This window comes from Harmonia axyridis, chromosome X (assembly GCF_914767665.1).
Source record: "Harmonia axyridis chromosome X, icHarAxyr1.1, whole genome shotgun sequence".
NCBI lineage: Eukaryota > Metazoa > Arthropoda > Insecta > Coleoptera > Coccinellidae > Harmonia > Harmonia axyridis.
In genome coordinates this window covers 13,496,125-14,072,840 of record NC_059508.1, presented here as the reverse complement: position 1 = coordinate 14,072,840, position 576,716 = coordinate 13,496,125, and the positions used below count along the sequence as shown (strand labels likewise).

The 576,716-nt window shown below is 33.9% G+C and overlaps 39 protein-coding genes, 2 long non-coding RNA genes, 1 other non-coding gene and 1 pseudogene across 66 annotated transcripts; 28 read left to right on the top strand and 15 right to left on the bottom strand.

The window, feature by feature from the left end:
- Positions 1 to 7,559: 7,559 nt before the first annotated feature.
- Positions 7,560 to 7,658, top strand: LOC123687241 (annotated as a pseudogene).
- A 26,561-nt stretch (positions 7,659 to 34,219) lies between these two features.
- On the top strand, positions 34,220 to 34,681 carry LOC123686165. The gene has a single exon (XM_045626167.1). The coding sequence runs from the start codon at positions 34,220 to 34,222 to the stop codon at positions 34,679 to 34,681; it is 462 nt and encodes a 153-aa protein (XP_045482123.1).
- A 26,354-nt stretch (positions 34,682 to 61,035) lies between these two features.
- Positions 61,036 to 61,835, top strand: LOC123686163 (60S ribosomal protein L24-like; the record flags this gene model as incomplete). The annotated part of the gene is made up of 1 exon (XM_045626164.1): positions 61,036 to 61,835. A coding segment is annotated over one exon (489 nt), but the record flags the coding sequence as incomplete, so codon positions are not given.
- Positions 61,836 to 92,256: 30,421 nt separating this feature from the next.
- Positions 92,257 to 92,328, top strand: Trnae-uuc. The gene has a single exon. It is a non-coding gene; the product is annotated as a tRNA-Glu (tRNA).
- A 1,797-nt stretch (positions 92,329 to 94,125) lies between these two features.
- On the top strand, positions 94,126 to 95,862 carry LOC123686119. Its single transcript, XR_006748405.1, has 2 exons — positions 94,126 to 94,600; positions 95,483 to 95,862. It is a non-coding gene; the product is annotated as an uncharacterized LOC123686119 (long non-coding RNA).
- LOC123686118 (peflin-like) lies at positions 95,855 to 97,153 on the bottom strand. The gene is made up of 3 exons (XM_045626101.1): positions 96,993 to 97,153; positions 96,490 to 96,907; positions 95,855 to 96,428 (listed from the first exon to the last, which is right to left on the bottom strand). The coding sequence occupies exons 1-3, from the start codon at positions 96,996 to 96,998 to the stop codon at positions 96,202 to 96,204; spliced, it is 651 nt and encodes a 216-aa protein (XP_045482057.1). The 5' UTR covers positions 96,999 to 97,153; the 3' UTR covers positions 95,855 to 96,201.
- Positions 97,154 to 97,239: 86 nt separating this feature from the next.
- Positions 97,240 to 100,208, top strand: LOC123686305 (tyrosine-protein kinase transmembrane receptor Ror2). The gene is made up of 6 exons (XM_045626356.1): positions 97,240 to 97,749; positions 97,840 to 98,107; positions 98,169 to 98,640; positions 98,698 to 99,033; positions 99,092 to 99,344; positions 99,736 to 100,208. The coding sequence occupies exons 1-6, from the start codon at positions 97,522 to 97,524 to the stop codon at positions 100,087 to 100,089; spliced, it is 1,911 nt and encodes a 636-aa protein (XP_045482312.1). The 5' UTR covers positions 97,240 to 97,521; the 3' UTR covers positions 100,090 to 100,208.
- A 1,262-nt stretch (positions 100,209 to 101,470) lies between these two features.
- On the top strand, positions 101,471 to 112,069 carry LOC123686304 (semaphorin-5A). 2 transcript variants are annotated; one of them, XM_045626354.1, is made up of 9 exons: positions 101,471 to 101,897; positions 104,839 to 104,943; positions 106,316 to 106,415; positions 107,177 to 107,384; positions 108,116 to 109,292; positions 109,442 to 110,033; positions 110,093 to 110,496; positions 110,554 to 110,709; positions 110,809 to 112,069. In XM_045626354.1, the coding sequence occupies exons 2-9, from the start codon at positions 104,850 to 104,852 to the stop codon at positions 111,192 to 111,194; spliced, it is 3,117 nt and encodes a 1,038-aa protein (XP_045482310.1). In that variant the 5' UTR covers positions 101,471 to 101,897; positions 104,839 to 104,849; the 3' UTR covers positions 111,195 to 112,069. The 2 variants fall into 2 exon arrangements, with proteins under 2 accessions (XP_045482310.1, XP_045482311.1); XM_045626355.1 differs by lacking the exon at positions 101,471 to 101,897 and adding an exon at positions 102,057 to 102,207.
- Positions 111,797 to 113,138, bottom strand: LOC123686307 (short coiled-coil protein homolog). The gene is made up of 2 exons (XM_045626358.1): positions 112,985 to 113,138; positions 111,797 to 112,926 (listed from the first exon to the last, which is right to left on the bottom strand). The coding sequence occupies exons 1-2, from the start codon at positions 113,037 to 113,039 to the stop codon at positions 112,565 to 112,567; spliced, it is 417 nt and encodes a 138-aa protein (XP_045482314.1). The 5' UTR covers positions 113,040 to 113,138; the 3' UTR covers positions 111,797 to 112,564.
- A 261-nt stretch (positions 113,139 to 113,399) lies between these two features.
- On the top strand, positions 113,400 to 117,537 carry LOC123686306 (RING finger protein 11). Its single transcript, XM_045626357.1, has 3 exons — positions 113,400 to 113,727; positions 114,974 to 115,112; positions 115,557 to 117,537. Exons 1-3 carry the CDS (start codon positions 113,605 to 113,607, stop codon positions 115,757 to 115,759), a joined length of 465 nt encoding a protein of 154 aa, XP_045482313.1. The 5' UTR covers positions 113,400 to 113,604; the 3' UTR covers positions 115,760 to 117,537.
- On the bottom strand, positions 116,717 to 121,144 carry LOC123686308. The gene is made up of 3 exons (XM_045626360.1): positions 120,856 to 121,144; positions 118,645 to 118,793; positions 116,717 to 118,057 (listed from the first exon to the last, which is right to left on the bottom strand). The coding sequence occupies exons 1-3, from the start codon at positions 121,070 to 121,072 to the stop codon at positions 117,866 to 117,868; spliced, it is 558 nt and encodes a 185-aa protein (XP_045482316.1). The 5' UTR covers positions 121,073 to 121,144; the 3' UTR covers positions 116,717 to 117,865.
- Positions 121,145 to 126,781: 5,637 nt separating this feature from the next.
- LOC123685644 (protein trapped in endoderm-1-like) lies at positions 126,782 to 131,966 on the top strand. The gene is made up of 5 exons (XM_045625404.1): positions 126,782 to 127,446; positions 129,789 to 130,035; positions 130,094 to 130,196; positions 130,256 to 130,458; positions 131,375 to 131,966. Exons 1-5 carry the CDS (start codon positions 127,341 to 127,343, stop codon positions 131,748 to 131,750), a joined length of 1,035 nt encoding a protein of 344 aa, XP_045481360.1. The 5' UTR covers positions 126,782 to 127,340; the 3' UTR covers positions 131,751 to 131,966.
- A 210-nt stretch (positions 131,967 to 132,176) lies between these two features.
- On the top strand, positions 132,177 to 134,839 carry LOC123685643 (3-ketodihydrosphingosine reductase). The gene is made up of 2 exons (XM_045625403.1): positions 132,177 to 133,132; positions 133,658 to 134,839. The coding sequence occupies exons 1-2, from the start codon at positions 132,365 to 132,367 to the stop codon at positions 133,886 to 133,888; spliced, it is 999 nt and encodes a 332-aa protein (XP_045481359.1). The 5' UTR covers positions 132,177 to 132,364; the 3' UTR covers positions 133,889 to 134,839.
- A 533-nt stretch (positions 134,840 to 135,372) lies between these two features.
- Positions 135,373 to 137,774, bottom strand: LOC123685641 (MAP kinase-activated protein kinase 2). Its single transcript, XM_045625402.1, has 7 exons — positions 137,479 to 137,774; positions 137,244 to 137,383; positions 137,128 to 137,192; positions 136,850 to 137,056; positions 136,657 to 136,732; positions 136,303 to 136,513; positions 135,373 to 136,225 (listed from the first exon to the last, which is right to left on the bottom strand). The coding sequence occupies exons 1-7, from the start codon at positions 137,632 to 137,634 to the stop codon at positions 136,007 to 136,009; spliced, it is 1,074 nt and encodes a 357-aa protein (XP_045481358.1). The 5' UTR covers positions 137,635 to 137,774; the 3' UTR covers positions 135,373 to 136,006.
- A 227-nt stretch (positions 137,775 to 138,001) lies between these two features.
- On the top strand, positions 138,002 to 139,203 carry LOC123685940 (60S ribosomal protein L17-like). 2 transcript variants are annotated; one of them, XM_045625831.1, is made up of 4 exons: positions 138,002 to 138,091; positions 138,274 to 138,363; positions 138,571 to 138,843; positions 139,018 to 139,203. In XM_045625831.1, exons 2-4 carry the CDS (start codon positions 138,283 to 138,285, stop codon positions 139,180 to 139,182), a joined length of 519 nt encoding a protein of 172 aa, XP_045481787.1. In that variant the 5' UTR covers positions 138,002 to 138,091; positions 138,274 to 138,282; the 3' UTR covers positions 139,183 to 139,203. The 2 variants fall into 2 exon arrangements, with proteins under 2 accessions (XP_045481787.1, XP_045481788.1); XM_045625832.1 differs by lacking the exon at positions 138,002 to 138,091 and adding an exon at positions 138,099 to 138,182.
- Positions 139,204 to 278,252: 139,049 nt separating this feature from the next.
- LOC123685973 (M-phase inducer phosphatase-like) lies at positions 278,253 to 281,493 on the top strand. The gene is made up of 3 exons (XM_045625871.1): positions 278,253 to 278,432; positions 279,349 to 280,383; positions 280,475 to 281,493. The coding sequence occupies exons 1-3, from the start codon at positions 278,389 to 278,391 to the stop codon at positions 280,737 to 280,739; spliced, it is 1,344 nt and encodes a 447-aa protein (XP_045481827.1). The 5' UTR covers positions 278,253 to 278,388; the 3' UTR covers positions 280,740 to 281,493.
- Positions 281,494 to 294,114: 12,621 nt separating this feature from the next.
- Positions 294,115 to 304,195, top strand: LOC123686393 (facilitated trehalose transporter Tret1-2 homolog). Of its 2 annotated transcripts, none has more exons than XM_045626479.1 (4): positions 294,115 to 295,199; positions 298,209 to 298,475; positions 301,558 to 301,671; positions 302,732 to 304,195. In XM_045626479.1, exons 1-4 carry the CDS (start codon positions 295,077 to 295,079, stop codon positions 303,992 to 303,994), a joined length of 1,767 nt encoding a protein of 588 aa, XP_045482435.1. In that variant the 5' UTR covers positions 294,115 to 295,076; the 3' UTR covers positions 303,995 to 304,195. The 2 variants fall into 2 exon arrangements, with proteins under 2 accessions (XP_045482435.1, XP_045482437.1); XM_045626481.1 differs by lacking the exon at positions 294,115 to 295,199 and adding an exon at positions 298,093 to 298,149.
- Positions 295,066 to 297,721, bottom strand: LOC123686395. Its single transcript, XR_006748463.1, has 3 exons — positions 297,454 to 297,721; positions 296,962 to 297,385; positions 295,066 to 295,663 (listed from the first exon to the last, which is right to left on the bottom strand). It is a non-coding gene; the product is annotated as an uncharacterized LOC123686395 (long non-coding RNA).
- A 770-nt stretch (positions 304,196 to 304,965) lies between the features above and the next one.
- LOC123686394 (palmitoyltransferase ZDHHC2) lies at positions 304,966 to 307,820 on the bottom strand. The gene is made up of 6 exons (XM_045626482.1): positions 307,509 to 307,820; positions 307,332 to 307,453; positions 306,150 to 306,494; positions 305,635 to 305,764; positions 305,226 to 305,352; positions 304,966 to 305,172 (listed from the first exon to the last, which is right to left on the bottom strand). The coding sequence occupies exons 1-6, from the start codon at positions 307,639 to 307,641 to the stop codon at positions 305,076 to 305,078; spliced, it is 954 nt and encodes a 317-aa protein (XP_045482438.1). The 5' UTR covers positions 307,642 to 307,820; the 3' UTR covers positions 304,966 to 305,075.
- Positions 307,821 to 308,384: 564 nt separating this feature from the next.
- Positions 308,385 to 333,261, top strand: LOC123686392 (cubilin). The gene is made up of 65 exons (XM_045626478.1): positions 308,385 to 308,540; positions 308,672 to 308,801; positions 308,862 to 309,035; positions 309,093 to 309,266; positions 310,052 to 310,155; positions 310,212 to 310,356; positions 310,409 to 310,547; positions 310,598 to 310,698; positions 310,758 to 310,884; positions 310,938 to 311,123; positions 311,333 to 311,473; positions 311,541 to 311,725; positions 311,833 to 312,004; positions 312,334 to 312,412; positions 312,470 to 312,575; positions 312,633 to 312,798; positions 312,858 to 313,048; positions 313,110 to 313,266; positions 313,324 to 313,514; positions 313,607 to 313,772; positions 315,588 to 315,950; positions 316,005 to 316,191; positions 316,251 to 316,411; positions 316,464 to 316,645; positions 316,709 to 316,865; positions 316,918 to 317,114; positions 317,195 to 317,375; positions 317,759 to 317,937; positions 318,596 to 318,761; positions 318,830 to 319,014; positions 319,068 to 319,226; positions 319,289 to 319,403; positions 320,289 to 320,519; positions 320,591 to 320,716; positions 320,781 to 321,014; positions 321,090 to 321,277; positions 321,770 to 321,959; positions 323,403 to 323,783; positions 323,860 to 323,930; positions 323,990 to 324,094; positions 324,147 to 324,275; positions 324,359 to 324,567; positions 324,713 to 324,888; positions 324,942 to 325,169; positions 325,226 to 325,369; positions 325,485 to 325,844; positions 325,955 to 326,149; positions 326,206 to 326,297; positions 326,350 to 326,761; positions 326,820 to 327,004; positions 327,453 to 327,593; positions 327,676 to 327,853; positions 327,911 to 328,102; positions 329,681 to 329,810; positions 330,014 to 330,240; positions 330,301 to 330,491; positions 330,558 to 330,720; positions 330,797 to 331,029; positions 331,238 to 331,312; positions 331,376 to 331,526; positions 331,581 to 331,747; positions 331,945 to 332,251; positions 332,696 to 332,787; positions 332,845 to 332,980; positions 333,174 to 333,261. The coding sequence occupies exons 1-65, from the start codon at positions 308,467 to 308,469 to the stop codon at positions 333,188 to 333,190; spliced, it is 11,196 nt and encodes a 3,731-aa protein (XP_045482434.1). The 5' UTR covers positions 308,385 to 308,466; the 3' UTR covers positions 333,191 to 333,261.
- A 1,249-nt stretch (positions 333,262 to 334,510) lies between these two features.
- On the bottom strand, positions 334,511 to 336,160 carry LOC123686463. Its single transcript, XM_045626620.1, has 2 exons — positions 336,005 to 336,160; positions 334,511 to 335,901 (listed from the first exon to the last, which is right to left on the bottom strand). The coding sequence occupies exons 1-2, from the start codon at positions 336,084 to 336,086 to the stop codon at positions 335,330 to 335,332; spliced, it is 654 nt and encodes a 217-aa protein (XP_045482576.1). The 5' UTR covers positions 336,087 to 336,160; the 3' UTR covers positions 334,511 to 335,329.
- A 110-nt stretch (positions 336,161 to 336,270) lies between these two features.
- On the top strand, positions 336,271 to 347,089 carry LOC123686466. Of its 6 annotated transcripts, none has more exons than XM_045626627.1 (3): positions 336,271 to 336,477; positions 344,536 to 344,882; positions 346,720 to 347,089. In XM_045626627.1, exons 2-3 carry the CDS (start codon positions 344,571 to 344,573, stop codon positions 346,906 to 346,908), a joined length of 501 nt encoding a protein of 166 aa, XP_045482583.1. In that variant the 5' UTR covers positions 336,271 to 336,477; positions 344,536 to 344,570; the 3' UTR covers positions 346,909 to 347,089. The 6 variants fall into 6 exon arrangements, with proteins under 6 accessions (XP_045482583.1, XP_045482580.1, XP_045482582.1 ...); XM_045626624.1 differs by lacking the exon at positions 336,271 to 336,477 and adding an exon at positions 339,949 to 340,042; XM_045626626.1 differs by lacking the exon at positions 336,271 to 336,477 and adding an exon at positions 340,829 to 340,957.
- A 35-nt stretch (positions 347,090 to 347,124) lies between these two features.
- LOC123686461 (rho GTPase-activating protein 190) lies at positions 347,125 to 381,389 on the bottom strand. 6 transcript variants are annotated; one of them, XM_045626617.1, is made up of 17 exons: positions 381,350 to 381,389; positions 352,446 to 352,735; positions 351,958 to 352,163; positions 351,756 to 351,903; positions 351,026 to 351,643; positions 350,807 to 350,945; positions 350,501 to 350,713; positions 349,824 to 349,835; positions 349,580 to 349,766; positions 349,143 to 349,523; positions 348,714 to 349,039; positions 348,500 to 348,655; positions 348,195 to 348,446; positions 347,962 to 348,140; positions 347,612 to 347,783; positions 347,394 to 347,527; positions 347,125 to 347,339 (listed from the first exon to the last, which is right to left on the bottom strand). In XM_045626617.1, the coding sequence occupies exons 3-17, from the start codon at positions 352,126 to 352,128 to the stop codon at positions 347,323 to 347,325; spliced, it is 3,105 nt and encodes a 1,034-aa protein (XP_045482573.1). In that variant the 5' UTR covers positions 352,129 to 352,163; positions 352,446 to 352,735; positions 381,350 to 381,389; the 3' UTR covers positions 347,125 to 347,322. The 6 variants fall into 6 exon arrangements, with proteins under 6 accessions (XP_045482573.1, XP_045482570.1, XP_045482571.1 ...); XM_045626614.1 differs by lacking the exon at positions 381,350 to 381,389 and adding an exon at positions 352,807 to 352,967; XM_045626615.1 differs by lacking the exon at positions 381,350 to 381,389 and adding an exon at positions 352,807 to 352,902 and having other exon boundaries at positions 352,446 to 352,751.
- On the top strand, positions 359,229 to 448,832 carry LOC123686460 (rho GTPase-activating protein 7). Of its 2 annotated transcripts, XM_045626612.1 has the most exons (16): positions 359,229 to 359,438; positions 380,641 to 380,691; positions 413,150 to 413,212; positions 434,071 to 434,130; positions 436,841 to 437,842; positions 438,836 to 439,108; positions 441,381 to 441,423; positions 441,954 to 442,025; positions 442,085 to 442,318; positions 443,215 to 443,530; positions 443,795 to 444,003; positions 444,096 to 444,155; positions 444,360 to 444,671; positions 444,731 to 445,026; positions 445,471 to 446,081; positions 447,188 to 448,832. In XM_045626612.1, the coding sequence occupies exons 4-16, from the start codon at positions 434,077 to 434,079 to the stop codon at positions 447,300 to 447,302; spliced, it is 3,597 nt and encodes a 1,198-aa protein (XP_045482568.1). In that variant the 5' UTR covers positions 359,229 to 359,438; positions 380,641 to 380,691; positions 413,150 to 413,212; positions 434,071 to 434,076; the 3' UTR covers positions 447,303 to 448,832. The 2 variants fall into 2 exon arrangements, with proteins under 2 accessions (XP_045482568.1, XP_045482569.1); XM_045626613.1 differs by lacking the exon at positions 444,096 to 444,155.
- LOC123686464 lies at positions 392,467 to 394,403 on the top strand. The gene is made up of 3 exons (XM_045626621.1): positions 392,467 to 392,845; positions 393,134 to 393,278; positions 394,255 to 394,403. Exons 1-3 carry the CDS (start codon positions 392,509 to 392,511, stop codon positions 394,385 to 394,387), a joined length of 615 nt encoding a protein of 204 aa, XP_045482577.1. The 5' UTR covers positions 392,467 to 392,508; the 3' UTR covers positions 394,388 to 394,403.
- On the top strand, positions 400,147 to 401,157 carry LOC123686465. The gene is made up of 2 exons (XM_045626622.1): positions 400,147 to 400,523; positions 400,812 to 401,157. The coding sequence occupies exons 1-2, from the start codon at positions 400,187 to 400,189 to the stop codon at positions 401,081 to 401,083; spliced, it is 609 nt and encodes a 202-aa protein (XP_045482578.1). The 5' UTR covers positions 400,147 to 400,186; the 3' UTR covers positions 401,084 to 401,157.
- Positions 434,581 to 439,761, bottom strand: LOC123686467. 2 transcript variants are annotated; one of them, XM_045626631.1, is made up of 4 exons: positions 439,350 to 439,761; positions 436,242 to 436,320; positions 435,297 to 435,558; positions 434,581 to 435,243 (listed from the first exon to the last, which is right to left on the bottom strand). In XM_045626631.1, the coding sequence occupies exons 2-4, from the start codon at positions 436,293 to 436,295 to the stop codon at positions 435,119 to 435,121; spliced, it is 441 nt and encodes a 146-aa protein (XP_045482587.1). In that variant the 5' UTR covers positions 436,296 to 436,320; positions 439,350 to 439,761; the 3' UTR covers positions 434,581 to 435,118. The 2 variants fall into 2 exon arrangements, with proteins under 2 accessions (XP_045482587.1, XP_045482586.1); XM_045626630.1 differs by having other exon boundaries at positions 434,582 to 435,243; positions 436,242 to 436,356.
- A 1,918-nt stretch (positions 448,833 to 450,750) lies between the features above and the next one.
- Positions 450,751 to 454,819, bottom strand: LOC123686190 (protein tipE). The gene has a single exon (XM_045626199.1). The coding sequence runs from the start codon at positions 454,724 to 454,726 to the stop codon at positions 453,920 to 453,922; it is 807 nt and encodes a 268-aa protein (XP_045482155.1). The 5' UTR covers positions 454,727 to 454,819; the 3' UTR covers positions 450,751 to 453,919.
- Positions 454,820 to 455,776: 957 nt separating this feature from the next.
- Positions 455,777 to 459,190, bottom strand: LOC123686526 (RUN domain-containing protein 1-like). Of its 3 annotated transcripts, XM_045626732.1 has the most exons (8): positions 458,752 to 459,190; positions 458,419 to 458,506; positions 458,019 to 458,360; positions 457,627 to 457,958; positions 457,061 to 457,567; positions 456,915 to 457,009; positions 456,712 to 456,802; positions 455,777 to 456,037 (listed from the first exon to the last, which is right to left on the bottom strand). In XM_045626732.1, the coding sequence occupies exons 1-7, from the start codon at positions 458,895 to 458,897 to the stop codon at positions 456,714 to 456,716; spliced, it is 1,599 nt and encodes a 532-aa protein (XP_045482688.1). In that variant the 5' UTR covers positions 458,898 to 459,190; the 3' UTR covers positions 455,777 to 456,037; positions 456,712 to 456,713. The 3 variants fall into 3 exon arrangements, with proteins under 3 accessions (XP_045482688.1, XP_045482687.1, XP_045482689.1); XM_045626731.1 differs by lacking the exon at positions 456,712 to 456,802 and having other exon boundaries at positions 458,752 to 459,188; XM_045626733.1 differs by lacking the exon at positions 455,777 to 456,037 and having other exon boundaries at positions 456,712 to 456,857; positions 458,752 to 459,189.
- A 261-nt stretch (positions 459,191 to 459,451) lies between these two features.
- Positions 459,452 to 461,883, top strand: LOC123686527. Its single transcript, XM_045626734.1, has 6 exons — positions 459,452 to 459,757; positions 459,813 to 460,285; positions 460,347 to 460,513; positions 460,600 to 460,819; positions 460,874 to 461,015; positions 461,070 to 461,883. The coding sequence occupies exons 1-6, from the start codon at positions 459,650 to 459,652 to the stop codon at positions 461,442 to 461,444; spliced, it is 1,485 nt and encodes a 494-aa protein (XP_045482690.1). The 5' UTR covers positions 459,452 to 459,649; the 3' UTR covers positions 461,445 to 461,883.
- LOC123686528 (UDP-xylose and UDP-N-acetylglucosamine transporter) lies at positions 461,871 to 463,824 on the bottom strand. The gene is made up of 5 exons (XM_045626735.1): positions 463,334 to 463,824; positions 463,065 to 463,281; positions 462,872 to 463,012; positions 462,629 to 462,820; positions 461,871 to 462,507 (listed from the first exon to the last, which is right to left on the bottom strand). Exons 1-5 carry the CDS (start codon positions 463,414 to 463,416, stop codon positions 462,121 to 462,123), a joined length of 1,020 nt encoding a protein of 339 aa, XP_045482691.1. The 5' UTR covers positions 463,417 to 463,824; the 3' UTR covers positions 461,871 to 462,120.
- Positions 463,825 to 464,078: 254 nt separating this feature from the next.
- LOC123686529 lies at positions 464,079 to 466,029 on the top strand. The gene is made up of 5 exons (XM_045626736.1): positions 464,079 to 464,422; positions 464,473 to 464,689; positions 464,750 to 464,876; positions 464,996 to 465,075; positions 465,309 to 466,029. Exons 1-5 carry the CDS (start codon positions 464,253 to 464,255, stop codon positions 465,609 to 465,611), a joined length of 897 nt encoding a protein of 298 aa, XP_045482692.1. The 5' UTR covers positions 464,079 to 464,252; the 3' UTR covers positions 465,612 to 466,029.
- A 75-nt stretch (positions 466,030 to 466,104) lies between these two features.
- Positions 466,105 to 471,921, bottom strand: LOC123686525. Of its 3 annotated transcripts, none has more exons than XM_045626730.1 (5): positions 471,655 to 471,921; positions 470,083 to 470,153; positions 467,925 to 469,074; positions 466,448 to 467,280; positions 466,105 to 466,388 (listed from the first exon to the last, which is right to left on the bottom strand). In XM_045626730.1, the coding sequence occupies exons 2-5, from the start codon at positions 470,096 to 470,098 to the stop codon at positions 466,249 to 466,251; spliced, it is 2,139 nt and encodes a 712-aa protein (XP_045482686.1). In that variant the 5' UTR covers positions 470,099 to 470,153; positions 471,655 to 471,921; the 3' UTR covers positions 466,105 to 466,248. The 3 variants fall into 3 exon arrangements, with proteins under 3 accessions (XP_045482686.1, XP_045482684.1, XP_045482685.1); XM_045626728.1 differs by having other exon boundaries at positions 471,621 to 471,920; XM_045626729.1 differs by lacking the exon at positions 471,655 to 471,921 and adding an exon at positions 471,487 to 471,573.
- Positions 471,922 to 473,409: 1,488 nt separating this feature from the next.
- LOC123686090 (adapter molecule Crk) lies at positions 473,410 to 475,205 on the top strand. 3 transcript variants are annotated; one of them, XM_045626071.1, is made up of 6 exons: positions 473,410 to 473,656; positions 473,703 to 473,791; positions 473,871 to 473,993; positions 474,049 to 474,253; positions 474,448 to 474,735; positions 474,816 to 475,205. In XM_045626071.1, the coding sequence occupies exons 2-6, from the start codon at positions 473,757 to 473,759 to the stop codon at positions 475,017 to 475,019; spliced, it is 855 nt and encodes a 284-aa protein (XP_045482027.1). In that variant the 5' UTR covers positions 473,410 to 473,656; positions 473,703 to 473,756; the 3' UTR covers positions 475,020 to 475,205. The 3 variants fall into 3 exon arrangements, with proteins under 3 accessions (XP_045482027.1, XP_045482026.1, XP_045482028.1); XM_045626072.1 differs by having other exon boundaries at positions 473,412 to 473,791; positions 474,448 to 474,576; positions 474,634 to 474,735; XM_045626070.1 differs by having other exon boundaries at positions 473,410 to 473,791.
- A 439-nt stretch (positions 475,206 to 475,644) lies between these two features.
- Positions 475,645 to 488,421, top strand: LOC123686723 (histone-lysine N-methyltransferase trithorax). Its single transcript, XM_045626978.1, has 8 exons — positions 475,645 to 475,866; positions 475,937 to 477,403; positions 477,878 to 478,294; positions 478,753 to 478,914; positions 480,341 to 485,553; positions 485,799 to 485,961; positions 486,018 to 486,164; positions 486,687 to 488,421. The coding sequence occupies exons 1-8, from the start codon at positions 475,741 to 475,743 to the stop codon at positions 486,858 to 486,860; spliced, it is 7,869 nt and encodes a 2,622-aa protein (XP_045482934.1). The 5' UTR covers positions 475,645 to 475,740; the 3' UTR covers positions 486,861 to 488,421.
- A 1,937-nt stretch (positions 488,422 to 490,358) lies between these two features.
- Positions 490,359 to 515,508, bottom strand: LOC123686006 (chromodomain-helicase-DNA-binding protein 1). Of its 2 annotated transcripts, none has more exons than XM_045625914.1 (15): positions 515,389 to 515,508; positions 498,960 to 499,038; positions 497,328 to 497,508; positions 497,126 to 497,211; positions 496,675 to 497,033; positions 496,227 to 496,556; positions 495,899 to 496,140; positions 495,561 to 495,839; positions 494,722 to 495,501; positions 493,799 to 494,269; positions 492,358 to 493,743; positions 492,120 to 492,301; positions 491,945 to 492,062; positions 491,442 to 491,866; positions 490,359 to 491,264 (listed from the first exon to the last, which is right to left on the bottom strand). In XM_045625914.1, exons 2-15 carry the CDS (start codon positions 499,028 to 499,030, stop codon positions 491,039 to 491,041), a joined length of 5,136 nt encoding a protein of 1,711 aa, XP_045481870.1. In that variant the 5' UTR covers positions 499,031 to 499,038; positions 515,389 to 515,508; the 3' UTR covers positions 490,359 to 491,038. The 2 variants fall into 2 exon arrangements, with proteins under 2 accessions (XP_045481870.1, XP_045481869.1); XM_045625913.1 differs by lacking the exon at positions 515,389 to 515,508 and adding an exon at positions 499,974 to 500,427.
- Positions 501,571 to 504,152, top strand: LOC123686007. The gene is made up of 2 exons (XM_045625916.1): positions 501,571 to 501,741; positions 502,084 to 504,152. Exons 1-2 carry the CDS (start codon positions 501,650 to 501,652, stop codon positions 504,035 to 504,037), a joined length of 2,046 nt encoding a protein of 681 aa, XP_045481872.1. The 5' UTR covers positions 501,571 to 501,649; the 3' UTR covers positions 504,038 to 504,152.
- LOC123686008 lies at positions 507,363 to 511,717 on the top strand. 3 transcript variants are annotated; one of them, XM_045625918.1, is made up of 9 exons: positions 507,363 to 508,013; positions 509,452 to 509,670; positions 509,743 to 509,961; positions 510,132 to 510,275; positions 510,482 to 510,544; positions 510,700 to 510,804; positions 510,858 to 511,078; positions 511,172 to 511,331; positions 511,590 to 511,717. In XM_045625918.1, the coding sequence occupies exons 2-9, from the start codon at positions 509,475 to 509,477 to the stop codon at positions 511,691 to 511,693; spliced, it is 1,212 nt and encodes a 403-aa protein (XP_045481874.1). In that variant the 5' UTR covers positions 507,363 to 508,013; positions 509,452 to 509,474; the 3' UTR covers positions 511,694 to 511,717. The 3 variants fall into 3 exon arrangements, with proteins under 3 accessions (XP_045481874.1, XP_045481875.1, XP_045481873.1); XM_045625919.1 differs by lacking the exon at positions 507,363 to 508,013 and having other exon boundaries at positions 509,293 to 509,670; positions 510,162 to 510,275; XM_045625917.1 differs by lacking the exon at positions 507,363 to 508,013 and having other exon boundaries at positions 509,293 to 509,670.
- LOC123686162 lies at positions 508,039 to 509,300 on the top strand. The gene is made up of 2 exons (XM_045626163.1): positions 508,039 to 508,251; positions 508,309 to 509,300. The coding sequence occupies exon 2, from the start codon at positions 508,350 to 508,352 to the stop codon at positions 509,298 to 509,300; it is 951 nt and encodes a 316-aa protein (XP_045482119.1). The 5' UTR covers positions 508,039 to 508,251; positions 508,309 to 508,349.
- On the bottom strand, positions 515,016 to 518,714 carry LOC123686009 (SHC-transforming protein 3). Its single transcript, XM_045625920.1, has 7 exons — positions 518,158 to 518,714; positions 517,210 to 517,280; positions 516,699 to 516,933; positions 516,316 to 516,476; positions 515,913 to 516,181; positions 515,601 to 515,854; positions 515,016 to 515,522 (listed from the first exon to the last, which is right to left on the bottom strand). Exons 1-7 carry the CDS (start codon positions 518,245 to 518,247, stop codon positions 515,394 to 515,396), a joined length of 1,209 nt encoding a protein of 402 aa, XP_045481876.1. The 5' UTR covers positions 518,248 to 518,714; the 3' UTR covers positions 515,016 to 515,393.
- Positions 518,715 to 521,981: 3,267 nt separating this feature from the next.
- On the top strand, positions 521,982 to 536,233 carry LOC123686255 (MATH and LRR domain-containing protein PFE0570w-like). The gene is made up of 4 exons (XM_045626272.1): positions 521,982 to 522,175; positions 529,525 to 529,610; positions 530,215 to 530,484; positions 534,770 to 536,233. Exons 2-4 carry the CDS (start codon positions 529,538 to 529,540, stop codon positions 536,071 to 536,073), a joined length of 1,647 nt encoding a protein of 548 aa, XP_045482228.1. The 5' UTR covers positions 521,982 to 522,175; positions 529,525 to 529,537; the 3' UTR covers positions 536,074 to 536,233.
- Positions 536,234 to 538,838: 2,605 nt separating this feature from the next.
- On the top strand, positions 538,839 to 543,075 carry LOC123686262. The gene is made up of 3 exons (XM_045626280.1): positions 538,839 to 538,993; positions 540,570 to 540,875; positions 542,637 to 543,075. Exons 1-3 carry the CDS (start codon positions 538,930 to 538,932, stop codon positions 543,059 to 543,061), a joined length of 795 nt encoding a protein of 264 aa, XP_045482236.1. The 5' UTR covers positions 538,839 to 538,929; the 3' UTR covers positions 543,062 to 543,075.
- Positions 543,076 to 547,934: 4,859 nt separating this feature from the next.
- LOC123685896 lies at positions 547,935 to 561,367 on the top strand. The gene is made up of 4 exons (XM_045625752.1): positions 547,935 to 548,261; positions 555,451 to 555,765; positions 556,853 to 556,945; positions 560,549 to 561,367. Exons 1-4 carry the CDS (start codon positions 548,204 to 548,206, stop codon positions 560,872 to 560,874), a joined length of 792 nt encoding a protein of 263 aa, XP_045481708.1. The 5' UTR covers positions 547,935 to 548,203; the 3' UTR covers positions 560,875 to 561,367.
- The last annotated feature ends 15,349 nt before the right edge of the window (positions 561,368 to 576,716 follow it).

The window sequence follows — 576,716 nt, the reverse complement described above, 5'->3', positions numbered from 1 at the left end:
TTCGTTGAACATGAAGAAATAGTTTCCAGTAAAGAGCAAATAATTTCGAAATACGACCCAATTGACTATCAATTTTCAGTTGGGGGAGGGGGGGGGGGTGGTTGGTGCAAGACGAAGAACGAAATTGATGATCTACCTGACGAACTTCTGTTTCGGTTACCCCCCCAAAGAAAAATACTATCTACGCCCTTAGTAAGATATAATATAATATACAACCTACCTATTCGAGAATATTTCGAATCTACTATTATTTTGTCTGGTATTTCTTGGGAACAATGTAATATACAGGAATTAAATTAAATTGACCCTAAGTATTTATAAATTCATAAAATCTCGAATAACTCTTGAATTATTGAATTTGGGAGCATAATCATGTTTTGACACTACCCTTATTTTCCTCCATAGAATCCAACGCAATCATAAAAATATAGGGTTCTAATTTGAAATTCGAAAGTTATGATCAAATTTTGTTCACAATTTTTGGCACAATTTTTGAAACACCCTGTGATAATATTTCTCAAGTTCAAGATATGCACGATATTCCTACATCATTCTAGTTCGAGAAAATGAATCGAGTATATGCATAGTATATTCACAGTAAAAATAATTTACGTAATTGTGACTAAGGAAATTCTCGTTTTTTCTTAATATTTTGAAAACTATAAGGACTAACGCAATAATTTTAGGAAGAAGTAATTGGGAATGAAAAGCTTGATAATATCTGAGACTTAAATTTAAAAAAAAATTTTTTTGAAAAAATTTTGTTCATTTCTTATACAGGGTGTTTCAAGTTCGACGGCCTATTAGACGTTTCTGGAGAACGGGGCCGATTTGAAATCTGAAAATTCGGAATATGACATTTTTCCTGATGCTCTATTCAGCTAAAATATTTTCGAAGCTCCGGCACTTCCGGTTATACAAAAATTGAAAAAAATGTTTTCAAAAAAAACTTTTTTTTTCATTTTATGTCTTAGATATTATCAAGATATCCATTTTCAATTACTCTTTTCTAAAATTATTGCCTTAGTCCTCATAGCTTTCAAAATATCAAGGAAAAACCGAAAAAAAGAGAGAATTTCCATAGTCACTATTACGTGAATTATTTTTACTGTGAATATCCTATGGGTATACTAAATTCACTTTCTTAAACTAGAATGATGTAGGAATATCCTGCATATCTTGAATTTGAAAAATATCACCACAGGGTGTTTCAAATATTGTGCCAAAAATTATGAACAAAATTTGATCATAACTTTCGATTTTCAAATTAGAACCCTATTTTTTTCTGATTTCGTTGGATTATACGGTGAAAAATAAAAAATATTTTAGTTGAATAGACTGAATAGAGCATCATGAACAATGTCATATTACGAATTTTCAGATTTCAAATCGGCCCCGTTCTCCAAAAGCGTCTAATAGGCAGTCGAACTTGAAACACCCTGTATAACTACAACTGAACTAAACTCTAACTTCACGATAAGCATTAACCGACTTTCTTAGATATTGTCGAGTTTTAGGTTATTTCTATTGGTTAGGTTGGCGCATGCACGCATTGGACAAATCGGCTATCGCCGCGCATAGAAAATGGCGGATTAAAAATGGCGACTTATTCGGAGGAAATCAATTATAATCTGGACCATATAAACTATATTTCTATCGGAATACATTTTAAATTATGTTTACATAATGCCTATATATATATATATATATATATATATATATATATATATATATATATATATATATATATATATATATATATATATATATATATATATATATATATATATATATATATATATATATTAGGTACTCACCCGTATCCCATACCTAGTGCACAAATTTGCCTAGCCTACATACTTCTATACCTCGTCAAAAATCTATCTCGCTTACAAACATAGGTACATTGTCTATAAATCTATCTTCCATATAATACATACATCTCTACCTTTCCTATAAATAAATCTATTTTGCCTATATATATATATATATATATATATATATATATATATATATATATATATATATATATATATATATATACCCTGTCTACGTACCTATCTTGTCAACTAACTTATCTACCTTGCCCACATCTCTAGCTACATCTCTAACTTGCCTACATCTTTTCCTTGCCTATAAATCTAATTTGCCTATAAATCCACATTGCCTTTAAATCTTTTTTGCCTATATAAATCAACCTTGCCAACATCTCTAACCAACTCTGCCAAGATTCCTGCATTGAGTATGACTGCGCATTTCTACGTTGACTAATTTTCTATTGTCTATACCTATATAGATCTATGTTGCCTATAGGTATAGATCTATGTTGCCTATAGGTATCTATCTTGCCTAGATATGTAAATCTACCTTACCGGTGTAGGTAGGTACCTATACCTTATACTTACATCTCCACCGTCAACCGTGCCCATCACATATCTACTTACTAATTGTCTATTGTCTATATTTGTCCTTGTCTATACCTGAAGCCTACGCGCGTAGCTCTCAGCGCGTAGCAACTAGCAAGTCGTTTCAGAGTCACGCTGAACGTCGTGAGGTACAGTCATGCCCAACCACAACTTCAATCACACGACCAGTATCAATATCGCGATTCTTTGTTGCGTTGACTGTCCCCGTCAGCGCGTGCGTTTTACGTAACGCAGTAACGATAACTGAGCTCGGTAGCGCGTCGGCGCGGCGTGGTCAGCGGCGCCGACGCGTTGCGCGTACGAGCTCGATGCCTCAGCGCAGAGCCGTCGGCGTTATTCTAAAACGCTTTATAAGTCAACCGTGCCCATCATAATATCTACTTACTTACTACTACCTACTTATAAATCTGTCTTGCCTATAAAATATAAATCAACCTTAGATACGTACGTATGTACATCGCTTTAAGGTAAATGTCCCAATTATCGACACAATAGCGGGCTAGTGAGAATGACAAAGAGTTTTCTAATATACAAAGTCAATTTTTATGTAGTTGCAATATACATTTTCCCATTCTTTGAACCTTCAGTTTCAATATACAGAAAAAAAAAGAATCATGATATAGTAGAAATAATTTAAATTAAATAAATAAAACACAACGCATCAGATGTCCAAATGATCGTCAACTGAATAATATGAATAACCAATCATCGACATGTATACGTGATATGCTTATATTTATATAAATTCAATCTATAATAAAAACAGGAAGGTAAATATAAATTCTTAAATAAACTTGAAGAACAAAAAAAAGGCTTTGGCACACAATCAATTTTCAAGAATTATTTTCTCCATTTCAGGTACTTATTCCTCGTTTATGCAATTTTTTTCGGTTCCGCAATGATACATACGATTAGTTTATATCCTAAAATATCATCGACATTTGGCCTTATCCTGTTCTAACTACGCCTCGCCATAGATTTTATAGGATATGATTTTTAGGAGATGTCTGTATAACTAAACAGAAACGATCACCATAGTCATCTTTATCATATTGGTCAGTTTCCGAAACAAAAAATTATTTTCTTTCTCAATTTCTCCCTTATTTCTAGTTTTCTGTGTATTTTCAGTTTTTTTTTTTGGTAATTTTCTCTCGTCTTCTTGATTCATTGTGATTACGAAAACGAAAAAAATCATGATATCAACATACAGGGTGATTCAATATTCAAGAAAATAGAAAAGGTCTTAAATTTTCCTAGTCCGGATCTGATTTACTCGATTTCAAAAATATTGAAGGAAGGCGATAGTGAAGGGCGACAAAAATTCAAAAATTGAAATTATTCGGTGAATTTCTTGAAGAGTTATTGAACTTGAAAAATTTCACTCATAAGGGAATGCTTATTGATCACCCTGTATGACCGTGCCAAGCCGAGATTTAGAATTTTCATAATGAATTCATTCTTTGTGGTTCCGAAAACGTAAAAAAATCATAATGTTCACGTACAGGGTGATCCAATATTCACGAAAATAGGAAAAGTCTGAAATTTTCCTAGTCCGGATCTAATTTACTCGAATTCAAAAATATTGAAGGAAGGCGACAGGAAAGGGTGAAAAAATTTCAAAATTTGAAATTATTCGGTCGATTAGTTGAAGAGTTATTCAACAGTGAAATTTCACTCATAAGATGAACATCACCCAATATATCCCAAACGAAGGCACTCAGGCGATTGAAACCTCTTGATACGGGTCCTCCTTGATGACTTTAATTCATGGTATTCGTTTGTCGCATTCTTCCCGGGACACCCTGTATGTACATTCTTTTTAACCAATGCTTTTCTACTGTATTTCAACCCATTTGTACATTTACGGATATAAATAGTTTTATATTTTATATAAATTTATCATTTGTCGCTTTTTATTGTCACTAGCGAAATTATGAATCTATCATTTTTCATTTGTATTAAGGAACACATTGTATTTTGACAACCCCATAGATTACAGTTTCAATGAATATTTTCATTAATTCTGTAGAAATAATTATCAAAACGAAATGATTGTATACACCTGTTAATTCATTGATGAAAACCAAAACTCTTTCCAGTCTTTGCTTTTTTTTCAGCAAGTTGCCTAAAAGCTGCTTTGGCAGTTATGAAAACCCGCAATAAATTAGGTGACAAATCCATAAGATGCCTCATGTGTTTTATAGATCCTGGATGGAAAATTATTGAATCAAATAGTGCTTGGAGACTTCTGAATACTAAGAAACCGTATTTTAATACTTTTCATTTTGTGATAACTTATAGTGATTTAATTTGTGTTTCCATTTTCAAATAGTTAATATTTTAAGTTCTTTTATACAATAAGTTTGATAAATAAAAGTGCTTTTAGCAAGGTTCCTTCTCATATCAACATTTTTTTTATTATGTGACGCTATACAATAAAACTGCTAAAAGTCAAGTAGCTTGATAGAATTCAAATATTTGATGAATAAATAGTTAACCTGACTTGATTTCAAATCAAGTGTAGTAGCTTGAAAATCAAGTCAAGCCGTGAATATCTACTTTCATTATATATACTTATTATGAATTACAATTGACTTTTTCATAGAACTTTCGTACACTTTTGATTCAGTGTGTGAAACATTAATTTCTCCTCCAACTGTAGCATATGAAGTTCTGCAATTTCTCTCAAAATTATAAGATATCCCAATACTTAACTAAAAAGAGGAAAGGCTCATCAGAAAATCATGCAGTGTGTTCGTAAACAATATCATCTGTCAAGAATTCACTACAGGTGTATTCATTTTGGGCATAATATGTATAGACAAAAAATGGAAACTATTCACTAGGCTATGCGATAAGCAAAAAATCAGGGCATGCCATTTGAAAAAATGGACTTATTGACATTTTTTATAGGTCAGTTTAAAAAAAATGGAAGTGTCTCTCCCTTTCGGACCACATGTAGAGTAATTCATAAATTTGGAGAAGACTTTTCGAGAATTCATTGAAAGATAAATCGTACGAGTAGATACAATTAGGTATCTCGACAGGTTTTCAAGATAATGATCTTTAGTTTAAACATTATAACCATCGAAGTTGGGAAAACCTTTACTTTCATACCTATAGTTATTTTTTTCATTTTGAATTATGAGAACTATTATGGAAATTATATAACCATTAGCCACTAATGAACATTCTCTCTCTCTCTTCTCTCTCAATAAGGAGAAACGCCTTCCAACAGTATTCAATTGTGCTCAACTCACTGAATTGGGAAGGGAGTTCCCCATAGGAATACTCTTGGACCGGTTTTATCGATCCAGCATGGCGGTTACCTATAGCAGAGCCACCAATGGAATGGAGTTATGGTTAACATCGGAAATACATAAAAGAAGGGGAAAATGAGAAGGACGTCTATCCTCTTGTTTATTTTGAAGGGAAGATAAAGAATTTCTTATTTTGATTATTTTTATTACCTGAGTTGATTTGCAAAAACCTACAATTTTAGTAGCTTAAGTTATGAAATAGAATTAGGGAAAAAAATTACAACAGCTATGAAAACGCAAAAAAAATCGATGGATCGGTTTTCATACAATTTCTCGCAGAATTGACGTTTTACAATGGAAACAAATCAAAGAAATATAAAAAGGTATACCTATACCTAGTGTAAGCTTGGGCAAGTTGATAGGATTGATAAAAAAAAGTATGTGGTCTCCAAGGCTGCCTTTTAGGCATAATAACCTGCTAAGCCGATCTTGTGGCTTACTCTTTCTAACGTATAATTTTATTAATTTTAGTATTTCCCAAAACTTATTGGGATTCAACGGATGAAATAAATTTTTACTACATGTACTGAATATAACAAAATTCAATTAAAAGCTAGGCCAGCATTCATTTCATAATTTTTTTTGGTTTCACAGGAATACTCAAAAATTAGAAAAATCTCATCCCAGCACATCTGTATTTCGATTTTTCTTATGAAAATATGTGTAAAAATTGTGCTGCACTTATGGGAAGTTGTGCCCCTGACATTTCCGTAAAAAAAATTGAAGAAAGTTAGTCCTGCATTTTCGTTTTTCTTCGGCGAAAATTGCTTCAGATACTTTTGCTACATTTGTGCAGTTGTCTTGTTCTGGTCAGATTTTTATAAATAACTCTACTTTTTCTTCAAAGGATGGAAATCAGTTATGAGTAAATTGTTTGAAAATCTTACAGACATCAGTCAGCAGAAATATGTAGGTATATAGCCCAACTATACAGGGTGAGTCTTTGCTGGTACATATATTTGAACCGAAGTTTCCCGAGGTCGAAAGAAACACTTTTTTTCCTTACTATTTCTTCCGATTCGTTTTTTTCTAACTAAGTATACCGGACTTTGATGGAATTTCATGTTCGGAAAAGATTCATCATGTCAGTAAAAACCATATTCATTTCCACCAATTCCATTCCATTTTCGAGATATAACTGAAAATAACATTTTTTTTTATGGATTTTCAACAGCTCATATTTTTTCAACCGAGCCGATTCGGAAAAATGGTAAAGGAAAAAAGTATTTCCAAAAGGTGCTGGACCAACTTTCCACACAGTGTTGCCAGTGATTCTGATTTTTTGATTTTCTGCATATGAGGGAAAAACTTCGATTCGTTTTTTTTCTCACTTAGTATACCGGACTTTAAGGCGATAGTAGAGTGACTACTCTTCAAAATTTGAAATTATTCGGTCGATTAGTTAAAGAGTTATTGAACTGTGAAATTTCAATTATGAGATTAACATCACCCTGTATATAGCAAATGGCGCTCTTGAAATGAGTCCTCCATGATGACCTCCATTTATGTATCCATTTGTCGCATTCTTCCCGGGATACCCTGCATGTAGCCTAACTATATTAAAATATTCTCAGACAAAAACTTTTGTGAAAATATTAACGGCAAGAGAAAACGAAAAAGCTAGATTCCTTGAATGAAAAAAGTCCTATGAAAATAGAGCTACAAACGTTTTGCGTTTGTAACATTCAGTTTTTTCATGAAGCGAATTCAAAAATATTTTCTTCCTCAAAATATTATTGCTCAAGTAGAAAAACACCTTCAATAACTATCCGGTATGGTCTAGTGGCTAGGATACCTGGCTTTCACCCAGGAGGAGATCATACTTCACAGGATCATTTCTGTAGTATATCACTGAGTGAGTATTAGAGTTTTATTATTGTTATTACGATTAGCGTCTTAGTTACTTAGTAGTGAGTGTGTGCTTTTATAGTATCATTACTTAAGTGAATTATAATAGTGAGTGTAAAAAGAGTATATCGACCAGTATTCCTGGTTCCTGAAATGGAACCAGACATCCAAATGGAGTCCCCCTCTGGACCTCATCCAGAAAAACGGAAGAGGAGAATCACAGATATAGAAAATGCCAGCTTTTCGCACCCCTCGACAAGCGCTGCGAATACGATGAACACGAGTCAGTCCCTCAAATTGAGGACTGTGAACAGGTATGCTACCCTTAAAAATGAAGAATTCGTGATGCACGATGAGGACGAGATGATGGAACCATCAGAGAAAAAGACGGATCAAAAACCACCACCAATTGTGATCCACGGAATAATTAGTGATCACAGACATATCGTCGAACTGTTAAAGACATTATGCAGAGGCAAGTTTCACATAAAATACGGGAGAAACTCGACAATCCTGTTCATAGAGAAACTTGAAGAATACCATCTAGTGAAGAAACACTTCAAACAAACGGACCTCTTTCACACTGAAAGACGAAAAGACACATGCATTTGTGTTGAGACGCCTGGAGCACAATCCCAACCTAGAAGAGATAAATTCAGAACTCAGGGAGTTGTACCAAGTTCCTGTAAAAACGTCTTATAAAATGAAAGGAACCAAAGTTCCTTTATTCCTTGTTATAACTGATAATCAAGTAACCCTCAAGCAACTACAAAGAAACGTTAAAGTTTTAAGTTACACCAGAATTGAATGGGAACGATACAGCACATCAAAACAAATAATTCAGTGTCATCGCTGCCAGCAATGGGGACATGCAACCTCAAACTGCTTTAGCAAAGCAGTTTGCCTGAAATGTGCGGAAAACCATCTCACCAAGGACTGCCCGAAAGACAGAAGTACGCCAGCCAAGTGTGCGAACTGCAAAGGTTAACATCCAGCTAACAGTACACAGTGCAAAGTGTACCTCAAAATCCTAGAGAAACGTCAGGCTAAGACCAGGCCGACAATTGCAGCACCTAAGAAATTCGTTCCTGCTCCACCCCCGGCTACGAATCCATGGGAGGACCGGAAGAGGGCCTATGAAGAGAGGAAACGCCAAGAAACTCAAAAAATCGAGGAAACCCCCCAACAAAATAAAAAGGTAGGATCGGGTAACAACCCATTCTTCGAAATTAAAAATGAATTCGAGAAACTCGATAAACATATCAATATAGAGAAATTTTTGAAATCAATCAAACAACTAAATACACAAATGGATCATGCTGAGAATCCAATTGAAAAATTTGAAATATTCTTTAATTTCATTTCTAATCTCGAAGATGGGGGGTTCTAACACACTCGAACTAGCTACCTGAAATGTCAACGGCATAAAATCCAAAATTCATGAACTTTCGCATTTTCTAAATTCAAATAAACTAGATATTATAACACTTAACGAAACAAAATTAAGAACCTTCGACCAAATTGACCTCAGGGGATTCCAGGTAGTTAGAAAAGATCGCCCAGATAATTCAGGCTATGGTGGAATTATGATTGCTGTCAAAAACGGAATTCCATTTACCCTAATACCCTCAGTAACGAACTGCACATTAGAGAATATAGGTATTCAACTAAGTAATAACTTGAACATAATAGCTGTCTACAATAGTCCTAGCAATAAAATCACTCAAAACTGCTTAAATAACCTCTTTTCTAAAAACAGAACTATTGTTCTTGGCGACCTGAATTCGAAACATGAATACTGGAACTGCCATTCTCGTAATACCAACGGAATAACATTAATGAATTTCCTGGAAAGAAACGATGACTGTATCCTGCATTTCACAGAAGACCCTACCCATTATCCTTTCAGTGATAGAACTCCTAGTAATCTTGACCTGATAATAACAAAGAACGTCCCCAACCTAAGTACTCCTGAATCTATACCTGCCTTACCATCCGACCATAATGTAGTTAAAACTACCGTCGGAGGATTTATGAAGGATAATCCATCAAAAACTGTCTACGACTACTCAAATACCAACTGGCAAAAATATCGTCAAATTTTAGATGAACAAATTAAAATAAATAACTCGATAAACTCTATTGAAAACTTAGAATCCGAACTAATAAAATTTACCAATGCAATTAACTTCGCTCGCGACAAAAGTACCAAAAAGAAAAAAATTACTCCCCACGCCGACAAATTACCAACAGACATTATTAACTTAATTAACACTAGAAATAAATTCAGAAAACGCTGGCAGACAAACAGAAATGTACTAGACAAAATTACAATGAAATCTCTAACAAAAGAAATAAGACAAAAAATTAACATTCACAGAGGTAAATGTTGGGACGAAAAAATTAGTAAACTAAAACCATCCGATAATACCCTTTGGAAGATGACAAAACTTCTCGGTAAAAAACCAAAAGACATCCCGACACTTACTCACAACACAAGAGATTACATGACAGACATAGAGAAAGCAGAAATTCTTTCAGAAACTTTTGAAGCGAACCATAAAACTGTAATAAACGACCAAGAATTTCATAAAAACGTTAGAAAAACAGTTGATGAATTCCTTAGTAGATCCCACGGCGGTAATGAGTATAAAAAATACTACACTAACCCTTCTGAAATCAAAGCATTTATCCAAAAAATTACCCACTAACAAATCCCCAGGCGAAGATCAAATTGATAATAAAAATATTAAAAATTTCTCGAAAAAAGCAGTAGTCCAACTCAACTACTTGATTAATGCAATCATTTGTTTGCAATATTGGCCAAGTAGTTGGAAAAAGGCTATAATAATCCCTATTCACAAACAGGGGAAAGACAAAACGTCCCCTAAAAATTATCGACCTATAAGTTTATTATCAATGATCAGTAAACTAACAGAAAAAATTACTCTCAATAGACTGACAAAATTATTAACCAAAACTGAAATGCGGGATCCTCATCAATATGGATTTAAAGAAAAACACAGATCCGTACAACAAATATGTAGAATAGCAGTTGAAGCTATTCATAGTTTCAATAAGAAACAAAATATGGTAATGCTGTTTTGATATAGAAAAAGCTTTCGATAAAGTCTGGGTTGAAGGACTGATATACAAAATGGTACAATTAAAACTGCCACCTTTTATCATAAAATTAATAAATTCGTACTTGAAAGAAAGAACCTTTTCAGTTAAAATGAATAATGCAATATCTCAACCCAAACATATTGAAGCAGACGTTCCACAAGGATCAGTCCTTGGACCCAGACTCTTCAATCTATTCATACATGATATTCCAGAGTTTCCAAACACAAACCTTGCCCTTTTTGCAGACGATACCGCGATATTTGCTAAATCTTTCCATGCGATTACCGCGAATAAATTACTACAGTATCATACAAACGTTCTAAAAAAATATTATGAAACCTGGAAAATCAGTTTGAATGAGGGTAAAACAGAACAAATTGTTTTCAACAGGAAAACCAAGAACAATAAAATATGTCCATATCTGAAAATGGACAACAGAACCATAATCCCAAAAAATTCAGTTGAATACTTAGGTGTAGAGCTCGATTCTAGATTGAACTTTCATAAACACATAGATCAAACCCTGGGTCGGACCTACGCAATGAATACCTTATTCTACCCTTTAATGTGCAGAAAAAGTAAATTAAATAGGGAATACAAAAAACTAATTTACACCTCTATAATCAGACGCATCATAACGTACGCTGGCCCTGCATGGTGTCACCTGAAACCGACACCATTAAAGCCCCTCCAAATATTCCAAAACAAAATACTCCGATTAATACTAAACAAAAACAGATACACACGTATCACAGAACTCCATGAATTGGCACAAATTCCAACCATAAGAGAGTATGTTGATAAAATATCATCAACATTTTATGAAAAACTGAATTATGTGAGCGATTCTACGAGGCAAATCACCCGTATCCGAAAGAACAACAAAAATCCAAACGATAAGCATATTCTGCCTTATGAAAATCTACCGATTTTCAGCCAGTCTATATGAACTGAGTATAATTGTACATAGTTTCCTTCAATTTCTTTGAGCAGGTTTTTTATTTTTATTTTCCTGCATAAATCATACACATCCTAAAAACTGTATCACATCATCATTGTACAAAAATAAAAATTGTTTATAGACTTTATGTCATCTGTGTTACGAAAACTCTAGTTGAGCAAAAATTATTTGCAGGAACTAGCAATTATATATATCAACAAAAAACTATTGTAAAAAATATCTTGTAAAAACGTGTAAATAAACTTTTCTTTCTTTCTTTTCTTGTTAAATATCGATATATTTCTCGTGTCTCTTCCCTTGGACTTTATGAGTATCTTTGGATGAAAGTGGTGTAAGTTTTACACCACTTTCATAGGAGTGGGGAACATCTTTATTATGTCATAAACATTTCTAAATTAAAAATAACCTGGTCTGTCCCAGTAGGTATATGGATTAAAAATTATTTTTGGTTTCTCATCATCTTCATCATTCTTTCCAAATTAAAAATAACTAGTCGGCCCCCGTATATTATTTTTAGATGAAAACTTTTCGGCCATCCCACATTTTTCATATTTCGTAATTTTTGTCCATCCGAGAAAAAGCGATCGCAGCGCCAAAATTTCAGTTCATTTTGTCCTTTTGCGGAAAAAGGCTGAACTAACGCAAGAATCGCCTACTAAATTCAAACCTTGAAAATTTCATGGGTCTAGACCTAGGAAATTTCTCGAATTTTTTTAAACTGGTTTTTTTGTGGTGTATTTCGGTATTATTTTAATTCAATATTGGATTATCGATTTTCTTCAAAAATTGGAATATCTTAACTAGAGGGTTTCTCGTACAGACGAATCCTCTATTCCAATCCTATTATTAAAGTAGAAAAATTTATCCGAAAATTTGAAATTCTCTAGAATCAGACTCCAATTTTTGAGAGAGAACTATAATCACAATGAATGAAAATCATACTATTATTAATGGAATTCCATAAAATCGTTAAATGTAAGGGAGATCCTATAAAAACGAACTCCACCAGAAAAAAGCAGTTCAAAAAATTCAAAAAATTTCCGAGGGTAGACCCATGAAATATTCAAGGTTTGAATTTAGTAGGGGATTCTTGCGTTAGTTCAGCCTTTTTCCGCAAAAGTTGGACAAAATGAACTGAAATTTTGGCGCTGCGATCACTTGTTCTCTGATGGACAAAAATTTCGAAATGAGAAAAATGTGGGATGGCCGAAAAGTTTTCATCCAAAAATAATTTTTAATCCATATACGGGGACCGACAAGTTATTTTTAATTTAGAAAGGTTTATGACATAATAAAGGATGTTCCCCACTCCTATGAAAGTGGTGTAGTATTTTACACCACTTTCATACAAAGATACTCACAAGTCCAAGGCAAGAGTCAAGAAAATTATTCCATATCAGAGAGCGTGAAGTATATCCTTAATTAGCAACATTACAGTGCAACTGCAGCGGAATACTAAATGTCAAAGTTGGAAATTTTTGCTATTTGAAGCTAAAAGTTCTAATGTAATGAGTAATATATAGCGCAGCGCTCGCTTTTTTGCGGATATTCTGGTAACTAAATAAAATCATAGAAATATTCAACCATATATTCTCACATATGTCCTGTGATGTGAAATTTCCAGTAATTTCTGATCGAAATCGAAAAAGAAAGAAAGAAAAGGCTGAAATGCTTGACAATTCAACATACCTGTATCACAAATAGGTAAGTTTTGGGAAGGAACTGATTGCATAATATGGGAATTCAGCTTGGAGATTTTTTAATGATATCAAATTTTGGAGCTTATTTGCAATATTTTCTGTCGTAAAATTTATTCAAGGTATTATCACAGTATAGGAACTATATAGTTCCTATACTGTGGTATTATTACGAATTTTGATCCGATCAGTGTCAACCTTAATTCAAAGATTCCCATTCTATGAGAATAATTCCTAAATGGGAATATGAAATAATACATACCTACCTTACTGGATTTATAAATTATTCAAAGAGCATATACTGAATTTTTGTACTTAAATTATTAGTGTTATATACTTATATAAAGTTTTTGAGATATCCTTTGAATGAAAATGTTGAATTCAGCAAAAGAAAGGAATGTAATAAATTTCTACAAATTCCGAATACATTTGAGTGCCATATATACAATATCTAAAGCATTTCACAAAGGAGTGATATATAAGCGTCATTTATGCCAAATAACATATAACTACAAGTTGAGGTACTCAAATGGCCAAGTGAATGAAGTAGTTATATCATTAATCAATCTATTATATTACTTATTGATTTTATGACCAGCCATCTATATGCATCTTACTGAACTAATTATACCCGCGGCCCTACACATATAGAGTCCTGTGATCCGAACCTCCTCACCAGAACCGGTTAGAGCTACTCTTCCTAGATGGCACCACCGATATATCTGGTTCATACCATAGACCGAAAAGGTGAAATTTCTAAGGAAATAGCGCGTTTTTAATTTTTTTTGGAGAAATATTGAGTTCTTCGCATTAGTTGATTATTGAAATAGCTAAATGACTATGGGAATAAAGCGTTTTTAATTTTTTTTTAATGAGAAAAATTGAGTTATTCGGATGGAAATAGAATTGAAATAGCTATGGGAATAACGCGCTTTAAATTTTTTTAAAGGAAAAATATTGAGATATTCGGATGAGAATAGTATTGAAATAGCTAAATGAATCACATTTCGAAATTGTATGGTACAGATTTTCATGTTATCTAAAATTTCTTTCAGAAAAAGATGAATTTTATTGAGTTGCTACCTGAAAGAAAATATTTTTTAATTTCTATTCCAGAGTTTTTAGATAGTTCAGTATATCAATAATATTATAGATAATTAAATTTATATTCGATATAATTTAAGGTAGGTGGTAGCTTGGACATTGTTGACCAACTGTACAAGAGTGAAAATTGGCCTGAAAATATATCAATAAAAAGGTATCATTTTTTTCGAAACAGAGATGAAACCCAGAAAAAATAAATATATGGTAAACATGTTACAAAAAAAAAAGTACCATTTTCAATTGCGAACATTAACTTGCGATCCATAAAAAATAAAATTGATCATTTCTCGAGTTATCTCAATGATAATAAGTATGATTTGTGCTGTGTTACTGAGCATTGGGCATCAGAGGATATTTTGGGTCGCATCAATATTGCAAATTACACAATTGCAGACTCTTATTCACGATCGGGTGGCAACTACGGTGGGGTAGCAACTTTAATAAAAAAGACTGTACATTATAATAAATTACAGAGAAAGTAACACATCTGACCAAATAACATGGTTCCAGCAGGATGGAGCAACTTCTGCTACGAAATTTTTCCAAGCAAATTAGGGTAAATGCACTGGTTAGCCGACCGGAACTGGTTCTCGACCATTCCGTGATTTGAGATAAAATAATAATATTCAACTATGTAGTGGCAAAGAGGACAGGGAAAATGAAAATCCTTAATGAGATGAATATTTAAAAAGTCAGGACACGAATACCAATGATGAATGATAAAATAATAATAAAAATATATCATGTAGAGCAAAATATTTTCGCGGTACGTGTTCTCGACCATTCTACCCTTCCAAGATAGTTTGCATAGTAGTGGTATAGGTCAAAGTTTTTGCGCTAAAAATTAGTTTATAATCGTCTATCATAGAAAAGGGTTTTTCTCGTCCTCTCTTAGAAAAGTGCTTTGTGATATATGACCAGAAAATAGTAATTATTTCTTATTTTAAATGAGTTATATTTTGTTCCATATCAACCTATAAGATATATTTTTGAGTGTATTTCAATCAAGAAGCGAATAAATGTATATTTTTTTGTTCACTATTCGTCGGTCGCGAATTTGTATCCTTTATTTCTCGACCAAAGTGGTCGAGAACCAATATGTTACTTTAATAATTGTTTATTTCAACCGATATATTTCTGTTGAATCATTTTCGTTTTTTTTTTCGGTGCCCTGATTCATTTATATATCTACTTTCTGAATATTAGTTTGCGACCATCGAATTAACGTTGAAACACTTATTTCTACCCTTTATTTATTCGCGATCGAGAACCAATTTTATTGTACTTAATTCTCGACCACTGGTGGTCGGTGTTTTATATTTTATTTACTCATTAGTTTCTAAATAGATATTAAGAGCAAAATAACCAAATCATGTTGTACGAGTTGCTATTTTGAAATATTTATAGAAAGTGGAAACTTTTGCAAAATATTTTTTTTTACTTTCCGAGTGTTTATTACTTGATTACCCCATATGTCACCCATGTGAGTCATAGGTAGTGATGTCGATGGTACGGTACGAAAGTAAGTACTAATCACTCATCTCGCTCTGAAATTTTTTATAAAATTTTCAAGTGGAGCGGCCACTATTATCAGTAGAGATGAGCGATACCGTGATTTCTAGATCACGTTGTGAAACGTTCCTCTTCCTCTATGATATCAGTGAAATTAAAGCGTGACGGTGATCACCGTTTAGGTATCGTATTCGGTTAGAGTCCGTTCCCCGTTCCGCAGCACTGGGAGTGGGGTCACCCCACTACCAGTGCTGTACGGAACGTTCGGTAACCGAATCCGATACCTAAACGGTGATCACGCTTTAATTTCACTGATATCATAAAGGAACAGGAACGTTCACGTTTCTCAACGCTGAGCACGGACCGTGCTTGTTATTATTATTTGTATGAATCACCCAAACCTCAGCTCTTTTGTCTTTCTGTTAATTCTTTAGAGGTAACAGATTTGTGGAATATGGATATGAATAATTTTGGACATCGAAAAATAAATAATACCTACAAATACAATAATTCACATGTGAATATATATTGATAATATTGAATGGCTGATACTGCATCAAATAAAATGAGAGAAAAACAGAAAAAGTAACAATCAGAAATGTACAAAATATAGTAAAACCAGTTATTGAATAATTAAATTTCCTAAATATATCTGATATTTTCTATTAATTTCTGAGCTAATCAAAGAATTGTGAAATCTCTAAATGAAAAGGTATGATTTTTAGGACATCGAATAATAAATAATTAGCCATATGCGTATATTTAGACGTTTATTTATTTGATAATAATGATGAGTAATCAACCTCCAAACAAAATACACTCATTTTATAATTGTATATATCGAAATAGTTAAGGGGCTAATACTGTAACAAAAAATGAGAGAAAAATTAAAAATTTCACAACAAAAAACTCAGAAATGGGTAGTTAAAACAGTCCCTAAATAATCGAATTTCCCAACTATATTTGATGAATTTTTCGAGAGAAAAATACAATTATTCCTATTCATTCTCCACCAACGACAATTACAATTGAGGAAGAGAATCATTTGAGTTTTTTTATTAGTTAGCCTGCTTGGACGTTCTGTTAATTGTCCGGCTTTCGAAAACAATCGTCCGCACGGAACTTATGTGGCTAGAGTGCATCAGTAGTAACTGCCGACAAAGGTTCCGAAGCAATAAAAACATCAGGCTGGCTTCATAATTTACGATTGCACGGACGTTGATAAACCCTGAAAATATCTGCGAAATGTTCAAAGAGTGATCCCGTCACGCTCTGTATTCGTTTTTCGGAACCGTGACTACCTGTGACAGTCTGATATCAGTGATTAAATCACAGTTCGTGAAATATCGCTCATCTCTCTAATTATCAGTGGTCGAAAACTAACACAAAAATGGTCGAGAACTCTGCGGCGTGGTCGAGAACCGAAGGTTATTGAGATTTTCTATATGTTTTCACATTTCAAATGTTAAATGCGGAAAGAACGCTTAAAATTATATGACAAATCATTTAAAACTCGCCAAAGAATCGATGAACACCAACCGCATTAAAATTTGATAAGTTTATGTGCGAAAAAATCGTGCTCGAAATCGATGTTTCTGCATTTGTGCATTTACCCTACACTACGGGAGAGGTGACATTCATTTTAGCTTAGTGCTTCCTTGCAAATTTCAACATTTCCTAAAATAAAATATGTTAGTTCATTGAACATTTATGCATTAAAAACAGTTCTTACCTCAAACAGTTTGCTATAGTCCGAATGTAATATTTATAATAAAGTACTCAAAGTAGGTACTAACGAGATATTGAACGTTTCTTGTTGTTTGGACAATGTCTAGAAACATGTTTCGTATATTAATAAAACACGAGAAAAATACTGTGCAAGCAAAGTCATTACTTGGTATGTGTTATTCAGACTCCGCTCCATCGACAACAAATGTTTAAATGATATGCTGATTATAAAAATTTGGAAATCACAGATTTGCAGATATAAAGGTACTTTTGGACGCTCTTTCATTAATGCCCCAATTGGATAAATTTGGATAAATGTGTACACGTTCGTTTATTAGATTTAGTTTAGTTTTTCACCACATATTGGGAGGAATATTTTAACGTAATGAATACTTCTTTTTGACTTCAATCTTTCTCACCAATGGTTGAATAAATTCATGGATGTATTTTGCAAAACCGACAGGATTTTGCAGAATTAAATAAAAATAAAATATATGAAACATAAAATTTACTACTGGTTTACCTCAAAAATAATGTAATTGATTTTCACAATCTTCTAAGTTTCAAATCAAATATGGTACTTACGACTTATGTCTCAATACATATAATATATATTATAGTAGGATAGCATCGTTCAAATTCGAATTGACGTTCAACAGCACCATCTAGGAAGGAGTAGCCATACTATCCATAATTCATCCATGAAGAACGAAAATCTTCCTATAAAATGAACCAATAATAATCATTTTACTTTCTTTTGAAATCGACACGTCGGTAAAAAATCGGGACCGCTTTAAGGTTTATAAGTTTATTATCGCTTTCAAGATGAGTACTATTTTGCACTACGAACTCGTGCTTATCCGAGGTTTATTATTTTCCTTTATCTATCCGCTTTCTCGGCATCGCCCCTTATTTGCCATCTGTGATTTTTGCATTCGTCACATTCGTCGGTATACACTTACCTGTTGTTTTCGGTTTTTTGTATCATTCTCGTCACAAAATTTCAATATGTAGTTATCAAAGACCTGAACTCAGTAATTCGCATCAAAAAATTGTCTAGGCTGTGTTGTACAATTTATTGTGTTTCATTCAAATTGCAATTTATTTGTGAAGACATCAGTTTTGAATTGACTTAATCTACTGGTTATTCCTAAATTGAAGGTACAAATGAAAATTACAGATTTCACGGATCATTTCATGAAAAAAAGTCCTACATAACATGAGTTTGCAAACGCTTTGTTTTTGAGATACATGTGCTAAAGTTTAAGTTTTCTTCTCGTAGCACCTTCCCTTCTCAAGATATTTAACTTGAATTGGCATAGATATTCCAATTTAAAGTTTTCATCATGTGATATCCTAATTATGAATGCAAATCTACAGGGTGAATTTTTTCTGGAAGGGTGCCCGCTTCTTTCCTCCAGAATTATTTTTTGTGAACCACTGGTAGTTTAGAAAAAGATACTTTGATTCAGTACTGCACTTTTTGGTTTGTTGTAGTTTTGTCGTATCTGCAATCGATTTCGAGAAAAAAATTCAAACAGCTTTCTATAGTCATTCTCAGGAAAATCCAAATTATTATAAAGATCCAGTTAGTAAGCTGTGATAAATAAATTAATTATAAGTTTTGGTACGTATTTACCAACTCTGTAGAGAAGATTAATAAAGATTCGATAAACTGGTTGAGCATCACAAAAAACTAGGACTACTAGAAACACCCTGTATCTCGAAAACAAAGCGTTTGCGGGCTCATTTTTATGAGATCCTTTTTTTTTAATCTTTCTCGATACTTAGACATGTCAAGTATAGAAATTTCTAATTATCAAAATGATTATATTCGCCCAAAAAGGTCTGAATATGAAAAAATAAGATTCACCTCACACAAACAGTTTAGAAAACGGAGCAGTCAGTTTTTGTTGAAATCCCAAAGAAATCTCGATGAATATTGCGAACTCGTAATTATTAACTGCCCTAATATGGCTTGAATTATTAATAAGTATTATTCCAATCACAAAATAACACAAAAAAGTGAGACAATAGTCAATTTTGGTCCATAATAAATAAAAACATAAAAATTAAACATACAATCTCGCCAGTTTCAATTTGAAATCAAAGCTATTCCCGCTACGGCAGCGAGTAAGAGTGAGAAAGCTTTCCCACAAATGCTCTATTTCAGTCGGCCTCACTTTTCTGTACCTATGGGTCCCTTCCAGATTTTTCTTCAGTTCACTATGGGCAGTTATTATCATTAATTTATCCACCATTTATGTAATTCAGACCTGAAATACATTCAATCAATATTCAAATACAAGAAAGCCTTCTGTGACATATTTGGCTAGGCATTTATAGAAAAACTTTGTTGTGCAAATCACAAACAATTGAAGTCACTTTATTCTTCTTGTATGTACTGCATTATAAGTATATAATTACATATTCATTGATGGTAACATATTCCTACGAATTTCGAGACAACCAGTACCAGATATACAGTAATAAACATTTCACAAAAAAAATGTGATTTACATAAGTGTCATCTATGTATATTATTCAACTATAGGATGAAGGTCTCAGGTTGTTGGTTGATGACCAGTTGCAGGCTCGATGATGGGCAGTTATCATCATTAATTCATCCACTATTTATGTAATTCAGACCTGAAATGCATTCAATCAATATTCAAATACAAGAAAGCCGCCTGTGATAAGTTTGGCTAGGCATTTATAAGAAAACTTTGTTGTGCAAACCACAAGCAATTGAAGTCACTTTATTCTTCTTGTATGTACTGAATTATATGTACCTATATAATTGCCCATGGTACCCAATGGTAACATATTACCACGAATTTCTAGACAACCAGTACCAGATATACAGTATTAAACTTTTTACAAAAAAAAATGTGATTTTCATGTCATCAATGTATATTAATTTAACTACAGGATGAAGGTCTCAGGTTGATGACCAGTTGGAAGCTCAATGGAGGGTAGTTATTTCTATTAATTCATCCAACAGTTATGTAATTTAGTCCTGGAATGCATTCAATCTTCTAGATCAATGACTTTTCAGTTTGAGAAGGCTTCCATTATTTCTTGTAACCAACTTTAATATCTGAAAATAATTGAATAATTTCATTCTGTACTCTAAGGTACTTACAATGAATATATCGAGTTTTTGAATAATAATATAATGTTTATTTATTATGTTTATAGTAAATAAACATTATATTATTATTATTATTCAAAAACTCGATATATTCATTGTAAGTCCTTAGAGTACAGTGACTTAATACAACACAGTGGCGACAATTCGTTCAGATTGAGCCTAAAAATGGCGAATGGGGACATAGAACCATAAAACTTGAATAAAATTGACTGAACTGACACACGTCAAAATCAAAATTATTGGGGCTGACAGTATTTGATTGTATATCGAACAAATTTATTCAACTGAAGAATACAACAGTGACTTAATAAAATGGGCCTTACATTTTGAATAAATCCCAAAAATCAGGTAAACGGACAATATAAACGAGAAGCCGCCATTTAGGCTCCGCCAATCAAAAACGAGACCAAGCTTGTGGCCACTGTGGTTTATTAAGTCACCAGTGGTATACGCAAGGGGGGATGAGGCGGATATATCAATCACAAGAAGTGTCTGTAAATTCAAAGGACATCGGAAACGAATACTCAATTTTTTTTCTTTATTTTTTTTTGTTTTCTTCGAGAAAGCACAGAAAACTACTTAAACTCAATATACCTACTTGACCGTAACAACCTATCGAAAAGAGGACAGTCTAACAGGCCAGGTGAAAAGTTCCCGGTCTACCATAGTGTAACACATTTTTTTGGCAAAATTCGATTTTACTATTCAACATAGTTGCCTTCGAGGGCGATACAGCGATCTTCCCACTTTTCGATACCATTTTTGTAGTACGATTTGTCTTTCGCTTCAAAATAGGCCTCAGTTTCCGCGATTACTTCTTCATTGGCGCTAAATTTCTTTCCAGCGAGCATTCTTTTGAGATCTGAGAACCGGAAAAGTAACTGGGGACCAGATCTGGCGAATACGGTGGATGCAGCTAGCACGGCACTTATTCTGCACACAGCTTTCTCATGTACAAATATGCGTGAATTATATGATATGTACACGTTCAGATGATATATTCACAAAGTCTGCTATCTCGATCAACTTCACTTACGGTCATTCAAAATTATTTTGTGAAATTTTTATTTTTTCGTCGGTGGCAGCCTCTTTTGGGCGCCCACTGCGTCCGCCGTATTCGTGGCTCATTTCACCTAATATTATCGCCACTTGAATAGTCACTATATATTATGTTTGTGTACTATGTTCATACCACTTTTTTCTCTCGTTACTATTAAGATTCAAAAGATGCGTGTCAAAATTCGAAGCATAGAGAAAAATGTGTTTTTACTGGTTAGGCCCGGTAAGTGTTAAATGTATAATAACAAATTATTAACTTACCTACCTTTTCCAAAACAACTCACATTGTTGTTTTTTAATTTTGGAAAATGAATAGTGAATGGAAGCAGATGTTTCGCATAGAAATAAGTATGAAATTATTTTTGGATTTTGGTTATGACAGATAAAAACATTTTTGTATATAAAATGGGACAATAAAAGCCAGGAGTATATTTGAACAATTTATCTAAAACTATTTACACCTATTTACAATGGATTGAATTGATTAACAATTCAAAAAATAAATACACAATTCTTTCTTACAAAAATGAATATTTTTCTCAACAAGGATACGATTTAATGAAAATAAATGAATAATTTTTCTTAACAAAAATAAACAAATAACTCTTTTGAACTTAAATAATCATTTTTTCATTTTTTTTTAAATAAATAAATAAAAAAAAATTTACAAAAAGGAAACAACTATTTACAATTAAAAATAACATTTCTACAGAAATAAGTCAAAATTTTTCTTTTCAAAATTTTTATTTAATTTTTTTGATTTATTGTTTTTTAGTTTTTTTTTTTCATTTTTAAATTTTTTTTTTCATTTTTCATTTTTAATATTTTTTTTTTCATTTTTAATTTTTTAATTTTTTTTCAACATAAAACGACTATTTACAATAAAAATAAACTTTTTCTACATAAATAAATCAAAATTTCTAAAAAAAAATAGGAGACAACTATTTACAAATCTCCGAAACTTACTTCATACTCCTCCTCTAGTAACACATTATTTGACAAAGACTAGTTTAGTGTTGATAAAAAAGATAAAATAGACTAGTTTAGTGATGTTGATAATACTATACTTGACACGATAGAATCAAAATATAGAGCAAAACTGATAAATCAGTGGAAAATTTTCGAAAATCCATCAATAAATGACTGAGAAATAGATTTTTTAAATTTACGTATTTTGGTCTCCGACTCGTCTGTGACGTCACGCCACTTGCCTATGCTACACCATAAATTACGTTTAAATACTTAGCCGTTTGTAGTTGTACAGTGTAGTTTTAACTCGAGTTTTTATGTCACCATAATGGAAGAAGGCTTCGTGAAAGGACAAAGTGACAATTTGCCTAAAATAGATATATTCGCAGTGATAGAGTTTTTTTCTTCAAATCTATCTTATGTGCTGAAATAAAAGAAGTTAAACTTCACACATATATGACGTAGTTTTAGGTCCAATTAAGTCACGCCTCATTAATTTGCACCACTTCTTCCTTTGATTCATGTCATTTGGTACATGAAAAAACAATTTATTGGAGTTTTTAATATTCGTGCTTGCACACATAGGCACAATACAACACGAACGGCACAAGTGATTATACACCAATGAATTCGTAAGCACTTTGCGAATACCAGTCGCCTCGTGTAAGTGGCGTGACGTCACACACTAGACGCTGCGTACCATGAAATTATTCTTCCAAGCGCAACTTCAAAGTCCCATAACTTTTTCATTTCTAGAGATATTTCAATGATTCTTCCACATTTTTATTAAATTTTACTGAATTTTTTAGAATTAATCCTCAACAACAAAATAAAAACTAGTCCATTGTACAATTGTTTTTGCTTTAAGTATGTTTTCGTTACTGGTTCTGATACCTACTTGGCCTTTATTGATACGGTGATTTGTATTTTTTTGGAACACTCAATAACAAAATTGCCTGTTTCATTTCAATCCATTAAAACTTCGTTGAGCATATTGGAAAAAAATTATAATTTGGCGAAAAGAGGACTATGAATCGACTGAAAAGCTGTAAGGTTACAAGGGTTAATCTAGAACTGTCTAGAATATAATATTTATAAATAAGTTAGCAGAGTACATCGACTTGAAAATTGTTTTCGCGAAACCTACTTTGTCCTACTGTATTATCTATATACAATGTTGGAACTGTCAAAAATGAGATTTCATTGATACTTGCCGATACCTAATGCTAGCACTATGCCATATTTCAGACCATTCACTTTCTGTGGCATTGATTATTTTGATGTGATATATTTCATACGCTTAACAGTTCGTGCAAATGCTGGATTTACTGATCATGCAAACAGCAGCCAAGATACGAAGGTTTTGCGCCAGTCGCTGAAGACTCCTATCTGTCAACCCAGGAGCTCAAGCCAAATAAGGGCATGCAACTGCGTTTGAGAGTCAAATTCAGAACCGATTCTTCTGTGTTTTGGAGCAAACCTGTCGTTCTTTCATGTGTGCAATGGCACTTAATATCGTACTTTCTGGCTTTTCATTCGGCAATTACTGATGAGTTTTCATCCTACGTGTTTTCCCTACAACTGCACTCGACATTTTAGGAGTAATCAGAACCTCAGATTTCGATCTCGAAGACGAATCGCGGTTGACTTCGAACTGTCAATCCAGGGGCGTGCGCAGGGTTCTTGTCTCACCGCTGGGAACGCAGTGACGTGCTGAACAACCCTGGTCTCACCCAACCATCTAAGTGAGTTCGATATGTGCGTCTTGATGACGATAAGTAAGCACCCTCCCCATGATTGTGAAGATCTATGGGTTCCAGTATTCATTATCTAACAGAAATTCCTCAAACAGAGAAAAATCCCTGCTCTCAAAAAATCATACCACGCTCATCCCCCAGAATAAGCTGCACATTTATTGATTGATCTAAATGGTTATTAGAAAACGATAAAACACTTTTCCTAAGTTCACATACACTTTTCCTAATATGTAAAGAAAGGGATTTGAAATTCGATGAGAATATTGAAAGAAACGAGGCGAAAATCAAGCACAAAATAAAGAAAAAGGAAGGGATCTGACATTCAATGAGAATACTGACAGAAAAGGAGCTAGAGCAAACATACAGAATAAGAATTTATGAAAGACAATTGTGTCATTGATTGTGGTACGCCAAAATGAAGAAATTTAAAAAAAAGAATATAGAAATAGACAATATGAAAGAAATGAAATACCACAAAAAATCGGAATCCAAGAAGCAATCAACTATTACCTTATATGTATGAAGGCAGAGGTGAAAAGACGCAAAACTAGATTTAAATGAACTTATTGGATGAAAAAAGAAGAGTGAGTAAAATGTGATGATTCGTATAAATTAAAAAGTAAAAAATGGCAGATGAATAGAAAGCTGAATATTGGAACTGGATATGATTTTTTTTTATTGAAAAATAAAGTGATTGCGAAATTAGAGAAAAGTGAGTATGTACCTATATTGCTTTGTATAATATTCCTTCTCTTCAATTTTCGTGTGAAAATAATAAGTTACAATGAAATCGCTGTATTACTACTATGAAAATAAATAATTATTAGTACTAACAAAACGGAAACGTTCAACTACTAAAATTATAAATTGATTGAAATTCCGACAGAATAAAATAATATAATATTAACACAAATCCAATGCTAAAGTTTTTGTTTTGATGAAAATTTGATATCCGGCTTAATGATGAAATTTTTCCCAAATCGCACCCACCTCAACATCTCACCAAGCCTCTGAAATTTCTTCTGTTAGAAGTTAGAAAGCTTTCCATGCCTGCATATTACCGGTAGCGACATATGGCCTGGAAACGGTAGCGACATATGAGGTTACATGTAAGAGTAGCTTCAAGCTAAATGTCGCCTTGTCGTATCTAATTGAAGAATAAAGAAAAAAAAAAAAACGATAGCAATAACTAAGAAGACCGCAAACCAGCTGAGGGTGATGCAGAAAGCGATGGAAAGAACTATCCTCAATGTCAGTCTTAGAGACAGAAAAAGAAATGAAGAAATCCGACAAAGAACTAGAGTCGTAGATATTATAGCGCGTGTTGCAGAATTGAAGTGGCAGTGGGTAGGACACGTGGCTCGACAAGACAAATCGAGATGGACATACAAAGTGACACACTGGCGACCAAGAACGACGAAACGCAGTGTGGGTAGACCACAGAGAAGATGGCTTGATGATATTAAGCAGTATGCAGGAAATAGATGGTTTCAGATAGCTCAGGACAGGACAGCATGGAGAAACATGAAAGAGGCCTACGTCCAGGAGTGGATAAGGGAAGGCTGACGGAGAAGAGAAGAGAGAGAAGAGAAGAATCATTCTCACAATATTTGCTGTTATATGAGAAATGTGATGAAAATAGTGTCGCTTTCCCCTCGTCAGAACTAGCCCATTCTCCATTTGTCTTTTTGATCGGAGATTAACGCATTGCTGGCCTTTTGTATTTTTTGGTAGCCTTCCACTGTTGTTGTCAATATTTTCGATATGGTGTTGAAATTTTGAATTGAAGTACTCTTCCAGGATTCTGAGGAGTTTTCTTTTGTGGTAATTATATTCTCGTTTAGCAGTCAGGATCTCCGATAAAAATTTTTCTGATTTCAACAAACACTAGCATATCTTCATTCTTCTGTCGATAGAATCAATCAATCAATCAAATCACTAATGAAATTTTTTTAACTCGGTTTGCTTTTCGAAAAAAAGTTGATCGACCCTTACCATACACGATGCGATGAAGAGGACGACAATAAAGACATAAGATTCTCATGAAGAAAAATGAAATTAAGAAACTAGAAACATCTTAAACAGGGTAAAAATGAGGGAATGAAATAATTCTTAGCTGGATATAACAGGATGTTATTGCAACGAAGACATCATCGCAGCAAACAGCATTATTGCAAAATCAATGTAACATATCTACTTAAACAAATGACCATTCATAAAAAAGTATACAAAAATTATTGATGAGGAGTTGATTTATGTAGGAATATAATGATATAAGTGATGTGTGGTATCAAAGATCGACGTAGAACTTTACAACTTATTCTTATTAGATAATGTTCAGTAAGGATAATCTGTTTGCATCTTTGTGTTCCTTCAAAAGAATATTTCGAAAAGTGTTCCTACTTTCAAAAGATTTTACAAAGGTTAATCTAGAACTGTCGATGTAGAGAATTTCGAAATTATTCATGAAATTGATTTGTTGTTAATTAAATGAAAAATATGATCTGATTACTGTCTTATCCTGATTTGGTTTGAAGGAAGACTATGTAAGGAACTCTGAAAGACCTGCATGTTCAGGATTGACATTGCTTGTTATCCAACCAACACGAAATCCAGAAAATTAACATCGAATTGGTGATATACATGGAAATGTTGATAGCCACAATTGCAGGCATATCTTTATTTCTATGAACAACAACAATTTGATTCCTGAATGTCATTATTCTATATTCATTAGGGTGAATAGCAATATTTTTAAATCAAATTAGTGGTGAAAATGGAAACATTGATAATTCACAACTGTTGACATATCGTTATTCCCAATATATTAGATTAAATTGAATCCGAATTGGCGGTGTTCATGGAAATGCTGATAAACCACAACTGTTGGCATATCTTTATTTCCATGAACAACAATTTGGTTAGGAAACATTATTTTAGTAGAAACTGGCAATTTTTAAATATAAATTGGTGGTGTACAAGATAATGTCGACAAGCCACAACTGTTGGCATGCGTTCATTTTCATGAACATCATCAATTTGATTCCGAATTGGTGATGTTCATGGAAATTCTGATAAGCCACAACTGTTGGCATATCTTTTTTCCATGAACAACAACAATTTGATTCCGAATTGGTGATGTTCATGGAAAACCTGATAAGCCACAACTGGTGGCATATCTTTTTTCCATGAACAACATCAATTTGTTTACGAAAGGTCATTATTTTATATTTATTAGGTTGAATAGCAACATTTTCAAAATCAAATTCGTGGTGATCAATTTGATTCCGAATTGGTGATGTTCATGGAAATTCTGATAAGCCACAACTGTTGGCATATCTTTTTTCCATGAACAACAACAATTTGATTCCGAATTGGTGATGTTCATGGAAAACCTGATAAGCCACAACTGGTGGCATATCTTTTTTCCATGAACAACATCAATTTGTTTACGAAAGGTCATTATTTTATATTTATTAGGTTGAATAGCAACATTTTCAAAATCAAATTCGTGGTGATCAATTTGATTCCGAATTGGTGATGTTCATGGAAATTCTGATAAGCCACAACTGTTGGCATATCTTTTTTCCATGAACAACAACAATTTGATTCCGAATTGGTGATGTTCATGGAAAACCTGATAAGCCACAACTGATGGCATATCTTTTTTTCATGAACAACATCAATTTGTTTACGAAAGGTCATTATTTTATATTTATTAGGTTGAATAGCAACATTTTCAAAATCAAATTCGTGGTGATCATAGAAAGATCGATAAGCCATTTTTCCATGAACAACATCAATTTGATTCCGAATTGGTAATGCTCATGGAAATGCTGATAAACCACAACTGTTGGCATATCTTCATTTCTATGAACAAAATCAATAGGATTATGAAATGTTATTATTCTATATAACGAGTGAAAAAGTGACATTTTCAAATATAAATTGGTGGTGTACATAATAATGTTCACGGGAGAGCCTGTAACCCCTAGATATCTCGTCCCCAGGTAGCGGAACGAAGAAGAAATGTAGTGGCTCGGAAAATTTGGGATATCAGGTATGACCTGTCTTATAGAGGAGTGAAAAAAGATCTAAGTGGGTATATTGATTCGAAAAATCTTTAGAAGATGTATTACCTCTTGGGAGCCCATTGACCAACGATTCATAAATATGAACCTAACAATCAAAGAACAACGATTTTGGATAACAATTTTAGGAGTATATGGAATCAACGACGATCTATTGATTAACAACAAAAATGAATTCTTCGAAACATTGAATGACGAATTTGTTTACATAGGGACAACACAAGAAATTTTGTTGTTAGAAGACTTCAACAGTAGAGTGGGACGAGAATACGATAGCAAGGTAGTTATAACGGATGCAGATTGATAACAACATGCCAACAAAACGACCTGAAAATATTAATCAGAGTCTTTCCACACCGCGACATACATAAGTACACTTGAACGCAGCAGACTCGTATAGCATTATGAGACAAAATACAAGAATAGATAGATAGATATGAGTTTATTCAACATAATAAATTGTATAAACTCTGAAAAAACTGTGAGTTGTTATATACCTGCTAACAGTTGTAAAAAATCAAATTTGATTCTAACGACAGATGAAACAAAATCCAAAATTTTAAAAAAATATATAATAATAACACAAGATGTGCGAGTATCAAGGGGACCATCATGCGGCAGTGACCATTATGTTTCAAAATTGAAAGCCCTGCTCCCACTCATGTATGAAAAAAAAAACAGGAATGCTTGGAATCAAGTCATGAAATTACAGTTCTGTACAATTTGTATAGCTTACACCACGAGAGAATAAGAATAACCCAAAGAAATTTGGATAAGGGTCAAAATCATCTGAAAATCACTTTGAATGACGTTGGATACGAAATCTGATTACGTGAAATTGAGGATAATTTACTGTCGAATAAAGAATTCCTGTAACATTTTTTGATAATATTTGAAATAAAGTGGGAAAAAAAGAAAAATCAAAATGACATAATTTACTTTTCTTATGATATCTCAATAACCGGCCCTGATAATCTCGATTTGTTTGAACTGCTTGATAATGCTTCTATGCATGCAACTTTTTCTCTATTTGACCGACCTTCTAACTCTTATGGTTTAAAAGTTACCAATACAATCCCACTGAAAAAGTGGCCACCCTGTATACTCTATGCTTTGCAGACGACAAACTTTCAGTACCTCAAGATCAGACTTGAATTATATGACGAGGAAACTAATGGAGTAATACAAAAATTAGATCTCGAAGTAAACATAAAGAAAAACTGAATCTATGTGCATTAGAGGGATATCACAGAAGATCATATTGAAAGATGAAAACAAATTAGCCATTGCCTAGATTATAAATACCTTGGTAAGAAACTGGCGCATGACGAAACACTTGATGCAGTTATAAAGGAAAGAAATGCGATATCCATGATGAACGGCATCCTATGCAATCAATATCTGAATATAACAAACACCGTTTATATAACACCATACTGAAGAGCCTAATTACATAATTATGGGAGCTCGACCAGGCAAATGAAGCAAAGTTTAAAAAATATGTTGCTAGCAACAGAGATAGATTTCTGGAGGTTTTCTATTTGATTACTAAATTTTATTATTTAGGATGACGTGTGGAATAGTGACATTTCGAAATATAAATTTTCGGTGTTCATGAAAACATTGATAAGCCACAACTGTTGGCATATCTTTTTTCTATGAACAACATCAATTGGATTACGAAATGTTATTATTCTAGATTATAAGTGAAATTTAGAAATTTTCAAAGATGAATTGCTGGTATACATGATAATATAGCCAAGACACAACTATTAGCATCTCTTCATATCCATGAACATCATTGAATCGATTCTGATATTTTATTTTTCTGGATCTCGAGTTTGATTGGATGAAACGCAATGTCTTTGTCATGGTACATTTGGGTTAATAAAAGGATAACAAAATTAGAGTTTAAATAGGAAATGAACATTTCCATGCAAAATAAAGACAAAATGACACAACTCCAAAAACAACTTTGAAATTCTCGACAAGTTCTGGATTAATACCTTTAACTATATGATACATATGTAATATAATTTTCAACAAAAGAAAAAATCTAGAAAAATATACATGCATATACAACAGAATATTTGTCGAAAATGTGATGGCACATCATTTGAGATTTTATTTGAATGAGAAAATTTGCAAATGAACACTTAGAGCTTTGATAAAAATTATTTTGATCATGAGTTGACTTATGGCGTAAAAGAGAAAACATTTAGGGCATTATCGCATTTCTATAGAATTCAGTGAATATTTCATCCGTATTATGGCAAAGGTAGAATAAGTTTTTTCCACATATCAGTATCCAGATAAAAAGCAATAATTATATTAGGTGTACAACTTTGCTTTCGCCGTTTTACAATAGATGGCTGTAACGGTAAGTGGTAGTCGAAATAAATATATCGTAGATGTCCTTAGCTATTTGTAAACATAACGCCATCGAAATATTAGTCGATTTGTACCTGCATCATAAAGTTATTCTCTCTTAAACTTGTCAACTTACGAGCCAAATTCTCGTCATTTGCGGGACGTTTCAATTTTCTGCTTTAATATGGAGAAATCTGCGGCTGAGGCTCATCGAATACTCTCAGATACCTATGGTGAGGCCGCTATTAGTGAAAAAAGGTGTCGAGCGAGGTTTCAACACTTCAACAATGGTGATTTCGTCGAAGACCAGCGATGGAAGAGGAAAGGTTTTCGAAGATGCAGAATTGGAGGCTTTACTTGATCAAGACTCGTATCAAACGCAACAAGAATTGGCAGGATCATTGGGAGTGACGCAACAAGCCATTTCAAAATGCCTGAAAGTCATAAGAATTATGAAACACAAAACCCCTGGGAGAGGGCGCACATTGTAACTTGGCTAGAAAGAGACTAGCCAAAAAGAAAATTGGGTGCCGTACGAGTTGAAGCCGAGCCGAGAGAGGTTGATTGGCGTTTGTTTGCTTGTGAACAGCTGCTCACAAGGCAAAGACGGATGGGATTTCTGCATTGCATTGTGACTGGAGTCAAAAAATGGGTTCATTACGATAATCTCAAGCGCATAAAATAATGGGGATATCCCTGACATGCATTCACGTCGACGGCCAAACCGAACATTCACGGTTCTGCTCAGTATTTGATGGGGCCAGCACGGCGTAGTGTATTATGAGTTGTTAAAACCGACTGAAACAATGGCAGACGATCGTTATCGAACGAAATCAATGCGTTTGAGCCGAGCATTGAAAGACAAACGGCCGCCATACAACGAGAGACATGATAAAGTGATTTAACAGGATGACAATGCTCGACCGCATGATGCGAAAATGGCCAAGACATAATTGAAAACGTTGAAATGGGAAGTCCTACCCCACCCGCCGTTACTCCCTCGGACTATCACTTGATTCGATCAATGGCACACGGCCTGGGTGACTAGCACTTCCGAATTTATGAAGAAGTAAAAAATTGAGTCGATTCGTGGATCGCTTCAAAAGAAGACCAGGTTTTTCAACGCGGGATTCGTACGCTGTCCGAAATATGGGAGAAAGTAGTGGCCAGAGATGAACAATACTTTGAATCATAAATGTATAACCAGTTTTTTATAATGAAGCCTCGAATTTCGAAAAAAAAACGGCTGAAGTAAAGTTGTACGCCTATGTAGATTTTTGGTAAGCAGAATTTTTGAATTGCGATCGATCTATTGATCCTACCATTGAATTTACATTGATAGATATACCCTTCTTCGAAAATAATAATTTCACGCCAAACATGAATTGTAAGTATATAATAAAGTATTTATATATTTCCTCCTTCTAAAGATTAATTGATTGATCCTTTCGTACAAAATGAACTCCTGATGAATAAGATCCAATGTCAGCTAAGCTTCTCCTCCAACGTGTTTGTTATCAGATTATTGTCTATGGAACCTGTCGAGTTAAAGGACACTCTGGTACTTCCTTCTCTGAAGATGGATAATATCCTCATTATTCCTACTTGTTTCCCCCATGTTTTTCCGAAATAATGTAAAACTGATTTTTCTTTAATCGAAATTTCGTTGGAACTACTGCCTTGTATTCTTTGCGAGTTTTAGTAGTAATGAGTCATTTCAGAGAAAGTATATACTTTATTTTTTGATGACATAAAGGAAGTGTATGTCTTTCCTCCCAATAATCTTGGGACAATCTTCATTAATCTTAACATACAACTTCTTTTCAATCGTAGTCAACTCCTGTGGCTATGTTAGAGGGTCGATATTTCTTTGTTGCTTACTTTTCTTGTCTCGTTTCTACCACTTCCTTCGTATGAATATACTACTGCATGAGTTTTGTATAGAGCTGACAATTTGTCACTTATAAACGAGACTCCTTGAGCCCTCTCCTCTTTAACATCATTATGGACGAGGTGATAGGGAATATACGGACACTAAAGGGATACGGAATGGGCGACCGTGAAATAACAATTCTCTGCTATGCCGATGACGCCGTACTGGTGGCTGAGAGTGAAGACGACCTCCAACGGCTGTTACATCGATTCAATTGCACTGCCAAATAATTCAATATGACAATATCAACCCAGAAAACTAAATGCATGACAACATCAAAAACACCATTAAGATGCAAACTGGAAGTTGACGGCAATATCATCCAACAAGAAATGAAATTCAAATACTTGGGCATAGAATAATCAGGCTGTGGTGATGTTGAGGAGAAAGTGAGGGCACAAACTGTGAGGGCAACAAGAGTGGCGGGATGTTTGAGTGACACGGTATGGCGAAATAAAAATATCAAAGTGGAAACAAAGGCCAGAATTTATAAAGCAGTAGTAAGACCAACTATGACATACACCGCTGAAACTAGACCAGACACAGCGAGGACAAGACAACTACTGGAGACCACAGAAATGAGCTCATGTCGATCTCGACGAGAGAGCCCTTGATTACCTGAAAAAGATTCCAGTTGATGGATTGTCTTGGTCGATTTTTGGAGTTTAACCTGGAAGACAGCTACTGGACGTCAGAACTCTGAATTCGGTCAATGTAGGCAGCAATCACAGTTTGTTACTTGCAAAGATCAGAATGAAATTCATACCCAAAAAGAGTCCATTACAAGTATATGAGGAAGCAAAAATAAACATCGAATCACTGTGAGACTCGTCAATTAGGCAATTATACGAAGATATATTGAAAGAAAAAATTCTCGATACCGAATAGGAGAAGAGGATAATATTAACGCTTCCTGGAAGAAACTAAAGAACAACATTAGATCAGCCGCCCATGTAGCCCTAGGCACCCGAATTCTAAAAAGGAATAAGAACACTAGAACAGACAGGACCCCATGGTTTCGCCCAGAGATTCAAGAAAAATGTAAAGAAAAGAAAAAAGCATATCTGACTCATAGAACATTGAAGACATCAGAATCCTACGAAAGATATAAACAAATCCGAAATGAGACCACAGCACTGGTAAGACGAATAAAAACCCATCACAATGAAAATCAAATACTTGGGCATAGAATTATCAGGCTGTGGTGATGTTGAGGAGAAAGTGAGGGCACAAACTGTGAGGGCGACAAGAGTGGCGGGATGTTTGAGTGACACGGTATGGCGAAATAAAAATATCAAAGTGGAAACAAAGGCCAGAATTTATAAAGCAGTAGTAAGACCAACTATGACATACACCGCTGAAACTCGACCAGACACAGCGAGGACAAGACAACTACTGGAGACCACCGAAATGAGGGTACTTCGCAGAATAGCTGGAAAGACACTATTCGACCGGGAGAGAAGTGAAAATATAAGGAGAACATGCGGGGTGGAAAATATCAATGAGTGGGCATTGGGTCGAAAGAGAGAATGGAACGACCACTTAAGTAGAATGGACGAAGAAAGGATGGTCAGAATTGCACGCGATAAATCACCACTAGGTCGCAGAAGTTTAGGACGCCCTTGAAAGCGATGGAGCGACAATTTGTCAGTGTAGGCAGAGATTCGACGGAAAGAAACAGGCGAATCACCTAAAATGAAGAATGAAGAAGAAGAAGAAGAACCTGGAAGATGTCCCGAACAAGTTGCCTTATTTGTGCGGAATCATGAGATATTACATACAGGAAAATCGAGTTGGTTCAGGTCAAGGTGTTGCTGCTCCAATTCCAACACCAATCACGAAGGGGCCCGATGAAGAAAAGTTTAAGCAAGTTTTAGATAGGACAGGTTACACTTTAGATGTTACAACAGGTAAGGATGACAGTATGAAACTCCATTTCAACAGAAAAGCGGGAAAATCATTTTTCACATACAAGGCCAATCGCTTAGTGTTTGCGGGATAAATTTAGAAAATCATTGTCAAGGTCTCGGGCTCCGTGAGGTTTATAGCAAAGAAAATTAAGGAAAAATTTCAACAGAAAAGCGGGAAAATCATTTTTCACATACAAGGCCAATCGCTTAGTGTTTGCGGGATAAATTTTGAAAATCATTGTTTTTCACATGGGCAGTTATACGTTGGAAAGGTTTCGGGCTCCGTGAGGTTTATAGCGAAGAAAATTCAGGAAAAATTTCAACAGAAAAGCGGGAAAATCATTTTTCACAAACAGCGCCAATCGCTTAGTGTTTGCGGGATAAATTTAGAAAATCATTGTTTTTCACATGGGCAGTTATACGTTGCGTGTTCACCGTACAAAGTTTGGTTATCGCTGGACAGCCAGAGAGGGAATGAATGGGTACCGAAGTTTGACTGATACGCGAAAAACCACGTGGTGGTAATCCCTCTTTAGTGCGGAACATGATTGGAAAATTACAACATCTTGCGATTTCATTGTGATTGAGTAAAATTTGTTTGGAAAAAACCGAATTGAACTAACTATAATATATACCTATGTTATGATATACAACGGTTGTAAAAACGAATCGGTTCCATCCGTATTTAATTTAAATTTCCATTTTATTTTTGATTCTGTGAATCAAAGAATTTTCTTCTTCATAGAAATAGTTGCGCGAATGAAGTAGGCTAAATTTTTAGCATTTTCTTATTTACCTATAATTTCGCGCGTTTGTTCTGTTATTCTCCAATTGTAGACAAACCAAAAAGAAAGGAAGTAGAAACATGAAATTTTTGAAAAAACCAGTTGAATTCAAATCAGCTGAAAAGTCAGCTTATAACATTTCAGCTACAAAATGTTTTCGGGAGGAAAGCAATTCACTCGATATTTCGAAATATTTTTATTCTATCTGAAATTATAGGTAGATACTTAGTCGTAAAATGATGTTTATGTTGAATTTACACCTAAAGATAAAAGGCATAGTTGAAATTCATAATTACAGAATCATGTATGCTGATACATCACAAATTTGATCTGTTCGACAAATTATCACATAAAACCGTGATAACGTGACATGTATACAATACACATAATTAAGTATCCGATATTTTTTAATTGTCTATAGAAAACAACTATTAATTAAACCGCTGAAGGAGCCGCCTAAGGAGATTCAATTTATAATAATCGAAGTAAACTTGATTGCATTTTAAATATCACAAAATACACTTATTCATTGCAATTTCATTGATCTTGGAGACTTTTCATTCGTGATTAAATGAATTTATGACATTGAACATTTGCCTACAATAAAAGTCTAATATTTTTTATAATCGGCAAAATATCTCATGGCATAAGTTAACTTCTCTGTGTTTCTTTTTTTTTTCTTGATACATTTCCAATTTTTGAGCCACCATGACCAATTCATTTAAATGATGGAATCCCATTAGTGACTCTTTCAGGGTACCCTTGTCTCATTAATATTTCAAAAAACTATTTTGAATTAATCGATAATTTGTCTACAGTTAAATTTGTAAGTTTAGCAAAATACCTAAAGAAGTAAGAAGATTCACTTTACTAATGAAAATCTGTGGGGAGACGAGGGCTCAAAAAAAAAGTTTTTCAATGATTCTGAGAAATAACATTATTGAAAAAAATTTGAATTATTAAATTTCAAATTTTATATTTGCCTATTGAATAGATGTGATAATCGAAATATAAAGTTACAGAGAGGAACAAAAATAGAACAAGCGCGCGAAAGATACCGATATTTTTCTATATTATTCATTTAAAAAAATGAATTGAAAAACTTTCCAAACACGTGCAAAAGATACAAACATGTTTGTTTTATGAAATCAATTGAACTCAAATAACTAACTTTAAACGCTTTTGTCTTCCATTCACTTCTTTAATCTACATATACGACAAAAAAAAAACACATTTCTACGGTCGAAATGTAAAATTAAACTTGACAAAACAATTATTGTTGATTTGTTAATATTGAAATATTTGTGGAAATTTATTTTGTTTTATTTTATTTGAAAATGATATGCAGGGTGTTCCTAAATTGGACGCATAAAGGAATAATTTGAATGATTGAATAATTTGAAGGAAAAAAAGTCCTATATTAATGGGCCACATACGATTTGTTTTCGAGATACAGGGTGTTTCATTTAGTCCTATTTTTTGAGATTATTATAACAATTTACCCAAAATTGATAATGAATTTATTCAGCTTACTATCTGGATCTCTATAATCATTTGGATTTTCCTGAGTATTAAGTATAGAGAATTGTTTAAAATTATTAAAGAGCTGTGATGAAAAAACTTGAGAAAAAAATCAAAAACAGTCTGTATCCCGAAAAGAAATGGTTTGCAGGTCCATGTTCTTAGGACTTTTTTTCCTAGAATTATCCGAGGAATTTTAGTTTGTAACTTCAATTTAGGTACACCTTGTATCTATAAATAAAATGAGAAATGCAAAGTGATATCCAGATTCGTTTTTTCAAGCCGTTGTTTCACGTTAATCTAATATCCAAAATCGCAAAAAATGTTTTCGAATCCCCAATCAAATCAACCAGCAGTCGTACAACCTACTCAAAAGGATAACCACGATCTGATGTTCAATGAAGGCAAAAATCACCTCTATTTGAGGAATTTCTGTCAGAGAACAAACATTGGAACACACTGAACCTCGCAAACATGAAGACAACAGGAAGAAGATAACCCTTCCGTTGACTTTGGATAAGTACCTCTCACCGCCAAGACGCTCGAACCCACATGGCGATGGTAAAGTAAGAACCAGTGGTGACCAACACGTCTTGGCGTTCCCATCAACGGTGAGACTTACACCCTGCGTACGCCCCTGGATTGCAGTTTGAAGTCGACCGCAACTCGTCTTCGAGATCAAAATCTAAGGCTCTGATCACCCCCAAAAATATCGAGTGCAATTGTAGAGAAAAAACGTAGGAAGGAACCTCATCCGTAATTGCCGAATGAAAAGCCAGAAAATACGATGTTGAGTGCTACTGCACACATCAAATAACAACAGGTTTGCTTGAACACACTGGAAAATCTGTTCTGAACTCGATTTTTTATATTTATATAAATCGGTGGCGCCCTCTAGTGGCCGTACTCATAGTCGATACTGCGTGCCTAAGAAGTGCTCAACTTAAAATTATTGTTTTCTGTCATTTTATCTCGTAACATTACTCGAAATAGTAATTTTTTTGTGTTCGTTGATAGTAATTGTGAAAATAAAATGTGGCTGATGTTGTATTATTAGTTATTGAAGTTACTGTGGATTTGTGGAATACAGTTGAGAGATAATAAAGTCTCACATATTCTTTCCATACTTTGGAAATAATCAGCGCTGAAATTAGTTATCATCGTCGAAAATCAAGTGGACTTATTTATTAATATAACAGGCGATTGGGACAAAGAGCGTTTAGGATTTCTAGAATTCATTGACTTGGTAGAGAAGAAATCGATCCCGAAGATACATTTTGAATGTCACAAGAGAATTTTTAATCGAATGCCCTTTTTTCTTCCTAGAATATTTATAAACAAATATTTTCGACCAATTACAGAGAATCTAACTTGAAATGAATAATTATCTCTAATGGATTAATATCTACTGTTCCAAAAAAGTTTCAGATTGTGACACAAAGACAAATTCGAGTTTATTCAATTTGACGACTATGGGAACAAATGAATAATTCTTAACTATTGTGAGTTTTGATTTTTAATCACAATTTTTGAAATAAAAAGCAGGTCATTCATGCATGACTGCTATGAAAAAGAGAAATGTCAACCAACTATATTTGAACTATTCATTGAATAATACAAGGAGATTAACTCCGTTTTCTACTCAAGCCATAATTTTACTATGAAATAGAAAAGGGCTTTTTATTGTTCAAAATATGTACGTTAACAGCATTCCGTTAAATATCAGAGCACGAGTTTGAGTTTCGACTATGAGTACGGCCATAGGAGTCTGTTTGGAGATCGATTATTTCCCATATATGGGGTCAATTCTATGCTATTTGTCCCTACTTTTCGTCTTTATGGAAGGCGCTCAATTCATCTACGTTCCATATCTCGGCAGAAATCGGAAAATTCTAAACAATCCGTATCAGGTATCGGCAAGTATTAATGAAAGCTCATTTTTGACAGTTTCAACATTGCATATAGATAATATAGTAGGACAAAGTTAGTTTCGCGAAAAGAATTTTTGAGTCGATAGATATTCGGCAAACTTATTAATGAATTTTGATTATATTTCACTAACTTTAAACAGAATTATAATTTATTTGTGCTCAACGAAATTTTAATGAATTGTATTCTTGGATGACTTCGATTTTCGGCGAATCAATGAAAGCCAAGTAGGCTTTCTGGAGAGGCACTGATAACAGATTAGATGTAATTTACATACCTTAATTCCAGTATATATGTTTATATATCAATTAAAATATATTACTAGAGAAAGAGCATGAAAGTAAGTCCGGGTGATACAGAAACTTTTTTTTACATTACAGTTTATGCCTCAAGTGCAAATTTCCTTGGGGGGAATATAGACATTTTCCTGATATTTTTAGGGGTTTTGAGACTGACTTGATGTTTGGTCGATGCACGCCTGCTAGCACGGGTCTTCTTGGGTCTAAGGTCTAAAGCTTGTACGTTTTGTTTTTGTACAACTTCCTCAATGTATAACGTAGCAATTGTCTCACGCCATAAACTTCAGAGAGGTTGGAAGTTATTCGCCTACCTCTCTATGTACGCCGGGTATTCTTCTTTGTCTTTGGCTTTTCTGTAATGAAATATTATAATCAGTTTCAAGAACAATAGTTTTAAATTTTTGTGATACAAATAAATATGAATTTTGCAAGATCCATTTTTCATTGATTTGAACGAATCAAGCGCGGTCCGGGGGGGGGGGGGGGGTCAAGGGGGTCATGACCCCCCCAAAATAGAACCACCTTACACTTAATATGCGGTTCATGCAGACAATCTACGAAATGGTCCCATCAAAAAAATTGAAGCCCATAACGGCGACCCCCCCCCAAAATTTGAGGCTAGAACCGCCCTTGGAACGAATCAAATTTCACCAAACCAATTTTATGAACGGAAATATCGAAAACATTTTATCGCTTGAATTGAATGTATGCATCATTTTGATGATAATAACATAACACATCTAATAGTAAAAGCCATGCATACTTTCTCGGAAAACCAAATAAATGATTTTTCTCCCTAAAATATTTTCAGTCTCTAGAACTTCCGGTTATACCGGAAACAGACTACTACTACATTCTTTTTTCAAGTGGCACACCCAGTATATTATTGCATCATTAGATAGCCTTTTTTGATGAAAATTGCAGCTTTATGCCATACTTTGGGCAAAAACTCAACGGTAAAGTTATGAAATAAATGACGGAGAAACTTGAATGCTGGCCATAAGGCCAAACTCAGAACAATTCAACGATTAATGGTCAAAGTTAACAACAATTTTTGTTTACATCACTAAGTAATTAATTACATTTTATTTGATGATTGTTTTTGGTATTCCAAACTTCAACACCCTGTACTGTAATTCCAAAACTAATCATTTTTGGCCTATCGCTTATTAATTATTGTTATTTTCTGATTCTGAATTCATGGTGAACGAGTGGCGGTATACTTTCGGGACACCCTGTATGCGTATTTTTAATTTGACCAATTCGCGGTACTTTTTTTTAACAAATCACTTACTCTTTTCATTTTGGTGTTACGTTTACGTCCAAAAAGTTAAAATGAAAATCGGACTCTGGCCATGGTAAAACCTTGGTTAAAGTAGATGGAAGGAATTACACATTCTTGAACTCAAAATGTGAGAGGGCCCATTTATTGAGGAATCCAAGGAAAGTAACATGGGCCATCCTCTACAGAAGGAAACATAAGAAGAGTCAAGAGGAGGAAACTACCAAAAAACGTACCAGGAGGACTCAAAAATTCCAAAGGGCTATTGTAGGAGCTCCTCTAAATGGCATTATGGCTAAGAGAAATCAAGGGCCTGAAGTGAGGAAAGCTCAGGGAGAACAAGCCATCGGGGCTGTCAAAGAGCAGAAGAAGAGCCAAAAGGCTACCAAGAGGGCTGCCGCTCCACCTAAACCCAAAGCTGCACCTAAACAGAAAGCAGCCAAAAATGTAGAAAAGGCTGCACCACGTGTAGGAGGAAAAAATTATTTTAAGATCCTTAATAAATCATCAACTTACTGGTACTCATTTCCAGCTGCTCGGAATCGGACTGGTTGCCTTCTGGCCCGAGTAGACCTTCTCCAACCTGAAGAATAAAGAAAAATATTTCAGAATTGAAAACTAATTTGAATGTGAAAAATTGTTATTGTTTGTCTTCTTTATGAATCGATTATGTTACACACAAAGGAAAAGCGATAACATAAAATCCGGATCTTTAAGAAGCTTGTGGAAAATCATCGGCCGGCCGTACAGAATTGATATTGATCACGTATTCTTCATCAGTGAATCGAACCAAGTCGATTTAAAATCCCGCCTGGTATATTTTATGATTTTTTTCATCTTAAAAATGGGCCATGTTGTTCTGAATTTTTGTAATGGGTGTTTTTTTTCGAGGTATATAACTTTAAGTTGGCATTACTGTTCAAGATGGCGACCGATTTAACAGCTGTCAAGTGACTTATTCTCAGTTTGATTTGGCAATTCATCGTGAATAGACTCACGCCTGAACAACGCTTGCAAATAGTGCAATTTCATTTCGAAAATAATGGTTCTGTGCGGAATACGTATCGCGCACTACGTCCATTTTATTTTGTTTAGCGATGAAGCGCACTTCTGATTGAATGGCTACGTCAACAAACAAAACTGCCGCATTTGGAGTGAAGCTAATCCTCAAGTGTATGTCGAAACACCGTTACATCCAGAAAAACTGACTGTTTGGTGCGCTTTATGGGCTGGTGGAATCATTGGTCCGTACTTCAAAAACGATGATGGCCAGAACGTTACAGTCAATGGTGATCGGTATAGAGCCATGATTACTAACTTTTTCATTCCTGATTTGAACAACCATGATGTCCAGGAGTTGTGGTTCCAACAAGACGGCACAACATGTCACACAGCTCGTGCCACAATCGGTTTATTGAAAGACGTTTCACGTTTTGGACCTGTGAATTGGCCTACAAGATCTTGTGATTTAACACCGCTAGACTACTTTCTGTGGGGCTATGTAAAGTCATTGGTCTATGCGGATAAGCCACAAATATTGTGTATATATTTGGAAGACAACATTCGCCGTGTTATTGCCGATATACGACCACAAATGTCGGAAAAAGTAATCGAAAATTGGACGTCCAGATTGGACTACATCCGAGCCAGCCGTGGCGGTCATATGCCAGAAATCATATTTAAAATGTAATGCCACAAGATTATCTTGCGGATAAATAAAATTCATGTCAATCGAATAATCCATCGTTGTTTAATTGCAATTTAAAGTTCTATAGCTCAAAAAAAAAACACCCTTTATATAGTTAAATTTTTTCTGTCATTGGCTAAAAGCTTTGTGTTATCTACTATCTATATACAATTATTCGCCGAGCAGGGCCGGCGTTAGGGGTGAAACAGTGAAACTCCTTCCTCAAGTTCTTGCATCAGTCCGAATAGTTTCCAAAATAATTAAAAAAAAACTGCAAAGAAGAGAAAATTTCCATAGTTCCAATTTTGTGAATTATTTCTACTGTAAATATCGTATGCGTTAACTCGATTCACATTTTCGAAGTAGAATAATGTATCAATATCTTACATCTTTAATTTGAAAACTATTATCACAGTGTTTCAAATGTTCAAGAGTTATTCGAGATTTAATGAATTTATACTATACCTAGAGTAAATTTCTTCGCTGATTTCAATGAAATTTGTTATCCTATTCGGATTGTAGGTAGTCCCAGACGAATTTCATATTTTCGAAATATCGAAAATCTTAAAATTCATGAAATAATCCACCTATAAATTGCAATAATTCAAAGTTGAAAACCCTCGACCTCTCTCGGAATTTATTGATTTATTGTACATCTCTATTTCTTGAATGAAATCATCCCCAAAATATTCAGATATAATTTCCATTTTGGCATTTGAATCAGATTCATTGCAGAAATCGAGGTATTCCAACATTTTAAACTAATTGAATCAAAACAACTTCCCTTTTTTTTATCTAGGTGCACATAAAATTCCCACCCAGATGTGAGACCTACTTCAGGTCATAAACAGAAATGAGTGTTTTACAACAACCCTAGGGCTTCAATACAAAGAATACCGAAACCGATCCCACCGATGTCTCAATATGCGACTGTGAATCTGAGGTATTTAATACCCAAATGCAGTATCTAGCAATGTCTGGCATAGGCTCACAATATGCGCCCGGGCGCATATTGAATGCCAAATATTTTGAGCGGAACACATGTTTGTAATCCTTATCAGTTCTCGAAGCAATACTGAAACTTTGCATGTCCAACCGCTGTTTGTAGGTATCTTGTGATGTGATAGGTGATCAGCTGTTTTATTAATATCTTTTAGACACATAATATAGAAAGAAGTTGAATTTTTTATGTCTACGATATACTATGTGTAGTTTGATATTTTTGACATATGTATATGTATCTGTTCTGTTTTGCTGTTTAATTGTACATATTCAAGAACCTTGGAAACACTTGATATAATATTATACATATATTAGAGTATTTCAATCCTCTCCATTCACTAGAATTTTACTTTTTTACGCACGATTGCAAGCTTCGTCATCGGAAGCAGGTACTGTTTTTTTTTAAGAAGGGTGGGGGTGGTTATGAGGAAATTCATGTTGCTATTGATGGTTTTTAACCAAGGACGCCTAAAAATTCTTAGCTTCAGGCGCTAAATTACAAATGTCACCACTAGACATAGTAAACGTAAGTACCTAACTTACCTTCTGTGGCAGTGGGCGATTGCGTTGGTCTAGGTATCGATACATCAACTTTTTTTTAAAGCCGGGCGCCTCCATTGGCCGATGTATCATCACATCAGCCATTTTGGTAACTCCGCACTCGAGAATGATAGTATTGGGTAAATTTTGACTTGTCTCAGGATCTAGAAAAAAAAAATTTGTTTAAAATCTGGACCATCAATTAAATTTGTAACCATCATAAAGAATATTTTAATAATAATAATAATAATAATATAATATATAATAATATATAATAATATAGTTTATTCTCAGAAAAAAAAACAAAATTTCTCAAAATGACATCAATTCCCAAAATCTACATACTATGAAAATAAACATCACACAATCACAGAAGTAGCGTTGCTACTTGTAAGTGATGTTCTTTCACTTCTACATATCAACGAGGTCACAACAATGCTGATCAAAAATAACAATAAAAAAAGAACGAAAAACAATTTTAAAAAATTCAGACTCATAACAGAATCACAATATCCTATCATCAATATATCTCTTCTAATTTTTGAGTACAAGTTATTTGTTGTTTATCAAGTCGTAGATAATATTTGTGTCTGAACATTGAAGCCATTTCCTCACTTTTCTCTTGAAATTAGGGTGGCGTACGGAAGATTTATATTCTCCAGGAAGCAAGTTGAACAACTTAGGAGCTATATACTATATATAATATATACTATATATAGTGTATATAAAGTGTTTATTTATGAAATAAACTTTATTATTATTATAAGAGGATATTCAAGAACAGCGATAAATATACGCAGAAACGATTATACTCCTGATTATAGTCCTGGAGTTGTCAGTCTACTCGTGTTGCACCTTTAATCTGCCGTCTGTTGAGAATTCGTGGAAATTACGTCAAGACTTTCAAACTTGTACTTTTTTTTTTTTTCAGTTCTCACACAAGGTTTAATCCTCCGGGAGCTCACCTTCGAGAAAATTTGATTTCTGTTTGTTTCATGTCACGATTTTCTTTTTTTTCTTTCAATATTTTCTTACATTGTAAAATGACTGTATTTTGTTTTGAATGTAGACTAATCATGAAATAAACATTATTACTATTATTACTATTACTATTACTTAGGGTGGGGGCAAAACCATACTGAATAGATCTCCATCTGGGGAATACATATCTAGCCAAAAAAAATGTGGTTTGTAACTCACGTTATTCATATAATTTTTTGAATATCCACTTGAATTTTGCATGAGTTAATTCAAAAGACGTTCGAAGTCCTCTATGATAAAGAACAGACGTCTGTCAGGTGCGTAGTGTTTACGAAAACAAATAGGTATATAATTTTTATCTTGTTCATCTTATATACTGGTGAAATATTTTGAATGGTTAGGTGCCTCTCAATCAGAGCTTTCGCTAACCAAACTGCCGCCCAACACTGAGAGAAGTATTTATTTGATATTATCGAGAATGTATAATAAACAATCAATCATTTAGTGGTCATATGGATAAATTGATATTTATTTAATGGCAATAAAGAATTTATTTAAATTTTCACCAATAATCATCATTAAAGATCACACTATATTCATTTACGAATACTTTTATTCAATAATGCTGCATATATATTTATTTGATTGAAAAACTAGCTAATATTTTAGAGTTCATATTGAGGGTATCCGGGTTTGAACCGTAGTCATCTTGATTGCATCTATTCACTCTAACCACTCTTCTGCCAACAACACTCATAACTAATCAGGTACAAACGATCTAAACCCAAAATTCAGTACAGATGTGCTAAGCGGCGTTCGATAAGCCCATAGTAACACAGATTTTATGTTCAAAAAGGAAATTCAAATCAGAGGAAAAGTTCAAGGACAGATCCTTCAAGGAGATGCGTTTCTCTTTGAGGGATGCGTCCTTAAACTTTTCCACAGATTGGATCGCTAGAATTTTGTTAGTTTGTTAATTATTCATAAGTCCTATATTCTGAGTGAATAAAATATTGAATTCTTGTAAGAGTTCATTCATAAATAACAAATGTTCATTAACTACCAGTTGAAAATTTGTTGATACTGAATTTATGTTATTTGTGGAGATAACGTAAGTTCATATGAATTATTTATCAACGAAATATATTAAATATTATCAAATACCTTGTAAACAAATATTTTATTCTCTATTAATAAAATTTTTTGAATGCTTAATTTAACTATTGATGAATATATCAAATATAAATCTGCTGTAATATTTGTGAATAAATAATCTCCAAATAAGTTCTTTATTAATAAAAATATATGGATTTCTCTCAGTGCAGATGGTAGTTGCTGAATCATATTATCACATTAGTGCTTTAAAATGTTTATGTTACTTACCAACTTCGGCTATTGTGGAGAGGTCGGGCACCCTCGACTTCCACAATAGCTTCCATCGAGACAAGTCAATCGCCTTCTCGTCCTTTTCTATAAAAAAAAAATAGCGTATTAAGGAAACATTCTGAAATGAATAATTCATTTACATTAGCACATTACCAAGAATAGGTCATTCCATAAACACTCAAAGGAATCGAAATTCTTCATTTCGCTAAATGAGAACAACTGTTCAATAAAATCACGCGAAGTTGCATTGCTCCATTTTGACGATTGTATTTGAAAAGATTCAACAGAGAACTTGTTCTATATTTTGTAATGCAAAGAAATTTCATTAATCTTCATTTAAAAATTAACGAAAAAATACACCAAACCTTTACGGAACCCCTTGTTGGATTTTTCATATTAACGAATTCAACAGTGGCATTCAAAACCTGAGCACTTTAAAAAAAGAATATTCAAAAAAAATATTGGTCATTCGTTTCCAATGTCCTTTGATTTCTCAGCAATTCTTGATTTTGATTTTCCCATGTCGAATTGTAAACTGTTTTATTCAAAAGTAAGAAATTTGTATAGATTCGCCTGCAACAATTTTCCTTCTTCTAAAGAAGTTTTCCAAAACATAGCTAACTCATAAATTTGATTAGTTTCGAGATCATGCTACTCACACTGAAAGTTATACATGGAACATGATAAAGAATAAACACTGAGAGAAATCCATATTTTTTCATTAATAAAGCACTTATTTGGAGGTTATTTATTCACAACTATTACAGGAGATTTATATTTAATATATTTATTAATAGTTGAATTATGCATTCAAAAAAGTTCATTAATAGAAAATAAAATATTTATTTACAAGGTATTTGATAATATTTAATAATTTTTGGTTATAAATAATTTATATGAACTTAGTTAACGAACATTTGCTTTCTATAAACTCAGGAATTCAATAATTTATTCACTCAGAATATAGGATTCATTGATAATTAACAAACTAACAAAATTCTAGCGATCCAATCTGTGGAAAAGTTTAAGGACACATCCCTCAAAGAGAAGCGCATCTCCTTGAAGGATCTGTCCTTGAACTTTTCCTTTGATTTGAATTTCCTTTTTAAACATAAAATATGTGTTACTATGGACTTATTGAAAGCCGCTTAACTTCATCTGTACTGAATTTTGGGTTAGGTTCGTTTGTACGTGCTTAGTTATTAGTGATGTTGGAAGAACAGTGGTTAGAGGGAACAGATGCGACCAAGATGACTAGGGTTCAAACCCGGATACCCTCAATATGACCTCTAAAAAATTACCTAATTTGAAAAACGGTTCTTCTCAGACCCTAACATTCTGTTAATAGAAATAACCAAAATAATTATCTAAGGAATACGTTAACCATTACTGAATTGAAATATTTTTTTTTATTCAACATGGATACATATAACATAAAATAAGGTTTATTAATTATTACTGAATGATATATTAACCTCAACGATATTTATTTCCTTCAAATGGATATTTCTTCAGCATTATTTTTATCAGTTATGCGTGAATAAATGAAATGTAATAATAAATGATGATTATTGGTAGGACTTCAAATAAATTATTTATTTCCATGAAACTAATATTTGTTTGTCCATATATCCAATACATGATTTATTAACTATAATGCATTTTCGATTATATCAAATAAACACTTCTCTCAGTGTAATAGAAAAATTTCACGTCATCCAACTCAAATTAATCCACAGAAAATACTCAACCTACTGACCTACCTTTGTGAGTGAAAATTTTAACGCAGTGACTAATGGAATCCGCAAAATGCCGACAAGCAGATTCTTTGCAATAAAGGGATAATAAGATATAATATGGTATTATTTGTATACTTAAGGGACCCAAAATTTTAGAGAACCATCAGGACATTGTGACGAACTGAGCGTAGGAAAAAAAATATGATGATTTGAATATTCGCGTAAGTTCATTGTTTTGAAATTGGAGTAAATTCAATTTTTTTATCGACCAATTCTTGAAAAAATAATTCGACATGGGTAGTACTGATACTTACTCTTTGTTATTGGTGACTCCATATTGTAAAGGACTGGCGGTCCCATAGATCGTGTTCTCCGAACTGGAAAATAAAAATGATAATGCTCTAATGAAATGAGTCCAGTCGGCGGCTTGTGCGTGCTTGTTCAAATAAGTTTTCAAACCATTTTTTAGCGAAATATCGCATTAATTAAATTCCCTAAAATTGTGGATACCATCTATAATTTTAGGTAAAGTAAAATATAAATATTTGCTCCGATTTTATCCTAGTTTTCAAAATAAGTATATGTGCCTTCAAGTTTATAATTCAACAAACATAACAGAAAACTTAGTTGATATTCTCAATTAACTTTAAATTTGATATAGCAAAAAATTTTTCATCCCTTTTTTCATATGGAGCGGTGTTTTTATGTGAAAAATAAAACATCTCAAATCATATTTTTCATTTATTTAATGAATTATTGATTATAATATAGATGTGGATAATATACTGAAGTTTAAATGTTTTTGTTCTCATATCAACGGCACCCTAAATAAAAAGGGCAATGTAGTTTCTACCCAAAATCAACCACTTAAAAAATTCCAGTGAAATTTGGTAAATAGATTCTGAGGAGTTTGTTCTCAAATACTGAGCAAACAAAACTTAATGGGGGTAAACCGAGATGTTCCGAGTGTTCAGACCCTGAAACTACCCTCATAATTTCAAGTCTCCAAACTCTCTGACTCCTTCCGTTCGACCTCTTTATGATTGCCTATACAATCATTCGTTTGAGACTCGCTGCTGAAAATTTCTACGTGAATAACATCAAACATTCAGGCAAAATGATATCCCGATATCTACTTTGAACAAGCGCGCACATTACTACGTAGCCCATAAAATCATCAAGAATTAGCTTCCATACAGAAAAAAACGCTAATGATAATAATTGTTGATTTTACGGACTTCGAAGATATCAAAAAACAGTAGGAATATACCTTTGGCGGGTGGTATCGCTGTTGAACTATCTGCAGGCTCAGACCGCCTTCTCTTTCCTGGGATCAGAAATAGAGTATTAACAGAGAGAAATTTCAAAGGAAAAAAACAGTAGGAATATACCTTTGGCGGGTGGTGTCGCTGTTGAACTATCTGCAGGCTCAGACCGCCTTCTCTTTCCTGGGATCAGAAATAGAGTATTAACAGAGAGAAATTTCAAAGGAAAAAAATAACCTTATAATAATATAGGGGCAAGGTGTACGAGTTGATGCCTTCAGGTAAGATGATTCCTTTCATTTACGAGCTCTTGAGCGGAGCTATCTAGTTGAATTCTATGTCGTTAAGTACACTGAGAGAAATCCATATTTTTTTATTGATAAAGCACTTATTTGAAGGGGGATCATCTTGGGCACCTTACCCACAATCCTAATAATAATAATAACCTAACCGTCATATTTAAAATACTTTATTTCTTCAGTTTCACTCAGGCATGTTGAAATTTTAGGGCCAGTTACATAATCCATCCGAAAAGGCTGCCCTTGGTGCCCTTTCATAAGAAAGTCGCCTTCAAATGGAGCTTGAAAGTGGCTACTGTTTCATGAATAAATTACAACCGTTCTTTCGAGAAAGCTTTCGTTTATTCGTGAATGTTAAATTTCTTGGGGTTGGCTACTCTGAGAACTAGTCATTAATTGCCTGCATTCGGTAATATTTCAGAGAAATTGAAATTTTGTTAAATTTAAATTGAAATTGAATTTAGATTTTGTGTATAAAGCGAAAATAAATAAAGGTCCTCAATTTCAAATATGATAATTTTAATGAAATAAGATTAAGTGGTAGAGAAAAAAGTGTGATGGAAATGACACAACAGAATGAGGTTATGTTTTGCATAAAGAAGATTTTTCACGGAAGACGAGACTTTACTTTCGTTTATGAAACTGGCCCTGAGTTCGGCAATTTACTTTTAGTACGAGGTATATTTTTTCGGAAATAGCGATCAACATCTTCAGAAATTTGAAATTTTTTTTATGAATAATGATTTTCGATTACAATCTTAGGGTACAAACACAGTGGAAGCCGGTACTGACCGACGCTAGCAAGCTTTATAAATTATTCTATATAATAATGAATTATCGATAACACAGTGCAAGCCGGTTGAAACTTGTCTGCGCTGACAATCCGCACCGGCTGACTTGTCGGTATTGCAATTCAGTTCTTTCAAGCCGATTGACCAGCGCCGACTGTGTTGTGTTCAAATTCTCCGGGCCAGAATACTCTTCCAGAAATCAATTCTTCGGTATTAAATTTATCAATAACAGATTATATAGATTTATAAGCTATGTGATGATTCATTAATAAAATATTTTAAATCAGAACCTACAACCTCTGAAAGTTTATTGGTTATTCATTAACCCATATAATTACCTTTCCTTAATCTTACCTATCATCCTACGATAAATTTTGTGATAATTTGTAATATAACTTAGCTTAGTGTATTGAAAAAACCTATCGTCATCATTTTTCAATTTCAAAACATGTGATGATATTCACTATATCTAAATCTCAAACGATTTATTGGATGAATATCGACTTTTGTTTTTGCCAGTTTAAAAACTTCTGAATCTAGGGCAATCATATCATCAGATGATGACGATGACATCTTTCACGCTCAATGTTTCGAACAGAATTATCAGTTTCAGCCAGCAATTACTCTTTCCTCCATAGTAGCGAGAAAACAGAACCTTTCGGTGTCGGTCGCCGGTAAAAGGTATACCAGCTTTCACTCTGTAGCTGCACTTATTGCCTTTGAAATCATTTCCTTGACAATCGATTCGTTAATCGTAGTGGCATGGTAAGTTGGTTTTAAGCGTGAATTGACATATTATCCTAAGTGAACCTTTATAAAAAACGAAAAGAAATGAATTAAAACAGCCTAAAACGGAAAAATAAATATTTCGGACCGAAAACAGTTCGGGAATGTGACGGATCAGACCAGAATTTGCCCTGTGAAAGTAGAGGAATTCTTGAAAAATTTCAGAAAAAATGTATTTTGTGTTTCTTCGATCTATTGCCGCTGCTTTGTTTGGCATAGTGGTTACAGTATATAATTTTTCCAGTAGTGATTATATTTTCTGAGTAATTTTTCTATATCAATATCATTCATTAAAGAGGAATTCTCATTATTGATAGAAGCATTGTATCATTTACATTTAACATTTAAACATAAAACTTACTTCTTGCAGTGGTGGGGACGACCTCGGGGACGACCTCGGGGACGACCTCGGGGACTGAAGGAGTTGGTACTGAAATAAAAATATATAAGTATATAATTTTTCTAGCAGTGAAGATATTTTATGAGTAATTTTTCTATATCAATATCATTCAATGAAGAGGAATTCTCATTATTGGTAGAAACATTGTATTATTGATTATATTTTTCGTTCATTTTGCTTGAATTTGTGGGAAAAGTGACAAAATTAAATTTTCACGGAGATGTTCCATTTTCAATAAACATTTGAATATCGTTTTTTCTGAATTAGGTTATCACCTGTATTCAACCTTTTCGAGATCCTCATAGAATAGGCATCTTTTCAACTTAATATGCAGTAAATGTCCAGTGCTTTTTTGTACACCACCTCAGATCGAATTCGGTACAAAAAAACACTTTCTCCAAAACGAGAGTTAAAAAATTTCATATCTATACAAAAAGAAGATGTATGCAAGGAAATATAGTAATTATACAGAAAAAAACACTAATCGGAGCAATCAATGCAGTTCGAAATGAAAACATTTCAATACAGACAGCTTCCGAAGTGTACAACATTCCCAGAAGAACTCTTTGGAATAAAATTAACAAAAGATATATGGGTGAACCCGAATGGAAACCTCGAACGATAATTAAAAATGCAAACTGAGTTTCATACTGTCATCCTTACCTGTTGTAACATTTTCGTCTGATTCCAGTGGCTCTTCCGGCACTTCACCATTACCTTCAGGCATAGCTGAAAATAATTCTACAATTACAAAGATTATTGAGAAAATAATAAAAAAAAGATTGATTGGATTTTTCAGATTGTCTCAAGAACAGTATGGTTTTCGAGTGAAATAATTCAACGCTGGGACCAGTGGCTGACCTGGTAGAAAATATAATAAAAAACAGACGATGGTTATTATGTTGCTACAATATTCACAGATCTTAAGAAAGTATTCGATACAATAGATCATCACATTCAGATTCACACAGTAATAGAAACGACAAGAAGCTCAGAGGAAAGGGTATTGAAGGGAGTACCGCAGGGATCAGTGATTGGTCCATTGTTGTATCTCTGTACTATATGTTTGCTGACGAAACAGCGTTGCTCTACGAGGGTAGGGATTTAGACACTTAGACAGCAATGACAGCATTACCTTGTTTTGAACCAGCTCGATTTTCCAGTATGTACATTTTCATGACTCCCCACAAATAAGGCAACTTGTTCGAGACATGTTCCAGGTTGAATTCCAAAAATTGACCAAGACAATTGAGAGCTCCATCAACTGGAATCTTTTTCATATAATCGAGGGCTCTTTCCTCGAGATCGACATGAGCTAATTTTCCAGTTTTGTAAATCTCATCAAGCTTAGCCGCCACTTTTTCATCAAGACCATAGTCAATTAGTTTCTGGTAATCTTCGGTCTTTGGGGCAGCAAGACCTTGTTTTGAACCAGCTCGATTTTCCAGTATGTACATTTTCATGACTCCCCACAAATAAGGCAACTTGTTCGAGACATGTTCCAGGTTGAATTCCAAAAATTGACCAAGACAATTGAGAGCTCCATCAACTGGAATCTTTTTCATATAATCGAGGGCTCTCTCCTCGAGATCGACATGAGCTAATTTTCCAGTTTTGTAAATCTCATCAAGCTTAGCCGCCACTTTTTCATCAAGACCATAGTCAATTAGTTTCTGGTAATCTTCGGACTTTTCGTCTGATTCGATTATCATTGGCTCTTCCGGCACTTCACCATTACCTTCAGCCATAACTGAAAATAATTCTACAATTACAAAGATTATTGAGAAAATAATAAAAAAAAGATTGATTGGATTTTTCAGATTGTCTCAAGAACAGTATGGTTTTCGAGTGAAATAATTCAACGCTGGGACCAGTGGCTGACCTGGTAGAAAATATAATAAAAAAAAACAGACGATGGTTATTATGTTGCTACAATATTCATAGATCTTAAGCAGTGACGGCTCGTGCCCTCGAGATGTGGGTCGGCCACACACACACACACATATATATATATATATATATATATATATATATATATATATATATATATATATATATATATATAAATTTTCCCACACCCCTCATCATACTTATAACTATATAAATAAATATAGATTTCCACGTCACCCAAGAGGACGGGTTGGTTTTTTGTTTTTAATGGGAAACCTCACCTAGAATAGCCCTATTATAACCCAATATAAAAATGTAGGTCTCAAATCAATGAAAACTGAAATAAAATGAAACTCTTGAAAAAACAGAAATAATAAAATATTCAATTATCAACATAAAATATATATTTGAATAAACATAGAGAAAACCTCTCACGAAAACATATAAATAAATGTATAAAATATAAAAAAATCTTTTAAAGACCACAAAAAATATTGTGGAAATGACCGCATGTATTCTGGTCGAAAATGTATGAGCTTGCTTACCCTTTATTCATTTTTATAGATCAAATCAATTCGACGATCTTTCTCTGTCGCGAAGTCATCAATTATTTTCTCGAAAAAAATGTTTCCTCTGGCTAGTTCTTTAACTAAACCTCTTTCGATTGATATCAGTGCCAGGTTATTTAAACGGTCTTGAGACATCATGTTCCTACTGAAAGATTTTATTCTTTTGAGCGCTGAAAAACTTCTTTCTACTGACGCGGATGTTGGTGGCAGGGACAAAATCATACAAAATAACTTATATAATTCAGGAACATCGGAAACAATATTATTTGAGAAAATGAATTCCGTAATACCATTCAGCATATTTGAATTGCCGAAGATAGCATTGTCCCAGTACATGATCAGAAAATCAATACCTAACTACTATCGAACGGCATAAATAAGTTTTTTTCAGATTAAGACGTTATATCCCATAATCAACCATTCATTTGAATATATTTATTATATTTTCATGATCTGAAAATCAATAGCTACTATCGAACGGCATAAATAAGTTCTTTTCTGATTAGGACATAATGTCTCATAATTAACCATTCATTTAATTAGCAAATATTTGAAATAAACTGTAAAAAGTTGCTGCTTGACGCTCTGCAATAGGATAACCGGCCAGCCGATCCTGTGTATTGGGAAGCGACCTTACATCGAGTTGTTGTGCCGTTCTACTGAGTGGTCGTATTCTGGGCGTATGTCGTAGTATCTTTTCCTTTACGTAGCGCTCTCGGTAGCGCTGGTTCCGCCATCGGCTCTCGGCCGACCTAACGTGATGAGATGCTTTCAGTGATATTCTAGGAGTTGCAATTGTATAATTGTAACATTTGTGTTACATTTCAGACCTAATGTTACGGTGTTACGTACAATTCTGGAATAACTTGTTTGGGGTGATGTTACGAAAAGTAACCATTTACGATTGTGGTTTGTTACAATTTATGAAAGGGAATAACAACGCTGGATGCTTTGGAAATCGAATATTAGGTGGGTCCGAAAGAAAATATTGGCCGGTATAAGTTATATTTTCCTGTTCTGAGTGGAAATATTCATTACCGAGGGAATTTGGATATCGAAATCGATAACTCCGATTGAGTTTGAATGAATTGAATATCTAGAACTATTTTCTATTTCCTGATAATTTTTGGGTCGGCCCGGCCGACCCTGCCGACCCTGACGAGCCGTCACTGATCTTAAGAAAGTATTCGATACAATAGATCATCACATTCAGATTCACACATTAATAGAAACGACAAGAAGCTCAGAGGAAAGGGTATTGAAGGGAGTACCGCAGGGATCAGTGATTGGTCCATTGTTGTATCTCTGTACTATATGTTTTCTGACGAAACAGCGTTGCTCTACGAGGGTAGGGATTTAGACACTTTTCAGCAGAGAGTTGAAATTGACCTTAGAAAGTTTCAGAAATGGCTAACTGAAAACAGACTTATCTTGAATGTGGAAAAAACGGTTGTTCTCCTTTTCAAACAGAAAAATTAACCCTCAAAGCCGCTGAATATCAAAATAAATGGAATCAAAATCAATCAAAAAAATTTGCACACCCACCTCGGATTGAATATTGACACAAAACTGGAATGGACCGAACATATAGAATATTTGTCACGTAAACTTACACCTCTTATTGGAACAATGAGAGCAGTTAGTCCCTATCTTAGTAAGCAAGCAAAAAAGACTTTATATTACTCGAATATTCATTCTGTGCTGGCATACTTGATTGGTGTGTGGTCAAATAAATCAGTCAGCAATTTACAGAGGGTACAAATATTGCAAAATCGAGCTTTGAAGGCTATATACAATCTACCATATGATACTCCAACAACTGGAAAATCATGTTGCTATTGATGCTTTTTAACCAAGGACGCCCAAAAATTCTTTGCTTCAGGCACTAAATTACAAATGTCACAACTAGACATAGTAGATACCTAAACGTTAGTACCTAACTTACCTTTTGTGGGAGTTGGTCTAGGTATCGACAAATTGGCCACTTCGTCCAAGCCGGCCCAGTCCATTGGCCTATGTATTATTACATCGGCCAATGTGTTCACACCGCAATTGAGCACGACTATATTTGGTTTACATTGACTTGTCTCAATATCGTTTTTTCTGAATTAGGTTATCACCTGTATTCTTCCTTTTCGAAATCCTCATAGAATAGGCAACTTTTCAACTTAATATGCAGTAAATGTCCAGTGCTTTTTTGTACACCATTTCAGATCGAATTCGGTACAAAAAAACACTTTCTCCAAAACGAGAGTTAAAAATTTTTTTTTCGGGGTCCCAGTATAATATTTTGTGCTAATCTTCAGTTAATAAATTGAAGCAATCATTCAAAAATATTCACGGAAACTGATTCGTTTGACGTGGTCTTTTTGGGACACCCTGTATACTAAAGAAGAATTGAAAATGTTGTGAACTCTCTCAGTACGGTAGAGCGGTGTGACTTTGTCAACGGAGGTACTTTGAATGGTGTGCTAAGGTACGTTATGTGAGCTGGTAATTTTTTAACGTGGGTATATATGCGAAATACTAGGAGTTGTGCAGAAAATATGGCGAACGGTCTATCAAAATATTTTTAGCAGCTTACTCTACATTCATTTAGAATGTAGTTAAAAAAAACTGAAAACATTTGGTTGAGAGGGTTTCGATATTTTGAGAAATTTTTCTATTGTGGCACTTTGACGGGAGACTTTGCCACTTACCAAATTTGTTTCACCTGCGTTATTTTCAGGCACAATTATGGGTCGTCTATACAAAAAGAAGATGTATGCAAGGAAATATAGTAATTATACAGAAAAAAACACTAATCGGAGCAATCAATGCAGTTCGAAATGAAAACATTTCAATACAGACAGCTGCCGAAGTGTACAACATTCCCAGAAGAACTCTTTGGAATAAAATTAACAAAAGATATATGGGCGAACCCGAATGGAAACCTCGAACGATAATTAAAAATGCAAACTGAGTTTCATACTGTCATCCTTACCTGTTGTAACATTTTCGTCTGATTCCAGTGGCTCTTCCGGCACTTCACCATTACCTTCAGGCATAGCTGAAAATAATTCTACAATTACAAAGATTATTGAGGAAATAATAAAAACAAGATTGGTTGGATTTTTCAGATTGTCTCAAAAACAGTATGGTTTTCGAGTGAAATAATTCAACGCTGGGACCAGTGGCTGACCTGGTAGAAAATATAATAAAAAAAACAGACGATGGTTATTATGTTGCTACAATATTCATAGATCTTAAGAAAGTATTCGATACAATAGATCATCTCAAGCTTATCGGAAAACTGGAGCTACTTGGAATATCAAGACCAGCCTTGAAACTTATAAGATCATTTCTATTAGACAGATCTCAATATGATACAATAAATGTAAAATAAACTGGAAAAAGAAAAGTCAAAACCGTTATACCCCAAGGTACCTGCTGAATGTTGAGTGTTTATCAAAGGTGAATCTACCAGGAAAATGCTATATGTTTGCAGGCGACACAGTTTTATTGTTTTATCACAATGATCTGAAGGAACTTGAAAGAGTTGCGAATAGTGCTCTGCTTACTTTCTATAAATGGTTGTGTTGCAACAAACTCGTAATTAATGAAGATAAGGAAGTCTACATGTTTGTCTGAAAAATCACCAATAATCTCATGAAGAACGGCCTAACAATGGAAAACAACATCATCCGTCAATATAATACAAGAAATAGAGATTCAGGTTGGATATAAACACAAAAACAAATTATGGTAGAAAAAGACCTAGCTATGGCGCTGTAGAACTTTATAACAAATTACCCCGTACCATCAGATTATCCATATCACTGAGAACATTTCGAGCTAATGTGCGAAAAAATTTAGTGGTGTAATTTTATTTTGAAATCTGAATACTAACAAATTCAAATTTGTAATAAGAAATTTATATCGCACATTCATTTATATTTTGTTAATATTTCTGTGAGAAGAACTGTATGTTGATCAACAGAATAAACTGTATTTATTTATTTAAACTTGACGCTTCAATGAGAATTCTACAGGGCGATTCACCAGGATGGCCTATTGGACGTTTATGGAAAATAAATGATAATTTTAAGCTGAAAATTTGCATATTGGGGTTGAGACAATGATCTTTTTCCCTGAAATATTTTCAGAGCTCTACAACTTCTGGTTATACCGGAAACAGAGTACAACTTACTCATTTCAAATGGCACACCCAGTTTATTATTGCATCATTAGATAGCTTTTTTGACGACAATTTCGGCAAAATGCCATACCTTGGGTGAAAACACAAGGGTTCATGAGTTGATGCGATTCTTATGAAAAAAAATTTCTTATGAAAAAAAATGGTGGCATTGATGAGGACTCCCATTTTTCAAATTTTTCGATTCTGCAACACTGTTTTTATTTTGGACCAAAAACGTAATTTGACAATCTTGAGTTTTGATGAATATGAGTTGTTCAAGTTCATGCTCTTCTTATAAACACCCTGTACATTTTTGGGTCCAAACCACAAAAAGTATTATAATGCTACGTATTTGCAGAATCGAAAACGAAAAAAATGGTTTGGAAAAAAGCTTTTTCTGCCGAAATATTCAAAAAATGTGAGTTCTCATTGCCACCATTTTTTTCATAAGAATCACATTAACTCATGACGAAATGAGCGTAGGAAAAAAAATTAGATGATTTGAATATTCGCGTAAGTTCATTGTTTTGAAATTGGAGTAAATTCAATTTTTTTATCGACCAATTCTTGAAAAAATAATTCGACATGGGTAGTACTGATACTTACTCTTTGGTATTGGTGACGAGACTGGTCCCATTCTGCGAACTGGAAAATAAAAATGATAATGCTCTAATGAAATGAGTCCAGTCGGCGGCTTGTGCATGCTTGTTCAAATAAGTTTTCAAACCATTTTTTAGCGAAATTTCGCATTAATTAAATTCCCCAATATTATGGATACCATCTATAATTTCAGGTAAAATAAAATATAAATATTGGCTCCAAGTTTATCCTAGTTTTCAAAATAAGCATATGTGCCTTCAAGTTTATAATTCAACAAACATAACAGAAAACTTAGTTGAATTTCTCAATTAACTTCAAATTTGATATAGCGAAAAAATTTTCATCCCTTTTTTCATATGGAGCGGTGTTTTTATGTGAAAAATAAAACATCTCAAATCATATTTTTCATTCATTTAATGAATTATTGATTATAAATAATATAGATGTGGATAATATATTGAAGTTTAAATGTTTTTGTTCTCATATCAACGGCACCCTAAATAAAAAGGGCAATGTAGTTTCTACCCAAAATCAACCACTTACAAAATTCCAGTGAAATTTGGTAAATAGATTCTGAGGAGTTTGTTCTCAAATATTGAGCAAACAAAACTTAATGGGGGTAAACCGAGATGTTCCGAGTGTTCAGACCCTGAAACTACCCTCATAATTTCAAATCTCCAAACTCTCTGACTCCTTCCGTTCGACCTCTGTATGATTGACTACAATCATTCGTTTGAGACTCGCTGCTGAAAATTTCTACGTGAATAACATCAAACATTCAGCCAAAATGATATCCCGATATCTACTTTGAACAAGCGCGCACATTACTACGTAGCCCATAAAATCATCAAGAATTAGCTTCCATACAGAAAAAAACGCTAATGATAATAATTGTTGATTTTACGGACTTCGAAGATATCAAAAAACAGTAGGAATATACCTTTGGCGGGTGGTGTCGCTGTTGAACTATCTGCAGGCTCAGACCGCCTTCTCTTTCCTGGGATCAGAAATAGAGTATTAACAGAGATATTGAAATGTCAAAGGAGAATAATAACCTTATAATAATATAGGGACAAGGTGTACGAGTTGATGCCTTCAGGTAAGATGATCCCTTTCATTTACGAGCTCTTGAGCGGAGCTACCCAGTTGAATTCTATGCCGTTAAGGCGGCCACTCACGAGGCACCAATGTTCGAGCTTTCGGATAATTTTACAGTCGGGCAGCTCAGGACACGACCGCACGACTGTAAATCAGAGAAAGAACTTGACCGCCCGACTGGAATCTCTTGGACGCCTGACGTTCAAAGTCTCGAAAAAACGCTTCGTGAGTGGCGGGCTTTACGTACACTGAGAGAAATCCATATATTTTTATTGATAAAGCACTTATTTGAAGGTTATTTATTCACAACCCTCACAGCAGATTTATATTTGATATTTTCTTTAGTAGTTAAATTATGCATTTAAAAAAGTTTATCAATAGAGAATAAAATATTTGTTTACAAGGTATTTAATAACATTCAATATTAAGTGTTTTATCAATAAAAAAATATGGATTTCTCTCAGTGTGATGGGGGGCACAATAAACCATTAAGTCGCAGTGAAATGAAACCTCCTCAATTAAATCTTATTCGAGGAAACTAAGGAATTATGTCAATTCTTGCTTAGGGGGATCATCTTGGGCACCTTTCCCCCAATCCTAATAATAATAATAACCTAACCGTCATATTTAAAATACTTTATTTCTTCAGTTTCACTCAGGCATGTTGAAATTTTAGGGCCAGTTACATGATCCATCCGAAAAGGGAGCCCTTGGTGAAGACCTTTTCATAGTTTATTGGTTATTCATTAACCCATATAATTACCTTTCCTTAATCTTACCTATCATCCTACGATAAATTTTGTTATAATTTGTAATATAACTTAGCTTAAAGTAATCACAAATCTTTTTTCAGGATATACAGACTGTTTATGAAAATTACACCAATTTTTAGTTCAATCTTATTCAAAAATATTTGAATGTTTCCGGGCTCATTCGGGTGTATTGAAAAAACATATCGTTATCATTTTTCAATTTCAAAACATGTGATGATATTCACTATATCTAAATCTCAAACGATTTATTGGATGAATATCGACTTTTGTTTTTGCCAATTTAAAAACTACTGAATCTAGGGCAATCATATCATCAGATGATGACGATGACATCTTTCACGCTCAATGTTTCGAACAGAACTACCAGTTTCAGCCAGCAATTACTCTTTCCTCCATAGTAGCGAGAAAACAGAACCATTTATTGAGGAATCCAAGGAAAGTAACATGGGCCATCCTCTACAGAAGGAAACATAAGAAGAGTCAAGAGGAGGAAACTACCAAAAAACGTACCAGGAGGACTCAAAAATTCCAAAGGGCTATTGTAGGAGCTCCTCTAAATGGCATTATGGCTAAGAGAAATCAAGGGCCTGAAGTGAGGAAAGCTCAGGGAGAACAAGCCATCGGGGCTGTCAAAGAGCAGAAGAAGAGCCAAAAGGCTACCAAGAGGGCTGCCGCTCCACCTAAACCCAAAGCTGCACCTAAACAGAAAGCAGCCAAAAATGTAGAAAAGGCTGCACCACGTGTAGGAGGCAAACGTTAATTTAAGATCCTCAATAATTCAACTTACTTGTACTCATTTCCAGCTGCTCACGTTGGAATCGGACTGGTGACCTACTGGCCCGAGTAGACCTTCTCAAACCTGAAGAATAAAGAAATATATTTCAGAATTAAAAATTAATTTGAATGTGAAAAATTGTTATTGTTTGTCTTCTTTATGAATCGATTATGTTACACACAAAAGAAAAGCGATAACATAAAATCCGGATCTTTAAGAAGCTTGTGAAAAATCATCGGCCGGCCGTACAGAATTGATATTCTTCCAGAAAACAATTCTTCGGTATTAAATTTATCAATAACAGATTATATAGATTTATAAATTATGTGATGATTCATTAATAAAATATTTTAAATCAGAACCTACAACCTCTGAAAGTTTATTGGTTATTCATTAACCCATATAAATTACCTTTCCTTAATCTTACCTATCATCCCACGATAGATTTTGTGATAATTTGTGATATAACTTACCTCAAAGTAAACACAAATCTTTTTTCAGGATATATGGGCTGTTTATGTAAATAACACCAATTTTTAGTTCAATCTTATTCAAAAATTTTGAATGTTTCCCGGCTCATTCATTTTTCAATTTCAAAAAATGTGATGATATTCACTATATCTAAATCTCAAACGATTTATTGGATGAATTTCGACTTTTGTTTTTGCCAATTTAAAAACTACTGAATCTAGGGCAATCATATCATCAGATGATGACGATGACATCTTTCACGCTCAATGTTTCGAACAGAACTACCAGTTTCAGCCAGCAATTACTCTTTCCTCCATAGTAGCGAGAAAACAGAACCTTTCGGTGCCGGTCGCCGGTAAAAGGTATACCAGCTTTCACTCTGTAGCTGCACTTATTGCCTTTGAAATCATTTCCTTGACAATCGATTCGTTAATCGTAGTGGCATGGTAAGTTGGTTTTAAGCGTGAATTGACATATTATCCTAAGTGAACCTTTATAAAAAACGAAAAGAAATGAATTAAAACAGCCTAAAACGGAAAAATAAATATTTCGGACCGAAAACAGTTCGGGAATGTGACGGATCAGACCAGAATTTGGCCTGTGAAAGTAGAGGAATTCTTGAAAAATTTCAGAAAAAATGTATTTTGTGTTTCTTCAATCTATTGCCGCTGCTTTGTTTGGCATAGTGGTTACAGTATATAATTTTTCCAGTAGTGATTATATTTTCTGAGTAATTTTTCTATATCAATATCATTCAATAAAGAGGAATTCTCATTATTGGTAGAAGCATTGTATCATTTACATTTAACATTTAAACATAAAACTTACTTCTTGCAGTGGTGGGGACGACCTCGGGGACGACCTCGGGGACGACCTCGGGGACTGAAGGAGTTGGTACTGAAATAAAAATATATAAGTATATAATTTTTCTAGCAGTGAAGATATTTTTTGAGTAATTTTTCTATATCAATATCATTCAATGAAGAGGAATTCTCATTATTGGTAGAAACATTGTATTATTGATTATATTTTTCGTTCATTTAGCTTGAATTTGTGGAAAAGGTGACAAAATTAGATTTTCACGGAGATGTTCCATTTTCAATAAACATTTGAATATCGTTTTTTCTGAATTAGGTTATCACCTGAATTCTTCCTTTTCGAAATCCTCATAGAATAGGCAACTTTTCAACTTAATATGCAGTAAATGTCCAGTGCTTTTTTGTACACCATTTCAGATCGAATTCGGTACAAAAAAACACTTTCTCCAAAACGAGAGTTAAAAATTTTTTTTTCGGAGTCCCAGTATAATATTTTGTGCTAATCTTCAGTTAATAAATTGAAGCAATCATTCAAAAATATTCACGGAAACTGATTCGTTTGACGTGGTCTTTTTGGGACACCCTGTATACTAAAGAAGAATTGAAAATGTTGTGAACTCTCTCAGTACGGTAGAGCGGTGTGACTTTGTCAACGGAGGTACTTTGAATGGTGTGCTAAGGTACGTTATGTGAGCTGGTAATTTTTTAACGTGGGTATATATGCGAAATACTAGGAGTTGTGCAGAAAATATGGCGAACGGTCTATCAAAATATTTTTAGCAGCTTACTCTACATTCATTTAGAATGTAGTTAAAAAAAACTGAAAACATTTGGTTGAGAGGGTTTCGATATTTTGAGAAATTTTTCTATTGTGGCACTTTGACGGGAGACTTTGCCACTTACCAAATTTGTTTCACCTGCGTTATTTTCAGGCACAATTATTGGTCGTCTATACAAAAAGAAGATGTATGCAAGGAAATATAGTAATTATACAGAAAAAAACACTAATCGGAGCAATCAATGCAGTTCGAAATGAAAACATTTCAATACAGACAGCTGCCGAAGTGTACAACATTCCCAGAAGAACTCTTTGGAATAAAATTAACAAAAGATATATGGGCGAACCCGAATGGAAACCTCGAACGATAATTAAAAATGCAAACTGAGTTTCATACTGTCATCCTTACCTGTTGTAACATTTTCGTCTGATTCCAGTGGCTCTTCCGGCACTTCACCATTACCTTCAGGCATAGCTGAAAATAATTCTACAATTACAAAGATTATTGAGGAAATAATAAAAACAAGATTGGTTGGATTTTTCAGATTGTCTCAAAAACAGTATGGTTTTCGAGTGAAATAATTCAACGCTGGGACCAGTGGCTGACCTGGTAGAAAATATAATAAAAAAAACAGACGATGGTTATTATGTTGCTACAATATTCATAGATCTTAAGAAAGTATTCGATACAATAGATCATCTCAAGCTTATCGGAAAACTGGAGCTACTTGGAATATCAAGACCAGCCTTGAAACTTATAAGATCATTTCTATTAGACAGATCTCAATATGATACAATAAATGTAAAATAAACTGGAAAAAGAAAAGTCAAAACCGTTATACCCCAAGGTACCTGCTGAATGTTGAGTGTTTATCAAAGGTGAATCTACCAGGAAAATGCTATATGTTTGCAGGCGACACAGTTTTATTGTTTTATCACAATGATCTGAAGGAACTTGAAAGAGTTGCGAATAGTGCTCTGCTTACTTTCTATAAATGGTTGTGTTGCAACAAACTCGTAATTAATGAAGATAAGGAAGTCTACATGTTTGTCTGAAAAATCACCAATAATCTCATGAAGAACGCCCTAACAATGGAAAACAACATCATCCGTCAATATAATACAAGAAATAGAGATTCAGGTTGGATATAAACACAAAAACAAATTATGGTAGAAAAAGACCTAGCTATGGCGCTGTAGAACTTTATAACAAATTACCCCGTACCATCAGATTATCCATATCACTGAGAACATTTCGAGCTAATGTGCGAAAAAATTTAGTGGTGTAATTTTATTTTGAAATCTGAATACTAACAAATTCAAATTTGTAATAAGAAATTTATATCGCACATTCATTTATATTTTGTTAATATTTCTGTGAGAAGAACTGTATGTTGATCAACAGAATAAACTGTATTTATTTATTTAAACTTGACGCTTCAATGAGAATTCTACAGGGCGATTCACCAGGATGGCCTATTGGACGTTTATGGAAAATAAATGATAATTTTAAGCTGAAAATTTGCATATTGGGGTTGAGACAATGATCTTTTTCCCTGAAATATTTTCAGAGCTCTGCAACTTCTGGTTATACCGGAAACAGAGTACAACTTACTCATTTCAAATGGCACACCCAGTTTATTATTGCATCATTAGATAGCATTTTTGACGACAATTTCGGCAAAATGCCATACCTTGGGTGAAAACACAACGGTTCATGAGTTGATGCGATTCTTATGAAAAAAAATTTCTTATGAAAAAAAATGGTGGCATTGATGAGGACTCCCATTTTTCAAATTTTTCGATTCTGCAACACTGTTTTTATTTTGGACCAAAAACGTAATTTGACAATCTTGAGTTTTGATGAATATGAGTTGTTCAAGTTCATGCTCTTCTTATAAACACCCTGTACATTTTTGGGTCCAAACCACAAAAAGTATTATAATGCTACGTATTTGCAGAATCGAAAACGAAAAAAATGGTTTGGAAAAAAGCTTTTTCTGCCGAAATATTCAAAAAAATGTGAGTTCTCATTGCCACCATTTTTTTCATAAGAATCACATTAACTCATAAACCGTTGGGTTTTTACCCAAGGCATGGCACATTGCCGAAATTGTCGACAAAAAAGGTATCTTATATTTAGGAAGAAAGATCATTATCTCAAACCCCTAAATGCAAATTTTCAGCTCAAAATTATGATCAGTTTTCAATAAACGTCTAAAAGGCGATCCCGGTGAATCACTCTGTATATCCTAGATATTTTAAAAAAGAAGAATAGCACCGTCTTTGCTTTCATTTCGATCTCTCGTTCATACACGCGCTTCTTGCCATCATTTAATAAAAGTTTGAATTCGCAAGTTGAAATCAATAATTTCATCTACAGTTTACTGAAAAAAATTTGAAAATTGAGCTAAAAATAAGTAAACTGAGCCTAGTAATAAAAGGATAGGGATAAGAAGAAACAGAACTAAAACGAAAACTTACGTGTTTCGGGCGACATACATCGAAAATTATACCTCCAATGAGGAGGAGCCCTTGCTCTTGGGGGCTTCGGTACGTGTTGGGGTCTTTCGTAGGGCGCTGTAAATTTTTTTTTTTTAGAATTTAGCTTATCAATACAATTTGTACCTCATAAAGAGTGTTGAATCCTCGGCAATTCCTAAATGAGAGCTTTTGAAATTTTCACTGATTTTTATCCAAGGTTGAGTAAATAATAATTATTTCACGTTTTAGGGATGAATTTTTGACAAAGCTAATCGAAATGTGTATTGAAGGATCAAAACGAATATTTACAAAAACGATTAAAGGTATTCACAAACTTTACTGTGGAAATTTCAAGAGTACCTTTTCCCTCGACAGTCTCTCACAGGAATGGGATGATTTTTACTTTTTTATAATTATGATCGAGTGATTTCATGAATCTATAGTTCCATTCGAAGAGGTTCGATGGAATAAGAATGAGAATTTCAAACTCGGGAAATTTCAGAAGGATTGCTAATTATTTTTCGAAAAGTTCCGAAGACCTTTGGAATGAAATGGATATTTATTATTTGTAATAATTATGGACGAGAGATTCTAACAACTGGATATATTGATAACCTAAACTATTTTTCATTTAGGGATTCATCAGGCCAAGTATCTAGCTTGATATTTTAACCAACTACTTGACTTGAAAATCAAGCTCGTGAAAAATTACATACTTGATCTTACCTTGACTTGATTTTAGATATTTATTGCTTGACTTGATGTCAAGCTACTTGATATTACTTGAGCTTGATATGCACGCGTCGCACGGCAAATATTTCTGCAATCTCGTGCGCACTTTATTAGTAATTTTCTCACATTTCTACGAAATCTATTGGTAGATTTTGGAAGTTTCAGAAATATCTTTCCAAACTTGGCCAAAATGGCCAAGGATTTTATATGAACGCCAGCATCTTCTGAACGATAATTTTCCTGTTGAAAGACAATTTTCCAGAGCTTCTCTTACAGTTACAAAAGCCCGCAATAGGTTAGGCGACAAATCTATAAAGTGCCTCATGTTTCTCAGATCCTGGATGGAAAATTATGAAATCAAACAAAGCCTGGAGGTTTCTCAATTTTAGGAAACTTTATTTCTTTATTATTTTCCATTTTATTGTTCTTTTATACAAGAAGTTCAATGAATAAAAGTGTTTTTTTGTGAGGTTCCTTCTCATTTCAACATTTTCTTATTGATGTGACATTACACAACGAAACTGCTAAAAATCAAGTAGCTTCATATGTTTATTAAATACTTGACTTGACTTGAGATTTACTTGAAATCAAGTCAAGCTCAAGCCAAGTAGCTTGAAAATCAAGCCAAGCCGTGAATCTCTAATTTCATTCCAAAGAGTCAATACAAATTGAAAAAGTTAGAGTTAATTGCAGAAAAAAATGTATCAATAACATTTTGATGAGTGAAATAATCAGTGGAATAATATATTATTTCGGAATGCACTTTCTTTGAAGGACCAAAAAGGGATATATTTTTATTTCATTGACGAATTGCCGGGATTGAAAATAATTTGAAAACTATAACTTACTTTTTTGTTTGGGGGGACCTCTTACTGGGCGATCTGGAATAGACAAAATTGTTTTCAATATATCATTCAAACTGTTGTGGAACAAAAAAAATTCTCAAGTGTTTTTATCCGAATTGAAATTTGAAAAAAAAATCAATTCAGAAATTCAGATGAATCTGCAACTGCCTCCCTCGACTTCCTATCTATCACACAAATTGGACTCTGGAGCAAAATTCAGGAACTTACCTACTGGTCGCCTGCCCCCTGGAAAAAAAAATTGATATCAAATTTCAATTAATTAAATTTTAATCTGGGATTGATTTATGGGAATGACAATACTTTTCTCAACGAACAATGGAATATCTTGTACCTCTACTTAGAAGTAGGTGTAAAAAGATGAAAAATTATGTTATTACCAAGGGCGTAGAAATGGGGGATACCGGGGGTAAATACCCCCCAAGATTTCCAAAATATAAAATTTCAGAATCCTCTCAAAGACGAAGAACCAAAATCTTTTTTCTTTCCTTTAAAATCGACACGGCAGCAAAAAATCGGACCCTTTTACGGTTTAAAAGTTTATTCTCGCTTTTATTGGACTACGAGTACGTCCATGTACGAGGTTTACTATTTCTACCCACTTTGTCGACGTCCCCCTTGTTTTGCCGTCTGTGATTTTAGCACTCGTCATCGGTAAATACAAAATTTTAATACTGCAGTTATCAAAGAAGGAACTGAACCGAGTTATTGGCATCGAAAAATTTTCTGTGCTGTTTCACAATTTGATGTGTTTCATTCGAATTGCAATTTATTTGTGATGACATCAGTTTTGAATTGACTATAAAGGGTGATCCTAAATTGGAGGTACCAACGAAAATGACAGATTCCTCGGATCATTTTAAGAAATTAAGTGAGTACTACAACAGGGGTTCGTAAACGATTTGTTTTCGAGATACAGATAGCACCTTTCCTTCACAAAAAATTCAATTTAAATTTGATATAGATATTCAAATTCAAAGTTTTCATCATATGTGAAAATTGTGGGTACTTGTCAAACAATTATTCAGTAATCCTCAGGAAAATTCAAATTATCATAAGATCCAGTAAACTTTGATGAATAAAATTAATGGACTAGTTTTCATTTTTTCGTTAAGGATTAATTCTAAAAATTTAAGTAAAATGAAACAAAAATGTGGAAGAATCATTGAAATACCTCTAGAAATGAAAAAGTTATGGGACTTTGAAGTTGCGCTTGGAAGAGTGCTTACGAATTCATTGGTATACAATCACTTGTGCCGTTCGTGTCGTGTTTTGTTCGTTACACCTACACATACCGGATTTTATACGGGCAGTAAACATTACTTTTTTCTCTTTCTACTTTTTACTCCTCACATAAATATGTTTTGCCATTGATAATTAATGGATAGACTTCAACAACCAGTACTCAACTACAAACTGTTGATGAAACGTTTTTTAAATAAATCATCGTTATGAGTTGAGCCATGATGAAGCAAACTCAAGAGTAGATACTTATTGGAAAAGTTTAACTCCTTTTATTTCAGCACTGACATAAGATGGATTTGAAGAAAAAAACTTCATCACTGCGAATATATCTATTTTAGGCGAATTGTCACTTAGTCCTTTCACGAAGCCTTCTTCCATTATGGTGACATTAAAACAAAACTCGAGTTAAAACTACAAACGGCGCGAGAGCCTTGGCGCGGCTAAGTATTTAAACGCAATTTATGGTGTAGCGATCACAGGCAAGTGGCGTGACGTCACAGACGAGTCGGAGACCAAAGACGTTCCGCGCTAAAATACGTAAATTCAAATAATCTATTTATTGATGGATTTTCAAAATGTTTTCACTGATTTATCAGTTTTGCTCTATATTTTAATTCTATCGTGTCAAATATAGTATTATCAACATCACTAAACTAGTCCATTATAAGTTTTGGTACTTATTTACTAAATCTTGAGAAGAAGATTAACAAAGATTCGATAAACTGTTATAGGAATCACAAAAAAAAAGTATAGGACTCCTAGAAACACCTTGTATATCGAAGGCAAAGCGTATAGACATTTTATTCTTGAAATTATATCATAATTTATTCAATTAAGAAAATAATAGTATATAAAAAAAAAGTATATTCATGGAATCTCCCATTTTTCTTCGTACCTTCAATTTAGGAACACCCTGTATAAGGCAAGAACAATCGAATCGGTAATCAAAAAAATGCTACTATTTCGAATACTTTTTGGTTCAAACTTACATTACAGATATGGGTGAACGTTGTAGTCAATAATTTTTTTTTATTACCCCCAGCCCCAAAAAAAGGATCTACGCCCTAGGTGTTTACTAATAAGTATAAAGATTTTTCTTACTTTTCTTGTTCTGCCGCTTTATGTAGTTTTCTGGATATCCCCAGCGATCCGGAGCAGTACGGATTCTTTGTGATCTCCTGAGACCTGTAAAACATAATTAAACAAATTTTAACCAAGAATGTATGCGGTGTCTCAAATTCGTTATCTAGTGGGGGTATATCAGAATCCCTTTGAGCTACAAGAAAATGAATGGCACATTTACGGGCTCGGTTTTTGACAGAATTAGTTTGGTGAAAACCGCAACCTTTCAAGTCAAAATTAGAAAATGGCTTGAAATAAAAAGTTCTCATAACTTCTCATTACTGGTTCTATTAGTTTTGAAGTTATTATACAGGGTATCCCGTAAAGACCACGTCAAACCGAGGGAGAATGTAGATCAGAGAATAAACCACCTGCTATGACAAAATTCCCATTATAAAAGTATTACCGTTTTCGGGATATTTTTTTTTTTTTGAAAAATAATGAATTTTTCCCCTTTCAATAGTTCCTTACGGTTGGTACAATTTTACACCTTTTTGGTTAATTTTTTCAGTAAAATATTGCTGAAGAATGAATACAACGTTTACATTAAAAACTTCCTGCGAACATTTTAAAGGAGGGCTATGAGAAATATTTTTATTGGAAATGTAGGTAGTGGATTATTTTGTTCATGAAGTTTAGCCCATCGTAGTGGAACCAAAATGTACCGAGCAACTGCTGTACATTACACCAATAAATTGTCTATTTTATAGTGATTTCAAAAAGGTATCACACAAGTCATTTGGTATTCAAAGAAAAAAGATATGACTGTTTTTATCCGAATGGGTACGTTTCTGACAAAATCAAGTTTGTCAATTCTGTTGAGAAATCTTCGACGTTGCATTACTTAGTGAACAATGGCAATTGTTTACGTGCGAAAATATTACTCGCATAATTATTCACCTAAACGAAATTCAACTTTGCCGGCAAATTTCGCGAAAACATCATGCAGATCCAGATTTTTTTAGTAAGATCATTTGGAGCGACGAGTCTTCCTGTTCCAAGGATGGGTACATGAAGACCTAAATCCTCTGGACTTTTAATATTGGGGCTGCCTAAAAGACAAAGTATACGCAACACCAATACGTGATGAATCCGAATTGCGAATGCGTTCTCTCAATTCGGCTTCATCACGTATGGGTGTTGCGTATACTTTGTCTTTTAGGCAGCCCCAATGATAAAAGTCCTTAGGATTTAGGTCAGGTGAACGAGGAGGTCACAAAATTTCACCTCCTCTTCCAATGCACCGGTGGGAATCAGTTCTATTCAAATGTGCGGTAACTTCGAGTCCGTAATGTGCTGGGCATCCATCATGTTGAAACCACTGAATACGTCGCAGCGCCAGTGGCACATCTTCCAATAAAATGGGCAGCTGGTTGGTTAAAAATTCCAAATAATTGTTTGCGTTCAGTGATGGCGGCAGTTCGATCGGGCCCAAAATTGCACCATTAAATATTCCAGTCCATAAATTGATCTTGAATCGATATTGTGATCTATCTTCTCTCACCTCGTGTGGATTTATGATATTCCAGCTATGCAAATTGTGGAGATTCATGTACTCATCTTTGGTACAGGAAGACTCGTCGCTCCAAATGATCTTATTGAAAAAATCTGGATCTGCATGATGTTTTCGCAAAATTTGCCGGCAAAATTGAATTTCGTTGAGGTGAATAATTATGCGAGTAATATTTTCGCACATAAACAATTGCCATCGTCCTCTAAGTAATGCAACATCGAAGATTTCTTAACAGAATTGACAAACTTGATTTTGTCAGAAACGTACCCATTTGGATAAAAACAGTCATATCTTTTTTCTTTGAATATCAAATGACTTGTGTGATACCTTTTTGAAATCACTATAAAATAGACAATTTATTGGTGTAATGTGCAGCAGTAGCTCGGTACATTTTGGTTCCACTACGATGGGCTAAACTTCATGAACAAAATAATCCACTACCAAAATTTCCAAGAAAAATTTTTCTCATAGCCTTCCTTTAAAATGTTCGGAGGAAGTTCTTAATGTAAACGTTGAAATCATTCTTCAGCAATATTTTACTGAAAAAATTAACCAAAGAAGTGAAAAATTGTACCAACCGTAAAGACAAAACTATTGAAAGGGGCAAAAATTCATTATTTCCCCAAAAAAAAAAATCTCGAAAACGGTAAGACTTTTATAATGGGAATATTGTCATAGCAGGTGGGTTATCCTTTGATCTACATTCTCATTCGGTTTGACGTGGTCTTTACGGGACACCCTGTATAATACAAATTCGAAAATGTTTGAAAAAATCTAAGTCTTAATTCCGGAAACCTTATTGATCCACCGAATTTCTTAAATATCTTGAATATATCATGTTATAATATAACATAATGATATATATTTTATTTATTATAGACAGTTTTACGGCTTACATTAAAAAAAAACTAAAGTTTGTATCATAACTTCAAAATTAATTGCAATGAAAAAAAAATAATTACACCAATGGATTTTACTGAAAAAATGTTCTGTAGAATAGTTTTGTCTCCTGTTTATAATACCATCGGTATTAAAAAAAATATCAGAACTTTTAATTTGACGCCGTTTTCTAATTTTCCCTTACAGCTTGAAAACAGTTGAACTTAGTATAAGATTGCGGTTTTAACTTGTCAATTATCTCACAAATCGATCCCGAAAATGTGCCTTTCATTTTTTTCTTGCTTGAAGGGATTCTGACATCACCTCACTAGACAAAGAATTTGGAACACCCGATACAGGATGTTTGGTAAAGATACCTTTGTCAAAAGTGAAGAAGCGATTCCTTGATTGACATTATATCTATATTACCGTTACAATTTCATCTGAATTTTTTTTTGTATTGAAGTAAAAGAAGAAAACTCAATTTGAAAAAAACAGTTATTTTTACCAAAGCTGAGAGATTTCTAGTGAAACAATTTTTGAAAGGAATATCTTCAGTTTCATATAGAAATAAAAATTCGGTAAATAAATGCAGAAAAATTTCAGAAACTGCAGATATTCCTATAAAATGCGGATATTCCTTAGTTTTGGTTAAACCCAAAAGAGAAGAGAAAAGACCTTATTTCTAGTTTTAATTGAAGAATCACCTCCTGAATTTTTTTCATCTTTTCCAAACACACTGTATACGAATTATGTATGACCGGATATTCTATGTTTTTCTCAACAATAAATAACTAATTCAAAAATGAGAATAAACTAATGAAGTTTGCTAATTTTCATGCTACTTTAACCTATCGATAGATTCAGAAATTGAATTATAAAAAATCAGCAATAAAAGGTATTCGAATAAATTCTTTTCTGATAAAAACTCAATGAGACCCAAATCATATTTTCCAAACGATCATAAAAATTTATTACATAAATCGGTTTAAAAGTATTTTTGAGCCGATAGAGACAGAAGCTCTTCGTATCGTGCGGATATTAAAAACATCAAGAAATTATTACAAACAAAAATCATAAAAGGTTAAAAAAATAAATGGATGTCTTCAATCTCACCTACGGTACCATCACTCTCCAGACCCTGAAAATAAATCAATATTTTAGTAAAACCAATATACAGCAGGAATAATATTTGTTAAATAATATAATAGAAAAAATATGATCCAACAGAATTGAGCGGTTTCGAAGAAATGACTGACATAAAGGGAATTTTTGTGGTCTAAAAGGGCGCAATTAGTGCATGAATTTCGAGTGCTCAAAAGCTCCTAACTTCACGTCATTGATTTTTTTCTATATGACTCTGACAAACTGATATGACAGTTCACGCAGATAACACAAAGCTTGAAATGATTATTCTATGTTGTGTTGAAAGCAAATAAACTTCATTATTATTATTGTTATAATATGTATACAGGTCTCATTCAAAAGTGTCCTGCACCCTCAATAATACAATAACGAATCAGAATTAGTGAAAATTGATTCTTGTTGACGGGGGAGATGATCTGGGATACAAAACTTGTTTCTACTAGAAACCCCCTGGAGAGGGTTGCAACCTCATCAGGAATTTGAGTAGAGAAAGTGGTAGTTTTGTAGCACAAATGTATGCATTCAATTTTCATTCAAATTTGTATGAACCTGCAGTTTGTGTTCTATAAATTGAATATTCACAAAGTTAGAGGGTGTTTTTTATGGAATTATGGTATAGTATATCCAAAGTCACTTGAACTAGTCTATAAAAACGCTTCGCAAGAGATAATTGCAAAACAGTCATAAACCATAGGCGCACACTTTTCAAACCCTTGAGTTGAAAATAATATTTTTGCGTATGTATGGGACTCAGATTTCGATTATTTCAGAAGTGACGTAAGTAGCTTTCGCTGTTACATCAAAAATTATACTATGTCATTCTACGGTGTTATAATTTGATTATTCTTTATTCTCGACCTGTAATATACTATCAAGGAACGTTATCAACGATGATGAACTGATCGTTGCATTGAATTATAAGAGCACGATGTTTGAGATTCGGAAATGTTCTGTCTGAAGATAAGACAAACTAGGGTAGAATAGGTGCATGACCTTGAGGTCCTGAGTGACATCAAGTCACTCGAAAAGTTTTTTGAAAAAAACCTTTATTTTTTATTCATTCAGTAAATTTTACGTAGGTATAAAGAGTGAGGGGTCTCAAGCAAATCCTATACTCAAAGAGTTATCGAGAAAAAACTTGAACTAAGGAAAACTGCAATTTCTCATTGAATAGAGTAGTCTATGATTTCAGAAAACATAAAAAGAAATTAAAAAGTCGAAATTTCATGAATTGTAATAAATTATTCTTTAAGATGGTTGAAAATCCATAAACCAATAAAATTTTCAATTACGAATAATTAATGACATTTCATGAAATGTCAAATTTAGTTATCCAAATTTCGATTTTAGTTTCTATGTTTTCCGGAAGTCATAGACCGAGTCATAGACTACTCCACTCAGTTAGAAATTGTAGTATTTCTAGTATTAAATTTTTCGTATTCAGAATCAGAATAAATATTCAAAGATATATGTAACCTATTATCAAAACTGTCCTGACTGAAGGCAGGAAATGGTGAAATATTTCTATTTTATATAAAATACTTGATTGATTTTCCGATCTGGCTACGTAGTTGCTAATTTGATGTACTAAGAGCCTCAACATCATATGCCTATTCTACATGATTTCTCAAACCAGTAATAACATTGCTAAAATCAGAAAATGTAATGAAAATTTTGTTGGTTAATCTCATTTTAATCAATTCTTCCTTCAGTGGAATGAAGATATTTAGGATGCGAAATCATTTTCTTCAGAACCCGTCATATATCAATTCTGACTTTGAAAGTAAACGGAGGAATATATTTGATTGTGAAATATTCATCTTTTTTTACATGAGCCATAGAATTGTGCTGAACATCATAGTCGAAATCATTAAAAGCATCAGTCACACAACGAACTAAAACTACGTAAAAATGCATTTCAATGATACCCCTATGGACCACACTGGTCTATGCGAATTATTAGAAAGTAATTAAGAAGTGACAGATGCAGCCAATGAGTGTAACCAAAAACGCTCTCTAAGTGGAAAGGGGAATACGAGGGAAAATATTCAGCCAATAAGATCAATCTAATCGGGACATTCTTGTTTCCAAGACGATTTGCTAAATACCGGGATTTATTTGAGAGTATTGATAGTAATATTTTCATAAATTCCAAAGGAATTTCTAAAAACTTGGACAACCCTTGTATGATTGAAATATTCAGGCTGCCTCCAAGTGACTTTGGATATACTATACCGATAAAACTAAATGAAACAGAGATGTTCAAATTGATGGGATAATTTCTATTGAAAAAAATATATTTTTAACAAACACTATTATTCACCACAAATTCTCAAAGTTCTCACCATTATTGTTGACACCCTGTATATTGATATTTTGCGTATAGGTATATTGTAATATACCTATAGGTACGCAAAATATCAATCCGGAATCTGTAATTTCGGAAACATTGGGTACTTCTTCTCCAATATTCTTGAGTTTTTCATGGTTTTGGTTGGGAGAACAAGAAATTTCATTCTATATTTTCTTCATTGAAAATGCCAATTTGTGGGTATGAGAGAGATATAAAGCAAGAAATAAATTATGTGGGCGTGATTATGGTGGGACAGTACCCACCTATAGATAATATATCAGAGAAGAGAGATACAAAAGGATACATATGTACAAAATTAATTCGATAATGTGATTCGATTCAATAAGGTGTTAAATTGATGAAGGAAAATGGCCGAAACTGGAGAAATAAAATCTAAAATCTATATCGCACTCAAGGGCGTAGAAATGGGGGAGGCTACTGGGGGTAATTACCCCCCAAGATTTTCAAAATATAACATTTTAGAAATATCGCAAAACACGAAGAACGAAAATTTCTCTATAAAATGAACCAATAATAATCATTTTACTTTCCTATGAATCGACACTTCCGATTTTTTACTGCAGTAAAAATCGGACCCCTCTACAATTTATGAGTTTATTATCGCTTTCAAGATGAGTACTTTTATTGCACTACGAGCTCGTCTTTTCCGTTTTCTCGACATCGCCCTTAATTTGCCATCTGTGATTTTTGCATTCGTCATCGGTACCTTACCCCTTGCTTTCGGTTTTTTGTATTTTCTCGTCACAAAATATCAATATGTAGTTATCAAAGAACTGAACTGAGTAATTCGCATCGAAAAATTGTCTGGGCTGTGTTGTAGAATTTATTGTGTTTCATTCAAATTGCAATTTATTTGTGAAGACATTGGAGGTACAAATGAAAATTACAGATTTCTCGGATCATTTCAAGAAAAAAAGTCCTATAACACAACAGCTATTAAAGTTCAAGTTTTTCTCCCATAGCACCTTCCCTCCAAAAGATAGGCATAGATATTTCAATTTGAAGTTTTCATCATGTGATATACTAATTTTAAATGCAAATCTACAGGCTGGATTTTTTCTGGAAGGGTGCCCGCTTCTTTCTTCCAGAATTATTTGTGAACCACTGGTAGTTTAGAAAAATTTAAAAAGAAACTCTGGTTCAGTAGGTACTAAACTCTTTGGATTGTTGTTGTTTTATGGTATAGTATATTCAAACTCACTTGTACTAGTCCATGAAAACGCTTGGCCAGATGTCCTTTCAAGTACCTACCTATACATACCGCGATCCGCTAAATACTGGGGTTTATTTGAAAGTATAAGCATTAAATTCACAGGCCCAAAAGGAATTTCTGGAAACTTGGACAACCCTTGTATAATCGAATGGCTTTCTCCAAGTGACTTTGGATATACAGGGTGATTCACCAGGACGGCCTATTGGACGTTTATGGAAAACTAATCATAATTTTGAGCTGAAAATTTGCATATCGGGGTTTGAGACAATGATCTTTCTCCCTAAAATATTTTCAGATCTCTACAACTTCCGGTTATACCGGAAACAGACTACTACTTCCTTATTTCAAATGGCACACCCAGTATATTATTGCATCATTAGATAGCTTTTTTGATGGAAACTTCGGCAATATGCCATACCTTAGGAAAAACTTAACGGTTCATGGGATTCTCATGAAAAAAATGGTGGCGATGAGGACTCACATTTTTTTCAATATTAGGTACCGCAGAAAGACCTTTTTTAAAAAATTTTTTTTCTTTTTCGATTCCGCAAATACGTAGTATTATAAGATTGTTTTCGGCTTGGACCAAGAATGTAAAGGGTGTTTAAAAGAGGATCATGAACTCGGACAATTCAAATTCATCAAAACTCAAGATTTTCAAATTAAAATCTATATTTTTTAGTATTTCAGTCGATTCTACGTACGAAATTAGTGGGGGTTACTTAAGCAAACCCTATACCTAAAATGAATACTCAAGACTTATCGTGAAAGAACTTCAAATGAGGAAAAACCGCTATTTACAACTGTGTTAATAACTGTCTGTTACTTCTGGAAAACACAGAAAGAAACTGATATTCGATGTTTGGATAACTAAATTTTACATTTCATGAATGTTAATTAATTTTTCGTTGGGATTGTTGAGAAATCCATAAACCAATACAATTTTCAATTACGAATAATTCATTACAATTCTTGATATGTCAAATTTAGTTATGAAAACATCGAATTTTAGTTTCTTTTTGTGTTTTTCGGAAATCGCAGACTACTCCACACAGTTATAAATAGCGGTTTTTCCTCATTTGAAGTTCTTCTTCGATAACTCTTAAAGTATTCATTTTAGGTATAGCGTTTGCTCAAGTAACCTCCACTATTTTTGGACGTAGTATCGACTGAAATAATTAAAAATATAGGTTTTAATTTGAAAATCTTGAGTTTTGATGAATTTGAGTTGTCCAAGTTCATGTTCCTCTTATAAACACCCTGTACATAATACTGCGTATTTGCGGAATCGAAAAAGAAAAAAAATTTTTTGGAAAAAGCTCTTTCTGCGGTAATATTGAAAAAACTGTGAGTCCTCATCGCCACCATTTTTTTCATAAGAATCCCAATAACTCATGAACCGTTAAGTTTTTCCTAAGGTATGGCATATTGCCTAAATTTCCATCAAAAAAGCTATCTAATGATGCAATAATATACTGGATATACCATTTGAAATAAGGAAGTAGTAGTCTGTTTCCAATATAACCGGAAGTTGTAGAGATCTGAAAATATTTTAGGGAGAAAGATCATTGTCTCAAACCCCGATATGCAAATTTTCAGCTCAAAATTATTATTAGTTTTCCATAAACGTCTAATAGGCCATCCCGGTGAATCACCCTGTATAATATCTGCAATCGATTTCGAGAAAAAAATTCAAACAGCTCTCTATAGTACTTAATTCTCAGGAAAATCCAAATTATTATAAAGATCCAGTAAGCTTTGATGAATAAAATTAATTATAATTTTTGGTACTTATTTACTAAATCTGTAGGGAAGATTAATAAAGATTCTATAAACTGGTTAAGCATCACAAAAAAGTAGGACTACAAGAAACACCCTGTATCTCGCAAACAAAGGCTCATGTTTATGGGCCATTTTATTTCAAAAATTATCCAAGGAATCTCTCATTTTCGGTAATTTGGTTCAAACTTCGTTATCCAACCACTTTTTCTCACATTATAAATATGAGTTAACAATGTCATCAATTTTTTTTTTCTATTACCTCCCCCAAGTAAAAAAAAATCTATGCCCTTGATCGCATTTATCTTTCTAGCTCTAGAACACCATTGCTGAATTTCGAAGACATGAAAAAAATAGTTTACACGTTTACCCTCGCATTTACTTATACAATTAATACTTTTCACCGTTGGAAATTCATAGTTTAATATTTTTGTCACTTATCGAGATATACCTATTCAGAGTTGAGGTAAAACTCAGCCATAATGGCGTATATGAATCTAGTAAGCCGTTATTTGAAAACAGGTGCTTCAATATTACCGAAACCTATTCGAAGATAAATAAGAGACATTTTACAACTTTGAATTTTCTGAAAAATCCACAGTTCCCCATTAATTCATTAACACTATCATTGGATATTCGAATTCAGAAATGGGTTAATATGCAACTATGAAACTTACCATGAGGCGGCCACTTCTCCCTGTAGCACTCATTCTAATTCGAACAACAAACAAACCAACAAATTCCATCCACTGCTCATAACGAACTGAATCTAATTGGGCGCGAACATGATAGCCCACAAATCGCGCGTAACGAAGATGACCATAGAATGATAATGAATCAAAAATATGTTCTCAAATGTCTAGACGAATACATAAAGGACTTTTGTGAAAATTTGACTACTTGCATGTCGGAAGAATGTTTTTTTTTTCTAAATATAGGAAAAAAACAATTAATTTCAAAAAAGTTCTAATCGATTCGTTATCGATTGTAATCGAAGTTAAAGGGTAAATCAGGTAGAGATGACGCAATCTGATAATTCGCGATGTTGGTGCACGAGGCGCTAGTTGTCCAAGACGAATGCATGCAGTGCAAACGGTTTTTTCTTGACGTTCGAGCATAGTATATTCAAAACAAGTTGCAGAATGGGCTCCTATTCCAACCTAAATGCGAAATTCGAAAACGAGCGAGGAGGTTGGAATTGCCTTCTGCAACGAATATTAGACGATATTTTCTCTATTTCAGTCAAGATGTGTGAAATATCGTCGAAATTCAATGAAAAATTCTGATTATTCATCCTAGTGACTTTCGTATTGTATCTTGACAGTTGGTGTGACTTCTAGGAAAATTGACAGATTACGGAATTTGAATTTGAATTGTAAGTACGTTTCGAATTTTGAAATAATTTATAATTACGCATTGAATTCGTGAATTATGTCTGACGAAATCGATTCAACACCAACAGAATTAAGAGAAATTAAGAATAATGTCGCCAATTATTTCACTAAATCCAAATTATATTATCTTGACAATTGACGTGTGTTGAATTCTGATAGGATTGGAAGTCGGTGTAGACAACCACAAAACGAAAAATATAACTGAAAACAATGCTGTAATGAGTTCATTAAAGCACTGTTCTTAGAACTGTAATGAACTCATTACGATACTGAAATAGAGGAAAATCATTTTGAAAGTGAGATATAGGTACTTACAAGATATTTGGTGATATATGGTTGATAAGTAGTGTCCGAGAAGTTAGCACCCACTTTTTCGAAAATTAAAAGTTTTTTTTTGCATTCGTTAGTAACTATTTATAACACAAAAATTTTCGTTTGTACCTCAAGGATACTGGTAGAAAAACATCGCATTTTGCTGGGGTGCTAACTTTTTTTTTCAATTTTTTGCAAAAAAAATTCCGTTTGGAAGTCCATCGTTAGTAAATATTTGTAACACAAAAATTTTCCTTTGTACCTGAAAGATACTGGTAGAAAAACATCGCATTTCGCTGGGGTGCTAACTTTCTTTTTCAATTTTTTGCAAAAAAAAATTCAGTTTGAAAGTCCATCGTTAGTAAATATTTGTAACACAAAAATTTTCCTTTGTACCTGAAAGATACTGGTAGAAAAACATCACATTTCGCTGGGATGCTTACTTCACTATTTTTTTCGATTTTCTTGAAATTTCTCAAAAAAAAAATCAGTTTGAAAGTCCATACCAGTAACTGCTCATGCCGTTTATATTTTCACAAAAATTTTTGACTGAGATTTATTTTATATAGTTAGGCTATAGACAGAGTAACCCGGGAAGAATGCGACAAACAGATAATATAAATGATGGTCATCATGGAGGACTCGGTATCAAGATCGCCTGAGTGTTTTCTTTCGCTCAAAAAATTGTGCTACACTTATGTAAAGAAAGGTAGGTATTCCGTAGAAATTTCCACAAGAAATTATTCAAACACAAAAAAAATTGAAAAAAGTTAACCCAGCTTTGGTCTTTTTGAACGAGCATTGTTTTATACAGCGTGAGTCTTTGACTTGTACACATATTTCAACCGAGGATTCCTGACGTCAAAGGAAATACTTTTTTCCTATACCATTCTTTTTGATTCGCCTCGGTTGAAAAGATATGGGCTGTTGAAAATCCATAAAAAATGTAATCTTCAGGAGTTATCTCTCTATATATACCTATATGAAATGTGTATTTAAGGTATAATATATATATATATATATATATATATATATATATATATATATATATATATATATATATATATATATATATATATATATATATATATATATATATATATATATATATATATAATATATAATATTAAAAAAAAACAAACTTATATTTCAGAGACAATAGATCCGAGGAAATTGAAATTTTATAGATGTATATATTTAGATGTAAATACATTTGGTTACAAAATTATCACATCAATATACTTTTGAACTGCAGGAACTGTTAAGTTTGGAGAAATTATTTCATTGAAAATTCTTATATATACCTACATATACTTATAGGTTTCCCAACCTAGAATATTGATTATTCAGGTGTATATACCTAATAACAAAATTTTGTTTAAGGTACAAATAATATATGGATATCACTTGTAAATCTAACACAAAAGTTAGTGGATTTGTGAAGTAGGAATGAAAACAATAACAAACTAGGCCCGTTGCTACCCAAGGACATCGTAGTATTTTCCTATTGGTCGTTCACGTCGACGTGAATCTGGAAATTCGTCGGGAAATTTCCCAAACTTTATCCGTTCATTCCCAGGTAATCCCGAAAAATCGGGAAACGGGAATATCCGCGGGAGTTAATTCGACATTTTCTCTTTCTTCCCGTACTTTTAGTTTTTCTCGTATCTCTCCCAGAGCCGAGAACACTCGACCGCAAAATCGGTCCAAAATCGTTCGATTTTCGGTGGGAGGAGCGCTTACGAGTTTAATATAGTATACATGGCCAAACTACTGAAGCGCCACCTGTAGCTCATCAATAGTGTGGCAATAACGCAACCTAGAGCCACAGACTAAGTAAGACTAGTAATCTGTGCTAGAGCGCTTCAATAGTTTGCCCATGATTGTATGTTCTGTGATCTAACATCTAACCTAAATTCACCCAATAGGTACTTATTCGAATTTCAATCAGCGATGTAAACAAAGTTATTGTATTGTGAAACTGTTGCTCACCTATTATTTATTGAAAAATAACAAGAACCAACCAAAGTATCGACTTTTATGTATCTAATAGAGTAAGTATCCCATCAAATCAATTGATATGCATTTGTCAAGGAAGATCATCTGTTTGGGAGAAAAGAAAAACGATTTCTCTCAATAAATAGTAGAAGCCTTGATGGAAACCAATGATATGAAACTTTTTTGAACGCTCGTTTCCTGAACAGAGTGTTATGGATATATATAATTTCGTCACAATGTCTTTATTTTTCGGGTTTCGAGCCATGTATATTGTGTCAATTCGAACAGAATGTCGAAAAAAAATTATCTAATATTTGCCTATAACAACAGAGCGGTTTAGGTTGAACTTTAGTTTCTGAATGTAAAATAATCACCCGAATTTATGGAGGTTTTATCATCAGGATACTCCATCCAGAAAAATTATTGTCAGTTTATTTTTTATCAGGGTTCACCTATTCTTCTGGTTATTTTTTTGTACAGGACGTTCCCCCTGAATCCACGCTTGGTACTAAAACATTTGTTAATGGAAACGTAGATGTTAATTTTTCAAACCTCTTACATTTTATAAAGATCATTAATGATGAACAGTGGCTTTATTGTTTCAGTTTCATGTTTTTGTAATCCCATTCTTCCATATTGTTTTGAATTCCAGGCTTCTCCGATATTTCAAGATATTTATTATTGTAAAAGAACAAGTTTTCGAATCCAAAGTTTGGAGGGTCTTTAGCGTTATATATATTTCAATATTCTGACTATTTTATAATGTCTAGATCTCTACGAGAAATCAATTTTTAGCCTAATTTTCACGAACTTGATTTGAATGATGAATTGAGAATTAAACAAATAATTTCAGTTTGAATATTTATATGGATATTTGCAATTGCATTTGAATGTAATAGGTATGTAGTTTTGCAAAAATTTTGTTTCGTTGAACATGAAAAAATAGTTTCCAGTAAAGAGCAAATAATTTCGAAATACGACCCAATTGACTATCAATTTTCAATTGGGGGAGGGGGGGGTGCAAGACGAAGAACGAAATTGATGATCTACCTGACGAACTTCTGTTTCGGTTACCCCCCAAAGAAAAATACTATCTACGCCCTTAGTAAGATATAATATAATATACAACCTACCTATTCGAGAATATTTCGAATCTACTATTATTTTGTCTGGTATTTCTTGGGAACAATGTAATATACAGGAATTAAATTAAATTGACCCTAAGTATTTATAAATTCATAAAATCTCGAATAACTCTTGAATTATTGAATTTGGGAGCATAATCATGTTTGGACACTACCCTTATTTTCCTCCATAGAATCCAACGCAATCATAAAAATATAGGGTTCTAATTTGAAATTCGAAAGTTATGATCAAATTTTGTTCACAATTTTTGGCACAATATTTGAAACACCCTGTGATGATATTTCTCAAGTTCAAGATATGCACGATATTCCTACATCATTCTAGTTCGAGAAAATGAATCGAGTATATGCATAGTATATTCACAGTAAAAATAATTTACGTAATTGTGACTAAGGAAATTCTCGTTTTTTCTTAATATTTTGAAAACTATAAGGACTAACGCAATAATTTTAGGAAGAAGTAATTGGGAATGAAAAGCTTGATAATATCTGAGACTTAAATTAAAAAAAAAATTTTGTTCATTTCTTATACAGGGTGTTTCAAGTTCGACGGCCTATTAGACGTTTCTGGAGAACGGGGCCGATTTGAAATCTGAAAATTCGGAATATGACATTGTTCCTGATGCTCTATTCAGCTAAAATATTTTCGAAGCTCCGGCACTTCCGGTTATACAAAAATTGAAAAAAATGTTTTAAAAAAAAAACTTTTTTTTCATTTTATGTCTTAGATATTATCAAGATATCCATTTTCAATCACTCTTTTCTAAAATTATTGCCTTAGAACTCATAGCTTTCAAAATATCAAGGAAAAACCGAAAAAAAGAGAGAATTTCCATAGTCACTATTACGTGAATTATTTTTACTGTGAATATCCTATGGGTATACTAAATTCACTTTCTTAAACTAGAATGATGTAGGAATATCCTGCATATCTTGAATTTGAAAAATATCACCACAGGGTGTTTCAAATATTGTGCCAAAAATTATGAACAAAATTTGATCATAACTTTCGATTTTCAAATTAGAACCCTATTTTTTTCTGATTTCGTTGGATTATACGGTGAAAAATAAAAATATTTTAGTTGAATAGAGCATCATGAACAATGTCATATTTCGAATTTTCAGATTTCAAATAGGCCCCGTTCTCCAAAAGCGTCTAATAGGCAGTCGAACTTGAAACACCCTGTATAACTACAACTGAACTAAACTCCAACTTCACGATAAGCATTAACCGACTTTCTTAGATATTGTCGAGTTTTAGGTTATTTCTATTGGTTAGGTTGGCGCATGCATGCATTGGACAAATCGGCTATCGCCGCGCATAGAAAATGGCGGATTAAAAATGGCGACCTATTCGGAGAAAATCAATTATAATCTGGACCATATAAACTATATTTCTATCGGAATACATTTTAAATTATGTTTACATAATCCCTATATATATATATATATATATATATATATATTAGGTACTCACCCGTATCCCATACCTAGTGCACAAATTTGCCTAGCCTACATACTTCTATACCTCGTCAAAAATCTATCTCGCTTACAAACATAGGTACATTGTCTATAAATCTATCTTCCATATAATACATACATCTCTACCTTTCCTATAAATAAATCTATTTTGCCTATATATATATATATATATATATATATATATATATATATATATATATATATACACCCTGTCTACGTACCTATCTTGTCAACTTATCTACCTTGCCCACATCTCTAGCTACATCTCTAACTTGCCTACATCTTTTCCTTGCTCATAAATCTAATTTGCCTATAAATCTACATTGCCTTTAAATCTTTTTTGCCTATATAAATCAACCTTGCCAACATCTCTAACCAACTCTGCCAAGATTCCTGCATTGAGTATGACTGCGCATTTCTACGTTGACTAATTTTCTATTGTCTATACCTATAGATCTATGTTGCCTATAGGTATAGATCTATGTTGCCTATAGGTATCTATCTTGCCTAGATATGTAAATCTACCTTACCGGTGTAGGTAGGTACCTATACCTTATACTTACCTCTCCACCGTCAACCGTGCCCATCACATATCTACTTACTAATTGTCTATTGTCTATATTTGTCCTTGTCTATACCTGAAGCCTACGCGCGTAGCAACTAGCAAGTCGTTTCAGAGTCACGCTGAACGTCGTGAGGTACAGTCATGCCCAACCACAACTTCAATCACACGACCAGTATCAATATCGCGATTCTTTGTTGCGTTGACTGTCCCCGTCAGCGCGTGCGTTTTACGTAACACAGTAACGATAACTGAGCTCGGTAGCGCGTCGGCGCGGCGTGGTCAGCCGCGCAGACGCGTTGCGCGTACGAGCTCGATGCCTCAGCGCTGAGCCGTCGGCGTTATTCTAAAACGCTTTATAAGTCAACCGTGCCCATCATAATATCTACTTAGTTACTACTACCTACTTATAAATCTGTCTTGCCTATAAAATATAAATCAACCTTAGATACGTACGTACATCGCTTTAAGGTAAATGTCCCAATTATCGACACAATAGCGGGCTAGTGAGAATGACAAAGAGTTTTCTAATATACAAAGTCAATTTTTATGTAGTTGCAATATACATTTTCCCATTCTTTGAACCTTCAGTTTCAATATACAGAAAAAAAAAGAATCATGATATAGTAGAAATAATTTAAATTAAATAAATAAAACACAACGCATCAGATGTCCAAATGATCGACAACTGAATAATATGAATAACCAATCATCGACATGTATACGTGATATGTTTATATTTATTTAAATTCAATCTATAATAAAAACAGGAAGGTAAATATAAATTCTTAAATAAACTTGAAGAACAAAAAAAGGCTTTGGCACACAATCAATTTTCAGGAATTATTTTCTCCATTTCAGGTACTTATTCCTCGTTTATGCAATTTTTTTCGGTTCCGCAATGATACATACGATTAGTTTATATCCTAAAATATCATCGACATTTGGCCTTATCCTGTTCTAACTACGCCTCGCCATAGATTTTATAGTATATGATTTTTAGGAGATGTCTATACAGGGTGTTTCCTGAACATGCGGCAAAAATTCAGGGGGTTGTTCCTTGGACTATTCTAAGAATATTTTGTCCTTTGATGATTTCTGAAAAACCTATTTGTTTCGAAGATATAGGGGAAACAAAATTTCAGATAATAACATTTTATTATGAAAAATTACATGAAAATTCAACTCAACCTACAAAAACTGTTGAAAATGACCACCTCTAGCCAGCATACAAGCATCCAATCTTCTCCTCATTGACTGCCGAACCCTTTCAAAAACACCAGGATCATTTCTTATTAAGTTACACCCAGCAATGATCCGATTTCGCAAGTCTTCCACATTTTCTACTGGAGTGGTATAAACTAATGATTTTAGATGGCCCCATAGGAAATAATCTAAGGGGTTTAGTAATTGGAATGTTGTTAAACAAATTTAAAAATAAATTGTACCTACTTAGTAAACACAGTGCGAAACGCATTTTTATTCAAACTATTATTGATTTTAAAAATATGAAAAATGTTGTTCGCCCTGTATCTTCGAAACAAAGAGGTTTTTCAAAAATCATCCAAGGACAAAACATGCTTAAAATAGTCCAAGGAACAACCCCCTGAATTTTTGCCGCATGTTTAGGAAACACCCTGTATAACTAAACAGAAACGATCACCATAGTCATCTTTATCATATTGGTCAGTTTCCGAAACAAAAAATTATTTTCTTTCTCAATTTCTCCCTTATTTCTAGTTTTCTGTGTATTTTTAGTTTTTTTTTTTGGTAATTTTCTCTCGTCTTCTTGATTCATTGTGATTACGAAAACGGAAAAAAATCATGATATCAACATACAGGGTGATTCAATATTCAAGAAAATAGAAAAGGTCTTAAATTTCCCTAGTCCGGATCTGATTTACTCGATTTAAAAAATATTGAAGGAAGGCGATAGTGAAGGGCGACAAAACTTCAAAAATTGAAATTATTCGGTGAATTTCTTGAAGAGTTATTGAACTTGAAAAATTTCACTCATAAGGGAATGCTTAGATATTGATCACCCTGTATGACCGTGCCAAGCCGAGATTTAGAATTTTCATAATGAATTCATTCTTTGTGGTTCCGAAAACGTAAAAAAATCATAATGTTCACGTACAGGGTGATCCAATATTCACGAAAATAGGAAAAGTCTGAAATTTTCCTAGTCCGGATCTAATTTACTCGAATTCAAAAATATTGAAGGAAGGCGACAGAAAAGGGTGAAAAAATTTCAAAATTTGAAATTATTCGGTCGATTAGTTGAAGAGTTATTCAACAGTGAAATTTCACTCATAAGATGAACATCACCCAATATATCCCAAACGAAGGCACTCAGGCGATTGAAACCTCTTGATACGGGTCCTCCTTGATGACTTTAATTCATGGTATGGTATTCGTTTGTCGCATTCTTCCCGGGACACCCTGTATGTACATTCTTTTTAACCAATGCTTTTCTACTGTATTTCAACCCATTTGTACATTTACGGATATAAATAGTTTTATATTTTCTATAAATTTATCATTTGTCGCTTTTTATTGTCACTAGCGAAATGATGAATCTATCATTTTCATTTGTATTAAGGAACACATTGTATTTTGACAACCCCATAGATTACAGTTTCAATGAATATTTTCATTAATTCTGTAGAAATAATTATCAAAACGAAATGATTGTATACACCTGTTAATTCATTGATGAAAACCAAAACTCTTTCCAGTCTTTGCTTTTTCTTTCCAGCAAGTTGTCTAAAAGCTGCTTTGGCAGTTATGAAAACCCGCAATAGATTAGGTGACAAATCCATAAGATGCCTCATGTGTTTTATAGATCCTGGATGGAAAATTATTGAATCAAATAGTGCTTGGAGACTTCTGAATACTAAGAAACCGTATTTTAATACTTTTCATTTTGTGATAACTTATAGTGATTTAATTTGTGTTTCCATTTTCAAATAGTTAATATTTTAAGTTCTTTTATACAATAAGTTTGATAAATGAAAGTGCTTTTAGCAAGGTTCCTTCTCATATCAACATTTTTTTTATTATGTGACGTTATACAATAAAACTGCTAAAAATCAAGTAGCTTGATAGAATTCAAATATTTGATGAATAAATAGTTAACCTGACTTGATTTCAAATCAAGTGTAGTAGCTTGAAAATCAAGTCAAGCCGTGAATATCTACTTTCATTATATATACTTATTATGAATAACAATTGACTTTTTCATGGAACTTTCGTACACTTTTGATTCAGTGTGTGAAACATTAATTTCTCCTCCAACTGTAGCATATGAAGTGCTGCAATTTCTCTCAAAATTATAAGATATCCCAATACTTAACTAAAAAGAGGAAAGGCTCATCAGAAAATCATGCAGTGTGTTCGTAAACAATATCATCTGTCAATAATTCACTACAGGTGTATTCATTTTGGGCATAATATGTATAGACAAAAAATGGAAACTATTCACTAGGCTATGCGATAAGCAAAAAATCAGGGCATGCCATTTGAAAAAATGGACTTATTGACATTTTTTATAGGTCATTTTAAAAAAAAATGGAAGTGTCTCTCCCTTTCGGACCACATGTAGAGTAATTCATAAATTTGGAGAAGACTTTTCGAGAATTCATTGAAAGATAAATCGTACGAGTAGATACAATTAGGTATCTCGACAGGTTTTCAATTTAGTTTAAACATTATAACCATCGAAGTTGGGAAAACCTTTACTTTCATACCTATAGTTATTTTTTTCATTTTGAACTATGAGAACTATTATGGAAATTATATAACCATTAGCCACTAATGAACATTCTCTCTCTCTCTTCTCTCTCAATAAGGAGAAACGCCTTCCAACAGTATTCAATTGTGCAGTGTGCTCAACTCACTGAATTGGGAAGGGAATTCCCCATAGGATTACTCTTGGACCGGTTTTATCGATCCAGCATGGCGGTCACCTATAGCAGAGCCACCAATGGAATGGAGTTATGGTTAACATCGGAAATACATAAAAGAAGGGGAAAATGAGAAGGACGTCTATCCTCTTGTTTATTTTGAAGGGAAGATAACGAATTTCTCATTTTGATGATTTTTATTACCTGAGTTGATTTGCAAAAACCTACAATTTTAGTAGCTTAAGTTATGAAATAGAATTAGGGAAAAAAATTACAACAGCTATGAAAACGCAAAAAAAATCGATGGATCGGTTTTCATACAATTTCTCGCAGAATTGACGTTTCACAATGGAAACAAATCAAAGAAATATAAAAAGGTATACCTATACCTAGTGTAAGCTTGGGCAAGTTGATAGGATTAATAAAAAAAAGTATGTGGTCTCCAAGGCTGCCTTTTAGGCATAATAACCTGCTAAGCAGATCTTGTGGCATACTATTTCTAACGTATAATTTTATTAATTTTAGTATTTCCCAAAACTTATTGGGATTCAACGGATGAAATAAATTTTTACTACATGTACTGAATATTACAAAATTCAATTAAAAGCTAGGCCAGCATTCATTTCATAATTTTTTTTGGTTTCACAGGAATACTCAAAAATTAGGAAAATCTCATCCCAGCACATCTGTATTTCGATTTTTCTTATGAAAATATGTGTAAAAATTGTGCTGCACTTATGGGAAGTTGTGCCCCTGACATTTCCGTAAAAAAAAAATTGAAGAAAGTTAGTCCTGCATTTTCGTTTTTCTTCGGCGAAAATTGCTTCAGATACTTTTGCTACATTTGTGCAGTTGTCTTGTTCTGGTCAGATTTTTATAAATAACTCTACTTTTTCTTCAAAGGATGGAAATCAGTTATGAGTAAATTGTTTGAAAATCTTACAGACATCAGTCAGCAGAAATATGTAGGTATATAGCCCAACTATACAGGGTGAGTCTTTGCTGGTACATATATTTGAACCGAAGTTTCCCGAGGTCGAAAGAAACACTTTTTTTCCTTACTATTTCTTCCGATTCGTTTTTTTTCTAACTAAGTATACCGGACTTTGATGGAATTTCATGTTCGGAAAAGATTCATCATGTCAGTAAAAACCATATTCATTTCCACCAATTCCATTCCATTTTCGAGATATAACTGAAAATAACAATTTTTTTATGGATTTTCAACAGCTCATATTTTTTCAACCGAGCCGATTCGGAAAAATGGTAAAGGAAAACAGTATTTCCTTTTGACGTCAGAAATTTTCGATTGAAATATGTGTACAAATTCAAGACATCAAAGTGTATAAAACAATTCTCGGTCAAAAAGACCAAAACTGGTTCAAATTCTTCTAATTTTTTTGTTTTTGATTAATTTCTTGTGGAAATTTCTACGGAATAGGTACCCACCTATGTAAAGGTGTAGCACAATTTTTTTATGTGAGTTTAGTTGACCCAGCACATTTGGATTTACGATTTTTTTTTTCGAAAATCACAAGGTGCTGGACCAACTTTCCACACAGTGTTGCTAGTGATTCTGATTTTTTTTATTTTCTGCATATGGGGGAGAAACTTCGATTCGTTTTTTTTCTCACTTAGTACACCGGACTTTGAGGCGATAGTAGAGTGACTTCGGTCGATTAGTTAAAGAGTTATTGAACTGTGAAATTTCACTTATGAGATTAACTGATTAACATCACCCTGTATATAGCAAATGGCGCTTTTGAAATGAGTCCTCCATGATGACCTCCATTTATGTATCCATTTGTCGCATTCTTCGCGGGATACCCTGCATATAGCCTAACCAAAAAAATATTCTGAGACAAAAACTTTTGTGAAAATATTAACGGCAAGAGAAAACGAAAAAGCTAGATTCCTTGGATGAAAAAAGTCCTATGAAAATTCAGCCACAAACGTTTTGCGATTGATCAACATGTTTAAAATTCGGAATGAGATTTAATTCGGTCATAAACAACAGGCAGGAATACCGACAAAGTTAATTCCCATCAAAAAGGAGCCGCATCTTAGTCATAAATATCTAGATTGACGCAGAAAGACATGTGCAGTCATCAGGGCTGGTCGGCATCCCTTTGTGCCGACGAAGAAAAAACATAAATTCTGAAATGTTATATTTTGGAACTTTTGGGGGTAATTATCCCCAGTACCAGTCAGTGGCGTACCCAAGGGGGGGGATAAGGGGGATATATCCCCCTCAGAAGGAATATCCATTATATGTAACAACCTTATTATGAGTAAGCAAAATTCTTTGGAAAACTTCTTCAAAAGAAGGAAAAATTGAAAAAATTTCTCTTTATCCCCCCCCAAGGATTATGTCTGGGTACGCCACTGGTACCAGTAATACCCTATTTCTATATAACATTCAGTTTTTTCATGAAGCGAGTTCAAAAATATTTTCTTCATTAAAATATTATTGATCAAGTAGAAAAACACCTTCAATAACTATCCGGTATGGTCTAGTGGCTAGGATACCTGGCTTTCACCCAGGAGGCTCGGGTTCGATTCCCGGTACCGGAATATTATTTTACATTTTACTCGCTCTTTACATGGGAGCAGATCATTAGCCTGATGTGTAAAAGATTGGATTCGACTCACTGATGACTAAGCGATAATTTTGACTGATTTCGATGTATATAAAACTCTTGAATGCAATATGTCAAATTTTTTTAATGTTATGTGAATAAATTTAAACTATTTTTCCACTTTGGAGAGATTCATTAATGGTCTAGAATAATTTAGTGTTATATTTAAATGAGATTATTTCAACTAAAACTTATTAAAGACGCTTTTTCGAAGAAGGATTTCAACATTATAAGTAAAAATTGATGCAACATTCATAATGCAGTTGCATAATGTTGCATAATAATAATGCATAAATTCCAAAGGAATTTCTGAAAACTTGGATAACCCCGGTATAATTGAAATATTCGGGCTTCCTCCAAGTGACTTTGGATATACTATACTAGAGTTGGACTTTGAATGCTCACGTTGCTCACAACTTTCAAATTGGAAAGGGGTGTGGGGTACATTTTACTTGGTGTCATAATTCTTACTAAATTAATAATAACTTGATCGATCACCCCATAGTTAAATTAATTTTAATCCATAGATTAGATTAATTAATTTTAAGGTGAAAACTTTTCGGCCAGCCCGCATTTTTCACATTTCGAAATTATCGTCGCATCCGAGAAAAGCGATCGCAGCGCCAAATTTTCAGTTCATTTTGTCCAACTTTTGCGGAAAAAGGCTGAACTAACGCAAGAATCACCTACTAAATTCAAACCTTGAAAATTTCATGGATCTAGACCTAGGAAATTTCTCGAATTTTTTTAAACTGGTTTTTTGTGGTGTATTTCGGTATTATTTAGGAATATGGGGACATGATGTTATTTTAATTGAATTGGATTATTTTCTTCAAAAATTGGAATATCTTAACTAGAGGGTTTCTCGAACAGACGAATCCTCCATTCCAATCCTATTATTAAAGTAGAAAAATTTATCCAAAAATTTGAAATTCTCTAGAATCAGACTCCAATTTTTGAGAGAGAACCATAATCACAATGAATGAAAATCATACTATTATTAATGGAATTCCATGAAGTCGTTAAATATGTATAAGGGAAATCCTATATAAACGAACTCCACCAGAAAAAAGCAGTTCAAAAAATTCAAGAAATTTCTGAGGTCTAGACCTATGAAATTTTCAAGGTTTGAATTTAGTAGGGGATTCTTGCGTTAGTTCAGCTTTTTTCCGCAAAAGTTGGAAAAAATGAACTGAAATTTTGGCGCTGCGATCGCTTGTTTTCGGATGCGACGAAAATTTCGAAATGTGAAAAATGTGGGATGGCCGAAAAGTTTTCATCTAAAAATAATATACGGGGGCCGACTAGTTATTTTTAATTTGGAAAGAATGATGATGATGAAGATGATGAGCATCCAAATATAACTTTTAATCCATATACAGGGACAGATCAAGTTATTTTTAATTTAGAAATGTGTATGACATATTAAAGGATGTTCCCCACTCCTATGAAAGTGGTGAATGAGCATCCAAAGATACTCACAAGTCCAGCGCAAGAGTCAAGAGAAATATTCCATATCAGAAAGCGTGAAGTATATCGATAATTATTATCATTGCATTGCAGCGGAATTCACCTCTTCAAAGTTGGAAATTTTCGCTATTTGAAGCTAAAAGTTCTAATGTAATGAGTAATATATAGCGCAGCGCTTGCTTTTATGCGGATATTTTGGTAACTAAATAAAATCATAGAAATATTCAACCATAGATTCTCACATATGTCCTGTCATGTGGAATTTCCAGTAATTTCTGATCGAAATCGAAAAAGAAAGAAAGAAAAGGCTGAAATGCTTCACAATTCAACATACCAGTATCACAAATAAGTTTTGGGAAGAAACTGATTGCATAATATGGGAATTCAGCTTGGAGATTTTTTAATGATATCAAATTTTGGAGCTTATTTGCAGTATAGGAACTATATAGTTCCTATACTGTGGTATTATTAGGAATTTTGATCCGATGAGTGTCAACCTTAATTCAAAGATTCCCATTCTATGAGAATAATTCCTAAATGGGAATATGAAATAATACATACCTACCTTGCTGGATTTATAAATTATTCAAAGAGCATATACTGAATTTTTGTACTTAAATTATTAGTGTTATATGAAAATGTTGAATTCAGCAAAAGAAAGGAATGTTATAAATTTCTACAAATTCCGAATACATTTGAGTGCCAGATATACAATTTCTAAAGCATTTCACTAAGGAGTGAGTAGTGAGATATAAGAGTCATTTATGCCAAATAACATATAACTACAAGTTGAGGTACTCAAATGGCCAAGTGAATGAAGTAGTTGTTATATCATTAATCAATCTATTATATTACTTACTGATTTTTGCGCATAGCATATTTGAAAAAAATAAATATGATTATATCTGTTATAAATTCAAATAAGTCAGATGTTGACTCTGAAAACTAACCATATAAGTTTGAAGCATTCATTCTTTGGGCTTTGAGTACATACGTGTAATCATATTTCTTCGTATGAGGGAAATCCACCACAAAACACCAGTTCAAACAAAATCGAGAAATGTCCTAGGTCTCCACCTAAAATTTTTGAGGCTTAGTTGGCGATTCTTGCGTTAGTTCGGCCTTTTTCCGCAAATTTTTTACAGAATGACCTGAAAAGAAATACATTCATGTACCAGACAATGAACATTTTACAAAAGAAATATCCATAAGTGTCATCTATGTATAGTACTTATCTACAGGCTGAAGAACTCGGGTCAAGAACCATTTGCAAACTCAAAGAAGACCAGTTATTATTATTAATTCATCCAGCAGAAATATAATATACCACTACAATGCATTCAATCAAGCTTATAGCACAAGGAAATTTTTTGTGGCAAGTTTTTTATTCGTCTATTGAAAAACTTTGTTGGGCAGACCACAAACGGCTGGAGATACTCAATTCTTTTTGCTTAATATATTCTTCATTACTCAATTATTAGAATCTATTCATCATTATCATTAAGAGTGAAAACTACAGATTTAGAAAGACATCCATGTACCAGATATACATTAATAAACATTTTTCAAATGAAATGTAATCTTCATAAGTGTCATCTATGTAAATTTTTGCATTCTAGTCATCAAACGGAGGCAGTTAGGGAATGGGACAAAAAAGGAAGCTTGTGTTCTGGCCGACAATCAATGGTCAAAGACAGGCCAAGTCACTTCTCTCTTACTCGACGAACTGGACTAAAAAAGTTCTCACTCAGGATTTCATCATGTCGTTTACAGTTGGAAGGTGTTGATCTATTCAATATTTTCCCCCTATAACAACCCAATGTTGCCAACCAGATTCATCATTATTTTGAAATTATTTCTCGCCAATAATTCTTTAGTAGCTACAATAATTGTTTGAACGATGCTGCCATATAATAATTCAGATCAACATTGCATGATCATTCATATGATAGTTCTCAAGTGGAAAGGAAATTATAAATAAAGCAACACTATTAGATAATACTCATTTTTATTGGCTACCAAAAACATTTCAATAAAATATAAAAGCTTCATAAAAATTCAACATACTTTCCAAAAGATTCCATCAAGAGTGTGAATAAATTACAAAAAGTAGTATGAGTTAATCTAATACATGTACATATTTTAAAGAATATTAATATGGTTGTCAGCTGTGAAAGTTGAAGGTATAAAAATTATAAACACCTATTACATCTAAATTTTGACAAATATGATGATCTCATATTAAATCGGTAATAATGAATTCATATCAGTATATATTATAAGATGAACACCGAACTTGCAGTATCACAACATTCACTGTTAAAAGATCGATTGCATCTCAGACTGAGCAACTTAAAGCAACATTCAGAAAATCCTCGAACTGAATTGTAATTTGACCCTGTTGATTTATATCTCTAGATCTGAACGCTTCAGTAAAGCGTTGAATCTGCACGCAAATTATGATAAATTGGTCAACAGTCATTCTGCTGTGTGTTTTAGGATCACTGCGAACAACTACAGACCTGATGAATTGAGGTGTGAAACGGAAACCCATCTGTTGAAAGGCTGAAATGAATTATTTAGCATAAGTTGCAATTAAAAATTCACTTTATAAGAGATTATTTACCTTGAGCTAATTCGGCTTCTTCGATATTTCCAGATTGATCTCTGTCATAGTTTCTAAAGACACTAAGCCATTGGTTAATGTATATGTAAAGTTGTGCAAATTCAGAGATATCTATAGTGCCACTTTTGTCTCTATCAAACATTCCAATCATTAGTCGACAAGCTGATTCAGCAAAGTTCTGCCCTTGAGCATTAACCAAAGCTGATTGCAGTTCCTGCCAGTTTATTTTTCCAGAGTGATCCCTATCTACAGCTTGAAACCACTGTTGAACCTGTGGACTTATGCCAGGTGGAGGGCTTGTTGTAGACCCATAAACTTGTGGGACTGCCGCATAAGTGAAAGGCTGCTCATTGGGAAGAGATGGGAATGTAGAGGCATCTGTAGCAGCTTGAACAGGAAAACCTCCTGACCCAGGATTCTGGAAAACATGTTATTAGTGTTTATACTGAAGATAAGATTTATTTGATTTATCTATTATACTGATTAAACAATGATATACTCACAAACATAGTTTCAATTGTACCGAAAATTGTTTATTATTGTTAGATTATATACAAAAAAATTAGTTTACAAAGAATAATGTAAAATTAATTACAGGACACTGAGTGTAGGTGGAATGTACTATTACAAAATGTTGTGTTCCTTTTATGACAGGAGTGAAGCAGTTGTCAGGAACATACCCCTCTATTGACCTTCAATGCTTCAATACCAATTTGGCCACAATAACAAAACAAAAACCTTCCACAGAGGACAGAGGTCTCTTTCTCAGTTGTCAAACACCCTAAATACCGTTTTTGCTTCATTAAGGTGGCGTTTACTTGATCTATTCGACAACCCTCAATTTGTTATTGTTTTTTGGTGTAATGTTTCCTTCTATTACACTATAATGAAAATTTTTGGGTTTATCCTCAATATGAAATCTGTTTCAATTAATCCTGCAAAGGTTGTTTCTGCAGAATGATTAAATAAGCAACTGTTTCCATTGATAAGGCAACTTTTAAAGACTTATCTTGAAAATTGGAATGTTCTCTAATGGATATTATGTATATTGCTTTCATTTTGATAGTAATAATAATTCAGTCTTCCTGTGAAAAATATGATGGTCATTGTGGCTTTTATTATGGAAAAATTTGTAAGAAATACATTGATGACCTTAAAATGGTCTATTACAACACCTCTATGTACAACGAAGAGATTACAGTTGGACTTTGGGATGAAATGATCATAACATTCAAGGAACCATGCCGTAGTGCGGCAGAGGTGAGGATTAAGGCTCATTTGAAAAATTTAATAAATATTGTTCTATACACCACACATAAAAAAACACTGCTCAATCTACTGTTATTTCAGGTCTTCATTTGTGCATATGCATTCCCGGAATGTGGTATTTCAGGACCACTTCCATTATGTTACGAAGACTGCATTGCTGTAAAGCAATTATTTTGTTACAAAGAGTGGGCTATTATCGAGGACAAAAAGGAGAAAGGGGTATTTTTCCAGTCCAGAGGACATTTCAGATTACCAGACTGCCAAAAATTGCCAAAGTATAAAGTGATCAACGATACCAAAACATGTGCTTATACAGGTCTTACTGAAATGAAGAAAAATGAAGTCACACGTGAGTGAATCGATTGAATTGAAACAGTGCTCAATTTTTTGCTTCTCCTTCATTTTTTCAGATGATTGTATTAAAGGAAGAGGTCGTTTTTATCAAGGAAAAGTTAATATAACGGAGAAAGGAGCTTTTTGCCAAAGATGGGATTCACAATTTCCCCATAATCATGATTCTCCACCAAATGTTTTTCCAGAAATGGAAAATGCTGAAAATTATTGCAGAAACGCAGGTGGTGAAGAAGTAAGGCCATGGTGTTACACTTCTAACCATTCACGGAGATGGGAATATTGTGATATTCCAAGATGTCCAAATTCTGGTCTTATTGAAAAAGAGGAGATAAGCATTACAATGGATGACCTAACACCAACAAAACTAATCTTAATATCTGTCGGTGGCTTGTTAGTTATACTTATTATAATGCTTATGGTTCTACTGTGCCATTGTATGCATAAACGGTTTCTTGGTTATAATCCAGCGGTGGCAACTGAAGTTGATATCGATCTTAATAAGTTGCCCAGCAACATGGCTTATCACAGGTCAGTGAATGAAAAACTCATTTCCCTTGACTTCTCTTTTATATTTTTGCTTTTCAGGCATGGGACTACCTTGAATCCTAAACTAGAAAGACTTGAATTTCCACGCAACGATATTATATACATAAGAGATCTGGGCCAAGGTGCTTTCGGAAGAGTATTCCAAGCTAAAGCACCTGGATTGGTTAATGGTGAAGACTTCACAATAGTAGCAGTGAAAATGTTGAAGGATGATGCATCTGAAGATATGCAAGATGATTTTGAAAAAGAAGCTTGCCTATTGGCTGAATTTGACCATCCAAATATAGTAAAGCTTCTTGGAGTTTGTGCTATGGGTAGACCTATGTGTTTATTATTCGAATATATGGGAAAAGGAGATCTGAATGAATTTTTGAGGTAAATTCAACTGGTATTTTGGTGTTATCCTTGATGCTGAATATTTTCTATATTTTAGGCAATGTTCCCCTTCCAAATACATGGTAAGAAATGCTGTGGATAGCGAATTTGAAAACAAAGAGGTATTCAAAGATAACCAACTATCACACCTAGACTTACTCAATGTTGCTCTACAAATAGCTTCTGGTATGGTGTACCTTTCTGATAGAAAATTTGTGCATCGTGATTTGGCAACTAGAAATTGTTTGATTAACGATAATATGGTTGTTAAAATTGCTGATTTTGGATTGTCTCAAAAAATTTACTTACAGGTGAATAGCTCTATTAGAATTTGAATTTCATTTTTTATTGTCAAATCATTTATGGACTCTTATCTCTCTTGAATTTTGCCTTTTTGCGCACTTGCTCGAAGAAAACTGCAGTTATTTTTTTATTTATCATATTTAAATCAATTCTGTGTGGCTAGGTGCCTCATACATGTATACATCTCAAGAGGGATGTGCTGAAGACTTTGATTATTTAAGAGTTGTTTTACCTTGGTTGAGTTTCGAAAATTTTGTAAAATTTGAGATCTCAGAATGCATTCTTTTATTTATGTTTTCATGACATATCACTTAGATCAATTGAGTAATTTAATCGATTCATGCGAAATTTGAACAAAAGATTCTCATAAAACTTCATCAATTTTATTTTTGGTTCCAGGATTACTATAAGGGCAGCGAAAGAGATGCAATCCCAGTGAGGTGGATGCCGTTAGAAAGTATTTTGTATAACAAGTACACACCTGAGTCTGATGTATGGGCATTCGGAGTATGTTTGTGGGAAATTTTCTCTTTTGCATTACAGCCTTATTTCGGAATGACACACGAAGAGGTAGTGAAATTCTTGAAGGCTGGAGAGGTTCTGTTGAGTCCTGAAAACACTCCTGCTCCAATTTACGATGTTATGAAGCAATGCTGGGCCCAAAAACCTTCCGAGAGACCCAGTTTCAGAGCTATACATCAGTCTTTGACTACCATTCACACAAACATGTTGTCCCAACCAATAATGACATAAAATATTTTTTTGTGATATATATTATATACATACCGTTTTTTATGTGAGTGAATGAAAGTATGGGTGAATTGTATTGATTTTTTTCTATATGTGACTGAATAAACTTCTAAAAATTCAAACAGTTTATTTTGTTTATGCTTTATAAATTTAATAATTCTCATTCTTTTGTGGATTAGTTGCTAGTTAGAATGGAAAATATTCTTTTTTCAGTAGGTAGTGCAAATTCAATTTTTTTACATTATGCTTAATTATACATATAATATTCTGAAACAAATTCTTTATTCTTCCACCAAACCAAACATTTTCCCGAATTCAATCTATTCACAACTAAATTCCATACATATATGCTGAGGCAGTGAAGTTTCATATAATTATCAGGAAAAAGCTCATTATTATCAAATAAGCTGATAATTCCATGGTTCAAAGAAAATTCGATAACAATTTTTTCAGTTACATGAAAAACTTAATTCTTTGTTTGGTATTTACTATCAACATTAATTATTTTCTCATTTATTGCAAAAGGTTTTCTATAAATCAAATGATGCACTTTGATCAATTAAACAAAGTACTTCCTCATAAATGAAATAATCAGAATAACAGTCTTATCTCAACAGAACGAAATAAAATGCATAGTTGCATTCTCGGAAAAAAATATGATGATGCGACTGCACCTAGGACATGAACAATATCTCCTATTGTTTTTGAATTTGGAGCTTTCAATGCACGCTGTTTCAAATAATCTTGTAAATAAATAAATAGAAATGATCAAGGATTTCGTTGTACTCGAAATGTTGTTTATATATTCTTTTTCTACCACCTCCTTTTCAAATTATCAAAATGAATAGGAGCCGAGTTTTCAAAAAAGACATAGAGTTAGAGAATTGACCTCGAAGTCAATTGAGATAATATTTAATGTGCAGAAAATCATTAGATCAAGTAACACCTACGTCTATATAACCACATTCCATATGTTAATAACATAAACTATTAACTCCTTCCTACTGTGAGGTTCCATATGTGTTAGATTTTTTTCAAGTTCTCCTTTCAGGCGACTTCATGTCGCCACTGAATTGTTCAAAATGAAAGCTTTGTCTACGAAACAGTTGGAGACATCAACTACAAGCACTTAAAAGGAATCCATGGCTCCAATAAAAATGAACCTTTTACAGCCTCACAAGTTCGATTCAAGTACGCTGATGGTGTCTTGTCAAAACAGTGGTTTCAGTCAATTGCTTTCGAGATAGATTAGGGTAAGAGCATAGGTACTTGAGAGAAAAAGGACCAATCTACCTGACAGCGAGATAGATGCCGTAATTTCAAATGCAAATACTATGGGTACGCTAAGATTGACCTGCGCGATGCACCCAACGTGTTTTGTGGGCACCTATCAACCAGAAACTAGTCTTATAATATTTGTTCCATTACACTTGTCTCATACGTTTCTAGATTAAACAGTAACGCGTATACCCAGTTGAGTGGTTCTTCATCTTATAGCGTGCGCCTATGCCGTGACCCTTGAGGCGTTTTACTTGAGAACTTAAGATGAAGACTGTTTACATCACAACAACCTTATAGATCCGTAGTCAAGGTCGTTTAAGAACACGCAGCATCTGACTGGTTTTCAAAACATTGACGCTCAATTTTCGACAAATTCAATACGATAGTGTATGTGTTAGTGTACGAAAATGGGAAATCAACGTGATGTTTGCAATAATATAGACAGATTTTAGAACAAGTGGAAAGCTGAAGCAAGTTGACTGCCGCTCCTCATCGTTAAACCAGAATGAAGTTCTTAGAAATTTGCAACTGTGAGTTTTTCGAATTAGTACCGTTTTCTCTATTTTCCCTGGGATTTTTTCTTTATATATTCAGTTCGGTCGTGCGAAAATTTACAATATCTGCGAAAATTTGGATTGATTTTCGACTGTGGTACAGCTAAATAAACATTGTTTTGGTACCGTCATAATAAACACATCTGATCGAAGAAGATATGTGCTGATTGTCAAACTGAATAAGACCTTTTCTCAAAGTCAAAGATGCTTTAATTGATTCTTTAAGTGGAGTGTAAGTGTAAATCAAAAGAAAGAAAAGACACATGGTTTTTTAATACTTACTTAGGTACCTAGGTGATTTTTTTTACAATCATTTAATTTAAAAGTTATGCTCATATTAGTTTACATTTTTTTTATTATAATTTATTTTTTTTATTTCAAACTAAAACTTTTGATATTCCTTATTTCCAAATCGATATAGACGGCTCAAACTTGAAACTAGATATTTTCTTGTTGTGCGATAAGTATAGCTAGATATCAAATATATAGGTATGTATATCAAATGCAATTTGTTTTCCTTATCGAATATTGGCAAATTTATATTTAATATAAGTCTTGCATAAGCGCAAATAAAATATACAAGACCGGTTGATTGAAAATCAAAGTGCCCACACGATCTTTTGAAATCCAGACATAGCAGTACTATTAATCCATTTATAAAAGATTTATTATGATTTGTGTTGAGATATTCCTCCTAAATGATTTGCATAAACTTGAATTATAATAACTCCAATTATGACGCCTTGCACAAGCTTTCTAATTGTTTATTATTTCCTTTTTTAGCGATTTGTAAAAATATCTCAATGGATAAATCGAACTGGGATCATAATAAGATTTAAAATTATTCTGCTTATTCGAATCCTACATAATGTTCGTCTTGAAGATGAACTTAAATTCCTACAAATTTTTAATAAAATTCATGGAAATACTTTTTTCGACAGCTCTGTTTCAATAGTTAAATAGGTAACTGACGAAGCAATTGTTTTGTTGTGCTAAAAATTCTTGCAAATTTAAGTTCATCATTATTCAAAATTAATTTACATCAAGTACATCATCCAAGACTGGAGTGATTCAAATAAATCTTCGTCTTATTGGTAAAATTTGTTATTGTGCATTTAATAATCTTAATTTGAGTTTTTTAATACATGAGTTATGTATTTCAGACTAACATTGGAATGAACAGCGTTTTAAAATGATTGATATTACTAAAACATCATCTCAAGTGGTTTATTTATCAGTGAATCCATTACTGTCTGTACCAGAACTCTATCTCTGCTGTTTAGAATAATTCCAAATGGATTTCAATTGATTTTTTATTGAATATTTGATTCGATTTAACCACAGCCGAGTGTCTGGATATCATCCATATACAAAACATTTCTATTTAAATTTATGAGGTTTTCAACCATTCAGAATACATGTAGTTTTGATGGGTAGATAAATTTTTTTTTTGTTGACAAAAGCTAAAATATATATACAACTTAAGACCATTAACGGTTGAAGGAACACCCATTATATTAGGGGTCTAAAAGTCATTATACCCAAAGATAAATCCCTCACTTGTGGGCTTCGAGCAGGTAGCTCTTCGTCCTTAATCCCTATAGATCCTAGATCTAATAGGTAGAAAAGAAGTTTGAAGGAATCAGTCCCCAAATTTGTATTATGTAGACATGCCCTAGACTCTAGAGCCAGATTTGTATTCAATAACTTGTGAGACCTGCATTGGGTTGGTGTTAATTTCAAGACGAAGTTATTTGTTATGGCAATTTTGAATAGAATTGTCTATTGTTTGATCTATCGCCTTTTATTCGAAAATTTCAGTGTTTGGCTCCTGCTGTTTTTGAATTTGGGGGCGTTTTTGGGTGTAGCATTTTAAACACTTTCATTTTTAGAATAACTCGTTCAGGACAATATCAGAACAGTTCTTTCGAATTATCTACCAATTTCTGCCAAAAAAAATGTATACTACACAAATAAGTAACTTCTGAATCTATGATAAGTTATATTATTTGAGACCTCTAAATACAAGCTTTAGGTTTTGCTATACTGATCTTAGAAAATTTACGCATAAAGTACAAATGTGAAGTACTGCAATATGATGGTTCGATTTTCACCAAAGTGCAAAAGATCACATATCTATTGAAGAGACATATGAGATATCGAAGATGTTATTAAACTTGATAAACTTCAATCATGCATAGTAGGTCAGTCATTGAATTCCAATCAATTGTATTTTTTAAGTCATAATCGTAAACTGAGAAGCAGATTTTCTATTTGTTATTGCTAAGCTATTTGAAAGAATGAAAAGTTTTTTTTTATTTATTGACATCCGCATTGATTACACTTTTAAAAAGGATACATATCAATTTGACAAAATATCTGCTGCGAATTTCGACGTTTCCTATAACTTATTTTGAAATTTCAAACAGATGCATTTCCTTTATAAGAAAAAATTGTTATTAATTTTTTTTCACATTGAGATTTTATATTATTTCTCCTGATGAGAATTTTTTTTTGAGAAAATAAGAAACCCCCAGGGTAAAATTTGCAATGTTTTTCATACCATCCAACTTTCGTGTTGCTCCTCATTTTTGAACACCAACCTAACTTACTGGCGCGCGTTTTGAAAAGTTTCAGAGTGCAGGTCTTTAGAATAGCAGCATCATTGGTACCTATATACACCTACGGATACACTCGACTTCTATTAGATAAAGAAAACATCATTTGAAATATGTATGTCCAGACATGAAGGACAGTGCATAACGCATCATGGATAATCAAATCAACCAGATTATTGATTTTACGTGAATTGTGACTCTTAATTTTTTATCGTTGACATAGCCTGAGAAACGAAAGATGTGTACCAAAAATTGAGATATCTCAACCAAATTATTCTATAAATATTTGTGTTTCACAGGAAATGGAAGAATGGCTCGAATATATTTCTGCATATTTATGCTTTTCCACCTCGCTAGAATTGTCTACCTATCTTCCCATGATTTTCGCTACATTTCTCAACAAGGTAAGTCAAATAAAGTAATGTACACATTTAATACGCTGGAACGTAAAGATTATCGAATCAAATAAGTGTTGAGTTGATTTCCCTGTCTGGATGAAAGATTTTAAGTCTACAAACGAGAATACAGTTCCTTTCATATTATGGGACTAAAAGACAGTTTGAGAGTGGGTAGCTAAAAGCAATCTATAAGGAAACGTGTTTACAGAAATGGTGCTCAACAGAAGTTGAGACAACTAAAAGAAAAATATAGTGACGCAACTTGGATAATACATATTGATAAAGTGGTTGAACGACCTTAAGTGATTTTATTTGTACATAATTATTGTTCTCTACGATGATTTTCTATATACAAGTTGTTCATAATTGCCCGCCAAAATTTCTACATCAAAATTTTAGACTTGAAGTCAGAAGCTTTCGCGCGCTCGTTCAAATTCGTAATAATTTAAACGAACGGATTTTGGCCATTAACGAAGATAACCGAAGTATTCGGACCCTGAAAACTAGCAATATACAAATCAATCAATTTGTTTTTCGATTTGGGTCAAAGATTGACTCATTTATTTTATCGGATTATCCATCAGCTTATAATCCCCATTTTGATATGCAAAAATGCAGCACAATTTAAACTTGTAGTTATTTCACGTCTCATCACCTTCAATATATGTTATTTTTATGGATTTTACAAGTGTAAGGTAAATAACACCTTACTTATCTTTAAGCAAATACTTTTATCTTTTCGTTACATAATGTCGTTTCAAGTTGAAGAATTGATATAAATAGAAACAAAATTAGTTTTGGATCACGTACACCAAGATCACTTAAGCATAAAATAGGTTTATATTTTTTTCTTGGAACGTTAATATGCCATAGCAACTTGAATTTGTATATTATTCAAATTTTACATAATCATTCAGGTTATTTCTATCTTAAATACTTGAACTGTTACCTTATAGCCATAAAATCTATATGTTATGAAAGTCCCACTTAATTTATAAAGAAACTGAAAAACTACTTATCAAACATCAAAAAAGTAACTCAAGTTGAACTCAACTTAGTATTTTCAAAGAGTAACAACATGTCCAAAGTAACTTCAAATATCTTTGCAGAAAGTAATTTATCTTATATCTGGATAAGTTTTATATTTGACAATTCTGATTAGCAGTAAAAAAATATATCTCTGCCTGAAATGCAAATCACAAATATATGTATTCAGAGAGTTCATATAGAACAAAATTAGAAGGAATTAGTTATATGAACATGTCAGAACAGAAGCTAATTGATTTTCGATACCTGATTCTTTCCTTTTGTAAAAATTCTTATAATAAACTATCCTTTTATTTTTATCAAAAACGGGCAAAAATTGTTTTTTTCCCAGATTTGGAACCGACAATTAAAACTTTCTCAAGTCCTGGTGTCAGCAATTATTTCCAAATGCTCTTCGATATCTCCAGCAATGAAGTCATCGTCAGTGCCAAGTAAGTTTGCTCAATTTTTGTTGATTTCTCTTTTTGTCTCATAATAAGAGTAAGGCTATAAAATTCGGTATGTTCAATTTACTTTGACTTCGAGCTATTGATTTCTAACTTTCCCTTCAATCTTAGTGTTTTCAACCCACAATTATAAGAATATTAATTACTTTTTGAGCGCAATATTCATAATTTTCGAATTTTAAGCCAGTATTGGTTTCAAACGATGAAGTGGACTCACTGATCTCCTGATTTTATGTCAGTGCTTTTCATTATTAAATCACTTCAATGAAAAGATAAATCATAAAAGAAGATGCAATTAATCAATTTTAATTCTATACTGTTCATATTATTTTCTGCATTCACTTATTACAACATTCCTGGCTCAGATGGTCTCATTATTCATTCTTCATATAATAATACGTTAGATGTAATAAACCTATCGATGAGTAAAAGCAATATTTCAAGGTTTTCAAAATTGTCGATTCAAATTGGTATGTTTGGTATAATTTACATACGAATAGTTCGTTTCTCTTGAATATGAAGGAAAGCAAAGACCTTCGTCTTTGTTATCTTCATATCCGGTGTGTAAAGCAATAAAATGCCTGAAATAATAGCTGTATAGCTTACAAATAAACAAAGATGGGATGAAATAAATAAACTTCAGAATTTATTACGGATCCAAAGTAAATCGACACATGAAATAAACAATGGCTGGCTTGAAATGATCTGAATATCAATTTTATTCAGTCGAGTACTCTTTTTTTTAGGGATTCAATATTCCGTCTAACCCTTGAAGATTTGAATTTGATCGAGAATGTGACCTGGAAAGCATCGAATGAAAATATATCTCAGTGTATTGCGAAAGGTCAATCAGAACATGTTTGCCAAAACTATATTCGAATTTTACAGAAGAAAGGGAACAAGCTATTGGCCTGTGGAACCCATGCTTTTCTTCCTCAGTGCAGTTGGAGGAAGGTTAGTAGAACTGATTTTTTTTTTAAATCCAAAAAACAAATATGTATTTTGCTCTAATTTTTCAAAAATTCTGGTATCAGCGTAATGATAATAAATCATTGAACTCTTATACGAATAAGATTTTCTGACTGTTTTTGTACTAGTTTTCGGGAAAAATCCTAGACAACTTTGGTTTCGTGTCTGTCGTTCTGTGTGTCCACACATTCTTATTCAGCCTTAACTAACTACAATACAAAACCGATTTTGATGAAATTTGGTAAGGGTATTCAATATAGCACGTAGATGGTTCCATACAAAATTCATCTTCTACAGATTAATTACTTATACTGGTTAATTATTGACAATAATTAACCAAAAATTTTTATTCTTTTGGCGGAAAATGTTTGGCCGTGGTTCAACTTGAAAATTTGATATTATGATGGGGAATTTTCCAAATCTGGAACCAGTGTTTTGAGCCCAAAATTGAGATATATCGTGTTTTGTAGTATAATTTAACTACAAAATACGATATTTGTCTGCAGATGTACACAAATCTGCCCAGTGATAATTAGTTCCAAAAATTTTCTGTAGATGTCGCCACATAGACTTAATTCGAAAATAAATTAAACTTATGATTAGTTATACATTTAGATGAATCGGTACTCATTAATTATGAATTAATTATTATGATTAATATCTGGTTGATCGGATAACCCTTAAAAAATTTATATTGACCTAACTCTCATTTTCAGATCGACAATATTTCCCAAGTTACAGAATGGATGAGTGGAATTGCAAAATGCCCTTACAGTCCATTCTCAAACCACACGAGTATTATTTTGGAAAATGGCGATTATTACTATGGTGGACCTACAGATTTTTCAGGCTCTGAATCCTTACTGTCCAAGACAACCGAAGTTCTACGCCATAACGTCAAGACAAGACAATACAACCCTTTGTGGCTAAACCAACCCCAATTTGTAGGCTCTTTTGAAACAAACGACTTCGTCTATTTCGTGCTCAGAGAGGCCGCAGTAGAATACATGAACTGCGGTAAAATAATTTATTCTAGGATAGCTAGAGTTTGCAAAAATGACATGGGCACTCATAATCTGTACGGGGACATTTGGTCGACTTTCATCAAAGCAAGACTCAATTGCTCAATAAGCGGTGACTACCCTTTCTATTTCAACGAGATTCAAAGCATATCTTATGAGGCTGAGGAGAATTTGATGTACGCTGTGTTCACAACACCCAACAACGGAATTGGTGGATCTGCCATTTGTGCGTTCAATTTAACTGCTATAAATGACGCTTTTAATGGACCTTTCAAGTACCAGGAAGGAATGGAAGCTGCTTGGCATGCATCATCGACCCCTCACAGAGAACACTTAGAGTGCAAGACTACAACGAGCAGACATCTCATAGAGACCACCAAGTACCAACTGATGGACTCGGCAGTACAGCCACTCACCTTAGATCCTCTACATATCTCAGAGAAGGAAAGATACACTCATATCACTTCAGATATAGTGGCCACGAAGCTACACAAAAGTGTTCATATTTTATATGTAGCAACTTTAGAGGGCTTGGTCAAAAAAGTGGTTATTCTTCCAAGGACTTTGGAAGCTTGTATCGTCGAAGTTTGGGAACTTTCAATCGATGTACGGATCCCAGTGAGAAATATGAAATTTGTCAAACAAACCAATTCGGTGTATTTTACAACTGACCAGAAGATGTTTCGAATACCTGTGGACCAGTGCAAAAGACACACTTCAAGAAGCAGCTGTATAAATGCCATGGATCCTTATTGTGGATGGAACGAAAGGGATGAAACCTGCTCTCTACCAGCCGATGGCAACCCCCTCGACAAATATTGGGAGCAATCGGTTGTCTCTTGTCCGGTTCTGGATTCACCAGTAGATGGAGGTAAGTTACCCTTCTCACAACATCGGTCGAGCAAGGAGCTCCTTTTTGTTACCTGCACTGTTTGTTAAATATTTAATACTACCACCGCCATCTGTGCAACAGACCCGAGACTTTTCAATTGGCCTAATATGGTGATGATTTTTTTTCAGGATGGAGCAGTTGGGGTCCCTGGGCCCCTTGTCTTCAAAAAGGAACAGAAGACCCCTCCGACACTTGTTTATGTCAGCAAAGATATTGCAATAATCCTGCCCCAGTCAACGGTGGCAAGCCCTGCACTGGCATATCGTTAGCAGTAACCAACTGCACAGTCCATGGTGATTGGTCGGATTGGTCATCTTGGTCAGCCTGTTCAGCCACATGCGGCCAAGCTACTAAAATAAAGACCAGGAGTTGCACAAATCCAGCGCCAGCATTCGGAGGTAGAGTATGTGTTGGACAATCCATCATGGAAGCCTACTGTTCGGAGCTCCTTCCCTGCCCCATTCAACCCAAAAATGGAGGTTGGAGCGAATGGGAACCTTGGAGTGTTTGCTCTGTATCTTGTGGTATCGGATTCAAGAGGAGAAGAAGGAAATGCAATAATCCTAGACCAAGAGATGGAGGGCAGTATTGCATAGGAAACGATACCGAATATGAGGAGTGCATCAAAAATGAATGCGAGGAACACAGGAAGCATCATGTAACAGAATGGATAAGAGAGAAGAACCTAGGAAGAGGGGGCTACACTCAAAAACGATATAGGTAAAATATTTTAGTCATATTTGGTTTTCATATCAGCTAATCTTACCAATCGTCTCCAGGCTTTTGTGCAAGGCTAACGTTAGGCAAGCAAGTGACATTCGTCTAAGTTCCAAAGAAGAAGTTCAGACCTGCAATAACAAAGATCAATGCTACCAGTCGGAAATAATCCAAAAACCCAAATGGAGTCCATGGTCTCCTTGGGATGAATGTTCTGCACAATGTGGAAGCGGTGTTCAAAACCGCACTAGGTATTGTGAAGGCAGAGGTTGTCAAGGTTCCAATATAGAGATAAGGCAATGCTCCAGACCTCCGTGTACAGGAGAATGGAGCTGTTGGTCCGAATGGTCCCCCTGTAATGTATCTTGCGGATGGGGAGTTCAAACAAGAACGAGATCCTGTTTGTATGAAAACTGTAAAGGTGCTGATAGAGAGACACAACCGTGTGAACAAGAACCTTGCGCATGTAAGTTTACCTTTATTTGATAATAACTCAAATATTGACAATACGAATTTATTACAGCACTCTTAGGCTGGGAGAATTGGTCTGCTTGGTCGCTCTGCGATGAAAATAATGAACAACATCGAAAAAGAAAATGTAGAACGATTAACCCTGCCACAGGTGTTTGTCAAGGCAGCTCTTTTGAAACTAGAATATGTGTCACTCGTGGACCAAATGGTGAGTCAGAGACTTCTCATTAGATATCTACACTTTTGAGACGTATCTTTGCCAATACTGTTTATTGATTATGGAATTAATTCTTGATATAAATTTTAGGTTTCAGCCAGGGGGAGTCGCAGCTTCAAACAGCTTCCATGCCCATTGGTCTGGCATTTGCCTATCTAATAATAGGGGCTATCCTAGGTGTAACTTGTGGTGTCATCGTTGTCCATATTTATTTCCGGAAGAAGAAAACTAAAATCCCTAGTTCCCCCCACTATATAAACGCTAAACAGAACCCTTATGTTACAGTGCCATTACATGACAGGTCAAAAAAAAATAGCGCATCTACCTCAAATAGTTTACTCAATAATTTCCACAGTGGAACATTGAAATCAACGAAATGTTATGATTACGACACAGTTAAACGTGGAAACCATGTTTTAGCTAACTTACATCATAAACAGGACTTTTTAAATGACGACAAGTCATATTATGACTGAATGATAAATAAATTATATGTAAGCGACAATAGTAATTGTATAAAATGAAGCTCATGGCAAGACAAATACTTAAAATCATGTGATATGAACAAGTAGTCTCAAAAAAGAAATATGTATTTAACTATTGCTCTCTTAATTTGAGTTAACTATAATTTAGTTGATATATTATCAACAGAGAGAATAATTCTAGTAACTTCTATCCTAACAACACCTATTTACTCACATTGTATATCTGTGCTGGTTTACTTAACAGGAAATTTGAAAATAAATAACCAATACTCAAATTGATAGTATATCTGTTGTTGATTTTGTAACTGTTATTTTTATGTATTGTATTTTATGTACTTTTATACATGTGCAATTATTTGTAACACAAATGTTATGTTATAATTTGAATTTTAATATTGATTTCATACAATTGTTCATATTGAACAGACTTAGGAATACATCCTGTACAAATACATAAATTTTTGTTATTTCTTCTATTCAAATTTCCTTTTGCGATGGAACAGTGAATTATTTACTATAGCCCAAGTTAAAGTATAGTGAAAAAACTAGGCTAAAGTTTGAATAATTAAAACTTGGGAACATTAAAAGACAAATTGATTTTGCCTAAATTTATTGATAACTAATAATTTTCATTGTTACAAAAGGATAAACTATATGAAAATATGTAGGAAGCTTCCAAGTTTGTTATTTAGTGTGCACTGTGAATTATTCAATATTTATATTATAAGCAATGCCAAACACTTAGGCAGGCTGTATTTATAGTGAAAGGCTCTTTGCTATTCAATTGTCAACAGCAAAATTTCAGATTAAAAGAGGTAACATTATTGATCCTTACTCAGTATGACCTCTTCAGATAACAGTGCGCATACATTACTGAAGAATTCTCACCATCATCAATTTCTCTTCCAGTTTTTTTTATAAATTTTAGTTATTTTCTAAATTATATAAAAAAAATTTGGTACAACATTCTATTCCATAGAATCAGATAATTTAAATGCATCATATCTTATCACTTGACTATTGAAGAACCTAAAATTTGATTTCAACAATAATCCAAGTTGTAATATCAAAATATCTATTAATGGCTAAGACCCCAAAAAACAAAATAACTTCAATGTCATATCTATTTCAACATAGCTTGAAATGACCATCAAATCAATAAAATATTCAGTTCAAATTCATTAAGCCAAATAACAGTGCTGATATAACATAATTTTCTATTATGACTCATAATCTTAGCCCTGTCACTAACAATGCATCAGTTTGAGAACTTTTCATCTAATAAAATTTGCAACATATAAAATAAATAATCAGATGTTATATTATTTGATTTACATGAACACATTCGGAATCCAAATGATTTACTTCTTTTTGATTTTGGGGGAAGTGGACTGGAATACACTGGATGCAGACATCAAGTTTTCTATATACTGACCAAGAACTTGATTCTCTGACCTTAATTTGAGATTTTCTTCTTTCACGCTATCAACTCTTTGAGATAGATCATCTAAAGTATTTTGTAGTTCTAAGACTTGGGATATAAGACGAGCTTTTTCTTCTTGCTCATCAGGACTAGAATCTGGTTCTAAACTATTTGGTTGTGGACTGGAGCTACCATTTGTGAATGTTGACTGTATAGAATCCATGCTTCTTCCGTGTACCATACTAGATGAATAATTGCCTTCCGAAATAGAATTTTGTTCAGGTTCGTCATTTATTATAACTGCAAAAGCATTAAATGTTCAACTGTGAAAAACAATCAAGTTGTGTCATTATTATACCTTGTGGATCATCATCGGCCAAAGGTATATCGTCTTGTACCCTTACTCCTGCCATATTTCAAAGAAAATTTATTTGATGGAAAATATATCCAGTTAATAAAGCTATTTGAATACAATAACAAATTACTCCTTTCTGAATTGTCAAAGTGTGAAGTGATCACAGATAAAAGTGTTATGGTCTCTATGCGACTGTCATTTCTCAGATTGAATACCAACATTTAAATAATGGAAGGATATGAAAGCAAATTAAAAATAAAATCAAACTTTGTAATTATTGCAAAATTTTAATAACAAGGAATTTTAGCAATTTGCTGCTCAGTTATACATCCTTGAAAATAAGTGTCGGTTTGTACTCTTCAAATTTAGTCTTCAATCTATGACATCCCTACTTTTTATTTTGACGTTGACATGTTATTCTGAGAGTGACATTTTTGATGAAGAAACTAGGTGCTCAATGTCCTTCGAAAATTACAGTTCTTTGTAGCGAAATTATTTATATTTTCTTCCAGCCGTAGTATTGTGTCTTTATAATTGTTTATGTTATCTAGAAATTTTGAAATAATTAATTTCTATTGTTATGAAAGGTATATTCGTAAAAATATCTGCTGTGATTTGATTGTATGACGAGTGTAAATATGGGAAATTGCTTGAAAAGATCCACTACTGACGATATTTCTCTGTTGAGAGGTAACGATAGTGTTAGAGAATCATCATCGGACCAACTTACGCCACCAAATTATCAAGTAAGTGTAAATAATATTTAGTGTTAATATTTTGACGTTCAGTTTCGTGATAGCGATTTCAATGCTTTTCCACTTTATCGAAGAATTGTTTCCTTTATCTTTTGTTATCACCATTCTAATAATATATTATCTTGAATTTTCAATTCTTTTCGCTAATTAATAGGGTGAATAAAATAAAGAAGAATGTTGGTTGTTTCTTTGGCTGTTGTCAAATTTTTATATCCACGTTCTTTCTTATTTTGATAATTTCAAAAATACGTAAATGATATATTCACTTTAGTAATGTTTTATCAACTTATGAATAAGTTCCCTTGAATTTATGATTGCAGTAATGAAAATATCACTCAAACAAAGATTGTTTGCTTTTGAATATGTATCATAACTGTACATCAAAAGTTGATAATGTCGAATCAATTGCTATTTTTTGTATGCTTGATGTGATTTTAGTGGCAATTAAAACCTACTGAATCCAAGATAATTCTACCTTAAGATTCAGTTCAATTAAATTCGAATATTAGATTTATTAAATAATTTCTATTTGAATCTCAGCAGGGGTCTGTTCAATTTATATGGATCCATATCTGCTTAAATTATTAAAAATATTCAGTCTAGGTCAAACTAACATTTCTGATTGTAGTGTTATTGCATTACTGATCTAGAAATTGATTACTTGAAGTATTAATAAGCTTTTGACCTATCATGAATATCTTAACAATATAAGGGGACAGAGAAGCATTTTCTATTAGAAATTGATATTGTCCTTGTATCTTGCCAGAATTCTGAATAAAATATCAGATTCTTGGTAATGCATTTTTCATGACAGATTTTGAAACATAAAAGGAGAGGCTTATTCTAGTTATCCACATTTCTCAACATATTGTACTTTGTACTCTTCCAATTTATTTTGAAGTCATCTATTTTGGGTGTTTCGGAAACTTTGAATTGATCAATTTCATTAAATGTCTTCAATAAAATAAATTTTTTCACTCAATATTCATGAAATCAAGAACTACATTCTGATTTATGCAAAAAAATATTTAATCTTTTGTTTGTCTAAAAATTTTTCGACAGGATTGGATCTAGTCCCAAAAATTGTTTATATTTTGAATGAGCCAAAGTCTTAAATTATAAATTTGTGAAATGGCAGGAAATGAAGAAAAACAATGGGTAAAATTAGCGAATTATCAGAAATAGTTTATAAATCGACAACAAGAACTTCTTTAATATGAAACCTTTTTTTTTACAGGAAGTGTTACCATCTCAACCAGCAATTCTTCCAGTTTATCATCCTTCACCTAGTGTTACACGGTCTGTAGCTCAACTTACCGAAGAGGAACAAATAAAAATTGCAAAACGTATTGGATTGATTCAGCATCTTCCCACTGGTAAGTTGTCGGTCAGCACACTGAAAAAAGACCATTTCAGACAGATTTATGAAAGAAAAAATCAATTTCTAATTGAGAATAAATAAATAGATACTCCTTATTACACTTTTTTTTTTGAAGACCTATTTCTGAGCCTGTCTAAAATTTAATCAGGCATCAAATTGAATAATTTTTTTTCTAATTTGTCTGTTTTGGGTTAATATTTGCAAATTCTTCAAAAATAAATTATATGAGCTTAAAACCCTACGAAAATAACCAGTCCGGCGCTCTAACCGCTAAGCCATTGAGGATAGATATTTTTAATAATTTTCCAGATTGAAAATTTGTCCGCACGCCAACAAACTATTTACCTTATATTTATTACACAGACGCTATAATCTATCATTTTTGAGTGTATAGAAAATTATCTGGAGAAGTACTCATGCTTCTATTTGTATTTTTCAGGTACATACGATGGCTGCAAGAAGACCAGGGAATGTGTCATATGTATGGGAGAGTTCATGGTAGGTGACGCTTTGCGTTATCTACCGTGCATGCATACATACCACATGAGATGTATCGATGACTGGCTCATGAGGAGTCTCACTTGTCCGAGCTGCATGGAACCTGTAGATGCTGCTTTACTTACTAGCTACGAGACTAACTAATAGCCAGTGCCTTGCAATCGATTGTGAATTACTGTGATCTGAACTCTTTTTATTGGGCGTGAATGAAGAGTGGCTGTGATTCCATATTTATGTATAAAGTATATCTCATTTAGGGAAGAATATGGATGGCTCATATTTTTTTTTTTATATGTTCTCATCGATTCGCTTCAGTTATACTAATATACTAGCGGGATAGATGCTGGTGACAATGATTCTCTATTGGCATCACAAGTAAAGAATTATATAAAATGGATTATTGGTGGGCTTAATTTAACCGCCATTTAATTTTACCATATGAATTTATTTTTTATTCTTGTTATTTCAGACTCTGGCAGTTTGGGAACTGTTTCAAAAAAATCATTATTGCTTCAGTCTTTTATACATACGAAAATATATTTTTTATTACTGTTCCGGTTTGATGAAAATTTCGGTACATTTTTGACTGAGCACTTGATTCTCAAACTTTTTTTTATTTGGATGATGAATAATGCTGAAAGATCCATATTCTTCGAAAAACAATTTGATGTTAATTATCCACATTACATTACACAATGATTGAATTAAAATTGATCAGTGATTATAAGAAGGCTCTTATGCCATCGGAAGATGATTTTGTTATTTCATTATCAGCCAAAGACTGAAAGTTCTTGCTTATTTTCTGTATATCTTGCTATATCACTTAGTCACGTCTTTTCATTATAATATGCAAATTATAAGGTTTATGTGGATTTTAACAAAACCCAACATCATTTCAGGTACTGTTACTTGTAAAATTGCTTTACGATTTTTGTGATGTTGATATGTTTTTTTTTTTTTTGAATTTTTGAATATGTGACAGTTCTATACTATTTTGAGGTGAGGTACATCGAATTGCTGGTCGAAAATATTAATTACACTTTTATTGTATCCTCTCTATTATATTATTTCAAATCTGAAATATATTTTTTTGATAAAAGGCTCAAATCTTCAAATCGAATGCTGAATTATATTTGTAGTCTAAATTGCATGCTTTTCCAGAATGATTCATATTTCTGTTGTGCATGTTCAAGAACAAAAATGACATCTGCATAGGAACACTTCGACTCCAGTTAAATTAGGTACTTGTTAATGGAATTGTATTCTCGATAGCATTTACTCCACTAATTCAAATGATTCATGTCGATGAATATCTGATGATGTTTTCATTTCAAAAGAAAACTTGTAATGCTGAATGCTTCCGGATTTTAATTTTAACATTTAACCGTGATAATTCATCTCAGGTTTCAACTGCAACTGCAGTAAGCATCTTCAGAGGTTTCTCGTTAGTAGACTGTAATTTGACACTGCATTTCTTTGAACTGCTCGATATTTTTATACTCTCATTAGACTTTCACCCCAACCAGCTCTTGATGTTTGAGAGAATTTCTCTCTTCGAGAACAAGATGTGTCTATTGGTCAAAATATCGTCAGGATAAAGAAGCCACTGATTTTTCTTAACGGCTGCAGTTTTATATTTTTAGAAAGAAGTTAAGTATCAGGACGAGAACTGTGGAGTAATCTACCTCTAGAGATGTTTATCGCACTTGTAGGTGAAATGTTAGGTTATATGACTTAATTGTCCGTCCATTTGTTATTTTTTAATTACTGTTGCATTGTAATATCGATCTGCTGTATAGGATTTCATTTTAGTCAATCAGTTCATTACATCATCAGATTATTACCTACCTTTATTGAATTGTAGTTGTACTTAAGTGATTATTCTTTTATTCAGAAATAAAACAGAAATTTACATTCAAAAACTTTAATAGAATAAATTTCAAATTGACCACAATCTTGAAAGTCTCTTGTATGGCAAAATTCAGTTTTCTTATAGAAAATATAAGCTCAATTTCTTCAAGCCAAAGCTCAATATGTACAAATATAACTTCTTTGCATTAACTGATTTTTTGAAAATTCAATTTAATTATTGTAGATCTGAACAGAAAGCGATATGTAATTGAAATTTGTACAACAGAGCTTTTATAATCAAGCAAATTACTCTGCTAGAACACAAAGTTTTTTTAGAATTATCGATCACATTTGGGATATTCAAAATATTGGTGTACATATTTTTCTGATATGGTCGAGTTATTTATATAAAGAGAGTAAAATCGGTATAATCGTGAAAGAGAATATCAAGGCAGATAATTTACATTTTTGCTGAGCATTCATCTGCAAGTTTTGCCTGTATCTTTCCAATTGCTTGGCAGCTTCATCGCCTGGGGGCTCCAGACAAATAAATTCACAGCAAGTTTTACCAACTCGAAATTTTTTACAAAACTGAAAAAGACAATGTTGAAACATCTTTTGTTATATCGTTGAATAATTTGAGAGTATTTGAAAAAACTGTCAAATCGCCTATAGGTGAATTAAAAAGCTTATGATTCTTTTCTCTATTTTAGTATCGTAATGAGTTCATTACATACTAAATACAGTGCAGTATTCGTCAGACATAAATCACGAATTCAATGCGTAATTAATAATTATTTCAAAATTCGAAACGTAAGATTCAAATTTTGCAATCTATTAATTTTCGTAACAGTCACACCAACTGCCAAAATACAATACAAAAGTCACTAGTACGTATAATCTAAATTTTCCATTGAATTTCGACAAAACTTGACTGAAATAGAGAAAATATCGTCTAATACTCGTTGCAAAAAGCAATTCCAACACTCATGCGTTCGAAAACTCGCTCGTTTTCACATTCGTGTTGGAATAGGAGGCATCCTTCAATTTGTTTCATTCCAGCATAATTCAATGATTCATTTTTAGGCGTTTTTATAATTTAAATGAAATAATGATTTGTGAAAATTCGAATTCATCATAACTTTATTCAAAATGAATTGAATACTGATTCAACTCACATAGGGAGGATCGCAGTAGATAGCTTTACACCACATTGGTTCTGAATGATAACATACACACATAGTGCATACTGCTGGTCCAGGTACATAGTATAATCCATGAGGAATTGTGTTCCCTTGAAAGTCTGTACAATCCTCTTCGATAGCACCTAGAAGTCGCAACTTTCAACAGGAAAAATTCGATAGTATACATATAACTTGTAATATGAACTATTTTTGTAACAACTTTCACTTCCAGAGGCTTATTTAAACAAAAATAATATTATTTTCATGCGTTTCGCTTTTGAACATTGGCGGCGCTCTGAAATATCGCATGTGCAAAAAATAGAACTAGATGGACCTGAAAATCTGGCCCCCTATTCTTTAAAGTTGGCGCCGCCAATGCTTTTGAAGCAATACTTTTGCGGCTAAAGTACTCTTTTTTCCATTGTTAGATGTAACTGAATTATGTGCAACTTTTATGTGAATAAACTCATAGTTTATTGCAGGCTATTTGTCAAACAAAAAATAATGTGCTATTCATTAAAATCATCCTCATAAATAAATGAAAGTTTTAAAAACGTTACATATATATTGATTTGAAAAAATATTTCACTAAATATCCAAAAAAATGTCTGAAATCTTGAATAATTCAAACCTTTCATCACGTAATAAAAAAGAAACTTGTTTTGGGCGAACCTGTGATGACGTCAATTTGAAGTAAATACGTGTGTCATTCACATTTTTGGGTTTAGTGTTTTCCAGCGAATTTCAACATTTACTACAATAACTGCTAGTTATTCTCAGAGTCTGAACAGATAAATTTTTCTTTAGAAAAGGTGTTGAAAAGAAAATTGAATTCTGACCTCAAACAGACTGCTATAAGTAGTAGGAATTTATGACGAATCAAAGTAATCTTTACAATAAAATGAATAAGTTTATAGTTATATCAAAATAATGATCTCTACGAAAGAAAATGGTAGAATAAATCATGCAGTCAAACATTTTGTATAATGTTTATTTCACTAGATGGCGCCACTTGCGTTTTATTTCGGCGGTCTCTTTGAATTCAAATTTTTTATAACCATTTTTTTAAGGATTGTTTTTGCGAATTGAGAATAAAAATTTTTTGAATGTGCTACATCAGAGGAATACTATTCATTACGAAAATTTATTATTATACAGCATTCAACCTCGTATGTTGCGAATGTATAATATCAATGAAGGTCATCAAACATAAAAAGAAAATTTTTAACAGTTTTCAATATTTGATCGAAATGAGAATTCAACAATCAATATTTCCACATTCAACGAAAATTTGAAGTGAGTAGGTATCTATATATTTTTTTTATTTATATTTCTATAAAAAATTTCATTTGACCTATGAATTAAAGAGGTTTCATTACGAGTGTATTTCTACTGCGTTAAAACTAACTTCGCAAAATATGCAACCAAGTGCTTTCAACAAAAATCAATTTTACTTGGTGCTAACACGCAATGTTAGTCACATACCTACCAACTCATTACTTATTTACCTTCATTCGATGTTAAAATTCTATTTTCAGGTTTCGAATTTAACGTGAAAATATATTGAATGAATACTTAATGATCTTGTCCCTATCATTTTAACTTAGTACGTAAGTACACGAGTAGAAATAATAATTTTTTCGAATATCAAAACTTGAAATTGAAATAAACGATATTTGATTTTTTTCTGATGAAATTTTCAAATGAAATTGCGGAAATTTTTTGAAATCGTTGCAAAATTTCTATGATTCAAATTTCGAAGAAGGTGGGCTGTTTGAAGCAATCGCAACAATTGTTTGTATAGAATTTCAAGGCCTCTTTGATTGTCCAAGACTTGACACTCAATTTTTTCATTAATTATTTTACCGTTTTTCTCTATCGCCTACTTAATAGTGTAATCACTTTTGGAAGCAGTTTGTTTCAATTGGGTAATGGTTGGTTATTAAATTCAATGAACGTAAATATGAAAACGTAGGATTCAATATGAATGAAAAAAATATTCGAAATATTTCTATGGTTTTGTTTTCCAAAACTCAATATATAGATATTGAGAAATCCTAATTTATGGATGAGCAGGGGTGCCAATAACTTTTTGTGTCGAATTGCTGGACATGCAAACAGTGGGTGCTTATATTTCTGTGATATGAGTGGTGAATGAATTCGAATTTTTTTTTGGTGTTGGAGAAGTCGAAATGTTGAACTCACCTGCGAATTTCGTGAGTGCGAATAAACTACAGGAGGTGAATAGGAGCAGTTTCATCTTAAAAAAAAAATGTATACGTTCGATACGGAGAGAAAAAAAACTTGAAAAAAAAGAGAGGGATGTGGTAGCTTCGAAAGCTCTATTTGAACTATACAGCTCGCGTCTGCTCCTGGGTCCCACCGCATGGGAAGTGGCATTTTCACTGCAGTGAATGGACATTTTATGCGAAGCGCAGCAAGGTGTAGACTAATTCGCGGTATATTTAATCACGAAAGCTGGAATAATTGAAAAATAAACTGCCTAACGCTCTTTCGGTTTTCTCTCGTCTTTTTTGTCCTGCCACTGCGCATTTGAGTGAACCATTACGAGATTGAGCAATTAGTTATTATTTTCTTTTTCATTTCATGAACGTTGGAAATGGAGAAAATGAAATAATCCCATCCCCTAAGAGCTGCACTTTTTATGTCTCGGGGGGAACAGGGAGAAAAACAAACAAAAATACATCAATTATTTGATCAAAAACAAATATTTATACAGGGTGATTCACCGGGATGGCCTATTAGACGTTTATGGAAAACTAATCATAATTTTGTGCTGAAAATTTGCATGTTGAGGTTTGAGACAATAATCTTTCTCCCTAAAATTTTTTCAGATCTCTACAACTTCCGGTTATACCATAAACAGACTACTACATCCTTATTTCAAATAGCACACCAAGTAAAGGGTGTTTTTTTTAGAGCTATAGAACTTTAAATTGCAATAAAACAACGATGGATTATTCGATTGACATGAATTTTATTTATCCGCAAGATGATCTTGTGGCATAACATTTTAAATATGATTTCTGGCATATGACGGCTGGCTCGGATGTAGTCCAATCTGGACGTCCAATTTTCGATGACTTTTTCCAACATTTGTGGCCTTATATCGGCAATTACACGGCGAATGTTGTCTACCAAATGGTCAAGGGTTTGTGGCTTATCCGCATAGACCAATGACTTTACATAGCCCTACAGAAAGTAGCAGTGTTAAATCACAAGATCTTGGAGGCCAATTCACAGGTCCAAAACGTGAAATTAGGCGGTCAGTGGTCACCAAACGTGTCTTTCAATAAATCGATTGTGGCACGAGATGTGTGACATGTTGCGCCGTCTTGTTGGATCCACAGCTCCTGGACATCATGGTTGTTCAATTCAGGAATGAAAAAGTTAGTAATCATGGCTCTATACCGATCACCATTGACTGTAACGTTCTGGCCATCATCGTTTTTGAAGAAGTACGGACCAACGATTCCACCAGCCCATAAAGCGCACCAAACAGTCTGTTTTTCTGGATGTAACGGTGTTTCGACATACACTTGAGGATTAACTTCAGTCCAAATGCGGCAGTTTTGTTTGTTGGCGTAGCCATTCAACCAGAAGTGCGCTTCATCGCTAAACAAAATAAAATGGACGTAGTGCGCGATACGTATTCCGCACAGAACCATTATTTTCGAAATAAAATTGCACTATTTGCAAGCGTTGTACAGGCGTGAGTCTATTCATGATGAATTGCCAAACCAAACTGAAAATAAATCACTTGACAGCTGTTAAATCGGTCGCAATCTTGAACAGTAATGCCAACTTAAAGTTATATACCTCGAAAAAAAACACCCGTTATATATGGGAGTCTCTGTCGCCACCATTTTTTTCATAAGAATTCCATTACCTCATGAACCGTTGAGTTTTTACCCAAGGTATGACATATTGCCGAAATTGTCATCAAAAAAGCTATCTAATGATGCAATAACATACTGGGTGTGCCTTTCGATATAAGAAGTTTTCGGTATAACCGGAAGTTGTAGAGATCTGAAAATATTTTTGTGAGGAAGATCACTGTCTCAAACATCAATATGCAAATTTTCATCTCAAAATTATGATTCGTTTTCCATAAACGTCTAATAGGCCATCCCGGTAAATCACCCTGTATCAGTTTCGATTTTAAAATTTGTCCATTCAAATGTTCACTGATGAGATTTCTCAGAAAATCATTACAACATCCCACAAGAGAAATGTCTTTTATCACTTCACAGCAGAGCCGAAAATCTCTTTTAATTTTTTACACCCTGTGACATTCAGGCAACTTAGCTATTAACAGCTGAGGAAACATCTGCACAATTTGCACCTGGATGCACCGCAATAAATTCTATGATTTCAGCAATTCCATAAATTGTCGGATTGTCACTTTTAAAATAGAAACGAATCTGTATAACTGAAAATTACGAGTTTAGATTTCACATAATAATAATATTTGTTTTTATAATTGGAAAAACAAGCAATATGTATATTCCTATATATTGAATTGAATTCGCACCTAATTTGATTCGACAAAATTTGCTCCTTGAATTGATCACAGGTAATCATAAAATTATTATTTATAATTTAATTAAGACTTCACTAATGATTAAGCCAATATTTGATTCCAATCACCTCATACACGTTGTGCCATTATGATCAATAATAATAAAATAGAATTGATTATTGTCATGAGAAATGATTCGCTACTAAATTATGTATTGTTGAGTTTTTATGTCCATCCAACAGTTGAATATTAATATATTTGTACATGTATATAGGATAATCCAGAAGAGACCCTACACTCCAATCAATTAGTTCTGGGCCTAACCATCAGCAAATTCAAAATTCGACTTTATATGTCAACTTGTAGTCCAACGCTCAAGGGCGTAGATCTTTTTTTTTTGGGAAGTTTTTCGCAAAACTTTTTTTAAGACAACGTTTACTAATATCTGTAATATGAGAAAAAAAGGTTTGACAACGAAGTTTGGACCAAAAATTACCCGAATTAAAAGCATCTTTTTGATTCGAATGTTCTTAAATTGTAGGTGTGAAGAAAAATGATAAATTCCTTGAATAGTTTTAAGAATAGAATGTCCTATACATACGCCCACTTTGTTTTCGAGATACAGGGTGTTCCTTGTAGTCCTACTTTTTTGTGATGCTAATAATAGTTTATCGAACCTTTATTGATCTTCTCTACAGATTGGGTAAATAAGTACCAAAACTAATAATTAATTATTTATTCCTCACAGCTCACTGGATCTTATAATAATTTGAATTTTCCTGAGGACTATTGAAGAATTTTGACAGGAACCGACAAGAAACCAAAAAGTGTAGTACTGGATCAGAGTTTCTTTTTACATTTTTCTAAACTACCAGTGGTTCACAAAAAAGTGATCTGGTGGAAAGAAGCGGGCTTTCTTCCAGAAAAAATATCACCCTGTAGATTTGCATTCAAAATTAGCATATTACTTGATGAAAACTTTAAATTAGAATACCTATGCCAAATTTAAGTTAAATATCTTGTGAAGGGAAGGTGCTATGAGAAAAAAACTTGAGCTTTAACATTTGCATCTCGAAAAATGAATGTTATAGGACTTTATTTCTTAAAATGATCTGGAATCTGGAAAGGAATCTGTCATTTTCGTTTGTACCTCGAATTTAGGAACTCCCGGTATACTCAATTCAAAACTGATGTCTTCACAAATTAATTGCAATTTGAATGGAACACATTACATTTAAAAACACAGCACAGACAATTTTTCGATGCGAATAACTCAGTTCAGTTGTTTAATATCTGCAGTATTAAAATTTTGTGAGGAAAATGATACAAAAAACCGAAAACAACAGGTAATTTTATACTGATGACGAATGCAAAAATCACAGATGGCAAAACAAGGGGGACGCCGACAAAACGGATAGATGAAGAAAAATAATAAACCTCGGACATAGAAGTGCTCGTAGTGCAATAAAAGAAATCATGTTGAAAGCTCATAAAATGTAAAAGGGTCCGTTTTTTTGCTGCCGTGTGGATTTAAAATAGAAGTAAAAAGATTATTGGTTCATTTTAAGGAAAAATTTTCGCTCTTCGTCTTTTAGAGAATTCTGAATTTCATATTCGGAAATCTTGGGGAGGGATAATTACCCTCAGTACCTCCCTATTTCTACGCCCTTGGGGTTCCACAAGGGGCGGTTTCACCTCTCTACTTTTTACCTACGGGAGTACATCAAAAAGTATATATCAAAGTATTTCCAATCTTAGAAAAATAATAAGAGTTTGTGTAAAATGTGCGGTATTCAGTTTAAATTCAATGTAATTGATCGAATAAAATGTTAATGGATCAAGTATATATCGCATATTCTCTCTGAAATTCTCGGAAGGCTGAACATGACGTCAACTTAAGATGTTCTTAAAAAAAATCTAGAATCTTTATCGCAGATTGTAACCTCGTAACAAATACATTCTTAATGCCGGTCCTGATTAAAATGCTCAATTCAATATGTCAATTGTTCCATGCTCATCAAGCTTCCGTTCATTTCATCTTGATATGACGAAATACATTCCACTTCAAAACCCTAGAGGAACAAGAAAAAAGTTGTAGACGAAGAGATCCAGTCTGTATTTTAACATCTTGCTCTTTTCGGTAACATCTTGAACAAATGTGAGCATTGTTGTCAAACGATTAGAAAAGTCCTCACTGGATTGAATGTTTTAATTATGAAGAAAATTAATATTCAGATTTATTATGATGAGATGATGAAGCGAAGCCAAGAAAATTTAGCAAGTTTCAAAATCCGAATCGAATATCCAAAATTTCACAACTCCAAAAAATATTTAGCGTAGAATTATCTACAATATTTCATGAAAATAGGCATATAATTTCTGCGCACTTGTTCGAGGGAAATAACAGGCTATCATTTTGAGCAGATGCGTACAGGGTGTTCCTGAATTGGAGGTACAATTATTGCTACAATGCTAATTTTGAATCCAAATCTACAGGGTGATTTTTTTTCTGAAATAGTACTCGCTTCTTTCCTCTAGAACTTTTTTTTGGTGGATCACTGATAGTTCACAACAAGGGCGTAGATCTTTTTTTTTCTTGGGGGGGTAATCGAAAAAAAATTTTTTGACGACAGAGTTTACTCATATCTATAATGTGAGAAAAAGAGGTTTGATAACGAAGTTAATAACTTGGATTTTTCTGAGAATTACTATAGAGATAGCTGTTTGATTTTTTTTCTCGAAATCGATTGCAGATACGACAAAACTAAAACTAACCAAAAAGTGTAGTACTGAACCAGAGTTTCTTTTTAAACTTTTTTAAACTAGCTATTGTTCACAAAAAAATTATTCTGGAGGAAAGAAACGGGCATCTTTCCAGAAAAAATTCACCCTGTAGATTTGCATTCAAAATTATAGGATATCACATGATGAAAACTTTGAATGAGAATATCTCTGCCAATTCAAGTTAAATATCTTGTGAAGGGAAGGTGCTATTAGAGAAAAACTTGACCTTTAACACCTGTAGGTATCTCAATGTTAATGTTAATTACCCTCAGTACTCCTCATTTCTACGCCCTTGGTTCATAAAAATGAAAAAGGAAATTTGGTTCAGTACTACTCTTTCTTGTAGATTTATCGCATCTGTTACCGATTTCTAGAAAAAAAATTCAAACAATTCTCTAGTAATCCTCAGGAAAATCTATTATTATTATAAAAATCCAGTGTGTAAACTGTGACGAATAAATTAATTATAAGTTATGGTACTCTTTAACTCAATCTGTAGCGAAGATTAATGAAAATTCGATAAATTTGTATAATCATCACAAAAAAATAGGACTACAAGAAACACCCTGTATCTCGAAAACAAAGTGTTTGCGGACGAATATTTATAGAACTTTTTTTCTTAAAATTATCGAAGGAATATCTCATTTCCCTTTGTAGTAATTGAAGAAAATCGAAATCACGTAATTCAACACAAAATACCGAAAAATTCCAATAACAAACAAATAATGCAAATTGAATGTCTTAATCTCCGCCCATATAAAGAAGAGGCTCTTCACATAATCAACAAAAAAGAAAGTTTATTACCAGACCGACAACACTGACAGTTGTTTACGCCGATCCAAAATAAACAAACAGTACTAAGAACAACAACCACCACCAATGAAAATAGGGCTAAAATGGTCCATATCAGGCAGGCAAACTCCCTACCGTACCAATTCTACTTCATTTTGGTATAATATATCGAACATGAGATGAATAGAGTGATTGTCGAAGAGAACGTTCGAATGTTGGAAGGAATATTGCCTCAATACAGCACACACTGCACGGATGCAGTGAACAGTTGCAACTACCAGCTGCAAGGAATATCTTCAGATCACAAGTTGCGAGCGATTTCTTCAAATGTGTGTCTTTTTTTACTTCGGTCTCGCATCTAACTAAGTATTTATTAACGTGGTCTTACTGACTCATCGTCAAGATAGGTGCATTTAGTCACTTTATTTACTAAATGAATTTGTTTTGATCAAGACTTATCATCATGGCAATCGTCTTTATCATCTATGTCGCGAAAGACAGTACCCGGCTATAGTTCGAATTGTTTTTTAGTTTTATTCGCGAATTATGAAGTGACCGACAAAAATTCAACATGTTTAATGTTACTGACGATGATTTTACTGTCATCAAATACCCCAAAGTTGCTACAGTGGCTGCTTCGATCTGTGCTATTCTCTTTTGTGTTGTTGGTGTTATAGGTGAGTTTTTAATTACGTTTTTTTATGTTTTCTACATTTGCACGCCTGATATTTTGTCACATTCAAAATACTCCACTAACGAAAGCATGATACACTTATTTGACATTGCCAACTTCGTAGAAATAATGAAAACAAACACTATATTTTCATGTGACGAATTAAGATGAACATCTATACGAAAAATCAATGTCAAATTGGATGTAATTGAATCAATAGTGAAGTTATGCTAAAAATAATCCTAGATGGTTTTTGAATATGTCATTCTACCGATCAACGAGAAATGAGAAAACATAAATAATAGCTTATGAAAACGAGAAGATATTATTTACTATACCTACTTTCCTGTTCGAAATCTATTCTATAAATTAATGTATCCTTCGGACTGTTCCAATAACAAAAATGATGAAATTCTTAATGAATAGAGTCTGTTTTTGAGATGATGCCTAATTTCGATTTGTGATCATTGATGAATTGACCACATATTTCTTAATGAACCAATGATAAGGAGTGCATTGACTTTATGTCTCTTAAAATAGAAGCTCGAGAGGATGATTTCAAATTGAATTAATCGATTTTGGACCTAATAAATTATTTCTACATTATTTAAAAGAAGGGAATTATCTGCTTTGAATATTTCGATTAATATTTTTCACTTTGAAGACAACAAAAATTTTATATCATGTGGAAATTTCAATACAAATGATTCCAAAGATTGATTCAACCAAAAAATTATTTTGTTAGATGTATTGATATCTTATATTCTTCCTTTATCCGAAAAAACTGCGAGTATGTAAAAGAATAAGACGCTTTATCACCTGTTTCTACAGAGATTACCAAGTCAATATTCTGAAAGATTCGAATGTCAGCTGATATTGAAATATGTTCTGGAAAAATTGATACCGATAAATAAAGTTGTATTTACTCTCAGTTTTGTTCAGATGATGAACGATTTTAGGAGCGGAATTATCAGGTATCTACACAATCGCAGGAAGATATAGAAAAGCAAACAGATTGCTCACAGAGGTAACTTGAAAAGAAACGCGATCTTTCGTAATACATACATACAGGGTCATTAAAATTGTTTGGTTTATTTTTTATGAAGAAGGAAAATAAAACAAATTCTCCAAATTATTTTTTCAGAAACATATAATTACTCTTTTGTTTAAATCTTGCAAAGTCAAATCTTCGTAGTACCTATTCGAAATATGTGCTCCCAATGTTCCTTTCTTAACAATCGTAATAATTTACAATTACCCAATTAACCTGCAAAGTGGTATGTCGGGTAAAAATAGAATGACGTGATACTTTGAACATTTATCACGTATAGAAAAATAATAAATGCCTGCTTTGAAGTTTGATTTTTGTCCTTTCATTATATCCCGTTATAAATTACCATCAAATAATTATAGAGAACAACATTGTACTCTCAAATTTATCTATTTTGGATTAAATCGATATTTTCAATTAAATGTTTCCAAAAAAAGATGGGTCTCTTTACAATGAACTAGAAAGGAAGTTTCAGTCCTTTGATCATTCCAGCAAATCACAACAAAATTCAGTCCACTGTCCGAAAGATATTCAGCAGTGTTATCAGATCAGAAAAATTTGATAATCTTTTCTGTGAAAACCTATGCTGTTGATGGAATTTTGTGGGAAACTCACATTATCCATTAACTTTATACAGGGTGATTTACCGGGATAGCCTATTAGACGTACATGAAAAACTAATCATAATTTTTAGCTGAAAATTTGCATATTGGAGTTTAAGACAATGATCTTTCTCCCTAAAATATTTTCAGATCTCTACAACTACTTTTTATACCGGAAACAGACCACTACTTCCTCATTTCAAATGTCACACCCAGTATATTATTGCATCATTAGATAGCTTTTTTAAGACAATTTCGGTTTGGACCTAAAATGTACAGGGTGTTCATAAGAAGATCATGAACTTTGACAACTCAAATTCATCAAAACTCGAGATTTTCAAATTGGAACCTATATTTTCTATCATTCAGGTCGATTCAATATACAAAAATACAAACATTTAATTAGCCTAGCACTTCTTTTCGAAAATAATAAATCTATTGATGCGTACTCAACTTCATATCGAGGGTACATTGATCCTCCTAGCTTAGAAATCCTTTTTTTATATTTTTTAATGATAATATAATGTTTGTTTTTTATCAAGAATCTTTAAAAACTCATAAGGTATTTATTTGCAATTGAATTTGAATGAGTAAAACTAAAACTTGTGGGAAAAAATTAAAAAAAAAATATTTTGATGAAATTGAACATATGTAGCAAAATAGTAGATTTTTTTTTAATAAATTGAATTTCAGGTAATTCTGTTACCATATTGGCCTTATGCAGATGTCCGAAATTGAGATGCCAAGCTACAACTGCATTTGTTATGTCACTGTGCATATCGGACTTGTTATTTTGTTCTGTAAATCTTCCTCTCACTGCAGTGAGGTACATAAATGAAGAATGGACCCTTGGAGACGCTCTTTGCAAACTCTTTCCTGTTTTATTTTATGGAAATGTTGCTGTATCCCTTCTCAATATGGTTGCAATCACTTTGAGCAGGTGAGAAAGACTGAATTAAAATAATGTACCTATCTATTCACATCTAATTTTTTTGCAGATATATCCTTATAGCTTACAGCAAATACTATGAGCAACTATATTCCAAGGCAGGTATCTGGCTTCAAATTGTAGCTGCATGGGGTATAGCTCTTCTGATAATGGTAAACATTTTAATTTGAAATTTTTTTATTTTGTGTATTTCATTCATCAATTCTTTCAGTTACCACCACTTTTGGAAATTTGGGGAAGATTAGGTCTGAATCCCTCCACTTTTTCTTGTACAATCCTAGAAAAGGATGGCAGTTCACCGAAGAAAGTTTTGTTCCTTATTGGTTTTGTTCTACCTTGTGTAGTTATTATAATTTCATATTCATGTATATATTGGAAAGTTAGAAGATCGCGATTGAATATGTTGAAACACCAGTAAGTATCTCCTAACAGGCCAATTGAAAAATTCCCGGTCTACTATAATAAAACACATTTTGTTGGCAAAATTCGATTTTATTATTCAACATAGTTGCCTTCGAGGGCGATACAGCGATTATAGCGATCTTAAAACTCTTCGATACCATTTTTGTAGTACGATTTGTCTTTGCTTCAAAATAGGCCTCAGTTTCGGCGATTACTTCTTCATCGGCGCCAAATTTCTTTCCAGCGAGCATTCTTTTGAGGTCTGAGAGCAGGAAAAAGTCGCTGGGGGCCAGATCTGGCGAATGCGGTGGATGCAGAAGCAATTCGAAGCCCAATTCATGCAATTTCGCCATTGTTTTAATTGATTTGTCTTGATGAAACAGCACCTTTGTTTTCTTCAAATGGGGCCGTTTTTTAACGATTTATTCCTTTAAACGATCTAAAAACGCTATATAATAGTCGCTGTTGATGGTCTGGTCCTTTTGGAGGTAATCAATGAATATTATATCTTGCGCATTCCAGAATACTGATGCCATAACCTTGCCAGCTGACTGTTGTGTTTTTCATCGCTTTGGATTCGGTTCATCGTGTGCAGTCTACTCAGCTGACTGTCAATTGGACTTCGAAGTGAAATGATGAAGCCATGTTTCATCCATTGTCACATATCGACGCAGAATCAAGGTTTATTGCCCTCAAACAGCTTCAAACACTGCTAAGAATCATTAACACGTTGTTGCTTTTGATCGATTCTGAGCTCGCGCTATCAAATTTTGACACGTATCGTTTGAAGGTTGGTACTAACTAAAAATCATATTGGATATAATACTAACACCGCCATTTGTGTATCAGACCGGGGACTTTTCAATTGGCCTGATATCTATTATTTTTTTGAATTGAAATATTCAGAGGAAATTTTCATTTTTTCCAGACCAACGAATAAGAAAGACAGACAAAGCCAGAAGAGAGAAAAAGATGATAATCGACTGACAAAGCTGATGCTGATTATATTTGTTTGTTTCTTGTGCTGTTTTTTACCATTGATGATGATGAACGTCTTTGATGATGACGTTGCTTATCCTTCTCTTCACGTTGTTGCTTCGATTTTGGCATGGGCATCCAGTGTAATCAATCCATTCATTTATGCAGCAAGCAATCGACAATATCGGACAGCTTATTCCAAACTATTTAGAATCTTTCAGTCCACAGTGGCTGTTTCCAAACCAGGTTCTGGATCCACCGATTTTAGAGCTATAGAAAAAAATGGACAGCCATTCACGTCAAAAGTTAATTTAGACTTCACTTGATGCCTTCAGGCTTATACATGGCTCTTGAAAGAATATATTTTTTTTTCCAAGTGTAAAAAGTACCTACGTTGTACTTTCTGCGAGAATTTGAAATTATTGATTAAATTCTCATATATTGTATGGTTACCACGGAACATCCGTATTTTCAATAAAAATTATTTATTTATATACTTTTGATACGCTTTTGTTACTCTAAAATAAAATTATTGAACACTATGTCGTAATCAATATTCTTCAACAATTTTAAATTGTCCCTCATTTACTATTAGCCATCTATGAGATGGTTAATGAAGGTTACAAAACGTTGACTGAAATATTAAAGAAAACTGTTTCTACGTTACGGATATCGCAAAGTATCATTCTCAGTTACAGCTGTTATTTTTCTGGTTCACGAGTTGTCCCGTAGATGTCAGTCTGCAAAAATAAACAAATTCATTCCTATCATGTAAATTTTGATAGGTTTATTAATTGAATCCTTTAAAATATGAGCTAGCTAATCCTCATATTTCATTAAACACAACAAGTGTTCTGTTCAAGTAGTAGTGATTGAACCAGTGATTTTAAAATAAGAAATATATTTTGCTATACATTTACAAGTAAGCGAACAGTTTGCAATGGTTATTTTCCTGTTAATTCCATGTATTATTTATTTGCTTGTGCGAAAATATTTTTCTAAAAAGGATATAAAAAATGTAGCAAATAAGCACATAGTTGTGATTGGAGGCTCCAGTGGAATTGGCAAATCTATAGCCCAACTAGCTGCGAAAAATAATGCCCATGTTACTATTATTGCTAGAAATATTGACAAACTGACTCAGGCAATAGATGATATAAGAAAATGTTCTGTGAATCTATCAGAACAGAGGATCAGTTATGTATCAGTGGATGTAACAAACTTTGAAGATATTGAGAATAATTTATGTGAAATCGAAGAAACAATTGGCCCCATATATATGCTTGTTAACTGTGCAGGTTTTGCGGTTTGTGGCGAAATGGAAAATTTTTCAGTAAATCAAATAAAATCTTTAATCAATATAAATATTCTGGGTACTATTTACCCAATAAAGGCAATAATTCCTAAATTCAAACAAAGAAAGGAGGGTATAATTGTTCTCACTGGTTCATTAGTATCACTCTTTGGAATGTATGGATATTCGATATATTCTAGTTGCAAATTCGCTCTTAGAGGTTTAGCGGAATCAATACACATGGAGTTGAAACCTTTCGGTGTAACTGTCACACTAGCTCTACCTCCTGATACAGACACTCCAGGATTTCATGAAGAAAATAAAACTAAACCTATTGAGACTTCAAAAATTTCAGCAATGGGCACTCTTTATGATCCTGACGAGGTTGCTAAAAAAATTCTTCAAGATGCTTTGGTAAATATTCCTTTGAATTAAATTGTTTCAATACATGAATATAGGTTTTCGATTGGTTCGTTACCAACCTAAGTGTAAAATTTTATTACTTTAAGTACTTATCGATTTAGCAGTGACAAGTAAAAAATCTTAATGTTATTCTTCTAATTTTGAGATTTGAAAGTATAGAAGAACCTTGAAACTTACTCTAGTTTCTTGTAATGCATTATCTTTTTTTAGTAAATGATTGCAGATCTCTTTTAGATTTGAATACGTATATTAAAAAAAAAACAAAGCAATGTAGAAATGACAATACTTTCTGTTGAATTTTGCAATTTTATCTTTCCTTTTATCATTAGATAATTCACAACCATAATATTCAGAATGTTATAACTCTTAAACAATGGATGATTAAGATTATGAATATTTATTCAGGAATTTGCTCATTGAATTGATAACGTTGCAAATATTTGAATCTATTAATGACTTACCATTATCATTTCTGCATAACGAGCTTGAAATATTAATGATAATAATTTCTTTTAGGACGGAAACTTCTTCAGTTACATTGGATTCAATGGATTCGTTCTGACAACTTTGTGCAAAGGATTTAGCCCAGTCAGAAATTTCATCCAAATTTTTGTTGAATCAGCTGTGATTGGTTTGATACGTTTCATTTCAGCATTCTATGTTGTGCAGATGCAGAAAATTGTACAGCACTGTTTCGATGAAAAGGAGCAGAAAAAGAAAGAACAATCCAAGAATAAATATTCGTAATTGCAATAATTGCTCATACTTAGCCTACGTATTGTTTTTAAACGAATGAGTTTATTGATATATCATCAACAATCTTGATTGCTAGAATCATTGTTACCATATAGGTTAGTCAAAAGGACTATTCTTAGTGATTATTTGTTAAAGATAGAGAAGTTTTCAGAGATAGTTTCAGTTCCAATAAGAATTGAGAACATACTACATTTCACTTGGAGAAGTTTTGATTCGGTGAAATTAGGTTTGAATTGAAGAATTTATTGACTTGATTATTAAAATAATAATGGGAATTGCAGGTCTTCAGAAAAGCTTTAATGAAATGAAAATCTTTTCCTAATTTTCCGTATTAAATATTATTTAGGACACAATGCAGTATTAAATTTCTTCGGATGTTGAGATAGATCATTTCCTTTAAGGATTATTCAGTCTTTGTTAGGATAATTGTTTCTGCAAGTTTATTTGATCAGTATTTTTAGCACACTAATATCTGAATGTATTAATAGGTCATAAAGCTTAATTTCAGAATTCGTTTTCGAAATAAAACTCACTGAATCTGAATATTAACTTCGATTAATTTGAATAGTCTGAAATATTATTTAGGTAAAAGTAGAATAGGATTATGCACCTGAAATGTATCGAGAAGTGGATGGCCTAAATATTTAGATTCACAGTTTTTTTCATCCGAGCCAACAAAGGAATTTAGCAATAATTCTAAAGTTGTTTTGACAAATTGATGGTGATTTCTGATATTACTTCGGCTGCCATATTTTTCTAAATCGAATAGTGTTGTGGGTTAGTGACAAATTTTGTCCCTTTTGAAATGATAAAATTTTATAAATAAACTTAAGATTTATACTTAGTATTGCAAAAATGACTGTTCCTACTTCTATATTTATTATAATGTGAATGAGTTCACTAATGTTCCGAATTTCAAATAAATAAATTTTCACAAAGATTTTTCGTTGTTTTGTTGAGAATGTTGGTAGATATCAATAACAAAATGAGCTTTCATGTTGGAAATTTTATTAATTTTTTGTTCATCAAATTAGAATTTGAAAATGTTAATCATTTAAGACTAAATATTGCAATCTGTAAAATTGTTTTTTTTTTTATTTTCTATTTAAATGCAGAAAAATGAGGCACTAATAGCATTAAGAAATAAGATAACAATGGCATGAATACAATGGTGTTCATGATTAAAAACATAAAAATGATGTTGGGAATAATTTCTATCAAGTCAAGTTGATAGGTGGGGTTGAACATGACAAATCAATTAATCTACATTCCAACTTAAGTTGTCTATTGAGCATATTCAATCAAAACTTTATATAATATAGGCCGGTATATTTTTGATTTGTCCAAAATATCTTAAATAATTATTTATATAATTCCTTGCATCCTAAGTTAGGATGGTGAATTGTCAAGAAATTATTTTGATGCCAACTCTGGAAAAAGATTTCTTAAGATTCTAGTGAAATTTTTTCGTACACATTACTTTAATTTAATGTTTATTCATTTAGTCAGAAGGCCAACACCTACCTCACCACAAAAACTAGGAATTCAGTTAACAATTGTCTGTCTGATAATTATCGTAAGAAGAATTTGAACATTTGATTGAACAAGCCCATTTTTATTTTCTAAATTATTATAATAACTAAAATAATTTATATATCTACTATCATTCTGATACTACCTTGTCCTTTTACAGAACATTATTTCAATTCTAATGTGAAATCATGGAAAATTTCACTTGGTGTTTCTTGCTAACAGTGTAATTTTGACAGAGAACTACTCAGAATAAGCTGATTAAGTAAATAATAAAAACTGCATAAGAAAATGTTTATCAGAAAAAGTCCTTAAATTAGTTGTTTTTTCAGTACTTAATCGTGAATATTAATGTGAATAAAATCAGACAGTCATGATAGAAGTCTTACTGTTGCAAATTAAACTTTCTGAAATACAATTCCCCAAAGGCAAAAAATGTATATAATATATAAAACTTTTGACTGTACAACAATATAACATTGCACATTCAAAATATATTTCTCAACAGAACATTTTCAAGGAGTTGTGTTAAAATTTGTATTGGTTTATGTTTCAAATCTAGTAATATTCAAACAATAACTATTGATCAGAGGGATTGTTAACTGTTGACCTTTTACGACGTTTATTCAAAAGAGGGTTGCTTGAATCTTCTATAGATTTAATATGGACCTGGTCATAGTCAACTCTCATCGTTGCCAAAGATCGAGTCATTTCTTCTTGTACTTCAGGCCACATCTCTTCTCCTTCTTTAAGCATTTTGTTAGTGTGGAGAGGCGTTTGAGGCACAGTTGTATATTGCTGAAAAATATAGAGCAAAATGATCATAATGTTGCTTAGAAGGGAACCACAAACACAAGAGGAAGAAAAATACATACTGCTATCCACCAATTACTCATCACTTGTGATATTGTCAATCGATTAGTTGGTTCAATGTTCAGCATGCCTTTTATAAGGTCTTTAGCATCTTGGCTCACATTTTGCCATTCAGGATCTGGAAAAGTGAATTGTCCCATTCTTATTCTCTTTTTCATTCCAGGCGATATTGCCATTCCATGGTTGCTGTAAAAAGGTGGAAAACCACACAACCTAAAAAACATTCACATTATTCAGTTGTCAAAAAAATCAAGGTAGCAATCATAGGTACTACACAGCTATTTGAACCACTTGTATATCAGACTAAAAGAAATACTATGATTTAGTTAAATTAAAAAAACTTAGTAGATACTCACAATATATACATTATGACACCAAGAGACCAGATATCACAGCTTTTGTCATATTTATCAGAGCCTAACACTTCAGGAGCTAAAATAACAATAAAAAAAATTTAAACTTATTTATCTTTTGAATTCGATAAAATTATGGATGAATTATTTCAACTTGAATTTTTATTAAGCAATAAATAATTCAACATTTCCTTACCAACATAATAAGGGGTATAGCATGGAGTTTGAAGAGTGTCTTGACTAAGAGTTTCTTTAGCAAATCCGAAATCTGTCAGCTTAAGTATACCGTAAGTACCTTTTTTTGAATATAAGAGGTTTTCAGGTTTCAAGTCTCTGTGTGCAATATTATTATCATGGAGATACTTCACAGCAATACATATTTCATGCATAATCTGAGCAGCCTCTGAAAGTAATCAGAATTTTATCTCTCCTAGAGAAGGAAATAACTTCAACTTTTTCAAAGCAGAAATGTACCTCTTTCTGTAAAGGCACCATCAGTTTTATCCTGAATTCTTTGGAATAACTCCCCTCCTTCCATGCTGCAACAATGTGATGGATATTTCCGATTTATATCATCAATTGAAACTTACCATTCCATAACCATCAAAAGGCAGGTAGTATTCTTATGTTTATTTTCATACACATCAATAACATTTACAATATGCTTACAACCACTTGCTTTCCAGTGTAATTCGACTTCTCTTCGAGCTTTCACATTGTCGTTTAAAATCTGAAAATGTTTGTTGCTATACATTATATTTTATTGACTATTTTGAAGTATTTCAAACTTAAGGACCTGAATAAAAGAAGAGCTGAGGATCCCACCTTTAGAGCATATTTTTCTCTAGTTGTTCTAGAAAAACATTCAACAACTTTTCCATTAATTCCAAGACCTAAGACACTCTTAGTAATTTCATAATCATCTGTAATATGTGTCTTTTTAGGAATGCGAGCAATTGGTGGTATCACAACTTTACTCATGTTATTATAATTAATTGTTATAACCAAGGAATAAACAAGAAAATGAGCATAAGTTTCTGAAGAATTAATATTTCAAATACCCTCAACTAATGTATAAATTTTTTGATATAAAATTACAATAAATAACAAAACTGAAATTCATAGAAAATAAATTCACTGGACATCATTAATGCCTAAGGGCTGTGTTCCACTCATCTGGATTTGGTATCATTGGAAATAAAATTTTAATTTTCAGAAAATAATATATATTTCAGAGTTGATCCGAAATTCATACTCAAGTATGCATTCGATCAAAATGGTCTGGATAATTTTATTCCTTTCAATTTTTCAATATAGTCTTCAGGTTATTTTTTCAGTTCTATGCTATAACACATTCTTCCTATGATGTCAAACGTTTTTGCATTCTTTTCTATGAACCTCTTTTGAGTTTCCTTCGTAACCAAGCGGCTGGATTTTCGTAAGTCTCATATTTTTTCTCTTCAACATCCCCAACTTGGAAGAAAAGTATAATTCTTTTTTCGGGTTAAGTTTTTACGATTAGGGAGTTAGTACGTTTGTTCTTTTTTAATAGTCTGATGTTATGTTGTTGTGTTACCTAACCTATACGTGAATTTTACATTTTGATTCTTAATATTATAGGTATAAATCATGGGAAGGTACGCAAGGGAACCTGATAATGCCACTAGATCATGCAAAGCGCGTGGATCAAACCTCAGGGTTCACTTTAAGGTAAGCTATTGTACACTAGCAAATTTCGAATCTCATCATTCCTCATAACCACATGTTACTATGTCCTATGCATTAATATTATCTTGGCAGCATAGGCCATATGGCGACTGATTTCTTAGTTGAATTCCTGCTATTTTGAATCATAATCTATTTTCTATATACTAACAGCTTTCATATATCTGTGTAATTGATTATTTTTGGGTTTAGAACACCTGCGAAACTGCAAACGCCATCAGAAAAATGCCTCTGAAGCGGGCAGTAGCATATCTGAAGAATGTTATTGAACATAAAGAATGTGTTCCATTCAGGCGGTTCAATGGTGGAGTTGGACGCTGCGCTCAAGCCAAACAGTTCGGCACAACACAAGGACGTTGGCCTAAAAAATCAGCCGAATTTTTACTGCAACTGTTGAGGAATGCTGAAAGCAATGCTGACTACAGCGGTCTAGATGTAGATGGCCTAATTGTAGATCATATACAGGTAAAATTTCACTTTTGATAGTTATTCCTTTCCTCACTAATAGACTTCTACCTATCTTTCTCAGCTCCTTACCACTTTGTTATATTACTGTAATATAATAAACAATTTCTTTTGTTCATCATTACATCTGAAATGATTAGAAAAAGAAATTAATTGCAAAATTTTTAATTTCAGGTAAACCGTGCTCCAGCATTAAGGAGGAGGACCTACAGGGCTCATGGTAGAATTAACCCATACATGTCGAGTCCTTGCCATATTGAGCTTTGGCTAACCGAAGATGGCAATGCAGAAATTGAATCGCCAAAAAAAAGTGATAAGAAAGTAGCTGCTACTCATTGATGAATAAAAAATTTCAAAATATATAGCTTATAAATTTATTAATTCCAAGTCTCCTCCTGTTTGAGTGTCCATTCTGTATGTGCGTGTGTGTATTCTGTACACTGGATTTACCTAATTCGTTATGTAGTGTAAAACAGTGCCATAGTGTTCCATTCAAAAATAATTGAAAATATAGTGAAAAAACACTGATGTAACAATATGTTATCAAATCTTTATTGGAAAAAAGTTCATAGGTGAGTTTTGAACAAGCGGATATTAGATTTTGTTTCCCTGATTTGAGGTAATATCACTTCTTTTTAATTACATGCAAATGTTTATTTGGGGTAGAATAGACGGTAATGTTAATGAAATAAACAAAACCTCAACTCAAATTTTAATAAATATTCATATATTTCTTCGTTACAGGAAAGTGTGTACTGCTATTTTAATTTTCATAAGAGACTTTCTTTAAATGTGTTTCATCAACGAAAACAACAATTGTGTTAGAACAGATATGAAAGTTCTAAGTAATAACTATGGTTATTTACTGTTTTAAGACAAAAGGGATAACCCTTGTACAATTTATAAAGATTGAATGGTAAGCCAACCGTCGTTTGGTGAAAGGATTTTTGGATTAGATGGTCACCACTGTAGTCTGATTTGAGGATAATACAGGTTGCGTATATTGAACACTAGTGAATTCCCAAAGTGAGAAGTGCCTCCACAGCAAATTGCGCTCAACCATCACCTTTTTACAGTGACGACACTGCCCGTTAGTGTTTTGATTGATTGGAGCCCTGTCCGCCATTAAAGGTCGAACTTTCACCAGAGATCTCTGATATTTACATTTGAGTTCCGGGCTGTTTCGCATGCTTTGAAACATTTCTTGTTTGACTTGTTAGTCATTAGGATCTTCACTCATTTGGGCGGGAATTCAAAAGTATATTAGAATTTTCGTAGATATCTTAAGATCTTTAATAAGGAGAGTGGCTTTGGATGTCATTTTTTCAGTATTTTTAAAATGCATGTACCAATGGTTAGTATATTTATTATAGTGACACTAGAAATAAGGACGTAGTTCATGACTATCTCATACAAATTGCATATTTTTTCCTGTAAAATACTTTTCAATAAATCAATGGGACAATGAAACTTTTATTATTACCATTTGGCTTGCAACTAATATTTAAAGAATTCTTTTCAAGTAATTTCATTCCTATATGAATTCCATATTATAAATAAGTACCAATTCCCCATAAAAGCTTTTCAACAAAAAAGCAGCACTGATTTCGAAATAGTGTCATGAAGAATGTACTGGAAATTCACATGTGATTACGTACAATAAGGCTTTGGGGTCGGTGCCATACGATAATACCTAAGGTAGAACTGAATATCATAGGTAATTATTGTAATTTGGTTAACCTTAGCTGATAAAAAAAAGTTCTGAAGATTCAAACAAAAAAAAAAAACAGTTGAATTGAGAATTTTTTCCTTTTTATGAGGTCTGTTAAAAATATTGACTCAGCCAAATAAATTAGTTCTTTTTTGTCACTCATGTTTTCTTCTAGTTTTCTTACTAAAATTTAAGAGAAGGTTCTGAGTAGAGTAATTTTAACTTGTGACAGAGAATTTTTAAAACAATATTATGAGAAGAGAGAATATTTTCTTCGTTTATACATATACATCACAAATACATCAATAGAAATCTTGTTTTATCACTTATCATAAAAACAAATTATATTGTAAAAATAGAGTAAACATAATACATTTACACAACATATTATCATGAATAAATATCTATTTTGCACTTTGCACAAATCATCAAAATTTATGCAAAACAGTATTTTTAAATGATTTAGAACACGTATGTTGAAAAGAGGAGCACTCTTTTCAATTTTACTCTAACATTATTTTCAATTGGTATTACTGGAAATAACTCGATGAATATGATTCATAAAAATTATTGGGAGGCAGTTTTAAATTTCTTAGTTCACCCTCTTTAAAATTTTTCGAATGGCACAATATAGTTTCATGAGGGAGTTCTTTTTGACTTTTCCATACTCTTCGCAGATATTACACCTATGTTTATCTAAACATTTTTGTTATCATCTAACCACAAACATGGGATAAGACATTTTTTTCGGGTAGTTGTAATCCTTAGGATAAGATGTCATAATTTCGGAAAATAGTAATGTTTAATAATGAAAAAGAAATGATTTGTACTTCAAGTATTTGGTTCTAAAATTTGGTAAAACGTTCATCATATACTCTAGTACACAGCCAGAATAGTCTCTTTGTTTCTAAATCACTGAGCACTTCTGAAAGGCCTATTAAGTACCACTGTCAACGTGCTTGAAAAATTGATGACAAAAAATTTTTTTGTAAAGCCTTTCAAATTGAATTGGTGTAGGCTTTCTTACATAACGTCCCCGACTCCCAATATTTTCATAAAAAATTTCTGAGGCCTCTAGGTTCATGAATCTGGTACGCATAAACTTAACTCTAGGACGTAAATCGTCCCAAAGCATCAGCACACCTGTGATGGTTTGTCTCCAACCTTTCAAGAATTTGACATTATTTGTGATTTCTTTATTGCCCTCGAACACTTTAAGGTTTTCAAAAATGCTCAATGATTTCAACAGATGGTTTTCCTGCTCTTCACTACCTTGATAGGGCGTATTCAAAATCTTAGTTGATTTGAAATTGGAGGAATTCAATATGTTAAATAATTTATCCATATCCCCAATAAATTCTGCTGTTTGCCTAGCATCAGACGAAAATAAATTAAAGGTAACTAATGCTTCCATAGCACAAGCTACAGAATGGCTCAATATCTGAGCAGCTAGAGACACTTTCATTTTTTGAAGGGGGCTTGGATTTATATGGATATCTGATACTCGAGGAACGAGACGAATCGTTTTACCCACATCAAAATTAAACAAGTCTTCAATATATTGTTTTTTGATTACATTTTTCCCCAATTTGAAATCATATTTGAATAAATTATTTCTGGTGCTCTTCAATAAGTGTGGGGTATCAAATATATAATAAATTTTGCTTTCATCAATAAAAAAATATGGCTTATCCATATTAACTCCAAGCTCATTACAAAATTTGTAGAAGTTGGGGCCTTGGTCACTAACCAATGCTAAAACATTCAATCCTACATGTCTCAATTTCCTTATGGATGTGGTTATAACGTAGTGTAAATCTTGTACATCACAGGAATTATGTACAAAGAAATATGCCACTGGCTGCTTCCAGTTATGTCGAATTCCCCTAGCTATTATCACCAATACACAATTTGCAGGTGCATATAACCCAGTTCCCTTGCGCTGGTGGAACCCAATCATCTTATTCGACGGGAGAAGGTGCGTTCTTATTGACATTACATCCACACAGATAATACAATCTTTATCAGTAGTGGCCATATTCTTTGTTTTCAAATGAATCAATTCAAAAATATGTTTGTTAAAACCCGCAGAAAAATCCAGATTTGTAGTGATTCTAGAAAGAGTCGTCTTATTTGGCAAATGAAATGTCTTTTGAAGAAATTTATAGACTCCAGGCCCCAAAAAGTAACCAGTGAGGGCGAATTGTTTGTAGGCTGAAGAGTACCTCTGTCCATGGGGTTTCGTTCTATGTCATTTTAATTCCGCAATTAAAAAGTCTGCCATTAATGGCTTCAAATTTTCTCTGCAAAATTTAATAAAATCTTTGTCCCTTATGTTTCTTGAAGTGTCGTCTGTGCTTGAGGCTAACTTTCTCTTCAAGTCTCTCTCAGTTCTTTGCAACTTTCTCTTCCTGGGAGTTGTTGATGACAATCTTGGGGATGTTTGAGTTCCTTCTGATTTTTTTTCTATGAATAAATTGAAAGTTCCATGAAATGTAACTTTGGATAAAATAATAATGATCAACACTTTACCTGGTGTAGCACATGTGCTAGGATTGACATGATCCTCACAATGTTCTTCAATGACTTCAGTTTTGTTTACAAAAACCAATGGAGATGATGAAACAGGGGTTACATTCATTGAAGATGTTGAGGCACCTACGTTTACTCCTAATTGTAATAAATTTTATATATTAAAGAGTTTAATCTAAGTTTGATTTCATAAATACCTTTTTCGCCAATGCCTTCTTCAAAAATATCTGGAAAAGCAGTTTTCTTCAACTTTGTTCCACTGATCATTTCTTTGGAAAAATGCTTACTGCATACTCTTTTCCTAGCAACAACTTCAGGTGGTTGTAGAATCCATTCTGATCTTCCTATTTTGGGAAGCCAAATTATTTGCCTGAAAATAAGAAAAATAAAACGTTATCTACGATACCTCAACAAAAAAATTCATGTTGTCGAGGTTGTGAGGAGGGTAAACATAGCAATTGCTTCGTTTCAAATGTTCAAGCAAAATAACATTTTGATTATCTATGGATTGTACATTTATAAGATATTGATGTTGATGCATAAACACCAGCATTATTTCTGTAGTCATTTAAATGTTAATAACACTAGAAGAATACATCCATTTAATTTTCCGGTTCATTCTTTGTCTTTAACTGAAAAGGGACCGGCATATATGGGTATTAAACTGTTTAACAGTTTACCAGTGAACATTCAAAGGTTATATGGTCATGGGTCTTTCGGGAAGTCTCTTTATTGTTTTCTTTTACATATTGAGCCATACAACATTGAAGAATTTTATTGTTCAAGTAGGGATAATGTAGTCAATATTTGAAATATTTTTTTGTTTTTCTTTTTTGAATGACCTGTTTTCCTTTCTACTTTGTATATATGGGAAATCAATAAAATATTGTTATTGTTATTGATACTACCTTCTATACCATTATGAAGTGCCTATAGAGTATCATTTCAATGGTTCACTGTAGTATTACTAAAACATTACAAGAAAAGTAGACAATGAAAAAATAATCAAATCGAGAATTAAATAATAAATAAAAGACTCGGTACAATAATGTTACTCACCTGTCAACATCAGTCGGTATTTGGAAAAAACTAAGTTTTGAATTAATATTATTATTTCGACAATTGAACACGCTGCAATTATTAACCATTTTGAATATGAAATTTTAGAAATTCAAAAATAACAAATGAATGTTTACTACTACTAGGCGCCAGTGTTATCAATGCTACTCCACTGAAAAGTCCGCAAGTGCATAGAACCATATGTTAATAAAAAAAAAAACAAAACATTGAATATTTTCCATGCGCTCAAGTTACAGAAAACATTTGACTGGCTTTATCTGGTTTACAAGGAATGCCCAATATTAATTTAACAATATTTGCAATATGGTTTCGCTGGGACTGCTATCTAGCGTTAATATTTAACGAAATGGTTTGTCTATAGGTTCACGCTGAACAGAGAGCTGAAAGTTAAGCGGATTCTATTCTCACTCAATAAGAAAAAATTTGAATTTAATGTTGAACGCTAATTCAAATATGTAAGTTCTTCAAAATAGCACAGATTTTTACAGAGGGCTATACTTCAGGGTCCAATTTCATTGAAGTACGACTTGAGTAAAACTAGATGGCGTTCAATATCACAAAAACGAATAAAGCATTACACTGGCCTAGTAGTATCTCTATTCTTCCTTTGATTGTGAATCAAGTTAGTTGTTGAAAAAGAAGATAATATTGAATTTAGATATTTTTAAATAAATAACTGATGCTTATTAATGGATAGAATAAATCCGTATATTTGTCTTGCTGTCTTCAACAACAACCAAGTAAGAAGTAGATACTATAATATCTCCACATTGTCGACTTACCGGCTTTTCGAGTTTAAATCTCATTTTTCATTTTTAAATTGTTCACGTGAGGCCGTCTTAGAGAAAATTACTATTTTCTTCCGATCAAAGTTGGAAGATCGCTATAATCTCTGTATCGCCCTCGAAGGCAACTATGTTGAATAATAAAATCGAATTTTGCCAAAAAAAAAAGTGTTTTACTAAGGTAGCCCGGGGACTTTTCAATTGGCCTGTAAAAGTTCTTGTAATGCTCTCAGTGAGCATCGAATTTGGGACACCCTGTACAATTTGCTTTTTTTGTCCAGTCATATCTTCCCCACACTTCACCAAACTTCCTCCTACACATCTTGAAAATCTCCGGAAACTCTTTTAGAATGAATAACTGACCAAAAACTAAATAAATCTCATTCAACAGCCACCGTATTCCCTTGATATAGGTCCGCTTGACTTTTCTCTCCGTTTTTGCCAGGATGAAACCCAAAGATCCCAAATGAAGGATCCTGCCAGCTTCCTGTGTTCCCACCGCTAGAAAAACATGCTAATCAGCATTTCATTAATCAAGATGAATGCCTATACCCTTTACGGGACCAAACTCTGTCCCGGGTTCACACTCAGATGATAGGAAGCAAAAAATATGGCAGACATCTCTAACTGACTTGCCACAATCTGATGAAGAAGGTCAACCTATTGTTTGGCTCAACGAGAACCTGAACTTATCCCAACAGTTTTATTTTTTACGCATCTGCATCAGCCTTTGTTTTTGTTTTCTGTGTAAAACTATGGTAATAGTTAATACTGAACAACCGTTGGGTATACGTATGTTAATTTCTATTGCAATTTTCTTCAACATATCTCAGGCTAATTATTTGCTGAGGAGATGATCGAATGTCACATCTGTGTGAATTTTTTTTTCAATATGCTTGTGTTAATCTATTTTATGTTTGTCCAAGATGATTACTCCTCAAGATGATCATAGTATTTGACAAAAAATCAATTGATATATCGCATTGATGTTTATAGCATAAAACTATGAGATTTGAGATTTAATTTTTAAGATCAATTTTGCGAAACTATAAAACACAATTATAAAAGTAACATTTTCAACTTTTCAGCACAAGAAATTGCATTTGCAATGTTGAATTCAAGACGAATCCTTCTTTTTCTCAATATTCACTAATGAGCTCTGATTTTAATGAAGCAATTACACCATTTCTAAAGCGCGTTGAAGCTTGTATCTTTCCTATTTTTATGATTAAAAGGAATAACCTACAGGGCACAAATGATATGAGAAACGCCAAAAAATTCCTATTGAAAACCCTATACATATAATCGATACTATAATATAATTGGAAAAAATTTTTCCGCCGTTTTTTATACAACTAAAACTATGGATCTAGGATATCTTTTCAATGATTTCGGAGTTATAAAATTTTGAAATTTCCATCAGTATTTCGGAACAGATGATTCCAGTTTTAAATTTATGTTTTGTGTTGAAAGAAGAAATCATAAAATATATAATGTAAAATTCGCACTGTTTTTGTCATGAAATTGTTTTTGTACCTATCTTTATATCGTTGTACTTGCTACATCCGTTAAAAGATTGGAAGGCAAATCATAACGGAAATAAACTTGGCGGCAACTTAAGATCAAACTTCCTATTCTTGCTAGACGAAGGTGTCTCTCCCCTAGTTCCGATAAAGTCAATAAATATCGAATATACGGCACCATGTCGTAAGGCATTCCTATTTTGGAGTTCCCTTCTCGGTGTCTCGGCATATACAGGCTGTGACTTATGGAAGGATACATTTTCACGTTTGTTCATTCGAAATAGAAATTGATATTCAAACGTTTTTGAGGCATGTATCTTTCCATTAATTAAGTTTCTGTGATCCTGTTCTCAAACTACTGGAGGATTGATATAACAGGCCAATTGAAAAGTCCCCGGTCTACCACAGTAAAACACATTTTTTTTTTGGCAAAATTCGTTTTCATTATTCAACAAAGTTGCCTTCGAGGGCAATACAGCGATTATAGCGATCTTCCAACTTTTCGATACCATTTTTGTAGTATGATTTGTCTTTCGCTTCAAAATAGGACTCAGTTCATTGATTGTTTTCATTGATTTGTGACACGGCGCATTGTCTTGATGAAACAGCACCTTTTTTCATCAAATGGTGCCGTTTTTTAACAATTTCATCCTTTAAACGATCCAATAACGCTATATAATAATCGCTGTTGATGGTTTTGCCGTTTTGGAGGTAATCAATATATATTATACCTTGCGCATCCCAGAATACTGACACCATAACCTTGCCAGTTGACTGTTGTGTTTTTCCTCGCTTTGGATTCGGTTCATCGTGTGCAGTCCACTCAGCTTACTGTCGATTGGACTCTGGAGTGAAATGATGGAGCCATGTTCCATCCATTGTCACATATCGACGCAAAATTCAGGTTTAAGGCACTTAAACAGCTTCAAACACTGCTCAGAATCATTAACACGTTGTTGCTTTTGATCGATTGTGAGCTCTCGCGGCACCCATTTTGCACACAGCTTTCTCATGTACAAATATTCGTGAATTATATGATGTACACGTTGAGATGGTATCTTCACAATGTCTGCTTCCTCGATGAAGTTCACTTTACGGTCATTCAAAATTATTTTGTGAACTTTTTCGATTTTTTTGTCGGTGACAGCCTCTTTTGGGCGTCCTCTGCGTTCGCCGTCTTCGGTGCTCATTTCACAACGTTCAAACTTAGCATACCAATCAATGATGGTTGATTTTCCTGGTGCAGACCCCGGAAACTCTTCATCAAGCCAAGATTTTGCTTCAACTCTATTTTTTCCCTTCACAAAGCAATATTTTATCAGCACACGAAATTCTTTTTTGCCATCTTTTTCAAATACCAAAAGTAGCTACACTCACAACGCAATATCTCACAAACTAATGGTCGGATTGCTGTCGAATTTTGATACTTATCGTTTGAACGTTGGTACTAGCTAAAAATCATATGGATTTAATACTAGCACCGCCATCTGTGCATCAGACCGGGGACTTTTCAATTGGCCTAATACTAGGTACCACAACACAACGAATAGTGAGTTGGTTAACTGAATAATGTTTCCCAAGGATTCTTGAAAAACGAAAAGAAATCCTTGCAGACAAAAAAACATTTTGAAATAGGTATTTTGGGTTTTGTTGTTCTAATCTAATTTCCTTATGGATTTATGGAATCTACAGACACACGATTTCTATTTCTCAAACATGTTTATATGTCGTATGTGTTCGAATCATCAGTTACAATGTTGTTGGTTCTTAGAATTCCCAATGCTCGGTTGTATGAATGTCACAGCCTGTATATCAGCAAATTCGAAGGAACTATACGTTATTGATTCCCTAATTTTTGTCCGGGAAGGAGCTCTGTGCATGCTACATAACTGTAATCTTGCAGCTGCAAATCAGACACGTGGCAATTTCTTGCATTGAAGGGGGTATCCCCCGATATCTTAAGATAGGTCGGTTCAATGCTTTCTTGAGGCGAGATTTATAACGCAGGACCGGCTGGGAATAGGGTCTGGATAGGGATAGGGATAACCCTCCTTGTCGTTGATTCAGGGCCATGAAGATCCTTATCTGTTAAGTAGCCGTTTGAATGTGATTCCTAATGAAGAGGACTCGGAGATACCTGTTTGACCTAGTTTGTTGGAATTGGAAATACTGACTAATAAGTCGAACGTTGAATGTTCTGAGCCAAATAATTAACAAAGAAAAAATGACTAATACACCGTCTTTAGGGATTCACGGCTTGGCTTGATTTTCGAGCTACTTAGATGGAGCTTGACTTTATTTTAAATCGAGCTCAAGTAAAGTAGTAGTTTTTCAATCTCAAGTCAATCAAGTATTTATTCATCAAGTACTTGAATCATATCAAGCTACTTGATTTTTATCAGTTTTATTGTATATAGTGTCACATCAATAAAAAAATGATGAAATGAGACAGAAACCTTGTGAAAAACAAACAAAATAGTGGCCAAAAAGATATGCTCAATAAAGATACACTACAGTTAAAATTAGGGATTCACGGCTTGGTTTCATTTTCAAGCTACTTGGCTTGAGCTTGACTTGATTTTTAGCAGTTTTATTGTGTAGTGTCACATCAATAAAAAAATGATGAATTGAGAAGGAACCTCGCAAAAAACACTTCTATTCATTAAACTTATTGGATAAAAGAACCGAAAATATCAACTTTTTTGAAATAGAAATATAAATTGAATCACTATAAATCATAACAAAATCAAAAATAATAAAAAAATAAAGTTTCTTAATATCGAGAAACTTCCAGGCTTTGTTTGATTTCATAATTTTCCATCCAGAATCTAAGACACATTAGGCATCTTATAGATTTGTCGCCTAACCTATTGCGGGTTTTTGTAACTGTAAGAGCAGCTCTGGAAAATTGTCTTTCAACAGGAGCTGAAAATGCTGGCGTTGATAAAAAATTCTTGGCCATTTTGGCCAAGTTTGGAAAGACATTCCTGAAATTACTAAAATCTACCAATAGATTTCATAGAAATGTGAAAAAACTACTAATAAAGACACACTGGCAAATGCTTCAGTCTCTCGGCGCTCGAGGAATCCCCTTATTTAGTCTAAGCGCACACGAGATTGCAGAAATATATGCCGTGCGACGCGTGCATATCAAGCTCAAGTAAAATCAAGTTGTAGATTCATATCAAGTCAAGCAATAAATATCTATAATCAAGTCAAGTCAAGCTCAAGTATGTAATTTTTCGCGAGCTTGATTTTCAAGTCAAGTATTTGGTTAAAATGTAAAGCTACTTGGCTTGATGAATCCCTAACCGAATTATTTCAATCAGAAAACCCTATACACTTAGACTAATGTTGCATTAGAGAACAATATCAACGAGAATCAAATGCTAAGTGTCCATTTCACGAAATATCTGATACACTCAAGGGAAATGTATATTGCAAATTAAAATGCATCATTCGATTTTTTTGTTTACTTCTATTCATATATTCTATTATCATTTATACCTCTTGAAGTAATACTTAACTCTTGAAGTCCAAAAAACATTCTTTATAGAGTTTGAAGTTTTTATTTATATCGACATAAATAGATAAGTTTTATTTAATTTGAAAAATTACAAAAAAGTTGATAAACATGGAAATTACAAAGATTTCACAATTTCATATCAAGAATCGAACCTTTTCGAATGATTTTCAAGGTTACACGAATCAAATAACGATAAAATTCTTCGGTCACCCTTGAATGACAAATATTCCGCTCTTTATCTCAATATACTTTTTTGATTATAGGAATTCCAATAAGATCTGAAAACCAGTAAAAGTTTCCGGCAATCTTAATTTTATTCAACCCTAATTATACAGTCCCTTAAATAATATATTGGGAAATAATTAGATGCGAGCGAAAGAAAGGACCTCTATCTCAGGACATTAAGGAGGCAACCAAAACGGTTGATTCCAAACCAGGCCAATTCCAACCCTGGGAACTTGCTCAGCGCACTTCCCTATCAACTTGCCCTAACAATGAAACAATGCTATCAATAAATTTTAACTGTGAGATCTCGTTCAGTCGTGTTGATAAGAAATCCTAAGAATCGTTCAGGTATTCACAATTATTATCTCGAAGTAGCTAGAAACAATAAGCCACTAGAGATCAATGGTGTTCAATACATGCCAGATTTTATTATGATAGGTCAGTACCTACTCAGTGTTTTTTTCGCCCAGTTCTTTTTTAAAACTATGATATTTTCGAGAGTTTGTTCATCGAAGTTTCATCACAATGCCCGAAAACAGATAGAAACTTTAAGGGTAACTCAATAATTTCAGTTTGGTCCAAGTTAGACTAAATTGAGATAAGAAGCAAACCTGTTCAGATCAAAAGGACAATCCCAACTTCCTTTAGATACTTATGTACTGTCTCAGACAGTAAGAATAAAGTTCTATGAGCAAATGAATACAGAATTTGTCTATACAGGGTGGTTCACCGGGATGGCCTATTAGACGTTTATGGAATACTTATCATAATCTTGAGCTGAAAATTGGCATATTGGAGTTTGAGACAATGATCTTTCTCCCTAAAACATTTTCAGATCTCTACAACTTCCGGTTACACCGGAAACAGACTACTACTGCCTTATTTCAAATGGCACACCCTGTATATTATTGCATCATTAGATAGCTTTTTTGATGACATACTTTGGGTAAAAACTCAACAGTTCATGAGTTAATATACTATAAAAAAAAGGTTGCGATGAGGACTCACTTTTTTTTAATATTCCGGCAGAAAAAGTTTTTTTCGGAAATTTTTTTCTTCTTTTTCGATTTTGCAAATATCTACTCATTATAAGACTGTTTGCGGTTTCAACCAAAAAAGTACAGGGTATTTATAAGAAGGTCATGAACTTGGCCAACTCAAATTCATTAAAAGATTTTCAAGTTAGAACCTATATTTTTTATTATTTCAGTCGATTCTACGTACAAAAGTAGTAGTTTGTTTCCGGAAGAATGATCATTGTCTCAAACCCCAATATGCAAAGTTTCAGCTCAAAATTATGGTTATAGTTTTCCATAAACGTCTAATAGGCCATCCTGGTGAATCACCATTTAAAGGACTCTTTTTCTTGAAATAATCTGTTGTTTTCGTTTGTACCTCCAATTTATTGAACCCTTTTTCTTGAAATTTTGTTGGTGTAAAGAAGGCTCATTCATGATGTTTAAAATTCGATGAAATGGAATATTCAAAATCAAGTAAGTGGTGTGTCATAATCTTGTATTACGAAATGATAAAGCAAAAAAGTTCCTAAAAAGGAGTATTGATAGTGTTTGTTTCGCACAGCAACTCAATCAACTGTCGTCGAGAAACCAATGATGGGAACAATGCTTTTGTGGATTGCGCCCTTATAAGATAGCAGATTCTTGAGGATAGTGACCTCTCCCTTCACCTTGACGCGACCCCTAGTACAACTTCCTAGGCAAATAGAAGCAAATAGGCATTCTTGATAGCCCGGCATATGTTTCTATAGCGGTCTAGGATTTTACTGGTCATGCCGATTCAGTGGTGTTTGACATTAGAAATGCGCGCGTGCCAAAATTCTATAACAAAAGCCTTTCATTAACGCTACTGCACCCCAGTTTCTTAGAGAAAGCTGCACTAGGGTGTCTTATAGGGAAAGAAACGGCAAATCGTGAAATCACAGCTGCCTCAATCTTATAATGGCAACACATCTGCTTCTCTGCCGATCTCGAAATCAACTTTATTAAGTCTCACTTATTAACCGATCCATTGACATCGGATGAAAATTCATTTGAAAACATGTCACAAACAAAATAGTGGCCAAAAAGATATTCTCAATAAAGATACACTACAGTTAAAACTAGGGATTCACGGCTTGGTTTCATTTTCAAGCTACTTGGCTTGAGCTTGACTTGATTTTTAGCAGTTTTATTGTGTAGTGTCACATCAATAAAAAAATGATGAATTGAGAAGGAACCTCGCAAAAAACACTTTCATTTATTAAACTTATTGCATTGAAGAACCGAAAATATCACCTTTTTTGAAATAGAAACATAAATTAAATCACCATAAATCATAACAAAATAAAAAATAACAAAAAAATAAAGTTTCTTAATATTGAAACCTCCAGGCTTTGTTTGATTTCATAATTTTCCATCCAGGATCTAAGACACATGAGGCATCTTATAGATATGCCGCCTTACCTATTGCGGGTTTTTGTAACTGTAAGAGCAGCTCTGGAAAATTGTCTTTCAACAGGCGCTGAAGATGCTGGCGTTGATAATAAATCCTTGGCCATTTTGGCCAAGTTTGCAAAGATATTTCTGAAACTACCATCATCTACCAATAGATTTCATAGAAATGTAAGAAAACTACTAATAAAGTCACACTGGCGAATGCTTCAGTCTCTCGGCGCTCGAGGAATCCCCTTATTTAGTCTAAGCGCGCACGAGATTGCAGAAATATATGCCGTGCGACGCATGCATATCAAGCTCAAGTAATATCAAGTAGCTTGATATAGTCAAGCAATAAATATCTAAAATTAAGTCAAGTCAAGCTCAAGTATGTAATTTTTCACGGATTTGATTATTGCGCCCTGGGATTTTTCGATATTAGTACTTATTGTTACATCAACAAAAAATTTTGCACGAAGCTGTGTAAATTTACAATAGATGAAATGATAAATGCTTTATGAAATTTTTTTTGCTAGTTATGTCAACTATTTCTAGATTCATCGATGGCTTCCGATAGAGTGAACTATGAGACCTTATTGAGAAAGATGGACAGATTTGAATATATTTGAAAGATCGAAAACAGTGCCTTGCTGAAACAGTGAAGAAAGGAGTACCACAGGGATCTATCCTGAGAGCTTTCTTGTTCATTGTATAAACAAATGAATTACCTAATGTTATCGAGAGTTTCCTAACAATGTATGCAGATGACACATCTTCAGTTTTCTCAGAAAATGTAATACAAATACTGATTGGACTGAAAGAATGGTTCAAGGATAATTTCATTATTGAATTTTGAATTACCCAAGCAGTTATTTTATTTGTCATTTTATTGATTTTCAATTTTTTTTTGACAAGTTTGAATCCTAATATTGGGATAATATACAGTGATGTATTTTTTGATTGATATTTATCTATAGCAAATATTGACAGCATTTGTTTTGGTATTTCCCATTTTCCTTCCGTCGATTAAAAAGACTAATTATAGACTTTTTATCTCTGCTTCACAATTTAGATTTGCAATATCCGCAGCATTGTTGATAAAAATTTCCAAGACATCATATCTATCTCAGTATACCGAAACTTGTATTGAATGAAAATGTCTTGTTTCATGAAAATCATTTATTATTTTTTTTAATTGAAGTACTCCACTTCCCTACATAAACTGAAATGCTTATAGTGGTGATACAAAGAAATTATAAAACATCTGCATTTTTTTTGACTGAGACTCCATAAGAGATATGACTAACATTTAAAAAAATTGTCTTGACGGTATGAAACCTCACTGAATTAAACAATTTTTTCGTGTTCACAAACAATCGCCAAATTTCGTTTCTTATAAAATTCCCTGAATTTGATGTCACAACCAACATCAATCTATCGATCGATAAAAAGGGCTCTTGAAAATGATCTTCTACTTCAAAAGGTTATGTGGGTAGATTCTAATTCCCATAAATTTATTCTGGGATAACTTTTTCTAGGAACCAATTGAGTTGATGTTTTGGAATTTTCTAAATATTAGGACGACCCGTATTTTTAACTCACTAGGGAAAATTCTAATCTCACTTATTTCTCCTTAGAATATTTACGCATTTAATCGGAAATTTTTGGAGGATAATGAGTATTTGAAATGGTTGCAAATAATTGTAAGGAATATATAGATTTATTTCATCTACAAGGTGATTTAGGAAAGTGAATAATAACGTATAAGTAAGATTGAAATGTTAAACCTTAATTTTCGATTTCTAAGTTCATATCCGTTGTGTCGTCTGGGTTTCCTGAAGTCTGATGTCTGGTTCTAGCGCTAAAACAATTTCAACCTCAGTTTAGGGCAATTATTAGAGGCGTCTGGCATTTCTCCCCCGCGAAAACTAAAATAGCAATATATTAAGGGTACCTTCCCCACACCACATGTTTCCTTCTACTTCACATGGAGTGTTCAGAAATAGAACGTTTACGATAAAAGCCGGAAGTTGTGTTTTAGACCAATCACCCACACATTGAGATGCTCTGTCGGTTTTCACTAATCAGCTTGTATTTTCCGCAACGTTTTTCAATATCTAGCCTATACAATCAGCGGATTTCTCATTATATGAAGAAAATTTTGATGTACAGGGTGTTTCACGTAAGCGGGTCACTGGATTTTATGGCTTATCGTTTGAGCAATATTGAAAGTATATTTTGTAAGAACAAATCTTCTGTTTTCTTGAAAACCGGAAGTTCAAATGGAGAAACAATTGGTGGGAAATAGTCTCTAGACCTTCTTGTTTTGAAAACCATTCAAATTTGCAAAAAATTTTGTTGGAAAAACGGTTTTTCCTCAACAAATTTCCATGCCTTGGTTCTATAGTATCTCCAATATCATATTTGGATAGCCCGTGAAAAATACTATCATATTGATGGGTCACTTTTCAATTTTGTGGAAGGAAAAGCCACAAAACACCCTGTACATTATTTCCTTGAAATTTATCATTTTCGAAGTACGTCAGTGGATTTTTTAAAATTTTCTTTGCTTGCAATGATAGTTCTAAATCTCTTTTCTATTGGATCTGTAATTACGTAAATATTGGGTATTTTTCATGCTATGAGGAATAATGCCAGTGTAAAAACAAACAAAAAATATTACATGAATGAATAGTTAAACGAAAGGTTCTCATGAAGTGGAATAAATATTTCATCCCGTTTTTATGAAACCATAAAAATTTTATTGTTCCCAACTTTTCATTTGTATTTGTTTAACTGTTTCAAACGACATAGGTGTAAACATTGAAGATGAGCAGGTATCTGAAGGAGTATTTAACACATAGAAATTTACATCTCACTCTCTTATAAGAAATAAATTAGTTATAAAATTTGTCACCTTTTTTCATTTGATCATCGACATTTTTGCTGATGGTTCCTCTGAATATAAGAAAATAATATTCACTCATTATTATTTCTGGGCCAGACCATCAACAGCGATTATTATTATAGAGCGTTATTGGATCGTTCAAAGGATGAAATTGTTGAAAAACGGCCCCATTTGAAGAAAAAAAGGTGCTGATTCATCAAGACAATGCGTCGTGTCACAAATCGATGAAAACAATGGCAAAATTGCATGAATTGGACTTCCAACTGCTTCTGCATCCACCGTATTCGCCAGATCTGGCCCCCAGCGACTTTTTCTTGTTTTCAGATGTCAAAAGAATGCTCGCTGGATAGAAATTTAGCGCCAATGAAGAAGTAATCGCCGAAACTGTGGCCTATTTTGAAGCGAAAGACAAATCGTACTACAAAAATGCTATTGAAAAGTTGGAAGAACGCTATAATCGCTGTATTGCTCTCGAAGGCAACTATGTTGAATAATAAAATCGAATTTTGTTACTAGGGTAGACCGGGGACTTTTCAATTGGCCTTTTATTCGTTAATATCCAACTTTATTGATAGTAAAATCATAGAAAGTATGAAACTACCAAATAGTTACCGCTGAAACAATTCATTATTCAAAAAGCATCGAATTGCAGTGGTCAGCAAAAATGTAAGCCCATTGACGGCAAATGTGTAGATCCGCCACTGTACCCATAAGCAATATGCCTTTTGTGGGTTTCTTCATGAAGTATTCAGAAAGAACAAGTGTTCTGTAAATTGTTTTTTCAGAGGGTGTTTGTCGCGTGTTTGGGTGGATTTATCCTTTATTCAAAGACAGGCCAAAATGGCTTCACCATAGGGATTCTGGGGCAGGTTATCCACCACAGGTGAATTACGCCTACCTGTAACGTGAGGAGTTCTCACCCACTAAAATGATTCAAAGGCATTGAGGTATAATCCCTATAATTTACCTTTCACTATTGTTAGATCAGATACCAAAAAAAAAAAAATAAACAAAGTCAATAGAGAAAGATACGAAATATGAGCATATAAATATTTATGGTGAACATTTATATTTCGTTTAGTTTCTAATTCGTCACAATTTATTTACGTATGTTTTATAACAATTTTTTTTTGAATCGGGTCGTAGTGAAGAAATTGTTGAATGAGTTCAGTGATAAAATTATTCGCATTTGGGATGAAAAATCGTAAATGTTACTTCCGGTTTAGATTGAGAACCATACGAATTCTCCTCAATAATAGGTCAAATTATCAATTCCTTCTGATAAATTCGCGACAATCAATTAAATTCAACCATGTTTTTGATTGATAAATGACCCAAAATTCGATGTGTACAATAATATTTTTATAACCTAGGCGCCTTGCACTGCAATCCTGATAAACTATCCCAATTGAGACCAATTCACTCAATTTTTTTTACGAAATCTTCTCAATCTTCAACAGGTAAAGATAATGTTAGAAAGGGAGAAACGATATTTATAGCATAGCTCTAGCAAAAAGGTAACGATTTCTAACACCTATTATACATACATTGTTTTCTTTTAAGAGAAATTGTTCCTTATTGTTTCATAGAGAAGGTAAGTAATTTAGGGCGTTATGAATTTCTAAAATATATTTCGAAGTTAATCTTCTAATATATTTTGATTCTTAGGTATTTAAAGTGATGGATTAGTTTTATATATGTTGAATCATTCTGATGGTTGGTGAGTTGTCTGATTTTTATGGCCAAATATTATTGATTTAGATTTGTTGGGGTTTGGTTGTATTCTCCATTCCTTCATTCATGTCATGTTTTTATTATTAATATAGGTTTAGTAGTTTTTTACTTGTGTCGTTCAGATTATTTTGTGTTTTTATCTTATACATAATTATTATACAGGGTGATTCACTGGGATGGCCTATTAGACGTTTATGGAAAACTAATAATAATTTTGTGCTGAAAATTTGCATATTGGGGTTTGCGAAAATGATCCCTCTTCCTTAAATATTTTCAGATCTCTAAAACTTCCGGTTATACCGGAAACAGACTATTACTTCCTTATTTTAAATGGCACACCCAGTATATTATTGCGTCATTAGATAGTTTTTTTGACGAAAATTTCGGTAATATGCCATACTTTGGGTAAAGACTCAGCGGTTCATGGGATTCTTATGAAAAAAATGATGGCGATGAGGACTCACGTTTTTTTGAATTTTTCGGCAGAAAAAGCTTTTTTCGAAATTTTTTTTCTTTTCTATTCTGCAAATACGTAGTATTATCAGACTGTTCGCGGTTTGGACCAAAAATGTACAGGGTGTTCATAAGAAGATCATGAACTTGGACAACTCAAATTCATCAAAATTCAAGATTTTCAAATTTGAACCTATATTTTTTATTATTTCAGTCGATTATACGCACAGAAATAGTGGAGGTTATTTAAGCAAACCCTATATCTAAAATGAACATTTTAAGATTTATCGAGGAAGAACCTTAAATGAGGAAAAACCGCAATTCCTCACTGTGTGGAGTAGTCTGTGACTTCCGGAAAACACAGAAAAAAACTAAAATTCGATGTTTGGATAACTAAATTTTACATTTCATGAATTATAATGAATTTTTCGTTGGGATTGTTGAGAAATCCATAAACCAATACAATTTTCAATTACGAAGAATTCCTTACAATTCTGGAAATGTTAAATTGATGGAGTTTGTGTGCGAAATACCTTCATGCCACAAACCGGTAACAAAAATTTGAATTTTAATAAAAAACAAAAAGTCATACCTAAATAGTAGATGAAAAATCGTTGAGGTCATTGACCTATGTTCTGCAGGATAAAATTTTTACCATTTAACATTTTTATATTAGGGTAGTATACTGTTCAATATAGATTTTCCATCATGTAACTTTTTTCTATTTTCTCGATATGAAAATTTTCTAACCTAACCTAAAAGGGGACTGATACCTGCACTATACCTGTCAGATTGATGAATTAATTTACATACGTATTTTAATCTGAGAGGACTTTATTGATCTGTGAAAGTGTAGAAAGCACGTGGATCATCACGATAACTGCCTTGTTCTATATAGTGAAATTAGACAGTTCATTAAAAATAGTATTTTATCAGCAGAATGTGAATGGCTACACGTGTCAACTTCCTAGTTCGTTAAAGTTTGCCCAAGTTTCGTCTACCATGTCGAGGTGCACCTGGTTTGGCTCGCGCCAATACGGGGTAGATATCAACGGCCCTATGATAAGGGAGTTCACCCCACATATTGTAACGACCCTCTTTAAAGCGCAAACGTGAAGCCTTTACATAGACTGGACTTATACGCGTCCATAGGAGAAGTGCCTCGCAGAATTCAAAAAATTATTCATAAAAAATTTGATAGACCCTATATAAACGTAAGATGCAATCTGCACAGCATAAAAAATGCAAGGTGGTATTAACCCATTATGTTCTAACGTATATTCGCGAAGAATTCAGAAAGGGTTGTTCCAGAATAAGATTAAAAAAAGAAGAAGTCCTCATTCAAACACATTGAAGTTTATACACTGTGTCCGTAGAGTATGGAAAAAATTCATTTTCAGCTAAACAGACCATTTTAGGAAATAATCCTGAAACACACGAAATACACGAAAACTATTGTATTTTTGTCCACCCTGTACCAATTGGAATCAACATGTGATACATTTTTGGAATCAGCTCAGTTAGAGTAATCGGAAAATTGAGACAAAATGGGATGGTTCCATTTAAAAAAAATGACGTTGATGTCATTACTCAGAAGTAATTCACCCTGTATATTAGATTATTATTTTAAAATACGGTAAATTAAAATTAAAAATCGACGTGTTTCAGGATTATTCCTTAAAATGGTCTGTTTAGCTAAAAATGAATTTGTTCCATACTTTACGTACACAGTGTATAATAACTTTTTCTTACCGATGATTGCGTAATGATCAAAATTTTCCGCAAATTTTGGGCCAGATCTTTTTTTCAATAGTTTCTGGAAGAGTTTTATTTTCAATAATCAAATTAATTTGTTCATTTGCATATAATCTCATTTATCGAAGAATGAATATTGGAATATTTTATTTCAACGCGTATCTTTTTCATCTGGAAAAGTTAAACCATTTACGATCCAAACTTTGTGTGGTCACACAATTAGATAGACATGTCACCAAACAATAAAATATTTCGTAATCATTAAAATCGGAAGCGATATAAACCAGTTTTGAAAAAATTGCCTATTATGGGATTGAGATATACTCGAAATGGTCTTAAATGAATCCAATCGAAAACTTTTTTTATAATGTGGTGCTGAATATTTGGAAAGAAAACTACGAGTATTAGGCTGGCAAAATATCGCCACACATGTAAAGGTGTTATTCAAAAATATGTGCAAACGAAGTGGCAGGTGCGTACGAAATTCAAAGGAAGTATAAAACGTAGATTTCGATTAACAAAAATTTGTGCAAACGAGTATAATAAGGGAGATTTTTAGGGTCAATCACGAATAATCAAGATAACGAACGAAATTTACGGACAGCTCAATTCGCTTCAGATAGTGCCAAAAGAAAGATATAAACACCCTCGTAAAATCGAAATAAAGTTAATTTTCCTAGAGATGTATATTTCTGTCAATGCTTCATTAGATTGATATAAAATATGCTTTTAATGGAATTGGGATTTAATCATTGTGATGTGATGTAAAAATATGGTAATCTTACATGTGCCCTTTTCATTCATGAAAGCCGAGATTATGGATTATTTATTCCATGAGTGTCCCATGAATGATTCAATAATGTTCAACACTACTAGGAATGTTTTTGATTCAGGAAACGGTCAATTATCATTTGGCGCCAAATTTTGGTATTATGGTGGTTATTTATTGTTATTGCACCTCATTGTTCACAAGAACAGCCAGAAATATTTACATTATTTCTTGGAAAATGCGGAAACAGTCACACATTAAGTAGATTGACTTTTCAGATTTGGAAATTGATATGATTTTTGAACGGTTGTTCTCAGGACGTCAAGACGTTAAATTATTTCGTTACGATGTATGTTTTTTCGGAATTTCAAGCTAGAGATGGCTTAAAACGATAAGAATGACAATTCCCTGGTCAAATCCAATTCTGTCCTTCCGCTTGGTTCGTAAACACGATAACTCTCGAATATATACCTGATCCGGTTGAGATTTTGCTGGTATATACAGGGTGAGTCTTTGACTTGTACATATATTTCAACCGAAGATTCCTGAGGTCGAAGGAAATACATTTTACCTTTACCATTTTTTCCGAATCGGAAAAAATAGTAAAGGAAGGATATTAGACATTGTAAAGATATCATCTCAACGTGTACATCATATCATTCACGAATATTTGTACATGAGGAAGCTGTGTGCAAAATGAGTGCCGCGCGAGCTCACAATCGATCAAAAGCAACAACGTGTTAATGCTTCTGAGGAGTGTTTGAAGCTGTTTAAGTGCAATAAACCTGAACTTTTGCGTCGATATGTGACAATGGATGAAACAAGGCTCCATCATTTCACTTCGGAGTCCAATTGACAGTCAGCTGAGTGGACTGCACACGATGAACCGAATCCAAAGCGAGGAAAAACACAACAGTCAGCTAGCAAGGTTATGGCATCAGTATTCTGGGATGCGCAAGGTATAATATTCATTGATAACCTCCAAAAGGGCCAGACCATCAAGATCGATTCTTATATAGCGTTATTGGATCGTTTAAAGGATCAAATCGCTAAAAAACGGCCCCATTTGAAGAAAAAAAGGTGCTGTTTCATCCAGACAATGCGCCGTGTCACAAATCAATAAAAACAATGGCAAAATTGCATGAATTTGGCTTCGAATTGCTTCTGCATCCACCGTATTTGCCAGATCTGTCCCCCAGCGACTTTTTCCTGTTCTCAGACCTCAAAAGAATGCTTGCTGGAAAGAAATTTAGCGCCAATGAAGAAGGAATCGCCGAAACTGAGGCCTATTTTGAAGCGAAAGACGAATCGTACTACAAGGATGGTATCAAAAAATTGGAAGATTGCTATAATCGCTGTATCTCCCTCGAAGGCAACTATGTTGAATGTTAAAATCGAATTTTGCCAAAAAAATGAGTTTTACTATGGTAGACCGGGGACTTTTCAATTGGCCTGTTATAGTTTTGAATGAAAAAACAGTTGATATTCACTCTTTTTCGATATATTCGATGATTTATCGGCACCAAATCGAAAGAGAATTTCGTAAAATTCTTCTCCTAGGCCTTGAAGCACAATATTTGGGTGTTGGTGGTAACTTTTTATGTTAGAATCACCTAATTCCGAAATTCCTTGTATAGTTTCAAATAAAAAAGCAGTAGATATTCACTCTTCTTAGATATATTTGACTATTTGATTATTATTTATCGACGCCAAATGATAAGAGGATTTCATGAAATTCTTCTCCTAGGCCTTGAAGCTCAATATTAAAGAGTTGATGGTGACTTTTTTTATGTTAGAATCACCTAATTCCGAAACATCCTGTATAGTTTGAAAAAGCTATACAAACTATATTCGATTATTATTTATCGGCACCAAATTAAAAGAGAAATTCATATTGCAAATCAATATTTAAGGGTTGATCGCAACTTTTAAATAAAAAAGCGGAAGATATCCGTTAAAAGGCGCAGAACCGGCAACGTCGCTCGACGCACCCATCTTCCTATTAACGGCAGCGTCGCGCCGTTTGAACTGCCGTCGTACGCATATGTTTAATGACTACATGTTATGGCCCTTATGGGGTGGAATAGTGCGTTACACATGCAGGGTAGGATGGTGGCGGGTGCATTCACCGGCGAACGGCAAATCCACATATGGTCATGACCAAACAATAGGGGAGACTCCAGACCGCTATATGGGGAATGCTCTAGAGTGAATATTGATTACTATAAACGGTGAGGGGGTGTCGGTGCACCTACCCCAATCTATTGCTTTCTGCAATTTACTTGTATTCATTCGATGCTGTTCAATAGCACCATAGGAAAAATGTGGCACGTGTCCCCAGTCGATGTTATGGCTTTGATTTTGTGGTGTACTTTGGCAAGTTGGAAAAGTATAGGGAATATGAGAAAAACCGTTTGACAGGTTGGCTGTGTGAATCATCGTCGATATAACGTTTGATACTGTTATCTGCCACCCTGTAGACACATGGACCAATGCTGATTCGCGATCAGAAATAAAACCGTTATTCTATAGTGGTTTCAGTTCGATATTCCCTGAAGAGACAATTGTGGTTTTTCTGAAGACGGTATTAATGAATAAACCCAAATTTCCTGTTAGATTGAGGAATACGATTGAGAAATACGAAAAATTAACAAATAAATATCAATCTTAGGGTTAGGTTTAGGTGGAAACACATTTCCATCCACTCCAAGCCTAATAAAACAACAATTATGCTAAATTTAATGGATATGAGTAAATAAAACAAGTATAAAATGAAAAACTCGTATATTGATGCATTCTAAGCAATACAATCATCACTATACTAAAAGAGAAAATAAGATAACAGCAAAAAATAATGAAAATATTATACTAATAGAGAAAAAATAATAAGAGCAAAAAAATCATAACAAAAAACACAGACACCAACACTGACTATTCAATATTCCTCAACAAAAACTGAACAATATTCTTTTCAAAGCAACTTTAAAAGAGACTACAGACAGCGATCTTAATGATATGTGAAATACGTGAAAAATCTTTGTAAAAGCGATAATCTTGACTCAGTAAAACTTTTAGGCATGCTCAACCTGTTAAAGAAGTAAAAATGAAAATCGTTTTCTTCTGAATCGAATCTCTATCCAAGAATCGTTATATCTCCTAAAATATTTGTCAAAGACCCCTCAAATGAAAACGTTTTTCAAAGATCGAGTTTTGATCTGTAACATAGTGAGGTTTCAAGTGCGTAGCTTATGTCCAGAAGAAGTGTCAGCCTCTAGAAAATTTACAATTTTTTCTTTAATTTCAGAACAATACCTATAATTCATGAAATAATGGACTAATCGCCTCACTGCAAACATTTTTCGTGATCTACGTAATCGAATCAATCTATAAAGGGGTACAATATCACCATGGGGGAACTTTTAATTCTTTTTCGGCTAATAAGGGATCGTAAATTCTGACACCGCTCACCGATTTTCCATAGACCTCACAGTTTTGAGGAAATTTGAACTCGAAATTTGGTAAAAAACAATAAAAATTGAATATCTATTCGAAACTCGTTATATCTCCAAAAATATTCGTCATAGACCCCTCAAATGAAAACGTTTTTCAAAGATCAAGTTCTCATCTGTAACATAGTGAGGTTTCAAGAGCGTAGCTTATGTCCAGAAGAAGTGTCAGCCTTTAGAAAATTAACAATTTTTTCTTTAAAAATTTCAGATTATTACTTATAATTCATGAAATAATTAACTAAAGGAAATATTTATTACAGATTATCATTAAATATTCTATACAGCAGGCTCTATTGATTCTGGCACTGGGATCTCTAAGAATTATTCATTCATATCCTTGATGATTTCTAAAAAAAAAACAATGGTTTGGTTTCGTTGGATTATACGCTTGAAGATGATAAGAATAATAACTATAACAATTCAATCAATACAGAAGGCACATGTTTCACCTATAATAAGGATTTGAATTCGTGATGATTATGGCAAGTTCAAAATGTACCAAATACGAGAAAAACCGTTTGACAGGTTGGCAGTGTGAATCATCGTCGATATAACGTTTGATTCTCTTATCTGCCACCCTCTAGATACATTCACGATCGATAATGAAGCCGTTATTCGATAGTGGTTTCAGTTCTATATTCTCTGAAGCTATAGTTGTAATTTTTTTTTTCCGAAAGATTATATCCACAAGATTAACCAAATTAATTTTTGGATAAACTTTGGAGCACTCAGAACCTGTTGAATTAATAATGATGAGAAATTTTGCAACCTGATGATGATACATAGTCCAGAGGTTGTCTGTAGTGAGAATACCTAGGATTCTGTATCTTCGAAACTAAAAGTCAACAGAAAGCATGATTGCCTGTTTTGAATCAGTTTAAAAGCCTCCTAACTTCAATCAACGTTTGAACCATGAGAAAACTGTCACTCTGTAAGAAAAAATTATCGTTAAACGTTGAAAGTTTGATTGTATCCGGTTTCCTTGTACATAGTGTCAATTTATCTATCTAGAAAGATTGGCATACATATTGGAATAGTCTTTCGGAAAAATCTAGGAGTGGTGCTTCAGATAAATTCGAACTGAAGCCTCTCTGGTAAGCCACTACCTATAATAACGGCTTCATTATTGATCGAATCAGAGGGCGTCTATTTGTCTAGAGGGTTGTCAATAAGTTTGCGACACAATCTAACGTTATACTGCAATGAATCACATCCAAACGGTTTTTTTCGTACCCTGTACATCTTCCAAAGTTCTCAAACGTACCAACTGAACGTAAACATCCTACGTTTTTTTTTCAGGAATCATGGTGGAGGATTTAAACGAATAATTTTTCGTGATCCCAGTGCCGGAGCATCAATAGTGCCTGGTGTATGGGACGAACGTCTATTTTAAATATTTTCTTTTGACAAAAAGGTAAAGATAAGTAGGTGCACGCGTCTTGAAAGGAACGGAAGGAAGAACCAAACCAGGATGCTCTACAATTATGCACGTGTTTGAATACTACAAAGCATGACGATCACTTTTTAGCGACTTCCTCCAAGAGCACTCCTTTACTTTGGACCTGTGGTGGACGTATTCATGAGGAGTTGTATTACATACCTTCCAACAGAAACGCCTTAATCGCGTGCTTGACAAAGACTGCATGTTGAAGACCCTAGATAGATAACTGTTGAGCATTTCATTCGTAGATTGAATCAAATATATGCATACCTGAAATTTGCATCATCGTCAGCTGTTAAATCGCTATTAATTTGAAGGAAATATCTTTCAACATAACGATATATGTGAGGAGACTGTTGTTCAAATCACATTAGTTGTCAAATTGACAGAAATGAGAGAAAATTAATTATTAATTGAATGAATAATTGACGTTGAATGTTGTTTCTTTAATTTTCAGAGGAAGATTTCTGTAGGTTCAGTTTTTTTGGGATATTAACATTATATGCATAAAATAACGAAGAGGATATGTAGCAACTCACTTGTTGATAGAAACTGAAAGTTTCCTAGAGCTTTATCATAAATGTGTTCTTCCATAAGCTGAAGTTTTTAATTTATTTACATGAGGTGAACTGTAAAGAATGATAAAACACATTTTACGTAATATCCATTATATAAACTTCCTTTGTTTATTAGTTTTGAAGTTGTGCGGGTGAAATTCTACCTAACCTAACTTTCATCAACATTTTCAACAGCTTCATGGTACCCAATCTTGTGCCTGATTAGATCCAGTTTTTGAATTAATTTTATGTGTGTACTAGCTTCAACGAAATTTTCTTCGCAGCTGTGGAATCCTCAATTGAAGAAACTAAAATGAGACATGTCTTAATGAACTTGTTAATCATCTTGACGTTCCTCAATCAATATTACTCAATAGTCCACTATAATGCGACCAGAAAAAATTATAGAACACTGGACTTGACATATAATTCGTTCAGACACTGAAGAGTCATCGCTTTAAATTTACTGTAATCATGAGTTGTAATCCTTCTGTTCCCTTTGAATCAATTAGAACCTCCTGACAGCTATTTGAAAGTTATACCGAAAGAGTTAGACGAGCTAGATGGATCTGCTTGCTTAATAAGTACAAAGAAATTGAAACTAATTGATCACATTCATTCTACTCTGGTTATTATATTTTTTCACAATATTTTTACTCATTTGTATGTATGGTTCTGGCTGAAAGTTGTCGGAGATACTCTTGAAAAGTATATAGTTACAAGATAAGGTACATCTGAAGTTATTTTGGGGGTCTAGGAACCTACCCTAATCCTACTCTTTCAAAAAAACAACTCAAATCATCACCTCATCACTTAGGTACCTGTTTAAATGCTCGATAAGTCACTTTTTTAGTTCTTTCATAAATTAAGTAGAAATTGTGTAACAAATTAGCTGAATATATGAATAGTAATAAAATATCGTCAAAATGAGATAAAGCGAAAAAAATAACAAAACATAAAAAGTCCCGAAGCTGAAGCACAGATGGCACCGCCAGTGCCATACCACTTTTTTCTCTCGATCACAGGCGTAACGAGGGGGGGGATTTGAAAAATAACATGTGTTCCTTTGAAAACATTTGGCATTTAACAGTAACTAGTTTCGAATGCAAAATCGTAGAAAATTCATATATGGTAGATATCTGATGGCTTCCAAATAATTCTGAAGAGAAGGAAATGTTGTTTTTCATCTTTGTGAGATACACAATCACTTTATCCCTCTTTCAATGAGCGTAATAGGAAATTCTGTTTATATTGCTGGGCTGCCATATGTTATTTATCATCAGGAGGCTCAGTAAAGACAGTTTGGAGATTTTTATCGCAGGAAATGTTGACAAACGTAACGAAGCGGAAAAATCTTATGTTGTTTTTAAAAATCAAGGATGGAAAATGAAAAAGCGGCCAGCAAACTGAGCCAAATTGCCGCCCCTCAAGTAGGGGCGCCTGAAACAGTCGCTTCGCTGTTTCACCCCTAATGCCAACCCTGCGTGTTTCGGTAAAACAAGCTTAGCAATGGCTTGATAGGTTATTCAGAGTCTGCTGTGGTTGAAAGGGGCTCCAGAAAAATAAATTTGACTCTAATGAAGAAGTGATTGCCAAAGTTGAAGCCTATTTCGAAAGGAACTCATAGTTTATTCAGATTCGTTCACAGTAAAAATGGTAAATAAACAAATATTTGTACATCCTCACTATTAAAATGATTCATTCAAACTTTACCAAAACTCGAAATAGATACAAAATATAGATTACAATAGGTAATTCAAACTAGTATTACTCTCATTGTGTGCCTTAGTAGATTGATGGATTTTTTTCACATCCAACATCCTTACCTAACTATTCTTGAGATCTTTAGTCTCAGCATTAGATTTATTTTCTTCCACGTTTTTCTCACTCAGTTTGAAATGTCGTATCTTAGTTGAGCATTTTAAGAGAAAGCGAAGAAGAAAATGAGAAATATAAGAAGAATCCAAGAAAATTCTTTGAGATTAGAAAATAGGAAAAAGGTTGACGAATAATGTCGATTATTAAAAAAAAATGTTTTTTTAATACTGGTTAGGCCCGGTACTTATTGTGTGGAATGTTATATTCTAGAGAAATATAACTTGGTTCTTTTTTATACTTCATTCCGCCAGGTTGCACCATCTTACCACACAGATTATTTTCAACACTTTCTGCGATTGCCGTTCCAAAAATAGATTTTAAACTCGACGACACATGGTTTTGTTGAAAATTATTGTTTCCTTCAATGCGTTATATCTTCCTATCACTTTGATAAAATCGTTACCTCCGTCAAATTCGTTACGAAACAATAGAACACTGACCCAAGAAAATCAACGGAAAGAAAGACAATAATTAATGCTGGAATAACAGCAAAGCCACTTGTTTGCTTCCGCCGGAACTTTGGTGTTATGCACCCTATAAGGGTCCACAGAAGGCTTCTAGATTGCTTTGAATGGGGACGGTCAACTTTATTTCATTTAAATATTAAGTTTGACCCTGAAGTAATTCCAAGAAGTCGTGCTTTGGCACTTTTTAGGTTCCACTGGTTTCCTCACAAAGCACGCCTCTGATGGTCAAGTATCCTTCGCTCTGCATTCTTCAAACAAATCGAATTAAATAAAATAATTTCTACTTTTTTTTATATTCACAACAATTGTGTCGCCAACACTCTTCAAGTCAATTTCAATCTTAATTGTTTTTGATCTTGAGTTCCAAATTATTGATTGTTGCAATATTTTCTGATATATTATTTACGTAAGTCAATGAAACAAATTTTTTATCAATATTATCGTTTAGTTAGGGTTTGCTAAACGTAATGCTTCTGTTTTTTATTCATCAAAATTTTATCGATAACTATAGTGGGTTGTAACAATTATCACATAAATTTGTTTGATTTAATTCAGTACTTTACGAAAATTATCATGTGTATTGATTAATCTATGAATCACATACATAGTTGTATGACAAGAAGAGAAATTAATTCCAGTATGAGTGGGTTTCCTACATATACTGAAAAGAAATGTAAAATTAACCTGAAGGAGCAACAGTGTTGGCGAAATAATCTTCAACAATTTAAATAGATTAACAAGTATTTTTATTATGTTTATATTACATCTCTCACAGAGGACAAAAATAATTCTACACTTTGAAGAATAATTTCCTTCTCAACCCCCCTAAAATAAAATTTACTTCTCGTTTTTTGAATCACCCACCTGCCACAGTTAACGAAGAGCAAAATAATGTTTCATTGAGTTTTTCCTCTTCAAATCCTGAAAAATGTTGGGTTTAACAACTGTAGAAAAAAATAATGAACAAAAACGAAATACTCATCAGGTGTGTGTTTACTCAAAGCATATTTTTCAAATGATCTACTGGTAACATCGCTCACTTCCTTTTCTTAATCCAGTACTGAAATAAACCGAACGAAATATGAAAAAAGATCATTCCATTTCATTAAACCGAAAGAAATTTTTATCACCTTGAACTCCTTTCGCTGCAGCATTTGTTATTTTTCAGTTTCTCACCAAACAAAACCAAAAATTTCAAATAAAGGAATAGCAGATCCTACTGACAGGGCTTTGTCAAAGTTAATTGTGTTCGCAAGCTTGGAACTTTCTTATGTTAAAGTAATACCTTGAATTTGCATGGATTTTTAAACCGTGAGTAGTCGACAATTTAGAAAATCTGGTTAAAGTATTCCAAGAAGGAGTATATAATGCTTGAAAAATGCTCTAATGTAAAATTTTGCATGGGTCAAGCCATGCAATATGTTTATGAACATTTTTTTCTGATTCACATATAAGTATTCCACTAAATGATATGCATATTTCGTTTGAAATCACATCTATAGGTCAAGTTGAGTGATTCGAGTATTACAGGGTGTTACATGAGTGACTGGCCATATCCTAGTAGTGAATGCAGGCCTTTCAGAAAAGTAACTTATTTTGTATCATAACACTATTAGTTTCGAAATATTTATGGAAATTGGACTAAATTTCTGATCTCCATAATCTGCTTCTTTCGGAAATAATCTTTTCTTTTCAGATTCTGCAAATACGTAGTATTATAAGATTGTCTGCGGTTTGAATAAAAAATGTACAGGGTGTTCATAAGAAAATCATGAACTTGGATAAATCGAATTCATCAAAACTCAAGGTTTTTGAAATAGAACCTATATTTTTTTATTATTTCTGTCGATTCTTCGTACAAAAATAGTGAAGGTTACTGAAGTGAATCCTATACCTAAAATGAATACTTTGAGAGTTATCGAGGAAAGACTTTAAATGAGGAAAAACCAAAATATTAGTTTCTTTCTGTGTTTTTCGGAAGTCACAGACTACTCCACACAGTATCATCAAAAAAGCTATCTAATGATGCAATAATATACTAGGTGTGCCATTTGAAATGAGGAAGTACTAGTCTGTTTCCGGTATAACCGGAGTTGTAGAGATCTGAAAATAGTTTAGGGTGAAAGATCATTGTCTCAAACCCCAATATGCAAATTTTCAACTTGAAATTATGATTAGTTTGCAAACGAAAGAATTAATGTGTTATGTAACTTTATTGAAATACGGTCCTGTTTTTATTCCTTTTGTGATAAGATTTCATGTTATCTGATAATTTTTAGTATTTTATAGCTTTCTGTTCAACTTTCTTTCATTGTAAACCCTTAGCACCTACTGATTGTTGTAAAAGGCTGCTTAAAATATCAATTAGAAGTATGTTTGATGAAACTGTGAATTCTTTCGAAACTAGATATTAAATTGACGCAACCCTTCTTGGAAAAGGTAAGTCGTGAGTGTATTTGCTTTATAGCAGAAATAATGTCACACCCTGTATAACAGACAAATTTAATATCTAGTCTCAAAAGAATTCACAATTTCATCAAACATACTTCTAATTAATATTTTAAGCTGCCTGTTACAACAATCAGTAGGTGCTAAGGGTTTACAATGAAAGAGAGTTGAACAGAAAGCTATAAAATCCAAAAAATCATCAGATTACATCAAATATTATCACAAAAGGAATAAAAACAGGACCGTATTTCAAAAAAGTTACATTACACATGAATTCTTTCGTTTGCTACTCCTTTGAAAAAAGTGTGCTATTCAAAATAAAAATTGAATTCAATTGAATTCTGTATTTTTTCACGCCAATAACGATATTTCTCTAAAACGTGAAAAAAATATAAATTTCGAAGTTTAATAGCAAAAACTCAATAATCCGAGTACTGCCCTGAAAATATTAAAATTACATTTATCGTTTTGAAGGGGTACATGAAGTTAATAAACCCATAAAATTTTAACAATATCGGACTGCTGATTCCTAAGTTATGGAGAAATTTAGGACAATTTCCATGAATCACCCTGTATCTCTGAAACTAACAGTCTTAGGATAAAAAACAAGCTACTTTTCTGAAAGACCTGAATGACCTGCATTCACCACTAGGCTTTTGGTCAGTCACTCATACACCCTGTATAGTACGGCTACGATTCAAAATTTATATCATGAAAATTGTTGATGTTCTGAAACATTGAATGTTGCTCAATTAATTTCCACATGTATTGGCGCAGATGGTTCGTAACCAACTGGAATTGTGGTTCTAGCGGATATAGCATTAGATAAACATAACACCATAACACCCAAACCGCAGATTCCATGCACATATGTGATTTGAAACCGAATATCAAGGAAGCATTCGTCATTGCCTAGACAGTTTCAATTTGGTTTACTGCTTTGGACCAAATTCGTTGCTAATGAAGTTTGAGAACTGCGGATGCAAAACGCCTATTTCCCCCTCATGGGAAAGTTTAGACACCGACAACAGAACCATAGAATAACCCAAAGGACCTTTCGATATTTCAATTTCAAACGCCCCAGTTTGTTCTGACTGATTGCAATTTCTTAATAGACTTTTTAATGTGTATGTTGTTCTTTCTCGGATTTTATTCTTTTAATAACGTGTTATTGTTAATTTTCAATATTCTCTGTACAAAAAAATCATCTTCAATCGATTAAATGAACTTGGTCAGCAAATATTTTCAACATCGACTTTGTTACCTTTTATTTATATTGAACCTCTATACAAGAACCGTTATATCTCCTGAAATATTTGTCAGAGACCCCTCAAGGAAAACGTTTTTCGAAGATCGAGTTCTCATCTGTTACATAGTGAGGTTTCAAGAGCGTAGCTTATTTCCAGAAGAAGTGGCAACCTCGGGAAAAATTTTTTTGAAAATTTCAGATTATTACCTATAATTCATGAAGTAATGGACTAATCACTCCACTGTTAGTATTTTCGTGATCTACGTAATCGAACCAATCAATAAAGAGGTACAATATTACCAATTCTGATACCGCCCACCGATTTTTCGTATACCTCACAGTTTTGAGGAAATTTGAACTTGAAATTTGGGAAAAACAGTAAAAATTGAAATTTATACATATTTATTACATCTACTCATACCTATTTTGTTGTTCTCCTGCGTAGCCTTGATAAAATCTAAATATATAGACGAAAAGTTGGTGTAGTCCAAATTGGTTGCCTGATTTCAATGATCCTAACCCTGCAATTTTTTCAAACACTGTCAGGTGTAACCGAAATCAGTTTCAAGAACCCGTAACCCATTTTATAAAACACATTGAGCTTTCTACAAAACATTGATGTTCCTATTATTACTATGTGTAAAACGTAACCATACCTACCAATTGTAGAAGGTCTAATTTTATTGGTCCTGTCCACATTACTTTTGGCAGTGCGTATTCTCGAGTCTTGTATTTATGAATGGACTACTCCAGTGCTTTGTAACAAGTGTGTTTCTACAGTCAGCTACATTATTTCCGATTTTTTTCAGAAACCTTTGTTAAGTCCAGTTGTCATTCAGATACAATATGTAGGTTTCAAATACCCCACTTAAATCATTGTAGGACCTTATTCTAGCGAGAGGACAATCATTTTTCATGACAGTCCTTGACTATTCAGCACTTCCGACTTTCGCTGAAGAATTGAGCTATTTGTTGCCATCTTAGACATTGACAGGAAGGGTTCAAATGGAGATATTAAAACTTGGCGGGAGTTTCTAAGAATCAGGAATCTACCAAGGGAATAAAGTATCGTATTCAACAATAACTTCACTTTTCGAAACAGTGACAAAAATGCTGAATCTTCTTCAACAAAGCCCAGGTACATATGGAATGATTTTCAACGAAAAACATATTTCCGAGAAGCGAATTCAAATGTTGAGTATCTCCAAGGAATTGCTGCAGAAAAATGAATGCAAGTTCCAAGAAATTATCACTGGAAATGAACTAAAACATCAGATTCAACATGCTGTTGTCACTTGAATCGAAAGGATCGATCGGAAAGAGGAAATTTTCATCAGATAAACAAAACAAGAATGACATCCTGAAAATTTCTGTGACATACATATGTATGATTTTCGAGAAAAATACCGTTTCCTATTATATCCATTTTACACAGGTATCAATTCTCTTGTTCTTCTATACACGAGAAAATGCTCTATGGTAGAACACCCTCACACCCCTTCAAATAATTTAAATACGTGGCTTGAATGTATACCTGGGCATGTTTAAAATTATACTATTTACAGCTGAAACAAAGGGCTTATGTCATCTGTGGAGACATTACGTGGAACATTATACAGCCGATATTTAGGCGTTGCATTTAGATGATCTTAAATACATTAAAATATTTCAAATGAATAAAATATGCATTCCATTCCATGCGTAGGGAACTACCCTGACAAGTTGAATGGAAGAGAAGACCTATTTACATTTGAAATCTCAGATAATAATCGACACATTCATAAAGAATACAACGTGGAACAAAAAAAAAGTGAGGTTGTATTTTTCGAAAATACTTGCTTTGTAGATATTGATGTGTTTATTTAGTCGGTTGGTACATCTGACATTTTCATCGATAGGTTCTAGAATGAAGCTTTATGCGTTGAGTGCTGTCAATTCCGTCAAAATTTGAATCATTTTCCTAGTCCAAAATTTACTATTGACTCTGAAGTTTAATATGAAAAACTAGTTGGTCTCTTCTCAAAAAAGTCTTTTAAAGAAAAACCTGACCTACAAATTTCTGAAAAGTCAGTTAATTTCTACACATGAGTTCTCAACGTCATTCATTATGAACAAATAATAGAGCGATCTGTTTGTAGAACGAGCGCTTCAAAAATGAATATATATATATTCTTATTACTGCTTGTCTAGTTATTGAAGAGCCCTCGAAATAAAATACCAGACAATTTCTTGTAGTCGAGCTTTCTAATATCGTTATCGTATATCTTCAAATTTGAACATCAAGCGTTAGATTCTTGGCCCACGCAATAGCTTTTAAGTTACACTCCCTTCAAAGCACCTGACCTAATAATTACTGCAAAGATTATCAAAATTCCACAGAAATCATATCAAAAATTAGTTTGATACGTTCTTAGACTACTGCGAAATGAGCAGTGAAATCGATTCAGCGGTTTTCGAGATAAACACTTGCAAACCTACAGATGTGCACCTACGTCAGATCTACCACCATAATACATAGATGGAACATAACGCACCTCAGGGAATAACCTTCAAATATGAAGATAGACCTTCACAGATGAAGACTTGTGTACCTTCTGGCAATTAAGAATGAAATTTTCGTGAAGATGATTTTATTCGCTTTGAAATTTTGGAAGACAAGTAAAACGAGAAAAGAAATAAGGGTAAAATCTACAAGCATGATTTTTGCATATTTTCCTTTTTTGATAGGAACTTAACAGACCGATTGAAAAGTCCCCGGTCTACCTTAGTAAAACACATTTTTCTGGCAAAATTCGATTTTATTATTCAACATAGTTACCTTCGAGATACAGCAATTAAATCGATCTTCCATCTTTTCGATACCATTTTTGTAGTAAGATTTGTCTTTCGCTTCAAAATAGGCCTCAGTTTCGGCGATTACTTCTTCATTAGCGCTAAATTTCTTTCCAGCGAGCATTCTTTTGAGGTCTGAGAACAGGAAAAAGTCGCTAGGTGCCAGATCTGGCTAATATAGTGGATGCAGAAGCAATTCGAAGCCCGATTCATGCAATTTTGCCATTGTTTTCATTGATTTGTGATTCTCTTGATGAAACAGCACCTTTTTTAAATTCAAATGGAGACGTTTTTCAATTATTCCATCCTTAAAACAATCCAGTAACGCTAATAATAATCGATGTTGATGGTCTGGCCCTTTTGGAGGTAATCAATGAATTTTATACCTTGCACATCCCAGAATACTGGTGCCATAACCTTGCCCGCTGACTGTTGTGTTTTTTCTCGCTTTGGATTCGGTTCATCGTGCGCAGTCCACTCAGCTGACTGGCGATTAGACTCTGGAGTGAAATGATGGAGCCATGGTTCACCCATTGTCACATATTGACGCAAAAATTCAGGTTTATTGCACTTAAACGGCTTCAAACACTGATCAGAATTATTAACACGTTGTTGCTTTTGATCGATTGTGAGCTCGCGTGGCACCCATTTTGCACAGGGCTTTCTCAAGTACAAACATCCGTGAATGATATGATGTACACGTTCAGACGATATCTTCATTATTCAATTTATGGTCATTCAAAATTATTTTGTGAATTTTTTTGATATTTTCGTTGCTGAAAGCCTCTTTTGGGCATCCACTGCGTTCGCCGTCTTCAGTGCTCATTTCACCACGTTTAAACTTAGCATACCAATCTATAATGGTTGATTGTCAATCACCACATATTTAAGAGGTCCTAAGGATATTAACAAATATCCTTGAATTTTCAACGCAAGCATTACAACACTTTCTCTTCATTTGTGGAACCCTTTTCCAGTGGGTGTTCTCTTTATCAGATCCCCCAACACTTGACTGTTTGTTCTAGATAAAACAAAAAAAATATTCCATTCGCAATCCTCAAAATCCGCTAATCAATTTTCTTCATCGTGGTTATGTAGATATTCCAATTGTTTCAATAATTCCAGATCCCATTGTGGTCAACAGATGGTTGATTGCATCCAAAAATTTCATAGACGAAATAATCAGATAAAATCACGGTTCGATCCTTTATTCCTGAAAGAAAGAGCTGATGATGCATTTAGAGCAAATATAACATCCTTTAGACGACAATCAATACACCAATCAGACAATCAAGTTGAATGGACCTGACCATTCTAAGGTCTTTTATTGTTTCCCTCGGTCTGCTAAATATCAACGAGACCATATGATCAAATGTCGATCTTTTCGGCTCTTCAAAATAACAAATTCCAATATTATCTCAATCTCCTAAGTGATCCAGTGGCGTATCCTCCAGAGGGTATATCAACTCTCAACAGTATCTTTGTCTGAAAAGTCTTTTCATCTCCATGAATTTTATGTTCTTGGGTATTTCTTATTCTCATGTTATTTCAAGAAAATTAAGATTAATGTACAGGGTGTTTCACGTAAGCGGGTCACTCTGTACCTATATACAAAAATAAATAGGAAAATGAGGTGTGGCAAGTTGAAATATTTTAATATGTAAAGGGAGTTTTTTTTAGAGATATAGAACTTTAAATTGCATTAAAACAACGATGGATTATTCGATTGACATGAATTTTATTTATCCGCAGGATAATCTTGTGGCATTACATTTTAAATAATGATTTCTGGCATACAACCGCCACGGCTGGCTCGGATGTAGTCCAATCTGGACGTCCAATTTTCGATGACTTTTTCCAACATTTGTGGCCGTATATCGGCAATAACACGGCGAATGTTGTCTTCCAAATGGTCAAGGGTTTGTGGCTTATCCGCATAGACCAATGACTTTACATAGGCCCACAGAAAGTAGTCTAGCGGTGTTAAATCACAAGATCTTGGAGGCCAATTCACAGGTCCAAAACGTGAAATTAGGCGGTCACCAAACGTGTCTTTCAATAAATCGATTGTGGCACGAGCTGTGTGACATGTTGCGCCGTCTTGTTGGAACCACAGCTCCTGGACATCATGGAATGAAAAAGTTAGTAATCATGGCTCTTTACCGATCACCATTGACTGAAACGTTCTGGCCATCACCGTTTTTGAAGAAGTACGGACCAATGATTCCACCAGCCCATAAAGCGCACCAAACAGTCAGTTTTTGTGGATGTAACGGTGTTTCGACATACACTTGAGGATTAGATTTACTCCAAATGCGGCAGTTTTGTTTGTTGACATAGCCATTCAACCAGAAGTGAGCTTCATCGCTAAACAAAATAAAATGGACGCAGTGCGCGATACGTATTCCCCACAGAACCATTATTTTCGAAATGAAATTGCACTATTTGCAAGCGTTGTTCAGGCGTGAGTCTATTCATGGTGAATTGCCAAACCAAATTGAGAATAAATCACTTGACAGTTGTTAAATCGGTCGCCATGTTGAACAGTAATGCCAACTCAAAGTTATATACCTCGAAAAAAAAACACCCGTTATATGAAATAACCATAAACTAAATAAATAAACATAAACAAAGAAAGCTGAAAATGAAAGTTGCTGCATGTTTGCCATCTTGCCCAAGTCGTAGGATAATCTTCCCATGGAAAATTCATATATTGTTCTCAGGAGTTTGGACCGAATAAAGCATTTTCTTCTTAGATTTTTTGTATTTAATTTTTTTTTTTTTAATTTTCCTAGCATTTTCTCTTCATTTTTAACATTTTCGTTTTGTCTTTCTCTTGAAGATTTTTTTATTAGGATTTGTTTTTAATAGTTTGGTGCCTAAAATTAATTAATTAAAACTTGGTTCCCACCAATTACTGTTAATTTGTTTCATTCTTAGAACAAAATGAATTATCCACTATATTGAAAAAAAATTACAACTTACCGGTAGACACGTTTATAAAGTAGGCCCCCTAATATTTTTGTATGATTCAATTCTTTTAGGTAAATATGTTCAACTATTTTCCATGAAAAAATTTATTCTCATTAAAGAACGTATGAAATTTCGTGTGAAGCTCATCTAAAATCTTTGCGTGTTATTTTCACCCTTTTCTAAAAAAAGACGGGTCTACCACTGGAGTCCGTCCTTTCCACTTGTGCGGTGAAGGCCTCCAAGAAGGGATTTTCTGAGAAGTGTAGCGTTTGTTGATGGTTCTTTCATTGAAAGTTGCCTATAATATTGTTGGCCATATAAAAGTTTGTGTTACTGTTTCCGGCGCCAAGCGGGATCAGAATCTAGGTGTTCTCACCCATATTCATTTGGCGGGAGCGTTGGGTTTGCGGGATTATCCTTTGCGGTATTTCACACATGAATAAAGAAAGAAACCATGAATGGCTGCAACGTCTATTAATAAGGACTTGAGGGTTCTTCCACAAGGGAAATCATCGAAGTTTCCTTGTAGGAAAGAATTCCGAACAAAGTAGTCCGAAGGTTGACAGTTGCTATTTTCTCCGTCTGCCAATTTTTATTTCCGAGGTGGTGGTAGCATTGTAATCACTTCTTAGTTTCAGATTTCGTAATTTCCACTAGCGGAATGCGTTTTTAAACCATCAGAAACAACTTTGTTTTCGTTCTGTCAGTCTGTCTGTATGTGTGTCCGTTCATCTTTCAACAGCCTTTACTTTTACAATTCTTATCCTATTTAAGTTCATTAGTAAAGAACTTTTTGATTTGTTAGTTTTCTGTAATTTCTGTAATACAACTAAATTTTACATTTCATAAATTATAATTGATTTTTTCGTTGGGATTCTTGAGAAATCCATAAACCAATTCAATTTTCATTCATGAATGAATATATATTCATAATATGAATAATTTATTACAATTCTTGAAATGTCAAATTTAGTTATTTTAGTTTCCTTCTGTGTTTTCCGGAAGTCACAGACTACTCCACACAGTTATAAATCACGGTTTTTTCTCATTTAAAGTTGTTCCTTGATAGCTCTTGAAGTATTCATTTTAGGTGTAGGGTTTGCTTAAGTAACGCCCACTATTTTTGTACGTAAAATCGGCTGAAATAATAAAAAATATGGGTTCTAATTCGAAAATCTTGGCTTTTGTTGAATTTGAGTTGTCCAAGTTCGATCTTCTCTTGAACACCCTGTACATTTTTGGTCCAAACCGCAAACAGTCTTATAATATTACTTATTTGCAGAATCGAAAAAGAAAAAAATTTTCGGAAAAAGCTTTTTCTGACGAAAAATTCAAGAAAATGTGAGTCCTCATCGCCACCATATTTTTCATGAGAATCCCATTAACCTATGAACCATTGAGTTTTTACCCAAGGTATGGCATATTGCCGATAAATAAATAATGATGCCAGAATATACTGGGTGTGCCATTTGAAATAAGAAAGTAGTAGTCTGCTTCCGGTATAACCGCAAGTTGTAGAGATCTGAAAATATTTCAGGGAGAAGGATCATTGTCTCAAACCCCAATATGCAAATTTTCAGCTCAAAATTATGATTAGTTTTTCATAAACGTCTAATAGGCATCCTTGTGAATCACCCTGTATAGGACTCTTTTTCTTAAAATGATCTGTTATTTTCGTTTGTACCTCCAATTTATTGGATTCATTTTTCTTGAAATTTTATTGGTGTAAAGGAGGCTCATTCATGATGTTTAAAATTCGATAAAATGTATAGGAACGAACTAAATTTCAACATACGGAACCCCTAGTCATTAAAAAACATTAATCCGAGGCTAAGGAGTTCTGAGAGCATCAATGATTCGAACCTTATATTTTGAAACCATTTCTGGTTCAAATATGAAAATTTGCTTTATCCGATATTCCAAGAATTTTATAAAGGAGAGTAAATCAAGAACCAAGAACAGTAATATCCCCGGCGAAATTATTAGTGTCCTGAATTTGAATTATTTTGCATTCAAGTCCACTGAAAGTAGAGGATAACCTTTTTGATCAACTATTGTTTCGTGACTTTCTGTCTATCTCTACAACAAAATTTTTTTTGTTTCCTCGACCATTTCCTTATTTTGAAAGAATCTGAGATTATTTATAATATAAGTGCAAAAGGCAATCAGATTATTCCACGAGATTAAAATTTGAAAACATGCCACGTAGGGCAAGCTTTTTGCCAAAGAATTAGAGGAATTCTTTTCGAAAATCTATCAGGAAGTTTAACGAATGCATATACATAATAATAATAATAAAAATAACCTTTATTCAATATTGAATATTAAACATATTGAGAAATATTTAATAAAATCAAATTGTTCAGTCTGAATGATCAATCCACGAATCTTTGAGGTAGGTACAAGAAACGGTTTATATTATCAGCATTATTATCTGTGGCACTTTTGATCCCATTGCATCACCATTTATTCAATGAATCATCAGTTAATAAGATGGTGTATTTCGTCCCTACGTTATGAGATCGTAATAAAGCGCCGACTTAAATAGGTTGATCAACAGAAGCGTATTATTCTGCAACTGCAAAATGAGGTCAACTGTCATAATGTTATCAATACGAAGACCATCGCGATTCACTATCAAAATGAACACACTATGTCCATAAGGAAAAACAATCACCTATTGGCATTTGATCTTGAAGACCAAAAAATGAACGTTCTGATGTAACATCAGTACACGATAAACTATAATTGGCTCAGAGTAAGTTAACAACAAGAAAATATTTTTTTTTTTGGAGGGACCCTGAGGCAGAGAGATTTCAAAACAATTGTTTATAAAACGTAATTCGTCTCAGTTAAATTCTAACTGCGTGGCCTATTTGTTACCCTCAAAGCGCAACAGAATTCCGAAAATTTGCATCCCCGAAGTCCCTTACAGCTTTGACACCTCATGAAATCACAAAAAGAATTCTGGTTATCGAATTAAGAAGTTTCTATTTACTTGAATGGTAGGCTCAATCAGTAGTTGTTTGGCTGTCCTCGAGGTGATTGAAGTGTGCAGTGAAGCTCTATTCACTGCCGAGACAAACGAAAGAAACAAATATTTTCTGCGAAATACGCTCAATGGCAACAGTTGAGAATTTCAATTCTTAAGATTTTTTGGCTTGCAGGGATTTGAACGGAAATTTTTCGAAGAGCAAGCTGAACACTCCATTTTACTCTTATGAGATTTATAATTTTTTTATTTGATAATATGCCTGATAATTTTTTTTCTGTTCCTTCCTACTCAGTATCCCAAACCTCAATCTCATAAATGTATGCAACAAAAATCCGAAACAATTCATTTTTGTAATATGCGTCAAACACCTGAGAATGAGAATTCCATCTCCAAATGATTTTATCATTGGATATAATTGCGCAGAAAGTTATAATTTTCATATGGCAGAACATTTTCTCGACTTCTTGATATGGTCTATTTAAATCATCAAGAACATTCACAGGAAGAAATAGCTGAGATCTTTCCTTTATGATCACACGTAAGATCCTGCATCACGTATTTTCTTCCAATCATCCTTGGTATCTCAGTGCTTAAGTAGGTTCTGCACGATTAAAAAATTGCTTCAGAATTGCCAGTAATTCTATGAACAGCTGTTTGTGCTCTAATGCAAATGGTTCTATATTATAGATAGATAATTCAACTTACTTTATAGGTTTTTTTTTTATTTCTCGGGAATATGCAATATGCCTCACTATTTTTCCCTCTTGGTGTCTTTGAGTTAAATCTACGATTATAACTACAAGCCTTGCATGTTTTTCTTGACAACCATACCATCTAGTCGTTTTCCAGATGTCAATCAGGTTAGTTTAATTGGAAAGAGTCCCAAGATGGTTTTCATACGCGCATATCGACTTGCTTTAGGTTTCACGACTTGCTTAGTTTATACGGACTATTTCATAATCCGGTTTCAACATGAGAAATGTTCATTTGATATTAAGAGTGCAACACTTATGTTTATTCAGATAGCAGGAGAAATTATTGATACCAATATGTAACAGAAATCTCAAAAGATAAGTTGAGGTTTTAAGAAAACTCAAATCAACTATCTGTTGATGCAATATACAGGGTCAGTCAATAGTGATCGGTCGGTCGATAACTCTCGTAAATTTTGGGCTAGAGGAATGATTGAGATTTTGACGGAATCGACATAAATTATTTTTTACTTTATATTTTTAAATAGAAATACCCAAAGAAATGCGAAACATTTTGAAAATGATTCATTTTAGGCACAACATGTCTAGACCCAAAATTAATACTAGGATAACCGACAAGCAAAAAAATTCAGGGCATAACATTTAAAAAAATTTTCTTAATGACATTTGTTAGAGGTCATTTTAAAAAAATTGCAGTCTCTTTCCGACCATCTGTAGAGTGATCCGTAAAGTTGCTGAAGACTTGAAAACTTTTCGAGAATTCAAATAAATCGTACGATTATCTCGAACAGTTTTAAAGATATAATCTTTAGTTTAAACCATTATAAGCATAAAATTTTTCCAAAATAGTGGCCTACCTCAAGAAGTACTACAGATAAATAATGACAAGTGGGGTATTTCGAAATCAGAATTTTATGGAAAATATGAGTATCATATGAAAATTGGGCATACCCATTTTAAAAAAAACAGAATGCTATCGTATTTCGCCACTTTCGGACCAGACTGTAAAGTCAAAAATAATTTAAGCTCATGCGTTGAGTGCTGTCGATTCTGTCAAATTTTAATCATTTTCCTAGCTCAAATTTTACAAGAGTTAAAGACAGATCGAGCACTATTGACTCACCCTGTATCTTTAGTTAAAATAATGCAGTTTCATCCATTTCAAATTAATTATTAATGAAATTTCCAAGTCATGGTCTATGATCTCCCACAGAAATCAATAAATTAATGTGTCAAAATGAATACTCGCAAAAGTGTTCATGCTTATTGAATCGTTTTTCGAATTTATTTGTAAAAACAAGATTAAAAATGTGAAAGAGTGTGATGAAGGGCAACCTGAAGATATTCTGGAAGCAGCTGATATAGCAACTATGGATCTTTTGCCTGAAAAATTTATAGAAAGGAACAAGAAGCAATATGGTGATTTTTCGAAGTGAAGCAATGATAAGAATGTGAGCAGTTTCTAAGAGTAAGTAGTTTTGGCATATTTTGTTGATCTTAATCAAATACTCAATCCAAATACACTTTTGTCATGTTATTCAATGATTAAATGTTTATTGAGAATAAAATACATTGAAACCATGTGGGAAAACACACGCTAAAGAACAATATTTTTTGTAATCTAATAACTGTTTGTGTGTGCTAAAAAAGAAATTGACGCATGAAGAATTTGAGAAAAATTTCTTTAAATGGCCATGAATCTCAATATTTCTATTGGACAAAGTTGCATCAAACATGATAAGAATCATTTACTTGCCCAACTAGTCCATAATTCGTATACAGGGTGATTCACCGCTTCAGTCTGTTATAGAATATCTTTTGAGTTCAGTGAATTATTATTATTATTATTATTGGTTCAATCCCAATTGTTATAGGTATATTTTGCTGTTATTATTGTTTGTTATTTTATTTGAATAGAGGTTCTGACTAAACGATCCTCCTCAAATTCGACATGACCTATTTTACAAATTGGTAATAAATTTCAACCTGTCATTTTTACGGCACCCCAAGTCCGATGTTGTCAATTATAGCACATAACCACGGCATTAGAATTAGAGGTCTTAACCTATTGTGATAAATTTCAAATTTTACAGAGAAACGGACAGGCAGAATTGAGTTTGACCACGAATAATTCATCATTGAGTTTAACTGATTTAAGGTCAGAAAAAAAAAATAAATAAATAAAGATTATAAATTGTTTTGTTTGAAACTATTCTCGCTTTGAAAACGATAATTTACTTCCAGATATTCCAAGCATCTTATTAAGGAAAGAGCAAAACGAATCTTACACATCCCTTAAGTAAAAGAAAAAAAAATTGAGAAAGATCGCAAACGAATTCATAAAAAAACCAATCTTGGTGTGATTCAATCAACTTCCTCACTGCAAGAAATAGGTTAATGTTAATGTGTAACGTTCTTTTGACCTAAAAAGAATCCTCCGAGATCACATATGATCCAATTGCGAATGTCTCTATTCGATCTTGTGTCAGGTTAAGCAAAAAAAAAAGAGGCGAACATCATCTTTCTTTCGTCTCATTTGTTCGTGCTTTGAATTACTGACCAACATTTTGACTCTATGGTAATGTCTGTTCATAAGCAACTCGTCGCTTCGTCCTATCCCTACGCGAAGTGACCAATCTACGATCCCTACAGATGGAATTCCGCAGGATTCTAACTGGATCACTTATTTTTAATTTTAATGTACTTATTCGGCGCGCTATCGAGATGTTTTATGAATGAATTCTTGGAAGAGAGCGCCTCTTTCGATTGCAAATTATGACGAGTTCACTATGGTGATGACATTGACCATGTGTTTCCCGCCAAAACATTAGACATTCTCGCAGGTTTTTTTAATCCAATGGCGTGCGGCCATATACCATTGATCTGGAGATACCGAGATCGATACTTTGAAGAACTCCTGCCCAATTATTATTATCAGTTCAATTTCTTATTGATGTGAATGTATAATATATTTGTTATGAACGATATCAAGTGGAAATTTTCACGAATTTGTTGCCGAAAGCTCCCAAAATTTACGAGAATTGAAATAAGGAAGACAGGCGATTTTTTATTCAATTTCAAAGATGATTTTTTAGACTAGAATTTTCAAATATTTGAATCGATGATAAAATACGAAATTATATGAATCGATAAGACTGTCAGTTTAACAACATCGAACTATTTCTTAGTAATGATACAAAAATCTCATAGGTAACGTACAATTTTCATTGTTATTACTACGTCCTGGAAATAAATACCATTTTTTCATTGAACTTGAAGGTTCACCGAAGTCGAATAATACAAATTGGCAGTTAATATACTTTGGATCTGATAAATACAGTGCAACCAACTTAGCTGATAACAGTTAGTGCCGTTACTTGGAATTCAATCCGTCCTATATTGATTTCAGAAGATTCATGAATAAAGGAAAATTTGGAAAGAATTCAATACTTCTATCAATTTAAAAGATTACAAAAATATGTAAGGGTGTAGAAAATTATTTCGATAATGTTGGACTCGACTTACAGTTTTTGTCTTGAATTATTTCCTTTACTCATACTGAATACACCAAAATTTCGCAGTTTTTATAAAAATTTGATAGTCCGACATATTGAACAATATGAAAACTAGGAAAGAAAAGGTTTCAAAATTTAGATGACCCAAAAGAATGTAATCAATAATGGATTATTTCAACCTCTATTACTTGAACATAATTGAAACATTTATTGCTCACTATGTTTTTATTACCAATATTTGTTTGTGTCGTTTGTAAATACACTTTCGTTTTTCTATGGAGAATAGTGACAACCATAGGTACAAGAAATTTACCTATTATACAAGGTGACAAGTATCGGTCATAAAATCATTGAGATTTCCTAGACAGCAGCAGGTACATAAATAATTCTTATTTAGGGCAAGGGGGGTTAAATATTTGTGAATTACACCAATCATTATGACATTCATTATATCCAAGTATTGTTATTATTCTTACTATGTTTTTAAGTTTTTTTTTTCCTTGGGGCTTAGTGTTAAACTTTCAGATTATCAATTGGGGCCAAAATTATTTAAGCGATGTGTTATTGATATCTAGGTTTAAAGACGAGAAGTAGTTTTATAGACAGAACACACAAGGCCATAGCTGAGGGGGGAGGGGACTTTCCCCAAATGAATAACTGATGTTGTATTTTATCATTATTATTTTTAATTCATTTTTATTGTATTAGTTGCAAACTCCGCAGAATTTTTTTAGTGCTAAAGTCAGCGGGCCCTCCTTGGAAATTTTTTTCTAGTTAGAGCCTTGAGCATACGAGCCATTTAATCGATATTTTTGCTTTTAATACATTTGTAGCCCTTTTCTGAAATTGAGTTTTTCTTCCGAAGATGGCATCTGGCAATACAGATCATCTCGTATTCTAAGATGATGCACTTGTCTGAAGATACGCCTCTGATTTTTGATATTGGTGGACCGGTGAGGCAGGTTTTCTTCATAGGCTAACGACCTGCTAGTTCCCGCGCTTGTATCGGTTATAGGAACTACCCACGAACTATCCATACCGGGGGCACTCGAGAAAATGTTGAAGAATTTAGGTTTTTCTGAAGTTGACATTTTTTTGGTTATCGAGTTGAACCGCAATCCAAGGCATACGAAGCTTGAATCGGTTATGTTTAAAGACTTATTGAGATGTTTGTCGTCGAATTATTTGGGTATCACAGATAAATGATGACAAAATTAAAATTTCATGGAGATGACTATGATATAAAATTTGGGCATGCTGTATTTAAGAACTGAAGAATTTGATGATTTTTTATACATCACTTTCTCGAAAACACAGAATTTGCGCAGGGGTTCCTCAGGGAGGCTTATTATGACCCCATTTCATTCAACCACTACATCAACGACAAGCAGAAAACCAGTTGAACAAAACTGAAAATATTTGATTTGAATCCACGAATTCAAAACAGCAAAAATAGCAAATTAGGTGAAAAATCTAAAATTCGTATTCACACACAAGGCATTAGACCATCCTTCTTGTTTGCAAATCCCTTTTGGAGCAACACATCGATAACGAACTTAAAAAAAACTGCAAAAAATACAAAATAAATTTCTCAGAGTCGTTCTGAACAAAACAAGATACACGAAATTAAAAATATTACATTCAACAACTACGCAAAACACTAATATCAAGATAAAAAATAAACTAACTGGTCATATCACATTAATATGATTTCATTTGTTTTGCATTACCCTAATCCAAATGTATCAGAGGAGTATATGTCCTTTTTTGAAAATGATCCAAAAAAACTTATATTTTTCAAGTTTTTCTCTCGTAGTATCTACACTTCACAAGATATTCTACTGAAATTCGGCATAAATATTATCATTGACAGTTCACACCCTGTGACATGTCAATTTCGATAGCAAATCCACAGGGTGATATTTTCTCTGGAACACTGTTCACTATTTTCCTCCAAAAATTTTTTGGTGAGCCACTGTTAATTTGAAAGGATGTGGAAAGAATCTTTGTTGATATAATAAACTTTATGGTCCCTTGTAGTTTTTTTTCGTATCTGCTACCATTTCGAGAAAAAAATTTTGAACGATTCTCTCGAATTTCTCAGAAAAATCCAAATTGTCATAAAAAATCCAGTTAGTAAGCTGTAGTTTTTATGGTTATTTTCCCGATCTGTGGCAATAATTCATAAACATTCGATGAACTCGTATAATCAGTACAAAAAATGTATTCAAACTTCAACAACCTGTATCTCGAATACAAATGAGAATCGTATAAGAACATATGAGTTTTTTCAAATTATTTTCACGTGTACAATACGTTCCTAGAGTTTGGCCCGTTATTCCCGACTCACTCTGTATAGGTCCACTTCGCCAATAAATTAAATAGAAGTTTAAGTAATAAAAACGCAGCATATGTTTAGAAAAAAATTATGTGTTTTTTTTGGCGATATTTTCCAATGTGAAATTTCATGGTGAGCGTTTTAGAGATTCTCCGAATTTTCGGGCGACCCCCGTACGAAATCTAGTTGTTCTTCTCCTTGGGTCTGGAATAATTACACGTTCATTGATAGTTACCGCGAAATTGTTATAAACAATGAAGTATGCAAGACCATCATCGGATTGTCCACGCGTCAAGTTCCGCTCATAATATTCTAACATCTTTTCCGCAGTTAATTATTCTAGGGAAAAATTATGTATATTGTGTCATTCATAAACGAACGGCCGAAGCAATTCACTGGGCTTTTGTTCATCTTCCTCAATCCTTACCGAGAGCCATTCCTCTGGGATTCTTCTAGAAGCAATCAGTATTGAAATTGAAGGAGGAAATTGAAGAATTATAATGGGCTGCAATAACTACTCGAGCGGGTCCTTTGTTGGTTATTGGAATTGCTGGAAAAGCTGTTAGATCTACGCTCTTCAGACTCTCAACAGCAGGTGCAAATTTTTACACTTGTAACCAATAGCTCATTCAACATCGACGAAGAAACAAAACTTCATTAATTCATTATTACATTTTCATTTGCACATAAAAATTTCAAGCCCTCTTGTTAGGTATCAGATTCTCTTTCGAATTTTGTACTGGTTCATCAATTGTTGTCTAACAGAGGTGGTAAGATGGGGAAAATTGATGGGATTTTTTTTTCGAGGTATATAACTTTGAGTTGGCATTACTGTTCAAGATGGCGACCAATTTAACAGCTGTCAAGTGATTTTTTCTCAGTTTGATTTGGCAATTCAAGAATTGAAGCCAAACGATCATCAAGTAAGGCGTAGATTCGTCGAATGGGCCCAAAATGAGATTGCCGTTGTTCCCGATTTTCATAAGCGAATTTTGTTTAGCGATGAAGCGCACTTCTGGTTGAATGGCTACGTCAACAAACAAAACTGCCGCATTTGGAGTGAAGCTAATCCTCAAGAGTATTTCGAAACATTGTTACATTCAGAAAAACTGACTGTTTGGTGCGCTTTATAGGCTGGTGGAATCATTGGTCCGTACTTCTTCAAAAACGATGATGGCCAGAACGTTACAGTCAATGGTGATCGGTATAGAGCCATGATTACTAACTTTTTCATTCCTGAATTGAACAACCATGATGTCCAGGAGCTGTGGTTCCAACAAGACGGCGCAACATGTCACACAGCTCGTGCCACAATCGATTTATTGAAAGACACGTTTGTTAACCGCCTGATTTCACGTTTTGGACCTGTGAATTGGCCTCCAAGATCTTGTGATTCAACACCGCTAGACTACTTTCTGTGGGGCTATGTAAAGTCATTGGTCTATGCGCATAAGCCACAAACCCTTGACCATTTGGAAGACAACACTCGTCGTGTTATTGCCGATATACGGCCACAAATGTTGGAAAAAAGTCATCGAAAATTGGTCGTCCAGATTGGACTACATCCGAGCCAACCGTGGCGGTCATATGCCAGAAATCGGGAACAACGGCAATCTCATTTTCGAAATAAAATTGCACTATTTGCAAGCGTTGTTCAGGCGTGAGTGAATTCATAATGAATTGCCAAACCAAACTGAGAATAAATCACATGACAGCTGTTAAATCGGTCGCCATCTTGAACAGTAATGCCAACTTGAAGTTATATACCTCGAAAAAAAACACCCGTTACATTTGAATGATCAAATACGTATGTGAGCATAAAACGTATCAAAAATATGGTCACCAAACTTTTGATTAGGCTTCAACTTAACATTACATAAGTTGTTATATTTGAGGTTTCAGTTTCAGCTTTGAATTCCAATGTTGTTCCCTAAAGATAAATTTTTCCAGTTCCAAATTATTTTTCAGAATAGCCAATAAGATAAAACCTTAATTTTTTTAGCGATGAAGACAAGAGTAAGAAAGAATATAGTTTCTATTTTTAAACCTACGTTTATTATATAATTCATAGTGTTTAGAATATTGATTAAATTAGGCACGATTATCTTCGATCATCGGCAGTATTGATTAAAATCCAACAGAAATACTGAAAGAACAAGTGGAATCTGTATAGCTCTGTCAGAAAACAACGATCCTTTCGGGATCTTCAGTGAGAAATATCTAAAAATACACTGCTGGATAGCCGAAGGATTTTTACGAGCAAGATAGGTATGTTACATAAAAGATAAAATGATTCTCTTTCAACACAGCCTTGAGAGTGAGTGCTACATGTATTACCTTCTTCCTGTGATATTCGGCACTTCAGAAAATACAATGAACAAAGCCTATATATCGGAATTATTTACGTATGTACTTCAAAGATCAACAGATCCGATTTTATCAATTCGATCGAGGAAATTGATGAAAAATGAATATGTTTCGTTTCCTTTCAAAATACGCCATTCCCAAATTGTTACGTCATACAGATTTAAACATACAGGTTGAGCTTGTTTTATATACGATATTCGATGGATTTCTGTTTTGCGTCTTATCAATATTCCAACAGAAAGCTACATTAAGTTGGATTAATTATGAAATAACGAACTTCTTGCTCTATCTCGAACTATTTTTTCAAATTACGAAACTCAGATAATTGAATCAAGAGCTTCCAGAGAAATCATGCATTTGAAGGCATATGTATATATTCCCGAAGATGAAATATTGTGAGCGCTGAACTGAACCATACGGTACACCTTATTATTTTGAACATTGTACAAAATATTTTCAATATACGTTGATTTGAATAAATTAAAGAAGGGTTGTAACGTTCGGTAATTTATTATGTCCATAAATGGAAATGGAAATTTATTAATTTCCATAAAAGGTCACGTGATTTCAATTCTCTGAAACCACCTATCATTGAAGATCGAGAGTCAATTGTTGTTGAGTAGGCGTTTGAGTTGTTTGATACGTACTCTATAATATTCAATGAAATAATTTGAAGAGGCTGGTGTGTATCTTTACTATAGCGAATTTGTCCTTGAAATATAAGGTATTTCTTTTACATAACGCGGTGGGATTGTTCCGGAAATAGCAATGTTATAAGCCATACATAGTTTTACGTTTGGACTATTATTCTTTGCCAGTAGCTTATTATTCAGATGATAATCACAACGTGAAAAAGAAGATGAAATGAAAGATACTGAATGTATGAAATGAATTTGCCTACAAGAATGTTAACCGTTGAAATTCTCTGGTATGAATATTAAAAATATGGTTTTCATAGAAGAAATATTAAAAGGTATGAAGATATGCGTAGTACATATCAATGTAGTATAGGATGTCTCAAATTCGATGCTCACTGAAAGGATCTCGTGAATAAGATTTAGAGAAAAATCTTAAAGGACCCACGATATTTTTGTCGAAATAATAAGATATCAGAAAGCAGACCATAGATTTCAAAAAAATTACTGTTTCAAATATTTCGCTATATCTTGGTTTCTGTTTGAGATATTCGAAAAATTCTTCGTTTTAGGGAAAAAGAGGAGAGTTGGTGTTTTTTAAATGGAGCATTCTATATTTTTCAATGTAGTTTTTTAGCCGCAGATTTGTCGAAAAGCATCCCATTATCGGTTTTCCGAAAATGTCGATAATTTCAACGATATTGAGATTTTGGATTTTTTTTTGATGGGACACCTTATAATTAAACATTTTTCATCTATTTCGAGATCTAATTTATGTTGTGTCCACTGTATGATTCCCATTGTTTAATTCCGAAGTTCTTATTGGAAAACGAATATCTATGATGTAGAAATTACTTTTTTGTGAAATTTCGGATATTTAGAAATTTATATCTAATTCCAATTTCAAATTCATTATAATTCCAAATGCAAGGAGGGATTTTCCAAAGTTTACTTTTGGAAATTACTAGGAAATCCTTTTCATATTTCACTTCAGACCAAAACGTAAATTATGTCACCCCAAGAGTGGATCAGGTAGATATACTTGAAAATCTCTAGTGCTTTCACTGTCTATGAATTTCTGAATGAATAGCTAATACACAACTGTTCTAAATAGATTATAACATCCTTTTCAAACAAGGAAAACTATTTAGCGCTTCTATTTTGATTGCGAGAATGCCATATATAGAACAAAAGGAAGCGAAGCGTCTGAATATAATTAGATGGAGATAAAATACCACTACAATATACCATTAAAATATAAACAAATGGAGCATGTGAGTCTGTTTTCAACAGTTCACGTGTAAATTCCATGGAAATTGAGAACGTTTCTCGATGGGGGTCTCACAGAAAAAGCCTCTTCTGCACTAGAATCGCATAGTTAGTGGAATTAAGCCACTCGCAACACAACTTGGCATCTCCACGTGGACCATCTCTTCTCTTATTTCCTCGTTAGCATCCGACCACTTACTGACACAAGGTCTCTGTTTTGCTTTAGCTGTGATCGGGATGTTATATTCTATAATAAACCTCAGGACTAGATTCAGTTGAATTATTTAACGGTTAAAGCAACAACAGAATCTTTATTTATGTTTGACATCGGTGACAAAACGATGTGGTCACCTGACATATCTCATATTTGATCGTCGTTCATTCTGACACAGCTCACCGATTTTCCGTAGATCTCACAGTTTTGAGGAAATTTGAATTCGAAATTTGGGAAAAACTAGTAAAACTTCAATCTCTATCCAAGAATCGTTATATCTCCTGAAATATTTATCACAGACCTCTCGAATGAAAACGTTTTACAGAGATCGAGTTCTGATCTGAAACATAGTGAGGTTTCAAGAGCGTAGCTTATGTCCAGAAGAAGTGTCAGACTCTAGAAAATTAATAATTTTCGTGATCTACGTAATCGAATCAATCAATAAAGAGGTGCAATATTTTCATTCAGACCGGGTTCGAATCCCGCCACTCGATATTCATTCCATTTTTTTCATGTTTTGTGTTAACGAGTGGAGATCTTTTGCTTTGAAAGAGGAAATAATAAACCATAGTGTAAAATTTGCAATGCATTTACGAACTAACAATATGCAACCTCTCTGAACCCATGATTGCTAACGTTTAGCTGTGTTCACTAACAATATATCTCTTTATACATTAAATTACCAACAAACTGCAAGTGCAAGCAACCTATGAGCTTTTTAGCACCTACGCTACCATTATAAGGTGCTAATGACTTCCCAGCTTCTTTCATAACTGAACTCGAATCGACTGTGAGAGAAACAGTGCTGCAATTTGTGGAACCATCTAAAGGGTTGCCGATGGAATTATTGGTTTTCGATTATTATTTTTTTCGAAATTCTCTGAAAATTATTTTTAGAGTTTTTAAGTTTAAACGTGGTGAAATGAGCACCGAAGACAGCGAACGCAGTGGACGCCCAAAAGAGGCTGTCACCGACGGAAAAATCAAAAAAGTTCACAAAATAATTTTGAATGACCATTGAGTGAAGTTGATCGAGATAGCGGACATTGTGAAGATATCATCTGAACGTGTACACCATATCATTCACGAATATTTGTATATGAGAAAGCTGTGTGTAAAATGGGTTCCGCGCGATCTCACAGTCGAACAAAAGCAACAATGTTAATGATTCTGAGCAGTGTTTGAAGCTGTTTAAGTGCAATAAACCCGAATTTCTGCGTCGATATGTGACAATGGATGAAACATGGCTCCATAATTTCACTCCGGAGTCCAATCGACAGTCAGCTGAGTGGACTGCACATGAACAACCGAATCCAAAGCGGGGAAAAACACAACAGTGAGCTGGCAAGGTTATGGCATCAGTATTCTGGGATGCGCAAGGTATAATATTTATTGATTACCTCCAAAAGGGCCAGACCATCAACAGCGATTATTATATAGTTTTATTGGATCGTTTAAAGCATGAAATCGTTAAAAAACGGCCCCATATGAAGAAAAAAAGGTGCTGTTTCATCAAGACACTGCACCGTGTCACAAATCAATGGAAACAATGGCAAAATTGCATGAATTGAGCTTCGAATGGCTTCTGCATCCACCTTATTCGCCAGATCTGGCCCCCAGCTACTTTTTCCTGTTCTCAGACCTCAAAAATAATGCTCGCTGTAAAGAAATTTAGCGCCAATGAAGAAGTAATCGCTGAGGCCTATTTTGAAGCGAAAGACAAATCGTACTATAAAAATGGTATCGAAAAGTTGGAAGATCGCTATTAGCGCTGTATCGCTCTCGAAGGCAACTATGTTGAATAATAAAATCGAATTTTGTCGAAAGAATGTGTTTTACTATGGTAGACCGGGGACTTCTCATCTGGCCTGTTAGTTGTTCATTTTCAACGGAAGTAATCATAATTTTGTCTTAAATTTCCAAGCTTCAATTAATATTTTGTGTTGATTTCTTATCCAGTTCTTTTCCCGAATATTTTCAATGGGAAATAACAAATTGATAGGATCGAGGTGTACATTAGTCTCACAGGAAATCCAGCACATATTGTCATCGTATCAGCCACTGTTGTACCACCCTATATGACAGACAGATTCACGGACAAATTTGCCCTACATGGACTGTCAGTCCATTCCTACGAGAAAGATTAAGAACAAGTCTGATATCGATAGTCTCCCGTTACGATTTTTCCCACAATGTCATATCGTTTTACCGTACAGAGAAGGGTCGAAAACGAACTGTTTCTTTTGAAAGCGAATCCCCATTCTGGAGCATCCATTCCCACAAATTCTGACGCGTAGCATTTCGATATAGGAAGCTGTGACAGCGCCACTAAATCTTCAATTTGTGGTCTCTTCATTGGGCGATTGAATTTGACAATTAATTGAGGGGTAAGGGTAGGAAGTATTATCGGAATTTTCATTGAAGGTTATATCGTTATTTGGTTCGATTAGAAAAATGCTTTGAGTTTTGTACAGAGAAAAATGTCAATCAGATCTAAATCAGGAGAGGTCAGTGGTTGTTCGATAAATAAAATAAAAACAAAGTAATTGGCACAAATATTTTATTGTCTGCGACAAATGTTTCGCCATACTGTGGCTTCATCAGGCTACATTTTTTGTGTGAAGAGAAAACAGGGCTTGTAGGAAACTTATAAAGGAGAAGAAAAAATTTAACATTTACAGAAAAATATGAATGGGACATCATAAACTTTACAGGTATATTGGACAATTTACCGCCTGGATTCTGGGTCTAAACTATCTTCAATAATGTGGATGACTTTACATCTGTTTGTTTATTCAACGGAATCTTTTGAATGAACAAAAACCTACCTAGAACCATCTCGGTGCCCTCTATTCACTCATTTAGTATTTCCGTTTCCCAATGAAACACTCTGTATATTTTTAATACTTGGCTATATTTTCATTATTTATTCTCCATAATAGATTAATTATACATATAAGGAAACCATTTTCCAAGCAAAATAACAACCAGTTTTGCTTAATTTGTAATTCATTTTTGGAATTGTCCGAGGAAATTAATCTAACCTACTTAAAATTACGTAATAATTTCATGAATTCCAAAAAAAAACCAAAAGGAAACGATTCAACGAAATAATTTCTCGAAATACAATATATTTCTACCGAACAGATCTATCATAGTTTTGCAAATACGCATTTTTCTTAATTATTATTAGGATATCCTTTAAAATTGTGTCAAATTGTTATTTTAATTTTTCTTATGTTTTTATTGTAGTGTTTATTGAAACACTGCCCACTTTACTAATCTTCATCACAACTGGACTTATTTGAATAATAGTAGATTTTCTAAAAATCTGAAAACTTACACGGCTCCCCTGGCATCACAAAAGCAGGACAAAGATAATCCTTGATAATCTTGAATAGAATCAAGGATACTTCCGAGTCAGGGCATCATAACATTCATAACGACTTCCTATTTCTTGCCCAATTTTCAGTCACCCTAAGTTTATTCTTTGTAAGTCACGGAACCGTGAAGGCTTTGTTCCTTTCCTCTATAACACCTCAATTTCACAGGTCTCTTCCGTTTCCGAAAACTATGTAAATTGGGAGGCTGCAGACAGGACTTTCTCTCATCGTTCGGACATGAGGGAGATACTGACCCCTCGCAAACTTAGCTGTGGGAAAAACTTTGCATTTTCGCACAGATTTACCATGTCTTCATCTGCAAATATTTGTTCCCAGTGATGTCCTGTAAATCCTGTTTGAGCTCCTAATCCACATACCTAATTTGCACGTTTTCGATAATACAGAAAATCAAGCAGCTGTTCTGCATTCATCCACAATTTATGCTGAAAACTAACAATCAACTTGTAAAACAACAACAAACAAATTGTAAAAAAAATAAGGAAATTTATTATCAATAGATAATCATGTAATTGAGAACATATTTTTTATATATAAAAAAACTTATAGTTTTGGAGTAAATTTTTTAATTCTTTTTTTTTCAATTAAATCATCACAATTCACCTCCTAAGAACCGTAACTCAGACTTGAGTCTTGAGTTTTTTCATTCTGTTGAACGTTTCTTTCATTGATTTGAGATATTTTAGGAGGAAAACCAAATCGTAGTTGGCTGTGTTTCTTCTTCGATGAAGTTTCGTGAATTTTTTCGCAATCAATAAATCAAATATGAAAATATAGGAGGACTAATTCATTTTCTATTGACGGTTGAAGAATTTTTTCTGAATAATTTTATTGCTATTTTTTCCAAAACGTGCTTGGAGGTCTTTCTGTGATATTTTGTTTTTTCAACTGTGAGACATTTATTATACCAGTAAATCGAAAAATGGTTTGGCAGGTTTAGATTTTAGGCTTAACCGTGAACCGAGATGAAAGTAAGGGTACAAAAACACCATTATCTTTTACAACTGCTGTAAAGCTGGAGTATATAGATTTTATTGCAACTTATTTTTTATGTATTGTTTGTGGTATTAAACAGCCTGAACTTTTTACCGTATTGCCTGAAATTGAAACTAAAATGTTTACCATGGACGACGATACACATTGACAATATATTACAATGTCTGGTTAACATTTTAGTGAAAGCGTTAAAAAACTGGTTTCAATGAAATTTGAAATTTTTGGGTTTGCACATTTCTATAAAGTCATACGATATTCTCACTTTGGTCATTTCATTCTATTCGAAATAGTTTGCAAACGCAAAATTTTGTCTATGAATCACCAGTAATAATTTGTGTGGATATGGATTATATTCTTGAACACTAATTGAAATTGCCACTATTCAATTGAAATTTTGAATATTGTCTCGACTGATATGAAATTTTTGAAGTTTTTCTTCGAAGTAGAAAGAGTCAAAAGGCTAATTAATGTGCAAAAGAATACACAAAAAAAATAAGAGTTTATTACTTGCATAATTGTTTGCAATTATTTCTGCCGTTTTGAGAGTTGATCTTCAATTTCATTAGATGATTGTTATTTCCGGTTCAGAATGGTAGAGAATAAGAAGTTGGATTTAACAAAGTGCAATGCTTTATAAAGCGAAAATGCATCTCTCTCTGTGAACTTTGGCCTGCTTATTAAGCTCCAGCCTTTTTTCTTTGCCGCTCATTTATGTGTACACAAATGTTGAGGCAGTTACAATATGAAGTGTTAATGAGACAAGTCACCGTCTTCTGATCTAAACACGCAGAGGAGGACGAGGATCTCATGTAACATTCCCTCATCTCTGTTTAGGAATTGTGTTAGCGACTTGCTGAGAAAATGGTAATTCAATTTTCCCGAAATAAGAATGTGGCGAAGTGTTGTAACAAATTTTTTCAGTTGATTGTTGTCTGTTTGAAATTCTTGTTTGTATTGTTTTGTATTTTCGAGCAAAGCTCAATTCCAAACAACTCATTGCATGAATAAGTACCCTGAAATAACAGTCCCAACATTCTTCGCCAACGCATTTTCTAAAACAAGCTCAAACATAAAAATATCCTGTTTAATAGCATTAGCTTAGAAAACGGAAAAATTGTCAAGTGTAGTGTTTTGTCATTACCATTATGTTAATTTAATTCTCTATAATCATAATATAAAAATTGAAAAAGTAGTGAGATGAAATTTGCCCCTGAGGTAACGCTACTGATTAAACATCATCATTACTCCTATTGGTGTTATAACAAGTACATATGAGTTTCATACGCTAGTATTATACGAGTCAATAAGGTTAAATGCATAGTGAGACTACAGGAATTTCTTTCTCGAATATCCAGAACAGAAGGAAACTTGTGTTTGTAAATAATGGGACAGCTGGATATTTAACAGCTTCGAGTACTAACGCTATAACATGTAATGACAAGACCAACATCGACAATTTTATTGGTGTCTACATCTGCCGATTAAGATTTTTCAGACTCAGCTTGAAGCTTATGGATGTACATCAATATGTGTACACATCCTTTATATTCAATTACGACTTTTATACCTCACACAAAGTACAAGGGAAGCAGGTATTTGCCAGATGCTAGTCTAAAGAGTTAAATTTGAACAGCACTGTCACTAAAACACCGTGACAAATTCAACGAAAAACAAAATGTAGATAATTCATCCAAATCTATGCATATAATCTTTTCAGAAACGGAGAATCTGAAGACTGTGATATCAAAAATAGGAAGAAAGCACTGTCGTAAAGTCGAGAGTTTTTGAGCGCTCTTTCATTCAAGCGCCACTATCAGAAAAGCTTCGAAAATGCAGGTTATTTATCCAAACTTATGTATAATTTTTTCGTAAATGAAGAATCCAATCGGCAAACAATTTTTCGAACATATTCAAAGGCTTCAATATCAAAAAATAGGAAAAAAGCACTGATTTAGAGTCAAGAGCTTTTGAACGCATGTCATTCAAGCACCGAAAATGTGGATAATTCATACAAATTCATGAATAATTATTTCAGAAATGAAGAATCCAATGAGCAAATTATTTTTCGAATACATTCAAAGGACGAAATATCAAAAAAAGCATTGGTGTAAAGTCAGGAGCTTTTGAGCTCTAGTCATTGCCATTGTCAGAGAAACACCGAAAATGTAGATTATTCATACGACTCTATGCATTACTTTTCAGAAATGAAAAATCCAATCAGCAAACCATTTTTCACACACACTAAAAGGAGGTCACATAAGAAAAAGACAAAAGCACTGAAGTAAAGTCAGGAGATTTTGAGTGCTAGTCATCCAATCGACATCATCAGAAAAGCACCGAGAATGTAGATTTTTTATCCAAATTTATGTATAATCTTTTCGGAAATGAAGAATCCAACCAGCAAACCATTTTTCAAACACATTTAAAGGACGTAATATCAAAAAATGGAAAAAGCATTGATGTAAAGTCAGGAGCTTTTGAGCGCTAGTCGTTCAAGCTCCACTGTCAAAAAAGCACCGAAAATGTAGATTATTTATACAAATTTATGAATAATTTTTTTCAGAATTGGGGAGCTAAATCAGCAAACTATTTTTGGAATACATTCAAAGGACGAAATATCAAAATAAGCACTGATGTAAAGTCAGGAGCTTTTGAGTGCTAGTCATACAATCGACATTATCAGGAAAGCACCGAAAATGTGGATTATTCATACGAATTTATGCATAATCCTTTCAGAAATGACGAATACAATCAGCAAACCATTCTTCCAACACAATCAAAGGACGTAATATCTAAAAAAGTAAAAATGCACTGATGTAAAGTCAGGAGCTTTTGAAAGCTAATCATTCAAGCGCCAATTGAGTCAGAAAAGCACAGAAAATGTAGATTATTCATGAGAATTTATGCATAATTTATCAGGAAACCATTTTTCGAACATATTCGAAGGACGCGATATAAAAAAAAGCAGAAAAGCAGTCAGGAGCTTTTGAGCGCTACTCATTCAAGCGCCAATTGAGTCCTTGGAGGTTACAGAACTATTTATACGTATCATATACGAAATATGATTTATTACTATGTCATTCTTGTCGATTTGTTTATCTAGGTTCGGCATTCTGATGATAAGATATTTCAGAAATTCAGCACGAACATTCGAGTGATTATTTTACATGAACGAAATGAATTTCAACCAATCTATAAGTTTTCAGTACCTTCTATTTCTGGGTTACGAACACAATCGAATTCAACCACGAATTTGACTCTCGTTTTAGGTTTAGATCATTCTCAGCTCAAAATTTGAATATAACAATGTTATCGAGCTCGCTCGAAAACTGAGTTGTGTTCAAACTCGAGATCTTGTGATATCTAACGTATCTACATCGTGTTGTGGGTGGAAGTGATAGCCCGAAGATAAATTATCTACCTAGATTAGTACACGTCGTTAAAACAATACATAATCCGACTTTAGGTTCCAAGTATAATAATAATAAACATTCTCGCCAATACAAAACCAGTGCCTTTATGCCTGCCGCGTTCTTATAAAACGTGTTGTGGTTTGGAGAGCATCTCCGAAGGTTTTTGGGATGGGCGCCAAGAATGATCCGAAGGTGGTTCTCACGGACCACATACCAGGCCACGTGGAAAATTACTGAGCCAAGAAGGCACTAAAGTAATCTTTGGATATTCGATACGCTACCCCAAGGAAATTTTAAACGAACGCCCAAGAAATCATTTACGAATTCTAAACAAACCCCTAGGAATTGAGCGCGCTCTTTTTTGACGATTCACGTCTCGGGTTCTGTAAAGATCAGCCTAATTTAAACGCCTATTTCGTTTAATGTATGTCACGTGACGGACTGGCGGGATTTCGTTTGTTTATCTACGATCGTAAATTTTTCACCGCGTTTTGTTGTATCCTCTCATATGGAAGAATACCTCAACTAGTTTCCAAGAAAAACATATTATTATAACAAAAAAACAGTGCCTTGTTGGGACCATAAGGAGGTTTTCACATAATTTCTTTAAATAATATCCTACATCGTAGTATTACATTTGAAAACATTCGCAAAAAAAATCCTACAAAAAATCATTACAAAAGAGGCAAAACACTTATTATGTGAAAATTTTCAAAAAGGACCTTTCGACGAAATTTGTAACTATTGTAATATTCCTAACTACTACTGATCGTTCAATCGTTCTCACAACACCGCACATTATCTTTGTCCCTCCTCCTCTTGGAAAATATAGACAGATCACTAGAATGCCATGTGGTGGTATTCCCTCTCAAGCCCAGTATAAATTTCAGACTAATTATTTCCTCCTAGAATATCTGAAGGATTAAAAGTCATCCTATTTCCAGCTTTTAATTCTTCAAATGGCAATTGTTTCGCTACACAGTTGCGTCTCCATATTGTACATTTTTGATTATTGATAAATTAATTATTGAAAATCTGAGCTGAAGAATTAATAATTAGAAGCGATTGAATTGTAATGTGAAAAACCAAAAAAATGGTTTTCGATTTAAAAAGAATTTTCATCAAGTAAAGCCAGTGCCAATATTGAAAATAATATATTCAAAAATTCCTAATACAAAAAATATAAGTGCTACGAGTTTTCGGTAACAAATATTGTATTCAATTTCATAAATACCTGTTTTTAAGTTTTGGAGAAATGAATATTCTTGTATTCTTCATTTAAACATCTTGGATTATATTCTCGATCTAGGAGGATCAATGGGATGTAGTGATTGACTTTTGAACCAAATTCCATGCGAAAAGCTCTTAAATTTCTCGTGAAAATTTTGTTTATTCGATACAATCCAAAACATAAGTAGTAAAGATTTCAGGGAGGTCAAAACATTTTTTCTTGTACATTTTCAAAGCTTTATCATTGAAAAAAATAAGGATGTACATTTTCAAACTCTAGCTGTCCATGCACAAGGATTTTCTTTGAATGGGACAACCAATTGGTCAAATTTCAATTTTGTTTGTTGTTATTTTCTTATTTGCTATCATTGTCAAATTTGTATACAATTTTATTTTCTTTTTTGTGAGAATTGTTTTTGGTTAGTTAACATTTCATTGGCCTAGTTGATTTTCTTTATGGGTTTTATTTATTGGGTCAATATACTTTTAGTAGAGCAAAAACCAATAGCTGAAGAATTAATAAATGAAAGTGAATCAGTTGTAATTTATAGAATTAAAAAAATGGTTTTGATTCAAATAGAATTTTCTTCAAGTAAAGCCCGTGTCAATGTTGAAAATAATATATGCAAAAATTACTACCACAAAAACTATATGTACGATTTTTCGGTAAAATATATTGTATTCAGTATCATCGTAGCAATATATGTTTTCAATGTCATGATTATGTGATGTTAGGTTTTTTTTAAATTAATTCTTTTAGTTTTAAGTCCTTGATTTTTTGGTTTTAAAACACATGGATGCTCAATTCGATATAGCAATTGAAATTCGTACCAAAATTCATGCAGAAAGCATGAATTTTTTCCCTCGAAAAGTTGTGAAAGTTTTTTAATTAAAAAAAATAAATAAAAACAATAAAAAGAAACAATTATTTCTGATAAAACATACAAAACGTTTGGCAAAATCTAAATTACAAAACTACTACTTGTCAAGTCTATTCCAACGTATTAAATCAAATCGTAAAACCACAAATGCTTTTTTAAATTTCGATGGATCCGGTAATCATTGTCAGGGGGTCCCTGATAATTATCAAATGGCCAAAACTGTTGGGTACGGCGTTGATGGATAGAAGTTGAAAACATCCCCAAAAATCGGCGGGTTCCTTTTGGCCTGCCAGTGAGATATGATATTTCATTGTTGTTCGAGAAAACAAGAACAAGGCCTTTCGGAACACAAATTATAAATATCAGGCCCATTCGCAGAACTACCTACCCGTCTTGCCCCCCCTAACCGAAGATTGCCTGGCTCTCGAGGTTGCCGCGAAATGAAGGGATGATCCAGGATTTGGCGGGATATTCTGCCGCTAACTTTTTCGAGACAGATCTCTCTCTCTCTTTCTCTCTCTCTCTCGAAGGTCTGGAGGTACAGGTTGATCGGCAAGAATTCCTTTTAGTGGCTATGAATCCCTTAGGTATTTCTTCCCAGAATTGAGACAAATTGCTTGGTTGAATTCTTGAATGACCCTTGTAGGGCGGACAGGTATGTGAAAAAAATCCCATACAAGTGAATTATTCGCCGTATAAATTTTAATGGTATTTTGATACCGAAGGACTGAGACGTGCCTTTCTCACACCAAGTGTGATCTTTGAATTTTCTTCGATAGTAGGAATAAATCAATTGCGGGGACAATACCTGACAGAGAACCTGCGAATAGGCGATAAAAACCAACAGGAAGAATTATAAAACATATATAACCTCGCAACTATTCGTTTTTGCTCTACTAAAAGTATATTGGCCCAATAAATAAAACCCATAAAGAAAATCAACTAGGCCAATGATATGTTAACTAACCAAAAACAAATATCACAAAAAAGGAATTAAAATTGTATACAAATTTGACAATGATAGCAAATAGGAAAATAACAACAAACAAAATTGAAATTTGACCAATTGGTTGTCCCATTAATCAAAAATCCTTATGCATGGACAGCTAGAGCTTGAAAATGTACATCCTTATTTTTTTCAATGATAAACCTTTGAAAATGTACAAGAAAAAATGTTTTGACCTCCCTGAAATCTTTACTACTTATGTTTTGAATTGTATCGAATAAACAAAACTTTTACGAGAAATTTAAGAGCTTTTCGCATGGAATTTGGTTCAAAAGTCAATCACTACATCCCATTGATCCTCCTAGATCGAGAATATAATCCAAGAGGTTTAAATGAAGAATACAAGAATATTAATTCCTCCGAAACTTAAAAACAGGTATTTATGAAATTGAATACAATATTTTTTACCGAAAAATCGTAGCACTTATATTTTTTGTATTAGGAATTTTTGAATATATTATTTTCAATATTGGCACTGGCTTTACTTGATAAAAATTCTTTTTAAATCGAAAACCATTTTTTTGGTTCTTCACATTACAATTCAATCGCTTTTAATTATTAATTCTTCAACTATTAGATCTTCAATAATTAATTTATTAATAATCAAAAATGTACAATATGAAGACGCAACTGTGTACCGAAACAATTGATATTTGAATTGAAGAATTGAAAGCTGGAAATAGAATGACTTTTAATCCTTCAGATATTCTAGGAGGAAATAATTAGTCTGAAATTAACACTGGGCTTGAGAGGGAATACCACCACATTGCATTCTAGTGATCTGTCTATATTTTCCCAGAGGAGGAGGGGCAAAAATAATGTGCAGTGTTGTGAGAACGATTGAACGATCAGTAGAAGTGAGGAATATTACAATAGTTTCAACTTTCGTAGAAAGGAAGAGCTTTACTAGTCCTTTAAAATATTTTCACAAAATTAAAGTTTTCCCTTTTTTGTTATGATTTTTTGTTAGATTTTTTTACGAATGTTTTTAAAAGACATCAGTGGATCAGTAGGGAAACTATCATTTTTTTGCGAATAGCGAATATTCAGTGATTCGGTATATATATGATAATAATAAACCAAAATGTGAAATTTTTAGCGTTTTCAATGCAATTTTTCGACAAAATTTCCGTTTGAACTACTGAGCACAAAAAATCTCAAATTATCATTTTTAGGCTCCAATTCATTCTATTATACATTAAGCACTTTTCCAAATCATGAAAAACTTCCAATTCTAACCTATTTTTTGTGGAACAGTGTAATGTTTTCAATGCTTTCATGAGAACAAATAAAAAGTAGTGATTACTCCGATTTTCCGGTAAAAATTACATTGAATCTAAATTTATATTGTCAGGAAGTACTTCCGATAGTAAGTGATAAATATTATTAGATAACCTATGAATATTTCCAGTTTACGTTTCGTGTCGAATTTAAAATTGAAAGGGAGCTCTTGAGCGCTTGTTCATTTGGAGTCAATTCCACCCTCAGAGTCCACAGAACTCTATTCGTGACCTCCAAAGTGAATATTTTAGGGATAAATTTATTCACTCTTTGATCGTTTCCGAAGGTTGATTATTGGAAATTATAAACCAAATGCGGTGTTGCTAATCGATAAACCACTTCCGGTTGGACGATAATCGAGCCTACGCAATCTGATCAGTCCACAAAATTCTAATTCTTTCGATTGTGCGGATCATTCAACGGTGTGGTTTCTCACGCAAAAAAAATCATTCACAAACTGGGCACCATAAAATTCGTTAACACCGACGATGTTCTTCTTCGGGAATTTTATTGGCCTCAGTTCCCGATTCAATCTCCAAGGAACTGGTTTCAGATATTGCCTAATGGAAGACGGTGCTCATCTCGAGACGTCCACGTCTACAAAGAGAAAGAACGTTAGAAGGCAAACCTAATTTTATCATATAAATTCATGCCCAAGTCTTCTATCCTTGTGCGGGTTTAGAAGTTAACAGTGAAACCTCCTAGACAAGTGCCACACCACTTTCATTCTCGGATGAAATTCTCTTGCTTGAGCCGTTATTTTAAATGTACTCGACTCCCATACCATGGTACAGATTTAAAGTTTAAATGGATAGTTTCGATTCAGGTCTTCCTTCCATTCTTCGACGTCTTCAGCTCATCATTCCAACCGAACGAAGAAACCACAAGTCTCAAGTGCCGAAAACACGCTTTTCTTTTCATATCTTATTTTTTTTTTATTGGATGTTGATTTTAATTGGTCGTTTCTGAAGAGATTCGACTTATATCTGAATCAAACCTAAATATAAATGAGATGTGATTTACCATAGCGTCACTGTTGTCGGTTAGTTTATCTAGATGATGCGATTATTCTAAAATTCAGCATGATCCTTCCACTCTCCATTTCACATATACAAACTGAATTCCAACATAGTGGGATCTGTTGTTACTATTATAACACTTCACTCAATAAGTTACGGGCCCAACCAGTAAAAACACATTTTTTCTTGAAAAGTCGACTCTATTCGTCGAAATATTCAGTAGTGATACATGTACTTCTACGTTTCCATAGTAAAACACATTTTTTCGACAAAATTCGATTTTCTTATTCAACATAGTTGCCTTCGAGGGCGATACAGCGCTAATAGCGATCTTCCAATTTTTCGATACCGTTTTTGTAATACGATTTGTCTTTCGCTTCAAAATAGGCCTCAGTTTCGGCGATTACTTCTTCATTGGCGCTAAATTTCTTTCCAGCGAGCATTCTTTTGAAGTCTGAGATCAGGAAAATGTCGCAGGTGGCCACATCTGGCGAATACGGTGGATGCAGAAGCAATTCGAAGCCCAATTCATCTAATTTCTCCATTTTTTTCATTGATTTGTGACACGGCGCATTGTCTTGATGAAACAGCATCTTTTTTTCTTCAAATGGGGCCGTTTTTTTACGATTCCATCCTTTAAACGATCCAATAACGCTATGTAATAATCACTGTTGATGATCGGGCTCTTTTGGAGGCAATCAATGAATATTATACCTTGCGCATCCCAGAAAACTGATAGCATAACCTTGCCAGCTGACTGTTGTGTTTTTCCTCGCTTTGGATTCGGAATAATTGAGTGACGTGTTAGTGATTTTTTTTTTGATATTGCGCTTGTATTTTCCATGATGATAATGATATGATCAGGCATGAAACTTTGAACAAAGTTTGAAATAGTTATTTTCTATCTACATCCAAAATCTGAACTCCATCGGAAGTATTGGGTATTTTTTTTTGATATTCTTCTTGAATATGACAGGTGCCTATGATTGGTACAGTACATTCAAAAGAGGTCATAATATTGTTCAAGATTTTTCTAGTTTTAGTTGAGGGATCAACTGAACTCAATATCGATAAAAAAAAGTTAATGGTGGCTCAAAATCCTCGTTCACTTCGAGTGAAATAGTCGTTGAAGAAAAATAAATATACGTTTAAAGTAACCATAATTTCTTTCGATTCAAATATGCGGTTTCGATAAACATGTGGCCTTCATAAAATGCTCATTATATTAAATAGAATCCCACTCTGAATGAAAACATGGGAAAAAATCCAGAAAATGATAGTTTCCTTAGAAATTCACTAAACAATTCACCTTTGGAAGAATGATGAATGTTGGTGAGTAGTAAATGAGCTACAGAGTTTCGCTACACTACAGTATATCGCAGCTCTCAAGTCATAAAATGCATATTTATCTTTTCTTCAACGGAAATACATCTGGTGTTACCACACACAGTTTCAGAATCGGTTAACCATAATATTTTGCGATATGGTCAGTGTTTTTGCGAAATATTATAGATACTTTTTTACACTTTAATATGATCAAGTGAAATTTTGTAGTAATGACGATAAATATTAATTTTAACTGTTCAAAATTGTTCGGAGATAAATGAATAAACTGACTAGAAAACCATTTATTCTTCAAAGATTGAAATAGCGCAACTAGTTGAGATCAATTTTTTTTTTAATTTCCTGTATCTGATGACAAAGTTTCGTTTCACATACAAACATATCAATACCCAAGGTAGTGTTGTAACTTAATCAGATCTTCCGGGTTTGTCGTGATGTAAACCAGACTAAAATCAAAGATTATCACCGGAAATACTTCATTCGATATGACAGTTGCTGGTAAGATGACAACCACAGTTTCAAGAGCTTCCATAACACCACAATCGTTGTAGCATATGATCCCACAGAAGCACATCCTCTGATCCATAGGGCTAAACAACATATTTTTTTTGTTTGTTTATCCAATAACTTTATACTAGCCAAATCATGAAAAAGCACTGAATTTGATTGAAGAAATTATGCACGAAACTTGACATTGTTATACATCTACACTCGCTCTGAACTTGAGTATTTTTTCGAAATCTAAATACTAAATTTCATCTCGAAGGAATCCGTAGTTTGAAAGTTATTACGAAAAAAAAAAACAAAATTGTGAATTTAGATCACCTTGTCGGCATTCGAGATCCAAACTTTCCCCGAGAGTTATAGTGTTTACGGCCGACTGGATGGACAGAATTGAATTTGACCACGGATTCGTCATTAGGCAGTCGAACATTATAGTATTGCTTGTACTGGGACCCCTATTGTTTCTGTGTTTTTAAATCATTTGGAAGATACTGTAGAGGGTAATAATGAAATGTTGGCCAACTGACACAAACTTACTCATATGGGCCGAGGAAGAAAATAGTTCAATTGATGCATGTTCTGATTTTTTCAATAATGCTGAAAACTTGATTTAAATCCCATAGAGAATATATAGGTTATTCTTGGGGGAATATTAAAAGACGGAATGTGACTTGAATACTTTGGGAGACCTCAATTCCTGCAACTTTGCCATTGTTTTCATTGATTTGTGACACGGCGCATTGTCTAGCACCTTATTTTCCTTCGAATGGTGCCGTTTTTTTTAACGATTTCATTCTTTAAACGATCCAATAACGCTATATAATAATCACTGTTGATGGTCTGGCCCCTTTGGAGGTAATCAATGAATATTATACCTTGCGCATCCCATAATACTGATGCCATGACCTTGCCAGCTTACTGTTGTGTTTTTCCTCGCTTTGGATTCGGTTCATCGTGTGCAGTCCACTCAGCTGACCGTCAATTGGACTCCGGAGTGAACTGATGGAGCTATATCATATATCGACGCCAAAATTCAGGTTTATTGCACTTAAACAACTTCAAACACTGCTCAGAATCTTCAACACGATGTTGCTTTTGATCGATTGTGAGCTCGCGCGGCACCCATTTCGCACACAGCTTTCTCATGTACAAATATTCGTGAATGATATGATGTAAACGTTCAGATGATATCTTCACAATGTCTGCTATCTCGATCAACTTCACTTTACGGTCATTCAAAATTATTTTGTGAAGTTTTTTGAATTTTTCGTCGGTGACAGCCTCTTTTGGGCGTCCACTGCGTTCGCCGTCTTCGGTGCTCATTTCACCACGTTTAAACTCAGCATACCACTCGATGATGTTTGATTTTTTGGTGCAGACCCCGGAAACTCTTCATCAAGCCAAGATTTTGCTTCAACTGTTTTTTTTCCCTTCAAAAATCAATATTTTATTAGCACATGAAATTATTTTTTTCTATCTTTTTTTCAAATAACAAAAGTAGCTACACTCACAACGCAATATCTCACAAACTGACGGTCGGACTGCTGTCAAATTTTGACACGTATCGTTTGAAGGTTGGCACTAACTAAAAATCATATGGATTTAATTCTAGCACCGCCATCTGTGCATCAGACCGGGGACTTTTCAATTGGCCTTATACGTAGAGAGTGACTGCAATTTGGGAAAAACTGGACGAAAATGGCATAAAGTCTCTTATTTTAAGTATGAGCCACCGTTGCCAAGAAGTTATTCGAAGAGTAATGAAAATACTCACTACTGACAATTCGTTTAACTATTTTTTTTATTGTGTTTCGTTTTTCGTTGTTGAATTTGGATCTTCATTTTATGCTATGCTATACAATGGTGTTTCTCGAGTAATACGAAAGATAATGACGTGAATCAAAAAAGGAAATGTTGAAAAACGATAAGGCTGAGGTGTAAGTTCAATTCCAACATGATAATGTAACTGTTACACTCTACAGAGTGTTAAAAAAACCTGTCATTCGAAAAAAAAACGTCGAAATCGGACTAGTAGTTTTGTCGGAAATGTATCTCAAACTTTTGTCTGATTTTTATTGGCGAAGTGTTTATTTTCCTTTGTTTTCCTCAAAACCGGAAAACTGGTTTTGATGGTAAGAATGCGACACTTAATTCCTGATATACCCGAGTAGCGAACAGGTAGGTGGCCTGGGCCAACGTCTTCGAGATGCTGTGTGCTGGAGCCTTTTGAGAGTAGGTCAAAAACTGCGACGTCTTTGAACAAGCAGTCAGCTGACCACGGTTCCCAGGCATTAAAGAATATATCGCTATGCGGGCGTGCAAGGTATATGCCACTAAACTTCTCTGTTCGTCCATTCAATTGACAAATGAATAACTGTCATCCCGAGATTACGTTTCCTTCTATCCGAAACATGATAATGCCTGGTCCTTCGAATCAAAGGATTCTGTCATTATTATTTGTTAAATCGAAGAAAGACCCCGAAAAGAAAGAACTGTTGCTCCTTTGTAGCGGCAGGGTTTAAATGATTCTAATCAGCTGATCTCTCTCACCCCTTGCCGAGAATTATTCAAAACAGAACGTTGTGAAACAAAATCGAAGGATGGAAAAATTGGAGAAAGCCGCCCACTTGGCATTATGTTATGAGCTTTCACTCATGTGGCAGGTATACAGGGTGTTTCCTAATTGATTGTCAATATTTATGGAGGTGATTTTTGGGCCCATTTGGAGAATAAAACTTCATATGAACATATGTCCTAAACGTCTTACCTTTCGAAATACAGGGTGGTAAAGTTTTCAAAAATAAATCATTTATTATTAATATCTACAATACCACTTCAGATTCTCCAGAATTCAATGAAATTTGTCATACATGTACTATGAATCGAGAGGAATTTTTTAATTTATCGCTTTTTTTTTTAATTTCCATCAGTGGCGATCGTACGTAATTTGACCGCCTATTCTGACAGACATTGATGGTACGTCACAAATTTTTCCTGAAATTAAAATTATTTTTGAAATCCCCAATTATTTCTTATCAAAGTTGATCACTTGACTTTTTTCAATCCGATGCACGGTTTTCGCTTAAAAAAATAAAAACCGTTTCTCTACATGATCGTAACAATCGTTAATACATACATATGACAGTATCACCATGCAGAAACATACGTAGATTTTATTTTTTTAGATGAAACCCATGCGTCGGACTAAAAAACATTCAAGAGATCAATTTTGGTAAGAAATTATTTTTTGTTTATTTTTGAAAACTCTAACACCCTGTATCTCAAAAGGTGAGACGTTTCGGACATATGTTCATATGGCCCTGTATATGAAACCTGATACATTATGACGTCGTTCAACATAAACAATGTGCTTTCGCGTCACCAGAATCATGGAAAATTTCTCCAGTCGAAATGTGACCTGAAGAAGCCATAGTGTTGGCGAAACTATTGTGGAGTATTAGTGGAAATTTCTTTGTTTCATTCGTTTGATAATGATTTTTCATCAAGTAGGAACCGAATCTATTGAATATTGGAAAAGAATACACAATAGTACCGACCAGGTAACTGAAATTTAATTTTTAAAGGAATTTCCAATTATAAATGGTTATAATAGCAACACTGTGTATTATTTTTTGACATTTATTATGCCATTTGTGTTTAAGGGTTATGTCATTCAATCATTAATTTCCTGCAAAGGAAAATGTATATTTCTTATACAAAAAACCTACTTGACCTTGAAATGACCTTGAGATCAGAAGCCAAGGTCACATTGAATATTTGTATTCGATGTCTCTCTGAAGACCAAGAAACTTCGAAACATTTTTTGATCCACGCTCTTCTCAAGGAGTGGTTTCAGTTGATCTTTTAAAATGTATCACCCCGTATATAGTTGTGGTGTCCAAGGGCATAAAAGGCGAATGAATCAACGAGTGCCCACTAACTCCCAACGCCAAGTCATTATTTTTCTCGAATTTCCTAATTAAATGATCCTTTGTTGTCTGTTCTTTCACGTAGCATTTTTTTTATTTTTTCTTTAACAGGATTTTAAAGTTGTAGTTCACAGTTTTCAAAAAACCGAATAAACTTTTGGATTGTGAATTGTTCAAGGTTGATATATTTCCAATAAGAAAACGAATAGTAGAATACCTAATACAATTATCTTCATGGTGTGAAAAAAAAATTTCAAGAAAAAAAAAGTTATACCGACTGATAAAATAGAAGATGGGACATGAGACAAGTGGCACCTCGAACAAAGAGGTGGTCCATTATGTGTAGAGAGAGGGTCATCGAAAGACGACGCCTCGATGTCAACAATGAATGACGATACTTCAACGTTTTCTTGAATGAACTTGAGGTGCTCTGCGTAGGAAGCTGAGGAATTTTACTTTGTCTACGTCGTGAGCCACTGTCTCATCGACATCTATACATTATAACAAAAAGTTTAGTCAATTTTGGTTTCTACTTTCAATAATAAAAATTTGAAATCATCAAATTCGTCTTTCGAAAACCTGACATCACATCGTGATGAATTTGGAATTTTGAATAGTGGTTGAGACGCGATCCTTTGGCGCAGACGAGCTGGGTTCAAGCCTGTTTCGATGACATTTTCTATTTTTTTAATCCTTTTTATTTTTTGAAATATTCTACGAGGAGTTGCAAATCATAGTATGAAATTAGAAATATTATTTTGATCGCTATTAGGCCAATTCAAAAGTCCCCGGTCTGCTAGTATTAAATCCACATGATTTTTAGTTAGTATCAACCTTCAAACGATACGTGTCAAAATTTGACAGCAGTCCGACCATTAGTTTGTGAGATATTGCGTTGTGAGTGTAGCTACTTTTGTTATTTGAAAGAAGATGGAAAAAAAGAATTTCGTGTTGCTTTTTGAAAGGAAAAAAATACAGTTGAAGCAAAATCTTGGCTTGATGAAGGGTTTCCCGGGTCTGCACCAGGAAAATCAACCATCATTGATTGGTATGCTAAGTTTAAACGTGGTGAAATGAGCACCGAAGACGGCGAACGCAGAGGACGCCCAAAAGAAGCTGTCACTGACTGATTAAAAAAGTTCACAAAATAATTTTGAATGACCGTAAAGTGAATTTGATCGAGATAGCAGACATTGTGAAGATATCATCTGAGGGTGTACATCATATCATTCACCGAATATTTGTACATAAGAAAGTTGTGTGCAAAATGGATGCTGCGCGAGCTCACAATCGAAAAGCAACAACGTGTTAATGATTCTGAGCGGTGTTTGTAGCTGTTTAAGTGCAATAAACCTGTATGTTTTCGTCGATATGTGATAATGGATGAAACATGGCTCCATCATTTCACTCCGAAGTCCAATCGACAGTCAGCTGATTGGACTGCACACGATGAACCGAATCCAAAGCGAGGAAAGACACAACAGTCAGCTGGCAAGATTATGGCATCAGTATTCTGGGATGCGCAAGGTATAATATTCATTGATTACCTCCAAAAGGACCAAACCATCAACAGCGATTATTATATAGCGTTATTGGATCGTTTGAAGGATGAAATCGTTAAAAAACGGCCCCATTCGAAGCAAAAAAGGTGCTGTTTCATCAAGAAAATGCGCCGTGTCACAAATCAATGAAAACAATGGCAAAATTGCATGAATTGGGCTTCGAATTGCTTCTGCATCGTCTATATTCGACAGATCTGGCCCCCAGCGACTTTTTCCTGTTCTCAGACCTTAAAAGAATGCTCGCTGCCTCGCTGGAAAGAAACTTAGCGCCAATGAAGAAGTAATCGCCGAAACTGAGGCCTATTTTGAAGCGAAAGACAAATCGTACTACAGAAATGGTATCGAAAAGTTGGAAGATCGCTATAATCGCTGTATCGCCCTCGAAGGCAACTATGTTGAATAATAAAATCGAATTTTGCCAGAAAAAAGTATTTTACTATGGTAGATTTTTCAATTGGCCTGTTACGTTACGTGAGCATAACGTGAAGGCGATTCGAATGTAAAGAAAATCAGTTGATTTTCTGCTCGATTATTGTACACTATGGCGTGACTCTAGTCGTTTTTCGTAATTGAAATAATGACACGATAGGAAATAACTACGACTAGTGGTGATGCCGAACGAAGGAAAAAAAAAAGATCAAGAGAAACGAGTTCTGCCCTTGTGCACATCCCGTGATTTTCATAAGGATCACATTAGGTTGCTATGCATCTCACTCCCAAGTCTTGACGCTGAAGGTAAGGGAAATGTCGTGATCGAGAGACTGTTACTAGATCATAAAAAAAATTCTGAAACGCATACCCGTGGAGAATCTGAACGTGTCGGGTAAATATTAACACTTTCGAGCAGCAAAAGGTTCGTCTTTTTCTACACCCCCTTGTCAAGGTCGTCGAGTTCGTCAGCCCTATATATCATCTTTTATGTGAGATAACGAATCGATTTGGACCTTTGTTTTCTTGATGACTGCCGATTCATCACTCTCTGAAATCGTTAGTTGTTTCTACGGTTGAGGATTTCACAAATTTAATAACATACCATTGAAACTTTGATCCCACCTTAAATTTCTACTGTTAACCTTTTTTGGCTAATGTAAAATGTACATTCTGTCAGGGAATTAATCGAAATTTATAGCCGTTTCCTAAATATGACCGTTTACTAACCTAAAATAATAATTTCAAGCTTTAATCAACAACACATTTCGATTACGTTACCAGAACTAAAGAAAATTCAAACAGAATATAAAAAAAATTAGCCAATGTTTCAATAGATGACTTGATTGTTCATGTAATTTCTGGAGAATCCTATCATCAGAGCTGATCACATAGACACAGATTAAAATAATCTCTCTGAACAGGGTGGCCAAATTTCGATGTTTCAAAACATCGAAATTTGCCCACCCTGTACACTTTATGAATTCAGCCTATTCAACATACCAATCATCGATTTTTGAAAGCTGATATAATTGAAAGGAACATCTTTCCAATTGAAAATACTGTTTTACTTGCTCCAAGATCTATGGCTCTTATTCATTATTATTTATATTTCAATTTTTTTCAATATTTAACACCTTGCGATCATCATATGAATATTCTTTCAATATTTCGTTCGTTAAAGTGATCTAACGATTAAACAAAATGTAGACATTTAAGAACCAGATTTAATCACTGTATCGAATTTTCTCAGAAATATCGACTGGCACCGAAGTGGCTCTTCATTTTCTCAGAAAATCAGCTATTTATATGGATCTAATCATACGACAACAATGTTGAAAGTATGTTCCTTTCTATCGTTGTAACTGGAAATCGTTATGAATGAAAATTATCATCAATATGCTCAATATCACTCGAATACTATTCCTTGAGGTTTATGTATTATGATTAAGCATTATTGAAAATTCCGAATAAACCTCTTCATTGATTTACTCATCTTAACAACTTAACAAAAACTGTGAAGTATTGCAGGATTTTTGTATATTATACAATTTTTCCTCATCAGATTCTTATATTTCTTAAAAATGACCAAATTTAATATAATTTATAATGATATAATTGAAAGGTTTTTATTATTATGAAAAATTTATAATTATATTCTTTCAGCGTCCCAAGAATGGCTAAAGAAACATTTTTTTTTGATGGACATTATTGACAATTTTCCAATTTTTGTGTATCAGAATAAAAAAATTATGTATTATCAAATTTCACTAAAATTTGATTGAAGAATCATTTCAAATATTCAGCTTCCAAAATCATGTATATAAAAAATGAACTGGTTCAATTTTGCACAAAATCAGGCCCGGTAAAACAAGCTGATTCAAAATTATCATTTTCCACCTGTCTTGATGATTCAACACAAAAAACGACTGGGATTCAATTGTGAAACATGCATTAAATATGCCACTTGCAAATGAGATACTGAAGACCACAAGTGAACATTTTAGAATTCCTAGAGACTTGTCTCGAGACAGGTTTTTCGAAAAGTAGTTTTACTACTAGAAATTTTCATCAAGTGCAATGTTGAATTGCAGAAAAACTCGTTTGGAAATTTTAATAATTCAAATCAATGTATATATCGCGTGTCGAAAATCACCATCTCTAAGGGAACAATAAGTTTGAAAGTCTAGCTAGGGGACATTAGAAATACAAAGAAATCATGTTTTTGAACTAAGTATAAAAAATGACTTGAATTACATCGACCGGTAGGTTTTGAGGAGTGTGGTAGTATTTTCTGAAAAAAATCAATTAACTAATCAAAATTTTATAATTGGACTGGAAAATGTTTTTAATTTTAAGAATCCCATCAATTTTAATATCCAAGTTCCATAGGTCTCGACGACAATTAAAAAGGTTTTTTTGTATGAATAATGCAGCTAAACTCATGTAGGTAGGTATATTTAGAACGTGATAGTTTATTTTTATAGTAAAAGAAAATTTTTCTGGTCGAATTGTAGCTCGTCTTCACAAAAATCACCAAATCCATTGTTAGAATACAATCCGGAGTTCCTTACCACATTCAAATTTGCCGCTAAAATTGTGTACTGACACAAAATTTGTTCCGAGATACAAATTTGATTAATAACCCTTTGAAATTTCCAATAAGTGCGAAATTGTCATTGTCAGAACTTTGTGACATCTGGCTTGTCGCTTTCTTTCATCTTTTGAGGTTAACTTGTCCACTATGTAGTGAAGACAATTATGTTTTAGCTTCGTCATCCATGGGTGGACTGAAGTCCAATATTGAAAAGATTTTAGGTAATATTTGAACTGACCAACTCATATTTTCTACTAGAAATTCTTACCTTCAAAACCAAATGTTGATTTTTTTCAACATCGAAGAGTTTTTGTTCTTTCCTGGCTATATGAAACTGAGTTATCTCCGCTTTATTGGGGTGGTACCTTGGAGATTTCAAGGTTGCAAGTCTATATATTTCTAAAGGTAACAGAACGAATCATTTTTTACCCTAGTAATTACAGGTTGATAGTTAGTGTAACGTCTTATTCAGAATTGACCTGTTTTTTCTAGAGAAATTTCTCCAACATGAACATGACAGTTAATTAATGTCATTATCAAATCAAAAGAAGAAAACTTTTACTTCATATAATTAACACTTTTAATAATTTTTATAGGAAGGGGTCTTCTTTGAACTATAAATTGAACTATAAATATTGTATTTTATTGGCCAAATGTTGTTACATTTTTCGCCTAATAGTAAATTAGCAGTATAAACTTGAAGGAGTTAGTCTTCAAAACTATTCTTTTACGAACGACACAATATGAATACGTTTCTTTCATAGGATCATTCAGACTGATTCAGGTACTTTTTTTATTCATTTCAGGTCTGATAAAATAATGGGAACATAACCTGTTCAAAAGGGATAAGAAAGATGCTCAGGATAACTCATTATCTTCTCAAGTGGACTTGAACTGCACCAGGCAAGAAAATGTTTATTTATTCCAAAAACCACAATATCCAGCGCAAATTCATACCACAAGTAGCTTTAAATAAGCCTTAAACACAGGTGAAGAGGGTACTGAACAACTACCTGAAACCCTTTCTAATAGGGTGTTATAATTTCAAAGAAAAAAAAACAACCCTCGAATTCAATGATTCGTACAAAAATCAGTCAACCTTCAAATTGAAGGAACATGATCGAAGCAAAGAGTTCATGATTGACCCGTTCTAATTTAAGTTTTTTCGAATCAATTTCGAATTCAGATACCTTATAGTGATATTGGATCTAAAAATAGCAACGAGAGAAATCTCTGTTGGTAACCATTTGTTATTTCGACTTGCGTATTTCAAAACTAAAACAGGAAACTTATCAAGTAAATGCAAATAATCTCGTGATATAATGAGTTTAGGATACTTCCAAGAAATCAAGAACTATAATTTCAATATAGGCCGACCAATAATATGGAATATTCACATTGTGTGTGAATAATTCTTAATTCCAGTGCGGCAACTTTATTATCGGGATTATCTCAGTTATTTCAACGTTTGGTAGGGCTTTAGTTGCATTTTAAACTGGGCTGAATGAAATTGTGTATGATGTAGTCAAAATTACATGAGATTTTATAAAATACACTGACTTCCTTTGCTTAGAATTCTTTGTTGAATACAATTCGAAAATCGGGATACTTCATCGGTAATATTAGGTATAAACAAGCGAAAAACATCCCTACATATATGTATTTCGGTGATACAGGGTGATTCATGCAAATTGGTATAAATTTTTGATCTCAATAACTTGGGAATCAACCCAAATTTTGTGGGTTCATTTACTACATGCAGCCCTTCATATTTTCAGGGTAGAACTCAGATTATCGACTTTTTTTATCAAAAGAATTCACAGTTTCATCAAACATACTTCTAATTGATATTTTAAGCAGCCTGTTACAACAATCGGTAAGTGCAGAGGGTTAACAATGAAAGAGAGTTGAACAGAAAGCTATAAAATCCGAAAAATCAATCAGATTATATCAAATATTATCACATAAGGAATAAAAACAGGACCGTATTTCAGAAAAGTTACATAACACATGAATTCTCTCGTTTGCTACTCCTTTGAAGAAAGTGCGCCATTCAAACTAAAAATTGTATGCATTGAACTGAGTTATGTATTTTTCATGCCAATAACGATATTTCTCTAAAACGTGTAAAAGATATAGATTTCGAAGTCTAAAGGAAAAATTTCGATAGTCTGAGTACTGCCCTGAAAATATTGAAATAACATTAATCGTTTCGAAGGGTTGCACGAAGTTAATAAATCCACAAACTTTGAACAAAATTGGACTGCTGATTCCCAAGATATGGAGATCAGAAATTTAGGCCAATTTGCATGAAGCACCCTGTATCTCCGAAACTTACAGTTCAAGGAAACAAAACAAGCTACTTTTCTGAAAGGCCTGGATAACCTGCATTCATCACTAGACTATGGCCAGTCACTCATGTTACACCCTGTATAACATAAATTCAGGAAGTTTTCGTTTCAATAAACATTTTTCGAATTATATAGGGATTTAACTGAAAAAGGGTGGCTAATTCGAAATGGTTTTATAGCACTTACCAACTTTTTTAGTCAAAAAATCATGCCACAATTTTATGAAAATTTTCCCCAGTTATTTGCCTAATTATTATTTCTTTTCAAAGTGGACATATGGGAAAAAATGGACATTTTTCGCAGAATGTTTTGCTATTTTATTGAATAAATTTTTTCCCTTTGAACGTACGATGAGAACGTCAAATTTTGGACACCCTGTCCAATTGCCTGACCATCAGATTAAACATGATAAAAAAAAATAATTTGAGGGTCATAACTTCGAAAAGGAAAACGATTTGGAAAAAAAAATCATGGAAAAAAATGACCTTAGTTTCAATCAAGGAATCATCTTCTGAATTTCTACATATTTTTTTTAAAACAATCTGTATAATATGAAATATGAAACTATTCGAAAAAAAACGTTTTCGAATTCGAATTGTTCTCAAATGATTTTCATTCATATTTATACTTATTTTATTATTATTTTCGGAATTGGAGGGTCCATTATTAAAAATAATGAACTCAAAATCAGTGTAAGCGTCAAGTGTGAGAATAACAGATTAAAAATCTCTCAGCTATCTGTCGAAGAATAGCTGATAAACTTCGAGATAGGGTGACCACAACGACAATAGATGAGAACCTCGTAATAATGTGAACAATGAGTGCAAACCCCTCTTGTAGATTCGTACTTTTTACGATAAAAACGATGTTCCCAGCCTCAACAGGAAATGAACAACAGAATACCTCTTTCATTGTACACCATCAGAGCGAAATATTTGGACAAATTGGGCATCAAAGACAATCTACCCCAAATGCTTTCGAGAATATCCAACGAGATTCTTAAGTTACAAAGGCGGTTTCGGGACCTCATACGAGAATGAATGTGTTCCTATAAATGTGGGAGCGCCCAATTTCCTTCTATATTTGAAAAGAATTTCCAAGAACAGGTTGATGTGTATATGTTTCGTCCAATCCCTCTGAAGCCCTTTAAAAAGCCGAAACCTTTTCAGTTAACGGACTGCAAGAGATCACCGACTTCCTTCGGGTTTCTGCATACTCATTTTATTTTGTCTGGAATGTTTCTACTAGAGTGAACTTATCTTCTGAATGTGTTGTTGATATTGAACACAGACTTTGTGATGCTGAAGGTGCATGTGAATCGATTATTCAAAACATCGTTTGATTAGACCGGAGATTTTTATCTCGAAAGCATGCAGAGGCGTAGCCAGATCTGGAACAATTTCGTTTCCCACTGACACGGTGGAAAAAAATCGATAATAATGATAATTTCACACTTCTAAACTTTATGAAATTTCGTCTCTACACCATCAATAAATCATCTCACCTGAATTTTTGAAAATTTTTAACCAATCGAAAATTGACAACCTCATTCTAATAACATCTCAGTGCGCATGTACTTAACATTGGAAATTGGCTCTTCGATGAGGATTGAGCATGCGTGCTCGAGCAGAACGGTTGATACGAACAAAAATTATAGCAGATTTCACAATTTTCCCTGAAATGTGAAAAAATAATCGTATCTGTCAATTCAATTTTTTGTATTTCCGAAAAAAACCCTGCAATCGAACGTAAATTAGAGTCATGACGTCAAAGTTCGTTACAGACAAATGACCTATGATCAAATTTCTGTAATTTTGCTGTGACCTTTTGTACGAACATTTTCACTTCTATCAATACTTTTCGCAATTCCATTCGGAAGAATAATTTCTTCAATTATCTAGTCAATTGTAGATTCTAACTTAGTTGAGGCACTGAAGTCGGGGACTGTTAATCAGAAGCAATCAATTTTACAGCAGGAATGATTAAAATTAGCATTATAGTTGTTACTTTGTTGACGTTAATTCAGCTAGTAGAAGGTTATGACAATTTCAAGATTTAGTTCCTAGGTCATTGATCCCAGAGCAAATTATTATCTAGTTCTCCATACGTATCTTTCTCAGATGCGACATATATTGTTCCCATTTTTAAAATTATTTTCGTAACTAAAGAATTTAATTTTCACATCTTTTCATACTCAGTTCTTTTGAAATAAAAATTTACTTAAAAATGAATTATTTCAAAATGGAAAAAAGTTGGAATGATAACTTTCAGTTCTCTAACTAACTGAATATCTACCAAAGTAGGTACCTATCTATATCTATTCAAGGTTATTTCAAATAACAGTCCTTATTACTCTACCATTTCTGGTCTGCAACACAAAGAAAAATTTCATTCATAATTTTTTCGAAGTATGGAACAAAGAAACTTGGAACTAGTGATGCATCGAAAATTCTTCCAATGAGTAATCCCCTCTTTGACATATTCAATGAAGTATATTGTCCTTAGGGTGGTCTTCAATCTAGAGCTCGTCAAAATTAATCCTTTCTTTCGAAGAAAATAATGGAAATATGTCTGTTCTTATTAATACCACTGAGTTCCTGGACTGTTTTGGCGACAGCAACAATTTTGAATGGTCAGCATTGTAATTACTTTGGAAGAGGGTTGTTTTCTAGCCTTCTATTATATTAAGCTTTTATTTATTCCTTCTTGAATATCATATGATACATACAGAAAAATCTAAAGATGAAAAGAAACTATTGCTGATAGAGATATTTGTACCATTCAATTATGGGAAGATACAAGCTTCAACAACATTTGGAAAAAAATGTTTTATCAAAATCGGTACTCATTTGGGAATACTTTAAAAAATTAAATGCTTTGTATAGAATTTGCAGAGTTTTAGGAAATATTCTTCTACCTTGCGAGGGAAACCCAATTATACGGGCAGGTTGAAGTGTTTGATGCGTTCAACTTGTTCCAAAACAAATAGTAGAAATCTGGAAAACAAATATTTACCTCAAATAAGGGAGCAGAAAAGGTTTTTTCTATTCTCAAGACAAAGACAACGAAGTTCTTGTAAAATGTGTGCCATCATCTGAAACAGAAACACTTGAAATTCACACACAGTATTATCTGAAGTTTTTTATCAAATTTTTACGCCTACGAGTTTTTTGGAATTCAATAAATCTCAGGGAGGAAAATGAAGATATGTAGCAACAATATTAGCATAAGGAAAAATGATCCCATCACATGATTATTGAACGATATTGACCACCTTGTTATACGATACGTGTTTCATTAATTTTGGAGTTAATTCTTAGCGACAAAGTTCTTCGTTTGCCATAAGTTCTCTTAGGCACAGTATACTCCTAAAAATATCACATATAAACAATCTGTTAATGGTGCAATGCCCATATGCTGCACCAGATTCTACGGTATTGAGTTACAAATACCAACGCGAAGTTCGATCAAGCTTTAAAAACACCAAGGACTAAAGTTCAGTTCGTTGATTCTGCCATATTTTTTAATATAACTTATGGAAGATCTACGGTTGGAAATTGAAGACCATAAGGAAGATTAACAGGTATATCTATTTCACATTTCGGTACCATAAATCTATGAAGTTGCTGAAGATATGTCAAAAAACATTTTTTTTCTTCAACATTTCTTCAGCTCAAAAGTTGAGAGGTTTGGGGCATATATTCATGGAAATTTTTCTTATAAAAAGCACCCAAGTATTCACAATCCATTATGAAACTTATTTTGAAATATCCTTCAAATAAAAATAATTTTTAACTGATTTAACTGATTGTTTGAAAGTATTGTTGAAAAAAATTTATCGTAATACAAAATAAATAACACGAATTCTGAAAAAATGAGAGATCTCCTAGCAATTTGTCGGTGGGCTCGTAAACATTCAAAAAATTTCCATAAACGTAAATAATTTAATTTTTTTCGACGTATTTATGTCTCTTGTAGTGAATAATTCACGAACATCATTTTAGCTGTTCCGAACATGCGTGATTTAAAAAGGGGATTTTTTTACGATTTTTTTATTAATTGACTAACTGCCCCAAACTATTGACCAAAGAAAAGAACCCCCCTTTCAGGGGATTTCACGGCAATCTAATAAATAAGAATATTCATGTTGTTTACACTTTCCCAAACATTTATTATCATTTTCTTCATTTGGCGCCCTTTCGATTCAGGTAGTAAGGCCTGGGTCACACTATAAACGGACGGTTTGCCGTTGCGTACGAATTGGATAGATGTTTATATCAAATTTTTATTGCCTTTTCGGGATAGGTACACTTTGCAGATATAGTTATGTATATATGTATATATAATTATGTATTCATCTAAGTGAGTGTTTGTAATATATATTTTCAAAGGAAGACTTTTTGAATTATTCTTGTTTCTGTTTTCGAAGTCCACCAATATAATTACTCGAATTGATGATAATTGGAGAAAACGATTATTTTCCTATTCCAAATCAGAGCAAACTGAGGAAATATGTACTATGAAACAATCCATTGTCTCTTCGTTTCAGTGGGAACTAGCCTTAACAAATCGGTGTCCAGGTAAAAATTTCTCCTGTAATTAATATAACTATTCTTTAATGTCTTCGACCACAGTCCTTTCAACTCATAAAAAAAATTGGTAGGAAACGCAAATTGGTTCTTCGTGAAGATCATATAGCTGAAATTCATCATTTTGAGAAGTTTTCTGGGAAAATGTGGAATTTGAGTTTGATGAAATGGCCCAACTAAAAGAATGATAGGTTAGCACTGACAGTAGTTTTTTAACGCTCAATCATTCAAGCGGCCTTGAATTGTAAAAAGATATGAGCTGTGGTTTATTATTATGTCGTTGTTGTCGGTTAGTTTATCTAGATGAGGGGATGAGGAGAAATTGGAAATGTTTTCGATGATCTGCCCGAATTTTCCGTGAAGTTTGCTTGACTTGTTCTTGTTGATATTGCATGATTTAGATCGAAACTGAAGAGGGATAACAATTAGGGGTATCTTTTTTAAGTCATCGTCTTGGTGGTTTCTGAAATTTCACCTCGCAGCGGGAGTTCTTTCAGAAATTTTAAGGTCTATGGGTCAAACGTGACAAGTGACGTAATCAAATATATACATCCTAGTCTTTCTTGTGTATAATGGGTGAGAACCTTTACGTGCCCTGCTCCTAAGTCCACATATTTCTAGAGGCCTTTTGTGGGGGTGCCCTCAGATATATTATGTTCCGTATAATCGTAGAAATGGGTTCCGATGCGGTATTCGAGAATGGTTCTCAAAATGTGAAATGCACTTGTTGGAAAGGCGGCATTTCATTCATTTTATAAGGCACCCCTCTTTTTTTGTCCAAAACATGAAAGATTAATGTTCACCACTAACCTTTTTAAAGATCGATTTCCGCTAATTGATGTTGGAGATCGATTATCAGTTCACATCCAGGTTTTGCGAGTACGAAAAAATAACCAAAACACTACATAGTTTACATGATTCATTTTTCCTCAAAATGACAAAAAATTTATCCTTCGAACTAGGGATTTACGGCTTGGCTTGATTTTCAAGCCACTTGACTTGAGCTTGACTTGAAATAAACTCAAGTTCAAGTCAAGTAGTAGTTTTTCAATCTCAAGTGAAGTTAAGTATTTTATCAAGTATTGGGATTCACGACTTGGCTTGATATACAAGCTACTTAGCTCAAGCTTGAGCTTGACTTGAAATCAACTCAAGTTCAAGTCAAGTAGCTTGAGCTTGACTTGGAATCAACTGAAGTTCAAGTCAAGTAGTAGTTTTTCAATCTCAAGTGAAGTCAAGTATTTTATCAAGTATAAAAATATACTTGGGCTGATAAACAAGCTACTTGGCTCAAGCTCAAGCTCAAGTAGCTTGAGCTTGACTTGAAATCAATGTCAAAATCAATAAATGAATACTTTAATTGACATTGAAAAAGTACTAATTGACTTAAACTTGAGTTGATTTCAAGTCAAGCTCAAGCTACTTGAGCTTGAGCTTGAGCCAAGTAGCTTGTATATCAAGCCAAGCCGTTAATTCCTATACTTATTGCCATCCGAGAAATTGTTTGATGACGGACCAAAGGTGCTTCAGTTTTGTGAACTGTAATTGCAAAATGATTACCATTTCGTCGTGAATTTTAACAATTCAAATGCGTTTTTGAAATGTGTATCGTTCCATTTTTAGTATTGGCGTAATTTTTACTTGTCAAATGTCAAAAGTGACAGTGCCATAGCTCAGTGGTAAGCGCTCGAATCTTGCCGCCTGCGATTTGGGTTCGACACTTCATGTTTTGATTTTTTCAACATTTTTCCGGCCGATTTTTTTCAATTATTTATGAAATTTTACGAGGTAAAATGTGTAGTGAAAAGTTAAAGTCTTCAATGGGCAATCCAAAAACTGTCAAACCAATTAATTCCAAGGAATTCCTTCATAACACCCACTTCTGATTCAAGGACGATATATCTCTTGACCCCACTAACCCAAGAACTGGTTCAAAGGCTATTCTCTCATTTGTAATGTGGATCTCGAACATATAGACCTTGTAATTTGTCTTGCACGGATAGGAACGAATATTTAGTTCAATGCCGCCCCCGATATTATAATTATATAAAAGATCGATTACAAATCATATCTGGTTTGGTGGGGGATAAGACCTGAAGGAAATTGAGGAGGATATCTATACAGGATCCATAGCTGGAGCCAATCTTGTAGAGAAACAAAGAATCTTATCTCCTGATGTTTTCCTTATAACCTGGGATTCTGGGAATAACCTTTCTTCGATACTTAGATCCTGTATCTACAGGGTGGGCAAATTTCGATGTTTTAGCACTACAACTTTCAAACCAGAGGAGATAAACAAAATCTGATACCCCATTCTCGTTCTCTTTTCCTGAGAAACTAACAAGGCTAGTATTCATTTTTGGCCACCTTCTTTTGTTTTCGAGTTATAAGCGAAAATTGGAAAAATGGCGATATCGAAAAAAATGTTTACTGATTAATACTGATGATAGAGCTCTGAAATTAAAACATTATACAGGCAATTTTTACGTAGAATCCAGTGACGTGCTGGTCTTTTTAACAGAGTGTTTATTGATTACGAAGCTATGAACCAAAGTAATGTTTTTCAAATGGGAACACAAGATTTCTGTGCCATTTTTTGAAAGCTTAATTTCTCCTGATTTCAAAAATGTAGCATCGTACGTATGGTTTGTATCAATATAAATAATAGAAAATAGTCAAAAACGCTTTTTTCATAGAAGACTCTCAATTGGTTTCAACTGTTGATGAGCACAGAAAAATATAGAAAAATTCTGGTTATCTAGAAGAACAATTTTCTGATGCATCCATCTCGTTACAACTCCCTTGATTGAAGCAGTCGATCATGTGGATCTTTTCGTTATTTCCATTTCGAAATAAAAAAAATTTAAAATATATCTAGCTTCGAATTTAGTAGAAATTAGTAAAAAGCATAGAAATAATCAGATTCACGGAAAGACACTGCTCTTGTTATAGAAAACTCTATTTTGTTGTGCTCATCAACAGTTGAAACCATAGAAATATTGAGACTCTTAGATGAAAAAAGGTTTTGGACCATTTTCTATTATTTATATTTACAAACCATACGATGTTATATATTTTTTAATTCAGGAAAAATTGAGCTTTCAGAAAATGTCACAGAAATCTAGTGTTCATAGCTGCGTGATTGAAATTGAATTGAAAAGATGAGCACGTCACTGGATTCTACGTTGAAAAGTGTCTCTACAATGTTTTAATTTCAGAGCTCTAATATCATTATTAACGGAGATAAACATTTTTTTCCATATCGCCATTTTTCCAATTTTCGCTTATAACTCGAAAACAGGAGGTGGCCAAGAATGAATACTTCCCTTGTTAGTTTCTCAGGAAAGGAAAACTAGAATGGTGCATCAGATTTTGTCTATCTCCACTAGTTTGAAAGTTGTAGTGCTTAAACATCGAAATTTGCCTACCATCTACATCTCAGAACGTAAACTGAATTCTTTTTTTTTTCTAACGGTTTCAATATGATAACAAAATTGGCAACACGTGAAGTTGAATTGGCCTTCAAATTTCTAAGTGATATCCAAAGATTGGCGATGAAAAATATTGAACATTACGATGTTGAATATATTAGTCCGGTAGATGTGGGAATAAAAACCTTTGTAAAGGATGAAAATCTTATCTACAAAAGTCAATAATTCTAATCTTACCCAGATCAAAAGATCGGATTCTCTTCGTGGGCATGAACTAAAAGTAATTCCCGCCTATTTTATATATACCTGTTGCTGGGTCCCATTGTGTAGAGAAGGCCAAAGCCCGTTTTCTAAATCTATTGAAGATCTATTTTTATTTACTAATGATGCCCACCCGTGAACCATGGAATGTGAAAAGTTATATCAGATTTCTGGAGGGAAATTCAGTAAAATAGATGATACCGACAAGGATTCCAACACCTAAAGCATGTAAACTCGTTATAGATAAGGAAAAGAAGAAGATATAAAAAACCATCAGGGATAAATTTCACAGATCCTTGACAGAATGCGAAACAATTTTTTTATCTGGTTTGAACATCATTCTCGAATTCAAGTTCACAACGCAAATTTCGAATTGCCCTACCAAATCCAGATGGGGCTCCTTGCTCCAATAAACCTGTAACTGATTCCGAGAATATACTCAAAAACTGTCAAAATACAATATGTGGTTTTGCATGAATGAAGCATTACTTCCAAAGAACACATACACAAGCAGTCCCAGAAGTTACCTGTCTTAATGACTCAAAATTTGCTCAAGAATACTTCGAAGATTTATGAAACCAATTATGGTACAAAGGAAATGTTCACGGCCTTGTAACTGATTCTTATTTTGTATATTCTCAGTAGTTGGGATAAACTAGCACGTGCTGAATATTTTTGAATTCAGGTTTACTGCACCCCTCCATAAATATTTTATTGGATGTTTTGCTTACCGAAGAAATTGCACTAATAGAATAATTCTTTGAAGAAACAGAAAAATCAGAATGGGGGATTTATGGAAACGAAAACCTTCAATAATATAGTTGCCAAAACGAATATTTTGATTTTATCAAAAGAGCTATAAAACTATTGAATCTTTGGACATACAGGGTGTAGCCTAGTGGTGAATGCAGGTCATTCAAGCCTTTCAGAAAAGTAACTTGTATTGTATCCTAAGACTGTAAGTTTCGGAGATACAGGGCGATTCATGCAAATTGGCCTAATTTCTGATCTCCATAATTTGAGAATCAGTAGTCCGATTTTGTTCAAATTTGGGGGTTTATTTACTTCATGCAGCCCTTCAATACGATTAATGTAATTTCAATATTATCAGGAACGTACTCAGATTATTGAGTTTTTTCCTTTAGACTTCGAATCTATATTTTTTATACGTTTTAGAGAAATATCGTTATTGGCATGAAAAACACATAAGTCAGTCTAATGAATTCAATTTTCACTTTGAATGGGACACTTTTCTCAAAGGAAAAGCAAACGAACGAATTCATGTGTTATGTAACTTTTTTGAAATACGGTCTTGTTTTTATTCCTTTTGTGATAATATTTGATGTAATCTGATAATTTTTGGGATTTTATAGCTTTCTCTTCAATTCTCTTTCATTGTAAACCCTCAGCACCTACTGATTGTTCCAACAGGCTGCTTAAAATATCAATTAGAAGTATGCTTGATGAAACTGTGAATTCTTTCGAAACTAGATATTAAATTTAAAAATGTCATAACACATATTGGAAAATGTAAAACCGTGAATATATTGAAAAAAAAGGTGTATTTTTACCCTAAAAATTCATATAAATTTTTGATATATGACCTCTTCACATGTGATCAGATATTCTGTTATTGAAGATAATTTACTCGTAATTAGGCTTAGTGTGAAATTTGTTTTATTTGAGGGTATATTAATGTTATTTTTTTCGAAAATTATATGTTAGACACTTTTGTGTTGAATCTGCTGTAGGCCAGGATTTGTGTTGGACATTATAATGAGGAGCGATGGAACGGCCCGTTCAGGAATATATTCTTGAACTAGAAATTCGTTAACAATCAAGAAAGGCTGGTTCCCAAACGGGCCGTTATGTCTAGATACCGCTATTGAGGGACAAGTGTATTCAAAATTCCCGACTAACTTGTCTTCTAATGTAGGGTCCCTTTCTTGAACTATTAGGGTCGTCCGCATTTTTTTTGGCCGAATCGTTTTTTGGTATCTCTCATGACTGTTCGCACCTTGATGGGCGCCAACGTCTTCAACACTTTCAGGACTAGGACTTAACCAACCGCCAAAACTGCTTTGAAAAGTTCACACAGTATTTACAGAAATTATACCCAAATGAAAATTTGTTTTCTGAATAATTATAAAAATATACATATGAAGATGAAATTTTGATATCAGTTGCATAATACTACAGCGAATGTTTGTGCGAAATTTGGGGAAAATCGTATGACTAGAAAATTTTTTTTCTCATAAAATTTCGATGTGTATCAAATTTCACTGAAATGTTGTGTATACAGGGATTAACATGACTGACTGGCCATAGCCTAGTGGTTAATGCAGGTCATCCTGGTCTTTCAGAAAAGTACTTTGTTTTCTTCCTAAGACTGTTAGTTTCGGGTATACAGGGTGATTCATGCAAATTGGCCTAAATTTCTGATCTCCATAATTTGGGAATCAGCAGTCCTATTTTGTCAAATTTTGTGGGTTTATTTAGTTCTTGCAGCCCTTCAAAACGATTGATGTAATTTCAATATTTTCAGGGCAGTACTCAGTAAATGAGTTTTTTTCCTTTAGATAATATTTTTTACACGTTTTAGAGCTGGATCATTATTGGCATGAAAAATACATAATTCAGTCTAATGAATTCAATTTTTACTTTGAATGGCACATTTTTCTCAAAGGAAAAGCAAACGGAAGAATTCACGTGTTATGTAACTTTTTTGAAATACGGTCCTGTTTTTATTCCTTTTGTGATAATATTTTATGTAATCGGATAAGTTTTTTGAATTTTATGGCTTTCTGTTCAACTTTCTTTCATTGTAAACCCCTGATTGTTGTTACAGGCTGCTCAAAATATCAATTAGAAATATGTTTGATGAAACTGTGAATTCTTTTGAAACAAGATATTAAATTTGAAAATGACGAAACCCATCTTGGAAAATGTAAAAACCGTGAATATATTTGCTTCATAACTGAAGTGAGTTTAGTTTTTTGAGAAAATTTATACATATTAGTTTCAATTCATAACATAATATCGAGGAAGAAGTATCAAAAAAAATTCTAGAAAAAATTAATATGTCTCTGACTCGACCTCGGCATGTGTTCTACTCTACCTCTGATGATAGTATGTACAGTTACCCCCGGGACACCCTGTATATAGCTGATAGCGGATTTCTGAAATCAAGGGACGAATCACTTTCGAATATAGTGAAGAATATATTTTCAGAATCTATTCCAGCTTGGTTTGTTTGGTGGTTGGAAAAAACAATAAACCAAAAAAATATTTTTTTTATGATTATTTCAATGATAGAGATATTTTACGAGGTAATGGACCATATTGTGAAATTTTGCAGTGTGTTGCAATGAGCATTTGCTCTAATTTCTCGAACATTTTTTTGTATCATCTTTGTTGGGCTTTTCTTTCGAAACATGGCGTTTATTGGGCCCTATAATTTATGGTGTAAACGCTAACATAGATGTAATTCAGACTTTCGGCTTGTAGGTGCTAATGACCGCACAAGAATCGAATTTCTATTTGTATTCTTGGAAATCCTTCGGATCGTGTGATTAGGGGCATCCTGTTTTTCGATTTCGAACAGAAAAAAATCAGAATAAATCAGGAAGATCGTTGTAAAATCACTCAATTTTATGAGCAGGTCCTGGGTGCAAGGTCCTTCGGATATTGTGGGAAGGAACCTGAGACTTCTATAAATTTCGACATCTCAAAGTGGACCGAAAAAGAAGGATGGCAAAGTCTCGGAATCAGCTGATTTATATAGTTTTCTTCTTTCAACTTTTAGCAGGTAGACTGTTCGAAATGTCTAGCATTCAGATAAAATATGGTTGTGTTTTGGGCATTATAGGATTAGGCAGGTTTATATTGTTGTTGCATCGTTATAAGAAATGACTTCTGGTGTGTATTTAGACAGGATTTCTTACCATATTTCATTAGACCTTTGATCGTTTGCAATTACAGATTATTGCATTTCACGCACTGTAATGTAAACCAAACGGGTAGTTTTGCTAATATATATTTACAACCCTGTCAGTCTTGTCAACACTTCTTCATTCTTCCTGTTGTTAAGCCAACTTGTTGAAAATAGGTCAAAAATCTGAAATGTTCCGGAGGATAAATGACTTTATAGAAGAAAACTATATTTTTCTGGCAAATCATATTCTTGGTGAAAATTGGCCGAATATGATTTTGCATTGTGAAAATCCATAATATCCTGTTTTTAGTTATGAAAACAGGAAACTTGATACTTTGTAGTCTTCATCAATAAATTGCATACAGGGTCTAACGTGAGTGACTAGCCATATCCTAATGGTGAATCAAATTTTCCGAACTTTGTCTAATTTAAAATACATAAAAAAAGAATTTTAGATGTGACAACTTTGAGTGATACCGTGAATTGAAACTGAATTTATCTACTTTTCGAAAATATGAACAATGATTTCAAATTCTAAATACAAATTGATCTCTTCAAATGAGAAATTATGAGTTCGGTCCTGGGATATTGAAAAAAATTACTATATCTCTGACTCGACCTCGGCATGTGTCAATTACATCTCAAGTTTCAATAAATTCCGCCGATAAGGTTGGTTCTGATGATGGTTTCATTTTTTCCATGAATATGCAGACTCACCCTGTAGCTTTCTTAACAAAGGAGGAAATGAATTTTTTGCAGTCAATCCGTACTCGACTTGTCCTACTCTACATACTCTGGTAAGAGTATGTACAGTTACCTCTGTATATCAGCTATAAAACATACTTAAAAAATCTAGAGAATATGAATCAGTCGAACAAACTGGCCATGTCTCGAAATACATCAGCGAATCTTTTTAGGGCTAATGAGGGATCGTCAATTCTGACACCGCTCACCGATTTTTGTAGACCTCAAATTTTTGAGGGAATTTGAACTCGAAATTTGGGAAAAATCAATAAAATTTCAATCTCTATACAATAATCGTTTTATCTCACAAAATATTAGTCACAGACCTCTCAAATGGAAACGTTTTTCAGAGATCGAGTTCTGATCTAAAACATAGTGAGGTTTCAAGTGCGTAGCTTATGTTCTGAAGAAGCGACAGTCTCGAGAAAATTATCCAATTTTTTTTGATAAGTTCAGATTATTGCCTATAATTCATGAAATAATGGAGTAATCTCCCAACTGCAAGAATTTTTGTGATCTACGTAATCGAATCAATCAATCAAAAGGTACTACAATATTTCCATGAAGTAACTTTTAATTTTTCTAAATTTTCCAAGGTAAGATGAGGTATGGAAAAAAAAAACTAGAGAATATGAATCAGTCGAACGAGCTGGCCATGTCTCGAATATACATCAGTTACAAAGCGAACCTTTTTGTTATTTTGTGGGAGGAACCTGTGAAATCGAGAGATAATTATAAATTACAGAGACGGACGAAATGTTACATGCGATTTGATTTTTACCTAAAAACAGGTCAGTGTGGGATGTGATAAAGGTTCCAATAACCTGTCGCAGAAGTTTAGAAAAATTGGTAAGTGTTCTATTGTATTTGAACAAAACGAACCTCATACCTTTCTTTTCTATAATCATGGGCGTCTCTTTCTTCCCGTGATAAATATTTAACAGTCCACAGACTACAGAGAGTCAAATCTTGGACATGGGAACCTGTATTCTTCAACTTAACGATCACCTTTTGAATTGAAGAGAGTTCACTTTGAAAATTAGCGGCAAATGTGGTCACTCAAGAGTCCTTTGTGTGAAGTATTCTGATAAGGTAAATATGGATCGTCTATTTTGAAGTCATCTCAAACAATTTCCAAGATACTAAGCAAACAGATATAGTCCGGTGTTATGTTTGTAATAGTTCGTTCTGTATCTCTTATTCCTATGTGTAATTCATATGAATTGTAGATTCGATTCACCATTTCATGATATCGAATTTTAACACGAGATTAGGACCAGCTGTATTTGTCCAACTGTCATCAACAATTTACTATTTCATTAAGCTCAAGGAAATCAAATGTCATTCTGAGCAATACGCAATTCTTGAATAAAAAATGATAACACAATTTCGATAATGATAAATATGGCAAAAATGATTTATGGTCGACAAATACACTGTGCCCGTAAAGTATGGAACAAATTCATTTTTAGCTAAACAGACCATTTTAAGAAATAATCCTGAAACAAGTCGATGTTTGATTTTAATTTACCGTATTATAAAATAATTTCTTTCGAGTAATAACGTCACCATCATTTTTTTTAAATGGAACACCCCCATTTTGTCTCGATTTTCCGATTACTCTAGCTGAGCTGATTCCAAAAATGTATCACATGTTGATTCCAATTGGTACAGGGTGGACAAAAATACAATAGTTTTGTGTGTGCTCATAAAGTAACGCGTAACATTTTTTATTAGTTAAATTAACAATATTATAAAAAATACTTATTGTCTAGCGGCTTTGGTTTGAATGTAACCCCCGGTAGTTTGTTACATTTTTAGATTAATAAAAATGAGCTGTTTCCAAACATGTTTGGTACTTGAGGTCTAGCAGACAGAATATGAAAGGAATTATTTCTTATTTTTATACATTTTTATTAATCTGAAAATGTAACAAACTACAGGGTGTTACATTCAAACCAATTGCCGCTAGGCAATAAGTGTTTTTGATAATATTGTTAATTTAACTAACAAAGAATGTTACGCGTTACTTTATGAGCACACACAAAACTATTGTATTTTTGTCCACCCTGTACCAATTGGAATCCACATGTGATACATTTTTGGAATCAGTCCAGCTAGAGTAATCGGGAAATTGAGACAAAATGGGGGTGTTCTATTTAAAAAAAATTACAGTGACGTCATTACTCGAAAGTAATTCACCCTGTATATTAGATTATTATTTCAAAATACGGTGAATTAAAATGAAAAAAATCGATGTGTTTCAAGATCATTTCTTAAAATGGTCTGTTTAGCTAAAAATGAATTTGTTCCATACTTTACGGACACAATGTATACCAGAGTGTCAATTTCTGTTAATAGGATTAAAAACCTCAAGCTTTATTACATAATGGGGTTATTTACTTTTCATTGAAGATTATTTATGATCTCTCTAAAATGTCATATCTTCACTTACTCCGAAATAAGAGCTAGTCGAATTGGTATTTCGAAAAATGTGCAACTAAAAATGAACATTCCTACTGTTGTGTTGGAGGTCTTGAAGAGGTACTATCGTAAATTTGAAAGTTGCATTCATCTCCGCAGATTTCATCCTATACAAACATCCTAAAAGTTGAATGAGGCTTTTAGCCAAAGACGAATTGCTCCTTGACAGCGTGTTGAAGGGCATATCAAAAACCGAAGAGCATCGATGTATTCACATTTTTTCTTATTCCCACCGACAATTAAAAAAAAAAAAGATTGGTATTGCTTTGATGATATCAAGCCATTCAAGGTCTGTGGTCATTGAAAATCTTAGCTTCCGGTTAAGGTGTCCCAAGTTTTAGTATTAATGAACAGGAAGCAACAACATGCGAGATTAAAAGGACCAAAAAACTGCTTCGTTTTGTTCATTCACAAAGTAAAGACGGCCCCATGTTGGAACAAGTGAATGAGCAGGGTGAATGCACTTTTTGGTTTTTTTTATCATTCCTTACTAAGTATAACACCAATAGAGATTACCCGGTCATATGGAATTATCTGCCCGCCTCCTTGTTTACTTCCTACAAGGCCTGTCCGAAAAGTATTAACTATATTGAACATCCTAAAAATACACTGTGTCCGTAAAGTATGAAACAAATTCATTTTTAGCTAAACAGATCATTTTAAGAAATAATCCAGAAACGTCGATTTTTGATTTCAATTTGCCGTATTTTAAAATAATAATCTAATATACAGGGTGAATTACTTTCGAGTAATGACGTCACCGTTGTTTTTTTTTTAAATGAAACACCCCCATTTTGTCTCAATTTTCCGATTACTTTAGCTGAGCTGATTCCAAAAATGTATCACATGTTGATTCCAATTGGTACAGAGTGGACAAAATTAAAATAGTTTCGTGTGTGCTCATAAAGTAACGCGTAACATTCTTTATTAGTTAAATTCACAATATTATCAAAAATACTTATTGTCTAGCGGCAATTGGTTTGAGTGTAACTCCCTGTAGTTTGTTACATTTTTAGATCAATAAAAATGAGCTTTTTCCAAACTTGTTTGGTACTAGTGGTCTAGCAGACAGAATATGAAATAAAATATTTCTTATCAATTCAAAAAAACATAGTCATCTAGTTTTTTGTGAAATGTCATTATTTGTTTATTGCCGCTCGACAATAAGTGTTTTTAATAATATTGTTAATTTAACTAATAAAGAATGTTACGAGTAACTTTATGAGCACACACAAAACTCTTGTATTTTTGTCCACCCTGTACCAATTGGAATCAACATGTGATACATAATGTGTTGTTAAGATATGCAATCTTCGTTTGCTTAGTCTTTAAGACTATGCAAAAAAAAAAGAAAACGCAGGAATAATTTCCTGTCTTTTTCAAGAATCAATAATTACCCATTTTATGATACCAATCATGAAGTTCAATTCTAAAAAACGATCGAAAAGCTCAGTGAGGGGTACATTCTCGAGAACAACAATGCGTTAAAATTAGCTGTTTTATAACGACGTGCATAAATGCATACCCCAGACTATTTTCAGCAGATGCATGCAAGTGAAAAAATATCGGTTATACTATTTATGGAATGGCCCATGTATGTTGTACGTTAGATGTTGAATTGTTAAATTATCTTAAGCTGCGGAGGTCCGCCCAACTGTACTGTTTGAAGAATATAAAACAACAGGAAAGATTTATGAATTGGAGACTCTATGAATAGAAGACTGTCAACGCGGTAGATGTTCTTTGAGTACCAAGATACGCTCCTCTTGAAGGATAGCATTTTCGTGGTTTAAAAAATGGGCCTGGAGCTGGAGTGGAGCCTATCTTCCAGACTATAATTGTGATCAAGATTCAAGTGACTACGACAAACCAGAAATTCTTATGTAACACAAATTCCATTCTTAATTTTGATATAGTTTCATTCTGAAAAGAAGAAATCCTCCTAGATTCCAACCTCACGAATATTGAAATCTGTCGTCACTCAAAATGTTAATTTTTCAACTCTTTTAGAATTGTCACTAGTTCTGTCAGGAAGCTTGAAATTTTTCATATCTAAACGCCAAATTTCATCTCCATCGTATTCACAGTTACGAAATTATCTAGAAAACAACATTTTAAATTGCTAAGTTTTTTCGTTAACAATTATCGTGTTGGCTGGACGGACAGAATTCAATTTGATGATGAATTCGTCGAAATTTATCATTTGAGACCGCCCCAATTTGAAATTCGAAAAAATTCAGACATATCTTCGAAATAATTCTGTTCGGAGAATGAGCGCTGGAATGAATGAATTTTTTTTCATATGATAAAATGCGTTGTTTTATCCATTCATTCAGTTTCCTTTGATTAAGTCCGAAAAGTAAGGGAAACATCCGATTTAATGCGAATATTCCGAAGGTTGTTTATTGAATGACTACATTCATTCACAAAGCCAAACATAAATACCGATAACATTTTCTATAATATCTGTATGTGCGGCAAATGGTCCTGTGTATGTGTAGAAAGGCCGAATTCGATAAGACATTTCAGGAGACGGAAATCAGTGATAGGAAATGCTGATCTTGAAAGTTCATTTGTTTACAGTTCAACTGAATTTTCCTACAAGTAATACGAGATGAATCAATAAATTTATCGTGGGTCTTTTCTGCTGCTTCGCAAGTTTTTGAAATAGTCAAATATTGAGCTCTACATCGTTTCAGATGTTTTACAATCTACCGAAAGTAGAAAAAATAATTTTTGTTTTACTCTTTTGGCTTCTACTTCCACATCATTCTGAACAATTTTAATTTCGTATCTGTCTGTCTATTTCTCGATCTATCTGAAGCATTTGTGCGGATCACACTGCTAATCACTTTGCTAAGTAAAATGCAACAATACATTAAAAGGAATAATCAATTCGAACTGATTAGGAGCTATTTGAGTGATAGAAGGCAGAAAATAGCTTTGAATATTGATGAGAGAACTACTGATTGGAGTGCCTCAAGACAACATTCTCGGGTCCCTTTTATTCTTTGTTTAAATTAGTGATTTCGCTGGAATATTTGATTTTACAAAACATCATCTGGTTATGTATGCGGACAATACAAATATTTCAATTAAGAATGGGAATATTAAGCCAATTGAAAATCCCTGGTCTGAAGCACAGATAGCAATGCTGGATTAAATCCATATGATTTTCAGTTAGTACCAACATTCAAACGATACTTGTCAAAATTTGGCAGCAGTCCGACCATTAGTTTGTGAGATATGGCGTTGTAAGTGTAGCTACTTTTGTTATTTGAAAAAAGATGGAAAAAAAATTTCGTTTACTAATGAAATATTGCTTTTTGAAGGAAAAAAATATAGTTGAAGTAAAATCTTGGCTTGATGAAGAGTTTCCGGGGTCTACACCAGGAAAATCAACCATCATTGATTGGTATGCTAATTTTAAACGTGGTGAAATGAGCACCGAAGACGGCGAACGTAGTGGACGCCCAGAAGAGGCTGTCACCGACGAAAAAATCAAAAAAGTTCACAAAATAATTTTGAATGACCATTGAGTGAAGTTGATCGAGATAGCGGACATTGTGAATATATCATCTGAACGTGTACATCATATCATCCACGAATATTTGTATATGAGAATGCTGTGTGCAAAATTAATTAACAATGTTAATGATTCTGAGCAGTGTTTGAAGCTGTTTAAGTGCAATTTATTCGTAAATATGTGACACTGGATGAAACATGACTCCATCATTTCACTTCGGAGTCCAATCGACCGTCAGCTGAGTGAAAACCACAACAGTCAGCTGGCAAGGTTATGGCTTCGGTATTCTGGGATGCGCAAGGTATAATATTCATTGATTACCTCCAAAAGGGCCAGGCCATCAACAGCGATTATCATATAGAGTTATTGAATCGTTTAAAGGATGAAATCGTTAAAAAACGGCCCCATTTGAAGAAAAAAAAGGTACTGTTTCATCAAGACAATGCGCTGTGTCACAAATCAATGAAAACAATGGAAAAATTGCATTAATTGGGATTCGAATTGCTTCTGCATCCACCGTATTCGCCAGATCTGGCCCCCGCGACTTTTTCCTATTCTCAGAGCTCAAAAGAAAGCTCGCTGGAAGAAATTTGGCGCCAATGAAGAAGTAATCGCCCAAACTTTTGAAGCGAAAGACAAATCGTTCTACAAAAATGGTATCGAAAAGTTGGAACATCGCTATAGTAATGTATCGCCCTCGAAGGCAACTATGTTGAATAATAAAATCAAATTTTGTCAAAAAATTTTCAATATTATTTTCATAACTATATTCATTATAGATTGTGGGTGCTCGTACTTTTTTTTCAATCCAAACGTTCACCAAAGGAAATCTGTTGATTACTGCAATAAAGAAGTGTGAGTTAATATATGAAAAATGTAAAAAATTATGGTTTATTTCGAGTAAATGAATGTTCACCTTGATGTAGCACACATCCGCAGTTTCATCTCGAATGTTGAATCTCTATAATAGCTATTGACATATCTAATAAAGAAAAACCAACAAGAATATCATGCAGAAAACTGGTTTTTGTTCCAGAAATAATTCCACAGATTACAGACAATTATGATGAGTTTCCTGTAATCCCTACCACCACCAGCCCTTCCTATCGTGGGAAGTGATGAAATCAAAGTTCCTATTATAACTAATGACCAGCAAAGTACCATTGTAAAGGGGTAAAAAACTCGATATGGGCGGTGACTTTGGATTTACTCTCTTCTTTACACAATCGGTGTGGACCTGGATCTGATGAGGGATAACCTCATTTTTTAAACTCACATAACCATTCCATACCATTCTCAAACGTAATAATACTATAAACATACTATGATTTTAAATTTTTTTCAAAACGAATTATCAAGAAATGGACGATGTAATATCATTGAATATGAAATTCCAAAAACCAAGTCGACTTATTTGAAATAAATAATCTTTCTTTTGAGCTCTCGTTTCCCGAACAGGGTGTTATAGCATTTCGTTAATTCTGTATTTTTCACTCAATACTCAACAAATAGTTTGAAATATAATTTAAAATTTCTCAAAACACTATATTAAGAAAGTCAATGAAACTTCATCAGAAAAACAAATTTTAGACATTCATTGTTATCGAAATTTCACCAAATCATTTCTCTAACACCAAAGTAGTGTATCGTGGAGGCGTAGAAAGATATACAAAGACAAAAAGAATAAAGATTAAGCTGCATGGTGCCATTGAATCTCTATCCAAGAATCGTTATAACTCCAGTAATATTTGTCACAGACCCCTCAAATAAAAACGTTTTTTGAACATCGGGTTCTGATCTGAAACATAGTAAGGTTTCAAGGGCGTAACTCACGTCCAGGAGAAGTTGCAGCCTCGGTAATTTCTTCCATTTTTTCTTCGAAAATTTTAGATTTTTACCTATTTTTTCTGAAATAATGTACTATGGTATGGTATGGAAAATTTCACGAAAATTTTTGGAACAAAAATTTTTCAGATGAGATTGAAATCAGAGATCGTCAATTTCGGCATCGCTCACCGATTTTGCGTAGACCTCACAGTTTTGAGGAAATTCGAACTCCAAATTTGGGATAAAATTGGATTTCCATCGAAAAATCCTTATATCTCCTAAATTATTCGCCACAGACCCATCAAATAAAAACGTTTTTTGAACTTCAAGTTACGCTCTGAAACATAGTGAGGTTTCAAGTGCGTAGCCCACGTCCAGAAGAAATGGCAGCTTCGGGAATATTATCAATTTTTCCTTAGAAAATTTCAGATTTTTGCCTATAATTTATGAAATAATGTACTGATCGCCCAACTGCAAGCATTTTCGTAATCTACATAGTCGAATCAATCAATTAAATGATACAATATTCCCATGAAGGAATTTTAATTTTTTTTCAATTTTGTAAGGATTTGGTATAGAAAATTTTACAAAAATTTCTGGACAAAAATATTTTCTGGTGATACGATCAATATCGAATTCATACACTGAATAATTATTCTCAAATAATTCTCAGTATTGACAAAACAATTTAACTAATTTTCAAAGCTGTTGAAGCATGTATCTTTCCAATATGAAATGACATAACCAGCTGAGCATAGATGACAATGATGACATAAGAAATGTCAAAAGTAAATAGGCAGTGTTGCCTTTTCAACCATTTCTGTTGAAAAACCCTTATATTAACATGGTACTCTTCAGAATGGAAGTCGTTACCCTCTGGGATCTAGGTTCGTGATCAGTACCATTATCATCAGGCATGGAAAACTATTACAAATAGAAGATCACTTCACAAATAAAACAACCGGAGGTGCTTTCTGCCAATACGTACCCTATTCAAACATATTATAGATAACGTGCAACGTGCATTATTATGTCGTAATTGGTGCTGAAAAAGAAACATTGCATGCTGAGGTTTTCTCCCACAATAAACGTATTCCAACTAGTCCAAACAGAGTTATCAGGGCCAGGTTTTAACACGGATTTAACACCTTCTTCTTTGTTACTGTCTTATGTGGTTTTTGGAGATAACGTGAAGTTACTGCATTAAAACATTGATACAAACATTAAAAGCACATTAACGATTTGTTTTAGAGCTTAGGAAAGAATTCAACTTGAGATGAAAGGTTATCTTCCATTCAACAATGTTTCATTTAGACGAAATCATGGGATTATAACGGGTGTTTTTTTTTCGAGGTATATAACTTTAAATTGGCATTACTGTTCAAGATGGCTACCGATTTAAATGCTGTCAAGTGATTTATTCTCAGTTTGGTTTGGCAATTCATCATGAATAGACTCACGCCTGAAAAACGCTTGCAAATAGTGCAATTTCATTTCGAAAATAATGGTTCTGTGCGGAATACGTATCTCGCACTACGACCATTTTATTTTGTTTAGCGATGAAGCGCACTTCTGATTGAATGGCTACGTCAACAAACAAAACTGCCGCATTTGGAGTGAAGCTAATCCTCAAGTGTATGTTACATCCAGAAAAACTGACTGTTTGGTGCGCTTTATGGGCTGGTGGAATCATTGGTCCGTACTTCTTCAAAAACGATGATGGCCAGAACGTTACAGTCAATGGTGATCGGTATAGAGCCATGATTACTAACTTTTTCATTCCTGAATCGAACAACCATGATGTCCAAGAGCTGTGGTTCCAACAAGTCGGCGCAACATGTCACACAGCTCGTGCCACAATCGATTTATTGAAAGACACGTTTGTTAACCGCCTAATTTCACGTTTTGGACCTGTGAATTGGCCTCCAAGATCTTGTGATTTAACACCGCTAGACTACTTTCTGTGGGGCTATGTAAAGTCATTGGTCTATGCGGATAAGCCACAAACCCTTGACCATTTGGAAGACAACATTCGCCGTGTTATTGCTGATATACGGCCACAAATGTTGGAAAAAGTCATCGAAAATTGGACGTCCAGATTGGACTACATCCGAGCCAGCCGTGGCGTTCATATGCCAGAAATCATATTTAAAATGTGATGCCACAAGATTATCTTGCGGATAAATATAATTCATGTCAATCGAATAACCCATCGTTGTTTTATTGCAATTTAAAGTTCTATAGCTCTAAAAAAACACCCTTTAGGTACCCTTATCGGTCCCAGGGGGGTATTTCTGTGATTGATTTGAGAATAAAAAAATTGTGCGTTGTTTCTCAAATACGAAGAGTCAATCTGATCCCCAGACAAAAGAAACCTGTCGCAAAAATACCTACCAAGAGCACAAAGCCCGTTACACCTTCTGTAGAGAAGAAACCGTATCTCGCTGAATGAAGCGAACTTCTTCCACAAAGTGAGCGTTGAATTTCATGGGAAGTAAAAAGATATCCGCTGGTGGTTCCAGAAATCCTCGTACATGTCATACAATGCTTGAAATCGATACTGGCGTTCGGTAAAACCACGTGGGTTAGAGACCTAACCACTGAAAAGCTATTTTTGCGATCGTCGACTGTTATAACGACTACGACGTTATGCTGAAATGGTACTGCAAATTGGCTATTCTAATCGTTGTAACTCATTGAGAGGTAAACAAAACCGCAGTACACATAAAGCGATATGCCACCCATGGTAAAAGCGAATATAACAATATTGTAACCATATGTAACAGGTTTGCCAATAAGAATAACACAATTTAAAATGGTCATAATGGCAACACTGTATCGTTTTTTGACATTTCTTATGTCATTTGTGTTCTGTAGGTTATGTAATTCAATCATAGAATGATTAAATGTCTCTCAGTATGCACAAATGAGCACTGATTTGAATAAAAACAATCATCAATATCTAAACGTTGTTAAAGCGTGTAATTTTCCACGATCAAATGATATAATTTACTGAACAAAAAAATAACACACAATGTTGCCATTATAAAAATTTTAAAATTGTATCATTTCTATTGGAAAAACCGTTTTTAAGCACTATATTGTATGTATAAACTATATTGTATGTATAAATACGTATTCCTCTTAAATTTTTTTATGGTTCTTATGAGGTGATCATCTTGAAATTTTGTACACAGCTTAAAATTGTCTTTATACACTTCGCTAATAAATCAATGGACCCTATACGAAGAGAAAGCCTCAATTTCACTCGATAAGTTGTTGCGTGGAACTTATTCAAAACTAGTCTACGATGTCAATATTTTCTATTCCGAATCTCCAAGGCCTGTAGATTTATGAGAAGTGAGAATACTTAGTTAGAAGTTTATAAGAACTGGTTGTGTTTTGTTTAGACTTTGTTACTGTTTCCCATCGACACTGTCAACTTTTCACTCAAAAGCGAATGGTTGGACGTTATGGTAACACTGTATATTATTTTTTTGACATTTCTTATGTCATTTGTGTTCAGTAGGTTGTGTCTTACATTCATGGAATAATTTTTTTGAATGTTTCACAGTATTCACAGATGACCGCTGATTTAAATAAAAACAATCATTAATATCTAAACGTTATTGAAACGTGCAATTTTCCACGATCAAATGATATTATTTACTGAACAAAAAAAAAGAATAACACACAGTGTTGCCATTATAACAATTTAAAAATTGTATCAGTCCTATTGGAAAACCCTTTTTAAGCATATTTTATGTATAAACAACAAAAATGGATAATATCTATTCCTGTTTAATTTTTTTATGGTTTTTATGAGGTGATCAACTTAAAATTGTTTTTATACATTTCGCCAATAAATCAATGCACCCTATACGAAGAGAAAGCCTCAATTTCACTCGATAAGTATTGCGCATGACTCAGTTGTTGTGTGGAACTTAATCAAAACTAGTCTACGCATGTCAATGTTTTCTATTCCGAATCTCCAAGGCCTGTAGATTTATGAGAAGTGAGAATACTTAGTTAGAAGTTTATGAGAACTGGATGTGTTTTGTTTAGACTTTGTTACTGTTTCCCATCGCCACTGTCAACTTTTTACTCAAAAGCGAATGGTTGGACGTTATGGTAACACTGTATATTATTTTTTTGACATTTCTTATGTCATTTGTGTTCAGTAGGTTGTGTCTTACATTCATGGAATAATTCTTTTTGAATGTTTCACAGAATTCACAGATGACCGCTGATTTAAATAAAAACAATCATCAATATCTAAACGTTATTGAAACGTGCAATTTTCCACGATCAAATGATATTATTTACCGAACAAAAAAAAAGAATAACACACAGTGTTGCCATTATAACAATTTGAAAATTGTATCAGTCCTATTGGAAAACCCTTTTTAAGCATATTTTATGTATAAACAACAAAAATGGATAATATGTATTCCTGTTTAATTTTTTTATGGTTTTTATGAGGTGATCATCTTAAAATTTTGTACACAGCTTGAAATTGTTATTTAACACTTCGCCAATAAATCAATGCACCGTATACGAAGAGAAATACTCAATTTAACTTGATAAGTATTGCGCATGACACAGTTGTTGCGTGGCGCTTAAACTAAACTAGTCTACGCATGTCAATGATTTCTATTCCGATTCTCCTAGGCTTGTAGATCTATGAGAAGTTAGAACACTCAGTGAAAAGCTTATGAGAACCGGTTGTGTTCTGTGTAGGCCTTGTTACTGTTTCCCATAGCCACTGTTAACTTTTTTGTCAACAGCGAACGGTTGAACTTCTCTCGTAAAATGTCTGTAGCACTTTTGTCTTTCCCCGATTCGGAAAATTGTAAAGGCGGCCCAGTCTCTGTTTGAGAAACAACAGGACCACGTTCGATGGGTGCGATATTACCGGCTCTCTTGACGACGCGTGTGGCACACCAAGAACCTCGGAGAGTTCTCATGTAACGGACGAAATTTCAGTCTACCCGCTCGATATCGAGTTGTCTGCATCCGTTTATCTCTCAGGACGCCCACCACTGGGTCCAATAAAGCCCTACATCAATCTAGATGCTGAAGAGAATCGTCTTGTTGTAGCCTTGCAGGAGTTAGTAACATTATCATAATCGTACTGCTTCGTCCCATATTCGTCTAGCTTTATTGAAGTTATGTCATTGTCGATGTCAGGTATTGGGATGGGCGCCGATGATGATATACAGGGTGATTCACCGCGATTGTCTATTGGGAGTTTATGGAAAACTGATCATAATTTTGTGCTGAAAATTTGCATGTTGTGGTTTGAGACAATGATTTTTCGGACTAAAATATTTTTAGATCTCTACAACTTCCGGTTATACCGAAAACAGACTACTACTCCCTTATTTCAAAAGGCACACCCAGTATATTATTGCATCATTAGATAGCTTTTTTATTGAATTTTCAGATATATGCCATATCTTGGGATTTTTATGGAGAAAATTTGGCGAAGAGGATTCACATTTTCTCGCATATTTTTGCAGAGAAATTTTTTTATCTGAAAATACGTGGTATTATAAACCTGTTCGCGGTTTGGACGAAAAATGTACAGGGTGTTTATCAGAAGATCATGAACTTGGACGACTCAAATTCGTCAAAACTAAAGATTTTAAAATTAGAACCTATATAAAAATTATTTCAGTCGATTCTGCGTATAAAAAGAGTGGGGGTTACTCAAGCAAACCCTTTACCTTAAATGAATACTTCAAGAGTTATCGAGGAAGAACTTTAAATGAGGAAAAACCGCAGTGTGGAGTATTCTGTGACTTCCGGAAAACACATAAAGAAACTAGAATTCGATGTTTCGTAATTGAAAATTGTATTGGTTCATGGATTTCTCAACAATCCCAATGAAAAATTAGTTATAATTCATGAAATGTAAAATTTAGTTATCCAAACATCGAATTTTAGTTTCTTCCTGTGTTTTTCGGAAGTCATAGACTACTTCACACAGTTATAAATTGTGGTTTTTCCTCATTTAAAGTTCTTCCTCGATAACTCTTCAAGTATTCATTTTAGGTATAGGGTTTGCTTAAGTAACTCCCACTCTTTTTATAAGTAGAATCGACTGAAATAATAAAAAATATAGGTTTTAATTCAAAAATTTTGAGTTTTGATGAATTTGAGTTGTCCAAGTTCATAATCTTCTTATGAACACCCAGTACATTTTTGGTCCGAACCGAAAATAGTCTCATAATACTACGTATTTGCATAATCGAAAAAGAAAAAAAAATTCGGAAAATGCTTTTTCTGCCGAAAAATTCGAAAAAAGGGGAATCCTCAGCGCCTCCTTTTTTTTTGATAAGAATCCCATTAACTCATGAACCGTTGAGTTTTTACCCAAGGTATGGCATATTGCCGAAAATTTCGTTAAAAAAGCTATCTAATGAAGGAAAAATATACTGGGTGTGCCATTTGAAATAAGGAAGTAGTAGTATGTTTCCGCAAAAACCGGAAGTTGTAGAGATCTGAAAATATTTCAGAGAGAAAGATCATTGTCTCAAACCCCAACATGCAAATTTTCAGTACAAAATTATGATTAGTTTTCAATAAACGTCTAATAGACGGTGAATCACCCTGTATACCGATATCGGCGGCGATGATAGTGAGATTTCTCGATATATCCAACTGTTCGGTATACTCCCACGCACAACAATGACGCACAGTTAATTTTACCCCATAAAAACCAATCGGAATATCTAATGAATTCTTGAATGAGAACTGGAGAGGGGATCTCGGAATCTTTGTGTTATGTTGTTATGTAACAATTCCAGTTTGTCCATTTCTATGACATATTCGCTGCCAAATCTTCAAATCCCGATCTATCGGACCAATATCTCAACTCCGACAGTGGCGTGTTTACGAATTACACCTTCCCTGAAAAATTCAGACGAAAATTGATTTCAACCCTACCCAAAATATCGAAAATCACTATGGGAGATTCGGGATACGAAGTTATTCATATGGAAATCGCCCTTATATTTAGGCCCACTTCATTTGGATATAATTTATATGACATAGTGCGTATTATATTACGATTTGTTGTACGTTTTGAGACGGTTAATTTGTATCATGAATCATCTTAAGGGTTGAAGGCCCAAACGACATACCCTCATGGGAGACCTTCCAGTAGTGAAGTTACCATAGTTTTAGAGCGCTCGTTCACAGAACAGAACAATTTATCATTTCGTCACGATGAGAATTTTTCGAATTTTGAACCCGGGACCGATTAAAATAAACTCTGGAAATTATTAGATGAAGTCAGTACTTCTTGGAAATTAAATTTGTCTAATATTGAATGAATGTGCTCAAAGTAACGGCTTCCATCAAGTTTTCACAAATGTCTAGTGAAGAAGAACAAAACATCAATGAATAACAGAAATTAAAAATTCCGGACTTTTTTTTAGTCGTGGGTTAGACGAAAGTTCACCTGACGTTTCATTTACTACTGCGGTAAGCATCTTCAGATGGTTCTAGGTCGTAGTTTCTCCGATATATCGGAGAAACTACTCGATGCTGTATTTCTCCGATATATCGGAAAAACCACTTGACTAGTTTACACTCAACTTTGTATTTCTCCGATATATCGGAGAAACTACTCGACGCTGTATTTCTCCGATATATCGGAAAAACCACTTGACTCGTTTACACTCAACTTTGTATTTCTCCGATATATCGGAGAAACTACTCGACGCTGTATTTCTCCGATATATCGGAAAAACCACTTGACTCGTTTACACTCAACTTTGTATTTCTCCGATATATCGGAGAAACTACGACCTATAAATCTCTGAAGATGCTTACCGCAGTAGTAAGTAAGTATATCGGAGAAATACAGCGTCGATTGCAAGTGAGTCTAGTGATTTCTCCGATATATCGGAGAAACTACAATCTAGGAACATCTGAAGATGCTCACTTCAGTTGTAAGCGAATCGTCAGGTAAAAAAAGTACTGATCACGGTTAAAAAGCTCAAAATTTTCCAATTCCGTCTGACAATCCGGCCGTGAAGGATGTGCACTAACCTTTCCCACTAGGTCCTTCACTGCATTTTCTTTTTGATTCTGTGCGGAAATCGCTCGATTGATTCAATTTCGTATGGTTATTTTTTAGAAACGCTCTGATTCTTTCACAAAAAAATATATAGTTTTTGTTTTATATCACTGTGAAAATTGCGAGTTTTTTCAGTCGGTTCCCAATTATTTCAAGGATAATTTTCAAAATTTCTGTAGTTTTTACATTCTGATTGAAGAATATATAGAATTTATTAGAACTTTCACAAAGAAAGTTATACATTCTCGTGAAAATTCAGAATATCAATAAATGGAAATATTACCGAATAAGAACAGATGACAATTGGCTTGAAGTAGTATTTCAGATGAATTGGCAATTTCATGATAATGAAACAATTTTGAAATTCAGCAGTGAAATAATTGAGATAGTATTGAAACCTTTCAATTTTCAAAGTGAACCAAGAAGTGAAATAAATCAGTAAATTTATCTTAAACTGCTATATGAAGGTTTTTTTCAAAAATTGGAAGAATAGATGCGATTTCCGCACAGAATCTGAATTAATGTGCACTAAAAAACCTAGTGAGGAAGGTATTGTACAGTGCATCCCATTTTGGGTGAGACAGCCAGGTTTCTCGCTTGTTATTTAAGATAGAGCCTTGCGGTTTTCACGTTCCTGTCCTACTTTTTCGTGAAACTCAAGTTGGTCTAATCAGATTCTGCATAACTGTTTCCGTTCAAAAGATACAGGGTGATTTTGGAAATTGATACTTTTCGGACCCCTCATTTATCTCCGAAATTATTAGAAATAATGCTGAGGTAAAAACTACGTCTGAATCAGAATTCTGCGTAGAATCCAGTGGCGTACTCAATATTTTTTTTGGGGGTATGGTTTTGAAGATTCAACACAAACTTATGTTTTTTTTAATAGAACACCATGTGTATCATTACTTCGTTGAATTCGTTATTTTTTTCCCTTCAAAATGATATATGACACTATGTAGGTAGGATGTTCACAAATGTTAAAAAAACACTAAAACATCAAATAATGATGATTTTTTGTTAATGGGCAATGGATTTCCCATAGAAAAGAAGAATCAATAATGATAACAATAATTTATAGCGATGACAGCTAGATCAGATTGGTTTTTTCCCTCCGATGCCTACTTGATAAAACAATGCTCCCAAATGCATAGTAGCCATAATAACAACAAGGATGTTTGTGTCATCAATGACCTACTACTTTTGAAAATCGAAAGTAATAATCCTCTTATTGAAACATAGAAAATTCATGGCCCATTTACAAAAAATCATCATTATTTGACGTTTTAGTGTTTTTTTAACATTTCTGAACATCCTACCAACATAGTATCATATATTATTTTGAAGGGAAAAAAATAACGAATTGAACGAAGTAATGATATATAGGGTGTTCCATTAAAAAAAATATAGGTTTGTGTTGAATCTTCAAAACCATACCCCCAAAAAAAATATTGAGTACGCCACTGGATTCTACGCAGAATTCTGATTCAGACGTAGTTTTCAGCTCAGCATTATTTCTAATAATTTCGGAGATAAATGAGGGGTCCGAAAAGTATAAATTTCCAAAATCACCCTGTATCTTTTGAACGGAAACAGTTATGCAGAATCTGATTAGACCAACTTGAGTTTCACGAAAAAGTAGGACAGGAACGTGAAAACCGCAAGGCTCTATCTTAAATAACAAGTGAGAAACCTGGCTGTCTCACCCAAAATGGGATGCACTGTACACCCTTAAGCACTATAATATTTTTCAGTTTCAGTTATAATAGATTTATAGATTTGTTTCAATATTTCTAAATGATGAATCCTTGAAATAATTGAAGGGAAAAAAGTTATCTCTGATCTTTTCCAGATTTCGAGGTAAGGGTTTTATGTTTCATTGTGTTTTTATATTTTTAAGCGATCAATTCCCCATAATAATTCTGAAAGAAACGTAAACCATAAACCATAAAAATTAGTTATTCATAAGTTTCATAGGTACAAATTTTCCAGCTCATATAAATCAGATTGATCGTTTTTTAAATACCGTAACTAAACAAGAGGAGCAATCTTGCTATTTTCCAATCAAACAACTCTCACGCCCATTTTTATTTTCCCATTCTCAAAAACGTACTGCTGATCCTTTGTGGATTGACAGAATTATTGTTTATGGTTCATTGTTAATTTAAATCGCATTGGGTTAACGGTACGGGGTGAAAGTGAAAATGTCAGCCTCCCTAAGATGTAACCGCTCCACTTTCAATTGTTATTTCTGTTCCGGAACTACCTGAAAGAAATCGGAAGTTTTGGCGGGTGATAAAATAAACGTACATATACCTGATGGGAGAATATCATATGTGATAACGTTTATAGGATCTGAATCCGAAGGAGCAGGGTCGATTGCAGTACAGCTGTTCCTTCGAAATTGCAAAGGGCACCCTGATTTCACAATGGAGCACGAGCTAAGATGCCCTCTAAGGAAATCTGTGTCTAGAGAGGAACAGCTTATGGTAATCAGTCAGGTCGGATAGATAGGGAGACTCCTCACTTTTTATCCCTTCAAAAAAATTCGTTCTTAAAATATCGCATCTTTCTGATGCATTCATTAGACGTACACAACGGATTTTAGACTGTACCTCGTGAACCCAAGGGGTGAACAAGCTCATTTCGTACAACCGATTGCTGAAAATTATTCTTGAAAATTTTCATCGTTGGTTTCGTACGAGAAGATTCACCATTTTTTCATTAAAAGAAGCTTTCTTTATAAGCAATAAATCGCAAAAAAGGTAAGGAAAATGAATTTCAGACCCCCAAATTAACTACCAAGTTTGAAACTGCGAGGTTACACAATGAAATCCTCAAATTGTAATATCCAATTTTATTGGTAGTGATCAACTACCAATATTATAAGTCCATGAACTAACCATAACTTACACAACAGAACTTCAAGAGAAAATGAATATAATGTTGTTGCATTTTCGTCACCCCAATAATGGGGTAAAATAACGACCATTTTGGGACAAGATGACGATTACAAATTAGTTTTTTGACCAAAACAAACCAGAAAGGAAAATGGTTCCTACCAAATACCTACATTGAAAATCTTTCGGTTCTGAGAACAATTTAAATTAAAACAATCAAACAGACATCATTTTGTTTATCCTTATTTCATAAAACAACAATAGTATAACATTGAAAAGGGTAAACAAATACAGGGTGATTCACCGGGATGGCCTATTGGACGTTTATGGAAAACTAATCATAATTTTGAGCAAAAAATTTGCATATTGAGGTTTGAGACAACTTGAAAAAGTCAAATTCATCAAAACTCAAGATTTTCAAATTAGAACCTATCTTTTTCATTATTTCAGTCGATTCTACGTACAAAAATAGTGGGGTTACTTAAGCAAGCCTTATAGTTAAAATGAATACTTTAGGAGTTATCGACGAAGAAGTTTGAATGAGAAAAAACCACAATTTAAAAATATGTGGAGTAGTCTGTGACTTCCGGAAAACACAGAAAGAAACTTCGAAGTCGCCATGACCAAATTTGATATTTCAAAAATTGTAATGGATTATTCGTGATTGGAAATTATATTGTTTCATGGATTTCCCAACGAAAAATTGATTATAACTCATGGAATTTGAAGTTAAGTTATCCAAACATCGAATTACAGTTTCTTTCTGTGCTTTCCGGAAGTTACAGACTACTCCACACAGTTATAAATTGCGGTTTTTCCTCTTTTAAGGTTCTTCCTCGATAACTCTTTGAATATTCATTTTAGGTATAGGGTTTGCTTAACTAACCACCACTATTTGTACGTAGAATCGTCTGAAATAATAAAAAATATAGGTTATAAAACCTTGTGTTTTGATGAATTTGAGTTGTCCAAGTTCATGATTTTCTGATAAACACCTTGTACATTTTTGGTCCAAACCGCAAACAGTCTTATAATACTATGTATTTGCAGAATCAAAAAGAAAAAAAAAATTCGAAAAAAGTTCTGCCTATAAATTCAGAAAAGTGTGAGACCTAATCGCCTTAATTTTTTTCATAAAAATCCCATTAACCCATGAACCGTTGATTTTTACCCAAGGTGTGGCTTATGGCCGAAATTGTGATCAAAAAAACTATCTAATGATGCAAGAATATACTGGGTGAGCCATTTGAAATAAGGAAGTAGTAGTATGTTTCCGGTATAACCTCAAGTTGTAGAGATCTAAAAATATTTTAGGGGGAAAGATCATTGTCTCAAACCCCTATATGCAAATTTTCAGCTCAAAATTATGATTAGTTTTCCATAAACGTATAATAGGCCATACCGATGAATCACCCTGTATGTGACCATAAATTCGAACATTTAATTCATCAATTTTTTTTTAACTATTACTAGGTGCCAAATCGACATTACTGGAAGTGGTAGATAGATATCTGATTTCTGCTTTTGCTTTTCATACATGTTAGTATGTTGATTTAGATTGTTCCTTTATTTTTCCTATAAAATATTTTCTATAATTATCATGCATGTTGGACAGAGATCTGTCAAGTAGACTTTTCGAATAAAATCAGACCGAAAACGTCACTTATTATATTTATCGAATTTTCCCATTTTAAATATCGAACCAGCTTAAAAAAGATTCCTGGAAGACATTCAGAAGTAAAGTTGCAGACGTCAACAATAAATTCGTTCAGTAATTTTTATTAGCTGTTGATTTATTCATTGATGTGAAAACAATAAAACCATTTTTTTTTTATAAGTGAATCGTCCGAATTCTAAAAAAATTGAGAAGATACAGAAACTCTAACATAAACGTAGACAGAAGAGCATTCAATCGATAGATTGAAACGACGTAGTGTAATTCCATATTTCTGGCACTTCAAGAGCAAATTCAGAGAAGAATTATTGTCTCTTGAATAGCGAGTTTCTGATGGCTTGGCAAAAAAACAGACAGTCACCGTACAAACGGGTCGGAAACTGAATCTCAACAGAATTGGCGCGAACTTCAGACCGAATTCTTGTGTTCACCGTTGGGTAAAGCTTGTCTGTAATACCGTCAACCATGCTTATTCCGTGGAGGTGTTACACACAGCTCTACACTTGTACCCACGGTCTCCAGTCGAGATCAGGAAGCATCGGATTTCATTATTTGTCAGTATAAGTAAATAACTGTCATTTTTAGAATTTTCACTAAAATCCACTATTAAAAGTAAAAACATTCAGAGAATTTCAAATTTTTGGTTCATTATTCATCTATCTAATTATTATTATTGTAGCTATTGAACTGGTTCTCTTCATATTTGGGTGTTAGAAATCAAAAAGGCAAATTTAATAACCCTATGTCATCTATTATGGAAAATTTGTATGGGGTCCCTCAGGGAACAGTCCTGGGACCTCTTTTGTTTATATTTTATATTAATGATATTTTAAATATATTAGAAAATATTTGCGAACGATACCATGTTGTTTGTATCAGGCTGTCTGATAACAATTTAAAAATCAATATTAAGAAAACAAAATACATATAACTTGGTAGCGAATATAATATTCGCAACGCTAACATATCTGATTTGCATGTAAAAATAGATTAAGATACAATTGATAGGGTGCATAAGATAAATACTAAGGTGGTTTGATTGACGAAAATTTGAATTTCGAATTACAGCCAGAATATATTGCAAAAAAAATGTCTAAAAAAACACATCTCCTATCTAGAATAGAGAATATTATAGATATGATGTTGTTTAAATCACTGGTAATGCCACATGCTGAGTACTGTGCATCTATTTTGTTGAATTTACAAAAATGTTCTATAGCTGTCTTACAAAAAATTCAAAATCGAGATATGAGAATCGTTCTAAAATGTAACAAAAAAACTCCTATTAAGAATATGTTAGATATATTGAAAATGATGGGTGTAAATCAGAGAATAACATACAATCAGAAAATGTAATCACTAGTAAAAAATATTACGTTTGGAGTAATCAAATCTCATTTAAATTAATTTGAAGATTAGTTTATAAGAGTAGTTTTTTCCTCCACGATTTTGTGCCAACAACTATAGTTTATAATATAAATTATAATATGTAATATGTATATCAAAACAAATAGTTTCAATGAAGTCCTAAGGCTGAGGCTCAACATCGAGGTCTTTCAATCTGAAATTCGAAGGGAATTCGAAAAATTCAATTCGTTTTTTTAATTTTTAGACTTCCTATAAAAATACAGAGATAGAAGATAGAATAGAATAAATAAATCGATTTAGGATCATTAAGAAGGCATCGAAAAAAATTTTTATACGGAAGACAGAAGTTTTTTTCATTTAAATTTTCAATATCATCCAACTAAAAATGTTTCACTTTTTATTTATGATTGTTTATTTTGAAACTAGCCCGCATATACCTTGGGTGAGTGAACAATTATTTATTTCAAGGTCGAAAGTTATAAAATTTCAAATTATTGAATAGTATAGGTACCTAGAAATTTTCGAAATGTTTCAAAAATACGTGAGATTTGCCATGTTTCAGAAATTAAAGAAAAAAAGAGGCTGAGGGTGAGCTTAGCACCTAAACAAATAAAATAAATAAAAGCTAAGTGGAGGCTAGGTTTATTTTTCTGCTAAAGCGAAGCAATAGAATATCGTATGACGGTCAAATACATAATTTCTTTCATTACAACCCTAACAAAAAATGCGCTTTCTGAGAATTCAAAAGTTTCAATTTAAAAATAGGAAAAAATACTTAAATTTTGGAATGCCCCCTATTCATTAAGAAAAAAGTTGTTTAGAATTTTCAAAGCTTTAAATCAAATAATATCTAGAATCCACAGCTTGGGTTCCCGGAGGGTGTTGAAATTACGTTTATCGGATATTCATTTCTTAAAAAATACTTTTTTTTTACTGAAAATTATATAGAACAAATTCTTTCACCGAAAAAAAAACTAGCTATTGATGAAAGAGTTTAATTTATTCCTCGAACGTTTGAACTTAAAATTGCAATTTTCGTCTAAGGAAGTGCAAATATTTGAACATTTGTAATTTTTTCTTCTTTTGTGAATGCCTCATGCTAGAAGTGTTCAACAGATGTATTTTTTGTTGTGGAGGAATCCTCACAAAAGAGATTGTAATCTCCGAGACCAATGCCAAACACGAAACTCCACCTTCATTGTAATTTTTCAGTAAGACGTTAAGATGGAAAGAAAAAACTGTCGAAATCCACGAATTCACATCGACTTCCTGTCGTTGGAAACCAAAGGAGTTTGGCGGCAACTGAATCTCCGTAACTCGTGCCTGAGAACTGGAATGTGGTTTTACCAGAGAGCCAACTAACTTCATTCACCCTCATCTCGATTCTTTTCAGTTTTCTTATTCGTGCTGGACCATCTTATTACAAGTCTTCGGTTTCCGTTTGATCCCTTCCAAAATCTTCTATATATATTACTCCATCGCGATGAAAAAAATCTGTGGTCTCCGATTCCGAAATTTCACACCATTCTGAACAACTTTACTTTGGTGTCTGTCTGTGTGTCCTCACATCTTTTCAACATCCAAAACTTCTACAATTCTCGTCTGATCTCAATGAAACTTGGTATCGCAGTTGAATTTAGATCCTAGTTAGATGGTCCTCTACAAAATTCAACTTTTCCGGAAACGGGGTATGCGTTGCGCATGCGCAAACGTGTAAAAACCGGTATATCCATATTTCACGTTTTTTAGTCCAAATTCGATGAAAATTGGTAAGGATGTTCAGAACAAGTAGTAAGAAGTTTCGTGAAAATTTCAGCTCTTCCGGATGTACGCCTTGCTCATGCGCAAACGTTAAATACCCGGGATCCCATCAAATTTCAACAAAGTACAACGCGAAATATTGGGATCCCAGGAATTTCTCGTTGTACTTTGTTGAAATTCAGAGAAATATTCAGGTTACTAGATTTTTTGATTGTAGGGCATGCGTTGCGCAAACGTATAAAATTGGGAGATAATATTAGAAGACCGAAAAAAACTAAGTGTGGAGCGGAAGACAGGACAGCATAGAGCCACACCCATTGGTCCGAGAGTTTTTTGATTGATGGTGCCGATATCACCAGATTCATTCTACCTCTTATTCTCCCAATAACTACATTTCTACAGTTCCTCTAATTAGGGGTTGTTCGTTCTATAATTGGCACTTTTCCAGCATCCACAAATAATCAATAATAATGGTTGTTAGCGATGAGGGTAAGATTTTCGACACAAAATGTGAAAATTTCGAGATTGCGGTTGGACAGTGAAATTCGCACCATGTGATCAGTATGCTCCGAAAGGATATCGAAACTCGTTAAAAACAGGAAAATGATAATTGTTTGCGTGCAATTTTCAAAGACAAAACTGAATCGAAAACTTAGCTTTGGCTTGATTTTCAAGCTACTTGGCTTGAGCTTAACTTGATTTCAAGTCAAGTAGTTGTTTTTCAATATCAAGTCAAGTCAAGTATTTATTTATCAAGTACTTGAATCATATCAAGCTACTTGATTTTAAGCAGTTTATTGGGTATTGTTACATCAATAAAAAATGATGAAATAAGAAGGAACCTGGCAAAAAACACTTTTATTTATTGAGAAGGGTCTATACACTCTATACCGTTTCAACGATTATTTCAAAATAGAAAACGCTGAAGACCATTCATTTATATGTGGTTTTCACTATATTCATTTCAAAGAGTTCGTCATTGCAGAAAGTCTTTTTTTATATTTTTTTTTGAATAAAAAAAAAGAATTAGATTTGATTTTTTCGAATAAATATATGCTTGAAACAACTTTCCCAACAAATATTTATTTTTTTATGAATTTTCACATAAAAATATTATACAAAAAATCTTGTCGAACGCTGAAAAGGCGTTTTTTCTAAAATTAATAATAAAGACGTGAAAACGTATTTTGAATTCTTGCATGTGCTAGAAAAGACGGTATAGAGGAACGTTTGAGATTGCTTTACTCAACCTAAAAAGTGGTGGGAACTCAAAAACGCTGGGGAGAAAGGACCTTTTTTGAAATAGAAACATAATTTAAATCACTACAAATCATAACAAAATAAAAAAATAAAATTTCCTAATATTGAGAAACCTCCAGGCTTTGTTTGATTTCATAATTTTCTATTCAGGATCTAAGACACATGAGGCATTTTGTAGATTTGTCGCCTAACCTATTGCAGGTTTTAATAACTGTAAGAGCAGCTCTGGAAAATTGTCTTTCAACAGGAGCTGAAGATGCTGGCTTTGATACAAAATCTTTGGACATTTCGGCCAAGTTTGGAAAGAAATTTCTGAACCTACCAAAATCTACAAATAGATTTCATAGAAATGTGAGAAAACTACTGATAAAGACACTGGCGAATGCTTCAGTCTCTCGGCACTCGAGGAATCCCCTTATTTCGTCTAAGCGCGCACGAGATTGCAGAAATATATGCCGTGCGACGAGTGCATATCAAGTTCGAATATCAAGTAGCTTGATATCAAGTCAAGCAATAAATATCTAAAATCAAGTCAAACTCAAGTATGTAATTTTTCACGAGCTTGATTTTCAAGTCAAAAAGTTGGTTAAAATGTCAAGCTACATGGCTTGATGAATCCCTACCAGGAATCTTTGAAACTGTGTGTTAGGTTTAGTGAGGTAGGTCGTGTTCCCACACTGTTGGACCAAAGGTCCACCTCATGAACAATTTCACTTTAAATAAAGGGCAAGGGATCTCAATATTACAAATCTGATTTCGCTGAAATTAGGTATGAGTATTCATCTGGAGTTATTAAAGGTTCAGTATGAATTCCAGATTTTTTAAATGTAGGTTGTGCAAGGCGCATGCGTATATTAGAATTTCTCGGGACTGTCCGAAGCGTAGAACGAGGAAACATTTTGTATGAATGTTATTATATTTTCTTCTACAGTCCAAAAAAAATTTTTGGAGCATAAACTGCTGAAGGGCCGTATTCCATTGTTTTCATGAATCAGTTCCGACTATATTAAGGATATCATGGGATCCTTCGTTCAATTCCAAATCGCTTTGTTGTTGAACCCCGACGAAGAGATTACCCCGAAGTAGTTTAGGTGTTCTCGTTTACGATCGTAGTTTTTCCCAGGCAATTAAGATGATTCAGGGAGTGGGACAAGCTTAATGAAATCGCCGAAAGGGCTCGGAATTTACCATTCCATCTTGTCGGAGTATCTAAATTGAAGATCACCGCGTAAAGGAGAAACGTGCGTACCACCACCCAGCCTCATTTCTTCCCCAATATTATTCAATGGTGCTGCTTCTTGACCACCGAAGGAAAGAGACGATGGGTATCAAAACTTCCTTTCAGCCAGGCCCGGTCTGGCCAGGTCGGCAGGTCGGCGATGGCCGAGGGCCCCCGGCCAAGAGGGCCCCCAGCTGAATAAAACTAAACTAAAAAAATTTTTGAAAAGATGTTTTTTGGTAAGTTTATTTCATTTAAACGTTAAGGTAGACTTTACCAAAGATATAGGAAGCAGTTATGGACCAATTGGCCATTTTTGTACGTTATATCATTCGATAAAAAGGTTATGAAAGGCTTCTAGAAAATATTGTAGTTGAAGACTCGGGTGGACTTTTTTTCGAGGTATATAACTTTGAGTTGGCATTACTGTTCAAGATGGCGACCGATTTAACAGCTGTCAAGTGATTTATTCTCAGTTTAGTTTGGCAATTCATCAAATTCAGCCAAACGATCATCAAGTAAGGCGTGGATTCGTCGAATGGGCCCAAAAGGAGATTGCCCTTGTTCCCGATTTTCATAAGCGAATTTTGTTTAGCGATGAAGCGCACTTCTGGTTGAATGGCTACGTCAACAAACAAAACTGCCGCATTTGGAGTGAAGCTAATCCTCAAGTGTATGTCGAAACACCGTTACATCCAGAAAAACTGACTGTTTGGTGCGCTTTATCGGCTGGTGGAATCATTGGTCCGTACTTCTTCAAAAACGATGCTGGCCAGAACGATACAGTCAATGGTGATCGGTATAGAGCCATGATTACTAACTTTTTCATTCCTGAATTGAACAACCATGATGTCCAGGAGCTGTGGTTCCAACAAGATGGCGCAACATGTCACACTGCTCGTGCCACAATCTATTTATTGGTGACCGCCTAATTTCACGTTTTGGACCTGTGAATTGGCCTCCAAGATCTTGTGATTTAACACCGCTAGACTACTTTCTGTGGGTCTATGTAAAGTCATTGGTCTATGTGGATAAGCCACAAACCCTTGACCATTTGGAAGACAACATTCGCCGTGTTATTGCCGATATACGGCCACAAATGTTGGAAAAAGTCATCGAAAATTGGACGTCCAGATTGGACTACATCCGAGCCAGCCGTGGCGGTCATATGCCAGAAATATTATTCAAAATGTAATGCCACAAGATTATCTTGCGGATAAATAAAATTCATGTCAATCGAATAGTCCATCGATCGTTGTTTTATTGCAATTTAAAGTTCTATAGCTCTAAAAAAAAACACCCTTTACAAGCGTGTAACTTCAGAATTAAAAATTATTCAAGAGCACGTTTTCGCTGCCGGGGGAGGTTCTCGTCTTATTTCCTGAAGGGGGGCCTCAAATCAGCATCTAGCCGAGGGCCTCCAATGGAGCCAGACCGGGCCTGCTTTCAGCGGTTTTATTTATTTTTCAGACGGGTAAGAAAGAGTATTCGGAATGTTTTCGCTCTGTTCTTTTCTTACCAAAGGCGACTGGCAATCGGCTCCTTCTTCTCTAGAATGCAAGTCCGTTGAACATATAATAAGATGCGATGCCGCATAAGAATTACAATTCAACCCGTTTGAACCTCGCATTCTTAGGCGGTGTACCTATATAGCTCGAGGAAGTCCGTTTCCACTAACCTGAACGGGGGGGTTTTCTTTTATTTATCGACTGCCCGATGTGAAAACAATGAGGAAAACTACCGGTCCTTTCATTTTCAATCTTATCTAAGGGGTAGAATCGGAAATATTACTTTAAAAATGTTTTGTCGTCGGCTTTGGAGAAAATGTTAGTAGTGTACCGCAAGGAACTGTTTTTGGAACTTTATTATTATGTTTGGTAAACTAATTTTATTGATAAGTATGTTCTCAAATGTGAAATGACGTTTTTAGTTTCAGAAATAGTCTGTTAATATGGCACTGTGATAATAATTGCAAACTAATTATAAAAAAGCAAAATATAGGTACGGTTAAGAGACTGAATTATAGATTTTGTTTTTCGACTTATAATAATTAGGCTCCATTAGAGCTACATTCTTAAATCGTCCAAAAAAAGTGTGAATTACCAAACATACACGTTTTTTCTTATGGAACATCCTATTTGGGATCGTTGGAAAAACCTAATCACTTCGATATGAATGAATTTATTTAAGTAAAATTACTGACTTTTTGATGATCATTAAGAATTCTTCGGGGTGTTCAAAATGGGACAATTCACTGAAGATTTATTCAAACTTTAATTTCAGGCTTATTCCAAATGACATAGTCTGTATTTAATTTTTTTATTCGGCAGGATATTTCATTATCTTCGAAAATGTCTCTACCAAATGAGAAACTATTATATAGTTTATGCCATTCGGAATTAGTTCAATATCAACGTTTGAACGAGTCATCTAGGAATCGTCTCATTTTGAACACCCAGTAGAGTTTTGAATGATTATCAAAAAGTCAACACTAAGCTATGTTATCCTAGTATTCACTTTGAAACTCTCATTCGGACAAATTCATTCATTTCGAAGTTATTTGGTTTTTCTAAAGATGCTTCAATTATCTCAAAAACGGTAAGTTTCAAACATATGAATCATCAAACAAACTTTGGTCCATTTATTCCATGCTTAACTCTAATGAAGCATCGCATCAACACCCTGTATATCTATAAGAAGTATAAGCAGAAAAACTACCGATCGTTTCAAATATTGTTTCAGTGGAAAAAATCAGAATGATAAGTAAAAAAATGTTGTGTTGCAGGCTAGAGAAAATGTTAGTGGTGTACCACAAGGCAAGGTTCTGGGAACTTTGTTGTTATTATTGAGGTGAATTCTCAACACGAATACTTCTGTTGGAACTGAGTTATTTCATCAGCGAGATATTTCATTAGATTTTTGGCATTTTTATGGTGCTGCTAACGGAAGCTTGACATTAGTGTTTTTTGAATACACGCAAAATGTCAACCCTATTGGATCGGACAGTCAGTTGAGTGGACTGCACACGATGAACCGAATCCAAAGCGAGGAAAAACACAACAGTGAGCTGGCAAGGTTATGGCATCACTATTCTGGGATGCGCTGGGATAACCTCCAAAAGGGCCAGACCATCAACAGCGATTATTATATTCGAGAAAAAAAGGTGCTGTTTCATCAAGAAACTGCGCCGTGTCACAAATCAATGAAAAAAAAAAGGCAAAATTGCATGAATTTGGCTTCGAATTGCTTCTGCATCCACCGCATTCGACAGATCTGGCCCCCAGCGACTTTTTCCTGTTATCAGACCTCGAAAGAATGCTCGCTGGAAAGAAATTTAGCGCCAATGAAGTAGTAATCGCCGAAACTGAGGCCTATTTTGAAGCGAAAGACAAATCGTAGCACAAAAATGGTATCGAAAAGTTGGAAGATCGTTATAATCGCTGTATCGCCCTGGAAGGCAACTATGTTGAATAATAAAATCGAATTCTCCCAAAAAAAATTGGTTTATTATGGTAGACTAGGGACTTTTCAATTGGACTGTTATGTCACTCTATTTTCACAGTGAAAATTTCAACATCGTCGGTTTTGCACCAATTGATTCAATTAAAAGATCAAAGTTCCGTTGACTCTAAATATATTCGCGAATATTCATGCGAAAATTAAGGAATAAGCTGTACCAAGTTCGACCCAAATTTCTAAAGTTCCAAATACGCGAGCAAGACGTAAGATTAATTATCATTTAACCTAATTTGCAACAGTCTTCAGTAAGTGCTCTTTACATCCTTCAGTACGTTTTTGTATAAACAAGGTACTATTTACATATATCTCTGAGCAGTGATGTAATTCTCACTACGATCTTCGTGAGACCGTTGGCGTTTGCTATTTTTATCAGCAGGAATAACGGTTTTGATATAAATTTGATTAGGTCTCGATATTTGTGGTTGAATGTTCATGACAACGTATACTAGAAGTGCCCATATTGTCTATAATGCGACCTACTTAGTTGATAGTTCTAGGTCAGATGTTTTTAATTTAGGAATTGTATCAGTATCTACGATGCACAACGGAAATTTCGTACCACAAGGTCATTCCTTATTCTATACATAAATAAACATATCTGAAGAGAAGTTTCTCATCTTCATAATAGAGTGGATATCAATAAATTGCGTTATAATCATTTTTTTCTGGATTTGAACATTTTTTAAATGTCAAGTACATGTCAAGGGCGTTTAGAAGAGACCTTTTTGGAATATCACGTAATTGCTGACAAATTTTTGTTAGAAAATATTTTTCGAAGACCAATTCATTGTGAAAAACCATTGCAAATAAATACAGGGATTCACAGGGATGGCCTATTAGACGTTTATGGAAAACCAATCATAATTTTCAGCTGAAAATTTGCATATTAGGGTTTGAGACAATGATCTTTCTCCCTAAAATATTTTCAGATCTCCTAAACTTCCGGTTATACCGGAAACAAACTACTACTTCCTTATTTCAAATGGCACACCCAGTATATTCTTGCATCATTAGATAGCTTTTTTGACGACAATTTCGGCAATATGCCATATCTTGGGTGTGAACTCAACGGTTCATGAGTTAATGGGATTCTTACGAAAAAAATGGTGTCGATAAAGATTCACATTTTTTTGAATTCTTCGGCAGAAACAGCTTTTTTCGAGAATTTTTTTTTCTTTTTCGATTCTACAAATACGTAGTATAATGAAACTGTTTGCGGTTTGGACCAGAAATGAACGAGGTGTTTATAAGAAGATCATGAACTTTGACAACTCAAATTCATCAAAACTCAAGATTTTCAAATTAGAACCTATATTTTTTTTATTTTAGTCGATTCTACGTACAAAAATAATGGGGTCACTTAAACAAAACTTATACCTAAAATGAATACTTTAAGAGTTATCGAGGAAGAACCTTAAATGAGGAAATATCCCAATTCCTCATTGTATTGACTTTCGGAAAAATAAAATTCGATATTCGGATAACTAAATTTTACATTTCATGAATTATAATTGATTTTTCGTTGGGATTGCTGTGAAATCCATAAACCAATACAATTTACAATTACGAATAATTCATTACAATTCTTGAAATGTGAAATTTAGTTATGAAAACATCGAATTTTAGTTTAGATCCTATAAGATGTCAACAAGTGAATGTAAGCCAATTAGGAACTACATATTTAAAATGAAAAGTACTCATCTTTCGAACATGAAACTTATTTATATATCCACGGCGGTCCTAGAGGTTTTACATTTCATGTAGCTCAATCTGAAAAAAAAAATTTATTAAGATGAATGAACATCCAGAAGATTTTCTGTGTTCATACGATGCCGTATTGGAGTCTTTGATAGCGGCATCGGCAATTCAAATACACCTACTGCATCCTCAACCCATCGACCTGTACCAAATCCCATGTTCAACGATGACTCCTAAATAATTTATCTCCCATAATTATGTTAACTTTTTTCAAGGATCCGAAATCATCATAATGGCCCTTTTCAAACCGCTAGCACTTCTTTATAATTCCTACCTAGTGGAGCAACCAATACTTTGTTGAGTCTCTAGATAGAAGACATTAATAACACCGGAATATTCAGTCCTAATATTGAGAAGTCGTTGGATATTCATAATTGAATGAGGGAATTCCCAGAAGTCCATTTTACCCTTTCATTCACCCACAGGGTAGCTGGAGATGTTTTAACTCAAAGCTCCCACAGCGCATCGAGTAATAATAATAATAATGTGCCTACAAAATCATCACATCATGTTTAGCATCTCGTATGTACAAATATTGCGAGAAAAATTATATAATAACTACACAGTAGAAGGGATGTTGCAAGAATACACTAGGATCTTAGAAACAGCTGGTAATAGCTATGAAACTAAGTCTTCAAGAAACATAGAACCCTTTTTATGACATATTTTGATAATAAAAAGGCTTTCGACTCAGGTTTGCAATGGGCAATTGGAAAACGAACATCGAGCTTTCCACGGAAAACATAACAACCAAGCTGATCCCGATCAAGAGGGGAATTACCCAAGGAGAGTTCTTGAGTCTTTTATGGTTCTGCTTGGTACTGAACCCACTTTCTAAACAACTGAACGCTACTGAAAAGGGTTTTTACATAGAGACAATTGTAATACTACCTCAATCATTCGCTGTAGATCTAAATGATCTAAAACTGATAACTGGTAATAAGAACCACCTAGACATTAAGGTCAAACTAGTGGAGAGTGATATCAACAAGAACTATTCCAATTATCACCTCAACAACTGCAATAGTACCCAAAAATCTCGAGGGAAATATCAAAACAACTAGGACTTAGTGAGTATTTTCATATGTAAAGGGTTTTTTTAGAGCTATAGAACTTAAAATTGCAATAAAACAAGTATGGATTATTCGATTGACATGAATTTTATTTATCCGCAAGAAAATTTTGTGGCATTACATTTTAAATATGATTTCTGGCATATTACCGCCACGGCTGGCTCGGATGTAGTCCAATCTGGACGTCCAATTTTCGATGACTTTTTCCAAAATTTATGGCCGTATATCGGCAATAACACGGCGAATGTTGTCTTCCAAATGGTCAAGGGTTTGTGGCTTATCCGCATAGACCAATGACTTCACATAGCCCCACAGAAAGTAGTCTAGCGGTGTTAAATCACAAGATCTTGGAGGCCAATTCACAGGTCCAAAACGTGAAATTAGGCGGTCACCAAACGTGTCTTTCAATAAATCGATTGTGGCACGAGCTGTGTGACATGTTGCGCTGTCTTGTTGGAACCACAGCTCCTGGACATCATGGTTATTCAATTCAGGAATGAAAAAGTTAGTAATCATGGCTCTATACCGATCACCATTGACTGTAACGTTCTGGCCATCATCGTTTTTGAAGAAGTAAGGACCAATGATTCCACCAGCCCATAAAGCGCACCGAACAGTCAGTTTTTCTGGATGTAACGGGGTTTCGACATACACTTGAGGATTAGCTTCACTCCAAATGCGGCAGTTTTGTTTGTTGACGTAGCCATTCAACCAGAAGTGCGCTTCATCGCTAAACAAAATAAAATGGACGCAGTGCGCGATGAGTATTCCGCACAGAACCATTATTTTCGAAATAAAATTGCACTATTTGCAAGCGTTGTTCAGATGTGAGTCTATTCATGATGAATTTCCAAACCAAACTGAGAATAAATCACTTGACAGCTGTTAAATCGGTAACCATCTTGAACAGTAATGTCAACTTGAAGTTATATACCTCGAAAAAAACACCCGTTACTATAATGCAGAAAGCTGTACTCCAAGAATGGTGAGAAAATTTCTAGGACACAACAGACAGGTCCAAAGATCAGAGGGATCGCGAGGAGGAGGAGGACCAGAAGATCGACGAGGACCAGAGGGATCACATTTCCCTGATGCAAATATCATCAAATCACTAAATTTTACTACACTAACTATGCCATAAAAAAATTGTCAATTGAATTAAGTTTATCAATAAGTAATGATGAATTATAGTGGATAATTAGATGTAGAAACTTTAAGATTAATAAGATGTCTCACGTGTGTACAAAAACGTACGTCAAACTGTATCACGAATTGTAAATAAATTACTTTTGACTTCACTTCTCAATTTGCTTTTCTTTAATGATGTTTGGATTTGGAATATTTTCCGAGAAGGAAGAGAAGGAAAGACATGAGTATTGTAAAAAATTTGCAGTGTTTTCTTTATCAGAACCAATATTAGATTTACAACCGTAAGAATAAGAGAATCGACAGATTTACGTGAGAAACAAATGAAGGTGTGACACCAGTTTGATACAAACTTGTATCTATTAGTTCTACTAAAAATACATAGTGAGACTTATTTTCGAGACTAAAAAAATGAAGCCAAAAACGGTGTTATCCATTTCATTGATAAACTGTTGTGGGAACGTATAACTTTCGAATTCGAATATTTTCCTGAAATAATAATCTGAACCAAATTTATGAATGAAAATCGAAGTGAATGGACTATCGTAATGTATGAATAGATTGTGGAACGTCTTTTTCCTGTTCGATATAGTAAATACTATATGGAATAAAATTAGTTTTTTCCATCAACACATTGTTGTACTTTATGCCAAACATACCATAACAATTTCAAATCAACAAACAACAATGAAACTTCTCTTTTCTCGCAACCTGAAACATAAAAAGCTAGAATGAAATGCGGAATTTGATTCATACTCGCATTTATTACCATACGGCAGTAATATTCATTTAACAAACCGAAGAAACCTATTGTTTCATAAATATTTGTAACGTTCATTGTAGCTTGACTGCTACCAAGTCCTTTCGGTGATATTTGTTTAACAAACATTCCAAGAATTATACGAGACCCATTGCTTGATTCTTGAATGGGGAACATACCAACGTTTCTTGTCTTTTTCGGGTATAAGCAAATACTGAACACACTGTACAGGATGTCGATGCTCATTGAAAGCATCTCGAGAACTATAAGACTTAGAGAAAAAATCTTCAAGGACTCCTTATGTCTTTTTTCGAAATAATAAGATTACAGAAATCAGATTATAGATATCTTGATTCGTTATCGAGTTACAGGGCGTTTCTGAAAAATAAATGTTGCAAATATTTCGCTATATCTTGATATCTGTTCGAGATATTCAAATATTTCAAAACGTTTTTTTCAGTAATTTGATAGGTCTATATGATACTCATAGGAGGTACCTACCTAATAGAAATTAATTGCTTTTTTAGAGATATAGAGGAGAGTTGAAGATTCTCAAATTGTACTCCTCATATTTTTCAACTCAGTTTCTTAACCCCAAATTTGTTGAAAGGCATCCCTTTATCGGTTTTTTTTTAAAAGTCATCTGTTTCTGTTGGACTTCATTCTTGTAATGAGACACCCCATATAACAATATTTTCATTTATTTCGAGATTTAATTCATTTTGTGTGATATAGAGGAGAGTTGGCATACAATTTGCTCCTTCAGCAGGATGCTTAAAACAATAGTATTTTTTTCTTAGAGGGCCTCACGTGAACAATTTGAAATTGAAAAATGAGGATAAAACTCGAAAAGCCGGTAATGCCGACAATTTAGAGATATTAGTATCTACTTATAACTTGGTTGTTGTTAAAGACAGCAAAGCAGATATAAGGATTCATTCCATCTATATATAAGCATCAGTTATTTGTTTAAAAATATCTCAATATAAGATTATTTCGTTCTTCTACGACTTACTTGATTCACAATTATAGAAAGAATAGAGATACTACTAGGCCAGTGTAATGCTCTATTCGTTTTTTCTTCAGTATTTTTATAGTTCACAGGTTAATCATAACAGATCATAGAAATTAATAATTACCTTTTTTTGAGATATAAAGGAGAGAAGAAGACGAAAAAATTATAAAGTTCACAAAATTATTTCGAATGACCGTAAAGTGAAATTGATCGAGATAGCAGACATTGTGAAGGTATCATCTGAACGTCTACATCATATCATTAACGAATATTTGTACATGAAAAAGCTGTGTGCGAAATGGGTGACGCGCGAGATCACAATTGATCAAAAACAACAACGTGTTAATGCTTCTGAGCAGTGTTTGAAGCTGTTTAAGTGCAATAAACCTGAATTTTTGCGTCGATATGTGACAATGGATGAAATATGGCTCCATCATTTCACTCCGGAGTTCAATCGACAGTCAACTGGGTGGACTGCACACGATGAACCGAATCCAAAGCGAGGAAAACACAACAGTCAGCTAGCAAGGTTATGGCATCACTATTCTGGGATGTGCAAGGTGATTACCTCCAAAAGGGCCAGACCATCAACAGCGATTATTATATAGCGTTACTTTATCGTTTAAAGGATTAAATCGTAAAAAAATGGCCCCATTTGAAGACAAAAAAGGTGCTGTTTCATCAAGACGATGCACCGTGTCATAAATCAATGAAAACAATGGCAAAATTGTATGAATTGAGCTTCCAATTGCGTCTGCATCCACCGTATTCGCCAGATCTGGCCCCCAGCGACTTTTTCCTGTTCTCAGACATCAAAAGAATGCTCGCTGAAAAGAAATTCAGCGCCAATGAAGAAGTAATCGCCGAAACTGAGGCCTATTTAGAAGCGAAAGACAAATCGTACTACAAAAATGGTATCGAAAAGTTGGGAGATCGCCATAATCGCTGTATCGCCCTCGAAGGCAACTATGTTGAATAATAAAATCGAATTTTGCCAATAAAATTTACTTATGGTAGAACGGGGACTTTTCAATTGGCCTGTTAGGAGATCCCATTTAAAAACCACCACTCTCCTCTATATGTGTCAAACGACAATGAAAAATATTTATATATTAAGTGTCTCATCAAAAAAAGGGAAAAACTCAATTTCGTTGACGCGAAGTGTAATATTTCTGTGTATTATTTATTTCGTAAAGAATTAATCTCTTTGACATTAAATTGTGAACCATATACATTTAATTAATCCAACAATTTTTGTCTATAATATAAAATTCATCTTATAACTATTCATTGAACATTTGAGTAATGAATTTTGTTTTCAATGTGTCGTCTTGTATAATGATAATTCTGAAAATAAATGTGTACTTCATTCAATTACGCTTCAACTGTCGAAAATAATAATTCCTAGGGCTGAATTTTGGCGCGATCTGATGTCCACTAGGGGGTGTCCCCAGTCTGTCGAATTTATAATAGTAAAATTTGTAGTGACACATTTTCATCGGCATGTTTCCAGCAGGGCGTTGATCACTTACCGTGAAGGAATAATTATGCAAGGTCTTTGAGCACGGAAATTGAACGCGCGTACTTGGTAGTCGTTAGTTTGAGCGCGAATAGGAAACCACATACCGAATCAATCTAAACGGTCTGTAAGAAAGCCAACGTCCATCGAATAAAAACAGTCTTCAAGACAAAAAAATTGTCAAAGGTTCAGACGATCCAAAATACGTTGCAGCATTTGCCCTCAACGATCACTGAAAAACATAAAGATGCCTTTTTTTCTCGTGGCAAAAAATGATATTTCTCCACGCCCTCTTTCGTTTTCATGCAAAAAAATAGAACATCGCAATATTCTCAAGACGTATTTTTCATTTCTTTAATGAGTTATTTATTATTGGATAGTGATGTGTTAGAGTTAAGATGTTCATATTTTTTGCATGTAAACGGCTGTCCAAATGAAAAGAGGTATAAAAATTTTTTTGCCACAAGTGGAAGGAGCAATTCGTAAGTTTTCGTATATCTCAGTGGCGTTCCATACTTTTCTTGCAAAATTAATAAATAGTGTTAATTATAAAGGTTTAATGAGTCTACTTGATGGAGGATGTTCAATATAAATATCAAAAATATGAAGAACTTTGTGTCTATTCCTCCACAATAATATATCTTTATGATATATTTGATTTATTTTTGTCTTGGAATATGATTCCAATTCTAAAAATGACAAAATTAATAAGCAACCAAAAGAAAATTCAAAACCAAACTGTACAAATTGAGTAAACGTTTAACAGATTGAATAACTAAATTAACATAAATACAGACGTACGTTTCAGAATCAGTGCCTTATATTTCAACGAAATTACTGAATTTACCAACTCGCCACTTGTATATCTACCTCACAAAACTTCAAACAGTTACGTTTAGTTAGTTCCTGAGGAAAAACACAACAGTCAGCTGGCAAGGTTATGTCATCAGTATTCTGGGATGCGCAAGGTATAATATTCATTGATTACCTCCAAAAGGGCCAGACCATCAACAGCGATTATTATATAGCGTTATTGGGTCGTTTAAAGAATGAAATCGTTAAAAAACGGTCCCATTTGAAAAAAAAAGGTGCTGTTTCATCAAGACAATGCGCCGTGTCACAAATCAATGAAAACAATGGCAAAATTGCATGAATTCGGCTTCGAATTGCTTTTATCTGCATTCACCGTATTCGCCAGATCTGACCCCCAGCGACTTTTTCCTGTTCTCAGACCTCAAAAGAATGCTCGTTGGAAAGAAATTTAGCGCCAATGAAGAAGTAATTGCCGAAACTGAGGCCTATTGTGAAGCGAAAGACAAATCGTACTAGAAAATTGGTATCGAAAAGTTGTAAGATCGCTATAATCGCTGTATCGCCCCCGAAGGCAACTATATTGAATAATGAAATCGAATTTTGACAAAAAAAATGTGTTTTACCATGGTAGACCGGGGACTTTTCAATTGGCTTGTTATATTCCAAGACAAAAATAAACCAAATATATCATAAAGATATATTATTGTGGAGAAATAGACACAAAGTTGTGAATTTTTTGATATTTATAATAAATATTCGTTCTTCAAGAAAATCTCAGAAAACGAAACATTTGTGAACAAAAATTATATTTATACCAAACTTTGATTATTTTTTCACGCAGAAACACCCCCTGAAGTCTATCGTACTTATTCAGTAACGCTCTGTAGAGTAAGAACTAGCAACCCCAAAAGGCGCGAGACTCCTGAAGACGTTAATTTTAGCGCCAGTGGAAATCAAGAAGCGAATCAACCAGGGGTTGCAACCCTAGCACGTGTCTACCGTTTACTTTTACTTTTTCCCGGTCTCATATAACGATACCAACACATTGTGCTCGTACATGGTGGGTTAACAAGGAGTTCTAGATATGATCTAGATCTTGAGACATTACGATTAAGGAATTTTAGTTTTGCATAAATTTCAAGTTTTCGATTGTTGTTAGTTTAATTTTTTTCTTTCGGATGACAACTTTATTGGACCTTTAATTATGTTGAATATCTTGTTTTTGGGAAGCAGAGTAAGATGAGGTTGAGAAGATTAAAAAAGAAAACTCTCCTCTATCTCTAAAACGGTATTTGACTGTCAAATGAACCATAAAAATTACTGAAAAAAAGTTTCAGATTTTTTTTTTCAATATCTCGAACAGAAACCAAGATATAGCGGAATTTTTAAACTCATATTTAGGTATTCACGGCTTGGCTTGATTTTCAAGCTTCTTGGCTTGAGCTTGACTCAATTTCAAGTCAAGGTCAAGTCAAGTAGGAGTTTTTCAATCTCAAGTCAAGTCAAGTATTTATTTATCAAGAACTTGAATCATATCAAGCTACTTGGTTTTTAGAGGTTTCATTGTGTAGGTAGTGTCTCATCAATAAAAAAAATATGAAATGAGAAGGAACCTTGCAAAAAATACTTTCATTTATTGAACTTATTGTATAAAAAAAATCGAAAATATCAACTTTTTTGAAATAGATACTAAATCAAATCACTATAAATCATAACAAAATAATAAAAAAAATTAAGTGTCTCAATATTGGGAAACCTCCCGGCTTTCTTTGATTTCATAATTTTCCATCCAGGATCTAAGACACATGAGGCATCTTAAAGATTTGTCGCCTTACCTATTGCGGTTTTTTGTAACTGTAAGAGCAGCTATGGAAAATTGCCTTTCAACAGGAGCTGAACATGCTGGCGTTGATAAAAAATCCTTGTCCATTTTGGCCAAGTTTGGAAAGATATTGCTGAAACTACCAAAATCTACCCAAAAACTTCATAGAAATGTGAGAAAACTACTAATAAAGTCACACTGGCGAATGCTTCAGTCTCTCGGCGCTCGAGGAATCCCTTTATTTAGTCTAAGCGGGCACGAGATTGCAGAAATATATGCCGTGCAACGCGTGCATATCAAGGTCAAGTAATATCAAGTACATAGCTTGATATCAAGTCAAGCAATAAATATCTAAAATCAAGTCAAGTCAAGTCAAGCTCAAGTAGGTAATCTCTCAAGAACAAGTAGTTTGTTGAAATGTCAAGCTTGATGAATCCCTATACTCATATTATTTCGTAAAAACAGTTTGGGGATCCTTAAAAGATTTTTTTCCAGAATCTTATAGTTCTCCACATGCTGGGAAACCTTGTACAATTTCAGTTATGTTATGAATGATTCGTGTTTTTCGTTCAATAACAAGAAAGTTTTTTTCGAAGACGAATCGAAAAATAGCGCCAAAATAAAAAAAAACTTTAAGGGTGGTTGTTCCCAAATCAAGTTGTCTTTTTCCCATTGTCTACCCGTGGACTCGAAATCAGTTCACCAAGGGTACCGTATGGGAATATCATGGGAAAAAAAATAAGTTGTTCTACATTCCGCTATCCGAACCGCGTGATGACCTTACAACTTCGGTCAACATTATGAAAATTCACAATGGACTACTTAGGGGAGTGCATTTCAGCTGCTAAAAGCAATCGGTCTGGCCAAAGTTGCAATATGAATTTTATTGTGTCCGAACTGACAAGAAGTCGAAATAAATTGAATGCTATCTGAATAATTGAAAACGGACATCGATTATTATAAGCGACACTTTTTTTTTTCAATACGTAGCCTTAATCCCGGAACCTGCTTTGCTGAGGGGTTGATGCAACCACCAGGAAGTTGAATGCGGAAGTGACAATGAGACACAAAAACTCGCACCGATAAGATATTCAACATGAATTTGGTTCATAATTTTCAATAATATACCTCCGACATTGGACAAGGAATAAAAAAATTTAATTTCGTATGAATTTAGAAAATTTTCAACCCCTCTTGAAATTCTCATATCTTAGTATGTATAAAAAACAGAAATCTAATGTTCGTTCACCGTCCAGAGTTTTTTTCGGACTCAGTGACTACGCTAGAGGGGGAAGAGGGGGCCCGGACCCCCTAAATTATTGCTACCCCCTCCCCCAGAAACATCACATAGCAAAAAATACAAAAATTCAACGTAAACTAGATTAAATTAATAGAATTCAATACTGTCAAAAATAAGTGAAACAAATATCAATTCTAATAATTAATTTCAAAGGGGCCACATATATAAATATGTATTTCGTATGTCATACCAAGTTTTCGTTCTGTTTTTATATGTTTAACGATTTTTTTCCTTACTAGCACTATCTTTTTCGATTAAACATTCATGAATACATACAATACTTTCTATTTGCCCTTTATTCTTTAATTTTTTCGATTCTCTCCCAAAAATCTTGGCCCCCTTAAGAAATTCTGGCAACTCCTTGGCCCCCTTTTCTTGGAAGCTTGAAATTTATGCACGCAGAATTCATTTCTTGAGAATTTAACATGACCTAATAATGAAACTCCCAGCAAACGTATTTTTGAACTCAAGAATTTTTGAAATTCCCGCAGCAAAATATTTATCAAAATTTTGTTATAACATTGATAATTCTATATTTTTTCTGATATTTTCGTTTATAGAGGGAATGATGGACCAATTTATTCGTTAATTTGTGAATTACATATATTATTTCTGTGCGTGTAGAAAAATTTGATTATTCAGTTGGTGACTTGTTCTCGTGGGGAAGCTTCAATTAAACTTATACGACTTAAGGCAGTATAATCTTAAGTAGATAATTGTACTGATGTATGTTAGACGAAGCTGTTGAAAATAGGGGGAAATAGCTAATAAAATTTCGAGGAAGATGTTAATTGTTCAAATATCAACATGTTCTTCTTCCCCCATGACCTTATTGTTTTATTATGTTCACGAAATGTCGACGATATTCTGAATTCACTCTGAAAAACATTTTTACTTGTACTTAGAGAGGAAAATGGGTGAAAAACACCTGTTTCAGGAACGGAACCTGGTAATATTGTTATGCAAGAAATAACACCTACTATAAATGGTTCTTTTTTCACAGTCACTAGTCAGGAAACTCAGTAGAATACAGGTGTTGGTTAATAATGTACTGGTCTACTTAATTGTTAACGACTACTTAAACACATTGTTTGCTCAATTTTGATTCATTGATAATATAATTCAAGCTTCTTTAATGCAAAACTAAGATGTTGATCAGTTTGATAAATATATCTCAAAATTACTGTATACAATGAGATTAAAATTGAATTAGAGATATACATCGTATGTGTCGCTTCTGGAATGTAAAATATCGTAGGATATTGTGGACTTTTACCGATATATCAGTATTTGTACTCGGATAAACCGGTTTCCAATAATTTTCGACAAAATTCGATGTATCTTCTCTTCGTTTCAAGTAATGAGTACATGTCCTTTGTGAATAGAGATTCAAGGCTTGGCTTGATTTTCAAGCTACTTGGCTTGAGCTTGACTTGATTTCAAGTCAAGTTTAAGTCAAGTAGTAGTTTTTCAATGTCAAGTATTTATTTATCAAGTACTTGAATCATATAAAGCTACTTGATTTTAAGCAGTTTTATTGTATAGTGTCACATCAAAGAAAAAAAGATGGAATGAGAAGGAACCTTGCAAAAAACCCTTTCATTTATCAAACTCATTGTATGAAGGAACCGAAAATATTCAACTTTTTTGAAATAGACATATAAATTAGATAACTATAGGTCATAACAAAATGAAAAATAGTAAAAAATTAAGTTTCTCAGTATTGGGAAACCTTCAGGCTTGGTTTGATCTCATAATTTTCCATCCAGGATCTAAGACATATGAGGCATCTTATAGATTTGTCGCCTAACCTTTTGCGGGTTTTTGTAAATGTAAGAGCAGCTCTGGAAAATTGTCTTTCAGTAGGAGCTGAAGATGATGGCGTTATAAAAAACCCTTGGCCATTTTGGCCATGTTTGGAAAGATATTTCTGAACCTACTAAAATCTACAAATAGATTTCATAGAAATGTGAGAAAACTACTAGTAAAGTCACACTGGCGAATGCTACAGTCTCTCGGAGATCGAGGAATCCCCTTATTTAGTCTAAGCGCGCACGAGATTGCAGAAATATATACCGTGCGATGCGTGCATATTAAGCTCAAGTAATATTAAGTAGCTTGATATCAAGTCAAGCAATAAATATCTAAAATCAAGTCAAGTCAAGCTCAAGTATGAAATTTTTCACGAGCTTTCAAGTCAAGTAGTAGGTTAAAATGTATCCCTACTTGAGAAGTTATTCGGGCAGATCCTTCATGGACTGCCCCCGTATACCGCGTCATATTTGTTACAATAACGGAAGGGGATGTTGCGGTCTGCGATTTTCATTAGACTGAATCTACATCAGCTGCCCCAATGACCGCATATGGCGCTTCATGACCCCTCGAACTTCTACATTTATTCATTTCACTTTGAATATAATTAATTGAGAACACGTATAATGAGCGAAAGTAACGCATTGAAATATGTAACGAAAACTCGGTACACGTGAATTGAACCTGTTCAATTCATCTCAAAAAAAGAAAAAATTTAATTTTTTTAATTTCAATTTTTTTTAATTTTTAAAGTCCTTGTCCTTCATAAGGCTATATGCAACCGATATTGAAATTACCTTCTTTAATGTAGATATGTATGAAAGAAAAAAGAATTTCGTGTGCTGATAAATATTTCTTTTTGAAAGAAAAAAATACAGTTCAACCAAAATCTTGGCTTAATGAAGAGTTTCCGGGATCTGCACCAGGAAAATCAACCATCATTGATTGGTATGCTAAGTTTAAACGTGGTGAAATGAGCACCGAAGACGGCGAACGCAGTGGACGCCCAAAAGAGGCTGTCACCGACGAAAAAATCAAAAAAGATCACTAAATAATTTTGAATGTCCGTAAAGTGAAGTTGATCAAGGTAGCTGACATTGTGAAGATATCATCTGAACGTGTACATTATATCATTCACGAATATTTGTACATGAGAAAGCTGTGTGCAAAATGGGGGCCGCGCGAGCTCACAATCGATCAAAAGCAACAACGTGTTAATGATTCTGAGCAGTGTTTGAAGCTGTTTAAGTGCAATACACCTGAATTTTTGCGTCGATATGTGACAATGGATGGAACATGTCTCCATCATTTCACTCCGGAGTCCAATCGACCGTCAGCTGAGTGGACTGCACACGATGAACCGAATCCAAAGCGAGGAAAACACAACAGTCAGCTGACAAGATTATGGCATTAGTATTCTGGGATGCGAATGGTATAATATTCATTGATTGCCTCCAAAAGGGCCAGACCATCAACAGCGATTATTATAAAGCGTTATTGGATTGTTTAAAGGATGAAATCGTTAAAAAACGGCCCCATTTGAAGAAAATAAGGTGCTGTTTCATCAAGACAATGCGCGTGTCACAAATCAATGGAAACAATGGCAAAATTGCATGAATTAGGCTTCGAATTGCTTCTGCATCCACTGTATTCGCCAGATCTGGCCACCAGCGACTTTTTTCTGTTCTCAGACCTCAAAAGAATGCTCGCTGGAAAGGAATTTTGGCATCAAGGGCTTTATTTTTGGTTGGAATTGGTAAAAATTAGAATCGCACTCAATTATTATACCCTTTTTATAGGATTCCATTGTCCGATCTTTTATTGTTATCCAAAAACTGATAACTACCATTCAATGAACTCCTCAATTATCTATAAAAGTCAAAACGGGTTATGGAAATATTTTGAAGAATGTTGGCGGAATTGTAAGCAAGAAAGATTATTTACATTTTTGAACAATAAATGTGAACTTAATAGTTCATCGGAAATAAAACAAAGACACATTTTATGAAATCATCAATAATGATAATTGCAAATTGTACAATGTAGTTCATTCCATCTTCTTTTGAAGCAAAATTTCATGACTCGTAAAGAAATAAGATTAAGACTAAATCAGGAGTTTTTGAGCGAGCGTTCATTCATGCGCCAATTACATCTTTGATCCGTGAAATAGGAAATATTAGATAATTCCCTTTCAATATTATTTTTCGATGTTAAATTGAAATATATGAATTACCCCTAAGGCATAAAGAATTCGACCAATTATCTCTCATAGTTTCAGGAAAATTCTAAGAATTCACAAATTTTAACATGTCAAAAGGATTTAATTCTTCGACTAACGATTCATTGGGTAAACAACAATGGATTAATTGAAAAAAGAAGTTTATTCTTTTCCAAAAAAAATCAATTTCGCAATGTCGAAAAAAGTATACCTCATAGTTTTCCTCTAAATGTTTTTCTTTGTGTGAAGTAGAAAATTACTGGTTCGTCAACTAATAGAGTTCTAATTTTCCTTTGTGAGGGGTGAAATACCAAGAAGCGGCGTCCTCTAAACCTAAACAGGTTCACGCTGAGAGAATAATGAAATATTGGGATTAGATAGAATCTATGTGAATTCTCGTTGGACAAAGATCAAGAGGGCTCAAATGAGCAGTTCCTTCGAAGCAGGCCAAGAAAAAAGTACCTGTGGATGGACATTTCATCTTATTACATCCATTTTCTGTGCTAATGACTTTCTTGAAACAGAAATTATTGTACGGAATACATATATTATATGATCGACACGTAACAAAAAATATCTGGAATGAGAAGGGAAGATATAGATTTCAATTGTGAAGAAAATCATTGCTTTTTCTCATCGCCACTTGAAGACGAATTATTCAGAAGAAGTTGAATTGTTGTGATTTCATACAACATGTGTCTTGGTCATCAACTTGCAAATTCTTCATGGAATGCATTCATTTGAATTCATATTTCAGGTATACTACGATGATAGTACTACGATTTCTGAATCAGACGTACTCGGCAATTTTATCAACTTTGACAATTTCCTATACGTCATCATTTTCTAAAATAAATCTCCGATCAGGCAGTATACTGGGTATTGAAAAACAGGTTGTGAGTCTCTAATGGTTACCGTAAAGCTAATACTTGGTGATACAAAGTTCAACAAAATTATCTATAAATAAAATAAATATTTTCGTCTTACTTCTCATTTCTTTTCGAACTAAATTGATTAGAATTTGTACTGTGTACTAATTTCTTCATTGAATAATTGTTAATGTGTGAAAGAAAACTTATTCGACTCAAGGACGGGAGTGTCAAAATTCAGGATACAACTATACAGGTGATTTACAACAAAAAGGTCGTAAAACACTTGACCGAAATGTTGAATCTTTCTCAATTTTTGATTGGACGAAATTAGGATATACCCATCAAATGTACCCCCACAAAAACAATATTTCATATGAATCTTGATCTGTAGTCACGAAAGTATTTAGAATTTTTTTAATATTCTTCTAGAATTTGGTTGGTTCTCGTGATATGATCAGTTTCAAATTTCACAGGTAGTTTGAAATTGGTATGTTGTATGAAGCCCTAAAATCTCAACTTTGTTGGTTTCGTGATCACGAAAGTATAAGGTAATTTTTTTTATATTCTTCTTGAATTTTTCATGGTTCTGGTTGAGCTATCAATTCAAAATATTGAACTAATCTTGAAATGATTATTCTGTATATGATCAGGTTGTGAATATGTCTGTTATCATGAAAATATTTTGTGATTAAGAAAATATTGTGTTATTTTCTTTCGATATTCTTCTTTGTTTTCTATATTTCTGATAACAAGATAAACAGGAAATTTAGCACGAGATTTCATTTGGTCATTCTACAAGTCAGAGATGCATTTTATTAGAAAATGCAAGTTTGGTAAAATGAAGAGGAATCGTCTTTCTTGTGCTCCAATTGTTGTTGATGGATTCCTGTTTATTTTCGAATTGGACGACAATTCTCACGAGTTTAAACCTTGCTAGAATGACAGTAGTCCGCTTTACTTCATACGTAGGTGCATTAAGAGATTATTTTGTGCGGTATTGGCGAATTCCAGACCTCATTCTCACAGACCAAGAATACGTTATCATAATTCAGCAAGTCGTTATGGATTTGTACGTGTTTTATCCTGGCTATCCAATAACTTGGTCTTAAAATAGGATACCTGCCTGGTCTATTGGAAATCACCCTATGAATATTTAAAAAAAAGGGTTCAGATTTGATTTTTCGAAGGATATTCTTTCGACAGTAATGAGAACGCGATTTTTCAACTATACAATTGATTTTTTCGTTGAGAGGTGAGAAAAAAACATTTAATTTGGATTTATGTCCTTTATAATGTTTTCCGATCACGTAATAGTAATTAAAATTCTATTAAATTAACAAATTTCTTCAATAAATATAATATGAATATGAACTATCTGTATATAAACAATAAATTTCGTGAAAATGTTGATTCAAAATATTGTTCATTCAGAAAAACCTATAAATTATCTAACAAAATAAAAATTCTCGAAAATCAAAAACTTACCGAGCTATAATCGAAAATACTTTTCAATTACCTATGACTAGGAATGAGAAATAGTTTCGAAAGACAAAATTCTAAACCCTTTAAACAATTTTACATCCATTATATCAATTATCGAATACGAACAATTTTTTCAGAATGAAAACAATTCACCTCAAACGCAACCGAGTTGAAAGAAAAAAAAACAAACGAAATTCGATCGCGAACCTAAAGGCGGAAATATTGTAAAGAGGTTGTACGAAAAGTGCAAGGTATCCACATTCTCAAGTCAAAAAATTGTGGTCCTAGAGATGAATTTGCTGGAGGAGACAGACTTCAATACTGAAAAATCTTTACCATTATGATGGTGGGGACCCTTAGTGCCCTTTGCAGTCATCCCTTCATTCGTCTTTAGGGTCTCCCCCACCAGAATTTTTCAGTGGGGAGTATCAGTCTTATCCTACTATAAGTCTGGCGATCGCACGGTTCGTAATCAGTCTGCGTAGGTTCGTTGTCGTGTTATGTGTAGCTAACAGAGACCGGTGTTTGTGTTAGTTCATAAGATACTTGTTTCGGACTTGCACATTTTTTTTGGATTATCGCCACTTGTGAACATGCTGAACTCCATTACAAAATACGAAAACTGCCAGTGCACAAGGTAATTGCTTCTTTAAGAATATCCACATATCGCCGACGTATAAAACTGTCGGTCTTTTTTGTGGTAGAAGTTCAGCGGATATACGACAAGGACATCTCAAATCAAAGATGTTTTGTGCTGCGAAGACATTCCAGTCAATATCGGTCAACAGACCATATCACTACAAGCATCCACTTCGTATTTTTTACGTCTGATACTTCGTCTGATCAAACAGTAAACAACTTCCAATCAAAAACATTCAAATTATATATTTCATAAAGAAATATGAATATACTACAAAAACGAATTTTTCCAATCAGAAAAAAACGTAACTTGTTTTTGTTTTCATTCATTGGAACTCGATAAAACCACCCTTTTACGATGGAATACACACTTACGAAAGGCGTTTTCATTTCAATTAAATTTCCTAGACAGCTGCCTGTGTTTATTCAGATAAAACAACCAATTATTTCCGTAGATAAAATTTGGCGCGAAAGTAACCTTTTATCAGAGTGCCGGAAAGAATCTATCGGCTCTGTAGTTCAATAATCACTTATCAGAAGGAAAATTGAGCGCCAAGACAAGACGGTGTTATATAGATACCTGCTGATCCATCAGCTGATCTTCGCGGATTCTCAACTTCTCTGGTACGATGACTAATGGGTAGAATGTGTCCATTCAGAACCTTAAGGGCTCCCATTCAATGGGATTCTATAGTATCTTTCATGCAATAGAACCTCTTGGAGCAGGTCCTACTGTTAAGTATCCCACACAATGCCTATTCAAACTGTTTGGGGATATTCCCTAGTCTGTGCGAAATCGCTCAACTTATGACTTGATGTAAATAAATTATTTACTAGCACATCTCGTCTTGTCTCAATATATTCAAACCGCAATTTTTTTCTAAAAATCTAATTAGAATTTTTTTTCTTTAAAGAATACCAAGACGTCTGGAACCCACCGATAACATGATTATGGACAAGGAAAATATGGGGCCTCTCAGCCCTATGAAAATTGACGAGATTTCGTTCTATGAAAACGACAGTCCAAGAAGGATAGAATGCGATGGTACATCCCCTACACATTGTTCACACAATATTGTCGATATGGTCGATGATTTCGACCCTAGTTCCCAGGATTCTGGATATGGAACCACCTACAATCCAACCTTGAGGAGATTCGTTTCGTTCTTATCCCCTACGAGATCATCTAAGGCTTCCTTTGGTTCTCTTGGTTCGACCGACGATGACTTTTTGGAGAGCATGTCTGATTTTGAGCCGATAGATGAAAACCTGCCAGTGAATTTCAGAACGCTAATCAACGGTGAATTATCAACAATGACCGAGAATGTTAACTTCAAGATGTCACCTCAAGATACCAATTTACGACCACTTTTCCGTAGAGCTTTATCCCTTCACAATGAATCTAGTACACCAAACACACGTCGTGTAAGGAGTTGCTTGTTTCAAGGGGAAGAAGTCAAATCCTTCAAGAGGCCTGAACCACCAACAGCCAGTGAAGATTTCAGTCCTTTACAACCTAAAAGATCAAAGTTGTTCTTAGAGAATGATAATGTTGCCAAACCAGTACTTAAAAGAGCCTTTTCTGCATCAGAAGAAACAATTAAATACGCTGTTCAAAGATCAGCTGAAGAAGAGTTGATTGGAGATTTCAGCAGGACTTACACTTTGCCACTTACCCAAGGGAGGCACCAGGATCTTAAATCAATCACATCAGAAACACTAGCTAGACTTATGAAAGGCGAATTTAAAGACACTGTGGCTTCTTTCAAAGTTATTGACTGTAGATATCCTTACGAATTCAGTGGTGGTCACATCGATGGCGCTCTCAACATCTACACCAAGGAAAAGTGTTTGGAATTGCTCAATCAACGAAGTTTGGATGAGAAAGATGATAAAATACACATTCTGATTTTCCACTGCGAGTTTTCCAGTGAAAGAGGACCCAACCTGTAAGTATATTCACTCAAATTCTCTACATGAAATATAAAAAGATTTTTTTTTGGATTGCCAACTTGACTAACATATTTTTTTTAATTCCAGATTCAGATATTTACGTCAGATGGACAGATCGAAAAACGAGGCTGCTTATCCTGCTCTTCAATACCCTGAGATCTATCTGCTGGAAGGCGGTTACAAAAGTTTCTTTACCGAATTTTCCGAGATGTGCGTCCCTGTAGCATACAAACAAATGTTGCATCCTGGCCACGAAGAAGACCTGAGATATTTCAGGATGAAGTCGAAAACCTGGAATTCAGATACACGCCAAAGATCGAATCGTGTGAATTTGAAAAGATTAGGGTTGTAAATCTACTTATTTTGTGAATTCCGTGAATTTGTGATTTTGTATGAGTGATGTTGTTCATCTCTTGCCATAATTCTATCGGTTTTAGTTCTTGAGTGCTGGCATAACACTGATTCTTGTATATAACAATTCAAATGGTTGAAAATATTTTTAAAAACCGGTAGAGTTGGGCAAAGAGAGTTGTGTGAATATGTGGATATTGTAAATAAAAATCGGGATGCCTATTGTACAAATTCTGCCATATTGGCTCTAATGACTCAACAGTCAGTACTTGTAAAAACTGTATATAAGAGTTCTTAAGTACCTAAATTTTATATAGTTCATACATTGGATTTAGTTACTCATATCCTTTGCAATGCTATCACCAAAGTTTTCTATTGTTGTTTTAAACAGTTTATAGGCTGGTTCACAGTCTTTTCTTGTGCAATTTAATCAGCAATAATAATGTGATGTTGCATTCTCTTACCAGTTCTCGTCTTTTGATTTTGCTATAAGCACTGGTTTTTGTTTTGCAGATTTTTATTCATTATTAGCTCTTAATTTTAGCTCAGTATTCATTAATGCATCAGCATATTGCCCATGTGTTCCCGCAACAGGTGAATTTTTTTTTACCAATTTTTGAACTTTTAGTTGTGATTTTTTGTAAATATTACTTGACTGAATTTGATTGCCTTTCCCTGTTGCAAAAATAGTGATACCCCTAAATTTGTAAAATATATTTTTTTAACTTATAATAAATCTCTATCATGAATATAAACTTTTGTCTTTTCTTAGTTGAAAACAGCAATGCATTTTATGGCATAAATATCATTCCTAATGCTAATTTCTTGATATTAAATAACAACTGAAGGGTGTTGTGGAAGTCCCCACCGAAATAAAAAAGAAAATCTTGGCATATTATCTTGAACTAAGTACTTCAAACTCTAGGTTCAAAGGAAGTTCAAAAAAATTATTTATATTTTTCATTAAAGAAGTGCCTTTGATATTTTGAGATGAAAATAACTTAATTGGATTAATGAAAATCTAATCTATATGACATTTAATAATTGATACTACAAACATTGAAATATTCTAAATATTCGCAACCGAAAAAAGTCAATCTAAGATTAAAGCAGAACAAATTTAATATTCTCCAATTAATTTTGGCCGTTGGGTTATTTGTGAGGGCCCCTATGTTACTATTGTCAGGACCCCTATCTGACAGGGTTGGAAGATTGAGAAAAATAAATTTTTGGGGAATCGTTCAATATTCCACTATTGGGAAAACAAGTAGCGATGGGAAACAGTAACAAAGCCTAGCTTTGATGAGAAAGTTTATAACCACAAATGACCTATAGTGAAAACATAAAGATGTTATATTTATTAATGCCAACAAATAACGCAACAAAGTTTTCAAGGAAAATATGGTGGCAGATAGGTGTTTAGGATTCAAGATTCTTCGTAATACCAAATTTTGAAGATAATACGATCAGAAACTTATTTAGTAAAGTATTATCAAATATACCAGTACCAGACGCTTATTGATCGGATGCGCATAAATATAACGCATTCACCAAATTTTTGTCAAGATTTCGACTATATGACGACATCTAAGAAAAGTACCTCAAACCAAACTTAGGTAGAGACGTACACGTTACAGGAATTTACTTCTTCAAAATTGAGTTCAGTGAATTGTGTATAGATGGCGCACAAGTAAATATTTTATTGATTTTCTATTGAATTGAATTCTGGAATTTTCAAGTAAAAGGGACATAATGAATTAGTCTTCACTTCCTTCTTACTCTTAGCTCTGAGTGCATACACATATTCAAATTGATTCAGACCATAAGGATTAACGTTCATGAATCCCCCTGTATATTTAACACAAAACTCCAAATATCTTGCAACTTAAATCTTTTAGGAGCCTATTGGTGATTGAGGAATATCCATCATATGTAACAACCTTATATATCACAATCTTATTATAAGTAAGCAAACTCCTTCAAAAGAAGGAAAATTTGAATTTCTTTTTTCTTTATCCCCTCCAAGGCTTATGTCTGGGTACGCCACTGCTTCCAGGTCATGATCATGACATTATTCGGCTTTTATTCTTCATTAATTAACTCAACTAAACAATATTGTCCATGCTGGAAATTTGAACTAAATTTTTTGGTAGGTATGTATTATTTCATTTCCCATTTAGGAATTATTCTCATAGAATGGGAATCTTTGAATTAAGGTTGACACTAATCGGATCAAAATTCGTAATAATACCTTGCATAAATTTTAGGACAGAAAATATTGCAAATAAGCTCCAAAATTTAACATCATCAAAAAATCTCCAAGCTGAATACCCATATTATGGAATCAGTTTCTTCCCAAAACTTATTTGTGATACTGGTATGTTGAATTGTGAAGCATTTCTGCCTTTTCTTTCTTTCTTTTTCGATTTCGATCAGAAATTACTGGAAATTCCTCATGACAGGACATATGTGAGAATCTATGGTTGAATATTTCTATGATTTTAGTTACCAAAATATCCGCATAAAAGCGATGACAACGCCATATATTACTCACTACTTTATAACTTTTAGCTTCAACTAGCGAAAATTTCTGTCGCATTAATGATAGTTATCGATATACTTCACGGCTTCACGCTCTCACATACGGAATATTTCTCTCGGCTCTTGTGCTGGAATTGAGCATCTTTGGATACTCATGTTCACCACTTTCAAAGGAGTGGGGCTCATCCTTAATTATATCATAATTATTTTTAAATTAGAAATAAGTTGGTCGGTCCCCGTATATGGATTAAAAATTATTTTTGGATGAAAACTTTTCGGCCATCCCACATTTTTCACATTTCGAAATTTTGGTCACATCCGAGAACAAGCGATCGCAGCGCCAAAATTTCAGTTCATTTTGTCCAACTTTTGCGGAAAAAGGCTGAACTAACGCAAGAATCCCCTACTAAATTCAAACCTTGAAAATTTCATGGGTCTAGACCTCGGAAATTTCTTGAATTTTTTGAACTGCTAATCTGGTGGAGTTCGTTTTTATAGGATTTCCCGATACACATATTTAACGATTTTATGGAATTCCATTAATAATAGTTTGATTTTCATTCATTGTGATTATAGCTCTCTCTCAAAAATTGGATAGAGAATTTCAAATTTTCCTACTTCAATAATAGGATTGGAATGGAGGATTCGTCTGTACGAGCACCCTCTAGCCAAGATATTCCAATTTTTGAAGAAAATCAATAATCCAATTCAATTAAAAAAAATACATCATGATCCCATATTCCTAAATAATACCGAAATTCTCCACAAAAAAACCAGTTTAAAAAAATTCGAGGAATTTCCTAGGTCTAGACCCATGAAATTTTCAAGATTTGAATTTAGTAGGGGATTTTTGCGTTAGTTCAGCCTTTTTCCGCAAAAGTTGGACAAAATGAACTGAAATTTTGGCGCTGCGATCGCTTTACTCGGATGCGACGATAATTTCGAAATGTGAAAAATGCGAGCTGGCCGAAAAGTTTTCATCTAAAAATTAATTTTAACCCAAAATGGCGGTGACCAATCAAAGTTATTGTTAATTTAGTAGGAATTATGAGACCATGTAAAATGTACCCCATCCATTATAGAATTAGAAACTTTGAAGTTGTGAACTTCAAAAGTATTCAAAATCCAACTATAGTGACAAATTTAGCCATAAGAGACTAGAGAGAAATGTTCAATAGAAGCATATTCCAAATATCCCACCATTAGTAATTTGGGGCGCGCCGGAATTCCAAACTACTTGTTGAAAATTTTCGCTACTTCAATCTGAAAGTTCTAATCTAGTGAGTATTATAGAATGGCATAGATCGATGGTGCCATCTAGGAAAAGTAGCTCGAACCGGTTTTGGTGGGGAAGTTTCGATCACAGGATTCTATACGCGGTAAAAATTAGTTCGGTAAGATGCGGATAGAGGGCTTGTAGCCAAATTCTCGATTAATTTATTCGAAATATCTCGAAATTGAGAGCTTTTAGAAGCAAACTGATTGCAGATTTGTATTCAGTGAGGTCGGATGCTTCTTCTATCAAATTTTCAGGCCAAAAAAATGTTTTCACGAAATTTATCCAAGGTTATAGTCTTGGTTTTTCTGAAAAAATTGACCGATCGAATTTCGTACATTTTATGGAGTATTTAGAAAGTTTCGAGGCTGTAGATTCCGAATTAAGCATCGGTTCCGATTAGAAAAATTTTTCTACATGTTTAAAGCACATTTTTTCTACAAAATTCGCAATATCCCCGCTTTTCAAGGGATTTTGGTAGAAAGCCATGGTAGGTTAATTAATATTCAGAATCGAGGATTCCCCATGATATCAAATTTTGAAGGTTCTTCGCGACCAATTTCATAATATTTTTTGAGGGTTTCGTTATCGTTGATTCAGAATTTGGCATCGTTTTCGCGCAGTTAAATTTTTCCACATATTTGAAGTCCACTTTTTCTACAAAATTCACGATCTCTCAGTTGTGCGGCATGTGATGAAAAAAAACCGACTGCAGGTACATATACAGAACGGGAATTTCTTCATGATATCAAATTTTGAAGATGATCCCATGCAATTTTTTTTTCAGGAAGCATCTGATGGCAGATAGGTCTTCATGATTGAAGATTCTTATTCTTTTTCAGAAACGCTCTGTAACTCGAGGACGAATCAAGATATTTATGAATTGCTTTCAGATATCTCATTATTTCGAAAAAAGGGGACGGGGGTACTTGAAGATTTTTTCTCTAACTCTTATAGTTCTCGAGATACTTTCAGTGAGCATTTAATTTGGAACACTCTGATGGTGTACAGCCAAAAATCAAAACATATTAGTTAATAATTGAGGGGTTCATCTATCAAAAAGTACCGAGACAGTCATCCCGAAATCAGTCGACAATAAATGAATCAAGACAATAAAGCTACAATTGAATTGTTTCGAAACAATCGTTGAAAATTGATATTTCAATTGAACGATAACAAGAATGATAAAAACGGAGGTGTGTTAAAACGTCAGCGCGTCGACGACACGCTCAATTATCTACAAACAAAATCATCAAGGCCGCTTTATTCTACCATGCGATTTCGTAAACGAAATTTATTGAAAATTACATTGGCTTAATAGTTGACGTAGACACATCCATAATAAAAACAGTAAAACAATCAGTCCGCTAAATATAACTCAACCGACAATTAGTTTAATGTCAGCAATTTTCCAAGGACTTTTAACCTTTCGAGAGGCTCGACCGTTCGTATGGCTCCCATTGGCTGGCTCGCTTGCACACCCCTCAGGTTGAGCAACATTCCATTTTATACTTTCTTCATAATTAACCGGTTGCCAGGCTAGGAAACCGTGCAGGCTGTACAGATCATTCACTGAGAAATCAAGAATCAGCATCGTCTTTTACCATGAATCGGCAAAACCAACCATGTCCCGTAAAAAGGTAGCCATTGACCCACATATTTATACGACAGAGAAGTCTCAATAATTAGTACCGACAATCCCAACAGAACAGACAGCTTTTTTGATCTGGATCCTTTGTTCAACGAAATTTACGAAATTACCACCTCAACATCAACACACTCCAGATTTGTAGTTTTATTTCATAAAAAAAAATGGTTTCTCTCACGGGATTAGCTTTACTTTCCCTATATGTAAGGATTCACGATTTAGCTTAATTTTCAAGCTACTCGGCTTGAGCTTGACTTGATTTCAAGTCAAACTCAAGTCAAGTAGTATTTTTTCAATCTTAAGTCAAGTCAAGTAAGAACCGAAAATATCAACGTTTTTGAAATGAAAATATAAATTAAATCACTATAAATCATAACAAAATGAAAAATGATAAAAAAAAAAATTCCTAACATTGAGAAATCTCCAGGATTTGTTTGACTTCATTATTTTCCATCCAGGATCTAAGACACATAAGCCATCTTATAGATTCGTCGCCTAACCTAATGCGGGTTTTTGTAACTGAAAGAGCAATTCTGAAAAATTTTCTATCAGCAGGAGCTGAAGATGCTGGCCTTGATAAGAAATCCTTGGCCATTTTGGCCAAGTTTGTGAAGATATTTCTGAAACTACCAAAATCTACCAATAGATTTCATAAAAATGTGAGAAAACTACTAATAAAGTCACACTGGCGAATGCTTCAGTCTCTCGGCGCTCGAGGAAGCCCCTTATTTAGACTAAGCGCGCACGAGAATGCAGAAATATATGCCGTGCGACGCGTGCATATCAAGCATATCAAATCAAGTCAAGCTCAAGTATGTAATTTTTCACGAGCTTGATTTTCAAGTCAAGTAGTTGGTTGAAATGTCAAGCTACTTGGCTTGATGAAGCCCTACCTACATGTGTTTCTCCTATTATTTCGTTCTGCATAAAGTTGCATTTTTGTTCTGAATGAGAAAATATTTTGCTCATTTCGCTATTTGCATGTTCTTTCTCCTGTTCTGTCTATTTCTCTATTAGTTATCCCTTCTATTTTCATATCACCTGTTATCTGATGGTTGCTGACGTACCATGGAGCCCCTATGGCATCTCTGATTATTTTATTAAATGTTTAAAGACTTTTCTTTGGAGTTCCTGCCTATATGATGTCTGAAATCACTACTGTCTTAATTATTTTTAATTTTTACATTTGCTCATCGGGTTCAATGATGGGTATAGGCCCTCTTGTGACTGCTTGGTTCTTTTCGTATTTTCTTCGAATTTGCTAGGTATAACTCAGGCTTTCAAAAAAAGAGTTAAATTCCCTAATATTTTCCTTATGCTAAACAACCATGACTTCGACGTGTAGAACGTCACGTATGTGATTCCCTTAAAAATTGATATGATTTGCAATACCGGTTACTAAATTTTTGTTCGTAATTCAAAACAGTCTGGATCTAAAATCAGATCGACTTTGTTTGTGTCTGATTGTATATTTTCGTTATATATTTCAACCTACTTGCTAATTGAAATAAAATATTTTTTTATTTCATTCAAGCGAAAAACGCAATGACTGATTCCTATTGCATCAGCATGACAAACACGTTTTTATCTGACGTTAATATTTGTCTGTGTATTGAAAAACCGTTGATGTGTGGATATTTCAATGAACTTATGATTTTATTGTCCATTTCAACAATTCAGTAGGCGTGAAGTTTGGAAACCGGTTGATAAAATTCCGTTTTATTCAGATAAAACAATGCACAATTTGCGTAAACACAATCAGTATTTTTCTACCCCAAGTCATTTCCTCCATTTTTGAGAAATATCAAGAGCATTATAAAATTTTATACGATATTAATCAAATTGAAGAAATTTTTTTTGTTCCGGTTTATTTTTCCAATCGTAATATTTAATTGGATTGGAATTGAGATTAAAAAATGGAAGCTAATACTTTTTTGTCAGTATTCAAACGTGTAAGGATGTAAGGATGCTTGGTTTATAAACGTCTTCAAAAAATCTATCAGAAGCAGTTAGTAATTGAAAAAATTACATATAGTCATGATGTAAACCAGGTTAGCCATGAATTCTCTTAAATTGGATTCCTTTATTCTTCAAAATTCGAATTAATTAAATTTGATGATATTCTTCACCACGATTTCCCTCTTTTTATTTGTTGTGAAATATTGAACAATGTTAAACGTTGTTCAATTCTTGCCTTGAAACGAACCAAGACTGAAAACTATGAATCTTCTTTCATTCAACGTGTTCAAAAATTATTCAGTGGAAATAACGAATGAAAAAGGTATTTCAAACAGATAGTTTTGCCGAATTGCAGTGTAACCTTTCCATGTGGAAAATTACCAGTAATCGAAAACGTTTGCGTTTTAGCGTGTGCTTGTACTGAATGTCATAATTCATTTTCTTATCTCATACTCTAGACTTTACTAGAAAGATTGATAATGGGTTATTGTAAATGATATATTGTAAAATTGAAACGGTGAGTAGATATATTACCCATTAATGAAATCAGAAAATGAATGAGGGAATTTTCTTATTTCCTTTGAAATGAACAATCATTTAGTAACGGACTACCATATTCGATAAAATGATAAGAAATCAGAAAAGTCAGGAGTTTTTAACACTTCGTATTGATCTAGAAAAACCTTCAAATAGTTATAAAATAATACAATTATTTAATTAACCTGACATCATATATCTTCATCTCTGTTCCTCGCATTGGATATACAATATCAAGACGTATTGTTGCCAATACCGTATACCAACACAGGTAGTTTTATTGAAATTTACAAGTTATTAAAAAATATATGCTGTGTCTTCCTTATTCCTTTCAATATAAAAGATATGATGTAAAATCTACATAGCTCAATTCTAGGATAAGAACCTTTATCGACCAACTTTCAGGAAAATCTGATATAATGATTCTTAGATTTAAAATGAAATTTGAAAAAAGATCTCAAAATCCAGTTTTATCGCAGATCTACACAAAAGATTTTTTCAGATCCAGTTTCGTGTAGAATCCAATTCCAAATGGGAAACATTCTTGATAATAACTGAATCCTTTCAGTGTCACACCTAGAAATGCATAATTTCCAATTAAACTCAATAGTTATCGTTCCGTCCTAGGTGTTGGTATACGACAGCATAGCAGTTATTAGAAGAAAATATGGGCAGAAATAATTTATGATCAATTATGTTATTGAACAAACCACAAATATCTGGCGTGCATAAATAATAGTTTATGAATGATGGTGTTTGTTGACAATAATGTGAAAATAACTGTCGACCATCAAAGATGGTTTTGTCCAGAAAATTTATAACTGCATAGTCCGCTCATAACCTCGAACCTTGTGTATTTTTTTCGAAAAAGACCTTTTCTAACATTCAAACAAGTTTTTTGAAGACAGACACATGATGAAGGACATTATAAGATGATGAAAAGTTTCAGTTCCGTCGAAAATACTCATGATAACATATCAATATAACATTTAACGAAATTTGCCATGAGTTTTTCCAGCGTTATTTCAAAATACAATTACAAACTACAAAGTAACGTGAAATTAAAATTCAGTGATAATTGTAACACAATATCATTTATAATTTTTTCGCAACAATTTTCTTCAGGAAACGAAGTAGGAGATGAGAACCATGATTCAAAAGAAATGTGCCATTATAATCGACACTGGATCATGAAAGAAAAAAAATCAAAATTTGAATTAAATCTAACGAATTTCACTTTTTTTTTTAAATAAATTCTGCCCCTTCTCTTAATAAACTCGATACCCCACGAAAATTCAATCCTTCGCGTATCTTCTTGCTTCTTGGCATATTCTTCATGAAAGTAGAAGAACAGTTAGTTGATCAATAAAAAAAATTCCGCAGTTGTATAGTTTGTTAAGGTCGGTTTTTGAACTGTTGGTACCTACGTGCAAAGTTGATCGTAGCGTATATTTCGAAATTCAACCATCACGTATGCAGAACTACTGATTTCTTGAACCCATAATTACTAAAAATAGAAGATCAAGTTCAAATGAACTCTAACACTCAAAAAAAGCAACAATCCAAAAAACAATAAAAGTTGAATGAGATGAAATGAAAAAAAAATGAGAAGATCATTGATGTAGAGCTTTTGCACTGGTGCAATGCAATAGTGCAAAATTCACAATATAAATAATGAACTAACAATAAGCTCAACCTACCAATCTCTTTCTGTACCAATATACAAATTAAAATTCACCGATACTATCTGTTTTTTTTAAGATATATAATTAACCCGGATATTGGAAAAATTAAACTCCTGAAAGGATTCCCAGATGATTCTTCCTCAGGTAAATACTTCCTGTTCCATGTATAATATACTGGGCATGACTACGCTATTTTCTAACGATTCTTACCTTCAAGCCAATAAATTCACTATAGGAAATTGTTGCTATTATGGAATTTCATGGTCATGTTCAACAGATATTTTTTATTCACTCTCAGAATTAAGAAAAATTTTTCAACTTTTTGGGGGAGTTATTCATTTGATGAAAGCTATCATGGAGCTAAATCACATGGAACCAAGGTCGTAGCTTAGGGAGGAAATTTTTTCAGAAATACTGGATTCTAATTTTCCTCTCAACTTCTCAATTTGAATGGGACATCTTCTATTTTATTGCATATTCAGATGTATTTCTTAATTCACACGTACATTGGTGAACATTTCCTAAGCTATCTTGAGTTATTTGCTATTTCTCGGAAAAAATAAATGACGATAGCCCACAAGAAATTGTGTATTCCTCGAGCGTAATGTTTTAAATCAGATATGTATTATGGATTTTATCATACGAAAGATGGAAGATTTTTTTCGAATTTGGCATTCTACACATTATAAACGAACTCCAAAATGGATTTGATTGTATTGAATGGATCGAATGCATTTCCCCTTCAACTAATCAACTTCGAAACTTTCTAACTCGAAGAGTGTACCTATATATTTCATCTCTTCGTGCTACGTGACCAAAGAAACGCTTGCATTCTCAATAGGCTATTCATCATTTGTCAATATTGATACATATCAAATAATATGTTTAGTAGCTCCTTCATTTTGACTGACGATCCTGTAACAGTTCTTTCTTATGTGGAAAATTGAAATATATGATCGTTATCATCAAAACACAGGGTATTCTGAAAATATTCATACTTCATTCGCTGAATTAAAGATTACTTCTAAGTAATCATTAAGGTACCTAACATAACAAAAACAAGTGTTATAATATCAAGGAAAACTACACTATCAAGGACTTCATAATATATCAATTAAAATCAATTGAAATCATCTCACTGTTCTCATTGGTCCAACATATAACATAATGCAAATTGCTTATTGTTTTGTTTCATCGTTTCTCATTAAATAAACAATCAATGGTATATTTTGGGACTTATAATGGTTATTGAGGGGTTCAAAAATAAATTTCTTCATCTACGCATTATTGCTGAAATTATATAAGAATATGGAATTTTTTAGTCCCTCCTGAAATTATGTTTGTTCAATGGATTATGGAAAAACCTTAAAGATTGTTTTCGTGACGTTTCTTATACTTTGGATCGTATCATTCTAATCCAGGATGATATCATGTTCTGGATTAGAATAGAAGTTATCAATGGATTTATCAACTAGGATTTTCGAGGAAATATATGAATGAAACGAATAAAGTTCAAGATATTCAGGAATTCAATGAATTCGCGAGATCTTACTAACTTTTGAGAATAGGTATGTCTCTGAACTGATAATTGAACAATATCAAAAACAAACGTAGATCTAATCCAATATGACGAGGAATGTATGGAATAGGCTACTAGAAGATTCTAATAGTCTTTATGTTTCGGTAGTATTGAGTTATTTCAGCAGATAATCGGTTTAAATCGGTAGAGAACACATGATCTCTCAGTCCACCAGAAGAAAATTGTAATGATTGAAGTCAATTGATCCAATTTGGAATTTTTGCATCTTCGTAGCGAAAATTGGAATGGCAAATAAGGAATAAAACTGATCCCTACACAATCGAGATCAAATGTGAAGTTTTCCACATAATATTAAATAAACATAATCGGCAATGCGATTTTCTTGAGAGGTTTGAAATTTTCAATCAACGAATAACCAATTCAAAATTGATGAAGTGTGAAAAAAGGTCAAGTCGATGTCATTGTATTCAAATTAAAAACGAAATATAAACAGAAATGACCTCTAATTACATCTGCGTTCTTAAAAAAAGAGCGTTACAAAAAAAGCGCAGTTCATTTTTAAATTTTTTTATAAATAACAATTTTTATTGGAGGTGCTCTACATGTACCTTGTACTTGACACTTGACTATTGAACATATCAGAGGTTGAGAATATCTACAAATCTCTATGATTTCCTCGAATTTAGTAGCAGCTACGATGAATTGTAGATTATGGAGGTGTGTTTGAAAGTGGATTCCTATTCGTTGAATTCAAAAGGTGTGAGAATACACTTTATCGTAACTTATCGCAATATGATGTATTTACCAGGAATTCATCCAAAAAACATTTCGTCATGGTGAGAAATTATATTGCATCATATAATTGCAGTATTGTTATAATGACCCTTGACTTATGTCCCATCCTTCTGATTCTCATCATTTTTAATACACCGTTAAAAAACATATCGTTTCTTTCTAGAAAACGCTAATCACAGTTCCATGTTTAATAGTTAATAAAGTTTGGAATCGTTATTAATTTCTTTTACACATTTTTAAAACACCTGAAAAATGTTTAAGAAATATAAATTAATTTGGAAAATATTTATATAGTTCAAATTTGATTGGATAAACTATTTGAATGTTTATGAAATTCGTGAATGGAATCTAAAAAAACTTTTGGAAAATAATTATGTACTACCATTAGTTCTGGAGTGTGTTTGACGTCAGCAGTTCGATGCATGGATAAAATTCATTTGATTCTTGTCATTCAATAAACCATTAAAAAAAACATGCAGTTTTCAATAAACACTAATCAAAGTTTCATGTTTAGAGTTCTTTCACTCCCTTCACTTTATTAAAAAACCCGAGAAATGTTTAATTACTCAAGCAGAATGAATAGAAAAACTGGAAAATATTTCTTTAGTTTAAATCTTCTTGGATAGAATTTTTTTTTCTCCTGAGGAAATTTGGAAATGGAATAGAAAATTTATAAGAATTATCTACTGTCATCAGTTCAGCAGTGTTTGACGTTAATAATTCGATTCTTGGATGAAAATCCTTGTGATTAACATTATTTACCTAATGACCTATTTAAAATATTCAGTTTCTTTCTAGAAAACACTAGCCGAGGATTCATGCTTAGAGAATCAGTTTTTTTGAAACAATGTTTAAAAAATAAATTATTTCAGGAGAATGGAACGTTGAAATGGAAGAATGCTTCTTTATTATCAGTTTTCTTGGATGGATATCCTTTTTTTTTAGAAAATTGGAAAATGAAATCTGAATACTTAGGTATTGATAAAGATTTGATCAGTTCTTTAGTGTTTGACTTTAGTAGTTCGATGGATGGAAATTTCCATCCATCTTTTCATTATTATCATTCAGGAAATAATTTCGCTTCTGAATTCGTGACTTCCTCATGAATTTGAACCAATTTATTGGTATACTTCAACTTGAACACATACTTCTGTTATAACAGTGACGATACTAAAAATTCTTACAAACAAAATTTTCCATGAATGATCACAAGGAACCAAAACTGTTTGGTATCTTCGATTTATTATAAACATTTTTATCCATATGGACTACATTCTTCTCAATAGTTTTCCATGGAATTTTCCCAAGAAAATTCACACTTATGGAAAAGATTCCACTACCCTCTCAGTAGATATATTTTTCTTTCTGTTTTTTTACTTATTTTTGCTCTGTTTCATATTTTTATAGAACGCACCGATGAAAAAGTCTTTTTCATATTTACTCACTTGTCCATTTCCATGTCATTTTTTTCTCTTGGACAGCCAATCTTCATAGGTAGGCTTTTTGTAATGAGATCAATCTTACATTTATCAATGAATTGTGTTCATGTTTGATCGCAGGCTGAATGGGATGGTATTAAAAATTTGTGAAAATAATTGGAACGAAAAATTACAATAAATTCATAGTGAACTTAAAGGTGAACATCTACACTAAGTTTTGATGAATATCAACTCCTTGGAAAATATTAATATAAATATTAATGAATTGAGAGGAAATTCTGTTATTATACAACAACCACATTCTTTCAACTTTTTACGTTTTGATAAAAACCAATTTTGCAAAATAATGAGATAATATCTCTCACTTCGAATTTTTCCGCTTGGGAGTTAAATTGTTGGTCAAATTTTTGGTCAAATGTCTGTTATATTCAAATATTGAGCCAAAAGTGGACTTAGATAATTAAGTTATAATCCCTAATGAACATTTTGAGGTCAAAATCTGATCTGTCCTTGTGTACATGAACAAAATATCCAATGCACAAAAATAATTTCAATATTATTTTGAAAAACACTATCTTTTTATTTCCAGAGAAACAAAATGAAGAAGAGGTATATTGAAGTGGCTCTTGTGAAGTCTATACGAGTTCTGAGAATCTACCTCAGGTGTGCTTGTATGATGAGCTTTAGCAGGCGCGCGCGCTGTCATATAGATACCTATGTCTATGTAATATATATATACAGTCGAAACTCCGCGAACGTATTACAGTTGATGATTTCGAGAATAAAAGAACTCTTTTATTACAAGATCCGAATCAGAACACCAAATTGAATTTTCTCGTTGAACAATTTTTCGTTCAGGCATACCTTTCATTGCGAAAAACTGTATTTTTTTTTTTTGGATAAAACGCGATTTTGAAAATGTGCGACATACAGGGTGTAGACATGGGGGAGTCCACGTATTATTTACCGAAGGGTGATGACAGGCTCAGGACCCCACAACAAACTTGGATCACCAGGCTACAAATATGGAAAAAATCAAGGGTGAGTTTGAATTGAATCTTTTTAATGAAAATTTTGAACCGTGATGGTATAATTTTGGTTCCTTGCTCTGAATAACTGGAATTAATTGTTTCTTATTAATGTGTGTGTTCAAATCATTAACTTTCTCATTAATTCTAATTTTGAGAAAAATATTTTAGATAATCGTATTGCTAGCGCAACACGCGCCTAGCAAATATAAGTATTGATCTTATGTCATCGGGGTAACTAACCTACACCAACATTGTGAAGATCAGGTCTGTTATATTCGTACATTTTCAAAAAAACTTCTTAGACTAGATTCTGCCATATGGAATGTGTACTCGATTCTAAACGGCAAATTTCTATTACGTATTCTTGAATTCACTGATTAGCAAATAATAGAATAGAATTATCGTAACATTTGTGATTGTCATAGGTATCATACTCATGAATAATTTTTTTTTCATCCTATACAATGCGTTCATCTGAAAACAAAAGAAATACCATCATTTCGGATGTAAGAAGTAATATGAATTATAATATTTCCTTTTCAACGTTTTATTTTAATTGCGAATAAAATTTTCAATTTGAAAAAAATTGCTGAAGAATATTCAAAGGTAGAGGCTTTTGAATGTGAAAAAACGTTATCTAACCAAGGTTTCTTGGGAAACATTTCTGCAATTGCCAATTAATATTATGAAATATAATCGTACCTCGATATGCTATAAGATAAGAATTCTTTTACATCATCGAATTTTTCTTCCAGTATTTAGATCGGAGAAGTCTTCTGATCGAAGAAGTTGACTTATTTTGATTATTAAAATACCCTCGAGGTCTCTATTCCCAATCTAAATATTATGTGGTGTATAATGAGATTGCCACAACCTTGAGCCATTCTTCACTTTTTTCATTTAAAAAAACTAATAAATTCTAGATTTAATTAAGTAAATACACAGGTTTACATCACGCTACCTGACGTTGTGGCATTGAAATTTCGATTGAAAAGAAACCAATCTGCAAAAACGCATAGTTATAGAGTCAAATTGAAAAACAACACTGTAAATAGTAAATCAAACAATTAGTGCGTGAACTTGTTCCGCCAGCAAAGAATCAGGAAATTTCCAAACAACCCAATCTTATAAGAAAAAAAATTGAAGTTCACTTGATCGCTCGGTACTGCTTAACTGATCATACTTACTGACCTCGAAAAAATTAATTCAATTCCTTGCAAAACTTGCTAATAGGTTGCAAGGAGATAGTTAACAGAAGATCAGATTTTTCTCGAATGGATTTCGTCACCTTGAATCCACCAATTTATCCACACATTCGCAGATGATAAAATGATCATTTTCAAGTCGATTTTCTAAACCGAAAATTGAGAAAGATTCGATATGAGATAATACTAAACAAGTAAGAGTGCAATGTCAATGTCAAAGCCAGTTCATGTGCCAAGTGTATTTCCAGAGTCGATTCAGATAAAGATTCAGTTGAATAAGGCATTCAAATGGCAAGGTGCATTCAGTTTTATCTTGAATAGAGCTTCCCATTCGAGTTATCGCTTATTTCGAATGAATGAGGAAAATTGGACTTTAATTGAACCTCTTTCGATTGTTTAATACATTCAGAAAAATCATTAAAACTTGCAGAAATGTACCACTTACCAAATAACCAAAATTTTGGAACTATTCACAAAAACAATGCATGAACTTTCAGAAATTCTGTATCAATCGAACTATTTCGAAAAATTCATCATACCCAAAACCAGGTATATAAAATGTTATACCTGAACATGTTTCCATTTATCGCCTTCAAAATATATGGATGAGATTTGAATATGAAACAACCTCTTGAAGTTTAACAGTTGACATCCTGGGCACAAGTCAGAAAGTGCATCAAAAAATCATCAATACTACCAGAGCTATCTCCTTAAGCTGGTATATACTTTATTGAAGCTCTTATAGCTATTTGGGGGTAGGGAAAGTAATTTTTTGCTTCGATAGGCCGTCGAACCATTCACTTTGGTTGAAATAAACAGTTTGAGGCATAAAAGGGCATAGTAGCAACATTAAACTAAACAAATTAACAATAGATCGCTCAGTGTAATCAAATATTAGGTTTTGATGTTGAAAAAACTCCTTTGTTTGACAGTTTTGATCACTCATTATAACAATGAAAGAAGAAGCAGTCTTAACAAATCAATAAATTGCCTGAAATCACAAGAAACAAAGAAAAAGGTATAAAGTTGAATATTTTGAAAAAAAAGGTAAATACATACTTGGTAATTCTGGGATAGGTGAAAATCACGCAGCATCTTCAATTGAAGCATCATACGAGAACGTGATATACATTTCTCCCAAATAAATATGTGATAATGAATAGAATTTGAACAATTACATCTGGCATTATGTAGGCATTCAAACATAAACTATTTATTCATCAGTTCAGTATTCGTATTATGCAAGTGCCTGTTTGATATTAATTTCCAATGATCTAGGCATCAGTTTTGATCTAGCACTGAGAACTAGGTGATGTTTTTCAAAAACTTTTGGTGAGCATAACGATTATATCTTATCGCTCGAAAATTATCATATTATTCTAATTGGATGAACTCGAAAATGCGAATATTATCCATACCAATTAATGTCTTATTTTCCACAATAATATTGAAGTCAATTTGAAATTATTTTTCAAATTTCACCAATCACCTTAAAGGGACCTCGATGATCAACAAATATAAACACATTCACAAACCGTCGTTTTGTAAATAACAAATGTTAACCTCGTGGGATTTGAAAACACAAAAGGGTACCTATTGTCGAATTTGTTGGTATAAGAATGCACTGCACTGACTGATAACCGCAGCAATTTACGAAAATCAACTATAGCATCTTCCAACCTCATGATATCTTTGTCCAATAAGACGTAAACAATGAGTACAATCACAAAATATCGATCAACGGTCATAAATGAGGTCACAATAAGAGGTTATCAGAGGGTTATTCGGTCTCATGTATGATTTTAACATTTCAGAACGACAGGCATCAACTTCTCACAAAATCTACACAACCAACCATATCAGCATCCACAACAGCAACAAATCTCTCAGATTATCAGTCCAGCACCACCTTATTCAGAAGCAAAATGGCAACTTTACAAGAAAATTTAAGAGTGTCACAGCCAGAGATTGAACCCTTGAACACCAAAGAAAAAGACCCAGAAGTAGCCTCAACATATCCTCAGCAATCTTCATGGGAAAGTTTCAGCACCATCCAAAAGATCAAAGCTACACGCAAACAGGTAAATTCATCAACTTGTCTTTTGATCTTTGAATCCGAAGTGTATGAGGCAATTTGAAAAAATCTAGATCATAGCCATCAATAAGAAGTCAAACCTCGCACTTTAAGAAAATATCAGTTCTCTGCATTATCGTAAGAAGTTTATCTTGATCCTTACCTTACATCTGTTTTTCGCTCTACATTGTTTCTCCTCATCATACATTCATTTTGTTCAGGAATAACTGTAACTTTTTCCTCAAAACCTTTTACAAAAATATTTTTCTTTCGTTTTCTTATGCCTTTTCAATTATTTTTACTTATGATTATCTGTCGTTCATTTAGTCTTTTCTCTTATTTCTGTATATTTTATAAAAATTCACAATGATAAACTTCTCAGAGATAAATGAAATAGCCTCTGGAATACATATTTTAACAATTTTCTATAGATCTTTTGCACTGATATTGATAAGATTATACGACTTTAGATACATTTTTTTTTCTATAAATCCTATAGTACCAAGTCGAAAAAATAGTAAATGAGTAAACACCTCATTTTATTTTCCTTGTTCATCCATACTCATTTGAATTTTTATCTTTTCAAATTTTTTACTATCAGAGTATTGCAGCGTTCTCATTTCATTCATTTGAATGCCCTATAAAAAATGTAATGGTTCCTGAAATAATGTACCTACAAGTTCAGTTTCCCATTATTATTTTTATATGAATTGATTTAGAATTTTCAGATAAGAAATTGAAGTGCGAATATTGAACGTAGAGCATCAATTTAAATATTGCTTTTTATAAATCTGCGGAGATTTAATACCTTTGTTATGCAGTTTCGTAGTGTTTTTGTTACAAATAAAATGAAGACATTTCTACGGGGATTGTTAGATGCTCTTCAGAATTGTCGATGCATAAAAGGACAGGTGAATAAGTTCTTCCAATAATACTCCTTCTCAAATTTATATATTTCACATTGTTGCCAACACATTTCGATTCACCACACGAGAGAAAATTATTTTGTTCCAAAAATTATAGTCAAGACATTTGAACGCATTTTTGAATCAACGCTTTATTGAAAAAAAATATTCGAGAAAATGATCAATAACGAATGTATTTGGTGGATGCGCATTCTAAGAGCTTCAATAGGAAGCTGTTCTTATTTTCAACTACATATGAAAATGCGAGATGAGATGAGACATATAAGGAATATGTATTTATGGAAGGAAAACATTCTGGATCCGAATTGGTCTACTTTGGATGAATTCGATCTTGATATTTACAAAATTTTCAAATTAGAAAGCCTCTCCACAAAAATTCTGTATCTTGACATTTCTTCGGACCTCCCTGTAAATAAAAGAGAAAATTCGAAACTAACCAATACGTTCTCCAAATACATATTGTGTATTTTTTTCAATTATTGAGAAAAGAAATTCCCTAGCACATTCGGTTTGAGAGTTATCGTGTACAGAGAAGACGGACGAACAGAATTGATTTTGACCTCGAATTATTAATATTCAGCAGAAACATTACTGTCATCTGGCTAATAGAGGTTCATTTTGTAGGTAATTAATTAATTTTTTTGTCAATTCTGTTGCCTATCAGTTAAACCAATTCTAGGCAATATATGACCGAAAGATATAATCTTTTCGATTTATTATTCAGGAATAATCATGTAAAACAATGACAGCAAAATCGAAACGCAAGTATAATTACAACATTAAAATATATGAACATTTTTAATTAGGATTTATGGTTGAGAATAGACGTAGTAACAATTATAGATTCATTGCTAATAATTCAGCGACAATACAATAGTGAAAGGATTTAATTCTTCTAACATGCAGAATAATAAATAGAAAAAAAGCATTCTCATATGTGAAAAAAAGTCCTCATAATGCCATGCAAAATACTTGATAATATTGCGATACTTTTATTGTGTTTAATAGTATCGCTACTCTTATGATAAAACATGAACAATTGTACAGAATACAAGGGATAAGATAGACTAAAGCGTATTGATATTTGGAATTAACATTTAAAAGGAAAAAACTCCAGTGGTTCCATTAGTTGTCGAATTTTTTTTTCACCATGATGACATTCGAAATTTTTGCTCTGAGATATGTGGAGCTTATGTGTGAAATCAAGTTTTACATTGTTTGCGTTACTCGTACTGTATCCCAGGTTGGTTTTTCTATCAAACCGATTCGTAATCAAAAAATTAAGTTCAGAATTCTCCTAACCTCGTTTGATGCATATTTTCTTCATGAAATGGCTATTTGAACAGACTCGTTTTCCATATAAAAAAACAATAATTGCACCTGAGATTTTTAAAGAAATCAGTGTATTAGAGAGAAAAGTTGAGTCAACAGTATGTGCATTTTTTTTTGCAAAATCTGTCAAATGGTCTATTGAAATTTTCGTAGGAATTAATTAAATTCAGATAACTTTTTGCTTTTTTGCAGAGTCGCGGAAATAATGACCACCAGTATTGTTTGAAAATGAAATCATTTACGTTGATTGATGCAATAGCTGCTTAGATTTGTCGATTTTCAAATAACAATTAAATATATCGAGATAACATTATTTCATTTAAACTTTACACCTATCAGTGCATTAGATGGTTCAATAACAAATATTCACGAACAAAATTATTCATATCGGCGAATAAATTTGATTGAAAGTTCGGTATATCAATTATAATAGATAAACCACACGTCGATACTTGTCGTACGGTAAGACTGGCACACGTTGACGAAGTAAATTGGAAACAAATTGATCAGTGTAGCAATGGTGGTTTAAGCGTAAAAATATCAGTTAAGGCCGTGTTAACCTTCTATCCGGAGGGGGGTGATTATAAATGAAAATCTGAAGTCGGATTTTAATAGATACACAACGATTGATTTTAATGGTTGCCAATTTAGGATTCGTATCGTTGACGTTATTGATATATTCGTAATGAAGGTTTTGAATCGAGCTGATACACATATTAGTATAATAATACCGGAAACTGAACCTAAAGCCATATGCACGGTATCTCAGGTTCGAATAAGTTGAGTGGAAAAGTTTTTCAGAGGTTTTGATTTTGTTTGTTTTTTTTTCAGCTTGTTACTGCACTTATTGTGTCGTGGGTGTCTATGTTGGTTGGATATACATCAGGATATACATCACCTGCTGATAAATCACTAAGAAGCCACTTTGGAATTGGGGACAATGAGGTGAGCATTTCTCGTAAGCAACAATTACAATTTTCAATTCATCACATTTCGAAAATTTCACTGAACAGTTGTCGCACTTATCAGATATCTGGCTCCATACCATCTTCATACTAACGTCATCAGTATAACGCAAGAGACGTTCTACGGTATAATCATCGACAAATCGATTTAGTTTTTCAATCTGATACAAAATAATTATCTTCGAGACATCGAACTATCAGTGTTGTCTTCGAGCATCACGATGAATTGTAACAACATCGTGTTCTTTCATTTCTTGGGATAAAACTGTTTTGCATTGAAAGTTCTGCAAATTTCACAATGTACAAAACACTGCAGCTCATATGGATACATTGAATGAAAAGTGAAGCTTTTGCGCGATAGATATTTCGAGATTCAGCAGGTTTTCAGTTCAGAAAAACTTGATTATTTTTCCCATGTGAAAGCTACATAGTTCAATTATTGTATACATTCATATTCACACAAAATTTCCCTGAGATTCTGAGATATCAAAATTTTCCATCTATATACGATCTTCACAAAATGTCACATGAACATGTTTTCACAATTTTGAGTCTAGTTTCTAAATTTCAATTCGATCGATTGGATGTTTTTTGGACTATTGAGATAACAAAATTTCATATGTGTAACTATAACTTCGGAACCATTGAACATATTTTTTACATCAACAAATTCAAGCAAGATATCCTGGCCCTGAATCTATCCGGAAAATTTCAACTGTGTAAGAAATTCCGTTCGATAGATATCGGTTACACAGCGGCCGAACAGAATTGCTGTTGACTTCAGATTCTTTGTAGTAAGTTAAAAATTTCGTCTGACCACCAACCAAAGCTTTTTTTCGGAAAAAAATCAAATTTATTTGCATTTTCATTGAATTTTGGTCCAAATTTCATTTGCTATCAATCCTCCCAATATTTTTTACACAATTGAGGTAATCTTAGTGCAAAATTCTTGTTTTAATACCTATAGCCAGTTATCTGACCTCGACTACCTCAGAGGTTTCTTTCAGAATTTATATAAATGAGTTATTCCTTCGTTTCAGATGTCCTGGATTGGAGGGCTCATGCCACTTGGAGCCGTGGTAGGAGGATTGTTAGGTGGTCCTTCAATAGATTTCTTCGGAAGAAAATGGACACTCCTGATGACTGATGCGTTCCTGATGCTAGCTTGGACGATGAACTACTTCGCACAAGACTACTACTACCTCTATGTCAGCCGTTCTCTTGTTGGTGTAGGAGTGGGTTTTGCCTCCCTCACTTTCCCTGTATATTTGGGAGAAACAATCCAACCTGAGGTCAGAGGTACCCTTGGTCTTCTACCCACAACCCTAGGTAACATCGGCATTCTGGTGTGTTTCACAGTAGGGATGCTCATAGATTGGAAAGACTTAGCAGGAATAGCAGTACTGATGACCCTGCCATTCCTGCTGATCTTCATATGGATCATCCCAGAAACACCTAGGTGGTACGTGTCCAAAGACAAACTTGAAGACTGCAAGAAGAGTTTGGAATGGTTGAGGGGGAGTAAACAAGACATAACCAAAGAATTCGATGAACTGGTGCGAAACCAGAAGGAGCAAGTACTGAAAAACGAAACTATAAGCGACGTTTTCACCAGATCGAATCTCAAACCTCTCACCATCTGTCTCACTCTGATGATCTTCCAACAGTTCAGCGGTATCAATGCAGTGATATTCTACACAACATCTATCTTCAGTGACTCGAAATCTACTTTAGCCCCTGAGATATGCACGATTATAGTTGGGGCAGTGAATGTGTTTTCAGTTTTCATAGCAAACGCTTTGATCGACAGACTTGGTAGAAAAATTTTGCTCTATATTTCGAGTGTTTCCATGGCTGTATGTTTAGGAACACTAGGTTCCTACTACTATTCCAAAGATGTTATCAAAATGGATGTTTCGGAATATGGGTTCGTTCCTTTGGTCTGCTTGCTCGTCTTTGCTCTTGGATTCTCACTTGGTTTTGGACCAATTCCTTGGCTAATGATGGGCGAAATACTACCAGCCAAGATCAGAGGACCAGCTGCTTCAGTTGTCACTGCGTTCAACTGGGCTTCCACATTTGTAGTAACCAAAACATTCCCAATAATGAACAAAAGTTTAGGATCATGCTACACATTTTGGTTTTATGGAGTAATGGTTGTTTTGGGACTTATTTTCACTGTGATATGTGTACCGGAAACGAGAGGGAAGAGTCTTGAGGACATTGAAAGACTGATGTCAGATCAGAAAGTAAGAAAAATGGGCTCAGCAGCCAACATGAAACCTCTTCCTTCGACTTTCTGATTATTTGTTAAGTTTTATCTGTGAATATATCTATTTTATAAACAAATAGTGGAATTAGATAGTTATAACATTTTTATATATAAAACTCGAATGATGCTTCGTTGAGCATGGATATTCGTTTACTCCTTTATATATTTAGATAAATAATTTATTAAGACGTAGAACGTTTATTTTTATAAAATAAATTATTTCAATACATAACCGATTATTTATTCCCTGATTATGAAAAATATATTCTTATTTATTGACATCCTCGAAGATGAGACTTTTGAGAACAATATACATACATTAATTTGAATATGTTACTGAAAATGGTCTTGAAAATTGAAGAGTTCATTCCTATTGATTATTTATTACTTGACAGACGATGACGTCGATTTTAAGTAAACAAGCGTGTCATATGCATAATCTCCAAAGCAATATGCTTGTTATTCTGAATATGAACAGATTTATTTCACTCATGAAAACGTAATTGAAAAAGGGCAGTTAAAACAACATTAAAGTTTAATCTCGAGGATTGCTAGGATGGGAATGTAAAGAGATAAAATATTGTTTACAAATGAATTAATATTCAAAAATAAGGGTGTAATAAATGAACACAAACGCCCTCGTTTATGGCACCTGATTTATTCTTCCAAGTGACGCACACATTTTCTAAAATAGCCTTTTGACGTGTTCTGAATTTACAATTTTATTGCTTTTCTTTAGAGAATAGCTATGCAAAAATATTAGTGAATAATTCGAGAGGGGTTTGGGAAATATGTTAGATAGCATACTCCTGGGTCATACCATCCAAAAAACAAAAGATAACATAGTTGAAGCAAACAAACAATTTTACTGGAATCAAATTAAATAAGATAATTTTGAATATACATTATGTATAATAATCACAATATGAAATAACATTTTCCTCGTAATAGATCTGCCTATCGAATCTAGGAGAAAGAGGTAATAACAAATAATACTAAATATTTATTGGTATATAATTTTAAAAAATTTATTGAATAAATTATAAGTAATCATTAAACACTATCATATAGTGATAGTATATGACACTGTGATGTTAGGTACAGGCTTCCAGTTAACTATTGGTTTCCAATCCATTTTGAGTACATTCCATAGATCGGTAAGTTCTCTGTTGATGTAAATTCAAAGGAAATTCGATTCCATTGCCCAAACTAGAACACACATTGAAAATTTCAAATGAAAATTACATAAATGAAATAATCACCTCGATTTTATTGGAAGGAACCATTTCTTTGCATCATCACCAAACACTTCGCAAAAATTATTGAATCTGCTCAAACTGAAACCATGCTTATCTTCTCCAGTACGAAATATGGGAGCTCTAAATGCCTCTGTAAATAATTCAATAATGAAAACTGATATGCAGTAGACATGGCTTATTTGAAGAAAATAGAAACTGTTTCTAATAATGAAAATATTATGATGATAATCAACAACATCAAATGAATAAACTTTACAGTTCAATTGCTACTAAACAAACCAGAAATTCATTGACAACATCTGTTGCATTTACAATGATTTCATTCAAAGAGAAACATTACCAAATATTTCTAAAATAAAGCATGCATTGAGAAACTTCCAATGATAGCAGAAATATGTCTCGAGAAACTTACCCAGTGTGGTTCTGTTTTCACTAACCAAATAACAGTGATAAAAAAATAATGATATTAAACTTATCGCAAACATAACAGCAACAAAAAAGAGAAAGAGTATATGAAATCTCCCTACTCCATAAAGTTTTCCCTAAAATAAAAGGCTATTTTTAATATGGAAAACCAATTATTCAAGAAAAGTGAGTGTGTTTTGAGAATTGAATTGGAACAATGAAATAATAGACTTGTTCCAGAGTGCCAAGCAATTTGTGGTTTTCCTTATCGAGGAGAAATTTTAAATAACCTCCACACAAAATATTCCTCTAATGGAAACAATAAATTATAACCAAGATTAGTTTAAGATACCAAGATCAAAAAAGTTTGTTATTACAACAAAAGAAGCTTGTTATGGATCTGTCGATTCATATAAAAATTAAATTTCACAATTGCAGGAAGAACCAGAGTATTTAAGAAAGACCCAGATGTTCATCAAAACAAACTCACTTGAAGTTGAATTTAAGCACTGCTACACTTACATTCCAAAATGCAATGAAATAAGGTAGTGCTGTAAGAGCCGCGTATAAACAGTACAATAAGGCATAGCCTAAAAATAAGACAAAAAATTTATAGTTGGTGAATGACACGCAATTGTTGACCCACGGGCAATGATGATCCATCTTCAGAACGCATTCCCCACATACTGAGCAATGATGAGCTCTATCGGGTTTGATGCATCTACATTTATCACAATATCTTACAGCTCCATTTATATTCACGTTGACATTTGGTAAATTCTTTGAATATTCCTCCAGAATGTTCTGTTGTTCCTCTGCTGATTCTGCTCTAAGCAGCTGCTCATGACATGAATCTGGTATTCTATACTAGAAATAAAGTTCAGCCCTTACTAAAATGATAAAATTCATCCGAATATATGCTCCAGGTTTGACAATTAAGTTTTTAAACTTTCGATTGAATGCAGTCTCCTTGTCATAGGTTGTTATTCTGTTACTTAATAGCATTCAATTTTATAATTGCCAACTTGATGAAATCAGAATCCATCGATTAAATATGTTTTTAAGAATTTGAGTCCAAGTAGAAGCTCGTTAGTTAGGTAGGGGGCATTGCTATAAGATAATAAGTATATAAATAATTTCCCTCTACAATACTGCCATTTATGTGAGATACTAAGAATGACAAGTGATGCCAAATTGAGTTAATAAAATTATGACATTAATTAAGTTGACATGTAAATTACACCAATGATATAATCAAAGAATAGAAAGAAAGAAGATATAGTTTCCACAAAAATAGACATTTATGAATAGATAAAATTACAAAATACTTGTTATATAACCCTTGTTTCTTAGCAAGCAGAGAAATTCAGATCAGAAGTCACTACATCAATACTTTTCTTAAAACAGAGATATTATATCGACTAATAACATAACTTATTACCCTCAAATATTGCTCACCTGCCATATCTGATGTAATGTTTCGATCATCTGAAGATAAGGGAAATTTACAAGACATTGTAATGATGAATATTTTGTAGAACTGTCTCTATGTAGGAATCAGTGTCCTATTACATTGTATACTTCTTAGGATGCTTCAGACGTATGGTAATGATGATGGTAGTAACATGAACTTTGTAACCTCTTTTTGGTTGATTTAAGTAACTTAATTGTCAGACCTCGAATAGCACTGAATGGAATACTAACTTTTTGAGGCACCCGTCCTATTTCTGTAAATACAGTTTGCCAATAGGCCCATAAAAACATTGCTAAACTTAAATGGTAGAATATTAAGTATAAAATTTTAACCATAAGTGAATCCACAGTCACTGAAATCAAAATAATTAGCATTCATGAAAAAATTGTAATATTTATAATACTTACGAAAACATAATTGAATCACATAGGCATAATAAGACCATGCTACAATTGTCATAATAAACAGTACGGGGACCCATTTCATTACCTTTATACACCAAAAACATGGTCCTTTAGTATTTTGAGAGGCTAGTGGCATTTTGGTTATCGTTTCATTCCATTTTATATCCAAAGTTACAAGCTTCACCTGCGCTCAGGCGAAAATTTGAGGAAATTTTGGTATAACAGGAAAAATTGAGAAATTACCCTGTAAGAAACTTACAGTGCAATCCTCTACGAATCCGAAATTTTGACACCTAACCAAATCTATTGTCAGTTTTGTTCATAGAACATAAACAAAATTAAATTATCCGGATCACATGAAAGGGAACACCCACTAAAATGCGTTCCATTTTGTCAAATAAAAAAATATTAGTTATATTGCATTTCAATTTTCGGTAATAACTATCATCAATTTCACAAAACTGTTTTTAAATCCTAGAAAAAAAATTAAAGCTGCATTTGTGAAATTGTTCATGTTGTTTCTTTTCATTCCTTCAAAGTAATTATTTTGAGGTATAAAGTTGTGTATTCTCAAAACATAAGCTCTTTTTATTAATTTGAGAACGTTTGAGTATCTTCCAGAAGAATTTCCAGTAATCATCTAATGGAAATGAAGAGTTTTCTTTTGAAACATTTCAAATGAGTTATCTTTTTCACCTTTTATTTTACTGATGGACTACAAAGTTCAATAACGATGAAAGATTTCACTTTAAAATATCTCATTATCTTTACATAATTTTTTCGTCATACATAATGAGGTGTTTAGATATACGCCCCTAGAATCATTCATGTTGTAAAATGATACTCAAAAACCTCACGCCTCTTTCATAGTAATGAAATCACAATATTGTTCAATTAGTTTCATGCTCTGCAGTAGCTTCAGTCGGTGCATAATCAGACAAAACATGCTAGTGAATTTAAAATGGCAATAATTCATTTTATTTTAGTTACATTATTGTTCTATTATTCTGTGTTGGAAACATTAGCAGTAAGAAGGTGAGAAGTTAAATATTCTTAATAGGAATCATCGAAAATATGAGATATAATATTTTAATTGTAACAATGATTTCCGCAAAACCGCAAAAAGAAAAAAAGATATAATTTTCATTGATCGACTGTCTTTATAGGCCAAAAATCTCATCACAAAATGGACATCTTCGATTTAGAGCATCTAAAAATGGGAATATCAGTTTAGAGACTACTGGAAAAGGAACAGTTCTTTTGAATGGGGTTGACCTATCTAACGCTGTTAAAATGGTAAGAATCATTGCAGCAATTTTCACTGTTGGAAAACTCTGAAATATTTATGACCGCCAGGTTCTCAAATCTTCTCAAATTTTGAACAAGTATACAACGAATTTCGAAGACTCGTTCAATAAAATAGACCATTTCGACAGTTTACTTAATCGCAAAAATACAGGCCTTATACCGAGGATAACCAAAATGGAGGGAGAAATTTCCAAAATTTCAAACTCAACAATCAATCAAATGGTAAGGAGTTAGGAGCCTAAATATCGCTTCATTCATGATCACACTGTTCTCTTCCAGTCCAATGTAAAATTAAGACGATTGATAAAACAATTACAATTTGCAATGACAGACTTGGCAAGTTTAACAAGCTTATTGAACCAAGACGAATGCAAGAGTAACCCTTGCTCCAATGGCGGTACGTGTCAAGATCTCTTCAACAATTTTATTTGTCACTGTCCAGAAGAATGGGAGGTGAGTATTTCTTTGGTTTTCGAAAAGTTGATTTGGATCATCTATAATCATTCTTTATTTTTAAACAATTACTAGAGGAAGCTTATTATCTGACTGTCTTAGTAAACTCAGCAAAGATTAAACAATAAATCGTAATTGCATGACTCCGAATCTATGGATATCACATGTTTGAAAGTGCATTAAGATTTGCTACAATCCAACCTCTAGAACTTCTGTAGCGCTAACAAATCAGGCAAGACCTTAAAGTTTTCATTATCACAAAGATTCAGAACACCGAAGAGCCTCTAAATTTCATCTGCTGATAGGAATATTAAGTTCTAAGATACTTGGCACAGCCATTCTCATCATGCACATAAGATCACCTTGTGGCAGCTACAGGAGTTTCTTAAAGTATGATTGCAATTGTTCCATGATTATTTTCATAGGCACGATTCCAAGAGTGTTGCTCAAGTCTCAAAGCTGGTCAGCTAGCCTATAGTATCCTTTTCCAAATCCATAGAAGGGTTCAGTCCTAGCAGTTATTAGTTTATCAGCTATTTTCATATCCTGCAATACCAGAGTGCCTTGGCACCCTTAAGAGAACCCCTGTATATGGCTTTTCCAGAGAACTCTCTGCATGTGATTTCCAGGTTAAGGTTTATGTAAAACACTCGTGACCAGTTTTCTGCGAATTGTTCACGTTGTTAATCCATGAGTTGATTTCCCTAAAGCACGTTGCTGTTACGCATAGTGAACTATAAAATAACAAGTTATACAATCCACCATATTAATGTCGATAAATTCAGGGTCAACATTGTGACCTAGATGTGAACGAATGCGCAAGATTCGTTGGAACAGATCTGGGATGTCAGAATGGCGCTACTTGTATCAATAAACCTGGAACTTATCAGTGAGTTATGAAACCAAGAAAAGGTATAAATACCTTCATCGGCTTCCTGCTTTCAGATGTATCTGCGCCAACGGCTGGTACGGTGTACATTGCACCAGAAGATCGAAAGACTGCAATACTGCCAGTTCTTCCAGTCTTTGTGGACATGGTACGTGTGTAGCTCAGAATACCGATCTTGGATACACATGCATATGTGATCAGGTAAGGCCTTGTTTGAATAATGAACAGTTCTTTGTATTGTTTCATCTTCCAGGGTTACAAAAACGGTGGATCTTCTCAAGGATGTGTTGATGTAGATGAATGCAAGTCTAGTCGCCCTCCTTGTTCAGTTAACCCTTTGGTGAATTGTATCAACACTCCCGGATCTTTTCGTTGTGGAAATTGCCCAGAAGGTAACGTCTTCAGATCAACATAAAACATTAGATGAATCTTATGTTTTTAGGTTTCACTGGAAACGGATTTTATTGTGTTGATATAAACGAATGTCAGAGCTTGCAGAATGGCTGTAGTAAGAATCCGGTAGTCGAGTGCATAAACACAATAGTAAGAAATTATTATTTGGAAAATTGTGTTCAGTTCTTTCGAACGATAATTTTTTACAGGGCTCCTACAAATGTGGACCATGCCCTCCTGGCTACCTTGGCGATGGTCACAAATGTACTTTCAAAGGCGTTTGTAATGTGAATAACGGTGGATGTCATCCTTTGGCCAAATGTAGTGACTCTCCAAGTAAGAACTTGTATTTACGGCTTTCTTTCAAGAATCTACTTTTTTGTTTTCAGATAATGCTATATCATTAGTTGAATGCACTTGCCCATCAGGTTATTCAGGAAATGGAATAGGTCCAAATGGTTGTATCCCTCCAATAACACCTTGGACTCCTTGCCTTCCAAACCCATGCAAAAATGGGACTTGCATTGTTACTCCTACTGGAGCTTATACTTGCAGATGCAACCCTCCCTACTTTGGTAAGTATCACAAAATTCCTAACATAAATATTTCAATAATGTCCAAAACATGTAAAAAACATAATCAAAATAGTTAAAAGTTACCAACGAAATAATTGGTGAACCTTGCATTGAAATTTGTATCAAATCTTGAAGGTATAAAGATATTTCAGTGTAGAAAAAATAGAGAGATTCTACGAAGTCAAACAACTAAAATTTGATGTTTCAAGGTAAAAATTGTGACATGAGTTTATCTCCGTGCGCTAACAACCCATGTAAAAATGGTGGTGTCTGTCTAACTAGAGGATACACCTTCAGATGCTTATGTAAACTTCCATGGACTGGCTCCACTTGTAACACTGAAAGAAGTGGTGAGTATACATTTTCTTTTTGCATTAATTAATAAATTGAACCAATATTTTTTTCTTAAATTTTCAGCATGTGGAGGTATACTTAGTGAGAAAAGTGGTACGTTGAGATATCCACCTTCCAATTTTTCAATAAAACCAGAAGTTGGAAGCTGTGCCTGGATAATAGAGACATCAAGGAACCAGATTTTGAAACTTCACTTCAAAGATTTCCATATGAGATATACGAGAGAATGCAATAAGGATTGGTTACAAGTAGGTTTGCCCTTTTTCTCTGTTTTAGAATGCTCTTTCATCCTTGTTACTAATACATTATCAAAAATAACTCGATGACTGAAATAATCACTCTTCAATCATTTCAGATACATGATGGCAGAAATACAGCATCGCATTCTTTGGGAAGATACTGTGGTAATGATTTACCTAAAAACGGATCATTCACCACAACACACAATTCTGTATATATTTGGTTTAGGACTGATGGTACATCTTCCTCTTCAGGATTTGAATTGAGCTGGAATTCAACACTCCCAAGTAAGATATTTGCATAATATTTTTAAATGATCTAAGGTAAGAATATGTATCAGAATACATATTCATACTAACTGACAAAGAAACTGCAACACCCAGAAGGGGCTGTTTAAATTTTAATTTTTTTTAGTGAAATTTCAATTAATATAATTTTAAAATTAGGGATAGAAGATATTCAGTAAACACTAAACTTGGAACTGAATTAGTGTTGAAACTAATAAATGAAGAGCTTAGGTCTTATGAGTTGGTAATACAACTTTCCATATGAGATATTGAAATGAGAGAAAAATCTAGGTATTGCCTCGACATGATGGAATGTTGATTTTTTTCAGCATGTGACTTCAATATAAATGCTACCAGCCATGGATCTATTCAATCACCAGGATCACCTGGAGTTTACCCTAACAACAGGTAAACAACAAAAAAGAGATAAAATATCATTATTCATTCATTTATTTACTTTTGAAGAGACTGTTTTTGGTTGATAAACACACCGGCTAGCAAACGATTGCTGTTCCACTTCTCCAGCTTTGACGTAGGAAGTTCTGTCAATTGCAGCGGAGATTATTTGGAGGTGAATACATTTTTCTAGCGTTTATAAAGTAGCTGATTCACTTTACTTTGTTCCCAGATCTTCTCTTCTTCAAACAAAGATTCTGCGCCATTTGCAAAATACTGCAACAGCTCTGGACTTCCTTCACCAGTAAACTCACCAGGTTCTGTAGCTCTGGTCCATTTCCATTCAGACGATCGTCAGCAGCATCCTGGCTTTCAAATGAGTTACTCAGTTGTTGAAGGTATCCAAACCTTCAGTTCTCCTTTTTTGATTTTAGCTTCAATATATTATGTTCTTCAGGTATACCTGGTTGTGGAGGTACATTCACTTCGATTCACGGAGAAATACAATCTCCAACGTATCGTGGTAGATACCTATCAGATCTAGACTGTGAGTACAACATCAAGCTGGATCCTGGTCTTCGAGTAAAGATAGAGTTTGTTTCTTTTGATCTTGAGGCAGATGTATCCTGCAAATATGATTACCTCGAAGTAAGACTGGAATTTTGTGGTACTGGTCGAGATTCTTGCTGAATATCATTTTGAATTGCAGGTTTTCGAAGGGCCCGATACAAGTTCACCTCTAATTGGTAGATACTGTGGTTCAACATTACCAGGACCTTACCTTGCAAACGGGAATGAGATAACAGTCCATTTCAAATCAGACTGGGCAACAGGTTTTGGAGGATTTGTCTTAAGATACGAGACAGGTAAAAAAGTTTGAACCTGACAAAAATGAGTATTTCGTCATAAAATGTATTTTTCAGTGTGTGGAGGAAAATTCACTGAAAAATCTGGAATAATCACATCAGATGGATATCCTAAACATTATGCACCTGGAGTGTCCTGCATATACGAGATCATACAACCACCAGGATATATTATAACACTTACATTCTTAGACTTCCGTCTAGAACATTCTTCAGATACAGATGAGCCATGCTTCGATTACGTTGAGGTGAGTTCTTTCTTCTTTCTTATATGGTTCATCAGAATTGAGCTTGCCAAGCACAGTATTTTAGCTTATCAGTTTATAATCATTTTTTATAGGTTAGAGATGGAGATTATGAAAATTCCACATTAGTAGGACGATACTGTAACGAAATTCGACCACCAAAGATTGTTTCGAGTATGAATTATCTCTGGCTTAAGTTTGTATCAGATGAAAGCGTTTCTTATGAAGGATTCAAGGCAACTTATAATGTTACAAATCTAGGTAAAGGTTTAAATAAGTAATAATTCTTAGTTTTGAAATATATTGCTAACTTCTAAATAGTAGCCATGGTCTTGGGTCTGAAATCTCCTCTAATTATCGGTATGTGTACTCAATATTATATTATAATATAATAATATTATAGAGGGACCTCTAAGAGGCGCATATACAGTGTGGTTCACCAGGATGGCCTATTAGACGTCTATGGAAAACTAATCATAATTTTGAGCTGAAAATTTGCATATTGGGGTTTGAGACGATGATATTTCTCCCTAAAATACACTGCCCAAAAGAATTAACGTACCTACCTAATGGAAATCTCAAATCTATTCTACAACTGAAGGTATTCTCAAAGATAATTATTTTTATCAGAATTATGCTTGCATTTGTTATCCACTTTCAAACTTTTTCTTCAATACAGATGTTTATTCCCAGCAGGAATAAAAAAGGATGAGATTATCAGATTTTGAATGTATTGGCTCCATTCTGAAATCAGTTGTTCTCGATCAATTCTAGTGATCAATAGCTCTTCTTTCGTTTGATTTTCTACACTCGATCGCTATGCAACGCGAAACACGCAATTTGACCCAAGAGGAATGTGCCCAAGCGGTAGTTTTGCGAGAAGAAGGGTGGACATACACAAGAATTGCAGAAAGGTTTGGAGTTTCCAATACAAGTGTGTCCAGAATGTTGCAGCGATTCAGGGAGACAGGTATGAATGTCCGAAGACCAGGACAGGGTAGACCACGGGTAACAACTGCCATTCAAGAACGTTACTTGAGAGTTTCTTCGTTGCGACAACGGTTTGCAACCGCTCGCCTCCTTCAAAATCAGCTTGAGAAAACTCATGGGGTGCAAACCGTTGTCTCAACGAAGAAACTCTCAAGTAACGTTCTTGAATGGCAGTTGTTACCCGTGGTCTACCCTATCCTGGTCTTCGGGCATTCATACCTATCTCCCTGAATCGCTGCAACATTCTGGAGACACTTGTATGGGAAACTCCAAACCTTTCTGCAATTCTTGTGTTTGTCAACCCTTCTTCTCGCAAAACTACCGCTTGGGCACATTCCTCTTGTGTCAAATTGCGTGTTTCGCGTTGCATAGCGATCGAGTGTAGAAAATCAAACGAAAGAAGAGCTATTGATCACTAGAATTGATCGAGAACAACTGATTTCAGAATGGAGCCAATACATTCAAAATCTGATAATCTCATCATTTTTTATTCCTGCTGGGAAAAAACATATGTATTGAAGAAAAACGTTGAAAGTGGATAACATATGCATGCATAATTCTGATAAAAATAATTATCATTGAGAACACCTTCAGTTGTAAAATTAATTTGAGATTTCCATAATGTCCGTTGATTCTTTTGCGCAGTGTATATTCAGTTCTCGTCAACTTCCGGTTATACCAGAAACAGACTACTACTTCTAGCTTTTTTGATGACAATTTCAACGGTTCGTGAGTTAATGAGATTCTTATAAAAGAAAAATGGTGGCTATGAGGACTCACATATCTTCGAATGTCGTCATAGCCACCAATTTTTCAATAAGAATCCTATTAATCACACTGATATTGGTGAAATTGTCATCAAAAAAGCTATCTAATGATGGAATAATTAAATGGGCCATTTGAAATGAGGAAGTAGTAGTATGTTTTCGGTATAACCGGAAGTTGTAGAGACCTGAATATATTTTGGGGAGAAAGATCATTGTCTCAAACCCCAGTATGCAAATTTTCAGCTCAAAATTATGATTAGTTCTCCATGAACGTCTAATAGACCATATCAACATATACTAGTTGTACCTTTGATTATAGGATGTGGAGGAATTTTGAAAGAAAATACGGGAATAATTTCACCACAATTTGAGGCAGGCAGTTCTGGTTCAGCACTGACTTGCAACTGGGTTATAAGGGCACCTCCTGGAAATTTGATACGTGTGATTTGGGTCACCTTCCAATTGAAACAAAGATACATTTGCGACCAGGAAAATGTCAAGGTATTCGATAATAATACCTATTCTGGAAGGGGAGGCTTGATAGGCAAATATTGTGGAAATAAAATTCCACCATCTTTCATTAGCACTTCGAATATTGTTACTTTGATTCTACAATTGGCTCGCACTCGTATCATCAGTAGTGGATTCACACTTTCTTACAACTTCGTTAAGGAATCTAAGTGTAAGTACTGACTAATTTAGCCTGCAATCATAATAATTCGATGCTAATTTTCAGTATGTGGTGGAGATTTCCATTCTGACGGTGGATTTATTAGGTCACCTGATAATGCTGGATCAATGTCCTTCAACACGGATTGCACCTGGACCATAACAGTTCAGCACAATCATCAGATACTACTTAACGTAACGAAATTCAATCTGGATCTCACTGAAGATTGCAAATTTGATTATCTGGAAATAAGGTATAGTGTAGAATAAAACGTGAAATGCACTACTGAAATCGATAATATTCTTTATCTAGGAATGGAAAGTCCGCTTCATCACCACTAATTGGTCGATACTGCGGTGGAAAAATATCAAAATTGATATCTTCGCATGCCAATCAGTTATATCTTCACTTCAAGACTGACAGTCATGGTTTTGGAGGTTCTTTCGAGATTATTTGGGAATCAGCAGCCACAGGTTTGCTCGCTTCCTCTGCTCTCAATTCAATATGATCACTGTTTTGTTCAAGGTTGTGGAGGCTTACTATCAGCACCCTCAGGATCTATCATCTCACCAATGTACCCAGAACCTTACAACAAATTTACAGATTGTCATTGGAAAATATCAGTTAGTGCAGGTTCTATTGTACAAATTATATTCACTGATATTGATCTTGAAATCCACAGTTTCTGTTTGTTGGATTACGTTGAGGTAATTTGTTTTTCATTATTCACAATCTTTACTTTGATGATTCGTTGCTTTCTTTCTTGACAGGTATTTGACGGATCTAGTGCTGCTTCCAAATCTTTGGGAAGATTTTGCAGTCTGATACATCCAACCTTCATACGTACAACTCAAAATAACGCTTATATTCGTTTCAAATCAGACGTCAGCTATCAAGGAAGAGGATTCCAGCTTCAATATTCAACAGGTAGCTTGGTTTAAATTTTTGTGTTGCTGGTTTTACTTAGGTGGATTTTCAGTTTGCCAAAAGAATATCACTGGTTTCTATGGCTTTATTGAGAGTCCCAACTTCCCTAATAGGTATCAACTGCCTGAAGATTGTATATGGAACATTCATGTTGAGCCTAAAAATAAGATAAACATCACATTCACTTCATTCGATGTAAGGTCATGGAATGATCATTCGAATAAGACATGTGCTTCTAATGGTTTGGAGGTAAATATTGAAGAAAACTTAATTTTTTTATGAGCCGTTTTTTAACTTCTGAAAGCTAATCCAGTTTTTCCCCCTCAAAGATAAAATACACAACATCTGATTACGAAAGTGAAACTCCGTTATACGAAACTTACGGAAAATATTGTGGACATTTGGATACACCAAAACTGCTCACAATAGAGCATGACAGAATTCAACTGCATTATAAAACAGCAACACTAATGAGGGGAATAGGATTCAGACTAGAATGGGCTCTGGAAGGTTGAGTGAAAATTTTTATTTTTTTTTTATTTATTCATTTATTTAACATTAGGAACACTAACAGGTCAAAGACCCATTGACAGTATCCACAAATTACATTGATTACATGAAAATAATAACTCAATGAAAACCTCTTAATCCAATCAAACCAAAAATGAAAACCTCATTGCATCAAAAAATGTTTTTTGAATTATAGTTTGATGTTAGCACAATGAAATACATCGACAAGCATTATCATTTGACTCAGAGAAATTACCTCTAAAACTTAAATATTTGAGTATAATTTATTCTGCATTTGTTCGATTGGTTCTATGTAAATTTTATACTGTGGGTTCCAAACGACCGAAGAGAAATTTAACCACTCAGTCTATCAATATTTTCAGGTTGTGGTGGAAAATTATATAACTCAGGCACTATTCAATCGCCAAATTATCCCAAAGGGTATCCAGAATCTTCTGCTTGCAGGTGGGAACTTGAAACCGATTTTGGCAATTCTATCGTATTAACTTTTGACGTCATCGATATGGAAAGGGCAAATGGATGCAGTTACGATTCTATTCAGGTATAAAAAACCATGTAACTAACATGCCAATCGAAAAGATCCTGGTCTACTTTTTTTTGGCAAAATTCGATTGGACTCCGGAGTGAAATGATGGAGCCATGTTTCATTCATTGTCACATATCGACGTAAAAATTCAGGTTTATTGCACTTAAACAGCTTCAAACACTGCCCAGAATCATTAACACGTTGTTGCTTCTGATCGATTGTGAGCTCGCGCGGCACCCATTTTGCACACAGCTTTTTCATGTACATATATTCTGAATGATATGGTGTACACGTTCAGATGATATCTTCACAATCTCTGTTATCTCGATCAACTTCACTTTACGGTCATTCAAAATTAATAAACTCTTTATCAAGCCAAGATTTTGCTTCAACTGTATTTTCCCTTCAAAAAGCAATATTTTATCAGCACACGAAATTTTTTTTTCCATCTTTTTTCAAATAACAAAAGTAGCTACACCCACAATGCAATATCTCACAAACTAATGGTCGGACTGCTGTTAAATTTTGACACGTATCCTTTGAAGGTTGGTACTAACTAAAAACCATATGGATTTAATATTAGCACCGCCAACTGTGCATCAGACCGGGGACTTTTCAATTGGCTTAATAACTATGTAAAATCGAAAACACCAAGTGAATTTTAAATTTTTAGGTTTACAATGGACCGGATAAGTCTTATCCTCTACTCGCACATTTTTGTCATCAAGATATTCCGGTTAAAGTGACAAGCAACGGAAACAAAATGAGTTTATACTTTACATCAGACTCGTCTTACCAGGGCAGAGGATTCTTGGCTAACTTTACTTCAGTTAAATCGAGTAAATATTCAAAAATGACTAGCTCCCAAATAAAACAAAAAATCATTTCAATTAATGATAATTTTCAGAATGTGGAGGCAGGCTAACGTTGCCCCAAGGTAAGATATTCTCTCCAAATTATCCAAAGGACTATGACAGAAATACCACCTGCGAATGGCTGATCGAAGTTGATGAAAATCATCTCATTGATCTGGAATTCGAGGATGTTGAACTGTTGAAGAATGATATGTTCTGCAACAGAAATTATATCAAGGTTTGAACAAATCAAAATACCATCTACTCGTTTATCTAAAAACAATGTTTAAGGTCTACGATGGACCAAATGAGGCTTATCCACTTTTGAAGAAAGTATGTGGCCAGACTAAACCAAATGACACCATAACATCTACTCACAATACCATGTTTGTCCAATTTAAGGGGGAATCATTCGTGACTGCCAAAGGATTCATGGCAAAGTTCTTCAAGGTAAGTTATTCATTCAGAATTCATATTTTTTCTATTAACTTTATTTGTATTGTATATAACAGGCTTGTGGAGCACGCATTGTTGCATCAGTGAGTGGAGAAATACAAATGCATCCAGAATTCGTCGATCATGGTAGACTAGATAACTGTTCTTGGACTATAGTGGCTCCTGAAGCTGGTAAATTTTTCATCCTTCAATATCATCCTTACAAATAAAACAATAGGTTAGGTTAGGTTTTGTCGATCATGGTAGACTAGATAAATATTCTTGGGCTATAGTGGCTCCTGAAGCTGATACATTTTTCATTATTTAATATCATCCTTACAAGGAAATAATAAGTTAGTCTAGGTCTATTCAATCATGGTAGACTAGATAACTGTATATAGTGGCTCTTGAAGTTGGTGAATTTTTCATTATTTAATATCATCCTTACAAGGAAATAATAAGTTAGTCTAGGTCTATTCAATCATGTTAGACTAGATAACTGTTCTTGGACTATAGTGGCTCTTGAAGTTGGTGAATTTTTCATCATTTAATATCATCCTCACAAATAAAACAATAGGTTAGGTTAGGTCTTGTCGATCATGGTAGACTAGATAACTATTCTTGGACTATAGTGGCTCCTGAAGCTGATACATTTTTCATTATTTAATATCATCCTTACAAGGAAATAATAAGTTAGCCTAAGTCTATTCAATCATGTTAGACTAGATAACTGTTCTTGGACTATAGTGGCTCTTGAAGTTGGTGAATTTTTCATTATTTAATATCATCCTTACAAGGAAATAATACGTTAGCCTAGGTCTATTCCATCATGTTAGACTAGATAACTGTTCTTGGACTATAGTGGCTCCTAAAGCTGGTAAATTTTTCATCATTTAATATCATCCTTACAAATAAAACAATAGGTTAGGTTAGGTCTAGTCGATCATGGTAGACTAGATAACTGTTCTTGGACTATAGTGGCTTCGGAAGCTAATGAATTTTTCATTATTTGATATCATCGTCACAATTGAACAATAGGTCATGAAATATTTGGAATAAACTTTTACCCATTTCCAGATGAGCACATCGCCCTTTCCATAACCCATATGAACGTTCGCTTTTTGGATTGTTCTGAGGGTTCTTTACCATTAGTCAGTATTTATGATGGAGAAAACACCAATGGATCTCTAATTGGTGCATACTGTGGCGAAACTGTTCCAAACATGATAATCAGTAGAGGAAATGCTCTGCATATAGTTACAGATGTCACTGTATTCCTGAATGCAAACTACGAAGTTTACGACTCATGTAAGAAGATTACAATAACAAAAATTCTTCTAGAAAAAAGATTCTTCTTACTCAAGAAGTTTTTTTTACAGCTTGCGGTGGAACATTCAACACGCTTGGTGGTACAATTGCTTCTCCTGGATTCATCAAAGAAATAGCTAGTTATGGGCTTGCATCGTCCGAAACAGATTGTGAATGGAATCTGGTTTCTGCTCCTGGTAGGATCAACCATTATTTCAACATTTATCATATCCACGTCAATTCTTTTTTTTTTTCTTCCAGGCAATGAGCTCAGTTTGACTTTCTCAGAATTCAATTTGCCACAGTCAGACAAATGTAAAATGGATTTCTTAGAAATTCGTCGTTCTAACTCAAGTGGTAAACTACTTGGAACCTACTGTGGAGACAAAAAACCTGAGAATATAGACATTGAAGGTGGATTATGGTTATATTTGAAACATTCTCCAAATAACTATTCCACAACTCCTGAAGGATTTAAAGCTAGTTTCTCCATAGGTAATTGAAGTTAATAAAACTAACAAAGACTTCAATACAATTCAAATTTGCTAAATAATAATAATACATTTGCAGTTAAACGTAATGTTCTCAAAAAACCTTTCGGACAAATTGCTAATCCTCTTTACCCCAATTATTACACAACTTATGACGACTATACATGGGGAATATCTGTGACATTTGGAAAGAGAATTTTGATTAAATTCAAGGAAATATCACTGGGTTCTCATTATGAGTCTGACTGCTCAGGAACTGGGATGAAGGTAAGATGATTACACTAGAATAAAGTACTACTATAGCTAATTGGGGATCGTTCTTTCCTAGATCTTTCATAGATCTTACAGTTTATGAAAATTTGAACTGAAAATTAAAAGAAAATAAGTAAAATTTGGGAAAGAACAGTAAAAATCGAATCTCTATTAAAGAATCGTTAAATCTCCTAAAATATTGGTTTTAGTCTGCAACGATTTTGCACGCTTCAATTCGTGTTACACTACTTGAATTTTCAAAGACGCGGTAATTTGTCTATTAATCAATGAATTCATCTAAAACATATTGAAGTTTCAAATCCGTATCTTGCCGCAAAGAGAGGTGGAATCCTCCAGAAAATTATCAAATTTTTTTAGAAAATTTCAGTTTATAACATATTACTTCTGAAATAAGCAAGCAGACAATAAACAGTAATTTTACTCCGAAATAAAATGGTTCAAAATTTCCTGATATATTTGGGCATTATTGTGTATAATTATTTTCAGATATATGATGGAATAGATTCGTCAGCTCCTTTAATGAAGGAAATCTGCGCTTATGAAATTCCAGAACCAGTGAAGACTTCATCGAACGAGGCCTTCATAACAGTCGCATTCACCACCGGCATTTCAAAATTCTTGATCGAATGGGAAGAATTCGAGAGTTATCTTTCGCCTCTAGCGAAGAACACAACAGGTGAAACAATTTTCTACTATTATCTAATAGACCTCAAAGAGCTGGAGGTACTTAGTCAGATTTATCAAAATTGCTGCTTTTCTCATTTACATTAAATCTTAGGTTTACAATAGCATAAGGGTTTGTGAACTCAAATTGAGGATATACATAGAAACACTCACTATATGTGTACTCAAAAATGTCAAGAGCTGTCAGGCTGACCTGGAGTGCTGTAATATAATAAAACAGCTAGCTAGAGGCACCAAAGTGTCTTGCTATAGCTGAGGGCATAGTGGATTGAAGGCAATGAACAAGCCAATGGACTTACAAAAAACATCATCAAAAGCACCAAAAAATGCAAAAGCTCTACAGGGTAACAGTTCACCAATCGAATTCCAGGAATATGAAGAATACTCCTGGATCTACAGAAGACGAAATATTCGTTTTTTAATGATCTTAGACTTCTTCCATATTGGAAATATGGAAATATTTATAATTGAAGGTTTCATAAAAACTGAAGCAATCACAGTTTGTTGTGGCTCGATAAGCCTTCCGGGAGCTGCAACCATGTAGATCTTTTGTTCTCTACCCTATTCATTCATGAAAACCCAAGGAGGTGGTCAATGGCGTTGATAAAACTGACAACATCCTCAGGAGCCTTGGCCGTTACATCTAGGGTATCCAGGACCGGCTTCCCCATATGAATGGTTCTTAGGCCAGCCAGCTCTGGACACTTGCATACCATGTGTTCAGCTGTTTCTGCTTCTGATCCATAGAGCCTGCAAATCTCATCTGCTGACTTTCCCATACGGTACAAATGATGTTTGTACCGACAGTGTCCCGTCAGCAGTCCCACCATTACCCGAAGCTCGGCTCGTGACAGCTTCAAGAGCTTTCTGGCATGGGTAGGTGAAATCATCATGAATTTCTTGGCTTGAGTTAGTCTAGAAGTGTTTGTCCAGTGGGTTATCCTGTTGTTCAATTCCCATTGCTGGACCACTGCCTTATATTGGTCTTCTCCTAGCCCACGGAAAAGCTCAGGTCCAGCAGGTGTTAACTTTGATGCATCTTTTACAAGTTCATCGGCTTTTTCGTTTCCTCAAACACCACAGTGGTTTGGTACCCAGTGTAGAGTAACTTTATTGCCTCTGGCCAGTTACCTTATGGTAACTCTCAGGTCAACAGAGACCCCTGGCAGTACGATTCCAGGGATCTCAACGTGGTCTGGCTCTCCGTGGTGATGTAGACATGCTCCCCCTTAAGGTTCATCAGTATTTCGGTCTTTAAAATAGAGAGCTCACTTCCCAGGGCTTCAAAGATCCTCAGTTCAGGTTCATATACCCCAATGCCAGAACCTCTCTCTGATTTTGATCCATCGGTGAACTATATGGATGACTTTTTGTCCAAACAATTTGTCAGAACATGTATATTTGTAATATTTAGTGAGCACTTTTTATCTTTCAGTGGAGGGATGCGGTTCAGCTGATGTTATAGACATGGCAGGTTTGACAAACTACAGTTTGACGTCTCCTGGATATCCTAATGGATACGCTGATCAATTAGATTGTGAATGGATATTTTCAACGGCTCCTGTCAATCATTTGGTTGTCAATTTTCCTTGGGTTGATTTGAGATCAGTCTATGGTGTATATTATTCATGCAGTTCTTTGGATTCAATTGAAATATTCTCTGGGAATGAGAAAACTGGAGAATGGAAGTCCATCAAGCAAATCTGTTCCTTCAATGAATCGAATTCTGCTTATTTAACGTCCAATCGGATGAAGATTAAGTTTTCCACTGATTACAGCGGTAATGGTACAGGATTTACAGCTGAGGTCAGAGAATGTAAGTGAAATATTCACTAGTTTTCTCAATTAACTCAAAATCACATTATGCCTCCAATATATTATGTAATTTTCAGTTTGTGGAGGTGAAACTTTCGATTCTGAAGGCATGATTTTCTTTGATGAGAAGCACCCAAGAGGACCTAAGGTGAGTAAATACCCATTTCAATTATATTCGTTGTTGTATTAATCTTAATCTTTCTGCAGTGTTCGTGGAATATTACTGTGGCAATAGGAAAGACCATAAGCGTAGAATTCCCCAAATTCGACATTGCTCCAGGCCAAGAAGAAGGATGTAACAATTATCTTATGGTTGGTATGCGTATTATTGCCGAGTTTCTATTTAAATTTTTACATATTTCAGCTGAAAAACGGTTTAGAATCGGATTCGCCTCCTCTTGGTGATGGAAAATATTGTGGCAAAATCGCTCCCAAACTTGAAACAACAAGCAATCGTTTGAGCGTTAAATATATTGGATCACCAAACATTAAGGTAAGTAGTCCATGAGACTACTAGACCACTAGATCTTCACTGTCTTGTACTGCATCAAGAACATACAAATTTTTATGTTCCAGGGTTTCGTATTGCACTTCAAAGCTGTCTCTTACAAATGTGGTGGTTATGTAGAGCTCAATAACTTTGAAAACTCGACTTTCTTTTCCTCGCCAAATTATCCAAACGTTCCTCCGCCCCACATCGAATGTATTTGGACTATAAGATCTCCTCCTGGTACTTCCATAGAGCTGGATTTCAATGGAAGATTCGATTTGACTCGTTCTGCAGGGTGAGTGATTGACCAAATGTTCAATTTTCAAATTCGAGTCGAGAATAGCCTCAATTGAATAGATTTCACTCAAAGGTTGTCCTAGAAATTGTTGAATTTCGTGATGATCGTAAAAGTTATCCAAAATGCAGAAATGATCTTTCAGGTGTTCATCAGAATATCTTGAAGTGAGAGATGGGGCAACTGAATATTCACCAATAGTTGGTAAATTTTGTATTACCAAACCAAATTCTCAGTTCTCAACCGATAACATGATGTATGTTAAGTATGTGACGGATGTAGATGATCCGAAGAATGGTTTCAAAGCAACTGCAACTTTAGGTGAAGTTAATACTCATTTCAGTTTATTTTCAATATTGAAACCTTGTTTTCAGCCAAATGTGGTGGAACATATAGGGGTGTGAATGGTAAATTAAGTTGGTCGTCTGACGACAGCAGACTCCAACTGAGTAAAAACAATTGTACATGGCATATTGTTGCACCAAAAGATTATAACCTCGTTATAAAAGTAGATGCTTTAGATATGCCTGCAAGTGGATTAGGTTGTGCTGGAAGTCTTAAAGGATTACGATTTTACTCGATAGATCCAGTGAGAGGCACAGGTAATATGGAAATATTTCTTACAATTATGTACAATATTCATGTTCGTTTATTTCAGAGCAATATGTCAAAACTATTTGCAGTCGAACTGATGATAAAGACATAACTATCAACTCCAATGAGGCTGTCATCTACTACAAACACGTCTCTGTCTCATATACTCTGAAAAAATTCGTATTATCCTATACCGCCAAGAAACAAAGTAAGTATTAGTAGAACATTGCATTGCATAGGTGACCAAAGAGCTCCTGTCCTGAACATAACCCAATCTCAGACTCTACCTTCTTGGGAATAACAGATTTTGAACTGAATTTCAGATTGTACTTTCAACTTAAATGCTCCTTCTGGAAGAATATCAACACCAGGCTACCCTAGGAAAGCATATCGCGCAATACGTTGCCAGTGGACTATTACTGTGCCTCAAGGCAGAAGGGTACGACTTACCTTCATGAATCTAGACCTCGACGAGAATTTAGAATATCAAAATCAGGGTATTGTAATCATGGACAGTGGTAGCTTCAGGACGTACTTAGCTTTTATTCGTTTCAATAACGGCACTACATTGGATGGAAGGAGACAGTTTAAGTCAAGTTCAAACTCGATGACTATATACTACTGGTCAGCAAATGCACATGGACGTGGATTTTTGGCTTACTTCAACTCGAATGAAGAGTCAGGTATTTCCACTTTTTATTGATTTCTCTGAGGATGTCTGAAAGAATCAACAAATTATATTATTATCATTTTTAATTATTCATTTTCCATTGAATTGAACGTTCGTTTTCAGTTTGTCAAGGATCATTCAACGAAACTAGTGGTAGCATCTCAGTTCCAAATGCAACATCCTTCTTTTGTTCGTGGAAAAGACAACAGCCTTCTTGGAATACTACTTTGAAAGTTGCAGCTACGATGTATCAAAAACCTAAACGCCTTACTTCTGGAAATTGCTTAGGTTCAAGCTCAGCTATGATGATTCATTATCGTGAGTACTAACTCAACTTCAATCATTGATAGATTCGACTATGTTTTTTTTTTCAGCTAAATTTCCTATGAACTTGCAATTTTCGTTATGTTCCAATACAAGTAGTCCTGCTGTTCTGAGGACATCTTATCCCAATCTCAATCTCCAGGTCAGTACATTCATTCTAGACTCAATGGTTCCAAAAATACGCGATTTTGCAGATTTGGGGTAGAGAAGATTCCTTGAACTTCACTTTCGATTACAACACCTATCCTTGTGGAGGTTTAAGATCAGAGGAAATTGGACAAATTTCCTCACCAAACTATCCAAACAAACCCTCATCAGCTATTGAGTGCAGTTGGTTGTTGAAACTACCGAAGGAACACCAAATAAATGTTTCCTTCTCCACTATGGACTTGGGGGATGACTGTGAAAAGAGTTTCATTGAAATTTTCAATGGTAACTCACCAAAATCTCCACGAATTGCAAAATTCTGCAAAGATAACGTTCCTAAGCTGGATAAGCTTCCATACTCAATTATTTCACAGGAGAATACCCTTCTTATCGATTATCATTTTTCTGCCGATGGTAAAGGAAAAGGATTCAATCTTACCTATAAACCTCTAATTAATGGTAAGTTGAGTGATGTAGTTAAGTTGTTAGTAAGAAATGTTATAATTGAAATTTTCAGGGTGTGGAGGTATATTCCATGACAGGAACCGTATCATACAAACACCTGGATATCCAAAGAATTATCCTAATAATAGCGAGTGTGAGTGGGAAGTAGTTGCTCCAGAAGGTTATCACATTGGACTTTCCTTCATTGGCAGATTCCATCTTGAAGAAAGTGACAACTGTGTCGACGATTTTGTGAAGGTGATTCAATAATTTTTAAGTTTTTCATCATATGCACTAAACATTTTTTTAATTATGAACCAAATTCAAGAACATCATTCGACGAATTTTTCAACAAAATGAAAATATTCTGAAGACTGATCAAAAATGGTTGCAGTCCTGAAGTCCAGAAGTGTGCCTTCTGAAGTTGGGGATCTCTTATTCCTGTATTCTCATGGCTGAACTGCTGCTCTTTAGTGTTTTTTTTCCAAGCTCATTTTTTTCCCAGTGCCCTGAAACACAAAGTGATTTGGAGAGAACTGAAAGTGACTCTGAAGTCACTTTAAGTTCTCCAAAGAGTTTCAATTATTTAATTCCAAAATTCTCAACGTGTCCTGACTGTACAGGTAGCCAGAATTGCTTCTGGCAAGGCGTAGGGTTTCTGACTCAAAGGCATGTTTATATATTTTTGTACTAATTCGTTTTCTAGATATGGGACTGGAGAAAAGAAGACTGGAATCTTTTGAACACGTTCTGCGGCAGAGAAACTCCTCCTAATGTCAATTCTACGGGAAATAAGATGAGAATTAGGTTTAAAAGCAATGATAAAATTCAGGCTCGAGGATTCATGGTAAGGTCAACTTCTGGTTGATAAAATTTTAACAATAAATGAAGTTTTGAGCCCAATGCCACAAACTCCATATTTCTTGCAGGCAAAATGGGAATTCAACTGTGGAGGAACGTTTGTGGCCACAACCACTCCTCAATATATTATCAGCCCAGGTTATCCCTACAAATATCCTAACAGAATCAAGTGTGTTTATACTATTGAGCCTTCCACTCCTAAAGAATACGTGAATTTAGAGTTCCAAGACTTCGATTTGGAATACGGTAATGTAACTTCCAGGTTATGAACTTGATAAACCTTGATTTCAATATTGTTTTCAGGCATGCCAAGCTGTGTATCAGATAACGTGACAGTAGAACCCATGTCATCTTATTATGATCGCACAATTAGAACGCTATATTGTGATGCTGTTAAACCACCACCAAACTCTTACAAGAATGGCGTGAAAATCACATTCACAACAGACTCTTTCTTAGTGAGGAGAGGGTTCAAATTTTCGTTCGTCTCTACAGGTGAATAATATAAGGAAATTTCCAAGAAAACTACACTGCGCAAAAAAATTAACGCACATTGTGAAAATCTCAATTTTAATGCAAGTTAACTCTACATTGACTTTATAACTTATTTTTTATGTTCTCTCGGGAAGGTTTTGAAAGAAACAAGACACATTAAATGGAAGAAAAATTCAGGATTTCACCGAATCTTATGTGAAAAAAGAGAAATAAACAATTTTCAAAATACTTGAATGCTGATAAGTGATTTAATACTTGGTATTTCCACCCCTTGCGTTAATTACAGCTCGGCAACGACGGTTCATACTCAAAATGAGTGATCTTAAAATGTTCTGATCTAATCCTTCCCAGATTTCTCTGAGTTGGATTCCTAAGTCATTAAGAGTAGCTGGATGATTTTCTGAACTTCTCAGCCTTCTATTGAGGTTGTCCCAAATCTGCTCAATCGGATTGAGATCTGGACTTCTTGCTGGCCATTCCATTCGAGAGACTTCAATCTCTTCAAGGTACTCCTGAACGATGAGCGCACGATGGGGTCTGGCATTATCGTCCATAAAAATGAAATTTTCACCAATGTATGGGGCAAATGGCACTACATGCTCTTCAAAAATGTTCCTTATATACCTATCAGCATTAATAGCTCTATTATCAACGACCACTAGGTCTGTGCGAGCAGTCAAAGATATTCCACCCCATACCATAATCGATCCTCCCCCGAAACCAGTAGTATTCAGGAAATTGCACTGAGCATATCTTTCATGTGGACGTCTGTATACAAGGGAACGTTCACAATGGTAGAGGCAGAATCTAGACACATCTGTGAAGAGAACTATTTCCCAATGTATATGCTCTCTCGCAAAATCCAAACGCGCCCTTCGATGGGCTGGGGTAAGAGCTGGGCCTCTTGCCGCGACACGAGGCCTTAAATCATATTCTCTGAGGCGATTTCTTATTGTCTGAGTGCTAATTTGCACCCCATGAGTTTGCTCAAGCTGATTTTGAAGGAGGCGAGCGGTTGCAAACCGTTGTCTCAACGAAGAAACTCACAAGTAACGTTCTTGAATGCCAGTTGTTACCCGTGGTCTACCCTGTCCTGGTCTTCGGACATTCATACCTGTTTCCCTGAATCGCTGCAACATTCTGGACACACTTGTATGGGGAACTCCAAAACTTTCTGCAATTCTTGTGTATGTCCACCCTTCTTCTCGCAAAACTACCGCTTGGGCACATTCCTCTTGGGTCAAATTCGCTTTGCATAGCGATCGAGTGTAGGAAATCAAACGAAAGAAAAACTATTGATCACTAGAATTGATCGAGAACAACTGATTTCAGAATGGAGCCAATACATTCAAAATCTGATAATCTCATCTTTCTTCATTCCTGCTGGGAAAAAACATATGTATTGAAGAAAAACGTTGAAAGTGGATAACATATGCATGCATAATTCTGATAAAAATAATTATCATTGAGAACACCTTCAGTTGTAGAATAAATTTGAGATTTCCATAATGTGCGTTAATTTTTTTGCGCAGTGTACTTCGCTTTTTTGGATACAAACTTAATTATTCCTTTTTTCAGGCTGTGGTGGTAATATAACATATCCGACAAAGATTTCAACACCTACAGTTGCTTTAGATCCTTCCTACTTTGGTTATGTTGATTGTGAATGGCAGATCATCGCACCACCCAAGAAGATTATTGCAATCATGTAGGTATCTTTCTAATCTAGTAAATAAAATGGAGAATATTACTGTTGTATTTGGAAACAAGGTAAGACCTATAAATATACTGCATCAACTAGATTCAAACCTCAAAGGGATCTGTTCTCTGTTCTATTGGTCAGTAAGAGTCATTTTTACAACCTCTTTGGGAAACATTAATCTTACATCCATTATGTTGAAATATTTTTAGGTTTGTGCAACTCGTCACACCCTATACAGCTTCATGCTCTTACGATAATATCGTGATCTACGATGGACTCGAGAAGAATTCGGAGAATAAGTTGGCTACACTTTGCGGAAATCTCACAGCGAACTTACCGACCATAAACAGTCCCAACAATACCCTAACTATTACAACAAAAATAGATCCAAATTACAAAAATATGAAATTTGTTATGGACGTATTCTTCACTGCAGGTAAGTGCTAGAAATAGATGCGTAGATGGGGATGCATCCTGATTGATCAATGATTTTAAGGTCCTGCCGAAGGATGTGGAGGCACCTTCAATCTTACATCACCGAAAACAATCAGATCCCCTAATATCAAGGAGGTTGCTGATTGTTATTGGAAGTTTATGGCACCTGTAGACTACACGATAGAATTTGAAATTGCTGACCTCGATATTCAAACTTGCACCAGAGGAAAATGTTATTGTGGCTTCTTAGAGGTATTTAGATACTGATCTATTGAAAAAAGTTAGGTCATTGTTATTGATTGAATTTTTGATTGGCAGATAAGAGATGGTGGTACCTTATTATCTACCCTCATAAGTAAACTTTGCAACTCAACTTCTTCTGTGATCAAATATCAAACCACCACCCGTTATGGATTCTTGAGATACTTAACAGGTGGATCAGAAAGTGATTCTTTCAGAATAACGGCAAAACCAATTATCTGTAAGCTGGGCATCTATAGTCAATGCAATTTAACATAGCTGCATTGACTATATTTGCTCAACTTACTCATTTTTAGCACCATGTGGACAATCTGCCTTGAACGTAACGAAGGAAATGCAGAAATTCACTTCACCCAATTACCCTGATAGATATCCGGAAAATATAAGGTGTAGATGGTTACTACAAACTGAAACGAGTTATAAAAAAATGGTGATAAGATTCAAACAATTCGATTTGTCAGATGAAACGATAGATTCTGCACCAGATGATAGATGCAAGTACGACTACTTGGAAATAGAAAATGGAAATGTAAGAATTCACATATTGTTTATAATTACAAGTGACGTCACTGATGACGTGTTGCATTTTGATTGCTACTTTTGAAAAGTAAATTATGCTATTTGAAAATATCCACTTGTTGGATGTTCATTAAACATCATTGAATAGTTTTAGAGAATTTAAAAAATGTTAGGATTTCTTATGGAATGAATTGTTCATTGAAAATATTCAATTCTAGCAACACCAAGCCTATGGGGAAGGGTTGGGACCTTCTACAGTTTTTGCAGGAAGAGGCAAAAGTTCGACCAACTACGTATGTACTGATCAGTTCTCGATACAAACATCAAAGATCAATTGTTTTCAATTTTTCTTTTAGGTATACTCATTAATGGGCGTCCACACTTTCTGTGGTAGGAATAATCGAATATTCGATTATTATCCTCCTACAGACTCTGTAGCAATTATATTCCAAAGTAAATATGGAACAAACAGAGGTAAAGGTTTTGAAATCGAGTATCGGCTAACAGGTAAAACTTAATAGCTGAACAAAACCCTCAAAAGCTAAACTTGGAGTTTTTCAGGTTGTAACAGAAACTACACTGAAGATTTTGGAAAGATTGCTTTCTCGCTTACGGAGAGTCAGGACTGTATTATTGGAATATCGGTGCAGAGCAACAAAACGATATCTCTGTACTTCTCAGAATTCTACTCGTCTGACTCGAAGAATTGCTCAGAAGAGTACTTACAAGTAAGTACCTAAGTATAACACGTTTTGATTGAAGTAATTGCGAATACAATTATAACCTCACAGTTGAAAGTCTAACCTAACCTAACCTAAATCACAGTTGAACTCTGTCGCCATCTAGACTAGATTGAGTAAAATAATTAAGATGGTATAACAGACATGTCATATTAGCGAATATTTAAGTCTTATTTTTTTTCCAGATTCTCGACGGTGATATGAATACAGGAGAAGAGTTACGAAAAATTTGTGGTTATGAAAGAGCAAATTCGATTTTCAGTAAAACCAACCAGCTTTGGTTGAAAGCTCATTCTAAAAAAAATGTAATCGACTTACACATCGATTTGACGTATACATCAACGGATAAAGGCAGAGGATGTGGTGGTACTATCTACGATGTTGCCGGAGTGTTCACCAGTCCTATGTATCCAAAAGACTACAGGAACAACAATTTGTGCGTTTGGTATATCAGAGTACCAACTGGAACCAGAGTTGAGCTCGATTTCACTGGTGAGATTAGATCTTGTATTTAAAACTTGTTAGCCTACAATAGAAGCAAAACATATTTTAGTTTTCATCATACTCCTCTAAAATTAGCGACTTGTCGATCTAGAACTGCCAATTTGATCTGATACGTGCTACAGCAGCCATAATCTCAGTTGTTCTTGAGCGACGCACACGGTTTCGAATCTTCACATCACTATAACTTGCCCCAACAGCTCAAATTTTTTACCAGTTTCACTATTGCCAGCCGAGAAGCAGCTTCACGAGGACCCAAAAGTGTTCAAATTTTGCGTACTGTGAATTTTAACAATTTCAATGCGTTGATAAAGCATGTATCGTTTCATTTCTAGTAATGGCGTAGTTCTTAATTGACAAATGACAAAGTATGACAGCTGAAACCTTATGTAGAAAAATCATAATCTAATTTTTCCCTTTTTGATTTTCCCACAGTTCTCGATATCCAAGCAAGCTGTGACTTGAATTACCTCAAAGTAACAACATACGATAACGGATTGAAAAACGAACATCAATTTTGCAAAGGGGTAAGAAATAACAGCTACGTTTTTCTCTGAAGACAATTTGCAATATTTCTCTTGCAGGACTCACCGGCTAAGCTGATTTCTGATGAAAAAGCAACTGTTACTTATCAGTCATCAGTCCACAATGGTGGTGTTGGATGGACTGCTGCATTCACTGCAGTTCAATACGAAGATACTGCCGAAGTTCATCATTACGGTATGTAAACTTGAATATTCGATTCAAGCATCAATTTATGGTGAAGCTAATAGATGTTGTTCGGTGAGGATTATAACCTGATGATTCACCTCTATTCGCTTCATTAAGAAACAATTTTCCAATTGCAAAAGTCAATTTGCTATTATGCTAGCATTATTCTATTGAATTTTTCTAATTCAATTCAATTTTCTAGGTCCTGTGATCGATTGAACAAATATCTCAACCAATTGAATGTTATGTAGTTTGTATACTTAATTATTAATTATATATTTAATCAATAAGCAAGTTTCATTTCGGTAATGATCACCTACAGTTATTAATTAAATTTTAGTTAGGATAGACTGTTCATTCTGCTATGCGACAATAACTTGAAAGTCAATTAAAAAAATCGAAGTATATGTTAATAGGTAGTGAATATAGGATACGTAATACTGACATAAGTAATTTTAGAACTGACATCGATAAAGAGGAAATAGAGAGGGTTACTAATGTGAAATACTTGGGATTGATATTAGACGAGAATTAAAAGTTCCAGTTTCACGTGGATTATATTGCAAATAAAATGTCCAAAAAGGTCGGTTTCATCTCTAGAATAAGGAGTAAAATTGATATGAATACCTCACTGATGATATTTAGATCATTGGTACTTCCTCATGTGGATTATTGCTCGACAATAATGTTTGATTTAAATAGCATGGATAAGTTGCAAAATGCACAAACTAGACGTATGAGAATTATTTTGAAATGTAATAAAAAAACTCCCATAAGGAATATGTTAAATTGTTTGAAATTTATGAGTGAGAATTATTTATGGAACATTAGATTTAATATTCTAGGGCAGGAATGAAATGTTACCTTAATATTTGAGTGAAAACCTAAAATTTGCTAATGAAATACATAATTATAATAACTACACGACGTCGAGATGATTTTTACGTAGAGAAAGTTAATACTACATTAATGAATAAATCCATATCTAGCAGGGGATTGGTTCTTTTCAATAAACTACCTGAATATATCAAATATTGCAATAATTATAATTAAGTTAGTGGATTACATTTATATTGTTTTCAATAGCCGAGCGCTAAATAAAGCTTATTTATTCATAGTTCTAATTCTTATTTATTCATTTCTGTGGCCAGTTTTCCAGATATTTTTTCGAATGGACATTTATATAAAAATGAGAGAAGCACAGAAAATAGAATAGGTGAACTTGCACCATAATGATAAATGTAGGGATTCACGGCTTAGCTTGATATTCAAGCTACTTGACTCAAGCTCAAGCCAAGCAGCTTGAGCTTGACTTGAAATCAAATCAAGTTCAAGTCAAGTAGTAGTTTTTCAATATGTTAAGTCAAGTTTTTATTTATTAAGTAACATGTTTTTACAGTGAAAAACTACTACTTGACTTGAACTTGAGTTGATTTCAAGTCAAGCTCAAGCTACTTGGCTTGAACTTGGATCAAGTAGCTTGATGCAATTCGATGAAAACTGGGAAATAGATAAAGGAAAAAAGAAGAAAATACATAATAGGATACATAATTTATTATAGAATGTATAAATATATATATTCGTATAAAATACTGTAATGAATGTGAACAATAATTCACAATTAGTACAGGCTCATTGAAAGGATATTCAACAAATTCCCGTTTCTATCTCAATAGAGTGAACGCAAACGAAGTCGTTGTCACCCCTCACGTTTATTAGGCACTAATTCCTTTATCCTGGCTTAAGATAAACACCCCAGGGTGGTTGGCACATTTCGGTATCCAACGATAAAACATCCAAGCTCCAATTTCAGAGATTTGTACAGGAAGTCAAAGTAATAAAAATTCAGTCGTAAAAACTCTAGGGCTCTATGCCCAAGACTTCGATCATAAAAATCAGTTTTTATTCGAAGGGACCACTAGCGGTACGTTTAAAAATGGTTCCTAATTTTAGGTTAGGAACCATTTTTAAACGTACCGCTAGTGGTCCCTTCGAATAAAAACTGATTTTTATGATCGAAGTCTTGGGCATAGAGCCCTAGAGTTTTTACGACTGAATGTTCATTACTTTGACTTCCTGTACAAAGCTCTGAAATTGGAGCTTGGATGTTTTATCGTTGGATACCGATATGTGCCAACCACCCTGAGGGGTGACAACGGTAGAAACGGGAATTTGTTGAATATCCTTTCAATGAGCCTGTACTAATTGTGAATTATTATTCACATTCATTAAAATACAATGAAGTTTAAATGGGTATATAGATTGAAGTTCTTCTTCCAATATCTCACCAACAGGTGAAATTTAGGGACTATCACAATAAGGATTACAATGAAATTTCATTCTGCACTAAATTAACTCTTACATACGCTTATTTTTCCTCAACATATCACTGAGGGCCGAACTCAAAAAAACATCACCGAAGGAGGTTGCGTGGCTACTAGCGACACCTCCACGTCCGGTACTGAAACTATTAGCAATAGCTGTAGCACTCCCAGGACCATCTAACTCGTCATCTTGTCCAGCTTTGCCTCTTCCTCTGGAATTACCACCAAGCATAATCGGAAAAAAGGTGTTGTAAAAACTGGAACCTCCAGACCCAAAGGGAAAGTTAGAAGGTATTGAATTATCTTCTTCTTCTTCTGGTACGTTCTTTCTTCTTGGTTTTGTGACTGTCGGTTTTTTCGGTTTTGGTGCTTCCTTAGATCTTGGAACTTCGTTAGATAATTGGGGTGATTCTGTGGACTGCTCTTTAAACTCATTGTCATCCTCTACTATAAGGTATACCTTTTCGGTTACAACTTCTCGTTCAAAGTCTTCTGAGGCTGCTGGTACTCGATCAAATTCTTCTGGGGCATATTCAGGATATCTCATTGGTGGAAGGCCGTAGTAACCACCCAACATAATAGTTCCCGGGTGGTAGTAACGGTAATCTAAAGAAAATATGTGGATTAGGTATTAGCAAATTTTGTGTTATGAAATATTCTTAGTGCTTTTAAGTAATAGAAAGAAAAATTGAAAGTGATTAACACTCACCCTGCCCAGGAAAAGCTTGAACAGCAACCAAAAGAATGAACAAGATTGCTGGCAACATTATGGACATTTTGCTAAAATTCATTACAGAACTGGAAGTATACTCATCTCAGTATGTCTTATATTGCAAATCACCTCCCCACCACTATTTTAACCCTATGAAGATCCAAAAGCCACGCAGATTGAATTGTTCTATCTAATCAAATATTCACGATGCGATTCGTTGAATCACAGGCTTCACGTATAGGATGGACTGTTAGTAATAAAACAGTACGTTTGAGTTTATTGTTGTACCGGATCTGAATTTTGAGATTCAGCTATCTTATTCATCAGATTAGGCTTCCAATTTATTCGTTAAGTGATTGTCTATTTTTCTTAACGGATCTCTGTCTGGATATAAGAGAATGGAATTGTGTTCTTATGATCTTCGATATAAGGGTCAGATTCCGTTACCGCACATTATTTCATTCAATAAAGTGAGTATGTATGTATTTTCTTGTTAGTTTTTGAGAGAAATATCTTGGGGGCCTCAAAAATTATGAATTGGAAATAGATGCAAATGAAGTTTTATACATTTTTTCAGAGTAACAGCATTTTGTTCAAGTGTGTGTAATTTTCGAAGTTTGAGCAAAGAATGGATTTGAAGTTCTTTAAATGGCTAAATTTCTTGCGGTGTTTTCGAAGTTTATACCCATAGAAAATTTCGGCTTGTCAATAAATGAAAATTAGCCAACGAATCGGATTGTAAACCGGAAATCAGTTGGAAAATAATAAATTTTCATGTGAAATTTCATATTATTGGAAGAAATTTCGTTTTTCGAGATCTTAAAATCTTACTGTCAAATTTCGCAAAAATTTGAAAGCTTGATGAAGTGAATTGTCCAAAAATTCTATAATAAAGCTTCCACACAAGAAATTAGAATCCAGTTTCTTTAATTTGATAACCCTTGAATTGCAGATAATCTTACGGACTATTTTATTCAGAATTTATACAGGCAGGTCCGAAAAAATGCAAAAATACAAGAAGTACGGAAATTTCGTGGGGTAAATAAACGTGGCATTTGAGGCCAATGGAAAAGTCTCCGGTCTACCATAGTAAAACACATTTTTTTGTCACAATTCGATTTTATTATTCAACATAGTTGCCTTCGGGGACGATACAGCGATTATAGCAATCTTCCAACTTTTCTATACCATTTCTGTAGTACGATTTGTCTGTCGCTTCAAAATAGGCCTCAGTTTCGGCGATTACTTCTTCATTGGCGCTAAATTTCATTCCAGCGAGCATTCTTTTGGAGTTTGAGAACAGGAAAAAGTCGCTGGGGGCCAGATCTGACGAATACGGTGGATACAGAAGCAATTCGAAGCCCAATTCATGCAATTTTGCCATTGTTTTCATTGATTTGTGACACGGCGCATTGTCTTGATGAAACAGCACCTTTTTTTCTTCAAATGGGGTCGTTTTTTAACGATTTCATCCTTTAAACGATCCAATAACGCTATATAATAATCGCTGTTGATAGTCTGGCCCTTTTGGAGGTAATCAATGAATATCAAACCTTGCGCATCCCAGACTACTAAAGCCATAACCTTGCCAGCTGACTGTTCTGTTTTTCTTCGCTTTGGATTCGGTTCATCGTGTGCATTCCACTCAGCTGACTGTCGATTGGACTCCGGAGTAAAATGATGGAGCCATGTTTCATCCACTGTCACATATCGACCAAAAATTCAGGTTTATTGCACTTAAACAGCTTCAAAGTCTGCTCAGAATTATTAACACGTTTTTGCTTTTGATCGATTGTGAGCTCGCGCGGAACCCATTTTGCACACAGCTTTCTCATGTACAAATATTCGTGAATGATATGATGTACACGTTCATATGATATCTTCACAATGTCGACTATCTCGATCAACTTCACTTTACGGTCATTCAAAATTATTTTGTGAACTCTTTTGATTTTTTCGTCGAATACAGCCTCTTTTGGGCGTCCACTGCGTTCGCCGTCTTCGTTGCTCATTTCACCACGTTTAAACTTAGCATACCAATCAATGATGGTTGATTTTCCTTGTGCAGACCACGGAAACTCTTCATCAAGCCAAGATTTTGCTTCAATTGTATTTTTCCCTTCAAAAAGTAGCTACACTCACAACGCAATATCCCACAAACTAATGGTTGGACTGCTGTCAAATTTTGATACGTATCGTTTGAAGGTTGGTACTAACTAAAAATCATATGGATTTAATACTAGCACTTTTCAATTGGCCTAATATACTGAAAATTTCAAGTTTCTAGCTGTTTTCTTTCGGAAGTTGGTGTCAGACAGAAACGAATTTGAGGACGTTTTCATTTGTGGGTCCAACCTTATCGTTTGGGACCATGTTTGGCTCAAAATTCGTAAATTACAGAATGATGGAGCAAAGAGTTTGGTGACGAGAGCTCAAAAAAGCTTATAAGATCGCCACATTCGATATCCCGCAAGTATTCTTTCTTCTCCCTGTATATTAAATGAGTTCTTGGAGTTCCTTGGAAGATCAGGCAGACAGACGGTCTTCATTAACATGGATTCAGCGTTTTATCTACGTTAATGTAATGTTACATTCTGGCGATACAATATGTATTAACGTACGCATTGGCACAATGTTAGGAATATATTAATATGATTGAATAAATTAAACCCAAGCCAAGTACTATTATTGTGTCTCATTTACAAATTTCTACAATTCTGTGGGCATAACATGCCGGATATTTATTTACGTCATACGTGATAAGCACATCTGTTCAGGGAATTGTGTAGAAAAAATGTAAAAATTCACAACTAGAGGACTCAAGACTAATAATAGACAAGAATTTGCTGTCGGGTGGGGCTATTTTGAATTTTTCATTCTCGAACGTGTGAATGATTGCGGAAAAGTGCTAGACAGCATTTAAGTCGTTAACAACACGCGATTTACACCTCCCAGCTCTATGAATAAAATAATAATAATAATAATATTTCTTTATTTCGAATATATCAGTTTTACTGCCTCAAGTTCCTTTCTAATTCATTGAAGATGAGCTTATCTCTTGATATAATGCTACTTTATTGTATGTTGTGGATAAATAAAGATTATTATTATTATTAATAATAAGTCTCTCACCTGGAATGAAACAATTTAGTGGGTAACTTTTCAATCTATCATCATAGAAACCTCCAAGCCTATGAGCATCCTTGAATTATTATTTATATTCCTAATGCTATTTGGTAAATGATTGAATATTCTGTACAACTATACAGGGTGATTCACCGGGATGGCCTATTAGACGTTTATGGAAAACTAATCATAATTTTGAGCTGAAAATTTGCATATTGCGGTTTGAGACAATGATCTTTCTCCCTGAAATATTTTCAGATCTCTTCAACTTCCGGTTATACCTGAAATAGACTACTACTTCCTTATTTTCAAAAATAAGGCACAAATGCTTCATGAGATAGTTTTTTTGATGACAATTTCGGCAATATGCCATACCTTGGGTAAAACTCAACGCTTCATGAGTTAATTGGATTCTAATGAAAAAAATGGTGGTGGTGAGGACTTGCAGTTTTTTTTAATTTTTCGGCAGAAAAAGCTTTTTTCGAAAAAAAAAATTTTTTGTCGATTCTGCAAATACTAAGTATTATAAGACTGTTTGCGGTTCGGACTAAAAATGTACTGGGTGTTCATAAGAAAATCTTTTTTTCTTTTTTTTCTTCAAGAAAATTGTTCTAAAATGTGTATTTCACCGTGATAATTTCACTGAACTATCGAATTCCTTTCTAGTTATGCAGCTTATTTCTATGCAGATCTCAAAGAACAATAGATTAATTACCTTCCATAACAACAATTAGTCAATTTCTTACTATTTATTGCATTTAATTTATCCAACTTCTTCGTTATCTTTTTAATGAAGCACTTTTAGAATACAAAATCGAAGACACGCGTAGTACTTAGAATTGCATTACTTCTTGAATTGTTGACACGTTTTCCAATAAAAAATGTTGGAGATGAAGGTGCTTTTTTTTTGTAAGTTATTTATCATTTTTCGATATGGTTTGGTTCTCAAGTATATTTCGTATGAATATTTAAACAATTTTCTCCACTTTTTGGAAGTCTTTTCGAAATATTTTTACGACATGAACTTTCTTGTTTGGAGCTTCCGATAGATAACGATATCATTAATATTCCTTTTATTTTGGAAGCTTCACATTCGTACAAACACTTTTTTTGGCGTCAAGAGGAATATTCTTCCATAATTTTGGAAACATATTATTGAACCAATATGATTATTCTATTAAAATTTTTCAGAAAAAGAAGTGCATTCAAAATTTAGTGAAAAAATTACATGAATAGGCACTAATTTGGACAAGTCCACAAAAGCTTCTGCCAATTTTTCTCATTTTTAATTTTTATTAGTGGTTTTGAAAATTGAATTTTGATACTCTGATTTCTAGCCTTTAAAATGAATGGATTTTATTAGATGTGTATATGAATGCAGAGAAACAAAAAAAAATAAATTTTAGGAAGAGAATGAGAAACATTTTTCAACTAATTGGGTATTACAATGGTTTATCATGAAAAGTAAAAAACTAAATGAAATTGATATTCCATGAAAATCGAAATGATTTTTTTTCCTATTTTACGCTAAGCTACCCTACGAGATTTCTTTAATATCCTTCTTTCACTTCAAGGATGTGTATTATTTTGTTGGTACCATGATATCGATATTTTACTGAACAATGATATCAGCAAACTCGTTGTAGCAACCAAGATGTTTATATTTTCAACAATCACCTTTAATTTTCGATTTGAATTCGAACTCATCGTTATACCACCATAGCATTCACTGCAATCCTAGCACAACAAAAATCAATGATATCGAGTTCATTTAGTTGAGTGATTCAACACCAAGAAGTTGAAATAGAATGAAAGTGGTAATATGTGAGTTCTTTATGCATTTATTTTGAATTTATGTGAATTAATCAAAAGTGATTTGTTCAAAATTTTTTATTTGAATTATCAATTTTGTGGATATGGATGAAAAGTAAGGTATAACACTCCCCTATTGATTTGTGGTATTTTTCGTGAAGAACAAATCTTTGGAAACCAGAAAAGTATTGGTCAAATTTTCGGAAAATAATTTCACAATTCTATGAATCATACAAAATAATTTCACAAAACTATTCGCACTGATAATTGTCCGAATAATAGGTATTCGAAGTACCAACAAAATATGAGTTGTAGGTATAAAGTTATGAAAAATTTCCCATTATGATTTCACTGAATTCAAACGGATGCTAGCGAGACGAAACCAAAATTTAAGATTTGCAAATCGACTCGACACTGACGTAATGTTAAAAAAATTCCTCGTCAAAAATTCTGCACATTGTGTCAAGTCAATTTTTGAGTTCGAATAGTTATATCATAAACGGGCAATGCTCAGCATATCAATGTTGAATCTTCAATTATCCTCATTAATTTTCATAGCAATAATGCAATAATAGGCTCATGTACTTGCAACGTGATATGGTTGCAGTAAAATCATCCTATGAATACAATTGATAAATAACAAGAGAATCAATATGAAAGGAAATGGCTGAACGATTCGATCGAAAAACGAATTGAAGTAGTCTTAATAATCTGGGAAAAATACCTGATCGAATAAAATATTCATATTTACTTGTATTATTCAAAATTTCATACTATGATTTATTTTTTCATACAATTGGTTAGAATATCTAAAATTATTGAAAATATCAACATACAAGAAGAAAATAAATTTGGTTTCTTACGGTTTCGAACATAGAACTTCAGAATCAATTCCTAGCATCATTCCATAGAAAATTGCATTGATGATATTGGGATAATATCATAGGAAAATTTCGAGAATAGGACTTTGCTATAAAATATTTATATTTAATAGTATCGTATATCAAATGATAAAATTTGGAAAAGGATACAATTCTCCAAAACTTGACGATGTATCTTTATTGAAATCAAATCAATTTGAACTGTTGTCTTCAATATTCATGGATATGGTTCTTCACCTAAGAGAATACAAAAAATCAAAAATATTCATTTCGATAATCATGTAAGTACATACATTAGGCCCAGCTGCCTTTACAAATTAATAATAATTAAATAGTTCCTGCATGCAACTGCGAACTGTTGTTATCATGGAGGGGTCAAGTTTGACCTTGCAAGGTCAAACTGTTGATTCAAATATATAATAATAGGTACATACATTCAGATACAGTTAGTTCAATTTAAGGGAAAATAATTGAACCAAACCTGATTTAGATTTAAAAAGGATTAATTTTTTCTCTTCTCTTCATACAAAAAATTATTCAGTTGCACGAAAAAGTAAGTAGGTGAGTAGATGAATTATAAAATTATTGGTTCAATAAATTCATAAGGCATCTATATCAACCATATTACGAGGTAAATAGAATTTTCTTAAATCCTTGAACGTGAAACCGGATCCTCCGCCATTTTGTTACAATATAAATTTCTCCTTCTAAAAACAGTGCTTCAAACTATATTTTCTCTGAATGAAGAAGACATAATACAAAAAACACGATAAAAAAGATTTATAACAGATCAACCCTGAAAGTAATTATGGAGAAAGTATACCAACAACTAAAAAACATTCAGTTTCAATACGATTATATACTGAATTCAATAGCTAGTAGGTATTTCGACAATGAAAATTTTATCCTCAAGACAATGAATCAAAAAGGATTAGTAATTGAACCAAATATCGAATATTATCTGTTATTGTTATTTAAAATCTGAGATATAGAGGATTCCTTATACTTCAAAACAATAGATTCATTAACCTTTTCGATAAAACAATAATAAAGACTAGGTTGTTGTTTAGAAATCATTTATCAAATTACTTTCATGTAATTTATTTCATTCCTAATCATTGTAGTGGTCTGATATGCAGTAACTTCTTTTGATATTGTGTATTCAAATAAGTGTTAAATTCATACTTCGATTCCTATAGAAGAATGATATTGAGAACTGCATCCAGTAAGTTTGTTAATGAATTCTTAAAAAAGCAAAGAGTAGGACTGAAACCACTGAAAATTAGCACTCCGAAAAAGATTTAGACTAAGAGTTTTTGAACAATATATTCATGCTACAAAACAATCATTGAACAATGAGAAAAGCACAAACGTGAAGTTGAACGCTTGTCTAAATTCGTATCTTTGAATTTTTTCTCGAAATTTCGCATGAACCTTCAAAACGATATAACAGAATAACTTTGTGATGTCCTGAAAAAATATAGAAATACATGATAGGTACTATCTAACAAAATGTCAGTTAGAACTTTTTTTTGAATAAATTTCGTGGGAAAAATAAAAATACGCAATGCATGCATGTTTGGAAGATTGAATTTTTCCTTTTCGGTAAAATTTTATATATATAGTACCAAATTATGTGAAAACAACATTCTTCTACATCTCTTCCGGATGAAATCGATTTTTTAATGAAATTTAAATATTTTTTTTCCAAAAACAACACCGCACAAAAATTCCAACCTCTCTTATATCTTGGTATTTCTTCGACCTGCAAACAATCAAAAAAGCAGTAAATTCTCTGAAAGATATTTTGTAATTCGGGGAGTTATACAGGGTGAATTTTTGACTTGTACATATATTTCAACCGAAGATTTCTGAGGTCAAAGGAAACACTTTTTTCCTTCACAATTTTTTCCTATTCGGCTCGGTTGAAAAGATACAGGCTGTTGAAAATCCATAAAAAAAATTAATTATTAGTTATATCTCGCAATCGATATGAAAAGAAGATGAATTTTCGATTTTGAAAAACCAGAAATGATAAGATAATAAATAATTTTGAACACTTGTCTTAAATGTTTCTTCGTTTTTTGAATTGCATTGTAGGTATTTTGGTTGCAATTCATACTTCACAAAATGTTAATGTTTTTGTTGTTATCAATGAAAAAATACCAAATATGTGCTATCGTTGTATTCCAAATGGAATGACACGAAATTTTTACTGACAATTCATACAGAGGGTGCCATTTGAAAATAAAAAGTTAGGGGTAGCTACTACAGGGCTGTCAAATGTAAGAACCTTTTTTATACATCATTGGGAAGGTACGTTGATGTTATTCAAAGCAATTTTTTTATTATCTTGTCAAATAAACTAGATATTGCCTGTATACGATAACTTGGGACACCCGGTAGAATAGAACTGCGTATGTACAAGAAATTTGAATCAGAATTTTCCACGAGAATTATAAATATTCCGAACCCTCCTTATCATAATTAATTCACTTGAATTCGTAATGAAAAAAAAAATGATTCACCCTATAATGAGGTATCAAACGTTCACGATTCTTCAAAAGAATGCCATTGTTACATTGTTTTTTTTATCTGCATGGGTATTAATAAAACCGCAAGAACTTGGTAACACGTTCTTCATTTCTCTGAAATCTTAAATCAAATACGCTGTGCCAATCATTATATCCAATAATTTTTTCTCTGCAGCACTTGTGATATTGGCCTTTTGGACCTGTTACTTTATGTACGACATGGCTGACAAAGAGAGGTCTTGTGTAAATGTGACCAGAAGCATGTATTGCCCGAAAAATTTGACTGTAGCTCAAGGGGAAGTTGATTATTATCACACAATCGCAATAAGCAGTCTGGCTTTTTGTTTTATGATAACTCTGCATCTGGTATTCTCGATTTTGAACCATCAGGAACTAAGCATGCTCATGATGATGACAACCAGTATTTTGATCGCTCTTTTCGCTTTTTCTCATTGGGGAGTTGAGAATTTCATTTTTCACTGCTTAGGATTTGTAATTGGAGTATATGGAGCTAATTTTTCCGTAAGTACATATTTCTTAATCAGCAACACATTTCTATACAGGGTAACTGGTGATCCAAATAATATATAGTTCGGAGACCTGTACACTGATTCAAAACAAGCCGTCAAACATTCTGCCGAGTCTTTAGCCCAATTTTGCCTACACTGCATTTTGGAAACTAATTGATCAATTATATAAATTGTATAAAAACTTCATAACCGGCAAATTAAAAAGTCCCCGGTCTACCATAGTAAAACACATTTTTTTGGCAAAATTCGATTTTATTATTCAACATAGTTGCCTTCGAGGGCGATATAGCGATTATAGCGATCTTCCAACTTTTCGATACCATTTTTGTAGTACGATTTGTCTTTCGCTTTGAAATAGGCCTAAGCTTCGACGATTTCTTCTTCATTGGCGCTAATTTTTTTTCCAGCGAGCATTCTTTTGAGATCTGAGAACAGGAAAAAGTCGCTGGGGGCCAGATCGGCCAATACGGTGGATGCAGAAGCAATTCGAAGGCAATTTTGCCATTGTTTTCATTGATTTGTGATACGGTGCATTGTCTCGATGAAACAGCACTTTTTTTTTCAAATGGGGCCGTTGTTTAACGATTTCGTCTTTTCAACGATCCAATAACGCTATATAATAATCGCTGTTGATGGTCTGGCCCTTTTGGAGGAATTCAATGAATATTATACCTTGCGCATCCCAGAATACTAATGCCACAACCTTGCCAGCTGACTGTTGTGTTTTTCCTCGCTTTAGATTTGGTTCATCAGAACAGTCCACTCAGCTGACTGTCGGAGTGAAATTATGGAGCCATGTTTCATCCATTGTCACATATCGACGCGAAAATTCAGGTTTATTGCACTTAAACAGCTTCAAACACTGCTCAGAATCATTAACACGTTGTTGCTATTGATAGAGTATGAACTCGTGCGGACCCATTTTGCACACAGCATTCTCATGTACAAATATTCGTGAATGATATGATCTCCACGTTCAGATGATATCTCCACAATGCCTGCTATCTCGATCAACTTCACTCTACGGTCTTTCAAAATGATTTTGTAAACTTGTTTGATTTGCGTCTTTGGTGCCCATCTTTTCTCAAACAACAAAAGTAGCTACACTCACAACGCAATATCTCACAAACTAATGGTCGGACTGCTGTCAAATTTTGACACGTTTGAAGGTTGGTACTAACTAAAAATCATATGGATTTAATACTAGCACCGCCATCTGTGCATCAGACCGAGGACTTTTCAATTGCCCTAAAATATTATGAGCTCTCCAAAAATACATAAGCTCCAAGCTTCTTAAAAGACTCAAACAGGCTAATGAAAGTCGAGATAAAAACATAAAACAAAATATTTGAATGCGCGCATCCACCATTACTTTGTCGAAATTCAATTGAAGGAGGAATTGGAAATTATACGTAGCTTCCCAAATAGAAATACTCCTGCACATACCTAAAATAAATCACTGGAAACTGACATGTCTATTTAATCTATAAATTATAAGAAAAAGGTAACACAAGACGAAAATACCTATTTTTTTGAATTGTTGTCTGTCTATATGTGTGCCAGTCTGCTTTACAAGCCAATCTTCAAAACTACTGGATTTAATACTAGCAAAACTCATATGGATTTAATTCTAGCACCGCCATCTGTGCATCAGACTTGGGACTTTTCAGTATCTACATATTTTAATATTGTTAATTCTATTTTACTGTTTGACAAGCCGTGAAATTTTATCGATAGCATAAAATTTGTTCATGTTTCCCCTTTGTGATTTCAAAGCAGGGCTCTTATAGAAAATTGACTTGAGTTTGGTTGAACCTTCTGTTTTACAGATTCTAGTGCATCTTCTCTACATTTATTGGCGAAATAGACGTTTGAGCAAAAGCAGAAGTATGGATACAGTTGGTGCAGAAGATGGCGACTATGGATTAACAGATACAATCGAATTAAGAAACAACCAACCAGGATTTTTTTTCGACATCAACACTGGAACGCACATTTTGAATTTCGATATAAATTAATGAAGATATATATTAGCAATATTTGTAAAATAAGTCACTTGACTGGTCTAGTCGATTAATAAAACAATTTTGGGGGAAACAGAAAATAATTGACTTATGATCCCAAACCAGTTTATTTAATGCATTAAAATTTGTTTTTTATGTGATCACAACATAATAAATTTGTTACAAAATAGATGATTTTTGGTCATCCATGGAATGAATAAGATAAACAAATTCTTCCAATCCATATATTTTTTACATTCAAATATATCATATATACATAAAAACTTCATCTTTTAAATAGATATCAGTGAACAATTTAATCTCATAATTCAGGAAAAATTCATTGCCTAATAAGCCAGGGTATGTGTACACATTGTAATTAGAGCATTTGCAACCAATTCAACACGGATGAGCTGGAGCACAATTAATTCAGTTCAGGTAAAAATCTGTTGGAAAAAATTGATTAGAAAAAATAACAGTATGTTAAAGCATGAACTAACCATTTTGGAATCGTTGTTCTTTGGAATGAATATCATTCTCCATATTATATTGATAAATATTATATTTATCACTGTGGTCACTAGAGCTATGTCTGTCATCTGGACCATTGAGGAAGTAACTGTCATTACCACTTCTAAAAAAACAAAAAGTAACATTCATTTTCTGAAAATTCGAATTTTAGATCTGTGAATAAATTAAAATTCAACGTGTTAGTCACCTATCATTCATCTTCAGATGATAACTCTCATGTCTAGGAGGTGGTATAGGATGATCATGGAGACTGTGATAATCAATGTCATCCAAATTAGAAGGTTCTTCCATGTGAAAAGCTTGCTCAATTTCAGGCTTCTTCTCCCAAACTTCCTTGAAGAAGGGAGTGTAAAAAGTTGCTGAAATAAAAAAAAAAAATTTAACATACAGATACACTTAAATAACCTAAGATAACCTTTAAATTCAATCTGTCATTGACAAATTGCATGATGTGACATTTATATAACATACCCAAACCAAACAAATGTAAAAAGTTCAGAATATCTATTACAAAGGTGAAAAAAAACCAGAATATACCTTTTTGAGGAACGTTGGCAGTGAATGTCATGAAGTGTGCATTCAGTCTATCTGCTGTTGTGTTCCCTTCAGTTATCAATAAATGTCCAAGTTCGTTGTTGAAAAAAGCATTTGCCCCACCAGAATCAGTTACAGCTAATATTTGAATTGGTAGATTTGGAATGTTCATCGAAAATGCACTAAAAAAAAAACTTCCTGACTTGGCGATCTATTAGTATCAACCTTTAACTCACTTGAGATTTGCTAATGAAGCTTTACGTTTAGAGGAATAAGCCAGTATGAAACCATGAACCAGTTCATCTCTGAAGGAATTAGCACCATGAAAAGAAGAAATAATAATTTCTACTCTACGTCTAGAATCGCCAAGGAATGTCTCTAGTATAACACTGCGTTCGGAGGACAAGAAGTAACATTGATGGTGAAAAAATGGAGAGAGAAGAGTTTCCACAGAGTAATCATCTCCACAGAATAAGGACATAATAACCCTGAAGAAAATTTCAAATTAACAATGTGAAATATACAATAATGAATACATTACCTAATATCTGGTTCCAAACAGTCAATAACGGACTGGTAGAAATAAATGAAACCAGTCCGGTGATGGATACTTTGAACCAATTGATTCAAAGATTCAGAAACAAGTTGATCAGTGGTGATTTCATCAACGCAAACATGCATGAATGTACATTGAAGGCTGTAAAATAAGAAATGAATAGTAAAAAATTATAATTTTCCTTGACGGAATAACATACTTATCTGCCAAACTTTGACCCTCTTCTTTTAGTTTGCTAACACTATCACTATCCAGAGAAATATCCTGCAAAAACAAGAGGAGGATAGGTAATCCTTGAAAAGGAAGTTTGTCATCCTGTTCCAAATTCGATAGAAGTGTTTTTTCAAGACTCTCCCTTATATATTCAAATGATTTAGCATCGGAGAAAACACAGAAGCCTCCATGGGGAACAAAATCAGAAGTTTTGAATGAATACTGTGGCAAACTGACATCTCCACAAATGATTCTGTAATCCAAACTGTAAAATTGGCAGTCGATCTTGTACTCGTCATCTTCACATTGGGACTGAAAGATTCTATCATAAATACCAATACTTTTTTTATATAATTAGTGTATATAGTTTTTACAAGTCTAATCGAAGAGAATGTCATATTAACAAAATATTCACCCTTATTTTAGCAACAAAATCTTCAGCTAGATAGTTCAAGCCCAAGATAAGTATGTTAACTTTATTGTCATCTGTATTCAAAAACCATTGGTTATGGCCCCAAGAAGAGGGCCTATGGTTTTTGGTAGCAAGAGTTTTCTCGATTAGAACATCCATACAATTAGAATATGAAGGACAATTCTCTTTCATTGGGCAGTGTATGAAATTCAAATGTTGGTAAAGAATAGTTTTCCTATCTTGATCCAATTTATCCAACATCTTGTAACGAAAATCATCCTGAAGCACTTCTATAATTTCTTTGATACAGTCTTGTGATATTGTACCTGAAGGAGTCATGCTTTTCAAATTATAAAATATATTGGCATGTTCTAAAAGTAGTTCCTAGAAAGTTACCAAATAAAGAACAATATATTTAATAATTTCATATAGCACCATACTTGAAAATTATATTTGGCACTCTCAATAATTTGTCTTTGATGCTGATCGTAAATCTGTTGACAATCGTGTTCAGACAAAGCTTCAAAGCATTCTCTACCCATAAACAATACTCGAACTTCTGAAAGTGGCTTTCCCGGAGTGACATATCCTGTGTCTTCCAATAGCTGTTTGAATTGTTTCTTCCACCTGTGCATCAACAATATCATCAACTTTCATTCCAACAAAATTAATATTTTAACTTACCTTTTCGGCATCCTTTATTAGTAGGCAAGAAATAAATACATGTTAGTGAATTCTTCAATGAAGATTATTAATAAAAGTTGCAGTGGGTAATAACATCCAGTAATAGGGTAACTAGGAGAAGAAACCAGCATTCATTAAACTAACCACCGGAATAAGGGTATGGTCCATATATCACCTTGGTTACTATGGTAAGTGAGTTGGTGGTCCGTATATGTTAAATTTCTCAAAAACCGGTGACTATTTCCTCAAACTTCGGTGAGTTATCTGTCACCAGAGCAACCTTACTTTTATTCTGGTTGAGTTTGATAACCACGCCCACTCCAGTTGGCAGTTGTCATTTTAACTTTCAGATTATTGTTTATTGAATATTTTCCATGACATTTAACACTCAAAAACTTTATAATTTGAATTATGAAACAAATACCCTTCAGAGCCATTAATAACTATTAGTTATTACTAAATTAAAAGAGATCAACCATTTATAACCTCCAAATTTAAGTTGACAAGTGTCAAGCGGTCTGTAAATACGAAGCAGGTTACCTGAAACATTGAAAACCACTAGTAACCGCTCTGAAATTCTCGACGATATACGGAACATACCCTAAATAAGCCCTTATATTATAAAATACATTCTATCAATGCTCAAGCTAAATTATCTATGATCAATACCAACTCACTCTGATTGTTGTTTTTCTTGTTGTAGCATATTGATGTAATTTTTGAAAACAGTTTCTGCATCATTTGTATCGAGGACATTTAAAGGCATTCTAGTTTCTTCATTGTCCGACTCAAGTTCACACTCTGTCCAAGGAATATCCTCAGGGCATTCATAAAAATATTGATAAAAATCTTCATGTTGCTTCAAGGTGCATTTAACTGTTTGCCAATCTCTGAAAACGATCAATTGTTCTTGAAAATGAAAATAACAGACATTTGAGCTTATTGTTCCACAGGAAAAAGTTTGCGAAAATAAAATATCTTACCCTTCAGCATGCCTATCTGCACTGAGTTTATCAAGAATATCAGGCAGTAATTCCATGTAATGGGCGATTCTTTTAGTAATGGCTTCCTCTTTCAACATTTTTATGTGCCTTCTGAACAAACGTTGTGTACCATCCAACCCTGAAATGGAAAAATATTATTGTACCATTTTCTGCAATGAAAAAAATTCAAAGTTGCATTCATATCTCAATCTAACTTACCAAATATTTGCACGAAATATATCCACTCATTGTGAGCATTAAGTATCTTGATAGTTTGCGACCAGGTAGAGTGATAGTCAGTCACATGAAGTCTTATCAATCTCAGGAAAGATTCGCTAGCTGCATCCATCATATCTCTACGAATTCTTGCTGCTTCAACATACGGGGTAATCTTTGTGCGGAACTTAGTTTTGTCAATCATTTGTGCCAGAACAATGAATGCTAGATCAACATTGACATTCTCATGAGCAGAGACCTCTACAAGAGGCAAAACTCCCTTATATTCTTTGCGTTGTATGAGTTTATCAGCTTCACGCAAGTAGGCAGGATCAGCATCGTCATTCTTAGTAGTAATGAATACTATAGGCTTCTTCGTTTTCAGGAGGTTATTAAGAATATTGGAAACAATTTCTATTTGTTTTTCAAGGGATCTACTTGGCACAATACTAACGTCAAAAATACAAATGAAGCCATCAACATTGAATTTACCCTCTGGCAAGAGCTTTTGCTCATATTCCTTCTCAATGCCCAATTGATTCTTGCAGATGTACATTAGTTTTTCTGCTGAAGTTATCTTAGTAGCTGCACACCTTTTGACATAAGGTTCCATCTTGCCACCTTTCAAAAATAAAGATCAACATTGAACCAACACATGCATACATAGTCATTAATAATTGTTCACTCTACTTTTCCAAAATGAAATATAAAATAATTTCTTTTTCTCGCTCACCTTTGAAAGACTGAAATGATGCATCATCAATGAATTCAGTTTGCTCTATAACACTGAAATGATAATCAACCCCTTCATCAGATTTCTTGACCACTTCTCCCCAGTAAAGGAAATGGTCATTGTTCACAACTCGTCCGCTGAAGTCAGTCTGAGGAAAAAATAGATCAATCAAAGACGAAAATGAGAGGAAACATCAACTTACTTGACTAAGAACCGATATATGATCTACATTGTAATCATCTGCATGAGATCGTATGAAACGATTACAGAGGCAAGATTTCCCAACACCAGAATGTCCTTTATCTTTCTCAACCCCAGAAAGTCCAACAACTGATACATTAATGTATCTTGCTATATCTGTTCTGCGAGCCATATTCTTGAAAATGTTTTTAACAGTAAAATGATTACCTGTAAATAAAGTGTTGAAATAAACATGAAATTACACTGACATTCAGTTTCATAAACTATAATGAGAGAACATTCCTGCATAATTCTCTAAGATCATAAGTGTCACTTATGAAAAAGTTACATGAAGGATCATTGCTTCATATTTACAATGAAGAGTAGAAAGTCAATTTTATTAATTAAAGAAGACACCTACCCTTCAAAATACTAATGTTATTTCAATAACTATACTGAAATCATTCACAATAACAAACATAAAGTTCAACAAATTACCATAACACTCACCTCTGAGACCACCTACAGCTGACTTTTTTTGAATCTCTTAACGATAGGAAAATGACCGTCATTTCAAAGAAGCATGGAATTGTTAGCAATTATCGAACGACCACGTTTACCAATAATCACACTAGTTTTCGCTAATTGATCACTTTCACGTCTGATAATCAGTATTTTTTCATAATTTGGTCGCCATTATGTTTTAATACATTTTAATACACTTCAAGAAGGCAACATCCAACATCTGCTAAAAACCAATTCACGGCTTGCGCTCTGATGATAGTGAGAATGGGCACTATCTGAAAACAAAATGAACTATACAAAACTAACACAAAACATGTTTGAATACAAGAAAGGTAAATCCGCTTACACAATTTTATTTCAAACAAATTATTATTTATGATGCCTAACAATAGACAGACAGATCAAATATTCTTCAACCCTCATTGCTTCTTGGGATTAAAATTGACAGCTAAGGAATTCTTGGTTAAGATTGGGATGTCAGTATTACAGGAGCGTAGAAGAGAATTGGTGAAATGGATTTTATATTATTAAATTATAAGAGAACAGAGCAAATTATGATTCAAATATTTTCGATTTTGGTTGAATAATGACTGCTTTAATAGTCCCTCTGCTTGAAACTAATGAAAAAGAAACATTTTGGACGAAATGAAAAATGGTGAATGCGCTGGGTATTTTGAAAACTGCCTTACCTACTGCAGTTTCATAGCGAAACAGTGAAAACAGAACTTTTTTAACATTCTTTACTCCTAGGATACTGTAAAAACTCAGAGCTATAGTTGTTGGGAGAATTGGTTGTGTGAATACAGAATATTTTTATTGACTGAAAGCAAGTAATATATCTCGGAAAGGACACATAACAGGCCAATTGAAAAGTCCCCGGTCTACCTACTTAAACACATTTTTTTGGCAAAATTCGATTTTATTATTCAATGTAGTTGCCTTCGAGGGCGATACAGCGATTATAGCGATCTTCCAACTTTTCGATACCATTTTTGTAGTACGATTTGTCTTTTCTTCAAAATAGGCCTCAGTTTCTGCGATTACTTCTTCATTGAAGCCAAATTTCTCCAATAACGCTATATGATAATCGCTGTTGATGGTCTGCCCTTTTGGAGGTAATCAATGAATATTATATCTTGCCCATCCCAGAATACTGATGCCACAACCTTGTCAGCTGAATGTTGTGTTTTTCCTCGCTTTAGATTCGGTTCATCGTATGCAGTCCACTCAGCTGACTGTCGATTGGACTCCGGACTGAAATGATGGAGCCATGTTTCAACCATTGTCACATATCGACGCAAAAATTCAGGTTTATTGCACAAAAAAACACACCATATTTTTCAACACTATGATATATTATTTCCACATATCTCTTATCCCTTCGTTAGGCGCGTGGATTACGATTGTAATCCACCACTATTCCAACGCCGATATTTTCCTAATTTCATTGGTTATGTAAGCGCGGACCTCAGTAGCTGTCAATTACATCTCTTTCTAGCGATTCAGTATTCAGTAAGCGGTGGGAAATATTTTTGCTGGAATTTAGGAGCGTCTAAACACGACTGGATTACCATTGTAATCCGCGCGCCTAACTGCGTTACGTTTGCTCCTTCGAGCAAACGTAACGCAGTGTTGTCATAAATTTGGTAAGTATAGTTTTTTTTGCATTATTACGAACATTATCGAATGCATATGTATTCTTATATCATTATCTCATGATTATTGATGTTTCAGGAATATAATATGTCTGACCCTAAAAATAAATCCATTATTTTAGTATCTTCAATGCACCATGATGTTGCGATCGATCTGGAAACAGAAGATAAAAGAGAACCAGAATACTGATGCCACAACCTTGTCAGCTGAATGTTGTGTTTTTCCTCGCTTTAGATTCGGTTCATCGTATGCAGTCCACTCAGCTGACTGTCGATTGGACTCCGGACTGAAATGATGGAGCCATGTTTCAACCATTGTCACATATCGACGCAAAAATTCAGGTTTATTGCACTTCAAACTTGAGCTTCAAACACTGCTCAGAATCATTAACACGTTGTTGCTTTTGATCGATTGTGAGCTCGCGCGGCATCCATTTTGCTTTCTCATGTACAAATATTCATGAATGATATGATGTACACGTTCAGATGATATCTTCACAATGTCTGCTATTTCGATCAACTTCACTTTACGGTCATTCAAAATTATTTTGTGAACTTTTTTTATTTTTTCGTCGGTGACAGCCTCTTTTGAGTATCCACTACGTTCGCCGTCTTTAGTGCTCATTTCACCACATTTAAACTTAGCATACCAATCAATGATGGTTGATTTTCCTGGTGCAGACCCCGGAAACTCTCCATCAAACCAAGATTTTGGTTCAACTGTATTTTTCCCTTTAAAAAGCAATATTTTATCAGCACACGAAATTCTTTTTCAAATAACAAAAGTAGCTACACTCAACGCAATATCTCACAAACTAATGGTCGGACCGCTGTCAAATTTTGACACGTATCGTTTGAAGGTTGTTACTAACTAAAATCATATGGATTTAATACTAGCACCGACATCTGTGCATCAGACCGGGGACTTTTCAATTGCCTTAAAATATTATGAGCTCTCCAAAAATACACAAGCTCCAAGCTTCTTAAAAGACTCAAACAGGCTAATGAAAGTCGAGATAAAAACATAAAACAAAATATTTGAATGCGCGCATCCACCATTACTTTGTCGAAATTCAATTGAAGGAGGAATTGGAAATTATACGTAGCTTCCCAAATAGAAATACTCCTGCACATACCTAAAATAAATCACTGGAAACTGACATGTCTATTTAATCTATAAATTATAAGAAAAAGGTAACACAAGACGAAAATACCTATTTTTTTGAATTGTTGTCTGTCTGTATGTGTGCCAGTCTGCTTTACAAGCCAATCTTCAAAACTACTGCACGGATTTTTTGCGGTGATGACTGTTGGATTGAGAATAGTTTGGAGCAACATTAAGATTTTGTTCAATTGAAATTGGATGGATATGAAAAAAGTTATCCTTATTTGAAAATTCTGTTTAACACGAGTGATGTTAAAGGCTCAAACTAATTTTACGTAATTTTGTACACACCAGAGTTTAGTTTTTGAGTATGGATGGGACATATTTGTGGAAAGGGAATCGAGATATCTCGTATGATATTTTTCATACGTTTCTATAGAGATTGCTCGCACACTTTCAGAGCCTAATTAATGATTATATGAAAGGAAATTTTAATGTTCTTCTATCTATCGATACTCGACACAATTTCAATGATCATTTCTCAATTGATCGATAAACGCAATTAACATTATTGTGTGTTTCTCTATCTTATGTAATAAGAAACTCCTTAGTTGAATGGTACAATAGGTGGGAAAAGTGCGTAAGCATTTCTAAATTACATTTCAGATCTTACATACATATAACCAACAGGCACAAAAAAACACACCATATTTTTCAACACTATGATATATTATTTCCACATATCTCTTATAGGTATGTCTTAGAATTCATATAAAAATGAATAATGCACCATAAGAAAAACGATCATTTTCCTGAACTATCGAAGATTTAAAGAGCTTTTCTGGATAACTATAAAAGCATGAAAATCCTATTTACTACAAAAATGGTTTGCCCTTTGGTTCCAAAATCAAATTCACGAATTTTGTTAACACATCAATCAATAAGTCCAGCGTCTGGTACACAGATGGCACCACCAATTCCATACCCTCTGAGGCCATACCACTTTTTTTCTCGTTAGTATCAAGCTTCCAAAGATACGTGTCAACGTTTCGGAAAAAGATTCAATACTGAATCGAGATATTGAAGGTTGAGTGACGCTACATTTGTTGTTGTTTGAAAAATTAATAAAAACGACTTTTGTGTATTGATAAAACAATGTTTTTTTATAGGCAAAAATATTATGCAAGCAGAGCAATGGCTTGATAATTGTTAGTAAGATAATAACAGTTAAAAGTTGCTGCAGGGATATAAATTTGGGTCCAATGAAGAGATTGAAGCCTATTTCGAAAGCAAAAGTAGAATTTTTCTACAGAAAAAGTATTGAAGAGTTAGAGGAGCATTAGAGTACATCAATCATTCTTCAAGGTGGCTATGTTGACGAATAAAGTTGAATGTTTAAGAAAAACTGTGTATTTACTGGTTTGGCTTGGACTTATTGAGTGAAAGTGTCTTGCTGAAAATCATTTTTCGAGAATTACGCGTAATACACATGTAAAATTGAAAACTGCAAGAATCTCACAATTGTTTATCATTTCCTTTTTTCTCGCGTCATATGTATAGATCAATAATAAATGCCATAATATTGTACCTATGCGATATTTGTAGTATATTTTCATAGAAAATTCAATCATCTATATAGTTTCCGAGTATTCATTTCGAAAATGTCCAGAATGCATTTGATTAATTTTTTAATTATTTGTTAATTCGGTTCTCAAATTCGGTATTTGACAGTTTTATGGGAACTGAATCATTTCACCCAAAATGTTGATAATTCCTAAGGAAAAACCCATATTTTCTAATAAGAAAATATGGGTTTTTGAAGTGAAGTAAAATATACTTCACTTAATGATTTTATAAACATGTTGATACATACTTCCTTTTATGAAAGCTTTCAATGGAATATCCATCCGATGGAACTGAAATTTAGAAATCAACTATAAAATAGTGTAATTCACCTTCAAGCAGAATTCCGTGAGGATCGTATCGTTTATATATTTTTTTTGTGAAATATAGATTTGTCAGAATCTATCAGTCTAATTTCATAGAAATTTTGGGTACACCTTTTTAGAGTTCATAGATGTAGGTAATAAGTTATCCCAAAAATCAAGCTATGAAGCTTTTATACGGGAATAGTAATCTAGTGAAAACCAAGTTGAAACCAAAGAATATTTTTCGGAGTGTGATCTGTTTCGAATTTTTTCGGTCATTTGCAAAGGGAGTCGAAGACAATGATATATGGAGCAAGAAGATTGAATTAGAATATACTACTAACTTATATTGATTTTAATGAATAAAAATATATGAATATTCTTCTTCGTCGGTTATTTGATGCTGATATATCTCGACAGTTTGGTGGTAAATTGCCTTTACGTATTCAGCCATGCATATTTTGATTTGGGAAAAAAGATTTAAGTCTGAATCGTGACACTGAAAGACAAGTGACGCGCTGCATTTGTTGTTGTTTGAAAAATAGATAAAAATGAGTTTCATGTATTTTTATTGAAAACTTTGTTATTCTTTATGGTGTAGTAATTTGATTGATAAGTATGTGAAAAAAATGTGTAATAAAAATTCAAAACTAATTATAAAAAAGCAAAATATACAGAGTGTTCCACCATTATGGCTGAATTTTCGATTTTTTTTTCGACACATTAGCATAAGGCTCCATTGAAGCAACATTACTCAATTGTTTGGAAATACACAGGGTGTCCCAAAAAAATGTGAATCACCAAACATAGATTTTTTTATTATGGAACACCCTGTTTAGGATCGTTGGACAAATCAAATAACTTTGAAGTGGATTAATTAATTTAAATGCGATTTTGAATGGAAATCCTGGAAGAATGGAGGAATGACTTTTTTGATTATCATTGAAAACTCTTCTGTGTGTTCAATTGTACATTTATTACTCATTTAAATGTTAATATCTGGCTCATTCCAAATGACTTACCCTCTGTATTTTATTTTTTATTAGGTTTCAAATTTTATCATCTCCGCGAATTATCTACCGAATGAGAAAATAAAATACAGTGTGTGGAATTTAGAATAAGTCCAAGATTAACATTTGAATAAGTCATCAAGGAATCGTTTCATTTTGAACACCCAGTAGAGTTCTACAAGATAATCAAAAAGTCACTACATTTCTCCATTCTTCCAGGATTCGATTTGAAAATATCATTTAAATAAATTAATTCCATTGAAGATTTGGTTTTTCCAACGATTCTAAACACACTTTTTTGGGATACTAATTCACATTGTTTTGGGACACCCTGTGTATTTCCAAACAAATAATAAATATCAGTTGGGTTTTCGTCCATGATAACAATATAATAAAAAACTTGTCCGGAATGTGGACAATGCTTTGATTTCTCTCACCAGTTTACTTTTGCCGACGTTTCGGAGGCGATTTCCTCCTTCTTCAGGGCTAAAAAACAAAGGACATTTAGCAAGCAATAACAAGGACAGCCTCCGAAACCAACCTCAAGAATTTCGAGTTCTCGAGAAAACAGCAAATAAGGAATAATATTTCATGAAGATTTGCAGAAATGTTGTTCTAATGAAGTCTAATGATAATGTGTCAAAAAAAAACAAAATTTCAGCACTTAACTATAATGAACCGCCGCGTCAATGGTGGAACACCCTGTATATATACGAATTTCAAGAAGAGTGTTACACCTAGACCTTCCCATCAGAATATATCAGGGACGCATCAGCATATATACGAATTTCAACAAGGGCACAAAAAAGCTCTCGACCTTCCCCATTTTTTTATGAAGCAAGGACCATTCAAATTCGATTCTTCCACGATCAATTTTCGAATAAATTCGAAGGACGATACAGTGTTACACCTAGACCTTTCCATCAGAATATCAGGGACGCACCGTAAGTCTTTTTTTAAGCTCAACAATCTCATACCCCGTTGATCCTTATCATATCATTCATGTTCCGAATTTGACTCAATAGATGAATAGAATAGGGGGCTCCGAGTCATAGTAGTAGTACAAACACATGCTGTATCCCAGTTGGTTCTGTGCTATGCTATCTTGCAGTGCGGCCACAGCCTTCGACCTGTGCGGTGATCGTACTTAACTTAAGTGTTGTGCCGAGTGATTCGATTCGATACGTAGAGACGACGGACGTAGTGTTTTTGTGTTTTTCCACCGATTTGAATTGATGACAACTCTTCGGATGCACTTGGATGACAAGTCTTCATATTTGGTGAGTCTCGCATTGGATCTACGTACCCTCAAGAATTGTTCTATCATGATTAAACAAATTGATTCGATACACGTGGGATCTCATTCTGTGTATGACAGCTGAGCGTCGGCGGAACTCTATTGGAGATTTCACCCACTTGTTCTTCAGAAGAAAAAGTTCATTTAATTAATTAGACCTACAATACCAGGAACAATATGACTTCGGCTTAATCGAAATTCGGGCAGACTGAAAATAAGCCAAACAAAACGTCATCTTACATTTTTTCTTACTCTACTCTATATGATTTTTTGGCAACGATTTATGTTGCGTTAAAATTATTTTTTGAACGAAAATTTTGATAACTGCCAAGTCTACTCAGTCCACCAATCAATTCTTATTGAATTGCATCGAAAAATGAAGTTCCAGTTATGTTTACATATGAAATAAATCCCTTTACCCGAAAATATTCTAATTTTCAGACCATCTCGAAGCGCATGCGTGCGCTAAAATATGAATTCAGCGGCAATCATCACCTTTCGAGAGCCAATTCCAATTCCCAAAAATTAAAAATTCATTCACATTCTTAATTGTTCTTTTAAATTTTCCAAAATGAAGTGACTTAATTTACGCGAATAGGCTATTTCACAGTACTAAAAATATGTTCTGACATCTTCGTCGATCATTTTGACAAAAATATATGCGAAAAAAGCTCTAATACTTCACACCTATATCGCATGACTGAAATTAATTAAAATGGGCAAATGATGTCAATTTGTATTAAACAAGTGCGGTTTATTTCTTTGTCGCGAATTTGAGCACTCTCAATGAAATATCTATGAACAGATTCATTTTCCTATAGAAATGTTGTGAAAAACTTTTAGCATTTAAAAAATATTTAATTCTAACTTCAAACAAGTTGATGCACTGAAAATGTAATGAATTGAACTACCATTAAATATTAATAAGTTTATTAGTGTTGAATCAATAATGAAAACAAACCACTTTATGTGTGATAATTAATTGTTTATATTTCAAGTGACGTCACTGATGACGTTGCCTGAAATTGCAATTTAGCTACCCCTTTGACTTTTACTCTTCTTCATTCAATTTATTGAAAAATATTTTAATGAATTGAAAATATCCACTTTTAATGTGCTCAATAAAGATTGAGAAGATTTGAAAAGTCTGTAAACTGATAATCTGGATTAATACAAAGTTGACTACACTCGTTGAGGATTGAATAGAGTCGAATTGAAGCTCAAGCCGTAATTGACATTTAGTCGCTTTTATGTTTTCCTCAAGTTCATAAAAGTTGTTTAATATCCTCACTGAATTTTATTATTATTAAACGTCTCTCTTAATCCATACTCAAATGTACCTATATGGTAGAAATGAACAGAATTACGATCTACGTAATTGATACCGGATGTCAGAATATACATTGTGAAGTACCTAACCATACCTTCACAATCTGAAATTAATTGGACCATTGGACGCAATACACCAGAACAACAGATTTAACATCTAGCTGAAGAAGAAAATTGATATTAAATAAGGTTATTCTGATTTCTAGAAACTAAATTTCACCTTTAAAATTGAAGCATTTTTTTATTGGAAAATTTTTCCTTACATTGATTTTCCATAAAAATAATAACTCTTTTCAACGATGTTCTAGAAATTTAATGAAGCATTTAGAACCGAACATGTAAAGAAGTAATATAACCCAGTATGTAATCCATTATCGTTACTGAAATTTGCCACATTGAGTTCAGACTGCAACCAAGCATTTGTATGTATCTTTAATTAAAGCATTTACTATCAAGCTACTGGGTGGCGAGATGGCTTGTATATTTATTACCTTTTCATGCTAATTCTTTACCAATTAGCAGAAGGTCAGACGAAAACGATTCGGCTGATGGTTTTGTTTTTTCGAAAACTGGAAATTATTTGCCGATACCAATGATGAAAACTAGGTATCAAACTCATTATTAGAGATAATGATTTTTCAATTCATGCTTTATTTTTCGCGCTTGCCCAAATGAATATATTTCGGAGAATGGACTGAGTGTTTTCAGGTTTATCCAGAGAGGGTCGAAGAAATGTCTTGATAGAAGGATATGGAAGAAATATACAATTACTAATTGTTTTTCTTCCTCGATTTGGTGCCGATATTTGATGGCATAGGTAATCGAAAGTGACAAAAGAACCTTCCAATAATGTATTTATTGTTAATATGCTTTTTCGTTTCCTCAAGAATATAGTTACAAAAATGTTATAAATGAAATAGTGTTCAAAGTATTACGTTATTCCATGTTTTCATGATATGTCACTTTGCAGGTTAATTGTGTATTATAACAATTTGAAGGTTCATGCGGGTAAAAGCTCATGACATCATTTTCAGTTGCTTCTTGTCGCATTGCATCGAAGACGAGTTTCAAAATCTTTACCGCTCTTATTTCAAGTAGGCATTGAACTTAAAACGTCAGTCGCATTAAGAACATGAAGTCTAATCCTTTATAAACCACGATAAATTATTTTCATGTTATTTTAAAGCCTCTTTTATATGTCATTCGGCATGCCAATACATTATTTATGTAGTGGTAAATAACAGACTGAACTACTCTCCTCGTTGTGTTTTGTTTTTAGGTACGCATGGACTGCTTGGTTAACCACTACTGCAAAAAGCATCAATCAAATATTTTACGAGGGAATATTGCAGATGCCATTTAGTACGTGAAATGTTTATTCAAGGAGAGAAAAACTCCATTCGCATTGGATATTCCCGATAAGGAAAGGACAGCGAAATCTGACCCGCATCTTTTTTACCATTTATCCTCGCTCATTTTTATTCTTCAAGCGCATTCGGAAGTTTGCACAAAAATCTTAATTTCAACTTCTCGATTTTTATACGCGAAATTTCCTCTTATTGCACGAATGCCGAATAAGTTTAGAGAATTTCTTCACTTCCGTTTGTAGCTGATAGTTTATACTTGTATGTGACGTCACTGATGACGCGTTGCCTAAGATTGCATTTTAGCTCTCTCTTTGAATTTTATTTTTTTGATTGTTATTTCATTGAACAATATTTTAGCGATTAGAAAATATCCCCTTTTATAATGTGCTCAATGAAAGTTGAGTGGATTTGTTAACCCATACTCGAGATAAATACAAAGTGGTCTAGACTTGGTATGGGTTTTCTATTGGTCTCGTTTTGCATAGAGGTGTTTTTTGTTATTATTTATTCAATCTTCAGACTATTCATATTCAACCGATAGTCATCCTAGAAATGTATAATCGGGGTTTTGCATCACAATTTTTGACCTGAATCAATCACAACTTGTATGTGCCACGTTGTATAGCCATATCGAAAATTGGCAGACAGAGCAAATTCCTTATCAATGGTTCTGTAGCCGAAAGAAATAAGGTACTGATTAGAGAATATTCTAGTATGGTGGATATGTATTCTTTTGGCCCACCGGAAATAGATAAGACATAAATATTTACTCGTCCAATGGAGCTCTCGGGGATTGGAAGACTTTGATCAAGACGAAACCAGATGTGATAACAATTTCTACCAAATGCTTGCTGTTGAAATAGGTACTGCAGGTGAATAGGGTAGAAAAAACATGAGAAGAACATTAACTCGAAGTTAGGAGCTTCAACGAGATTGTTCATATTTGTATCCACGTGAAGAAATTTCGTTATCCAATAAACCTTCAAAATGACATGCCATGAAAATCTAGAATTACGTAGAACTTCAACATAACACCTTTATGATTTTTTTAGAATAATTTGCTTCAGAAAACTAAAACAAACATTGATATTTCAATGTATATGGACACTATCATAGGACTCTGCATTGATTGATTTAACATTGTTGTTTTCTTCAAAGAAATGTGGACCATTATATCGTGAACTGTATATGCACACAAAATTTTAGTGATATAGAAATAAAAAAAAAAAAGTTCCATCCCCTGGAACACCAGCTTGTAACATAAAACCCGATGAAAAGGATGTTCAGGATCAAACCTAACCCTTGATTTCACAAGTGAATTTTATCCTATTAATCATGATATATGATCACTCTTTTTCCCATCAGAATTTTGAACCCCTATTTACATCACAATTCATTCTGGGCGCATCTTCGATATAATACAAAACTAAGACGGAAAAAAAGTCTGTGATTCAATGTGTTTGGTTACGAGGAGTGTTCACAGGATCTGTCATAGTTATGGGTATCTATATTTTTTCTTTCTACCGAGAAATAATGTTTTGTTTAGTGTCAGGTCATGGTTAGCACCCGCTGAGTTCTTCGTGATGTACGACGCTGGCTTTTTTACCTGTTGAACACCAAAAGAACCATCATTCAGTAGGCGTCTCAAAAGCAACAAATTCGCCATGAAATTGACTATAATTTATTCCTTCAGCATGTTGGATTTGACTAAACGTTCCCAAAAATTTACACCAAATTGTTACCTCGAGGTTTATCACTACCTCTTTCAAATAGTGAGTGCTTTCAGCACTTGATATTTTGGGAGTCGAATTCACACATCTTTTCTTGAATTTCCAAGCCATTACTTTCAAATATTTGAAATATTCTTTAAGTTGAGAGGGAATAATGAACCATAGTGTAAAATTTGCAAAAGTGAAAGATTTCTTTCAAAATGTGATCGCGTTCGAATAATTTTTGGACAAACCAGGTACGTTGAAAAGTTGCGAAGCTACTTACTGGAATAGAGATGGAGGTGGGGTTTACGTGTTGAGAAGCAGATCCTTCCATTATATTAAACTTCAAACAAGTGATAGCAAGGAGAACCGCTTTTTTCCCAAACAATTTCGTGTTAACTTAGGCAGCGTCAATATTAGTATTATTAATGATATAAATTTCTAAGATATCTCTACGAAGTTCAGATTAAAACGACATCAAAATAGCTTTATGGAATATAACGACCAGTCGTTGTAATATCTTACGTAGCGAAAAAAAAAGAATATGTTAAGATATGAAATACCTCTACCTGGTATTCTTCGGACAACATCCAAATCAAATGGCAGGTTAAAAAAGTAATAATGGTCTTTCTAGATTACAATCTTTATTCCATTATTTGTCTTTGCTATTCCACCTGAAATATTCTATTCATTTCAAAACTGAAAATTTGATGCTGATAGATAAAAACCAACCATTCAGATTTATTATTTTCGTTGAAAACCTTGGTAATTTCGGGAAGAAAAAATTCTGAAATTACAATCAAATAATGGTAACAGAAGGGTTCTTAAAAAGAAATTATTTGATTGACACAATTGAAGCTGATTTTGTTTAAGCGACTTTCTAGGTCAGAGCAACTTCTTAAATCAAAAATTTCACACCTTTCAGTTGGGAAGAGGACCATTTATCCAGCCGTGGATTTATGGGACATTGGGCGTGCCATATTTTGCATATAAATGAGCATAGCTACATTTAGGTATTTAGGAGCATAGATCTCCTAATCGGTCACCACAGGTAGAAGATCCCATGGTTATTTTACAGAAAAAGGGCGACAACAAAACCATTATACACACCATTCACGTCCCAGAAATGATGAGCTCAAAAGTTTAGCCGATTGCTGATGATGCATTGTTTTCGATCAACAAATGGTATTCTCAGATTCAAGAAACTTTTTTGATATTCATCTTCATGGACGTATAGAAATTGATATGACGAACGTAAAATTTACGACGCGTAAAAAACCATATAAAACTCGAATAAAATTTTACAAAATTCTTAATTTCGAAACTAAAAGAGCTACAAATTTTGCAGATGTTGCGAACTTTCCTAGAAATTATTTTCTCAAATTTCGTGTCTTGATTTTTGAAATCTGCACATTCTAAAACGTGAAACTGTGAACATTTTAGAGGGGGTTAGTTTTTTTACCTTGAAAGATTCCGAACGTTCATTATTGAAAATAAACCAAAACGTGTTTGTGATATCTAGATAGGTACCTACATTCACTGTAGAGTGGACATTGGTATATCAAAACCAGAGTCATATTATGATTCTTATCTACTTCGTGAAACATTCAATGTAATCACTGCTTTGTCTATTCTTACCTTCGAAAGATAATAAATGAACTAATACCTACATGGCTTTTATGTTTTTTATCACCCATTCGGAGTAACTGCTGAGTAATCACAGTAGAAGCCAATGAATGATAGTATTTGGGTAATTAGTGGTACACAATTGTATCTCATCATTCTGCTCGTTTTATGAAAGAAAGAATAAATATATCTTTTATGGCGTGTGCATGTTTGATAGAAATGCAATAGGAATGTTTTTTTAGTGCTTACATAATAGAACCATTTTTAATTGTTCGAAAAAAGGTTTTTATGGTGAATAGATTAATTTGTTGTTGTCGAATTATTTGCAATAATAATTGGTTCATTAATTTCGTTGATGAACTTTTGGGATTTTTCAAAAAAGAAAATAAGTTAATCCATCCTGTAATTTCAACAGTTTACGTATTGAAATACAGGGTGATTCACCAGGATGGCCTATAAAACGTTCATGGAGAACTAATCATAATTTAGAGCTGAAAATTTGCATATTGGGGTTTGAGACAATGATCTTTCTCCCTAAAATATTTTCAGATCTCTACAATTTCTGGTTATACAGGAAACAGACTACTACTACCTTATTTCAAATAGCACACCGAGTATATTATTGCATCATTAGATAGCTTTTTTGAAGGCAATTTCGGCAATATACCATACCTTGGGTAAAAACTCAACGGTTCATGAGTTAATGGGATATTTATTAAAAAAAATGGTGACGATGAGGACTCATATTTTTCTGAATTTTTCGGCAGAAAAAGCTTTTTTCGAAAAAATTCTTTCCTTTTTCGCTTCTGCAAATACGTAGTATTACAAGACTGTTTGCGGTTTGGATCAAAAATGTACAGGGTATTCATAAGAAGATCATGAACTTAGACAACTCAAATTCATCAAAACTCAAGATTTTCAAATTAGAACCTATATATTTTATTATTTCAGTCGATTCTACGTACAAAAATAGTAGGGGTTACTTGAGCAAACCATGTACCTGAAATGATTACTTTAAGAGTTATCGGGGAAGAACTTTAAATGAGGAAAACAGCTATTTATAACTGTGGAGTAGTGAGACTTCTTCCTCGACAACTCTCAAGGTATTCATTTTAGGTATAGGGTTTGCTTGAGAATCCCCCAGTATTTTATACATTTTTCCGGAAGTCACAGAGTACTCCACACAGTGAGGAATTACGGTTTTTCCTCATTTAAGGTTCTTCCTCGATAACTCTTTAAGTATTAATTTTAGGGATAGGGTTTGCTTTAGTGACCCCCACTATTTCTGTTCGTAGAATCGACTGAAATAATAAAAAACATAGGTTCCAATTTGAAAATCTTGAGTTTTGATGAATTTGAGTTGTCCAAGTTCATGATCTTCTTATGAACACCCTGTACATTTTTGATCCAAACCGCAAACAGTCTTGTAATACTACGTATTTGCAGAATTGAAAAATAAGGAATTTTTCCGAAAAAAGCTTTTTCTCCCGAAAAATTCAGAAAAATATGAGTCCTCATCACCACAATTTTTTTCATAAAAATCCCATTAACTCATGAAGCGTTGAGTTTTTACTCAAGGTAAACATTGCCGAAATTGCCGTAACAAAAGTTATCTAATGATGCAATAATATACGGGGAGTGCCATCTGATATAAGGAAGTAGTAGCCTCTTTCCGGTATAACCGGTAGTTATAGAGATTTGAAAATATTTTAGGGAGAAGGATCATTGTCTCAAACCCCAATATGCAAATTTTCAGCTCAAAATTATGATAAGTTTTCCATAAACGTCTAATAGGCCATTCCGGTGAATCACTCTGTATAATATAATTTTCATACGTATTGAAATATATATATTTGGCAATATAATTTTCGGCATCTTTTGATGTGAAAGACTATCTTTTCGTGGTAACGGCAAAATATGAAGCACTTTTCACTGAAAAATCTTAGTGTGTCATTATAGGATGTTATTTCCTTTCGATCAGGGTACAACTATCAATTATTGCATCTGCACTAAAGAGCAGGAAGAATGACTAATTCGTATAGTAAGTTTCGGCACTACCAGATGATTCATTTATTTCGTGGTTTAATATAATCAGAACGTTTATTGACCTCAAAACAAATCCATCAGTTGTAATCACTTGAACTTGGATTTGTTGTTTTTTTTTCTTGGGAAGACAAACATTTCTTTCACAAGTGACGTTTCTTGAATACCAAAGGACGTCTCTCTTCATCAAATAATAAACATTCTTGTTCAACTTGAGGTATTATAGTGGTTGCTCTGGACACGAAACAATGGACAATTTAGTTCCTAGGAGCAATTATAGAAATGAGGAGTAATAAAGGAAATTATAGGCATTGAGAATATTTTCAACGGCACTTTTGTTTTTGTGAATCCATTAGAATGATCTTTATATAATGTCATTCATTTATTAGAAACTGCCTGCTTGAATTTTAGCCCATAACAGGCCAATTGAAAAGTCCCCGGTCAACTATAGTAAAACACATTTTTTTGGGAGGCGATACAGCGATTATAGCGATCTTCCAACTTTTCGATACCATTTTTCTAGTACGATTTGTCTTCCGCTTCAAAATATGCCTCAGTTACGGCGATTACCTCTTTATTGGCGCTAAATTTCTTTCCAGCGAGCATTCTTTTGAGGTCTGAGAACAGAAAAAAGTCGCTGGGGGCCAGATCTGGCGAATACAGTGAATGCAGAAGCAATTCGAAGTCCAATTCATGCAATTTTGCCAATGTTTTCATTGATTTGTGACACTTCGTATTGAATTGATGGAACAACACCTTTTTTTTTCTTCAAATGGGGCCTTTTTTTAATGATTTCTTTCTTCAAACTATCCAATAATGCTATATAATAATCGCTGTTGATGTTCTGGCCCTTTTGGAGGTAATCAATGAATATTATACCTAGCGCATCCCAGAATACTCATGCCATAACCTTGCCAGCTGACTGTTGTGTTTTTACTTGCTTTGGATTCGGTTCATCGTGTGCAGTCCACTCAGTTGGCTGTCGATTGGACTCCGGAGTGACTTGATGGAGCCATGTTTCATCCATTGTCACATATCGACGCAAAAATTTAGGATTATTGTACTTGAACAGCTTCAAACAACACTGCTCAGAATCATCAACACGTTGTTGCTTTTGATCGATTGTGAGCTCGCGCGGCACCCATTTTGCACACAGCTTTCTCATGTACAAATATTCGTGAATGATATGATGTACACGTTCAGATGATATCTTCACAATGTCTGCTATCTCGATCAACTTCACTTTACGGTCATTCAAAATTATTTTGTGAACATTTTTGATTCTTTCGTCGGTGACAGCCTCTTTTGGGCGTCCACTGCGTTCGCCGTCTTTGGTGCTCATTTCACCACGTTTAAACTTGACATACTAATCAATGATGGTTGATTTTCCTGGTGAAGACCCCGGAAACTCTCCATAAAGCCAAGTTTTTGCTTCAACTGAATTATTTCCGTTCAAAAAGCAATATTTTATCAGCATATGAAATTCTTTTTTTTTTCTATCTTTTTTCAAATAACAAAAGTAGATACACTCACAACGCAATATCTCACAAACTAATAGTCGGACTGCTGTCAAATTTTGACAAATATCGTTTGAAGGTACTAAGTAAAAATCAAATGGATTTAATACTAGCACCTCCATCTGTGCATCAGACCGAAGACTTTTCAATTGACCTAATATTATTTGCCTACTACGTTCTGTATAATTTTCGATCTGTTGAAAATGATCATGATGAAAAAATCAAAGCGCCCGCATCTTTTGTTCATATCGACTCAACTTCAGCTTTCACTCTCATCATAAAAATTAAAAAAAAACAACGTTATCACCTCAGTTTCGCAACGTTAAAAAAACTACACGAATATCAATGTATTCCGAAACCCGTTTTTCACCTCAGCCAATAAATCATCTGTTGATTACCCATGAATAACGTTAATTAAATATACCAATTAACTTCTTTATGATTTTCTGGTCATACCGATTTTACGTTGGCTCTGAATTCGAGTCACTTCACACTACATAACGAACACCTGCGTGAAGATATTTCACGTACGAAACAATCGGAGGAACGTGTCCTCAAAAGCCGCCTCACATGAAGAATAACCTTATTACGCCCACGCCCAAATAAATACCGAACGAATCGAAGTATGTATTACCTTATCGAGATTTTTTTTGTCACGCTGTCCACTTCAAATCTGCAGTTGCGTCCATTCGATCTAGTATGCTCTGACCTGCATTCGTGTGGGACCAAATTATGTAATAATGCGCCTTCAACATTGAAATTACAGCCATAATTCGATTTTTATGATTTTTTGATCAAACGTCAAACGTTAGCTGTGTACCGTTCCCACCGCACATAAATTTGGACAAATTGAAAAATAATTGGATCCATATCCATAATAAATTATATTCCCTAATATCCCAACACTGAAATTTGAAGTTTAGACTTGGTAGCAAAGTTTGAACAGTTCATCCAATAAGAAATTTCTAATACTGATACGTAATTGACTAACAGGCCAATTAAAAAGTCCCCGGTCTACCATAGTAAAACACATTTTTTTGTCAAAATTCGATTTTATTAATCAACATAGTTGCCTTCGAGGGCGATACAGCGATTATAGCGATCTTACAACTTTTCAATTCCATTTTTGTAGAACGATTTGTCTTTCGCTTTGAAATAGGCCTCATTTTCGGCGATTACTTCTTCATTGGCGTTGGATTTCTTTCCAGCGAGCATTTTTTTGAGGTCTGAGAACAGGAAAAAGTCACTCGGGGTCAGATCTGGCGAATACGGTGGATGCAGCAGCAATTCGAAGCCCAATTCATGCAATTTTGACATTGTTTTCATTGATTTGTGACACGGCGCATCGTCTTGATAAAACAGCATCATTTTTTCTTCGAATGGAACCGTTTTTTAACGATTTCATGATGATATCTTCACAATGTCTGCTATCTCCATCAACTTCACTTTATGGTCATTCAAATTTATTTTGTGAACTTTTTCGATTTTTTCGTCGGTGACAGCCTCTTTTGGGCGTCCACTGCGTTCGCCGTCTTCGGTGCGCATTTCACCACGTTTAAACTTGGCATACCAATCTAGGATGGTTGATTTTAATGATGCAGACCCCGGAAACTCTTCTTCAAGCCAAGATTTTGCTTCAACTGTATTTTTTCCCTTCAAAAAGCAATATTTTATCAGCACACGAAATGCTTTCTTTCCATCTTTTTTCAAATAACAAAAGTAGCTACACTCACAAAGCAATATCTCACAAACTAATTGTCGAATTGCTGTCAAATTCTGACACGTATCGTTTGAAGGTTGTTACTAACTAAAAATATTATGGATTTAAAACTAGCACCGTCATCTGTGCATCACACTAGGGACTTTTCAATTGGCCTAATAGATGGTATTGCACAGTGACGTGTAACGAAAATGTTTTTAATACAATTTATTTTGGGGTTTTCAATAATTCCACTAGGAAAATTGAGGAGGTATCATTCTAGAATACAATAAATTATGGAAATGCTTCCTAGAAATCTTAGATCACCTGAAACGTTTAAACATCAGTTTCTAATAAGTTCTATTTGCGTATTCAATTACTAATCATTGTTCGATTCGCAATATTTAAATAAAAAATTTACGACACTTGGAAAATGGTCTTCGGTTAGTAGAAGGTCATAGAACAGTGGTTGTTGATGTTTTCCATTTTATAACAACAAAGAATCCTCTATCACCCATTATTTCAATTCATTACAAGCAATAATGAAATTGAAGTTGTAAATTCTACAGTGTGATGGTATGAATTTTCAAAGAGAATAACGTTTATTTTCAAACACCACAAACTGAAGTTGTCGCAAACAAATTACGTATGGTTGAACGTAAACACTTGGATCCTATGTTTATATTATGCTGTCTTAAATGAACGTACAAATACACATGTACTTTATTCATTACCTCCATTCATTTCCACTCCTCTCATTAAATATCTTCAAAGCGAGGAGAAAATCCATGTAAATGAGTGGAAATTTCGAATACAAGAATTGATTTTTTTTTGAAACGAGTAACTAACTTTTCAATGATTTCTCTGCAATATGAACTATTCTGAGTATTTTCTCATGGGGCGAAGCACTTTCATGTGATAAATACGGAAAAGAACTCGTGAATGTCGTCACAAAAGAAAACAGTTTGCTTTCTTTGTCGGCTTTTGGTTTCTCTGCCAAAGAAAGAATTCAAGTAACGTGGATACGCACTATCCACATCTGGAGATCACATTTAGAGATCATCGTGTAACCTAAGCCTCTCTTGAAATAAGAAATGTCTTCTATCCCACGTTAATAGTCCAAGATTTTGTCCCGAAAAATGGGAATATTATGAAGAACGGAATTTTTCTTGTGGGCAGACGTATCAGGAATACAAAAATTCTGAGATGAAGATTAGAGAAATAATAACAGCACTGACGGGAATTCAAGAATTTTTAAAGCATGCGCCAATTGCACCAATATACCTTTATACAGTTATGTGCTCTCCAAGATCCAATACTACTACTATACCAAATTTGGTAAAATAAAATACAAAATGAAAAATAAAAAAAAATAGGCGCATGAAAATGATTACATTAGTGTTTCTCATTTTTTCATATTCTGCTTGGATTTTCCATTTTTGTGATGGTGCAAATGAGATACATTGTGATATGACTAATTGGGTACTCGCTGGTTAATAATTCGAGGTCATAATCAATTCTGTCTGTCCGTCCAATCATCTTGTACACGATAATTTCTTTATTGAGTCATTGTTTTCTATCAAAGTTATTTGAAGTTTCGTGAAAAATTCACAAGACTTCAAGAGCTCCCAACTCGAAGTCAGGGCTTTTATGATTTTTTTACGTTTTGTTCTACAAAAAGTTCGAGTCATTCTGAAAGTCGACCTGACTTGATAGGCCGTCAGAATATGATTATAACCCCATTTGAATAAACGTAGGAGACTAATCCCTCAGAATATTCTAATCCTTTTTATTGAAAAATTGATCCTTTACAATTCGAGACGGTCAAATGCATACCTGCTATGTTGTATATCTCTCTCATAATTCTCAGCACCTGTGTGTCTGTTAATTTCTCAATGACATATAGTTTTATAACGCAGGAGCCAAGCAGTCTTACTTCCTTTGGAAGTGTGACAGCAATTTTCAATAGCGCTGACTCGTATAAAATACGAGTATTCCCAATGATAGCCATTCCACAAAGGAAACCTTTCATGAATTCATCATTTCTCAGAAATATGTAACTGTTGATGATTGGTAAAAATTGCGAGGTTCAATTTCTTCAAAATCGTTACTTCGATCTATGATTGCGATTAAATATCACTCGACGAATGCTTAATCAAAAAATTTATTACTCAAGCAGTTCTTCTCACAAGTCCAAATATCGTCATTTACTCTGATATTAATTCTTTTTTCATTTTATACATACATAGGAAGTTCAATAGGTTCATTGACAGAAAAATATGATGAATTTAAGTTGTCCAAGTTTATGATCTTCTTATGAACACCCTGTACATTTTTGTTTCAAACCGCCAACAGTCTTATCATACCACGTATTTGCAGAATCGAAAAAAAAAAGTTTTCGAAAAAAATGAATCGTTGAGTTTATACCCAAGGTATGGCATATTACCGAAATTGTCGTCCAAAAAACTACCTAATGATGCAATAATATACTGGGTGTGCCATTTGAAATAAGGAAATAGTAGTCTGTTTCCGGTATAACCGGAAGTTGTAGAGATCTGAAAATATTTTAGGGAGAAAGATAATCATCTCAAATCCCAATATGCAAATTTTTAGCTCAAAATTATGATTAGTTTTCCATAAACGTCTAATAGGCCATCCCTGTGAATCACTCTGTAATAAAATTTTAAGAATGATATAGGTACATTAATTTGAGGAAAAATATCATGAATGTCAGAACTCGAGTAATTCATATCTTTTATCACGTGATGGATTGACGAAATTACAATGATGTCAATTTAAGTTAAACACGTATTTCATTTGAATTTTCGTTCTTATACATTTTGTGTTTTGCTGCAAATGTCGACAATGAAATATGTAAGTGGTTATTTCGCTTGCACTCTTATTTTTAGAAGATTATATTCACTATCTAATCATTTCTCTCCGAATGATAGGGCATTAACTTGAAGAGGAATACAAAAAACAGATACCCAAGTGGGGTCTGATACATCACTTGGAGAAAAGTACTGAAGTAACAAGGCAATAAACACATTGAGCTTGTAACATGACTCCCCAACTATTATTGAACTCCAGGACCAACAAAACTGATGCCATAGACCCAAGCAAAAGCTAAATATATCTATGGGACGACATAACGTATCTTCTTAGGAACAATTACTGAAGATCGACTAAAATTTTATAAATCAAGTTTGAAGATTGATTTTTCACTTTATAAGGATCGTTCATTCATGGTTGCGTAATTGCCTTTTTTCAGAAAAGTATAGTGTCGCCAATATAAGCATTTTTAATTGTATCATTCATATTGGACAACTCTATTTGAATTTGCAATCACAACTTGATTCTTTCTGATTTCTCTGAACGTTAATCAGTATTCAATTTTTTTCCTCAAAAACTAAGTTTCTAATTGACAATAATTGAGTGAGCAAATGTATTCTCCAAGCTTTTGACCTCCTATAATCACAAACGGAATGCTAGAATGCATTGGTTGTAATGGTGAGAGAAATACTAAGAGGTACCATATTCCTTTCGAATATTCAACGTTTATTGAGCAATAAAAATGAGATACCTCACTTGTTGTACGTAACAACTGAATACAGACACCCTGCAATTACATTTTACAACATAAATAAAAGATGGCAAACATATATGTTGTCTTTTTTTCATTTAATAATCTAACTTTATTGACTACGACCTTGCGGATGTGTAATTTATTCGCCTTGAAAATGAAATTCAACGTACCGGGTGCCCCAAATTAGTTGAGCTAGAAAAAAATGAATGGCACATTTTTTGGTTCGATTTTCGAGAGAATTAATTGAAAAACAGGCATTGTTCCTTTGAATGTAAACCATAAAAATTCCTGTAACAAATAAAAAAAAAATTTGAAGAATCACGTAATTCTATGTTTTCTTGGGCGTGATTAATTGTATTTTCGTGAAAGAAATTAGTTGAATTGACTTCAGGTCAATGCATTTTGAGCTCTCGATCACTTAACAGATCATTTCGTCACATGGCTTAAAATTGGAAAATTGCAAAATTTGGGGAAACGCACTGTTCTCTGAAATAAGCGTGCATGTATATTCGGTAAAATCTAAAAGATCTAGAATTACATTCTAGGGCTATCTCGTCCTCCTCTGATGACATGGTAATCCTTTTACAACAAGAAGGTAACGAATGATTGGTCGAATTCGAACATAAAAAAAGATCTACGGAATCTGCACTGATGTGAAATTCTTTCTGACAAACTTGGAGTGGTTACAACTTTGTTTTTTTTTTAATTCAAACCAGCCATTGGATAATGTATAAGGTATCCTGTCGTAGCGTTGTTGAGCCTTGAATTTATATCCTCTTTCCTTATTTAACGCTACGTAGAAACCTCATTCAATGCAAAATTCGACAAAATATTATACTTGTCTGTTGGATTCGTATTTCGGCTCGATAATTACAGTACATACGAATTCAAATAGCGATGAGAAGACAAGCTCTGAATACGGTAGATTGGCATCAGTAAAAACCAATCAATCTTCAGTTTTCAAGCCTCCTACGACTGGTCAATACATATTATGATCGTCATTTCTTATTGATGGGTTCCGATGATTCATATTGACAACGGAAAAGAATCGCTGTCCCAAATAAGGAAGAAAACATATGGCGTTATTGAGCAAAACCGTTGGAAAGTTGTGCCCTTGAAAACACTAAGAATGTCCGCCATCTCTTCAAACCTTATTTGGAGAGTACAAATGGCTCCAAAACCAACGGAATGAGCATAATAGATGCGAAATAAATACACAAATTCCCACTATATTTACTCGAAAGCTTTAATAGCCAATATTTCCGGATTTTCTCAATGAATATTCAAGTGCGCAATTCGAAAAAAATATATTATTTCTAATGGAAAACCCTTGTTCAAAAATAATTGGAATATTGTGGAAACGCCACTGACAGTTCTTTTTAATGGAAATGTTTATTGATGGAGAAATAAAGTTATCGTCTCATTTTTATAGCAGTTGAATTGCTAAATTAATTCAATTAATTATGAACTTGCAGTTGTTTTCACTACACTACATTCGTAATGATATGTGTAAACTCTATGAACATGAACAACAATTTATTATCGCGTTGGAATTGGTTCAACATTTCTAAACAGGGGTTGAACAATTTCAATTCGTTATGTAATTCAATCGATTTCATGAGAAATGCTCTGAAAAAAAGTTCTATTTTTAACTAGGATATAATGTATTTGTAGAGACATTTCTTTGTTTCCATATACAAATTTTCAGAGACATTCAACGATTAACTTTCACATTTTTATATGATATTTATCTGAAACATATTATTTAGCTTTCAGGAAATGGTGTGAATTCAATGTTGAAATCCACTTGAAATAACGGGTCCATTTCTATAGCGTTCTATATATCCTAGTAATTATCTAGGTATCCAATTATTTCAGCCACACGAAATATCACAGCTACAAGTAGGAAAGATCCTAGTGTTCTTTGTTGTAGAATTCTGGTTTTCTTCGACTTCGAATATAGTATTAAATTTTTTTCCAACAGCATTTCATTCAACAATATCCGAGTAATAAACATAACACAGTCCAACAAAGGATTCCAGTAAGTTTTTTTCGCAAAACACTGAGGCAGGTCAATTTTTTGGAGGGGGCAAATTTTGGCAACACTCCCAAGCTTAGCAATCTAGACATAATTTTTTAGGTTTTCCGATAGGAATTATACAGTTTGAAATAGTTATAATGGGAAACCATTTAATCATGGAAATATAGTCGCTTCAACAACGTTCAGAAATTATTTTATCAAAATCTGTGCTAATTTGTGATTACTGAGAGAAATTCAAGAACAATTCTTGGACAATATTATGCTGTTCATAGACTAACTGTTCGTCGTATTGTTGACAAATTTGAAAGTGAAAATTACAAGTAAAATACGACAAATTCTCAATGAATTTCTCTCAGTAGGTATTCGTAAATGAGCATCGATTTAGGTAAAATTATTTGACAATTTATTTCTAAACGTTGAAATGTGTATTTTTTTCATGATGAAATGAACAGAAATTACATAGGGAATATCAAAAAGTAAAACTCAATTTCGACGTTACAACCATTTCGAATTGTATCATCCTTTTTGAAAAAGCTTTATTGATTAAAATGCTGAAAAAATACGACCTCTAAGGCGCTTTCAGGATGAACTTATGGAAATATCCGGCTTAACTGCTCTATGTGGACCTCTCTGTATAATAGCGTTTTCTCAGAATGTGTGAATCGATAAAGTCATAGAAATTACCTGTGTAGTTTTCTGCGAAATCGATTCCAAATGAAAAGACCATCAACAATTCGAAATAACCAAATGAGCTGTCTCGTTTTCCACAATTTCAGGTCAGTTTTCATACGTGATGGTACCCACATAGTGATTTTCGGAATGAACATGATAATTACAGTTTTTGTATGGACGAGAGTATCTCGAAATTGATTTTGTTGCCTGGAAACGTTCATTAATGAATTCCGTCAGCAGATTTCTAGACATCCACGATATTGATGATGCTTTAAAGGTATAATAAAAATGATAATGTTGAATAATAGTTATTTTTAAGTTTGACCTGCCTTATCAAGGTTGTCGGTTTTAAGTTACGTTATGTTGTGAGGTAGTTAACTCCTGGATCAGCAAAAATCTGTGAATTCTCGGGAAAACGTTCGATATTATCAGTAATACCACTGGGTCTCGTGTATAGGGTCGATTTCAACCGAAAAATGTAATTATAGGTATGAAAACCGTTATTTTTCTCCAAAATCTTCAAGTAAATAACATGTTCTATCGATAATCGATAACTTTTTATATAGGTATATGAGAAGAAATATGATTTGGCCGACAGCTAACCATAAAGTTGAATTTTTTTCAAATAGGAAAATAATTAGATCAATAATTTAGAATAACAGATTTGGCTGAAAACTTGAAAATTTCAGGGTTCGAAATTGAAAAAAGTAGCCATTTTTTCAAACTGAAATTTATGAATCAGTTGCAAAATAGTGAAAACGAATGTTCATGCAAAACATCACGCAATTCTATAATTTTATAGCATGTCAGTTTGAAAATTATAGGTGCGATCCATCAGAAAACTGCTATTTGATTGTTGTTATTTGATATTACGTCTATGCTCTTATCATTTTTTTTGTTGTAATTGGATGAAGAGAAACCTTGGGTAGCCTCAAATAAATGAACGTTATGTTAACTAAAAACACGCAAATTTTACCTTACAATGGTTGAAAATAGAAGAAAAAGTCATAGTGTTGATTCAAAAAGATATTAGGCACATTGAAAAGTCGCCGGTCTGAAGCTGGTTTAGTGCAATAAACCTGAATTTTTGCGTCGATATGTGACAATGGATGAAACATGGCACCATCATTTCACTCCGCAGTCCAATCGACAGTCAGCTGAGTGGACTGCACACGATGAACCGAATCCAAAGCGAGGAAAAACACAACAGTCAGCTGGCAAGGTTTTGGCATCAGTATTCTGGGATGCTCAAGGTATAATATTCATTGATTACCTCCAAAAGGGCCAGACCGTCAACAGCGATTTTTATATAGCTTCATTGGATCGTTTGAAGGATGAAATCGTTAAAAAACGGCCCCGTTTGAAGGAAAGAAAGTGCTGTTTCATCAAGACAATGCGCGGTGTCACAAAACAATGGTAAAATTGCATGTATTGGGCTTCGAATTGCTTCTGATCCACCGTATTCGCCAGATCTGACCCCCAGCGACATTTTCCTGTTCTCAGACCTCAAAAGAATGCTCGCTGGAAAGAAATTTAGCGCCAATGAAGAAGTAATCGCCGAAAATGAGGCCTATTTTGAAGCGAAAGACAAATACCAACAAAAATGGTATCGAAAAGTTGGAAGATCGCTGAATCGCCCTCGAAGGCAACTTTGTTGAATAATAAAATCGAATTTTGCCAAAATCATTTGTTTTACTTTGGTAGACCGGGGACTCTTCAATTGGCCTGTTATATCTATTACCATTGGTTGTTGGTCTAAGCGTATGCCTTTAGAATACTTTAGATTAATCGAGCTGTGATGACGATAATATCTGCGATATTTTCAAAGATATTTCCTTCAATTTTTTTTTCTCTTCGAACAATTCCAAATAATAAACCAAAAAGGATTATGTTCGAGTAAAGTACGCATTTCCCGATCTCAAGAATGTCTGTTGCTCTAGGCATATCGTAAAACATGTCAAGTTGTTGGCTGCCCATCTAACATTAATGAGTAGTCGTTCGTGTTTCGAAATTTATGCAATGAAAAGAATTTATTACTGAAGAAATCATTACAAAATTAATAAATGGCCGGGTTGTTACAAACAAATTGTGTAAAACGTGCTAGGGGCGACACTAATTACAGGATTTACAATACAATTCTGTATCCATTATGATCTATTGTCAGCTTCGTTGTTACAGTTACTTCTAAAATCGCAACAATTCATTCTGCTGTTTCACAAATGAATAAGCCAGAAATGGCCTACAGATGTCACTACGATATTTATTCTTCGCATAACTCCACAATATTTTTACTTGTCGATTCAGCAATAGATCAACTAACAGGCCAATTGAAGAGTTCCCAGTCTACCATAGTAAAACACATTCTTTTGGCAAAATTCATCAAGCCAAGATTTTGCGTCAACTGTATTTTTTCCCTTCAAAAAGCAATATTTTATCAGCACACGAAATTCTTTTTTTTCATCTTTTCTCAAATAACAAAAGTAGCTTCACTCACAACGCAATATCTCACAAACTAATGGTCGGACTGCTGTCAAATTTTGACAAGTATCGTTTGAAGGTTGGTATTAACTAAAAATCATATGGATTTAATACTAGCACCGCCATCTGTGCATCAGACCGGGGACTTTTCAACACATCTACCCGAGTTGAAAAAATCCGTATAAAAAATTTCTTGGAACGAGATTTTTTCAACTCAGTGCTAAACTTTCTTCAGATTTAAGTACCCAAAAATGGAGGGTTTGTATGGCTTGTTCACGTTCATCATGAAAGATGATGAACCTACAGAACTTCCTCTTTCAACCGCCTACGATGTAAAACTACCAGCAACGTAATTGTAGTATGTTCGAACCAATTGTTTCTCAACTACTCTCTCATTATGACAATTATTATTGCAGTTATTGAATCGAACTATGGCTTTATTGCACTTAATAACTGAGAGAAAGAGCCATCTTCGTGGGAAAGGATTAACGGATTTTCTTTTAGCCATGCTAATTGATATGCACCTGCCCCATACTTTTTTTTGGCCAACGTAGATTATTCTTACTCGAATATTTGCGATTTGACTTATGCAATGGTCTGGTATGATTGGGCAGAATTTGATTCATTATCGGAAATAATATCGGGAAAAATCTGAACAAAAAGTTTGAAATAATGTATTTTCTTTTTATTTAATGTAGGTGTTCGTTATACCTACTTACTATATTTAACATAAATATTTTAACCATACAAGGTATATTTATTAAATAAATTATTCTTTAAACTCTTTCAAACTAGCCTGACAAGCAGTTTGAATTTTCAAACCTGTACCCATTGTCCAATTTGATTAGTCTTGAATTATTTGTCAGAAAAATCGACTTGAGTTTGACTTAAAACCAAGTCAAACTTGTGCAACTCTATTCAAAACTGAAGTTATAAATCAAAATTATCTCAAAAAGTGGGTACATTTTGCAACATGAAACAATAATTTTCCATTACACTTTCTTCTTATCGGCTAATATAATTCATGTATTATCGCAGTGTATATGGTAATTTTTCAAATTGTAATTATTGAGGAAGCATTTCCGATACTAGTTGATAATTGTTTTTATTTACAGGCGAATGGATGACGAATGTTATCTGCAAAGCTGATGATTTTCCCTGAAGTGGTAAGTGTTCATCATCTATTAAAAAAAAAACCTGAGTGCAGTGAAATTCCGATATAAAAACTAGGTAAAAAAAAACAGGATGAAGGTATACGATAAAAACTCAATGAAGAGTTATGATCAGTTCAAATAAAGAGAAGAATCAACACCCACAGTGAAAATCAGAGCTATTAAAGATAATTTGATAATCATTTCTCTGACAGATATCTTGAAATTCATAATATTCAGCGTTGAATTATTTTAATTACTTAAAATGGTTGGATTACTAATTTTAAAACTATTGAGGATCGATATGAATGTAGTTCTTTCTTCGCTTTCTGTTAGATCCTATGCACAAAAATCTTAATCGTGTAGGAACTAAATTTTAAATTCCTGTTGTTCACTATATTGATCGATGTAATCGTTAAGATATCAAATAACACGGAACTTTACTCACTGATAATCAAAATTGGTGAGGATTGATTAAAGATAACACGTTAATACATTCACAGTTGCAACGTGTAGTTAGTTAATCGAGAATAAAATACATGTTGCGTCTAGGTGAAAATATTATCGATTATTAAAGTATCATTACAACTCGCATGTTCATTCCGAAAAATTGCTTCAATTACACGAAGACATCACCCAAGGGAGTGAAAGAAAGTAGAAAAGACAAACTTACATGTTGATTGAGATTTGAAGGAACGCCTTAGGTTCTTCTCTGGTTCTGAGAACAATAAAACCACTACTGACAACGGCATTCTAAGCAAATCGTTCACATGTAACTTTGCTCGCTTTTTCTTAAAATAGAACGAAACTGCGGATGAAAAGCACCTAGAAGGTACGCCTCCACTAACTGCAAAATTTGCCTAACAGGCCAATTGAAAAGTCCACGGTCTACCATAAGTAAATCACATATTATTGGCAAAATTCGATTTTATTATTCAACATAGTTGCCTTCGAAGGAGATACAGCGATTATAGCGATCTTCCAACTTTTCGATACCATTTTTGTAGTACGATTTGTCTTTCGCTTCAAAATAGGCCTCAGTTTCGGCGATTACTTCTTCATTCGCGCTAAATTTCTTTCCAGCGTTCATTCTTTTGCAGTCTGACAACAGAAAAAAGTCGCTAGGGGCCAGATCTGGCGAAAACGGTGGATGAAAAATCAATTCGAAGCCCAATTCATGCAATTTTGCCATTGTTTTCTTTGATTTATGGCATGGCGCATTGTCTTGATGAAACAGCACCTTTTTTTCTTCAAATGGGACTTTTTTTAACGACTTCATCCTTTAAACTATCCAATAACGCTATATAATAATCGCTGTTGATGGTCTGACCCTTTTGGAGGTAATCAATGAATAATATACCTTGCACACCCCCGAATACTGATGCCATAACCTTGCCAGCTGACTATTGTGTTTTCCCTCGCTTAGGATTCGGTTCATCGTGTCCAGTCTACTCAGCTGATGACTGTCGATTGAACTCTGGAGTTGAATGATGGAGCCATGTTTCATCCATTGTCACATATCGATACAAAAATTCAGGTTTATTGCATTTAAACAGCTTCTAACACTGCTCAGGATCATTAACACGTTGTTTATTTTGATCGATTGTGAGCTCGCGCGGCACCCATTTTACACACATCTTTCTTATGTACAAATATTCGTGAATGATATGATGTAAACGTTCAGATGATATCTTCACAATGTCTGCTATCTCAATAAACTTCACTTTATGGTCATTCAAAATTATTTTGTTAGCTTTTTCGATTTTTTCGTCGGTGACAGCCTCTTTTTGGCGTCCACTGCGATCGCCGTGTTCGGTGCTCATTTCACCACATTCAAACTCAGCATACCAATCAATGATGGTCGACTTACTTAGTGCAGACCCCGGAAACTCTTCATCAAGCCAAGATTTTGCTTCAACCGTTATTTTTTTCCAGCAAAACGCAATATTTTATCAGCACACGAAATTCTTTTCTCTCCACCTTTTTCACGTAACAAAAGTAGCTACAGTCACAACGCAATATCTCCCAAACTATTGGTCGGACTGCTGTCAAATTTTGACACGTATCGTTTGAAGGTTGGTACTAACTAAAAATCTTATGGATTTATTACTAGCACCGCCATCTGTGCATCAGACCGGGGACTTTTCAATTGGCCTAATAAACTAAAGAGTATATTTTATTCTGTAGAAATAATACAATATTGTGCAATATTTGTAGCATGTTAATCATAGGAAACTGAATCATGAATTTTCAAGAAATCATATTGGCAATGACCAGAACGGTAAAAATTTGATTCAATCATCGAAAACACGGAAATATATCCTGGATCTGGTACAAATCTAGTGTGAACGAGATTGAAAAGATCATTGTTGTGATAGATATGTAAATATTGATTTTCCTCCATTTCGTTACGATTTCAGAGATACATGGTTTCATTCATGCTCCTTATCTTCGAAGGTGATCCTTAATAACAACGTAAAAAGTTGTTTCTCAATGGAATTCATACGGTTAGAAGTTGCAGCGGGAATGTAAATAAGCCTTCAGGGATATGTTTTTGCGCTATACTACATTCAGCACTTACCATCAGTCGTACAACTACAAACAGCTGTCAGTTATTTAGTTTCATTCTGATAACATTGAAGTTCTACAAAATGCCAAAGATGAATCGAATTTTTCGGGAATTATATGATCTAATTTTCGAATTCGAAGTGAATATTATTTAAAACAATCATACAACTTTCAGTGCAGAGCTTGACTCGAAATCTAGTCAAGCTCAAGTCAAGTAGTAGATCTTCAATCTTCAGTCAAGTCGAGTATTTATTTATCAAGTACTTGAATCATATGAAGTTACTTGATTTTTAGTAGTTTTATTGTGTAGTGTCACATCAATAATGAAAAATAATGAAATGAGAAGGAATCTTGTGGAGAACACTTTCATTTATTAAACTTATTGTATAAAAGAACCGAAAATATCAAATTTCTTGAAATAAAAACATAAATTAAATCATTATAAATCATAATAAAATTGAAAAAAGATAAAAAAATAAAGTTTCTCAATATTGAGAAACCTCCAGGCTTTGTTTGATTTCATAATTTTCCATCCAGGATCTAAGACACATGAGGCATCTTATAGATTTGTCGCCTAACCTATTGCGGGTTTTTGTAACCGTAAGAGCAGCTCTGGAAAATTTTCTTTCAACAGGAGCTGAAAATGCTGGCGTTGATAAAAAATCCTTGGCCATTTTGGCCAAGTTTCGAAAGATATTTCTGAAACTACCAAAATCTATAATAATAATAATAATAATAATAATAATAAGTTTATTCACCAAAAAAATGTTTTACATAGATAACAAAAGAATAGTTGAGATGTAAATAAACATTGAAATTCCACTAAAACTAAAGTTGCGCGTGGGTTTTGCACAGTTAAATTTACAGTATTTCTTATATATTATGTATATGATATCTACAATACTTGACATTTAACCTATTTTAGATACAACTACGAGAAAAAAAATCTAACAACAAACAAAATTTTCAAATAATTTGTGGATTTACATAATCAAGTTGACATTTTATATATTGATCCATACGATAGAATAACAACATAAACATCGAAAAAAGTCTGTTAGTCGATCAGAGATCGAACTAGATCTCTATTCAAGTTAAGCACGTAGTTTTTTAATTTTTTTTTCAACATGTAACAAGAGTTTATATTTATTATATTTATTTTTTGTTCAGAGGGCAGAAAATTGAAAATTTTTGGAATGAGGTAAGATATATTTCGTTGTCCGATTTTTGTGCTACTCAGAGATGTTTTTACGTGATGTTCTTTTTTTTTGCCTAGTGAAATGTTCATGATCAATATTATTCAATAAATAAATAATTTTTGTGTATATGTGTAAGTATGTTATAAAGAAATGTTTGTCTTACATCGCATATTTTTGCTAGTGAAAAAAGTAAATTGCTAGGGAAGGTTGGTTCTTTTCCATACATAATTTTCAGAATTCGTTTCTGTATCGTTTCTAACTTTCTTAAGTGAGCAGCAGCAACCCCTCCCCAGCTCAATATGGTATATTGAATACGAGATTCCACCAGAGCAAAGTAAATGATTCTCAACTGGTGAATGTCAAGTAATTTACTCAAATATTTGAATTTAAACAGCATACTTCTTAAGGTTTTTGTAACGTTCTCAGTGTGAACGTCCCATCTCATATGACTATCTATTATTACACCCAAATATTTGATAGTATCCGTTCTGGAAACATTAATAATCAATTCGTTGTCCCGTATATCGAGGGTGTTGAAATTTGGTAAGTGATTTCTGTAAGCTACCAATAGATTTCATGGAAATGTGAGAAAACTACTCGCTCGAGGAATCCCCTTATTGAATCTGAGCGCACGAGATTGCAGAAATATATGCCGTGCGACGCGTGCATATCAAAACTCAAGTAATATCAAGTCAAGCAATAAATATCTAAAATCAATCAAGTCAATCTCAAGTATGTAATTTTCCACGAGCTTGATTTTTGAGTCAAATAGTTGGTTGAAATGTCAACTACTTGGATTGATGAATCACTAGTCAAAATGTATCACAGATGAATGACGACAAGTGGGGTATTTCGAAATCAGAATTTCATGAAGATTATAAGTATGATATTAGTTATTTATAATACAAGTGCAGAAGGCATTGATATTCTTCCACGAGTTCAAAATTCAAAAACGAGCCACGAAGTGGCGAGTTTTTGAATGAACGAGTGGTAGAATGAGCCTTCTGTACGAGTATTATACATTATTTTCTCTAATTCATTGCATTTTTATTGAAATTAATGAAATATTTTCATAAATATCATTTGGTGATTTTTGCATTGAAAAATGTTGGTTGGCAGACTTCATTTCTTAGAGGCAAATTGATGAATTGACAGATAAAGCCGTGGCGGAAAGTTCGGAGTACCAACATATAATAATAAAATATAACCATGAAAACTGTGCGTTTCTGATATATTCTCGCACGATTTTGTTCTACAAGATGTGGAAGAATGAACAGAATAACCACAGAATTAGAGAAAAAAATTGGACATTCCCATTTAAAGAAACGGGGTGTATCGTGTTTCACCACTTTCGGACCACCTGTAGAGTCAATAATTTAAGCTAATGCCGATTTCGTCAAAATTCGAATCATATTTCTAGCCAAAACTTATCAACCGATCGATCACTTTTGACTCTGTAGAGTAAATTAAAAATTTTGGAGAATTCCAAGTGTAAAATTCGCAGCATCTTTTCCTCATTGTGATAGTGATAAAAGACGTGTTCTAGAAGTAGTTACATATTTTCCCACGGCTGAATTGACGGTAATCGGTAAGTTTGTATAAGGTCGAACCGTTCATTTTTCGTGAAGCGTGTCTATGTTGCGACACCGTGTATTGTTTGAGCCTTCAGTCATTTCGAAATATGTTCAAATTTGTCCCGTATTTACGAATAAATTATTACTTCGCGCAGCTCGGGCTTTTGTGACTTCTGGCGGTTTTATTGTAATAATATCTTATTTATTGCCTCGAATATGGCCTGACGTCTTCGTTACCTGGCAGATAGATCAACATTAATTATGTTATCTCTATGAATAAATGCTTAGACATCTTCAGAATGAAACTTCATTAAAACACGTGTGCATCTGCCATAACAGGATAAAATTAATGGTCTTACTTTTCGAATTTTATCTCAATTTGTACACTTCCTAAAATGAATTGTAGCGACATTCATTGGTAGTTAGAACTTCGAATGGATGATTTTAATTGCCACATCGTTCTAGTCACGCAAAATTTAGTAACAATTTCTCGAAAAATTTTCTAACGATTTATATTTCCAGCCCTGAAAAACACATGGATAGAGTTCATGAGCATGGTGGATATCTGCAGTAGGGATTCACGGCTTGGCTTGATTTTCAAGCTACTTGGCTTGAAGCTGGCGTTGATAAAAATCCTTGGTCATTTTGACCGAGTTTGGAAAGATATTTCTGAAACGACCAAAATCAACCAATAGATTTCATAGAAGTGTGAGAAAACTACTAATGAAGTCACACTGGCGAATGCTTTAAGTAGCTTTATATAAAGTCAAGCATTAAGTATCTAAAATCAAGTCAAATCAAGCTCAAATGGGTAATTTTTCACGAGTTTGACTTTCAAGTCAAGTCGTTTGGTTAAAATGTCAAGCTAATTGGCTTGATGAATCCCTAATTTGCAGTTTCTCGAAAACATATTTTTAGATCACGTTTAAAACCAGTTCTTTACTTTCTATGTTTTTAATTCCGGAAATATAGGGTGTTTTTTTTCGAGGTATATAACTTTGAGTTGGCACTACTGTTCAAGATGGCGACCGAATTAACAGCTGTCGAGTGATTTATTCTCAGTTTGGTTTGGCAATTCATCGTGAATAGACTCAAGCCTGAACAACGCTTGCAAATAGTGCAATTTTATTTCGAAAATAATGGTTCTGTGCGGAATACGTATCGCGCACTACGTCCATTTTATTTTGTTTAGCGATGAAGCGCACTTCTGGTTGAATGGCTACGTCAACAAACAAAACTGCCGCATTTGGAGTGAAGCTAATCCTCAAGTGTATGTCGAAACACCGTTACATCCAGAAAAACTAAATGTTTGGTGCGCTTTATGGGCTGGTGGAATCATTGGTCCGTACTTCTTCAAAAACGATGATGGCCAGAACGTTACAGTGAATGGTGATCGGTATAGAGCCATGATTACTAACTTTTTCATTCCTGAATTGAACAACCATGATGTCTAGGAGCTGTGGTTCCAACAAGACGGCGCAACATGTCACACAGCTCATGCCACAATCAATTTATTGAAAGACACGTTTGGTGACCGCCTAATTTCACGTTTTGGATCTGTGAATTGGCCTCCAAGATCTTGTGGTTTAACACCGCTAGACTACTTTCTGTGGGGCTATGTAAAGTCATTGGTCTATGCGGATAAGCCACAAACCCTTGACCATTTGGAAGACAAAATTCGCCGTGTTATTGCCGATATACGGCCACAAATGTTGGAAAAAGTCATCGAAAATTGGACGTCCAGATTGGACTACATCCGAGCCAGCCGTGGCGGTCATATGCCAGAAATCATATTTAAAATGTAATGCCACAAGATTATCTTGCGGATAAATAAAATTCATGTCAATCGAATAATCCATCGTTGTTTTATTGTAATTTAAAATTCTATTGCTCTAAAAAAACACTCTTTACTATATTAAGAGAGCATACTACCACGTGACTGCGCAGTTCGAAACGAGGTTATAGATTTTTTCTCTTACAACCGATAATATTTCATTGAAAAGCTTATTTTTATTCATTCTTACTTTGAGGTTAATCAATGTTGTTTTGAACGCCTCAAGTTGTATAGGGTATGAATTTTTGGGGTTTTTAAAGCTTTTCGAATTATTTTTCCCTGTCAAATAGCCCATTACCATTCTCTTATATCACATAATGGTGACAATGTCTTTCAGCCTCTGCATAGCTAGGAATTCATTCGTAATTATAAATTTAATGGCTTAATCCGGAGCACTATAATGTGGTGTTAGTAACGAAATGCTTTCTATGCATTTGTCATCACTAATTTGCTCTTAACTACATGTTAACCAACGCGTTACTGACTTCCTGTAACAAACTAAACAGATGGGATCTCCTTTTTCACTGGTTGCTTCGCTCATTGGACTGTAATCGTCAGGCTAAATATGAGAAAAAAATCATTAATTCATGTTGTTGGTTTGAGTCTAGATGTATAATTGTTTTGTCGAGTTGTCTCAATTCAAATGGAGTCTTATGGTCTATGATGTGAGGAGCAGTATATTTTTTAACCAACATTATCGCCAGTAACTCCTGATCAAAATTGTGTAACTAGTATCATCCTTTCCATTTCAAATAAAGGATAACCTTGGTAATTTTCTCTTTAATTATTCTACCGTTTTCATTCCATTGAGGTTTTCTTACAGAAAGAGATCTCAGGCTCAAAAGCCATGAAATTATTTTGAATTCAACGAAGTGTACAAGTAGCACTTCCATGGTAAGTTTTTCCATTGAGATTCACTCAGATGTTTTGTAATCATAGACCAGGGTAATCTTATTTGAAATCTTCTGAGATGATCATTAGTGTTTCGGTTTGATTTATTGCTTTTGAGACAGATAAATACTTGAACTAACAAAAACTGTTGTACTTGAAACACAATAATACAAAGTTTTCCACATGAAATAATGGACTTATCGCTCATCGGAGAGCATTTTCGTGATCTACGTAACCGGATCAATCAATAAGAAGGTTCAATATTCCCACGAAGGAACTATGACCTTTTTCAAAATTTTCAAATGGTATTGAAAATTCTATAAAAATTTTTCGACAAAAAAATTTTGAGTTCTGATGAATTTGGCTCTTTTGAGATCGTCAATTCTCACACTGCTCACCGATTTTTCATGGACTTCACAGTTTCGAGGAAAATTGGGAAATTTGGGAAAAACAGTAAAAATTTAATTTCTATCTGAAAATCGTTATATCTCCTAAAATATTTGTCACAGACCCCTAAAAACGTTTTTCAGACATCGAGTTCTGATCTAGAACATAGTGAGGTTTAAAGTGCGTTTCCGAAGAAATGGCTGCCCCGAGAAATTATCGAAATTTTTGTTGAAAATTTCAGATTTTTACCTATAATTCATGAAATAAACATCCATATGATTTCTCTTGGAATATACTCGTTTCTTTTCATATCAAAATGAAACCTCCTTAGCATATGTTTATCCCTAACAATTGAAAGGCTGTCGAGGAAGACTTTGAAAGTTATGACATGGAAAAACATCAAATGCTCACCGATCTTGAATGACATTTTATAGAAACAGAATCAACACGATTTCGATATAATGTCCAATTAGGTGGCACAATCTTTCACCATTTATGGAAGCTTGAATCTACACACTGTGGAAAATTGAGATTCCAGCAAAAAAAGACAATGGCCATTGAAGAGGAGAAATTGAAATGAGCGTAGCGGACTGTACGTAGCCATACTACTTCTTGCAGCAAGAAGAAAAGTAGGTTTGATTCACAGCGGCATTTTTGCCTCATTTCCTACACGCAAACAGCCAAGATGTCGAATTCAAATCGATTAGATCCATACGATGATGATTTAGATCCCATTCAAAACGTTTTTATGTTTCATGAGAATTCCAAACTATTTCGTAACCAAAAGGAAGTAGGTTTTTTCCTCGTCTTTGAACTTTTATTACTCGAGTTTCTAATTTGAAGTAATGATCGACAAAAAATATTCCCGTTTTAGTGAGACGTTACTTTCTGGAGAATTTTCACGAGTTGTTATTGTTGTGAAGAAATCATAACCAAGGTCACTGTTGAACTGAAAGCCCATTAGCAGATTATACTTTTTTTGCCTAGAAATGTATCCATTATTCCAATGCCGATCATTTTCACACGAAAAAATGTGAAAATATTCAGGGTGTAATATGAGTGACTGGCAATAGCTTAGTGGTGAATGCATGTCATCCATGCCTTTCAAAAAATTAACTTGTTTTGTATCCTAAAACTGTTAGTTTCGGAAATACAGGGTGATTTATGCAAATTGGCATAATTTCTGATCTCCACAACTTGGAAATCAGCATTCCGATTTGTTCAAATTTTGTGGGTTTATACTTAATGCAGCCTTTCAAAACGATTAATGCAATTTCAGTATTTTCAGAACAGTACTCAGATTATTGAGTTTTTTCCTTCAGAATTCGAAAATTATATTTTTTTCACGTTTTAGAGAAATATCATTACTGGCATGAAAAAATACATAACTCAGTCTAATGAAATCAATTTTTACTTTGAATGGCACAATTTTGTTCAAAGGAGTAAGCAAACGAAAGAATTCATGTGTTGAGTGACTTTTTTGAAATACGGTCCTGTTTTTATTCCTTCTGTGATAATATTTCATGTAATCTGATAATTTTTCGGATTTTATAGCCTTCTGTTGAACTCTATTTCGTTGTAAACCCTCAGCACCTACTGATTGTTCTAACAGGCTGCTTAAAATATCAATTCGAAGTATGCTTGATGAAACTTTGAATTCTTTTGAAACTAGATATTAAATTTAAAAATGACGAAACCCATCTTGGAGATTTTTTTGGAAGGAATTAAAAAGAGTTCACAGTTTCATCAAGCATACTTCTAATTGATATTTCAAGCAGCCTGTTACAACAATCAATTTTTTGCATATTTAATGATTTTGTTTTTGGCAAATCAATATTTTTTTTGAATGCCTGTAATACGAGTATCGGGCGATTGATATGTAAGATTCAGACGTCAAAATCAAACCTTTTTGAATAAAACCAATCCTTTCTTTTATTCACCAACGAAATAAATAATTTATTTCACCTACATGGTAATAAATGATATTGATCGATTCTCAAATATTATAATTCGAGAATCACCGGTAATAATTATTCAAAATTCTCGAAAAAGAGACCGAAAATATTTTCATTAAAATTCACGAAGTGGCCTCGATTCTTACATGTAGCAATAGTTGATTCCGATTAAATCAATTATTCATGAAATATATCATTACCAAATGAGGCGAACAAGCAAGAATTTGAATAACATATAGAAGTAGGCAAAGCCAAATTTAATGGTTACTACAAACTGCACAGTTTGTCTCCATGGCGACATTAAAAAAACTACTGGTATGTATGATTGATTAGAGACAATTTCTACCTGAATGTGAACTCAATGAGATAATACTGTCTCTACATATTATTTAACACATGAACATCGAACGAATTTAGCAACAGCGGGGTAAATATGATTAATTTTGAATATTCAGTTTTTTTTTTCAGGTGTAGGGATTCATCAAGCCAAATAGCTTCTAGCTTGAAATTTTAACCAACTACTTTACTTGAATATCAAGCTCTTGAAAAGCTACATACTTGACCTTGAGTTGACTTGATTTTAGATATTCATTGCTTGACTTGATATCAAGCTACTCGATATTACTTGAGCTTGATATCCACGCGTCGCACGGCATATATTTCTGAAATCTCGTGCGCGCTTAGATTAAACAAGGGGATTCCTGGAGCGCCGAGGGACTGAAGCATTTGCCAGTGTGACTTTATTAGTAGTTTTCTCACATTTCTATTAATTCTATTGGTAGATTTTGGTAAAAAAATATGATATTTTCTGTTCTTTTATGCAATAAGTTCAATAAATCAAAGTGTTTTTTGAAAGGTTCCTTCTCATTTCATCATTTTTTCATTGATGTGACACTACACAATAAAACTGCTAAAAATCAAACAGCTTGATATGATTCAAGTACTCGATAAATAAATACTTGACTTGATTTGAGATTGAAAAATGACTACTTGACTTGAGCTTGATTTGAAATTAAGTCAAACTCAAGCCAAGTAGCTTGAAAATCAAGCCAAAATGTACAAAATATTTTTCATAATAAAGATATAAATATTTGGTTCATATCAAATGACATGACAGTTGGAAGAGCTAGTTATTCCAAACAATGAAGTGCTTCGCGGAATTCATTTGTTTGGTAGCTCCTCCACATCAGCTATATTTTTTGTCAGCTCGGATAGCTACTTATAGGTAGTACTTATCTACATTTCATTTCCAGAAAAATTCAAACAATAGATAATGAGCAGCACTTTCACCGGAAAATACATTAAATTTATCTAATAATGAGCATAATTTGAATTTCGTTTTATCAAACCCATTAACAAAATTATATAAATATTGTATCGCCGCAAACCGCATGACTGTTTGCAAGAGCTAATTATTACAAACAATGAAGTGGTTCGCAAAATTCATCTTGTTGGTAGCTTCTCTACATCAGCTATATTTTTCTGTCAATTCCTTGGAATGTCGCTACTGCAGCAGCTCAGATTATGACTCTGATTGTCGCAAAGGGTCAGAAAAGGAGACTACAACATGTACAATAGCAGGGGAAGATCACTGTTATGTGGAATACATACTGAATAAGGGACAAAAACCATTTTACCGTAGAGGTTGTGCTCCAAGTGACTGGTGCGAACAACAACTTGATAACCATGATACAGCCCTCAAATTCTGCAAAGTTTGTCAAGGCTCAAAATGTAACGACGTACGCGTTGGTGGTAAAGATTGTGAGTAAAACATTATTTCAGCCTCATAAGTTATTTATCTGACTTTTCATCTCAAGGTCTCCATTTTTATTAAAAACAAACTTCTTTGACCGTTTCATCTTGAAAAAATTAAAGTGCTTCACACTTCAGTAATAAGCAAGAGCCAATGTCCAATGAGACATCACTTAGTGCGAATATAAAATCTTGCACAAGTGAGAGTTACAATACGAAAGGTTGTTCAGAAGCAACGTAATGTTTTCTTTTTCAAATATCTCATTCGAGTATACCCTACACACATTTTTTTTACAGCTTCCCACAAAGCATGTAAGAAATGTTATAGCGAGACTGTCGAAAGTGAGTGTCGAAAAGGCCTAAGAGTAATGGAGATTGAAGATTGTGAGCCCGAAGAAACTTGTGTATATTCGTATGTTTCTACCAGTATGAGGGATATATACAGAGAGGGCCATTGAAAACGAAACAGCGGCTCTGTAAGTCGGCAGAACCGAGTTATATAAAAACGCTCGGACACGTCAACAACATTTTCGAGGGGGACATCGTTCGCGATGAAATTCACCCGAAATACATTCCATCCCTCGGAGCTGTGACCGCCACCCCTAAATTTTTAAATGGCACCATATGGCAAGTGATACCTCATTTGAAAGGTAGTTTCCTTCTTAATATCAAACAATAAAAATAAATTAATTCTATCGATTCGTTTTTGAGATATAGGAACTTGAAGTTGAGAAATAACTTTTTATTCACTCAATCAATAAAAATAAGATCTAACATTGCAACAACAAGATAATTATCATTGTCAAGGAATTAAATGATCTAACTGTTTACCACCCATTTCCATACAATAGTACAAGTTCTGTTCAAAATGAGACCTCACATTTCGTAGCAATCCCGGCGTTATTCGACGTCATTCTTCAATAATTCTACGTCGTAAATCTTCCAGAGATTCTGGTTCGGTTGCATAGATTTTGTTTTTCAAGTGACTCCACAGGAAAAAGTCGAGTGGGGTTAAATCTGGAGATCTGGCTGGCCACCCTATAGTTCCAGGAAACATTCTATCTAAAAACTTGTTGAAATTTCAAGTGCTCTTCATGGTAACGATTGAGTGAATAAAAAGTTATTTCCCAACTTCAAGATCCTATATCTCAAAAACGAATCGCTAGAATTAATTTATTTTTGTTGTTTGATATTAAGAAGAAAACTACCTTTCAAATGAGGTATCACTTGCCATATGGTGCCATTTAAAAATTTAGGGGTGGCGGTCACAGCTCCGAGGGATGGATTGTATTTCGGGTGAATTTCATCGCGAACGATGTCCCCCTCGAAAATGTTGTTGACGTGTCCGAGCGTTTTTATATAACTCGGTTCTGCCGACTTACAGAGCCGCTGTTTCGTTTTCAATGGCCCTCTCTGTATGAAAGAAGATGTGGCAAGAGCAATTATTGCAAAAAATTGAGAGAAGATTATGGATATTCGGTCGAATCATGTGACAGTTGTGAAGAAGACTTGTGCAATAATGAACTAATGAAATTTGCTCCTTCCAAATAAATACATCGTACATTAATTGATTACATTAATCTTATTAACCCGTTTTATGTAGAAATGATTTTCAAGAACAGCAAAGCTGCAAGAGGCTTTTAATTTCTGGAATAAATCACCGACATTTCCAACATCTTCATGTGTCAACTCCATTATTATTGTTTTTGCCATACCCATACTTGAATGAAGAACAAAACTTGCTAACACCAAACAGTTCAAATCTAACCATTAATCCAAAAAATAATCTTAAATAACCATTTCATGATTTTGTTGTCTTGCGATTCTGGCTGTACTAACAAAAATACCTACTTCACTTATCTTTCTCCTCATCTACAGATATCGTGATTGTCGAGACAGCTTTAGAAGGAGCAGAAAATGTCGATACCATTACTGAAAAAGACACAGAGATCATCTAGCTCTTCTCATTGCATTAGGTAGTTCCCACTGAAACACTTATATGTCCAAAAGGTTGGTTGGGGCAAACCTGCTCCACTATTCCTTCCATTCTGTCAAATATGGCACACAGATCATTCTTTTTCCACATGGGTGTGACACCATCTCTGACCCTTTTGGGTTCAGCAAGCGTTGCAAGTTTACAACAAATACCCTGGTCTTACAGAAATGTTGAAGGTGTTCGAAGACCCTGAAGAATGTCACACCAAATAGCTAGGATTCATGTTAAATTTAGTTATCGAAACTTCGACTTTTGTTTTCTTTCTGTGTTCTTCAGTTTTGATGAATTTGAGTTGTCCAAGTTAATGATCTTCTGATAAACACCCTGCACATTTTTGGTCCAAACCGCAAACAGTCTTATAATACTTCGTATTTGCAGAATCGAAAATGACATATGTTTTTTTAGAAAACTCTTTTTCTGGAGAAGTATTAAAAAAAATGTCCTCGTCCCCATCTTCTTTCTAAGAATCCCATTAATTTTTGAACCGTTGAGTTTTTTCCCAAGGTAAAGCATATTGCTGAAATTGTCATCAAAAAAGCTATCTAATGATGCAATAATATTCTGGGCGTGCCAATTTAAATGAGGAAGTAGTAGTATGTTTTCGGTTCAACCGGAAGTTGTAGAGATCCGAAAATATTTTAGGGAGAAACATCATTGTCTCAAACCACAACACACAAATTTTCAGCACAGAATTATGATTAGTTTTCGAGTTTTCCATAAACGTCTAGTAGGTTATGGAGGCGAATCACCCTGTATACATTGATTATTATAATGCATTTTTCTTGCATATTTCGAGCTTTTTATGTTGCATACAATCCGGTCTCTGTTTATCACATCCAAATCGGTAAAAAAACTATGTCAGGTCACATGGTTCTGGTCTGTTCTCTGGAATGGGCAGTATAAAAATCTATCGGATGTTTGGTGTATAATATACCGTGTTTTAATTGATGGTCATTAGCGTGGGGAACGCCCAGAAGTCAAATTTCATTCAGTTCGTATATCAGTATCGATTTTTCGTAGAAACTATTCGCAGTGATGACATAATGGAAATTTGCTCCAAAGTATGTTATTAGAATTAATTACAAAGTGGAGAACGGCATGATTCATAAAATTACGATTCACGGTATAGAATAATTTTTCGACTATATCATCGACCATCCTTTCATGGGAGTGCTATACCGGAAAGTACAAATGGTAGAATGTGGAAAACCTGCAAAACATGCGCACGTCATTTCATTTTTTCATTCGTTGTGCTGATAAACCTTTGTTTCAAACTGTAATTAACATGATGCAGATAATAACAGGCCAATTGAAAAGTCCCCGGTCTACCATAGTAAAACACATTTTGATTGGCAAAATTCGATTTTATTATTCAACATAGTTGCCTTCGAGGGCGATACAGCGATTATGGCGATCTTCCAACTTTTCGATACCATTTTTGTAGTACGATTAGTCTTTCGCTTCAAAATAGGCCTCAGTTTCGGCGATTACTTCTTCATCGGCGCTAAATTTCTTTCCAGCGAGCATTCTTTTGAGGTCTGAGAACGAGAAAAAGTCGCTAGGGGCTAGATCTGGCGAATACGGTGGATGCAGAAGCAATTCGAAGCCCAATTCATGCAATTGTTTTCATTGGTTTGTGACACGGCGCATTGTCTTGATGAAACAGTACTTTTTTTCAAATGGGGCCGTTTTTTAACGATTTCTTCCTTTAAACGATCCAATAACGCTATATAATAATCGCTGTGGATGATCTGGCACTTTTGGAGGTAATCATAAGGAATGTCATAACTTGCGCATCCCAGAATACTAATGTCATAACCTTGCCAGCTGACGTGTGTTTTTCCTCGGTTTGGTTTTGGTTCATCGTATGCAGTGCACTCAGCTGACTGTCGATTGGACTCCGGAGTAAAATGATGGAGCCATGTTTCATCCATTGTCACATATCGACGCAAAAATTCAGGTTTATTGCACTTAAAAAGCTTCAAACACTGCTCAGAATCATTAACACGTTGTTGCTTTTGATCGATTGTGAGCTCGCGCGGCACCCATTTTGCACACAGCCTTCTCATGTGCAAATATTCGTGAATGATATAATGTACACGTTCAGATGATATCTTCACAATGTCTGCTAACTCGATCAACTTCACTTCTCGGTCATCCAAATTATTTTGTGAACTTTTTTTTTTATTTTCCTGGTGCAGACCCCGGAAACTCTTCATCAAGCCAAGATTTTGCTTCAACTATATTGTTTTCCTTCGAAAAGCAAAATATTATCAGCACACGAAAATCTTTTTTTTCCAGCTTTTTTCAAATAACAAAAGTAGCTACACTCACAATGCAATATCTCACAAACTAATGGTCGGGCTGCTGTCAAATTTTGACCCGTATCGTTTGAAGGTTGGTACTAACTAAAAACCATATGGATTCGATACTAGCACCGTCATGTGTGCATCTGATCGGGAACTTTTCAATTGGCCTAATATCAAGCTGAAATAAGGACATTTGTTGCTAGAATACCATGGATCCCTTATTGAGCTGAAAATGCCAAAATATAAAACCTGAACGAACTGAAAAAATTGTTTATGTACGATAAAAAGTAGAAATAGAATAGCTATCATTCAATTTCGATTCAAGGAAATTAATTCAAGGTGAAAGATTGCTTGTAATTATCTATCATTTCGACTCCGAGAATCATTGAACGCCTGTGGCTAAGCCAAAATTATCACGAACCAATCGTATGCTGGTCAAAAAAATTACCGATGCGAGTTCAACAAATCATTTATTACATATTTCCTTAAACACACATCTTTTGAATTCAAATATCGCTTGTCTGCCTCTTCAAGTTGTGGCTCCATCATTTCGAAGTATGATGTCACTGCGATTCGGTTTATTTCACTCGGTTTTATATTTGTTGGGTCTTCGTGCATTCGAAACCTTGAAGTTGAAGTAATAGTCAGTCGACAATTATGCGGACATTATTAATGATTAATTAAAATTAACATTTCAGTTCTAGTTCCGAAGAAGGATTATTTTCATTTGTACACAATAATTTATTAATTCTTTCCATCTGATATTTCAGACACAAAGATTCTTCCATAAAAAGCGACAGCGAAAGCATTACACTCTTGATTTTTTTTCGATTTGTAGATTACTTACATTCCAAAATGTAAATTGAAAATTTCAAAGGCGGAGTCAAAAATTTTCTAACAATTCCAAAGTGATAAAGTAAGTGTTTTCCTAGCTGCATGAGATATTTGGAAGGTTGTTGTTTATGGTTTGACAGTTGATAATGTCAAACTAAGCTGACATTTCTGTTCAGTAAGGTTTGGCAATTCAGCATGAATCGTTTAGCGACAGAACTACGCTTCTAACTTGTGAAATTTTACTTTGAAAAAAATAAATCTATTTCCAAAGTTCATGCAGCAATTCGTCCATTTTACGGTCGATATAATCGGCCTAGTAGGCAAGCAATTCGTGCAGTTATTAATCGATTCAAAGTATCATTAAGACAATTAAAAGTGCGTACCAGAGAGAACTTAATTTCAAGTCAATATCAAACATTCAAGTCAAACTTGTACAACTCATAATTTTACGCAAGGATCTTGTGCCAATTTTTTTCAAGCTCAAAGGGATTTTTAGATGCCGCACCAGCCAAAAAGTATCAATTGAAATAAGTGTATCGAAAGCCTTGAAGTATTATCAAAAACCTAAACGAACCCAGATTTTGTCATGAAAACAACAGAGCAGTATTCAAAAGATTAGGTTCATGATGTCCACTGGATTAAGCTCCCCCTCTACAGCTATTCAATTTCGGACAAACTGTATATCCTACCACCAGAATAAAACAAAGATATTTAGAATCCCTGGGCGTGTTATCACTGTTGATCAGTACATCTGAAATGACTTGTCCCAACTCATTACAGATACTTCCGAGAATCTCTATTGAAGAGATATACAAGTCTGATTATGTTGTTAATTCTTCGGTAAAAAAAGCAGAAAGACCAAATGGTCCCCTGTAGTTTAGTTAAGAGCTTCTCGTCCCATTTATACCACATCGAGTTTTAATTTATTACGTATTATACAACCGTCCTTATCTACCTGAAGTCATTAATTATCATGTCTAATTACTTATTTATTTTATTATCATGACTCGCTGGTTGGGGGTATTCAGTGAGTTTGTTAATCGGTTGAAGGTTTGATTAAAACCTTTTCGCTGATATGAATATTTGCTATTACAAGGAATATAACAGGCCAATTCAAAAGTCCCCAGAGTGCCATAGTAAAAAACATTTTGTTTGGCAAAATTTAATTTTATTATTCAACATTGTTGTCTTCGAGGGCGATACAGCGATTATATCGATCTTCCAACTTTTCGATACCATTTTTGTAGTACGATTTGTTTTTCGCTTCAAAATAGGCCTCAATTTCGGCGATTACTTCTTCTTTGACGCTAAATTTCTTTCCAGCGATCATTCTTTCGAGGTCTGAGAACAGAAAAAAATCGCTGGGAGCCAGATCTGGCGAATACGGTGGATGCAGAAGCAATTCGAAACCCAATTCATGCAATTTTGCCATTGTTTTCTTTGATTTGTGATACGGCGCATTGTCTTGATGAAACAGCACCTATTTTTCTTCAAAAAGGGCCGTTTTTTAACGATTTCATCCTTTAAATGATCCAATAACGATATATAATAATCGCTGTTGATGGTTTGGCCCTTTTGGAGGTAATCAACGAATATTCTACCTTGCGCATCCCAGAATACTAATTCCGGCTTCCAAATATCTAGAAAAATTTGTTATCAATGGCGCAGCCATATTTTGTTTTGGTGGGGCTTAATATCGAATGAATTTTCTCTATGGGGAGGTGGATTTGTTGGCTCTAGATTGTCAGTTGTGTAACAAAAATCAAAAATGAAAAATTCATTGTATAATTCGGAGATTGAAGGCCGAACTAAATACTCACTGCGTTATTAGAAGAATAAATAAAATAAATCGAAATTATAAATATTGATTCGTACCAAATCACATGACAGTTCACAAGAGCTAGTTATTTCAAACAATGAAGCTCTTCGCGGGATTAATTTGTTAGTAGCTCCTTCGTATCAGCTATATTTTTCAACCCTGAATCCCAGATACCTACTTATAGTTAGTACTTATCAACATTTCACTTAAAAGTTTATTTTCAGAAAAATTAAAAGCAATAGATAACGAGCAGCACTTCTACTGAAAAAAACCTTAGAATTTATCTAATAATGAGCCCAATTTGAATGTTATCGAATCAATTATCGAAATCGGTTAAATATTGGTTCGCCGCAAACCCCATGACAGTTCACAAGAGCTAATTATATCAAACAATGAAGTGCTTCGCGAAATTCATCTTGCTGGTAGCTTCTCTACATCAGCTATATTTTTCTGTCAATTCCTTGGAATGTCGCCACTGTAATAGTCAAGATTATGACTCTGATTGTCGCAAAGGGTCAGAAGAGAAGACTACAACATGTACAGTAGCAGGGGAAGATCACTGTTATGCGGAATACATACTGAATAAGGGACAAAAACCATTATACCGTAGAGGTTGTGCTCCAAGTGACTGGTGCGAACAACAAATTGATAACCATGATACAGCCCTCAAATTCTGCAAAGTTTGTCAAGGCCCAAAATGTAACGACGTACGCCTTGGTGGTAAAGATCGTAAGTAAAACATTATTTCAGCCTCATAAGTTATTTATCTGACTTTTCATCTCAATGTCTCCATTTTTATTGAAAACAAACTTCTTTGACCGTTTCATCTTAAAAAAATTGAAGTGCTTCACACTTCAGTAATAAGCAAGAGCCAATGTCCAATGAGACATCACTTAGTGCGAATATAAAATCTTGCACAAGTGAGAGATACAATACAAAAGGTTGTTCAGAAGCAACGTAATGTTTTCTTTTTCAAATATCTCATTCGAGTATACCCTACACACATTTTTTTTACAGCTTCCCACAAAGCATGTAAGAAATGTTACAGCGAAACTATCGAAAGTGAGTGTCGAAAAGGCCTAAGAGTAATGGATACTGAAGATTGTGGGTCCGGGGAAACTTGTGTATATTCATATGTTAATACCGCTAAAAAGGATATATATGAAAGAAGATGTGGTAAGAGCAATTATTGCCAAAACTTGAAGGAAAAATATAGAATGTCGTTGGAAACATGCGAAGATTGTGATGATGACTTGTGCAATAATGAGGCTATGAAGTTTGCCATATGAATTTTACTCTATTTGTCCTCATGTATGAAACATATTATTTTATTTAAATAAATACATCGTATTGATTGCATTAACCAAATGTTTCTTTTTTAAATATCTAATTCGAGTATTCCCCACATAGCTTCGAATTTTTGAATACGACATCGCTCTCATCTCCGAAAATCCTGGTTTGATATAAAATAAAACTTGCATGTTTTTTTTCACGCGCTTGCACCACTTTACAGTACATGTAAGAGGGTTAAAGTTATCGTGTTCGAAGAATGATTGCTATGAAGCGTTATTCGTTATATACAAACTAACTGCACATAGGTATGGCACTCCTTTCGAACAATAACATAATCGAACATTATCCTAGATCGAAGTAGCTTTCGATGTAGTATAATTGTCTTTATGTGATTTCCTAAAATGCTAATTTCGTGTTATGTGCACTAATCACCGAAGAAAATTGCTGTTCCTCATCAGGACCATCACATATATGGGAAACGAAAGTCGTTTATAGATATATCACCATATATTTACTTGGATAAGTCATTATTGACCCTGACAGATATTGCAGTTTTACAAGGAAATGGAAACGTATATATTATGGTTTGTTTGTGAACGTGAATTGTGAAAAATATTTTTGTATGAGTTTTCGAAATGCGTAGAAATAAAAAACGAATAAAAAAACGAGCTAAGTATAATATTTTCAGGAGAAAATAACCTGTCATTAAAAAAAAAATGATGGGGCAATAGTTTTGAAGGAATTGTATTTTAAAATTCTGCCTAATTTTTAGTGGTGCTTTATTTTATTGGCGAAGTGTATATCGAATCGTTGGCCATAAGAATGAAGAGACTTTCCTTCCTACGATTAATTTTCATGTGAGTAATATAGATGGTTTCGAAGAAAAAGACTCTCTGAATAATGACGTCTGATGAAAATGGTGTAGGACGTTACACAAGATAAATTCGAGGTAGTTTATAAAGTGTCGACTCATGTTACCAGAACTCATATTGATACATTACGGGTTTCCTTAAAAATCAATCTATGTGTCACAATATACATGAGAAAAGTCATTTAAGTGTAGATTGAAATAATTGTTGAAGAAATTTAATTCAGGGTTATGTTTTCCTTTGTCCTTCCACTGAGGAAAAGACCACTCCCAATCACGATTGAGCCATCATAAGCATTATATGATTGTGTTTACTGAACGCAGGGACTGTTAGAATAGAATTGTTGATTAGCTCAAATGTCTGGTATATACCCATTGACTTGCAGATTACAGGATATATCAATTCTGACGACAGTCGTATAAACTATTTATTCAGAATGATAGTTTCCAACTATTTTAATTTAACGTTAGGGATTAACTAATATCTCAAGTATTTTATTTTGAATTACTCTGTTGTTAGATTGCCAGCAAAAACTTGTGACTTATAATTTCCCCAAAAAAAAATCTCAAGATGTTGAATTTTATTTTTAATGAATCAATTAACAAGGTAGCTGAGGCAGGTGGCACCGTCTTGCTGAAACCACATAACTTCCAGATTTTTCTCAGCGACAGCAGGAAAACAAAATCATTCTTCATTTTTCTGTATCTTTTCCATTGACCATATCTCTTTGATCATTTAATTCAAAGGAATATGGACTTCGCCAGAATATATTGAACACCACACAGTGACTTCATCTAGATGTTGTGGTGCTTCAACAGTTTCGTGTAGATTTTAGTTACTCAAAAATTTTGCAATTCTGTTTTTTAACATTACCATTCAACCAAAAATGAGCTTCATCACTGAATACAATTTCTCGATGAAATTGTTCATCATTTTCGAGTTGTCAAGAGCAAAATCAGAAAATAAAACAACGTTTATGGTGGTCTGATGGCTTCAGTTCTCGAACCAATTGTATTTTTTGAAGATGTGAATCCAAAACTTTTCGTTAAAATTCTTGAACTGATGATGCCATAAAGGGTGAGTAAAATTTCAAGATGATAGGATCTACACTGTATCCATAAAGTATGGAACAAATTCATTTTGAGCTAGACAGACCATTTCGAGGAATAATCCTGAAACACGTCGATTTTTTATTTTAATTTAGCGTATTTTAAAATAATAATCTAATATACAGGGTGAATTACTTTCGAATAATGACGTCACCGTATTTTTTTTTATGGAACACCCCTATTTTGTCTCAATTTTTCGATTACTCCAGTTGAGCTGATTTCAAAAATGTATCACATCTTGATTGCAATTGGTACAGGGTGGACAAAATAATAAATTAAATCTAAGCAATAACTGAAACATCCACGAATACCAAAAATATTGTAGTACTAAACTGTCATTGAACATCAATAAATTACTAAACAAATAATGACGTTTCACAAAAAACTAGACGACTATGTTTTTTAAATTGATAAGAAATAATTTCTTTTATATTCTGTCTGCTAGACCACAAGTACCAAACATGTTCGGAAACAGCTCATTTTTATTAATCTAAAAATGTAACAAACTACAGGGTGTTACATTCAAACCAATTGCCGCTAGACAATAAGTTTTTTTGATAATATTGTTAATTTAACTAATAAAGAATGTTACGCGTTACTTTATGAGCACACACAAAACTATTTTATTTTGGTCCACCCTGTACCAATTGGAATCAACATGTGATACATTTTTGGAATCTGCTCAGCTAGAGTAATCTGAAAATTGAGACAAAATGGGGGTGTTCCATTTAAAAAAAAGGCGGTGACGTCATTACTCGAAAGTAATTTACCCTGTATATTAGATTATTATTTTAAAATACGGTAAATTGAAATAAAATCGACGTGTTTCAGGATTATTTCTTAAAATGGTCTGTTTAGCTAAAAATGAATTTGTTCCATACTTTACGGACACAGTGTATATACTATGATCTTACCTACCTAAATTTACTATAAAAGTAAAAGTTGGACCTTTCATATTCTGTCTGCTAGACCACAAGTACCAAACATGTTTGGAAACAGCTCATTTTTATTAATCTAAAAATGTAACAAACTACAGGGTGTTACATTCAAACCAATTGCCGCTAGACAATAAGTATTTTTGATAATATTTAACTAATGAAGAATGTTACGCGTTACTTCATGAGCACACACAAAACTATTGTATTTTTGTCCACCTGTACCAATTGGAATCAACATGTGATACATTTTTGGAATCAGCTCAGCTTGACAGAATGGGGGTGTTCCATTTGAAAAAAATGACGGTGACTTCATTACTCGAAAGTAATTCACCCTGTGTTTTAGATTATTATTTTAAAATATGGTAAATTGAAATAAAAAATCGGCGTGTTTCAGGATTATTTCAAAATGTTTAGCTAAAAATGAATTTGTTCCATACTTTACGAACACAGTGTATAATCATGAAAATATTGAGTGTTTATTTTCTAATATTCTTCTCATGATGGTTGAAATTGATATTTTTTTTCTGTGTACGAAATTTCATCTCGATCAAATTTCTAGATTGCAGACTTTTCCCGTGAATGGATACAGCGCTTTATTCACGGACGAGCGTTCAAAAACATGACACAATTTCTTAATAGAACCACGCTATAAATTTCCAGTAATCCTAGTTGTAAGGTCGGTCCAGTTTTATTATAGGGCAAAAGCTTTGGATCGTAAGACTGAACGTCTGAAAAATCTACAACAAAGGTAGATGTTCATCACGATACAATACAACAAAGACGTTATTACTGGTTTAAGGTCACTCAGGCAATAATTTTTCATTCATATGGTAATGTAAACAGCCATAAGTTATAATTTGATCATACGTTATTATAAGAATTTCAATATACTCCATCTGAGAAAACTCTATGAAGGATACTCCACTTTTGTGATGATTCAATTTTCTAGAGAATTGTTCGATTTGTTTTCGAAATCATTAGAAGAAAAAGAAAAGGTCAGTACTAGATCAAAGTTTCTCTTTACCTTTTTTCAAACTACCCGTTGTCCACAAAACATCTGTTCCTAGAGTTGCACAAGTTTGACTTGAATATTCTGAAAAATAATTCGAGTCAAATCGAACTAGGGAATGGTTACAGGTTTGAAAATTCAAACATGTTTGTTAAACTAGTTTGAAAAATAATTTATTTGGTATATATTCCTTGAGTGGGTGAAAAATTTATGTTAAATATAGTAGGTAGGTACAAAAAATACCTACATTAAGTTAAAACATAACATAAAAAAGATAATATCTTATTTCAAACTTCATTTCAATCAACTCCAATCCTTCACCTCAAAATTCTTCGTGAAAAGTAAAGTTCTTAGTTCAGAACTTCTTACAAATTGAGTGAACGCTGTGAGTTCTTTGCTAATAAAAATTACAAGTACAATAAAAGAAACCACCTATTTTTAACTTTAACAATAAAGGAGCTGCCGTCCAGAAACTATTTTGACAATTTTGGATCTAACGTTTTATGTTGTTACTACCACAAATACTACTTGATCCAGAAAGTTTTGCTTCCTCATACAATTTGTTGTGGGCCTCAATCAAATCAAGTACAGAAATCCAGTCAAACTTTTTTTATATAAAATGTTTGATTTTCAAGTCGAGTCAAGTTTTTGAGTAAAATCAAACCCGTTTGACTAACTGTTCCAGAAAAGATTTCGCCCTCTAGATTCGAATGAGATCGGCATATCATATCATCAAAAGCAATAAACCAAAATAGCTCGAATTGCAGTACCATCCCAGAAATTCCATCATCTGAGATCACCAGAGATCAGCACATACTTGATATTCAACACACATGTAAATGATGTAACACAATAATTATAAAACCATACAAGGTTGTTGCCGAAAAAAAAAAATTCTGCAAGAAATTGAATTAGTACTACACAGTCACGTGGTCCATTATATCGCTACTGCTAAAACGTAGTAATGAATGCTATGACATAATATTTACACAACATATGTACAAATATTGCAAAATTCGTCGGATTGACTTTATCGATGAAATGTTAACCTACATTTCCGTATAAAATCGGATTCGTGAAATGCACTTTTCGAGCGCCGACTCGTATAGATCGGACAAAATAGCGGAAATACTCACCTATTCATGGTTATTTCCTTGGGGAAATTTGGAAGAAGAGAACGTCATCAGCAGATGTAACACCATCTAATCTAGAGAACTTGATGTCCTAGTGTGGGAGTTGCCCACTTGGATTCTCGTGTTGCCTTGCAATATAAATGAAGATTTAGTGCTTCAATGTACGATTTTGGATTGGTCTACTGTGTTAATGATTCCGTAATATACATATTATATATTTATGTTTTTGCGTAGTTTTCAAAGTACGTATCAGAATAACGATTATACAGTGTTTCTGAAGTTACAGTGCCTATTGGAGGTTTCTTGATGAATAGACCTATTTGAAATATGAAAATCGGTATAATAAAATTAATGAACTGATTTGAAAATAATAGGGGTTCCCACATTCTCATCTCATACAGGGTGTACAATAGATTTATAGTTGAAATTATAGCTACAGGTTATGATTCCATAGCATAATTCTTGAAGGTATATACTAAGTGACTGACGATCATATACAGGGTGTTTCATGTCGAATTGATCAAAATTATTCCTCAAATTACATACATACTGTGCGTTGCTAACGCGTATTTATGAAAATACTGAAACCTTAGTATCTCGCTGTATATTAGATCGATATCGATAATACAGAAGATATGCAGTATTTGAATGAATTTTATATAGATTTTTGGCCAATGCAGATCTGTGGAAAATGTGGATCTATGGACAAAGAGGATCTATGTAGATCTACCTACAAGGTGTATCTACGTGCAAAGCGGATCTACCTACAAGGTAGATCTACGGCGCGTACTAGTAATCCACTAAAGCAAAGAACATATTTCAGAGAACTTGCTGATTTTTCCTATTATTTGTAGATAGAGTCGAAGAAAAGCCTTGATGAAAAAAGATATAAAAAAAGGACGGTATTTTCAATTTTCATGGTAAAAAGACGCTTTGATTTTTGAAAAATTAGATTCAGTATGCCGTGTGAATGTCTATAATTATATTTTGGTCGAAGAAACTGCTTTATATAGTTCACAAGTGAAGATAAGGTTAAGTTAGGTTATGCTTTGTATTTCGTCTCACTGATTTCACTACAATTTAATTATAAATAAAGTCGTTCCAATTGTTACATGACTAAACGTGAAATAATGTTTTTCCCGTAGTAACACTAATTGTGTGTAACCCAGTTTGTAATAATAAGCAATGTCGGAATTGGGTTTAAATGATGCTTTGTTTCAAAAAACATTGAAATCCGGTCGATTGAAAAGATTAATGAATTTCACACTCGCTTGCGGCATGTGCATCGAAAGCTCTAGTCCGGTCAATACACTCGATTGAATAAAAACGAGAGACATAATAATGCCATTAGAAATAGAGAAAACAATTGAATTGGAGCCGAGGTACTTTGGTCGATGTTGTGGTCAATGGTGCAACTTTTTTCTCGCTTTTGGTTTGATAGAATATGAAATCGAAAAAATGAGAAATGCACCGACGTCAATTCAGGAGCTTTTGAGCGCTTGTTAGAATTCGTATTCGTATAATTGTTTCATTTCACCAATAATTCCATGACTAATTATTGAATTTATCCAGTATTGTAAATTTGTATTTTATTATACAAGGTTTTCCGATAGGAATTCAAAAGGAAGGAATTCAATTCAAAATGGTAATAATGGCAATACATTTTTCTTGACAAATTTAAAACTGAATTTTCTTTACACGATACAAAAGTACCAGTACGAAAAAAAATGCAAGCACACTAGAGAATATTAATTTGGTGGATGTAAATGTAAAGGAAAATATAAATTTATCTTTCTCAAACAAAAACATGGAGAGTTTTAAGAAAGAATTGGGCTTCAAACCCTTACAAAATTCAACTGGTTCAAGAATTCAAGCCAGTAGACCATCATAAACGTAGTTTATCTTCTAATTTTGCTCTTGAACTACTTGAAAATGAGCAATTTCATCGAATATTTCCCTCCTGTCAAAAATTCTATGTATATGGAGAACAATTGTCGAAAATTACAGCGAATATTTCCCTCCTGTCAAAAATTCTATGTATATGGAAAACAATTATCGAAAATTACAGCGAATATTTCCCTCCTGTCAAAAATTCTATGTATATGGAGAACAATTATTGAAAATTACAGCGATAATTGCATTGTAGGAAGCGAAACAGCACTGCGATAATTGTTCTGTTCATAGATGCATAGTTTCTATGCATCTTACACTGTTCGAATCTATGGCAATTCCATTCTATATCAGTTTGACAAGTGATGTACTGTTTATTCGGGAAATATTAACGAATTACACTCGTGCATCAAAATGACCGGATAATTTCGCATTCCAGCGTGTTTTCTTTGAAAATCTGCATTCGGTCATTTTAACAGAGCCCTCCACCTTCGGTGTCGGGCTCTTTCTCCAAAAATGAAAATGAACTCATGCAGTTTTTATGACAACACGCTGTCATGCAAAATTATCGGTAATTTTGATGCACTTGTGCAATTACTTACGAAAAACTGTATTCAGCGATGAAGATCATTTTTGGTTAAGTAGTTATGTGAAAAAAACAGATTTGCAAAATTTTCAGTGAAACAATCTACACGGAACTGTTGAAACACCGCTACAATTTGAAATGTGCCATGATGAATGGTAAGAATACAAATACTCAAATGAACCTAAAAATATAAATAATTCACGGCGCAAAAAAATTCGAGAATTACAGACATTTGAGCGAAATGGTTGTAGATTATCATTATCGCAAATAAAATTTATAATTGGATTTTCTCTCGACTGAGATATTTCGTGGAATTGAGGAAATAATAAAAACTATTGTTTGGAATTTGCAGTGTTTTTCTGCTGATAATGATCATTATTGCCATATATCGTACTTTTTCCTCAATTCTGAATAATATTTGTTGCGTATTCGTGATACGAAAGTAATAAAATCTAATAATATAGCGGATTGAATGCGTTGAAAATTGATTTATCTTGACGTTTTCTTCCGAAATATTCTCGAATCGTATCACGCTAATAAAATGCATGATTTCATTTTGAAAAATAGCGAATAATTCAATTGCCACAAACACTTGTTGATACGCTTCGTAATTTCTTCCTTGCTAGTAAACACGATAGTGTATTATAAGCGTGGGACATAATTGGACAATCTAACAGACGGTTTTGTTTATATTATTGGGCAGAATGAGAGAAGCATTGTGGGCTCTAAATGAATGCTACGAGAAACAGAAAATATCGATAGCTTTGTGCTTATGAGATCGGCCAATGAACTTTACCAATCATAAGATCTCGATGAACACTTGATTTTCTTTTCATTTTCAAGGAAATGTTCAAATAATGTATCCTATAGCTATAAGAAGGAAAACCAATGTAGAAATGAATTACAAAGTAATGTTGAAATAATTATGGATACAATATTTTTGATAATTTTGAGGCATTTTTTGCATGATACGTTTGGGCTTTCAATTAGGAACATATTTGCCAAATATGAAGAAAATATACCGGGTGGTTCGTTTGATATGGCCTCAGAAAGAAACGGGCAAAATCCATAAAACACCCTATATCTCCGCTACGAAGACAGTAAGACCCAATAAATGGGGTATCTCCAAAACCGCCTTGGTGCCACCTATGCACCTGTGAAGTATTTCCGTTTGCCAATGAAACACCCTGTATAATATTTAAAACACAATGTCATTTTTAACAATTTCGGATTAATTTTTTTTGGAAAACATGCATATAAGTAAGTAAAAAATGTTATCGAGAAGTTGGAAGATCGCTATAATCGCTGTATCGCCCTCGAAGGCAACTATGTTGAATTAATAAAATCGAATTCTGCCAAAAAAATGTGTTTTACTATGGTAGACAGGGGACTTTTCAATTGGCCTGTTACAAAGGGCGGTAGGGCATGCAAAGTTTGCTTCGTAAACTAATTGAAACTATAAACATGTGTTGAAAACATTTGGCATTTCACTGTAACTAGTTTCGAATGTAAAATTGTAGGAGTTTTTTATATGATGAATGTGTAAACATCAGCTTCTAAATAATTCGAAAGCGAAGGAAGTGTTGTTTTCGTCTTTTTGAAATACATAATGATTTGATCCTTCTTTCAATGAGGGTAAGAGGGAATTCTGTTTATATTGGTTGGGCAGCCGTGTGTTATTCATTATACAGACGGCTTAGTGAAGTTTTATTGGAGCGGAGTGGAACAACCTTATGTAAAAATTAAGGATAAAATATAAAATGCGGCCAGCAAACTGGGCCGAATTGCCGCCCCTCAAATAGAGACTGTTTCACCACAAACGCCGGTCCTGGCTTGAACCCAATCGAATGCGATTGTTCTTTATGTTTAAAAATTCAAAATTGAAGACCAAATGTCTTCAATTTTGAAATGAAATGATGGTATCCTGCATCGATTGTGATGAGCTAAGTGTTGTTATGTGTGGCCTACCTACGATTTTTCTGAATAGGTCGTGGAATATGGGCCTGTTTTCCGATCAATAATAACGGGTTTTCCTCTAGAATTTATTTTCTTCGGCAGATATGCAACATTAATTTTAATTTGTAATGATTCCACTTATTCAAATATATTGGATGGTCACACCTTCGTGAAATGGAAGAGTTAATGAATTTCGTCTGAAGCAACACCATATTGCATGAATGAATGAAAATCCCACGGGCTTTTTTCTCATGAGTAGGTTGATGTGCCTTTCTTTTACTCCTATAAGTTGATTATTCCTCATCCGGTGCTTGGTTTCATCTGGAGAATGAATTTGAAATTATGGAGATTAGCTTTATTAAGTAATCACTACTCGCTATTGATAAACATGAAGTTTCTCAACGAATGCGGGCCAAAGACAGCTGACACCTAATATCATTTAAATTGGTCGCAAAAGGTCTCACTTTAACACCAATAAATTTTGGTTTAAAATGACTTGTTATCAAGGGTTCTTCCAATAGCAATGATACATTTTAAAATGGTTATAATGCAAAGTAAAAATTGCATTCATTAGACTTAATTATACTGGGTGATTCACCGGTATGACCTATTAGACGTTTATGGAAAACTAATCATAATCTTCAGCTGAAAATTTGTATGTTGGGGTTTGAGACAATGATCTTTATCCCTAAAATATATCCAGATCTCTACAACTTCCGGTTATACCGGAAACAGACTACTAATCCCTTATTTCAAATGGCACACCCTGTATGTTATTGCATCATTAGATAGCTTTTTTGACGAAAATTGTGGCAATATACCATACCTTGGGTAAAAACTCAACGGTTCATGAGTTGATGGGATTCTTATAAAAAAAAATGCTGGCGACGAGAACCGAGACGAGAACTCAAATTTTTTTCAGTATTTCTGGAAAAAGCTTCTTTCGAAAAAATTGTTTTCTTTTTTGATTCTGCAAATACGTAGTATTAAAAGACTGTTTGCGGTTTGGACCAAAAATGTACAGGATGTTTATAAGATGACCATGAACTTGGACAACTCAAATTAATCAAAATCCAAGAATTAGAACCTATATTTTTTATAATTCAGTCAATTCTACGTACAAAAATAGTGGGGTTACTTGAGCAAACCCTATACCTAACACGAATACTTTAAAGAGTTATCGAGGAAAAACTTTAAATGAGGAAAAACGCAATTTCTAACTGTATGGAGTAGTCTGTGACTTCCGGACAACACAGAAAGAAACTAAAATTCGATGTTTGGATAACTAAATGTTACATTTCATGAATAATAATTAATTTTTCGTTGGGACTGTTGAGAAATTCATAAACCAATACAATTTTCAATTATGAATAATTTATTTCAATTCTTGAAATGTCAAATTTAGTTATGGAAATATCGAATTTTAGTTTTTTTTTTGTTTTCCGGAAGTCACAGTCTACTCCACACATATATAAATTGCGGTTTTTCCTCATTTAAAGTTTCTTCCTCCATAATTCTTAAAGTATTTATTTTAGGTATAGGATTTGCTTAAGAAACCCCTTCTATTTTTGTACGTATAATTGACTGAATTAATAAAAATATGGGTTCTTTTTGAGCTTTGATGAATTTGAGTTTTGATGAATTTGAGTTGTTCAAGTTCATTATCATCTTATAAACATCCTGTACATTTTTGGTCCAAACCGCAAACAGTCTTATAATACTACTTATTTGCAAAATCGGAAATGAAAATGGTTTTTTCGGAAAAAAAGTTTTCTGTAGAATTATTCCAAAAAATGTTAGTCACCTTTTTTTCTAAAAATCTGATTAATTCATGAATCGTTGATTTTTTACCCAAGGTATGGCATATAGCCGAAATTGTCATCAAAAAAGCTATCTAATGACGCAATAATATACTAGGTGTGCCATTTGACCTAAGGCAGTAGCAGTCTGTTTCCAGTATAACCGGAAGTTGTAGAGATCTGGAAATATTTTAGGGAGGAAAATCATTGTCTCAAACCCCAATAATCAAATTTTCAGCTCAAAATTATGATTAGTTTTCCATAAACGTCTAATAGGCCATCCCGGTGAATCACCCTGTATATGCAATTGTTCTTTAACAAAAAACTCGGTGGCATTACAAGGAAGTTCTCGTATAAAAATTACAATACAAATTCGAACAAGCCCACAAAATAACTTTCCACATTTCCCTGATTCCAATTACTGCCTGACCTGAATTCTGAGGCAATATTATTTTCTATAACCCTCTGCTTCCTCTATTCAAGACCCAGATGTTCAATATAAGTACTACCCCCAGCTGTCGATTGCCTTCTTCTGTTGAAAAGAAATATGGTTAGTTAAGAAAAGATTGTCGCGTGGGGTCTATATTACCCTTCATTCTGATTATTGCCTGGCTTGCTCAAAATGGAATATTATTCCTCGTTATAATCCTTCCCAATTAGGTATATAGTTATATACTTGGTTTACCTACTCAAAATATACTTTGAAATTATGACTAAATCAATTTGACTTTCCCTATTAGCAAAGCCTATTGACTTTTTGTTTTTTTTTTCAGTTTCAACTGATTCTGAAATGACAGAACTCTTGTGGAACCTTTTGGCATTTATTCCCAATATAGGTAAGTCACATTTACATCTATAACCAATAATAACCCACCACCTGTGCTATAAAACTTTTTTAAATCGTTAGTACCAAACTTCAACAATGCGTTTCAAAATTTTCATTGTGAATATACATTTGTTGCTGTTAGAATAATAGGTGAAAACGACTTTCGTGTATTGATAAAGCATTGTGAGAACATTGTACAGTTTGTCCCAACCAGAGTGCTCACTGAAAGCATCTCAAAAACTCTACTTTCGTTTTTTTGGATGAAAAAAAAAAGAATTTCGTGTGCTGATAAAATATTGCTTTTCAAAGGAAAAAATACAGTTGAAGCAAAATCTTGGCTTGATGGAGAGTTTCCGGAGCACCAGGAGAATCAATCATCATTGATTGTTATGCTAAGTTTAAACGTGATGAAACGAGCACCAAAGACGGCGAACGCAGTGGACGCCCAAAAGAGGCTGTCACCGACGAACAAAATCAACAGTCAGCTGGCAAGGTTATGGCATCCGTATTCTGGGATGCGGCAGGTATAATATTCATTGATTACCTCCAAAAGGGCCTGACCATCAACAGCGATTATTATATAGCGTTATTGGATCGTTTAAAGGATGAGCATGTTAAAAACGGGCCCATTTGAAGAAAAAAACGTGCTGTTTCATCGAGAAAATGCGCCGTGTCACAAGTCGATGAAAACAATGGCAAAATTGGATGAATTGGGCTTCGAATTACTTCTGCATCCACCGTAATCGCCAGATCTGGTCCCCAGCGACTTTTTCCTGTTCTCAGACCTCAAAAGAATGCTCGCTGGAAAGAAATTTAGCGCCAATGAAGAAGTAATCGCCGAAACGGCGGCCTATTTTGAGGCGAAAGACAAATCGTACTACAAAAATGGTATCGAAAAGTTGGAAGATCGCTATTAGCGCTGTATCTAGGCAACTCGAAGGCAACTATGTTGAATAATAATTTAGCCAAAAAAAAAAGTGTTTTACTATGATAGACCGGGGACTTTTGAATCGGCTGTTATCTGAAAAATGTCTGTTTCAAATATTTTGCTTTATCGCTACATTGATTAACCAATTAATTGAGCATCAAATCCATTCCCAAGTTGTTTGTGAAGCCATCAATATGAAAACGTGCCACTCCAATACAGAAACCTGCATTCGATAAGTTATCCAGCCTCCCGGTGACTGAAATTGATATGTTAGAAGGGTGCACATGAAGTGTTGAAGTATTGAACCAATACCTGGCAATTTCCACTTTTAGATACATCTACGCCCCTGATTTTATAGGCAGCTGAAGGACCCCATTATCACATTTCATCACATCCACCTCTTCTGAGCTGAACGTGATCGTGATTCCGTGCCAGTAGCGGCTCGTCTCGGAAAGATAGAAATGTAAAAAATTCTACTTCTTACTTCTCTCGGACTTTTTTCATACTGAACTCAATTTTTTTATTATGTGAGAATCAATATCTACTTATTTGTTCTGAACTACCCAAGTTCACCGTGTTCAATAAAAAAGTTACCGAATTACCATGAAAGAACTTGTCGACAAAATAATTCTTACACCGCTAACCGATTTTTCGTGGACCTCACAGTTTCGGGGAAATTTGAATTCGAATTTTGGGAAAAAACACTAAAAATTGAATTTCTATCCAAAAATCGTTATATCTCCTAAAATATTTGTCACAGACCCATCAAATAAAAACGTTTTTCAGACATCGAGTTCTGATCTAGAACATAGTGAGGTTTCAAGTGCGTAGCTTATTTCCAGAAGAAATGGCAGCCCCGAGAAATTATCGATTTTTTTTGGTAAAAATTTCGGATTTTTACCTATAATTCGTGAAATTATGGACTAATCGCCGAACTGCAAGCATTTTCGTGATCTACATAAAAGAATTGATCAATTAAAATGTACAAAATTCCCTGTATTTTTTCAATATTAGGTACTATTATATCCGAAAGAATGTCGAGTTTATAATGGGTGTTTTTTTTCGAGGTATATAACTTTAAGTTGGCATTACTGTTCAAGATGGCGACCGATTTAACAGCTGTCAAGTGATTTATTCTCAGTTTGGTTTGGCAATTGATCACGAATAGACTTACGCCTGAACAACGCTTGCAAATAGTGCAATTTTATTTCGAAAATAATGGTTCTGTGCGGAATACGTATCGCGATTTTCATAAGCGAATTTTGTTTAGCGATGAAGCGCACTTCTGGTTGAATGGCTACGTCAACAAACGAAACTGCAGCATTCGGAGTGAAGCTAATCCTCAAGTGTATGTCGAAACACGGTTACATCCAGAAAAACTGACTGTTTGGTGTGCTTTATGGGCTGGTGGAATCATTGGTCCGTACTTCTTCAAAAACGATGATGGCCAGAACGTTACAGTCAATGGTGATCGGTAAAGAGCCATGATTACTAACTTTTTCATTCCTGAATTGAACAACCATGATGTCCAGGAGCTGTGCTTCCAACAAGACGGCGCAACATGTCACACAGCTCGTGCCACAATCGATTTTTTTGAAAGACACGTTTGGTGTAGCCTAATTTCACGTTTTGGACCTGTAAATTGGCCTCCAAGATCTTGTGATTTTACACCGCTAGACTACTTTCTGTGGGGCTATGCGAATAAGCCACAAACCCTTGACCATTTGGAAGACAACATTCGCCGTGTTATTGCCGATATACGGCCACAAATGTTGGAAAAAGTCATTGAAAATTGGACGTTCAGATTGGACTACATCCGAGCCAGCCGTGGCGGTCATATGCCAGAAATCATATTTAAAATGTAATGCCACAAGATTATTTTGCGGATAAATGAAATTCATGTTAATCGAATAATCCATCGTTGTTTTATTGCAATTTAAAGATCTATAGCTCTAAAAAAACACCCTTTAGAAGCTGAAAGTGTTTCCTAGAATGATTTCTATTATCAATAATTAAAATGACAATCAAATGTTCGCTTTGAAAAATTGATGTTATACATCAAGGTGAAGTTTAAAGCTGCAAAAACCATCTGCCCTTCCATGATAAAAATTCTAGAGCCGCCACTGTGCCGTACGAATGGTGAAAGATGTTGCAAACAGCTGCTGCTTGAAAAATCATTCATTGCGCTGCAGCTTTTTCTTTTTTCTTCCAGATTTAGGTTTCGTAGCGATAACAAGCAATTTTGGCATTCACCCTGCCAACAATAGTAGGTAGCATATAATTGGCAAAGTTGAAAAATTCACACTTGCGTTATTTCTTGATCTACCTAACTATCAATTGAAGAGAAGTTCATTAAAAAAAAATGGTGGATTTTACTTTTCTCAGCTTCCTAGTTGAATCGTTAAATTGTAAAAAACTCTTGCTGTTCAACATTGTCGGAAGCAATCTATAATTTCTATTTCGTTGAAAAAATCTGCAATGTATGTTTCCATCAGATACGGTATACAGGGTGGCCACTTTTTCAATGGGATTGTATTGGTAACTTTTAAACCATAAGAATTAGAAGGTCGGTCAAATGGAGAAAAAGTTACATTCATAGAAGCATTGTCAGGCAGTTCAAACAAATCGAGATTATCAGGGCCGGTTATTGAGATATCATAGAAAAAGTAAATTCTGTCGTTTTGATTTTTCCTTTTTTCCCACTTTATTTCAAATATTATCAAAAAATATTTCAGGACTTTTTTATTCGACAGTAAATTATCCTCAATTTGACGTAATCAGATTTTGTATCCAACGTTTCGTACTCCCTGGGACACCCTCAACCTCATTATTTTCAATACGGATCTGCATATTTTATGACACTTTTCGAAATAACTTTTAACGCTGAATTCAACGATATATCATACGATGTCATTCAAAGTTGATTTTCAGGTGATTTTGACCCTTATCCAATTTTCTTTGGGTCGGATCTGTAGTGAATGCAATTTATCAAAAACTGCTGTTAATAAAATAGTCAAGAGACGCGAATTCAATGATTATAAATTTGAATACCAAGCCTTGCAAAACTTATATCGTAATGATATCAAAATAAAGTTCGATTCTGTAATTTGTTTCAATGGAACAAATGACAAATCCAACAATAGTGATTTCTCGCGAGATTGAGAATGTATTGGAAGGTATTCAAGAAGACAAATAAAGCAAAAGTATAAGAAGTGTGGGTTCCGGAACCGTTAAGTGCATTTTACAAAATGTTGGACATTTCGAACACTTACTTCATCCATATTCATTTACTTTCGAATAATCATTCGATTTTTCTTTCATTAAATGATAATTCGTTTAATTATTATGAATTGAAATATGTAAATAATTATTACTTGTTTCTTGATTTGATTCTGATATGTTCCATTTAGTTCAAGATGAGTAGGATGATTTTCTCATCGAAATGTATTGCATGTTGTTAATTAAACTAAAGGTACCTAAATGTAATACAGATCCGACCCAAAGAAATTTGGATAAGGGTCAAAATCACCTGAAAGTCAACTTTGAATGACATTCTATGATATATCGTTGAATTCAGCGTTGAAAGTTATTTCGAAAAGTGTCATAAAATATACAGGTCCGTATTGAAAAAAATGAGGTTGAGGGTGGCCCAGAGAGCACGAAACGTTGGATACGAAATCTGATTACGTCAAATTGAGAACAATTTACTGTCGAATAAAAAATTCCTGTCACATTTTTTGATAATATTTTATATAAAGTGGGAAAAAAAGAAAAATCAAAATGACAGAATTCACTTTCCTTATGATATCTCAATAACCGGCCCTGAAAATCTCGATTTGTTTGAACTGCTTGACAATGCTTCTATGCATGCAACTTTTTCTCCATTTGACCGACCTTCTAACTCTTATGGTTTAAAAGTTACCAATACAATCCCATTGAAAAAGTAGCCACCCTGTATACACTTATTTTCCAAAGACAAGCTAAATTCCGTTCTGTGGGAATTTCTTCTATTTCTATTGGAAAGTCCAATGGTTGCTTTTCTCAATTATCCACGTGATCGAAGTATAGAATTTCACTAAAAAGCCGCTTGTACGCACCAACGTACGCAGGATACCATCCTATACAGGTGTCTAACTGTTCACAGAAAGTAGAATCCGATTGAATTATTGCGTATATTGTGTTTCATGCTGGTATAGAACTCTTACAGAGTCATATATTCAAGATTTATTAGACCCCCCCGAATAAGCACGCGAAATTTTTTATTTTTTTTTCTGTTTCTCATCGATTATGTTATCTTTAAGGACGTTTGAAATTACAGGCTGCTTATCGTCGTCCTGCAAGCAATTGCTATCTACATAAATAGTTTAATTTTACATAAATGATTTTCCAATAGGAATTATACCATTTAATAAGGTTATAATGGCAATCCTGCGTTCTATTTTTTGCTATTTCTTATGTCTTCTGGGTTCAGTAAATTTTACCATTTTATACACGATTCAACAACATTTGGAAATTTCTTCATTAAATTCAGAGCTCATTGGTGAATACTGCGAGAAATTTTGGAAGATTTCATAGACGACATTGTTTCAGTTAACTGACTCACTATGTGTCGTATTTTAGACAAATTTGAAACGCTCAGTACTTGGCACTGGAACTCTTATACCATTTAAAAAAACCCTTTCAAATTTGTCTAAGATACGACGAATCGTGAGTTGATCAACTAAATAATATAATCCATGAATTCTTTTTAAGGTTGAGGATACAATTTCTAAACGTTGTTGCAGCGTGTATCTCTCCATGATTAAATGACATAGACTACTGAGCGTAAATGACATTAGAAATGTCAAAAATTAATACACAGTGTTGCCATTATGACAATTTTAAATTGCATAATTCCTATTAGAAAATCTTATATTTTGTAGTGTTCAACGTTATGAATATTATTTTGCATTTGTTGCATTGATTTGATTATTGTTTCAATATCATGTGAATTGTAATAATAATGAAAATTATAACTCATTAGGAAAAAATGAGGAAACAACTGAAGTGAAGCCGGGATAAAGAGAATTGATCTATTTTTAACAATTCCAATCAGTTTTCAAATTGGAAATGTAAGTTTCAATATTTGAATCAGAGAAACCGATTCTACCAATTTCAGATTTTGCCAATTATTTATAATGACGATGTGGGTGTTCTAATTATTGAGTACAACAAAATCTTCAAAACCATTGGCAATGATGAATATATTTCAGATGTGAAGATACGAATTGCAGTACACATCGACTAGTACAGGGCTGTAGTTGGTGAACAAGATAATTACAGAATTTCTCAAGTGGAACACCCTAATAAAATTATATTGAAAATTGGTGAACGGAAGTCTACAATTCCATATTCTCCGCTACGCTATAATTGAAAACATATTTGAAACTTCATATGTTATTATGTACGTGCATGTTGAAATACATTATACGAATGTTCAATTCACGCTATAGTAATTCTGGCTTCATTCAATGGAATAAGTAACGTAAATGTTTAAATGAAGAAAATAAAATCGCTTCATTCATTATCCACAACTTTTCTCGGCCCCTTTTGAAAATTACCTAACTAAGTACAAGACAAGTTAATTTGTGGAGGAATATCTGTTACTTAAGTACCTATCTAGTTACTAAAATATTTATTTCAAATAAGGTAACTTACATACTTTTCGCTATCTAGGGAAATTTTCGGCCTCTAAAATACTTTTTTAAGTTAGTATCCGAGGTACATGTTAATTTGCGAAACAATAATAGAAGTATTTGACACTAACTTGGATACTTTTTACTGAGTTACTATAAAGTAAATAAGTTATTATAAAGTAATTGAGTTTCTACAAAGTAGGTAAATACATTTTTATAAAGTAATTCAGTTTGTATAATGTAATTAAGTTCTGATTCCATATAGATCGTTCAGAACCGCTGAATATTGAAAGGTAAAAATGAAAAAGTCGATTTGGAAAAAATATTTCCGAAAACCTACAAATTCATGGTATTGAAAATTCAAAAGTTTTACTCTATAAAGTTCTGTAGTCATGAATGAAGAGAATTCAATTGGCAAGCGTGTTAAATCGTGGAGAGCGATTTATGGCATCATCAGAACAGTTCGATATCACCTAATTCAGAAAAATCCACGTTATAGAATAAACTAATTCTAAGTAAAATATTATCAAGAGTACCGATAGCTTCCTCTGACCTTTCAGTTATGCGTTAATTTAAACAGGCATTGTGTTCGATATTTGTTCCGAATGATAAAGGCAGATTGCTGTAGAGAAAACGATCGATCTGAAGCAAGAGGCAATGTCGTCATACTTTCTGACCACCCGTATAACGTCCAGTCCTTGATGAATGACTCGATGTGACACTAACTTACAGACTGGCTGATGTTTTTCATGAAACAATTTTGTCGGTCATTGCTCTTTCAATCCACTTCGCATAAAGAACAAAATGACAATTCAACTTTTTTCTTCGGTCCTTGGAATTGCCATAGACAATCTTGGTAATGCATTGCATAAAAGAACTGAATGAACAAACCGAGCCCAAAGAATTTTCCTGGCTCTGAGTGGCCAATTTGAGAAATTCAACACTATAGTTATAATTTCTCCTATTATCACAAATATAACTGCCAATTTTACACTACGGGTCATAATTTCATCGTAGTTGTATACGGAATGGTCCAGATGTGAGTTCAATCATTTTGGCGTATTAGGCCAATTGAAAAGTCCCCGGTCTAATTCACAAATGGCGGTGCTAGTATTAAACCCATATGATTTTTAGTTAGTACCAGCCTTCAAACGATACGTGTCAAAATTTGACAGCAGTCCGACCATTAGTTTGTGAGATATTGCGTTGTGAGTGTAGCTACTTTCGTTAAAAAAAAGAATTTCATGTGCAGATAAAATATTGCTTTTTGAAGGGAAAAAATCTTGGCTTGATGAAGAGTTACCGGGGGCTGCACCAGGTGTAAGTGCAATAAACCTGAATTTTTGCGTCAATATGTGACAATGGATGGAACATGCCTCCATCATTTCACTCCGAAGTTCAACCGACAGTCAGCTGAGTGGACTGCACTCGATGAACCGAATCCAAAGCGAGGAAAAACACATCAGTCAGCTGGCAAGGTTATGGCATCAGTATTCTGGGATGCGCAAGGTATAATATTCATTGATTACCTCCAAAATGCTAGACCATCAACAGCGATTATTATATAGCGTTATTGGATCGTTTAAAGGATGAAATCTTTAAAAAACGACCGCATTTGGAAAAAAGGTGCTGTTTCATCAAGACAATGCGCCGGGTCACAAATCATTGGAAACAATTGCATGAATTGGGTTTCGAATTGCTTCTGCATCCACCGTATTCGCCAGATCTGGTCCCTAGCAAATTTTTCTTTTTCTCGACCTCAAAAGAATGCTCGCTGGAAAGGAATTCAGCGCCAATGAAGAAGTAATCGCCGAAATTGAGGCCTTTTTTGAAGCGAAGACAAATCGTACAACAAAAATGGCATCGGAAAGTTGGAAGATCGCTATAATTGCAACTATGTTGAATAATAAAATCTAATTTTGCCAAAAAATGTGTTTTATTATGGTAGACCGGGGACTTTTCAATTGGTCTGTTATGTCGTTATGTTTTCAAGAAATGAGTTTATATAATATGAGGTCTTAATTTTAAGCCTCTAAAAAGTCATTAATCTTATTTCCAAGGTATAGAAGTATTGGGTGATATTAAAATTTGAAAAGTTCATCATTGCGAATAAAGTCGAAATACCACAATATTCAAAACATTCATGAAACCTAGACTGTTACATGTGTCATTAAAAATTCATTTACCGAATCATAGCTGAGCAGTACCATTTAAGTAAATGGGATTCTTATATCGGGTTTTGAGCAACGTAAGATTTCTTCAATTCAATGTGTTTACTTAAATCTGCTTAAAACGTCAACTAAATTCATGAAGATATTACCTGGTCATACATTAATTGCTCTCTGTGTCGTAAACAATGATATTCTTATTGTAAACAAGTCGATGTTTTCTGAGAAATAGGAACGGTAACATTACAATGGCAAAATAACGCCACCATATGAGGTAATTAGAATTTTACAATGGGTTCATTTACTTACAGTATAATTCTGTAGGAGGTTAAGTGTGGACGATACTGTTTTACTTATATTGTATACCTATTCGAAATTGATGTCAGAAGATAGGATAGAAATACATACAAAAGCTTTTGAGTCGCTTTTCTGGTATATACAGGGTGTCCCGGGAGTAACTGTACATACTCTTACCAGAGGTAGAGTAGGAATAGGCGAGTACGGGTACCTCTGGTAAGAGTATGTACTGTTACTCCCGGAACACCCTGTATATAACAGAAAAGCGACTCAAAAGCTTTTGCGCCTCCGTTTATATAAATACGTATCTAAGAGATAGGCTAAGTACCACTCTAGAAGCTCAAAAGTTAAAGTTTAATGAGAAATTGGAAAACAAAAATAGCTTCGGTGTCTTCTTGGATGTACTTTTAAGATGAAGAATTGTTACCCTCATTCAGCAAAGAAAACAGAATATCCTGGTCAGAAGGATTGACGAAAAGGCACCTCTATATAATAGAAATATCATATAAGGGAAGCTAAGCTTACTTCTGAAGCAAGTGGTGTAGATGAGACAAGTGGCGTATAAAACATACGGTTTTGAGATAATGAGATATCTTGTTTGAAGAAAAAATAATACTAATTCAAAATTAGCAGTGTCTTTTTTTAGATTCCCCATATCTCAAAACGCAATAAGTGGAAAGTTCTTGATAAAACAGAAGAATGACCGAAATAATCGTTGTTTCATTGATGAGAAATTCTCGAACGTAATAAGTTAACGCTAAAATCTAAAAATATCTTTATCTAATGTACAAAGATTACGACGGAACAGGGTATTTATAAAAATATAATTTCAATGGAGTAAATAATTATATGTAATTGATAACATAAATTAATGAATATTTTGGATTATCTTTGAAGTATCAAATGAATCAACCTCATCAGAGGTTAATATTCCTATTTTTGGCATATAATTTTACGACTTCCAAATAATTGCAAATCAACAATCTCTTCGATTAACTTTTAGCCTTTGAAGTATTGCGATACCATTCTGAATACATATCAAACAGACCAAAAATAAAAAATTATTGGGAAAAAGTCAAGTGCATTGTTCGTTATTCTACATCACAAAAAATCAGCAAGAGTTCAATATCTTGAAAGAATGTTGTCTGGAATTACAAATGAGTATATAGCGAAATTATTTATTTCACGTCTGGAATAAAACATTGAGTTGAAGAGCAAGGCTTGTTAAAGGACTTTTTTCACAAAAATTGAATGTATCATGAAATATTCAATTGAGAATTTTTGTTCCAAGCCTGCATCAAAAAAAATCAATAGTCCTCTTAATAATCCTCAGCAAGTTGTTGATTGATCTCAATGAAAAAATTACACAAATCACTGAGGAAAACTGGGCTTGACAATGTTATATCAATAAAGTGACTAGATTTACCCTAACAGTTCATTGAAAACAATACAGCTATGAAGGAAACGTATACTTGAGGTACACTCACAGAATACATAATCTTCAAAACATTGTACACTTGCAAGTGATGGCATTCCATTGAGTCAATCGACAAGTCATTGTCCACAAACAATTTGAATTGTATTGTTTCTCATTCACACATTTCTTTTTGTCGGTTCATTTACTAGAAAAAAATCTTTTCACGTACATTGAAATTTTCGTGAGAAATGGTATTGTAGACAAATTTTAAATTGAATTTTTTACACGATACAAGAGCACCAGTAAAGCAAAGGAATGCACGCACAGAAAAGTATTGATTTGGTAGGAACAAGTGTAGGAGAAAATATAAATCATAGGTTCCACATCGTTCTCAACAATTCAATCTTTCTCAAACAACAACATGGAAAATTTTTAAAAAGAGTTTGGCTTCACATTCTTAGAAAATTCAAGAACTGAAGCCATTAGACCACCATAAACTTTGGCTCAAATCGACGCAAAAATGTAGGTTTATTGCACTTAAACAGCTTCAAAAACTACTCAGAATCATTAACACGTTGTTGATTTGATCGATTGTGAGCTCGCGCGGCACCCATTTTGCACACTTTATCAGCACACGAAATTATCTTTTTTCTACCTTTTTTCAAATAACAAAAGTAGCTACACTCACAACGCAATATCTCACAAACTAATGCTCGGACAGCTGTCAAATTTTGACACGTTTCGTTTGAAGGTTGGTACTAACTAAAAATCATATGGATTTAATACTGTGCATTAGACCGGGGACTTTTTTATTGGCCTAATATATTATACAAATTTGAACCAACGCATAAATTCTCCTGTCTCCACTTCAGCGTTTTTATCATTTTTTCCTACTATGTAATGTAATTCATTTGGTGCTTCTCGAAGGCACATTACTTGATTTTCACAAGTTCTTTCGCGACGTTTATAACGGTCATTACCCATATATGTCACATTCAATGTTCACATGTTCTAGTGAAAATAGAAATATTTAGAGTACACATCTTATGTCGAAATGTGTGTCAATACACAACATTTAACACTTCTCCAATGACGTTACTGTTTGGTTGAACTGGAGAACAAATGAGATAAGATCTATGAGATAAATAATAAGAGCCTAATTCCGGCGTAAAACAATGATAAGAATTCAATATCTCATTTTGATCAAAATACATTTTCTGAAGGAAATAGAGTGATCTTCGTATTACCTCACAAACATACCAACAATTCAAAAAAGGATATTTTAGAGATTCTGTTTGATAATTATGTTTCCTTCGATAATCATATTCAGATCCTTCTTCGAATAGAGTGGAATGCAACCTTCATATCGAAACCTGTTCAATTCAGCGAGAAATAACCAACAAAGTAACTGGGATTGGACAATTAACATAATCCGAAATATATGAAAAATCGTAGATTGGTTTGAACGTCAGGAATAAACATGAAGAAAGGAACTGTCTGTTAAAATATTCATTCCTTCCACATCAGAGAGAAAAAAAGTTGCCACCTTATTTCTCTCGACTGTTTTTTGTAATCAATTTTTTTTTTCGTATTTCATTGGGAATTACAAGCCCGAAAAGAGTGAACACGAACTAAAAGGGTTATATATATAATGCGTCTGCGATATTCGAGATTATATCAGTTTGGGCTGTCTGGAAAGGTCGTGCTTTGGGACATAGAAAAGAGAGCCGGTCAGCTCCAGTGGTGTAGCTAACAGAAAACATGCGGGGCCTCTAATCATGACTAATTTTGTGTCTGGTTTCAGAGAATTTTTCATTTCTTGATATTGAATATACTTGCCAGAATAAAAGCACAGAATCTTTTTTTGGAATAGGTAAATGTATCTACAAGAAATAGCTTCAGGAGAAGGAAAAAACAGAAAAAGAAACCCTGGCGGAATCTTCCTGGGTTGGATCATTTCAAAGTTTCTATGAAATCTAAAAAGAAGCTGGATCTAGTTTCAGAAATATCTTTCCAAACTTGGCCAAAATGGCCAAGGATTTTTTATCAACGCCAGTATCTTCAGCTCCCGTTGAAAGACAATTTTCCAGAGCTGCTCTTACAGTTACAAAAACCCGCAATAGGTTAGGCGACAAATCTATAAGATGCCTTATGTGTCTTAGATCCTGGATGGAATAATTATGAAATCAAACAAAGCCTGGACGTTTTTCAATATTAAAAAGTTTTATTTTTTATTTCGTTATGATTTGTAGTGGTTTAATTTAAGTTTTTATTTCTGAAAAGTTGATATTTTCGGTTCTTTTATACAATAAGTTCAATAAATGAAAGTGTTTTTGGCGAGGTTCCTTCTCATTTCATCTTTTTTTTTATGGATGTGACACTACACAATAAAACTGCTAAAACTCAAATAGCTTGATATGATACAAGTACTTGATAAATAAATACTTGACTTGAGATTGAAAAACTACTACTTGACTATATATTCATTTCCCTGTAAATTTTCTATATTTACACCTGGAATCTTGGTTACCTTACTACGCCTCTGGTGAGCCCACGACCTTTGTGTTTTCGGTTGCCGAATAAACTAAATATTTCCATAAAGAACGGACCAACAATCCAGGACCGGCATGGATAATTTCTTAATCATCCTTATAGCAGACCATATTAGTGGGATTAGGCTAGGTTTGATACACAATATGCCTTTTTATGTCTATGTTGACAAATATTTTCTGGGCTTAATTTCTCGCAGATATTTGGCACTATGCACTATGCACTTCAAAGCTACAAACTCTAAAAATGTTGATATTTTTTATTTACGTTGTATTTTGTTTGAAAATTGATATCAAATTACAGAAAGTATTATTTCTTATAACAATATCGAATGATTTTCAATTTCCTATATAAAAATTGCTGCAGGAAACGTAAAACATTCTTATAGGACTAAGCAGCTTAAGCTGCAAGTTTTTGTTCAGTAATTGCAGATAAAAATGGTACATTTAATATCCGCACCATCTTGATGCTTTCTAATTCAAACAAGCATTGGAGAGAAGCAAGAATTTCTGGTTACATTCAAAGGATGGTCATAAAATAAAGCAGTCGTCGATAGAAGCCAGTCAGTGATAAAAGTTGAATAAAGTAACGATCGATAAGAATTCACTTTTCGAGTGGATTCTGTATTCAACTGAAACAGCTACGTTACATAACTATGAATACGCGTGTTTTTGCCATTCTTGTATTTATTTTAATTGAGGGTGGTTTGAGTAGTTGAAATTTCTACCAAACAAATACTCCACATGATTTTCCCAAAAATGGCACTCCACAAAATTTCCTCCTTTGATAAGATAAGCATTCACAATGAAATATCTTCTTCAACTTGCATTGAGTTGCCGACAATGATAACATACATAGTCCTGAGATGAGAGATCATCGATGCTTTTCAGGGATATGGACCCCTATGAACATCGCTTAGCAATCATTGGGAGCCAGTTCTGAAAAGAGGATTTTTGCGTCGATTTGTGCCAGTAGATGAAACATGGCTTCATCACTTAACTCCAGAGTCCAATCGACAGTCAGCTGATTGGACTGCACACGATGAACCGAATCCAAAGCGAAGAAAAACACAACAGTCAGCTGGCAAGGTTATGACATCAGTATTCTGGGATGCGCAAGATACAATATTCATTGACTACCTCCAAAAGGACCAAACCATCAACAGCGATTATTATATAGCGTTATTGCATCGTTTAAAGGATGAAATCGTTGAAAAAAAGGTGCTTTTTCATCAAGACAATGCGCCGTGTCACAAATCAATGAAAACAATTGCAAAATTGCATGAATTGCTTCTGCATCCACCATATTCGCCAGATCTGGCCCCCAGCGATTTTTTCCTGTTCTCAGATCTCAAAAGAATGCTCGCTGTAAAGAAATTTAGCGCCAATGAAAAAGTAATCGCCGAAACTGAGGCCTATTTTGAAGCGAAAGACAAATCGTACTACAAAAATGGTATCGAAAAATTGGAAGATCGCTGTAATCGCTGTATCGCCCTCGAAGGCAACTATGTTGAATAATAAAATCGAATTTTGCCAAAACAATGGTACTATGGTAGACCGGGGACTTATCAATTGGCCTGTTATGTTCCCAAGAGGATCATTATTCAAAATTCCCGAACAAAGATTGAAAATTGGCGTATTTTCTTCGTGCTATTAATCTGATGAAATGATGTCCCCGGGATATGAAACATACAACGGACTGTTCTTCATTATAGTAAATTAGATAAGACACAAGCTAAGATAAAAGTACCAAACGAAGATCTTTCATTGTTGGAACTGATAATGTCTTTTTGAAGGCACGCAATCATAAATTCCCAACTATAGATTTATTAATACAACTCCTGGTTCATTTTGGCGTTCTCATAGATTGATACGAAGCTTTGTTAATAGGTTCATTAAAAAGCCTCTGAAGTGGGCAAGATTTCTAGATCTGATAACAATACGAAGAAAGCTGGTACCTACCGTTATAATACGTCAGGAGCTTTTTTGCGCTTGTTCAACATGTGATTTCTTCATGAAATTCTGCTTGGACCTCCAAAATTTTAATACCAAGAGGAAGGTTACTATTTGATCGTAACAGGCCAATTGAAAAGTCCCTGATCTGCTATAGTAAAACTCATTTTTTTCACAAAATTTGATTTTATTATTCAACATAGTTGCCGTCGAGGGTGATATAGCGATTATAGCGTCTTCGAACTTTTCGATACCATTTTTGTAGTACGATTTGTCTTTCGCTTCAAAATAGGCCTCAGTTTCAGCGATTAATTCTTTATTGCCGCTAAATTTCTTTCCAGCGAGCATTCTTTTAGGTCTGATAACAGAAAAAAGTGGCTGGGAGCCAGATCTGGCGAATACGGTGGATGCAGCACTTTCATTTCTTCAAATGGGGCGGTTTTTTAACGATTTAATCCTTTAAACGATCCAATAACGCTATATATTGATCGCTGTTGATGGTCTGGCTCTCTCGAAGATAATCAATGAATTATACCTTGCGCATCCCAGAATACTGATGCCATAACCTTGCCAGCTGACTGTTGTGTTTTCCTCGCTTTGGATTCGGTTCATCGTCTGCAGTCTACTCAGCTGACTGTCGATTGGACTCCGGAGTGAAATGATGGAGCCATGTTTCATCCATCGTCTCATATCGACGCAAAAATTCAGTTTTATTGTACTCAAACAGCTTTATATAATAATAATATTATAAATATTGAAATACATAATATGTCATAATCATTGAGTGACAAATCTACTCGAATTCGTTCAATGTAATTCAGCTTCAAACCTATCCAATTACATACTATACATTATTGCACATTATTGAAAATTTTGAAGGAGAAATCTAAATTTTTGGACTAGAATAACCAGACAGAAGTGTAATGTAGGTTACAAGCACTGAAACAACGGCCATTGTGTGAATTTAGCGTTGGCATTCCAACATATATAGAAAATTTAATAAACACAAATATATAATCGCTCCATTCAAATGTACTGATGAATACGCAACGTCCCGAGAAATGCAAGGCTGCACCTACAAAGAAGTACATCCTGTCCCTCTGCAACAGAGATTCTCAGCCTTTTGAATACTGACTCCCCCTCATTCGTTATTGTAAAATAATATACTTATTCCTGAATGAAATGTGATTATTTAAGGGTGTAATCTATATAAAATTTTTAAACTAAGAAGTGATGAAAAGATTAAGATAAATCAATAATGAACGTTCGAGGAGAAATAAATTTCAAACACCCCTGCAATTTTCAGTTAACGTTTGAAAGAATCAAATAAAAAATCCATCCATCATCTGTCCCCAGTTTTTTCCATGATTTGGCAAGAAAATCAAAAAAAAATCTTATAATGATATCATGAATATTTGAATATAAAATTATGTGAATAAAATTGCCGAAAACTTTTAAGTTTCGAAAAAAAGTAGATTATATCAAATTGAGATATTTTAACACCGAAATTCTTTAACTATCTTCGTGTTAGAGCAAATGAGCGTAACTTCGGATTCCAGGAATTTCGGATCGTCAAATTGACAATAAAACAACCGGTATGAATTTAAGTGAAAAAAAATGCGATATTCAATCTTTCTTTATAGCGCGTGCTAAATTGCTGTGAAGATCAGGCAATCCACTACGTGCTTCTGTACGCTTCGAAGTGATTATTTTTGGCAAATCGAAACTTCAACGAACGGTAAGAAGCGAAACCAAATCTGCTACTTTCAAACGCGATAGTTGATGAGTTTTGGAAAACTGGTTCAAAATCTTAGTTGAGAACATCCTATGGGACATACTCAAAACCTTTGCCTCAGCTCAAACTGACGTAAAGTACGGAGCTTATGAGCTTTCGTTCGTTTATCCTGTTTATCTAGTCTCTAAGAGTGTAATTCACGCATTGACGCTCAAAAGCTCAACCTTCACGTTTGTGCTTTCTTCATTTTTGAGTTAATTGAGTATTTGTATGCTATTATAACGGTTTGAAAAAATTGCATGAATACAAATTTTTGAAATACACCTGAAAATCTTAATTAAGACCATTCTATCGGATATCTCTCGAATGTAACTGGTTCTATAAAATAATTTTATAACCAATAATCACTAATAGAAAAGTCCAATATGTGGAATATTTTCTAAATTCACTATTCCACTTCCGAGAAATTGTGGAATGTTGTTGGACAGGAATGGCAATTTCCTGTATTGTATAATGTGTGAACACCTTTAGTTAGAATTGATCGATGCTTTATGGATTTGACACAATTTGCAGAATGGTTAGCTAAAAAAAAACATTCTCAAAGAAAGAACCTGACTTTTGTTTGCACAGCACTGATTTATTGCATTTTGACAGTGTAAAAAGCGTTCATGATTGAACTAGATTTTAGTAGCAGATCCGCTCAAGTGCTGATCTCTGAAAATTCACATTTGACTCAGCAAAATAGTGACAGAATCAGAAAGCTCCAACTACCTTAAAAATGATCAAGCAATTTGAATACTTACCTAGTTTATATCAAAAATTGTCCATAATTTTCATTCAGCTTTGAATCTGTTCTAACCACACTTCCTAACTCGTCTTCGGTATGACTATTGGATGTAATTTTACGTTTTTATATATTAAAATGTAATTTCATTGATGAATTTCAGTAGTAAATATATATATATATATATTATGATGAACTGGCCATTAGTAACGGTTGATAGAACTTCTAATTAAAAAAGGTTTTCCTTTTTCATTGAATAACGTTAGAATACTGTTTCGTTTGAAGGATATTAAATCAAGGTTCATAATTATTTGATAGGCAGAAAACAATAGCTCATTTTATCCATATTTGAGAATTATATCCAAAAACTTTATTGGCTTCAAAATTCAAGGATAGGTTTTTCATTTAGACAGTTTTTTAGGATTAAGGCTTATTAATTTTCAAAATTTTTATTTCGCTGTTGTATCATATCCTCCACAATACCGTGAAAACATCACAAAATAAAATAACATCATTATCGTTTCCTACAAAATACGAACTGAGTCTATCCCTCCACTCACATCTAGATTATGATTTTGGGAATATTTTGGACTGGCGCAGATATTTATCGTTTACCTCTGGATTCATTTGAATCGTTGCTGCAATAAGTGCAAGTTCGTAACTAAACGGTAAAAATTAATCGATGTATGTGTATTAACATTACATAATACTAACAACAAAATTGATTCATGAATAATATTATTGAATATTTTATCCCAATATTCTCAAATCATTGATATAAATTTCCATGTTTTGAAAAATGGATGTTCCCTTTTCCACTTTTGAAATTTCCATCAAATCATTCATCATCAATCATTCACTTTGGCAGTGAAATATATTTCATGATCTTCCAGTTGTTTTTCAAAAATTGGAAATCTTTTTTCAAAGTAAATATGTTTTTGAAAAATTGCGGCTTTTTATTTTCTACAATTTGAAATAATAAAATTAATAAATATTAGCAGATTATACATTTTTTGCTTTTTAATCGCCAAAAAATATGAAAAATCATTTTTAGCAATCCAAATTCCAGAATTCCAAATTTCCAGAAATTCCTTTGGAATTTATGAAAATATTGCTATCAATACTCTCAAATAAACCCCGGTATTTAGCAGATCGTCTTGGAAACAAGAATGTCCCGATTTGAATGATCTTATTGGCTGAATATTTCCCCTCGTATTCCCCTTTCCACTTTGAGAGAGTTTTTGGTTACACTCATTGGCTGCATCTGTCACTTCTTAATTACTTTCCAATAATTCGCATAGACCAGTGTGTTCCATAGGGGTATTATTGAAATGCATTTTTACGTAGTTTTAGTTCGTTGTGTGACTGATGCTTTTAATGATTTCGACTATGATGTTTGGCACAAATCTACGGTTTATGTAAAAAAAGATGAATATTTCGCAATCAAATCTATTCCTCCATTTACTTTCAAAGTCAGAATTGATATATTATGGGTTCTGAAGAAAATGATTTCGCATCCTAATAAATATCTTCATTCCACTGAAGAAAGAATTGATTAAAATGAAATTAACCAACAAAATTTTCATTACATTTTCTGATTTTTAGCAATGTTATTACTGGTTTGAGAAATCATGAAGAATAGTCATATTATGTTGAGGCTCTTATACGTCAAATTAGCAGCTACGTAGCCAGAATTGACTGAATGAATAAAAAATATAGGTTTTTTGCAAAAAACTTTTCATAAGATTTCTATAGGAATCTCTTCAACTTATGAACCGTTGAGCTCATACTCAAGTATTGCCATATTGCTGAAATTATCATCAACCAAGCTATTTGATAATGCAATAATATACTGGGTGTGCCGCTTGAAATAAGAAAGTAGTTCTCTGTTTCCGGTATAAAAGGAAATTGTATAAATTTTCAACACAAAATTATTATTAGTTTTCCATAAACGTCTAATAGGCCATCGCGGGGAATCACCCTGTACATCATTATCATTTAGCCTTCTGCTTCCACTGAGGGACATAAATTTCGCCTTACAATAACGAAGAAATGAAATTCAATTCGGCAACGTAGGTGCTAATTTGACCGTAGAAAATTGGATGTCATTCAAGGATCTCAAGGTCATGCACCTATTCTACCCTAGTTTGTCTTATCTTCAGAGAGAACATTTCCGAATTCATCTCACACACTTTCGTGCTCTTATAATTCTATGCAACGATCAGTTCATCATCGTTGATAACGTTTCTTGCTAGTATATTACAGGTCGAGTATAAAGAATAATCAAATTATAACACCGTAGAATGACGAAGTATCATTTTTGATGTAACAGCAAAAGTAACTCACGTCACAAATTTTCTGAAAGAATCGCCATCTGAGTCCCATACATATCTACGCAAAAATATTATTTTCAACTCAAGGGTTTGAAAATTGTGCGCCTATGGTTTATGACTGTTTTGCAATTATCTCTGGCCAAGCGTTTTTATAGACTAGTTCAAGTGACTTTGGATATACTTTTTATATCAAATGAATATCGGAAGGACATATTGACAATAACTATTTTGATTGCCTGATAGATAAATGGGAAGAAAATTGAATCGGCCCAGACAAAGCTATCTAGATGAAAAGTTTGTGTGGCTTACCACACACTGGTCCCTTCGTATACCCAATGATGTATGGATCCCTCAATCCTCAGATGGACTCAAAAGAGCACAAAAAAGCCTTCCGATAGAATCTTATACGATCATTTCTTCAAGTTCATCCTCTGTATCCTCGGGTTCATTTAGAAATGCATTCTGGGTGCACCTGCACAAGCGCGTGCCATAGTGACAATGCCTCGTTATTCAGGCACCATTGATATGCCAAAGGAAAAAAGGCCTAAGCCTGTGTGGATCTTCGTATGCACATTACCATTATAGTCACGTATACCGACCACCACCAACTTCATTGTATCCGATATATTCTGTTTAAATTGTTTTCAATGAAACTGTTTCTTTGGCTTCCTATCTTATGGACATCTACAGGGTGAGCACATTTCGATTCAATGGAAATCTGCGCCACGCTGTTATGATAATGAAGCGGTGATATCGTTTTAATTTGGAACTCTTTATGTGAAAAGAAACACATTTTGAAGACACGTATTTTTCATATAGTGTCCCAAATCTTGTTCACATGAAGTTGCGAATAAATTCAAATGATTCTTATAATTTTAGTGTTATGAATTAATAAGATAAATAAAAAAGCGGAGAATATATTTCAGTTTGACAGCGTCTAAGTAAATTTGTGGCTAAATTCAATATTCTGCCACTATCTATTCGAAGCCAATCTATCAGAAATTTTCAAATTTTCTTTTTTATTTTCAGGCCTACATGAGTTTGAACGATCAATATGAGGAGCTAGCGCTCTACTTAGCGAAAGCCCAGGTAAGACTTCACATTGTTAAAAATATGTCACTTTTCGTTTTCAAATATAAATGTAACTGCATCGAGGAGGGTCAACTGATGGAATCGAATAGTTGATCGTTTATACTTCAAAGTAACGTCACCAACATACGTTAAATGAAATTATTTTCTGGCAGCTAGAAAAATTTATGTGAATTGAAAATATCCACTTTCTATGTGCCCAATAGATTTCAGATTTCACTGAATGATTTGAGAGAATTTGAAAAATCTGTCCTATTGGACGGAAAAGCTGGATAGCTAGCTATATTGTTCACTCCTTTATTGAAAGTTAATGAATCGTTCACTTCAATTTCCGGCTAGGAGATATGAACTCATTTATCCAATTTTATAGTATATCGGTGTTATAACTCAATTTTTGGCTTTGGGCAGGTGCTTAACGAATCCAATACTCAAGTTTCTCAAGCCTGCTCTTTTAACGTTGATTGATGAGATTTTAAATAGATATTTGACTGCAAGCAATACTTAACATCAGGATGAACATCGTTTCTTCATAGGAGTGATCTCACAAATCTACTTTTCCATTTGATTCGCGAATAAGGCAATAAAATTCGAATTTACATTTCCTCTAATAAACGACTTCCTAGTGAAAACGCTGAAGGTATAAACATAGACTTCTATTTGTCTATGAAAATTACATAAACAGGACAAATAAGCAACTAATTCAGATTGAAAAATTAGATATTCACCTCAAATTTATTCTCACAGTATTCAAATTTTCAACATCAATAAACATTTATGAGATTAACATAGCGTTCGTGACACCAACTGTCAATGACCAACAATTTTTATTTTGGGTGAATTATATGATGCTACATTTCTGACTATGATAATGATATGTATAATTTTGAATGGAAATATCAAAAACGACGAGTCCATTTCTTGTCGAGAGTGCATATTCCTCGTTTTTGAAAAACCATCACATTTTGGGAAAAAATGGAAAATGAGAAAACTAATAATCGTTTTTCTTTCCTCTAGTTGCGAAAAATGGGTCTGGAGCTCCTTCTGTCCTCTTGTCTTGACCAACCTCCTTGAGAAGCCACTGATTTTTCTTCATTAAGTCGAATCTCTTTTTCCCTAAAAGAAAATGTTCATCGACTTGTCCAAGTTTCTAATCATATTTTACTAACCTCTAGTTACAAAAAAAGGTTCATTGTAACCGTAATGTTCATCTGACAAGTAAACCCAAGTTGGTTCTTGCGCGTACAATTTATTCTGAAGGTATGATGGATCCTTCTTTCCCCTATTTGCCCAAAAGGGGCCATCAGGATCTGATCTTTTTGTACAGCCACCACTTGTACACCCGATGGCCTCCTTCTCAAAATTATCACTCTCTTCAGGCCAATCTAACACAAATGGAGAAACAGAAATTCTCTTTCGGGGGTCCAGAGCCTGAAAATATAAACCATAAGAAAAGTCCGAAATAACAAAAGCACTATTGTGAAGTCAAGAGCTTTTTGAGCTCAATTCCTCTCCATGTAATTCCGCATGAACCCTTATTTTAAAAAGAAATTCATAAGTCTGAATACATATCTCAACAAAAACATACTAGTCTGTCTTAGGTTTCAATGTTTGAGCCGCCAAAATTAAGAATTATAATCATAAAATAATAAGATTATTATCACTTCTCTGAAACGATTTTCACAAAAAATGGATGAGCATTCAAAATTAACAAACTCCTGTTTGATATATTCAAAACATCCCCGTTTAGAACATCTATTCTGCATTAAAATATATCTCAATAAACAACTGAAAAAATTCTGAACCAATCAGTCCGTTCTTTGATTCGGAGAGATATCAGACCAGAAATATGTAATTACATATCTGTATTTTGATTAATTCAATATACACACAAAATTTCAATGAAATATGCTAGATAGATATCGATATTCTATTTGGGAACTCATCAATCAATCAAACTATCAGAATTATGTAACCCTACGATGAAATATGATTTGATCAGTGTAAATTTGAAAAAATAAATGCGAAAAATATGGAAATTCTGATAATCCAGATGAGCCTGACCATTTAAATATTTCAAGCTTACCGTATTGAATAAAAAAAGGTGTACTCACTTGAAAGCTGCGAACCAAACCCAAAAATAAGATCAGTTTAGGCAGGATGTTCATTTCTTCTTGGGAGTCAAACTAGAATCTGGAGCAGGAAGAAGTAACAGCCTTATATACCATCCTAGAAATCTTTCACTGTGACCAATGCCAAGTTAACATCATTTTCAGTATTAGAAATGGGAATTAGGGAGTTTGCTAACTTTCCTGTCACTCACAAAATCTTATTGGGGGACGTATTTCGTTCATAAAATATTACTTTTGTTGTTTTCATCAGTTCCCGATCCAAATGTGTTTCATTTATTCAGCTAGCAAATAATAACATTCAGAAAGGCCTGAAGCAACGGAAAAACCCACATAAAAATGTTCGAATCGAAGAAAATTTCGATAAAAGAACAGATGTAGGTTTGTGTGTTATTTTTCCAGAAGGAAGTGGGCTAGCATTTTGCCCAAAGGTCTATTGAATAATTTTTATAGATCAAAACTCATAGCTCTCAAACAGAATGTGTTAAACACGTTCTATAAGTTTATTCTAGAGTTTATTGTTGAATATAACTAACGAAAATACACAGTATTCTCGTTTAATTTACAAGAATTTTCTTTTCCAGAATGACATTTCGCAAGTACTAGAGCACCAATATGCCACTCATTCAGCATCTCACAAACAGGATCAAGCCAACAAATTATCAGGAGACGAAAGAATTTTTCGAAAGGTGAAGAATGGTGTTGATCCAAAACCAGACAACGGACACAAAGTTCACTTCGCTGAAGCTTACGAGGAGATTTACATAGAACCGGATGTTATCATTAGAGAAGGAAGAGGCTCACCATATCTCCAAGACACATTGAAAAGCAACGAGCAGTCTCTGAAGAGCTGCTTGAAGAAGACAATGAAAGAATCTCAAGAAAATAAAAATCGGAATGGGTGCTTTATGTATAACAGCTTGAGGAATAAAAGGCCATTTACTGGAAATGATAACACAATACAAGACAGTAGCTTCGCTGCTCCTAGGATTACCCTCTCTGGAAGCTATCCTTGCTTAGCATCACCAGAAACTAACCTTCTCTACGCACCTGATGTGTCTATGAATGGCAACTATTTGTCTAACCAGAATATTATACCTTCAATAAGACGATGGAGTCCAAGTCCTTCATTTTTCCAAGAGGATACTTCCACGTCTCAACAAAATGGTAGTCCTCTTTATTATAAAGAAAACAGTCCTACTTACTTCCAAGAAACCAACTCTGCCTGCTGTCAGGAAAAACGACCGTTGTGCTATGAAGACCTATTTTATAAAAACTCCAAACCTATAACCTACCAAGAAACGGGCATTCAGTGTAATACAATACCTAACGCCATCTATCATCAAGACGAGACCACGACAGATCTACAAAATGAAGCAGATGATAATTTGCTAGCTCTTATCGCATCAATCAAGGCTGATATCCAGGAACTGAGAGAAAAATATGAAAACGATGACGAGATTGAAAGGAATAGATTTTTGACAAAGGAGTTGGACGAGATACTCCAAATGTACAAAATGAATATCTCAATGGAGAAAGAGACGGATTTAATTTCTGATATAGGCAGTACCAACAGCTATCAATCTGTGAGTATATTCAAGAGGTGTTTCACATCTATAGGAAAGTTTTTATCGCAACTTTGTGATGACGATGACAACGATATCTATATGCCGGATTTGGCAAAACAAAGATTTTATCACCTTCAGTCTCTAAGGCAAAGGAGATCTAGATCAAGGAAGCATTATTAATTTTTCGTATTTCAAACATGGGAATCAAGAAGTGATAAACTATTCAGTATTTGAAAAATTGCAAACAACTTGTATATGTTGTAACAATTTGATTAAAATTTTATGGAAATAATATTGATTATTTTCTATTATTATTAACGAATGTGCTATTGATCCATAGAATACTCGTTTCTTTTCGTCCAAAATAAGTGCCAAAACTGAGATTATCCTGATAACTTCAGTATTTTCATCATTAATCATTTCAGTATGAAGCTGAAGGCTTCGACAGAATTAGAAAATTCTTCACCAAAATATAAATTGAACAATTTTTTTGTTGAAACCATAACTAATAATAGCTGTCATTTATTGCTAAGCAAGTGGCTTAAACCTTGAGTTCTAGAAGGTAATTTTTTCCTTGGAGGAATAAATCATAATAAGCTATTTGTAATTATTATAACATGACCATTAACTTTTTAGTACTTCCTTCTGCTTTTAAATGTTCATTACATTAGGAATGAAGAGTAGAATTGCATAGTAGTAAACGGTCTTATTCATACCAAAAAGTAAATAGATCTATTCAACCTATCGGGAAATACATAAGTTTCTTGAACCTCATAAGGTAACAAGATTGCAATTGCAAATATTCCAAACTTTCAATTTGATCTAACTCCGAATCTAAGAAAATTTGGAAAAAATCTATCCCATTCACATAGTGCAATAAACACAGTACTTTTTATAGTAGGTACTTACTTGGCACGCGTTTTGGATGAAAATTTTCAATCGCCATGCATCAAAGTAATTTTTTTTCGTTTTCAAGTTTTGTTTTTTTTATTTACACCAACTATTTTGCAGGAGAGCTTAGCAAACGTTGCCCATAATGCAGTTACCCAAACATCCCCACCTCTCTCAATAAGCTCCTTTAATTTATCTAAAGGCTCAGAATGCTCATCTTCCCCTTGCTTAACTTCAGTATCAGATACAGAACTTGCAGATGATGAAAGTATATCTTCGAGTGAAATAAAATATCAGAAACCATCTATCGATTGGATCGTTCATTCCACACCACAAGCTGTACTTAGGAACAAGTCATCATCTGCTCCAGTTTTGAAAAATCAACAACCCAAGGTAAGAATCTATTTCGGCAATTTCCAATATCAGTAGTGGGACAACAAAAGATGTCTATGGAGGTTTTCTTACAAAGATTTCTATCGATATATTTATAAATATATATATTTATCAAGCCAAATGACATTTGAATTGAATTATTTATCACGTTGAAAATATCATCAATAAAATTGGAATATGAAATTTTCACGATGACCTTAAAGCAAATAATTTCATTCCAATTCTTTCCTCAGCTACTTACTTTGTGAAAAGACAGAAATAATTAACTGATTTTTCTCAAATATGTAGAACAAAAAGTTGTAAAAGATTGCACAACTTCTACGAGAAGAAGTTTTGTTTTTACTGAGATCAGCCTTCGAGCGCTGATAAAATCTAGTTCTATAAAAAACGCCCTGTACACTGCCAAAATGAAATAAATCAGTGCTGTGCAAACAGAAGCCAGGTTCTTTCTTTGTGAATGTATTTTTACCTTACCATTCTCCAAATTGTGTCAATCCCAGCATCGATCAATTCGGAGTTTCCTCTAACTAAAGGGGTTCACACATTATACAATACAGGAAATTGCGAATCCTGTCCAACCATATTCCTCAATTTCTCGGAAGTCAAATATGGAATTTCGAAACATTTACATTGAACTTTTCTATTAGCCAGTATTGGTTATAAAATCATTTTACAGAAACAGTTGCATTTGATCCGAGCCTTAGATTTTCAGTATGTATTTCCGATAGATTGGTCTAAAGATTTTCAAGTGGATTTCAAAAACGTGAAATCAAAAGCTTTTACAGACTAGTTCAAGTTTGTATTCATTTAATTTTTGCAAGAAACTCCGGATTAACCTTGAAGCCATTATAATAGCATACAAATACTCCATTAACTCAAAAATGAGGAGTACTGGCGTGAAGTCCAGAAATTTTGAGCGCTTGTACATTCAGCCCAAATACACCCTTAGAGACCTCAGAACTGTATACAGATATAAGTGGTGTCCAAGAGCGCATACTCAACTTTAATTCAATTGAATTTTCTATTGTTCTGATGATGCTATCAACGTGAAATTTTTCTTGATATGGTTTTTTTACATCCTAACGCAAATTTTGATCTCTATCCAATGTGCTGTTTTGGATTAACAGAAAAATAAATATTTCAAACAACCTCTTTACGGAAATCCTAGCTAACATCCCATGTAAAATGTTGATGGGTAAAAATTATTCACTTTTGTACTAATATTTCTGTGAATAATGATTAGGGATACCTCAAACCAACTAGCTTGACATTTTAACCCACTATTTGACTTGAAAATCAAGCTCGTAAAAAGCTACATACTTGAGCCTGAGTTGACTTGATTTTAGATATTTATTGCTAGACTTGATATCAAGCTACTTGATATTACTTGAGCTTGATATACACGCGTCGCAAGGCATATATTTCTGCAATCTCGTGCGCGCTTAGACTAAATGAGAAAATTTCTCAAGCACCGAGAGTCTGAAGCATTCGCCAGTGTGGCTTTGTTAGTACTTTCCTCACATTTCTATTAAATCTATTGGTTAATTTTGGTAGTTTCAGAAATATCTTCCCAAACTTGGCCAAAATGGCCAAGGATTTTTTATCAACGCCAGAATCTTCAGCTCCTGTTGAAAGACAATTTTCCAGAGCTGCTCTCACAGTTACAAAAACTCGCGATAGGTTAGGTAACAAACCTAAAAGATGCTCTCATGTGTCTTAGATTCTGGATGGAAAATGGTTGGAGGTTTCTCAAAATTAAGAAACTTTATTTGTCATTATTTCGGAAGGTTCCTTCTCATTTCATCATTTTTTTATTGATGTGACACTACACAATGAAACTGCTAAAAAATCAAGTACTAGCTAAATGAATACTTGACTTGACTTGAGATTGAAAAACAACTACTTGACTTGAAATCAAGTCAAGCTCAAGCCAAGTAGCTTGAAAATCAAGCCAAGCCATGAATCCCTAATAATGAATATTCTACCCTGAAAGTTTCTAGTCCTTTTCGTTCGAGAGTTATCTTGTTTACGAAGTGGTAGAATCAAATTTGAGGACCTTATGGTTTTAGACCATTTTCAGCTCAAAATTCGTAAATGTTGACGAAATGAAATCCAATAAAAAATATGAAACTACACCTTCAGACATGTAACATGTATCTTCACCCTTATTTACCTTCCTGGTAGTTTCACATATAAAATGGCATCGATGAGCCCTTTAGGTTTAATTGATATTCACATGGTTGGCCATGCATAAGTAATCTCGTGTTTTCAGGTGAACAAGCAGACTCGTTCGCAGTCGGATCGTCACCTGGCTGGTGAGTACATCAATATGTCCATCCGCATAAAAGAATATAAGTTCTTTCGCAGCCTCAGTGTTAAAGTTAATGACAATTGGCCGGTACGCAAAGCAGAACAGCTATGGAGACAGCTACGAACGCACAAAATCGCAGGTTTGTTAGCTGTTCAGTGACCATTTTCGACTACACCTCGGATAAATTAGTGTTCATCGGTATTCCCAGCTCTAGTGAAAAGTGTGAAGAAGTTGCACTGTGAAAAACCACGAAAAATTCATCGTCCATCCTTGTCATACTTTTTCGAAAGAAACCATGCATGTTTCGTAGTGTTTTTCTTTCATTTTTTTTATTTGCAAAAAAAATTGGGATCTATGTTCACCCTTATGCATGGAAGTCCTTATTAGCTCTAATTGTGCTGCAATTGAAGTCTTTTTCCAGTAGAAATGAAATCAGTGTGAAAGAACATCCGAATACGGTCACTTGAACCTGCTGTGTAAGCTTTGCTTCCGGTCTACCTGTGCGGATTCTTAGAGACCAATTTCCTGTTTCAGAAATCGAAGCGGCAGAGGCATGCAAATGGCTCAGGGCTACAGGGTTTCCCCAATATGCACAAATGTACGAAGGTAAGAAAGACTTCATATGGACGTCAGAGATCAAATCGCTCCATTGTATTTTTTATCAGATATGCAATTTCCTGTGGACATCTCCACTGCTGCTCAAGATCATCCCAGGTTGGAACCTGACATACTGAATTCGTTGTTCAGAAGGCTACAAATACTGAACAACTGTGTACATCTCCACCAACAGAGAGTAGCACATAACACTGATGAGTCTGAAGACGAGAACTATGCTTTGAGTAAAAACTGGACGTTCCAATCTGATATAAGGAGATGGTCAAGGGCTTGCATCAATGAACGTGAGTCTTTAATCTGCCCCTTCTTTTGAATAAATACCTTTTTATTGATGTGGTCGAACCTTTCTCGCTTTCACTCCAGAACTCAGATGAACAGATAATATCAAATCACCTTAAACTTTCGTGTTAAGATGGTCATCGCTATTTTGACCGTTATGTATAAATAAATTGTTGCTTCACTAAATAAGAATTGATTCTGTAACAATTGTTACTATTATGAAATTATTCAGCATGACAGTTTGCAGCATAAGTCCAAGTTTTTTTATCGATATTTGCTATTGAAAGTGGCAACAGTAGAACAGTTTTATTAGTCGTCAGCAATTGATCCATTAATACCCATTACAATGTAATGATAGCAGCCAAAGAAGATGAGTTTTATTGTAGGAAGCTTCAGCTCTCTAGAATTACCAGAAGAAAGTAAACTTCCTTCATATGGATTTTCTTCTGGTTTCTGCATCAATTATTCCATTTTGGAAAAAAGCCTCTTTTGTCTCTATAAGAAGGACTAACAATATTTTGCTTAGTTCTCTATTATCATTTCTTCAATTCGTTCCAATATACTGTCTGTCTGTTTCTTCATTATTTTTTCTATAGTTTTTATCTTATCTGTTGGTAACTCAGGTATCATGGAGCTGCCTTGACAAGTCTGATTATTTTATCAAGTGCACGCTATAAGGTTTTTTCTTGTAATTTTCTGCATCGTGTCAGCTATAGGCTTTGTCAAAAAATCAGGCCCAGATATTTGGCTTCTTTCTTCTATTCACAAAACGTGGTGCCAACTTTGTCTACACCCTAAACAATCTCCTGAGTGCTGATACAGCGGGAGATTTAAATAAAACATCAATGATGATCGCAGTTCTGAAATCTTAGTCTAATCTTCTGCAAATATTGGTTTTCAGCAACCATACAAAGTGATTCGGCTAAAACTAAAACAGCGTCTGATTCTGATGACGTTTTTGAAGATCACACTGAAACACGAAGAGAGAGAATTAGAAGAGGTGGTTCGGTAAAATGTCGTAGAAGAAGGGAAGGTGTTATCATCAGTGAAAATGGGGCAAAACTATTAGACTCTCTTTCGGAACAACTCAGTGGCATTTCTGTAGCTTCGAATCTGAATCATGCCTCTGATTCTGAGCTGACTCCGAAGTTTTACAATAGGATTTGGAGGAAGAGATCAGAAGAAGAGTTTCACCATAAGCCCCTTCCTGACAATAGGTAAGTTTTGCATTAAATGTTTTTTTTTATGATAATTCTCTGAGCCATAGAATATCTTTCGAAGAACAGACCGAATTCGCGAATTTTTTCGCTAAGAATGACTACATTTCTGCCAGATGTCGAGTTCATGACAAGAAAATGTAGAAAATCCTTTCAAAAAATGCCTTAATATCCAAAAATTTCATGAATACAAATGAAAACAAGTCCGCAAAAACTGCTAACCTCTCGTCAGTGCTCTTATATTAATATAACTTTTCATTCAAGAACCGAATGCCAAACCTTATCTTCGAAAGATGAAGAAAGCAGTATATTCTATTGTAAATTTTCCTCGCAACAACTGGGTCAATTGGAGAGGATAGCAATGCTGAAACTCACAGCTTACATTGAAAAATATTGTCCAACACATAGAACTGGATGGAATTGGGAGGTACCAAAAAATTTAATCAGAAAAATGAAAAACCCAGCTTACAAAGGTGAGTTTGAACTTTAATTTTCAAATTATACCGCGATAGGTTGAAAATACTACTGGATCAAGTGCGATTTGATAATGTGATTGTATTTTCAGCAAAATCGTTTGAAATAACAGGCCCCATAGTTCCTAATTTGAGGGTAAAGAAATTTTTAGGTAATCCTTTTTTCGATGGTGTTTATCAATGCCTCTAACGCCTCCATACAATATAACTAACTACCATATTCATACTTCCTATGTCATATTTATGTATTCTGTATTTGGGACAACGTCTTTTCAGTGTTTCTGCTGTACACGCGAAAATCTGCACATGTGCCAGGTATATCGCTCTAACTATCTACAACTTAACAATGTTTACAGATAAAGTGGTTTTTGGAGTACCAATTCAACTGACTTTGCAAAGAACTGGCCATCCACTACCAAGAAATATCGAAAATGCTCTAGAATGGCTGCAGCAAAATGCTGTTGAACAAGTTGGTCTCTTCAGAAAATCGGGAGTTAAATCAAGAATTCAAGCGTTAAGAAATACAGTTGAATCATCGACTGAAATACTTTCTTTCGAAGATCAGCAGTCTTACGATGTCGCAGACATGGTCAAACAGTATTTTAGGGAGCTGCCCGAAGCACTGCTCACGAATAAACTATCGGATACCTTCAAACTTATCTTTCAATGTAAGTGTAGCAACTCCAACGTATCAGCCAGATTTACTTAAATGTTAAATTAATTTCAGACGTTCCTATGGAACATCGTTTCGATGCAGTTCTTTGTGCTATTTTCTTGATGCCCGATGAACATATAGAAGTACTTCAAACTTTAATATCCTTCCTGATATCTATAGCGAAGCATTCCAAGGAAAACCAAATGAACGAAAGCAACTTAGCTACATGTTTTGCACCGTCTCTCTTTCACTATGCATCATTATCAAAGTCAAATCTTGGAACACCGCAAGCGAAAGATTTGGCTGAGAACAAAGCAGCTCACGACTGTCTACTTTTCTTCTTAGAAAACCATGAAAAACTATTCACGGTAAGTTTTTTTTTCGTTCATGCTCAATATAATCTTTCAGCATCTTGACCACCTGATATTTCATACATATGTCAAAATATACTGACAATGGGGGTTACTACGTTTTCTCGTTTTACTTAGTTCAGCTTTCTCATATTAAGTTGATGAAGCTCTAAATCCAAATGGAAATTCTTTTGAGTACTTGTTTTTTTTTCTGGCATCTGCGTGGAAAAACTAAAAGGTCCTCAAGTTAGGCAAACTTCTTAAGATCCACTTTTCACCACATCAATCTTTTTCCATTGTTAGTTATACTTGTTTTTACTCCAATCGTTTATCCTTTCTCTGGCCAAGTGGAGACGAGCTGTAAACAAGCTACAAGGTACAAGCTGTCTCACCAACAAGTTTTCAAATCAATATTCCTCTAAACTATATCCCATTGTTAGATACACTTGAACTTCATTTTAGATACCAAAGGGTCTCATCAATCAATGCAATCCAGCAGAAATGAAAGAATGGAAAGTGCTGAATCTAAAAGAGCTAGGCAAAGCCATGGGTGGTTGGAAAGAATACCTGAAAGAATGCCAACAGGCATATTTGAGGGAGTTGAAGGAAAAGTCTCGGGGTTGGACTTTATTGCCTAGCCTCAACAACTCAAAAGTCGAGACCTATTTCAAGAAAATAGATGACGGTTTGTCTGTAAGGGTTTGGAAGGTGGTAGCCGACATTGATGCACCTCCATCAGAAGTAATGCATAGGATATTGAGGGAAAGACACTTGTGGGACTTGGAGTTGATGTCTGCTAAAATTGTGGTGCAATTGGACAAAAACACAGAGATTTTTCAATACGGAAGAAAGAGAATGACATCATTGCCTGTTGAGGAATACTGTGTGGTGCGTCACTGGAAGTCTGATCTACCTAAAGGCTCATGTTTGATAGTGGAAACCTCAGTGGAACATGAAGATATCATACACATTCCTGATTGTATTAGAGGAATAGTCCATGCTTCCAGGTATTTCATAGAACCATGCGGATCTGGAAGATCTAGGCTGTACCATATGTGCAGAACAGATACAATGTGAGTATTGCATTTGAATAACGAACGTCTATGTGAAATGTCGTGAGAACTGTATAATTGGGAGACAGAAAAAATTTTTTGGTCATTTCGATATCTCGGAATCTATCATACAGGGTGTTACTGAATAAGTGTGACAAATTCAGTAGACGTGATTCTGCATTAAAAAATAATTACAGTTTGCTATATAATTTTTGTTGATAGGGTTTCGAATGAATGATTTCATGGAAGTTCAATTTGCAGGTTAATTGAAAAATTAAATTAATTAAATAAATCACATTGATTGAATAAATCAAATTAATTGAATTAATGAAATTAATTGATTAATTGAATTAATTGAATTCACGAACTTGATTGATTGATTAAATTAATTAAATCAATCAAATTAATGGAATTAACGAAATTAATTGAATTAATCAAATTAATTGAATAATTAAAATTAAGTGAATCCTTTGAGTTGATTAAATTAATCAAATTAGTTGAATTAATTAAATTAAATTGATTAAAATAATTGAATTGATTCAATTAATTTAATCAATTCAAATAATTTAATTAATTTGAATAATTTAAATTATTAAATTATTTCAATTAATTTAAATAATTCAATTGATTTAATTAATTCAAATAATTCAGTAAATTTAATTATTTCAATCAATTCAATTAATTTAATGAATTCAATCAATTAATTTATTAATGATTTCAAAGATCTGTTGGGAGTAATTGATCAGAGACACGAATATGTAAAAAGGTGTTTGGGTAATCGCTTCAGGGGTATCTCTACTTGATCATATGTTTTTTTTTTGTATTCAACTGAATCTTTTCATCCTTTTCCGAGAATAAATCATAAGTTATAAAAATTGTAAAATAGAACATTAAAATTTTGATCTTTTTTCACAAACTATGTACTTCTGTAAACTTCATACTCTACTTGTGGACATTTTATTGGGTATTAGTTTACCTGTTTATGTTCTCGTTATGAATAAATAAATGAATTGAGTAATTGCATTCTGTTATAACGGTTCAATGAGAAAATTACGTGAATACAAATTGGAACACGTCAATACTTTTCTGTTTTTTTTTCTTGGAACTAATTGACTTTTTGATTGCAGGGGGAGGAAACCAGAGTATTATTACAAAAACTACGGTCACATCGTTGGTTTTTTCATCTCGAATATACAGACCTCTTTTTATCATCAAACATGTGGTCCTGAAAGCAAAGTTTGAGACGCCAAAGATTAAAAATAGTTCGAATAACATTTGTACCTAATCATTTTTAGACAATTCTTGATATTTCCCTGTCTCGAATAATCGATGATACTGAAACTTTGTAAAATTTCTTGTTATTCTAGTATCATCAGTTTGTCTTTCTTTCAAACTATGTGGAAGATTTAACATTTTTCCTTGTACATAATTCTGTTCTATCCGAAAAGAATGAACATAAACTTATCTGCTCACACTAGTCATGATCAGTTCATGATATGAACTCAAATCATTAATTTCAGGTACTTACAAATCAAAATGTCACAACATATGGGTCAGTTGTTAGTGGAAATTTTTCAGCATTATTTTTGACAATATGTAAAAACCAATTTTAATCATAGCTGTACGTATATTTATACATATATTTATAGAATACAGAGATGCGACAGTTTTAATAAATATTTTATTTTTATATGATATATAGGGTTGTTAACTGTTTCTTGTTGTAATTATAAGTTCTTTTCTTTCGAAATTTGTATAAAGTTTTAAATAATCGGAATACATTGCTCTATCAGACGATTACCAAAAATATCAGCATCACGCCCAAAAATGGAAAATTCTGCAGAAAATGCAATTCGCAAAATCGTCAAATGTCCTTAAAATTGCTACTACTCTCCATTGGTATACCAGACCACAAAAATTCAATGGATAGTCGAAATACTCATTGTTGTTTTTAACACTGACAATCATTCAGTAACCCAATTATTATAAAGGTCAAAATTTCATTGTGAAGAAAGTATTGATTGATTGAAATGTGTTGAGTCAATGAAGTCTCCATGGGCGCCCGCAGAAATTTTTCTCAGGGGGGGCAAAATGAAAATTATTGAAAAACGGTAAGGCGTCCATGATTGTCATCGAAAACCGGAAAATTGTTGAGAATCCATTACTTCCTTTTTTTCCATGCCCTCTGGATTGAGAAAGTAATATTGAGGGTTGTCGTGCTGAAAAATGAGGCAATCAAAATCTCAGGGGGGGCCATGGCCCCCCTGGCCCCCCCCCCCTGCGGGCGCCCATGGAAGTCTCTAACTTAGTAGGACATAAAATAGATATTTTATTATGAACTCTAGTCAATTGAAATATAGTTAATTTTAATATGATTTCAAATAATCTTAATTAATCGACTTAACAAAATGCTTTGTTTTTATTTCATTATTATTTCCAGTTTTTTTTTTATGCATATGTGCATATATTGTGAATTAATTGTTTTTGTATAAACTTTCCAATTATCACATAAATATTTTTTTACCAGTATATTGAAGTTTTCAAAGAGATCTACGAATCAATTCTTGAAAAAATATGTATACCATTTAGCCTATAGATCAAATATATGGAATCCCATGAAAATAATATTCTGAATTTATTCAATCGTTATTTTTTGTCTCCAAATGTGCTATTCTTGAGATGAATTCACAGATATTCCACAAAACCAAAAATAATCATTTTAGTTTTTGTCAATTTTTTTTAACTGAATTGGATTAAAAAAATAAGAACAAACTTTGTTTTTTTCACCCTTTCCCCATAATATTTAGGAATTATTGAATTGATCAAAATCTCACGAAATATTATTCAGACCTTAGTTGCTCGGGAGCAGCTATCTAAGTTGCTACTACTCTCCATTGGTATACCAGACCACAAAAATTCAATGGATAGTCGAAATACTCATTGTTGTTTTTGACACTGACAATCATTCAGTAACCCAATTATTATAAAGGTCAAAATTTCATTATGAAGAAAGTATTGATTGATTGAAATGTGTTGAGTCAATGAAGTCTCTTAGTAGGACATAAAATAGATATTTTATTATGAACTCTAGTCAATTGAAATATAGTTAATTTTAATATGATTTTAAATAATCTTAATTAATCGACTTAACAAAATGCTTTGTTTTTATTTCATTATTATTTCCAGTTTTTTTTTTCATGCATATGTGCATATATTGTGAATTAATTGTTTTTGTCTAAACTTTCCAATTATCACATAAATATTTTTTTACCAGTATATTGAAGTTTTCAAAGAGATCTACGAATCAATTCTTGAAAAAATATGTATACCATTTAGCCTAGATCAAATATATGGAGTCCCATGAAAATAATATTCTGAATTCATTCAATCGTTATTTTTTTGTCTCCAAATGTGCTATTCTTGAGATGAATTCACAGATATTCCACAAAACCAAAAATAATCATTTTAGTTTTTGTCAATTTTTTTTAACTGAATTGGATTAAAAAAATTAGAACAAACTTTGTTTTTTTCACCCTTTCCCCATAATATTTAGGAATTATTGATCAAAATCTCACGAAATATTCTTCAGGCCTTAGATGCCTAGAAGCAGCTATCTAAGTTACTATATCTTACCATAGTATAAGGATATACACTGTGTCCGTAAGTATGGAAAATATTAATTTTTAGCTAAACACACCATTTTAAGAAATAATCCTGAAACACGTCGATTTTTTATTTTAATTTACCGTATTTTAAAATAATGATCTAATATACAGGGTGAATTACTTTCGAGTAATGACGTCACCGTCATTTTTTTTTAATTGAACACCTCCAATTGTTCTCAATTTTCCGATTACTCTAGCTGAGCTGATTCCAAAAATGTATCACATGTTGATTCCAATTGGTATAGGGTGGACAAAAATACAATAGTTTTGTGTATGCTCATAAAGTAACGCGTAACAATCTTTATTAGTTAAATTAACAATATTATCAAAAATACTTATTGTCTAGCGGCAATTGATTTGAATGTAACATCCTGTAGTTTGTTACATTTTTAGATTAATAAAAATGTATAAAAATAAGAAATAATTTCTTTCATATTCAGTCTGCTAGACCACAAGTACCAAACATGTTTGGAAACAGCTCATTTTTATTAATCTAAAAATGTAACAAACTACAGGGTGTTACATTCAAACCAATTCGCGCTAGGCAATAAGTATTTTTTATAATTTTGTTAATTTAACTAATAAAGAATGTTACGCGTTACTTTATGAGCACACACAAAACTATTGTATTTTTGTCCACCCTGTACCAATTAGAATCAACATGTGATACATTTTTGGAATCAGCTCAGCTAGACTAATCGGAAAATTGAGACGAAATGGGGGTGTTCCATGTATAAAAAAAATGACGGTGACGTCATTACCCAAAAGTAATTCAACCTATATATTAGATTATTATTTTGAAATACGGTAAATTGAAATGAAAAATCGACGTGTTTCAGGATTATTTCTTAAGATGGTCTGTTTAGCTAAAAATGAATTTGTTCCATACTTTACGGACACATTGTATAAACTATGATCTTACCTACTTAAATTTACTATAAAAGTTGAACCTTTCTCTTGATCCGATGGGATCGGAAGTGTTTAGGAAATCACTGAGGATGGATATTTCAAGGGAAAAAAATCTCATTTATTCCGAGGACAATTCCCAGAAGGAAAAGATCGTACATAATAAGATCAAATACATTTCATTATAAATCTTTTAATATAAAACAATATAAAATTAATTGAAACTATATAAATTCTAATATTATACACGCAGTTATTCAATAAACTCAAAATATTACATATATCTATATTACACTCCTCTAACAAGATCTCTACATAACATCTTTATAAAAATACTTTTTTCAAGTAAAATGTACAATTTCCTCCTAGTTATTTTAAAAGTTACATTCTCAACAAAATTCATATTTCATTTTATGTACTTCTCTTGTTGAGACCAAATCCAAGAATTATTAACAAATTTTTGCCATAGCGCTTATTCTGCCCTCATATTCACTTAAGTCCTATTCAATTAATTGAAATCTAGCTAGCAATTGGTTATCTATTAAAAGCTACAATTAGTGAGAAAAAATATAAGCCGACTGTTGATGAAGTTAACTAATTTATTCGAAGATGATATTGAGTATTGCTTTGTTATGTATTGAAATTTACCCTGAAATCTACATGCGTTTTTGATTATATAGACGTATCAGGGAAATAGGTTCATCATTGCATTCTTGTGGTGTGATATCGTTGGATTATTATAAAGCTCTTAATTTTATGATATGATTTAGTTTACTCTTGACAATTTGAAAAAAAAAATATTGACTCAGAGAGAGTTGAATATCAAGAAAAACCGTTTTTTCAATAAAATATTCGATGTTCGTGGAAAAATATGATTGATGATTAACTTCAATAATAAAGACCACGAAAAATCACATATTCAGTATTAATTTCTTCTTTTTATCAGAAATTATTTCAACTTTCATATGAAATTAGTACCTACAAATGTAAACAACTCAAAAATTCAAAATAGATGCGTCTCGATAGAATTGAAATCAACATCTATTTAAGTAGAAGCAAATAAACTACATATTTGATGACTTCTTCCCAGAATTAATTTTCGAATACCTATCTACTATTATCGACTTTCTACCAAATATCGTGAAAAGCTATTTATTGCTTGAAATAAGCATTCTGCTCGAGGTAGAAATAATGGCGTAGGTAATTAATTAAATGTGATCACTTAATTTCCCTTAGCGAATATAATGAACTTCCGCAATAGGTACCAAAATATGTATACCTAACCAGGAGCGTTTGCAACAAGCAACGGAATTCAGATTCTACACGCTATACTTGTATTATACAAAAGTATTGATTATGTGTTTAGATAACGAGGGCACATACCTCAAGGGTGTTTCTGGAATTTGGTCTTGAATACATTTTGTCGTATTGACAAATAACAATTCACATCGTACACAATACTCAAATATAGCCGTTCCTAAATGTTAGTGAGGAAATGTTTTCTCATCATACAAGCTCTGCGAACTCTGATATTTTCGCAATTAGAGTGCACAATGTATAACACGCAGTATATTTCCATACATCAACTAAGTATGCGCCTCTGAAATATTTTTATTACACTGCCTTATACTTCTTTTTCCTTTCCGACTAAAATTGAGAAAACGAAAATTCAGTCTAACACGACTAATAGAAAAAATAACATTTTTCATTTACATATACTAGGGATTTGATTAACAAGCAACAATTGTCTAACACCAATACTTAACAGATAAATCGAAAATTTAAGTTGAACTGTTTCTTTTCGAATTTTTATAAAATTCAATCTTTTTTTTTAATTTGGAGTACTATCAGTGGTTGAACCTTCTTCATGAGATATTAACTATCCGATTATTAAAATATTTTAAAAGGCAGTGTTGTCTTATTTTGATTCTTGAAAAAATATAGAAACAATGATGAAAAATTCAGTTTGGAAGATTGAAATAAGAGAAGGGATCTCTTTACTATCTCTATGGAAGAAGAGTAGAAGAAGGTATATTACACCGCTGAGACTCAAAAACAAAATTTAAAAAGGAATTAAGAGAAGAGAATGTAATAATCAATGGCTAGCAGGCGCCCACATCAAAATCTTCGGTAACTCAGGTTTCCTCACTAAAAGGCATCAAGAGATACATCTTTCAATTAATGAGTCAAAATTCCATTCAAAACTATTATTTTTAGATGAAACTCTCCTATTTGAAGGCATAAGTATTGTCTGCAGTAAAGACTTTCCACTGAAGGTAATGAAAAGTTGTTAATATACGAGACGAATCAAGTTTTGATTGAATATCTCCAGGAAAATTTTCAAAAATTCATTGGTTTTTTTATAATTTTGGCTCGTATTCAAAATAATCACATTTTCTAAAAAGAATCATATAATTATCAGATGATTCCGTTAATATCCAAATTATTCTTCTTATTCGCATTATATTATATATATAGTGTCCCTGTTTATTTTTATATTGTCGTTTGCATAGATGTGGAAATATAAGGCAGTTGCTTTTACATAAAATTCAAGCTCCTGATATATGTTGAAGAATGTGTTCAAAAGAAGCTACATCCGACTGATTCATATTTAATTTTTAACAATTCGGTTTTTCAATCAAACTCCTGCTGCATCATATGAGGCTCTCCGTTGATTTTTTTTTTTTTGTTGTACAGCACAAAATCATAAACATTTGTTTAATTGATGACGAATCATGCATTCAATTCAATTACATTGAAAACAAAGAAGCGATTCGTTATATTGTGATATTCCATACATCATTGCACCTTTCGAAGCAGTCTTATGAAAATCAATTAAATATCACGCAGTTCTGGAAATAATTTCAATTTCAATAGCGAAAATAGATTCAAATTTTTGATATGTTCTTCCATCGGCTTATCACACTTAGAAGCAAGTTATCAGGTTCTATTGTGTGAATCTTAAATTATTTAATTTATTTGACTAAAATCACTAGAATGTAGTATATTTTTTTGAACATAATTGATTTTACTTCATAATGAGTATATTTACAATATCCAATTCAAAATACACACCTATTTACACCGAACACATTGTCGTTAAAATGATTTTTTTGATTGTAAGCAAAGCAGTAATTTGCAATATTTTTTTTATATGATTATTGAATGTATGGAGGTTAACTCGGCCTGGTGTTATGTTGCTAGGATGTATTAAATAAAAATATTCAGATTGTTTTTCAGAAGACAAACTTCAGGCACAATGTTTGATGTGAAGATCGAACTGAATTCTTACATAGGCCTTATTGCTGCAATATCAGAAGTATAACTAGTTGTATGTCGAAGATCCACATCTATCCCAAGTGAACCATCACTGAGGTCTTGGATTCTAGGCCTTCTACCTCTTTTGTGGTGTGTAGTAGGATGACAACGACAGTCACAATGCATTACACATAATGCAACCGAAGTAGCTAATGTGATTACGAAAGGAACAGCAAAATAATGAATGATTATAGCAACCTGTTCGTCTTTTTCATAGTGAGATAGAACAACAGTACGATTAATTTTGGAATGATAACACGGGAATTCAGTACCTTCAATACCGTATGTTTCTGTAAAATTAGCACAAAGAACACTAGGTGGATACCCGCACCCTTTGATATTCACAAGAAGTACAGCATCGTCCGTTTGATTCTGTGAGGAAGTAATTGGAGATGACTCGTTGTAACTTACATAGATATGAGTACAATGGTAGGCATCACTAGTGCAGCCCTCTCTACAAGAGCTCCATGAACAATTCGCCAACCCAGTCAGTTTTTCCATTCGCGTGGTAATACAAGTAACTGGTTCTGTTACAAAATTCGACACCAGCGTTGAAATGGCAGGGTCGACATACAGAGGCACAAGGAATAGCAGCGAGGATCCAGCTGACAGTGAAATGACGGCTAGAACTGCAGTTGAATAGAACAAAGCCTGCTCACGACATGATCTGCCAGCTATTGGTTTCACAACCTTTTTTTGGGCTGTTAGTTCGGCTAGTTTGCGTTTTCGTAACTCCTCTTGTTGATCTAGGAGCAGTTCCGAGCTGCTGCTCCGCATTTTTACTAAGACATCACCCGGATTTTTCAAGTTCGACGTTCATTGTTGTGACACAACGACTGAAAGAACAGGCGTCCGGCCTTCTGCAGCGACGCTCTCGACGCCATGCGCCGACAGTCCCAATCATCCTCGAGCCGACCTACTAAATTATATTTATCCCCAAGAGGGATACCTATTCCCCGAGATCAGGTATCAATTTCATTATATTCGATAAATACACGAACAAACCAACTTCAATTATAAATCAACAGTATTCCCTTGATAAAGTTCGTCTTACATTCGAATTCAACGAGAAAATTATTAAATTCCAAGCAGATAGTAGTTTTTTCACTTCAAATTTTAATAATCTCCCAAATACGTGTTAAATTTTTCGCAGAAACCAAACGAGTGATAGATCAAAATATCCTAAATATCCCTATATGCTAATAAAATATTTTAGAACGAAAAAATTCCCTTCTTAAAGAAGTATATCCTAAAATTCGAAGATCAAAGCCTACAAGATCTCTAGAAGCTCTCGTACGCATTCACAGTATTCATCGTGGTGTCCGATAACCACATCGCAGCGCATGCGTGCTTCGTACAGTGTCGAGCATCAATACACTTGACCATTGTAATCATTATTAGCTCAGGGTGTTTGCTCTGAGGATTTGTCAAGGTCCATTTACCTTTGACCGTTTTATAAATTTTGGTTATATGCGTGTGCAAACATTCAATATATTCGTGACAAGAAAAAATATCGATATTTCGCTGTCTGGGTATCAAGGGATTTGTTGTATTTCTCGAATTTCTCCCTAAAGACAATAGTTGGAAAACCTTGAGCGATTATATCTCTTTTATGTTTATATCTAACTTTTCTGAAACGCAAGTTACCAAACAATTATATTATGTGGTATGCATTTAAAAATAACAATTCATGACAATTATAAAAAATTGTGCCTTACTCCACTGGTCCACAAAATTGATTATTTGCAATGCTTTGAATGGGTTTTGACTTTTATAGCCTGATAAAAATCTTACGACCTATTGTTTCTTTTGTCAATAAAAAAGCAATCACAGAACAAATATTCTTTATTGGCAAATTGAGAAATAAGGGACGACTTGATTCAAAAATTAACTATCTGATAAATATTTCAACTCATTTGTAACTAGTTCTGTATCACAGTAACAAAATACAAAAATTAACATGGAATGGACTGGAAATTCAAGTGAAAACATCTTTGATATTCTGGAACTGTTGTACTGCTAAATCCACAGGAAGATCAAACTTGTAACCAGTTAGAGTATCCAAACTACTCAAGCTGTCTTTGAACCCTAAAAGTTCAAAAATTTGATTAAAATTAATCCTTTACTAAAAAGCATAAAGAAATATTGCACCAAATATAAAAACACTGCAAACTTTACATTATGGTTTAGTATTTTCTATTTCAATGCTAAATATCTGGATGTGCCAGAAAAATATAAACGTTTATTATTATTGAAAGACTAAACCATAATATATACCAAAACCTCAAGGAAATAAGGTCAAAATAAATACTAAACAAATATTAGATATAAACAAAAAAACTATGGGAAATTGTTCCAAAAGCTCCATTATTTACAGGGTGTTCCTAAAATGAAGGTACAAACGAAAATGAGAGATAATAAAAAAAGGTCCTATGAACTCTGTTTTTAAGATACAGGGTGCTTCTTGTAGACCTATTTTTATGTGATAATTATAGGAATTTATCAAATCTATATGAATCATTGCTACAGATTGGAGAAATAAACACCAAAAATAATAATTAATCTATGAAAAAAAATCAAACTCTAACACCCTATGTCTCAAAAACAGTGTGTTTGCGTCCCTATGTTCATAAGACTTTATTTTCTTAAAATTATCCAAGGAATCGCTCATTTTCGTTTGTAGGATCACTCCCTGTATATTTACATAGTTATTGGTTAGTATCCCAAACCAGTTAAAAAAAAAACCTAAATTTCAAACTCGCCTTCATGAGATAATCCACATTTTGTAGGATTGTGCAGGACCCCTTCGAGTAATTTTAGTCACAGAAGCTGACAAGCTTTTATGAAGTACAGCTTTCGATTGAACCAAAATTCAATTATCTTGGCAATCATGTACTAACTAGGATCTCTTTTATGAGGATCAAAAAAAATTATGTTTTATAATGACAACACTTATTATATTCACCTGTTTTAGCCACATAACTCCAGGGATGGTAATGCGCCCTTATCAGTGGTTTACACTGAAAAAAGTGGTTCAACCAGGATACCATTTTGTTGGCACTGAAAAGTCAAGATTTGTATATAGAATTTCCGACAAGAAACTAAACTTACTTCAGCCCGGCACAAATGAAGGCCTTGAAATGGGAATCATTACTTCTTTTGTATCTGGAATGAGTAGAAATTATACTTCCTATAGCACTTAGCATTGTCTGCTTGCTGTTTATGGGAGAAGATCCTGCAATATCTAAATTGAAACTTTGGGAAAGTTTCCTTGCAGGAGTCGAGTTGAAGTTTTCTCCATTTTTTAGATGATAATACTCTAGGATTAATTCCCAGGCATGAATCTGTGTCTGATCTGTTGATCCCCTTCTTGGAAAGCACCCTATAAATGGAACAATACTCGAGGAATTATTAGAAGCTATGCAACCATGTTGCATTAAATCACGGATGCTGGTAGCTAAATATTTTCGTACAGCTCTTGTTAGTTGAACATTGCATTTAACACCACCCGTTTCTGAATCACTACTGTATTCCTCTTGAGTAAGCTTCTGTTTTTCACTTTGTATAACCAATTCCCTCACATGGGAAATTGCCATTTCCAGTTTGGCACGAAGATCCCTGAAAAGTAAACATACACTAAACATTAGAATCATAATCCAAGTAATGAATAGCCTAACCCATAATGATTCACTTTGGTATTCTTCAGATCATTCTTCCTGAACTTTTGAGTCCCACAGCCCAGTTGAAGTACTGCAAACATTTGAAGCAAAGTTGCAGTTCGTTGTATCAGACCTATAGTGTCACTACTGAATGGTTTTTTGACAGAGTGATATGAACAGCCACATGAACACTTAGTTTGCTTAGTGTCAGTTTGTAAGTAGCTTATGAAACGTTCCAGATCAGCTACTTGTGTTTTCAGTTGAGCGACAAGATGTTCCTTCACTCTTAACGGACTTACAAGTTGATCTAATGCCAGATTAATTTGTTCTTTCACATCAGCAGGTGTCATCTGAAATATATTTTTATTATTCATTTGGGAATTGAATATGGAGATTTTATTAACACTTGCCTGAAGGTATTTCTGTTCATCAATCTCAAGGTTCATTCTTGTTTTAAGCTCATTTAAAATGACCCTTTGCCTTTCAAGTACCACATCCTGTGGAACAGCAGAGTCCCCATTCTCGAAGGCATATTGTTCCAATTCTCTGAGTTGAGACTTCAGTCTATCAATCAGTTCTCTTTGCTGAGTCCGCCTCAGCCGAACAGCCTCTGCAAGACTAGCTTCGTCCATTCTTTCTTGCACAAGTCCAACATCTGGAATACCACGAAAGGCAAATTCTTCTAAAGATTTGAGCAATTCTTCTCTATCTTCAGGTGGAGAACTCACAACTTGTTTCAGACGAAATTGCACCTATGTATAAAGAGCTTGGCTAAACACAAACAATTTGAAAAAATATACTAGAACTTACCTGTGCAAAATGAGTAGTTAATGCAAACAAGGATGAATTGAGTAATTCTTGTTCTTCTTCAAGACTTTGTATTTTTTCTGCATTGGAACTGTAAAAATTTGTGGTCAATATTTCTTACAGAAATTGACTTCCATAAGGTGAGAATAACTCAAACACATATTTAGGAAGCAATATAACATAATTGAATATGTTAATAAAAATAGCGAATATCGCCACAGACAAAAAGGTACAAAAGGTAATTAATATTCTGAGAAATTCCACTCAAAAATAGATATCAGCACGGGATATCAAATCACAAAAAAGTGCACCAATTATACTCATAAGTTCACTTACTGATCACAACAATGGTATCCAAATTTCTCCATTGCATTTGATTCAATATCTTGATCATTTGGTGCTCCGAGAGGATCCCATCTTTTTCCCGTGGGTTGGTCCTCTAAAGAAGGTTCAGAAGAATACATACTTTCTTGACCATCCATGTCAATAGTTGTATGAACCAATAATTCAATATTGAAGGATGGAAATTAAATTAAAAATCAAAGTACATGTTAAACGACAGCATTGAATTTTTTTCATTATGTTTTTCACATATTTCTACAGAAATCTCGAATAATGTAAACACGAAATGAAAAGAAATACGAATTCTTAAAAGGAATGATAGGACAGAGGGTAAATATCACAGAAAACGAACTCGAGTAAATAAATATATATATACATAAATTTTCCTACAGATTTTCCACTATCGATATTTTATGGTTCTTGATTACGAGGCGTCCATAGAGGAAGGAAAAATCATCAAAGAAAATCCTGAAAAGAATAACGTCTCCATACAAGCAAAGTAAAAAATATATATTTTTTTACATTTGGTCAATTTTTCTCATTGCCCTCGCTCATTTATTCGATAAGTTTATTGTGTACAGGCACACGGTTTCTTCTGACACTTTTCTAAGTCTTAGCTGAGCCAAATGGATCAAAGGTGAAGAAAAAGTAGAGCTAATAAATAAAATACAAAACGAACTACTTCATTATAAATATAAAGTTTTGTCGATATGTTTTCATCGGATTTTTTCCGATATGTCACTTTTCATGTTTCCTTTGTGATTTTCCACAATTCTTATTTATCCATCTAAAATTTTCTAACTGAAAGTCTCATAAAATGCGAAACAAAGCAATATTTATCGACAGTTTTCCATTTTTTCCTTTATTTTTGGAAAAAATTGAATGATGGGTTATGATCATGGCTGAATCAAACATTAATAGCAATGATTTTCATACTGCAATTTTCAGGGAAATTTACAAAAACACTTGGCTCAAAAAAGTATCCTCGCATTCGAAAAAGGTGCTCCTGTATATTAATTTTTTGTTTGTTCAACTCCATATATTTTTATTTTTAGAAAAGAGAAAGGCTGTGGATAGTATTTTGTGTTCATGATGATGTGAATGCATTTCTGGAAGCATACTCTGATAGTAAATGTGCTATATTACATAAACCGTGTCAATACTTTTTTTTGAACACAACACAGCATGTTACTTCTTCTATATGTCCTAATAACCAAGAATATGAATTTTGTATTACTTTACACAATGAAATTCTTAGATTGGCAGCTCCTTCTCAAGATGTTATGCATGAATGGGTTGAAATCTTACGTAATAAATTGAAAGAGATGAAAATATTATGTCCTTTGGAAAATCTATATACAAAGTTACCTGAACCAAAAAATGGTCTTCCATTATTATCAACAAGAGATCCAAACTCTCCTTTGCCTCCACCCCCTATGGGTACAAGAAGTGACCTTACAAGAATGATTAATGATGCACCTGGCTCCTCTGGTCATTCTAGAGTTACAAATACACCATCTAGAAGAAGGTAAGCAGCAACATTCACTAAATCCTCAACTTAATATGAACTAAAGTTTCTTCATTTACAGATCTGAGTCCAGTTCTTCATGTGATAGTTTTAGTATTTCACAAAATGCTCATGAAAATGATGTTTTCAATTTTGAAAATTTGAACAGACTATTAGATAGTCCTCCACTATCTGCTCCTGCTAGTATGAATCACTATGAACCTGTCTTCCAAGTACCTTCTTCTCCAGGTAAATCATCATAATATGTAATTATCTGAAAGTTCAGACTTATCAAACCAATAGTATTTGTTTTTATTCATTCATTTGAATTTAAGGTCCTTCGTCTAGACCTGAAATAGATTCCCAAAATAGAATGGTGGCCACTAGTTGTACAAGGTTTTTAATGCCACCACCAAGACCATATAAAACACTTAGAGAGCAGCAAGTCCAACAATTACAAAATGAAATAAAACATCCATGTGGCGTTAGACTACAACTAAGGAGACGAGACTGTTTAAATGCAATAGCTTTTGTAGATGCCTTAGATTCTGTATGGTAAGTTTGAAAACTCAAGTTTATGAAATTTATCTTCATTTTCACAATTTCAAGGATTTGTGGGTGGAAACAGAAGGAACATCCAATGCTCTACAATGCATTACACATTGGTGATCAAGTTATGAGTGTTGAAGGAATGGTAGTGAAAACTGCATATCAAGTCAGAAGGATACTTAAAAGTCACAGTGCTATCTATGTGAGTCAAATGTTTTATAAACTGCACCCTCTCCTTAAATATTGAATGTTCCAGATCAACATTATAATTAAAAGGATTCCATTCGGTAAAGTTTTTGTAATCCATCGAGAAATTGAAGGACAGCCGCTTGGTATAATTCAAGAGAATAATACAGCTGTCATTGAAACTGTCCAAGCTGATAGTTTGGCAGCTAAATACGGATTGCCTTGTAGAGCGATGACCTGTGATGGCACAGGTTTCACCAATTGGGTTTTAACAGAAATTAATTGCCGTCCTCTAAATTTATATTTCAAGAAAAATCAAGTAAGAGATCGCCTTAACGCAGTGGGTAGAGATATATCCATTCTAGTACAACCTTTGGACCTAGTTAAACAACTCAAAAAAGAATTAAAATCAATTAGAAATTACAAAGAGTATCTTCTTCAATGAGTACAAATAGTAGATTATTCATGTGATTTGAGCAGTATTATGTCCAATTGTGAAATTTCACTAGTTTAATGCTGGCATGATTTGATGAAAAAATGATATGATAAATTTCAAGCAAAAAACACCTGCACAATCTTGAGATAAAAAATAGCTGAGTAATGTACTTGATTGATGGGTAAACAGGCAGTTGCTACTTTAAATAAGACAATCACAGGCAACTTCTTTCGTATAATACACAAATTAAAAAAAAATCATTCAATGGAAACTTAGGTCTGAAAAAATATTCTGTGATTTTAAATATTGCTTTTTGTATTATATACAAATAAAAAAACAGTACATTTATAATTTATGAATATATTTCATCAAAATACATAATAACTAAGCTGTATTTTATTGTAGTTTTTATATGTATTGAAATAAAACATAATATTCAGCAAAAATATATATATATTTTTTTTTAACAACTTCACAATAAAGTAATACATCTGCTGACAATAGTCAGAGAACATGTAACACATACAAACATTTCAATTTAGTCAACGATAATCAAAACACAACATGCAAACTGTAACTTCTGAGGTAGTAATATCAAAAATCCACTTTTGAGTTTTTTCTATTGATAATTATTCATTCAAAATATAAAATCACTTAAATGTGTTCAGAGCCCAAAATTGGATAATCAATTCTTTTTTACTTTTACACTACCTGACCTTTTTAAGGAGATTAGTTCTGTGAAAATCAATGTACCTGCAAAAACAAGGAGAGTACCAAACCAGTGGTACAACGTAAAAGGATTCTTGAAATATACAATTGATATCACCAGAGACATAAATTTCCTCAAGGTTAGAACAAGAGTAACTGTCAATGAAGTACATTCAGTTGTTAGAATATAAACTGAACTTATACAGAAATACTGAGTTATAACGTTGAAGATTAGAAATACCCAAAGTATTGGCATTCCTATTTCAAGGAGAGGAATTTGAACTGATTCCGAGTTATTCGCAATAGAAGCATGCTCCAATATGCTACTTCCATATAAAATGAATCCAGGCAAAGAAAAGAGATGCTGAAACAGAAAATTTCCATTTAACAAGTCAATTTTGAAATATAAACCTAGACAAAAATTTAAATTCAATATGCAACCACAACTTCTTTGAATCAGAACTATAATATACAAAAATACTCACTGTATAATATAAGGCTTCACTTGGAAATTTTCCATGAGTTTTATACAAAGTCTCTTGATAAATACCCATTCGAGCTGACAATAGTAGAGCAGTAGTCAAGAGCACAATTCCTAGTACCCACCAAAAAAAATATGCAGAATCTTCTGCACTATCTGAAGTTATAGGTATGTTTGTATCACAATCAACACATGGCTGAAATTTTTCATTTAATGAAATTTACACTTTGAAATATATTGTCCTTACAGTTTTTGGTTTTTTATTACCCGTTGCTAGAGTACATATTATGATTCCTAAAGTTATCATGATCACAGAAATATATTTGTCCATTGTATACCTCTTCTTTAAAACAATAACACCCATTATTAAATTAGCAATTAAAGATCCCTGAAAAAGTCAGTTATTATCACCAATTCAGGATTAGAAAAATTACACTTACTGCTCTGAAAATCATATGTAATGGAACTGGTATATTAAAGGCAAATGCCCAATTATTAACAACACTTGTAGTGAAGAGCATAACAACTAAAAGCATATATAATTTAATCGGAATTTTCGGTGGAGCCGTACCACACTTAGATGTAAATATAAAACCATGGACTGCTATGAACAAGAACTGTAAAAATGTAATCAAATGTCCTGCTCCTGGATCTAATCTGAAAACGAATATTTGGTGAAATATAAACGATTTTATTGAAGAATACTTACTTTATGATATATTCCAAAAATACATTATTCAGGCCGCAGCCTAATAAAACCATGCAAACTGCATATACGGCTTTACCCTTCATTTTCAATTCTATTTGATAACTGAATGAATTCTAAGTGTGAAATGATTGTATACATATAATGTGTAAAATTGAAACGATAATTTTCAAGTGGGTACTTCAAAAAACTTGAAGGTCATACCTTCAATTTTAATGATTCAGAGAATCCTTGATTTACGGAAAATAGTGCTACGTATGATAATGATAATGGTTTAAAATCCAATCAAATTAAATCCTGAAATTTCATGCAGAAGTGATATAATAGAACTAGAGACGGGAGAGATGGCCTAAAGATTAGACTACGCTGTAGATATGCCAACATCAGCGATAGTGATCCAATATCCAAGTTATACAATCAAAGATTAGAATAAACAAATAGTTGATTCAATTTGGACAAGAAATTATTTTCAAGTTCGTAATCACAGACAAATAGCACAGAATACAGATTAGTAATTGCAGAAAGGTTAGATGTGAAATCACCAATTTTCAATCTAAATTCAGGTTTTTTGTATATAATCATTATTGTTATTATATTTTTTTTTCGCTCTTTGAATTCAATATGTCACAAAATTTTCAACGATTGTTTATTTCTTAATAAATTCATGCTATTCCAAAAATTCAAATATACGACATGTCAACGTAATGCAATATTATTTTATGGTTCGCCTTGTTTTCCATTTGTTTACAACATCTAGGTTAGCTGTATTGTCAGGTTAATTATTGAAACACCTTATGTTGAAATTTTTTTGAAGTAAAATTATTCGTTTGATTGTTGTAGTGTTTGTGATACGGTGTGTTATGTGTCATTTGAATTTTTGATAGTCAATACCAATCACTGTGATATTTAAAACAATTTAATAATGGATGCAAGACTGCTTAAAACATTAATGGAAAAGAAACAAAATGAGACCAGTAATAACCGATTGGAATCGTTAAGACTGCCCCGAGATCTGAGCCTCGGTGGAACCAAACCAAAGAAAATTATTCAACCAAATCTAAATGTTACGAGATCTAAGCAGAAAGCTAAAGAGTAATAATTAAAAACTGAAATGCACATAATCTAATATCATTTGTTTTCAGAAGTACTAAAAAACCGGAGTCAACTAAAAAGGAAAAACCAAAACCACAACCTAGAAAACGATTTTCAGACAACAAGAGATTTGTACAGTCCCAAGGTGTATTTTCTCAAGGTTTTGCACATGATAAAAAAGTCTCAGGATTTGGTAGCAGGACCAAATGTGAAAGCCAACCCTCATCAAGCATGGCAATTCCTACTTTTAGGAAAAATGAATCTGAGGTCAGATTGGGAAAGCTATTGGTCTTTATTTAAATTTTCAATTTATTTGTATATTTTTAGATTGACAGTGATAAAGAAGATGACATGTTCTCCAACTTAACATCAATGAAACTTGAAGAAGATGATGTAAAATGTATTCAAGCTGATGAATGGAATCACAATACTGAATATCATACATTTGATAATTGTAAGTCTTTTCTCTCCTTAAATATTTTATTGAAAATTAAGCTTCATGAGAAGTGTATGAAAAATATGTACCTAGTTTCAATTGGTCAATAGAATGAACTATTTCCCTATTCTTTTCAGTGAAAATGGAAGAAGACAATCATCCATATTTCTGCAAGATGGAGGAAGCTGAAATGAATGCCAAATTAGCACTAATCAAGGTAAGATATTCAATTTAAAGGGAGTCTTAAACACTAACTTGACTATTCTCAATGGTTTATTCAAATACCCCTTTCTATCGTGGGATTTAAAACCTCATGTTAATGAGAAAATTATTAATAACTTTTTCATTTGTCGATAGACCTATATATTTTTGAGTACCTACTAAATTTCAGAAATTAAATTGATAGTAAATCTATTAATCTAAAGATACATTCTACTTTTTTGTTTATAGATGCCACAATCCTTAGCTGGAAGAGTATTGAGCGATAATACAAATGATTCAAAACAGATGCACTACAATTTACGCATGATGACAGAAGGCAAAATAGGATCTCTACAAATAACCCGTTCAGGAAAAATGTACATGAAAATAGGAAATATGAGATATTTGATGGAAGCTATTGATTGTACTGGAGGTTCAGAAATGATAACTTCATACATGGCATCGACATCGGAAGGAAATAAGGCAAAATTTGCAGTTTTAGGAGATATTGAGGGAAGATTTCAACTTGTTCCGCAGTGGACTCGATTGTGAGAATGAACTCAATTTTTGATATTTGTTTATTTTCATGTTATGTGTTATATGATTTCTGGATTTCAAAAAAGTTCTGTAATTGATATGAATTGGATGATTGAGTGTCATTATTCATTTTGCAAAACGCACAATCAACTTGAGTGAAATGTATGTTTGAAATACTAGTTCATAGGCATATGCGAATGGAATATTTTCAATGTTAACTTTTTTACTATAGCATAACATAAGGACTCTGCTAATATTGTGATACAATGAATGTTCGCGCCTCACTTGAAACGAATATCGATTAATATTCTAGATATATCCTTCAATTTTTATTCTTCTAGAATTATACTCACTGTAAAAAGAAGGAAACACCAAAATATCAAGCAATAATTTTTTTGTTATATCAGAAATAAAAGTATTGCATTGTTCAAAATGTTTGATTTTTTCAATAAACTCCACTTTATAATTATTAGCGATAAACCTTATGGGGAAAAATCATACTAATATACAGTTTGAAATCCATTCTCTTTTATAATAGAATTTGTGAATCTACTGAGTCAATGGCACTTTACAAAATATAAACAATAATTATATAAATTTACAATTCATTTAAGTTATTATAACAAAATTTCAAAGTTTTGTGGACATTTAGTTACAAGGAAGCTGTGATTTTGTTTCGTCTGAAGATTTTCAAGATAACTCTTCCTGTCTTGATATTCTTGAAGAACTGTACAGCATCATTGTGTGTCATTTCATGAAAAGAATAACCATTCACTGATATAATTTGATCACCTGTGAAGAAAATTTATATTTACAATATTAATGAGAAATTTTGGGCATATTTTATTTACCTGGAAGAAGATTTCCACAATCAGCAGCCTGGCCATTTTCAAAAATAGTCTTCACAAATATACCCATTGGTCCTCTAACAGAATCCTTTCCTCCAACAATTGAAAACCCTAACGATTTCATTTTGGGGCCCTTTATAAAGGTAACATACAATCCGGTTTCGATAGTATCATAATTGGGTGGTGAATGTGAATAATAATGTTTATTACAATTGTCATTTGAAGGTTTGTGGTTGTCACTGGCAAACAGATTCATCTGCTGTATAGTCTTCTTATCTCTCTCCTCACAAAATGTAACTCTTGTTTCGTCTTCTTCTAAATCTTCTTGTAAACTGGAATTTCTCCAATTCCTATTTTTTGGTTTTATAAATATGAATTGCTTCTTTTCTTTTGCTGTACTTTCTATACAATCCTTTAATTTTACTTTTGATTCGTCATCTGTACATGTTTTGGGAATCCTGAAGTCGCAAAATTTCTTTGAGACTGGCTCAATTTCCTCTTTGTTACAAGATATGTCATTAGATGATTCAGTTTCGTTCGATGTGTTCCCTAGAATATTTCCCAGGGAAATTTTCTGTTCAGTTTCTTTGGGAGCTGCGCATTCGATTTCATTTAATCTAATCCTTTCCTCTCTTTTAACATTTGGGTTTTCTAATTTCAATGAGCTCGTCCTCTTCAAGCCCTTACTTTTGATATCAGAAGAAGATCTGGAGATCAGCAGTTCCAGTTCTCCACCTTTGGGTTCCAACATGTGTTTTTCCGCTCCGGACATCAAATCTTCTATATTTTTACCATTTATTTTCACGATCTCGTCGCCTACTCCCAATTTTCCACTCCTGAAAAAAGCATAACTAAATTTTTGCTCCCTAATTACACTGACAACATACAAATAAGAGCTAGAGAGACGACTAAAAACGTGTTTTTTTTGCTAGACTTAAATGCCCAAGAGTACGAAAAAACAATTAGATTAAATTTTTTTTTACAATTTGTAAATTGTAGAAACAGTCATTTTATTAACAGTCTAAGTTAATATTATTCGGATAATTTTGCCATATCATTTGGCACGAGAAAGTATTCATTATAATTTAATATATGACTTGAATAAATGAACTCAATAACATTTACAGGATAGAAAAAATATACAATTCTCCTTCAAATGAAAACGAAATATTTGTTTTGGAATATCGTTAGGACGTCACATTTCAATATTTTGCTTGAAAAAATACCCTTAAGAGGAAAAATGAACATGAAGATTTAAAATCCTCCATGAATTTTAACAAAACGCGAAAAACTTTATACGCATGCTCCTACCAGAGTCTATTGCAGAATGGACGAGATCTTACACATGCGCCTGAGAAACAGCGTAATGATAATTTGAAAAAATCATAAATTTGATCCATGGTAATCAACTTTAAATATACATTTTTAGTAATAACCAAAATCGAGGAGAATTACCAATTAATAAATTGAAAGAGCTTACCGGAAAGCAACAGAGTCTTCAATAATCTCGGTTATAACAGTGGTGGTAACTTGCCCTTTCTCTTGTTTCACTTCGACCTTAACACCTATTGATTTCAAGTCGGGAACTTTAAATCTCACATACTTAAATTCTCTGGCATATGAACTTTTTGTTCTAGTGATGTGCATCTTGTTCATTCGTTCACAAGTGTCTCTGATATCACCTGAATTTCTATTTTCACACCAATCGACGTTTCTTTTAACGATTCTTTCGTTCCCTTCAAATTCCCTCGTTCGTTTTCCTGATTTCACGTCGGCATCCTGAATGGAAAATTTCGATCTAAAAGGCTTGAAACTGAAGATACCTAGGGACTTAGTTTTCTCTTGGTCTTGTCGGCTAGGTTGTGTTGCAGAATCTGTATCAGCGGTTGGCGAATTTTCTTCGGTGATTCTATGTCTGGCATCAGTCTGATGAAAGGAATTCGAGTACTTGATATTGCCTTTTTTACATCGGTCCAAAGAGGAAATGCTGGTCATCGAAACATCGCTATCATAGTCAGTATCGCTAGTTGTGAATATAGAAGAGTTCGAGGTATTCCGTTTTCGACGTTTGTTCCTGAAAAAATTCGAAATATTCGTCAATGTGCCTGTAGACGAACTTTTCGATCTCATTCTGTCAGATTCGTCTTCGGATTCCGATTTGCTCGAGGATCTCCTAAAAATGTTCATCACCTTGTTGAAATTTGAAATTTTTTTCGGAGGTGGATCTGGCTGTTTTTCCTCCTCGTCATGTGATTCAGTTGGAAAAGTATCCAAAAATGATTTGAATTCTTCTGGATCTGGTTGGATAATCATGAGATAATCCAATAGCTGTTTCTCGCTAAGATTATAGTTTTCTGGGGCCTGCTTTCTTTTAGTTCCTTTTAGTGTAGCCTGTTTTTTATTGGAGTCTGGGTTATCGGTGAGGATTTTATAGTCGTCATATATATTTCGTAGTTCGTCTTTGGTACAAGAATCACAATATTCATCGAATAAACGATGCATTTCACTGATTTCGTCGGTTTTCTTGCTTTTAATGTTTGCATTAGGACTAGTACATATAACATCTGATGATTCATTATTTCGAATCTTGTCAATTGTTTTGCCAACTTTCTTGCTCAACGTTGATAAGCCTGAAAAGTGCAAGTGATAATCTGAAATCTAGAAGACAAATAAACCCAGTGTTCGTTCGATATAAGTAATTGAATGACAAATATTACTTTGTGGCCTGGGAACATTCTTCATTTATATTATATCCATTTCCTGCCCAGGGATAGGAAAAATTTGACTCTTCGGCAATATTATGAATACAGGGGAAAAATATTGCACATGGTTTATAACCGCCTCGACACATGAAGAAAAAGACTGCTAATTTTACACTATGCTTTATAATTTCCTCTTTGAACACGAAAACCAAGACAAAATATATATAAATTATCAATGTGAAAATTTTGAATGGATATTTAGAATCTGGCTCTCAAAAATTCATATCTCCAACTATGGACGCTAGGGCTTTGCTGTGAAAATATTAGGCCAATTGAAAAGTCCCCGGTGCAAAATTGCATGAATTGGGCTTCGAATTGCTTCTGTATCCACCGTATTCGCCAGATCTGGCCCCCAGCGACTATTTCCTGTTCTCAGACCTCAAAAGAATGTTCGCTGGAAAAAATTTAACGCCAATGAAGAAGTAATCGCCGAAACTGAGGCCTATTTTGAAGCGAAAGACAAATCGTACTACAAAAATGGTATCGAAAAGTTGGAAGATCGCTGTATCGCCCTCGAAGGCAACTATATGTTGAATAATAAAATCGAATTTAGCCAAAGGAGTTTGTTTTACTGTGGTAGATCGGGGACTTTTCAATTGGCCTGTTATCATCGCAGCATCATTTCCAATTTTATGATTATGCGTTGAATACTCTGAGAAATGGATTTTTTTAAATTGTTTTGATGATTGCTTTTTTATGTCTGCTTCTCGAGTTAGAAGGATCAATGTAGAATAGGACACGAGTTTTGTACCAAATATCATACCAATAATTTTATAGTTTCCGAGAACGGATTTTCAGAGGGTTTGAAAATTTTTTATCGAACGATACCAAAGGTTTGTTATTGGAAATAATAAATATAAGATACATGGTACTTACTCGAGTTCAGATCCATGATTGGAATTCAAAATAATATCCTGCGTCTCCCCGTTTTACCCAAAGTAGAACTCCTGTAAGATAAACAATTTGTCAGTATGAAATAGAATTTATCTATAGTTCACTGAGTTACAGATTGTGAGTAATTTAAAATGACTAGTGTGTAGCTAACCACATTTGGATTGGAATATAAGTTCAAGAAATTATATGCACATGGTCAGAGATGTAAACAAATAGCAAAACTTTTTTAACTAGCTTATAATGGCATAATTTTTCAATTGCAATCACTTTGATGTGAAAACACATAAAGATGTTAATAGCTTTGAAGTTAAACTAAGTTTTCGAATGATATTAAACATAGTATTTTATGAATTAAATTCGAAATTTGAACATTAGGTGCTCATTACCAATAAATCGAATGAAAGATCATTCGAAAAGCTGGATATAAAATGTTTCATTTTGACTTGACCTTTTGAAAATTTTATAATTATTTCGAGAAAAGTTGCAATTATTGCAATCTGGGTCTAGAGCCAGATACCTAAAGCCTTTCAAGAAAAAGGCATTGTTTTCAACTGTTGATGATTCATCTCTTCGATAAAAACGTCCACATATGTTAGTTTGAAATGAGATAACTTTTACTATTGCAAATTACAAGGAAATTCGATTACATTTCCAAGAATTCCAGATGAAAAATGAACAGGCTGAGGTGAATCACTTATAAGTCTGACTAAATTTGGAATTTGATACACACTTGGAAGTTTATTAATAGGAGAACTGCAAATTTGATTCACTTCCGGTAACCGGAAGCGGTTTAAACGCGATCATATCGGCAAAATTTCTACCTTGAATCTGAGGATGATCCTATCAAACATTTCCACTGTTCGGCATGAGAAAAAGCCAACCCAACCTTTTGAACCTATTAAAATACAGAATTCAGGAATGTGCGCGATTTTAAAATTAAAAAAATGTTGGTTTTTATAATGAAATTCAAAAAAACATCACGAAGCAAATTACAAATGTGGAAGAACAAAGCTTAGGGGTTGGGGTATTAAAAATTCAGAACAGAGTTTTAATAAAAGCATGAAACAGGGTTCGATGGTTTAAATTTGTTTTAATTTTGTGAATTTGATGTTAGGATGTTAGTATAATAATATAATTAGCCTGAATAAAAGACAACTTGAATGAAACGCAAAAACGTTCAATATAAAAACGCGGAAATGAATTTATATTAGATTTGAAAAATTGTTTACATTATAAGCGATTTTTAAATACATCGAGTGCAAATAAGAATTTTGACTAAGTTTTTATTTGTTGTTTCATGGTAGGTATAAATAGAATATTTTGAGTTGAAAAATTAGGGGTTAGGGCATGAGATTAATAATTAAAGAATATGTTGAATGAACCTACGATAATATAAGTGCGAATACGACAGGAAAAAATGTTGACACAAGAACAACTGATAGGAAGTTATTTATACCAATCCATTTTCAACATTAGTAGGAAGTTTGTGTAGGTAGAGTAATCTGGAATTATTAATTTACCTGCCTGCAATATTCACATTTGTTTACCACTCACAATAATATCGAACTGCCACATGTTTTCCATTCACAATACTGCATTGCCACATGTTTTCTACCAATACTGGTCACTCGAAATGATATGACTAAAATTTCCTGAAGAAGTCAATTGTTCGCACAGCTTCCACGATCATAAAAACATTCGCAACTCGCAAGACTTAAAATTTGATTCGATCTAGCTGTTTATTCATAATACAACGGAATGATATTGTGTGTCAATCGCAAATTATTGTTGCGCTTTACAATAATAGCATTTCGGAAACGCGCTTAAAATTTATCAGTAAACTCGTACAATCAATTCATTACTCCCTCCATTGGCGCACTCTGCTACCTACGATGCTATAAAATTGCAAAACGCTCGATATTGAATGTATCTATTGTATTTTTTTCAATATTTTCTCAACCTTGTAACGAGTCTAATTCCTCAATATGTGGGCTTTGTAAAACAAAAATCATTACCTACAGCAACACCTAATTCATTACTGCATTGAATTACCATAGGTGTGTGTATACCCTCAGGAGATATGGCAAATTTTCATTCATAATTTTTTCTTATCTTTCTGCCGAACAATAAGTAATTCAATCTTATCGCCTTTTTCGTATATTGTAAACCTACGAATCGAAGTCTACGGGAACAGTCCAACCAATCACTGTTGAGTATAATAATAAAATTATCGATGTACAAAATTTTAACGTATATCTCAGTGGTAGGATTCAAAATTCGAATTTCAAAAATTCATATCTCCGAAACAATAGCTGATGTGAGATTTTACTTACTTATTCCATGGCTCTACAACCCAGGGAGGGTCTTGGCCGACTGTACAGGGTGTCCCATGAAAGCATCTCGAGAACTATGAAACTTGGAGAAAAAATTTTCAAGGACCCCGATCTATCATATCAACAAGATTGGCCTATGAAGATGTAGGTGCAATGTCTTCCCCCAATTTTCATCATGTGAATCATCTCATCTCTGGGGATTTTTTTTAAGCCTATTTATAGCTAAGTAGGTACTTCCCCGAGTGTTGGGTCATTCAATGTAAGATTTTTCTCCAAAAATGATTATGATTAGCATAATCGCAGCAAGATATATTTTCAATTTTTTGATTATGTGTTGGCAATTTCCCGAGAAAGTATTGGTTTAAATTTTTTTTTCTTTAAAAATTCTTGGATCCTCTAGCTTTTCTTTCAAATTTCAAGCTCTTGTGATTTCCGAAAAAAACTCTGGAAGGCAGAAGAAGAATTCAAAAATTCGGAGCTTTTTAGCCGTGGTCTAGTAGGTTTTCACCCGACGTTTCGCTTACTACTGCGGTAGGCATCTTCAGACTCTGATGATATAAAAACTACTAGACACATCTGTTAATCACCAGAAAACAACAAGATAAATATTCGTCTGAATTCTAAACGACTACGTAGGTATTTTCTAAGGATCTATCTATATTCTAAGGATAAAAAAATAAGTTTGGGCTTTTTCTTGTGTGGCGCCATCTAATGATCCAGCCCATTATCGTTGAATTTCCTAGTGTTGCGTAGACAAAGAGGAGGAAGATCTCTGTTCAATTCAGAACGTAGCTAGAGATAAAATCACCTATAAAGCATTAAGTATGGAAATAACTAGATTTATACTCAATTAATAAAGTTAGCTTTTGTATGTACTAACATTTTTCAATAAGTAGCCTATGTTTCTCGACAAGTACCTTTCCCATGTACTTCTTCATCGCATAGTTGGCTCTACTGCAGTGTGCATACTTCTAGAATTTGTCAAATTCTGGTAACTGTCAAAACTAGAACGCCATGTTTTCGTTGTCGGAGTTTAATTTTCGCAAAACAATCGAAATTATAAGGAGTAATTTCATGAGCAACTGAAATTTCCATGATTCAAAACTAGGCTCGAAACGAATTTGTTGTAAATATTCTTCCATATTCACCTCTTAGAAATTAAGGTTAAGTGCTAATTAAAAATTAATTTAAACCTACCAGGCTGAACATAAACAGATTAATGAGTAAGTATGTGTGATTAAGTTCTGCATTGATTGCACATCACTTTAGGTCGCGTATCCGAAATATGTGAATAAGTTGAAAACAAAAATTAAATAGAAGAAAATGGCTGGTTCATTTGATCCTGAAGATAAATCTAGGTGAGTTTCTTATTTAGGCTCAAAACCCTATTCCAATTAGACCAATTAATACGAATGAAATAATTTGTTTTCGTTTTAGCTGGTATTTTGGGCATATGTCCCGGCAAGAAGCAAATGATTTGCTTGAAGCTGAGAGGGAAGGTGGTGTTTTTTTGGTGCGAGATAGTTCAACATGCCTTGGAGACTTTGTACTCTGTGTCAAGTAAGTTTAGAGTGATTGCTAGTGTTTATGAAACTTATATATTGTTTTTTCACAGGGAAGATAGTCGTGTTAGCCATTATATTATAAATAAACTGCAACATGATGATAGAATTACATATAGAATTGGAGATCAAGACTTTCCAAATCTGCCAGAGTTACTTGCTTTTTACAAATTGCATTACTTAGATACTACACCATTGATTAGAACTGCTTCTAGAAGAGTTGAAAAAGTAATAGCTAAATATGATTTCATTGGCCAGGTATGAACCTTTATCATTGGGATTTTAAACATTCTTGGCCAAAGTACAGGGTCATCCAAAAAATGGTAAATTTATTTCCTTGAAACACAAATGACCAAATCTGTATTATTCCTTCAAATTAATATGATGTGTTGGGATGTCCTAATCTTAAATTTGCAGTTTATTGATTGCTTTTTAAAGAGATATTTTTTTAGGATCCAGATGATCTTAATTTTAAGAGAGGCGATATATTAACAATTGTCTCAAAGGATGAGGATCAATGGTGGACTGCAATTAATAGTAGAGGTTTGAAAGGATCCATTCCAGTCCCATACGTTGAAAAAGTAAGGTTTGTTTTTCTTTCAAAGTTTGTTTATTTTATGGAATTATTCATTTTACAGTATGTAGAATCACAACCCCCAAATGATATATCAAGGCCTAGTTCTGGAGAGACTTCTACGCAACAGCAGGCTGAAGCGGCGATGAAGAAAAACCAAATACAGGTAGGCACAATTATATCAGGATAAACTTCCATTTGCCAAATATCAGAAATCGAAAATTGAAACCATTATATCTGTTTTAGAGACAACTACCAGCAAAGGCCAGAGTGAAACAGGGTAGAGTACCTAATGCCTATGATCAAACTCAGTTAAAGCTAGAAGTTGGGGACATCATAACAGTTACCCAAACGAATATAAATGGTCAGTGGCAAGGAGAACTTAATGGCAAAATTGGATTCTTTCCCTTCACTCATGTTGAATTTTTAGATAGCGATAATGAAAGTTAATAAATTCGACTTTTCATTGCTGAAAGTGTATAGGTGCTCTATGTATATTTATTACTAACTAATAATAGTTAACTGATTCTATTCAATGTAATAATCAAGGGCTTATTTTATTATGTATGATCGATTACAAATTTTGTGCTGAAAGTTGTATTTTTCATTATTATTATACATATCAATATTTAGTTATTCTGGTGTTTTATTTAATTGAATCAAAGAATAGTGATTTAACCTAACCTCAAAGCTGAAGTGAAGCATTTTTGTCATTTGGTTCGTAAATAACAGATCATTACTTTTTAGAACTCCTTTTTAAATTCCTTACGAAAACGACATTATGAAAAAAAAACTTGTAATCAATAGAATTTACATACAAGTGTCAAATGCAACAAATTTAAAATTGGCTAAAGAAATAAATGTTGAATAAATTAAATATTTATTTACAGATTGAAGTTTTTAAAAGCTTTTTTAATTGTACAATATAAAATTAAAATAGAACTTTATATGATAAAATACAATTATATAAATTCAGACTGGAAGTAATGGCAAATATTAAGGACCATATGAATCTTATAAGAAAGAAATTGACAGTTACGTTGACTACCAAAGAATGAAGTTTGAGAATGCTTTTCTCCATTTTTCTATGGTCGGCGGTGCTATTTGCAATGTATGCGTGATGCGTCTACGAAACATTTTATGAAAATGTAAACGAAAACCCTAATTTAAAATGGGTAGATCAAAATTTCCTGGAAAGCCCTCAAAGCACGTAAATAGAAAAAGGGTAAACGTTCTTCCTCCTAATGGAGAAACAACGAGCATCGATGATTCGGTGACAGTTACAGACGATAAACAGGTAAACATTTATTTGTTTATTCTGAATGATTTTTTGTTGTTGAGTTGTGTTATATCGAAAAACATTTTAGGTTTCCGTTAACATCACACCATCTACCCCACCAAGTGACGAAAATGTTCAAAATATTTCATTAAGGAGACGTTTGACAAGAAATCTGCAGAATTCTGTCTTGAGAAATAAAACAGTTAAAAGAAACTTGATTTCCAGAATGTGCAGTAAGAATGTTATAAAAGGAAATATTCCAAACAAAAGAAGTAGAACAAAAACTGGAAAAAATTTGGCTCGAAAATGTTACAGTTCACTGAAAAATGTTACTCGTGGTAATCCAAGAGAAACAGGAAATTTGGGAAAATTTATTCTACCAAGCAGAAGTGTACACTCATCCCGGGTTATCAAACCTAATAAACGTTTTCTAGATTTAAATGAATCTCTAACACGTAAACAAAAAATTCAGAAAAGACACTGCAGTGATAAAGATCAGGAAACTGATGAAGGAGGAAGTAGCAAAGATAACTGCAGTCAGAATAATAGTAAAGAAGCATCATCATCCAATCCATGTTCTAATAGACGGATAATTTTGAGACAAGCAAGACTACAATTTCAGTCTCATTCATATCCCTCTAATTCTCAAGGGCCCTTCTCTAGTACTTCTCAGAATGGGTCTGGTCCTGGAACTGTTACATGTGGTGTATGTGGTGCAGTGAGATTTTATCGTTTTATTAAACAAGCCAGAAAATTTAATATCTACAGTTGTGAATCTTGTCGGAAGTTTATCTCAAAAATGATAAAACGTCAATCGTACAGTAAAAGTACTGCTTTAGTATGTCATAAAGGACAAGGAACTTGTCATGTGCCCCCTATTGTTAGGAGTCAACAATGGAAACTGATTAAATGTGCCTATAGGGCTCGGTGCCCAGCGTGTTGGTTAAAAATGTGCCTTCGTTCATTCCAAATGCCTGTTAATTTGAGAACTAATTTAACTCAACTCTTGCCAACATTCATGCAAACTCCTGACTCTATGTTCGGTAATAACTCCTTATTTTGGTCTTCAAGTATTAGGTCTGTTGATGTGAATATTAACAAAACACCCACTCCATCTGTAGAGGAAAAATCTTCCACACCTCGACCTCTAAGAAGTAACAACAGTATTACAGCAACAACTACTAATCCTCCTTCAAGTTCTGAAATTAAAAGACAAAAAGTTGATTTGAAAGGACCCAGAGTAAAACATGTTTGCAGAAGTGCTTCAATTGTACTAGGACAACCTGTTGCAACTTTTGCTGAATCTGAAAAAAACAAACCTGATAAAAATGAGACGACGAAGGAAAATACTTCAACAGAAGAAAAATCTACTATTGAAGCAAACCCTATATCTGAAAAAGGTGTCAGTTGGAAGGAACCCAAACCAGATTTAATTTCTAGTGAATCCGAGTCAATTGACAGTGATAAATTCAAATTTTCTTCTGTGAGTGATGTTTCAATTTCTACATCTAGAAAAGACAGGAGCCACAGGATTACATCACAGTTTTTAGCTGAGGTGAGTTATTTACTGCTTTCATTAGTAGAATATAATTATTCTCTTCCTTTATTAGTAAATTTTCATATTTAAAAGGATAACAATATTTTAAGGATTTAATTTCTAAAGTTCCCTGAAATTTACAATCAAATAGTACATAGATGCGACTCAATGTTTATTCAAAATTTAATTCGCCAAGCAGATTCAATCGAAAGCAATTCACACTTACTTCCTGGAAGATAGAGATCATACATACATCTCAATACATTTTGTAATAGATGTCCGTCACTTGTAATATCTTACTATCTAAATTTCAGTAACGGTATTCACCAAAAATAATTGTATTAAATACATAGAAGGAAGTAATGGTTGTGTCTAATCATGATCAACTATAAAATAGTAACAGCTAAAACAATTGAATATGAATATCATTTGAACATTTCAAAATTATTTGAGGAAGTATTAAAGTTGACTTCATAATCTACATATTTTCAGAATAAGGTCAATGATAAAAATAAAGCTCCCAGTCAAATTCAGCATTCAATTTCCATTGACTTTTGGGAAAACTACGATCCTGAAGATGTGAGCCAAAATGGCTTTTCTTTAATATCATGTGAAAAATTTCCAATGCCATCTATTTGCTTCCTATGTGGAAGTGCGGGTTTGGAGGCCCTTCTTCATTGTTCAGCTTGCTGCGAACCGTATCATCCTTTTTGTCTGGAACAGATACCTCCGTTAGATAGTTACAATATAAAACAGACTATGTGGCTTTGTCCAAGATGTACTGTGTGTTCTTCATGTAACCAGAGCGACAGGACCAAGGTCAATTGCCAAAAATGCTACAAGGCTTATCATTTGGAATGTTTGAATTATGGATTTAACACCAAGTGGTCTACAGAGGAGAGACCTACTGTTAGTATAATAAAAATTTAATATTAACTAATTTAATAATTATAATATAAGTGTTTATGATATACATTACGTTGAAAAAAAAAGTTAAATACGCAACAAAAAGGTGTAAAAACCTGAATAACTAACAGAGCTGGAAAAATATCTTGAAAATTACTTTGTACTTAGTAAATTAAATTGTTTACGTTTCATATTGTAGACAAATTTGCAAATAAATTTTCTTTACACGATACAGGAATACCAGTACTGAGCCGTACTTGGTACAAATTTCAAATTTGTCTACAATAAATTCTGAATACTGATGTAGTATAGTTTATAGGCCCACAGATCAAGGCATAGAAAATATTTTATTATAACGAGCGTTCATTAAAATTCGTAGTCAAGAGTGCTGTGGAGAAATTGGAGTCACAGAAGCTCGATATTTTGGTATTCTAAGACTGATAAAATTTCTCTTATTTCAGGTATGCTCAAAATGTTTGAGGTGCAAAAGTTGTGGAACAGAGAATATTACAAAATTTGTGGGAAATTTGCCGTTATGTCTGACTTGTTTGAAACTGAGAAAAAAAGGAAATTTTTGTCCTCTATGTCAAAAATGCTATTACGAAAACGATTTTTGTTCAAAGGTGAGTACTTGTAAATATTGTTATTTTTTATAATAATACTAATGACCTTACATTAAAATAGGAGAAACATCAACTACTTATCTCATCAACAAAAAAAAAACCAACTGGAATCTCATTCAAAAAATCATTTTCACTAAATCCATGGATAATTATGTCAACTAATGCCCAATCTTTAATATCTAATTGAATGAATTACAGTAAAACCTCGATTATCCGTTCTCCTATTATCCGTTTTACTCTGTAATCCGTGCTCGTCGACATTTTCACTCATCCGTTCCTACGAGCAGACATCCACTCGATTATCCGGGATTCAATTCATTACGCATGCGCCATAGTAATAATTTGGTATAATTTGAAAATGTTTTAGTCGATGATGTTGAGGAATGGCTAAATTCGGATTTAAATGAACCCGGTTATCAGATACTGGATGATTCAGAAATCGCATCAAAATTTTCCCAACCTAACCACTGTATGGATACAGACGATTGTCGATTAAAGTGTTGAAGAATTTTCCACGCAGGAAATAGTTATTCATAATACAAGTGCAGAAGGCATTGATATTCTTCCACGAGCTCAAAATTCAAAAACGAGCCACGAAGTGGCGAGTTTTTGAATGGACGAGTGGTAGAATGAGCCTTCTGTACGAGTATTATACATTATTTTCTCTAATTCATTGCATTTTTATTGAAATTAATGAAATATTTCCATAAATATCTTTTAGTGATTTTTGCATTGAAAAATGTTGGTTGGGTGAACTGATTTCTTCAAGGCAAATTGATGAATCGATAGATAAAGCCGTGGCGGAAAGTTCGGAGTACCAACATATAATAATAAAATATAACCATGAAAACTGTGCGTTTCAGATATATTCTCGCACGATTTTCTTCTACAAGATGTGGAAGAATGAACGGAATAACCACAGAATTAGAGAAACACTGTTTCTGCCAAAGACGCGTTGAGATTTGCAAATGGTTTGATGCACTATTTAGAGCAGGAAAATGATACGGATTATATTGATGTCCTCCACTTGAGGAAAATTCGGGCTCACATTTGTCTCAAGATGAATAATAAAAAAAAGACAGACAAAAATTACATACTTTTTCAACTAAAATATATACATTCGATGTATTATAGGTACCAATGCAATGATTTGTTTTTCATTTGTATATTTTTATATGGTATTATGATTCTATTGATTTTGTAACTTAATAAATAATTGTACCCCATACATTTCTCTAATTTTCATAGTTGTTGTGCGTATTTTGAGGAATTTCGATTGTCCGTGTTTTTCGATTATCCGGGAACCGTTTCCCCTCCATTATGCCGGATGATCGAGGTTCTACTGTACTTCTGTCCAAACGCAACGATTGTTTATAATTTTCACAAGCGAAACTTTATCCATTTTAATAATAATAATTAATTTCAGATGATGGAATGTGCAAATTGCAATAAATGGGTACATTCTAAATGTGAGGGATTGCTAGAGGAACAATATCAAATTCTGAGTCTCCTTCCAGAATCCATCGAATACATTTGTAAGTTATGTTCCAAAAATACAACTCCACTGTGGCGTAAAGCAGTAGACTCCGAATTGAAGGCTAGTTTCAATAACGTCCTTCGTATGCTCAGCAAAAATAAAGTAGCGAGAGATCTCTTGAAATGGAGCCCCTTGAACAATAGTATTTCATCACATAAAACAATAACAACAGTTAAAAGAATCCAGTTCGGTGATCATGATACCAACACAGGCATTGATATTCAAAATAACAATAATATAGATTCGGCGTTCAATTCTAAACAAGCCATACCAAAAGCTTCAAACATCAGAACAATGTTGGACATCAAGAATAAGTTGAATTCGAACGAGTACCATTCTGTTCGTGAGTACGACATGGAGATGGAGGCAGCATTAAATTACACAAAATCAGATCAGATTGTTAGCATTTATCGGTCCATACTACATAGTGTATTTCCGTGGTACGAAAATTCAGAGAAAGAAGAAACAGACCACATTTTGATAGGTAAAGTAGAGGAAAGAACAGAAGAAAATTCCAGTGATAATGTCGAAATAAATTATTTACCTCAAATCGAATCATCTTGTAATGATACTAGGGTTTGCGGATTTTGCAAGAGTATCGGAGATGGTTTGGGAGAACAAGAATCTCGATTGTTATATTGCGGACAAAACGAATGGGTCCATGCCAATTGTGCTCTTTGGTCATCTGAAGTTTACGAGGAAATCGATGGGTCTCTTCAGAACGTTCATGGTGCTTTATCTAGAGGTCGTTCGATTAAATGTGCTCATTGCAAGCAGAAAGGAGCTAGTGTGGGATGTTGTTTCAAAGGTTGCTATGAAACATTCCATTTCACTTGTGCTAGAAAAGCCAACTGCGTTTTCTTACATGACAAAACTGTTTATTGCCCATCACATCAATTGCCGAAAAATAGTAATATAATAACATCCTCTCATGATTTTGACATACGAAGATCCGTTTATGTTGAGTTAGACAAGAAGAAAGGAAAATTCTGCGATATTGACAAAGTTAATTTTATGGTAGGATCTTTGTGTGTAACCAATTTAGGTAAAATAAACCCGTTATTATCAGATAATCACGAGGCTATAATTCCAATAGGATTTGTTTGTTCACGATTATTTTGGTCAACAGTTGAGCCTTGGAAATTGGTTTGCTACAACATCACAACAGCCCCAAATAATAATAATTCCAATATGTTCTTCACCGACAAAAATTTTACTATTGACCATACTCTACCACAATCTACAATAGATAAAAAATTCAGAGAACTCAACATTTGGCAAAAAGATTTAGAAAAGAGGAAGAGTGAACTCATGGACATGGATGAAGATGAAGAGCCCCAAAATACAGCAGACATTCTATCTCCCGAACTCACCGATGCTATTTTAAAAGAGCTGCCTCACGATCTTCTCGATGGAATTTCTGTTCAAGACATAATTCCGAAGCTGATGCCTTTCGAAGACCTGCAAAATATTGACACCAGTAATAGTGAATCGAGTAATACAGAGGAATCTGACCAAAGGTACAGCAAGGAATTAAAACTCAGCAAATCGGATTTATTTTTGCAAATGAATGAAAATTTCGAAAGGGTCAATAAAGACAAAAGCAATCAGAGATCTTGTAGTGTAACTCTCAGCTGTAAACTAGACAGATCTCTTTCTCCTGTATTGAAAAAAAGAAAAGTAGTGCCTTCTCATGAAAATAATCTATATTTTAAGTTGTTACAAGTCGATGGAAATTTCGACGACAGTGCAAGCGAATGTGGATCACCCACTAGGTATGGTGGTAATTCTTGGCATATGGTGTCTTCAGAAGAGCCAGTTACTTGCGAGAAATGCCAATGTACATACAGAACTCAAGCAAGTTACAAGAGACATTTAGATAATTGCGAATTATTATGTACCAGTGAAAGTGACTCAGAGTTAGTTCACGAGCATGAAAGTAATTCCTTCCAAGAAACTAGACTTACTGCTACATGTATTAACACCCAAGTTGACAGTTCCATTGTAATGGATAATTCTCAACCGGTATTGATAAATTCATATGAATCTTATCAAAACCAGCTGCACACTTCTGTTTTAAATACTTTCGTCAAGTCTAAATCATCCCAAATTATTTCTGCACCCCAGAATGCCTCAGAAATGATTATACAAAATTCTCAACTAGACCAGAAGAATATGCTTCCCACCCTTATGCCATCACAGTGCAATATCCAACATCTGAATTCTGTGACACCAATAACGATAAACCAACAAAATATAAACGAAAATCACAGTGACCAAACATTCACAATCACCCAGCAAAATATCCAAATGAACGAACCTATTTCCGTTCCGAATAATCAATCCTTGACAATTCCCAATAATTTTTGTGTTAACCAAGTGCCTTTATGTGTTAATCAGCCTGTACACTTACAGCCTAATACATTGACTGTCAATCAAACGCCTTCAATAAATGGAATGTTGAACCCGATCACTTTGAATCAGATAACCCAACCTAATATGCAGCAGTCTGTGGAATTCCAACAACCAGTTACTTTACAGTCGGTGCCTTTCACTGGAAACGTAAGCCAGCCTATAATCAACATCGGTACTCAAAACCCCATCAGTTTGAACGGAAAGATTATATCCAACAATAACATTCTGAATTCGATGGTTACTCAAGCGGTTAACGTGCCTACCAGTCAGTGGATTAAGCCGATAATGCAGGAGAAATTCGTCAAGGCTAGGCCTAGAGCCAAAACGATTATATCCAAGAAAAATTTCAATGATAATGAGGCCATAGTGATAAATACTTCTACTCCAACTCAAATGCTTGTGCAGCATTTGCCGTCAACAAATTTAGTACCAACTTTTATGGATACTTTCCAACAACAGGCTGGTCAGAATGTACAATATATTGCCACCATTGCTCCACAAATAAATCAGACGATTCAGGGTCAACCTTACGTTCAGATACAACCGGAGAATAACCTCATAAGTTTAGTTCCTGGAATGCAGCCAGTGATCATCCAACAGCCTAGAGTACTAGAAAATCAGTTGGTTATGGATAGTAATGGAACTATATCTTGGGCTCAGGCACCTCAACAAGTGCAACCAGTATACTATGGGTTTGAAACGATCGTTCAAAATACCGTTATGCAATCTCAACAATTCCTACCGACAACCGTACCTGGAGTCTTAGCTGCTAATAGTTCTTACTCCACTACAACCCAAGTATTTCAAACTAGTAAATTGGAACCTGTTTTGGATGTCGCTTCGAATAGTTTCGTATTGGTGAATCCAGGACAACTCATCACATCACAACCTTCTGTGGAAATACCTAGATATTCACATCCCATCAAATCTATTCCAACTACAACTCAAATAGATGATACAATTAGAGCACAACCTGTCAAATTTTCCATCGTGTCGACTGGTTCTTCTCATAAAGGACCACAACAAATCATTCAACAGCCTATCAATACGAACAGTATTAATCTTCCAACAGCGCCATTTGTTCATGAGCAAGGTATACCAACTAACATAGTCACTCCTACACCTAAACCTGTACAGGTCCAAAATCGTCCAATGAATCGAGTGTTACCGATGCAAACTATTCAAATCAAAGACAAACAAGTTATCAAGCCTCTTGATGTTCAGAAACTACAAGAACTTCGTAAACCCAAAGTTGATATGCATAATTTGATCGAGACACAAAAAAGTTTGGAGTCGAAAAAATTGATGACTGACAGTCGAAAACCTTCAGTTGAAGTTCATGAAGCATTTATTGACATTCAGAAACCTTTCACAAATATCCAGAAACCGTTTACAGAAACACACAAGCCATTTACCGTACAGAAATCATACACAGATACACAAAAGCCTTTGCCTGATATTCAGAAGTCGTTCTCCAACTTGCAGAAGTCGTTTGTTGATATTCAGAGGCTGTTGTTAAATGATCAAAATCAAGAAGTTCAAAAACCTGAGGTTCCAGATTCACCTCTACGGAAAATTCAAAAAACTGTTGATTCTTTTCAAACAAGCGCTGCTGCTGAAAAGTATAAACTCTCTAAAGAATTACCGCCTACACCTACAGTTGATATTCATATGCCTAGCTTGAATATTCAAGATTTCCAGTGTGAATTAAATAAATCTCCTATTTTTGAGAATATAGCTATGGAAGTTGATGACATAGCACCAAACCAAGATAACATTCAGAATTGTACATCTACTAATGAAAGTATAAAAGAAATTGCACCACCAGTTCCTATGCAAACTGAAGAAATTCCCTGTATTATAGACAATAAAGAAACAGAAGAAAACAAAGTTAAGCTTTCAGCCGATGAGTTATTCAACAGTTTAATTCAAGATCAAAAATTACAACTTCCTGACAAGCAGGAGGTTAAACCTGTACAGAAAGAAAATATGGATACTAAAAACGAATCGTTGAGGATTGTTTTTCAGAAACAGAGTAGGGATGGCACTTACAAAATTAGTAATAACTTTGTTTCCAAAAATACAAATGTCCAAGTAGCTCCTTTGAAGCCTATCAAATCAAACAATCCTACGTCAAATTACTCTCAAACGAATAATAAAGTGAACAGTTCGGTTCCAAAATATATGAAGAAGGAAAAGAAAACACTAGCCAATCTTGATATGAAACCTATTATTCAGGAAAAGAAGAGCAATGATTCACAATCAATTTTGTACACTATCGAAACCCAAGATGGTTTCAGATATACATCTGCTTCTGTCGCAGACCTCTGGTCGAAAGTTTTTGAAACAGTGCAACATGCAAGAGCAGCACATAACATGCCTCCTTTGCCTGAGCAATCTCAAAATGCTCTAAACGATTTGCATGTACTAGGATTGAAAAACAACGGATTGAAATATTTGTTGGAGCAGTTGCCTTCAGTTTCCAAATGTTCGAAATATAAACCCAGTTATCATTTTTCATCTGTAAATATCGACCTAGAGGATGAGTACGCTATTGGCCACTCTTTTGGAGCTATCAGATGTGCACCTCATACAAAACGATATAATCAATATGATATGTTTGGTTGGTTATCTTCCAAACATCGCAGGCCAGAGAATGCAGTTATTTACGATTTGGAACTTCCCAGGTGAGTTGTTTTTCAGTTAAACAATTTCAGAAAAATATTTATCTAATTATGTGGGAGATCTGTTAATTCTTCCATACCTTGTAGAACAAAATATTTATGGAAATATTTCATTAATTTCAATAAAAATTCAGATAATTAGAGAAAATAATACAATAATTATCTCGACTTTAGACTATACTTGTAGGAGAGATAACTCCCCTAGAAGTAATTATATTATTGGACTTTTTATTAACATCGATTTTTAGGAGGGGCTCCATAAACAATTTACCGATGGCTATGAGGTTCAGACAGTTGAAGTTGACATCAAAGTATTCTGTTGGAGTGTACCGTTCTAATATTCACGGTAGAGGTTTATTCTGCCTTAGAGACATCGAGGCAGGAGAGATGGTTATTGAATATGCAGGAGAGGTAATTACTATATTGGACTTTTTTATTGAAGAGTTATAACGGGTTGACTTTTTCAGGTTATCCGATCAATTTTGTGTGATAAGCGCGAAAAGGAGTATAACCAAAAAGGAATAGGGTGCTATATGTTCAGGATTGATGATAATTTGGTGGTTGATGCCACTATGAAAGGAAATGCTGCTAGATTTATTAACCACTCCTGTGATGTAAGTAAACAAATGAAACTATCTGTTATTTTTATTTCAGTCATAAATTGCGATAAAAACAATAATAAAGTCATAATTGATTTTTTTTAAATATCCAGTAATAAAGTATCTCATAACGATACAGAATATACTATTTCAAAGCGCTCATTTAGTCTTGCTTTATTAAATGAAATTTGGTATGGATCAATAAGGACATTAATAATTCCATAAAAATTGATTTCACATATATATATATATATATATATATATATATATATATATATATATATATATATATATATATATATATATATATATATATATATATATATATATATATATATTAGTACTTCTCTGAAGATAATAAATAGGACTTAACTTTCAGTGGCCTCAAAGAGAAAAGTCTAAAGGTGATAAGGAAAATTTTCTTGCTTAATTGCGATTGTTTCGTTGCTTGTGTGAAATGATTCAGCCATTGGCAGAGTGTTTTTAGGGTTTCTGTATCTGTTGAAAGTTAATTAATTATGAAATATTCCATTTCAGCCAAACTGCTATTCTAAAGTGGTTGAAATTCTTGGTCATAAGCACATAATAATTTTCGCCCTGAGGCGAATTCTATACAGCGAAGAACTAACCTACGACTACAAATTCCCGTTTGAAGAAGACAAAATTCCTTGTACGTGCGGCACTCGCAGATGTCGCAAATTTCTCAACTGATATTCAGTGCTTCTCGTACATTGTACGTTTTTTTTATGTATTATAAGAGTGTAATTAACGTTGTACATATTTCTAGACATTTTTGTAATTTCTTCCGAAAAACCAGTTCGAAACTCAAATTTTATGACCACATTTCATTGGATGTTAACTTTGATGTATTTTTAGTGTTGTCCAAAACTATATTTTGATGTTTGAAAAATGGGATTGTTCAAATGTGGCCAAAAAATTGTTTAACATTCTAACTGGTCCATATATAGCACCTACATTGTCCACGAACATTTATTACATTCATGGAATCTTGAAATAAAATTTTTAAAGTCGGTTTTTGAGAAATTTATTTATGAAATTTGGCTGTGAGGTTTTATGCATTTGTGCCATTGGCTCTGTAGGTGTTATTGTTGTTTCAAAATTTGTTACATGTAAGATGCTATGTGATATGTTGCATATAGTTCTTTGGAATTTATCTTGTTGAATTGATGAAACGCTTTTTGACTTCAGCAATACTAAGTGTCAGCTACAATATTTGCACCTTTTTTAAATATAGAGATTATCTGTAAGAATCCAGTGTATGACTTGATATGGGTTGGCAAAGTTTAAATTGAACCACATCTACATCACGTTGAAACTTTAAGAGCTATTTAATTGCTGTTTTTGATTTGAAAATTTACATAATATTGCCTCTTTTAAGGGTAGGAACAGGAGAAATAATTATAATATAAGGTAATTTGTCTGCACGCCAACAAACTATTTACCTTATATTTAATACACAGACGCAATAATCCATCATTTTCGAATAATTATAATTATGCTCTCATAAAAATGTTACAATAATTTTAATGGCTAATAGTATAGGATAATGAATAAATTTGCTATTAATTGAAATATATTGATAATGTATTCTCATCAGGTTTAAACCAATTCTCCACTTTATTGCTAATTAGCTGTATCTATTTTTATTCAAGTGTAGTCCAGGTTGTTTCAACATCTTTTTTTTTATATTGATCTAACATAAAATAGGCAGGTGATCTCTGATCTCATATCTTGTTTTAAAAAAAAGCACCACATTGCAATAAAATCCTTTTTACTGATAAACTTTGATATCATAATTTTAAAATACTCAGTTACATAATCACTTAAATTGAAAAAAATAATTCCATTAATGAATAATTGCATAACCCATTTCATGTAGCTCATTCACTTCACATTATTTATTATTGAATAAACTTTGCCCTCCCATTTTTCAAATATAATAATTTAAATTTTTATCAATCGTTCAAATTGTTAGTCAATTTTACCTTTTTATGAATCTCAATTGTATTAATCTTTTACCATTATACATATTTTTTAAACGAGACAATATCTACATATCATAAATGAACAAATATTGTTCTTTAGCATGTTTAGAGGCCTTTTTGTAATAATGTAAATAAGATACATATAAATGTATATGAAATTATTTGTACAGTGTTTATTTGAACTAACATTTTTTTTTTCATTATTTTCAAAGCAGCTGTACTATAAATCTTGTAAGTGATAATTATTCAATAAAATATTTTCAAAATCTATAGCCTTTCATGTTCACAATATAGCGTTAGAATTTAAGCAAATTTTCATTTGGCGCAGTCAATTGCGGCATTAATAAAATTTTAAGAATTTTTTCAATGGTGCCATCTAGGAAGAGTAGCTCAAACCCGGTTATACTGAGGAGGTTTCCATTACAGGATTCTAAAAGTGTTGGGCCGCGAAATAATTACTTTTGTAAGATGCGGATAGATGGCTAATACTATATATTACTCACTACTTTATAACTTTTAGCTTCAAGTAGCGAAAATTTCCGAGATATTCAGTTTGTAATTCGGCGCACCGTTTTCCCTATTAGGAATTTATCAATGTTCTTCAAGTTTTCAGATTTGAGCAGGTTTTTTATTTGATTTTCCTGCATAAATCATACACATCCTAAACTGTATCATACATCATTGTACAAAAAAAATTGTTTATAGACTTTATGTCATCTGTGTTACGAAAGCTCTAGTCAAGCAAAAATTATTTGCAGGAACTAGTAATTACATATATTAACAAAAAACCATTGTAAAAAATATCTTGTAAAAACGTGTGAATAAACTTTTCTTTCTTTCTTCTTCAAGTTTTCAGAAAAAGGAACATTCTTTTCTAGTTTTTTCTCGCGCTATAGAGTGAAATTATTGTAATTTCTCGTGCACTTTTTTCTTGTTATTGGTACAAATCGTAACTCGGTAATTGAGAACGATTTTTAGATTAATTCCTGAAAACAATGTTGGACACAAACCGCGCTTTGCAAGTCTGCTCTCAATTATTCTTGGATGTTCATGCTCATCATCTTTCACATTACGAAAATTTTGTCGGATCCGAGACGAGCGATCGCAGCGCCATATTTTCAGTTCATTTTGTCCAACTTTTGCGGAAAAAGGCTGAACTAACGCAAAAATCGCCTACTAAATTGAAACCTCGAAAATTTCATGGGTCTAGACCTAGGAAATTTCTCGAAATTTTTTAATGCTTTTTTCTGGTGGAGTTCGTTTTTGTAGGTTTTCTCTCCATAAATCGTTAAATATGTGTGAGGAAATCCTACAAAATCGAACTCCACCAGAAAAAAGCATTCAAAAATTTCGAGATATTTCCTAGGTCTAGACCCATGAAATTTTCGAGGTCTCAATTTAGTAGGCGATTTTTGCGTTAGTTCAGCCTTTTTCCGAAAAAGTTGGACAAAATGAACTGAAAATATGGCGCTGCGATCGCTCGTCTCGGACCGACAAAATTTTCGTAATGTGAAAATGTGGGTTGGCCGAAAAGTTTTCATAAAAATTATTTTTAAAAATTTCCATATATATTTTTTTTTTATTTAGAAAGAATCATGAAGGATGGATGTCCCTGACAAGCATACACTAAAACGGACTCTATATATGGAGACTTGCAGTCACCTGATCCTTGAGATGATGTTTGCATAGCATCATAAGGATAACTTTAAAATCCTCTTAGCGCAAGAGTAGTAACTTGTCCATTTGCACTAAGTGTGAAATATACCATCCATTTCCATTATAGGAATTTGAAGGACTTCAATTCAAATGATTAAGTGCAAATTTCCGCTACTAGTAGTTAAAAGTTACAATGTATTGAGTATTATACAGGCGTAGCGACCAATAGTGCCACCTAGGAAGAGTAGCTCAAACCTATAAAGGTGAGGAAGTTCCGATCACAGGATTCTATACGTGTTGATCCGTGGAACTAATTACTTCAGAAAGATGCGGACAGATGGCTTGTAACCAAATTCTCGACTAATTTACTGGAAATCGAGATCTACAAGCTGATTACAAATTTGTACTCACCTTGGTCATCTAAATGGCACTTCCGATTTAAATTCTTGATATTTCAGTGCCACCAGATCTGTATTAGGCCATAATATTTTATGCCTTATGGTCATATTCAGAGGGAAATATTGATGAGATTAGAAATGAAACAAAATTTTATCAAAAGATATTCTTCATCTAATTATTTACAGCAAGTTGTCATTTACAATGATGATAGGCCTTCACATTCTAACAATGTTGGCAAAACACAGCCGCCTCTCTTAACTCTTTGCAGTCTTCAAATAAAATAATTCTATAATAACATCTTCATACCACAAAGAGTTAATATAGTTTTTATTTAAAATTAATTATATTTATTATTTAAAAAACTTTTTGGTAATCAAATGCACAGGGGGTAAGAGAAAGTAAATACCACTTGATAATGACAATAAATCAAGTGAATTAGCGCCTGTTGAGACGCACACAGATAATAACTGCCTATGCTTCAAATACACAGCTTTCCAATTCAATTCAATAAATAAATATTTGATGTTTCGACATGTGTGATATAAATAATAAATAAATCACTTCGAATAGGGGAAAAATTTTCAGTCGGCATCAGGCCGAAAAATGTTCGCAATTTCCGAATTAATAGGGAATAAAAGAAACTTTGGAAATTAAATTGAACAAAGAGAAAATTGATAACAAAATTTCAATAAAACATCAGGGCTCAAAGAACAAGGTCAACAACTTTCTCCCAAAGAAAAACAAATCAAACCAAGGAGAATGTTTGAAAGAATTTTAGCAGATCTGCCCGAACAATAAACATTCAACTTGTAGTCTTTGTACATTCACTTATTGTTGACGTCTGTCGTATTCTCTACGATAGTCCCTTTCCGAAGGCCTCCATTCGCCTGGAGAATACCTACTATCCCTAGGAAATTGAGGTTCAGGGGGATACATCGGAGGACCAAAACCACCACCCGGATAATGAGCAGGATACATAGGAGGTCTTCCAGGAGTTCCGTAAGATGGCATACTTTCACGACCTCTAGGATACTGCCTCCAATCCTCTCCTGACCTGAAACACAATTCAATACTTGGTACCACTTTCAAATTTGTCTACAATACAACGAATAGTGAGTGCCTAATAAATTTAACATCAAGACATGTCCATTATTTCAATTGATTCATTACCTTTTATAAAACTAAGCAATACTATTTTAGAGTCAACTACGTTAACATTTAAATAACATACCTCTTATCACCACGATATTCCCTATCCCTATGATATCCCGTCCTCTGGTAATCAAATCTGTCCCTCTTATGATCTCCAGAGAATCGTCCTTCTCTTGATTGTCCACTTCCACTACCTCCGCTCCAACGTTCATGATCAGGAGGATAATTCGCTCTATCCTGATCATGTCTATAACCAGATTTAGATGCAGAAGATGGAGATCCACTAGGTTTTCTGCTAAAACGCAAAGAGTCCTCATCGTGCTTGCTCCCGCTATCTGTATCTCTAGATTTCTTCTTATCTTTCTTTTCCTTCTTATCACTGTGGTGTTTTTTACTAGATCTTTCTTCTTTGTCACTGTCATCGTCCATTTTTCTCTTGTAAGATTCTTTTTCTTCTCTACTTTCAGACTTTGATCTTTCTCTAGAGGTAGAAGTGCTTGCTTCCTAAAAAATAATTCAAAATGATATAATACACTATTGAAGGAAAAGTAACATGAATTATAATACTTGGAAATAACATACATCATATTTTGACTCTGCTTTATCTTCTTTTTCCGATTTCTGGCAAGCTTTTTTGTATAATTTGTACAATTTCTTAGAATCGTACTCAGTAAATTTTGATACAAAGTGCCACAGATTGCTGAAAAGTACATCATATTAATAAAGCTTGTAATTAACTTAATGGCAAAAATTATACCTTCTCCATTCTTTAGCCTTTTCTGGATCATTCTTGAATTCCTTCAAGCAGGTATTTATTTGTTCTCCTATTTGAAGGAGGCATAACCTGGTGTTGTTGACCTGTTCTGCTTCAGGTAAAGATTGATCGGGATTGTCCAAAGCCTTAAGTGCTTTCTTAACCGGACGCATTTTTTCTTTACACTGAAATTAATTGTTATTAAAATTGAATCGAACTGAAAAAAATTGTTAAGACAAACCTCTGTGAAAGTAGCTGGATCAAGATCACCCATAACATTCAATGCCCTCGGTTCATTATTAGCAGTAAAGTGCATGGGACCAGCAGATTTCTTTTCCTTCTTCTCTTTCTTCTTTTTCTTTTCCTTCTCAGGTTTGTCCGGGAGTGAATTGTCCTCTTCTTTGACAACTTCCTCCTCTTTTTTTGATTTTGATTTTTTAGGAACAGTGGAAGTAACATTGTGCGATGAGTGTGAGGATAATGCTTTGCTAGAGGTTTCTTCGTTTGAACTTATATTATCCTCTTCAATGATTTCTTTAGTCAGTGCTTTGGTCTCTTTTACTTTTCTTTGTCTTTTCGGTTTAGGAACACCTTTTTTCTGGTCCAATTGTTTCTTAAGTATTTTTAAGAGGTATTCAGCTCTAGTTTGTAAATGCTTAGCTTGTGGTTTCTTGTCTTCGTTTAATAGGATCTTATCACAAATCCCGAAAGAAGGATCCAATTTAATTTGCTCCCAAGAACCCATCCCATACAGATGAATCCCCTGAAGGAGTTTCGAGTCTTCATTGACACTCCAGTCAACGTCAAAGTGAGCCGGTTTCGTCTTGGCTTGCAAAGTCCATCTAGCCCTCTCCTGCGGATCCGATGGAAGTACTTCATCCAAAGGTTGAAGTTCTTCTTCACATTGCAACATTGTTTTAGCATTTATAGAAACCCCACCCAACTTAAAAGATGGGCCTCTATTCCTCTTTTTCCCTTTACCATCCTCATCTGTTCCTGTACTGTTATTTTCCTTTGCCTGCTCACACATATACGTGCGACATCTTTCGTGCAATAATTCACCTAATTTACGCAGTTCAGCAAGTGGTTTTTCTTGCAACTCGGCGTCGCATGCTACAGCTTCCAAACGTTTAAGAGGAGCGCTGAACTTTTTATAACTTTTGACGAATCTTCTAACTTCTGCATCCGTGAAATTTTTGATTTTTTCCTTCGATGTTGTCGGCGGTCGACCGCGTTTCCTTGGTCTTTCATCATCACTCTCTTCTTCGCCGCTTGATCCCGATCCTTCTTCATCTTTCTTTCTCTTTCTTCTTGATTTACTTTCATCTGCATCGCTTTCAGATTGATTAATTTGTTGGAGCGTTTTACGAGATCTTGGTGGTAGATAGAGATCCTCCATCTCTTTAGATTTTTCATCTTCTTCAACTTTCTTTCTCATCTTTTCAGGAATTATTTCATCCCAATCCTTGCTCTCTTCATCTGCTGCGGTTGTGATAGGACTAGGTTCTGTGTCTTCATCAAACGCAGCAAAACTAGCAACTTTAAATGCAGAAAGCAACTCGTCCCCTACCATTGTTGGCGCTTCATCTCTAGTTTCTGCTCTTCTCAAAATCTCATCAATATCACACTGAAAAGTTTTCTTATTAGATAAGAATAAAAAAAAAACAGATTTATACACTTACGTTGGGTTCTTCCTCATCATCCTCATCTTTGAACAATTCTTCAGCTCCGAACTTCAGAATAGCTGTTAAATCTTCTTTGTTGAAAGGTGTTGTATTAGCACTACCACCTTTTTTGTCTAGAACAGTACGTCCTGTTGTATCCATTCGTTGTATAACCAAATGATCCAACACCATTTTTTGTTTGGCTCTTTCGACAATTTCCTCTTCCACAGATCTAGCAGTGACCAATCGGTAAATATTGACCTGATTTTTTTGACCAATTCTGTGAGCCCTGGCTTGAGCTTGGAGATCGTTTTGGGGATTCCAGTCGGAATCGAATATAATAACTGTATCGGCTGTTGCTAAATTGATACCAAGACCTCCAGCCCTTGTCGAGAGTAAAAAGCAGAAATCTTGCGAACCTTCAGCATTGAAATGGTCCAACGCTTGACGTCTCAACTCACCTTTGATACCTCCATCAAGTCTTTGAAACTAAAAGATAAATAATAAGTTACTCACTAAACGGCCATAATCCATTTTTTGATATAATGCAATAAAATCTATTTTGTACTTAATGGACTCTTTATTTATGTAGAGTTGATATTAAATAAAGAGTCCATTATGTACAAAATAGATTTTATTACATTATAAAAGATAAATATTTGTAAGATTTACCTATGGAACTAGCAGGGCTTGTTATAGTAATAATAAACTTCTTTATAATCAGAAGAATTATATATAATACAAGTGCAGAGGGAATATATGACATATATGGACCACCAAGGTGATATACGGACCATACCCTATGTATATATAGGCAGAATGAACAAATTGCCACAAATTTAGAGAAAATTTATCACTCAAGAGAGAGTAAAAGCTTCTGCTTAGGAATTTGTGTATGTTTGTACTTTAACCTGTTGATCTACAGAAAAATTTATAAGTACCTGAAAATGTCGAAGCTGAAGGTACTCTCCAAGGATATCTAACATCCTGACCATCTGTGAGAAAATAAGCACCCTGTGTCCCGTTTCCTTCAACCTGATGAGTAATTTATCCAGCAATACCAATTTACCAGATCCCCGAAGAAGTGTCTGTAAATGATCGTGTTGCGATGAATGGTGCTCATATTCTGTGGGTTTAGTAAGAAGTGCATGATTGCAGCATTTCTTCAGTTCGATAACAATGTTCAAGAAGGTGGTAGATGAGCCTTTGACACCTTTTCTCAAAGCGTTGTAATTCTTTGTTAATATCCATTTATAGTATTGTTTCTGAATGGATGTCATCTCAACCCTTAGAATTTGTTCCACTTTAGCTGGAAGAGATTTTTCCACATCTTTCTTCACTCTACGCAATATGTACGGTTCTAGTTGTGCATGAAGTCTTCCGTAGCCTTTAGTTTCGGTATTTTCGTGTTCCTTTTCGAACTCTTCCCAACTGACGAATTTTTCAGGCATGATGAAATGCAATAGCGCCCACAGCTCCTTCAAACTGTTCTGCAAGGGTGTTCCTGTAATTAGGAGACGATGGTTTGTGTCAAACTCAGTTAGAGCTTTGTATAATAGGGAATCATCATTTTTGAGTCGATGTGCCTCATCAACCAGCAATACAGCCCAACTTATACTGCCAAGAAAAGCTTTGTCCTTCAATACAATTTCATATGTGGTAAGTATGGCATTGAATTTCAACCTTTTAGATCCTTCATAACACCACTCATATTGACGAATCTGTAAAATGATAATGAAAATAAATACAAATGCACAACTTTATAGGCAAGCATTTTTACCCTATCTCTGGAGTTGACATCTCCCAAATAAGTGACAAAATTCATTTCTGGGGCCCACTGGACAAATTCTCTTTGCCAAGATGTCATCGTTGACAATGGAACAACACATAAAAATGGACCATGGAGTTGATGGGTGTTGAATAAATAATATAAGAAACAAATAGCCTGTATAGTTTTTCCCAATCCCATCTCATCGGCAAGAATTACGGAGTTCTCTTTAACCCAAGCATGGATCATCCAATTGAGCCCATCCATCTGATAATCCCTCAGGACTAAATTCTGGGAAAAAATGATGAATTAAAAAATGTTGGCCAAGTCTAGAGAACTAATATAAAAACCTTTTCAGTTCCCATCATATATTCAGGCTGGGATTTCACTTCATGAAATTTTGGCCGGTGTCTCAAAACTTTACAATGCCTGGTTGGTGTTCTTTTCGACTGTTCTCTATCCTCGAATTCATCGATTTTTTTGGGCCACTTCTGCAGAATTAGGGCAGCATCTTCCCATGTTGCATCAGCATACGGTAAACTTTGCCATTTTATGTAGTAGTCTAAACCGCCTTCAGGTTTTTGAGCTTTAGCTAGAATTACGGTTATGTTTCACATTTCTAATTCACATCTCAAAACCAATTCACGATTGAAGATAATACTGAAATAAATACTTTACCTATTATTCTTTCCACGTCATTGTAACTTTTGTTCAACTCTTGATTGAGTTCACTTTGACATTCATAATATTCAACATCTTCAGGTGTGGCATATCTTCTCCAATGCGAAATGTCACTTTCTTTCCTAATATAATTTTCTAATTTTTTGATGCCTTTAACTTTCTGTTCTTTCAGTGAATTTTCTGATTCCCAAGTATTATGAATGTGGGCCCAGTCTTTCCATTTGATCAAATATTGCATTTCCAGCTCTTCTTCAGGTAAAGCATCAGCTCCTTCATTGGGATCCCCATTTTCTTCTATATAATACATAGTCGTGATGTTACCAGTAACTGAAATAATCGTTATTTTGGAAAAATATAATACAGACTTTCAGTATATATTCAATTATTAGTTTAAGGTCGATAGCCATTTGCGTCTAACGAGTTATTATAAATAGTAGGTACTTACCACCTTTCTTGCCTTTCCTTATTCCCAATATCTTTTCAATAGTCTCCACTTTTTCTTCTACAACAGGTTCTGAAGATTCCTGAGCAGTAGTGTCTAATTCTAAATAGTCCTCAGAGTCAGTTTTTTCTTCACTATCCTCTTTATAACTGACAGCAGCAGCTTTGCGCCTAGATACTGTTCTCCTAGTGTCTTCATCGGTATCCATGCTAGACTCCTCAGAACTATATCTGGAACTTCTGGTGCTTCTAGTATTTTTCTTCTGCGGCGCAGATCTGAGGCTTCCCAATTTTTTACTGGGTGGAGGTATTTCTCTTTCTTCCTCAGAATCTGAGGTACTACCGTCATTATATTTAAACTGCCTAGCAAAAAAAAAAAATTATAATAAATTTTTTCAATTAGTCCTGGTCGGTTGATCATCTATAGAATATTTGAGAAAATAAGCAGTACTAACCTTTTAGTACTTCTTTTCTCTCTAGTAGATTCTCTGGTAGATCTTGAAGATCTTCGTAAAATGATGTCATCATCTTCATCATCTGACTAGAAAAAAAAATTTTAATCGTAAAGAATACAGTATATTTCGTGCCATTTTTTCATTGAATATTATTCGATGGGACACTCAAACTACACAATATTCTTTAGAAAGTCTTTCTTACGTCTTTTGAAATGTCAAGATCATGTGTTGTACTATCAGGTTCAGTAGACTCCTTTCCATCGTAACTACTAGGAGACGTTTGTCCAGTTGTGTTCAAATTTTGGCTTTCTTCTTCCTGACTAGATTCTTCATTTCCAGAGTGATGTGATTCAGAGCCACTCGATGAAGATGAGCCAGAATCACTGTTCATCAGGAATATTATTAATAGGAATTCATGGTTCAATTCACGATAAAGAAAAACTTATTCATTGGAAAGTGAATTTTCATTTGATTCATTTCATGAAGTTCTATGATTTAATTGAAATTAGAAATTTTTTAGGTTTTGATTCCAATAAATCTAATGAAAAAAAAATCAATTAGATCAACTTGCTCCCTTCAATTATTATATCTGTTCTTTGCAGTGTTTTTGAAACACCATAAGATAAGAAATGGTTGACTCAAATTCCGATTATAATTTAGGAAATGTCAATTTTTTTGTTGGTCCAAAAATTTGAAGTTGATAAGCCTTCTCACTTTCAACTTAAAACTAAAAAGTGTTTAAAAAAATTTTGTATTTCCAAAGAAGACCTCTCAAGATGAAAACATCAAATTTTTCATTTATTTCAACTTCAATTCATTCCAAATCAACCAGCTTACTCATCATTACCCAAGTTATATATTCATTCAAATAATGATTTAAATGAATCGACAAAAATGTGCTATAAATTTATTGTTTCCTACATATTTAGCACACAATATCAGTTTCGAATGAATAACAATGATACTTCGTATCTGATATTAATTATCATTAAATATATCGGTATCAGTTTATTTCCATTTCTTGGAAATGAAAATTGGTAATCTAGGCTCAACCTTTATATTTGACATGTGGACTCATATTTTGCATAAATCTGACTCATCTTGGTGTTGGTTTATTTATTTATTTATTTTTTTTGGAGGCATAGACTGCTATGGTCTTTAGCCTCTAACCTTGGTTTATTAAATATAACTTGATAATCACCAAAGCTTTTAGAGAGGTATGTTTGAGAAGCATAACTTTTCAACATTTTTGATGTTCAATAGAAATGAGATAGCAGACTGACATCTAGAGCATATACCTACAACTTCACGAAGCATCTTATTTTTGAATTAATTGTAACTGCTTTGATTATATGAATTTGCAATTGTAAGTGGAGATAATAATTATGATTGTAATAAAAACCAAACCTATGTTAATAGTTGAAGGAATTCAGTTGAAATTTCCAAATGAATTGAATTAATATTTTTCTGTTCCTACATAAATGTAATAGCTTACTCAACTAGTTGCTAAGTACCAAATGAAAATACTATTATAAAAGTAGTTAAGTTGAAGAAACTTAGAGTTGTTGATTTATGGATGAATAAAAATATCACTAGATCTAATTCTTAAGATTCACAAAAATTTCAGATGATAAACTCATCCTGATCTATATAAATCATAACATTCTAAAGCACGTTGACCTCCTAATGAAAGAAAAAACTTGCATAGGTATTTCAAGTAAATATACTCATATATCGATTCAGTATTCTATTGAATCAAAACTATTTAAAACTTTTATTCATCTTTCTAGTTACAATACACATAAATCAATATTTACAAAATTGTTCAACTTGCCTTTCTGATCCTGAATTGTTGGAAGAAGAATCACTCTTGCTATCTTCAGATCCAGATCCTGAATCCGACATGATCACTTCTAGAATTAAATACCAAAAGAGGGTTTAGGCAACTAATTTTGTTTTGTCAGCTGGTTTTGAAAGGTCAGCTGATAAAAAAAGGGGTGAATTCTTAATTTATATTTTTTATTGAATGAATGACTCTTCTAATTCAAACACCCCCAAATCAATATCTTTCTGATACAAATTTTCAAAATTCTACAATGGATACTTTTGAATTGAATGGGTATCCAAAAAGGATACAAAATTGATGATAATTGATAGAGTGGACATTCATCTGGAATTGTTACATAACAGGATATTTTACTCGAAACTAGATTTTGGGGTTAATGAGGGTTGCTTATTAAATTTTACCATATCTTTTACTTATATGTTCAAGGAACATATTGACTTTGTCTCATACATATTACATAATTAATTCGGCGACAATTACTAACATTGATGGGGTGGTATATCTTCACTGAATTTATTTCAAATTTTACCCCTTAAATTTTTCAAGTTATAGGGAGATTATAAGAAAGTGTGACCCTAAGAGAGGTAAATCTATTATTTTAAGAATATTTCTGGAAATGATTGTTGACAAATCATCTGTGTATCGCCTAATGTCTGTTGTTGTTTTCTTAAGTATATAAACCCCAAAGTTTAGTGGCAAATTGCTCAAATGGGTACATGAAAAAATTTGAATTTTCCTGGATATAAGTGTTGGGTAAGCCTTCTAGAAACAGAATAAACAAAAAAAAGAGTGGAACATCCCTTAGAAAGGGGTTAAAACAATGAATTTCCAATTGTAAACAAAAATAATGAAGAAAATAAGTAAAATATTGTAGAAAATGTAGAAGCCACGCCCTTGATTTCTCAATGAAGTTAGTTAATGAAAATATTGCGAGGATTATGAAAAGCCAAAAATTAGCAAAAAAACAACCCGCAAATAAAGAATAAATCAAAAAATTCTTACCTTCGCCTCTTCAACTGAAAAAACAAGATTTCTTGAATATTTAATGTACCAAGTCAAAAGTCTTTTCACAATATGTAGAGAAGTCACTAATAAATTCTGTCATCACTTTAGAAAATAAAAAAAATTGAAAAGTATCCCCTAAATCACTTCAATTCCGAAAAAATTCCGATCTCATTAAGTTGACGCCATTTTGTTACTATATAATTCAAGTTCAAAGAAATGCACAATAATTATTATAAATTTGGCTAATTTTATAAGAACCCCTTTAAATTTGATGAAGATTTATCACTTCTAGGTTATATTTATCATAATTCACCACCACGTTAGGTTAAGTTGCAAATTATTGACGAACACCTCGGATCACTTCATAGACTGCCGGCAGCCATGTTTCTCTCAATCTGACTGCGTTGCACCTTGGAGAAGCGCGAAGCTCAAACATAATCGACACTGCGCAGTCGACTGAACACGTGTGACGTCAATGTGAATCCTATGGAGAATAAAATACGGTTGATATTCCTTTGAAACGAAGCGAACTAGCTGTTTCCGTTTCAAATGGAGGGAAATTTAAAAATACCACTAAAATACAATTTTTTGTAAAATTTACTATGAAGGATATAGATACAAATTCTGCTCGGCACAATAAATCACATTATAATTTTTTCATTGATAATTTTCATTTTTTATGTTCACAATTTTTCGAAATGAAAAAATTTGGATTTTAAGGAGAAAATCCAATGTATAAAAATAGAAATTTTTCAGTGAAAAATATGAAAAATCCTTCAGAAGTTTTCAGAAAATAAAATGGAAAAAGATTCTGATAAGATTTGTTGAACAACATTTATTCCGTCTGAAGATTTTCTAGAAACAGGAAATGAACTACAGAACGCCATATTGTGGAAGCACGTCCTTGCAATTTTCGATAATTCAACTTAGAAAATATTAATCAATCTGAAGATAATTTGATATGTTAATAATTAAACAAATTCGAACAGTTTTTCACACCTCGACGGAATGTATTTAATTATTTCCTATTCAATATTGCGAAAATCTGACGGATAATGCGCAGTAGAGGTATGAAATTGTAAAATGGCCGCTCAATAATTAGAACAATAAAAATTACATCAACTCTGAAGGACAATATTTTCGAAATTTTCGATGGAATATGTTGTTTCTCCCATTTATTTTCTGATAACTTGAGATTGGACGAAATTTATGGAAAAATATGTATTCTCACTAATTAATTTTGATTATATAATGAAACATTGACTTCGTGAAATATCTAATTCGGATAATTCTAATAACCCAATAACTTATCATTATCATCAATAAAAAGTACAGGCAAAATTCTGCTGCTCTCATTTGACACAAAAAAATGTCAGGATTGATCTTGAGATACACCTACAAATGGAAAAAAAAATTGACTGAAAACTATACCGACCCTTTACTTAGGGAAGCAATTTATAGATGAACTTATCTTTGTCAATAATAAACTTAAAAACAAAGGATTAAAAAAATTACAGAAAGGAAAATATGAATACAAATTTAAATGAAAAATATTGCATCAAAATTTGATAATTTAGGGGAGAGCGGGGCTGAAAGTGCCGCGGGTAAATTGTGCCGACGCGAATATCTCGTAAACAGAAAGAGATAGATATAAGATAGCAGTTATTCACGTAATGCCTAACAGTCCGGGACATGCGCATGCCAGTTTAATTCCGTCCGCCGAAGGGACAGGGTGTCAGTGCATGTGTGTGTATTCGAGCTCTACGTAAGTAAATATTTTCGTCTCAATACTTTTTGGTCACAAGCTGGCATTTTTCGTCCTTTTAATATGAAAGTTTTAGTAAAATGTTTGTCGTTTATCCTAGTTTGTTATGCAGTATGATTATAATGCTTAGAGCGCTTTGATATTTATATGTAGGGCAAAATATCACACTCGCATAAACGGGGTAAAATGTGCCGTTCATGGGGGGCTGCTTGTGCCGCGGCACAACCAACCCCACGGCAACCTTCATTGTTTCTGTAATACTTAAGTTTATGCGAGCACTTGTGGAAGATATAAAATACTTTTTGCCATGATACTTCATCCTGTATTTATTGTCTTTGACAGAATGAGGAATTACAAGCGGAAAACTCAAAGGGGAACTACATCCCAAGATCTTCTAAAAAGAGCGGCTGATGCAGTCATCAAGGATGGACGTAAATTAAAAACAGTTGCACGTGAATTGGAAATTTGCCATACAACTCTTCAAAGGTATGTCAAAAAAATTAAAAGTGGACTTACTCCTTCGGTTGGTTTTAAATCTAGAATGGTGTTTAGTGAAGATCAAGAGGCACAACTGTCTGAGTACATTTTGAAAAGTGCCTCTATTTATTTTGGTCTTCTACCAGAAGAAGTACGACAACTTGCTTACCAGTGTGCCGTGAAGTTTAATGTTCAACACATCCCACCATCTTGGCATACCAATGGTAAGGCTGGCAAGGATTGGTTTACAAACTTCCTGAAGAGGAACTCTACTCTTGCAATAAGAACACCAGAAGCTACCAGTGCCGGACGCGCGAGCTCGTTCAACAGATATAATGTAAATCAATTTTTCGAAAAACTTGGCGACTTGATTACAAAATATAATCTTACTCCTTCACGTATATGGAATTTGGACGAGACTGGTGTCACAACTGTGTTAAAACCGAAAAAAATTTTGGCTGAAAAAGGAACAAAGCAAGTAGGAGCAATTGTTTCATCTGAACGTGGAACTTTAGTCACTGTTGAGCTAGCGGTGAGTGCTCTGGGAAACTCGATTCCGCCGATGTTTGTTTTCCCGCGTTTGAAATTTAAGGACCTGTTTATCCGAGGTGGTCCTCCTGAGTGTATTGGGGCTGGTAATCAATCCGGTTGGATGACAAACAAAGAGTTCTTAGTGTTTATGGATCATTTCATAAAGCATACTAAGCCTAGTCCTGATGAACCAGTGTTATTACTACTAGACAATCATTCATCTCATATTGATATTGATGTGATCGAAAAGGCCAAGAAAAACTCTGTTATATTATTATCATTCCCACCACACTGCACCCACCGTCTGCAACCCCTGGATGTTGGTGTCAACGGCCCATTCAAAGCATACTGTTCTAAAGCTCAAAACAACTGGCTGAGAACTAATCCCGGGAAAACTATGAGCATTTATGAAATACCAGGTATTGTAAAATACGCTTTGCCGCTTGCAGCAACTCCTATCAATATAAGCAACGCATTTAAAAAGGCTGGCATTTGGCCCTATGACCCAAATATCTTCACAGACAAAGATTATGCGCCGTCTTCTGTCACTGACCGCCCGATGCCAGAAAATCGACCCTCACAAGATACAGACCACTTTCCTGTCCCTCTAAACAATCAAGAAAGGACTGCTGAATATCTTAATGACTCAAATAATGTCGGCTGCAATATAGAGATTGAGACTACTCCATCAATTCTACAGCAAAGCGACTGCAGCGTTGAACCATCAGGTAATCCAGAACATGTGGGACGTCAATGCTCTCAGGAGACTACCCCTTGTTGCAGCTTCCAACTTCCTCAATCATCAGCTGATAACAACGCGGGAGATGAAAATACAATAATTTTCTCACCAGACCTCATAAGACCACTGCCTAAAGCACCTCCTCGATTAGTTGGACGCAATAAAGGACGTAAAAGAAAGACAGCTGTTCTTACGGACACTCCAGAGAAGGATGCTTTGGCCGAAGAACATGCTAATAAAAAGAAGAAAAAAGAGATTGAAACTACAAAGAAGGGTAAAGGAAAATGCACGGGACAAGGTAAACAAGCAAAAAGAACGACTAAGAACCCCGCTAAGAGAAGAGTCTTGCAAGATGATGACACTTCTGATGAGGAACAAGATTGGTATTGCATCATATGTTGTGACGCATATTCTAATTCTGCCCCTAGAGAAAAATGGATTCAATGCATAGAATGCAAGAATTGGGCCCATTCACAATGTATTGACGATGAAGAAAGCCCAGCATTTGTATGTCCAAATTGCTATTCTGATCAGTCATCTATAGAGTAACTGGTTTTGTTTTCTCTAAAAGACCAAATATAAGTTTTTTAATTTACAATTCGGAAGAAATCTTCTTTATTTTTTTTAATGTAGTCCTGAGAGACTGATATATTCAATAATTGATCTCATTTGTTCAAAAATAAGTTCAAATTGTTGACTGAAATGTGTTTTTATATTTGCAATAGCTAAATAAGTAAAGATATTATGTTTTTCTTTATTATTATGCTTATTGTTATATATAACTGAATTTTAAGTTATGTTGATTAGTTAAAAGTATAAGCAATAAATATATTGTTGAAAAAAATTGTGTTTTTAAATCCTAAATTAATTTTCATTCACGTAAAACACCTTTAATTATCAACGGCACAACCGACCTCAGCTACGGCACAACTCGCCCCAAAGTGGGGTTGGTAGTGCCTTCCCGACTTTGCTTAAAAAAATGACCTTTTCTTGAAAACCATTGAAATTGTGTCAAATCTGTGAGTGAATTCTTATTGTAGATTAAATTTGGCTTATGATGAACTACTTCTTTCAGAAATAGTACTTTTCTTATCCGAATCATATGAGAATTTGTCAAAATCGGCACGTTCAGCCCCGCTCTCCCCTACTCCTACAAATTTCTTATGGAATGCTTGTTATTTGCTATTATTCTAATCAAGTCGGTATTTATTATAAAACTACTTGATGGTATGACTCAATTATTGAATGAACTTCTCCGAAATATGGCCATTGTTTATTATCAGTGTTAATAAGAAATCAACACCTGCCAGCCTATTATTAAAAATAAAAATTCATTATTCTGATAAGAAAAATCAAAACCGGCGAACTATAAAAAATGATGACTTTAAGTTTTGGTTATTAGAATTTTTTTTTACCGAAAAGTGGATCATATTTCCACAATCAAAATATTTGAAATTTGAAAGCAAAGGCAAAAAGCGATAAGAAAGATAAACTTCAAAATATGTAGTAGAGAGAAGCAGTCAATGTTTCACTGAACAATTTTTTTCATTCCAACATAATAAATGGGTTGAATGAATTTTCTCATCGATTTGTTGGCAACTTTTCTCAGATATACTGAGAATTTTTTATGTTTAAATAATAAAATTAATGACTTTTTGTGGAATCGATTCGAGAAAACCCATGAAGTGGACAAAGCACGATGGAAATGCAATTACATAATTTTAGAAACAAAAATATAATATCAGTCTTTCAAATATATAGTACTTGTGGAAAAGCTTAATAATACCTGTGTAAAAAACATATAATAGAAATCCCCATGAGAAAACATTCTCACAAGAAATTATGCATATCAGATCTATTTGATATAAATATAAAAGTGAATTTCAAATATATTGAATAAATAAAAGGGAATAATGAAAATCCATTATGAAAATTATCATAACTTGTAAAATTAAGAACAATTGGGGTTTCTGTTTTTTTTTTTGTAAAATTTTGGTAGTCTACCGTTGCACTGCAATATTCAATTCGTTTTAAAGTGTGGTGATTGCCTGAATGTTTGTTTCAACTGACGAGGAGAGCATTCAGAAATATTAGAACAACTAATGTTGATTTTGAACTGGATTCCGAAATATAGAAAAACTTCTCGCACGACTAGAAGAGAGAGAACCTGATCTCTTTCCACGTATGAAGCAAAACTTAAAGCAATTAATTGTAGAGTTGTAAGAGCATTAAAAAATATATATCTGGATTTAAGTATTTTATTATAAATTCTCTCAGGGAGGACCGCATTTGACGATATACAATTTTATTTGCAGAATAAGCAAATCAGCGTTGGAATATCCAACTGAAAAATAGAACTTATCTTAATAAAATTAAACTTTTTGTTTTTATGTCTAAAATTGCTGATTCAACCCCCCTTTGACCGAGTTGGTTGGATAGCTAACTTCGTATTGCTAAGGTCATTAGTGTAAATGTTTCAATAGATCAATTCTAACCTAATTGAACCGAGTCTGTTGGAAAGCTAACCTCATATCGCTAAGGTCATGAGTGTAAAGTTTCAATAGATGAATTCTAACCTAACCTCACAAACTTCATGACCGTGTTGGTTGGAGGGCTAACTACGTATCCCTAAGGTCATATACAGGGTCCGGCAAAAAAACCTCCCTGATTTCAATAGGCATTTGCAAAAAGAATAAGAAACATATAGAACAATTACTTATATTTGTGAATAGCCTATATGATGCCATTTTACATCACTTAGTACACTTTACTTGGTTTTGAAAATTATGTCTGATAAATGATGTCCCCCATTGTTAAGACATTCACGAAGTCTTTCCCTGAAGTTGTCCATAGTTCTTCGGAAGCCTTGGAATGGCTGCCACTTCCTGCCTAATGGCATCTTTTAGTTTTTGCAGAGTTCTGGGACGATGTTTGTACACTTCAGCCTTTAGGTACCCCCACAGAAAGAAATCACAAGGTGATAAGTCGGGTGACCTTGGGGGCCAGGAAATGTCATGAATGTCTTAACAATGGGGGACATCATTTATCAGACATAATTTTCAAAACCAAGTAAAGTGTACTAAGTGATGTAAAATGGCATCATATAGGCTATTCACAAATATAAGTAATTGTTCTATATGTTTCTTATTCTTTTTGCAAATGCCTATTGAAATCAGGGAGGTTTTTTTGCCGGACCCTGTATAAAAATGTTTCAATAGATCTATTCTAACTTAACCACTCCCGTGACCGAGTTGGTAGGATAGCTAACTACGTATGTCTAAGGTCCATTAGTGTAAATGTTTCAATAGATCAATTCTAACCTAATTAAACCGAGTTTTTTAGAAAGCTAACTTCATATCGCTAAGGTCATGAGTGTAAATGTTTCAATAGATCAATTCTAACCTAACCTCACCAAACTTCGTGGCCGTATTGGTTGGAAAGCTAACTTAATAACGCAAAGGTCATGAGTGTAAATAGGAGGGACGGCAAAATTTAAGAGGTGCCCGGGCCATTTGGGGGGGAACGTTCCCCAGCACCCCCCCCCCTGGATCCGCGTCTGTTGACAGAGTTGGTTGCAAAGCTAACTACGTATGCCTAAGGTCATTAGTGTAAATGTTTCAATAGATCCATTCTAACCTAACCTAATCACTCCCGAGTTTGTTGGAAAGCTAACTTTGTATCGCCAAGGTCACGAGAGTAAATGTTCCAATAAATCTATTCTTATGGTTGTAAGAACAAACCTTTTGCTAACTACTTCACTACACAGAATTGCTGCTGGGCTTAAGTCACTTACTACTAATATAAAAAAGAGTATGGGAGATATTAATTTAAATTTCATGATCAATTGGTTCTAATCCCAGATAGCACAAACGTTCTAGGAATATTCCTACAAAGTGAAAAAGAGGTATGTTGTAGAATATTCCAAGAAATATTCATGGGATATTCTCAAAACATTTACGAATATTCATAGTATCATTCAAGAGAATATGCATAGAATGTTTCATGATAATGTTCTAGGAATATTCCTACAAAGTGCAGAAGAGGTATGTTGTAGAATATTCCAAGGAATATTCATGGGATATTCTTAAAACACTACGAATATTCATAGAATGATTCAGGAGGAATATACATAGAATGATTCAAGATAATTTTCCAATCGCATTCTCTGGCGTGGTGTTTTGTGTTTTGACAAAATGGTGAAACTTGATGATTGCGCGTTTTCGGAAACTTACTCGGGTTCACTGGATCCCTAATCTTTGTTTACTTTTAGAAGGTAAAATAATGGTTACGAGTGAACCAGAGTAAGTTTCCGAAAACGCGGAATCATCAAGTTTCTCGTTTCACCATTTGGTAAAAACGCAAATGCTAACACAACGCACAAAGCGTATGTTGTATGTTCTGTGGCACAAAGTTAACTTTGTGCGTTGTGTTAGGTTAGGTTAATGCAGAACGCAGATCTTCAACTCGGGTTCGTAAACTGTGAATGTGAAATATAAATATTGTTGCTGGTTCATATGCATATAAGGTAAGGTATGGTTATTATGTTATTTAATATATATTATCTATCACTCAATTAGTTTCTGAATACATAACCACAGAACACCTGTGTGTTCTGTGACATAACCTTCTTTTTTTTTCATTTTGGGTTAGTCATATATTTTCTCGCACTTATTCATTGCAATATTATTGTGACTTTATATGTTTACGTGTTTGATGAAGTTCGCAAATCGATTTCGAAGTTACATTTTACTTTGCATAACTTAGTAAGACAAGATCAGGTGATAAAAAATTCTATCACTACCTATTTGATTTTCTTGTAGAGTGATAGTTTTACTTGACATAACTAAGTAAGATCACCATCATGGCAAGAAAGTATTCAGCAAATTTTTATAAGAAAGTGAAAATCCAGACGGACATGAGCCTGAGTTATCCGAATATTCCACCCTCTGCTTCTTTTTCTTCGATAGTTGAGAATGAGATCAGGAATGAAGATGATGTTGAAATGCACATGCCGGAATTGCAAAACCCAGTGCATGAGTTGAATGAGATGGAAAATATTGAGTTAATTAAGGAAGGAAAAGGTGGACACATTTCTGAATATTCATTCCCAATATTAGATTCTCTTCAAACAAAAACTAGCCATATTGATAACAAGAAAGTTGATAAAGAGGAAGATATTAAGTCTAAGTTGAAATTGTGGTCAATTAAATATAATATAAGTCACGTTGCTCTAAGTGATTTATTGAAGATATTAAAAAGTTCAAAAGCCCAGTTAGATGAACTTCCGAATGATGCTCGTACTATTTTATCAACAAAGCGAACCATTGATGTAAGAAATATTGATCCAGGCTCTTATTGCCACGTTGGTATTACTGAGGCTGTGACTTATCTCTGTACGAAAAAATGTTATGATAAAATAGAATTGCTCATTAATATTGATGGGTTACCTCTCAGCAAAAGCTCTGGCAGTCAAATATACCCAATTCTTTGTTCTCTATATGATGATCCAAGAGAAGTTGCAGTTATTGGTGTATACCATGGTTATGAGAAACCTTCGAATGCTAATGATTTTCTGGGAGAATTTGTCCAAGATGCAGTGGAACTATCTAATAATGGCATTAAAGTGAATGGTGCTTGCATTCCCTTCAAAATTAAAGCGTTCATTGCTGATGCTCCAGCCAAATCGTTTATTTCCTATACCAAGGGTCACACAGGATTTTTTTCGTGCACCAAATGTGTGCAAAAAGGAGAATTCATTAGAAATCGTACATGTTTCCCCAAGATAAATTCTAAAAAAAGAAACTTGGAGTGAGATGGTGCTCTTACTTAAGTGATATTAGACATCGAAATCAGTTTGGCTTTCGAATTAGAAACAAAAATGAATTGTATTTTAAACTGTATTTTTCATAAATTTCAGTCACAAGTTACAAAGTTTTTTATCAGGATATAATTTTGTTATCTAGTAGTTTTTGTTCACTTCATTATCATGAATGCTTGGAGAGTGGTCCATTTTCTAAAGGAGGATACAGTAGAAGCGGTACCAGTCTCCTGGTTGAGAGGCTCCAACCAATGTCACTGGCCTCCCTTCAATAGGCTGAAGCTCAAGACAGCGATCAATAAATGTATGCCACCTTCTTCAAACTGGGACGTACATGAAACACGAGTAATTGGGGAAATATATGGTAAGTGAAACAAAATCGCCAATCTACTTTTGAAGTAATTTAAAATGATTATACAGCAAAATAACATTACAGGAGATTTATCTGTTGCCCGAATGAAGGCTCTAGAAGCGGAGAGTACCTCTGATTTGAATTCTGATTCTGATCTATTAGGGTTGGGACATAGAAAAATCAGAATGAATAAAAAATATCAGGATTCTGAATCATCAGAACAAGACAAAGAGGATAGTCTATCACCAGAAGCATCTAAAATTATGATGCCTACCCTCAAAAGAAGAGAGGAAAAAACATCTGGTAAGATTTTTGTTTCTATTTTTTGTTTTATTTTGGGGACAAATCCCTGTTATCTGAAATTACCCGGTAAGTGAGAAAAGTAGTTCTGATTATTTTCAATTTTTTTTGCCATTAAATAATATAGCTGCACTCCTACACTGAGTCGCTCTACTTTCATATGTATATTACAGTTTCTATATCTGATTTTGGTATTTCTTCAGTGGCCCCTTCAGATGATGATTTAGGATTTGAGTCATACGTAGGCTCTGATAATGCAGGTGAAGCATCTAAAATTGTGATGTCTACCCTTAAAAGAAGGGATAAAGAAAGCGCTGGTGAGATTTTTATTTTTTTCTGATTCATTTTGAGGAAAAATTATCCCTGTTATCTGAAATAACTCTGTTAGTGAGAAAAGTAGTTCTAATTCTTTAAAATTTTTCTTGTAATTAAATAATATTGCTGCACTCCTGCATTGAGTCGCTGTACTTTCATCAAAGTATGCATGTTACAGTTTTCAATATCTGATTTTGGTATTTTTCAGTGTACCCTTATTCAGATGATGATTTAGGGATTGAGTCAAACGTCCCAGGATTTGATAATGCAGGTGAGAAAAAAAATTCAATTACTACCTCTATGAATAGCTTGTAGAAAATAGCTTTGTCGTCATGCTCGAAAAATCGCGCGTGTTTTAAAGACCTTAATGTCCACTTATACTTTAATGTACTGTTTTCAAAGTTCTTAATAAAACCAACTGTTTAGGAAATCCACTTAGAATTGTCCCAGGAAATCCAGACAGAAATGAGGCAGAATGTACAGCAACAGAGATCGAAGGGAGCTACTACAATAGACAGTATTACTTGAAAGGTGATTGCTTTATTCGTTATAGTGAGAAATTTAATTATTTTTTTGCTTTGCAGATGAGCAGTTTAAGCGGCAAGTACTGCGAAATCTGTCCATTTTAAATTTTAAACTGGATCAGTTGGCTGATGATATAGGTAGATTAGCGCTTAAAGAAAATACTGTAACAACAAACCTTCCTCCATCAGTATTTTCAAAATTCAATTTTCCATTAGCAACTGAGGAAGAACTGCACAATTTTGAGAGTCACTTGGCAGACAGAGAGAAGTACCAGCAAGTGGTGAGTATAGAGAATTCAACAATTACCGTCTTATTTGTTGGCTCAAGGCTCCCCTGCGGTAAAGATGTATATACCTATCTATTTAATTTTCAGCAATTGGAATTATCAAGAATTGGTGGTGGTACCACCAAAATTATGGTACGACGTTTAATGGAGAAGCTTATAAGCAGTCAACTTGGTGTTGAGTACAGTTGGATAGGATTTAAGAAAAAAAAGAACTTCTCAGTTTTACTCATATCCAAAGTACTCATAGGTGAGATTTTTATGGACTTCAAAAGAAATTAAATATGCAGGGCAGTAGAGATATGGTTTAAAATTTGATCAATCTTTAAGTACAGATATAAAGTATCTAAAAAATTGCAACAATGTTTTTTTGGTGCACTGTCTAAGCAGTATGTCTAATTCAGTGTTTTAAAAAATTAGGAAAGCCCTAACTGCAAACCAAAACAAGCCTTTCATCTTTTTCAAGACTGTCATAGAAGTAGAAAATAAAAAATATTATTTTTTGCAGATGCTGTATTGGCTGTGCATAAAAATTCAAATGCAGCGGAAGTGGAAGCATCAGCCAAACAATGGCTGGTTAAGTGTAAGGAGCGATGCACCAAAGAAAAATAATTTATATTATTATAAGAATATTATTTTTTTGGAAAAATGTTAGATTTTATTCTTTTATTTCATGTTGTTTTTGAAGAATCAGTATTATGTTTTTTTTTCAATGTATATTTTATTTTTTTATTTTATGTTATGGTTTTGAAAAATCAGTTTTATGTTTTTTTTTCAATATATATTTTACTTTTGTATTTATTATTATTTATTAATTAAACCAAAATTCTGGAGCACATTCAATGAACGTTCATAGAATGTGCTCTCAATTCAAATCTTAACCTTCATAGAATATTTCTAGAATGTATGAGAAATATTTCACGAATCTTCTGTAAATATACTTAGAATGTTCTCAAGAATATTCCTAGAATGTATGAAAAATATTTCACGAATCTTCCGTAAATGTACATGGAAAGTTCTCAAGAATATTCTGGGAACATTTATAGAATATGAAACTCAGTCCACTTTTAATGTCCATAGAATGTACCCAGAATATATTAAGTGTGTTTTGGTAATATTCTTGGAATATTTAAACATTCCAACCAGAGCTTCTATGAATATAATATGAATGTTCTTGTGCTATCTGGTAAAATTCTTTAAGCTTACTTAGTTATCAGAAATCAGGGAATGTCTCTGTATGTATATATCTATGTTCTAATTATGTATTCATGAAGACATCCGAAAAGAATTTGCTTGATCAATACTAAAATATTCATCAGATAGAATGTTATGATATAGTAAAAGTATTTAATTAATTAAGTAATGTAAATTTATTATGCGTCGATAGGTACGCTACCCGTTCGTCAATGCACGTCCTTCAATCGAAGCTAATGTTTCTACCGGCAATAAAAATTAAAATGAGCAAGAAAGTAAGTTGTCCAAGCTCTATATTGAGCTAGGTGCGCCAAGCAGGCAATTAAAACTGCCTATGTTTAAATAAAAACTATATGAACTACTACAAAATGTTAATTAACAATCATTCCACATCATTGACACGTTCTTGAGTAGACCATAAGTCTTTTTACGACAACTTTGAAGACTCCAACACAAAATTTCAAACTTATTTAGAAAAAAATCAGAAACCCCAACACTTTTCAAGAACTGCAAGAATTATTAGTGCATGTATAGAAAGTATAATAATTAAACTCCCAGGCTTGGAAATTGTTAATACACCATAATTTCTGAAAGTTTTTTTTGTCTTGATATCTGTCTCTCAGCAATAAAATATTAAAAACTATACAGTGTTGGCAAGTCAATATTGTAGGGTTCAATAACAATGAAAGTATATCCCTACCTTTGCAACTCTTCTCTGTTGTCTGCATTATATTCGTATTTTTGTTTTATTCCCACTTAGCTTTTCGTGAGAGCCTTTTAAACAATAAGAATTGTCATTCTAAAAACGTGTATTAGCGTGAACAAAAAATTTATATTAATAAATGGAAGTAAAGACCAGTCAGCCCTATGAAGCAAGAGTCGATAGGAGTTTAAATGTATGTACCGTTGAAAAAGCAAATGAACCTAAATCCTGCACTAAAGAGAGAGAAACTAAATGTATTGATTTTGCAATCATATGGCTATAGACCGCAGTCTTCTAGCCAGTTATACAGGGTCCGGCAAAAAAACCTCCCTGATTTCAATAGGCATTTGCAAAAAGAATAAGAAACATATAGAACAATTACTTATATTTGTGAATAGCCTATATGATGCCATTTTACATCACTTAGTACACTTTACTTGGTTTTGAAAATTATGTCTGATAAATGATGTCCCCCATTGTTAAGACATTCACGAAGTCTTTCCCTGAAGTTGTCCATAGTTCTGCGGAAGCCTTGGAATGGCTGCCACTTCCTGCCTAATGGCATCTTTTAGTTCTTGCAGAGTTCTGGGACGATGTTTGTACACTTCAGCCTTTAGGTACCCCCACAGAAAGAAATCACAAGGTGATAAGTCGGGTGACCTTGGGGGCCAGGAAATGTCATGAATGTCTTAACAATGGGGGACATCATTTATCAGACATAATTTTCAAAACCAAGTAAAGTGTACTAAGTGATGTAAAATGGCATCATATAGGCTATTCACAAATATAAGTAATTTATTGTTCTATATGTTTCTTATTCTTTTTGCAAATGCCTATATAAATCAGGGAGGTTTTTTTGCCGGACCCTGTATACAGTTTTATATTATATATTCAATTAGAAATTATTAGAAAATAAAAAAAAAAACTATTATTCTATTGATTTTAAAATTTCTCAAGGAATTGACATTTGACATTAAAAAAAAATAAATAAATAAATTGCATATTACCCAAGAAATTTTCCGAATAGAATTTTGTGAGATTACGACAGAAAAAAATTATAGAAAAGATGTTAAAGATTTTTTAGAATAACAATCCATATTATTATTAAAAATGTTCAAATCGCTGTTGAGTCATAACTTCAAATACAACAGTGATTGTGAAATGATTTATTTTATAATGTTTTTATGAGAATACATATATAAAATACCAACTGAGATAAACTATCTAATATGAAAAGAAAAACACACTGGTTTTAAATATTATCTTCATTCAGCTCTATCGATTTCGTTCAAATAATTTTACCATCATGAAACATACAGGGATTTCCAATCAATAAATAGAAATTTTCACTAGTCAAAGATATACTGCATTTTGTAATTTGTAGCTTGTTGCTGTGCTTCATAACAGACAGCTTGATGATGGTATAAGTATTTTGCCGAAATATATAGCTGAATAAAGATAATATTTAAAACCTGTGTGTTTTTTCTTTTCATATTAGATTATATATACACACTGATGGAGAAATACATCAATTTCAGATGAAATAGCCTGAATAATTTTGGACAATCCTACTTCTACCTCCCTTCCCTCAAAGCGATATTGGTAAGGGAACTGTTCAAATGAATGCATCATTGATTCAATTAATGGGAGTTTTTATCTCTTTTCCTCACATTAGATATCGAAACATATCGTTGCCAACACTGTGTATAGAGAAAGTAATCGATTTAGCTACTATTTTTATGTAGTAGAAAGAGTTATCACGCAATTGACTTTCTGGAAAGCTGCGTCTATTCTTGCTCACAAGAAAGTTCTCATTTAATTCAATGTGGATTCGCAATGAGAAATTTTTCAAAGAGTATATAATGACAAAAAGTTCATATACCTTAACCATGACAATATATTAAAACATTTACTAAATTAACTAAATCTCGCCCTCAAATCTGTTGCATTTTTTGTATCATAATTTCTATAAATAAAGGCCTTTATTATTATTATTATTTCATAAAGGTACTGAAGGAATTATTTTTCACCGACTTCTGAAAATTATTCTTTAAGTAATGGTTTGGAATTTGGTACCAAGATAACAAAAAGAAATTTATGAAATATTGCAAAATTAAGACAAGGACTATAAAGAACTTTTAGACATGGTCAAGGTTTACGATTTTTGAGAAACAAAATATATACTGAATTCATGAATCTAGACAGCTATCAAGACAAAATAAACTTACATGCAGAAAAATAAAAAAAATTCATGCAAGTTAGATCCCAACAATATTTCGGTATAAATTATTCTTTAAAACATTTCAAAAATATCAACAATTCAATAATTTGGTAGATTTGAATTTCTTCAACAGGCAATCAATAATTTTGATTAACTAATTTCAAAATATAATATAAATGTTATATTCACCAGGGTCACGTCATCCTTGGAATCGGTACACGCAACACCAAAGCACTCTCTGAAGAAATTATAGGAAGAGCATTCTCACAATGAAAATTGATCAGGTGACTTACACTGTCAAACATTCTGTCTTTGGTTCTCACCTGGAAAAAGAAAATAGAATTGTAACACAAAAATATTAAAAATATTTCGGAGAAATAATCATTGAAAAGTATACTTACAACTCCTTCTGGATCGATCAGAAGCAGGTGTTTTTTAGTGTTGTCTTGCATTCCAGAAAGTACAAATTGGGCTTCAGAATTAGGAGACTCCCGAACTAAGAAATCACCATCATTCTCTAAGAGTTTTTCTGCTTCAGCTCTGGATATTTGTCCATGGAACCAAATCTCATTCTGCAACTGAGCCAAATGCTTGGGATCCATTTTCTTTCCACTAGAGGCACCTGATGTGGGTAATTGCACAGCTGAGAAAGGATCTGCAAGAAAAGATCAATGTTAGATACAAGTCAACATGGCAAAAATGAAAAAACTTACGCATGTCGAAAACATCTCTTCCACGAGTAGAAATAACATTGTCATTTACATAATTGTGTAATGGTAAATCTCGATGTAACGGTACATCAGAATTTAAATCAATTAGATTAGGGCTTTGAACAGGTGGCAGTGTTGTAAGTGGTGGCACTACTGTAGGAAGAGGTGGAACCGGAGGCGGCCCAACATCTGGGGGCACTTTACCAGGTAAATCGTTGTAGTAGTCTTTATCAGCATCTCCACCCGAAGTCGATGGTTGACCCATCGAAAGTCTATAACAATACAATGGAATTCAATGTAGCAATGAGGTAAGAAAACAGAGTATAAATTTTGCTCTAATCATAATGAACGAGTGCTCTGGAAATCATTTTACTCGAACATTACGAACCATATAAAAACTACGTACGCTTTGACTGTTGGCTTCATACATTGCTTGAACCTCAAATCGAATGCTTGACCAATTGTGGCAATTACATCCTTGGTTAAACCTCCTCCACATTCTAATACATAACAAGCTCTCCAGTCAGTTGAATCTTTAGCAACATAGGCAACAAAATCCAAACTATCCTACAAAAAAAAAATGAGATTAATAACTTGAGCAATTCAATTTGTTCTAGATTTCGATTCACATCTAATTCTGAACTTCTATACATTTTTAAATTCAAACTTGAAAATATTTGAGATAAGCAAATGAAAAGTACTAAAGGATGTGCTACGAGTAGCATCTTTTCATTTACATATCTTGCGTTTCATTTGAATTTTAGAATTGATGAATGAGTTAATACCTACACAGTCTCCACCAGATGCAAATGAAATTTGTGGCATATCATGACTAGAAATGACTTGATTTGAATCCAAGGAGGTTAGAGACAGCCTTGAACTTGAAACAGTTAAATTGACGTTTGTGCCGGCATAATTCATGTTTGGTACATCTGCTATGGCCTTTTCCACGTTTTTCTCTACTTTTCTTCTTTTATCTACTGTCTTCAGTCCAGCAGCTTCACACACTCTGTTAATACACTCCCTGAAAAAAAATTAAAAAAATGTTTAGTAACCGATTAACTCAATGACCAAATGAACTTCTTTAATGGCTATATGAATATCAAGTTTTTTGAGTTTACAGAAGCCATAATATTACAATCAAGTTGTATTGACAACATTCTAAACAACAGGATCTTAATAACCGTTGAACGAACATGTCATTTTCAGACACAGAGGTATTATTAATGTTTATTGAAAATCAATAGATGTAGAATTAATCGTTTAAATTTTTGGGGTGTCATATTCATGTAGAACTCACCTTGCAACGCTTGACCTGGTGTTGTAATCCAAAGTTTTCATGGAAGCTTTGACTTCAAGACACCCAACATACTGAAACAAAAGGAGAACTATATAATATTTCGGTTGGGTTCGTGTAAAGAGATTACATTACTTTTGTAGTGTAATTGAAAGAATATATTAAAAAAAAGAAAACAAAATAAGCAGGATAATTTTGATCTAGGAGTCTCTTGAAAATCTAAATCGCTTTCAACATTTTGGGGTAAAAGATGTTGTTGATAAGCTGCACAATTTGTGGATACCTTAAAAACAGGTTTCTCTATGTTGGTACAATATCTGGGCAGGAATATTATGCGGTCATGAATTCAGGGCTTTATGGTAAGATTGAAGTACTGATTCAACCCTACGATTGAAGTAGCAATTCAGTATTTTGTTGCAAAATACAGAAAAACAAAAAAAAATGTAACTATCTAAGAAAAAAAATTGATGTTAACTATAAGCTCAGCCGAACACCTAATAATTGAAAAAGACATATTATGATAATCTTAAAATCTAGTCAATGGAGGGGAAAGTGCCTACAGATGGACAAAGGGAACATGTTGAATATCTCAAACACCTCTCCACAGGCTCCACAGAGATAATTTCTTAGCTACTGGAAATATATATATAACTACAGTATTATATATATATATATATATTTCTTATATTCCGGCATTTTGTGTAAGCTAAACAAAATGGTGGGTAGGTTGAGAATATTGTACATCACAAGAACTGAATCAAACTTGTAATATGTAAAACTATAAGTATTCATTGGTGGAAAATTTCGTTTGGTCATTGGAATTGATTAGTATTATCGAAAAAAATCGATGTTTGACCGAATTGGACTTGATTTATCAGAACAGCTTAGTTGGAGTATGAGTCAGCAATCAAACGAAATAAGTTTGCTCAAATTAATTTTTTTCCAACTCACCTTCACAGTATATGTAACACCCTGTTTAGCTATAAGTTTGTCGGAATGTATCCATCCACCAGATGGTTTGTTCATTATTCCTGAAGACATTATAATATTTGAAATGGCTACTTAGCGTTCAAACTGGGTGTGTAACATCTAGCGACTTGTTCGACTCATTGTCTTCACAATGGCATTAATTCTGCGCGATTGGGCATAATATGTCAATTATGAGGACTAATTAAATTTGCGGTAGTTTCTGTCCCAGATGTCCCAATGATAGTGGTGATAATCAGGACAAAGATTGGAACTACGCCACCATTTTACAACATTCATGTTGGATTTGTAGTCATCCGGTTGTATGAATTTGTGTTATAGCACTTTTTAGTACCAAACTTGCAATGTTACGCAAAAGTTTTGCGTGTTTTTTCAGCGAATTTGTAATTTTGGGTGTTTTTAGCGCAATTCACTGCATCACACACTGTTACTAAGCTGAGAAGCAATTTATTTTAGTTCATAACAGACGTTATAGCATATACCAACTGGTTTCTCAACGGCGTAAAAGATACAACAAAATTCCATAAGAATGTTCGGGCAACAAGCGCAGTGTTGTCTGCGCTCCCCACACATGCCTAGTAAAATAAAACAACCGGATCATGCGCCATACTTATTTCCTTTATTTAACGCTTTGAATTCAAACAAATACCATTTTTGTTTTGTCACAAATATTCTTCAAACAATGCAAATACTAATGGAAACCTTTCAAGATGATGAAAATCTTAGTCAATTTTCAATTCTGGAACAATAATTTCAATGAAAGTTTCAATACAGATGAACCCACTAACGTCATTTGAATTATCTGAAAAATATGGAAGAAATAGAAAAAGAATGTTTATCGTTATATTATTCGTGAAATATAACCAAGGATTATATATTCTTTTCAATACAAATTTATTTAAATTAATGACTTAACGAGAAAATATATTAATTGAAAAGTATCATTTTCTTCCATCTCATGCAACACACCTTACAAAAGGTTAACAGCAACGCTCACAGATGACACTACCAATCATTAAATGAATTCGCGGGAAAATTTGAAGTTAACCAAAATAGAGGGATCGATATTTTTATCTGATTGATAATAGAAAAGGAAACTTTCGAGTAATTTCAAAATGAAAATGTCGCTAGCATGAATGATGAAAAAAAAAGATTATTATTCTATTTTCTATTGAGTAAGGCGTGTTATACACAAGATTTTTTTAATTGATTTCTTCAATATGGCACGTTCTGGTGAATTTGAGGTCCTCCTCCTACTCTGAGGTGTCATCGCAGCGGATGTGCATTTCTTCTGGTTGTACGTATTCAAAGCACACCAGACGATTTCTGCATGATAATGGCGGAACGTACTTCATTAATTCGTTTGAAATCATATAGGTACGATTTTCGTCTAGATCTAACGGTTAGTAGGAATTTAGAACGAATATTTTATAAGGTAAGCAATTTGATCAATTCGTGCCCAGAATTGATAACAGCTCTGGACGTGATTTTTGAGAAAGGAGATAAGAAATGAGACATTCCGTTGATAACAATGCTATTCACGCACTAACAGTATTGATGTTTTCAGAAATTTTCGCATTTCATTTGAACATGTCAAGTGTTGATCGATTTTGCATAATTATTTTTAATATGATACATAGATTCACAGAAATAAGATATTGATTTTGGAGTTTAGAAGAAGTGACTTTGAAGATTTGAAACTTCGAATTATAAATGAAGAAGTTCAACAACAACAAACCTTTTTCTCGTAAGAAAACATTCAATACATTAGTGATCATAATGAACAGAAAAAACACAAATATAATATGCCTAGAAACTAACATCTCAGAAACAATTGTTGTGAAAGGTAAATTAAATCATTGACTCGTTATATATTTTGTCCTTTTCATAATACCATTCCAATTCCAAGAATCTCCTCTTCATATTCGCAAACCTTTCTATCGCAGAATCAATATCGAGTTCAATTTCCCTATGGATGTATAATAAGGCCAAAACCGCCAATCTTTCCTAACCCATTGTTGATCTGAGCCAAGTTTTCAACCTCTTCAATGTTGACAAACTCCTCTCAGAGCTCGCCACACAGGCATTACAGAGATCAAATATATAGTGCCAAGTAAACAGTCGGATATATTGACTTATCGCAAAAATTTTGTGCAGTCAATGCTGCATCTGGCAGATTTTCAGTCTCACTAGTGCATTCTAATTCTGAATCCATCAAACTAGGAACGATACTATTTTTTTTTTGGAATTTCAATACGAATGCCTAAAATCAGAATTAGATTTCCTTTCTTATTCAATGACTGTGGTGGAAATTAAATTATATCAAAAACTTTGAACTTATCATTATGGAAATTCGAGATCTGTCAATAGAATGAAAAAGTTGATTTTAATCTTGGGAGTTCTGGGTTTGACTAGATTTGAAGCAATTCTACTTCAACAAATATCTCTTTGGAGAAGGATTTTACATCTATTTTTTTTTATTTCAACAAAGATGTAAGAGATCCCTTGGATAATTTTAAAAATGAAGTGGCTCATAAACATGAGCCAGCAAACCCTTTGTTTTCAAGATACAGGGTGTTTCTTGTAGTCCTACTTTTTTGTGTTCAGAGTTGGTAAATAAGTACCAAAACTTATAATTGCTTTATTTATCACAGCTACCTAACTGGATATTTATAATAATTTGGATTTTCCTGCGAATTACTATATTGAATTTTTTTCTCGAAATCGATTGCAGATACGACAAAACTACAAGAAACCAAGTGTAGTTCCGAACCAGAGTTTCTTTTTGAATTATTCTTAACTACCAGTGGTTCACAAAAAAATAATTCTGGAGGAAAGAAGCGGACACCCTTCCAGAAAAAAATTACCCTGTAGATTTGCATTCAAAATTAGGATATCACATGATGAAAACTTTAAATTGGAATATCTATGCCAATTCAAGTTAAATATGTTGTGACGGAAAGGTGCTTCGAGAGAAAAACTTGAACTTTAACACTTGTATCTCAAAAACAAAGCGTTTGTGGACTCATGTTATAGGACTTTTTTTCTTGAAATGATCCGAGAAATCTGTCATTTTCAATTGTACTTCCAATTCGGGAACACGCTGTTGATGTAGTCAATTTAAAACTGATGTCTTCACAAATAAATTGGAATTTGAATGAAACACAATAAATTATACAACACAGCCCAGTCAATTTTTCGATGCGAATTACTCAGTTCAGTTCTTTGATAACTACATATTGAAATTTTGTGACTAGAATGATACAAAAAACTGAAAAAACGGGTAAGTGTATACCGATGACGAATGCAAAAATCACAGATGGAAAATAAGGGGCGATGCCGAGAAAGCGGATAGATAAAGGAAAATAATAAACCTCGGACAAAGACGAGCTCGTAGTGCAATAAAAGTACTTATATAAAAAGCGATAATAAACTCATAAACTGTAAAGTGGTCCGATTTTTTACTGACGTGTCGATTTCAAAGGAAAGTAAAATGATTATTATTGGTTCATTTTATGACGCCCTCCGAGTGTTTAACCCTGGAGTGACTCCTTCAATCGCTCATTATTCGTTACGCCACTGGTATCGTTTGAAATCTGGAAATATTTAAAATAACCGAGTAGATTAAAGAAGCTCCTTCGGACGCGGAGGCTCTCAATCAAGTACTTCTAGATTATTCCTCTTTGTGTCTTCTCCGACGGTTGCTTTCTCAATGGTAACGAACTTGGAGAAAGTTTGACCATGACTTAGTGTCAGCCGCTGAGTTAGATTCGCGGCCAAGACATTAGGAGGTTCTCAAGCATACCACAGTGGTACCGGATGGACGTGCGCTGACCCGGCTCTCGTGACACACTTCTGGTTTTCCATACGAATGCACCAATAGGTACAGAAATCTTACCAGAGTTTAACTGACTGCCAACAACTTCGCTTCTGGCACTGAAGACAATACTGATTAGTGATTTGTTCTTTAAGGAGTACAAGGGTAAGTGTCACCCCTAATTTCGCTCTTAGTCTTGATCGGATTTTGTGCTACACTTTATTTGAATAACTGGTGAATGAAGTCTGTAAAGCTTGCTTGCCATTTGACACTTTTACTTTTTATTTTAATTTTTTCGTGAACACTAGAAGGTGCTTGATTGATTTCTAACGATTATCCAACATATAAAAACAAATTGATGTTATCGAAACTAATAAAACACCGTAATTGTAAAATGCAAAATTGGTTTTTCCCTTAGCTATCGGCAAAATCGGTAAAATCAATATTATTATAAAGCTCAATTTTTCATATTTTCTTCGGTATAACTTGTCATCGTTTACCGGACACTTATGACAGTTGCTACCCCCTGTCAGACACCCCTAAACTTTGATAAATTAAAAACGATTAAACATTTTTTTGTAATTTATAATAATAGAATAAAATTTTTACCTTATACAGGGTGTACCATGAGTTATAGGCTAGTGGTGAATACAGGTCATTCAAGCCTTTCAGAAAAGTAAATTATATTGTATCCTAAGACTGTTAGTTTCGGAGATACAGGGTGATTCATGGAAATTGGCTTCAATTTCTGATCTCCATAACTTGGGAATCAGCAGTCCGATTTTGTTCAAATTTTGTTGGTTTATTTACTTCATGCAGCCCTTCAAAACGATGAATGTAATTTCAATATTTTCAGGGCAGTACTCAGATTATTGAGTTTTTTTCTCTAGACTTCGATATCTATATTATTTACACGTTTTAAAGAAATATCGTTATTGGCATGAAAAAATACATAATTCAGTCTAATGAATTCAATTTTCACTATGAAACATCTATTTCAAAGGAGTAGCAAACGAAAGAATTTATTTGTTATGTGACTTTTTTGAAATACGGTCCTGTTTTTATTCCTTTTGTGATAATATTCGATGTAATCTGATAATTTTTCGGATTTTATAGCTTTCTGTTCAACTCTCTTTCATTGTAAACACTCAGCACCTACTGATTGTTGTAACAGGCTGCTTAAAATATCGATTAGAAGTATGCTTGATGAAACTGAATTCTTTTGAAACTAGATATCAAATTTAAAATGACGTTGTCCATCTTGGAAAAAGTAAACTGTGAATGTATTAGGAAAAACTCAATAATCTGAGTACTACCCTGAAAATATTGAAGTTTCATTAATCGTTTTGAAGTAAATAAACCCTCAAAATTTGAACAAAATCTGACTGCTGATTCCCAGGAGATCAGAAATTTAGGCCAATTTGCATGAATCATCCTGTATCTCCGAAACTAACAGTCTTAGGACACAAAACAAGTTGCTTTTCTGAAAGATTTGAGTGATCTGCATTCACCACTAGCCCATGGTCAGTCACTCATGTTACACCCTGTATAAGGTAAAAATTTTATTATGCATTTTCATCTCGTGAAACGTTCATATATGGAAATTTTAACTAGAAAATTCACCATTCAAACATACGAAGATCTGTTGTGAATTTCCTTTTTGATGCTGGCTCATCTTCGAATGTAGATTAACATATAAGAAGCGGAAATCTGATGCCAAAAGAAATGAGAAAACGAACGGTCCTACAAAGAAGTATCAACAGCTATGTAAATATGAAGATGAAGGATATTTACTCATTTGATTTGAAATACATCAATTTTAAAAACTCGAATACTCAGGTTTGATTTCATGAAGCGAATATTTAGGAAATGAAATGAGCTTTGTAGCATTGCAAAAAAAAATATATAGGTATATGGAAATTATACTGAACTTACTAGGTTAATGTTTACTTTGACTCCACTGCAGTCTCGAAGTGTATATAAAAGTTGAGATAAGTTTTTAGATGTACCTACACATTTTCGTGAAGCTTCACTCTCTTCAGAACAGTTGAGAATAGAAGTTCTTCTGAACTGCAGATTCTGAAGCTCTAATTAATATTTTAGCGTTTTTGTTGGAATGGGTAGCGGTTCATGAATTGACAAATTCCTGGAAATGAAATCAGCTTAATTTTGTTATATATCTTATTCATAAAAAAAGCTGATTATCCAGAGCCTCTTCAAAACTCCCACAGTGAGGGGGGATTTAATTTTAATGCACCCTCTTCGTTATTAAAACATGGTGAATCAGCATTGGGGACCTATGTAACATGAAATATAAAAGATTTGGAATATTTATGAAAAGCTGGATATAAAGAAATGTTTCATTAGCAAATTTTGTTTTGTTCAGAATGATAATATAATGGTGGGAAGTTTTTTGGACAGAGCTTATAAAGTATTTCCCATGAAAGAGATTTCGATGGATAAATCACAGAAGGACCGTGGAATCTCTTCTCTATTTGAACTTTTCAAAGGTTTCTGAATGAAAAATTGCCCCGCATCAGGGTTAACGCCTGAAAAATCGTGGCAGATTGGTGCTCGTTATCAGGTTTGATGAGCCTTTATTTTTCGAAATTAATCAACGGAAATGTACGATTCACCTCCATTGAACTAAACACGAATTTATTGATTCAAAACGTATTTTCGGACTTTCATAAAACTGTGAACTAACCCTTTCACTTGATTCAGACTTATTCATTGAAATTGAAACATTATCCAGGCACTTTTTCACGTAGAATCCAGTGGCATGTTCGTCTTTTCAACAGGGGTTTCAATTAGGAAGCTATGACCCAAAGTTATGTTTTTTCAAGTGGAAACACTAGATTCCTGTATCATTTTTTGAAAGCTTAATTTTTCCTGATTTCAAAAATATATAACATCGTATAGTTTGTATCAATATAAATTTTAAATTTGACAAACCATACGATGTCATATATTCTTGAAATCAGGAAACATTAAGCTTTCAAAAAATGACACAGAAATCTTGTGTTTCCAATAAAAAAACCATAACTTCGGACGAGTACGCCACTGGATTCTACATAAAAAAGTGCCTATATAATGTTTCGATTTCAGAGCTCTATCATCAATATTAACGGAGATATAATTTTTTTCGATATCACCATTCTTCCAATTTTCGCTTATAACTCGAAAACAAAAGAAGGTGGCCAAAAATGAATACTACTCTCGTAAGTTTTTCTGAAAAAGAGAACGAGAATGGATTATCAGATTTTGTCTATCTCCTCTGGTTTCAAAGTTGTAGTGCTAAAATATCGAAATTTGTCCACCCTGTATAGAGTGTCCCAAATTGTATGCTCACTGAAAGCATCTCGAAAACTATAAGGCTAAGAGAAAACATTTTCAAGGACTTCAAGGACTGATTTCTTTTTTCGAAATAATACGATATCATAACGCGAATTGTAGATATCATGATTCGTTCTCGAGTTACAGGGTGTTTCTTGAAAAAATATCGATATCTTCTGCTTGAGCTATTAAAAAAATTCTAATTGATTTTCAGTTTGAATTAGTCATAAGTGAATCCAACCCACAGACTTTTGGCTGAGCGACAAAATTCTAATTCCATGTTAAATGAACAAATTTTGTGATACATCAAGACTGCACAATTTTTTTTCTCTTGAGCTATGGGAAACATGTGTAATTAGTTCCGCTGATTTCTACTTTCTCTCATTTTGACACTGTAGCATCATTTAATGATGAATAGAATTAGCATGTGGAGGATGAACGATTTGAATTTGTAAAACATGACCTTGTCCCACAAAACAACGAATAGAGATTAATTCTGAAAAAATTCCGTATTTGTGAGCACTCTTGCTAGAAGAAACCTGATTTCAGATTAATTAGAAAAGAAATAATATGGGAAGGAACACCTGCCCCTGACATTGTGGGAGAAATAAATGAAATTTTACAACCAAGTTATGAGAAAATTGTTCAGTGGAAATGAAGACGATTATTTTCATTCGAAATCCTGATCTGTGTGAGGAAAAATTAATAATTAATCCTTGAGTTGTTCTTCAGCTGCTATAAAGAAGTTTGAAGTGGTTATTTGAAATTTGTGTTGGCTTGTTGAATAAATAAAAAGTTAACAACGCTTCAGAGCACTGTTAAAATATTTGCAGAAAACGATTTACAGGAAAATATATCCAACCAGGTGGATCCTTTGCTTCTATTCAAGAAGTGTTTGGCAATCGGTTTGAAGGACGAAGGAAAATATTTGTTTTTTTTTTCTAGAGAGAGGATCAATGATAATCTGCGTTTTAAATTTGCAGTTCTAACAGACTTTTTTAGAGTAGTTCAATTGGAAATTTTTTGGTCCGGGAATGGTCTCATTTTTCGATTCTGTCCAAAAGTGAACTGGTGGAAACATTCGAGCTGTTGGGACAAATTAGTGATGTGAAGAATCGAAACCGTGTGAGTCGCTCAAGAACAACTGTTCTTGACGAAAACCCAGGTTTGTCGATTCCTCGTCGATCTTGGGAGCTAGGCATTCCCCAAACAATATTACATCGTATTGTGCATGAAGACCTGAAGTTTTCAGAGTTCAGTTAACAAAAAAGCTGTCGTATCTTAGCTGAAAAGGTCCTTGAAATGCATCAAAATGATTCTCATCGAAAAATCATTTTCAGTGATGAGGCACATTTTCACCTCAGAGGCTACGCAGAATTGTCAAATTTGGGACTAGGAAATCCAAGAATGATTGTTGAAAATGCTATCCATTCACAAAGTGCTACTGTTTGGTGCGATTTTTAAGCTGGTGGTATGATTGGATCATAATTGTTCGAAAATGAGGCTAGTGCATCTGTTAGCGTGAATGGATTACGCTACTGAGCTATGTGGCCGAAATTGGAAGATATTGATGTGGTCGACCCTTTTTTTTAACAAAATGGTGCTACGTGCAACACAAGCAACGAAACAATGTCAATTTTCAAAAAAATTTTCCTGACAATGTTATTTCTCGATGAGGTTAGGGATTTACGGCTTGACTTGATATTCAAGCTACTTGACTTGAAATCAAATCAAGTTCAAGTCAAGAAATAGTTTTTCAATGTCAAGTCAAGTACAATCCCCAACATAACTTGACTTGAAATCAACTCAAGTTCAAGTTGAGTAATAGTTTTTCAATGTCAAGTCAAGTACTTGATAAATATATACTTGACTTGGTAATGAAAAACTACTACTTGACTTGAACTTGAGTTGATTTCAAGTCAAGCCCAAGTCAAGTAGCTTGAATATCAAATTGATAAGCTTGAATATCAAGTCAAACCGTGAATCCCTAACATAACTTGACTTGAAATCAACTCAAGTTCAAGTTGAGTAATAGTTTTTCAATGTCAAGTTAAGTACTTGATAAATAAATATTTGACTTGATATTGAAAAACATTTTACTTGAAACTGAGTTGATTTCAAGTCAAGCCCAAGTCAAATGATATGGTAATGTAACCATAAATTGTTTGTCTGATAATTATTGTGTGATTGTGCTATATTAATAATAATAATAATAATGTAGTTTATTTTATCATAAACATTAATCGCAGAGGCTTCAAAGCCTGTACGCGATATTGTAATATTATTTAATGTACTGATATATTATAGTCATATATTGGATTGATTTTGACACCATCTGCGATATTGAGATGAATAAATATTATATTATATTATATTATAACCATAGCCGTGGCGACCATTTGGGTGATAATGTTGTCCTTTTTCATCGTTGATGTCATACCTTCCTCTTCATAATGAAATGAACTTGGTTTGTCTTGAAGTATACTAGTTTTTTTTTTTAATATCAAAATGAAACCGATACGAAGGGAATCCCCTTTATTCTTGATATTTCCACAATTTCTCCTACAGCGTAACAGAAAAACAAGCGATTTGAGTAGAGTTCCAGTGGTGGGCCCTGTCCCTCAACTTCTGGCCGAAAGTTTTTGCGAAGAGTGCCACGAAACGTTGGTGTAAACGTTCCAGAAATCGTCTAAAAAGTTCTTCGAGCACTCGTTTTTAGCAGCGCCACGGTCTGTGTGTGTACGGTCGAAATAAGATGTCTCCGAGCGTTTGGATCGATTCCAAGCGAATTCTGTGGCTCGCCAAATCCGTTTCCTAGAAAAGCTCGCAAATTCCAACGCGGATGGATATAGCACTTCTATAAATTCGTGAAATTTCCTGAAAAACTGGGAAAAAATGGCCTTTCCCGGGTTTGCCGTCGGCTAAACTTGATTTGTTTCGTTGGACATTAATGTCTTGGATCCCTGATGTAATTAATTAAGGACTACACGTATTTTCTATTCGGTCGATATCAACCGGAAATCTGCTCACCAACAGTTTACCGAAAAACCATTAATCATTGTTCAAAACTAGAGCAAACATCCCCAGTTTGCTACTAAAATCTCACAAGGTCTGACGTCATTTCAAAACTAAAGTGAACATACTCTAGTTATAATATTTTATAATATATGATCCTTGAAAAAATTTTGAAAAAATAGCATGAATAGTCTACCAGAAACTATATCACCAATAAAAACCCTGGAATACAAGTCAAGTAGTAGTTTTTCAATCTAAAGTCAAGTCAAGTATTTATTTATCATTACTTGAATCATGTCAAGCTACTTAATTTTTAGCAGTTTTATTGTGTAGTGTCACATCAATAAAAAAATGATGAAATGAGAAGAAACCTTGCAAAAAACACTTTAATTTATCAAACTTATTATATAAAAAACCGGAAATATCAACTTTTTTGAAATAGAAACATAAATTGAATCACTATTAATCATATCAAAATAAAAAAAATAGAGTTTCTTGATATTGAAAAACCTCCAGGCTTTGTTTGATTTCATAATTTTCCATCCAGGATCTAAGACACATGAGGCATCTTATAGCTTTGTCGCCTAACCTATTGTGCGTTTTTGTAACTGTAAGAGCAGCTCTGAAAAATTGTCTTTCAACAGAAGCTGTGGATGCAAGCGTTGATAAAAAATCCTTGGCCATTTTGGCCAAGTTTTGAACGATATTTTTTAAACTACCAAAATCTACCAATAGATTTCATAGAAATGTGAGAAAACTACTAATAAAGTCACACTGGCGGATGCTTCAGTCTCTCGGCGCTCGAGGAATCCTCTTATTTAGTCTAAGCGCGCCCGAGATTGCAGAAATATATGTCGTGCGACGCGTGCATATCAAACTCAAGTAATATCAAGTAGCTTGTTATCAAGTCAAGCAATAAATATCTAAAATCAAGCCAAGCCAAGCTCAAGTATAATTTTTCACGAGCTTGATTTTCAGGTCAAGTAGTTGGTTAAAATGTGAATCTACTTGGCTTGATGAATTCCCATCAACAAAAACCCACTAAGTTGTTCATTTTCCATGCAGAATATCAAATTACTTTTCAATCGCTTTAAGGTTATGACTGATCAATTTTTTTCAGATGTGAAAAGGAATAATTACATCAAATTTCTCTTATTTTTCAGGAACTGTCACAAAATGAAATTGTCCTTCATATTCGAACTACTTCTGATTTTTGTGTTCATTGCATTTGCAGCATCTGCTGTCATAGGTGAGTAAACACATTTTTTTTGATTTACCTATCACACTATTTTTGATTGGCGGATTCGTATAAATATAAGCTCAAAAAAGGAGTTCTATTCCCTATTCCCTAAAATGTCAATTTGCTGAGCCATGAGATGCCTTCAACTTTATTATCTCAAGTACTAACCGCAATCTGAAATTTCACTTACATTACTGGGGAAAAGTTGAATGAAAGAAAAGCGTAAGCGTCAGGACAAAGCTGGAAATGCCACGCCAGCAGAAATAGTTGGTCTGGGAGATCCAAGGGAAGTTTTATGTTCTCGTTTTGTTTTTACAATATATCGATACTGAAGACACACAGTGCTGGCAGACCCACACAGCAGGTGCTATCTCAAAAACTTTTATATTGCTGTTTTACGACAGATGTCCAAACGTAAAGTATCTCTTCTCCAACATCACCATTTGCTTCATTGCAAAGGATAGAAATTAGTCTCCAGGATTTCACAGATGAAAGAGTCTCTTCTTTCGACCGTTGAGTTCCTTTCATTCTTTCCTCCTGTATATTTTGTTCTAATAAAACCCACTGCAATAATGATAAACGTGTGAATTATGAGATAAAAATTGTATTTCAGATAAAAGAGGCTATCACAACAGGAAAGGTGAGCTCAAGAAGCATGTCGGACGTAAGTCTGTGGACAAAAGAAGACAAGGATCCAGTGGTACAAACTCGAACAGATATTGCAGCTGTAACATGAAGCTCTGCAATTGTTGCAGAGAATTCAATTTGCCCGTCGTATCCTTGCAAGGACCTGGATGTGCTTCCTTACAACATCTTAAAGGAGATCGGTTAGCTATCTCGATGAGCTTTGGCGAAAGAGTATTGACAAATACTACGATATCCAGTGAGTAAATATACTTTCACGAGGTTATGTTTTTCAGGAAAAATAACTAGGTGGATAACGTGAAGATATTTGGAGATTTCGCGAATGTTGAAACAAAAAATTGCTCCAACTTATTAAGGCATCGTTCGTGGATTGTGGATTAATTAACGTATTTTTCAGAATTAATAATTATTTGAATTAAGTTTCAGAAAACGTCGAAGCCAAAATTAATGAATTGAACTCATCAGGTTAATTAATTTGTAATATTGAAATCTAATAATTTCTATTCCACAATTAAGAATTTTTTTAATATTAGAATGAAAAACATAGCCAATCTTATCTGAATAAAAAGTTAAATTCCACGTATACATCATTTTGATGAGCTTTTCAAAATTTTACTTAGAGAAAATAAAAGTCTGGACATGAACTGAACAAAATTTAGGGATATATCACAATTTCCGGTAATTTTTCGAAAAAAATCATATTGACAGAAATATTCTACAATCTTTTGTGGGCCACCCGGTTACAGAATAGAAGTTGTTCTATGAAATGAACCATACCGAACCTTTTAGAATTTGTTTTCCCTCAAACAACAGGTCAATTGAAAAGTCCCCGGTCTAGCATAGTAGAACACATTTTTATGGCAAAATTCGATTTTATTATTCAACATAGTTGCCTTCGAGAGCGATACTGCGATTATAACGATCTTCCAACTTTTCGATACAATTTTTTTAGTACGATTTGTCTTTCGCTTCAAAATAGGCCTCAGTTTCGGCGATTTCTTCTTCATTGGCGCTAAATTTCTTTCCAGCGGGCATTTTTTTGAGGTCTGAGAACTGGAAAATGTCGCTGGGGGCCAGATCTGGCGAATACGGTGGATGCAGAAGCAATTCGAAGCCCGATTCATGCAATTTTGCCCTTAATTTCATTGATTTGTGACATGGCGCATTGTCTTGATGAAACAGCACCTTTTTTTCTTAAATGATCCAATAACGCTTTATAATAATCGCTGTTGATGGTCTGGCCCTTTTGGAGGTAATCAATGAATATTATACCTTGCGCATCCTAGAATACTCATGCCATAACCTTGCCAGCTGACTGTTGTGTATTTCCTCGTTTTGGATTCGGTTCATCGTGTGTAGTCCACTCAACTGACTGTCGATTGGACTCCGGAGTGAAATGATGAGGTCATGTTTCATCTATTGTCACATATCCACGCGAAAATTCAAGTTTATTGCACTTAAACAGCTTCAAACACTGCTCAGAATCATTGACAAGTTGATTTTGATCGATTTTGAGCTCGCACGGCACCCATTTTGCACACAGCCTTCTCATGTACAAATATTCGTGGATGCTTTGATGTACACGTGCACAATGTCTGCTATCTCGATCAACTTCACTTTACGGTCATTCAAAATTATTTTGTGAACTTTTTTGATTTTTTCGTCGGTGACCGAAGGTGTTCAAGTGAACATCATTCTGAAAATTGGATATTTCGATATTCCTCCAAGAATCTGCAGATATTTCTTGGAAAAAAAAATTTTACAGGATAAATTCCTCGTTTCCTCTCTAAGGTCTGAATTTGTACAAAATAATGAATTTATTTTCTCAGCGACATTCTGAAATAACTCCCACACATTTATCTCCTTGAATTTTCCATAGGAAATACGTTTGTTCGAAATGTTTACGACGTGTCACTTTCCACTACAATGGAAGCCACATTGTGGAAAATTTACATCGATGAAGATAAAATTTATTGTGTGGTAAACCGACTATGAAGTTCAGACATTGTGAGGAGTAGGAATTTAATGGCCGTCTTAATTCCAAGAATCACTTTATTTTACAGCTGTTATAATGAAGATGAAGAAGAGCCGGCTAGAAAATAATCATAATTATTTCACCGGAAATAATAGATTGAATTTTGTACAGGAATCCGACGTGAACCAGAAAATGAGGAGACGGAACGAGGAATTATTTGATTCTGGTTCGATTTCCGCTCAGAAAAGTGCCAAGCAACTTCATTGGAAGTTTTCGAGAAAATCGCTCCACTTTAGACGTTCAAACTATCAAAGGTGAAGGGGTCCAGGTCAGGAATCAGTTATATCGAGAAATAGGGAGACATTTATTTGAAACACTTAAATTCCATCACCGTTCATTTTTGTCAGTTGAATTTAAAATATACTAACTGACAAAGAAACTGCAACACCCAGATGGAGCTGTCTAAATTTTAAATTTTTTTTTGGTGAAACATAGATAGTACAGCAAGGAGTAAATGACTGCAATTCGGAGAAAAAAAAAAGGGTTTAAAATTTTTTTAATGAATTTGTTACTAATGTGTTTGTCCACCGCGATTATCTATACACTGCCCAACACGTCTCGGCATTGTTGCAATGAGATGGTCTATTTCTTCTTGAGGGATACTATCCCAAGCTACCTGTACTTCATGTCTCAGAGCCGACAAAATCCGAGGGGATTGGGGTAAATTCACAAGCCTTGTACCAATGGTGTCCCAAACTTGTTCTATGGGCAAAGGATCGGGGGATCTGCGCGGCCATGTCAAAAGAATCACATGGGTGGCTTCGAAGAAGTTTAAACTAACTCTGGCAACATGAGGTCGGGCATTATCTTGCTGAAATAATGGATTCTCGAACCGGTTAAGGTAAGGGAGAACATAAGGCTCTACTATTTTTGGAAGGTAACGCAGCGCTGTCAAGTTACCTCGAATAAAAACTAAAGGTGACCTACTTGCATGTGCAAAAGAACACTCTACCCTAGAGCCTACTGTCTGGTGTACATGACGTTCAACATCAAACAGAGGTTCACGTCTTTCTTCCCGACGTCGTTTAATCCTTCTTCGGTTATCATGAGCACCCAAGGAGAATCGAGATTTTCCAGAAAAGACGACCTGTTGTCATTCCACATTCCAATGTTGACGTTTTCTGCACCACTGTAATCGTTGCCGGCGATGCTCAACCTTCAGGGGTAACACAAGATGGGATCGATAATTCTTCAGTCCAAATGACCTTATCCGGCGGTAAACTGTTCGGACAGATACAGGATGGCCTTGTTCTCCTAACCACTCATCAGCCAAAGATCGAGTTGTCGCAAATCGGTCTCTAATGGCCATAAGTCTTAGACGTCGATCTTGAACTTCATTTGTGCCCCTTCGACGTTCGGTGCCTACTCTTCTTCGATTTTGGGTATTATCAAACCACGCTTTACAACATCTTATAACACTCCGGTCAGTGATTTTTTCGAAATGACAACCCCGCCTCCCGTAGACTAATACTTTCTCTGGACCTCTTTTAAATTCACTTAGCTGTCGATAAATTCCGCGTACACGTGCTCCATGATTTCAACAACAACTAAACATTGCCTTTGGATCTCTTCAAACAGTTGGTTTGTTGTCAAATTTAAAAAACTTGCAAAAAACGACTACAATATTCAAGTAACAACAATTGATTACATGAAAAAGACCTTCACAGTTTTTTTCTCCAAATTCAATCATTTACTCCTTGTTATACTATCTTTGTTTTACTAAAAAAACTTTAAAATTTAAACAGCTCTTTCTGGTTGTTGCAGTTTATTTGTCAGTTAGTATATTCACACCTTCACTACAACGTCGTTTTGAATTTGAACACACAGGTTGGATTTATGATAAAACACATTCAAAAGATTATGACATCTAGATTTCATTCGTATTTCATGATGAAGGCCATAGAAAAATGAACATTGCATTTTTTGTTTTTTTTTATGGAACAAAGTATATCTATATATCATTAGACTAGGTCCCCTAAGTAAGAAATAACGAACCAATAGAAATATGCAACGGTCAGGAACATACTGAATAGAACCTATACTCAGTCAGTCTATTCATTTGAGAAAAGAAGCTTTTCTTCATTATTTCTCCAACAATCCTACTTAATTCCTTCTCATTCTCCAACTGGAACAGAGTATATCATAATGGCAATACAGTGGATGACAAGTTTGTTTCGGCATTTGCTATTCTCCGACAAGATCTTATGAATAATGAAAAGCTCACTGGAATTAATCTGCATACATCTTTGAATCTATCGACGGCAAGAGTACATGTGTTCACAGGAGCCGAGTTTACGAAGATGCCGAGAGTTAAAACATAGTTTCAAAGTACCCTTGTGCATAATTAACCAGCCGAACTAACCGTCATCAAATGATGTATTAACAAACATGATAATCGCCTAATTGCATAACTGATGACCAGAATATGCAACATTCAGTAGTCCACGTATTTCACGCCTACCTTTCCCTAATTCAATCAATTTTTCAGGTAGGAAACCACAGCCGGTTTGCATGCCATTACCTGGAGGCATTTCGAAATTCTGCGGCCGCATCTACAACATAGGCCGAAAAGGAGACGATTTCCAAGCTTGTCTCGGCTTAGAACTCCGATCATTGAGCAACATCGAGGCCTCACTTAGGGTGTCCTGCTTCAAATTCGGTCCCAAAGGTCTTAGAGTTGAGCCATCGCAACCTCTTCCAGTTGTTGAAGAAGAGGAAGATGACGATGACGACGAAGATGATGAAGACGAGTTCGATTTCGATGGAGATGATGACGATGATGAAGATGAAGATGATTCGGAGAATGATGTGGAAGCTGTAGAATATGGAGGATTTAGCGTGTTTGACGATGACTTCATCGATCAATACTTCGAGTCTGACAACACTGGTAGTAAGAAGAAGCCTCCAGCGAAGAAACAACCAGTTCAAATAACCAAAGCACCTATTAAGAAGACAACCAAAGCACCTGTGACGAAACCATTGAGGAGGAAACCAGTTAAAACGAAGACTTCTCCTAGACCAAAACCAACCCGCACCTCTTACATAACCAAAGCACCTAAGAAGACTGTTAGAAGCACAACCGCTACTACCCCTATTTCCATCAAAACTCCTTCCACAACTTCCACCAGTTCTTCAACAACTCTAACCTCATCCACCGCTGCTGACATAACAGAAAAAGCAAGTTTGATAGAAGAAAGCGCTACAGCTATACCTGAACAAAATATCACAAACAATAATTTCGCAGATTTTACACAAATCAAAAACGAAATTAATACAGAAGCATCTGAATTATCAACAGTACAAAACACTATATATACCACCATCCAATCATTCACAACAACAGAAGCAATAGTATCCAATGACATCAAATCATCTTCTACACCAAAAGAAGAGGAAGATGACGATTCTATTGAATCCAGTGGGAGTGAAGAGAACCCAATCGCAGAAGTCGTTGAGGATATGTTAGATGAAAGTGATGAGATAATCGAAAAGAAGAACGCTACCCTAAAAAGTAATAAGAAAAAAACTAACTCCACTTCAGTCAAAGAAGAGTCAGATGATGTATCGGACATTCTTGATGGCGTTGTAGATACAATAACTGGAGAAGATTCTGATGAAGACAAGGCTGAAAATGATGATGATGAGGATGAAGACGATGATGATGAGTTTGATGATGATGACGATGAGAATGAAGATGATGAAGATAGAAGAAGAAGGAAGAGGAAGTTGGAGCTCAGAAAAACTGAGGGTAGGAGAAGCAGAGATATGTGGTTAGATAGATTACATTGGTGAAAAGATTGCAATTCAGGAGAATGATAATTTATTGAATTATTTATTGAAGTATTTATTTATTTTATTTATTATTATTTATTGAAGATTATATATGTTTTGTAAATATTTGTACCCAAAGTTTCACAGTATTCATCAATAAAATTTTACTTTTTTTATTGAATTCTTCATGTATTCGTCTCTGATGTTGCATCGTAATAGTAGTTTCATTTTTGTGATAGTTTTTTTTAGAGTGAGAATTGAAATGATTGGGAGATGAGACGATACAAGTTTCTTATAACTTATATTTTCAAAGGATGTTACAAAAGTACCTGCTTTTTACTGAGTAGACTGGACTATATATCGCACAGGAAAACATCATTACATCGATGGAGTTTTAGGGTTCTTTGCTGAAGTCGAAGAATCTCTATTAAATCGGCATCGATCCAAAAGTCTGTTCCAGGGCAATCTCTTTTTTACAACCACCCCTTGTATCATATCAATGTCAACCCCAATGCTCGGACCGGCTCTATAAACTATCATGGCACCCCCAATTCTGCTGGGTATCTGGAATTGTGCTGAAAGAGATTTCATAAATTTCTCCTGCCTTTTCTTTGCGGAAACTGGGGTGCTCTAGTAATTGAAATTAGGTCAGTGCAGTAGGGTGGCCCCTTTGATGAACGCTTTCTCTTACACCCCACAGCGGAGGATGGCTATAACTGTAGCAGTAACTGGTTTCCAACCAAGAATTCCTTCAAATCTGAATGGGATGTTGGATTATTTCTGCAAGGGTTCCGTATACAAAGGCGTCATTCGAAAAATAACACGCTTTCTGTTGTTTTTTCGTTGGGGGAGAATTTTTATCTGGAACTGAGGAATGGAATCACTATCAAAGGGTGGAATACTTTGTGGTTCATCTCCGTCAAAGTGTTCGAATCTATTGTTGAATAACTTTTGGTAGGTGGTAGATTTTTTGCTTTATAACCATTCGAAATTCAGTCTGCTGGCTAAATGAATTTTTATACAAGAATTGTTTGGTGTTTAGTGTTGATTCATTGAAATCGAGATCTGTTTGAAGTTTATTACATAGTTATAGGCCAAAAAACACTCTTTGAATGCTCGTAAAAAACTAGAAATTTTGAGGATAGGTTGAGTTTGTTGATGGGCAAATCCAACTTGAAGTCAGAGTAAATTCAAGAATATCAGAAAAAAATACTCAATATTTTCGAGACAGCAAATCCATTTGGGTTGAAGTTTGGTAAGAATATTAAAATCACTCAATGTTGACGATGCAGAATTATAAGATTTCGTATCATTAGCATCCTTGATCCCGATAAACTAACCGACAATAATATAATTTTTTTTTTTAATATTGAAATGAGTAAATTGATATCTTTTCTGGTGCAATGGGAAGTCAGAAATTGATGAAATCATTCGATGAATAATTCGTGCTTGTGTTATAATTTCAAACAAATCCACCAATGATTTTCTGCAATACCGTTTGATGTTGAAGTAGAATCATTGATCGAAAAATGGGACGTTTTTATAATTATTTGGACACAAAACAATGTATCATCAGATACATGTAATTTTACTTTCTTAGACGAGAGCTAAGTTCAATTTTCACATGAATCATTTTTAGTATATTGCCACATTTCTGGTGATATTGGCAAATAATTTCAGAGATATCAAATATTTAAATAAGAATATTTTCTAAATTTTGTAGTGAAAAGAGCGCATTGAAATATCTATTTCTGAAGTGTTTGTGAGCTTTGGAAAAATGAGAATAGATAATTTCATTCAATGGTGCGGTAAAAATGAACATTTGCGTAAAATTTGAAGGGTTCAAGTAGAACATTACCTTAGCAATTTGAATAAAATTATAGCAAGATATTGTTAAATTGTTCGTTCAAAAAAAATTTCCGATTTAATATCTCATTCATTACGTAACCTCTGAGACACCTGCTCATCTCATGGAATTAGGCATCCCAAAACGATTTCTACTTTGTTATTCAACGAAATTGCCGACAAATTTAGTGATCCCAGTCTGAGGTCGAAGTAACCTACTGCCTTGAATTTTAACCTGGTTACTCTGAAACGTAAACGTCAGTTGCCTCGTTTTTTATTACGTTTTTCAATAAGTTTCTGAAGAGAGGTAGGTGCTTCAGGTCCCGAGTAGAGTAAAATTTTTTCAATTACGAGCTCAGGAAAGAACGGTTCAGCACGTAAGCATACCAATTTTAGCAGGATTTCTCTCGTCTTTCTACCTTTCGGGTGGCTAGCTACCTTTAGAAAAACCAGAAAAAAGATGACGAATACATTTTCATTTGAAAAATCTAGAATTATTTGTATCTCGAAGACAGGTATGCATAATTTTCGGGAATTTCTTAGTATTTCCTTTTTCGGAAATTCACCGGGATAAGAGGAAATTGAAGGAAAAAAATTGTACAATAGACTGCTCGAAATGGATTGATAATATTCTTGTTAGAATACTTGTAGGCAAAACTTCCTAGACTCGAAACACAAAGAAGAATTCCCGCTCAGATCAGTGAATTATGAATTCCTAAAACGAATGAATTCTATCTTGATTATAATGGGTGTTTTTTTCGAAACGTTACGTTATATTATCCCTTATCATTTAACAAGAACCTGGATTGCGTTCAGAATCAGGAACTGAAGGTATACCTCGTCTCTGTCTACCAGCATGCCCATAGGCATCAAGAAGATAAAAGCCACCATCCCAATATCGACAATGAATGAAAGTTGCTTATCAGAATCGACGAAGAAAGTGTTACAATCCATTAGTGGGTGACCATCATCTCAGTCTGGCAGAATAAATACAGCATTTCGTGTTTGAACAAACACACGTATGAACCAATAATGAAGGTGCACATTGGAGTTTCAGTTTCAGTTTGTATTGTGCTAGTGAATTATGTTATTGCCGGTAAATAGTTCCATGTTGATTGATTAGTTTGTTTCAATTATTCTTGAGAGTTTTCCTAGGAATGCTTGTATTCTAAATGAAGAAGGCATCACTTATTTAGAAACCAGAATTTTTTTTATCATTACAGAGTAGAATTTGGATGCTGAAGATTAATGAATATTCAATTGTTGACGAACACCTGAATATTTGATCAATATATCCAACATTTCATAAATTTAAAACTTCGTTCAACTAGAGATCGATCTTTTTTTCGTTGATTTCAGAACTGCACATTCTATTTCATGTTTATTCAAATTATTGTTCGAAACCAACGAACATTATTATCATTATTTGAAATGAAAATTTGCATTAGGATGTAGAATGAAAATTTGATGCCTCTTGAGGAATTTCATCTTCATCACATTACCAGAACCTTAAAAATGTATTATATCGAAAAAAAATTCTCATTATTTCCGGATATTGATATGGAATAGCAATTTCAAGCTAGGAGCAGAATTGAGAGCTGATCACATTATCAAAACTATATAGAAAATGCGAAGAGAATATTGATTAACAAATTCTCACTGAATTATGTTTGTTTATATGATCCTATTTTTTATCTTTTCTTTTGATTCCTATTTACTTTCATTTATGGTTTAATTATGTTCAAAGGTCCTTTTTGGTAGGCATTCACAGCTTGGCTTGATTTTCAAGCTACTCGGCTTAAGCTTGACTTGATTTCAAGTCAAGTTCAAGTTAAGTAGTTTGTTTCTCAATAGGAGCTGAAGATGTTGGCGTTGATAAAAAAATCCTTGGCCATTTTGGCCAAGTTTGGAAAGATATTTCTGGAACTACCAAAATGTAGCAATAGATTTCATAGAAATGTGAGAAAACTACTAATAAAGTCATACTGGCGGATGCTTCAGTCTCTCGGCGCTCGAGGAATCTCCATATTTAGTCTAATCGCGCACGAGATTGCAGAAATAAATGCAGTGCGACGCTTTTATATCAAGCTTAAGTAATATCAAGTAGTTTGATATCAAGTCAAGCTATAAATATCTTAAATCAAGTCAACTTCAAGTATTAAATTTTTCAGGAGTTTGATTTTCAAGTCTAGTAGTTGGTTAAAATGTCAAACTACTTGGTTTGATGAATCTCTACTTTTTGGTGGCTACAAGGTTAAGTGGGTGAACTTACCCTTGATATTTCTATTGAAATAAAAACATTTATTGATATTATTATCAAAATCATGGATCACATTCTAAGAAAGGATTATATCGGGAAATCATCGCATTTATCCTAATAGCTTGAGAATCCGTTGAATCTGCATTCCAATAAATTCCGCCAGTTCATCAGTTGCAATTTTTTACGATTTTAGTTCGGGTATAGGAGACAACACCTGTATTCTATATTCAACCCCAAACCTTCCACAGCAGAGGCTGTAAAAAGAGTGGCTGGTAGTAAACGAAAACGGGCAAAATTGAAATATCCAAATATATACGACCCTTCAGCGTCAATATTAGCGATTCTGGCCTTCATGAACCTATCTGCGTGGCGTTTTTGGCCTTTTTCACTGCTCCAACTAACCGTTTTACAGGGAAAGTGAAAGCAATAGAAAGCCCCGATACATATGGAGACAACTCCAGAAATGCGTCGATAACACCAGCAGTATTACCAACAACACGACCTCAAGCAGTGATAACAACAACACGTAGACCGATTTTATCAGGCTTGCGATTTCCTTGTTCCTGCCAGGAGGGCGAATGCGGCTGCTGTACTGGTTATATTCTGGATAGATTCAATCAGAAGGGGTGCATAAATATAACTTACGACCCTGACGACTTCTCTGTTACGGCAGCCATGTCTATGAATGGAAAGGTTCTCTACCGGAATAGCGTATCAGGTAAATATACATATTTTTCTACCTTTATCTACGTCAACCAAAAATGGCTTACCGTTATGTTTCGTCTTCCTGCTTCCGCTTAAATGACAGATACGATTTTTCAAACGAAATATACACAGAACTTTTCATTCTTCCTGAAAGTATTCACGTTCAGAAGTCCTGATATGTTATTTTGAATTCCATATACGAGAGTGGACTTCCAATTGCCCATAGTTCTAATGAACTCCAGTAGTTAAGATAACTTCAATAACATCATGAGTTTGTTGTGACTCTGAACAATTTGAAACTTTGTAAAGATCACTAAAACTTTAGTCAATATGTTCAAAATATGATACGAGAGTGAACTTCCAATTGCCCATAGTTCTAATGAACTCTAGTAGTTAAGATAACTCCAATAACATCATGAGTTTGTTGTGACTCTGAACAATTTGAAACTTTGTAAAGATCACTAAAACTTTAGTCAATATGATCAAAATATGATACGAGAATGGACTTCCAATTGCCCATAGTTCTAATGAACTTCAGTAGTTAAGATAACTTCTACAACATCATGAATCAATTGTTGTAACTCTCTCTCATCAATTTGTTGTGACTCTGAATAAGTCGAATCTGTGTAAAGATCACTAAAACCTTAGTCAACGTGCTCAAAATATGATATGACAGTGGACTTCCAATTGCCCATAGTTCTAATGAACTTCAGTAGTTAGGATAACTTCTACAACATCATGAATCAATTGTTGTAACTCTCTCTCATCAATTTGTTGTGACTCTGAACAAGTCGAATCTGTATAAAGATCACTAAAATTTTGGTCAACATATTCAAAATATGATATGACAGTGGACTTCCAATTGCCCATAGTTCTAATGAACTCCAGCAGTTAAGATGAGTTCTACAACATCATGAAGCACCATAAGTTTGTTGTGACTCTGAACAAGTTGAATCTGTGTAAAGATCACTAAAACTTCAGTCAATATACTCAAAATCTAGGGATATGAAACTTACAGAGAATGGGATATTAGATGAAATATGAATTCTCATTTCTACACTCCGCAATCAAAGAGAGAGAGTCAGCTTATTTTTGAGATTTATCCTCCAGTGATTATTGGATTTTTGCAGACCCCAAAAGAGGCTTCCAAAAAACAACATTGGTACATGGATGGTTTCTCAAAATTGCTAGTATTACGATTAACTATCAACAAGATGTACATAGTTAGAACACACATAACATATTTTTGAGGCCATGTTAATCGAATGGCGAGAGCTGACATCTGTAAGGCTGTCTATTAACTAGAATCTAGATTGACCTTTCTGTCTCGAACATGCATATTATGCACTTACTGCTTAGATGAGATGCGGTTACAACGTTATTACTTCGTGCTTTCTAGTTGATTATATTAGATCATTAGAAGGATTGACATGTTGATTTTAGACATTTAAATAGTTTTCAAAGCAACTTGACAATTTCAAATTTTTAAGGCTTATAACATATCATGATTTGTGAAGACTAAAACAGCTAAGCAATCAATGACAACACGTTGATTTAATAATTTTTCATGTTTCATTCAACTCCTGGAATCCAATTTGTTCAGCATAATTATAGTTTCATCATCAAAACTATTTATAAATATAAATTTCCATAACCGAATTCTAAATATAAAACCCTGCTCAACAATTAATATCTGAGCATTTAGAATGTGCCAGTGGGGTGTATAAGGCAGGGTCCATTTTTCTTCATGATAATTTTTCGTTGTCATTTTCAGGTAAAAATCCTCCACCTCTCTGCGCCAGGATTCCAAGATTCCAAAACGTCAAATTCTGCGTCGAGTTCTCCAACATCTATTTCGCAAACAGAAATGTACACCTTTGCATTGATGCTGAAGCAAACTGGCAAGATTACACCCTATTGGAGTGGTCTTTCGATTGCATAAGGATGGGCGTTTCAGGATTTGCTGTTGTACCTCCAGAAGAAGGAGGTGGTCTTCCTTCAAATGGGGTGGATGTAGTCGATCAAACTGACGAGGACTACGACGATTCCGCCAAAAGTGAACCTGTTCAAGGACCGGAGAACACTTTGATTTTTCACAAATCAATAAAAAGTTTGAATAAGAAGGGAACAGACACACCAAATATCAAACTGAAGAAACTGGAAAACAATTCTGTATTGATTTACTACAAAAAACCATGACTGATGAACATTTATTCGATAGTTTCATTTATAACCCAACGTTCAGAAAATCTCCCATCTTCTATTTTGTGTAATTGCACTATTGACTCCCTCTGAAATATCTACTCATATTTTCCACCAATAAGAAACACGACTATGGAAAATGGCCAAGACGATTACCCTCGGAATAAAAATTACGCTTCGAAGGAACACTGAAGCACTTCAGTTTAATTGGGTTCACGCCACTGGTTTCAAGAAGAGGAATAAATGAATATTCTCCTTTGTTCCACGGAGGTAACCCTAGAGTATGCTATTTGTTTATGTACATTCCGAGCGGCGCGCAATAATAAAGAATCCTGGAATGTTGAAGATATATATCTAGTGGAAATAAGAATATCGTTTCCATCATAAATCGAAGAGCAAGATACTGTTATATGTCCCTTGTCGTTGGAAAATTGGGAATATACTTACATATAAATACCAGCTGACAAAGTAAACATTAATTTAATGCTTCTGAATCAAACGAGGGGGAGCAATTCCTCTTTTAAAATGCATTCCACATTATTCATGACGATCTGTCGGTCTGTGTGTGTTCGAATCCTTGACACTATTCCTTCGATTTCCTGAAAGTTCGTATACGTACTAGAGCCTGTTCACACATAATACAATAAATATACAAATAGGCATACAAATGAACAATAACTATAATACAATATAATTAGGAAGGTCTACCAATAGAAATAATTCACATTGATCTACAAAAGAGATATACCTCAACAAGTAGAACCATATATTTTTTCTTACTTTTCTGTGAAATGGATATACAAATCATAAATTGACAATTCCAAATTCCATTGCAAGTACGATCCTGGCAGTCTATTAGGGTCAAAGGAGGAATAGGATTTATGATTGTTCGACCAAAAACAGTTGCCCTATGCGCAAACCATACAATTTATTCTCTTTATATTGCTCCGTCTTATATTTGAACTGATTATAATACTAAGTTGATGAAACTCTTTATTGGTATTTGTGGGCATTAGAGTTAAAAAAAGAGAAGTTCTAAAATAATTTAAACTCTTTCGAATATACGGTACGTTCTGAGCATTGGTAAATTAGAAGTTTTCGGGAGATAACAGTTACAAGACCGTAAATAACGATTTTTGGAAGCGAAGCAACCTTGCAGTAAGATGCTTCATCATATGTAGTATAGTTGCATATCTTGTAGAAGAACGTCAACAAAAATGGAATCAAAAGAACTGAAGATATCCACACATAAGAGAATCCGGCGTTAAAACGAACCCCTTGCCTTTTAACTTCTACGTAAATATGGGGTAGAGAATTAACCATAACAGATTTATGGGGAAACTTGAAAAATTCCTGGAGGAACTCCAAGGTCGAAACAAATTGCCATATTTTGTAGGGATAGGAATTTGTCTTAAGGGAAGTGTGAAATATACCCATATATTTTGTGGTGGAGCGTAATTGATTTATTATTTTCATATTTTTACCGCAAGATTGCAGGCTTCGAAATCTATTTTGATGAAGAGTTTTAGGCTTAATTGAAAGGAAATTTATTACTTTTATTTCGGAGCCATTATTGATTGTTCAATGCGCCATCTACAATATCGGTTTGTCGAAAAGTTAGTTGGAGTTTTCTCCTTTGAACAATATGATCTGGTGCGGGTCTTTCTACTTTCGAGGGAGTTCTTTCATTGTTGGAAATTTACGGGCTTAACACTTTTTATATGAGCCATGTCTGCAACATTCATTTCGAAAATTGAATTAAAAAAGTCGTACGTATCAGACAAAGAGGTAAGTTCCATAAAATTTCGTTCGAATAAACCTGATCGATCGTTTAGGTTGATAATCCGATTTGTGATTTTGACACATTAGGAAATGTGTTTACGAATAAATTGCCTTGTTCAATTATACGTTGCCTAATTTTCAATCCTTGGTTCAGAGTTGCTATTTCAGCTATTTTGTAGGTGTCTATAGGACACACCACATTTTACCATGTGTTGTTTTTATGATCAGTCAATTGGATACCTGAATTCAGTTGAGAAAATTCAATAGTAACCTCTACGTCGAATATAGTTCAAGATTATATTAGATGAAAATTAATTTCAAAGTTATTTAGTAGGTAGTCTTGTAGAATATAGTTTATGGTTGCAATTCTTATGTTTTTGTGTTCTTCTTTGCTTTTTGAGCGATGCCTAGAGTGAGAAAACGTGAAAATTATCGACTACTGAGTGAATTCTTTAGAGGTAGTATTATGGGATTATGTGAATGTTGTTTTTCATTCAGAGAAACTGCTTATCGTCTTCACCGTAACCAATCCTTTGTAGTACCCACGGTGTATGGTCTAGAGAAGGTCAAGAACATTTTCGATTGATGGCGTTAAGAGAACATCTTCTGCTTCCGCTGACAGATCTTCAGTAAAACTTTTGGAGTAGTGTAACTTGCCAATGGATTGGGACTACTCTTTTCGGCAGGAATTACCCAAACTGCCTGTATTTTATACATCAGGAGGAAATCGATAGCCTGGTTCAATCCATGCCGAAAATGGCGTGAGAGTGTCGAATTAATAGCGAAAGAGCAACACATTTAACTTCTGTTTAATTTCCTTGAAATTTTGATCAATCACTACCTTTGACTAGTTGAACGTTTCTACAACGTTTGCTCAAACAATTTAGAAGCCAGTTTGTTGCTGGGTGTTTTATGTCACAGAGTACCTACTTTTGAATTTAATCAATGGAAATGGGGGTGTAAAGTTAATGACTGACAGCCAAGATCGAGTTGATTTTGGTATTGTTTATGGTTGCAATTCTAATGTTTTCGTGTTCTTCTTTGATTTTTGAGCGATGCCTAGAGTGATACAACGTGAAAATTATCGACTACTGAGTGAATTTGTCAGAGGTTGTATTATAGGATGACGTGAAGGTGGTTTTTTATTCAGAGAAACTGCTTATCGTCTTCAACGTAACCAATCCTCTGTAATACGGAGTATGCTCTTGAGAAGGTCAAGAACATCTTTGATTGATGGCGTTAGGAGAACATCTTGTGCTTCCGTTGACGCCTCTTCATCGACAGCAAAACTTTTGGAGTGGTGTACCTTACCAATGGATTGGGACTACACTAGAAGCTTTTCGGCATGAATTTATCTAAATTGTCTGTGTTGTGACATATCAGGAGGAAATCGATCTCCTGGTGAAATCCATGCCAAAAAGAGCGTAAACGTGTCAAACTAATAGGGAGAGTGCAACACATTTAACTTCTGTCTACTTCCCTTGAAATTTTGATCAATCACTACATTTGACTAGTTGAACGTTTCTGCAAAGTTTGCTCAAACAAAGCCAAATTGTTGCTGCGTGTTTTATGTCACAGAGTACATTTGACTTCAACCAATGGAAATGAGTGTATTGAGTTAATGACCGACAGCCAAGTTCGAGTTGATTTTGTTATCGTTTATGTTTGCAATTCTAATATTTTTGTGTTCTTCTTTGCTTTTTGAGGCAGCGATGCCTAGAGTGATACAACGTGAAAATTATCGACTACTGAGTGAATTTGTCAGAGGTAGTATTATAGGATTACGTGAATCTGGTTTTTCATTCAGAGAAACTGCTTATCGTCTTCACCGTAACCAATCCTTTGTAGTACCCACGGTGTATGGTCTAGAGAAGGTCAAGAACATCTTCGATTGATGGCGTTAAGAGAACATTTTCTGCTTCCGCTGACAGATCTTCAGCAAAACTTTTGGAGTGGTGTAACTTGCCAATGGATTGGGACTACTCTTTTAGGCAGGAATTACCCAAACTGCCTGTATTTTATACATCAGGAGGAAATCGATAGCCTGGTTCAATCCATGCCGAAAATGGCGTGAGAGTGTCGAATTAATAGCGAAAGAGCAACACATTTAACTTCTGTTTAATTTTCTTGAAATTTTGATCAATCACTACCTTTGACTAGTTGAACATTTCTGCAAAGTTTGCTCAAACAATTTAGAAGCCAGTTTGTTGCTGCGTGTTTTATGTCACAGAGTACCTACATTTGAATTCATTCAATGGAAATGAGGGTGTGAAGTTAATGACCGACAGCCAATATCGAGTTGATTTTGGTATTGTTTATGGTTGCAATTGTAATGTTTTTGTGTTCTTCTCTGCTTTTTGAGCGATGCCTAGAGTGATACAAAGTGAAAATGATCGACTACTGAGTGAATTTGTCAGAGGTTGTATTATAGGATGACGTGAAGGTGGTTTTTCATTCAGAGAAACTGCTTATCGTCTTCACCGTAACCAATCCTTTGTAGTACCCACGGTGTATGGTCTAGAGAAGGTCAAGAACATCTTCGATTGATGGTGTTAAGATAACATCTTGTGCTTCCGCTGACGGATCTTCAGCAAAACTTTTGGAGTGGAGTAACTTGCCAATGGATTGGGACTACTCTTTTAGGCAGGAATTACCCAAACTGCCTGTGTTGTGATACATCAGGAGGAAATCGATAGCCTGGTTCAATCCATGCCAAAAAGGGCGTGAGAGTGTAAAATTAATAGGGAGAGTGCAACACATTTAACTTCTGTTTAATTTACTTGAAATTTTGATCAATCACTAACTTCGACTTGTTGAACGTTTCTACAAAGTTTACTCAAACAATTTAGAAGCCAGTTTGTTGCTGCGTGTTTTATGTAGTAGAGTACATTTGAATTCCATCAATGGAACTGAGTGTGTAAAGTTAATGACCGACAGCGAGGTTTAAAGTGGAGTAATCAGTATCAAATATTAAACGGCCTTAACTGCATTCCAATCTTTCGAACAAATATAATTCAGGGCTCCTCTAAATACGCCTAACGGCATTTCGCAGTGAAACTGGCTCATTCAAGATGAAACAGTAAACGGAATGGGTAATAAGTTTCAAGCGGGGATTTATTTGCTTCCAATTTGGTTGGACCTACTGAAGACGTAAACCGGCACTCAATTATGAAAGTCACGTGAACTTTCTACACGTTCAGTGTTAATTATATTTGAGCTATATCCTGAATTTTTGTATATCTCCAATTGGAAATGCTCAGTTAAAACTCGGAACTCTTCGGCGATGAGTCGGCCATAGCGAAGTTTTAACGTTTCGCGAACTAATTGAGTGAGTTCTTAATTAGTGTAATTTCCGAAATGAAACGGTCCTTCTTCGTGTTTCTATTTTGGCTGTTTTCAGTTAACTTTGTGGAGGGTAAGTTGCTGTCCATGATAAATAACATTCCCGCCGATTCTGAAATATTCATGGCAAAATTCAGTCGAATTATTTGGGATTTACCAGATTTTATTTGCCGTAACGATTTAACGTAGCGAGAAACGGCCTTATTTGTACAGGTTGTTTCAAACCCAAACATTTTTTCTACCGGTATAACCATCCAACGTTTTCATAGATTTTTTGGAGAATTAAGCCAAGACAATGACCATTTCTATGCTCTAATTAATAACCAGTAGGTCAGGATCGTACTCAGAAAATTATATTTATGATATTACATATAGAACACCTTATACATCAATTCTCTCAAAAAATAATGCACGCTTAAAAACAATGCGAAAAAAAACTATGGTCCAGTATTACACTTTTTGGTTTTTTAGTGTTGTATTTGCTACCGTTTTCGAGAAAAAAATTTCAAATAATTCTCTAGTAATCCTTAAAAAACCAAATTATTATAAAGATCCAGTCAGTAAGCTGTGATGAATAAATTAATTATACTTTTGGTTCCTAATTACCCAATATGTAGCGAAGATTAATGAAGATTTGATAAACTGGTATAATTATTACAAAAAAGAAGAACTATAGGACACTTATTGACTCCTAAATTCCAATTATCCAAGAAATCTCTCATTTTCCTTTGTACCTTCATTTAGGAACATCCTCTACATTTGAATGGACCTGTGATCTGCAGGGCACGAAATTATATTGTCAAATTCTGTGAATAAACATTTGCAGGATTTTCCTCATTTTAAATCAAACATCCTGTATATTATCAATTCATAACACGCATAAACGATCATCATATGGCGAATTCCCACAGGTTTAAATAAATAAAATAAATGTATGAAAAATCAGTCATCTCGAATGGATTTCGCTTTCAGAAGTGGTCCATTGAAATTGAATGGAAAAATATAAATATTTACAATTGTTTTTTTCAGAAAAGGGTTGGAAAACAACATTGAATATTCTATCAAATAAGCCTATTGGCAATACTGCCACACTTCGTGTTCATATTTGATGTCCATTAAATAGCGAATATACATCAAATATTTGTAAATCTACACTTGTTAATCTCTGAATATGTGTTGATCCATTTTGCAAAATGAACAAATAATTCAACAGTGGTGAGGTGCTTCATGTAGGTAGTTGGGGAAGAGACAGAAATATCATATTTTATTGAGTTACCTGATCACGATTGAATACAAAAATTTTCTGTTCAATTACAAATCACCCATTTTTCCACTTTTTTGATTTCTACCTGAAAAATTAAAGATACTTCATACCGATGCTCACTTTGAAAATATTATTTATCCGCAAGATAATCTTGTGACATTACATTTTAAATATGATTTCTGGCATATGACCGCCACGGCTGGCTCGGATGTAGTCCAATCTGGACGTCCAATTTTCGATGACTTTTTCCAACATTTGTGGCCGTATATCGGCAATAACACGGCGAATGTTGTCTTCCAAATGGTCAAGGGTTTGTGGCTTATCCACATAGACCAATGACTTTACATAGCCCCACAGAAAGTAGTCCAGCGGTGTTAAATCACAAGATCTTGGAGGCCAATTCACAGGTCCAAAACGTGAAATTAGGCGGTCACCAAGCGTGTCTTTCAATGAATCGATTGTGGCATGAGCTGTGTGACATGTTGCGCCGTCTTGTTGAAACCACAGCTTCTGGACATCATGCTTGTTCAATTCAGGAATGAAAAAGTTAGTAATCATGGCTCTATACCGATCACCATTGACTGTAACGTTCTGGCCATCATCGTTTTTGAAGAAGTACGGACCAATGATTCCACCAGCCCATAAAGCACACCAAACAGTCAGTTTTTCTGGATGTAACGGTGTTTCGACATATACTTGAGGATTAGCTTCACTCCGAATGAGGCAGTTTTGTTTGTTGACGAAGCCATTCAACCAGAAGTGCGCTTCATCGCTAAACAAAATAAAATGGACGTAGTGCGCGATACGTATTCCGCACAGAACAATTATTTTCGAAATAAAATTGCACTATTTGCAAGCGTTGTTCAGGCGTGAGTCTATTCATGATGAATTGCCAAACCAAACTGAGAACAAATTACTTGACAGCTGTTAAATCGGTGGCCATCTTGAACAGTAATGCCTAGTTAAAGTTATACCTCGAAAAAAAAACACCCTATATAATATTTGACTGTAAAAAATTTCCAAAATAACTCATCATAACATTGTATGTAGAAATCTGAAAAGTGCTTAAGGAATAACTACTGGAGATATGGAACCCACTGTTGCAGGATCCTATATATAATGCTTGAAGATTCAAATTTCAAACTTTAAAAAATAGAAAGGGTGTAGAAGAGTTTGACAATTCTATGTATATTTCAAATTTTCCATTAAAAACCCAGAATTTTGATTGGATTGAGGGTAAAGCTCTACTCAAACCATGCGTGAAAATGTCAAACAACGTTATTTAGCTTGTTAAGTAGAATCGAATCCAATCATGAACTTGGATGGGTTTTGATGAAGTTATAATTGTTAACTTTTTTCACTCGATAAACTCTATCGCGTAATCTAATTGAAATATTCGACGACCGAATTCTGGAATAAGCATTCCGCAAACAGGATTCCCCCCTATATTGAAAGAATATCGAAAGGGGAATCATCATTCCTGTCGGGAAAGTTTTCCCCAGAGTACAAGCATCAAACTTTTCCCCATTCAAAGCCTAGACTAGATACACAATCCAGTCTGTTGCAGCGGGATTTTAACAAGAAAATTCCTTCACAGATTTACTATGTGATCCCAGTACGTGTACCTTCTATCTACAAGGTGAAAATGGAAAGTTTGCCTTAAATTATGTTAGTTCGAAAACCGTGCATCCACTGTGGATCTCTTCACTAAGATTGGAAAAGTTCAAATGGATTCATTAAGGGAATAGATCTGGATGAACTTTTTTCTTTTGTGCATTCAGATATTTTATCTCATATCAATTTATCTCCGGGAGTTCATCGAATAACGAAGTTTTCATACCGGTTAATTCAGTTATTTGTTTTCCCTCAAACCAGCCTATCGCAGTTGACTCGAGAACTCCGGGAAATTCTTCGAGTGTGGTGCTGGAAACGTTAACTTCCGCTTTCGGAAGATCTATCAAATAGAAGACGAACTAATGGAACTTCTTTAAGGTGTCTCGAACAACAAGCAGGGTTTCAGCAAAAAAGTACTCCTTTAATGAGCATTTTGTCCATTTTATTGAAAGCTACGTTCCTTTCGATCAACTTGATGTATTGGCTAGCCGAAAAAGAAAATCCTCAACTCTCCTCTTTTCTCATACCTACCTGAGTATTTTAAGACTTATTCTTTTCATAACGGATCGTGCACTACTTGAATGATTCATTATTCGCATTTTGAAATTTATATTTGAATGAGAATAGTTAATTGAGAAACGTTCAATCATGCGCCATTGGTCAACAATTCGTAAAATGATTATTTGTATACGTATGATTCCGATTCTGTAAACTGTGATGCTAATCGAAGCCATCAATACGCCATCAAACTCCCAGAAGGAGCTGTTTAAATTTTAATTTTTTTTTGGTAAAACATAATTAGTATAGCAAGAAGTAAATGATTGAATTAAGAGAAAGAAATTCGTGAAGTTTTATCATGTGAACAATTTTTGTTACTTGAATATTGAAGTCGGTTCTTGCATTTCACAACAAACTAGCTGTTCGAGGAGATGTTTAGTAGTTGTTAAAATGCCTAGATAACGTGTAAGCAGAATTTATCGCCAGCTAAGTGAATATGAAATAGGTAGAATTATTGGTCTACGGGAGGAGGGGTTGTCATTTCCAGAAATCGCTAACTGTACAAACATAAAATCCAACGACTCTTATGAGATGTTGTCAAGCATGGTTTGATAATGCCCAAAATCGAAAAAGAGTAGGCACCGAACGTCGAAGGGGCACAAATGAAGTTCAAGATCGACGTCTAAGACTTATGGCCTTAAGAAACAGATTTGCGACAACTCGATCTTTGGCTGATGAGTGGTTAGGAGAACAAGGCCATCCTGTAACTGTCCTAACGGTTTCAAGCCGGATAAGGGCTTTTGGACTGCAGCATTATCGACCCCATCTTGTGTTACCTCTGACGCTTGAGTATAGCCGGAAATGATTACAGTGATGCAGAGAACGTCAACATTGGAATGTGGAATGGCATCAGGTCGTCTTTTATGATGAATCTCAATTCTCCTTGGGTGCACATGATGGCCGAAGAAGGTTTAGACGACGTCGGGGAGAAAGACGTGAACCTCAGTTTAATGTTGAGTGTCATGTACACCGGACAGCAGACGTCATTGTATAGGGTGCTATTACACATGCAAGTACGTCATCTTAAATCTTTATTCGAGGTAGCATGACAGAGCTGCGTTACCTTCGAGAAATAGTGGAGCCATATGTTCTCCCTTACCTTAACCGGCTCGAGAATCCAATATTTCTGCAATATAATGCCAGACCTCATGTTGCCAGAGTTAGTTTGAACTTTTTCGAAGTGACCCATGTGAATCTTTTGCCATGGCCGACCAGATTCCTCGATCTTTCGCCCATAGAGCATGTTTGGAACATCATGGGAATAAGGCTTGGAAATTTACCCCAGCGCCCACGGACTTTGAGGCATGAAGTACAGGTAGCTTGGGATAGAATCCCTCAACAAGAAATAGACCATCTTATTGCATCAATGCCGAGACGTGTTGGGGAGTGTATAGATAATCGCGGTTGACAAACACATTATTAACAAATTTATTGAAAAAATTGCAAACCGTTTTTTTCTCTAAATATCAATCATTTACTCCTTAATATCTATGTTTTACTAGAAATGAATTAAAATTTGAATAGCTCCTTCTGGGTGTTGCAGTTTCTTCGTCAGTTGATATTTATTATTCAATCTTGATTCCTTTTCGATCAGTGTTGATTTCGTATAATCGTATAAATTCTGGTAGCAAACAGATTAAACCGAAAGCAGGGTTGCAATCCAGAAAAAGGCCATTAGCGTGTAGTCATATTATCACCGTTGAGTCTTCTAGTATTATTTTATTCGGCATTTTATTGCTGTTGCTACAATATTACCATTTCACGAGTTCGTTGCATAAAGAAGAAATTATACTATGGGGATACGCCGAAGTGCAGTGAGAGAAAATAAAAACATTTTCGGTTATTTATAGCGTTTTGTAATCATACTTCGGCCGTTCTGCAATGCAAGAAGACAGCGGTTTTTAGGATCCATTTCACGACTAATAAAGTTCTAGCTGCGTATAATTTTTCAAGGAAATTTTAGGATTTTTCAGAATGATTTATGTCGCCATTTTTCTACGCGGTCACTTAGTCGGAAGCTATTAACCATCACAACTTTTGAAATCACAAAGATATCACGAATTTCGTAGTTCATTCCACAGCATTCCTGAAGAGGAGCCTCGTAAGGAAAACATTATTAGGTTGTTTGGTATGAATCATTTTGGAACATCCACAACTATCTCGGCACAATATCAGACACTGTGGTTAATACATTTTTTTCTTTAGACAAATTCAATGAAGGAAAGACTTTCACGTAGATATTTGGATCATATTTACAGAAATATTGTTCACAGAGACAATTTGTCAGAAACTGAACGCGTCTTTGTGAAGTAGCGATGCCACCTCTTCTCGGAGTAGATATCTCAAGAACTTCTTTTGTAATAATGTACATCCATTGATTTCCCTTAGAATGTAATCGTTTTTATATATAAAGGGTGTTTTTTTAGAGCCATAGAACTTTAAATTGCAATAAAACAACGATGGATTATTCGATTGACATGAATTTCATTTATCCGCAAGATACTCTTGTGGCATTACATTTTTAATTTGATTTTTGGCATATGACCGCCACGCCTGGTTCGGATGTCCTCCAAATTGGACGTACAATTTTCGATGACTTTTTCCAACATTTGTGGCCGTATAGCTGCAATAACACGGCGAATGTTGTCTTCCAAATGGTCAAGGCTTTGAGGCTTATCCGCATAGACCAATGACTTTACATAGCCCCACAGGAAGTAGTCTAACGGTGTTAAATCACAAGATCTTGGAGGCCAATTCACAGGTCCAAAACGTGAAATTAGACGGTCATCAAACGTGTCTTTCAATAAATCGATTGTGGCACGAGCTGTGTGACATGTTGCGCCGTCTTGTTGGAACCACAGCTCCTGGACATCATGGTTGTTTAATTCAGGAATGAAAAAGTTAGTTATCATGGCACTATACGGATCACCATTGACTGTAACGTTCTGGCCACCATCGTTTTTGAAAAAGTACGGACCAATGATTCCACCAGCCCATAAAGCGCACCAAAGAGTCATTTATTCTGGATGTAGCGGTGTTTCGACATACACTTGAGGATAAGCTTCACTCCAAATGCGGCAGTTTTGTTTGTTGACGTAGCCATTCAACCAGAAGTGCGCTTCATCGCTAAACAAAATAAAATCGACGTAGTGCGCGATACGTATTCCGCACAGAACCATTATTTTCGAAATAAAATTGCACAATTTGCAAGCGTTGTTCATGATAAATTGTCAAACCAAATTGAGAATAAATCACTTGACAGCTGTTAAATCGGTCGCCATCTTGAACAGTAATGCCAACTTAAAGTTATATACCTCGAAAAAAAACACCCGTTAGTTTGTTTGTCAGTTAGTATATAAAATAAAACCTCTAGAATTGAATTAAAAAAACAAGTTGCAATATACGACGAACAACGAATAATCCTGAATCGAAACTGTTTTCCAAAAAAAGATTCGATACAAATTAACGAATGGATCCTTCTGTCTAGTCATAACAAGTCATCAAATTTATTCGTAGACTTAATCGAAACGCCAGCATCGAAAATTTGAAATCGGAATTTTCTGTTTCATTATGTCGAAGCTCTGGATATTCCGTGATAATTCTCGCGAAATTCACCAATCATTTCAACGGTTATTATGGGTGTTATTTCGGTAAGGAAGTGGAAGTTGTTTTCTTGTTCGATATCTGCTGACTCAGCGGAATTTATGAATGAAAACTGCTCATTTCCCTTTTCCCCAAGTCTGTATAATTTGCGTTGCGTGAACAGCGCCCTCCCAACTTTCGGGAATGATTAGAATGTAACCGGATTGGATTTGATTGCTTTCAGGATTCCCAAAGTTTGGCGCTCGACATCAGGACCCAGATAAGAAGACCGGGAATCAATCAGCTTGGCAAACGACAGGAATGGCGGAACTGTATGAAATGAACATATTCTACGACCCCAAGAGCCACTCTACGTTCCGAGTAACTTCAATCGAGAATAGCCTGATAAATCCGATGGAATTGAGTGACCAATCACTCACCAAATCCGGGAAAATTCTTCGAAGAATTGGATACCGAGCCAACGGTTGTAGTTGTCAAGAGCTGACATGCGGCTGCTGTCTTGGGATTAACATGGATCAATTCAATTTCAATAGGGAAGGTAATTTCGTCTCAAAAATCTGAATTCCCATGTGTAGGCCACTGTAGGCTTTTTCTCTCAACCGACCCGGTTTGCCTGATATGTAATAGGGTTTTACGTTTATTGATGTTGCATGTCCTGCGAAGGAGATTTCGCTGTCTCCTGTTTGTTAACGGTTTCGCCTATCCTTTAGATTGATCCCTTCAATTAATCGATTCTCCATCCGACGATCGTTTGCTTCATCCACTTTGGTTTTTTCCTATTTCTTTCCTCGTTTACCGGCTTAAGCCGCAGTGAATTTTCACTATATATCAACATCTGTCTCCATTTTTGTTCTTTGGAAAAACGATCCTCAATCGGATATACTTTATTCTCATGATAACATTTCGAATTGTCTAGATTTCAATTGATATCAATACATAATTTTATATTAGGAATAACTAATAAAAACAAATCGTTGTTTTTGATTTGTGTTTATTTTAATTAGTTTTATCAAATACGAACTTCTTCATATGTTTGGAAACTTCTATCTCAAATTCTAAAACTGAAATCTTTCCTTTTTCAATCTCTCTAGCAATACTTTTCAATTTACTGCATTCATTATAACATTTATACAACTTCTGGACCCTTTTCTACTATTTTGGTTCAAAAAATCTATAACAATGCAGTATTGGCAAAGATATGTCTCGATAGAGTAGATGCAAGGAGCAGAGAAAAAAATCCCATTAGATAAAGATAGTATGCGAGATCATTTGAAAAATTCCTTCTCTAACAACTCAACAATCTACCAAAAGAAGTCCAGTGGATTCAAATCCGGTGTCTTTGCCGGCTAGGGTATAGTATCTCTAATGCAATGATCTGTACAGGAAAATTCTAACTCTGCAAAAGACTCTGAGGATGAGCTAAGTGGAAATAAAACTACAACTCCTCTTGTTTCTACTTGGACTTTCACTATATGCGGCAGGGTTGAGGAAAAATGTTTAAATTTTTGTTATTTTTGTATTGTTTCAGTATTTGATTCTCCTTTTTTGGTACAACAATATTCCAAACGTCACTCAAATTGGAAGCTCAGAAACTTCTATATAAAATAATTTATTATTCATTTTAGGATGCATGAACTTTACCTACTTACCAGAAGATTTCGCCATCCATATGAACATGATCATGAACAACGAATCAATATATCAAAACTCAATATCAGGTAGGTAATCGAATGAATCACAAGATGCTAATTTTATTGATGCTCATTAATTATATTCATTAATTATACACCCCTCAGGTATTTACAATTTACTCGAGGTTTTGTTACTGTGTCCCATCTTCACTTCAAGCGCAGCAAAATTAATTAGAATTACAGAATTTTAATAACAAGACCTTGAGGCCATATGTAAATTTGAGTTTCAGAAGAGATATTTCCTAGATTCCATTAAAAAGACGTTGTCTCAAGACTTTATGCCTCTGATTCTTCGTTTTTTTTTCTCTTTCTAAAAGGGATGCAAAAAAATGGATGCATTGAATGTGGTCCATCCTGTACTAAGTATACAGTAAACAATGCGGTAATCTGGTCTGGAGTAGATTCTACATTCAATATTCAATGAAAAATATTGATGCGATAAATCGACGAAAAAATATTTTCTTCCACCAAGACAAATCGATGAAAACTATGGTTGAAGTGAACCAATTGCGCTTGATGGATGTTTGGCTACCCAGTTCATTCTCCAGATAAAGATGTCAGTAACGTGTCAGTCATTTTAATTGGTATTTTCTTTGCTTATTTGTGTTTCAACAACAACTTTTATACAGGATGTTTCATTTAAATATACAATAGTTTATTTCACTGATTATGTGGAATTATTCTATAATCTATCTATTAGGAAAATCTTTCTACGAGGTGAATCTATCAAGAAGATAAATCTACCAACAAGGTAGATCTATCAACGAGATAGATCTACCAACAAGGTAGATCTATCAACAAAGTGAATCTACCTACAAGGTAGATCTACCGACAAAGTAGATCTTCCTACATGGTATCAACATGGATCTATCAATAAGATAGATCTACAAACAAAGTAGATCTATCAACAAGATAGATCTACCAACAAGGTGAATCTACCTACAAGGTAGATCCACCCACAAAGTAGATCTTCCTACATGGTATCAACATGGATCTATCAACAAGACAGATCTACAAACAAGGTAGATCTATCAACAAGATAGGTCTACCAACAAGGTGAATCTACCTACAAGGTAGATCCACCTACAAAATAGATCTTCTACACGGTATCAACATGGATCTATCAACAAGATAGATCTATCAACAAGATAGATCTACCAACAAGGTAGACCTATCGACAAGGTGAATCTATCTACAAAGTAGATCTTCCTGCATGGTAGATCTACCTACAAAGTAGATCGTCCTACGCGGTAGATCATTTCAATTCTGAGAATCCAGTTCAATTTTTCTTCTCTGTGTTTGACCCTTTTTCTTTTCAGGTATAAGCTTTTGTATGTAATCTGGAAATGAACTATCTATCATTTTCTCTATTGAAGGCAATTTTTTCGTTGGAATAGTTGTAAAACCAACACCAGGCTGGTGGTTAACATCCTGTATTTATTTTCCACGAAGCAGCCTGTATGTAGGATCCGGGAAATTGTCAGTACGAGTAAATAACATCGAATAGCGTGAGCGTATCCAAAGGAATACGCGAATCAATCCTAGAATATCCAGGCTAATACTCATAGTAACTTCGTAGCTTGTGCAAATATTATTCATGCCATATATGTGTATTTCTTTTCAATTTCCCCATCTACGGGTGAAATTCAAATTGAAGAGACATTACAAAGGAAGCACTCCAGGACGAAGGCTATTTGCCGTTTCGCGAATGGTGAAAGAGAAGATATTAAAATTCATACGAATGTCCGCCATATTATCCAGATCCTCTGGGGGAACTACCTGTTTACGTTTTCTTTCGAATTGGTCTGTGAGCTTTTGTATGGCCAGACGCGTTATTTTGAGAGCAGTCCATTGCTCCGTGGAAAAATAGTTTCAAATGGCTCGCTCGATGAATACAGACGGAATCCTCTCAGGTATCATGAACAAGATACGATTGATTCTCTCTTTTTTTCCATTTGTCCGTAGAGAGCAGATGGATGAAGCCTTGTCACTACGAGAATATTAAAATGACAAACCAATAAAAGAAATATTACACGGAGTTGGAAATTTTTAGCAGTTGTGTTATCGCTTTTTCATTTGAAATTCTCACTATTGAAAATAACCAGGAGCTATGTACAGGATGGGCAAATTTAGATGTTTTAGCACTACAACTTTTAAACCAGAGAGATGGACGAAATCTGATACCCCATTCTTGGTCTCTTTTTCTGAGAAACTAACAAAGGTGTATTCATTTTTGGCCACCTTCTTTTGTTTTCGAGTTATAAGCGCAAATTGTAAAAATGACGAAATCGAAAAAACATTTTATCTCCACTAATACTGATGATAGAGCTCTGAAATTAAAACATTATACAGGCACTTTTCTACGTAGAATCCAGTGACGTGCTCGTCTTTTCAACAGTGTTTCTAATTACGGAGCTATGACCCAAAGCAAATCTGGAAAAATTGAGCTTTCAAAAAATGGCACAGAAATTTAGTGTTCCCATTTGAAAAAACATAACTTTGGGTTATAGCCTCGTAATTAAAAACCCTGTTGAGAAGACTAGCATGCCACTGAATTCTACGCAAAAAACTGCCTGCATAATGTTTTAATTTCAGAGCTCTATCATCAGTTTTAGCGAAGATAAAAATATTTTTCGATATCGCCATTTTTCCAATCTTCCCCTATAACTCGAAAACAAAAGGAGGTGGCCAAAAATGAATACTACTCTTGTTTGTGTCTCTGAAAAAGAGAACGAGAATGGGTTATCAGATTTTGTCTATCTCCCCTGGTTTAAAAGTTGTAGTGCTAAAACTTGCCCACCCTGTACAACTGATGTCTCTTTTGGAAACGCAAATATTGGCAGCAAAATAATGTTAAAAGGTCAAACAGTCGTATAATCTTCTTGTATTCAAGTGTGGAGAGGACTGAGAATTTTCCAGTTGAATAATCAATCTAGTGGAATGTTGGTGAGCGCATATCAATAATCCGATAACAGATTAATAACGTACAATGTTTGGAAGGCTTTATGTCAGATCGATGTACCGGATTAACTAAATGATAGCCTTCCGAAACGACAATACATTAATCCAATGATGTTAGAAATTGTTTGAATATGAGCATGAGATTAAAGCTTCCATGCACATAAGGATCAGTATTAAGAATGATTAGTTACAAATGAGAAAACTAAATTATAGGATTTAAAGCAATTCTGATTGTGAATTTCATTATTGTTTCGTCTAGTGCTGAAGGCATCTTTTTTAAGAATATGAGAAACGAGAGTTTGATCCCTGAAAGAAATATTTCAGTTTTGGTCCAACTATTCACCGTTGAGTAAGCAGTTTTACTTATATTTGGTAGGATTGGTGGTGAAGACAATATACTTCTAATTTAAAGGCCATTAATTCAAGTCTTAGACTGGGAAAGATATCTTTAGCCTTTAAAGGACATTCTAACCATTCGCTGATGAGCAAACTTCTAATAAGGAATAACAGGTCTATGTGCAAAGTGACGATGGAATAAACTTAGAACGCCCACACATAAAACAATTGATTCCTATAATAGGTATTACATGCTTTTAATAAACTAAGTATGAAGAGCATTAGGCAAAAATATGTTAGAAATCGTTTTGATCTATTCTTGGTATTTTTTAGCTAAGAATCCACCACCATTGTGTCTACCACTAGCCATACCAGGAGTGCCAATTTCCATACCAATTGATTTTTGTGCCAGAGTCTATGATATCTACACACAAGATCAGAATATGCACATGTGCTTCGACTTAGAGGCCCGTTTTTCTCAAGCGGACATTTTGGTTCTTCATTTCGACTGTATGGTGATTGGAGGCCAAGGAATAGTGTCTTTAAGACCAGGAGATCCAATTCCCTCCACGACTACAATGGGAGCTGTCTCATCGACTACAATGGGAGCTGTGGACGCTGACTATGATACCATATACGAGAAGAAAATAGAAGTTTAATTTGATTATTTAGTTGAATTAATATTGCGCTGATCTTCATGGTACGCTCATCCCTAGAAATTCGATGCAACCACTTGATAGTAGACTTTTTTCCCTTCATTGTTCCTGCGCATCTTACTGCAGTTTTGAAATATTCATTTCAAAATTTAGTAAAATTCTGAACCATTTTTCAGACTTTTGACTGCATTGTGTGAGGAATATCAAATTTAGACAGGGATGCTCTCTATCATAGCTATGTACACTTCGAGTGGCAACTGAAGATCTCTATGTGTTTAAATCGTTAACTTATTTATTATTTATTTATTTTCTTTATTTTATTCTTCAGTGTAACTTTTTTGTAGTCCGAGGAGAAGACAGACAAACGGGTTGAGTGTAGTATTTGCTTATGTGATATGTATACTTTTCCAGTGAAAATAGTCGGTCATTATTATTATTTCTTTTATTCGTTGTTGTTAGTGCTTTTTTTTCACTCAATAAAGATTATTATTATTTTTATTGAGTTTCGCAAAATATATGATATTTTCATTACTAATCGAACCCTAATAGACAAATTATTATTATGATTGTTTGAAATTCAAACTTTTAAATCCCTACTTTATAATTCTGAATGGTAGGCTCATAATTCGTAAATGTAATCAACAAATCTCATCGAGTATTAAGGCAAAAAGGTGTGATTTCTGACAGGGTTCAAATCAGAACTCGACAAAGTTGTTATGGCCAATCAGCCAAAGTTCACATTTCGATTTCGTCGAGACAAGGGCTTTGGAAGAAAGTTTTTGCATAATATAAATTTAAAACGAAAAGTTCTGTAATATGGTTCACCCAAAAGTTCACGATTGGCTAAAAAGTAGTTCTGCTTCCTAATCCGGAAAAATCGAATATGTTTGTTTATCAACTCACCCTGTATTTTCAAACCTTGTGCAGATAGATGACATTTTGAGAAGTAGAATCTTTTAAATGATCAACTTCTTTCAGAAAATGAACTCGAGTTTTTGTTTTAATACTGAAGGCTTTTCTAATTCAGAGAACAAATCTGCTTTCACGTTTTTTTTTGCACGGGGATGGAATATATCTATATTCAAGAGGTGCTTTGGTGGACCTGGAAAGGACAGAATTTCAATTCAAATTCAATGACGTTATTTCGTTAGATGTGGGAGCAAAATTACTGGCGGATACAGAGATCTTTTCCGTTGAATTATTTTTCAGGTGACATTTCAGCCAGTCATGCAACGAAAGTTCGTGTCACAGGTTTCTGACGGTTCAATGAACATACAACCAAACACCTTTGCACTTATTAGGGCGTGTACCTTGTAACTGAACGTTTTGCCCGTTCATTTCAAGGGTTTTCAGCAGGAAATGGTTTTAAGATATTTAATGAAATTCGAATTAGAGTAGATATACTTGATGAAAGTTGTTTTTTCATTTTTGATACCTCATGCGGAATTCCCTGAAAAAATTATATGAATTTGAGTATGAACAAGAGAACAAACTCCTAATTTCTCAAGTCAGTGTTTTTCTCCTTTTCTTTTGGACGATATGATGACTCTTCGTAGGAAATTCTGAATAATGGAAACATACTACAGAAAAAACAAACAAAATTGCAGTTCAATTTCCCTATAAAAATCGTTCTATCTCCTAAATTATTCGTCACAGACCCCTCAAATAAAAACGTTTTTCAAACTTCAAGTTACGCTCTAAAACATACTGAGGTTTCAAGGGCGTAGCTTACGTGCAGGAGAAGTTGCAGCCTCGGGAATATTATTCATTTTTTTTCGAAAATTACTGGAATGCTGATAAGTGATTTAATACTTGGTTTTTCCACCCCTTGCGTTAATTACAGCTCGGCAACGACGGTAAATACTGAAAATGAGTGATTTTAAAATGTTCTGATCTAATCCTTCCCAGATTTCCCTGAGTTGGATTCCTAAGTCATTAAGAGTAGCTGGATGATTTTCTGAACTTCTCAGCCTTCTATTGAGGTTGTCCCAAACCTGCTCAATCGGATTGAGATCTGGACTTCTTGCTGGCCATTCCATTCGAGAGACTTCAACTTCTTCAAGGTACACCTGAACGATGCGCGCACGATGGGGTCTGGCATTATCGTCCATAAAAATGCAATTTTCACTAATGTATGGTGCAAATGGCACTACATGCTCTTCGAGAATGTTCCTTATATACCTATCAGCATTCATAGCTCCATTATCAACGACCACTAGGTCTGTGCGAGCAGTCAAAGATATTCCACCCCATACCATAATCCTCCCCCGAAACCAGTAGTATTCAGGAAATTGCACTGAGTATATCTTTCATGTGGACGTTTGTATACAAGGGAACGTCGATCACAATGGTAGAGGCAGAATCTAGACTCATCTGTGAAGAGAACTCTTTCCCAATCAGCCTCTTCCCAATGGATATGCTCTCTCGCAAAATCCAAACGCTCCCTTCGATGGGCTGGGGTAAGAGCTGGGCCTTTTGCCGCGACACGAGGCCTTAAATCATATTCTCTGAGGCGATTTCTTATTGTCTGAGTGCTAATTTGCACCCCATGAGTTTGCTCAAGTTGATTTTGAAGGAGGCGAGCGGTTGCAAACCGTTGTCTCAACGAAGAAACTCTCAAGTAACGTTCTTGAATGGCAGTTGTTACCCGTGGTCTACCCTGTCCTGGTCTTCGGACATTCATACCTGTCTCCCTGAATCGCTGCAACATTCTGGACACACTTGTATGGGAAACTCCAAACCTTTCTGCAATTCTTGTGTATGTCCACCCTTCTTCTCGCAAAACTACCGCTTGGGCACATTCCTCTTGGGTCAAATTGCGTGTTTCGCGTTGCATAGCGATCGAGTGTAGAAAATCAAACGAAAGAAAAACTATTGATCACTAGAATTGATCGAGAACAACTGATTTCAGAATGGAGGCAATACATTCAAAATCTGATAATCTTTTTTTATTCCTGCTGGGAAAAAAACATCTGTATTGAAGAAAAACGTTGAAAGTGGATAACATATGCATGCATAATTCTGATAAAAATAATTATCAATGAGAACACCTTCAGTTGTAGAATAAATTTGAGATTTCCATTATGTGCGTTAATTTTTTTTTCGCAGTGTATATCACCGCATTTCCGTGTGTTGGTGAATTTGAAGTCCAGTTTTATCCATCAAATCGAAGCTCCAACTGGGATTGCCGAACAAGGGCTATCAGACATAATAATCCGTTATTGTATGGAAAGGACTTATCCAAGGATTTTGGACGTAAGGCTTCAGGAGAGATCTCTCTACACGCATCCGGTCGAAAGCTATTGCAGTAGAATGGAATTGTCTGCTGGTCTGAATTCATGGCCTAGCACGCAGCTTAATTCTTAATACTTCTATGACTGCCGATAAATTATAGCCAGAATAGGGAGGGGGGGATAATCTATAAGGAGAGTTCGAGAGATACTACAAGATGTTTCACGTGGAAAAAAGTTTACGATATTGTTTGTCAAACGGTTATGTTTATCGAGTGAACTGAGGTCTCACTCGAGAATAATCGGCTTACTATTCTGTCTAGCGTTGAAAGGAAAATAGCGAATATACAAAGAATATTCTTTTCAACAATGTTTTTCTCCCCATGGTTACCAGACTCCTTCAGTAGCCACATATTGGTCTCAAGAAAATAAATATTTGACCCCTTATTAAGGACGTAATATACTGAAACAATGGAATATATGGACTAGTTCTTTTTGTGAGATAATGTTGTGAGACCTTTTGTAATTGCTGGCCATTTGAATGAGAAACAGGTGTTTTTTTCATTGAGCATTAATACTTATAAAACGTATATCCACAACAAGCAAAATTCCAAAATGAACCACAAACTCTTTTCCCTTAGAAAACATTTACTAAATTTGGATCATAATGAACAGAAGCACACATAAAAATAACATGCCTACAAAGATTCACAAAAAATACCGCCTGACAATTTTGAATTGCTAACAAGGAAAAAAATGAAAATGATTCCGTGATGAATGACATCCTTGTTTTTCTTTCGATGCACTGAGTAAGGAAATTCAAAATACCTTTCTGGAACAAATGCGTTCTGCATTATACATATTATATTTTTGAAATTATGGTTTGCTATTAGTTTAATCTTTCATGATTAGAGCGATTATAATTACTTTTGGGAGCTACCTATTCTGCTGAGCTATTTATGTAATCCCCAAAACGACAAAAAAATAATAATAAAGAACAAAAAAACAATAAAAAATGAAGAAAAGAAGAAATAAACAAAAAAAAACATAATAAAGAACTAAAAACAATGAAAAAATAAAAAACAATTGAAAAAAGAAGAAAAAAAAAACAAAAAAGAAGAAATGAAGGGGAAAAATGATACAATGTTTATGTTCTCTGGTGCCATGAGATATTTTGCTGAACAATTTTTCAATAATTCGAAAATAAATCAGATTTTCGTTGTAGGCAAAATGTCCAATGTCATAAATGCCTTCTATTATGAATGAAAAGCCACAAAGTCCAATGAAACGACAATAAATGAGTGCATTTTGTTATTATTCAAAATGCAATCAAGTCTACTTCGATTATTATAAATTGAATCTCTTTAGGCGGCTCCTTCAGTGGTTTTGTTTTTCAAATTTATTGTTTCTCAGTAGGTTGATTGAAAAAAAATATCAGATTCTTGATTATTCTCCATAAGATTTAAAACACGTCACACAATTACGCTTTTGAATCGATAATTTGCCAAACAGTCCGAATTAGTAATTAAGCATAGTATAAGATCTCATTTGAAACGTCCGTTCTAAAAACAAACGGCAGCATCAACATACAATTCTGTTTCGATATTAGTCTACAACAACGATTCTAAATTAGATTTATCTCAATATTCCTATTGGTAATGAGCAGTACCAGAAGTAGAAGGTTCATCGTCAAAATTTGTTTGAGTATTGCGCACTTCGGGCTCTGAAAAACTTTGGCTACGCTCTTGAACATGGAGATAATAATGTTACCGTGAAAACTTCTCAAAATAAAAATATGAGAATACATCTCTCATTTCCTAACTCAGAATTTCAATATTTTAGTTCTAATCATTTCGAACAGGCCTATGTATAACTGCCTTTACTCAAAGCGATGTTGAAAAGGAAATCAAAGCAAGATGTATCGTTGACAAAACTGTTGGTCATATTTTTAAATGAATGAAAAGTTCAAATTGAGGAATGAATGGTGAAGTAATTATAAAGAAGGCGTACATGAAAACAATTAAGATCGAATAAGTCTAAGCTCGTGCTTTTCAATCATCTCAGCAAGACTTCTAAATGAATTTGAACGCAATGAAAAAAATAAGAAAACTCCTGATCTTGCGTAAATTCGCGCAAAACAAGATAACGAAGTGCGAATATTATTATTTGACGAAGATGGGGACAGTAATATAGGCAGATCTGAAATAATTATCTGTACAAATGTAGGTGGCTCAAACATCACCTCCTCACCATCTCATCCTATGATTACCAGGGGGATTTGAGGTCGAAATTCTCAGATTATTATCATTTATACTGAACCTAATTAATTCGAGTGTTTTATGATTCAATTTGTAGCAAGTTTTCGAATCAATTAAGGTATACATGAGAGTGCCGGAAGCTGAAATTAACACTAGCGTTTCAACATCGCGGATTTCGTGAATCTTTATTTGGATTTTGGTATTTGAAGAGGACTGTTTGAACAAGATAACTCACGTTTGAAGTTGGCACATACATTTTTCGTGTCAACAATGTTGGGAATGACGATTTGGGGAAATATGAAACGCAATTTTCGACTTTTACCAACCGAAAAAACAGTTAAAAGAAGTGGGAACATCAGGATTGATAAATACATTTTTTCAAGCTTCCAATTTATTGGTTTTCCTTATGAGCCTGAACACACAGGTCAACACTGCTCGATATTTTGGGCTATAAGAATAATTCAGATTTTGACAGATACGACAGAATTCCTAAAAAAATGAGAATCGCAGTTGTAACACCAGTAGTCAAGGAAGGAAGTTCCTTAGATTGTTAAAATCATAGTCCAATTTCCGTATTACCTGCATAACTCCCAGCACAGTTTGAGACAAAAAAAATTAACAATTACAGCAATGTTCGATATATTCGAGTCAGCTCAACAAGACGATGCAGTGTTAGTGTTTGTAACGGGTGTTTTTTTTTCGAGATATATAACTTTAAATTGGCATTTCTGTTCAAGATAGCAACCGATTCAACAGCTGTTAAGTGACTTATTCTCAGTTTGGTTTGGCAATTCATCATGAATGGACTCACGCTTGCAAATAGTGCAATTTTATTTCGAAAATAATGGTTCTGTGCGGAATACGTATCGCGCACTACGTCCATTACCGATGAAGCGCACTTCTGGTTGAATGGCTACGTCAACAAACAAAACTGCCTCATTTGGAGTGAAGCTAATCCTCAAGTGTATGTCGAAACACCGTTACATCCAGAAAAACTGACTGTTTGATGCGCTTTATGGGCTGGTCGAATCATTGGTCCGTACTTCTTCAAAAACGATGATGGCCAGAACGTTACAGTCAATGGTGATCGGTATACAGCCATGATTACAAACTTTTTCATTTCTGAATTGAACAACCATGATGTCTAGGAGCTGTGGTTCCAACAAGACGGCGCAACATGTCACACAGCTCATGCTCATATTTAAAATTTAATGCCACAAGATTATCTTGCGGATAAATAAAATTCAATGTCAAATGTCAATCGAATAATCCATCGTTGTTTTATTGCAATTTAAAGTTCTATAGCTCTAAAAAAAAAAAACAGCTTTCAGATTTGAGCAAGACGTTCAACTTTTTCTGTCACGAAATCTAGTGAATTCTATTTGAGAGACATATGTCAAGCAGTAAAGTTCAATCATGTCGTCACTGATCTGAAGAAGATCAAGATTGGGGTGACACAAGGGCCAATCTTTGGAACTATTATGTTCATAGACTTCATGAATGATATAGAAACGAATTTTAAGTCAGATGAAAAATGCATTCATGCAGACGATATGAAAAGTTGAAGATCTTTTATTGGGAAATATTATTTGTAACATCAATGAATTGACTGAATTTCTAAAATGTTCTGAAATGTTTCTTGTTCATGGGATAAATTCGTCTTATATTTATAGAATAGTAGAAATATTCAGTTTTCAATCACTTTGTGTTGATATACCATGTGAAACTTTGGCGGCAAAAATTATTTGTCGGCTATTTTACTATGTATGTATGTAGACTCCAATGAATGACGAGCTCTCGAAAGATTCTAATTTCAAGTTAGTCTTTTCCCAATTGATAGACACTATGTGAAAGCAATATTTCGCTGTGTGGTGTTTCCTACATACTACGAGGTTGACAGATAGCTTTCTATTAAGTTCGAACTGAAAGCATACAATCTATCACACTTCGTCCGATAGTTCCTCATAGGAAACCTGTCTGAATAAATTAGAAATTTGGCCGTTTCACGTTTATGCCCGTTGCCAAAGTAGTTTCACGTTGATTACACATACACTATACGTTTCCATTACAAACCCCTAACAGCATATCTGTCGCCAGTTTTAGCGTGGAGGAATATCGAATTGAATGCACTGCCAAATCCTGTATGAATTCCAAGCCTTTGTAGTAGCGTCTCATACTTCAAAGGTGATGAGTGATATTCGATGCAAATGTAATTTGGAGCACCTGGTATAATGTAATCATCCACCGGAACGATTTGTAGATATCTGAAAGGACTTTGCACCTGTCGCACCTCTGGAGAAATATCGTTTTTGCCTTGTTAAGGATATCTTCTCGTTATCCTTATATTCACCTGCACCTCCATCATTACCATAGAAACTGACAATGTTTGAATTATTGTGATTTAGCGCTAGAGGAAAATGGATGGCACATCGTCAGCTCCCTTTTCAAGAAACGAAAAAAAAATTAAAAACCGCACGTCGTTCATTATACCTACCTTCCATTTTCGAATTGAAATTTTCCATTGTTATGGAACCAATTTAACTTCCAGATTTTAGATGCTATCCTAACACTTCACTACAGTCCAGGACCTGACAGACAAAAACATATTACTCCTTGAAAAATCGACTTTATTTGTCAACATAGGCACCTTCTAGAGTGGTACATGTACCTACTCTTACGCTCTTCTAACTTTTCAATACCTTTTCTATAGAACGATTCGTCTTTGCCTTCATTACAGTCAAATTTCTCCCCTTGAGCATTCTTTCAAGGTCTGCAAAAAGCCAGTGTCCTCTGGGGGCCAGATCTTAAGAATAAACTGGGTGGTAGACCATAGTTTTCATCGATTTGCGAAAGAGAATTTTTTTCTTTTGCATTGGAGGGCTTGTTTTCTAAATTTTTGCACTCAATCAGTTCGAAACTCAAGCTGAATTAAACCAAACTAAGATTCCATAGAAAAAGAGAAACAGAAAAATGGCTTCTTCTAGTTAGATGAACGTTCAATGGCAAACAGACCCATCAGCTACCCTATCTATTGGATTATTGTAGAACTAATTAGTGAAATTAAGGGTAATCCCAAGGGGTCTCTTAAACGCCAATTAATACTTACTGAATTAAACCCCAATTTTTCCTGAAGATGAGACAATCAATGAAATTGCCCCATAAATTGCAGATTAATATGACATTATAATTTTTACGTCTTTCTTCCAATATTGTCATCGATAATCTTTCTAATATTGCAATGAATATCGCTGGTCTGATTACCCTGTTTATGGTTGATTCATCTCAAGAATTCATTGGACACGTCACTCATTAAATCTCTGGCCTTCAGCACAGATACTTCTTCTTTTATCGTTAGTTTCAAGCTTCAAAAGATGCTTATCAAAATTTCGGAACAGAGTTGATTCTGGCTCGAGATATTGAAGGTTAAGTTGTTGTTGAAAAAACGAGTTATGTATATTAACAATGATCCTTCTCAAAAATCGATGAAAACAATGATCAAATTGAACGAATTGTGTTTACAACATCTTGACCAGAATGCTACAGAGGAAGAAATTTGGCTCCAATGAAAGCAAAGACGATTTTTCCACAGAAGAAGTATTGAAAAATTCTTTGGAGTATTATATATTGAATGAGCTTCCATGTGTTACCTATTATACAGGCGGTTTGGAGCGGTTAGAAGATTTTAATGCAGGGAACGTAGATAAACGCAGCAGAACGGAACAACCTTGAGTTAATTTTTAAAATCAAGGATAAAATAGGAAGAGACGGCCAGCAAACTGGGCTGAATTGCCACCCCTCAAATTGAGGCGCCTGAGACAGTCGCTTCACTGTTTCACCCCTATTGCAGGTCATGATATAACATTAAGTTTTCTAGAAGGAAGAAGAGTGAAACCATTGAGTACATATGGAATAAAATTTCATCTTCCAAGGCCATGTTTGTTAATTTCGCTCCATACAAAATTCCATTTGAAATAATGATCTCAATGAATCGTGATCTCTTTCGGTAGTCCACTGATGTATATTAGGTGGAATGAAAAAAAGAATCCCCGAAAAAATATGCAAAGCACCCTCTATCCAGTCAAGGTTCATGTTGTTTCACATAACAACAAACCAGGGTAACTACATCAAGCTGTGTCTCCTGTATTCTTTATGTTTCCTCCGTGAATGTTCATATATTCCCCCTTGATTGTTACCGTCTACAGTTCCGGCTAATGCCATGTCCACACATAAACCCGAAATCCCGACTAGGTAACCTGGCGACTGAATATGCGTGTCCTGGATTCACGTCTTTTTATTCGCACGCGTTTCCCGTGTGTGTTGGGGAATAAAACTCACGTGCCAAAGAGGCCTGGGAGGAAATAGTTGAGGTTACTAGAGTAACGACCTGCCCTAACAGTGTAGGCGGAAACTCTATTTTCTTCAATAAATTTCCACGTACACTGGAATCGGTTTTATGGTTCACATACAACATTTCGATCGTAAAACTTGGATTTGGCATACGTGTGTTCGTTGCAAAAACAGACGGATCTTATTGCCTCATTTATATGGCGTTAAAGGCGCATAAAATAGAATTTCATAGAGATATTGATAGGCGAAAAGTCCCCTGATAGAAAGAATGTCGACTTCACACGGATCTCACACCGATTCGGACCATGTGACAGTAAAAAAACGTATTACTTGCGACTTGAGTAGCTTGAGGTTAGTTCTGATATGGCCAGTTCACAGAATTCAATGAGAGACGATAAATTTTTATTAGCGATGTTCTTGAGGGAACTTTTTCCTTCCATCTTTTGTTCTCGTGATTCGTGAAATATTTCAAACCCCTAATTTGTCGTTGGTTTCCATGCCTCCCCCGCGTTGTTTCACGGAAATACTTTGAAATTTTTGGCAGTGATTCTTTCCCTTTGAGATCCCCGACTTGATGAATTCCTGGCGTTTCAAGGCTTTTCGCGTTGTTCGTCATATTGCGCATAATTAAGGTGGCTACTGAAACAAATTAATGATTTCATTTAGAATATTTCAAGTGACGAATTCCGAAAAATATGTTCAATTTTCTATAAACTACCAAGGGGCCCGATTTGCGAACTGAAATAATAAAAAAAATCAGGTTTGAATCTAGTTCCTATGCTTTTATTAACAATAAAATTGGATTTGTGAAATATGAGGATTACATTGTAATAGGTATTTTTTTCGAGGTATATAATTTTAAGTTGGCATTACTGTTTAAGATAGCGACCTATTCAACAGCTGTCAAGTGATTTATTCTCAGCTTGGTTTGGCAATTCATCATGAATAGACTCACGCCTGAAAAACGCTTGCAAATAGTGCAATTTTATTTCAAAAATAATAGTTCTGTGCGGAATACGTATCGCGCACTACGTCCATTTTATTTTGTTTAGCGATGAAGCGCACTTCTGGTTGGATGGCTACGTCAACAAACAAAACTGCCGCATTTGGAGTGAAGCTAATCCTCAAGTGTATGTCGAAACACCGTTACATCCAGAAAAACTGACTGTTTGGTGCGCTTTATGGGCTGGTGGAATCATTGGTCTGTACTTCTTCAAAAACGATGATGGCCAGAACGTTACAGTCAATGGTGATCGGTATACAGCCATAATTACTAACTTTTTCATTCCTGAATTGAACAACCATGATGTCCAGGAGCTGTGGTTCCAACAAGACGGCGCATCATGTCACACAGCTCGTGCCACAATCGATTTATCGTTTGGTGACCGCCTAATTTCACGTTTTGGACCTATGAATTGGCCTCCAAGATCTTGTGATTTAACACCGCTAGACTTCTTTCTGTGAGGCTATGTAAAGAAATTGGTCTATGCGGATAAGCCACAAACCCTTGACCATTTAGACCTGATGGAACTCCTCTCCTATCGGACAAAACTGGCCGCTTCGGAGCGATTGCTTCTTTCAGAAGGTCCAATTGTTGACAGTATAGTTCTGAGTAAACAGTTGTGCTATAAAACAGCAGCTTATAGAAGATGATTTCCTGCCAAACCCACCAAACATACAGCAAAACCTTTTTGGCCGTCAATCCTAGCTTGGTCACCGTTTCCGCCAGCTCACCAAGTTTCGACCACGCCTGTTTTTGCTTGACGTGTCGTGAGCGATCCACTTCATCATCAAGACCATAAACAATATTTACATTTTCAACCGCCTGGCTTGAATTTTCAACTTTATCGAAGAAAAACTGTAAAATATATTCAACTACGATCACAAAACTATCAGAAAAGTTTTTGTATGATCGGAGTTATACTATGCGAGAGCCAGATAACTAAAGCTATTTATTGAAAAAATAATGGATTTCTCTTTACTACACCTAAAATTTTTATCACCCTGTAAATGGATCTGATTAAATTCGAAAATTTCCCGCAAATATTTACTTAGTTAAATACCGACACGCATATCACATTTTGTGAATAATTGAGATCATGTCAATCCATGGATAAATCCCTTGGCTGATCAAATAATCCTGCAGTTGAACTGGACATATAAAAGAATAATTACTGAACCCGTCATCGATAATGCTCGTCGGAACTTGAGCGGTAATGAAACAACAAAAAGCGTGAAACAGCTGGGATTAACACCATCGATCATTGATTAAACTCGTCCTTTCTTCTTTCAAAATATGAATTGACTTTCGGGCTCAAACTTTGCTGCGGAATATTTGGACCTATTATCTCTTCGCTCCTTTCCAATAATGAAATTTAGAATACGAGATCAGAAATCCAACGTTATTGATTTGAAATTGAATCAGATCCAGAAAATTTATCATAACAGAACTCCACTTTCCACTCGGTCCAGATATACTTATTAAAAAAGAATTGAAAATCCTTTGAAATTTTTCGTTCCATAAGAATGTGGACTCTTGATTTTATACAAATTCTATATAACACACACTTTTTCTTTTCAAAATTCCTCAATATAGTGAAGAATATTGCATATAACAGGCAAATTGAAAAGTCTCCGGTCTACCATAGTAAAACACATTTTTTTTTGGCATAATTCTATTTTATTATCAATAATCAATGAATATTATACCTTGCGCATCCCAGAAAACTGATGTCATAACCTTTCAAGCTGACTGTTGTGATTTTCCTCGCTTTGGATTCGGTTCATCATGTGCAGTCCACTCAGCTGACTGACTCCGAAGTAAAATGATGGAGTCATGTTTCATCCATTGTCACATATCGACGCAAAAATTCAGGTTTATTGCACTTAAACAACTCAAAACACTGCTCAAAACCATTAACACGTTGTTGCTTTTGATCGATTGTGAGCCTGCGCGGCACCCTTTTTGCACACAGCTTTCTCATGTACAAATATTCGTGAATGATATGATGTACACGTTCAGATGATATCTTCACAATATCTGCTATCTCGATCAACTTCACTTTACGGGCATTCGAAATTATTTTGTGCACTTTTTAAATTTTTTCGTCGGTGAGAGTCTCTTTTGGGCGTCCACTGCGTTCGCCGTCTTCGGTGCTCATTTCACCACGTTTAAATTTAGCATACCAATCAATGATGGTTGATTTTCCTGGTGCAGACCCCCGAAACTCTTCATCTAGCCAAGAATATCCTTCAACTGAATTATTTCCCTTCAAAAAGCAATATTTTATCAGCACACGAAATTCTTCCTTTTCCATCTTTTTTCAAATTACAAAAGTAGCTACACTCACAACGCAATATCTCACAAACTAATGTTCAGACTGCTGTCAAATTTTGACACGTTTCGTTTCGTTTCGAGTATTGTCTAATATGTACTCAATGGTTTCACTTTTCCTCTTATGTATTTGAAAATTGAACTGGCGCATTCGCCATTTTGTACATATCTAGATTTTCAGGGCAAAACAGTGAGGCGATCGTTTCAGGCGCCTAAATTTGAGGGGCGGCAATTCGGCCAAGTTTGCTGACCGCCTTTTTATATATCACACTTGATTTTTAGAATAACTTAAGGTTGTTCCGTTCTGCTTCATTTATCAACATTCCCTGCAATAAAAATCTGCAAACCGTTTTCACTAAGTCACCTGTATAATAATAAAATACACATGTAAGCCTAACCAATATAAGGTAAACAGTATTCTCTATTACACTCATTGCAAGAAGGATAAAATCATTATGTATTCCACAAAGATGAAAAACAACACTATGTTACTATCATCGGAGCAGGTGCTTTTTTTTGGAGGAGGGGCTTGTTATGAGAGAGATCATGTTGTTATTGATGCTTTTTCAGTAGGGGCGCTGAAAAATTTTTTGCTTCAGGCGTCAACATTACTCGCGCCGGCCCTGGGCTGAAAATCACTGAAATATCATTCATTCACCGTTCTACGTCTGGATATTTCCAGAAAAGATGTGGAATAACAATAAATTCTTTGAAATTGGCAACTCAAAATCCATACCAAAGAACCTCACACTAATAACACGAGTTTTTTTAATTTGATAAGGTTATTTGTCGGACAATTCTAAAGGATTGGTATTGAAAATCATAAACCAGAAGCGACAACGAGAGATGTAGCAATGTATCTGTTTGGCCTTGGGAGCAAAGTCAGTTCCAATTTGTAAATCGGTAAAGTCCTCTTGAAAGTATCCAGTAACTATAAAAATTGCTCACAATAAAGCGCAGGAGCTTGGGAACTCTTTAATTGCCATTATTCCTCGGGAAGTTCAATAAAAATATATATTGTGGATATAGTATTGGGATATTCTCGTGGCATTCCCGAGAGAGGGCAGTAAAAAATAATAGCACTATCAAAATATACTTTCGTGGAAGGTTTTGCGATACGCTTATTATCTGGCGAAAGTCATCATGAAGGGCCTTCGGTTTCATATGTGGACGAGCAATTAAAAGCAATAACTCCTCTTCCTACAGGGAAATGTGTCACAGAATTTTTTTTTACGATCATTTCCGAAAAAAAGCGTTTCAAACGGGTCTATTATGGAAATTGTTTTAAACGAAACGCTCATAAATCTCATTGATATGAAAAGGAAAGTGAAATCTTCAACTCTTTGTTTCGAAAGATTTTTTCAGAACAATTGTGTTCAAAATGTGTATGGAAATACAATGATAAGATGAAGAATATTGACTAGACTCAGTATCAACAAAAGTTCTTCACCAAGAGATGTGGCAAGATCCACAGTAGGCTTATTTCGGTGTTAAATAATGCTGCTTGAAGCGTCGAAGGGACACAGTAACAAATCGTACACATAATATAGGGTGTTTTTTTTTTTCGAGGCATATAACTTTAAGTTGGCATTACTGTTCAAGATGGCGACCGATTTAACAGCTGTCAAGTGATTTATTCTCAGTTTGGTTTGGCAATTCATCATGAATAGACTCACGCCTGAACAACGCTTGCAAATAGTGCAATTTTATTTCGAAAATAATGGTTCTGTGCGGAATACGTATCGCAGCACTACGTCCATTAGCGATGAAGCGCACTTCTGGTTGAATGGCTACGTCAACAAACAAAACTGCCGCATTTGGAGTGAAGCTAATCCTCAAGTGTATGTCGAAACACCGTTACATCCAGAAAAACTGACTGTTTGGTGCGCTTTATGGGCTGGTTGAATCATTGGTCCGTACTTCTTCAAAAACGATGATGGCCAGAACGTTAGAGTCAATGGTGATCGGTATAGAGCCATGATTACTAACTTTTTCATTCCTGAATTGAACAACCATGATATCCAGGAGCTGTGGTTCCAACAAGACGGCGCAACACGTCACACAGCTCGTGCCACAATCGATTTATTGAAAGACACGTTTGGTATCTTTCAATATTGCTAATTTCGCGTTTTGGACCTGTGAATTGGCCTCCAAAATCTTGTGGTTTAACATCGCTAGAATACTTTCGGTGGGGCTATGTAAAGTCATTGGTCTATGCGGATAAGCCACAAACCCTTGACCATTTGGAAGACAACATTCGCCGTGTTATTGCCGATATACAGCCACAAATGTTGGAAAAAGTCATCGAAAATTGGACGTCCAGATTGGACTACATCCGAGCCAGCCGTGGCGGTCATATAACAGAAATCATATTTAAAATGTAATGCCACAATATTATCTTGCGGATAAATAAAATTCATGTCAATCGAATAATCCATCGTTGTTTTATTGCAATTTAAAGTTCTATAGCTTTGAAAGAAACACCCTTTATAAATGGTTCTTCTAACACGTACAAGCACTGTTGTTACTAGATAAACTGCCGCCCTAACAGAATTCAACTCTGTAGAATTCGTAAAATTAATATAAGAATATACAGGGTCTTTCACAAGGAACCTCACCCATATTTATACGGGAAACTACTGAACGTATTTTCATGAAATTCTGCACTTATAAGTA

What these genes read in the sequence shown, in the direction of transcription:
- LOC123686165 (XM_045626167.1), top strand. Translation starts at nt 34,220, where the DNA reads ATGAAAATCAAATACTTGGGCATAGAATTATCAGGCTGTGGTGATGTT.
- LOC123686118 (XM_045626101.1), bottom strand. An exon ending in AGAAGCCGAATTAGCTCAAG is followed by an intron (nt 96,429 to 96,489) that starts GTAAATAATCTC and finishes AATTCATTTCAG; the next exon opens with CCTTTCAACAGATGGGTTTC.
- LOC123686305 (XM_045626356.1), top strand. Translation starts at nt 97,522, where the DNA reads ATGGATATTATGTATATTGCTTTCATTTTGATAGTAATAATAATTCAG. An exon ending in CATGCCGTAGTGCGGCAGAG is followed by an intron (nt 97,750 to 97,839) that starts GTGAGGATTAAG and finishes CTGTTATTTCAG; the next exon opens with GTCTTCATTTGTGCATATGC. An exon ending in GATCTGAATGAATTTTTGAG is followed by an intron (nt 99,034 to 99,091) that starts GTAAATTCAACT and finishes TCTATATTTTAG; the next exon opens with GCAATGTTCCCCTTCCAAAT.
- LOC123686304 (XM_045626354.1), top strand. Translation starts at nt 104,850, where the DNA reads ATGGCTCGAATATATTTCTGCATATTTATGCTTTTCCACCTCGCTAGA. An exon ending in TGAACAAGAACCTTGCGCAT is followed by an intron (nt 110,497 to 110,553) that starts GTAAGTTTACCT and finishes AATTTATTACAG; the next exon opens with CACTCTTAGGCTGGGAGAAT. An exon ending in TGTCACTCGTGGACCAAATG is followed by an intron (nt 110,710 to 110,808) that starts GTGAGTCAGAGA and finishes TATAAATTTTAG; the next exon opens with GTTTCAGCCAGGGGGAGTCG.
- LOC123686307 (XM_045626358.1), bottom strand. Translation starts at nt 113,039, where the DNA reads ATGGCAGGAGTAAGGGTACAAGACGATATACCTTTGGCCGATGATGAT. An exon ending in GGCCGATGATGATCCACAAG is followed by an intron (nt 112,927 to 112,984) that starts GTATAATAATGA and finishes ATGCTTTTGCAG; the next exon opens with TTATAATAAATGACGAACCT.
- LOC123686306 (XM_045626357.1), top strand. Translation starts at nt 113,605, where the DNA reads ATGACGAGTGTAAATATGGGAAATTGCTTGAAAAGATCCACTACTGAC. An exon ending in TTACGCCACCAAATTATCAA is followed by an intron (nt 113,728 to 114,973) that starts GTAAGTGTAAAT and finishes TTTTTTTTACAG; the next exon opens with GAAGTGTTACCATCTCAACC. An exon ending in GATTCAGCATCTTCCCACTG is followed by an intron (nt 115,113 to 115,556) that starts GTAAGTTGTCGG and finishes TGTATTTTTCAG; the next exon opens with GTACATACGATGGCTGCAAG.
- LOC123686308 (XM_045626360.1), bottom strand. Translation starts at nt 121,072, where the DNA reads ATGTCCATTCACTGCAGTGAAAATGCCACTTCCCATGCGGTGGGACCC. An exon ending in CGCACTCACGAAATTCGCAG is followed by an intron (nt 118,794 to 120,855) that starts GTGAGTTCAACA and finishes TGCGACTTCTAG; the next exon opens with GTGCTATCGAAGAGGATTGT. An exon ending in TCTACTGCGATCCTCCCTAT is followed by an intron (nt 118,058 to 118,644) that starts GTGAGTTGAATC and finishes TGTCTTTTTCAG; the next exon opens with TTTTGTAAAAAATTTCGAGT.
- LOC123685644 (XM_045625404.1), top strand. Translation starts at nt 127,341, where the DNA reads ATGTTTAATGTTACTGACGATGATTTTACTGTCATCAAATACCCCAAA. An exon ending in TTGTGTTGTTGGTGTTATAG is followed by an intron (nt 127,447 to 129,788) that starts GTGAGTTTTTAA and finishes ATTGAATTTCAG; the next exon opens with GTAATTCTGTTACCATATTG. An exon ending in GTTGCAATCACTTTGAGCAG is followed by an intron (nt 130,036 to 130,093) that starts GTGAGAAAGACT and finishes ATTTTTTTGCAG; the next exon opens with ATATATCCTTATAGCTTACA.
- LOC123685643 (XM_045625403.1), top strand. Translation starts at nt 132,365, where the DNA reads ATGGTTATTTTCCTGTTAATTCCATGTATTATTTATTTGCTTGTGCGA. An exon ending in AAATTCTTCAAGATGCTTTG is followed by an intron (nt 133,133 to 133,657) that starts GTAAATATTCCT and finishes AATTTCTTTTAG; the next exon opens with GACGGAAACTTCTTCAGTTA.
- LOC123685641 (XM_045625402.1), bottom strand. Translation starts at nt 137,634, where the DNA reads ATGAGTAAAGTTGTGATACCACCAATTGCTCGCATTCCTAAAAAGACA. An exon ending in GAGAAAAATATGCTCTAAAG is followed by an intron (nt 137,384 to 137,478) that starts GTGGGATCCTCA and finishes AAACATTTTCAG; the next exon opens with ATTTTAAACGACAATGTGAA. An exon ending in CTTTTGATGGTTATGGAATG is followed by an intron (nt 137,193 to 137,243) that starts GTAAGTTTCAAT and finishes ACATTGTTGCAG; the next exon opens with CATGGAAGGAGGGGAGTTAT.
- LOC123685940 (XM_045625831.1), top strand. Translation starts at nt 138,283, where the DNA reads ATGGGAAGGTACGCAAGGGAACCTGATAATGCCACTAGATCATGCAAA. An exon ending in ACCTCAGGGTTCACTTTAAG is followed by an intron (nt 138,364 to 138,570) that starts GTAAGCTATTGT and finishes TTTTGGGTTTAG; the next exon opens with AACACCTGCGAAACTGCAAA. An exon ending in TAATTGTAGATCATATACAG is followed by an intron (nt 138,844 to 139,017) that starts GTAAAATTTCAC and finishes TTTTAATTTCAG; the next exon opens with GTAAACCGTGCTCCAGCATT.
- LOC123685973 (XM_045625871.1), top strand. Translation starts at nt 278,389, where the DNA reads ATGCTGAACTCCATTACAAAATACGAAAACTGCCAGTGCACAAG. An exon ending in GAAAACTGCCAGTGCACAAG is followed by an intron (nt 278,433 to 279,348) that starts GTAATTGCTTCT and finishes TTTTCTTTAAAG; the next exon opens with AATACCAAGACGTCTGGAAC. An exon ending in AGTGAAAGAGGACCCAACCT is followed by an intron (nt 280,384 to 280,474) that starts GTAAGTATATTC and finishes TTTTAATTCCAG; the next exon opens with ATTCAGATATTTACGTCAGA.
- LOC123686393 (XM_045626479.1), top strand. Translation starts at nt 295,077, where the DNA reads ATGTGCGACATACAGGGTGTAGACATGGGGGAGTCCACGTATTATTTA. An exon ending in AAATATGGAAAAAATCAAGG is followed by an intron (nt 295,200 to 298,208) that starts GTGAGTTTGAAT and finishes TTAACATTTCAG; the next exon opens with AACGACAGGCATCAACTTCT. An exon ending in TCAAAGCTACACGCAAACAG is followed by an intron (nt 298,476 to 301,557) that starts GTAAATTCATCA and finishes TTTTTTTTTCAG; the next exon opens with CTTGTTACTGCACTTATTGT.
- LOC123686394 (XM_045626482.1), bottom strand. Translation starts at nt 307,641, where the DNA reads ATGCCACTAGCCTCTCAAAATACTAAAGGACCATGTTTTTGGTGTATA. An exon ending in TGTGATTCAATTATGTTTTC is followed by an intron (nt 307,454 to 307,508) that starts GTAAGTATTATA and finishes TTTTGATTTCAG; the next exon opens with TGACTGTGGATTCACTTATG. An exon ending in TGAAAACAGAACCACACTGG is followed by an intron (nt 305,353 to 305,634) that starts GTAAGTTTCTCG and finishes AATTATTTACAG; the next exon opens with AGGCATTTAGAGCTCCCATA.
- LOC123686392 (XM_045626478.1), top strand. Translation starts at nt 308,467, where the DNA reads ATGGCAATAATTCATTTTATTTTAGTTACATTATTGTTCTATTATTCT. An exon ending in AGCTATGATGATTCATTATC is followed by an intron (nt 326,150 to 326,205) that starts GTGAGTACTAAC and finishes TTTTTTTTTCAG; the next exon opens with CTAAATTTCCTATGAACTTG. An exon ending in TGGAAATAGAAAATGGAAAT is followed by an intron (nt 331,030 to 331,237) that starts GTAAGAATTCAC and finishes ATTCAATTCTAG; the next exon opens with CAACACCAAGCCTATGGGGA.
- LOC123686463 (XM_045626620.1), bottom strand. Translation starts at nt 336,086, where the DNA reads ATGAATTTTAGCAAAATGTCCATAATGTTGCCAGCAATCTTGTTCATT. An exon ending in TCAAGCTTTTCCTGGGCAGG is followed by an intron (nt 335,902 to 336,004) that starts GTGAGTGTTAAT and finishes TATTTTCTTTAG; the next exon opens with ATTACCGTTACTACCACCCG.
- LOC123686466 (XM_045626624.1), top strand. Translation starts at nt 340,015, where the DNA reads ATGTTGGAGATGAAGGTGCTTTTTTTTT. An exon ending in GATGAAGGTGCTTTTTTTTT is followed by an intron (nt 340,043 to 344,535) that starts GTAAGTTATTTA and finishes TTTTCTCTGCAG; the next exon opens with CACTTGTGATATTGGCCTTT. An exon ending in TATATGGAGCTAATTTTTCC is followed by an intron (nt 344,883 to 346,719) that starts GTAAGTACATAT and finishes TCTGTTTTACAG; the next exon opens with ATTCTAGTGCATCTTCTCTA.
- LOC123686461 (XM_045626617.1), bottom strand. Translation starts at nt 352,128, where the DNA reads ATGGCTCGCAGAACAGATATAGCAAGATACATTAATGTATCAGTTGTT. An exon ending in ATATATCGGTTCTTAGTCAA is followed by an intron (nt 351,904 to 351,957) that starts GTAAGTTGATGT and finishes TTTTTTCCTCAG; the next exon opens with ACTGACTTCAGCGGACGAGT. An exon ending in TGCCAACGTTCCTCAAAAAG is followed by an intron (nt 347,784 to 347,961) that starts GTATATTCTGGT and finishes TTTTTATTTCAG; the next exon opens with CAACTTTTTACACTCCCTTC.
- LOC123686464 (XM_045626621.1), top strand. Translation starts at nt 392,509, where the DNA reads ATGAAGTGGTTCGCAAAATTCATCTTGTTGGTAGCTTCTCTACATCAG. An exon ending in ACGCGTTGGTGGTAAAGATT is followed by an intron (nt 392,846 to 393,133) that starts GTGAGTAAAACA and finishes TTTTTTTTACAG; the next exon opens with CTTCCCACAAAGCATGTAAG. An exon ending in ACCAGTATGAGGGATATATA is followed by an intron (nt 393,279 to 394,254) that starts CAGAGAGGGCCA and finishes GCCCTCTCTGTA; the next exon opens with TGAAAGAAGATGTGGCAAGA.
- LOC123686465 (XM_045626622.1), top strand. Translation starts at nt 400,187, where the DNA reads ATGAAGTGCTTCGCGAAATTCATCTTGCTGGTAGCTTCTCTACATCAG. An exon ending in ACGCCTTGGTGGTAAAGATC is followed by an intron (nt 400,524 to 400,811) that starts GTAAGTAAAACA and finishes TTTTTTTTACAG; the next exon opens with CTTCCCACAAAGCATGTAAG.
- LOC123686460 (XM_045626612.1), top strand. Translation starts at nt 434,077, where the DNA reads ATGAGTTTGAACGATCAATATGAGGAGCTAGCGCTCTACTTAGCGAAA. An exon ending in ATATGCACAAATGTACGAAG is followed by an intron (nt 442,026 to 442,084) that starts GTAAGAAAGACT and finishes ATTTTTTATCAG; the next exon opens with ATATGCAATTTCCTGTGGAC. An exon ending in CTTCAAACTTATCTTTCAAT is followed by an intron (nt 444,672 to 444,730) that starts GTAAGTGTAGCA and finishes AATTAATTTCAG; the next exon opens with ACGTTCCTATGGAACATCGT.
- LOC123686467 (XM_045626631.1), bottom strand. Translation starts at nt 436,295, where the DNA reads ATGAACATCCTGCCTAAACTGATCTTATTTTTGGGTTTGGTTCGCAGC. An exon ending in GTTTGGTTCGCAGCTTTCAA is followed by an intron (nt 435,559 to 436,241) that starts GTGAGTACACCT and finishes TTATATTTTCAG; the next exon opens with GCTCTGGACCCCCGAAAGAG. An exon ending in ACCTTTTTTTGTAACTAGAG is followed by an intron (nt 435,244 to 435,296) that starts GTTAGTAAAATA and finishes ATTTTCTTTTAG; the next exon opens with GGAAAAAGAGATTCGACTTA.
- LOC123686190 (XM_045626199.1), bottom strand. Translation starts at nt 454,726, where the DNA reads ATGCGGAGCAGCAGCTCGGAACTGCTCCTAGATCAACAAGAGGAGTTA.
- LOC123686526 (XM_045626731.1), bottom strand. Translation starts at nt 458,897, where the DNA reads ATGGATGGTCAAGAAAGTATGTATTCTTCTGAACCTTCTTTAGAGGAC. An exon ending in TAACTACTCATTTTGCACAG is followed by an intron (nt 458,361 to 458,418) that starts GTAAGTTCTAGT and finishes CTTTATACATAG; the next exon opens with GTGCAATTTCGTCTGAAACA. An exon ending in ATGAACAGAAATACCTTCAG is followed by an intron (nt 457,959 to 458,018) that starts GCAAGTGTTAAT and finishes AATATATTTCAG; the next exon opens with ATGACACCTGCTGATGTGAA.
- LOC123686527 (XM_045626734.1), top strand. Translation starts at nt 459,650, where the DNA reads ATGATCATGGCTGAATCAAACATTAATAGCAATGATTTTCATACTGCA. An exon ending in TATCCTCGCATTCGAAAAAG is followed by an intron (nt 459,758 to 459,812) that starts GTGCTCCTGTAT and finishes TTTTATTTTTAG; the next exon opens with AAAAGAGAAAGGCTGTGGAT. An exon ending in CCAAGTACCTTCTTCTCCAG is followed by an intron (nt 460,514 to 460,599) that starts GTAAATCATCAT and finishes TTTGAATTTAAG; the next exon opens with GTCCTTCGTCTAGACCTGAA.
- LOC123686528 (XM_045626735.1), bottom strand. Translation starts at nt 463,416, where the DNA reads ATGAAGGGTAAAGCCGTATATGCAGTTTGCATGGTTTTATTAGGCTGC. An exon ending in TTTTTGGAATATATCATAAA is followed by an intron (nt 463,282 to 463,333) that starts GTAAGTATTCTT and finishes ATTCGTTTTCAG; the next exon opens with ATTAGATCCAGGAGCAGGAC. An exon ending in TACATATGATTTTCAGAGCA is followed by an intron (nt 463,013 to 463,064) that starts GTAAGTGTAATT and finishes TGACTTTTTCAG; the next exon opens with GGATCTTTAATTGCTAATTT.
- LOC123686529 (XM_045626736.1), top strand. Translation starts at nt 464,253, where the DNA reads ATGGATGCAAGACTGCTTAAAACATTAATGGAAAAGAAACAAAATGAG. An exon ending in ATATCATACATTTGATAATT is followed by an intron (nt 464,877 to 464,995) that starts GTAAGTCTTTTC and finishes TATTCTTTTCAG; the next exon opens with TGAAAATGGAAGAAGACAAT. An exon ending in CCAAATTAGCACTAATCAAG is followed by an intron (nt 465,076 to 465,308) that starts GTAAGATATTCA and finishes TTTTGTTTATAG; the next exon opens with ATGCCACAATCCTTAGCTGG.
- LOC123686525 (XM_045626730.1), bottom strand. An exon ending in GAAGACTCTGTTGCTTTCCG is followed by an intron (nt 467,281 to 467,924) that starts GTAAGCTCTTTC and finishes TGCTTTTTTCAG; the next exon opens with GAGTGGAAAATTGGGAGTAG. An exon ending in TTGTGGAAATCTTCTTCCAG is followed by an intron (nt 466,389 to 466,447) that starts GTAAATAAAATA and finishes TTTTCTTCACAG; the next exon opens with GTGATCAAATTATATCAGTG.
- LOC123686090 (XM_045626071.1), top strand. Translation starts at nt 473,757, where the DNA reads ATGGCTGGTTCATTTGATCCTGAAGATAAATCTAG. An exon ending in GATCCTGAAGATAAATCTAG is followed by an intron (nt 473,792 to 473,870) that starts GTGAGTTTCTTA and finishes TTTTCGTTTTAG; the next exon opens with CTGGTATTTTGGGCATATGT. An exon ending in AATATGATTTCATTGGCCAG is followed by an intron (nt 474,254 to 474,447) that starts GTATGAACCTTT and finishes ATATTTTTTTAG; the next exon opens with GATCCAGATGATCTTAATTT.
- LOC123686723 (XM_045626978.1), top strand. Translation starts at nt 475,741, where the DNA reads ATGGGTAGATCAAAATTTCCTGGAAAGCCCTCAAAGCACGTAAATAGA. An exon ending in TACGATTTGGAACTTCCCAG is followed by an intron (nt 485,554 to 485,798) that starts GTGAGTTGTTTT and finishes ATCGATTTTTAG; the next exon opens with GAGGGGCTCCATAAACAATT. An exon ending in TTATTAACCACTCCTGTGAT is followed by an intron (nt 486,165 to 486,686) that starts GTAAGTAAACAA and finishes ATTCCATTTCAG; the next exon opens with CCAAACTGCTATTCTAAAGT.
- LOC123686006 (XM_045625914.1), bottom strand. Translation starts at nt 499,030, where the DNA reads ATGTCGGATTCAGGATCTGGATCTGAAGATAGCAAGAGTGATTCTTCT. An exon ending in GAGAAAAGAAGTACTAAAAG is followed by an intron (nt 497,034 to 497,125) that starts GTTAGTACTGCT and finishes TTTTTTTGCTAG; the next exon opens with GCAGTTTAAATATAATGACG. An exon ending in ATCCAGCTACTTTCACAGAG is followed by an intron (nt 492,302 to 492,357) that starts GTTTGTCTTAAC and finishes AATTAATTTCAG; the next exon opens with TGTAAAGAAAAAATGCGTCC.
- LOC123686007 (XM_045625916.1), top strand. Translation starts at nt 501,650, where the DNA reads ATGCCTAACAGTCCGGGACATGCGCATGCCAGTTTAATTCCGTCCGCC. An exon ending in TGTGTGTATTCGAGCTCTAC is followed by an intron (nt 501,742 to 502,083) that starts GTAAGTAAATAT and finishes TGTCTTTGACAG; the next exon opens with AATGAGGAATTACAAGCGGA.
- LOC123686162 (XM_045626163.1), top strand. Translation starts at nt 508,350, where the DNA reads ATGGCAAGAAAGTATTCAGCAAATTTTTATAAGAAAGTGAAAATCCAG.
- LOC123686008 (XM_045625918.1), top strand. Translation starts at nt 509,475, where the DNA reads ATGAATGCTTGGAGAGTGGTCCATTTTCTAAAGGAGGATACAGTAGAA. An exon ending in AAGAGAGGAAAAAACATCTG is followed by an intron (nt 509,962 to 510,131) that starts GTAAGATTTTTG and finishes TGTATATTACAG; the next exon opens with TTTCTATATCTGATTTTGGT. An exon ending in AAGGGATAAAGAAAGCGCTG is followed by an intron (nt 510,276 to 510,481) that starts GTGAGATTTTTA and finishes GGTATTTTTCAG; the next exon opens with TGTACCCTTATTCAGATGAT.
- LOC123686009 (XM_045625920.1), bottom strand. Translation starts at nt 518,247, where the DNA reads ATGTCTTCAGGAATAATGAACAAACCATCTGGTGGATGGATACATTCC. An exon ending in TTGCATCTGGTGGAGACTGT is followed by an intron (nt 516,477 to 516,698) that starts GTAGGTATTAAC and finishes TTTTTTTTGTAG; the next exon opens with GATAGTTTGGATTTTGTTGC. An exon ending in TGATCGATCCAGAAGGAGTT is followed by an intron (nt 515,523 to 515,600) that starts GTAAGTATACTT and finishes TTCTTTTTCCAG; the next exon opens with GTGAGAACCAAAGACAGAAT.
- LOC123686255 (XM_045626272.1), top strand. Translation starts at nt 529,538, where the DNA reads ATGAAATTGTCCTTCATATTCGAACTACTTCTGATTTTTGTGTTCATT. An exon ending in TGCAGCATCTGCTGTCATAG is followed by an intron (nt 529,611 to 530,214) that starts GTGAGTAAACAC and finishes ATTGTATTTCAG; the next exon opens with ATAAAAGAGGCTATCACAAC. An exon ending in GACAAATACTACGATATCCA is followed by an intron (nt 530,485 to 534,769) that starts GTGAGTAAATAT and finishes TCAATTTTTCAG; the next exon opens with GTAGGAAACCACAGCCGGTT.
- LOC123686262 (XM_045626280.1), top strand. Translation starts at nt 538,930, where the DNA reads ATGAAGGTGCACATTGGAGTTTCAGTTTCAGTTTGTATTGTGCTAGTG. An exon ending in AGTGAATTATGTTATTGCCG is followed by an intron (nt 538,994 to 540,569) that starts GTAAATAGTTCC and finishes ACCGTTTTACAG; the next exon opens with GGAAAGTGAAAGCAATAGAA. An exon ending in CTACCGGAATAGCGTATCAG is followed by an intron (nt 540,876 to 542,636) that starts GTAAATATACAT and finishes TGTCATTTTCAG; the next exon opens with GTAAAAATCCTCCACCTCTC.
- LOC123685896 (XM_045625752.1), top strand. Translation starts at nt 548,204, where the DNA reads ATGAAACGGTCCTTCTTCGTGTTTCTATTTTGGCTGTTTTCAGTTAAC. An exon ending in TTCAGTTAACTTTGTGGAGG is followed by an intron (nt 548,262 to 555,450) that starts GTAAGTTGCTGT and finishes GATTGCTTTCAG; the next exon opens with GATTCCCAAAGTTTGGCGCT. An exon ending in ATATCAAAACTCAATATCAG is followed by an intron (nt 556,946 to 560,548) that starts GTAGGTAATCGA and finishes GGTATTTTTTAG; the next exon opens with CTAAGAATCCACCACCATTG.